Source organism: Trachinotus anak, unplaced genomic scaffold (assembly GCF_046630095.1).
Source record: "Trachinotus anak isolate AG129_WGS33_773 ecotype Australia unplaced genomic scaffold, CSIRO_AGI_Tana_v1 ptg000011l, whole genome shotgun sequence".
Lineage (NCBI taxonomy): Eukaryota > Metazoa > Chordata > Actinopteri > Carangiformes > Carangidae > Trachinotus > Trachinotus anak.
In genome coordinates, this window is record NW_027273862.1 from 2,558,445 (window position 1) to 3,135,160 (window position 576,716).

The 576,716-nt window shown below is 40.5% G+C and overlaps 5 protein-coding genes and 2 long non-coding RNA genes across 11 annotated transcripts; 3 read left to right on the forward strand and 4 right to left on the reverse strand.

Moving 5' to 3' along the window:
- Window positions 1-45,014: 45,014 nt before the first annotated feature.
- Window positions 45,015-48,959, reverse strand: LOC139628354 (uncharacterized). Its single transcript, XR_011692752.1, has 3 exons — window positions 48,610-48,959; window positions 48,002-48,267; window positions 45,015-47,470 (listed from the first exon to the last, which is right to left on the reverse strand). It is a non-coding gene; the product is annotated as an uncharacterized lncRNA (long non-coding RNA).
- Window positions 48,960-79,748: 30,789 nt separating this feature from the next.
- Window positions 79,749-86,936, reverse strand: LOC139628433 (uncharacterized). Of its 3 annotated transcripts, XM_071490108.1 has the most exons (5): window positions 86,677-86,936; window positions 82,585-84,533; window positions 82,437-82,460; window positions 82,004-82,246; window positions 79,749-81,757 (listed from the first exon to the last, which is right to left on the reverse strand). In XM_071490108.1, the coding sequence occupies exons 1-2, from the start codon at window positions 86,753-86,755 to the stop codon at window positions 83,662-83,664; spliced, it is 951 nt and encodes a 316-aa protein (XP_071346209.1). In that variant the 5' UTR covers window positions 86,756-86,936; the 3' UTR covers window positions 79,749-81,757; window positions 82,004-82,246; window positions 82,437-82,460; window positions 82,585-83,661. The 3 variants fall into 3 exon arrangements, with proteins under 3 accessions (XP_071346209.1, XP_071346208.1, XP_071346207.1); XM_071490107.1 differs by having other exon boundaries at window positions 79,750-81,757; window positions 82,437-84,533; XM_071490106.1 differs by having other exon boundaries at window positions 79,750-81,757; window positions 82,004-84,533.
- A 2,310-nt stretch (window positions 86,937-89,246) lies between these two features.
- On the forward strand, window positions 89,247-112,067 carry znf507 (zinc finger protein 507). Its single transcript, XM_071488864.1, has 8 exons — window positions 89,247-89,394; window positions 91,262-93,667; window positions 96,405-96,522; window positions 96,687-96,801; window positions 102,220-102,324; window positions 105,729-105,863; window positions 107,210-107,689; window positions 108,916-112,067. Exons 2-8 carry the CDS (start codon window positions 91,265-91,267, stop codon window positions 108,938-108,940), a joined length of 3,381 nt encoding a protein of 1,126 aa, XP_071344965.1. The 5' UTR covers window positions 89,247-89,394; window positions 91,262-91,264; the 3' UTR covers window positions 108,941-112,067.
- A 9,020-nt stretch (window positions 112,068-121,087) lies between these two features.
- Window positions 121,088-187,422, forward strand: dpy19l3 (dpy-19 like C-mannosyltransferase 3). 3 transcript variants are annotated; one of them, XM_071488145.1, is made up of 19 exons: window positions 121,088-121,483; window positions 121,907-122,036; window positions 122,682-122,809; window positions 133,796-133,886; window positions 137,041-137,162; window positions 137,997-138,142; window positions 139,904-140,027; window positions 140,234-140,368; window positions 141,951-142,082; window positions 143,557-143,658; window positions 145,121-145,194; window positions 145,914-146,072; window positions 147,921-148,052; window positions 152,895-153,006; window positions 154,406-154,462; window positions 154,810-154,892; window positions 172,088-172,220; window positions 179,164-179,322; window positions 181,871-187,422. In XM_071488145.1, the coding sequence occupies exons 2-19, from the start codon at window positions 121,916-121,918 to the stop codon at window positions 182,072-182,074; spliced, it is 2,214 nt and encodes a 737-aa protein (XP_071344246.1). In that variant the 5' UTR covers window positions 121,088-121,483; window positions 121,907-121,915; the 3' UTR covers window positions 182,075-187,422. The 3 variants fall into 3 exon arrangements, with proteins under 3 accessions (XP_071344246.1, XP_071344245.1, XP_071344247.1); XM_071488144.1 differs by having other exon boundaries at window positions 121,088-121,281; XM_071488146.1 differs by having other exon boundaries at window positions 121,088-121,281; window positions 147,924-148,052.
- Window positions 187,423-187,525: 103 nt separating this feature from the next.
- On the reverse strand, window positions 187,526-432,659 carry LOC139627414 (neural-cadherin). Its single transcript, XM_071488143.1, has 36 exons — window positions 432,238-432,659; window positions 430,430-430,655; window positions 427,883-428,087; window positions 421,015-421,126; window positions 408,256-408,505; window positions 396,972-397,114; window positions 367,449-367,621; window positions 362,043-362,211; window positions 361,096-361,266; window positions 358,677-358,849; window positions 356,575-356,742; window positions 354,368-354,617; window positions 350,507-350,634; window positions 350,135-350,321; window positions 344,879-345,022; window positions 333,838-333,958; window positions 333,438-333,600; window positions 331,666-332,334; window positions 329,661-329,852; window positions 328,331-328,774; window positions 327,188-327,518; window positions 326,258-326,351; window positions 323,316-323,500; window positions 314,366-314,595; window positions 302,020-302,297; window positions 279,275-279,489; window positions 263,366-263,493; window positions 258,244-258,371; window positions 256,974-257,097; window positions 250,785-250,965; window positions 248,080-248,246; window positions 232,323-232,587; window positions 224,412-224,592; window positions 215,012-215,256; window positions 192,607-192,761; window positions 187,526-190,933 (listed from the first exon to the last, which is right to left on the reverse strand). Exons 1-36 carry the CDS (start codon window positions 432,362-432,364, stop codon window positions 190,328-190,330), a joined length of 7,728 nt encoding a protein of 2,575 aa, XP_071344244.1. The 5' UTR covers window positions 432,365-432,659; the 3' UTR covers window positions 187,526-190,327.
- On the forward strand, window positions 276,814-279,506 carry LOC139627417 (uncharacterized). Its single transcript, XR_011692567.1, has 3 exons — window positions 276,814-277,754; window positions 279,011-279,039; window positions 279,211-279,506. It is a non-coding gene; the product is annotated as an uncharacterized lncRNA (long non-coding RNA).
- Window positions 373,171-389,974, reverse strand: LOC139627416 (uncharacterized). Its single transcript, XM_071488147.1, has 2 exons — window positions 384,403-389,974; window positions 373,171-381,868 (listed from the first exon to the last, which is right to left on the reverse strand). Exon 2 carries the CDS (start codon window positions 381,252-381,254, stop codon window positions 380,256-380,258), a length of 999 nt encoding a protein of 332 aa, XP_071344248.1. The 5' UTR covers window positions 381,255-381,868; window positions 384,403-389,974; the 3' UTR covers window positions 373,171-380,255.
- Window positions 432,660-576,716: the final 144,057 nt, after the last annotated feature.

The following is a 576,716-nucleotide window of genomic DNA, read 5'->3' on the forward strand; positions in this document are numbered from 1 at the left end:
AGATATTTCAGCTGCACACACGCACTGAGAGCAACATCACTTTTTTAATATGTGCATGTTTGAATGTCTGTTTCATTTTCGCTTGTTTGTGTGTGGTATTGTGTTTGACTAACATTCACTGGAAAAGCACCAGCTAAAATCAGTGAGTCTTTTAGGTCTTGTCCATTAAAGATCATTTTACAAGCGGAGAAAATAAAAGGATAAAACATAACTTTATTTTTACAGACATTTTAAACAGGAAATATTCTTTACAATAAGATAGAAAGTAAGGAAGATATTCACTTCACAGCACATCGCCTCTGTCTCCTGCACTGCATTGCCTGTGTTTCTGTTCATGTGCTATTAAAATGAGTCCTTTTAGAAGCATAGGGACAATTTTATATCAGGATGAGAGGGGATACAAGAGTTTCTCCCTGCTTCATGCTTCTCCAAATTAAAAGCTCTTTGAAGTCTGTGGCAAAAAAAGTCAAGAGGAAATAAAGACAGCAAAGCATTTGTGTAGAAAAGCTTACAAAGCCTTCATCTTTTTTTTTTTTTTTTTTAATATATATATGGACTGGCAGTTTAGTAAAATTAAAAGTAAAATTGTGTTTTTAATGGGGTAACAATAGAAACACTCAAAAATTACCCGTTTGATTTTTTTTCTTTTTTTTTTTTACTATCAGTCAGTGTTCCACAGATCTCTAACTGTAGTGGGTCAGACGAGCTGGAGGAAACAAGCTGCATCTCTGCTCTGCAGCCGGCTGCAGAGAGCAGGGGGAGGAGGAGGAGGAGGAGGAGGAAGTGCTGCTGTACTGTATGCACGAGCAGAAATGCTCCTCTAAAGTAGGTTTGATGAGAATTAACGGCGCTAGAAGACGGTGATTTTTTGACAATGGCTATTAAGAATTAATCAGGCCGCTGCTCAATAATTTATCGTGCTTCCCAAAGTCCCCCATTAATTTTTGATCTTCTCTGTCCCCCGTCCACTATTTGCATGAAATCAAATGAAATTTCTCAATAATGTGTTGCTTGAGTGACATCAGAGTCTTTTATCACAGGAAAAATATGTTGATGTAAAGCAGGGTGGAGGTCCGCTATTATGTGAATGTGAACTGTTGCGCTCCACAAAGACAGAATTAATAACAGGATGTTTGACAGGAAAGTTTAACCCCCTAAAATATCATGTTCAGGAGTCAGTTAATGAAATATTGAGTCATCATTCATATATTTCTTAAAATAAGTTAATATTCTGTAAGTATAATGTGCAACAATTTCACTTCTTTGCAAACCAAACCTGCTGAAGACACACAGTATCATTTTGTTTGATGCTAGTGAGGTAACCTTCATTATTTATTGTGCATGAATACGACATTTTTGAGGTAAACAGAAACTACATTGGAGGCAGGATGAAATATATTTGCCCGAAAGAGGCAATTACATTTTGACTTGTAGGTGCATTATGTGTAGTTCTGTGTAAGTTAGTCCAAGTATGTGTTTGTGCGGCGTGTGGTGTTAAACAGCATATCGACAAACACACGTCACGTAGTTGCTTTTATGAAGCTCCGGCGCTGCGGCTGGAAGACGCTGCATGCCCACTGTAATAATTTTATAACTACGACTGGATTCCTTTGATTTATGTAGTAAATGCATTTTTAATAAAAGTGCAAGAGGAGAGGGGCAAAAAGAAAGGAGAGCAACAAAAAGACAGAGACAGAGGAGGGATGAGATGAGAGAGCAGGCGAGATGGGAGGAGAGAAGACAATACGTTGACTCTCAGTCAAAGATAAATCACATTTTTCTTTTTTCCCACAAGAAACACTGCAGTGAAAAAACGCCTCACTGTCCAACACTGGAAGTAGGCTAAGCCATCACAGCTGTCTTTTATCAGAGACAAAACTAATACCCTTGATTCAAAGTAACAGCATAGTGGTCATTAGGGTATTATATGTAGCCTAAAGCAATGGTGTCAGCTTCCCTATGCTAATGGGCCCGTGCCCGGGAAAAATTAGCATGGAGCTCTCTGGGGCACAGAGGAGATCACCTTGCTCTCCTGCTCTCCACTGTTGTTCTCATTAAATATAAAGAGCAGCGCTCATCTCCATTTTTAAACCTGTGACACATGCGTTTACAAAGTGACTGCAGAGGTTGACACAAAATTACAACATATGGAATCATTTTGAAGTGATTTACTTCAATTACATTTGTTTATTTGTGTTGTTGTAATTCATTTTAAACAAACTTTTTTCTTTTACGGAAAAAGTTGCAAAACTTTTTTATTTGTGTGTGACCGCCTTAAGGGAACTTACATTGCTGTACACTCAAGTGCTGTATTTCCATTTATGCTACTTTAAATGTCCACTCCTCTACATTTAAGAGGGAAATATTGCACTTTTTACTCAACATGTTCATCTGACAGATAAAGCAAAATATTACTTTACAAATACAATTTCAACATACAACACATATGATAAGCTTAATAAAATATGATTCTCTAGCTGTACATGACTTTGGAGAAGTAGTGGTAAATTTATCATTACTATTTATATTGTTGTTTATCATATTTAGTGCCTTTATTGTCTATTTAATGCTTAATTTATATTATAAGCATATGTTCATAATGTGTGTAGCGTTCTAGTTTTCTTCAGAAAACAAAAGTCATTTGTGCATCTGTTCTTGAGCTTCTGCTGCTGTAAAACTTGAATTGCTGAACAGAATTAAAATGCTCGTTAATGTCTAATGAATCGGTAATAATGATCTGATTATTATATGATAAATACAACACACTGAAATGTGCCTCTAATAAATCCTGCTGATAATACTTATGTAAATTTACTGAAGTAAAACTTTAAATGCAGGACTTTTCCTTGCAGTATATTGTTGCTTTTTTTTATTGTGTGTTATTGCTACTGTTACTTCAGTAAAAACTCATCTCAGTATGTCTCTGTATCATACACATTTCATAGCTGCAAAAGGAAAATGAAGAAATAAAAACAAATCCATGAACTGCGCTTTACTTCACAAATGCAGTTCACAGTCACACTGGTGGTTTTGAAAACAGACAGGGTTACTACATCAATCATCAATTTAATTATTTGTTAAATTTGAAAAAGGTAATTGTGTGAAGATGATTTCAACAGGAGTTGCAGTTCAAACAACCCATGTACAAAAAATTATGCTTTTATTCAAGTAAACTGTGACAGCAAATATGGTTTGTATAAAAAAAATAATTGCCACTTATCATGAGGATATAATGTTAACTTATGTATCTGGCAAATCACAAATACATTGAAACTGAATGTATCAGTAAAATAAAATAGAGAATAGAATATGTTCTCGTAATGACTAGAGCAGAAAATGTTCACAGTGAGTTAAGACACAAGGTGTTTATTTACATTTTACAAAAAACATCATCTTTCTTTAACCTCACCAAAAGTGGGGTTTTTTGCAGGAACTTTATCACACACAGAACTGATATGTCCCGTGGTCTCTGTGTGGCAGTCGTGCCCCTCATCCATCCCTCCACCGACTCCTGGTGACTCCACTACCATCAATACTTGTAGCACTTCATTCATTCGAAAAAATGACATTACCTCTGAACATAATCCAGCCAGAGATTACATTTCCTACAAAACTTATTTGCTGTTGTTGTGTAGTTGTATAGAAATGTAATTTCTATGAGACAGTGTTGAGTGTAGAGGCCTCACCAATCTATCCCTGAATCCATAGTTACTGCAGGATTTTACATGATACTCATAAAGGTGGATGAGAAGGCACCAGCAGTGGTGCAGCAAACGATAAGGTACTTCAACATGTGGGCTTAATCCACTGCATGGTACCATGACGCAATTAATATCCTGTGACATGCATAAAGATGCTGAGCAGGCCCAGCTGACTGGGATTTTGTATCAAGATGGAAAGAGGAAAAGATCTGAGTGACTTTGACAGAGAGTTCATGGATGTCAGGAGCTTCAGTCACAGAGATGTTCAACCGACATTTGATGAAGACAGTGTCCAATGTTTATCCTGGTGCCAGCAGTATCAAGGTCCTCATTGTTGCTGTGTTTCTGGTATACTGCCTGTTTTTGTCTGCAGATTCTATGTGAAGAACCCTGTTTAGTGCCTGTGTGTGCAAAATGTGTGTGTGTGTGTGCGTGTGTGTGTGTGTGTGTGTGTGTGTCTGTGTATGTGTGTGTGTGTGTATGTGTGTGTGTGTATGTGCAGGAGGGCATGTGAATATGAGTTGCAGAGTGAATATAGATCAGTCTCCCAGAGGCTAAGTGAAATGGCTGCTGTAATACCCCTCAATTACACACAGATCAGCCCCTGACCAACCACCCACCCCTGTCACTGGTCATCACCCACAATGTGTGTGTGTGTGTGTGTGAGTGTGTGTGTCAGAGAAAGGAGTTTGGGGAGAGAAGGTGTAAATGTATGCACTCTCAGTTACTGTGCTTAAACTAAACCGTGGAGATCTAAATGTAAAATGGCAGCACTCTCCATAGTAATCAGTCCATTACAAGAAAAAGGTGTGTGTGTGTGTGTGTGTGTGTGTGTGTGTGTGTGTGTGTGTGTGTGTGTGTGTGTGTGTGTGTGTGTTTACACGCAGATCTGAGGCAACGACCGAAGCTGGATGTTGTTTGTGAGTGGACCTGTGCGTGTGTGTGGATGCATACATCTGTATCTGCAGGTGCATTAAGTGCGTCTGTGCATGTTTTTGTGTGAAGAAACACAATGGTTGTGTACATATACTGTATGCAGCAATGTGCACAGTTACAGTGACGAATGTTGGATTTTGCACTGAACTGAGGTCTCTGACTCACAGCAGGTTTATTCTCATTACACCACAACAAGAGAAGACTCTGTCTTAGTGTGAACAATGTTTTCATTTTTACCCTTCCAGCTAATTCCAACCATCCATCTGTATCCTACAGGTGTGACTCAGGAGGTAGAATGGGTCATCGACTAATCACAAGGTCGGCAGATCAAGCCCCGGCTCCTCTGGTCCATATGTCGAAGATACCGACCCCCAAATTTCCCTCTGATGTACCACTGCAACGTGGCCCGTGTCAGACATGTATAGAGAAGTGCTGCATGAACATGTGTGTTGTGTGAAACTATAAAAAAGACTAGAAAAGAAAAAGTATAGAGTCTGTCCATTAACCATTTACCTTACTTTTACATATACAATCATATTTGCTACTTGCATCAGGTTCATAACATCTATGTTTTTTATAGGCCAGAAGTGTGAGAGTGTTACACTGAGGCTGGACAGTACTGTGAATCTCTCTCATCACAGCCTTTAACAAATGTCTCACATAAGTACAACAGAGAATAGCTACGACCAATCAGCACAGATTCCAGACCAGACGTCCAGACAAACACGTGAACTGAGACAGCACAAGAAGATAAAGGCCAAATACTGATGCATTTACAAAATATAAATCAGTTCATTTGTTGTTATTGCTATAAATATGGCAATGTATGGTGAGAAAGAGTCTCAGCCAGATGTCACTCTGCTGGTGATGTAGCTATTTCTGTGTGTGTGTGTGTGTGTGTGTGTGTGTGTGTGTGTGTGTGTGTCTGTGCTCTCCTCTTAATCTGACCTGTAGGCACTTATTTCTGCTGAACTCACAAAGAGCTCTTTGAGATACCGTGATGGTTGCAGCAGAAACTGGACATTCTCTCTCTCTCTCTCTCACACACACACACACACACACACACAAGCAGAAGCTGCAGATAAGTCTGGGGACTAGCCACTGCCCGCAGTGTCTAATTGCTCTCAGAGGAGAAAGAGATGCACGGAAGAAAACTGGTGCAGCTCTTCCTCCTCTCTTTTTTTTTCACCCTTGTATTCAGTGCTCATTGTTTTTCCCTTTTTCCTTTCTTTCCCATTCCCCCCATTCTGCCGATCACTTCCTGAGCAGTGACTCCATCATTCAGTCTGATTGCAGAGTTAAAGAGGAAGACTTGGAGACGGAGAGAGTTAGAAAAAGAGAGAGCGAGAGAGAGAAGAGGCCCTTTATTAAACCTGCTGCTAATTGAGATAGGACGAAAATAATGGGGAGTGACACTTTAATGAAGACATGCTATGTGTTACCACCTCTTCCTTCCTTCCCCTCCGCCCCTGAGAGGAGGAGGAGGAGGAGGAGGTGCAATGAAGAGAGTAAAGAAATGGGGAGGGATGAAGAAAGATCGAAGGAGTGTAACTGTTTTATTTTTTCAACTGTTTTATTGCAAAAAATAAAATAAAAAAAAGAGTAAAGACAGAATTGATACTGCCTCACATCTCATGCTGTAATGTGTTTTCAGTGGCATGTCAAAAGTAAGAGTTAAAGGGAGTTATGGGCAGGGATATTGTTCTATCACGTTAAAACACAATTATGTTTCGTCAGGGCGATTGCTCCGCACACTTGCAATAGACTCCTCTTTGTACTTTGCTTCGGTGCAACATTTCTTTGTATTTGAACAAAAGAGAAAAACTGTCAACCAAAGTGAAGCCAAAACAGAGAGCACAATTAGAGAAGCTATTCCCGGGTGAGACTCCTTCTATTCGGTTACCGCACTCAGAATCTGACACGAGATGGCAATCATTGGATTTGGTCAGGAGGGTGATGATCGGCATTAGACGAAGAAAACAGTGGCTCATAATATGTCAATGCAACAGACATCCAGAGCACAATAACAGCAGCTGTTTGGGAAGGCTTCACAGCTAATAACAAATCTTACAACACAGATATTTTAGATTAGTCACCGTGCTTCACACTAAGATTTCAGATGAGATTAAATAGTGTACTCACACTTATATGTTTTTAATGCAGTTACCCATGATGCACTGCACTTTGAACTGAACTGTTATTTAAATCCATCTATTAAAATACTTTACCAACCAAAGTTCTCAAAGTTTGACTAAGAAAAATAAAGATAATTAAAAAAAAATATTTCCCAAGTATGTATTTTGCCGACAGTAACCATCTGTAAAATACATTTTGAGTTAGATTATGCGCATCCGTGTGTGTGTGTGTGTGTGTGTGTGTGTGTGTGTGTGTGTGTGTGTGTGTGTGTATGTGTGTCTGGCTGAGTGTTTGAAACTGTTTGAATTGGCAGGTCTCCCAGGAAGCTACTTTACAGGCAGATGTAACAGATATCTTACCCATACAGATACAGTGCTCACTTAAGCTCTTGGTTATGTATTCCTTCACTGCTGCTCTCTCCCTCTCTCTCTCTCTCTCTGTGTTTGTGTGTGTGTGTCAGTTTAACATTTGCAGTTTGCCTTTGTCTCTATATTGCCCAGCTTTGTGAAGAGGGTGCAAAACAGAGAGAGACAGGGCCAAATCATGCTCACCCCTACTTTAGCGAAAAAGCCAAAGAATAATGCATTTCATAAATATTTATACCTGTTTCTGATTTCATATTCATCTTAAGTACAGGAGGGAGGCATGGTCTGTGCGGTGTGTGTTTGTGTGTGTGTGTGTGTGTGTGTGTGTGTCTGTGTGTGTGTGTAGGGCAGGTGGCCTGTGGATTGGGGTGAGTGTAGGCAGTCATCCTCAAGTCGTACTTTTCAATCTCAGCAGGATGCTGCTCCCATTTGCCATACTTTAAACTGTAGAGTAACACAGTGCTTGGATTCACACACACACACACACACATAGTGCACACATACACACATAGCTGGTGCTTTAATGAATTTCTGAGAAGAGCTCCTACAGTTTCCTCTAGTAATAATATTAAGGAGGGAGTGATGAGACTTGCATCATTTCAAGCTTTGTAAAAATTCACTGTCTCTAAAACACATAACATGTCACGGATGAAAAAGTAACAAATAGTAATTCTGTTAACACAAGATCAATGGAAAAAAATGAATACAATTACAAAAACTCCTTCACAAATTCTAAATAAAACCATAATGCTTCAAGAAAGGGTCTGTTATATCATAAATCAACAGAAGTGATCTATTTTTTTACATGTAAAATATAAAATATGAAATTACTGTCATCTAGATATTGTTCTGTGTGGATTTAAGTAGCCTGAGGTATCCTTTGCTGATTGTCATTTAATGATACGGATAATTTATTGATATTAAATTGTTATTTCAACTTTCATTCAACATTTGTCAAGGAGAAGTTGTCAGAAGACATTTTAAATTTGAGCAAATTTTCATTGACTTCATAACAGTAAGGCTCGATGTTATTGTTGTGGCAGGTCACTACAGAGCTTACTACGCACATAGTCAGTGTAGCTGACATGCACCTCTTCAAAAATGTAGCTACATGTCAGGAGTCCAGAGAAACCACCTACAGACATTAAATACTGTGATTGGTCAGCGTGGGCTCTTGCAATTTCTCTTCCAGTAGAAACTGTTGAGAGTGAAGATGTTAGGGAAGTTGAAAAAAGCCCTAGTTAGCAATGACATGGCCGAACAAAAGAAGATACACACTGACAGTGCAGGAGTCACATATTCAGTAATGAGACAAGGAAAAACTTTCCCTTCTGTCATTTGTATCATAAAGTGAAGGAAAGAATATATGTACACACAGTTACTGTGGGCAATAAAATTAAGCAAGATACTATGCTGAGCTATTAATCAAAACCTAAACTGCAGGTATCTACAATTATCCATTCCATCTTCTTCCATTATCCATCAGAATCAGTAATTAAATCAAGTCACATTTTGATACTGTGTGTGGTCAACATTCATTTCAGCAGTAGAAAAACAATAGTCTGAAAGACTGAGCAAGTTTTGTGGTGTGCTGCTCAAAACCAAAGACACCAAACACCAAGAGTCTTCATGTGTTTCAATGGGGAACCAGGAGATGGCAGGATTTGTTTTGCCATGTACTGGGAGCCAATTAATGACAATCTGTGTTTTGCTTGCTTTAAACTGCAGAAAATGTTGTGGCATCCATTTTTTGACATCACATAGACATCATGTAGTGAACTCAGCTCACCAGGATCAGTGGCACTAACAGGCAGGTATATCTGCATGTCATCGGCATAACAATGAAATTAAATATTATCTCTATGGATAATATGTCAAAAGGAAGCATGTACAGAGAAAATAAAAAAGTCCCAAAACTGACACCATACTTGGCAGGAGCAAAATATGACATGTGATTAGTAATAGAAAACCTCACTGAAAAACTGGACTGAATTTCAGTTTTTTTTGTTTTGTTTGTTTTTTGTTTTTTTTACTTGGCCAGAAAGGTTCATTTCCATCTGAAATCACTGGGCAGACACTATTTAAAAGGCACAAGTGTTGTTGAATGAATAAAAGCATAGAAAATACAATCAACAACAACAGCAGTGGAAACACAAAATCATAGATAGCATGACAGCACATTCAACAAATAGCATGACAACTGTCATCAAGAAAACAAATGGAACAAAAACACCTCACTACTCTGATGTTCACAAGTTTGATTTCAAATGAACCAGTTGTGGAGAGTGAATAGTAGTTGGCTCAGTTTCTTATGTGTTATTGTAAGTTGTTCTCGTCCTGAGTGGCTCTGACAGGAAAAGCAGTTTGGCCAAAACTACTTTGTCTTCTTGGAGTAAGACAACCTGCTCTAGTTGTTACTCTAGAGTTCGGCTTCTTTTTAATGTGATGTAAGTACAGGGTGGTGGACGAGCCATATTGTGTAATAAGACGCAGTGTTTTGTATTTAACCATGTTTTTCCAGCTTAGTAAATTGGGATTTTTTCACATTATCACAATGATAGTATCCTAGTGGCTTCTTGTCTAGGGTTTTTATTGTTTATATAGGGAGGATCATTGTATTCATGAATATTGCTGCATTCGTGGTCAGATCCTTGTGAATTTGAAATTGGCCATATTAAATTTAACATTCCTTGCAAATCTTTATTTATGTGTGATGTGAAAGACAGATTTGAATCAACAGTGCTGCCATGCTATTTAACCTTAGACATGATCTGAAGTTTTTTTGTTTTTTTATTCCAGAGACTGTGATCTCTGGATCTGGTGTTGATGTTGATCTTTTTGTGAAGAAGATGCTGACTGTTTTTGTAAAGTTAAGCTCTAAGCAAGACTGACTTTGCCACATGGTAACTTGTACCATTGTTCAGACAGGAGTGGGCCATGTTATTTAAAAATTGCACAGACACACTCTGAGACATATTGTTCATTAAAAATGTGGGAACAGGTAGAGTGGGGCTGGACAGTGTTAATGCTATTTCACAGGTAAGAACTACGCACTCGTGGTCAGATAGACTGTACTTATTCCATGGTGGAAACACTCAGACCCAGCGTAAAAAGAAAGTCCTAGGTAGGGCTACAGTTATGTTTTTGTCCACAAACACACTGGTTAAGATTAATGACTTTGGTGATTTTTAAATGGACTATTTGTAAGTTTTCTCTGCTACTGAATGTGGTTTCTTGTCAGGAGCAGGTGGTGATAATTGTCGTTTGACAAGAGCTTTGGCCATCGTTGCGTTAATAAGACAAGATGTTACAATACGCCCTCTGAACAGCACTATGCCTTCAGGGCGGCCTTGATGCTACAATGAGTTGCTATTGGAAATTAATTAGAAGGCATGCTAGCTTCAGTAGATGAAAATGCTGGCTACGAAGCAATAGCAAAACTTAGAAATAGCTTTTTGGAAAAATCTGCATCATGAATGTTTGAGGAGCCATCAGCATCACCATTAAAATCGTCACAAAAATCTATTCTGTCATACTTTAAAACAAGTGTGGATTAAAATTTAGGGAACTAAAAAGCTGCTGATAGATCTTTCCTTTCTCCAGTCAGTGGTTGTTGCCCTCCAGTCTTGAGTAAAACAGATTACAATTCTCACGTACAGCCATGTTGTTGTTGAAATGTTTGAAAACAGGCTGATGCTAGCAATCAGACTAAGCACTAAAGCTGCACTATTCACCATGATAATCCCAATAATCTCTTGAAATGTTTTGTAATTTAACCAAACTGCATGTGCCACTATCCAAAATCCATAGGCAGCAGGAATCAGGAGTAATAGCCACAGGCTAACAGGCTGTGTTTTCCAAAGAAACCACTTCCCTGTGGCGTTTGCCTCACCCTGCTCTCACTCTGCTCTCTCTGAGAGTAGTAATCTCGTGAAAATCCACATGCACACTAATACAACACAGCCATGTGGGTAAAATCGCCTCTGTGAACCACAGAGAAAACAAAGTTATTACGTTTCTCTTCCTCCCAGCCTCCATGTCTCTCTCTTCTAATTCCTATGTCCTCCAGTGTGATGGTAAAAAATGAGGCTCCTTACGCAGCGAGCTGCAGCTTTTTTTGATTGAAGTGAGTGATTTTCCCTGGCCGCACACCTGCGTAAAACAGATGATAATGCTGTTGGAGTCATTTACTGTGACTTTACTAAGATGAATATGAGCAGCGCTTTCTCATCATGCAAATGTGGCTGCGCAGAAAAGCCTCTCTCCCTCTCCCTCTTCTCTGGGGAGAACTATTTTTGCTGTATTACAAAGAAAGATTACCCGTAACCGAGTGATTCAACTCTTTATTGGTGAATGTAAACTCTCCCTTTACTATTGAAACGACTGTTATTATTATTTGTTTTGGGTTCTAACACTATATTTAATATGATATTGAGCATTGCGAGGCCTAGCTGTGGGCTGTGGTGCCAACATGCAGCCATGGTGAGATTGATAGGAACACATCATCATTATTGGGCAGTCTCCACTGTCACATAGCCTCTAGCTTAAATGTCTCTGTCTGTCTCTCTGTCTATCTGTTCTGCCAGTCTTTTCTCTCTCTCCCTCTCTCCCTCTAATAGCCCTTCATTTCCTCTACCCATTGCCCCTGCAGGCCACATGTAATACTCTGAGTGACCCGTCTGGCTGGGAATACACCAAATTTGTCACACACAAAGACACACACACACACACACACACACACACACACACACACACACACACACAGTCCAATACAGAGAATAAGGCAATCAGCCACATAGGTCTTTTCCTGCTACTAAATGTCACCTGTCATCCAAGACTGGTGGAGACAGAGGAAGGAGAGAGGGGTCAGTAAACAATACAATAGACAACACAACTGTCATGTTGCGAAACACACACACTGCTGCTGGCACACAATGTGAAAACAAAACCCACAATGGCAATACTGTGGCCGTTCAATGGAGGGATAAAGAGTAGTATACATTTAGCAATTGTGGACATTTTCCAACTTTTAAAACATGGCCTTGTCAAGGTGAGGTGAACAGTCACTGGGGAAAGTTAAACACAATTTGCAACTCACAATTTGCAAGATATGATGTCCTAATCAGCAGAGGGGAAATACCAGCTGTCACAACCTGGGTCGTATTGATGCAGTTTTAGCTAAATGTAACCAGTCATACCATCATACTTGCCTTAGTGGAAACTTAGTAGAAATTAGTTGTAAAGAAAACACTAATTACTAAATATGGTAAACATGCCTTCATGTTTCTGGCTACCTGACAAAGCTAAGATATATATTTACTCTCCTTTTGGGGACCCCTTTCACATTATCCACAAGTCCTAAAGGCTAAACCACCATATAGCCCCTACCCCTCTGATACCACCCTTAGCAGCATTTCTTGAATGAATGCTGCTGCAGTACCAAGAGATATGCCATGAATTAACTGTTAAAAATCACTGCTGAAAAATAATCAACTAACTCTTTTACGTTGTGACAATATGGTAAAGGATTGGTTAGGTCTAGGCACAAAACAACTTGGTTAGGTTTAGAGAAAGCTCATAGTTTGGGTTCAAGAGGACCTTCGTCATCATGGTTACAGTAGTAAACACGTGGTCATGGTTAAAAGACTGTTGGTTGGAAATGGGAAAAGAAGAACAGTCTCCCGTGTTAAAGGCCAATATTTCGTCATCACATCCATCCACCCGACATCCTACCTACACAGACTTGTTATCTGACCTGCTCCTTTGCACCCGTCATACTTATTATAACCACAAGAGAGCTTTCAACCATTTTGGGGCATTTGCTGAAACAAACTGATGTTGTCTCACACGATTGCTAGAGGCACTTTACAAAAAAATGTCCCTATAGGTCATAATAAGCTGCTCCCACACATGTGGGGTCATTTTTATCTTAAAATTACATTTAGATCATCAATTGATTTATTGGGATATGAAAAATATTAACTTAATTATTTATATAACTTAAGAAAGACAAAGCTTAATAAGCCATAGAGAAGAAAGACAGCAGAGTGGTAAGAACCAAGAGGAGCAAAGGCATTAGGTGTTAACCATTTGGCCCATTAGACGGGAGAACTACTGCATACATTTCTGATTTCCCCTCCGTGTCTGTAAAGTTTGGTGGGAGTACTGATCTGATATCATCACACAAGTTCTGATATCAGTGCACACTTTAGGCAAAGTGTGATTACAATGCAACAAGACAAACCACACCAGGGATATGCCTGTTCCATCACCACTGCTATCTTGTTTCATCATTGTCATAAGCACATTTCTCATGTGCCATTTGAAAACATATTACCCTTGCATGCTATCGTGGATTTGATAGCAAGAGGCTCGACTTTCCTGTTTTGATATTTATGAATAGTTGCATCGGGGGGATTGGAGATTGTTCTCTCTCCACTTACGAGCACCTATGTGTGTGTGTGTGTGTGTGTGTGTGTGTGTGTACATGGTGAGGGATGGAACAGTGTGTGTCATAAGTAACTGACCTGGGACTCCTCCATGTTTAATCTGAGAGCAAAACAGAACTCATCTGCAGGCTGAATATTGAGTATGTGAACAGTCTCACTCTTTCTCTCTCTCTCTCTCTTTCTCACAGACACACACATACACACACGCACACACACTCTCTCATATGCCTATGCCAGCGTCAGGAGAATGAAAGTAATGTTTGCCTCTGGAAAAGCCTTTACAAAATGAACAAGAGGCTGGGACTTCTAATAAATTTCCCCGTGGGATATGAGCTTTGTGTTTCCCAGCCAGTACTCCTCCACCTCTAGAACTACTTTATGCTCTCAGCTTTGACTCATACGTTGTTCCCACAGTTTAAACTCTCACTGTTGCCTTAAGATATGCTGTAGGTGTACATTCACTCAGTGTATTAGTCTCATTGCTGGTTTTAAAACAGTCTCTGCACTAGACTCCTGCAAGGACTGTAAGAAAAAAAATACATATGACATTAAATCTTTTCCTGAAGTACTGCGAAGGAGGTGATTTGAGGTAAAGAGCATTAACCTTTATTGATTTGTCTTAATCTAGACGAATCACAAATAATTTGTGATGTGGATTATGCAAAAGTGCTGCAACAGTGCCAGGTTTACACACTGTGCGTGGAAGGCAGAGTGCATGTTTCAGCTGTGCCTTTTTCGCAGTTATACAGATACTGTCAAAGAGTCAGATAGCATCTGATTACTGAATGTATTTAATGTGGATGATTGATTGGTTTCTCAGACCTAAACAATAAATAAATAAATCACAGACTATGCAGAATCGCAGATTTAAAGATTGAGGAATTTGCAGGGCCACTAAGACTATGATTAGATTCCTTTGACATTATTTCCCATCATGCTCCTGGTGAAAACGATGAAAAACTGGTGTTTGTTTTTTGGGGGGTTTTTTTTGCCTTTTTGCTCTTTCAGATTCTACATATTAATCATTATTATAATTATTATATAAAATAAATAACTGTCATGATTTGCCGCTAAAATTACCGTTTGGACTTTGTATTTCAGATTTCCTGTCTTATTTTGAAATTATTTTCCTTGTGTCTAATACCTTGTGTCTTGCCTCCCTTATGTATTTAAGATTCGCAATCTTGCACCACCACTTCACCACTGGTAGTTGAGACTAAGACCCAATCAGGGTGCAAGTGGGTGTGATTATGTCATTGTCTCGAAAGGTCTCTGTTTCTTGCTCGTCCAGAGTACAAGGCCACCCCAGAGTTTTCAAACTAAAACAGCAATTCCTAAACTTTCTGTTTTCACAGCTTGAAAGCTCTGGAGTGATGTGGACGGGAGGCGAAAACGTAGCAAAAGAGATGTGTTTTAAAATGAAAACAGTAGTAGTGGCCCAGCTTTGGCTGATAGTGAGCATGGAGACGGTTCCAGCAGAGGCTTTGCTGCTTTCTGTTTGGTGCTGGAGAAAGCATCAGTGTTTGCATGAGCCTAAAAACGTACAACAATATTGAATGTGTTTGATTTTATTGGAACGTCAAGACGAAAAGAAGACTGACTTAAGACAGCTCAGGCGATCACCTCACACCAAATGATTGAGATGATGGGAGCAACACAACTTTAACAAAACACTCATGATTTATTCCAACACTGGAAATTTGTCTGGTTTGGTGTAAGGCCTAAACCAGATATCAATGGTAAACACACTGTAGCCAGTTAATATTCCCTAGTTTTACAGTATGACAGGGGTTGTTGAATCCATGTTAGTTGACCTTTTTAAACCAAGTTTTAGAAGAAAAGAGCAACTCACCTAACGTGTTTCTCTGCTTGAAGAAACCCCATTAAAGTGTGATGAAAGACAACAAGTGGCCCATGTATGAGTAAAGTGAGATAAGTGGTTTGAAAATGCTTAATGATCATTTTAATCACTATGACGTCCCTGTGAAAGGCGGTGACAGTTCCCCATGAACTGGAATCAGCTCACAGGGTTTGTTGCCCACTGTGAGTCTGTTTGAGGATCTGTAACATGCTTGAGAAGCACTGACCAGCTGAACATGCTGCTGTTTCATCCAATGACAGGAAAATGTGTGTGTGGAAGAGAGGGAGAGCAGAGCTGATGGGGACAGATAAGGGGCTTGATGTTAGGAAAGAAAGTGAAAAAAGGAAGACAAAATGACTTTTCATCTCTTCCTTGCTCTTTATCTCTCAGTCTCCCTCTCCCCCCACCTCCAGTCTGTCGCTCTCCCTGTGATCATTAGGAAGTTTTAATTAAAGACTAGAGGATTATTCTAGTGGCCTGCAGTCTTTCACCTTCTCTCATCATCATTCCCGCTCCTTCACTCCCACCCCCCGTCGCTCTGTGGCTCTTCAGGTTTTGGGTGTGTATATCTGTGTGAGTGTATCTGTGTGTGTGTGTGTGTGTGTATGTGTGTGTGTGTGTGTGTGTGTGTGTGTGTGTGTGTGTGTGTGTGTGTGTGTATGTGTTAGGAAGTTATATTTGTTGAAGAGTGGTGATCAAAGCCTTCCACCTACAGTGCCAGTGATCTCTCTCTCTCTCTCTCTCTCTCTCTCTCTCTCTGTCTCTCTGTCTCCCTCTCTCTCTCTCTCTCTCTCTCTCTCTCTCTCTCTCTCTCTGTCTCTCTCTCTCTCTCTCTGCCGGCACCAGATGTCTTAAGTCTCCTACATGCTGGGACGTTGTGTGAATTAGTATCAATATTAAACACAGGAGCAGATCCAGTGTGAAATGTTAACTTCTAAGCTCAAACTGACTAAACAGACTTTATCAAAAATACTTACAGGGTTTATTGTGCTTCTTCATATGTCTTTATTTTATATTTTGATGTTTTTTTGCTGCTGAATATATTTTTGAATATATCACATGTACATTTTTACTAACTATTTTTAAAAAAACAAAACATAGTTTCATAGATTCTGGTGCAGGAGCCAGTGTTTGTGTCAGCACTGTGCATTAGCTCCAAAGCAGTTTTATATGTGCAGACACAGGCCCATTGTCTGACTTATTCTTTATTTATTACTCATATTCATTTATTCACAGAATGTATAAATTTTTTTTATTCATTTATTTATTTGGAAATCAAATGTTGGTAAAGTGGATTGTTTAGCAGTGTTGTCCCTCAGTGACAGGTCACAGGTCTCACAAAAACAGTTTTCTGTCACTATGTGTGTTCTCTCTGTGGCCCGGAGTCTGGGATAGCTCAACCACCAAAATACGTCATTTGTAACTGTTCTTTAAGGACACATAAACATTTTTTTTTATCATTTCTCACTGATATTAGTTCTCGTCACCTTCCAAACCCATTAGAAATTACTGTTAAACCATAAATCTGTGGTTAAGGTTTGGTTGGGTTTAGGCACAAAAACAACTTGGAAATATCATGGTTTGGAACTTCATCATTATGAAGTCATCATTATGAAATGATTGTGGTCTTGCAACAACAGTGACTTGCAGAAACAAACATAAAACATGTTGTTGCTGCACTCACAGAGACGTTCTTTCCACTTCACCCCCTACAATTAGTCAGTTAACCTCAAACATTCATGAAGGATTTGTTTAAAGGCTACCAAACCTGATCCACAGTTTGTTTAGAGTCTGAAGATAATATGTTGTTAGAGGTTTTGAAATGCATCTACATTTTAAAAAGCAGTGACAGTAAATGCATAAGATGCATAAAGAACATGTCCCAACTTATGCGATATGTGATCGAACTTCATGAAAACACCACGAAACATCTGTGGTTTCATCACAATTGAGGGATTACATTCAGGATGGTAAATTTGAAATTTTGCTGAATATTTAAACTGTCCTCTGCATTAATTCTCACTGATCTTCTCTCTATTTATAATTGAGCCTGTGAAAACAAAAGGCACCCAGTTCAGGGGAAGTACCCTGGGTGGGTAAGTGGATCAGGTGCCAGCTATGAACAACATGGTCCCTGGTTGAAATCCATCAGGTGACCTTAATTAAATGTGGTCATGCAAACAAAGTTTCTGTTCATTTCATTTCACATTCACTTTTACTTACCAAGCTTCATTGTGTGGACACTTAAGGTCTGAGAAACATGATACATTTCTTAAACCTTTGAAGCCTCCATTGTTTCCATCAACCTTTACTGACTCACAGTCTCCTTCTTCACTTCCTGTGATGTGGCATTAGTGTGTGTCTCAACACTTTACCACCACTTGTTGATTGGTGGAATACTGTGAATCCACTGACTGTGTATTGTGCCACACTATGTTGTGGCCTAGCTGTCAAAGACATAAACCCTGTGACTGCAAGGCCACCAGTCTGAATCCAACATGGGAACCTCTTTTTTTCAGTGCATGTATATCAAAATAATTTCCTTGGACCCCACTTTATAGAGTATATAGAGTATATATACAGTATATATATATATATATATATATATATACTGTATATATATATATATACTGTATATAGTATGATTTTATGGATCTGGTTTTATTATTCATTCAACAAGTTTATTAGACTTATTTATGTACTTATTATTTCAGGCACTCCATATTGGGGAGTTTGGTCTTTTAATTGTGATTTAAATTGACTCAATATTGTATCAACATTAGATGTAAGAGAAGTATTTCTAATGTCACTTAATCAGGGGAAACTGGGGGTTTAGATTTCACACCACTATTTGCAAACCCCAGCCATCCTTTTTGTTATAACCATAGACAATGAAGCTGGGTGTAGCCTTCATGACGTCACCTATTGGTTGCTGAAGAGTGGTTTCAGAGTGGGCTGCTCCACCATTGCCAGCTTGGCAGCGCCTGACCCTGCCTAAGTCCCAGCAGATCCACAAATGGGTAAGGAGGTGGTACGTGTGTGGAGCGGAGAATTTTGTGTTGGTTTAATAACTGTGGCAATACGCTCCCATTAGAGTCACTACCACAGCCGGACATCTTGCTCTAAGGCTAGCCTGAGGCTAATTCATTTGCTGACTAATTAGCTAGGTAACGAGGTAAGATAAGGTATGGTGAGTGCATACATTAATACCTGCTAATTAGTGCTAACATATAAATAAAATAGTACTAGAATTTAATAGACTTACATCTTACATGTTCTGTTAGTCAATTAACCACACAACGAGTTACATTATTAGCTCATCCAAAAGGCACAAACACCATAAACACATCCATGAGGACATGTTCATTGACTCGAATTAGCTGAGGTGACACTTACCAGCCATGACGGGGGAAATTAGCTACAAAGACAAAAACTGTTTTTTGTACCAGGCTGTAAACAAGTTTATTTCTACTGTAAACATTTGAACATGGCAGTCGATGAGGATTGATTCACTTTCGGAGTCAGCTCCAAGTGGTCATTCAAGGAACTGCAGGTTGTGGCTCTGGAGGTCAAGTAGCTAATCAGTTGACCCGTCAATCATGTCCTCGATGCAATGTCCAAAGAGAAGCTGCAGGAGATTTTCTGCAGATTACCACAGTAAAATATCAGGGGAGAGGGTTTTCAGTAGTCATATTAGTGAGGTCTACTCCTGGATTTGTGAATCATGTCTCATGTATGCTCTCACGTCATGAACACACATAAAAAATGCAGCTGTGAATGTAGGTGTGGCAGCTGTAAAGGAGGGTTTGTGTAATTGTGTTGAAGGTGTTTAGCAGCTGCATACAGAGACTGTCAGTTGTGTGACTGATCCCAGCAGCACACTCGCTGCAGGGAGTGGACACACGCTCCTGTTAAAACACTTGAGATTATCACTTTACATTATATAGTATTGTGACTGACACTGCAACACGCTACCTAGGAATTCACTGCACTTATGAGGACTTAACATAGATGACAGTAATTTTATTACCTTAAATTTAAGTTGTTACATCGAAATAAAGTCCTTTTGGAGGGGGCAACAATCATGATGTCCTCACTTTGGAGGACAAAAACACACTCCCTCATCACGTCACATCAGCCGTCCTAAAAAAGTAGTTTATTTTTGTCAAAATCCCAAAGCTCTGGCGCACCCAATCTATCACCAGCTTCCATCAGTTACATCATCCACAGTGTCAGAGGACGAGTACAGCGGACACCTAATGACACACCTTTAAAGTATTGGCCTGTCTGTTTGCTTTGCCCCCATAAAGAAAGGAAAGAAAGAAAATGGAGAACGATAAGACAAAGAGAAATGAGGAAAGTTGGGTGGGTGGTGGTGGGTGGGTGGTTAGGGTGCTGCCAGAGGCTCCTTTTCTTTGGTAGCAGTCATTATTAAAGGTGATCTTTAACTTCTTATCATGTATAGCTAACTTTAGGTTGAGTCATTATTGTTTTACATCAGTCTGAGCTGATATGTATTTGCATCCAAATGTCAGTATTTATTTTAGTATCCATGCATCCATCCATTACTTCCTGCTTCTACATGTGTGTGTGACAGACAGGTGTGTTTGAGTCTGTGTGTGCTTCAGTATGCACGCATGAGTTTTATGTCTCCACACATGGTTGCACCACGTACTCACACACTTCCATGGCCAGGAGGTGTTTGTTTCTCTTTTAAATGGGCGACGCGCCATATGTGTGGTCATTAGTCTAAAGACCGTCCTTCAGCCGCACCAGAGGACAACGTGTCAATGAGTAGATTAACTAGCCACCGGTGTTCCCCGGCTTTACTAAAGGACCTTGAATTATAGCAACTTTCACTTTGTTTCACTCCCATCTATTTTATGGAAAATATCACACAAATCACAAATGCCATGACGGATGTGTGGCTTAAGGGGAAAATACACATGCATTTGTTTTGAACATGCGCCCGGGGAAAAAAAAAAAGGGTGATGTTGTGGTGACGTGTTATTGCCAGAAAGAGAGGAAATAATTGGAAACGGCGTTCACAGAATACAGGATCAATTTGTACATTTGCCTTAACTCGTGTTGTGGTTCAACGCAGAGCAAGGAGCTGCTCTTTGCTCCATTTAAGGTTTTTAACCCCTATTAGACTGAGGCCTGGCTGACACTGTGTCCTACTGTAGCTACAGTAAATTGCCAATTTGGAACCTTATATCTGCCCCGGTCCTCTCCTTGTCCATTATAGGAGAGTCATTGTTTCGGTGCCTCGACTCTGTCTCACATACACACACACACACACAAACACACACATACACACACACACAGGCGCACACATCCATTTTCACAAATACATTCAGTAGGCCATATAAACAAAAAAGCACACACAATAATACTCACATTATATTGCCAATACACCTAAAGACAAACAGATGCACACATACCATAGACAAAGACCGGAGCTCACTCTCACAGTCTCAGGTGTGTAAACATGCACATTTTTACAGCTGCACAAACATCCACTATGCAGGTGATTTAGACAGACATAAGCTGGCTACATAGGTCAACATAATGTGAAATGATTTGATTTGTATAATATATACACACACACACACACATATATATATATATATATATATATATATATATATATATATATATATATATATATATGTATGTATGTATGTGTGTGTGTGTGTGTGTGTGTGTGTGTGTGTGTGTGTGTGTGTGTGGTCCTGTGACTTCCCTGTATGTTCAAACTGCCTTGCTGTTATTTTGTCCACTTGAGGTCCTTCCTTCCAAAACTTCTTGGAAATAATGGGAGGAATTTAAAAATGTGGGTTAGATTAGACCAGTGGTTCCCAACCTGTCGGCCGCAGCCCCTTGGTAGGCCGAGAGATTATTTGTAAATGTTATAATTTCGGTGAAAAAACTGAATTATAGCATAATTTTTTTTTAAATAGAATGGTCTTTAAAAACATTAAAAATGTTTAAAAACTCTGTTCATTACTTTTTGTTTGTTTTTGTTGGTTTTTTTTGTATTAAGGCCGATCACTGTGTCTGTGGAGCTTCCTACATGTTTTCCCTGATTTCAGTTCAGTTATCTGGCATCCGTATTGATACGGGGTTGGATGTGGGTTGCCAACAGTTTTAAGATTTTCAAGTTGGCCATGAGTTGGAAAAGGTTGGGAACTGCAGCATGTGATGACACAGTTTCTTAAATGGCTGAACAACAAATGAAAATATTCTGGTCCACAGATGATCAATGGTTGTTTAACTTTGATGATCTTTCATTTTTCTAGTTTTGTCTCCTATTTTACAAAAGAAAGTACGATGGGCTGTTTATTTATTTAGCCTTTGATTTCTGTTGTAGGTACAATTACAAATATAAAATCTGATCATTTGATAATGCCAGATATGTGTCAAATTAATTTTGACATATAAAGACAACACTTGTACACACATAAATAGCATAAATATATAAAGTTATTTAAATTTGTATTGTGATCCACACATGCACTCTGCCACAAACACACCCCAGTACACATACACATGAAGGATGTAATATCCAGACGATGCAGGGCCTTACCTGGGCCCTGTTAGCCCTGGGCCTGTCACTGTGTATGGACCGACCCATTTATCATGTAATCTGGTGGGGAGAATGGACGGGGCACTATCAGCAATCTGCTATTGATCCATGCCTGGGGCCCCTGCTATTGTTCATCTGTAGCCCTCGACTGGCACCCAGCATTAATGAAAGAAACTAAACAATGCATAGCAATCAGACACCCCCCAAATCACCCCGTCTTCCCTCTCTCTCTCTCTGTCTTAAGAGAAAGAGGACAGGGGGGTTAACAAAGGGAACCAGGAGAAATAAAAAAAGAAAAGTTTTTTTCTCAGTTTGGAAGAAAACTTTTGTTATTATGTTTCTCTCCAAGAAGGTGTGAGGAGGGGGAGAAAAACACATTTATCATGTCAGAGGTGGCTCATATCATCCCTGACCCTGAGCTCCAGACGACGCAGTTGATATCAAAGCCACCTATTGAATAATGCTCAACGCCATCCTCTGCCTAGGAAATAGAGACGTAAGGTAAATCCGTACAATTGAGGGCTAAGACAAAGGTGGCTGGATTTTTGTACAGTTTTACTCTAAAAAATCATTGGGAAAATACTGATGAAGTGTTTAATATCTCAGTAAGACATTGGTCATTCGACATTCCCCATGTGCTTTGAATGCAGCCTCGGCAGGGGGTCAAGGAATGTATTTCATTGCTCATGCATGGGGCGTTCTCATCCAGACAGCTGCGACTGCTACTTCATTTATTTAATATTATGTTCAAGTGCAGCAAAGAACGAAGACAATTCCACAATTTCCACAATTCCACAACATGAAATAATCTCTGGTAGTATTTCTATTCTTCATTCAAATGTTTCCAAGGAAGACCTGAAACAAAATAGGGCACTTGACACTCTCCTCCAAAACAAACCACACGATTGTTTAAGAGGACTTTGACACTGATTTTTGTCCTTTTGCATTAAAGGTGCAGGTGAAATCTAGAAAAAAAGTCAGAATTTAAAAATACACCTTCCTTCCTGCTGCTCCCCCCTCACAGGTATATGCACACACTTCATACATTCATACACACAAGCAGCTGTGAACCTTTGGATATGGTTAGCACAGGGCTAAACTATTATAGCCACTTATCACCTGCTTCCTTGGTAAATCTACCTACCCAACCAAACAATACGTTACATTTAGATATTACAGGAAAATGAAGTTAAGTTGATGCAGATGAAAAGTCAGTCGGATTTATCCTCTGGTTACCATGATGGTCTGTAGTGGTGGGCTGACCGGACAACAGACCACGAGTCTGACATTTCCATCCTTCAAACAATGTAGCCTAAACACACTGTCCTTCAAAAACTTTGTGTGGCACAAGAACTTAGAACTCGTGGACTAGAAAAAAAATGTTGACAGTGCCCAGGTCAGCAATTACATTTCCCCAAAATGTATTAGTTAAAACCATTCATTACTAATTTTGAGGATGCAGGGTTGTGTTTGAACTTGATTTATCTTTATGATTTATTATTTTTCTGATGACTTTTGACATTAACTTGACTATACAGGTGTGTGGTCTTAAAGGTGAGTTCATGCTCACTTTCTAGACAAATATAAAAAAAAATGGTTTTATTGGCAGGAAGTGCCACAGGAGGATTTATAATCTTGTTTTCAATTTTTAGAGAATACACATGTGTTAAATTAATTGGCAGGAAGAGGGTAACTGGTATACTGATAACTTTGCACAGTATTAGGATTTCATTATTACATTTGCAAAAACATTTGTTTTGTTGAAATATGTTTATTTTAAATTTTATTCCACGTCCTCCTGCGTAAAGAGGACCAAACAGAGACCAGAATACTAACACAATTCATTTTTTGTATCTTCATGTGTAAGATTCCTCTATAAAAGAACACTTGTGTATGTCTATATAAATCCCTGTATAGTGACATACACACACATGCAGAGACACACCATGTCAGACAGGTTTGTCTTCTTGAATGGTTAAAAAGATGTTGCAGCTGCAAGATGTAAAAGTGCACCTGATCTGAGCCAATCAGGGTCCAGTGTGTAGGAATCTGGGCCATTTTCCAGAGCTCTTGTTTCCAGGCAGAAGAGATGCTGATTTATCCATTGAGGCTCCATTGTCATGTTGCAGTAGGAAGTATGCCAGCTACTAAAGCACAGGACCCACAGGAGTTGGGTACTCATCTGTCGCTCCTGTCATGAAATAGCAACAAACACCCTGCACCAAAATACACTCACAATACAATACAATACAATACACAAGAACAAAAGACTTAAAAGCGAACAGACAAAGACCAGCACATGTCCACATGCATGCAAAAACTGCAGCCAGTGAAGAATCCTAGTTTACACATACATATTGAAATGTGTGCTCATAAGTGAGAGAAATACCACAACCCTCTGATGAAGATCATGATGTGCTTGAAAGCCCCAGAAAAAGTTATTGACTAGACTTTGGCATAAAGTTGCAGTAATCAATACTTGTATATCAACAGTAGGTCAAACCACCATATGTGATGTAAAAGATACTGACTCATAAGGACGAATTATCACCTGACTCTGCAGTTCAGAGGTTTTAGCATCTTTGGTTTGATGGCCCACAACTTTACTGTTTTAGTCTCATCACTCTCATGAAAGCAGCAGCAGGCAGGTGTTTTCACTGTTTTCAAAGCCACTGTTTGCCCGCTGCACAAAACCAGCAGAAGCATAGAATTAGCGACTAGCTGGTGAACATGTAGTGGAGCATTTTGCTGCTAAAGAAAAAAAACATAAATATTTCCCTCAGGAGTTGATAAAGCACAAAACAGCTAAAAAAAGTGAATATTGGATTTGCATGGACTTGTCATTCAACAGATTAGACTGTCTCTCTCTCTTCTCTCTCTTCTCTCTCTCTCTCTCTCTCTCATAAAGCAGCGTGATTGCCCATAGCATCACCATCTGCCAGCTAGCACGAGGTGAAACACTAAGCACTCTAGTGGGATGAATGAGTGATAGGAGCATGAGTGCTGCGAGTGTGTGAGTGCGCGTGTACTCCCACGTTATTTACACACAGAGACACACACACACACCTATCATCATTGTTAACCCTGGTGTAAACAGCTCAGTCTTGCTGCTATGACAGGCTCCTGGCAGACAGAGGAGCAGACAGAAAGAGAGACAGATAGGAAGTTAGCCAGCCAGTCAGACAAAGTTAATCAGTGGCTGAAGCCTCATCCCACTGAGATTTAAGATTTAGCTTTTTACAACTGCTAACACACATTTCTCAATACTCGGCTCACTTTTTCAAAGCTCTTCATGCAAAGTCACTCGAATTCACCACCAACCAACCAAATTACAAATACAATCAACTATTAGAGCAAATATTCATCATCTACTTCCCAAAACTGTAGCCTTTGAATCAACTGTAAAGTGTGGTTTATATTTAGCCTCCTTTTTCTCCTGTAGATCTCTCTGAGCCAACATCAACAGTTTCTTCATCTAAACCATCAACGTGCCATTTAGACACTATACCATCTAGACTGTTTAAGGATGCTTAACCTTTAATTAACACGTCCATATTAGATCTGATCACTTTATGTTTATTACCAGGCTACATACCCCAGGCTTTTGAGATTGCAGTAATTAAACCTCTGCTTAAAAAGCCTACTCGTGATCCAGATCCAAAGGAATTATATCATTATTGAATGGTATGTGTGAAGAATTTCAATCAGGATTTAGATCATAACACAGAAACTGCTGTGTTGCCAACGATATCATGGCCTTAAACACTGGACTAGTTTATATACTTGTCTTATTAGAGTTTCCATATTTGCCTTAGTGCTGCATTTGACACCATTGGTCTCAAGATTTTATTACAAAGACTGGAACATGTCATTAGGATTAAAGGAACCACACTAGGCTGGTTTAAGTCATACTGATCAGATAGATTCCAGTTTAGATAGATGACTTTATTCATCCCCGAAGGGAAATTAGGTCTCATGTTTGCTCATGTTAATAATGACTCTTATATGCAAACAAAAGTTGTTCACGAGATTCACAGGGTTCTGCACTTGGACCGATACTGTTCACCCTTTATATGCTTCCTTTAGGCAACATTATCATATGCACCACATATATTTCTTTTGTTACACAGTTGACACCCAGCTGTATTTATCTATGAAGCCAGGTAAGACTAACCAGGTGGTCAAACTTCAGGTATGTCTTACAGACATAAAGGCCTGGATGGCCTTTGACTTTTTACTTCTAAATGCAGACAAAACTGAAGGTATAGTTCTTGGCCCTAAACAACTCAGAAATACATGATCTGATAATATACAGTAGTTAGTCTGGGCGGTATTGCCTTGGTTTCCAGTTCTACTGTGAGGACCCTTGGGGTAATTTTTGACCAGGACACATCCTTTGTCTCACATAAAAGAAGTCTGTAGGACAGCCTTCTACACAATATTATGAAAATTAGAAACATTGTGTAATAAATGATGCTGGAAAACTGCCTCAATATGCCTCAATAACTCTGTGAAAATCCTGCAGTTGATCCAAAATACTTCCCCATATGCACAATGCCTATCAGGGCCAAGTTCCATCATATCTTAAAGATCTTATAGTGGCCTACTACCCCAACAGAATCCTCCACTCTCAAAATACAGGCCTACTCATGGTTCCTTGAGTTTCTAGGAGTTTAATAGGAGGCAGAGCCTTCAGTTATCAGGCTCCTCTCCTGTGGAACCAGTTCCTAGTTCAGGTTTCTCACTACTGATATCCCTCATTCACAGATTTTATTCATGCAGTTTTCATAAATACAAATCTCTTCAAGACATGTACAATTTTCTCATGCAGATTTACTTTACAGGTTTACAAAGGTTGTTTTGGAATTATTCGTATAGATCACTTCACAAGCTTCAAATCTTTTTTACCTTAATTTTACAAAGTGAGTTTAAGATCATAGTTTCTACCTTTAGTGTTACGTGAGCTTTCCAGTGGATTCTGCATCCTTCCACGCTTTATTCTGATTGGTTGGGTTGTAAACATGATACTGTGGGTTTTGGTCATAAATTTCTGAAGTCTTTGGTCAGCAAAGCGAGGTACAGTATCCAGCTGTGTCACGTTTGGGTGTGCATGTCCGTCGGGTCCATGTCCAACGTGTTGCTGACTTCATGCACTGGGTCTACTTTTGCCAAAGCAGCTGTGGAGCATGAATTTCACTTATGGATGTATATGAATGCCTGTATTTATTTGCAGTTGACTTTAATGATGCATTTCAGTTGTTTCTGACTTTGTCTTTACAAAGTAAAACTAGTTTTACATGTTTGTAGTTAGTAAGAGAGAGAGAGAGAAGCAGAAAAGCGAGGAGGGGAGACGGCCCATTAAACCTCCATTCTGTCCCTTCCTGCTCTGTGATCACCCATACTGTGTTTTAATGGAGATGAATTCAGGATATAGTTGTTTTCATTAAAATATTTTTGAAATTTGATCAAGGCTCATACTCAGTACTCTGCTGATCCGCAGCCATTACCAACCTGCTGGGCCGCAGATAAAATCATTATTTTATGATCACAATATCATCAGACAGAATAAACAAAAATGCAGGTTAATGGCAGCAGCTGCACCGTTAGATCAACCACACTGGCTTTTAAAATGAGCAATGACAGAGAAAGATAAAAGCAACAAAAGATTCTCATCTAAATGAGGTGAAAACATATTCATGCTTGTAAAACACACAAAATGTTGGCAAAACAACTTTAATCTATAGGAATTAATTAATATTAATGGCTGCCAGGGAACTGACGCTCCACTTCCTGTGTACACTGAAACCACGATGAAGCTGTGACTAAGCTGGAGCACAGCTGGATCACTGCACAGCTGGGTGCTGTGTACATTCACAGTGAATCAACCATCACTGAACATCATGGTTGGATTGTTGACTTTCATACGGGACAGCCAAAACTGTGCTGTGTCAAGAGGCCTTAAGTCCGTCAGTAAGTCAGGGACAGACAGTCAGTGGGTAAGGTAGTCAGTCAGGCAGTCAGGCAATGTATAAGTCGGGCAGCCGGTAAGTGAGGTAGACAGGAACTCAGGAGGTAAGTCAAACAGACATAGAGTCAGTGGGTAAGTCAGACAGACAGTCAGGGGTAAGTCAGACAGACATGTATCCTCCCCCGAGGGCTCCAGTGGGACAGGGCTGTGGGAGAGGCAGCAGCCAAGAGATAAGGCTCTCATGTGGGGCTGCTGTCGTGTAATTCCCCCTCTAATACAGCCAGGCCCCTGGTTCTCAGCTCAGCCCTGATCTTCACAACCTCTCCTGAGACTCAGCTGTCACAACCCAGCCCTGCCACAACTCTGAGCAGCCACACACACACCCACACACAGAGAGAGAGAGAGAGAGAGAGAAAGGTGCTTAAGCGTTTGCATGTGTGTGCGTGTCAGAGAACGAGAGCAAGTTCTGAGCCATGTGTGTCATTTTCCAAGAGTAGCTCAGGCAGACTGAGGCTAAAGCTAGACAAGTTCCTCGAGGGAGAGAGGATCAAGGCACAGCGAGCGTTACTCATATCTGTGTGCTTACAGTATATACAGCTGTGTGTCGACTCTGTCTGCATGTCTGGCTCTGTGTGTGAGTGTGTGTGTGTGTGTGTGTGTATGTGAAGATGCACTGTCTCTGTCTGCTGCAAAATAGAGTCCATCCCACTACGTTTTTACTTCAGTCTTACAAAGTTGGTCTCAAACAACAGCACCTTGCTCAAGAGCACCTCATCATTGGCCTCAGCAGCACCCCACACTGACGTGTCCGGCACAGTCCCTTTAAACGTACTTAAAGTTGCTATGTGCTTCTTTTGTAATTTTAGTAGTGTTCAAATTATTGTGTTGATACAAATTAGAGAGTTTAGGTCAGAAGTAGAAAAGCAAAAATATTGTTTAATAGTTACAGTCTATGTTGCCCATGTAAATCCAGATAAATAAGACCTTTGTTCATCTAATAGTAATCAAAAACACTCTATTCTTAAATAAAAAAAAGAAAAAGAAAAAACACTCAAACAAAGAAAATAAAAACTGTTGCATCCGGGCCAGTGTCTCTACGATGTCTGTAAAAATGCCTATCTGAACAATTCTTGAAAAAAACTGGCCCATATGTTCCTTCAGTCCTCTGTTCTCATTGTCCTCAGTGCCTTTTTTTACTGTAACGTGAGGGCCTGATATGTGGTGGTTCGGATCAGTCTTGATAAAAAAAATGTAAAAAACAGCCAGACAGATGTTTATGGCAGCACACTTACTTTTCTCCATACTTTTTTACAACAACACGTCCTCTCTCCTAGCCACATGTTGTTAAACTAACCAATCAGAGGCCAGAAGGACTGAGGTAAACCAGGAAGGAGGAAAACTACAGAGATGTATTCAGGAGGTTATTATATATATATATATATATATATATATATATATATATATATATATGTATGTATGTGTATATATATATATATATATATATATATATATATATATATATATATATATATATATATATATATATATTTATATATATATATATATATATATTTATATATATGTGTGTGTGTGTGTGTTCTTAAAAAATATTTAAACTTGTAAATGTGGACTTTTTTTATTCCACATACGGTAGCTTTAATGAAGAAGGCTATTTTAACCTTTTCCTTTAATCTTTTCTTTTTACCTTAATTGTGCATTGGTCCCCCCACAGATTCATAACATTGAAAATACATGAACATACAACTGAAATTTGTGTCTTATAGATAAGATTTTGTTGCACAAATAGTGGTTTAGATTGTATGCTTGCCTGACCTCTTTCTTATTATGTCCAGTGTCCCCAGGAATAATACACACTGCTATGCAAAGATACTGAAGTATTACAGTACAACAAAGCCATTTTACGATGTTCACTGCCAACACATTCTGTAAGTTATTTTCATTTGCGACTCACTGTGTGTGTTTGCTTTGTGGAGGAGGTGTATGTGACTGTCTGTTTTGTTTGCATGCTCCTGGATATTACTGTGTCCTTCTTTAATAATCATATGTGACCACATTTAATGTTACATAGTTCCCTCTGGTATATGGAGATATTACAACTGGCTAAGTCATCTATCATCCTCTCTCTGTTCTCCCCTGCGCCCACACACACAATTATACACTGTGATCCTCTGGTCAGCACTCACTGCTGCAGCACAGCGTTTAATTATAAACATATCATGGAACCATCCTTCTCTCACACTCACATACACATGTGCTCATGCCACTTGTCAAAGCAACATCTTCAATGAAAAGAATTTACAAATATTTCCACCACTTGAAGTATCTTTAGACCCACTTGTAAAATAATCAATATGACAGTAAGAGGAGGATTTGTGCCAATGAGTATTGGATTTACTGAGTTCTTTTCTGCCTTCTAACAGTTTGCTAAGAATTATAATCTTTTTGTTTTATCGCTTCCCGATAAATCTAATTGTGTCTTTTATATGAGACACAATATGTAAAATGAGTTATGCTTGCACCAAACACAAAGCAGGAGGAGAGACCACATAAGCAACCAATAAGATTTCTATCGCCACAGCCTAAAATGTCTTTGTAACAGACCCCATTTACAGTACCTCTGGATATCCTGTCTGGATAAGGAAAACCAAGTGTTAATACGGGGGGTTAATGCACCCAAAGCACATTGCAATCAGCACCACATCTGGAGGTGGTCTAGATCTGAGCCCAACCTGTCCATAATTTAAAAAAGGTCACCTAACCCCGCTTCCTCCTGCAACCTTACGCTGCCGTTTTTCAGTAATAAAATAATGGAGCCTATGAAGCCACCTCACCTCTGATGGTTTGAGAGTCTGCTATAGTGTGCAAGACAAGGGTTATGAAACTGTAGCCAGCTGCAGCCAAGCTAGCATTAGTGCTAGCAAACTTCTCCATGGGCTCCAATTACATTTTACGATATTACAGTAACTCAACTAAAGAAGCGTCTGGGAGATTTTGGCTGTCTCTCTGTGATGTGACCCTCACCTTGCATGTCAGAGTGATCCTTTGAAAGTATCTTACATTGCTTCCTTTAACCTGAAAACATATTAAAATATCAACTACTTCAGCAGACTTAATTTCCATATCAAGATCCAATTAGACTGTATGTGCAGCATCAAACCCAATAACCCTTATTTAAAGGAGCTATGTGTAAGTTTTCTTTGAGTGTGTTTTTTTGCCAGGAACAGGTGGTGGTGATTGTTGCTTTGGCCCTCATTGCATTTACAAGACAAGATGTTAATAAACCCTCTGAGCAGTGTTACGTTTTAGGTTATACTGGAGGCTACAGTGAGTTGCTATTAGAAATTGACAAGCGAAACCGGGGCTAGCTGGTTAGCATGCTAATTTCAGTACAAGGAAAGATGAGACAGAGAAAAGAGATAACAATGGCATAAATTAATGAATTTTGATTCTGAACACACGTTTCTTAAAGTAAAGAGCTGTTAATGCTAACGCTAGCTATGTAGCAATTGCAACACTTACAAATAGCTCATTTAACAACTTGCGTAGATGCAAAGGCCCATAATCAGAAGGAATTAACCATATAATGTGTTCAGATAACAACAAATAAACAAAACCAGTCCATTTGTGCTTGTATGCAACATGCGCGCATTTACTGTATCTACTGTTGCTTTATTTAACCCACATCAGGTGGGACAGGTGGGATATCTGGAATGGCAAATATGTTCATAATAATAATCAGTCATGAGCTCACCCTATGTTTTCTTTCCAAAAATTAAGCTGAAAAGGAAAACTGCAGTGTCCCGTAGGATGACACATCATGCAAACATTTGTAAATAGCTTCTACTTTACAGTTTAAGCATCTGCAAGGTTTACATGCAGACAGAAGTCCAGCAAAGACAAAGATGAGATAGTTTAGCCATGGAAAGATGATATTGGACACTTGGTCCAACATATTCCTCCTTCACATTCATGCTGTGCCACATGTTCCCACTGGGAGCTTCTCAGTTGTCTCATTTGCCACTGGGAAGTGAGGGCAGTTCACTGAACAGCACCTTAACTAGTAGTTAAAAAAAGTTTGTAAATCATTCAATGTCCGTGAGAGGAAAACCTTGCGTCATTGCAATCTCCCAGCACAGCACAAAGTTCGACAATAGAGAAGAAGAAAACCTGAGACACACAAGCAGACACACAGACACAGCTCCACAGCGAGCAGGATTGCAGCGGATTACAGCCATTTCCTCTCCCATCAGCCTCCAGTGCTCTGAGGAGGACAGAGTTTATTTAAATCCGACATCACCTTCCATTGTCTCGTCCATCACTAACACTTAAGACTGTATCCCTATTTCCCCTGGCCTGCCCCACCTTCTGTCTGCTATCACCTCTTACCCAGCAGTGAGCCTCTTTCCAGTGCCCCATGCTGATGTAAGAAGTGTGCACACACTGTGGAAATGTGGAATACACAACACAGGACAAATAGACAGTAGATACAGTGAATATGGACACAAACACAATAGCAATCATAAAATCCCACTTAAAGGATTGTGCTTGTGTATGAGCAAGAGGAGAATAAAAATGCCAGAAACAGCATGTACTGAGGTATTCAACAGTAATATAAACTCACTTTATTAGGATGACGTGCACACCTGTTCAACCAAGCATAATTCCAATCAGCCAATCACGTGGTAGTAATGTAGGTTTAAAGTCCTGCAGCTACATGTCAGGAGCTTCAGTTCATGTTCACATCAAACATCAGAATGAGGCTGTTTTGACTGCGACATGATTGTTGGTGCCAGACGGGCTGGTTTGAGTGTTCCTGAAACTGCTGATCTCCTGGGATTTTCACACACAACAGTCTCCAGAGTTTTTACTCAGAGTGGAGAGAAAAACAAAACATCTGCTGAGCAGCAGCTCTGTGGACAGAAACACCTTGTTGATGAGAGAGATAGACAGTAGAAAGTAGAGTAGAACAGTCAGACTGGTTGGAGCTGACAGAAGGGACACAGTCACTCAGACAACCACTCTTTATAACTGTGGTAAACAGAAAAGCATCAGAATAAACAACACATTGAACCTTGAGGCAGATGGTCAACAACAGCTCAAGCCCAAGACATCAGATTCCTCTCCTGTCAACAGAAAAGTGAGGCTGCAGTGGACACAGATCAACAGTGCACAGTTGAAGACTGGAAAAATGTAATCTAGTCTAACTGATAGATTTCTGCTGAAGCATGGAGATGGTCAGGTCAGAGTTTGGCATCAACAGCATGAATCCATGGATACAACCTGCCTTGTGTCAACAGCCCAGGCTGGTGGTGATGGTGTGGTTGAGTGGGGAATGTTTCCTTGGCGCACTTTGTGCTCCACATCAGTCACTGCCACAGCCTATCCTATCACAGCCCATAAAAAAAACAGGCTGTACCAATATAAGTACCAAAATGATTAAGGTAGAATCACAGTTCTCATCCTCTACAAATCCAAATCAATTCACATTCCAGGTCAGTCCAAAAATATTTTTTTTACACTTTGTTAATAAGAACCAACTGCAAGAGCACAGTACAGCATCTGGACAGTGTACCGCTGTTATCTAGAGTCACACTATAAATTTAGTGACTTACCTTTGCAAGTAGAAGGTGAAGCACTTCATAAATACTTTATACACTATCAATCAGAGAATAACACTTGTGGAGTGGAGCACCAAACTCCAGTTCTAACAAATGCTGTGACAAACCAATGCACTTTTTTTTTTCAAAAGACCTGTGTCCATACAGCATTGTGATGAATAATGATGGGTTTAAGCAGATATGGTGTCCTGCACTACTACTTGAGACATAGTGTTTTTCTCCTCACTCCTGAGCACAGTAGTGATGGTTGATACATACTGATTTCATTATTCTCATATCCAGACAGAAACGGTAACATCTTATTTTCTACATAAAGAATCTGAATACTCCTACTCATTTTTCACAGCTTTTATCTATTTGTCAGACAGTGACCTTCATCAAGACCAGTTAACGTAACTGCCACTTATGTTTCATGTTGCAGTTCAGTTGATTAAACACATGAGTGTCTGCTTTGGTACACAGTGCAGTCTGAAAACAGTGTCCATTTCCTGTTTATTGAATCTATAATTGATATTGAATTGAAAATCCATTCTGGATCAAATCATGACAAAGATTCCCACCCTGAACTGTCTGAGCAGAGGGTCAATGTAGAGCGTTAACAGTCGTCAGTGATGTTAGAGTCAAAGCCACATTAAGTAAAACTGTCATTTATGGCCATTTGGTAGCCAGTTGTGTCTAATGCACAGAAGCATCTAACCTGCATTAGGAGAAGAAAAGCTGGAGCCCAGCAGCACAATGTGTGAGTCATACATCCAGATGGGTTTACATTTGGAGGAAGACTACTGTTTCCTTCATCCAGACCAAATGTGTCTGTGTCAAGAGATTGAACACACATGCTGGTGGATTAAGTACTTTGGTCTGATGACTGCTCTGCATTGTTGGCTCTTTGAAATGATCCAGGTTATCATTGCTTTTAATTAATACCTCTTTTATTCTTTATTCTTGAGTTGTAAGTCTTCATGATTTAAGAGAATGTGCTGTAATTACCACTCTGCTTGTATTTAGGCAAGAAAAAAATCCCAGAGCTGTTGTTTCAATCACGTAGCTACACGACCAGTTTTTGGCTGAAAAATAGTTGATTTTAGATTTTATCATCATCATCAAGATCCTCGTCATCTGCCAATGTCCAACATCAGGACCTTAAACTCAGAGTGGGAGGTTCTTCGGTAACATTTTAGTGAAAGAAACAGAACAGATAACTTTATTTAGAAACTGATTATACTAATGATCAAACAAATGTGAATCTTCTTATGAACAGATGGTATATATCAAGTTGAAACTATCAATTTACAAAAAGGTTACGTCCACACTGCTACGTTTTCATTTTAAAATGCTGTTTTAAAACAAAAATCAGCTCCATATGAGAAATAACCTCCGTCCATACTAACACACCTGAAAACATATATCATGTGACCATTCAGGTTCACTGGGCAAGCACATGCCGGTGTCAACAGGAAGCACATCGTCTACTCTGCAGTTGGTTAGTTGCAGAAAATATTATGAATGAGGGAAAAGCAAAGGCAGTTGTAGCGTTAAAATGCAGAATTTGACTGAACAACAGCTGCTAGCAAAGACAACGGAGAGCAACCGTGGGTATCTACATCATCGTTTCACGGGTGTCCATTTCTGCCTGTTCTGACTACAACTCAACCCTTGAGTTTTCAAACTAAAACTGGTCCAGCAGCTTTTCCAAAAGTCTTCGTTTCAGGGTTTCAAAAACTCTGGAGTAGTGTAGACAGCAGATGAAAATGTGTTTAAAACTTAAATGTAGTTGAGTGGATTTAGCAGTGAAGTGCAGTGAATCTGACTCAGAACACTTGTACAAACAAAGCTTAAAGAAAAGAAGTAAGAATTTTAGGATAACAATAGAAAAATGTTCTTGAATTAGTCCTGATATTAAGATCAGATTTTCACCATCTTCACTGAGGGAAACTATTTCTCTGCAGCTCATTTAGTGACCAACAAAATCCGCCTTTCCCCCAAGAAGGGGTTGTTTCTTTCTTGTTGTGGTGCCTTCACTTGGCTGCCACACTGACAAATTACCACTTTCACACAATTTTTATCAGAATCCATGTCAGCACTGTCTGTCCTCTGATTTTACAGCATCATTGTGTATGAACTGCAGGTGGATCTTGGAGCATCATTGAAGGCACCAAGGAGTTTGAAGCATTACTTTGTATTCTACTGAAGCCGAGGAAGGCCACACTCGCAAATATTTTTTTTTTTTATTGCATTATCCCTGATAATGTGTCACCATAATGGAATAAACAAATATTTGGGAGTATGCCCTTTCCCAGCTTCTGTAGTATTCTTATAGGCCTCAATAAAATATCATTAAGTGTTTCTCTTAATTTGTCTACCCTGTGTTATGTGTTCTCACACCAACAAATGCAGGCATCTGAACTTGCCAGATGTTGCCTTCCCAGCATCCTCCACTGTAGCCACACGAGGTTTCTCTCACTGCTCCGGCCTCATTGTAAACAGCCCAATAGCTGTGGTCCTTCTGAGCGCTGGGTCATTATGTTCACATCCTTTTATCATTTGCATATAGACAGTCTTCACAATACCTGTAGTCACAGCAGCACGCTCCCCTCAATTTGCTACTATATTGGAGTCTACACACACACACGGAGGCACAAACAAACAGAAATACAGTCTCATACACACACAGTACAAGGTAAAGATTGCGATTTGTTTGTGACCTCCAAAACTTATTCTGTTTCCTCTACTTCTGTCTTATAAAAATGAGTCAGATCACATGCAGATACAGCAAAAGAAGTTTCCAAACACACACACACACACACACACACACACACACACACACACACACACCACATTCCTCTGTCCACACAGGTCCTGGCCAAGGTGAATGGGAATTACCCAGAGGACCTTGCCAGAAACCTTCAGGCTGACACAGATGCCCTCTGCAGCTTCAGTGAGTGTGATTGTGTGTGTGTGAGAAAGATGAACATGTGTGTCCTTTGAAACCTAATAGTGCATTTCAAAATCTGCTACACAAAGCACATTCTAAAACTATGGTGTGTCCGTTTAAGCAAACATTCGACTGGGCGCTGACAGGTCAGGAGAGCTTTTTAAAATACATCACCTCCCTCTCTCTCTCTCTCTCACTCTCTCTGGCTCTCTCTCTGGCTCTCTCCACCGGGGACATCTGAAGGTTGACCCGTGTCTTCCCTCGCTCCCTCCATCCTCTGCTCTGTCCACCGCCGCTGCAGGGTAGGGTCACCGTCCTTTTCAGTTTCATCCAAAGATATTAGCTGTTTGAAAATGATAAATGTGACATTGGGAGAGAATCTGTTTAAGCTTTTATAATCAGAGGAAATGCTCCCCCACCCTCCCCCACACCCTTACCCCACCCACCCAAACCTTCCACCACACTTGTTTCAGGCTTGATGACCTTCCAGCTGGTAAAAACAAATTAAACACAGAGTGCTGTCTTTGAGTCCGATCTGCAATTGGAGGTTGTCTCAAGGACAAGCTAGGTTCAGGCTCCTGTACACACACACACACACACACACACATCTTTTATCTGCAAGATAAAAAAATGAAATGAGAAATGTTGATGAAATTGCAGCAGTATCACAATATTTTGAATAAAGAATAAAGTAATTAGGTGACTCCAGAGAAAATTAAGACTGTGTTACCAGCAAAAATAAACAAATAAATAATACACTTTATTCATAGAGCATTTCTTGAGCATGATCTCAAAGAATTACATTGGATTAGCAAAGGTTGTATAGTAAATGTTGAAAATCTGACACTAAAACATTATCCTTTATCCTTTGTTTAATTTTTGAGTGTGTTTGTTTGTTTCTTTTTTCTATTTTTTTGGTGTAGCTACAATTTATAGTAATATGATTTATTTTCATTCATCTCCACTGATACAAAGATACATCTGGCCCTTACCTGGGCCACATGCTTGTGTTTATTCTGGTCCAGTATGGCCCCGATTTCACGGCCCAAGTCTGGCCATTGTGACTGTCAGATGCTACCTCCACATATAGGCCAATTCTGGTGCACACACAGAAAATATTCCAGCTGTCAGTCAACACCAGAGGAAAACAACTAGCATCTACCCAGATGTGGACGTGTATAGGCCAGACTCGGGCTGTACTGGGGTGTATACTGAGCCAGAAGTTTTATTTTGCTACCTGAGTCAGCAGACGGAAACACTCCAAAAAAATTGTGTTTTTCGTGATACATCGTAAACAAGCAAAACAATAGGACTGACAAATGGATGTAAATATGTCAGTGGTGAAAGTCTCCATCAGAGCCACCCTGTTAATTCAGCAGGCTGAGGCATGTTCTAAAGCACTGAGGGTACAAATCTGGCCAAAGGGTTTGTCATAAATATCATAAGGAATGACAGCATATTGGATTAGGCACTATCATTCCTAAAATCATGCGTGACAGCCAAGGAAGGCAGGATGCACACACACGCACACAAATCCTTGATTTACTGTATTTTTGGGAACCTGTCATTGACATAATGCATTTGACTGCCAAACCAAAACCCAAAACCAAGTCTTTGGCATTTAGACTTTTAGGGTCCAGCGTTTTGATCCCCACAAAGCTGTTGGACCCCACAAGTATAGTAGGCTCCCTGGTTTTGGACCCCACGAGTATAATAAAGCAAGCCATCCACAGAAACACACACACACAGTGGTAACGAGTTGTTTGAAGATAAATAGCATTAAGAGCTGGAAATACACACAGTCTGTTTACCCGTTCGCTGTGCTCACCCACCTTTGCCAACAAGCCTGTTATTTGTTCTTTCATGTTCCCTGCTCCTCTTTCATTTGGAGACTACACTGATCAAAAAGACAAAGGAACCAACAAGCAGCTTTTAGATATTTACACGTTTTGCCATGTGGGTGTCTGTGCACTGTCATTTAGCATACTTGCATATCAAACACACACACAGACACACACAAACACACATAAACACAAGCAACAAAAGATTTCATAAGCAGTTTTCTCTCTGGCCTCAAGTCAGGGTGAAACTGTCATCATCGTCTGGGCTGGAGTGGCCCCCGTGGGTACAGTGCACCCTCCTCTCTCCATCCACCTCCTCACTGATGAGTTGTTCTACTGTGTGTAAGAGGGTCTTTAACTCTGATCTGACTTGAACAGGTAGGTGTTGAACCTGTGAGGTTCTGGGACTGCTGCATGTCCACCGGTGCCCATTTGGTTAGCTGCCCTTTGGTATCTTACGTGTTGTACGTCTGTGTCTCCCAGCCTTTGTGACTTGTGACCACTTACGATGCAGCAATGTCTACTTGCACCTTTATTATTACAAGTTTAATTTAGTGTGTACATTAATCTTATATTGTTAAATTTGAATAACTTTAAAAGCCTAAAGGGACTATCAGTATTTCACAAGAAAATTTTACTATGCAAAAGTATTAACCATAAATGTAATTCTGTTTACTGATCACTTTATTAGGAACACCATACTAATATATGGTAAGGCCTCTCTTTAGTCTCAAAACCGCCTTAATCTTTGTGATTGATTTCACAAGATGTTGGAAACTGTCCTTTGAGACTCTGCTCCATGTTGACTTGACAACATCACATCATTTCTGCAGATTCATCAGCTGCACATTCAAGCAGCCAACCTCCTGATCTACCACATCCCAGAGGTGTTTGGATTCAGGTCTGGAGACTTGGAGGAAACTGAAGTTCACTGAACTGACTGACATGTTCATGTTTGTGACATGGAGCATTATCCTGCAGGAAGTAGCTGTTAGAAGATGGAAAACTGTGGCCATGAAGGGATGAACATAGTCAGCAACAATACTCAGACTGTGGCATTCAAATGAAGATTGGTTGGTAATAAGAAGCCCAAGGAAACATTCCCCACACCATTACAATAGCACCAGCCTGGACTGTTGACACAAGGTAGGTTGGGTCCATGGATTCATCAAACTCTGACCTGACCATCTGCTGCCTCAGCAGAAATCCAGGTTCATCAGACCAGACTACATTTACAGTCTTCAACTGTCTGGTGTTGGTGAGTCTGTGTCCACTGCAATTTCAAGTTTCTGTTCGTGCCTGACAGGAGAGGAACCTTACGTGGTCTTCATCCATACCATGATCTCTCTCATCAACAAGGTGTTTTTTTTTTTGTTTTGTTTTGTTTTTTGCACAAAACTCTAGAGACTGTTGTGTGTGAAAATCCCAGGAGATCATCAGTTTCAGAAACACTCAAACCAGCCCATCCATGGTCATAAAATAGACAAAGTCGGTAGGTATTCCGATTAAAATGAGTTTAAAAGCCCAGACAGAATAAAAATGCTCCATATAAACATCAAAATAAACATGAATTTTCAATCAGTTGCAGAGAGACATTTCAAACCTTTTCATAAACTGATGAAAGGACAATTTGTACCACATTAACAACTCAACCTGATGACCTCTATGGCTGTAGCCTTTCTGCTCATGTCCTCCGTCTTGATGTAAATGCATGGGGACATATGCATATGTGTGACGTAATGCATGACATATCCCTCACTTCTATGCATGTAAACATCAAACTGTGTTAAATCATTTACCACGTAAAGAGTTGACCCAAAATCCTCAAACTTAATGATCTCAATCAGACGTGCGGAGGTAACCACAGCTCCTGAGATCACATTTTTTCCCACTCTGATGTGAACATTAACTGCAGCTACTGGTCTCCCTGCATTATTAACCATCACCCTGAGAGGATTCCTTATGAAAAGCTGAAAAACAAGAGGTGGGAGTGTGTTTCTGTTTTCCAAATCACCCAGCTTCCACTCACCTCTACCCCAAGCAAAGACAAAGTGTGTAATAATTACAAGACTGAGACACAGTGCAGTGTTGGTTCTGGCGCAGGGAGAGCCGAGCTGTAGCTATCACACTGGCAGATAAATTCTATGTACAATTATTCATCCGGGAACTATGGCATGTAGATTAATGAGTTTGATAACCCGGAGCTTTGCACAGAGTTCCTGCCTGACGTCATCATCATCCTCGCCTGGCTTTCTCTTTCTTTCTGTATCTAGCTCGCTACAACTGAGGGAGGGACCAGAGTGGGGAGGTGGTCATCAGTAGGCGGATGTGTTCACAAGGACAGATTGGTGAGGAAAAATGAGGGAAGTCTTTTAAAAAAAGAGAGGAAGTTTGGTAGGTTGTCAGTTCGTCACTTTGTACATGGTTAGCACTTAAGTTATTATTATATTGAGGCAGGCACCATTTTTGTGTACTTATTCTACCTTGAGATGCTTTGTCTAGTAGTTTTTCAGTTGCTGATTTCTTATATTTGCAAATGTGCTTCCAACAACCATTGTAAATTCTTGAAGTTAGGTGAAACAGTTTAATAGTCATTATTCCTAAAATTATTCAGAGCAAATAAGGAACAAATTGAAATATTTTTATTTTTATTATTTATTTATTTATTGTAAAACAACTGACCTGAGGATTAACTTCTAATCATAATTTTAATAAATATTTTGTTAAGTGGTAATAATGAAATTATAGTAAAAAAATTCAACATAGAGTGAAAATTCAGTTGAATCTGTTTCCTAACATTAGCTAATATTAGCCACCATGAGCTACTGGTCATATCAGACCAGAACATGAATTAATCTTTTCTCATTAACTTGTAAATGTGTAAATATGAAGGTTCTGTTAGTTTCAAGTTAAACTCAGATTGTCTAGTTTTTATCATCAGAGCATCAGTTGTTCTAACTTGAGTTCTGTTGACTTGAAACTATGAATTTAATCAATGATGCTGACAGTTCACTCAAATCATTGAATTAGGTTTTTAAAGAAACAAAACTAAGATATGAACAGACCTCCCAGCATGCATTGTTTGAGAGTTAAATTTGAGGAACCCAGTCATATGTGTCTGTAATACATGTTAATGTAAAGTAAGGTAGTCAGGGTAGTTTATTTATACACTTATAATTTAACAAAGAAAGTGGGAGAAGCCTTGGATCTTAAATACAAAATGAGCTGCAGATCCAAGTTCTTAATGTAAAATGACAAACTGACTGTTTAGGCTGAGAAATGTCAGACAAGCAGATCTCTAATGACTGTGTGACTAAACAGTCAATTAAACTTTCAGTTTATTGAACTTATTTTCTTAAGTTTAGTTAACCGTCAATACCTTCACTAAGTAGTTTTTAAGTTTTCTCTCCCGCAGAACGTGGTTTCTTGTTGGGAGCAGGCAGTGGTGATTGTTGTTTTCCAAGACCTTCGGCCATCGCTGCATTAACAAGACAAGCGGTTATAATACGGCCTCTGAGCTGCGCTACGTCTCCAGGGCAGATTGGAGACTATAGTGAGACTATAGTGAAAGTGATGAGATGGGTCGGGGCTAGCTGGTTAGCATGCTACCTTCAGTAGAAGAAAAGACATGATAGAGACAAGAGTTAACATTGGCGTGTTTTTCCACCACTGGAGACAGTTGTTGGTGAGTAAAGGAATGAAGTTTGATGCTGAATTCACAATGATTCTTCTAGACTAGTAGTCGGCCAATGTCACCTTTAAAGAGGAAGTAGAAGGTTGAAGTGGTGATGAAGTGGTATTTCAGATACCTACTATACAGTAAGCACAGCTTCAATCAGTGTACCACAGCGTGTGTCTGTCCAACCCCATCTCCTTCTCCTGTACCCTAGAATTATTGAGCCATCTGTTTTTTCCATATGCTTACACCTACAAATAAGAACAAACTTTTAAAGATAACTCATTCAGCTGCTGCGTCCCCTCATTCCTGATCAGCAAAGCACTCACAATCACGCATGACCCAGACCACGCGCCGTCCAGCACTTCACCGGTCCCTCTGGCCTCAGGTACAGAATACCCATGTGCAGAGGGCTTTGTTCCTACAGCCATATGAGCTTTAGATAGAAAAAAAGTCAAGCCTGTAGTATCAAGTTTGTCAGTCCAAGTCTTTGCCTCTGTGTGAACCATCTATCAATCTATCTATTTTCTAGATATATATATATATATATATATATATATATATATATATATATATATATATAACTTAAAAGTATAACTTATATAACTTAAAAGTGTTTTTTTGTGGCTGATACTGATCCAGCAAATTGGATTGTTAGACTGGATGATCTGGATGATACATCACACATCTATGTTTTGTCACAGTTATATATAGAGAAAGGAGAGAAATACCAACAGAAATCAGATTACAGACCCAGGTCTGAAAGATATTGGCAACAACTGTATTTTTCTTGTTTTATTGTTTGTTTGAATTATCTCCTTACAGTTATTATATACCTGCATTTGTGCGTTTGGTGCACATTTAAGCACAAAAGCAAAGACAGTCTGTATTTTTCTTGTACACTATTTGCAGGTCTGTGCATGTTTGAGGTCAGTGTGCTGCCATTAGTTTGTGTTTGTTTGTATTTAAATGTGTTTGTGTGTTTGCTGTTACGTGCGTGTGTTTGTGTGGTGTGAACATGTGTGTCTACATGTTATGTAGACATGTTATGTGTGTGGGGATTGCGGGTCATACTGGTGTTGAAGGGTTTCTGTCCCAGGATGGCTATAATGGATGGAGAGAGATAGAGAGCCTTCCCAGATGGCAGACAGAGGAGAGGACGACCTACACAACAACCAACAACAAGAGAAAAACAACACCGACACACATGGGGGAGGTGTCTGTGTGTCTGTGTGGAGGGGGCTACTAGCTTATGAAGCCACCAGTGGCTCTTTGTCTGATAGATAAACTCTTTGTTCTTAAAATGATTTGAAAGTATTCACAGTGAAATCTTCTGCAGCCTCAGATTCAGACCATGAGTGCACTGAGCTGTATAAACACCTCTGTGTCCATCTGTGTGGGGCATTAATCCACTTTTTTCCTTTCTGACTCACCCGAAACAGCGAGGCCAATGTCTGTGACTGAGTGAATGATAGTATTTAGTGATTGTTGTTAAGCCATTGGTCAGCTGAATGCCATGTGACTGAGTTGGAGTTTCCTCATTGACCAATCAAGTTTCTGTTAGGGGAGTGTGTGCAGCCTGCACATTTGTTGCTAGATTTAGGGACTTTTTTTTTTTTTGCAAGAAACAACAGCGACTTTTTGGACAAACCTTGGCTACTTAGAAGAGAGTCACCAGAAATGCCCTCTCTCTCTCTCCCCTTTTTCAACTAAAATTGGCGGGTATAAGTCGCTTTTTAAACGCGGGTAAACCTGCTAATAAAAGCTGATCGACCCTGCTAGCTGCCCTGCAAACTGGTAAAAGCGTGTTAAAGTGTCAGAGCCTCCGTATGATGTGTTTCAATCAGTGATTGTGTGTTTTTAAAACTTTCAGAGCTGCAGCTCACTTTTGTTTCTCCGAGGTCAGTGTAGCTGTGGAGCTTGTGGTATCTGTGTGCTCAGAAAGACGTTACAGCAAGAAAAGATGTGAAAATTAGCGAAAATTTTTATTTATATAAATGCAGATTGGAGCTGGAGCCAATAAATACCCGTGTCCACTGCAGAGTCATTTGACCAGGGTGTGAAATCCATTTAAACCCTTTTCCATTGCCAACAAAAGCCTGATGTTAACAGGTCTTAGCAGGTTTTTTGATCAGTGGAAAAGGGGCTTCTGTGTCTGCTCTGATCAGTGAGTGGCAGAGAGATGGAGCATCAGTTTGTTACCCAGACAGAGGCTGTGCTCTGATATTCTATCACTTCTAACTTTCTCTCTGAGTCATCATTTGACAAGTAAATATAGATGAAATCACAGCACAGTTTTTGTCGTTAACCGATGTGTTTGGTGAGTTTGTCAGACAGCAGAGCAGCAGCTTGGAAATGGCTCAGAAGTTAACATGTTGTCTTAATGAGCCACGTTTTAGTCACTATTTCAAACTTGTTCAATTGTCTGACAACATAAACAGAAAACATGTAAATGAGAACAGCTTTATTGTGAATTCAGCTGTATTTAAGTACTGTATATGTGAGCACAGAGAGGAGGAAAGACAAACAGATAACGGGCTGAAACTGGCTCAATGCAACAGTAATGTCAGTTGTTTGCAATGGTTCCACAACAGTTTTCAACTATGGCCTCACGTTTGCACACTGACTATACACGGTCCAGCTGTATATTAGGTTTTCACCTAGTTTTGTTTTTTTTTCCCAAAATTTTGCTTTTCAATAAAATTCCTTAGAGCATAAAACTGAAAATGCTGTGTTGTAGTGTGGAAGAACAAATATCTGTCATCTCAAAATTTTTCTGTCTTCACTTTTGACTACTAATACAAGGTGTGGCTTTTGAATAACAAGACTGGGCTTATGTAAGTCAAACCAGCATTAGTCTCATTATTCAATAGCTACACATATAGCTGCACCACAATCAAGGTGTTGTAATTGGTCTGTATTTATGTTGTGAGACGACTTCAGAGTCATAAAATAGTCATTTGATCAAACTCTCAGTGCTGCACTGCAGGAGTCTGTGTTTGCCTTGATCAGCAGGTAGCATTTATTAAGTCTCTGTTTTGTACTTGCTCAATGTCTGAAAACAGAAAGAGAAAAATATGTCAATGTGAAAAACTTAATTGTGTGTTTGGCTATTCCTGAAAGACAAGAATAGTGATTATAGAGAGAAGGAAATAAACGCTGGAAAGAATGGAGAGCCCTTCCCTCTCAAGTGCCCATCAATGCTTCTGATCATACTTAAAATATTTCTGATTTCCTTCACACTTCTTCGTCTTTGCCTGGGGACAAACCCTTTGTCGCAAGAATATTGTTTTATCTGTTTTAATAGAAAAACACACACTAGTGAGGGAAACATGCAATGGAGAAATTAAGATAATTTTATTAAAAGCAGGAGGTCAAGTTTAAAACTGCCCTGGTGCTAATGGACTAGAAGGATTCTTTCTGTCTGACAACTGCATTTATGCCAGAGACACAAGCAAACACACACGAATCAATATGCATGTACGCACACATACGCAGCCACACTCAAATACACACCTCCTGTCAAACACACACACACACACACATACATACACCATTTAAAGCGTGAAAGTGCAGTCTCATTGGATTGGCAGGCAGACATCCTGAATAAAATGGAGTGGCATTAATATTAATACCAGTAAAGTGCCTTTATAATCAGACAGTGGCCTGTCAGCTGGCCAAGTGGGGCTGCTAGCATGTCGCACATGCACACACACACAATGTCACTGACTGACAAATGCATGCATGTACCCACACATTTAACGTGCAGACAAATATACACACAAAGTCTTTTGATGCCCTACATTCTACACACTGTATGTTGTATACAGAGACACATATGCATGCACAAAGGTAGATTTTCATGTGCACGTGAACAGAGACACACACACAAACACATCATGCCATCAGAAATCCCAGGGGTCACAGGTCATTGGTTGATTTCACAGACATCAGGGAATTTTATTTGAATTTCCATTTTTAGGAAGTAGTTTCTAATGCAAGTATGAGGAGAATGAACATGAAATATAATTTTTTTAAAAACAAACGTGAACTACACAAACTGCATTAAAGAATCTACTAATCAGCCAACAACATAAACAAACAGTACATTAAGCAGCATCATTATATAATACCTACAGGCTGTATTAACCAAACGCAAAGGGTGTCAAAGCACAGGAACACACTGGATGGTCAGATACTGAAAAAATTGCTCCAAATGCCAAAAGACCAGTGATGGGCAAAAATGGGGAGAGCGACATAAAACATACAATCAATAAAACAGACATTTAATCTGAAAAATTAAAATGGAAAGAGTGTGTGTTTTTTGGGGGGGGGAGGTGCAGCTCTCAGTCTAGGTCTGCTACTATAATATTGTATAGAACAATTTTAAGATCCCATGAAAGGAGTAAAAAAAGAACTTAAAAAGTCGTTCTTGTGAAAGGAGATGTCAAAGCTTTGAAGTTTATCACCACATGGAAAACATAAATAAAACCGAGTATACTTTGCCAAAGCAAATATTCTATCAGGTTGAAAAAAAGTCTGATGCTCTCCATTTCTTCCTATTTATTTCTTGCTCATATTCGAGCATTAGCACTTTTTACAACAATTAAGTGGTAGAAGTGGGTCCTTGAAGTCAGTAGTAGTTTGTTTTACAGGCAGAAAGCCTCATGATTTTAGGCTTAGAGACTAAATCTGTCAGTTTCTGGATTCAAGTATTTTTTATTCACATTTTATTAACACAGAATTACCCAGTGCTTCCTACCTTTAGATCAACAATGCATAATAATGTAATGCAATAATGTAATATAAAGCAAAATAAAACAATAAAACAGATAAATAACACCACCACCTCCTGTAGAAGTGGTCTTTGAATCCTTGGTACAGGAATGCTACTGGTTAGTCCTACAGTGTCAAAAGTGAAAATATTTTCCTGATATGTCAAACTGCAAAACAAAATGATCAAACCTGGTAGGTCATGAAAAAGCTCTAACTTGAAATGTAAAGCGTTAGATGACATAAATAGATTTATGTAGGCCCCACAGTGGGACCTCTGACACATTTAGACGGTGCACACAGATCCTTGGACACAGCAACCACACATGCGTTCCTACTTTTCTGGAGATCTGTGAGCTGAGTCATAGCATGTTCACCAGGCACACACCTAACGCAGTAGGGAACAGGCCTGTCTCAAAGGTTGTAAATAAAACGCTGGCCGATGTTTCCAAAGAAGCTCCAAAGGGAGAAGGAGAGCTCCAGAGCTGGTTGTGTCCATAAAACAGTGAAATACTATGAGAGGTGATGGCAGCAGCTATGAGACAGGACGCTCTGAGCATTTCCAGATGGACCTCACCATCACCAGGCTGGAACACCCACCACTCTGTGGAAAGAAGAAGAACAGGAGGCTTTTGAGGTATTCAGTCCCTCTGGAAGACATTTTGTTGGGAAGTTTTATCCGTGAAATGGGCACTATTACCACAGAAACATTTCATGGCCTAAAGATGTAACAGTAAAAATGGATTTGAAGCAACTGCGACTCGTCTCTGCTACTGAGAGTTGACGGCATGTCTTAACCATGAACAAAACGTTTCTATAAACTTCACCGTGCAGTTGTTTTTACCACAGTCTTCCACTCTGAGTTGGTCAGTTTTAAGATGCTCTCACACATTTGGTCCATAATGAGGAAAACATGACAGTCCACAGTCCACACAGTTATTTAGACCGGACCAGAGTTTGATTAACAGCTGTCACCTCAGCCCAAACAGACCAGAACAAACCAGAGGTGGGTACTTTGTGGTTGTGTTATTTTTGTTGATGGCTGGATTATCTGCCTTAGCTAGAGATTAGCAGGTGGATAGTTATTAGTTCACTCTGAATTTATAAAAACATAGTGAATTAGATTCATACATACCTGATTCTGTTTTATCTTACACAATTTGTCTGCAGCTTGGGTCACTTGAATAGTTAATTAAAGGAGATATTGTGGTGAAAATGTAGAGAGAACAGCAAAACTTTGTCAGTCCACTGCAATTAAAAATGTTGACAAAAGTTCTTATTGTAATCCATGAATTGTTCAGGTGTAAGTTCTCAAAAAATAAACGAGTAAATCAGATTTTGGTCAGGATGTCCTGCAGTTCTTTTCCTGTCTGTGGTCTTCCTAAGGCCTCTGTTATATAGCTGCAGACACAACAAACATGTAGTTGTGCTTATTATACTTCTAATTCTGCTTGGAGAACACATGGAGGAGGGTGCAGTTGGTGCACCCTGTAAGAGCAGAGGTAGACGCAGACACAACAAATTAAAGGGTACATGGACGTCTGCACAGAGCCTCACGTACTCCCTCTGATGATTTACATCATGTGGATCCATCCTTAACCTCAGATGAAATAAATATAACACTAGTGTTGCACTGAAGGAGCTATTTGCAAGTTTTGCTGTTGCTAACTAGCCAACATTAGCATTTGCAGCTGTTTACAGTGTAGAAGAAACCCTGCCAGTTCAGCATCAAACTTTACTTACCATGAGCTGTCACCAGTGGTGGAAGGCAACCCCCTTTTTTTGCTTCTGTTTCGATCACTTTTTTCTTTTATGGAAGTTAGCATGCTAACCAGCCAGCCCCAGCCTGATTATCCCATCTCATCACTTTCTGAGGCATCCAGTTTGCCCTGAAGAAGTAGCGCTGCTTATATTATAACTTTTTGTGTTGTAAATGCAACAATGGCTGAAGCTGTTGGCAGCTGTTGTAGCAACAGCAAAACTTACAAATAGCTCCTTTAAAGGGTTAACTAAAACCTTGCAGAAAGTGTGGATAGAGGAGGATTTTCCACAACCTGGCAACCTTTATTACCAGCTAATAATTTAGCTGGAAAACATTAGATAATTTATTAGTCAGTATCCAAGCATAAATAAGCAACTAGATAATTTATTAACCACTGATGAAGCCATTAATAAATGCCTATAAACCCTTAATAAATTGTGACTTCTCAGAAAGTTTTACATTCTTAGCTGAAGGAGTGAAGTCAATAAGTAAATAGGTGCTTTCAGTGTCCTTTAAGTGAAGGACAAAGGAAAAAGGGTGGTGGAAGAGCAGGAGAATGTAATGGAGAAAGGGAGAGCAAGAGAAAGAGGGAGGGAGAGAGAGCATTTATGGCTGTGTTACTGACAGAGTGCCAGTTCCAGTATGATGGCATGTGAGCGAGGCACTCTTTGTGATTCCTTTCTGTCCTTTTTTAATGCAGACAGATCACACTCCTGTCTCACTCACACACAGGTGGGTCAATCCTTCCCACACACACACACACACACACACACACACACACACACACCTGCAGACTCACACATACATACATGCATAAGATCTTAAAGAGCAGGTGCACGTCAGCTGCGACGTGTCCCCACTAAATGTCTCCTCAGCAGACTGTAAATATTTTATCAGCCTGCCTGTCATTGGCCAGAAGTGAGAAATCATAATGAATCATAAAGAAAAGATCATTCTCTATTCATGTGACCAATATTAGCCTCTTTCCTAAGCAAACTCAAATATTTATCAGCTGTGAAAACCATTCAACATTATCAGAGACATTGTAAAATGGACTAAAAAGATTAAAAAAGAAGAAAAAAGAAAACAGACATGAAAAGAGGGCTTCTAATAATAGCATCTAGATTGAGTATGGTGGCAGCATTCTGGTTGGCTGGTTTTTATTGCTTGTTATTAGATCCTGGCAAAACAATTATTAGTCTTATAATTTTTTTTCCTGCATTTGCTGGTAACACAAAAGAATTAAAACAGTGCCCTTGGGCTGCACAGTCCTACTGTAGTGATTAAAAACAGGAAATTGTGATGCATAAGCTATTAGACAAAGCCGTAATCAGATTCATTAATTTCCTTCATTTCTAAGGGCTAACAGGGTTTTCTTAAAGTGACACAGGCTTTAAAATAGAGATGCACCAACAACTATAAGCCCATGTGGAAAAGTGTGCTTTGATTATACAATAGTTATCAATACTGATTACACCATATAGTCATAGTGCAAATGAACAATCTATCTGCAACCTTAAGTTCCAGTTCAGTTCACCTATAAACATCACATGGACATGACATGAACATCAGTGATTCCCAGTGTCACAGAAGACAACATAATTTCAGTGCTACGTGTGGATTCATATTGTTAAATTCGAAATGATAGTTTCACAGGTGAAGTGAAACATCTCACACAGGTCATCAAGTGTCAGGTATGAAAATCATATGTGCAACTTGCAATTCACAACATGTCAACAAGCTTTACTATAAATTTTGTGGAAATGTCACAATGCCACATGTCAAATATTTAAGCTGAAACACATTTCACAGTGTGTGCTCACATTTGATAAAAGACCATATGTTTTCAGTTTTACTTTTACAAAATTCCAACTTTTACATGTGAAAATGTCAATTTCACATATGAACTAAAAACATCCACATGCCTGTGAATGCATCAAATGCAAAACAGCTGAAAACCACAAGTGCTTATGTGATTACATGTGAACACAACTTACCACATGTGATTGTGAACTAATCACATGTAGAATACTGCTTCACATTTAATAGGTGACATGTTTTTTACATTGATCTCATTATTAATCATCATCCATTAAAGTGTCTCTTTTGGTCCTACCACTAACCACTAAGTTTTCTAATCCTACACATAGAGGTCTATAATGCCACTATCTAATATTTCAGTGACATATCATCATTTTTGTTTTTGTTTCTGCAGTTTGTCACAGTACAGTGTGAGACCTGTCTTCTTTACTTACACCTGGTGTTTTTTTACCATGTTTGCTTTGCTGCTTGTGCCAGATTAAAGTCTTTGTTGGCATCAAAGTTTTCCTAAATGCAAGAATAGGTAGGATTCCTCTGTGCTTCCTATAACCCATTTAAACCTTGTTTGTTTTTGGCTTTCTCAAAAACCAGAAACATGTAACATCTGAAAGGTTTCCTCAGGAGAGACAAGCACACAGCATCAGAAAACAACTTATTCAGCATAGAGTAACACACACTAAACGCACTAAAAAGGAACACAGAGAATGACACAAAGAAGGAAAGAGTGAAGAAGGAAGCCCTTGAAAACCAGATGAAAAATTAGAAGTAGGAATGACCACAATCAATTCTGAAACACTGCACAAAATTAATTAGGTTTCTGCATGGAGGTTGTGTGTGAGTGTGTGTGTATGTATGTGTGCGCGTCATTTGTCTCTTTGCTTCTCCACTGCCACTATGCTGTTGAGAAGAGGGAGGGGGGGCAGCCCTCTCTCACCCCACCTCATCCCTCTTCAGCCCAAATGATTAACTACAAATTACTGATCTCACAACACAACTGTGTGTGTGCGTGTGTGTGTGTATGAGAACCATACATCAATATCAATAACACTGGCAAGTGGTGACAGGTTAGTCACATGTATTTGTCATATACACAGCTGCAGACAGTTACAAACATACATACTTGTAGGCTACAGCCGGGACACACCAGCGTTTGTAGCAGTAAAATTTCTGACTGAAATCACTTCATTTCTGTGGAACTGGCAGTAAAAATTGTCTATTTTCTCACTAGATTAGGCAACATTTAACACCCCTTTATTTCAAGAAAGCATTTAGTGTCCACTTTGTAGGACCTTAACTCCCTATGTGGAAATGTACTATATGACATGTATGTCCCTATATCAAGAGTGATGTTGTTGACCTGTAAAGGGCTATATTATTTTCACATATATACATCATCTGAATATAAGTTTATAACATATAAAATAGTTAAATTGGCATACATACATATATTAAAAATATCTATAATGAATTTTTATACAATATAACATGTATTTGTTAAGCAATATATTTAATAATATGCTAACCATCATGAAGTCTGGTAAAACGGATTTGTCATGTCTCATCTGCAGGTCAGCGCTCCTGTCAGTGTCCAAGCCTCCAGGTGAGACGCTCCGCTCAGTAAATTTTTCTTTATAACGATTAGCACAGCACACTCTCAGCACGCTGCAAGCATGGCGGCTAGCAGCTGGTTAGCATGGCTAGCATTGTTAGTATAGCTGTGCCATGTTTCCGATAACCTGTATAAAAATAAGCAGTGTTTCTGGTTTAACAGCACCATGCTGTCAGGTCTGTTTGTGTGCTCAGAAAAAACATCAGCATGGAAAAGGGCCAGAAATCAGTGTGTACCCCCAGGTGTCATGCTTTTATCACTGCCAATCAGAGCTGGAGCTGATAAATACCTGAGACTACTGCAGTCATTTGACCTGGGACTGAATGCAGATTGTACCCTTTCACACTGAAGACAAAAGCCAGATGTTAGTGGGGGTTAGTGGGTTTTTTGTCCAGTGTGAAAGGAGCTGCATAGAGAGTTCATGTTCATGCTCTCATGTGACCGTGGCTCTCTGGACTGACTGTGCTTAGTGAGTGGAGCAGCGCAGCAGCACACTCAGCCAACCATTCAGCAACCAGACAGAAACATGAAATAAGCTGTGAATGTGTAAACCCAATGACCAATTCCTGTTCCAATGTTCCAGAGATTACATGAGGAAGTTTGATGCTCTATATGGATGACTCTATGGTTTTATAGTCTATGCAACCACCTTGATTAAAAGATTTTGAAATGAATGTTAATTGCAAATTGATGAGGTGACCTTGAGAAAGTCGTATTTGCATTCTGCCAAGTGTCAGTCGGTTTCAGACATGTATTTTTTTGCTTATATAGCATATTAATACAGCTGAATTCCAAATAAAGCTGTTCTCATTTTCATGTTTTTCTGTTACTGTTGTCAGACAAAGGAACAAGTATGAAATAGTCACCGAGCCATTTCCAAGTTGCTGCTCTGGTGCTAAAATCCTGATTTTATAACCACAACATCATCTGGCAGAATCACTAAACATATAAGTTAAAGACAAAGACTGTGCTGTGGTTTTGGCTATATTTACTTGTGAAATGATCACTCAGAGAGAAAGTTAGAAATAACTGAATATCAGCGCACAGCTTCCATCTAGGTAACAAATTAGATTGCATCTAAAAATGGATGTAGACGCCGGGTCTGAAAAGTGAAGCCAATGCTGAAGAGCCTTAAACTGCATTCTATCTAATGACCATCAGGGGGCGACTCCACTGGTTGCAAAAAGAAGTCTGATTGTATTGAAGTCTATGGGAAAATGTCCCTACTTCTCACTTGATTTATTACCTCAGTAAACGTTTTCCTAATAAGTTTATGGCCTCAATTGATAGTTTCAAGTCTTCTTCAATACAACATGTTGTTCATTCTTTAAATTATGGTTCCATTTAGAGGAAAATAGATGATAAAGCAGGGCATGCATTAGGGCGGGCTACCATGTGACTGACAGACTGTACCACACACAGCGACCTGCCTGACAATCAGGATAGAGCACAGAGCAGGTCAGCTCCACCCCTCACTCCTCCTCAGCTCCACCTTCTCGTCCAAATATGGTTTCTTGTGGTTTCAGAAAATGAAGATGGCAACAGACAAATTGCAAACTGGAGGCTTCAAAACAGCAGTTCGCAAATCAATGGGTGACATCACAGTGTTGCCACTGCTATTCTATCTCTCTGCCACTCACTGAACAGAGTAGACACAGAGAGAGGGCATTAGCTACAATTCAAAGGAGCCAACACTTGTCTGAAAAGTTGCTAGATTTGTCACAAGGTGTTTTTTGTTTTTTTTAAAGTCTCTAAATGTAGCGAAAAATGTGCTCTAAGTTGGCAACACTACAGGCTGTGATCGCCCCGAATAGAAACTGTTTGTGTCGAGAAAGAGCAACAGCCAGTGGGGGAACCTCCAACTCGGTCACGTGGCATTTGGCTGACCATGGCGCAGCTAAGATCACTCACTCAGTCAGCCATGGACATTCATGATTAGGGCTGACCCCATTGTTTAGCTTGTCAGCCACAGTAGCTCACCAATTAGCTTTGTTAAACAGATGTCTTTACATGCATACACACCCATTAACAGAAACTTGCTCACACTTATACTCTCTTATTGTACATATGCGCACACACACACACACACACACAGATACAGTACACACAAAGCAGAAGGTATAGTGCTCTCAGTGTCTTTCATTTAGTACTTTGCTCTGTCAGTAAAGATATGCCACTTAAAGCAGTGAACCTTCTGAAGTCCTCATCAGAAGAGGCCCACACTTTCATAAAGCTGAGATGCAATTAAATACAAAAAAGATGCTTTTATCAACACAGTACTTCAACGCACACACACTTACACACCCTCCAGCCTCCTACCCTGTGAACTTCAATCCATCGCTCTAACTTGTGGACAAAAGGGACCAGAATTTCTTTGGAGTGTGTATGAACGAAAAAAAAAAAACATGACGTCTCGACTTGTCGGGAAGCGAGGGCCCAGACGGCTCCAGCGCTCAGGGGGCCTCCATGATCTGATATCTTTTTAATTAACGGTATCCCATTCAGCCACTTGAAGGAACAAAATAAAAAGGGAAAGAGAGAGAAAGGGGGACAGACTTAAGTTTTGACAGCTCTAATTAATGTGCATGGAGGCAAAAAAGCACAAAAAAAACAGGAGAAAGACGAGCTGATCTCATAGCGGACTGGTGAAGGATTCATTAGACAGGCTGGCCGTCTGAAAGACATCAAAAACTCCCCTCTCTCCCTCCCTTATACTTGTTTTTTCAGTCTTTTCTCAAGACTCAGAAGACTTTTTTTAAAGAAAGTGATGGAAGAAAATGGAAAAAGAGGAGATGAAAAGAGAGAGAAAGAGGAAGAATTGCTGAGGATAGAAGAAAAATGAAAAGAGAGGAAAGGAAACAGAGATGGGAGGATAGAAAAGAGGAAGAGATGGAGGTGGAAGAGGACGTGGGGGAGTGGGGGAAGGAGCCCAGAGCTGCCACTTCACAACAGGGGAGATGAATGACTTTTTACCTCTGGACACTGGGCCTTAATGAAACCTCCAGAGGCCAAACAATGGCACCTCTGACGCACACACACACGCACACACACACTGATGCACACTCACAAAAGCAGACACTATATGTAGGTGTACTCACACGCACACACACCAGTAGACAAACAGTACCAGAGACAGACACTTGTTCATGAACACACACACACTGGAAATATAAACCCTGGTGGGTGTACACACATGTGCTTGTGCACACACAAAAACACAAATACACAAACACACATTCAGGCATATTCATGATCAAACATGCTCATACACACACACATACACACACACACACACACACAAATGCAGCAGAGCACTCACACTACCACAAAAAACACAATCAGACACACAAACTTAATACGCTGCAATTATACACTCTCTCACCCTCTCTCTCCCCCACACACACTCAGCCTCCCTGGGTGAAGCAGGGCAGAGCAGCAGTGGTGCTGGTGGAGGAGACAGAGTCAGAGACATGGAGGCCACCTCTGGTAAAGCAGGTCAAAGAGACTGAGCTCCCTTAGCAACCCAACATCCCACAATACCATCATAACTGCAGCGACCCAACTTCCTGCTGCACAGACACAAACACAGTCCACTATTATCTACATCATTTCATGTATGAGTGTCATATGTTGTTGCAGTTTAATCACTTTTCCATTGTTACTGAATCTGCAAAGTGATAAATATACATATATATGCTGTTGTGCAGGATTGCATTATGGGAAATGCAGTGTCTAGTGTTTTGGGGGCTAAGCGTAAATGTACATACTTATAATATTCTCTCATTTTTTAAATGGTAGCCTAACAATGACCAAAACTATGAAAATCAGACTCAGGTTTGAATTAAATTTTTCAATAATCACATTTAGTGTTGAAATTATAACGTCACATGTAACACCCTCACTTGCCTTTGTTTTTTGCATCTAGTGATAATTTGCATCCCATTACTATAGCTACTTAACGTTTCCCATGAAGCCCATAGAAGTTTAATCCAAAAACAATAAAATACCGGACTTATTTCCTTACACTTCTTAACCTTCAAAATACTTCTGATTGGACTCCCATGGGTCCCCCCCAGTGCTTCAACTTTGGAAATAAATTGTCCTTGAAAAGCTATATTAAGTCCAAGTGTCTCCAGGTCGCGGTCCATCCCGCTCAGTTATGATGATAACCTTTTATCCGGCACACTGCTTCAGAGCTGAGAGGGTTGAAAAGTTTCAGGACTTGATTGATTCCTTCCAACTTCCCCGGCCTTTTCCAGACTACATTTACAGAGTCAATCACCGGTGGGGAGTGATTTATTGGCACTGCTGGCATTTCTGTGGTACACCGCCACCACCCACCCACCACCACTACCTCCCAGTCCATCCATCCCTCCCTTAATACCCTCAATTAATGCATCAAGGCAAGCGCCGGGTTATCGTTCCCCATCCTCCTCCACCCTCCACTCCTGCACTCCGACGTCCCTCCATCCCTCCGTCCCTCTCCATCATTCTCAATTAAAGGGAGCTGGATGGGTAGCTCTTATCTGCGCTTATGAATATGCAAGCGACTCTTATCCGCTCACCAAGCGGCAGGTAAAATGGTTACTGGGGCTCCATGCGCTGCATAGAAATGTGTTTGGGGTTTGGATGGTGACGTGGTTTAGACAGGAAATACCTTTGTTCATTTGATCCCTTCATCTGTTATGGAGTGAAACTTCATTAGGTAACAGCTTCTTTCCATTTATTCTAATTGAGTGGCATTTTAATCATTTGCCTTGCATCTGTTAATCAATTTATTCCTTGAAAATATACAGCTATTCAACATATGAACTGAATTTTCTCTTATTGTTGTCCATATTTACCAAACGACAACAAAATGAAGAAACACTTTATTCGTTTTGAATGCAGCCACAACAGTAAGTAAGACTTGAAAGAGTGTGGACTTCCTTTAAGACCAAAGTACATCTAGTTGACAGGTGGTGATTCACTTTTAGGAACTATTTTTGTGGATTTACCTTCTGTTCCATTTCACTCATTGCTCCACTTTTCTTTTTTTTTTTTACAAATGCTTTGTGGACAGTGTCCTTGTTGCTTCTATATATGAGCGTTTTCTCTTGGTCACGATGCATGCTAGAATGCAGTGATTTGTCTGAAGGAAAACTGAGATTATTGATTAACGATATGATTCATATTCATTATTGGGGAAAAATACATGTTAAAGTTAAATAAGAAAAAGCTCTTGGTTTAAGAAGCTTGAAGGTATGACACCAACATCCTTTCATATCTAGTTTTCATTGACAATAAATGCTTTAAAATTTTACCTTACTCTTCTAAATAAAAGGCAGATAAAGGGAGAAGACAGACAGTTTCAAGCACAGAGGTGTAAACTGTGTTTATACAGTAAGAGCAGCAGATACAAAGAAAATTTTGAATAAAACCTTTTCACACAATCAGAGTGGCGTTTTTATAGTTTTGTGGGCGAGAGAGGGAAGCATCATCAGTGTTAGATCATTAGTTTAGTCCCTGTTTGAGATAGAGTAAAAGAAGAGACTGAAAAAGAGGGAGATTCTTCCTACAACAGAGAAGAAAGAGGGCTGAGAATATTACTGAGGGGTTTCAGTCATGGTTAACAGCTCCATCTATAGGATGTTCAAGGAAGCAACAAAGAAGAATTGAATTAAAATCACACCTTCCTTGATCATTAAAAAAGATCTTATTGTGTAGTGGGGGGAGCTAGGAATAGAGGCAGGCATGGTGTAAAAGAGAGAAAATGGAGAACAATGCAGACAAGAGGGGGACAGCAAGCACAAGAAATGAAAAGAAAGAAAGAGGAAGCAAGGAAAGAAGGTAGAAGAGATAGAATACACGGGGGAGGAATGAGGGAAGAAAGTGAGCTGTAAGAGGAGGAAGGGAAAATTGTGAAAAAGTCAGAAAATGCCAGGAGGAAAGAAAAAGAAATGACAAATGAAGAGATGGAATGAGAGAGGGAAGAATGAACCAAATGGATGAGAGGAATAACACAACTAAAACAGAAAGACATTGAGGAGCCAATAAAGGATACACCTAAGATAAGAAAAGGGGTAAAAAGGTAAAAAATGAAAAAGAATATAATATTCTACACACATGTGAAGAGCAAATATATGAAGGAAACAAATGATAGAGGAAAAAGGAGAAGAAAGAGAGAAGGATGGAAGGAATCAGAAGAAAAGCTGTTTGTGCTTCCATTCAAGAAAACTGTATTTGCTGTATTATCATCTCATGTACTGTGGTTAAGGCCTCCAGTAAGTTTGACACCTGACTGAACCTCGACACCCCCCTCTGTCTCTTCGGTTTGCCTCATTACCCTGCAGACCAAATGGAGGACTGTTCCATGTCAGGGGCAATACGGGGGAGAGGGAACGGATGGAGAGGGCCTGCAGGCTCAGTGTCACTCACATCAGCAAATGTGTCAGTGAATTTGACATATGTCTGATATCTATTTGACACACACACTCACACACACACACTCTTCAATACTGCTTCATAGCCAAAGGCCCACCGTTGGCTACTCTCTCATTTCACACACTTTAGAGCTGTAGCCTCAGGCAGCCAACAAGCCAACCCCCTGTTTCAGAACACACACACACACTTGTGCACAGCAGGCACAAACACAGGATGCCAATGCCACTAACACGCTCATCTTAATGAGCAGTTGATATATATCTATGGACTTGTTTGTGTGTTTATTTGGAATATAGGCCAATGTATTTCCTCTGAATCACACAAATGAGTTGTGATTCCATCAGTATACATATACATATAAACCAGAATGGACGAGTGTGTTTGTGGTTTGTCATCATGGTGCTAAACTCAGTGGTGAAACTACTCTGACTCAATTCAGTTGGATTTTACATGGTTTTCTGTCTAAGGTAATGAGAGTGGTGAAATCTAATGATTCAATAAAAAAAAGTGTAACATTAGTGTGGAAATATCTGTAAAATCACACAAATGATTCATCATTTAATGTCAAAGAACTAGACTGACTTTTCTGGGTTTTTTTTTTTGTTTTGTTTTGTTTTTACTGTTTAGGCAGATTCATTGTAATCTGATGAATCTGCCTCCCACACAGTGCAATATGTTGAGCAGTTACATTAGATTTCACATTAATTAGTGAGCTTTAGACCAGGATAGTTGTTTTTTTCCCTTGTTTCCAGTCTTTATGCTAAGCTAAGCTAACTTGCTGCTGTAGCTTCATATTGCAGACGTGATGTTACATTTGTACGTTTTCTCTGCTGCTGAATTTGGTTTCTTGCTAGGAGATGGTGGTGGTGATTGTTGCTTAACAGGAGCTTCGGTCATCGTTCCATTTACAAGAACAAGAAGTTGAATATCCTCTGAGCAGCACTATGTCTTCAGGGCAGATTGGAAGCTACAGTGAGTCACTGAGGCTAGCTGCTTAGCATGCTAACTTTAGTAAAAGAAAAGACGTGATAGAGAGAAGAGTTAACATTGGTGTTGCTTTCCACTGCTGAGGACAGCTGTTAGCAAGTAAAGGAACGAAGTTTGATGCTGAACTCGCAACATTTCTTCTAGACTGGTTAGTAATTAATGTCTGTGAATGCTAACACTTGCTATGTAGCAATAGCAAAACAAATAGCTCTGCACAAGTTCACCTCAGTGGTGGGCAGTGAAGACTTCATGCTGCATGTACAGTTCAGCTAGAACCTAAACATTTTTTTGGCCTCCTCTGTTCCCCATTTTTGTTGACATGGGGTACTTGACAGTAAAGATTTTTTTGTCTTTTTTACAAATGTTCAGACATATCAGTTCTTAAATAAAAGAAACATAAAAATTCAATCAAATATACCAAATACATAAATTTAAAAAACTTAAATGAGGGACTTGATTGAAGAACTTTCTCCTTAGGAAATATGAAATTTCCTGTATACAGTTGACCATTAACATGTTCAGCATATGCAGAGCAACATTAGTCCTCAGTCATGTGCAGCCTGATGAATGTGGCTCCAATATTCACTCTCCTTTTAGCTCTAATTTGGTCTCCACCAACTCCTGAAAAAATATCTGCTCCACCATGTTTACCAGCTAGTCACTGACTTTGTTTGTCTGCCACTAATAAGCTAATTATTAGCAAACTTTTGGAACATTGCAAATCTGTGTCTACTGGTTAGATTCAAACAAAGGCGCACGTTTCAGGGTTTATTTTCATTTATTTATTTATCTCCTTTCTTTGGTGCATGGTTAATAGGAATAAATGATTCTTTGGTGTCAGAGATTAGAGGAGAAAAACAGCAAATTGAACTTGGTTTTCTTTGAGCCACATTTAATCTTCTATGCCATTACACCAAAACTCTGCCATGTTTTCTTGTGTCTCATGTATTATATATGACAAACTGTTGTCCACTTTCAAGAATTTGGAAAAGGTTTCATAAAGCCGAAGGTAATTGTTTTCATCAATTTTACCACTCCCAATCAGCTTCAGTGCTCAACTTAATATACTATATCACAATTTGCACAAACATAATCACTCATCAATTAAAACCCAACCAGCGTTTCCTCTTATCCTTGTATCTATTATGCTTATGCCTTAAATTCTTTACCTCCAGGCTGATCACACTTGATGCCTTCCTATTTCATGGAAAATAAAAATCAAATTTTGCCACACCATTGCTGTTCCTGCCACTTATTACCAGCCTCCTAGTTCACCCCAATTAAACATGAGCTCTGGCTGCCCTTTATGAAACATCACCTTCCTCATGACAAATTAAACATTACTAGTAGAGTTAAAGATTGAATTAAAAGAACCCCTCTCTCTCTCTCTCTCTCTCTCCTTAACTGTTCTTCCAGTCAGCAATAACCCCAGCTCTAATTAGCAGCAGGGCTGAATCTCCAGACTGATTTGGTTCAGGCCAATTTGTCTGTATTATTACCTGGGTGACATTCAGCTCTGCTGCCTTTACATATTTGCAGGCTTTATTCTCTAAAAAACAGATTTTACACTCGCACAACAGAGGAAATTGTTCTTGTATCTTATTGTGAAATGCAGCTTGAACAGCTTGAACCTGTTTTGCCATCTTGACAGAAATTAGGAAGATGTGTGACAGTAGAATAGGTTTGTATCTACAGATTAATGATTAATGACAAAAAATGGGGTGCAAGGGCCACAAAGCATTTTCTAATTAAATACATTTTTTGTCAAATTACATCATCACAGAGTATGAAAGCCCACCAAACTGAATGTGTCGGTGATAATGTGATTTACATAATGTACACTGAATGTAAATTTTGTTCCTCCTCTGTACTCATTATATTCAAGTACCTTTAGGTGCAGTAACAAGTGTCCTATGGAACTTTGTTTGCCCCAGGATTTTGCCCTTTGCGGTTACATACTACTTCTCCTCATATTGATGGAAGTTGTTGTTGTCATATCCTGCTTGACAGGAAAAAATCTTCTACTGCCACCTTCACTGCATGTTTTTGTGGGGAAATGTTTTTTTGATTTGCGTTTTTTTTTTTTTTTTTTAAATGGAGCAACAATCAAAGAAAAGGCAATGAAGGTCAGATACAAAATTGCTAACAAAACATGATCTACATCAGAGGACGATAGGATTGTCATTAGTTTTGCAGATCTTAAACTGAAGGATTCCACAAACTGAAGTGTTGACATGATGTTGGCACTAATTTAAGGGATCACCAAAGTTATTACAATCCATCCTGAGGGGCGGTATGTCTGTAAATTTGGTGACAATCCAGCTCAAAGATGTTGAGATATTTCAGTGGGTAATTGAAAATTTGACTTGCTGGTGGCTCTAGATGAAAAATCAAGTGATCACCAAAGTCATTAGTATTCATCCTCTGGGCACCGTGGATATATGCACTATGTTTAATGGCAATACAAAATGTTTCTAAAATCTGACTTCATGTCTGTCCTTTACATCATCCAGTGGAAAATCTTTTAACAGTTTTTGCTCATTGACTTTGTGCTCAGAAAACTGAGAAAACAGTTGTTTGGGAAATGGTCAGTGAGGTGTGATAAACAGCCTCAACCTGGTCTGAATATGGGCCTCGTATTTCCTCCACTTTTGAACTTGCGACACATAATCATACAGTCTTATTGGACCATTCATTCAAACATTGTCATCTGGCCTGCAACATAAAAGCCCAGGCCCCTGACCTGCCCACCTATGGCTTCATCCCCAGCTTTCACAGCACCTTGAAATATCAAATACATATTTCACATTTCTGCACTATGACCAGCTAAAAAGCAGCAACACACTCCATCTGAAGCTGTTATTGCTTATACTAAATCACACATGGCTGTTCAGACAAATTGGTCCAACCAGGATGGGCCGGACTGGGTGGAAGAAATAGTCTAGTCATTTTGAAGCTCGACATACAGGCTACACATAGAAATATATAGTAACACAAGCACAAACACAAGCACACACACACACACACACACATCTCTGGTTAAAAAGCCGGTATGTGGTGGCTGCAGAGGTGCTGAGGTTTTTTTTTTTTCCTCAGCCCTAATGGAGTGTTTACTACTATGTTTACTAGTCTTAAACATGTCATAAACAACTCTAATAGGGTCAGCTCTGCATGTCTGGGGTCAGTGCCAACATCAGTGAGAGCGAGTGAGGAGGAGAATCACAGCTTGGTGTGATAAACTCTTTGCCACCTCAGAGCTCATGCACTTAGCGTCCTCAGCTTAGGCTATGTGCATATCATATATCACGTATAGTATAAACTATGAAGCAGAAAATATTGACTGTATGTCACCTGGTAAATGTCAAATATTGGCATTTACAAGGACAATTATGAGAATAGAGGCACAGATATTTCCTGCAAGTGTTGCACTGCAATAACGTTCAAGGTCAAGGTTCAGGTTGCCATTGGATACACATCTGTGCAGACTAGGCTGATTTAAAAAAAAAAAGGCGGGGGGAAGAAAAAGTAAATGCATTCAAAATTCACTTTCAAAGGTTAGAATAGTCCAAACTGTGTAAGGATTATCCATGTTTCATCTTAGAGGAATGAAGTTTAGCAGATATCACACCTCCTTTGTGCTGTCATCAAGCTTGTTGCAGTTCTGACTGTGTGTATGTATGTACGTCTGCAGAGTGTGTATGTGCATTTTCATCCAGCTTGTGTAGCGCGTCTAGACATGAATCCAAGTGGCCGGCATGTGCGTCAGTGTGCCTGACTCATTAGGACACATTAACAGTGATTTCATTGGGGCTGACGCCAACGTCTCCGTCTCATCCCAAATGAGAAGGGACGCGATGACAGCGTGCACACACACAAGAGGGATAGCTCCTCTGAAAGATGGGAAAAAAATAGTCCAAGCTGTAGAAACAAGATTGTGTGTGTTGTTTTTTCTTTCTTTTTCATCTCTAGATAACAGAATTGCAGTGTGACAAACTCAAAACCCCTCGCTTTCTGCCCAAGGCCACATTAATTGCATTAATTTGCTCTGACAATTGCACAACAGGAAAAGAAAAGACAAGGGAGTGGGAGTGTGCCTGGCTTTGAGTGTGTGTATGTGTGTGTGTTTGTCTCAGAACTGTTCTTGTCATTTTTCAGCAATGATTAAATTAGCAACAAGAGTTCTGTCTGGCTATAATCAATCATTACCCTCACTCCAGTGCCACCCAATATCACCAAAACCATATTTCCTCCACTTGAGGACAAAATGTTTTTTGATTGTGTGGCACACTTGTCTATAAATATATCAGACAGACCAGTCGCTCCCCGCAGTATTGAGTTGGAGGGTTTGTTTTTTTTTTTCTTTTTCACAACACGATTGTGTATGTGTGCCTCTGTGTGAATTAGTTTGTTACCAGTGTGTGTCCATGGGTCTTTCAAGAGTAAACATCTGTTTCTGCCTTTACAGAGACCGATCAGTGACCTGAATACAGCGAGCCCTTGGTCGGCCAGCTGAGCATTGAGGAACTGCAACTGCAAGTATTAAGATGTAGTAAAATACTATTAAAGTCGGGTGACTCTGTGTTATAACACAAGTTAATCTCTCTATCTTTTAACATCTGGTTTCAATCAAAGGAAAAAAACGCACACAATAACCCATAGTGTATGTACAGAATAGAGAAGCACAATTACATTATTAAATAGGTAAAACATGAGGTATGTAAATATCAAGTGTAATAAATGGTAGAGAGGTCTCAGATTACCCTGAACTACACCACTGTTCTTCTGCTCTGCTTCAAATCTGTAAAGATCACACACCTGATAACATGGTCAGTTCACAGTGACACAGCTTAGGGACAAATCTACTAGACGCAAAAGACAAGTGACTGAGTGAAACTGTTACACTGACAAACACCAGGTGTAACAAACAAGAGCAACAACACACTGGTTTGTAGTTAACATGTGCATCAGTGACGCTGTGATTGAAACAGACTGCATTTCAGCTGTGTAGCAGATCTGTTGGTGATCAGCTGTGCACAGAGGTCACAGAAAGGCACAAAAACCTTGGCACGTGCTCACAAACCACAAACGCACCTGCTATGTTCAGTGATGGTGGTTAACATTAAAACCTACATGACGCAGGAGTAGTTTAGTGAACATTCAATCTGTTTTGGAGACAGTTTAACACTGTCACATCCACCCTAGTATCCACCTGTAGGTTCTGAATCTAGCTGGAGGGGTTGAAGGTAACAAGATTATGACATACAGATTATCCACAGCATGCAGCTGTTTTCAGTGAAAAAAGACGTTTCTGGTGAACATAATGAAGCGATAGGCAGAGCCAGAGTTTGTGTGCAATACAGAGCTAACAGGAGAGTAAATACTGGACTTACACTCATCAGGTGAGCAGAAACTTGACTGAATACGAATGTTGCACAATATCTGCTGGATGTGTCAATGGGAACTGTTTGAAAACACATCACAGACATGTTTACAGCTTGTTGTGCTGCCCCTCTGAACCTTTACAGTTAGGGAAAGATTATTGCTGATTTAAGGTTAGGAAATGATTGAGATTTTGTTTATAAAAAAGTCTACACATCCTGCCATCCTTGACTTTTTCAATAGTTAACCGAGCATACAACCTGTGTTTTGAGTCTCCAAAACATAACCATGGAAATATTAACCATGCTCTGCCGCAGAGGAACAAATGAAATGTGTTGTTACTGAGCATTTTGCAGATTCATTACATATGAATAGTTTTGGACTTTTCAGATGTAAATATCAAAAAGGATTCCTCAACCTAATGATTAAAAGAGTAATACATTTATAAATAAATGCTGCTGCAAATCAGTCATTTGTAAATGTCATTTTTAAGAGACAGAACTATGTATTCCTAGGCCTCAAAGAAAATTACATAAGCAAGAAAGTTACCTCATAAGACAATTGGTTTTTACACTGGATGCCCTTTCTGACATAACCTGGATCTGGGGGAGCCAGGGTTTGAGCCAAAAGGTCAGGGATCATCAGTAACCCGCTCTACCTCTTGAGCCATGGACCCCCTAAATCCTTCACAGTAATACATAAAAAATGCTAGAAAAAGTTTGAATAACTATCAAGAAGTTAAGTAAAGCAGGCCCTTCCCTTATTTATAATAACAAACCTGTTGTTGATACGGTCATTTTTGGAGTGTATTTCCAAGTGACCAGATGAAGTCATAAAGATTTAAAGTCCCATTTAGATCACCTACAGTATATTCCATGTCTTATTAGTTGTATGATTCAAACTAATCTTTACCATGCTGGTGATGTTCTTTTTTCTTCACATGAACACAAATCCTTTAGTGCAACTAGTGTGTCCCAGCCAGAAGCATGTAGCTCCTTCCTCCTGAACCTGTACATACTGTCACGTCAGAGCCCGTATCAACTTGATCGTTGTGTTCAGGGTCATTGCTGGTGGTGATAGTCAGACAGGGGCCATTGCTTGCTGGTGCCGTGGTGCTGTGGTGATTTGTAAGCCGATTTGTTCCTTTATTTCCCCTGGCCATACACATGCAGTCACAGGGCCTTTATACTCACAAACACACACTCACACACACAAATCAAGCAAAACACACAAAGGCCCTCCCCGAGGACAATCTGTTCTGAATCGCATTACAGCCATTTCCCATTCTGTAGGAGGGGACTGGCCCCAGCAGAAATCAAATATTTATCATGTTGTATTAACCCCCACTGCTGCCCTGCACACACACACACACACACACAAACACACACCATTGGTCCTTACACTGCCTCTACACACTGAATTCATTATCCTATTAGGCCATAGCTCAGGCACTGCGGCTGGTGTGTGTGCAAACAGATGCACGTACATCAGTATATGTGTCTGTGTGTGAGCGTGGACGTATACTCACATACTCACACAGAAATTCTCATATTGCAAGGAGCCTACTATTGTTGGGTCAGTTAGCTTTAATGCAGTATACCGTATGTTATAAATAATATAAACCATATCAATTTCTTCCATTGATTCCACATAACTGCCCATCTGCTGTGACAGCGATCATTTTTCTGTCTGTCAATAAGACTCAAAGTACAGCAAGATTCCTGGTTTCCTGTTTATCTCCCATTAAATGATGAGAATACAGGCACCATCAGTTGGTCACAAACATTAGCAGTGCTCTTTGGTTCTGTTGTTTTTAAGGTACATTTGGGTTTTTTTTAAAGGATGTATTTTCTAAAATCCTTGAATCTTCATGATTTCATGTCTTTTTTTGTCCTGTCTCCCCTTCAGCTCCACCCAGGCTGTTCCCAATTAAGCCTTCACAAGATGCACCTGGCCAGCTGATGAAGGTTTAAAAGCTCTGGTGCCAACATCAGGAGCCAGAGGTCTACCATGGGAACTGCTCTTTCTGCTGCCTCTCAGCCTGGGGGTTATTTGTTTTTTGGGTGATGTGTCCTTACTTTGTTTTCTGTAGTCTTGATTTTGGTGTCCTGGTTATTTGTATATATTTGTGTTAAATAAACTCTGTCATTTTTGGTTGTTTTAGAAGTGCCTGATGTGATGTAGGTCACTGGTGGCATGTTGTGCGCCTCTTAGGGTCACCCAAGGGTGAGGTGTAACAGTCATATGTAGTGTTATTACAGCCTGTCTTGGTAACTTAATGAGATATGTAATCTCAACAAGGATTACATGATTAATTAATGGTTATAATTTTATACATAACCACACACATCTGCAATGATGACATGGAAAGATATTTTCTTTTTTCTACTGTGGCCTTTGAGGTATGAAGACTGAAAGCTCTACCTGGCAAGGGAATATCATACTTCCAACAACCGATGAAATATCAGTCATTAGCCTGATAAAATTATACAAAATGAGAGGAACAAAATAAGTAATAGAATACAGATTAGAAGAAGCCTACAGCAAATTTTTCATTGCCTAACCTTCCTCTTACATTTTTTTGTTTTAAGTTTGCATTATGTGATGTGACAGAAACAAATAAAGTTTGATGTGATAAAAGCAGGGGTGTCCACCCAGGGCCACCATTCACTGAAGTTTCACTCCTTTCACCTGAATGATTTCTTCAGAGCCAGAGGCTTCCTCGTTCTGCCTCAGGTCAGGTCATGGCCGAGCGCTCAATGCAGCCAGGAAACCCTGGGATGCTTGCCCTCTCAAAACTGGAGTCAATGTAGTTGTTTGCCAGGGGGTAGCTGGTCATACACCTTGCCACCACCAGTTTCCACAAAAGCTTCAGGTGCCTGGGGCAGTTCTTATTTACCCTGTAGGGTACAAGTTATGGTCTGGGTGCCGATGCAGTTCCTGCTACCTCTATCACCTGTTTGACTTCAGACCATTTTTGAGAGTAGTGTCAAACTGCCAGGTGAGATTAGGTGAGCATGTTATGTGCCCCGGTGATCCGAGGGAGTTCTCCTTTTGACTATCACTGAGCTGGTCTTTGATGTATTCCTCCAGCTCCTGCAGTGTCCTGGTCGTCTTCTCCACCAGACCTCAGGCATACTTGAAAGGGTTCTGAAGGTGCTTAAAGCCCTTGTTTTCTTGGCCCTTTGTTTTCCTCCATGATTCCTGCAAAAGTCTCCCACTCTGCATAGGGATGATCCTCCACTGAGGCATCCCTCCAAATCTCTCTTGGCCTTTCTTGTGGATGATGTGATCAAAGATGTTCAGTTTAGAGGTTGTGCTGCCTCTTAGTGTGTTCTGGAGGATGATGTGTAGGCTCTGGTTGAAGCTTCTCCATTCATCCTTGTCACTGGCTTTTCAGATTGGTTTCCCTGATTTTCCTCTTGTGGGTTCCCTGCTTGGTGTTTCATTGTGATGCTCATGCTGTGAGCTGTGCAGTTGCAATGCAAATCTTCTTCTTGGGAAGACTGGTCTTCCTGTCTGTCACTCATGGGATCATGGGATCAGTATCACTGTGGTGCTCAACCTGGCTGTGATTCCTCCTTATCTGACCTGCTTGTATCTGACTGCTGCCACCACATTTTGCCTTTGCCAGGTGGATTCACAAGTAGGTTGTCACTTCGAACTTCTCAGGAACCTTTGATCATTCTTCATTCCCATGCCAGTTGTCACCATGTTATACATCCTGATTAGTCTTTCTTTCAGCCCACCTCTTAGTGGTTTTCTTCTTGTATGCTTGCAGTTTGTTTAGAGAGTCCATGAAGCAGGCACTTAAAGGATGTGTGCTATAAGTAACTAACCCCTCCATTCCTGGTGCAGTCTTTCCTGCCACCGGCCACTCTTCCTTGGCAGCCCTCCAGTCTTTCCTGGGTGCCAACTACTCTGTTCACAGTAGTCACTAGCAGCTAGATATGACTACAGGTAGGTCCACTTGCTGAGTATTTCTGCCTAGTACTCAGACATTGACATCATGCCATTGGACGTGTCTCAGGCAATTATCTAAGTTAATATTTATTGAGCTTTGTTTACTTGAAATTTTAATTCTTTTCAACATTTAATTTTTTTTTCTAGTGCATCCATTTAAGTATCAAGTATTCCAGCAATGACATCCGCATTGTAAGATTTGCTCGTATCATAATTACTACAGCCACTAGATGTCACCTAACAACAAAACATGGGTCATAATAACCTGCTGCACAAATGATGTATGGGCTCATATTTTACACAGTCTCAGAATGTCTGACTTTTGGATGAAGTTTGCATCACATACCTACAATATTTTTTTTTTTTTGCTTGTTAAGTTTTAAATTTGTTCTTTATCACAAACTTCAACCATACCTTAGTTCCCATACACAGATATTATTGAAAGCTGCTCTTGTGATAATAAAGCTGCTTGTTCAGCATCACCTTCTACCTTGGCACTGATCCCAGTTATATTGGAGCAAATTTAATGATTGTAATGGTAGTCTCGTAAAAAAAATTATATGTTTTTCCACAACCGATTGGTGGAAATACACCAGTTGGTGAGCAATGATGAAAGTCTATGTTGTCTTTAATTTTTACATGGTTGTATTGACTGTAATGGAACATACCTGTTTCTACTGGAATGAATCATAGTTTCAGTTAGTTTTTTAGTCAGGTTTTTTTCCCCACCATGAAAAAATGGTAACAGAGCAAATTATTATAAGCAGAATTTAATGAAATCTTTTGAATAATAATAAAAAATCTGATTGATATTACATTTTGTATGTCACTCATACAATTCATTAACCCATTTTTGTATCACTGGAGCCATTGGTCCACCGGGGACACAGATGATTTAAGTGTTCTCATCAGTTAAGTGATAAGTTCACCAATGTGCCCTCAAATGTTTTCTCAATATTCAGTTAACTTCTAAAGTTACAGCAAGAAGTTTGTCTGGCTTGGCTGTTGAATACATCTGAGTGTCTATTGGATTTCTGCAAAACAGATATTTATCTTCCTCTGAGAATCCCTGTCTGGAGAGAGAGGAGCCTGAAAACGACAACTGTTTGAGCAAAAAACAATAAAACACATCTGTGTACATCTAAGCATACACACACATAAATACAGTGTCCTCTTTTTGAGCTCTTCTGCCCTTCTTTCTCCTCACCTCACCGTCTCTCTCTGCAGAAACGGTGGAAGTGGGGGATACATGACCCAGCCACACATTGTTATAATCAATAAGCTGGTTGTTATGGTGATCAAATTGCATTCGTTTTTTTCCCCCTGTGGCAGGTCAAGACTAATGTACCTTGTCACCGTATGTGATGATAAAGTGTCTTATTACCCAACAAGCAGGAATTTTAAGATTACTATGAATATCTTAAGGAATCAGTCCGACTCTGTGCAGTTTTGCTGCTTTTGACCTAGTTGGGGGAATGTTTGTTTGACTGTGTGCTCAAGCATGTGCTGCACATATAGATATATTGTTTGCGGAATTGTGTGCGTGCATGTTTGTGGCCAGGAGGTTGTGTGCTTGTGTTGTTCTCTGCTAAATGAAATCAGGGGATATTTGTGCAACTCTGCATGCATGTGTGATTGTGTGTGTGTCTCTATGTGCGTATGTGTACTTCGGGAACTTTTCCTCCTCTTTGTCCTAAACTCTCCACACTGGAGGGTAAAAAGGCAATTAGAAGCAGTGAAAAACAACAGTAGCGTCTCCCACCAACATTTATCTCAGCCCCGCTGCTACAAAAGCCAACTGGTCGGGCCGTCCACCCCTGTTAGCTGTGAGGTGTTAAGGACAGATTTATCGATGTAAATATTTTGACTCCTTGACTTCGGAGATAACTCCAATTTTACGAGGTAATATTTCCGCCTGTTCTTTTTTTACATTAGGTGAATATTGCACTTAAAACTCCACCATTTAATTATTTGCACCGGCCCAATAAACATGACTTTATAGCGTCCATAAATCAACCAAACAAAAACACACTTCACACTGTTAATCTCACACATTCCACCATAAAGTACCATCTATAAAAAAGATGTGTTTTACACCAAATGTGCGTCGCTGAATACCTTAAGTAAATGTAATAAATGTGATAAGCATGGTGTGTAAATCTCACATGCTGCATGTTGTTAATTTGATACATTAGGCAATAATTTGTTATAAATAATTGTTTATTAGCCGGGGCATCCTGTACTAAGAGGCCTAATGATATGTACTTAGCAAGTTTTAAGGGATGTCCCAATCAGTGCACAACTTTCCAGCAGCAGGGCCATTTATTAGAGGAAAAGATAAAATTATTGCCATTAAACTATTTGAATAATTCAAAACAACATATCATTAAAAGGAGGGAATTAAATCTTCCAATTGCTCCTTTAAACATGGATTTTAATGTAAGGCAGGAATGTAGGTCCCCTCCCCCACCCCATCCCTAAACTTAACATATTAGCATGCAGGTTTTCTTGTAGCCGCTGCCCTTAAATTCCCATCTTTTTTCCCTTTTTTAAAAGTATCATATTTTAACAAATGAACTCTTAAGCTCCATTGTGCATAGAGCCCTGTTTTGGTAGTAATGAAATGGAAAACAAATGGAATCTGCCAACCTTGATGTTTGCAAATGTGAACAAGTAGCCCACCTATTGCCCACTCTCTGGTATCTGTTCACTTATTTATTAATTCACTTCATTTTATTCACCCACTCTCTTGATCAATAAGTAATTAATTTCCCTGGGTGAGGGAAAACGGGCCCTATAATGTCACTAATGTTGCTCCTGCCTCTGACTTTTCTTTTTTTGTTTGAAAACTTCAAATTTAAATTAGGAGCAAGAGAGGAAAGGCGATAAATAGATGTCTCTCGCTTCGATTTCTCTGAGAGGGGAATGAGTGCCTCTTTGGCTCTGTACTTCCTTACTGATAGTGGACAACATCTCATGATAATATTGCATTTGTTTTGTTGGAGGGAAGCCAAGGACAGAGGAGTTGGAGAGAAACTTTGAATTGAGTTACTGTACAGTTTAGTTACTGTTAAGGTACAGTCTTTTTTTTTTCCTTTTACTCACTTTCTGCTTTACTTCTTTTTCTTTGCTTTCGCAAGCTCTTTTGCAAAGTCAACTAAATACAGAAGTAAAAGTGATGCTCTTTCATTCAAGAATCACAGTTTAGATTTTAAACTATTGCTACAATGCATTCACCTAGAAAAACATTGTTAGTTTTTTTCTCATTTTGTGTCTTATTTAGCATTTGATATCATTTTCTGGTTTAAAACAGATCAAAGCATCCACACACTGATCTCCACAGCAAACCTGATTGACTGGATTTGGTTGTGGACATATAGAGCAGACACATAGAGCAGACATGTCAAATACATAAAGAAGACACAGTGGGGTATTGTTAGTTGTCATCAACTAACAATACTAACATCATATCTGAGGTGACAGACACACACACGCACACTCTTCTATGAGAGCAACAGAGATATGTGAAAGACAGAAAACAGAGCATCACATAAAAATATCCTCTTTTTTTTCTTCCTCTGTATGCAGTAAAATTATGAAACATAAATAACACTCATCACAGCAGAATGACTCCAAAATACCATTGGGTGTCAAACAGTCACAATATGACAGGATCATCCATTGTCAGCCAAGGTCATTACAGAAACTGACAAGTAAAAAGTAAGGTCTGCTTTCCAATACTGACTCCCAGGTTGAGAACCAATCATAACATGTCTTTTTTTATCAAGCTCATTTTTCTTTTAACATTTTATCTCTTTCAAAAAGTTTTTTTTTTTTTTTATGGCAAAATAAGCAACAATTTATTCTTATTATCAATTTCAAACTTCCATATTTTGTCTCACTGGGTGAAATGCTCTGTCTTTAAATAAGAACAAGCATTGAGCATTGTGCTCATAATACAGTTTGTTATATTAAAAAAAGTATATAATTGAAGGTTTAGCCACCTACCTGGACAGACTTAAGCTCAATGTCATTCTGTAATTCCTTTTATTGTGAAAAACCAGCTGGATGTAAGTCTGTCTTTTAATACTGTCTGACTCTCTTTCCCAATTTTCCTGCTTAAAACATCTTTAAAAAATCTCAAAAAGGCCAAGTCACTTCCTAAAACAGATACTGTTATCTTTAGCAAACCTTCAAACATGAGTCATTTTTATAGCATTTGTTGGGGACTATTTTCATCTGCGGAATAGTACACGTTTGGTGATTTAGTGAGTATTTCCAGCAGCAGGATGTGTATGTGTGACTGACTGTTTCTCTGTGTTTACTGTAATGAGGGGACATGAACACACAGTCCAACAGTGTGGCTTTGTGATGGGTTTTAAAAGTTTTTGGACACTGAGCTCTGTGGGTGAAGAGGAATAAGATATATCAGGCTGTGAATACAAGAAAAAACACTGTTGGTTTTGTTGACAGTGATGCTGAATACTGGTAATATAACTGTGTATGATCAGCACTTAAGGTGAAATAAACAGAGAACTCACAGCGCCTAGGAAACATTTCTGAATTCACACCATTCGTGGACCAAAACACCTTGACACAGTGGCATTTCTCCCAGCATGCACCTCCACTGCAGCCCTGCACATGTAGACCCCGGTCTCCTCCAATTCCTCTGTAATGACATGATTCATATATTTGATGTGGCCTAGATAGATCATGAAGACACATTATTCCCCATTCCTCAAATGAAAGCATTATTATGCCGTGTTGTTATTGTTGTTAGTGCTGGTGTGTTGGTGTAGTGGTCGCACAATTTTTCTTTTCCAGGTGAACCGTAGCTGTAAGATTGACCGGGGCAACAGAAAGAGAAATCACACCGGAGAGGAAGGGAAATCGGATCAGCGAGCACAATAAAACAGCAACTCCAAAGAAAATGACTTGGGAGGCGAGCTGCATGCCCACCTCTCAGAGGGTGTGTGTGTGTGTGTGTGTGTGTGTGTGGGTGTTGGTGGAATATATTTTTAGGGGAAGAAGAACTGCGATACATATAACTACAGGCTGTCGTTTTGTTTGCTCACTCCCGTGGCAAAATGGAGGACATACATCGTCTCTTATTGCCTAAAAAAAAAGAGAGGAGAAAAAAAAAGGTGGTGGGGGGGGGCACAATGCAATTCCAGTTGCCCTTGGGTGTGGCGTGGCTCTGGTCACTCAGGGAGTGTGCTGCAGGAGTCACATGGTTCAGATGGATCACATCAATTTGCCACAAAAACAATATACCTCCCCCCTCCTCCACCTCTCTTTCTCTCTCCCTCTTTCATATATTCTTCCTTCTTTCTCCACCTTCTCTGAGCCTTCAGTCCATCATCACATAATATAAGAGAAGAACCAAATCGAAGGCTTGACCCCCTCCCCTCACCTTTTTCCCCCCTGGCTACTTTCTTCATCCACTCTGCACATTTTCCCTAACACCTCTCTCATCCTTTCTCTGTAATATTTCCTCTTTTCTTTCTCATTCTTTCTTTTTTACTCCCTTATGCTCGCCCACCTTCACTCTCTATCTCTGCACAGCCAAATTTACATTTGAAGTAATCAAAAAAATCACGGCCCTATCTCCTTTTATCTGCATTTTCCCTATGTCATAGCATGTTTGTCTTCTCTGATTCTATGTCAGTATAGTAAATTCAAACGTGTTTCATTGTTAGGCCTGTATTAAGGAAAGAAATTCATGTTAACAAAGGATATCACTCAAGTTTAATATTGCAATCAGGTGATTGATATTAATTAAAGAACAATCACTAATATTACCGTTATGGCAAATAATATCAAAACACTCAATAACAATTTGGTCCAATTCAAATCCTCATCTCCTCATGTCTTGTCTTTGTATATCTCATTCCCTCCCTGCGGTACATCTCCCACTGACCAGAAGGTCACTACTGCCACCCTGTGAGAATCTGTGGAAGAGCACAAGGGAAGCGCACGGTATAAAACTGATAAAGATGAACAGATAAAGAAGATGAGCAGGGGAGGAAATTTTGCCACCGGACAACAGAAATTGTGATTTTTGTTTTAACACCATGAGAACTTAACATTTCAGAAAGAGAAAAGGAAAAGAAAAATTCAGCAGAAGTTGTGAACATTGTGTCACTGCATTTACAGCCTTAACACACAGAACAATGGGGTAAAAACTAGAAATGATGGCACAATTGTAAAGTTAAAGCCTTTGAAAATTATCTCAGTGAACTTTTTATTATTATTCTTATCATCCATTTGTCATATCAAAAAAAAAGTTGTCAAGCACTTCGAAGTTGAAAAACACAATGTCACATATTTATGTGCATCAGTCAGGATTGAGCAATATTTGCATTGAAATACGACTACAGGTGTGGGGTGGTTGCTTGTGTAGGCAGACCTCTGTCAGATCTGATGAAACCACAGTGACAATTAGATTTGAGTTTTGGAGTGTTTTCTTACAGTGTGTACTATGTGGTAATTCAGCACTAAGAATAAAAAAAATAGTGAGAATAAAACTGATAATTATCAAACAAATTTTCATATTTTATCTGAAGTAATTAAAGATTGTCTTCACATCAAAATCAGTGTATTGTGACAGTACAGCTCAGCCTTTGAAAACAGTTGACTAATGTTTTGCCTGGCACTGGAACAGCGCTGTGACATGAGGAAGTAACCCTGATGATGTCATTTAGGGTGATCTCAGTGAGGGCTTGGAAAGGACACATTTATAACAGAAAGCCTCTGTTACAAACACGGAGGCATGGAGTTTGAAAGACGTGGCAGGGAGACTCTAATAAAAAAGTTATCGGAATGCAGTTCGGTTTTTTGCCTTTATTCACTTCTCATTGTCTTCTTCAGCAGATGGAGCTGGCTCAGATATCATGAGGGCACCTCAGTTGTCAGCATGTACATATACAACTGAGCAAACTCTCACCACTAAAGAAGACTCTGAGATGCAGTTGAACGCTCCAGAAAGAGAAAAAATAAAATAAATAGAAAGTTTTTAAATACATTCCTCCCATCATTCCTCTCTTCTTTACATTTCCCCATTTCAGTCTCACACTGTGTCCTTTCTTTCCCCGACTCACATTCAATCAATCCCCACTCAGCTCTGCAGTTGGAAAAAAATAACACACCCAGAAATAATAGCTTAAACTGAAGTATTACTTTAATACTTCAATAGAAATAACCTGGTTTCAACATTTTGAAAGGAGCAGGCTCAGTTGCCCAAGGCTATACTGTAATGTGTGAGTGAAAGTATATGGGCTGTCACTTCAGATTAGAGAACAGCCTCAGTGTGCCTTTGACGGAGAGGCAGCAGGGGTAATAGGAGGTGGAAGGAATTACAGTTCATAAAAATCACATATGAATGGAGATAGCCGACAATGAAATATGTCATTTTCAGCACAGGCTTGTTTTACACCAATTGGGCCTGAATTACATGGTGTGTATTAGTGGGTGTGCATGTGTTTGTATGTGTATGTGTGTTTGTGTGTGTGTCCATTTCTACCTGCACAGTTCCAACTATGTGTCTGACTTGTACAAATTATTATACATTATATAAATTCCACACTAAAATCCTTAAATCTATACATCAAACATGAACATAAACACACATAAAGCTGCTTTGAGATCCAGAAATGTTATGTTTAATGTCCTTATTTTAACACCTACTATATATTTCTGCATTGTTTGTGTGTGTTGTGAGATTTGATTCACGAAGCTCTGTATGGGCTCTGGGCAGTTTTTAGATTTTGAGGATTAAAGCAGTTAAAACAGTCGTTCAGTCTGTTAGAAAATAACGTCAACCAGTAAAACCAGTAACTTCACTAATAGTGATATACAACTTCAATGTCAAATTCAAAGCATCTGGAGTCTGTTAATTCAATTTGATTACAAAAAAGTCAGTGAGACATTATCCTAGTGAGTTATGCTTGTCTCATGGAATAAGTGAGTGTAAATGATTTTGTGGACGACTTCTCAGTTTTTACCTCTGGGATCTACACATGCATCAACATACAGCCTCAGAAACTTCAGATTTTTATTCATGCATTTTACTGGTCACTGTATCTTATACCTGCACAAAACCTTCAACAAATAACACTACCACAGATTTCTAATAGACTCTGCCTATAGTGTTCCTTTGGATGTCATAATATTATTTAAGAGATGATTCTTTAAAACATATACATGTGTATGATGGACAGCTTTGTCTTCTCATTGCTCAAGTACATCTGTTACACTTACCTACAGTGCACATGGGATGATTTGTGCCAGAAACCTGATCAAAACCTATGAAAATGATGATATTATTACTACAACTACAAATAATGAACATTTTCTTACTAAGACTTAAGTCATGTAGCTCCATCATTAAATTAAGAGAAGTTATACACAGAAATAATATTATAACATGGAGATGCTCACAATGTTTAAACATTAAAAACAAGTTTTTCCACAATTTCCCATTTTTCCTGTCAAAGTGGAAAATGTATTTGACATATTATCATGGTCTTACTGTTTTTGATTTAATTAAATCCATTCAGGTCTTCCTGTTTGAATTTTCTCTCTGAATTTTAATGTGGGACAGAAGTTGACATTTGGAAAACTGATCTAAATTTCTGATGGAAATCTTTTGGTCAAAATATTAACAAAGTAGCATTACATATATATATATATATATATATATATATATATATGTGTGTGTGTGTGTGTGTGTGTGTGTGTGTGTATATATATATATATATATATATATATATATGTATATGTATATATACATACATATATATATGTATATATACATACATATACACACACACAAGATCAAGGACCTTTTTTTGGTAACTGGTTGTTTGTTAATGGGATATGAAGAGCAGGTGACACCAAGTTACTTAATTAATCTAAGGAAAACAATAATGAGACAGATAAATGCAATAATGATACAGAGACACAATAAGACACCGGTCAGCTGTGACACACTGTTGGACACATGGTGCAGAGCACTATCACTTTGACTATTAATGAATATGTGGTGACTGTGGAGACCAGAACCTGGTAACCTGTAACCACCTAACATCACTGTTCAGGATGTGTAAATCTCAACCCTCTCGTGCATGAATTATGAAAATCCAAGTCAAGATTTCTTTTTCCTCTGTATTTTTGTCTTCATTTGACATAAGAAAAAAAAATATTTTATTTTGTAGTTTATATGTAGTTTTTATAAAGGCTAAAACAGTGTCATTAATAGAACAGTGTATTTTGTGAACTACATAAACATGACATGTCATTTTATTACAGTAAAACTAATATTTATAGCCTATCTTAACTTATACTGCTCTTATGGGAAAAAACTGCCCAAACTAAAGTGTGTTGAAATGTGAGGATCAAAAAAAAAAATCAGCAAGTATCAATTAATCATGTAAGTCAATTTTCAAGCTGTAATGGCATTTTATAGATTGCAGCTTCTCAAATGTGAGGATTTGATACTTCTCTTTGTCAAAACTGATATCAAACTGAATATCTTTGGGTTTTGGATTACTGTTTCACTGAAAAAGCCAATTTGAATACATCACCATGTGCATTTTTTGCTATTTTTTGTTTGACAGTTAATCAGTTGTCAAAATGATCAGCAGATTAATTGATAATAGGAATAACAATTGTTCATTGTTCCCAAGTCACCAAAATTCTCCTCAAGAAATCTACTTCCTTCTTTAGCATTCTTGAAATGTTTGTTAGTTCTTCAGTTCTATCTACTATGAAGACAGTGAACCTATGGCACAAAACCATTTTTTTGTATTCCTTGTTTTCCGTAGGCTGAGGTCAGCAATTTTCAAGGCCATACCTGACTTCTCTACACACAATAAACGTAATTAGGTCAAAATATTGTTTAAGTTGCAAACATCCTGCAAATTACATAATGACGTAATTCTAACAGACAAGGACTGATTTACTGAGAAAAAGTTTAAGTACATCATTTGTAGCTAAATTATAACTAGTAATGCATGATGTTAACTGTAGTGGTTACATAATTATTTGTAATTTTGTCCTTGTACAAAATCAATATTTGACAACAGTAACAATAATATTGTTCCTTAGATGTCACATATTAACATCATATTTATAGAGGGAATCTACAGAAGTACTGGACAGAAATCCCTGAGGTGCTCAGCATACCTGACATTTTATCGGCCATCTTGGGTGTTTTAGCTGAACTTACATCTGGTAGCAACTAGATGGCAGCCTATGATGTTTTCAAAGACCATGAACTGTAGGGACTGATTCGCAGCTACACCATCCCAGGCATGTAGAAGAAATGTGCTTTTGAGCAGCTGTCCACTGCAGTGACCACTATGCTTATGAACATGTATTTTTAAAAGTCATCACATGAGTGTTGGACAGTAAATGAACTACCAGTTATTTGTCCCCAAATTCACTCCTTCCTCAGAAAATGACTGACTGACCGCTGAGAGATGTAATGTGTGTATTAACTTCTTTGTATCCTTCTTTGACAGTTTATTCAACATTAGCTTTGTATTTCACTGTGTTTTTTAACTTACACTTACACCATAATGAAATTACAGTGATTTCAACCTGGTGGCTAATTTGCTAGTTTCCCATTCAACTACAGACAGCTGTGCTTTGAAGACCCTTCACTGGTTTCACTTGGCTGTAAATTGAGGTGCGTGTACTTACAGTAACCCCTAGATGGTGGTGTTCAGCTGTACAAAAAGAAGCTGACACCCACTGAAACTTAAAGCTGCCATAGGAAGAATGGACCACAGTGTGGGTGGGCAATCAGTTTATTATTATCATATTATTATTATCAGCAATTATTGTGAATACAAGTACAAAAGCGAATTTAAACAATCTCCATGGCTTGATTTATGATTGAAATGAAACATATTTCTTTAAGCCCATATCCTCAAGGTGCATCTGAAGGCTTTGATGGAGTGCTAAACCTCAATCACTCCAGGATATTTTGTCCCTCTATAAAATGTATCAGACACAGTGAAGCCTACAGACTCCAGAATCACTTGTTGAGTTTGAGACAAAAGGAAGGCTTGTAAGATTAAACTTTTTTGCGTTATTTTTTTGACAATAAAAAGTCTGGGCGCGTGAAGGAGAGAGAGCAAGAAGAAAGAGAACATATGTAGCCTAATATCAAGTAACTATAGAGTTTAAGATATCACAAAACAAGAAAGAAAGTAGACATCTTTAGAAATTCAGAAATGTTTCATATGTTGGGTTATTCTTTTTAATTAATGACCAGAACACAATCAGAAGATAGAATAACAAAAACTGTCCCAATATATGTGAATTCACCCTAAAGGACATGACCTCTGAGTACTGGCCTCAGTAAAGTTGTTCCTGCCAAAAACTGCCCACCATAACTTACGTTACACGAAATGGATATTATATCTATGACACCATGTGTAGACTATTTATTACAGTGGCCCTGAGAGCTGCAACTTAGAAAACACATTCAAGTAAACAAAACACAAGCAAATTCTGAAAACATCATTAATTTGAAAACACCTGTGCTGCAAATATTCACAACACAATGAAAGTGTTTCCAGGGGACACAAAAAAAGCAATGAACATGGCTGGGATGCACTTGTTCAAACCTTAGTGATTTTTGAAGTTAAGATTGAGATTAAGATTACAATTAAGATTAAGATTGCCTTTATTAGTCCCACAGTGGGGAGATGTGCAACTAAATGCACATGGATGTATTATAATAAAGCATCAAAGCCAGGTTCATTACTTTTTGTGGTGCTTGTGCCAGAAACAGCCAACTCAACATCACTGTGAAAATAGCCCCATTTAACCCAAACTCTACTTTTGAATAATAATTAAATGTTAAATATTACAAACATGTAACCACGATCTAATTTCTTAATCGTTTAGTATGGACACTATGTTTGGCTCTCCTTAGCACATTGGGAGATGACATTTACAATGGAATAGCGGTTGCAACAAAGTCCCAGCCTTTGTCAGTGAGACATGGCCATGTCTGCAAAAGTGAAGTTAGCTGTGTGTAGCTTGTGTGTTTCAATATAATAAACACATAATGTACATCTGTAATATTTTTCAAACATGTTATCACATGTTTGCCAGTTGGCTGATGTGGAAAGAACATCAGTAAAATATGTGTGAATTCATCATCAAAGCAGTCAAACAAAGAAAGTGCAGGTAAAAAAGTGCATTAAATTGTGCCTATTGACAACTTCAAAATATGTGTGAGTGATACGGACGAAGTTAACGTCTTCATTGTTTTTAATGCATTTCTTCATATCAACGTGTTATATTCTGATCATATTCTGATCTCATCAGAAGAAAAATAAAAACAAAATCTAATTATAACTTTTACATTTATTTTTACAGGTATGCAAGATGCCACAGAGTCAGATTTCTGAAAGTTTATTTTGATATTGTTTATAATATTAAGAAAGAGGACATAAACACTATACATACATCTACAGTAACTTACTGTATTGAATGAAACAAAGTTAACACTCTTTCAGACTCAGAACTCATTGTTTTCTCGTTAAGCCTGAACTGTGCTTTTCTTTCTTGACTGTCTTGGTTTCTCAGCCAACAGGTGGTGAAATCTTCCTGTGTGTGTGTGTGAGGAGCTTCCCAAACCCACCAGCACAGAGGAAGCACATGGTGACAACCTCCTCTGTGCAGGTTCAGGTCAGGATGCTCCTCCTCGTCTGGACAGGTAACTGAAGAGGGTGGTGCTGGGTGTGGAGGGGCAGGGAGGTTGTAATGGTTGTCACTGGGTCTTCAGCCTGGGTTTGGTGCCTGGAGGGCTGCTGAGAGTGGTTCAGTGCTCTGCTGTAGTGCTGGATCTTCCTGGGATGGTTGGATGGTTGGCTGACATCCACTCTCAACTGCTCCAGATGTGCAGAAGACACAGAACAGGTCCTCATCTGTCAAATAGTAAAAACAAGTAATGAAATGTTTTGGACACAGTTATTCAACCTCTGCATGTTAGGTAGCCATTTTTTTCCAATATGGCCACTAATAACAGAATTATATTGTAAACAATAGAATAATATTCAAGAAGGTTCCTGTACTTAATATAATCCACATAGAGTATGTAATGTTAACTTCAGCTCATCATCACTTTATGTAACTCGTGGTACTTTTGTAGTCTCAGTGAGGGGATTACTTACTTAACTGAGTGAGAAACAGGCGACCACCCCTCTCCAGTTTGTCCTGTGGTCATCCATCCTTCTCGTCTGGTCCGGAGCAAACAGGTCTTCTCTGTTGTCAAGGAAATCCTGGATGTTGGGTCTCAGTCTTCCACGTTGCTGCTTCTTGTGTGGACGGTGATGCAGTACATATCCTCCTGAAGCTGGAAGAGAACAGCGATCTCTGCTGGAGGCAGAGGAATGCTCCATCCTTCAGAGCTGCACCTGCATCAACAAGAGGAAAAATGTTGGTTAACTCAGTGATACAACAGCATGTTGGACAGCTCTGCTCTGTCAGAGGTGCAATCCAGTGATAGAGTATTGAGGAACAGCAGTAACTCAGCTGAAGTAATAACAAGTGATAATAGGACTTGCAGGAGACATCTGTTAAAGTTGCCATTAAGCACTGACTTACCTTCGTTTGGTGAAGCATCTGCACCTTCCCAAGAAAAAAATAAAAGTATAACAGAGTGAGTGACAGAAATAATCTCTGAGCTACTAAATAAGTGAAATTAATATTTGCTGGACAATGTTGTTAATGTTGTTAAAACTTGTTTACTTACCTTTACCTACTTTACCTCTGTATGGGTATCTCATACTTACCTGTTCTCCCACATCATGTCATAAGCAACAGCTCATGTGTTACAGCATTTCATACATTACCTGTAGGGTTGTTGTGATTTTTAATCCCTGACTCCTCTTTCCACAACAACCTCTCTGTAGTACCTCTGCAGGGAGGCACTGAAGTGTTTAATGCGGCAGTGTTCAGCACTGTCATCGCACAGCAAGAAGGTTCTGGTCCTGCATGTTTTCCCTGGGTTTGTGAGGGTTTTATTCCACGGTCTGAGTCCAAAGATGTCCAATGATTCACAGATTAGGCCAGTGACTCCAAACTCTCCATGGGGATGACTGGTTTTCCATCTCTGTGTCACCCTGTGAGTGAGCAACTTGTTCAGGGTGAACCACCCCCATGTCACCTTGGCTCCAGCCCCCAAGAAAGCAGAACAGCTGCAGCTTAAGGATGGATGGAATATTTCAGATGGCTCCATTGAATATGGAGAAGCTGCATTCATGAGTGATCTCACCTAGATCAGGGAAAGAGAAGACCTTAGATAGGCAGGTGTGGGTGACTGTGGCTCAGAGGGTGAAGCCAGGGTTGGTTTGATTCCCAGCTCCTCCTGTCCACATGTCAAAGTGTGCTTGGGTGAGACACTGAACCCAAAATTGATCCCAATATTTAGGCCAGCACCTCGGATGGTAGTTTGCTGCCATCGGTGTGTGAGCGAGCATGTGTATGGGTGAATGAGAGGCACATTGTAAAGTGCTTTAGATGAAAGTGCTGCACAGTTTACAGATGTACAAATAGGCCCTGGTGCAAGACACTACCAAGGGCTTTGACAGCCTTGCCAGACGCAAAGGCTACCTGGGGCTTTACCCAGCAAGACACAAAGGCCAGACCTCAAGGTTTCAAAGAGATGATCCAGACACCAGATACAAGAGGGCCCTAGTGCAAGAGTCTACCTAGGGCACCTACCTACTTTGCCAGATGTGAAGGCTACCTGGGGTATCGCCATCTCTGAAAAATGGTCAAAGTTTTTGTAGTCTTCTTCCAAACCTGCAGCTAACAGGGTGGTCAGACTCTAATCAGAGTCACTGTCTTCAGCCCATCTTGAGGTTCCAAAAGGACCAGGCCGGGATCTCCTGCCTGTGAAGACTCCAAGGCCTGATGTTGAAGGAGCTGAGTCCCTGTGGTCCTCTTCCCTGCTTGTGTTTGTGAAGGAGCTGAGGCCTGAGGTTGAGGGAGCACAGTCTTCCCACCTTGGAGAGACTGAGAGGAGACCACCTCCGGGTTGTTCCACTCGCTGCTCGGGAAGCCACAGAAGCTTCGGGGGTTGAACAGGTACCTGTGGGTCCCAGTCCATCAGCTGCTGAGGGTCAGGGTTTTCTTCACAGTCCCTCCTTGGCCTCTTAGAACTTACCTGCCCGGTGTCACACTCCTCCCTGACCCTCTTTAAGAAGAAGTTGAGGTCTGAGAGTAAGGGAGCAGACTCTTCCACCCTTTGAGACACTTGCTGCTCAGGGAGCCACAGGAGCTTCGGGGGCTGAACAGGTACCTGTGGCTGCCAGACCGTCAGCTGCTGAGGGGCAGCAGCAGGAACACCAACAGGAGCAGCGAGAGGAGCGGCAGCAGGAACAGGAGGATGCGCTTGTCGCCAGTCCTGCCAAAAGTTTCCTGGTGGGAGCTGGTGTGCGAGAGGGGGCCGAGGTCTGTCGTCATCATCGTCTTCCATGTCCTCTTCATCCTCTGTCATGGTACTATATCCTGAATCGATGCTGATGCCGTCAGACCAGTCGTCCTCATCATCAACGACTTCACCTGCCTCCAGCTCATCATCTTCCTCACTCGATGACATGTAGCTTGGGAGATCGCTGTCTTCGGCGTCATCCACAATCCTGAAAACTTCAGGGAGGCCATCTTCTGCAGGACGTCCAATGATGTAGTTAACATCACCTGAGACGAAAAGGGTAAAGCACATCAATTTCTCACATGATTAAATATTTAGGACTTAAACAATCATCAAAACTTTTGACTGAATTACAAGAATATTCACACTCATAGTGAAAGAGAATGAGTCACTGATTAAAAATTAACAACTTTGTGTCTGGAGTCTAAGCATGACTGAAAGCATAAGACTATCTTACTCATGTATTTACACATATAATTGATGTAAACAAACTTTTTAGAGCACTGACAAGTTTTATAACTCTTGTTTGTTGGATGTGAGACAGTAAGCACAATAAGGACTGCTAAGAGGCTGCTTAAAATGACCAGATTCAAGGCAGCTGGAACATTTTTGTGATGAGTATTTTGAATGTGGTGACAAACATTAGTGGAAATATCTGTATTTTTTTTTAATCTGAGTTTTTCTTGATAGAAATAGACTTGAAATTTTGAACCTCTGTTTTCACAATCAAAGATAACTTTAACGATATTTTTATCTAATGATATCTGTTCTGATAAGTAATAAATAATCAATTTGTGGAACCCATGTAATGATATAATAACATTTAATCAGCTCAAACGCGGAAAACACTATTCTTGTGAACACAGCTAAAAATACAAAAAGTCATGTTATGCACATTGCACATCTTCAGATGCCCCAACAGAGAATACACAGCAAAACAACATTAACAGTCTCAACTAAACAAGGTTTTGTTTTCATCAGGTGCTCGTCAACAACTTAATTCATGAGGAGGTGAAGAGAAGCTCGCTAAGCTGCGCGCCTTTACGCACGGTTCTCTCCCACGGTTCGTTCCAGCCCAAATAAGCATGTCCAAAGCCTAAACTAGACCGAAATGCAAGAAACGGGAAAATGGGACATCGGGAGAAATGAAAAAAAGGGATGAGCGCTAAGTGACGGCGAAGAATACAACTCTCAGACAATGAGCTCCAGGAAAAATGATCAGTCTGTCAGTGGCCAGAAACCAACTGTTGTGTACAAGAACTGGGTAAAGACATTATTTTTAGAACAGAACATTGTACGGACTTGTGTGTTTATGTGGACAAAGTCTACAGCAATTTGCTTGAATTAATTGAATATGCATTGCACACGCGTCATTACGCACAAAGAAGCATGGGTACATTGATAAATGCACACGCAGCCAACAGCACAGCTTCTCCAAAATAATCTGACAAACCTTTGTAATTCTGTGCAGAACAAAAATAGTCATTTGTAAGTAGTAGTGTATGGTTAGTGTCCAAGTGTATTAGATGCAAATCATCGGATATTTAAGAGACCGTGGCACCCCGCACTCAGCGCGCACAGGCCAATTACACAACAAATCACTGTCTTCTCCTCCAAAAATATTCAAATGAATACCACACTGACGAGCTAAAGCAGTTCGGTGTTATCAAGGTACCAACATGTCACCTACAGACCCTGTGATGAGTAAAGAAGTAAACCATCAAGAAGGTCCAAAAACAGTCCAACAGCTGCCATTTCATCTCCTGAACAACACTGACATTTTGGTGCATTTGGAACAAAACCTGAAAATAAGTTCAGTGAATGTCACTGATTTTGAACATGAAAGTACGAGCTCATTCGGTATCAGCTCCGGATACAATAAACCAAACTCCAAGAGTCAAATCAAACTCAGGGTCCCATCCACACGCAGCAGCAGGCCCTGCTGTGTTTACACCTGTGCGTCCTGACGTCCTGACGCTCGGAGCTAAGCGTTCCATCGTCTCCATGGTGCACAAGGAAAACGGATTTTTAGCATTTTATGAATTTTGGCCCAGTCGCCATCTTTCTCTGGCAATTTCTACTCAACATTTGGACAATTTGATGCCCTCAAACCAAAACAACACTGTTTTTAAATCACTACACTAATTATTAATGAATTCCACACTTTACCCGGGATATTCAAGACATTCTGTCCATCAAAAAATCATTTTACGCGAAGAAAACGTCGAATAAGTGTCTGTTTCCACCAAATCTGTGTTTTTTCAACAGGCCCGATGACAAGGTGTAAACTGTCCACCTTTAGATTTAAATAGCTACACTGGTTTACACTGATAAACTGTGATAAGTCAGTGAATCAGTTGTAAGTACAATGGTTTTGATAGCACAGAATAAATGTAAAAGTTGTCCTACCTGGATGGTCGCTGTCCACCTGATGGGCGACTCCCCCCAGCAGGCGCTCCTCAAGGGCCAGTGGTCTGCTCAGGGCCATGGTCGGGGTCCTCGGTTTTCCACAGTAGTTGAGTGATGCAGTAGTTTGGTTTTCCAACAGGATCCGGTTGTAGTTTTCCAGGAATTCACTTCTCCAAGAGTTCGCTTTCCACAGCTTTGATTTGCAACAGGTCAGTTTGTGTTCAAGTCCAGGTGCAAAGGGAGAGAAGCCAGTGATGAGCGCTCCTTATATACCCTCGGTCAGGAAGTCAAGAAGGTTCTTTTAGTGACGCAAGCGTGTGCGCAAACAAGACACAGAGAGACACATTTATTATGTATAGTTTGTGTATGTTTTTCTTATTTTTTTCATTTCATTTTCACTTGTATTTATTTTTTTTTTATTCTTCAGTGATTTGTTATGCAAAGAAGTTTTCTGTGGTAGAGGTTTTGGTAGAGCAGATATGTAGCAATGTCCAAACCACTAGTTTTCTTTCTTTTGGACATTGTGAGTTAGGCAATTACTGGATCATATAAAATTTTCTATTTACTTTTTACCTATGTAAAAAAAACTAATTTAGTCTACTCTTAATGTACTTAGAAATCCCATAAATTTCCAAAAAAATGAACAGACGATATTATCTCGGTGTCCTCAGAGGCAGCGTACTTAAGGTCTTGCTATACCACCACTTTTTTTTTTTTTTTTTTTTCCCCAGCCATTTTTGTCTTTTCTTCGTGAAAATTGGCTTCAGTACACAGGGGCTAAAACTTTATAGATAATGTTATTTTTATCTATTATGTAAGCTATTTTCTGCAAGATTTATCAAAATAGGCCTAGAGCAATTATTTTTAGGAAATTGCTTTGGAAATCAGCAACTGCTTATAAACTCAACACAACATGGTAAAGCACCTGAAACAGCTGTCCCAGAACTTTGTCTCTATTTCTCTGCAATTATATTTACATTTATTTTTTGGAATCTTATTTAAGAATCTTATTTAAGAAATCTTGAAATGTTTCAGGGAATTGCAGACCCATAAAAGCACATTTTACCATTTCATTTAGGCAACCTACGGGTCAAACTTATCAGATCAAAATTAAATATAGGCTTACTCTCTGAAAATAGACTATTACCAAAATCTGAGTAAACATTAGGATGTTCGCATATGCTTGTGGGTGAGATCACTTGGAGATGCTAGAGCGAGGTTCAGTCACCAGTTCTTCTAAACATCTTTGGTTTTCTCTGAACCCCATTAATCTGAATTTCTTCTTCTTCATTAATCTCCCTGTCAGTTCACACATTTTCCTCTCTTGTATTCCTTATCAACATGGGCCTACTTGTTGAGGATTTTTCCTTGTGCCACTGGAGCCTTTTCTTGTCCAGGTCCTCATATAAATAGATATCGTATAAGCAACTGTGACTAAGGTGAGACCATGGCTAAGCATTTTATTTAATAAACCTCCTTGTTGCTTTCCCTTCATACCTGAAGAGTCAAACACATACCTGCACCAACACAGAAATGTGGATGACGTTACAAATCTATTCACACATATGAATGATGAGGTTTCTCTATGTTTCTTGTAAACTATGTAAGATCATTACACAAATTTGTTCAAAAGCCATCACATGGATGGTATAGAGGGAATAAGCACTCATATCACATAGATTTTCAGGTAATTCTGTGTGTATTTTTGTGCGTGCAATGCACTTGTATATTTGCACCCAATTTGATTATGTTTGAGAAAATGCTTATCTTTCCCCTCAAAACGTTCCCCTGTTCAAAAACATACACAAGATTCAACACAGGGAGCCATCAAACACCCAGCAGACATGTCATAAGAATACTGCCAGAAGCAAATCTCATAGAATTAGTTCACAGGAAACACTCTGGTCAAATACACATATCTGTGCCACCACGTTAATAAGATGGTATCATCACTTATCATCTTACCACAGCAAACACTGCTGCCTCAGTGCTGATATTGTAGCTGCCTCTGCTTTAGTTTTCGCTGCTGCATTCACATGAAGACTCTGAGTGGGTAGTTTTTCTATTGTGCTTCCAACTCTCACTGTATTCTCAAAGAGTCTGGTACCAATGCTGTCCTCCTATGCAATTACATATATGAATAATTCAACAAGTGGATGGAAACATACATCTTAAGTACTGATTAATGGGGAATCAGACAGAAGACATTCTATTAAATAAACAGCAGTCAGCAGATGGACGGATGGATGGACACACACGCACACACACACAAATCATTAACCACTTTCTTTCCTACATTCTCCATTTTCACCATATCTGGATAACTGAGCTAAATGCAAAATATACCCATTAATTCAATTTAAATTTAAAATTGTGTTAATGATTTACAACATAAAGCCCCTGTGCACCATTTCTCCTCTTGATTTTGTCTTTGCACTGACAAAATTAATCTCTCTATTCACCAAACCTCACTGAAACCCCTGAACGCACCCACAAGTTGTTCGGAAAATGTGTTTTACGCGCAGCACTTGAAGGCGGCACTGGGGCACGAGTCAATCCGCGGCGGTCACCTGACCCACACCCGGAGTCACGTGACTGATATTCCATCCTCGCCATTTTGCAATGTGGGAGAGAGAGAGGCCACTTTTTTATGGCTCACGAATAAAACAAAGTAGTTTTATGTGCTGAGGACAAAGAGCGCCGAGCTTTTCTGTGTCAGTGAGTATATTTCCACTAAACTGCAGTCACGCGTGTCTCCGTCACTCATTAACGGAAACCATCATTAAAACGCCCTTGTGAATTGAAGTGAGTGGCTGCCTGTGCTAGCACTGTGTGAGACTCGTGTGTGTGTGTGTGTGTCTGAACAGCACACAGCAAGCTGGGGAGCTAACAGCGAAGCTAACAGTGTGTGTCCTGCTTCCTTTTGCTCCAATTTCGTTGTTTTTCTTCGCATGAAAGTCTGTTTTAGTGTCGCAGCAACCCCCGGTGTGTTAGCTAACATTAGCCGGTAAATTGAACAAAGTAGTGCTTCAGTGTTTCAGTATGAGTTGGTGAGGTGGGGTGTTCAGCTTCATTCTACAGAGGAATGAAAGTGGATGAAATATTTTTAGATCCTGACATAACAGGTGCTCATCCGGGACTGGTTGAAGCACATGAGGCGGCTACAGAGAGACAGCACTGACCGCGCTGTGTGCGGTGTGTTACAGGAGGCCTGACTTTTATGTCTCCAGGTGACAAACTTAAAGTTATGTGATCATGCGTTGTTTATTTACATTATTTATGTGAGATATTTCCACAAGAAGCCCATTATTGTTCAGTGAATTATCTATTAATTCAGTGTTCATAATGGCATAATAATTATTACATGTGGTTACCCCTCTCCAAATGTGAATCCTACTGTTTTGATGACGTTATACAGAAGCAGAAGTAGGAGAAAGAGGAAGGATAATTGCGGTCAGAAAGCGAGACGGAAGAAAGTGCTGGATGTATGACTTCAACCATATGAGCTGTGACCATTTCCCTCAAAGCTTAGTTTGTAAACAGATGCACATGGTGCGAGTGCAGCTAGCAGTGACAGGGCTTATCATGTATGAGTTCAACTATCACACTTATCTTGGTGGTCAGTGTCTCTACTTCCCCTCACTAGACCCTTGGTAAATAACATTGATAAATAACAAAGTACAGACATGGTCAAATACACGTTTTCTTTAACAGATGTAAATAGTTCTGCTCTCTCTAGAAAACCCATATAAAAATGTAACTGATAAAACCAGACTGTGTGTAGATTAAAATTAGTTGCAAACATTATTTAATAATGACAATGAACACATACGTGTCCTGTGTTGTGGTGACCAGATCAACATACTGTGTGATGAGTTGTGAAATACTTTGAGACCACAAAAATCCTTGAATCACAAAGTAGATACAAATATATCTTGATGCACAATATTGATAGTCCTGAACTTATTATTCAGTTAACAAGTGGACACAAAAGTAAAAAGTATTTTGATAATAATAACTGTGACAGACATGTATCAAGCATCCCAGCTTCTTAAATACCAAGACTGGCTGCATTTCTGTTTTTATATCAATATTTTATTTGAACAACAATCCGAGTTTTGGATTAGACAGATGAACTCTGGCAAACTATGATGTTATTTTTTTTTTACTCTCCTCCAGTATTTTAAAGAATGAATGAATAATGGTTAACAACAATGATAATCCAGAGCAACAGTGGTGAAATAAGATAATAATCCTCTCAGAAAATAAATAAAATAATAAGCTTTAGCCATTATCTTACTAATGTTTAGGGCAGCTGGGATATAGAGGCCACTCTTTTCTATTAGAACATGTATCTGATGGAAAAATGAATTCAAATTGTTTGTGTACGAGTCACATTCACATGATAGTGTGAATGCTGTGTCACAGGTACCCTGACGTCGATAAAATTCTGGAGGAACACTTAGATATTTTAAAATACCTGTATCCATATTAGATTTAAGGGATCATTTTTGTTGAAATGTAGTGTACCATACAGCACCAACCAGATGACACACTTATTTCTTTGTTCTCTGCTGTTTGCCAGGTCATGGAGGAGATCAGCAATGTCGCTGTACTCATCACAAACTCCTCAGCTGCCTCCTCGTCCTCCTGTACTCCATCAGTGCCGCAGTCCCTCTCTCAAACCCAAACCCAGCAGGACGTAAAGACGGACACCTCCCAGGGTTTTCAGCAGAAACAAGCTCCTGATTCTCTCCTTCAGGTAATTGAGAAGCTCAGCAAAATCGTGGATAAGCGGCCCCAGCGCCGCTGCAACTTGGCGGGACAGAGAAGAGCATTCCAACAGTCCTCCTCTGCACGGGGAGGAGGAGGTGAGGAGGGGGCGAGGGGGAACATAGGAGGCTCTCCCAGTAAGAAAGTGAAGCGGGACTTTAAGGAGGAGGAGGAGGACGACGACGACATTGTGGAGGTGAGAATAGATGGCAGTCCAGTTGATGGTGCTGTTTCTCCACCTGTGTCAGGTGACAGCAACAACAACATCCCTTCCACAGTAACTGAGGAAGCTGGCAACCCCAACAGCAACAGTCTGAAGCGGACAGTAACATGCTATCAGTGCAGCCTGTGTCCTTTCCTCTCCCAAACACTGCCCTTGCTGAAAGAGCACCTGAAGCAACACAATGAGCAGCTCAGTGACCTCATCCTCATGTGCTCTGAGTGCTGCTTTACCTCCAGAGACCAGAGGCAGCTGGAGGAACATGTCAGGCTGCACTTCGACAACGGAGGCAACCTGAAGAGGAATTCCACCTCGCTGGACACCTATAGTAAGGTGAAGGAGGATGGAGACTGCACCGAGAGCGGTGGCACTGTAGGAACCGAGGTCAGCAAAAGCTCAGTCGACAGCTCAAAGGTGCTACCACAGAAGAAGAAGTGGTATAGCCATGAGGAGTATGGATTGTACCGCTGCCTGATCTGCAGCTACGTGTGCAGCCAGCAGCGAATGCTTAAGACCCATGCCTGGAAGCACGCTGGCCTGGTCGACTGCTCTTACCCCATCTTCGAGGATGAAGACGGAACACCCACGATGAGAGACGCCCAGGCTGCAGCTAACACTGCCGCAACCAGAGAGGAAATAGTTGTTCTTTCCCCTGTTCTTCAAGATAAAAGCCTGCAAAAGCTCCCCACTGCCTTCAACCTCCAGCTCTGTGTGCCACTAGCTGTTGACGATAAACAGGAAGTGTTAAATCATCCGGTTTCTAATCTCAGTGAAAGTCCAAAAACAGCCGGGGAAGAGGAGGAAAGTGTGTACCCTATCAAAGAGGAGCCTATGGTGGAGGTGCATGTGATGACAGAGGCAGAGACCGAGGTTGAGATAGATAGTCATCATGATAGTACCTCTATCACCGACAGTTTGCTGTCATCAGCCCAGAAAATCATCAACAGCAGTCCCAACAGCGTCGGCCACATCAACGTGATTGTAGAGCGCCTTCCTTCAGCCGAGGACTCAGTCATGGCCGCTAACCCACTGCTGCTTAGTCCAGATGAGGACACGGACAAGAGCTTACTGGATGCGGAGGAGGAAGAGCGGGACCACATGTTGGCTGCAAAGGATGAGGTTGTCCTCGGCTGCAGTGCAGGTGCTGCTGACAGCCAGCCAGCAGGAGCTGATCTGAAGTCTTCTGCTGCTAAAAGTAGCAACCCTCCGAGGGATGAAAACATTCCCCCGACTGGTCGCAAGAGGACGCATTCTGAGTCTCTCCGCCTGCACTCACTGGCTGCCGAGGCCCTGGTAACCATGCCTATGAGGACCCCTGAACTCCCCACCTCCAGCACCAAGGTGAACCTCAAGACCATAGCAACCCAGGCACCGAGCCCGAACATGGGCCAGAGACTGGTAGAAGTGACAACAGCTGGACAGAAGGCTTCTGAGGTGGAGACAACAGCAGCTCTGTTGGACTTGGAGCTTCATAGTGAGGGCAGAGAGGAAGAGCTGGGGTCCCTGGGCCTTGGTGAGGGAGATGAGGAGGGCCCCGCCACTAAAGCTGGCATCAGTCTGTCACTGCTCACCGTCATTGAAAGACTTAGGGAGCGCTCGGATCAGAACATCTCTGATGAGGACATCTTAAAAGAGCTTCAGGACAACGCACAGTTCCACAATGGAGCCATGACCAGTGTGGTCGCAGGGAACGGAGCCGGGAGCTACATGTGTACAATCCCAGGAATGGATGGGTTGGTTACCTCCCCTGATGGCGGTCTGGTGGACTACATCCCTGGCAGCGACAGGCCGTACCGATGTCGCCTGTGTCGCTACAGCAGTGGCAATAAGGGCTACATCAAGCAGCACCTACGGGTGCACAGGCAGAGGCAGCCATATCAGTGTCCCATCTGTGAGCACATCGCCTTGGACAGTAAGGACCTGGAGAGCCATATGATCCACCATTGCAAGACCAGGATGTACCAGTGCAAGCAGTGCTCAGACACCTTCCACTATAAGGTGAGTCAGCGTTCATAGAGCAGTGTTGCAATCCAGCTGTTTCACATGTAATCCAGTAACTAGACTGTTTAAGTTTTGTGTTATAATACTATGAAATTTGCTGGTCTGAACTGGCCTCACAGGTTTCATCATGGTACAGTGGGCAGAAGTGGAGGCCACGCTTAGTCACACACTGTATTTCCCAGTAAATATAACTCTGGCAGTGCCCCTCTTTGTTTCCCCCAAGCTCACTTTGTACCACTGGGTGACAGTTTCTCCCTCACCAGCAACTAGACCCATGCAGTTCTAATTTTCATTTTGTTCATGTCCTCATTATTTTGATGAAAACACATTTTACAGAAACCCTGACTCAAATATGAACTAGAAGAGTAAAGTAAGGGAGTATATGCACCATATATACCATGAGACAGTATTAACTTTTCAACTGTTTCTTTCCTTTTAACGTGTTTCGTTGTATTATGATTGTTGTTGGCTATGTTGTAAATCAGTTAGCAGGATTGTTTTAATGGAAATATAATATATATCAATATAATAGATTAGATCGATTTTTTTAGGTATTTGATTAGCCATCAGTGTTTTTTTAAATCCAGTTTCCGAATGGATTGTCTAGAAAATTAAGTAATTTATTTTGTCACAATACACATTGATATCACAATACAAAGTGACATACAGTCCAGACTGTCAGTATTTTGACAGTTGCACATACACAGCTGTTTGTCAGGCACCATGCTTCAGCACATTCAATTTGAAACAATAAAAAAAAAAAAAAAATGATACTATATATCCATGGTCGCTTTAGCCGTATCTTTAAGATCCCTGACCTGCTGAATGATGAAATGTTATCCAGTGGGTTTTGATGCATTAGGCTGAGTCTGAGCAAACAGAAAGCTCCTGTAGACCTCTGCATTCATCCTGTTGTTTAACAGCCATAACAGAACTACCACCATGTTTTGACAGATGAGGTGGTGGCTTTGGGTCATGAACTGTTTTTCCCCCTTCTCCATCATTTTTTATAGAGGGAGATTTTTGTTTCACTGGCCCGTAAGACTTTGTTGTAGAAGTATTTTTTTTTTCTTTTTGTATGTTTTTCCAAACTGTAACCTGGCCTCAGTTTTAAGTCTTACCAGGGTTTTGTGTTTTGTGGTGAGGTTGGGTTCATCAAGTCTTCTCTTGATTGTTGAGAAGGAAACGTGTACACCTACATCCTGCAGAACATACTTGACTTACTGTGCAGTCATAAAGAGGTGTTTTAGTTTTGTTTTGTTTTTTCCACCACGCAAATCCACCAGCTCGTTTGTCTGTTTTTTTTACGAAGTATCCAATTGTTGATTTTGCCAAACCAACTACATTTTCTCTTTTATTTGTCTTTTTCATATTATTTTTTCTTCTTGACTCCTCATATTGACAGACTCCACCTCAGTCATAAGGGCAACTCTCACCTCTCAATTATCTCAGTCTTTTGTGAGCTCTTTTATACATGAACTAATATTGAAACAACGCACAGCTGCCTAAGAAACGTTCAGCAGCCAAGTGTCCAGTTAATGCTGAACTGCTGCAATTTGGCCACGTAATAAGTGATAATGTACATAGAAATACTCAAATTAAAGCTAAGACCAGTATCTATTGTTTTATATCTCACTATGTATCTCGCATGAAGAAAAAAGTGTACACATTACAAACTGTACAGACACTTGCAGTCTGGATGGTATTAGTGCTGAAGTGATTAGTCAATGAGTTGATTAGTTGATGGACAGAGAAATAATTGAAAAACTGCTCTGATAAGCTGTTATTTGTTTGCTATTTTCAAAGTAAAATGCCAAACATTCTCTGGTTCCAGCCTCTCAAACGTGAAGAAGATTTGGTGCTTTTTTATTTATTTTATTTATTTTATTATCATATGACAGTGAACTGAATATAGACTGAAGAAGCTGTTTGAATATATTAACTTTGCGGGGTGACCCAATAGCTGAGTGGTGAGGGCGCGTACCATGTGAGCGCAGTCTCTTAGCAGGCGAATCGTTGGTTCGACTCCCAACCTGCCCGACTCTTTCCTGCATGTCATTCGCCTTCTTTGCCCCTTTCCTGTCACTCTCTACTGTCCTATCCAATAAAGGCAAAAAGCCCAAAACAAAAAAGCTTTGCCTCTGGGAAATAATTATACATGTTTTTAACTGTTTCTGACATTTTCTGGAGAACAATTAATGAGAACATACTTAGCAGGTTGTTGAATGTTGATGTCGTTTCAGCCCTATAACACAGGAGGTGACAGGTTCTGGTTGGATGACATTGTAGATTATGTCCCAAATATCTGTGCAAAACGCATATACACAGTATATTGTGATTCTTTCTTTGCATCAGTTTTTCTGTCTCAGCCGTTCCAAACATTGAAGAGGATGGTTTAAACCCTATAGAGGCCTTTAATTAGCTGGATGAATTACCTTTGTGAAGTGATGGACCTTGTCGGTAAGAGATGAAAGTTGGAAGAGCCTGGTGCCGTTCAGCAGGGAGAGTTTGCTTTGGTTTGATGATACAGGCAGAGGAGTGAAATATTGATTCCACTGATATCATGGGAATCCAGAGCTGATCTCAAGTTCATCATCCTATTCAGCAGATTTGGGAGTTGGCTAAAAGAGTTTGTAATTGTGAGGGGTGAAGACTGGCCCACTGCTGTGACATCTGCTCCAGAGGTGGCCTTTGAGTGGAAGTCTCATTGTGTGTGTGTATTTTCTTTACTTAGAGTCAGTTAAGAACTCATGAAAGGGAGCACCACAGCCTCAGCAGTGACACAGGAGGCCTCACAGCCGTCACTGAAACCGTGGCAACAGCGGAGGAAGGCGAGCGGGTAACAGATGAAGGTAAGGCATGGTTTTATGGCCATGTTATGTATGTTAATTGGAGATTTAAATGACCAGCTGACACTCTCCTCCCTCTGTGTCACAGTTCTTTTACCATCATGTTGTCATTTGATTTTTGTCAGTGTTGTTTTCAGAAGTTGTAAATCTGTTTCTTTTGTCCTCAGTTACAGAATGTGGAGCACAGAAGATGTACAAGTGTGATGTGTGCGACTACACCAGCTCTACATATGTTGGGGTGAGGAACCACCGGCGGATTCATAACTCTGACAAGCCTTATCGGTGAGTTGTTAAGAAAACTTGTAGACAGGCACAACTGCTGTCACTTGAATGCAAACACTCACACCAGTCACCAACCAATCCAGACATACTAAGTGTCCCCACGTGCACAGTTTCTCGCAGTATATAGGAGCCATGAGCAGCTGGTGTAGGGTTCTGGTTCATTAGCTTTTTTAATTCGTTTTAATAAAAAAGTCAAACAAAGGCGTAGTGGATAAATTTCCACAGGGTTGTGTTGTTCCAAATCAAACATTGCCGTTGTGCACTCACCGGAAATGACAGTCACAACATGTGACCACGATATTGTCACCTGCCTGTCGGCTGCTCTGCTCACTTGACTTGAAAATGAATGTTTTACTGTGTGTGCCACCATTGTCACTGTGACATGGAAATGAGCAACAGCAAGCGTGAGTATGGAAGTATGAGAATGGAGCCAACTACCAGAAATCAAATCAAATCACACTTGTTTATAATCAGATTCCGGTTGGATGCAGGAGAATTAAACTGTGTGAGTTACTGAATAACTATGTACAAGTACATGAACATAAATAATTAATCAAGTGCACATGCTTCATAAATTATTGAGTAAATTTGTGAACACTGTCCATGCAGTTGTTTTAATCATCAAAGGTGTTTTACCAACACCTGTTTGTTTGACTGCAGTGTCTCCTTTTCACCCAGTAGGAAACAGATATAAAACATGAGACATTGTTCTGATTATCAAAAGTGTTTCAGTGATAAAATGTATCTCCATAGTAATCATCATAAAAAAATAATTTTGAGAGACATTTTACAGATACTGTTAATTCATATTTCTTTCATTTTTGGCTCCATGCACTGTAGACTTAATACATTTTACTTATTGTGGTGAGGTAATGTTTTTATTACAGCGTTTATAGTCACAGTTAAATCTGGCGTGACAGCAATTTCATTGCAGTTTGACACTGATTTTTTTTTTTCTTACAACAAACAAAAGGTTGAGTTCAGAGTTTAAAATCTGCTCCAGTTACTTTACATAGAACATTTAGCTTTGATGGCAGCACATTAGTGAAGTTGACACCAATCCCTGTATTTTTGGAAACTGATTTAATCTCTTTTCTGCTGCATATTGGATATCAACTTTTTGTTAATAATTTTGCACACAATATCTTGTCTTAACAGAGATTGATTAAATATATAATGTAGTAATATATATATATATATATATATATATTATTATTATATATGTATTATATAATTTCCTGCATATTAAAATAATTTTATAAATTCTTCTTAAAATTAAAAATTTTATACCATTTATGTGCTTTTGTTATGTTTTGTGTAGTAATGATAATAGTCACTAAGTATTATGTTTAGTTTTCACTTCCTCTTCCAGACAGAGGGAGCTAACCAGATACTATAATTGTCTGTCAATGAGCATAGCTCTTTATTCTGGCTCCCGTTCTCTCATCTGAAATATGTTCATTTTAGAAAGGTCCATTAGATGGCAGTAGAAGCTGAGTAAAGCTCAGACCAGCACAGTGATGTCACTGTGGAGGCACAATCACTGTGTCTCTCTCCCACACTCTGTTTTAGCACTTGGCCTTTGTGTTAACACGTAGCTGCCGGGAGGTGTGAACACGTATGTGTGTTCGTGTCAGTTTTTTTTTAACAGTGTCACTGTCGTCTTTGCTCTAAGGTCAAATGTGCATATTAAAATACACATGCGCGTTACAGGACTTCCTTCTGCTCTGGAAAAGGTCAGGTGGCGTTTAATTGCTGCTTCTAACCAGAGTGATGAAGCATCCTCTTAGCCAATGGGATGAGAGCAGAAATAAACTAAGGACATATAAAATGATCCAATATAAATATTCAAACTTCAGCATCAGAGAACATGGCTTTAGATCCCTGAATAATGCAAGTCTCATGCCTGAAAGGCCCGGTGACATGTACTGAAGCTGAACCTGTAAACGCTGTCTCTATTGTGTCTTCTTGTTCTCTCGTCCTTATTACACTCACCAAGCACGGGAACACATGTGCCCCTGCTTATTCTGGCAATTATTCAATCAGCCAATCATGCAGCAGCAGATGACCAGGTCAGGTTCAAGGTTCTTGTTAGCCAATACCAGAAACCTGAGGCTGTAGTGGATCACTTTTGGGGTGTGGTAGAACAGGAGACAGCTTGAATGAGCGGCTGATGAATCTGCAGAAATGTGTTATAATCATGTCAACACGGAGCAGAACCTCAAAGCAAAGTTTCCAACATTTTGTGCAATCCAGAGCAAAGAGAGGAACCACCCAGGATTAGTGTGGTGTTCCTAATAAAGTGCTCGCTGTGTGTATGCTTTAAATATAATGTTGACATGTAAAGATCCACTTGATTCTGTGATTCTGTTAAACTTGATGTTGGAGTCTATTTACAACAAACAAACAGATCTGAATGGAAGTCTATCAGAACTACAGTGTGATCCGTAGTTGTTAGGACTGTAGCACATTCTCTGTGCTATGGTCTGTTGTCTTGTCTTGTTGTCTATTGTGTTCTCTTGGCTTTTTCCTCCAGCACATTGGATTTGAAATGGAACAAAGACTTTAAGGTTAAAGTGCTGACTTTTAGCTTTATGTGCAGTCCAGAAGGATAATGACAGGGCTGCACTTCTGCTTGTTCTACACCCAGCCTGAATGTAAACACTCTCAAATTAAAGCTGAAATTCAGCACTTTACCCTCATAATCATCGTTTCATTGCTGATCTGCTGTGTTGGACCACAGAACAAACGTGGCAAAAAAACGTGCCGGTGTCCAAGAACTTAAAGACTGAACTGTATTCAGAAAGAAAAAATGTGCTGCAATGCTCAAATTTCAAGGGATATGATCTGTCCCTCTGCACTGTGTCTGCAGGCATGATCACATTACTGTGAGCAGATTAGCTGATGCGTGCCAGTGCATATCATCATCATCATCATCATCATCATCATCATCATCATCATCATCATCATCATCTGTGAGAAGAAAGAGGCGGTACACAGTCCCCTGCTGAGACATTCATAAAGTGGTTTATTAGTTACAGTATATGATCAGTAGAGTTGGTATTTCATGGTAAAACTAATTGTTATCTCTGATTTATGTAGCAAAGGATCAGAAGGCAAACAACAGACTGGACTAATGCTAGTATTTAGACATTCATTCCTCAGCATTGTAACTGGCAAAGAGTGCAGAGGTGCCAGTCATGACAATGTTACAGGGACTGTGTCTCCATTGGTATTCAATCCTTTCCACCGTTGCACTCAAATAACAAAAGATTTCCACTTAAAGTGCTCATTGGACAGGACTGTGCTGTGTCGCTGTGCTTTTCTTGGAGTTTGATGCACAAACTCTGGTCATAAACCTTTTCTCACAAGACCAAGTTACCAGTTGTATTTATTTACAGTGGAAGAAATTAGTTTGGATGTAAAAAGAGAGGATCACAATTGCATTGATTAGATGCCTGACACACTTATAAAGCTTATAATGTCTGTATTTTTTGTCAAGTTAAAGTTGAATCCTGAAGAGTTCAGTCCTGGTTGATGAGTTGACACCTGTAGTGACTGGTGGTTAACCGGTGGTCAGGTCACAGAGGTCTGGGGGCATAGAAACAAACTCTTGTGGTTTTGATAAAGAAGTCCGGCAGTAATTGGTCTTTTTCCATCCTTCTGTGAGCAGCCGTGATCTGATGCTGCACACGGCGTGAGTCTGTGAACAGCAGGGCACAGTGAAAGGAGTTTGTTACCTTGCTGAGAAGTTGCAGGCGTGCAGCCCGTCGCCTGCAGCTCTTCATCTAACAGCTCACTGTGGCTGCTCCTTCTTGTTACTCCCTGCAATATGTCAAACTGATCTGCTGTCAAAAAATGCCCAAAATGACCCTTGTTTAGTAGATATGTCTTTGATGAACAGTAGCATTAAGTGCTAAGCTCAGTGACAAAAACGTTGCGTTTCCTGTGACTACTTCATAATAAAAGTCAACTGGTGTTTTGCGATTAAATGCTTTTAATGTGAAGCTGCAGCAGCAGGAAATGTAATACTGCAAATATAAAAATATTATAGTTTCATCAGTGGGTCAGTTGCCATTGTGTTACCTCATTTGGCAACAGACTTAACAGACATTTATTTAAATGAAACTTGAAATACCATTATTTCTCATAATGTGTCTTGTGTTGTAGTGCTAGTGATCAGTGAAATCTTTTCAGTCGGTGTGAGCTGACCAACGAGCTGCCAGACAGTGTGTCCTCATTTTTAAAAGCTAGTTGTCGTCCCAAATTTTAACGTCACTAACATTCAGCTTTCAACACTGGGACCTAGAGGTTTCTGGATGGTTGAGATCTGTAAAGTTTCCTTCATTCAGTAGATCAGTACACAGTTTAACTAACTATATATTTTTAATTTGATTGATTGTGTACTGTACTTGAAGAGAATATGTAATTTTTAAAGAGGACACTGATAATTTTATAGACCATTATGATGGTATATATGATGTTAGCAGTGGAATTGTTCTTATGTTTTGTATTATTCATATCGTGATGTGTTATCCTCAGGAAAAAACAATGTGTAATTTTAAAGCAGTGGTTCGACTTTTGCTAAGTTAGATGAATATATGGATCGATCACTTTTATTTACAATAAATATGAAGCTACAGGCAGTTAACTTACCTTACCGTAAAGCCAGCAAACTGGGAAACCAACCTCACAAAAACTGCTCCTGTACTGCAATCTACTTCTCCTCTGCACAAGAGTATGGACACGTTATTCAACACAGTAACAGCCAAATACACCGCTTCCATATCATGTTTGTATCGTATCAGTCTTGTTGTTGTTGTTGTTGTTGTTGTTGTAGTAGACGCAACAAAACATTCATCAGATGGGGCCTAATGCATTAGAATAAAATCTATAAAATGTAATAATACCAAAACATATTTCTGTTTTATATTTGCAAAATTAATGTGTATTTATATTAAGTTAGATAAAATTCATATAAACAATCACGTTTTTTCTTCCAGAAATTCTTCTCATCCTTGGTCGGTCAGATCTGTCTTTTTAATATTCTAGCCCCAGTAAACCTCACGTTATAAAGTGCAGTTCTTTGTTTTGTGTGTTATTTTATTTTAATGCTGTGCAAATGGCCATGTGCTGAGTGTAGCCTGTGTTTACAGACCTCGTATTTGCCTCTAAGCAACTGAGAAGCCAGTTTCATCTTCCAACCGCAACAAAGTGCAGCAAAGTAGAAAACATTAGGATTTATTCTCATTCTTAAATCAGCGGTTTCCTCTCTGTATTGTTGTAAATCCCTCATCTCCCTCTAGGCTACAAGTGTAAAGAAGCTTCATGATGGCCTCAAAAGGCAGCTTGTTAAAATAGCTCCTGCTCCATCTCCATGTCCTCACGTCTCTCGTCTCTCCTCTTTCCATCTGCCAGGTGTTGTAGCTGTGATTTTGCCACCACCAACATGAACAGTCTGAAGAGCCACATGAGGAGGCACCCTCAGGAGCACCAAGCTGTGCAGCTGCTGGAGCAGTACAGGTGAGAAACATCAAACCCCCTGCTGGGGTTATCTGAGTCCGTGTGGGTCTGACTCAGGAAAAAGTTTGTGAACCCTTTGAAATCACCTGGTTTTCTGCCTTGATCCATCATCAAATGTGATCTGATCTACATACAGGTCACAAGTACAGACAAACACAATGTGCTTAAGCTAATAACACACAAGCAATTTTATTTTAGTCTTTATTGAAAACCATTAAACATCCACAGTGGACAAAGTAAGTGAACCCTAACTGGTCAAACCTCAAACAAGCTCTTCCAGTCGCTGCTGATCAGACCTGCTCAACTTTCAGACATATTCTTTAGATGTCTGGTGTGAGCAGCTCTCTTCAGGTCATTCCACATCATCTCTGCTGGGTTAAGGTCTGGGCTCTGACTGGGACACTACAGAAGGTGGATTTTCTGGGTCTGAAGTCTTCCTGTTGTAGATTTACTTTGATGTTTAGGGACATTATCCTGCTGCATCATCCAGCTTCTACTGAGCCCCAGCAGGTGGAGCCTCCCTGACATTATCCTGGAAGATATTATTTCTCAACCAGACCAGTATCCCCCGAGGGGGTGTTCAGAGGATGTTAAGATGTTCTTTGTATTTGAAGGGCAGCAGCTTGACACCAGCTCCATGCACCATGATCTGAGTATGGCTGACTCATGAACAGAGATGTTAGTCAGCTCCAGTCAGTGGCAGTTCTAGCTTGTATGGTTCAACAAGAATAAAAAGGAAATAAAATAAAACAGAGAATTACTCAAATCCTTTGTCCCACAAATAGATAAACACTAAAGAGAACCTGATTCTTACTATTGCACACTTCAAACAAGACACCCACATTTCAAATTGCACAGCTGCCGTCTAAAGCCTGACCTTTCTTGCTTTGATCATTGTATGAAATCTGCACTATTGAATGGTTAATACTGATACTGTACAGAGATTAACCTGCTCCCCGGCCCCAGTGTGGAGACCTGTGGCCAAACTACCCCCGGCCCCCTCTACATCTCCCACCACCTCTGAGAGTGAGAGAGGAGAAGATTACAACAAACTAGAAAGAGAAGATATGGTATCATGAGATGCCTGTATCACCCATATCTAAATCCACCATTGGCTCCAATGATTCCTTTAAGCCTGCAGTTACTCAGGGGTTCATTTTTACCTCACTGATCATTCTGCATTTTAACGGGCCGCTCTCTTCTATGGAGAGTAGCCACTGAGCTGAATCATTTCATTTATAGACAGTTTGTCTAGCTGTGGATTAATGAATATCTTTGAGATGACTCTGTGAACAACAATCCCTGATCGTAAGTCTTCTGAGAGCTCATTGCATGGTTCACATAAGCAGATGTTTCATGTGGATAAGAAAAAACTCAAAATGTTTACTTGGTTTTTTTTTTTAATAAGTCAAGTCAGCTCTAACTCTCACCCCCAGCATGGTTTCATTGGTTGGACTCCAGGTTTGCTAACTCCTGACTCCAATTAGCTTATGTTGATGCCATTAGCCTGGGGGTTCACACACTTTCTCCAACACACACTGTGAATGTTTGAAAGATGTTTTCAATATGAACAACGATGATTTGTGTGTTAATAGTTAAAATGGATTGAGTTTGTTCATACCTGTAACTCATGTGAAGATCCGATCATATTTTATAGATAAATTCAGATCATTCCAGAGTTCACTCACTTTTTCTTGTGTATATGTATATGTATGTATATGTGGCCTCATTTGAGTTGCTCTCATGGTCCCAGCAGGCTGGAGACTTGAGAAATGAGCTTCTGATTGCAGGGTTAGTGGTTGGTGGGTGGAGAAAGTGAATGGGGAGAGAATAGTCCGTCCTTCATGAAATGTTAAATATCCTCAGCCCTGAGCAGGGCTCTGATTGCTGATTGCCTCTTCACTCAATACCTGTGCTGCGTGTCACGGCCATCAGTACCTGCGATGCTGGAACAGATGTTTCCATACAGTACAAATTCTCCGTCTGCTGAAGGGACTCACTGCACGTTTGTGAAGGTTGGGGCAGGGACTTGTTCTGTATTAGACTGATAGACAGAATGGGGCACTGCAGCATTGTGAGTCAGGCAGTTTTATAAAACAACAGAAGGGAGGACAATACATCCTGACTTTTAATTCACTTTCACACCTACAGTCCATTTAATTTGATCCAGACCAAGAAAAAACTTGATGCATTGTCACCTTTTAGTTGAGGTTTGGTCTGTGTTGACCCTGGCTTTTTACAAATGGACTACCCACGTGAAGAGAATTGTATTCAGGCTGCACCTTACTGAAAGTAATATAATAAATGATCTTGTTCGGTTTCACAGAGGAATAACCTATGAGCTTTATTAGCCCAGACTGCAGTTGTCATGAATAATGCTGAGAAGGTAGAAACAGGATGAAGAGGCATTTTGTACTGTTCTATTAAGAGGTGGCTGAGACGCCACAGTTCACTCACTGTTTAATGAAATACACACAGTATGACACAAGTGTATCACAGAGCTGTTGAGACTCTTTATACTTTCTGATCCCTGCACTCACATAAAACACACATACTGCATATACAGACTGCTGCCCTGATAGTTCACAAGCAGCACATGGATTTATAGGTAGTTAAGCTAACATCACATATCAATTATCAAACAGTCCTGTGGTTGATCTTCTTTAATTTCATCTGGGATCATCTGGGAGTATGGTAGCCAGTCTCACATCAGCCCGAAGGAACTAAACTCAAAACTCACTATGTTAGCATGAACAAGCTAGCATTAGCCTTTGTGAACATTGTGTGTGGAGCATTGCTGCAACAGATGCCAGCTGCTGCAAACACTAGCAGGACATGAACGTGTTAACGACTTGTTGTGTCGTCAACATAGAAGAATTACATCTTAAGTACCTATTACATCTACGATACCTTTGGTGGTGTAGAAAAACGAGTACCGACACAATTTTGGCGCCGACTTGGTCACATATGCCTGCTGTTGATTTTTCTTTCACCCTTTTTTACAGTAACATGAGCTGTTTTGTAATTAACCTGTTCTCCCAAGACCTTGTCCAGTCAGCTGTCATGGGAAACGTGTGCTTGTTCTTAAACCTAAACGATATTTGCTACTTCAAGCATTTGGCTAGTTGATAAAGAATTGACCCATAATTCTTTTAATTTTGACAAATGGCTTCAGCAGCGGGCTGTAAATCCTATTTCTGCCCTGCTCTCTTTGTCTCTGTCTCTCAGGCTTAGTATCCCCTGTGGAGTGTTGAGTCAGGATGATTCCTCTTGATAGAAAGTAGAGGAAGGATTAGTAAAACCTCAGTACGCATATTAAATCAACTTTGCCTTTATCTTCTCTCACTCTGTTGCTCATCGCCCCTTCTTTTTTATTCCTCTTATTTTTCCCACCTCTCTTCCAGGTGCTCTCTGTGCGGATACGTGTGCAGTCATCCTCCATCTCTCAAATCCCATATGTGGAAGCACGCTGGAGACCAGAACTACAACTACGAGCAAGTTAACAAAGCCATTAATGAGGCCATCTCCCAGAGCAGCCGGTAAACACATGAACTCAAGTACAGTGGAACCTGCACTTTGACTATCTGTCAGGTTTCCTCTCTGTATTTGTAAATATCTGCTGTATATCCACTGGCAGCGTGGTCTCGTTCATTCTGATTTCAATAGCTTTATACAATAAAAAAAAAATAAAAAAGCTATGTGAAGATCGACCTTTTAAATTAAGCAATGTGAAGGAAACAAGGTGCAAGATATAAACCAGCCTATAGCTGTAAAAATGTTTCCAGAAAATAAACACATTAGTAAGTTCTAGCTCTGATATCCAAGGGTATTTTAAAGAGAGAAAAACTTTGAATAGTATGTGACCTTGTGAGCATAACAACAAGGTAGATGTCATGGATGTGGTTAGTTGATTTTGATGTCACTGGTTTATTTCTTATTCTCCTAGAAATGGAGCTTTCTACATTTATTGCACTGATGCACTGAGGTTTATGTAAATGTGCAGATGTCTATAGCCCCTTTTCCACAGGTCAAAAAACCCACTAAGACCCACTAACATCAGGGTTTGGAAGCAATGGAAAAGGGTGCAATCGGCATTCACACCCAGGTCAAATGACCCTACAGTAAATGCGAGTATTTATTGGCTTCAGCTCCTGTCAGCATTGATGTAAACACAACACCTGGGTCAACATGCTAATTTTCGCCCCTTTTCCTGCTTTTATAGCGCACAGACACTGTAAACACACCTGTCACCTGCCCAGCATGGTACCGTTACAGCAGAAACACCATATCTACACTGCACTTGGGGATGAAAGAGTGAGCTGCAGCCCCAAAATAAGTTTTAAAAACACATCATCACCAATCAAAGCGTCGCACAGAGAGGCTCCAACACTTTTACAGGAGCACCAGCTCGGTGATGAGACGTGACAGATCCGTTTTACCAGTTTGCACGGTGGCGTTTAAAAGAACCTGCTTATACTTGCTAATTTCAAAAAAAAAAAAAAAGGCTACAAGTTTCTCTCTATTAACTGTATTTTCTGTCTGTTAACTCTGAAGCTAATTTAATGCTTGTGATAAAACATTAGCTGCCAATGACAGAAATGTGACACTCAGCTAATTGAAAAGATTGAACTTCTACATGTGACCAATCCTCACCTTTCAGCTCATGATTCGAAAGATGTAGTGTGGCACCAATTTTTCCCAGCTGCCCCGCAAGTACACAGTGCATCACAAGGGGCAGCGAGTAATTTTATTCACCACGCCACAAATGATAAAAAGATAAAAAATATTACTTGGGCAATTAGAAATTTTTCCCAGTGGCTCAACACTGCAACCGTCATTTAATCTTGCTCCCTCTCTGGTTGTATTCTTCCTTTATTTCCTGCAGAGCTCCTCAGAAGTTGTCCGCAGTGCTGGAGTCGGTGGCAGAGCGCCCTGCAGTCGCTCAACCCTCAAAGGACAGAGTGAAGGGCCCCGTGGAGCCAATGCCAACACCCAAAATGACAACAACAGCAGCTGACCTGGCTTCAGACAGCTCAGCAGGTCTTCCTGCACCCACCACAGACCCTTCACAGTGGCCCGGCGAATCCCCAAGCCCCCAGAGGAAGGACCCTGCACAGCTCCACCCTCAGTCCCAGAACCAGCCACGCTCATGTCAGGCCCCCTACCCGGGCCCCAGCATGGAATACTGTGTGCTCTTGTTCTGTTGCTGCATCTGTGGGTTTGAGTCGACCAGTAAAGAGCGTCTGATGGAGCACATGAAGGAGCACGAGGGAGACATCATCAGCATCATCCTCAACAAGGAGCAGCAGCAGCAGCAGCAGCAGCAGCAGCAGCCAGAAGTACAACCCAGCCTCCAGACAGCAGAGTGAGACCTGCCCTCCCCTCCCTCTCTTTATCTTAACACTGACCCTGTGCTCTTACAGCGATCTGCTGCCCACAGAAGTATTTCATTGTGTTTCTTTACCTCAAGGTGGTTGTGGTGGAAGTCAAGGTGTAACCATTTCACATCTGCTGTACCATAGTAGTTAACTCTCTTGTCATTTGTCAGGATGGTCTGTGGTTAGGTTGGCCGTGGGGTCAGAGGGTTACAACTGTAAGGCTGCGAGAACTACTGTCCGATGCAGACGCCTTGAACAGGTGTCAAGAAAAATGATGAAATGATTTCCTGAGTGGCATATCCTTCGACAGGAATGTAAAAAAAACAAAACATAAAACAAGGTTAATAAATAAGCTGTTTAATATTTGTATCAAATAATTTGACATTAGAGACACAAAGTGTGTCTGTAGGGAAGCGACGTTGAATTCAAGGGACAAGCCCGAGCTCGAAACCAAGTTAGATTTTTCACTCTACAGGGACAAGTTCATACCTCACAAAACCACACAATCCCTCAGTAGAAATGGAAAAGAAAAGATTCACACATTTTCCAGTCTAATTCATATATTGACTATAAGGCAGCTCTGTTATTGCTACTGTAATATTTAACGTATTTAATTCAACACCGTTGAGGCTCTAGCCTTGTTTAGGAGGTACATGTGCAAACTCACCAATGCCTAAAGGCATGTATCACAGCTTGAATATGGTTTAATATTTATCAGGTTTTTATGCATGTTAGTTTCCGTTATGCCAGTTTAGAGAGGCAAATGTTTATTGTTATTTCTTATGTTCTGTTTGTATGAGTGACAGTAACTTTTACTTGTTGGATTGTTTCTAAAGTAGCGTCTTTAGAGGAGGAGGTGATAGTTCTCAGAGGAGGTGAGGAAGTCGATTACAGCAAAGCAGAAATTGGTCTTTGATGACGTCCTCTGGAGACAGAGGTCTTTGGTTTGGGCTGACAAAAGGAATGATTAAAAGGGAAAGTTAGCGTAGGTAGGGCTGCTGTTTTAATTGTTCGGTGCCTGGATGTTTGAGAGCAGGAACATGTTGTATGGAATCACACACACCTGTTTTCACTTGTGATTGTGGTGCTAGGCACACTTTGATAGCTGTCATTGAAGGTATATAAGGTTTGTTTTTGTTTTTTTATAGCCCATGCAATTTATGTTGTATATAATAACATTTTTATAATAATTATTACTCTTCTTTTTTGTCAGCATTTTTAAAATACAGATTTTCTAGTGTCAAACACAACTTGAAATGACTGCTGTCCCAGCTGAAATACATGCCTGGAAGAGGAGGACGTGGATGTGAAATAAAAGTTTGGAAGGTGACATGTTTTTGAGGTTTCTTGGCGTAGTCTGGGAATGTAATATGTACTGAACAAAATAATATAAATGCCACACTTTTGTTTTTACTCCCATTCTTCATGAGTTGTTGTTTCATGAGCACATTTTAGAGTGGCCTTCTGTGTGTAGGAAAAATCTTAGATCTTGTATTTCAACTCGTGAAATATTGAGTTAAGTGTTGCGTTTATGTTTTTCTTGAGTATAATTACTGCAGCGCTCAGTGGAAACTTCGATCAGTGGAGGCTTCATGTTTACTGATTCTGATTTTTCATACAGAATGAAATGACTTTTTCTGAAGCTCGTTGCCCAGAAGCATTTTACGACAACCAAAATATGTCTCGCACTTTAATGTGAAATCACGTTAAACTGACTATGCCATTCTTTCAGGACGCAAATGAGGAAAATGGCCGATGCTTTCATGTTGTTAACCACAGAGCCTTACAGGAGAATGTTTGTATTTCTGCTACACTCACTCAAGAAAACCCATCAAGATCACATCAAAAAATCTAAAGAAAATGTAATAAGATTGAAGATAAGGTTTATTCTTTAAAACCCAACACTCAGGTCCCAGCCCATCAGATGTCACTAAGTCATGTTAATTCATCAGTATGCTGTTCCTCCCTTACAACCACAGAGACTGAGGAAATTAAGATAAAATGGAATATCCATAATTCATGCCCACCAACCCCTATCCCACCCCGCCTTACATAACAACTTGAAATTGTGTGTGTGTGTGTGTGTGCGTGTGCGTGCGTGGTGGATAAAACAAAATTAAATCTCTATCTCAAAGACCTGCTACCTGGCCTGCAATTCTCATTATCATAGCAGATAATTATTGTCTGGCTTTTAATTTACAATTCTACGGGGCAGAATTAAGGAGGACAGTGATTTTTTTGAATTTAAAAAAAAAAAGTGGGGCTGCAATGTACCTGCCGTCGGATTAACACAGCATGCATTTAAATGAGCTGTGGGAATTAAAGAGTGGACAGGCACACAGATGCACACAGACACACACCCCCCCTCTCTTTTCACTTATATGGGATCTTCCATTAATCTGACTGCTCATAATCCTTCAGTTCCGCAAATGAATAAATGATCGCTGCTTTAAGGGATAAATCTGGTTTAACCTGGATTTTGGTTTCATACCTGTGGCGATCATGTCTGGGGAGCAGTAACACTGTACTCCCCAGGTTCTTTCTGAGCAGGACTTCCACTTTTTCACTCACAGTGTTTGGCTGTGTGTCGCCTGCATCAGTAGTGTGACATACTAACATTACTGTAAAGCAGTGTTACCTTTACAGTGTCAAATCGAAAAGGTTTTACTTCTCAGATGATTTGGTGTCATGATTATCCGTCTCACTAGTTTTCTCCGTGTCGTCAGCATAGAAAACAATAAGAGCCTCGCTTTCAAGCAGTTACACAAACCTCATTGGAAGTGAAACCAAAGGCGAACAGTGAAACTGTGAAACACCCATCAGACTCTACAGCCCAGCCCCCTGGTTCAGCTGACCCTCTGTACTTACCATAGTTGCGAGCACAGTTTTCTTTTGCATTAAGAGATTATCAACAGTATTTTGGGTGCACTCCTCGTTGGTTTTACGTTTGGTACAAATAAAGTGGTTTTGATAATCTGACTCAGCTGTTAGTTTGATTATAACCTGTTGTACATTGTTGTGGTGATGCCCCCATGATCTTAGCAATTAAATGAGGCTGGCAGTATATTTTCATCATTGTCAACAAATCTCTTAAAAGTTGGTCAGCACAGTGTTTTCATAATCAATAGAAATGATCACTAAAGCGACAAAAAATAACACAACTTGTGATAAATGCACAAAGCTTTATGACTGTACAATATGTGTTAATTGGGAGTAATATGATAATTCATACTGTGCAAATGATGCATTCTAGTTAATGATTTACAGAAAACCAGGCACTGCGGTGTCGGCCTTTTAGACTGAGTCCAGAGAAGCTCATGACAACAGTTCGAGTAGTTACCACAGTGATAAACGCATGTGGGTCAAGTGGGATTTTGCGGGCAGGGTGGTGTCCCATTCACAGTCACAAATTGCAAAAAAGTGTCAACCCAGCTGCAGACACTTCAAGCATGAACGCAAGTGTGTGGTTACCTCTTTTTTTTTTTTTCTTTTTACAGACCATCCCTCTTCACTATAGCTACATTTCCCTCAGTCAGTTTTAAGTTAAATGAATAAATCTGTGCCATATGTGGTGATTTAAAATCAATAACCTGTGACAGTCACAGGAAGAACTGTCTTTCGTTGTAGTCTATTGTGCCTTTATTTGTGTTGAAGCTAGAAGTTTGACGTCTCTGCCAAAACTTAAGTCAGATATCAAAATGTTCTTATTGTAAGGGTAAGTCAGTGATATTGAAGTGGGAGCAAAAATCTTGATCACCTCAGTAGATTTTCCGTGGAGACAAATCCACATTTTCTTTTTTATATAGCAGTTTGTTTGGAGCGAGAAACAACAACAAACCATGTATGTGAAACTGCCCTTTCATATATTACCACCAGCTCTTTTAGCTAGTAATGAGCTCAAACACTTGGTAGTGTGTTTTTAAGTATGTACATATGTAGATGAAGACTACACAACCTAAAACTGACTTTTTTTTTTTTTTTAAGATTTATTATATTTTGTAATAATAAAAAAAAAAAAAAAAAAACAATGGAGGCAAAAAAACTACTTTTACATTGAATTTTAGGTATGTTCTTATTTACTCACAGTCTGTTTGAAGGAACTGACGGTTTTAAGATAAGCGCAGCAAAATGAGCCGAGTGCATTCAAGCCAAAGGAGGTGGAAACGAAGAAGTGTCTGTCTTGATCAGTGTATTTTCACTCATTCAGTTTTGTGTTGGGAGTTTCAACATGGACCTGTCTCAGACAGCAGTGTGAGGTTTGCTTCATGTTTATTTATTTTTAGGACATCGTAGGCTGTATTATGTCACTACTTTGCCGTTGTATTTTTGGTAATAAAAGCTGAGTAATAAATGACTTTGTCTTTGTCTCGTGTTTGAGTTTTGGAGCTGGAGTGGAAATGTAATATTTTTAATTAACATAAATTAACACATTTTAAACATTTTTAGATTAAGAATCAGAAACAACTTTGTCGGTAATTGGACACATGCAAATGTTAAAATGTAAATTAAAATTTGGGCAGGGACTGTGAGTCGAAGTTGAGTTCCTGAAAGACATTAGTGGCAGTTCAAGTGTGTGAACTGAAAGAAAGTGTCAGTTAAAGTGTTGGCTGCCTGCAGATAAACTATAAAGAATAACAAAGGAAATCAGTCAGTTGATGTGTTAGCACTTAATGCAGCTGAAACAGCACTGAAAAAAACTTGTGTTTTGTTAGTGTACAGGACTTTTTAGCACTTAAAATTAGAATAAGTGAAGTCCAAAGCATGAAGCTTTCAGCGACTCTTTCCTCAGCTATGGGGCTGACCATCATTCTGTACTTGATGTTCCCTAGAAACTTGGTGAACACATTCTACAATGACACAAGTTCTACGTTCTACGCAGACACACAAACATCACTTGTTCTACTTTGAGATCAGTATCTTAAACATGGATGGATTACTGCACAAGCCCACCGGGCACAGGCAGAGGGGTCAGGGCCCTCTACATGTCTGTGCCCAGTGGGCTACTGTTTTAAAATCCATGCATGCCCTATTTCCTTTTATGCAAGCACAACTTGTTCTTCACCTGCTACAGCCTACCCTTGGAGGGGGATCATTTGTGTTAGAGTACATACAGAACAATAGGTAGATACACAGTGTGTGTTTTTATCAACCCTTACGAGCTGCGGAGGGTTTGGGTTGAATGGTAATGTGTGATAACTCAAACTGCTTCTGCACCACCAGGCTGCACCATTTCACTGGAACACATTTTAAAGTAGTGTTAGGGTTGGGGGACCAGAAACCACCTCATTACACTGTTATGCAAGTTTGTGTGCAAGGTTAACGTTTCATTCAATCTTTTGGATACAGAGGGAAAAGAATCCAAATGCAGTTGAAGCAGAGCTTTTATCAGCCTTCTTGAAAAATGGTTAGAAATCAGTTCAGGTATACATGCCCTACTTCATTCAGGCAAAAACAAATCTTTATATTCCAGCAGTTTTTTTTAAATTATTTTTTTATGAAATCCAGTAACTCAAGGTCCGGCAGTGCACCGATAAGCCAAGCTAGTTCCTCCCATGACTTCACACACATGCACATTTTGAAAGAGAAGAATGTCTGTTTCTGTAATCCCTTTCCCTTTTACATGAAACCCTGCCTGCACAAGCAGGAAAAAAAAATCATCCCCGTCTATTCAAGGATCAAGTTTGCCACCTAAACCTTTTAAGGGCCCACCATGAAAGTGGAGATCAAGGCCAAATATGAAATAAGGCAAAGAAAGAAACAAGGGTGAGGACAGGGCAAGAAGCTGGAGATACTCCAGAATTAATTCAAGGGTCTCTTGCAGCTGGTTTGCTTTTCAGCTTGTTTAATGGTTAATTCCCAGATTTTTGTTGCTCTTTGAATCTTGTTTTGTGTTACAGTGAGTGAAAAAGGAAGAGGATTCTTGATCCCATGCCGGCTAAAGGGAGTCAGATTGGGCACCCTGGGAGAGAGGGGGGATATCTTTAATGGGCCACCTTCCTGCAGTCTCACTCCCTGCTTTGGATGACAAGACTTAGAGAAATAAAAGGAGGGTGGGGGGGGGGCGGGGAGGGGGGGGGGGGGGGGGGGGGGGGGCAGATTTAGACTCGGTGTATGTGTGCACGCAAGGAAATGATTCAAGAGCTAAAGGGGCCGGAGTCAGAGAGTACGGCCATTAAACAATCTGTTTTCTTCTCCAATAATCCTTCTTTACCACAAGAGCCCAGCCAATTTATTTTCATAAATCTCTTTGATAATCTCCAGGTCTTTCATGTCGGGCACACGTACTCCGTCCTTTCCATCCGAACGCCCTGGGCGCTCTCCCACTTGACCTGTTTGGTGTCTCGAGGGCACTTGTCAAGACAGTGCAGTTTGTGAATGTTTTTGATTGACTGAATTGATTTGTTTGTGTTGTGGTTTGGGTTGTGTTTTTAATGGTTGCGTACATGTATGAGAGAAAAGGAACATTTAAAGGATAATTCACAGACCACAGTGTGAACAGTTTCCTCAGGGGAAAACTGTCAGTAAATTAGTCTCAGTCGCCCTCAGTTACCAGGAACACAGTTTCCACAAAAACACCACGCTGTTAAATTTTCAGATGGGATTTTTCATTGCTGTGGCTGATTAAATTCACCTCCATTGTATAGAGGTGAAGGTAGGAATCTCACTGATGGTTATCTCAACCTGGAACACATGAAAGAAAAGCTTTCTGACAGATACACTAGATACCACTAGAGGAAACACTTTTTTTCATAACCCTTTCAAATAATGACTGAGTTTCCTACCATAGCAGAAAGTATCAGCACACTATCCACGCAGCATGTTTTCCACACTCCGCAATCTGGCATTAGTGACAATTTCCTCCTTTTATGATGCTGTAATTTGTACCACATATACGCTTCTCAGCATCAAAATAAAATATAATTTGCTTCACTTAAACAGAAACACTACTATTGTCACTTTGCATTACATATTGACTCAGTCCTGTTGACTCCTGCGGATCGCTTTTGTTGCTGGATAACGATGCATTTTTACGTTAGCTGATGAAATCTTTTCACAGTAGAGCTGTGACAACACCTGCCAACACGTGTGCTCTGAACACTTGTTGTGGAAATTTCTCTCACCTGAAATTAATGTTGAACATTATAACAGGACTGCTGGTCCTAACAGTGTTGTTATACTTCACTTAATTTAAATTGCATTACCTGCTGTGCTTGGTCAATAGCAATAAGTCAATAATGTATGTTTGCAAATGCTGTTAAGAGCACAGTCATTCTGTTCAGACACATCTAAGCAGCAGTTAGAAAGGCCTACTATTTTCCCCACAGAGAAACAAAGTAATTCAAAAGGAACCGTACTCCTGTAAAAAAAAAAAAAAAAGATTCTATAGGTCTTTTGTGCAGCAGGTTATTATAGGCAAACCCATTACGCTTTGTTGTCAAGAGATATCTAGTGGCCACAATTATGACAGTCCATATTGGCAGGAGGTTGTGGTGGAAGGATGGGTCAACAAAACACAGGAATATGACACAGGAGAGTGGGGTTCGATTCCCATCTTGAGGTAGCAGTTCGTTTCTGGCCATGTCCACTCAACAAAATTAGCCACATTGTTATAATTGTAACCATGACAACAAATATGTTCAGGAACTACTTATTTTAACCCAAATCACAAAAATCATCTTTTCCTAAACCTAACCAATCTATGACCAAAAAAGACCTGTATAGTTGTTGAAGTTGGAGGAGTTGTTGTTTCTTAAACACCAAACTTGTCTTTTACAAAGACTGAGCACTGGGTGAAGAGCAGGAGCAGAAATATCATATCGCTGCAGTAGCTAATAATAATTTAACCAAAGTCAATCACCCGGCCGTGTAGATCCAGTTTCACTGCGGATTTTTCCTAATTTGATGTGTCGGCGGCTGTATCCACCGCCTGCCTCAGGATGATGTGTGACTGGAGTGAAACTGATGAGTGAGTGTCCAGTGACACAGTGAAATTCACACATTAACTGGACTGCATGTTAAAGGAATAGTTTGGGATATAAACTCATCCACTTTCTTGCTGAAGGTTTCATGAAAAGACATGAAATAACCCACTTTCAAACCACAATGAGTTGATTTTACACAGTTTTTAAATGGACTGAATAAATAAGTTTACATTTACATTTACGTTTATTTTGGTTTACATATTATTATGTTGTTCAGACTGCTTCTCATTGTAGTCCTATGTTCATCTGTTGTTGCTGTGTAGTTGAGACTGATGTCTTAGATTTGTGTTAAATTAGTTATCAATACTGTGAACTGTTCACTGATGAGGCAGCAGCTCAGGGACTGGATACAGATTTTGAAGTTATTTTCTTTCACACATTGAGTTCAACTCCACACGCAGGAAATGCTCGTTTAGAACAAAAGGTATAAGGCCGGTCGCCTCCTTTGGTTTTTATGTAAGTGTAGAGTTTCATATAAGTTTTATTTCCCACTTGTGTTCTAGAGTGGGTAGGAAGTACTCTTTTATTATACTTGTTTCATTTAGTTGGCTCCACCCACTTCCCTTTGTTTGCTTGCAACAGTTTTTTTGTTGTGCACTTTTTTACTGTGAAATCGAAGTTTGTTCTCTAATCAGTTGGAAAGACGCTGCCGTCATGTTGCTTCCCTTATCCCTAGTGTCTCCTTGTTCATAACAAACATGTCAGTTACTTAGCTTTGCAGGTGCTGGTAGGTGGGTTTTATTGCTTCCACAAAGCTATTTCTCCCTGTTTCCAGGCTTTATGTCAACATAAACTAACGGGCTGCTGACAGTTTATCTTGAACGAACAGACATGAAAGTTGTATCAATCCTCTGCAATAAAGTGTACTTTCCAAAATGCTGAGCTACTCTGTTAAAGGAGCTATTTGTAAGTTTTGCTCTTGCTACATAGCCAACGTTAGCATTAACGGCTGTTTACTTAATAGTCTAGAAGAAACATTACGGTTTCAGCACCAAACTTAAGTCCTTTATTTGCCTTTCTCCAGCAGCAGCAATGCCAGCGTTAACTTGTGTTAACTTGTTAACTCTTGCTTCTATCACGTCTGTTCTTCTGCTGAAGTTAGAACACTAACCAGCTAACCCTGGCTTGTCACTTTCTGATTGAGACACACTGCAGCTTCCAATCTGCTCTGAAGCTGCTCAGAAAGCGCATTATTACCTCTTGTCTTGGAAACACAACAATGACCAAAGCTCTTGTCAAGCAACAATCACCACCACCTCGCAAGAACCACATTCAGTGGCAGAGAAAACCTACAAATAGCCCCTTTAAAGCGGATGCCTGGATGATACACTCGGTGAGGACTTCATTAGGAACGCCACACTAACGCTGGATAGTTTCTCTCTTTGCTCTTACAACAGCCTCAGTTCTTTGTGACATGGATTCCTCGAGATGTTGGAAACGTTCCTTTGAGGTTCTGCACCATGTTGACTTGATTGTATCGCATTGCACATTCATGAGACAACTTTTGCTTTGTGAAATGGTAACCATTAGAAGATGGTAAACCGTGGCCACAAAGGGAAGCATGTGGTCAGCAACAAAATTCAGAGAGGCTGTGGTACTGAATGAAGATTGATTGGTATTAAAGAGCCCAAAGTGTGCCAAGAAAACATTCCCCACACCATTACACCACCAGCAACAGCCTGGACCGTTGACACAAGACAGGTTGGGTCCATGGATACATGCTGTTGATGCCAAATTCTTACCCTACCATCTGCTGCCTCAGCAGAAATCCTGATTCATCAGACCAGGCTACATTTTTCAGGTCTTTAACTGTCCAGTTTTGGTGAGCCTGTGCCCAAGTAAACTCACTGAGATCACATTTTTTCTCCATTCTGCTGTTTGATGTGATCATTAACTGAGGCTCCTGACTTGTATCTGCAGGATTTCATGCACTGCACTGCTGCAACATGATTGGTTGCTTGGATAATTGCTATATAATAGTTGATTTTTTTTCAACTGTTTTCATTTTTTTTCACCGAATGAAAACAGTGTGGTACCAAAGATTCGGACAGTCTCATTTCTCTTTCAAGAGTTGAATCAAAAGAGCCCAAAACACAAAGACTTATGGGTTCAATAAAATCAATTCATTTTTTAACATGTGATAGTGTTTCATGCTTGGCCAGTCTCTTTTAACTGCTCTGTTGGCCAAACACTGCAAACAATTACCATGTTATACCAATAAATTCTGAGTCCATGTGATTTTCATTTACTGGCCCTGATTTTCCCATAATTGTGTCATGTGGATGTTAACACACCATATGAATTAAACTAAACTCTCTGGGAGTTGATTGCAGACTATACCTCATCCTTCACCTAGCTACAGTAGCCTCATCTTCCTCCAGGTGGCCTGCTTTGGTTTTGCTGCACATGAAGAGATCAATGGAGGGGACTGGTCTTTCCATTACCAGGATAAGGTCCCCCACTAGATCAAAACAGCGTGAAAGGGAAACAGCAGCAGGTCTCCCAGGTGATTCAGCACCATCTGCTACTTTCACCATGAGGGTGATTTCATCATTGACCTCACACACCTTCCTATTCTGAACCTGGAGGCAAAAGTGCGTACAGAAAGCAAGAAAAATACAGTCCAATTTGTAAATGAGGACAGCAGCCTCTATGAATTGCTTTGCACAGGCTGATAAATAGCACTGAAAGTGACATGTTTCAGATAATAGATATATTTATAGCTATCTGCAAGACAGAAATAAAAGCCCTTTACTTAGCACTTTTACCTGGCAGTGAGATGTTAAATTGTGTGTGTGTGTGTGTGTGTGTGTGTGTGTGTGTGTGTTTGTGGAACAGACAAAGAAAGAAAATGTCCACAGTCTCAGTGAGCCTCTAGCCAGTTTAATAATCCATTGCCACACCTGTACAAGTAACTACATTAAAAGTGTAAGCCAATACATCTATAGTGGTTATTGTGGTAATCAGAAATAAAGTATTTTAAATTATTTTTAGAAAGGCTGTACTTTTGAGTTTTAAGAATATTACAAAATATTATATATGTCACAGTTTTTTTGGTCTTTATTATACCCTGAGAAAATGATGAAATATGGAGGGCCATCTTTGGCCACACTGAGAAAGCATTTCTCTTTTTACTGTATTTCATTAATAAAAAAAATAAAAAAGAAGAAAAAAGAACTATTCAAATAGGCCTTCACTGGAAACATGTTTTCTTTGCAGAATTAAGGTAAATCTGTTTCCAACTAGAACTGGCCCAGTCAGCTGCAACACTGAGGTAGCATAATAAAACTTGAAGACACAGACGATATACATCTGACATATAGAGACAAAATAGGTAGCCCAAACTGACTGACTGATCTTAACATAGATAGTCATGTTAAAACATAATAAAACATAATAACTTGGTCAGATTTTGCAAAAGTTATTACTTTAGAGCCTTTACGTATTACAAGCATCTTAAAACCACATTAAATAATACTGTACAATACTGAAACTAATGTACAAGACAAACTACTTCATGATACTGTTGTAAATCAGCTGTCAGTGTTTGAAATGACTTTGAACGCACTTTTTTCAGCTTGTCTTTCTTTGTGATTGTTTCTCAAACTGACAAATGTTGCTTCAATCATCACCAAGCTATAATATTAACTGACCAGCCAAAATATTAAACCAGTCTGACCCATTTCTACCAAACTGTGTTCACATGAACTGAAACGATGGTTTCCCCATGACAGGAAAAATACAAGAAAAAGAACTAGCAAGACTTAGCAGATTTTTTTGACCACTTGGGAGCTGCAGAGCAAAATTAGCATTCAGCTGGAGTTGTGTTTCTGGTCTCCTGACAAACTGAAGTCCAACATTCTGTCTTCTTTTAGCTCTGCCTTTGGTCCATCAAATCATGAGGAAAATATCTGCAGCCAGCTAGCTACAGATCCTGTGTGGAGATGGTAGAAACTTCCAGAAGGACACACATCACTACAGCACTCCACTGCTCTGGGTTTTAAGAGAGGCCTCTTCATGGAAGCTGCTTAGAGTTTGCAAAAATGCACCAGGACTCCCAGATTGTGAAAAACAAGATTCTTTGGTCTGATGAAAACAAGACTGACAAAGGCAAATGTGATCCACAAACTCATGGGGATTAAGAATAAATTTAGTTTTACAACAGAATACACACTTGAGTGTGCAAAAGTTAGTGGTATACTTAAAACAATGCCCTAGGTTGCACTCATGTACCTGAAGAGGGGCTGAAATGTTCAAATTAAGGCAAAATCCATCTTAAGACACTTGTCTGTTTGGAACAATGTTGAAGTTATGGTTTAAAAAAAACAACATAAAAATGATATTCACAAGAGTTTGTAACAGATCATTTTAACATAAGTCTATTTTCCATCATTTAAGATGTTGACAATAGTCATCTCATTTGCTTCTTTTCCTGCACCCTTTAAAGTTGCATTAATTGATTGTGGGTCACTTTGGAGCAGACACGTGGCCTTGTGTCTGCTCTAAACAGTTGCAACAATCAGTTGTGTTTTGGTCTTCACAAAATCCTGTGAAAAATATCTGGGTCTTTATCTTGCTAGATACTCCATTTAATTTCATTTTCATTCAATTTAAATATCAAACTAATATTTTTTTTTATAATGCTGCTTCATGACATCTCTGTTACCCCATTACTTTAGAGGGCACATTTCCACTGAAGTTCATACACCCATTCTTGGGTTGGTGAGTATGTGACTAAATAAAAAAAAAGAGACATGACTGGCTTCTTATCTATTCTAATGAGATTAATCCTTTTTGACACTTACTGGTCTTTTTGTTCTTTTTTGTCTTTTATTTCCTTTTCTGCCATATCATCAGATATGGCCATCTTAACCTTTAGAGTGCACTGCCCCACCCATGTGACGCTCTGGCCTTGGTAGCACTGCCTAAGGTGTGTTTTGGTCTGCACTGAAGTCAGTCTTTACACAATCTTGAGACACAGACCTTACATTCCCCCTTTTTATTCAGAAAAAAGAGACAAAACAAATCAAGACTAACAACCAAACTATCAAACTGTCTAATTATCTAACTATCTAAACTCTAAATCTAAAAGACCAAATAGACCAAGGCAGTGACACCAGCAAGAGGGTGGCCAGTAAAATAATCAATAAAAGCAAAAAATTAAATGTCAATAAAAGCAAAAGTAGTCAATAAATTCAGTAAAATCGGGAAAGGCTCTGCGATAAAAGTACATTTTAAGAGCAGATTTTAAAGAGCTTCGGGGCCCTGACCGTGAAGGCTCTGTCACCTTTTTAGCTTTGCCTCAGGAGCAACTAAAAGGCTACGAGCTGGTTCATATGCTTTAAAAGATCATATATTACAAGAGCCATATCCTTGCGCTTTTATTTTGAAGGCGGGGTCGCCTGTGTTCCGGTATTGTTCCGTGGGTAAAGCCAGTGCGGTGAGGAGCTGACCGATGAGTTTTAACGTGAGCGGAAAAAAAGATGAGAGACAAATGAAAGAGCGAGGGACATAGAGAGGCGTAGAGAAAGAGGGGGGAGAGAGAGGGAGGTGGAGAGGAGCGCTGTCGGACCATCACGCCGCTGCCGTAGAGGAGGGTGAGGCTTACTCATGCACCGTCGGCTCACGTCTTTGTTGCCGTCAAGACAGAAAGACAGTGTGGCGTCCATAACGGGAGCGCGCCTCTATGTAAAATGCACTTCGGGTCTAATCAGGCTGTAGGAGTGTATCCGTGCTGCCCAAAAACAGTCCAGTCTGATCGCACTCTGTCGCATCCCGGGTCTCACCATCCCCACTGAGGTCAATGTCCTGTCTGATGGTCTAGTGGGGGACTCGTACATTCGCTATTCTGTCTCTGTGCCCGGCTGAAATACGCTGGGAGTCATGTGGTCTTGCCGGGGGTCTGTCGCTTTCGACAGGCGGGACGTGATGTTTCACGTTACTCTGGCGGCAGCGTGACCTGGAGACGCCGCTGTGAGCAGGCCCGTCCACCCGAGTGTCAGTGCCTGACTGACCGACAGCGACGGAAACCAAACACTGGCGCACGTCGTTGTTTGCTTTGGCTCAGTTTGCAGCAGCAGCGCACACGCTGCGTGTGTGTGTGTGTGTGTGTGTGTGTGTGTGTGTGTGTGCGATATTTATTTGTGTGTATGTGTGTCTTCACTCGGTGCCTCCGTCATATCTGTGTGTGTAATCAGACACACTGCCCCTGTCTGGTTGCAGTGTTTCAACATGACAGCCCTGCGTCAGAGGAAGGGCAGCAAGGGGAAGGAGCACCCTCCCCTCGGTGCAGAGTTTCAGTCCCAGCAGTCCAACTGTTGCACCGATCATCACCCAGAGAAGATGTTGCATGGTGAGTGAGCCACCCTCCCACCCAGCTGATTCCCATACACAGCAGCAACAAAATGGCCCAGTGGCTGCAGAAAAGAAATGCCCTTCGATGGAAGGGGTGAGCATGGCTGGCAGCTATCCGCCCTGCTGAAGTGTCTGTGGGTCAGATCCAGCTCCAGGGTCGGTGTTCTGTATCTGACCCTGACCTCTGACCAGCTGTGGGTGCAGAATGGGAAGGAAAGTTCTTCGTGGGGTTTAAATGAAATGCCACATTTAGATAACTCACTCTGCTGCTGGAAGCCTGCTCTCTTACACCTTTCGTGCCCTGTGCATATGCAGTCACGCGTAGCATGTGTTGCATCCACAGAGGATGTGAGGCGTAATGAAGTGAAAATCTGTGAGCTTTTTTTCCCACATTTCACATATTAAAATTTAAGTCATTGAAATTCATGTCATGTATAATATATGAATAAACTGTATTTCACTAGTATCCACTGAATAGAAATTATTAATTTTTTTTTTTAATAGACAGTTTGACTTTTCATAGCAGCACAGGTGTCAAAAATAACATACGATTACAAATGATGGTCTGTATTATTCAAGTGTTTTTAAAAGACGTAAAGATTTCACTTGGCAGCAACTTAATGACATGCTAATGTTCCTGCAGGTGATTGGTCGTGGGGGGCAATAGTCTGGACGTCTGTTGGTTGGTCTGTGTCTGTAGGTCTCGGCCTGCTGTGCTGCATCTACGTGGCCACACTGCATGAGAATGACCTGTGGTTCTCCAACATCAAGGTAAGGACCCCTCACTGTTACAGCGTTTCACATCAGGTAATTATTTTGTTAACGCAGGGACACTTGAGTAGAACAGACGTGCTTTTTCCTGTGTTAAGAATACAGATGTCTGCTGTGAAAAAGGCCCATTTCAGCAACAGCAGCAGTAAAGATCAGCGGATGCAACTGTCATGTGTTTGCTATCAATGTGGCCTAAAGTTCAGAAATGGTTGCAAAAGATGAGAAGTGCTTGTGACTGGATGAGACCAGATCCAAGTTGCAAGTCTATGTCACCAATGAAGGCAATGACAGAGGCGGATCAATGTCTTTGTAAAAAGGAGAACTGGTATCGTGGGACAGAGACTGACGCTGCTGTGTTACATGTGATGCCTCTGATATCAGAATGCCAACATGTAATCTAAAACCACACACTGGGGTGGTGTAATAAAACGGGCTAGGGTTTCACAAGCTACTGTATTTAAGGCAAATTTAAATTGTCAGATTTTTTGAAGGTGGTTTTGTTACTTTCTCTAAATCGTGAATTACTGTATACCCTTTTTCCACAAAAATTAGCAGGTGTAAGTGGGTTTTTTTTAAATGCTGGTAAACCCACTATTAAAAGCCGATTAACCCCCTTTTCCACTGCCAGTTGAATTTGCCTCTCTGCTCAGACTGAGAACACACACAACTTCAAAGAGCGATGTCATCACATGCACTCAGAGCACACACACAGATGCGGTGGAGAGAGAGTGAGCTGCTAGCTGCTGTGCAGACTGGTAAAATGGATCTGTCGCGTCTCATTCCGGGGTTGGTGCACCCCTAAAAGTGTTGGAGCCTCTGTGCGAGATGCTTCGAACAGAGATTGTGTGTTTTTGAAACTTATTTTGGGGCTGCAGCTCACTCTTTCATCCCTGAGAGCAGTGTAGTGATGGTGTTTCTGGTTTAACAGCACTGTGCTGTTCTGGTCTGTTTACAGTTTCTGGGCTCTGGGGGGGGGGGGGGGGGGGGGGGGTTTACAGGTTCCTCCGGGTGTTGTGATTACGTCAATGCTGATCACAGCTGGAGCTCATAATTACCTGATAAATACCCTACTGCAGAGTCATTTGACCCGGGCCTCATGTTAGTGGGTCTTAGCCCCAGTGGAAAAAGGGCTATAGTGTTCCTGTTTACTGGGAATGATGGTGCACAATTAAAGATATTTATGGTGATGATCCGTTGCCAAGCCCTTTGTCCATTGATTGTGTACGATACGTAGACGTTTCATTGGTTTAGTAAGAACTATAAACTTAAAGTCTGTAAGTCTCAATGACACTTTAACACAAAGTATTGCCACAGGGTTTATGTCAGACCAGGAAGAAGGTCTAGGAATGTTGAAAACATATGGACTCCTTTATCTTTTTTATGAGGCTCTTGTTAAGGAGCAGCAGAGATGGCCGGGTTGATGCGTCTGACACTTTTATATGGAGGTTATCTCAGGTTTTGACATCCATGTGTAAGACTCATCAACCGCATCACAGATGTGGATATTTGCGGATGGAAAATGTCTCCCAGTTTGAACTTAGAAAGGCCAAAAAAATTCCACTCACATTTTCTGCTTATCTCAAGAGGAAATGTAGCTTCAATATAAATGCCAATCAGACACGTCCCCTCTTCCAGTTCTCTCTCTAAAATAGCTCGCGAACACGTCATAAACACTTCATCCTGAAATGGGGTGATTGTTTTTCCATACACTGCAGAGGATTGATTTTCAAGGCCGTTGAATGAACCACACGAAGTCTTGAAACACCGGGGCAACTGGTTGTTACACAGTCCTCTTTAGAGTCTGTTCAGTGAACAGCAGCAGAACATTGTGCCCTGCCAGATATGATGTCATTTTTAAATCCCTTTTGCAGAGCTTCACCAACACTCTGGTTCAGACTGTGATGCACATAGCAGATTTTGAGCTGGTTGACATGGCAGAACAGATTGCTCTGTCACCGTCATAACGGGGGCAAAATGTAAATGAATGCTGTTGCCGTGTGTCGTGTTTGCTTCGTTTGGAGGTGCAGGAATCGTCATGTGTTTCGGTAGATGTATGAGTCAAGTGAGGCAGGGAATGCAGGTCACTTTGGTTGGTTTTAGTCTCATGTAATGTGATTTGCATATGATGTTATGGTAATATAGGACGAGTTTTTCTTTAAATAAGCCAAGATCAAAACCCAGTGTGTGTCTGGACCGTGTTTGGTCAATGTGCGAAAGTGAGGATGTAGATGAAAATTGTTGTGGAACTGCTGTAAACAAGTACTCTCGATGGAAAGTAGATGGTAGATGAGGTAATACTTGAAAGTTTGAGTTTTCACAGTTTGGTGGGAGTTGGTCTTTGGTAGCTGATAGCAGAGTTTCATCCGCACATATTGGTTCAGATTTTGAAGAATTATCCTAATCACAGAACAGATTTTCAATTTTGTGCCGAGCAGAGGAGAGCGTGAGGAATCAAACAAAACAAATGAACACGTCGGCCCTTAAAAATCTTCCTCGCTGAATCCGTCTCATCTGTCTGCGGTAACTTGCTGTGCCAGCCAGGTGCTTCATCTGTTTCTCATGCAAATGCACAGTGCGTCTTGACCCACATCGAGACAATCTGCAGAGGGTAATTTGGGAGTTTTTGTCACAGGGAGACAAAGCAGCACATCCAGTTAATTGAGCAGAGTCCGCGTGGACACAGGCCGTGGTCCTGTGATGTCGTGTTTCTGCTTGTGTGTGTATGTGTGAAGGGAGGAGGCAAACAGATGCTTTCATTTATAATAAATGCAGGTCACTTTACTGGTGAACATTTCCCTGAAATGTTCCCACATAAGAGGGCTCCTGGCTGACATCATCACAGGTTGCGCACACGTGTGTGTGTGTGTGTGTGTGTGTGAAGCGTTTCCCTCTGTTAATGCTATCAAAGCCTCTGTCTAAAGCTACATTCACACGGAACTGGCTCAATCTGAAAATGCTCTTTATGAATAACAGCAACGTGCGTCCACACTAGCACATAGACTGCTTTGATTTAAGATCACTGTTAACACTAAAATGTCTTAACAATCACATCTCTTTCAATCTCTTCTGGTCAGCAAACAACAAAAATGTGCATCCTGGATAAGGCAGCAGGACACTCAGTCAGAGCTGCGTGTCGGTGGGTCGAACAGCTTCAGAAACCCCCTGCTGGTGCTGATTTTAGGTCGATGCCAAAAACTTTCTGAAACTGACGATCCAACATTCACACCCTTCTCACCCAGACCAGTCTCTCAGTAGAGACGGTCTGAAAATGTTGCAGCTTTATTTCTTCTATTTAAATGATAACAAGTCTCTCCAGTGTGATGGCCGTCTTTTCACTGGGTCCACCAGTGTGGTCATTCACAGCAGGTATACATTTCCAACATGGTCAGACGACACATTGCACAAACTAGTTCATTTTGCACAACCTGTGCTCAGACACACATTAGCACAGCTCCCTCATTCATTTCAATGAGCCCCCTGCACTGACACAGCAGGGGTGCGGACACAAAGCGCCCCAATAACAAAATGCAGGATCAACTGGCAGAAAAGGAAGATCCAGCTCAACCTATTCTCTCATCCAATGAGATGCTGTGTTTGCCAATTGAGTTTGTGCAAATGCATATTCCGCTTAGTTTTTCTAACATGAGCGGCATATTTGTTCCATTCATCTCGCAGTTGTACAGACAGAAGATAGAGATTGTTGAGGTGATACCCGCGGATCTATTACTCAAAACCGGCTTCAGAGGATTGGATTTCTGTTTGCACAGTTAAAGGCTGTGAATTAGTCCCTTTTCTTTTCCTGTGGAAGTTTGCTGTTCTCGAGCTGAGAAGCACTTGATGCAGCTGCATTTTGCTGGAGGATGCGTGGGGAACCCTGTCTTTATTGGATTTCATCATCTCGCTGGTACCTGAAACAACAGTGCTCCCATCAACTCAGCAGCTCATTGAGTGTGAGTGCGTTAAAGTTCCTTTAATGCAGATCTGTTTTTGTTCTCATCCCCTGGTTAAATTTCCGCTCGGTCCCTCCAGCTCTTTGTAATTACTGATCATGTGTTTTAATACAGCTGAACATTTAGCTGTTATCATTTACATAAATTTACATCTCTGTTATCAGACAACTAAATTAACATAAAATAGCGATTTGATCGGCTCATGACTGCTAACTCTCAAGAAGACAAACAGTAATTCTTGTGCTGCTGCATCGAGGTGTTGCTCGAGACACTTCTCTAAGACCGGTAGTCGTCTAACAAAATTAACATTAATACAGGTTAATGACAACACTGGGTGTGAATTTTTGTGTGTTTTCTAAAAGTTGTGCTCTTCACTACATTATGGTAGTTGTGTTTTCAGGTTGATCCATTCTGGAGACAGTAAAAAGCTCAGTTTTGGTGGTTTAGTGGGGCCAAAAACAGTGGGAAAAAGATTCACTTTCACATTTTGCTGTCTTAGTGTGGACACGCTCTGAATCCCAAATCAAAGTCCACATGCAGCACATGCGACATTGTCCAGCTAGAAAACACACATGCGCTTTTCCGAGCCGCAGCAAATGTAGTGAACTGCGAACACACTGTTGAGATGCTTGTGGTCATGTGAGCAGATGCTTGACCTGCTTTGCTGTTTCCTCCTCAGCTGATGTATTTCCTGCCCACTGTCTGTCTGTCTCTGTCTCACTTTCACTCTTCCGCTTACCGGCTCAGACACACACATGCTCTCTAAAGTGTGTCATGGTCAAGCAGGATGGAAGAAAACCATGAGACATGCTGGAAAGCAATTTGTAAGTTTTGAAGTCCCTCCTGCTTGGTATCAGCACCGGTTGTTGCTGCCCGACCTGACCCTACATGGCTGATGGGGTCTGGGTGTTGGCAGTCTGTGGAGAAGCTGCTGTTTCAAAGAAAGGGCAACATTTTTGGCTGGACAGGACATCATCGGTTGGTTGAGCGTTGGACTTTTCCCATTGGCTGTTGCTCTTTCAAAACGATTTGGTGCGAACAGTTTCTATTACTGGGTTTAGTCATAGTGACTGGGGTCTGTATTTACCTCAGCTGCAGAAGGAAACAGGTCTGTATTAAAGACAGATCCTTATTTTTAATTTCCTCTCTTTGATATATATATATATATATATATATATATAATATAATATATATAGGTCATACAGGTATTTTAGTATGATGCCTCGTTTTGATCCATTTGCCCTGTTAAAGTAGCGGCATTGTGTGTTAATACAAAGTCAACACTTCCTGTGAGTGTTTCAAATTAAAATCCCTCTAGTGTTTCAGTGGACAGAAACCCTTAATTTCCTAACAGGGCTTTTATTGCTGTGCTGATGTGCTGCAGTACGCACATCGTCTCATCTCTGGTTACTGGTGTTTCTGATTTTTTTTTGACTGGCCCACAGTTGTGGTGGCCCACCAGGATTTCTCCCAGTGCTCCTGATGGCCAGTCCAACTATGAGACAGGGTACCGTGCAAACATCACAGTCACAGCTTGTGCTCCTGTGACAATAGCCCATTAACCTTTGTGTTGACAGTACATTGTGCTGTCGTGTTTTGAGTTTATTTTCTATTAAATATTGGAATTTATAAATAAGTGATTTTGGCACGCCTGGCTGAGTGGCGCTATCCATGGTGCTGAAAGGGTGGATTTAATGCTAGATTATCATTTTTGTTTTGTTGTGTATGGTTGCATCCCTCATTTTTCCACATGAGGAAATGACAAAGCACATTGTCAGACTGGGAAAGAAATTCTGCCCTGGATTTATACATTTTCTTTTTTACACCCTGCACACCCCCATATACAGTCCAGCCATATGATTTCTACCTAGTCTTGTTAATAATCTCACATGTGGTTTCCTCGCTCCATGTGTTGTTGAGGGAATGTGGTGGCAGTGTTAGTCTGAGGTTAAAGGGTTTATTAAGTTCTTCTTGCTCCTTTGCTATGTCTCTCTTTCACACACACTCTTTACAATGCCTATTATCGCCTCCTCTTACGTATGCAGTCAGGCATCTGGCTTAATCTGCCCTCTTGAATTCATCAGGTGTGAAGTCATGTCCACGTTGGCCCCGGTGCCTAGCGGAGCTTATTTCAGACATGTGCTCACAGCTTGAAGCTGGTTCCAGATCCACAAACCCTCCGACAAATGTTCCCCGCATTTTCCGAATGATGTTCCAACATGTTCCCCTCGCCGCTCCCCACCCCCACCTCATCTTCTTCTTTTCTTGCATGCATGCATGTTTTTATAGACGAGAGGTCACCAGTAGTCAACTCTCTTTTCTTTCCCTCCCCCTGGCTTCTCCAGTTATCTGCAGCCTACCCTGTTGATACTGTAGCTCAGTCTCTATTTTGCTTTTGTCTTCGTACGTAGTAGCTGCTTTTTGTTTTGAAGTCTCTGTTGGAGTTCAGTGGAGATGGCGGCCGTTCATGTTCAGGCTCTGGAAGATATAAAGGCCAATGCTGGACCAACCCTTGGATTCTTCAAGCACCACATCAGAGAGACAGGAGTTATTCAAAGACCAATAAAAAGGGAGTGATAACAGAGAGAGACAGAGAGAAGAGGATTGATGCCTTCGGAGAAATGCACTAGCTTTCAGGGTAATGAGCAATGTGTGAACTTGTTAACTAGGCTTATTCTCTTTGACCTTAATTTAAATTGAGGATTAGCCATCTCATCAAAGTTCTTGGTGAAAAGCCAATGCTTGTTTTGCCTCAGGCAAACTCAAAAGAAGGATTGGGAAGGAAACTAGCTGCTTATTCCCTTGGAAAAAGCTTTTGCATATTTCCTTTGGCAAGGAACTTGAAGCGATTAAAAAGCTAATTTATTTGGACTGACTTCAAGAAAAGAAAAACACACCGCATTTACATTTATTACAGTAATGGATTTGGATCAGTTCTATAGCTCAACCCAGGAGCATGCTGTTTATCTACCTGGATTCAGCTCATCAAAGGATCCAAGAATGTATTGATAATCTCCGTCTTCTCAGGCAATGGAGCTTCGTAAGAGAGTAAAACTGCTGGAAACTAATTTGGGCCTTTCGCAAGATGATAGCAGTCACTTGACTTGGGGGACAGCGAGATCAAATGCCAAACAGAAGAGGGGCGTTTATCTGTTTGGAGGATCAGGTTCTTGTTCCGGGTCAGACCTTCCACCCCGGTGGTCTTGGCGACGGTGTGTTTCCATGGCAGCAGGGCTGCTACTGGCTGCGCTGCTGGCACTGGCTCAGGCCTGGTGTGTTAACAGCATACATGAGAATCTGCTGTGGTTCTCTCAGCTCATGGTAGGAGTTACTACTTGTATTGTTGTCACCATTTTAACTTGAGCCTTAAATTAAACAAGCACATCTGAGACAAGCTCCACTCTCTGTAGCTGAAAGGGAAAAATGTTTTGTTATTAAACAGGACCTAATCATCAACCATGTTCGTTCTGGTAAGAAAAACACTTTCATTCATTTCTGTGCATTCACTTTTTGAGAACTATCACATGAATCGATGTGTGGAAAAGTGCATAATGTCTTTAAGGTTTTTGACAAGCAGCATGTGTCATCATCGGCATGTCAATCATCAGCGACTCGTCATCAGAATCAGTGACTTGTTGAGTAATTGCGGGGTCGAAGGTTTGATCCCCTGCTTCATCTTGTCCTGTTCACATGTCACAGTGTCCTTGAGCAAGACACTAAACCTCAAATCTTTCCTGACGGACAGCCCAGAGGCATTTATTGAAGTGTGAGTCGAAGGATGAATGAGCGGCAAATTGTAAAGTGCTTTGTGTGCTCAGTTAGAAAAGTGCTCTGTGCGGCACATAGCAGCAGTAACAATGAAAGGTGAGGTATAAACAGAGGTCCCACTACCAACAGTGAACCTGGATTTGAGAACCACTGGTATATTGACTAATGTTTGATAAGCAAACCCTAACCACTGTGAGAACTGCTGACGGTGACCTTCTGACCTTTTGCTGGAGAATGTCATCTCCTGCAACATAAAGAATAATACTCAGCAGTATCAGTGACAGCTGTGTCCTTCGTACAAGTTGAAATGTCTGCTGGGAAAAAAAGCCCATGGAAAGAAAAGGCAGTACTTTATCCATTGCACGGCCTTTCTGCTAACAGTCCCACCGTGCAAACCATCACATTCTGCACAGATGTTTTGTAGATTTACAGATGTGCAACATTATACCTGTCTGAGATTATGCACGTTGAAGATAAGTTTCCAAAGTCACAATTTACTGCTCAGTTAAAGTACTGACTGTTATATCAGAAGAAATGAATGAGTGAATACATGAGGGAATTCAGCCACATCTTATATTTATAATATAATCTGCATATATGAAAAGTTTTTTGACCTCTGTCTGTTTTACAGTTAATTTCTGTAAATGAAACATGGGTTATAACAGCTGGCTGGTGATAGTTCTCCCATCAACAAACATGAAACAACATAACATGACACTCAGGAGTCAGGTGAGGAGCTGCTTCCTGTCACATCCAGACAATAGGAACAATAGGACTGTGGCGCACAGCTGTCTCATTTCATAAGTAGTGTGAAGGGTCTGATTGTAACTTACTATAAATATCAGAGGAGTTTTTATTTTACCTTGATGAACTCTTGTTTATTTAAATGTCAGTGTAAAGATAGTTTAGAGAAATCTGACTGGACTTAAAATGAAGTGAAAAGTTTTTGGCTCCATACCCTGCCACTGAGGGTGTAGTGGGCCTGTAAGTGCAATAAATCCAATAACAGCTCTGAAATTCACCACAGTCTGTACGGATGATTTTTGAAGTGGTGATGCTGTAGCTCCGCTCTCTAAAAAATTTCATCTGCTGATATGTCAAACAGCTTTTGACACATGAGTAGCTAAAAGCCTACGAAGCTAATAACAGACGAATGACGGAGCCAAACAAGAAGTGATTCCTCAATCAAGATAAGCTCAGGAGATGTGAGGTTCTCACGGCCACACATTTCCATTTGTTACACAAGAGCACTCAAAGATCATAAAAAAAATAAATAAATAAAAAAACTTGGGTGTGCAGCCCACACACGAACAAACCCAGCATATGGGTCTGCTCTGTTCTGGGCTTAGCCCCAGACCCTGTCTACTCCCCTGGTATTTAGATACTCAGACAGCATGAGAATGGAGGTGGAGCTATACTGGGAATTTGCTGAGGTCACTAAACATTTTCCTGAAATAATAGGTGCAACAAAATGAATCAGAGAGTGAGGGAGAGTTCAGCAGAAGTCTGTATGTGCCCACTCCCCATGTCCTGGGAGGATGTCTAATTAAGCAAGTTAAGTGAACCCCTGTGTGGTTGGACCCTGGTTATGGTGGGTCCTAAGGGCAAAAACTCCTATTAACATTGTTTCCACACTCAGTACTGTCACTGTGCTCAGTCTATATTTATTGGTTCATCATTTCTTCCTGCATTTGTGCATCTTATAGAGAGGTGTTCACTGTCCAGTGACATATACCAAATATATTAGAAATATGTATGTAAATGTTAGGACAGATATTTTCCTGAAACCCTGTTCTCACTCAATTAATCAGTGCATGGTTTAAACCAGAGATAATGAATGACATTAACTAGCTGGTGGGAGCCACTGACCTATGTAGTTACTCTGTTATTTTCCTGCATGTTTTTGGTCCTCGTTAACAGAGCACTGCAGGGATCATGTATTATTGTAGTCCAACCTGGATGTTAGCATCATCCTGGTTCCCTCGACAAAAAGCAGATTTTTCCATTGAAATAGAAAGTTAGGATTAGTTTGCAAAAGTGTGTATAAACAGAACAACAGCGTGATGATGTTTAACGTCCCTGACAACCTCTGTAGTCTCATTTCGCCACTTGTTCGCAACCAGCCTTTTTTAAGAGATGTAAAAGCTTAGAGAAATCTCGACTGGGGTTTTTACTGATTTATTTTATGTTGTAGAATAAAACGTGAAAATGTCTTGAGCTTGTGTTAACAGATCTTATTTCAGTCATCTCACAAAAAACCCATTCAAAAAACCCATAGACTTCGGGACGAGGGAACCAGAAGAGCTAAAATGCTGATTAATTTCCGGTTTTGGGACTCATCCCTGCAGCACTGTTTAGCGATAGAGCCACATCTGCTGTCAGGTGACTGGGTGTGATGATCTGCGGCACACCAAGGATCCGCATTAAAAAGTCAGGCTAATAAAATTCAGCCATCAGTTCAGTCATGTAGCTGTGGCTGTAGGGGCGGGGCTACAGGCTACAAAATGACATTTTAGGGAACATTTTACATGCAAAGTATGTTTGAAAGTCACTTTACGGTGGATTTGTGTATTTTCCAGCATAACAATTTTAGTTATAATGCAAATGGAAATCAGTAGGGCAGGGATATTCCTTTTTCCAGTGATTTAGTTGCCACATTGGCGTCACCTCAGTTTTGTGTCCATTAGTTGTTTTTTATGGTCTTCTCTTTAATGAAGGATGAGCTTTTTATCACACATGATTACTGGAAAAAGAATCACATGAACGGCACCATAGAAATATGCTTTGGTTTCTAATAAGCAGATTTCAAGATCCATGGGAATGACTGCATTCATCTGTAGAGGGACAATAATCCTGGACAATCAGTTTGACAGACTTTCAGTTAAATGGCACGACCAATACGCCAAAGAAATCTGTCACTATCGTCAAAGATTTTTCTTTTTAGTCAAGCACACCTGTGAAAACTGTTAACAAACTGAATGTGATATGGATATTCTGCAGCTTGTTGCCCACTGTTTGTTCTCTCTTTTTACTCCCCAGAGGAACAGTAATCATCCACAACAAGCAAGAAATCTCTTGGGAAGCATCCACGCAAACACACGCACACAGACTGTGTTACGTGTCTTATTGTTACTGTTGAGGATTATGAGTGCATTAGCTGCTTTGCCTCTATCCTCCATGTTTCTGTCATGTCTTGCCAGGATATCTGTTTTCCATATTAAAGAGAACAGAAGTTTCAAATAACCAAATTCCCCCTTTTTGCTTCCAGGAAGTGGAGCGGGAGATTTCCTTTCGGACAGAGTGTGGACTGTACTACTCGTACTACAAGCAAATGCTGCAGGCCCCGTCCATACAGGAAGGTATACACTGTGTTTACTGTGCTACCTTCTTCCTGAAGTAATAAGCTATCAGTATTTCTAAGGCCAAGAGACATATCATCAACTTATAACGTTACTGTGTCAGGTTACAGGTTGTAAAAAAGTCCCATTCATGAGATCTGAGATCTGTCCTGCTCTTTATTTGATTTAAGGAGGTTTACAAACCTGTTAAACGCACATATCTGTTCATCCTCACCCTAAAAGCCTTTACATTGATAATCTGATTTTACCTCCATTTATTTCCATGTGTTCTACATGGATCTTCAACTGGTGAGGCAGCCGTCTTTGTGGGACGTGCAGATTTTTCCTCAGTGTTTTTCCCTGACACAGCTCATCTAGCTATTAAACATATTTAGCTTTTACAGGATTCTTGTTTTAAAATGAGTCCGTTGGCTGCATTTGTTGCTTGAAAACCAAATAGCATTAGCTTGATTAGGCAGGTAGCAGCCATTTTTCCAGCTGGCACGACCAACGAGCTCCAGTTAGAAGTGAAAAGCCTGCTGTCGTCTACATTTGCCTGAAATCAAGCCTCATTGTTTCACAAATTACTAAACTACATTTGTGCCATAGGAGAACTGAAACTTAGCAGGGATAGTAACGGTAACTGATTCAAGCAGGGCTTATCAGAGAATCAGTGAAGGTCACACTGGGACAATGGCAGTACAAGATCACATTATCTAGCATTTCATTGATATTGTGATAACTGTAATTTTGTGAAACTCCCGTAGCTATAAATATGGTCCTATAATATCTCAAAATGACCAATCTTGAGAAATTCACATTTATTTTATATGGATAGAGGCACCAGATGGCCGTTTCTACATACTCGCCCAGTTTCACGGCAGAAATTAGTTTAATTATTTTGTCCCCATTATCATATGAAATTCCTCATTGGAAACATGCCTAATTTTCCACTAAGGCAAATAACTAAGCCGTAGGGTAATCAGTAGAGGAACTGGCTGACCTCCCTCTCTGCCACGCTCTGTGTTCGCTTCTTTTCCAGTCACACACAGCAGAACGGCTTGATCTGCAGAAACTACAGTAGCTTTAAGTGTTGAGGAGAAAGAAATAAGGACGGAAGAAAAATAAGATAAAAATAAAAGAATCGATGTGTGTAAGGAAAAAAGCAGGGTGAGAGAAAGGAAGCCAGGATGTTTAAAAAAAAAAAAAAAAAAAGGAGAGAAAGAGGCATGAATGAAGAAAAAGGAAAGGTACAGAAGCAGGGATGAGGGGAAAGGTGTTACAGACAGATGGGGAGGATAAACGAGTTAAGAGAGGTATGACAGATGGAAGGAGGAAGGAAGGGATAAAGCAAAATTGACAGTTCAAAAGGAAGAGAAATGAATGAATGTTGTGGATTTAGTCACGTGTTAGTGTGTGTGTGTGTGTGCGTGTGTGTGGGGGTGGTAATGTGTACTTTGTTTATGGAAAACAGTGCTGGTTTTTATGGTCTTACATGGATCAAGAACATAGCAGGGATCAGGCTGACACATCCCAGCCTGCAGCAGAAACCCGGCTCTCTGCTGCATCTTTGGTGGCACACTTTGTTTCAGTCAGATGAAATACACAGTAATGATATTACAGTAATTCAGTGCCCAATATGGAATAACGACACCAGTGGGTGTCTTTTTGCATGGCAGGATAATCCCATTGTTAAAGAATAATTCAGGTTTATTACAAATTGGCCCTATTTTAGTAATTTTTGCCATCGTATCTGTAATAGCATCATTGAACTCATCAGTGCAATTGCTGAGAAGGGGAGAGAAGACATCAGGCAGGGCAAGAAGCACGAGCACCCTGATGATCAGACAGGTTGTGAACAAAGCCTCAACTTAACTGGAGACCATCTCATGATGGGACCAAGCCAGAACCGATACAATCAATATTCAGTACCGGTCCATTGTTAAAATGCAGTAAAAACATTGGTTCTGCAGGACATTGTTCATCAGAGGTAGGAAGCCGATCTTGATGCATCTGCCGTCATGATCAGTAGTAAATAGTGGTCGAAACAAAAGCCACACCCATCTGAATATGTGGCATTTGCCATGTTTGCTGTGTTCAATACTGCAGCCACCCCTTTTCCCCCAAAGCTTTGTGTTTTATTTAATTAAGAAAGTTAATAATTTTTGTGTTTTTGGGTTGTCCATATGTTCGTCCCATTCTTGGTAATGTCTTGAGGGAATTTCTTCAAATTGGGCACAAACATTCACTTGGACTTGGAAGATTAACTGATTAGGTCCAAGGTCAAGATCACTTTGACCTCACAAAACCCGTTTTTGGCCATAACTCAATTTCATATGCTAGTTACGACACAATTTAACACAAGTGTCTAAAAGGATAAAATTAGGGCTGCACATTTTATTGAAATATAATCAAAATCACAATATGGCCAAGTGCAAAATCCAAAATGCAGGAGCTGCAAAAAAACCAAAACATTGTTGTGCATCATCATGATAAAAAAAAATTCAGTGAAAAGGAAAAATGATCATTCCAACTGAGATTATGACTCACATCACAATCGCAACGTCTGCCAAAATAATCACAATATGATATTTTCTGCATATCGTTCAGCCCTAGATGAAATTATATGGAAGTGATACAAATGGTCAACTTCTCTGTGACATCATAATGTTCTGGCTATTATTCAACGCTGTAACTCAGGAAGGAGAGATTCTGTTGTGATGTTAATGGAGGTTGTCTTGCCTTAGACGAGGTCGCCCACATCGTCCACAAAGCACTGCAGGAGAGACATTTGGACTTTGTATTTATCCTCAGTTACTGCTGTGATTTCTTTCTTTTTTTTTTTTTTTTTTCAGAAAAAGCAGCACAACAGAACTTAGTTTTTTAAATTCAGCAAAGGAAGTGATGTTTGAGGGCTTTCAAGGTTGAATGCACCGATGGGCTCAGACATCCATTGTGCTTTCAGCAATTAAGGAATTAGATTCAGGCAGAACAATCTGTGGGTTTAGTGCTTGACAGAAATTTCAAACAGTGTTATTGTTCTTTAATAGCACCACATGAGAAACATTCATAGGCTTTCCTCCCTGGTTGTCACAAACCAGTAATAATTGTTATCAGTCTATGTCACTGTGGCATTTTGAAGTGTGTGTGCTTATGTGTGTGTGTGTGTTCCTAGGGCTCTCAGATTTGATCCATGACAACTTGACAGAATCCAAGAGGACCATTAATCTCCTGCAGCGAATGAATATCTACCAAGAGGTCTTTCTCAGTGTTCTCTACAGATTGTTGCCCATACAGGTAACACATCACACAGCTGTCAGCTTTTTACAATTGGCTTGTAAAACACAAAAGATTGGAGTAATGGCTGCCATTATTACAACATGTTTCACTGTTTCTGGCTTTCCCTGTCATTTTAGTAAAGCTTTCTTGTTTACTGAAAAATGTAAGAATAATATCACGCTCCAGTATTATTTTCTTCTTCTTCTTCTTCTTCTTCTTCTTCTTCTTCTTCTTCTTCTTCTTCTTCTTCTTTTTCTTCTTCTTCTTCTTCTTTTTCTTCTTCTTCTTTTTCTTCTTCTTCTTCTTCTTCTCCCTCTTTTTTGTCTTCTCCTTTTTCTTCTTCGTCTTCTCCTTCTTCTTCTTCTTCTTTGTCTTCCTTCTTCTTCTTTTTTGTCTTCTCCCTCTTTTTTTGGTCTTCTCCTCTCCCTCCCTTCTTCTCCTTCTCAGTGTCATTATTAACCACCCAAGTTACTATGAATGATAGTCATATTTGGAGACTGTCAGGCATTGAGTTGCTTTGCCATTTTGTTCTTTTAGCTGACATGGCTTGGCACACTTGCACTTGTCACACTAGAGGAAAAGGTTTCGGCACTGGCATATCAATGAACTGAGAAACAGCTACTTAGCTTTATCTGTGATCTCACTGTGTGACAAGAATGTCATAAAGTTAAATATCAGACCAAACTTTGAAAATGCCACAGTGTTCCTGAGTGCCCGAGCCCATCGCTGTCACTGCACTCAACTCTCTGTGTGTTCAATTACAGAGCTTAATGAACCAATGGTTTCTCTGTGTGTGTGTGTGTGTGTGTGTGTGTGTGTGTGTGTGTGTGTGTGTGTGGGCGGGCGGGCCAGTCATATCTGGAGCCAGTGTATTTCTACATTTACACTGTGTTCTCGCTCCAAGCGGTGTATGTGATCGCTCTGTACCTCACAGCATGGCTCCTGTCTGGTTCCTGGCTGGCTGGGGCACTCACTGGGGTCTGGTACATTCTCAACAGGTGGGTAAAGGTGTGTGTTCATCGTGTGTGATAATAATAATAATAACAATAATATATATTTTTAAATTGTTCCCGTAATTGCACAAATTACAGCGAAAAGTTCATAGGGATCTCATATCTTAACACTAGGTACAATTTTCAAAAACACATTAATGAAAATATGAGATTAACAAAAGGTGATCCACACTTTCTCCAGTATATCTGACATCTGTGAAGCAGCTTACTTTAAACGTTGGATGTGATAATAAGATTTGTTTAGTGTGTGTCCATGAATTTGTGGTTGTGCTGTGTGTTTTTTATGCTTTACATGTTTACATGTTATCAAGCTCTCTTTGCCCTTTCTTTGTTGTGTATTTACCTCAGAGTTTATGATTAGTGATCAATCCTTGATATTACCCTGAAGTAATTACTTTCCTTTTTATGTATTTATACTGTGTACAGGAGCAGTGATGTAAAATTTTATTATGATTTCTTATACACAAGGAAAATAAATCCGTTTAATGAATCACTTTAGAAACAATATTCAATGTGAATAGATGCTCTTTTTAATGTAAGATGTGAATATTTTAGAAGATGTGTTTTTATTGAGGATTTCTTTTCAACATAAATCGCCCTAAACAGCACGCCCCCCCCTGAATGATGAAAGCAGCATCACGTGAGCAGAATATGAATTCAGTGAGGAAGCCAAAACTTAACTTGGATGTGTTTTTACTGCACTGTTGCTCTGTGTGAATCAGGCAGCAGAGATGACACAACTGATGAGAAAGGAGTCAGTTTCATGTAAGTGGCCTCAGTTACATGGGCCGTTTTTTTCCCCCTTAATTCAGCCAATCCAACCAAAAAAAGGAATATGTGTATTTCCCAAAAAAACAAACCCTACAACCTGAACAACCGTACAGGTTGTTTTTCTCCACCCTGTGACATGATCCATGGGAGTGTCTCCTGAAATAGTGCCAACTTCAGTGGCAGGTGTACTGGACCTTGCTTGTCAAGGTTACAACAATAAACATGTGGACAATACTGAGAGTGGTGTTTCTACCTCTGTTGTCATGGTAACTATAATAACAGTCATGGCTTGGTTAGGTTTAGGAAAAGTCATAATTACTATGGCCACTAGATGTCGCCTAGCAACAAAACGTAACTATGGATCATAATAACCTGCTGCACAGACGACCTATGGGCTCGTTTTTACAGGATTCTCTCCCAAAAAGTTGAACTATTCCCTTATATTTGTACAGGACATGTGGTGGGCAGTGAGATCTTTCTTGTTGTCTTTAATGTGAATTTGTGCGAGTTTGTTTTTGGAAAAGTGCCAAAAGTTGAAATAGGTTCAGAAACCCTGCTGGCATTTTCTCTGCCGTCCTTTTGGATCAATAGACGGGCGGTGACCTCTGTAAACAGTGAAATAGAGGGTCAGAAGTTTTACAGCTTCAGAAAAGTTCCACAAAGAGCTGCTCTGATCAAAGAGAAAACAGCAGAACTATATTACAGTGTTCGTTTGTTGAGCCAATTACATCATTATGTTTTTTTGCAATTACAGCAGCTATCAGTGAATCTATTTATATGTTAATGGATTCCTCTGGTAGTTTTGCCCCAACAACATACAAACCACAGGAAGTTGCATACAGACAATAAGTCAGTGCCATATCCTTACACAGTTTAACCCCTAGCCGTGAGTATTTTTAACATAACATCAGTTTTTTAAAATTTATTTCCACCATTTCTCCATCCCTCCTTTGCTCCCTCTCTCCCTCCTTTCAGGGTAGATACCACTCGTGTGGAGTTCACCATCTCCCTCAGAGAGAACTGGTCTTTGCCCTTCCTCGCTCTGCAGGTCACTGCAATCACCTGTTACCTCAGACCTCAGCTCACCTCCTTACAGCAGGTACACACACACACACACAACTCAAAGCTACCGACTGTCCTCACCACACAGATTGGCCTTGACTCGGCACACCCAAGCTATCTGCTCAATCATTTGTCTTTACAAGAGCTAGCTGCACAGCAGGTATGAGTTTATATGCTGTTAGTATCCTGTTCAGGAATCTGACCTCAGTTTGTTTGTATGTGTGTGTGTGTTTCCCTCCTCAGAAGGTGATGGTGTGGTTGATGTATGTGATGACGTTCTGCTTCTGTCTGACGTGGCAGTTCAACCAGTTCATCCTACTTGTTCAGGCTCTCATCATATACACCCTGGACTGTGTCGACTTCTTAACAACTACACAGGTATTGCTAGAAGAAGGACCAAATGCTTACAGTGTTAGCTCCATGGATGTATTATAATAACTGGATACCAGACTCCAAAGTTGTGCCCATTTAGCTGAATGAAGATTGCATGTCGAGCAAATAAGCCAAAAAAGTTTTCTAGCTTTTTAGCTTTTCTGTGTGGCCCACTGCAGCGTTTGGCCCTGTTGTCTTGTCTGCACGGTCCCACTTGGTCCTCAATCATTTCTAGACTCTGAGAAAATTTAACAAATATAAAATCTCCTGATATCTCCTCTCCAGTTCCTGATCAACAGTTTTATACATGTCTATTCATAATTGTGGTCTATGAGGAAAGGGCTATTTGTCCCGCAGATATTTTTTTGTTGTTGTGTTTTCACAAGTAGCCACTGGGATGGATTTAAAGCAAGGATGAGTGGTGGCGCAGTATTCATCTCTTATAATACAGTCAGGGTCAGTTCACCCAAATTACAAAAAAGCAATATCTTCTCACATACTTCTAGTGTTATCTAGCCATGCAGATAGTTTGCTCAGGTCTTGAACTATGCGTCTCTGAGATTTCTGCCTTTACTTAAATACAACAGAGGTAATTTAGGTTAATTTGTGATGGTCCCAGCTTTAAAAGGAAAAATCATGAAGTCAAACTGAAAATGAAACTGTTATGATACTGCTGTTGTAGACATTTATCCATTTTTTCACAAGAGGATAAAACTGTTTTTGGGCATAGCTGTAGAAAAAGCATCTCAGCCTCCAGCATTTGGTTGTTAAATTAGCTGTGCACTACTGATTGTACCATGTCACCATCTCCAAACATTGATACAAGACAGTTTGTCCCTCCTTGTTCGACTAGTTCACACAGCATTACATATCACTTCTGTTTTAAAAGAGCTGTATGTAAGTTTTGCTATTGCTACGTAGCCAGTGTTAGCATTAACAGCTGTTTATGTACCAGTCAAGACGAAGCCGTGTGAGTTCAGCATCAAACTTTATTCCTTAACTCACCAAGAGCTTCCTTCTGGCCTTCTGGCCCCTCATCACTTTCCAAAAGAGATCCACTGTAATCTAAAGACTTGTCTTGTAAACATACGACAATCACCATCACCCACTCGTGCCAAGAAACCATGAAATAGCCCCTTTAGGCCGTCTGTCTCTTTATAATATTTACCATTTAACATTGTGTTTTTAAGATTGTATTCCACTCAAAAAGTGGAAGCTTGCAGGCTAGGCTAACTAGCTTCCACTCAGAAAGTGGAAGCTAGTTAGCCTAGCTTGATTTCTTTTCATTCATGTTATTTCAACACTTGCTTATCCAAATGAAGGTGTCTAGCCACTGCTAGTTAGGTAGGAAGTAGCTTTATCCCTTCAGCCTCCGCACTTCATCAGAACTCCTTCTTACTTCTCACATGAAGAAGAATTATTAGTATTTTTGCCAACATTGACAAGTGTTATAAAATGTGATATAAAACAAGTACTGACTTCGGTTTGCCTGCATTTTAAAGGAATACACCACTTCCGGAGCAGCATGTCAGCACCATGGCTATAAATCACACCCAGTTGTTTTACATCAGTGTGTGTGTTTCTCTAGGTGACCACTCTGTACCTTGTTCAAGTGAGCGGTCTGCTGAGTGTGTGGCTCCTCCAGTTCTGTAACTCCATGATACTGGGATCACTGGTCCTGAGCTTCATCGTAGCTGCGCTCTTCATCAGACACTGCCAGGTTAGTGTGTGTGTGTGTGTGGGGGGGGGGGGGGGGGGGGGGTGTAGGCTGTGGGTATAAGTCTGCCATTGACCATGTGTCTGATGCAGCATTCCTCTCCCCTTCCTCTATCTGCCTCTTACTGTTTCTAAAATTCGCTTTAATACAGGAAACAACAACATGCTAGTAACCTTGATACTGAAAATGGCAGGTTTTGACAAAGACTGGGATCATGCAACCCCACAGTTGACATACTAAATTGGTTTAAAGAAATACGATAAGCCCAAGCGTTTTTTCCTTTATAACAGAATGATAATGGGTACAGCCAGACCATTCATACAGTAGGTTTGGCCAAGGTTTATTCAGAGAATAAAAGTGGAGTTAGAAATCAGAAAAGGCAGGAATATGGAACATTAATAATTAATATAACACTGAAAGTGAATCAAAGTGTCACAGAGAAAGAGCCAGACAGTACTGGTAGCTTGTTTACAAAACACAGATGGAAGATTACTCTGCACTGATGTGAAGACGCTTGTACTGCAGTCAGTTTTTGCAGGGGATAATTCCAATTTGTATGCTGGAGACACACATTCCTTTTAGGTCTAAATGCAATCTGGTTAAATCAGATCTTATCACAGTAGCAATTATAGAAACATTTAATGTGACAGAATGAAAGCTGGAAGATCGTTAAGAATCAGAAATGGGGAGAGAGATTTCACTTCTGGCTTTTAAGGAAAATTATGCACTGTAACAACATGCTCTTATTGTGAAATATTTTATTAAACCAGCATGTAGAGACCATTTTAATATGTTTTAGAGGTGTGGACTGGAGTCATGTTGTGACTGGGAGTCCAGTCAGACTTGAATTATGAATGTGATGGAGTTTCACACCAACAACTTTTGACTTGAGATGATTTGATATCCTCCTGACAACATATTGAACTTTGAATAAATCTGACAGCAGCCAATCATGTTACACAACAGGGAAAGGTGCATTTAGCAATGCAAACCAGCACATTCATTATCACTTCAGGGCAAAAACTATGTGTCTGATACATATTTAATCAACTTTTCACACACAAACTCTAGACAGTGGAATAACATACCAGGGTACACGCCTGATCATTTTGCTTTTAAATGTTATGACATTTTTTTGGAAAGTGATAAACGCACATTTTAAAAAGCATTCATTATTTTTGTTACTAAGTTACTAAAGTAATTACTGTGAAAATTTGTCAAGAGTGCATAATGACATAGAATTCAAAACACAAAGGACTCGACTTGCTGGAGATTGACTTTAAAAACCTCAGGGCTAAAGTTGCTAGCTAGTATTTTATCATCTGATAATATTATGTTACCCATTGCAGATGGTGTTAGTGTTTTAATATCTTGACTAATGTACTTAACACTGTGTGTGTGGAAGTGTCATTTCTAAATGTAGAACTGCTTTGAGAATAAATCAGATGTACTGACTAATCTCTGGTTGATCACGCAGCCTGGTCTGAAGACAGGAAGCCTGCTGGTTCGTCTGGGCAAACTGCTTCTACACAGTGCCATGGTTCTCCTCCTCACCTTCACCATCAACTACCTGGCCAAGGTGTGTCTCCTCTTCTTTCCTTGGCTCTGTCCTTGCTTCCTCATTCCATCTCCCTGTTTCAGTCCTCTTACCTCCTTTCCTTTACCTTCTGCCTGTCTCCTCTTCTCTTATCCCCTTGTGTGTTTTCCTTTCATTATCCCCCTCCTTTTGTCTCTGCAGCTTCTTTCTATCCATATCTCGTCTTATCTCCTCGCCTGTCTGTTGTGCTCTTTCATTTTCTTTTTATGCCTCGGCGTCTGTGGCAGCTGAGGCTGGAGGTGTTTTGGGTTGTCTGTTCGTCCATACGTCTGTCTCATTCTCGTGAAGGCGATATCTTAAGAACAGCATGAGGGAATTTCTTCAAATTTGGCACAAGCATTTACTTGGGCTTAAGGATGAACTGACTAGATTTTGGTTGGTGAAAGGTGAAAGGTCATGCTTACTGTGATCTCATAAAACGAAGTGGCAACCTCTGGGGGCTGAAAAATGAAGCCAACACAGAAGTGCCATTGTTAAAATGTTCAACTTTACAGCAGAAATAGACACTTTTACAGCCTGGTGTCTGCTCTACACTCAGTTAGCCAGGAGTCAGGTGTAGTCAGGCAGTGTTGAGATGACGACGGAGGAGCAGCCCACTCAGCTTCCAAACTGCTCTTCAGAAACCTGTGGGTGAAGTCACAGAGGCTATGTCCATCTTTATTTACAGTCTATGCACAAAACATGTTTTTGATCTCTTGAATCCTAAATGTCTATCTAAGTCCAGCTTGAGAGAATTTCTGAAGACTTTGCACAAATGTTTACTTAGACTCAAAGGTGAACTTGTAAGATTTTGGTGGACGAAGATCAAGGCCACCGTGACCTCACAAATACAGTAACTCACAAATTCAAATGTTAGTTCTGACATGATTTAACGCAAATTTCTAATATAGGATAAGATGATGTAGAGACGACATTTTATGTCCAAATGGTCAAAGGTCAACTTTACTGTGACATCATAATGCTCTGCAAAAGCACTTTGCTATTCACTGCTGTAACTCAGGACGAGGAGATTGTGACCATATTTCCTGCAACCTGACAGGTTGGGGGAGGCAAACAAACCCAAGGTGGTAAATCTTTCCTCTGTACCTCTCTTATCTCCCTCCACTCCCCTCCTTCCTCTGCTCTTGCCTTTCTTACTTTCTTCCTACTCCTGCTGAACCCCTAATGTCTTCCTCCTGTTTCACTACACTCTCCCCTCTCCCACCTCCTCCCCACTGCAGCCCTCCTCCTCCTCTCCTCCTCCTGATGTTTCCAAAACTCATAGTTATGATGTGAGCTCACCGTATGATCTCAGCTTGGTTTATTTACTTGTTTATACATCTCAGCGCGCTGATCTTAAACTCTAACAAGATTACCTCATCTGTCTGTGCGTGTGTGTGTGTGTGCGTGCGTGCGTGCGTGTGTGTGTGTGTGCGTGCGTGTGTGCGTGTGTGTGTGTTTACAGAAAGCACTACAGCTCAGATCAGACGAGCACATCTTTAAATTCATCAAGTCAAAGTTTGCCTTGGGGCCAACAAGGTATGAGCACACACTCATAGACACATAAACACAAACAAACAAAGATTCATGTGCTTCTGCTCCAAAACCATATTCTGGCATAAGGACATGTCCCCACTCTGTGCAAACACAAAGTCTGTACACTTCTTCACTTGGTTCAACTTGACTGTATTATTCACTAAGCACCAGTGTTGTAGCACCTGGAGTGTTAGCGTGTGTGAATAATAGATGGCGGGGTAATGCCAACAGGCCTCCCATCGATCAGATACTGTGTGTGTGTGTGTTGTGCAGCTCAGCCACTGGATAGCTGCCTCGGGGTGGCAGATAACACAGCTCACAACCTCACAACGCCACACAACCGGCCCCTCAATTATTCAGGAGGCTGTGGAAAATGCAATGCTTACCCTACGCTCTATCTCTCTTCCTGTTTCTCTCGCTAGCTGAGCTTTCTGTCTCCAGCTGTCTTTTTATTTTTTCCCTTATCTCTTGAGTTGTGATATCTCATTTCTCAGTTCAATTAATTTATCAGCATGGCTTTGTATCAAGTTTATACTTTACATTCATGCTGCACTGAGATAATGAACTTTTGAAAACATCTGTGGACAAACGTCTGTAGCACAAGGTCATGTGTATGTAGCATGGGTACAGCCTGCAGAAACTTCATCAACATCAAGCTCCTTGACACATAGAGGAGTCATTATCTCTCCTTTTCTTTTATTCAACCCCCCCCCCCCGCGCAGGGATTTTGATGCCAGTCTGTATCTGTGTGAGGAGGCCTTCGGCTTGCTGCCCCTTGACACACTGGAGCGCCTGGCTGGTACCCTCCTGCTGTACCCCTACATCCTCACACTGCTGCTGCTCAGTGGCATGTTTGCAGTGGGCGCTCTGCAGAACCTGAGGTAGGTGATGGCTTCAGGCCAAACTTTATCCTTTTGGAACTCCATTTTTTTTGATATGCAGAAATGTCTTATGTCTGGAGAATATGATTTGTTTTATCTTTGTAGCACCAAAATGTTTCAGTTATGGTCTGTTGTGACACATTTTGCCTTTATCAAAAAAAAAAATCATCCAGTATAATGTTTACAGATAGAAACAGCCAATCAGGACGACTGACAACTGTAGTTGAACTCTACAGTTCTCCTCACTTCTGTGGTGTTGAAAAACTGGGAATTGTTTTGGTGTCATCATTGCTGTTCCCAGACCCAGCAGGCAGCTCTTTTCCCTGAAATAGCTACCTGCCACCTACACTGCCTGCTCAGCACCAAATGATAGACAGACAAACATGGTGACTACCTTGTGAGCATAGAGAAGCATTTGGCAGCAAAAGACTAAAATATTTCCCTCTGGAGTTGGTGGAGTATGTTGGAGTATATTGGAATATTGGAGATGAAAAGAAACACGATTCCCAATGAATACTAATGCTACTCTGTGTCTGCTGGACATGTAAATAAGAAACTATTTGCTAACAACTTCGTAATACTTCATATTGATTTACAGCTTATCAGTTAATGCAGGTTTCAGATGTTTTAGGATTGAGGTTATTATTGTCATATCTCATAACCACACAGTGAACAATAGGGCTGTAACTTTTTCAGAAAGTCTGATTATAATGAATGACAGTTTAATATGAAGCTTAGCCACTTTTTGCTAGGTGCAGTCAATATTGTTGGCACCTCCATTATTGGCAATGCAGGAGGAAGCACAGAAAATTAAAAAAGAAAACCATGAATCCATGAACCAGTACAGTGAGTTGGTGTTGGTAAGTCTGCGTCACAGGGGTTGTTGTGTTTTGTGAATCTTATTGTGAGTATGAATGATATGGATGAGTATTAATGTGTCTGTTGTCATTGAGGTATTGTTTAGAAATGCATTGGGTAGCCACCATTACAATACAGTGGCTAAAAGGGATCTAAACATATAGACACACAAAATTCGTATTTATTTGTAACTGTTCTTGTTTAGAAAAGACAAACGGCGCAGCAATAAAAGTGATAGCTCAGATTATCAACTGGTTTCAAACAGTATTTCATACTTAATCCTCATATTTGGCAGTTAGTTCAGTGTGCATCCTTGGTAGGAGAAGCTGATCAAAAGAGGTAGTGAAGTGTAAATGAGCGAAGAGTTTCAGTCCTTCCAGAGAGCAAAGGGAGATGCAGCTGAGAGGAGGACATCAGAGTGGCTATCAGGAGGCAGAAACCCAGTCACAGTGGTTGCTTCATGCTCTGAAAAACATTTTACCAGCTGCCTCTTAAAGCTTCATTTGCCTGTGGTGCAAGGTGAGGGGCCACATTGAACTAAACACATTAGCATATCAACTCGCCCTTTGCTGTTGGAGGGCTGGAATACCAACCTCATAGAACAAAGGGCTATTCGGCAATTCAGTTCAATTAATTTAATTCAGTTTAGCCCACCTCACGTAGAAGGAGACTGGATTTGTATTCAAATGGAAGCCAGAGTTTGTCTGATTTGGTGCGGGAGGCCAAATTGTGCGAGTGACATCATTGCCCTCGGGGCTCTCTCTGTTTGTCTGCGCGCTGACTCCTGCAGACAGAAACCGTTGTGGGTGTGCATCATTGTGTGTCTGCTTGGGCGCAAAACAGCTAATAAAGTCTGAATAACATCTACTGAAATCTGAATAATCTGAATAATATCAATTACACCCACCCACCCCTCTGCTGCTTGTCTCAGGCGTCTGGCTGTAATGTTTTATGTATCACTGTTGTTTCACTCCCTTGTTTGATCTTCAGCAGGTCTAAAGGAGGTTCAGCTGAGGAGAGGAGAGGAGCTGGAGAGGGCCGTGCGACGGCTTTTCGTCCAGATGTGGCCTACAATGTGTTGCATACGCTGTTCTTCGGCCTCCTGGCTTTCAGCACCATGAGGTGAGCTCATGAGCACGCACGCGTAATTGCAGAATCATGTATATGCAGATACCTGGACTCACACACAGGAACTCTTCAAATGGACTTTTCCTCTTGACAGCTTGATTGCCACGCTGGTGGAGCAGATTCTAAAATCTAAGTGCCTGTTAAGTGCTTTTCATCAAGTGTCTGAATGGTCCGCTTTAGCCTCAGTCCGCCTTCCACACCAAGGGCCATCCTGAGGTGCCTCAGGCTCTCAGATAGTGAAACTTGAAACTGTGTCAGGGCTCGTAGCTGTTTGTTCTACACAAGACAAACCACGAACACAATTGACCCTTTGTTGCTGTTGCTATACTTGTCAAATTTGGACATATACAGTTAACAATGATACTGGTGACCTGATTTACCATAAAAAGCTAGTTAAAAAGTTAACATAAGCACCTTTAGTTGGTTGAAAAGACTGCCTCTGACTAACCAGTTAATTTTTCCGGCTGAATCGTTTTATAATAACAATCTTGTGAAAGGGGTCGTGAATATTTCAGGATTCCCACGCACCCTGTAAAACCTCGATAACAGTTGACCGGTTTTCCAGTCATGGAAAACACATAGAAATGAGAGGAAAAAGTAAAATACCCTGGAAAATATTGGGTTGTTCTGTAAAATTATTTCAACATTCTCCTATTTTCGGGCAAACTTATGTTCAGGATCATGGTGACAAACGACACTTTTTACTTTGTTAGCGTCTACGTTAGCATCACTTCAAACTCCATGCTGCGTTGTTCAGGTAAAACAGACTATAATAATATACTACTACTACTATAATAGGTCATGAAATGTTTTGTAGCGGTGGCTCACAGTGGATGTGATTAACCTCATTAATTCCTATTACTAGTAAGGGCTAGGGGCTGAAGTGTGATAGACCGATAAGGCCGTAAATAATCTTCACAAATTACACTTTGAATCGTACATTTAGCTGTAAAGTGCAGTCTAGATTTGTCAGTAAGGAATATTACAGGCTACTATTTGTGGTATGATTCAGGTCTGTCATATGAGCTAGAGCGTCACTGAAAATATTCTGAAAAAGTCCTGGAAAATGATCATTAGAAAAGAGAGGGAACCCTGTTTGCACTTGGCTACGGACATGTAGCTAAGACTTTGTTTCCCAGACAAAAAGTCAGCATCCTTACCATATGATGATCCATGTGGAAGACACTGAGATAAAAAAGCTGTTTTGTTCTTGTATTGCGGTGTAGAGCTTGTTAGTCCAAGTAATAGACGTGTCATGAACAGGGCTTTTCTTAAATACTTTTTATGTGACCCATGACCTTAATTTTAGCAGCTTACTTTCAAGCAGATAAATATACTGTTAAATGCATTCTTCACACTTTGTGTTTTTGTTTCAGAAGGGCTAGAAAAAGACATTATCCTCCATCTCTCTGACTACCGCTCCATTCACACCACTTAAGCATGCAAAGAAATCCAGACCTGTGGTTACTTAACAACACTGTTTATTTGGGTTTTACTAGATACTGTGTGTAAAGCAGCACTATGAGCTAATTTGTAAACCTCAAAAGATGCTGCGCCCACATCCAATGGGCTGGGGGGGGCTGGGGGGGGGGGCTGGGGCTTGACAGAAGAAGAAGGAGTGTGCCTCAGTGAAAAATGTGACCCACATGTACAATATTTTGGAGTCAGAGGGAATTGGAAGCACCAAGAGTGAAATGGTTGTCCATTGAGCCTGAGGCTGTTTTGCTTGTTTTCTGGTGCCGCCACTCAGCCAGGCGTGCTTCTTTATGGGTTTAAGGTTTAAACTCAAAGCAGATATCTTTATTTCTTCGGTTATAAGAAGCATGTTGTTGTTACACCCTGAGCCTTGGATGTTATAGGCCTTGTTTATACATTTTGTTTCACAGTTTCTTTTTTGTGCTGATGGGAATTTTTCTGTGTCAGTCAGTAAGATATGCAGCTCTGCGGCGGCACAATTGCTGTTTATTTAACTATAATTAGAAGTAAAAAAACAAAAACAAAAAAGCTATGCATGGCAATGTGTTTCTGCTGTAAAATATTTCATCTTGCGTAACCCTCCATGTCCACAAGTAGCCCCATTAGCCTTCACTGTCATATCTTTCTCCTGTTTTTGTTGCTTCTCTTCCCTTGGTGTCCTGGTGGCCCACACATACACTATGGCCTATTTCTTTGGTTCACCTAACTGCATCATCCATTGGCAGGTTTCACCACTGGGGCTGTCTCCAGCTACAGGTGCCATAGATCCCTGTCACCACCGTTGGCACCCAGGCTGAACAGAAATATCTTTTCTTGTGTTCAACCTTCATATCCAGCCACTTCCTCCTAATTTCCAAAATGTTTCAGCTCTCTGCACTGGCAGCTTTTACTGCTGCTGTGACATGCTGGCTCTTGACAAATTTGCTCTTATTGGTCACACCAGAACTGTTACCACCAAACAGAATGGGCTGACTGGCCTCAGCCTCTGCAACAACTGCCTCAATTTTCCACACAGTGCAGTCTCTCTCTCCTTTTGGACGTACAGCCTGTGTTCTCCATTTGCCTGTGCAGAGTTATTTTTTTGTACATCTTTAAATCTTTAAACATTTTAAATGTTTAAATTTTTAGTGTTTTAAAGGGAGCTATTTGTAAGTTTTGCTATTGCTACATAGCTAGCATTAGCATTAACAGCTGTTTGCTTACCAGTCTAGAAGAAACTTTGTGAGTTCAGCATCAAACTTCGTCCCTTTACTCACCAACAGCTGGTTCCAGAGGTGGAAAGCAACACCAGTGTTGACTCTTGTCTCCATCATGTCTTTTCATCTACTGAAGTGAGCACGCTAACGAGCTAGCCCTGGCACATCTCACTTTAGATAGCGACCCACTGTAGCCTGAAGACGTGGTGCTGTTCAGAGGGCCTATTATAACATCTTGTGTTGTAAATGAGTTCTTGTCAAGTGACAATCACCACCAACCGCTCCTGGCAAGAAACCACGTCCAGCAGCAGAGAAAACTTTCAAACTTTTAAGATTTATAAATTAAAAACGAATGTTAATATTGTCCAGTTCCATAGTAATGCATTCTAACATTTGTGTATCTTTGAATAGTAACTGAACAAACCCTAAAAATACTTTTTCTTGACATCCAGTGGTTTAACTTCTCAAATTAGTGTAGTGAAGACGAGGTCTACTCCAGACCGAGTGATATAACTGGTGGATGCCACACCCATCAGTGATGGTGAACCAGGATAAAATGAGAGAGAAAATTCCTTTCTTCTCCCTCTTACTTGTAAATTAGTGAGTATAAGCGGGTTTTTTAGACACAGGTAACTGCTTAAAAAAGGCGATTGACTTCTTTTGCGCTGCCAGTCCGTTTGCCTTTCTGTTCAGAGAGGACACACGCAACATCGCATGAGGTACATGCAGTTACAGAGCACGCACACACAGATTCAGGGTAGAGAGAGTGAGCTGCTAGCCCACGTGCAAACGAGTAAAGTGGCTCCTGCTGTTGCTCCTGTAGGTGTCAGAGCCTCCGTGTTTCACAAACACAGACCTGCGCAGTAGCACGCCCTTTCAAAAAGGTACAAGTCATGCTGAGTGGTATACAGTATTACATTTGCACTTGGCCTTATTATCTTACACAACTTGACTAAAACTCCCTGTGGCGTGCAGTTTTTCCCATCTCAAGCCCGACAACCTTCCTGGACGTGACTCCAAACTTTCATCTGTAATTGTAGAGTGGTTCTCGTTGCGAGCATCATCAGTAAATTTCCTGGGCTGGCACATTTCAAGCTGCAAACAGAGGGTGCCGCGCTTGACATCCGTGATTCATTATTGTGAAAGTATAATTGCCTTTAACTTTGGGCTCTTTGTGAGGAGTGTCAAGAAAATCACAGAGATTACAATTGGAATCATCACTGCTTTTGCCTGTATTAAAAGAAACCTGCAATTACTCAGTCAAAAAGAAAAGGGGAATGTTCTAGTATCTGGTTTATTCATAGCAACGCGGAGATGCAGGTTTTCAAAGGTTCACGTAAGTGGCTTCATTTGAGCAAAGTTCTGAATGCAGTATAATCAGTAGCTTGGTTTCTCTTCTGTGCATGTTGCACATTGTGTTCATGTGTTACACAGTATATTTAATACATAATGTTCATACAGTGCATTCCTATTCCAGTCAGGAATTAAAGAACTGATTGAATCCATACCAAAGGAGAAAATGTGAAAGCTTTTAACACAGCAGCAGCAGCTAGGTAGTGCAGAAAGTGACACATTTGATTTCAGCACTTTCTCTAAAATGCTGATTAAGAGCAAGAAGCCAAAAGTGCAGAAAGCCATTTGTTTCTGTCAGGCAGCTCCTTTGCATTAAAAAAAAAAAAGTATTGAGATTTATATCTGTGAGGCGGCATTTCTTTATGCCCCCTCCCTCTCTCATGGCTCCGTCTCTGTACCTGTCAACAATTTTTCAGCTCATTTCATTTTCTCAGTCTTCCCTCTGCTGCTCACTCCTCTCTGGTTAATCTTTTTCCCATTAGAACTGTAATGTGGTTTGCATCAGAAAAGATCTTGGATAATAATGTTGTGTTTTAGACACCAAATTAAGTTTAACCACACTGGATCCATTATACTTTATTAGACTAAGCTACACTAAACTAAGCTAAACTGCTAAACTAAAGATTATTTGGTTGTCATATTTGGCAACAGCATATTTAACATCCTTAAGTCCAGTATCCAAACTAGGTATCAAATTTAAAAAGCAACATTTTTACCTAGTGTGTAATATGTCTGTCCTGGTATCATGGAGACCAGCAGTGACACCTAATGCCAATTGACATTGCCTCTTTCTCTCCCGCTCTCCACCCAGGATGAAGTATATATGGACTGGCCATATGTGTGCAGTCGCAGCCTATGGTGTGTGTGGGACAGAGCTGTGGACTCCACTTCTCACCACTCTCCGCTGCAACAGTAAAGTGCTGGTACGAGCTCACAGCTGCGCTCCGAACATCTGCTCTGACACAAAAAGTGTGATACTTTTGGAGCTATGTTCACCATACAGGATGTTGGTTGTGTCTATTCTGCACATTTACCTGTTTAAAACTGCAGCATTCATGGATCAGTTTACTGTTTATAATGTGAAAGATGTTGCTGGTAGTGATGAACACACGAAGCATTATCACCTGACTACAATCCCCCTCATTTAGCCTCTTTTAGCTCATTGTGTTGGGTATTGTTGCCCATAAACATGTCTCCAAACAGATGCAGATGTTACTCAGTATCTGTTGGATCTGTCGGTGTAATAACTTTATTCGCTGATATGTCAGATGTTGTGTTTTCAGCCTGTATATGTATATGCACATATGTTAAGCATCACAATATCCCACACAAGTGAACAACAATTTTAACACCTATTCACATGTTATATTACTGATATAATACTGCTGTTGCCCCCTGGGAAAGGTACAGTTCAGCCATCATCCTGTAAGCACACTGTGTGAATACATAAAGAGTTTGTTAACCAGATCCTCTCTGGCACTGGATTGGACTGAACCACCTTCCATTGACAGACCAGCTTTTTTTTTTTTTACCCTCAGCTCAGAGGAAGCTGATGTTTTCATTTTCTCTGATCCAGCAGAAGCTTTTGTGTAATAATAATCAGCAGCCAGACCATTAAATGAAAACTAGGGACTGGGTGTCACTTGAAATGTTTCAATACAAACACACAGTGTCTGGTTTTCAGTATCATTACCTTAGTTTTAGGAACTTAAATGTGTTTTGCTGTAAAACCCTGCTTTCATCTAACAAAGCACCTGAGTGCATCAGTGTTTGAACAGAAGCAGAACTTCTACTAAATACAATCAGTTATCATTTAGATCAGCAAATTTCAGACTAAGAATCTGAGCGAGCATTTAATGCCAGCTTCAGGCTTTTATACTGAAAACTCACATTTTGGTCATGGCACAAAGTATTGAGGTCAGTGTTAGTGACGACCAGCATTATGTCCATCACCAGTCTGAGCATGACATTCATCTCTAATTTTGATATCTCACTGTGAGACATTTTGCTGGTTTGAAATGAAGATAAACCTTGGTGCTGCTGAGCTGGATTTGAATCCACAGCCTCTGCTCTGGACTGCTGATAACATTACTCATGAGGCCACTAGGTGTCAGTGTGGTCACAATATGACAACAGCATACATCAGATAAGAAATGATACAAGGGAGCACTACTGCGCCGTCTGCCTTTTATCTCTGTGTTATCTCATTCTCTAGCTTGACTTCATTTTTAGGTATGTCTCTGAATCTCACTTTCTCTGCCTCTGATACGATTATATTTTTTTCATTTCATTATGGCTGTTTTCTTTCTCTCGTTTTTGCAGTTAAGGCTTGTCAGATACGCAGTTCCACTGGCAATGATCTGTTGCCTGTATTACAAGGTATGCCGTTTTCCTGCTGGGTTATGTTCATCACTCTATTGTTGGTCTCGTTACAAAGCCGAGCCAATTTGTGCAAAGCGTGTGCGGCGATATGAGAAAAAGGAAAACGCTGAAATGGAAGTTGCAGAGGAAAATGATAACAAGCAAATGGCTCATAACAGGATGCTAAAATGACTGCTTCCCTTTAATTTATTTTGCCATTGGAAGAGTCTAAATGATGCTGTTGTATACAGTGCAATAATGAGGTGTTATTTAAGATAAATCAGTAGGTGTCCCACTCTGCTTCACAGCCTCATTGAGCGCTAACGCTGAGTTTTCCATCACTTCTCTCTGTCTGTTCCTTTTAGTTCTGGCCTAAGCTGATGGAGGAGTTATCAGAACTGAGGGAGTTTTATGATCCCGACACTGTGGAGCTCATGACCTGGATAAGGTACACACATGCACACACAGACCCACACACCCATACTTACAAATCTAGAGCACACATCAAATCGAAGCAAATCTGATTAGCTTGTTTCCGCAGATCAGGTTTCACCTCGCCTGATGTCCTTGATGAGTCTGTGTGAATGTGCATGCGTGTGTGTATACATGTGTATTTGCGCTTGTTTGTGGGGGAGTCTTGCCGATGAGTGATGAGAGCCGATGGGTCTCCATGAATAAGACATGGGGGGGCTGGAAAGGACCCAGCTGTTGGCAGAGCTGTAACCCACCTCGGGGTCTCTGTGGCTGGGCTTTCAATCAAGAGCATCAGCCTGATGAGATCAGAGATGGAGCTGTGATTTGGAATGGCTCTGTACCACGGCTGCTGTGTGTGTGTTTTTGTGTTTGCACATCTGTGTGTGTGTCTGTCATTTTCTGGTCATCAGGTTGGAAGTGGCGTGTTAGGCTTATTTTGCATACCATGTAAGAGTTCAACACACCACATGCAGACTGCAGACTATTAGACTCTCTGATGAAATATCTATCCATCCATTAACTATACCACTTATCCTTTGAGCATCGTGGGGGACTGGAGCCAATCCCAACTGACATTGGGCGGGAGGCGGGGTACACCGTGTACAGGTCTAACACAGGGCTGACATAGACACACAAACAGCCCTTCATGCACACATTCACACCGACAGGCAATTTTAGAGTCGCCACTTAACCTAACTGACATGTCTTTGGACTGCGGGAAGAGGAAACCCATTCAGGCACAGGGAGAACATAAAGCTGGGACCAGTAAGGCACCAGCGCTAACCAATGCTCCACCTATATGAAATATTGCTCTCAAAATACGAAATAACTGTACAGGAAGTTCTTGTTTCATGTAAAGTAGTCCAGAGCACTCAGTGAAGTATCCTTAGATTGGATTGTTAGTATCAGTTAGAAGAATAACTTCTGTTATTGTGCTGTGGTGTTGGAGGAAGATTCACATCTGGCACATGAGTTAAATGTTTGTGTTTGTGTTTATGAGTTTTACTTGCGCATTTGCAGTATACTGTGTCTGCAGGTGCTGTACTCGATGAGTAGAGCCAGCTTTGTGCAGTACAGGTGAACGAGTAGATTGTGAGTTTTATGTGTGATTTTAATTTGAAAGCCTTTTGTGAATGTTTGCCTTTATACACTTAGAGTGCTCCCTCCTACACACAGGCACATTCATGTGCCATCACAAACAAAACCTGGGTAAGCTAATGGAGGTTTTCAACAACTGATATAAATGGTTTGGTTTGACATGTTTGCTATTATTCTGTATCAGGGTTTAAAAAGTTACTGTTCCCGTGTTGTTCTTCGTGTTTTTCTTGTCAAAAGAGAAAATATTTTGATCAGTGGAAACTCAAAAAAAAAGGATAAATGTGTGAAATTAGAGTTTAGATTTATGTCTTTCCCATAGATGGTCACTGTAGTCATAATGAAGTGAAGTCATACTTCAGAGCTCATTATATTCATCCTATCATCATCAGCATGATGAAACTGAGTGGACCGGATGCGATTTTTAAGAAATGGCCAATTTTGGTCTAATCCTATTAGACAGATAGTGGAATGGCACAGAGAGAGAGGGAGAGAGAGAGAGACAGAGAGATGGAAGCGAGACAGAGGAGGAGAGGTCGGGCTTTTGAATGTATTTGTGTGTGACATGGGTTCCCTTCCCTCTGGAGCTAATCCCATTAGGCTCTGAGGATTAGGGGCTGCCTAGAGTTACCTTGGTTGGGGCTGAGAGCAGGGCGGAGCGGAAAGCTTCTTGCTGCTGCGCTAATTACATTCCAGATGAAAGTGTGAAGATGGGGAAAAGGGGGGTTCATGTAATGCTGTATTCTCTCGCTGGCTGAGGCCGAGGCCATTTTGTTTTATGTGGAAAGATCATGGGAGATAATCAACTATAACGAGGGGGCAGAACAGAGATAGATACGTACATATAGAAAGGAGAGTTTGTTTCTGGGCCGGCGAGCATATTTATGTAAAGCTGTCAGGGACTCGCTGTGGTAATTTTAGCTGCAGGGGATGTGCTGCATGTATGAATCATGTTCAATTGATAAAGGTTGCAAATGTTCAGAAAGGGATTTAATGTGGCCTCTTGATATCTATCTCTTCATTTGTACTTCAGTTTTTACAAGGGTGAGAATAAAAAAAAATTATAATAATATAATAATAATAATAAAGTGTTCCGAAAAGTCCCTCAAAATATTCCAAGTCTCAGAGTATCTCACATCAAAATTAGATTAGGTTTCGCAGAGGATAAAGATGTTTGTTTAAAAGATGGATTTGGAGGTTTAGGATTATATTAGAGTTAAGAAGGTCCTCTCAGGAGCTAATGATCCATGTCCTCATGAGTTTAGAGATGTGTGTTAAGACGGGCTGATGAGGGGATTATCATATTTCTCTGGGCAATCATTCATGACGCTGGGCTTCGTGGGTTTGAAGTTGTAGGTTACTGTGATAACAACAGGTAGAGGTTCATCTGTATTTTGCACAACCATAATTCACAAGCTTCCACTTGATAACAGCGGCAGCACCTCAGCCCAGCTGTAGGTTGATACTCTCTTCTAAACAGACAGTCAATAAATCAATAGCCTGGTCGTTCCACTGCCTCCACCTCTGAGTTGTGAGTGTGCAGTTTTTAAAGTGACTGATAATGCTTTTGTCGAGCCCATTTGATCTGCCTCTCTGCTTCCTCCTCAGTCTGTATCTTCACCATGTTTTTTTTCTTTCCCAAATTCACATTTGCGCAGTTGTGTTGCAAGAGCAGCATGGTGTCAGTCAGGCGAGGCTAATAAAACTTAAAGAAGTGATTATTAGCAGTAGCTTCATCGCTCTGCTCTCTGACATATGAAACTCAGTGCTTGGCCGGAAGAGTTCAGTGCAGTGCAAGTGTTACATGTGCAGCATGGAGAGGAGCAGCTGAAAGTCAGGGACATGTAATAGAAACAGCTGCTGCTCAGACTGTCAGGGCTCACAGATAACCACGGTCACCACGCCGTACACTGCAGTCTGCAGCTGGAGCAGTGAACGGAGCTCACATGTCACATCGTTTGTTCTGTGTGTTTACCTTTTCATTGGCACAGAGAATTTGATATTTGCAAAACATATAGTAGTCAGTTATTTTTCCCCACCAAGCAGCACTCATCATGCATATTTCACCAAAGACAAAGGTCAGCTGCTAATACAAGTCTCACGCATCTGGATCTCAGTAGCCTGAGCTTATATTTTTTTGTACTTTGAAAGATTCCTTGTTTTTTTTTTCCTATCCTCCACCTGTGCCCACCTCCTCCTCTGGGTTAAGATATACAGTCTGTGGTTGAGAATTATCAAGGCTGCAGTCGAAATTATTAATGGGAGCTTTGACAGCAGTTTTGCTGCAAATTCAGGAGGCTCATCTAGCTACTCAGAATGGATACCCATTCACAGAACGAGCAGTCACTGATGAAAAAGTCAGCATATTTGAGTAAAAATGCAGACTTTGTTTATCCCACGAGTCCAAGAAAATAGGCCATTGTCTTCTAGACCATTATGACCATTCCAGAAATGACTACTGTGAATATTTTCTGCTCTACCACCTGTATGGATGAGGTCTGCTTCAGCTTAACTGGAAGCATGTGTAGCTTAACACACTAAGCACCACTCTTTTCAGCTACCATGCTAACTTTTGTGATATAACTACACCAGCTACTGCATGTAATATGAATAATCTCTGTACTATACTGCACAGAGCTGTAGAATTCTGAAACTCGTATTAGTAACTAAAGCATTTCAGATGGAAAAGTAATGCTACTAAAGTAAGCTGCTTGGAAGTAAACAGACACCATAGCTGTTTCCTAATGTATTTGAAAACCAGTTGCGTCACAGCGGCTCATCAAGGCCATCCCATTTCTGAAGGCTCCTTCAAATTCCTTCTTTTCCAGGGCAGAGGTGGATCCTCCTTGACCCAACCTGTCCCAAGATTCATTGCACATTGGTAATGTAAATAATCTGGCAGCAAACAGAGCCAACAGTGCAAGATTGTTATAGTTAACTAAAACTAACAAAATAACAAACCTAGATAGGAGAAAACATTTTTGTTAACTGGGGAAAAAAAGGCTTTATTAAAAAAATAACCAAATTAAATAACTAACTGAGACTGTGTTGTGTGTTTTACAAAACTAACTGAAATAAACTAAAATTATTTTATTTTGAGTTGGTTCATCGAAATTATTCAAATCTTTAGAGTCTGTCTAACCTCAGAAGCATGATTACATACATTTTGCACTTACGGCCGCATCTAGTGTCAACTGTTTACATGCTTGCATGCATGCCCAGATCTACATTTTATGTTGTTGGTTGTTGCCTTTTTTTGGATGGTTGTTTAGCTGCTCTCAGTGAAAACATTTTTAAAATGGTTTGATGTTTTGTTGAGTTGTTGTTACACAATGCTTTTTCTGACCTTTTTGTCTACAGCCTTGACAAATAACTCAAATTACAAAAAAAAATTAAAATTACAATTAACGCTGAAAATAATAAAAAAATAAACAAAAACTCAGCATTAACAGAAAACACAAACTAAACGGGCAAACTTGTTTTAAAAATGAATTAAAACTAAACTGAAATTGCAAACAAAAAGTTAATATGAAATAAAAATAAAAACTAATGAGAAATCCAAAACAATAACTTTGCAACAAAGAGCTTGAGCATTATGCTTTGCAATGTAAGTATTGGGTTTCAGCTCAGTTCAACAGCTAAAAGTACAACTGTTAAAACCACAGGCCTTAAAACCCTCAAGGTTCTAAGGCCCCTGAACTGAGACACAGCTCATTTCTGTCATTGTGAAGGGTTTAAAAACTCTTGTGCTTTTGAAAGGAGACATCTGCCCACTGGCTCACATTCACCCCGCCCAAACAATGCTCGAGGAAAAGAAAGAGGAAGCCTCACAGCCAAACCTGTATGAAAAATATTATGAAGGAGACTTGTGCAATAAGCACATAGAAAGCTTTTCTCCACTTTTCTGCACCAACATCGGTCTGAAAACATTACATAGAGTGCAGAAGTTAGAGTTAGTTGGCAGAGGCACACACACACACACACACACAGCTCTGCAAAATCATAAAATCTTTTATGAATGTTGAATTTTGCCTGTCCCTCATTTTTTTTTACAGCTCTGCATTTATTATAGATTGAAATGCCCATAAAAATACAACTTCTAATGTGATGGAGGCAGAGTTTGTAACAGGTCAGATTAATGAGCTTTACCACTTATTTTCACATGACTAAATGTGAGTGTGAGGTTCTACAGAAACCTCACTGCTGATGTTGAGGGTCGTCCACATCTGTTGTATGTAGGGTTCTTTCCATTGCATTTATTAAATATTTGTAGCCATCATACTGCAGCAGGAACGATATTAGTGTCTCCGGCTGCGTGTGATTTTACGCAAGCGGCACAGCAGCAGTATGTTCATAAATTATTCACAATAATCATTAATTATCCAGACGAAGTGACAGGATCTGTTAGTTTCTAACCATAACTGAATATTTCTATACAACAGGGAGGTAAAATGTTAAACACAGATTTAAAGTCAAATTATTTGTAATAAACCACCAATATATATATAATATAAATTTATATAAATTTATATAACAGCGCTATATCTATATTCTTTTATTGTGGTTCCAAGCTCTGTTTTCTTCTGGAAAGTCAAAATACACATTATTTATTTATTTATTTATTTGTATCTTTTTGTTTATTTTACCTATGTATTTTCTTTTTTTGTCTTGTCAACGTTATTATTAATACAAAGTGCTTAGTTCTGATGCTTAAGTCCAGTCTCACAATAAATATAAACACAACCTCTCCAATTAAAAATGAATACAAAATATGGCAACGATTAGTAATGATAAAACACATTCTGTTGTACTGTTGTGTTATCGCACATTTAGACCAATCATTGCATATAGACAGGACTTTCAGTGTTTTGTAAATCATAGATTCAGTTGATAGCCTATTCATTGTCTGCCGCTGAAAGCATATGAGACGTTGTTTATGAATATTTGTGTGCTGTAATGTGTTTTGGGACTTAAGTGCTCTCTAACACATGCAATGTATTTGGTGCTTTGGTAATTTATTTTTCCTCTCAAACCACTGTCTCTCTCATCCTGGTCGGGTTAAAGAACCAGTTCACCCAAATTACTATTACTATCTTACTACTAACTACTTATTACTATCTTAACTCTGGTCCTGTGATCAGGTCCAGACATTGTTAATTGTTAATGTTTAATTTGCTCTTGTTAAACATTGTTGCACCACCTTCTATTGAAGATAGATAAAACAAGTTAATCAGTCTCATCAGGTGTTTAAGCTGTCAATTCACTGTCTTTTCTTTGAAGGAAAACACAAGACTCTTATTTATAGTGTGTCTTTCACCAAATAAATGAATAATGAACACATCAGAAACAGGTTGGAATCAAACAGATGAATAAAGTTGATATTTGAATGACAAAATGAACTGATCACTTAGTTTCAGTGAGATGAATCCCGAATCCCACACTGTACCCCCCCCCCCCCCCCCCCCCCCCCCCCCCCCAGGAGTATAGTTTGGGTTCTGTTATTTTTTTCTCCTCTCCTCTCCACTTGTTTTTTTCCCCATTCCTCCTTTTTAAATGGCGCAGCAGATGGCTGCCTCGGTGTTTTGGTGCGCTCTGCACCATTCACTAGAACAAATTCCTTGTACGTGAAAACATACTTGGCAATAAACCTGATTCTGATTCTGATTCTGATTCTGATGAAGTGTGTAATTCAGAGTTGCCAGAGAACGGTAGAATATTAGTGGACTATTTATTTTTCTAGGACTTAAATTAGTAATGAGCACTGACTTTGCATTCACTTGTTTTACATTTTACATTTCATAACTTTGCTATTTGATATCATACATACGTGGGACAAGAACTCATTTTCTTGACGTTTGCTGAGATGTAATATCAGCTGGGTTGCTGAATAGCTGGACGGCTAATTCATGTTAATTCAGACGTGTGCTCATGTTATAGCCTAAGGATTGCAGCTTACAATTTATAAATGGGGGGCGGGGTACGACTGCGTGTGTGCATGTGTGTGCATGTGGGAGGCAGAGAGAGAGAAAATGATTCAATTTTGTGTTTAATTTTGATGATTTCCAGTTTGTTGAATGAAATCTGGTTCTGTTCCATGAGCGTGATTTGTTTTTCAGGTCCTTAGATTTACAGCCAGCATGACACCAAAACTGTGGTTCTGCTGTTACTTATTTAACCACGACAAAACATAGGCCTCTTTTGGGTTGGAGGAAGGTGGTTCCATGTCTGACCAGTGTTTGTTCTGTCTATTGAGGTGAGAAGGCCATTTGGTGAGTCCAGGGAGTCTGTAGAACTTTATTCACCCACCTTGTCTCTCAGTGGAATGCAAGAATAGTGAGTTCACCTACATATATGTAGCAAACAACAGCTACCGACTGGAAATACTCACTTTGGTTTAGGTAAAGGGTGATGCCTGGGGAGAGTGTGCAGGAGGCAGGGCACCATACAAAAAGTGCACTGCGAAAGTCACGGAATTGTGTTTTAATTACATTGATTACATAATTAAGTTCCAGAATCTTGTCATCTCTCCAGTTTGATCTCAACGCCGTTGGATGTTTTTATTCTTCTGCTTTCATGTCAGCTGCATGATAGAAACACTCCCATCAGCACACTCAATCACTGTCTCAATTGGATATTACACAGACCTTGTGTTAGGGAGCTGGCTGGGTTAAATCTGTCACATGTTTAATGGTCTAATTTGCATTCTCACATACAGCTCCTCCGGGTAATGTCGACATAAGTTCAGGGTTGCAGTGCATGTGTACATTATTGAACTACTGTGTGTGTGTGTGTGTGTGTGTGTGTGTGTGTGTGTGTGTGTGTGTGTGTGTGTTAACATCAGTGGAATAATCAAGAGAACTCTGTGGCAAGTGAGCTTAATTGAAAACACTGGTATCTAAACACACTGAGCACAACGTGGGCCAACGTTAGATGCATAGTTAAAGCTACCTTGCTCCATAACCGTACTGTACAAAAAAAGCTGAACTGTATAAACTTTTTTTTTTTTTTTGGTTTAATTTCATCAAAGAAAATGAGCGCTTCAGCTCAAGCATCACGTACAAAAACAACCTAACACCTACATAAGAAAAAGAATGAATTAAAATTAAACTCTGTTACACTGAAAATATATTACATAAAATAAATTAAATGAACATTCAGCTACATTGTGTGTGTGTGTGTGTGTGTGTATATATATGTGTGTATATATATATATATATATATATATATATATATATATATATATATATATATATATATATATATATATATATATATATATCCATCTATCCTGGAGAGAGATGTCAACAGGCTTTTTAAGAAGCAGAACCCCCGCAAAGCAGCCGGTCCTGACTCTGTCTCTCCATCATCCCTGAAGCACTGTGCTGATCAGTTGTCTCCAGTGTTCACGGACATCTTCAACACCTCACTGGAGACCTGCCACGTGCCAGCCTGCTTCAAATCCTCCACCATCATCCCTGTCCCCAAAAAACCAAGGCCCACAGGACTAAATGACTATAGACCCATTGCCCTGACCTCTGTGGTCATGAAATCATTTGAGCGTCTTGTCCTGTCCCATCTCAAATCCATCACTGACCCACTCCTGGACCCCCTGCAGTTCGCCTACAGAGCCAACAGGTCTGTAGACGACGCCGTCAACATGGCTCTCCACTTCATCCTCCAGCACCTGGACTCCTCAGGGACCTATGCCAGGATCCTGTTTGTGGACTTCAGCTCTGCCTTCAACACCATCATCCCGGCTCTGCTGCAGGACAAGCTCTCCCAGCTGAGCGTGCCTGACTCCACCTGCAGGTGGATCACCGACTTCCTGTCTGACAGGAGGCAGCACGTGAAGCTAGGAAAGCACGTGTCTGACTCCCAGACCATCAGCACTGGATCCCCACAAGGCTGCGTTCTTTCTCCTCTGCTCTTCTCCCTGTACACCAACACCTGCACCTCCAGCCATCAGTCTGTCAAGCTCCTGAAGTTTGCAGACGACACCACTCTCATTGGACTCATCTCTGATGGCGATGAGTCTGCCTACAGGTGGGAGACTGAGCGTCTGGTGACCTGGTGCAGGCAGAACAACCTAGAGCTAAACGCTCTGAAGACAGTGGAAATGATAGTGGACTTCAGGAAGAGCCCAGCCCCACCCACCCCCATCACCCTGTGTGACTCCCCCGTGGCTACCGTGGAGCATTTTCGCTTCTTGGGAACCACCATCACACAGGATCTCAAATGGGAGCTGAACATCAGCTCCCTCATCAAAAAAGCTCAGCAGAGGATGTATTTCCTGAGGCAATTGAAGAAGTTCAACCTGCCAAGGACTATGATGGTGAACTTCTACACCTCCATCATCGAGTCCATCCTCACCTCCTCCATCACCATCTGGTACGCTGCTGCCACGGAGAGGGACAATAACAGACTGCAGCGTATCATCCACTCTGCTGAGAAGGTGATTGGCTGCAATCTTCCGTCCCTCCAGGACCTGTACGCCTCAAGGGCTCTGAGGCGTGCAGGGAAGATTGTAGCTGACTCCTCCCACCCTGGACACAAACTCTTTGAGACACTCCCCTCTGGCAGGAGGCTGCGGTCCTTCAGGACCAAAACCTCTCGCCACAAAAATAGCTTCTTCCCATCTGCTATTAGCCTCATCAACAAGGCTAGAGAGCCCCACTGTTGCTGATCAATTGCACCAATCACCAGAAAAAATTCCTTGTATGTGAAAACATACTTGGCAATAAAACTGATTCTGATTCTGATTCTGATTCTGATTCTGATTCTGAAAGATTCACTAGGGATCATTCATATATTTTTATCTATTGTACAACAGCAGGGCTTTTATCAGTTACCCAGCTGTGCAAAATACATTTATGAGCTTAGTCCACACAAAATGGACATTGGAGATTTGGGGGTCACTGCAGTACTCTAGCCCCAGATGAACCATGTGTAAAAATTAGCGAAGCCCACGAAATGCTGCAGTTGTTCGCAGAAACCTGGGACAAGCCAGTCCATCAACAGTTTCACATCAGAGGGGTCCATTTGAATTTTTCATGCAGAGACATCCACAAACCCCAAAGAGGGCACGACCAAATATTCATACTGACCACTGAGTGAGTTAAAAGCAGTTTTCCATTTGCCCCCCTCCCACATGTGAACCAAGTAATATTTCTAAAGTCCAGTTTTGTGAACACAGAAGCCCCTTGTCATAGTTAAGAGGCGGTGGAGATGAGTGAGAGGGTGTACCTGTTCTTAACATTGATGTTATTCAGTCCATGAAAGTCAACGCATAACTGTCAAGCCGAACTGCGTGGGTTTGGAGGAATCCTTGATAGTTTGGAAAGAGCTGGCAGGTGGTGAACAGGAAGTGGAGGAACTGTAGAGATGGAAGAAGCAGCAGGGAAAACAGGAAATGCAGTTCTTGGACAAGGCGGTCAACACGGATAGTGAGAGAAATTAAATCAATTTCTGCTGGTAATTTTCATTACCTTTACACTTTTCTCAGCTCATACCTGCAGTCCAGTGGCTAACAAGGTGAATTGTTGCTCACAGCGAAGAATTGTGTCAGCATTTGAACAGAAACAGGAACTGAGTTGGCTGATTCCACACTGGCCATATTGTACCGTCACAGCTCAGGTTAGGTGGACCAAATAGCATGACTCAGAGACACTGGTAAAAGTTCAGAACAATTCACCTATTAAAGCTCGACAGGTAAGGGCAAGGGCAAGCAGTAGGCAAAGTCAGAGCGTGGGCAATGGTCAGTAACAGGCAGGCAGATTAACCAGGCAAAAGGAGCAGGCAAAAGGCAAAATTACTTAAATGGGCTGGTAGTTAAAAACAGACCGGCAAAAACTGGCAAAAACAGGCAAGAAAAGCTTGAAAGATAAGTTGTGGAAAGCACAATAGACAACGTGCCAAGGAATTAGAAATGGAAATGGGGCGGTAGATACTAAGAGCTGATTAGGGAATTAGGAACAGATGTAGGTGTGTGGGGAAGAGTTGTGTAGCTCCAAGTTTAAGACTGGGGTTACTGCAGGGCAGGAAGGTCTGAGTGCCATGGTCTGAAATGACAGGAGAAATAGTAATAAGCCAACGGCCGGCAGACAACGAATGACTGTGTAAATGAACTCTGACTGGGGCTTTTGCTGCATAGAGAATTACAAGGTGGCTGTCTCAATCAAAATGTTTGCCATCTCTCTCTGATGGGTGTCTTCATGGAAAACATTGTTTTCTAACAAGTGTTGCACTGTATGGATTTTTGTCATTTGTCATAGCAATTGTTACATTATCCCAGTGTGATGGTGCTATATCGTAATTAGCACAGTGCACTGGAAAAGGTGCTAAAAAAAAAAAAAAAACTTCCAAAGACGAAGAAAAGAGCTGCAATTTTCCTCAAGGAATTTCCTCAAGCACGTCTGTTTTTTCCCTGCAGCTAGAATATGTCAGGCAGCGCCCTAATACTTCATGGCAAGAAGTGAAGGCAAGGGTATTCAGTTTCCAAGTGATTATGAGTGTATTAACACAAAGTCGACATTTTTGTAGCTTTAACATTTATTGTTATTCATCTTCCCAGACTTTTTTCAAAAACACAGAACCAGTGGTTTTCACCCTCAATGGCTGAACCAAGTCACCAGGCTCAGACATAATGAGGAGGGCACTGACATCTGAAAGCATTGTACCCCCACGCTGCTGGCTTTGTGAGACATTAGACCACTAACTACAGACTGGATACCTTAAGATGCCATGACATGACAGCTTTTCATAAAGTGTTAGAGACATGTGAGAGAATAACCCAGGTGGCATTATACACTAGCTAATGAGGAGGGTTCTCCCTATTACTTTCCAGTTCACCTCTTCAATAGGAGCGCTAAAATCAGCTTCCTACAAGGACCTAGTTTTAGCCACATTTTCAACAGTGCAACTGATGTAGAAACTCTTGTAGATTGACCAAACAATTTTGGTATCTTAAAAATTCAGGCTAAAGATAGCGAAAGCATTTTTTGCTCATCTCCTGGTATAATTTCATGCTAATTCTGCCTCAGACTTGTTTTGGAGATCTGTCTCATTTTTTCCATCTGTCTAATTAAAACAAATTAGTTTATCACTTCTTGGGAGACATGTACCATATATCAGTTCTTCACCGTGCATCCTTTGCTCACTCTTTCTCTGACTCATTCACTCACTGTTATCCTAATCTTTGCTGTGTTTTAAATTGTCTAAATTAGCAGCATTTGGCCTCATCCTTAAATGGAGAAAGTGCAGCACAGTCTGGGTTCTGTGTGTTTTCCTCTGCCTTCTAACTCATCCAAAGGCAGCTCAGAGAGAGGGTCAGAGGGAGAGAGAGGTGTCCTTGATTGAACTACACAGCTCTCAATCAGAGGGGAGGCTTCAGTAAACGATCAATGACTTGGCACATTTATAAGAACACTACCAATCACTTTCTCAGTCTCACTATTAGTTGTCATCATCATTTCCACTCAGTACCACTTAACTGTGTGTGTGTGTGTGTGTGTGTGTGTGCGTGTGCGTGTGCGTGCTTCCATCTTTGTCAGGACCAGTTTGAATTGTAGCCCTTTGGCCCTTTGGAGTGAGAGAGGACATTTTGGCTGGTTCTCACAACTTCAAAGGTCTGTTTGAGGGTTAAGACTTGGATTTAATGTTCAGGCCAGTTCAGTATTTAGCTGGGGTGGTTAACGGGTAAGAAGCTAGGAAATGTGTTATGCCGATATGTATCCTCACAAAGTTTGGATTGTCAGCTAAGCTCTTTGAAGGTAGAATACAAAAAGATGTATACATGTATGTAGCTGAGTGTGTGCAGTCAGTAGTATTGAACAGTTAGTAAGTAAAAGTATGTAGCGAGAACAGGTGCTTTTTTTGGATTGTCTTTATATTGATAGGTTGAAACATTTTCATATGTACTAATTGAGATGGTTTTTCACTCTGGTGCTTTTGTACCAAAATACACTTTTGATCTTGTGAGTGCAATCATTTTATTTAGAAAGTGCTCAGTGTCTATTATCATGTAATTGCTAGTTTTGTTTTGTCAGATCAGACATTGCGACAGTAGCAGGAAAACCACACATGTATTTGATAACATTGATGACAATTTCATTCCGTTTACGTCCAGTCCTGTTCCCATTCATGCTAGCCCTCTGACGTGGCGTACTCAGACACTTCCATGTAACATCGTCATCATTCAACACACAGTAACTGACTCTTTTGGCCACTTGGAAGCAGGGCAACAAGCTCTAACCAAAACATTGACACACAGTATAATCTTAGCAAGTTGTTATGGCAAATTATTAGCAAATTTCTTTTGCTGATTTACACATCCAGCAGATACTGAGCAATATTAGCATTCATTTGAAGTTGTGCTCCAGGCAACCGGACCAGTGTGCAGTCTCCACAAACTCCTGAGGGAAATGGCTCTTCAGCAGCAAAATGCTTTACTATAGCAGCCAGTTGCTAAGCTTGTCTTTCTGCCATTTGGTGGTTGGAAGCAAACAGAGTCTTTTTATCTGAACGTTTTGGCTGGAAACAGCTGTCTGCTGTGGCTGTAAATGAGGTGGAAGAGCCAAGTGAAAATGTACCAGAAAGTAAAGCTTTGTGTCATGAAACATAGAACAGTTAGCTTATTGCTCCACCGAGCTGAGGGAAACTGCAGAGTCTAGTCGTAACAGCTACGACATGACAATTTGATCCATTCTTAATATAGAAATACTGATTAGAGTGGCTTAATGTTATTCGTAACACCGACGCTTTTCCTGCACAAATGCTGAAGAATTCCAATATGGCTGCCAGTGTTGCACCATATTATAATAGCATTTTTAGTATTTAGGATTTGCTGCTCACTCTGTATCAGTTTTTTTCTCATCCTTTAATGTTTATTCTTGTTAATGATGCTCTGAAGGGAGGCAACAGGTCCTCATGAATTTTGCAGTAGGCGTGTATGAACCTGTAAACATTTACTGTAATTACAGTCATTATTTAATTTATATAATGCCAGCAGGGCGCATTCTGGTGCCCTCTGGTATTTACACATGAGAACATAAACGTGAAATTAAATGTAAATCAACTTGGAGGGGATGGAGGTTCTCTCCCTGGGATGCAGTGGGAGATTACATTTACATACTCATAGAGAAATGACAGACAGAAATGGAAATGACCCACTTCCACTGCAGGTCAGGAGACCAGGAGATCAACCCACACATCACCAAGAGCGTGTTTGAAAACACATATTCATATATTGCAGGATATGCACACGTGCTCTTTTTCACACGTAAAAGTTTGTGGGCTGATCTCTGTGGGTAGAAGATTTATATGTATGTTGCTTGTTACCACATGTTTTACTGCACAGACACTCCAGTGCAGTTTCACTTTAATGAGTTGAAATGTTCATCTTTTTGGACAAAGAGCAAAAGAAGAAATTCTGTCCCTTAATCCATGCAGCAACAACCATGGCTACATGTTGAGCCCTCTCCACTTTCTTTCATGTCACTATGTTTCTGGCAAAAAAAAAAAAAAAAAAAAGTGACTGCAGTCTGTAGCGAAACTTTTGAAATACAAAACCAGGATTATTTTTTGAAAATTTGTCTAGTGGCCATTTTAAGTCATTGTTGGAAGAGACATTAATGCCTGTACCACAAGCTTGTCATGGCACATTTAACATGATTACTAGTTTCTAATTTGAAAAAACATTGTCAACATCCAAGTCATAATTATGACTGGGAAACTCTGATTTTTCTAAAACCTAACATATCCAACTTGGCACTTAATAATATAGACGTGCATGGATGCCTTGTGTTAGCCACACAGTAATTAAACCCAAATGGATTTAGTGCTATATTATAATGCCATATATTGTCAATGTACAGACTCACCTGACCAATTCTGTAATCACAGCAGTTAATTGATGACATGATGCTTGTAAGTCTCTTCACCTGTTCCTCTACCATTTATGCCAGGCCAAATTTCTGATTTCAGTTTAGTTTTTCCTCTATACAGACTCAAATGACCCCACAATGCAATGAATAAAGTACTGTATAATTGAACACCACCCTAGACTTATCTCCCATTATGCATTGCACAGACAGGGGAAAAGATCATTTTAAATGTGTGCCAGAGGAAAGTTTGAAATAGATGTTTGACTTTGCCATCTGATACTTTATTCTCCTCTACATAGAATTCGCTATATAATGAGCAGTGAACAAATGAATCTGGACACAGTGGAGATGTCTATTTCTAGCCATGCTAATAGCAGCATGACTCTATTGTTAGCACTGTCAGTCTGTTGGTAGGTCCAGCACTTTAGTACTAACTGAAATATCTCAAAAACTTTTGGATGGAATACCATTGAATCTGATACCAGTATCCATAGGCCCCAGAGGATAAATCCTAGTGACCCCTTTGATGATCCCATGACCTTTGCTTTAGCATCACCAACAGGTCAAGGTTTTCAGTTACCCTGTGGAATATTCCAACACTTGATGGATAAGCACAACAGTTTGTACAGACATTCACACAGTGTATCCTAATGTATTTGGTAATCCCCTGACTTTTCCTGCAGCATCACCATGAAGTTCACATTTCTGGTCTCCACAACTGTTGGAGGAATGCCACGAACTTTGGTACAGACATTCATATACTCTTCAGAATGGGTACTAATTACTTTGGTGATCCTCTGACTTTTACTCTAGCACTTTAATCAGGTCAGAATTTCAGTTTGTCCAACACAAACACCTAATAACCCAATTACATTCCTGTCAGCTTCCGCTATATTTTGTGTAAAGTGTTAATGAACTAATGTCACATTATCACAGTGACAATATTAGCATGGTGGGTGTTATTATTTAGCTCAAACCACCATGGTGTCAAAATACAGCTTCCCATAACTGCGAGCATGGCTTTAGACTCTTAGTCTTGATTTAATCTAGTTTATAGTTAAATCATTAAGGTAAGTCATTACTCCTTTCACAGACAGCTTAGTTAAACCCTGTAAAACCACTCTGGACTGATTTCCCTGATCAGCTATTTGATTGACTATATATAATATATAATATTGACTATACAATATATACCAATATATATCCAATATGTCCTGTAGGAAGATGTTTACAGGATGACTAGCTGTTGACGTTTAGATGTAGATACAATTTTCCATAAGGCATGCATCAGTTATAGTCATACCCTATATTTAGCATGTGTTTCATTATATGGTTAGCTTTGTGACCCAACCCTGTCTCAGTATCCCACATTTTATCCTATGGTGATGATATGAAACCTGAGTGTCAAAGTGTCCAGTGTTCTTAGCAATCTTAGAAATGCTTCAGCAGCACTGTTCTGTGGGTGGGCATGGCTTTAGATTAAAAATGACCCCTAGGTTAACAATACAGGCAGGAAATATATGTGTGTGTTCACACATGTATGTGTGTTGTCATAATAGAGGCCAGTGAAGGTCAAGTTTGATTAACAAGCAACACACCGATTTACACACACACACACACACACACACACACACACACACACACACACACACACACACACACACACACCAAGTTGTCATATAACTTGTTAACATGCCAGAGCCTCACCATACTTGTTCTTGTGCCTGCAGATTTTTCTGAACCACATGTACCACGACTGCACATCTTTTACCTTCTCTTTGTTATTTAATTTGTATTAAAAAATGTTTTTGTATTTGGTCCTGTAGATAGCAGTGTCCTTGAAGCCACATCTCTGAAATAATCTTTTAAATGGCATCAATATGTCCAAATAATTGCAGTAAATGCAGAAAGCAAAAGTATGTGGACTGAATAACAAAGCTAGAAAATAAAGCAGAATTCAATCAAACTTGTTTGATGACTGGGTTCACCTGTGCATACCCCTCAGTTTTCCATCTCCCTCAAACTGCAGCACTTCTTTCTATAGTCGATTTTTTTCTCTTGCTTAACACTCTTTCACAAAGCTGTAAAACATCATCATCTCATCAAAAGCTTTGTTAAGCCATGCATAATCCATAAATTTATAGCAGTGAATAATGTGTAGTCCTCTCTCCCTTTTCAATCTGTTTGTCCACAGCACAAAGACCCCTAAGCGGGCTGTGTTTGCAGGGAGCATGCAACTGCTGGCTGGCATCAAGCTGTGCACAGGCAGAGTTCTCACCAACCACCCCCATTATGAAGATAAAGACCTGCGGGAGAGAACCAGACAGGTAATGTAGGCTGCACTATACTGTCAAACATACACAGGGGTGTGGGAACCACTACAGGGGCTGCTAGATAACAAATTACATTCAAGACCCTTCGATGCTTGCTGTCCATCTAAGTTGAAAATTCACTAAACCCCTTCCCTGAACAGCTCAACAGTTGTTGAGTTTAGGAACTATACCTCCGCATGGCAGGTGTGTCAATCTCAGGATCTCTCTACATGCTGAAATACAGTACTAGTGAGAGTTGTCTTTTTTTAATGTTGTAGATTTTTATGCTATACCATAAGTTGTAGGTTTAATGCAACATAATTTGATTTAGAACAAAAACAGAACAAAACACTGGTGCAAGAAAAAAATAAATATATCTTTTTGCATTTTGCATATTTTGTTTTGTAGATTTAATTTTAAATGAATAAAAAAGATATTTTGACCCATCAAGCTACAGATTTATTAAAGATAAAAAACTGAACTCTCACATTCACAGCGCCATTCAGATCTTTAATTCAGTCATTTGTAGAAGCGCCTTTGGCAGCAACTACACCTTAAAGTCTTCTTGGGTAAGTCTCTAAAAGCTTTGCACACCTGGATTTGGGCAGAATCCCATTCTTCAAGAAAAATCTTCTCAAGTTATGTCAGACTGGATGGGAACCGTCTGTGAACTGCCGTCTGGAACAGAGTCCTATGGACTGTCTATGCTATGGCCAGTGCAACCAAAGATTTTCAGGGTGAAGAGTCACCTGATATCAATATGACTGAGCTGTGTTCCACTTGCTGAACACTAGACTAAAGGTAGAGAGACCAAGAAAGAAAACAAGAAAGAGTTGAAAGAGGCCTGGGAGAGCATCACCAGGGAAGATGCAAAGTGTCAGGTGATGTCTTTGGGTTAAAGGCTTAAGGCAGTCATTGGCTGCAAAGAATTTTCCACAAAATATTATAGATAGATAGATAGATAGATATAGATATAGATTTTAATGTGGAATCCTTTATTTTATTTCAAATTGATTGTGCTGATGCACAGAGACGTGTGAACAAAAATGGGATTGGATTGTTCCAGTCCAAGATTATGGAAGATTATGGAAGGCACATGGTGATTTTGTCAGATATAATTGCATGTCATCTGCATATGGACTTATTTTATGTTCTCCAGATATCAGTCTGGAATCTGGTGATGTTAGTTTTGATTTATAGAGTTTGCAAGTGGTTCACTGGAGAGCAAAGGTGATAGTGGACCACATTGCTTAGTGCCTTTTAAGTTGAAAAGGTTGTGAATTTTTAGCATTTGTAATTACTGATCCAGTTGAAGAGTTAAATAAAATCTCTAGCCAGGTAATTAAAATGAGTTTAAAATGAAAAAGACGCCTCCTCTGCACCCAAATCAATCTGATTGATGGGATTGAATTCACTTTGGCATTGTGCATCACACCAAACAGCCTGTTTATTTTCAGAAGCACGTCCCTTTTAATGAAGCCAGTCTGATCAGGATGAATTAAGTAATGAATAACTTTGTAGACTGGGGGGAGAGCTTCACTTATGATTTTAATATCCATATTGATTAGTGATCGATAACTGTGTAGTAGTGAAGTTCTGAAGCTGTCCTGGTGTGACTTCAGCCAGCTCAGATTTTTTTCTGTTAGGAGGCTGTTCACCTTGGTTCAGGTGTTAAGCAGGACAGATTATAATTGGTCCAGTCTCTTAACCACCCACTGCAGTGACTCTTCTTGTAGCTCTCGTTCCTTTTCATCAGATTACCTTTCCTCTCATAAAATAGCTGATGTTTTCAGGGAAGGATTCCCATTCCTGCTCAAGATACTCAATAAAAGCCTTGTCTTCCAAGTGGTCATAATCAATATTTTTATAATAACAGTGTATCAAGTGACAATGTGAGGTTTGCCCTCTCCGAATTGTGGAGAAACTGAGAGTTATTAATTTTAGGAGTCAAATTAATCAGTCTGATATCAGAAACAGTGACTTCTCAATTTCATTGATCTCCAATCTCTACTTCAAAGGAGCCAACAGGGGTCAACGACTGGGTCAAGTTAAAAATGTTCATTAACTAATTCAGAAACACAAGAAATGCAGTGATGAATAATCATAAAGATGTAACCTGGAGCAGATGATCACTATTGTCAAATAGCTGGTGATATGTAAAAGGAGCAGTTGGGTGATAGGAGAGGAGAATAAGCTTAAGCTTTTGACATCAACTTGGTCAGGAACAGAAAAGTGTTGATGGAGTTGCCCTCTTGCATTGTGCCATGCTGTGGAGATTCTTGGGTGGAAAAAATGATGTTGCAGGATAATAATCTTTGACAGCAGATGAATCCTCTCAGTCTGTGACTGAGGTGACTGCAGGTGTCTCTCAGTTGTTTCAGCTTTTAGAGAAGTCTGCCAGCAGCTTGCTTTCTTGGGCACACTTGAGATCTTGTTAGGCGATCCTGGGAAAGTGTAGAGCTGGTGGGCCAGCAGTTGATGACAGAATAAACCTTTACCATCTCTTAACTTAAAACTGATACTTAACAGATAACTTTACAAGGAATTGCTGTCGGCCAAACGACAAAATAAGCTTAAAAAATCTTCTAAAGAAAAGTCATTGTAATTAATTAATCTGTTCATCTGAATCAAAAATTGCTTTGAGAGAAGGTAACAAGGAGAACAAAGAACATGTGTTCAAATTGACCAAAGAGTAAGGTTAAGTAACACAGGCAAAACAAGCGTAAGAAGCAAGTGTAAGGGTGAGAGCATGAGTTCGCGCGACAGAGGATCCAACTGTTTTGTCCTCAGGGTGTGTTTACTTCATCTCGTCGAGAAGAGAATAATTTTCTCTAAACTTTGAAATGATTAATTTAGTTTTATGCGCAAATGTTGCATATCCCTCACTCCACCATGGCCCATTTACAATCAACACGATGATAGCCCATGTGAAACTACATCACTGTCAGTGGGAACACAGGAATTTAAAAAAATGTAGATTTTCATATTGTATGTCATACAGAACTTATATACATACACTCATACCTAATAAACAAAGAAAATTAACTAAGAATTCTATGAATGCAGATACAGCCTTTTTATTATCAATAATAAAATGATACAAAAATGAATACTTAGCTATGTGTGTTACAGAGCAGAACACTGTGCATTTTCATTATGTGGCCATGGTGGAGTAGGAGTAGAGCGTATTATGGATTCAGTTGCTGGCTTATTTTGATGTTTCTATCTTTGCGCTATCGTTTGTCCTCAAGTAAGTTCTCCTTTCTGCTGCAGTCATGGTGTCAGTGAGACTCAGGGAAACCACAGATTCCCACTGAAGTTGAAACATTTTCAGCTCAAGCAGATGTACTGTCTCCATTTAAATCTGAGGCGCCCAGAGCAAATTTATTTGGTTTGTCCCCATTCCTGTTCCTGCCTCCAACTATCACTTTTTGCTACAAAATATAATCGAAATAACAGCATTCACTGCTTTTTCTTCTTTTTTTTGAAGCTGTGCTTTATGGTTAGCTGAGGTGTTAGGAGAGTATGTCATCATTGTTATTTCCATAAGAACATTTTCATTCTTCTGTTTAGTCAAACAAGCTGATTTATTTGTTCATTTGTGTATATAACTCATATTTTATATCAAAATCCCCTGTGTCTTTAAGTGTAGTTAAACATTATTTGGCCTTTTTTAATTCTTTATTGTAGTAATGAACAACCTTTAGGTCTTATTTTGGGACTGGAATCAAACAAAAATTTCAACCTTTTCCAGAACCTGCTGCTGCTCTGATTCTAGCCTACACAGAGAAAATCTGTATTGTGCAACAGCAGCTAACCTCACTCATCCATCTCACTCAGCTCTGTGCTAATGTCTTGCGTGAGAGACCAGGGAATTGTCTGTAGATGGGGCCAGTGACCTGCAGTGATTGTGTGAATGAATATAGGATCAGAAGACGCAGTGAGTACAAGGCGCATCCATTAAGTCAGGTTGAGTGGTAATGTAGGAAAAATGGAGCCTAAAAATGCTGTGTTCCAGTAAAGGAGAGATGAATGGTGGCGCTTGCACCCAAGTGCATCTCAGTAATGTATGTAATATAATGCGGATGCAAAGGGTTTTCACTGTCATTAGTGGAAGAAAACCATTCTTCAAACCAAGCTTAATAGATTCAGTGTTTCCATTTTATTCTGATTATTTCACCAATAAATTGTTTCATGTGGCATAAACATTTTTCCAACTTCAAATTTTATTTGTCTTTCTATGTGATAAGTCTCTTAACACCATGGCTTTTTGTTCGCTTTGGCCTTCACATGCCTTTTATTGTTGCATGTCCATAACGCTGTCCATGTCCATGTGCTAATAATGTCCATGTGCTTTGACTGGATTACAAGACTTTGAAACACAGAAGTTAACATTCAAAACACTTAATCACAAAAACGTATCCAGGCTCAAATATGGTATAAACATACAGCTCTTACTGTTACCCGGTTGTGTCTGCTTATGCTTTCTGCGTGTGTCTTCTTCACAATGAGCAGGAAGTAATGTGTGTGTCATTTCTTGCATAGCTGAGCCTGTTTTGCCTCCCAGCAGGAAGTCAGCCATGCTGAGCCGTTGGCGAGGCCAGAGCTTAGTGTGGAGCTCATTAATGATCCACGACGCTGGTGCAGACCTTGTGGGCTCTGAGTGTGTGTGTGTGTGTGGATGTGTGTGGGTGTTATTGAGGGGCTTAAATCTCAGCTTAATTTTTTTTCACAACAAAATAATTAATTGGTGGCCAAGGAACATAGTTACTCTTGTTACCTATGTTTTTTTTTTTTTTTTTCTCTAGTCTGAATTAATGCACATACCCATAAGGCATACATGCTGAACTAGGAGCAACAGTTAAAAACTTTTATCTTTGTGTGTTAGATTGTGTAAACTTTGGTGCAAGTACATCCTTAGTTATGAGTTACTGTTGAGTTGTGCTTTGTCCAAAAAATCTAAGAACATTGTGTTTCTGGGGTTTTAAGGATAAAGTTGGTGTAATTTTTTTCTTATGGTCAACAAATCTCACGCATTAGTCCATCTCTCTATACTTTACTTTGTGTGTTACACTCAGCTCCAGATTCATTGTTCCCTTCTGAAAATGAAAATTTGTAGAAGTGGGCCACAAATATATTGAAACTGCTACATAAGTTCCTAAAGTAGCTAGGCAGCTTCTCAAACAGGACTAAATAGTGCACTTGTTGGGAACTATTTTTGGTGGTGGATTAATACACATTTGGTCCTCTAGTGGGTATGTAGCATGTCTAAAACTATTTGAAAATTAATGGCGGACTTTTATGGTCCAAGAAGCTTCTTGGTTGCACACACTGAGCGGGACCTGGGTGTCAAATTTCAAGCCCAATTGGGCAAACAGTGTGAGGGGCGTGGCCTTTTGAGAATTGTATTTTTGGGACTTAATTACAGCGCCACCCTCTGGCCAATTCGGCTCATATTTCTTGGGAAACGCATGCACTTCATTTACAGTTACTGCCACATTTCGTGTTTCTAGCTCATTGCGACGTGTGGGAATTTGAGCCAATTCAGCAAAAAAAAAAAAAAACTAAAGCAAAAACAATAGACCAACAATAAAAAAGGTTTATATTTTTAGCCATGCTAGGTATGGCCGCTAAACCTGCTAAACATCGGCAAACATTAGCATTGTCATTGTGAGCATTTTAGCATGTTACCATTTAGTTCAGTGCAGCCGGACAGCGGTTAGTGTGACTGCAGACTCTTAGTATTGTTGAATAGTATTTTACTGTGGCTTTAAAATCGAACAGAAATTCAGAAATTCTCTGCCTCTGGAGCAGCAGGATCCAGATCCACCACTACTCATCTTTACTATTAACCACTGTTACCTGCCATTATTATTGATAACACCTTTACCTACACAGCTGTTCCTGGTCTCTCTCTCTCTCTCTTCTCTCCTCTCTCCTCCCCCAACCCCCTCTTTTTATCTTCTCCTAAACCCAACCGGTCGAGGCAGACGGCTGCCCACCCTGAGCCCGGTTCTGTTGGAGGTTTCTTCCTGTTAAAAGGGAGTTTTTCCTCCCCCGTCGCCAAGCGCTTGCTCGTTGTGGGAACTGTTGGGTTTTTCTCTGTAACAAAGTAAGGTCTTGACCTTACCCTGTAAAGTGCCTTGAGATAATGTATATTAAGATTTGGCGCTACACAAATAAAATTGAATTGAATTGAATTGAATTGAAAAAAGAGTTCTGATTTTTAAACATGTAAAAAATAAAATGCTAATCATCACCCCCCAGTTGGTAACACCCAGTAGTAGTAAACTGAGATTTTGGACATCAATGAACCAATGGAGGTCACTGTTTTGTGCATTAACTTTTCAACTTTCCATTCAGATGAAACTGTGAGTGGTGGATAAATATATTGCACTGTATAGTCACAGCCAGGGTGTTGTTGTAGAAACTTGTTGGATTGTAATTCAGTAATCTATTCCTCATTTAAACTAAAACCCATTTAAAGACTACTGGGCTGTGTTTTATCCCTGATAAACATCTGCAGGAGAAAATTCTGTTCCTCTGTACTTTGGGCTTGCATAATTTGTCCATTTAAACTCACTGTTGTGTGAAATTGGTCAAAAGTTGTGTTTCATCTGTTCCACATAAAAGATGAACCATAACAGATTTCAGAAAGCTGAGATCTGTTGTGGTTAACGCTTTTGTTTTTGTTCTCCCTCTGATTTTGTTTCACTTCTAATTGTTTTCATTCAGACTTTTTCCGTAAGCATGTTATAATTGAATCAAACCAACTTTCATCGAAAGTCTAATTCAAAGTAAATGTGCCTGGTAATTGAGTTCCAGGAGAGAAGTTTTCTCCTTCCGACAATATTAGACTTAAATTATAAAGCCAGATGATCTTTACGCTAAAAAACCAATCACAAAGGCATACAAACCTAAATAAATCCACTTGTATTCTCTGTGTGTGTATGGGCAGGTGTATCAGGTGTACGCCCGTCGGTCCCCGGAGGACATCCATGACATCCTGAAGGCTGTCGGGGCCGACTACGTGGTGCTGGAAAACAGCATCTGTTACGAGCGGAGGCACAGGCGAGGCTGCAGACTGCGGGACCTGCTCGATCTGGCCAACGGACATGTGGGTGGCATTTATTTAATGTGACTCATTGTGACTGCATGTTTGTTTTACTATATATGTGGGGTCTGAAAACTGAGAGGCCACTTGGGGGATCCACAGAGCTTTGTGGGGACCAAAATACAGGACCCCACAAATTAAAAGGGCTGTTAGAGGGTTAAGACTTGATTTAAGGGTGAGGGTAAGGGGCCAGGGAGCACCATATCGCAGCGATTGGGTCCCCACAAAGTTAGCTGTACAAACGTGTGTGTGTGTGCGTGTGTGTGTGTGTGTGTGTGGGGCCACATGTGCTGCCCCCTCTGCCAGCTTCTGTGACTGGGTGAAAACCTGTCAGCCTCTGCAAAGATCAATAGTCTCACTTCTCACTGTCTCTCACTCTCATGCTGTCCCTCCCTCTTTCATTCCCTTCAGACTCCCTCCATCTCCCCTTATTTTGATGTCGGATGCCTTGCACTGGCTATTTGGATTACCAGAGGCAAGACAAGCTTCAGTCTGGCTGTCTGGCTCAGTGTGGTGTAAGACACATGAAACACAGGGTTGATGTGTGTCTGTGTTTGTGATGGCGTAAATGCCACACAGCATACACAACACCTGACATCTAGACAGCTTTATTGAAGGAATGCTGGGTTTACAGCTTTCTTTCTTTCTTTCTTTCTTTCTTTCTTTCTTTCTTTCTTTCTCCCTCACTCTCTCTCTCCCATCTTGAGACCTTCAGTGCTGATTATTTACAAACTATAAATAACATGGTATTAATGTAGAGAATAAAAAGTTTGAGTAGATTCAATAATAGTGAATCAACGTCAGGACCATGTGTCTCTTAAGTCATGGGACGGATATCGGGTGCCTTATTTTAAGGACCACAAAGAAAGTGGAGTTTGCTTTATGTTACTGCTACCAGAAATTATTAGCATTGATTTTTTTTCAAACTCCATGGGGCAGCACGGTGCTGAGGTTCTGTACTGTACTGTTGCCTCAGAGCAAGAAGATTGTGGGTTTGAACCCAAACTCAATTACTCCAGTTTCCTCCCACAGCCCAAAGACCTGCAGGTTAGATAGCACCTGGGTTAGGTATATATAACAACATGTTCTGTTCATGCTCTGTTGTGGGTGTATCGAGGTGCACCACTCATGTCCAGGGTGTACCCGCACCTCTCACCCAATGTCAGCTGGGATTGGCTCCAGCTCCCTTGACCCTCAAAGTTTAAACCAAGAGCTAATAGATGAACTTCAAAGATCTTTTTTACACAACATAACACAAAAATCCTTCTTTTACCTGCTCCATCTTATCCCCCTGACTGAAATGGATATCAAAGTTGAAACCAAGAAAATATCAAAATTCCATCCTGCTGCGGTGTCGGTCTTTTTCAAACAGTGGGTGGTCCGAATTATTGACTTGAATAAATCTTAAAGAATTTGACTTGACTTTGTTTCTACACATTTTATGTGTTTACTTGATAGTTCTTTGGTTGAAGTTGTAGTTGTGCATAGAAATCAAACAGCTTCTGATTTCTGAAAATAAAATCAAAGGCCAAGTGTGGTTTTTAAAGCCCTTGAGAATTTAAGTATAACAAAATATTCATGACAAAATAAGCAGCATCTTTTTGGGGAAAAAAAACATATTTAGGTATTTATTAAGAGCTGAACAGTCAAAAACTCAGCTAATCATTCGTGACAATTCGTCAGGACGATGTAGGTGTGATTTGGTCAGATTTGATTGGTATCATCCTGGAAACGTAAGCAAACAACCCCAATCACATTTTCATTTAAAGTGGTCATGCTTCACTATGACCATCACCTTCTACCACATGAGTCCATTTCAAAACAGAGACCACAGCAAAACAAAATCTCTCAACTAAACCTGTTGCAACTTTGGCAGAAAATAATTCCTTTAACAGTGATGATCAGCATCTCATTCATTCTTTAGCTCTGTGTTTGGTCTCTATCACACCAAACAGAATAATTTTTTATCAGCCTGGAAAACCATTTTCTTGTTTCATTGAGGCTCACAGAAGCAGTCTGTCTCCCGAGCCTCTCTGTGAGGAGCTGAAGATGTTGGAGTTGTTCTTCCTCTTAAAAAGCAGTACGGGGGCAGAATCTTTACATTGTGTTAGCACAAAGTATTATTTCAAATTCAAAACTACTAGCAGAAGTTTTGTTAATATAGAAAGAATGATAATAATAGAATAATAATTAAAAAAAACGTTGCATGGACGACCTGATAGCTGAGTGGTTGGGGCGCATACTACATGCATGCACTGAGTCCTGGTTCGACTCCTGGCCGGCCATACTCTTTGCTGCTTGTCTCTCTTTACTGTCCAAAACTTCATGTTAAAAAAATGTAGCAGAGTCTGTGCTGGATCTAGCTGACAGGAGCACAAATAGAAATCAGAGTCAGTGAGAGGCTGTTGGATTTATTTACATTTCTACCGCTCTATCCTTAATGTGTTGATGGTGTATTAACACACAGTCCCTTTACGGATACACATTACTGTTAACCTTCTGCCATTCTTGTTGCTGCTGACGATGACATCCTCTTTCTCTGTACCGTCAGATCATGGATGGACCTGGAGAGAATGACCCAGACCTTGTCCCCGCCTCCCACCCACGATTTTGTGAGGCCATCAAGACGGATGCAGCAGCTTACTCCGCTCTGTTCAGCAGAACATTCCACAACAAAACCTTCCACGTGTACCGGGTGAAGAAGAAACGCAAGAAAAGCACCAAGAACTCATCAGAGCCCAGTGCGACTCAGTAGCAGGAGAAGGGCTGTAAGAACCCCCCCCCCCCCCGTCAGAGGCCAGAGAGGGGGGAGAGAGACGGAGGAGAAGAAGAGATGAAAGCACTGAATCCTCGCTGTTCCTCTGTCTCCTCTCTGCACTGTGCCCAGCTGTGATCTTGCCTGTTATTTTTTTTAACCCGTGGCTCTGTGAACTGTGGTGTTAGAGCGGTGGGCCAGTTCAAGATTGGGGCAGCACTGTTTTAGTGAGAGGAGTGTGAAAGCACCAACAGGAGTCCTGCTTTGGTTTGTTCTGTCTCCATCTGTCCACCTGCTCTCCTCAGGGGTCTGGAACACCACAAGCAACTGCTAATAATTTAGTTTCATTTGAAGTAATCATTTTCAGAACATCATGACATGACCAAAATACTACCCATTGCTATTAGAATTATTGTTGTCTCATTCATCCAGAGTCGTCTCGGGGTTCAGTAGCATTTATCTCGATCCAGCGTTGGATCAGAAACCTTAAAAATCTTTTATCAAATCTATTATTTTAGTTTTGATTTCAACACTTTTAAGATTCACAGTGAAATACTCAATACACTGTGATAAAGAGCTTTTCTGGATATGCAGTATATTACATATTTCCCATTGAGATCTTCTTTACAAATTCAAATATGGGGAGAAAGTAAAGGATTTGCTAAAAGATTTTGTTCAGCTTAACAAAAATGGGGATTTTTAACAACCAGGTGCCTGATGCAAAATGAAGCTAGCTATTGGAACCCAACAGTAATTCACAGTTTTTCTTTTATAAACTTTTTTTTTTTTTTTTTTTTTTTGAAAGTGCAAGTTGCCACTGCAGGTCTAACTCATTTCACTTATAAAGGGTAGACATTAATCGACCTTAGGAATAAAACATCCAACTCTGGTAATCGTGTGCACACTGAAGCTATGGGCTCTCCCTATAGACACAAAAAATAGTGAACTGAGAAATGTGTTTAGGCCTGGTTGCAGCAGAATGTGGCACATCTTTGAAAAACATTTGGCTCTAGAAGCTTCCTGCTTTAGTGACTACTCAAAGGCCTCATTGGATAACTACCGTAGCTGGCGAGCTAACTGCTAACAGCTGACATGTACTACCGCTAGTCCATCACAATAGTCTGAGGTTTTTTTCTGTTCTCTCTGTGCTGTGTCATGGCTTTTTGTTCCTGGGATTGTTCTGAATTTCATTCAAGAAGTTTTATTTAAGAGGTTAGAAAAACTTTCCAAGCTATCAAGCTTGATAACTGCCTATTTAGCTTGGCCACTGATGGGCCTAGAAATTCACACAATTTATTTAAAAGTGTGGAGCAGTTTGTACTTCAGCAGAGCGATACCACACATCTAATAAGCTAAAATAGCCTTCAACATTTTGGACTCTGTGGCTCTGCATTCCCCCAAAGGGCTGCATTGTTAAGACAACTTCTTATTGGTCAAAGGTGCAAAATTTGCAGCATGTGAGTGAATCCACTGATCATGATGATTCTACTGAAATCACTTAATTACATCCCAGAGTTTCTGCTGTGTCTGGGCCTTCATGAATTCATCCACAGCAGTTTCTGTGTTCACTCTTGACTTTGGAAAAAGTGGTGATAAGACAGTCCCAACTCAAGGTGCACTTACTAGCTTTTTCAGATCTGTCAACCTTATGACCCAGTCTTCTAAATGTCTTATGAGTTAAATAGATCCATCTCTGTGGGAGTAAACTCCAGCCACCAATGAAGACTGTGTGATATATGAAATTTTTTAAAGTGGAACTTAATTTAGGATTGTGTTGTCACACTACTTTTCCTTTGCTCACTGATACACTTTGATCCTTATTTCAAACTAATATTGTCATATTTGGGCTTCTTAAAAAAAAAAAAAAAGCACATTACTTACTGAAAACTCGACTGTGTTGTAGTTCCTGTGTATTTCCAGCTGGTGGATCTTAAAGGACCAGTATGTAGGATTTATGAGAATGGAATATAATGTTAGTAATTGTGTTTTCACTGGTGCATAATCACCTGAAACTAAGAATCATTGTTATTTTTGTTTAGAACGAGCCCTTGTTACCTACATGGGGAGCAGGTCTTCTTCTACAGAGGCTGTCACGTAGTGCTGCCATGTTTCTACAGTAGCCCAGAATGGACAAATCAAGCACTGGGTCTAGAGAGGACTTTTAACGTTTTTACCTTAAGGCCACCATAGGCTCTCCTAAGTGTTAAGGAAATGGAGGGGTTAGGGGAGGGGTATTTAGTTGGTTGCAATCTGCAACCTCACCACCCGATGTCACTAAATCCAACACACTGGCCCTTTAAGAAGACCGTCACAGTAGGTGAGAAGGTTGCAGGTTGAGGGTCTTACTGTGGGATCTGTTGCAATAAGTTTGACCATTAGCTTGTCTCACCCTGGACCGAGATTGGTTGTCAGTGTTTGGTGAGGCACTTTTGGCTCCGCAGTGATAGATGTTATCAATTACTCCTGAAAAGAAAGATGGAAATAACTTTGTTAGTTTCGATTTCCCCACCCGGGTGGAAACAGGTTCCACTGCTGCCTAAATGTGTTTTTGCTGTAAAACTGAGGTCAAAGCTGGTACCAAGTGGTATTTGTGACAGTGTTGTTGTTGTGATTGCTGTCATGTTTTCCTTTCTGTAGGCTCTGTGATTCTCATCAGCAGCAGCCTCAACCTTTCCATTCTCTATTCTCTCTCTCTTTCACTCTCACACACACATACACACACACAGCTACAAACACACATGAATAATGTAAGTGGCGAGGAAATTGCAGCAGGCTAACAACGACGCTGATTCCCCGCCGCAATCCAAAATAGTTTGTGAGAGAGTGAGGGCCAACACTTGCATATCAAACTGAGGCTTTGTGGTTAGAAAAGAAAGTGGGGAGGAGGAGGAGGAGTGGGGAGGATGGAAGAAGCTCATGTTTAAACAACAGCAGTGGAGAGATGAGAGCACATCAAAACATGGATTCACAATGATCTGAACCTCTTCCGCGTTTTCTTTTTCTATGTTTGAACCAAAGGGAGAGGAGAGAAGAGGAGGTGATTGAAAGGCTGGAGCCTGTCGATAATTATTGATTAGTCCTTCAGAGTTGCCTGCTACAACAAGCCGTTATGTGTGTACGACACACATACAAACATCTCCCTCATCTCAGTCGGCCTATATTTGTACACTTGTTAATAAGGACCTCTGTCTTTGATAATCCCCGCTCTCGCAGATGCATGAACACCCCTGCACGCAGTTGTTGTGGGGCTTTTGACATGTTGTTCGTTAACCGCGCAGCCTCATTGTAATGCATACCAATCGGATCAGTGCGGAACAGCACTGCCTGTCCTCCCCCCACCCCCACCCACCCCCCTTCCTTCATATTGGATGTTTAATTTAGGAGATGCCTGATTGCTTTATTTGAGAACGAAGTGATTCTATTATGTTTGCCTAATAAGAATGTAGTAATGTAATATTTTTTTCAGCATTGTTAATTTCCATACATATTGGGATTAGTAGTTAATTCAGAGGCACACTGTCTGCCTATGGTTTTGGTAATGAAAAGGAGATGGAGAAAGCCATTAACTTGTGTGCATGTATAGAATTGAGCTCAACACTTCATTTAGTCTCATTTTGAAGAACTAGTAGATGTCGCTGAAACAAATGCAGCTACTTGAATTCAGATTTTTGCTTGGGAAATGAATAGTTTGAGAGAGAGAGAGATCGGGTGGGATTTCTTGTGCCATAAACCGGAGGTTTTCAAGGTCTTCTCTCTTCTGCGAAAGCTTTCCAGGAGATTGAGGGACCTGGCTGCAGGGATTTGTGAGGTTAGACACTGATGTTAGGTGATAAGGCCCAGCTCTCAGATGCTTTTCAAATTCTTCCCAAAGATGTTAGATGGGGTTGAAGTGAGGGCTCTGTGCAGGCCCACACCATTTAAAAAGGCTCTAGAGAAGAAGTACAGAGTATGTGTATTTTGTTACACATAGAGTAGAAATCTTTTCCAATGTCAGTGTTAGTTATTAGACACATTCATGTTCAGTGGCAGTAAGATCAATAGAAATATTTTGGCCATGAAGCAGATGGAAACAACTTGGACTGATACATTTCACATCTGCCAAAGTTATCAGTCAGTTAACATGTGGTGCTGAAGCTGGGGTAAAAATTTAATTAGATTTCATTGTTAAAGGTCCCATATTTTATATTTTTCCTGTCTTATTTGAAGTATTGATATCCATAAGGAGATATATTTGTGGTTTTAAGGAAAAAAGAAAAAAACATCTCAATGTAGTTTTACATCCCCTCTCTGAAGCTCTAGTAACAACAGGTCAGTCAGCCAATCAGAAGAGAGGATCTGAACCTCTCTTCTGATTGGCTGACTGTTTTCTGAGTGATTGAATAAAAATATAGCAGATTTCAGGTAAACACTCCAAATCCTCCAAGTTTGGATGGTGAGTCTAAGTGGGCGGGGCTAAGGGCAGTGGCTGCGTTCCAGAAGTCCTGACGGCTGGTTTCAAGGCTCAGTTCCTGAATACAGGCTGTGTGCATTTCTCTGTGGACTGAGGCTTTGATACTTTCACAGTATTAATATAGAACCTAGACCTGCTTAACAATCAAAAAACACATGGACATCTACCTTTATAGAATATGGGACCTTTAATTTCACTGTAAGATCATTTTTATTGATGATGAACTGCAGTTACGCTGCGTGTGCCAGTCTGAGAACCAACTATCTGACATCCATCTATACAGATGCTTCTCTCTGAGCCAGTGCCATGTAAAAAAAACAACAAAAAAAAAAACCTTGAAACTATTTATGAATGTGAAACTTTCACATGGAGTATAATGGTCTAAATGTGTGATGAGGGAACAGTGTATACTGCGCTCACATTGGTACTTCAGAAGTGATGGACAGGGAACTGATGCACCTTAAAGCTGCATAATTGTTGAAGAGCAGCTCGTGACCCTGAGCATCAGCACAGGTATTGTTACATGTACAGTTTCATTTGGACCAACAAGGAAATCTGTCAGCAGTGAAAACCATCTACTTTTGGGTTTATTTGAAAAAGGAATATTGTATAATGTATGTGAGTGCCTACAGCTGTTTCCTCCATTTTGCTCTGTTGTTTCTTTTTCTGTACACTAAAACTCATGTTGTAAAGCTGGGTTTTCTACTGCAGGACATTTTTCATATCAGAAATCAAACACTAAATGTTTACTCTGCAATAGGAGTTGTTTCCAGTTATTCGTAAAAGTGATACGTAAGATACTCGAACTGAGATGAGATCTTTTCCAATGCCACTGTTAGTCATTAGACAGATCCAATGTTAATGGCTGTATGATCAATAAAAGTATTTTTTTCAACAATGTAATTCCCTTGTTAATCATTATGTAATGTTAGAACCTTCGTCTTCCATTTCTTTTTAGTTCTTCAGTCTCTTTTCACAGATACAGTCACGATTCAGCTCAGTCACTGGTGCAAATAAATGAATTTATTGAGAAAAAAAAAGATCAAAGCAAAATACAAAACACTTACATAACTGTCCAAAGCTCATCACCATCATGATGATAAAAAAAGATATGTTCAGTCAGATTTCTCTTTTTTTTTTTCCTCAGAAGCTGCACATTTTAAACTTATGGTGCTTTTTCTTGGCAAAAAGCAATAATTGTAATTAATCTATCTCTGTATTTACAAATGAGGTAAAAACATTAACTTTTGTTCACAACATGTGTGCACCCAGAACACAACATTTAAGAAGCTGTTTTATGGTACAAATGAACGCTGATGGGAAGTGAGTCGCTGCTCCTTCCAGCTGCAGAGATGTGAAGTGAAGCATGGAGCGTGTTCATCCTCCGCCACTCTGCGCGGCGGCGGCTCAGGCTCAGCCTCTCGCTGCAGGAGAAGAAAAAACATCCCCAGCTAGGAAATCCCCACTGTCTATACAAAAAAGAAAAAAAGCCTATCAGGCATCATCCCACAGTGCACTGCACCCTCCCCTGCCTGCCAACTCTCTTATTTTTAAAAGCCACATTGTTGCCTTGGATTTCCACAAAATAGCATGTTTCTGGAAAGCTGCAATCTGGGAATCGACTCCTCTGTTGACTTTTTTTGAAAGTACCCGCAATCCTTTGGTTTTTTCCAGCATGACGGCAAGCCATCAGCCCCTATTAGGATTAGTGGCCTGACGTGTTTTCACACATTCCTACCCTCTAAATGCTCTCTGCCGACAGGCCCGGCTCCGTCGACAGGCCACGCTCTGCCAACATGAAGATGAATACATAAAAAAAAAAAAAGAGCTTCAACTTCCAGCAGAATACAGCGCCTGAAATGCTGGGAGAAGCCAGGTTGGCTTTTTGGAGGATTGCAGGCAGGGAAGGGGGAATGGGGGGGGGGGCTGAGGACACATGACTTGTGTATTTATGCTGTTTGCTGTGCAACAAACCATTTTTCTGCCGAAAACTATTTCTCCCCGCGTCTCTTCCCTCTCTACAGCTCCCTACGGAGCCGCTGAGCTCCATGGTGCACTGGTGGCACGTTTCACCACAGAGCCAGGCACTTGTTAAGATGGTTCCTCTCTGCCTCCTCTCCTCATCCGCTCTCTGATTCAACCCTCTACCTTGTAATCATCTCTCTTATCAAAGGTGAAAGGAACAGGTCCTTTTCAGACTCGGCGCTGCTCTCTCTCTCTCTCTTCGCTGTTTTATTAGTGTTCTTCGCCTTTCTGTTCTTTTTAGACAAATTGTTCTCACTGCTTCCACAACCACAGGAAGCCTTTTTTTGTGGAGTTGGGGAGGAGGGAGGGGGGGGCATATGCCTCTGTTCTGACAATTCACAGCTTGGATAATAACTGCAGCATTATTATTTCCCTGCAATTTTCTATCAGTCCATTTCCCCACAATCACGATTATAAACCAGTTTCAGCCAAGAGTGTGTGATCATGTTGCAAGGGACAATGGATAAATGTGTGTTTGAACAGCGCATGGCACAGGTATCACAGCCCAGAACTATATATGTTTAATCATTATAAATCTCCTTCATCCTCCTCCTCCTCCCACCGTTTGTTTTTATTGAGCAGTCACCTTGGAAAGCCATTTGACATTGTTTGTATTCTACTGAGCAATCGTCTGTTAAAATAGTCTCTTGCAGCCGCCACATTTGGTATGCCTGAGGAGCTGCGTGGAACAGAGCAACAGAGCAAGTATTTCCTCCCTCCCGCAGTCCGCATGTCCACTCCTGTTTCTTTGTTACAAAGCTGTTCGAATTTTTTTTGCGCACCCTCCCTCAGGTGAGGAGGAGCGAGCAGCGGAGGAGCGTGAATGAGAATAGGAAATCAAATAAAGACGAGGGTGCAGTAGTAAGTAGAAAGCTTGATGTCTCACAACCCACGGAGCATTGAAACTTGAAACATCCAACCAATACAGAATTACTCAACCACATTACCAGAAAAAAAGAAAAAAACAAAAACCAAACCTCACCCTGCAACCCAATGATGTCTGCAGCACTTTTTAACTCATACAAACATTGACAGAAGCTGTGTACAGCCAAGCAGCGAGAACACTGTGTCCACAATATACTGAAAATCCAGATTATTACAGCGGCTACTCAGTATGATCCCACTCATCTTCACTGTCTCATTGTGTACCAGCGCAGTGTGGAATATGCACGAGTCCTTTTCTCTATTTACAGATACAAGATTTCATTCAGCAATAAGGTGCTAAAAATACATTTCATGTGGTGTTGATTTGCTCAGATGTAAAAAAAAAAAAAAAAAAAAAAACAAACAGAAAAAAAACCATTTTATATATTTCACATTTTAGGCCCTCAGCTGACAGTCATCCAGAATGAGTGGTAGAAAATACAGGAAATTTGGGTTTTTACTGGCTGTGACTGGAACTGATTTTCTGACAGTGAAGCTAAGCTCCATCATGATGAGTAGCCTGGGTGGAGAGTTTCGTTCTAAACCCTTTAACCTGACTGGCAGGTTTGATAATGTCCGCTCCTACAAAAACCCAAGGTAGAGGGAGCACAGTGCGTCAGGCTCTGTTCACAGGGACACTTTCATCTGTCTGTTAGGCCGCCACGTTGACTGATGGGGCTCATGATCCAGTAAATACAACACCTTCCGTGTGAGTTGTCAGCGAATGTAAGGTGTGGAGCGAGTCTCTCTGCCAGTCAGCCTCTGGCTGTTTTCCCGCCTCAGTCACTGCTAAGTGTCTGCTAATTGATTGTTTCGGGCGGTTTTCAGGGTCCCATCAGTTCGAATGTCTGAACTCAGAGGTCACTGGCCTCAGCTCGCTCGTACAGGGCCCGCAGCTTCTCGAAGCGAGGCCCCCACTCCCCGAGCGTCTCCTCCCTTTTCGTCTCCCCTCCCCCTTCACAGCTGCTCCCTGCATCCAGTCCTGCCGAGCTGAAGGAGCTGAGGGACCCAGCAGGTGAGCCCCCTCCCTCAGTGGAGAAGACCTGCAGGGAGTCGAAAGGCCCCGTGTCTGGATGCTGGTCGGCATCGCGGATGATCTCGCACAGGTAGCGGGCCAGGTCCTGGCTGGAGAAAGACAGGGAGCGGCGCGCCAGCTGGGAGGGCCGGGCCTGGCCCTGGGCTGGGAGTCTGGATGGGGGGACGTCCCGGCGGAGGCTGGTGGTGGTGGTGGCGGTGGAGGAGGTGGAAGCTGCTGAGGGGGGCAGGGTGGTGGAGCTGGTTGTCCGGCTGAGAGAGTCCAGCGGCTGGGTGGAGGGCGGGGCGGGGGGCGCCTGGTGTAGCAAGTGATGGTGGTGGTGGGGAGGAGGAGGGTGGTGCAGGGCTCTGGAGCGGCAGTACTGGACAGACTGGGCTGGGCTCGGCTGGAGGGACTTCTGCAGCTCCGCCATGTCATAGGCATTCTGGACACACGCACGCACACACACACACACACACACACACGGACATTCACACACAACATGCAGAAGAAAAGTCTCAGTTAGCACAGAAAAAAAGAGGAGATACGAGAAGAAACAAGAGTGAGAGAAAGACTAAATGTTTTGAGGAGAGAGATGAGGCAAAAAAAAATGAAATGCGGCATTGAGAGAGCAGAAATGAAAAGAGAGCAGAAAAACAATCAGCTCTCCCCATTACGTTTACTGCGAATGTTCCACCTATTTAAGTTTCCAATCTATCTCCATTTACTGTCTCAGAGAACTCATCGTAATTTTGAGTAGCCTGTGTGTGTGTGTGTGTGGAGGTGATTCAGACAGGAGATGAAGGGTGTCTCTCTTTCTATCCATCTCTTATACACTAGCGCACTGGAGGGTTTAGGTGCCGCAATTATTTCCACATATACTGTAGCCACTGTATCCAGTCACTTCAGTACTAATGGGATTCCACCACAACTGTAACCACGGCAGCAGAGATGGAAAAATCACACAGGGATGTAGGAGGAGGAGGAGGAGAGGGAAGAAATGATACGCACAGAGGAGGAGGAGTGGGTCGCTTTGTAAAACTGATTATGTGATGAGTGGAAAGTGCTGTTTTTATTCCTCAAGAGACCTCAAACAGGACTCCTGAGGATTAACTCCAGCATCTGCTCCGCTTTAGGGGATCAGGACTCTGTGGGTGTGTGTGTGAGTGTTTATTGTGTGTGTGTGTGTGTGTGTGTGTGTGTGTGGTTTGTATGCATGCATGTTGGGAAGGTTACATCTTAAATGTAATGGATTTCAGATGACTAATATGACTGTTTCAATGGCTTCTTCCATGTAATGTAACTTAATACATTTGCTTACTTTTTAATTACTTGTTCATCTGATCTGTCAGAACCTAATGACGTCTCCATATTAATATGCAATGAAAACAATTCTGAAGTAAGTTAGTGAGTGTTATCAGACCTCACACTATCAGACCTGTGTTGTAACAGATTTACAGGTACATTGATTTTGAATTATGTAATCCCGTTACTCCCCAGCGCTGCTTGTATGTGTTTGACTGCAGGTGATTTAGATACAGAGGACAAGACCTTGAGGGGTTTTGGGTGCTGACAAGGTGTGATAACAATCTGTGTTTCAAAAGTCTTTTTTCAACTCTGTGTGTGTGTGTGTTCGCTGCATATTGGCCATGTGTGTTTGTTTCAATAAAAGCCTTGATATTATGCAAGCTCCTAAGAGCTGTTGAGTGCTCGTGGGTTACAGTGGCTGTTGGAAAGAGGAGATAAGGATTTTGCGTGGGCCTAATTAAAATGCTAGGGCGCACGCACATACACGCGCACGCACACACACGCACGCACGCACACTGTGGAGGATTTTATACCAAATTGAATTAACTGAATCCACTCTACAGCTGCTACCTTGCATCCAGTGCTAAGTATTTCCAAAATAGAAGTGGTAACCATCTTAAAAATTCATCTTCATGCAAATGCACCGAGTACAGTACATTTAGTGCATCACACTTGTTTGTGTGCTTGCATGCAAAAGTGAGTGTAGCCATACAAGAGGTGCCACAGGTAACTTCCTGTGTTAGCTTTAAGACAAGGGAAAAGGTAGAACGTGTGTGTGTGTCTGTGTGTGTGTGTGTGTGAGTGGTGTACCTGATCCTCCTCCCCTCCTCCCTCCTCGTCGTAGTTGAGGACGTTCTCTCGGATGTCCTCCCACCCGTCGTGGTGGGCCGAGACATGGTAAACTCCCTCCTTCAGCCCTTTGTAGCTCCTCCAGCGAGTGTAGAGGAAAATGCCCAGCAGCAGCACTGGAGTTAAGACAGAGTGGTGGAGGTTCATCAGCAAAGGTATTAACATTACAAATTAAGTGATTAAGCACGGCCTCAGAGATAGGGATGCTATTTAATGCAGTAGGTCTTGAGTGTCATTTGCCAAAAAAGGTGAATTGAAATGTGATAAGTTGTGGAGTTCATCTGATAATGAAGCTTCAGGTTTCCAACTAACTGAGCGTTATTTTCTTGCTGCTATTGGACAAAATATATTTCAAGGATTTCAAGGAAGTTTCCAACAGAACTTTTTACTCTTGCCATCTCTTGAGGGCCAGCAGTACTTTACACATATTTCCCATCAAAACTTTCTAAGTAACACCCCCTTCTTCTATAATGGTGGAAGAGAAAAAGTCACATGGTGACATTGCAAACATAATGTGCTCCAGCTGATACAGAGCATTACTAGGAGTTGTGCTTCTCAGCGCCTAAATGTGGTTTTCACCCTCCATTTATCCCTGTTTTGGTTTCCACCAACTCCTGAGGTAAATCTCTTTCTCTTTAGCTGCTCAGTGCTCCACAGTGTTCACCTGCTTGCTGCTAACTTTGTCTCCCATTACCGGTGGTTTATCAGGACTTTTTCACAGAACACAGCTGCCTCCTGCATCGAGAAACAACGCAGACAAAAGAGGTGACAGCGAACAGTTGAGGGTTGTTTTGTTTTTAATTGTTTTATTTAATCATAGTTAATTTTATGTTGAGGTGAAACATAAATACAATATACTCACATAGCTAAGACATAAATTTAGGTACAAATATTTAGGCTTTGTTTAGATTAATCTTGTGTAATCTCTGAAGGATTAGCTATGTTTAAGTTAAGACAATGATAAACTAGAGTCACATTTAGTTTCTTCTCTATCATGTCTCTCTCTCTCTCTCTCTCCTCTCTCCTCCCCCCACCCCCCCTCTTTTTATCTCCTCCTAAACCCAACCGGTCGAGGCAGACAGCTGCCCACCCTGAGCCCGGTTCTGTTGGAGGTTTCTTCCTGTTAAAAGGGAGTTTTTCCTCCCCCCCTTGCTCTTTGTGGGAACTGTTGGGTTTTTTCTCTGTAACAAAGTAAGGTCTTGACCTTGCCCTGTAAAGTGCCTTGAGATAATGTATATTATGATTTGGCGCTATACAAATAAAATTGAATTGAATTGAATGTTGATCTGTTATTAGTGGAGATGATTAGTGGGTACGGTTGCAACAAAGGATGGTTGCAACAAGTCTTATTCTTGTAATCAGAAACATGCTAGAGTGATGACACTCTTACTGCACATGCTCAGTTAGACCCCCCTCCCACTAGGCAGAAGACACATTCAACATCTGCTGCTGCATTTATTGAAAAAAATCTTGTTTTGGAGGTATAAAAATAATTTTTTTCATGAGCTGTGTCAAACTCTCCTGACATTTTGCTCAGATTAATCAAAACTTACTTGGTTTGAATTGTCGTTTTGTTGATTTCTAAATGACATGTTTAGCATGTGTCAAGGTCAGTGTGTCTAGCTAGCACATGATGTTCTGTTGTGTTGACAGGGCGGGGACGATTGCAATATGTTATTCTAACTAAGCTAAACAGCCAGATCAAAACAGACCACACAACAGTATTTTTCAACTTTTTTTTTTTGTTCAAAATAGGAAAAACATGCAGCTAATTCTGTGCCATAGCACAACAAATACAACTGCTAATTTTAATACAAGAGAATATAAACAAGTTTGTTCGGGAATTATTTAGTTAGCCTCTCATGGCCTTATAATATATTTAGATTTGGGTCAGGTGCAACATCTGAATTTTTCCATTCAAATAAATATTGTGAATGATATGTAATCATCTGTAAATGGTAACGTTAAATGGGTAATTAGCCAACAGGTGTAAGTTTAATACATAAAAGTCTGGTTGGTCTAATAGTCTCTGAGTAACTGAGAGAGATGCAAAAAGTATTGCAACCATGCACAGCCTCCTCTACTATATGAAATTAAACAGCATTACATCAGAGCCTCACATGGCTGGCTCAACCAGCCAGTATCAGATTTTCAATTTAAGACTTTTATTTACATGAAGCTTTTTAAAATGCAAAATAAAATTAAGATTCACATTCCTTTACATCTGCCAATAAAGCGGTAGTTATGGGTATTTATTATGGGTAACTGTGTGATTACAGGTCTTGAGCCACTGCCGCTACTACTGACAGCGGTTGTAAATTACGTCAGATTCAAAGAATACTAACAACTCCCTGGCCATATGAAGCACAGACAATTAATGACCTGACGTTTCATTAGAGCTACGTGTGCATCCATTACTAACTGACAGCTTTGAAATGTGAATTATTCAAATCTAACATGAATATACTCAGATTACAGGAGGTGTTAACACCAAATTAAAAATACATGCGAGAGAAATTGAGGGGAAGAGCTAAAAAACAGTGACTGCTTTCAGTCTCACTGAGGTGATTCAACTTCAGTAAAAATCAGACAGTAGGCAGCACACACAGAGACACAGCTCAACCAGTCTGCGTGTATTTCCCACTCTAGCATTGCTGTGACCTTTTCAGATGTCCACATCCCGTGTCTTGCCTCATCCCTATCACCTCTTCACTAGCCTTTCCATAATATATTCCTGCTTTAAACCCACACAAACTCACTGTTTCACTCTACCATTATTTTTCTCCCTTTAATTCAACTGTGCTTTTTTCCCCCTTAAAACAAACAAGTAAATTAAAAGAACCTCTTTTCCCCGCAAAGGGAGCAACTAGTAGAATCTGGAGTGCAGCGTTGAGATAATATTTAATTAAAATAAAAATCTACAACCACATGTCATTAATTGAACCTAACTGAATTTTTTTCCGAGTCATACACTATCTTCAAATCTGTTCTTGCAAAGCCTGTACATATGAGAGCTGCGTATAATCACATTTGAGAGCAGCAGTAATCACATACTGCAAACGAGTTTAACTGGCAGCACTATAAATACCCCGGCTGTTCAAATCCTATTAATCTGAGGTACGACTTCACCGTGAAAAAATTGTGATCTTAAACAATTCAAACTTTTAAACACATACTGTTCCTCTCTCTCTGTCTCTAACTGTTTTTTTTTCCCTTTTGTAATCCATACATCTTACATTACAAGTAAAACCCAGCATCCAATCTATCATATAAGCACACCACCAGACGACACTCAAACTCCCTGTGAATTCATAACACCCCATTAAACAGCCCCCCCTCTGACAACTCTGTAAGAGTAAATTCACTCAGCCAAGAAAGCAGCTGCACAGTGCGAGAGGAAAAATCAATATTCATTAACTGTCAACTTGTGCCCCTTACCACAACTACAGCGTCTGACAGATTTATAAGATGAAATTGTTTCAAGAGATTCACTGTTTCATTTTTAGAGTTGGCATTGGCAAACAAAAAACCTGAAAGACTTTTGTTTTGGCAGAAGACACATGTAGCTGACTGCCTTGATGTTAGAGATGCAGTGAACTGGCAAAAACAAGGTCACAGGTTCAGTTTCCTGCCCTGACTGCAATGTTTACTGTGGGATTGATCAAGTTTCACCAAGACAGAAAAAGAAAAACAAAACAGTGTTGAGAAGTAGCTGGTCCTGCAGCTGAGATTTTAGAGGCCAATGAGAATATGAGGCTTTAAGGCTGGGTCATGTTAAATACTGAAAATAAGAGCATTAAGCAACTCTCTGCTGACAATACGATAATGGCAGGATTTTCTACAATTGAATTCACTGGACATGATCCCTGCACAGAATGTAGCCTACATAATGGAGTCAGTATAAATGTACATTACTACGACAAAAGAATAAATTGTGTCTTTAAAGAACTAAGTTACAACTCCAGATGGATACGATGAAACCCTCTTACACTTATCTTTTTTTTTGTGAGCATCTGCAGTGCTATAGAGAAATGTTTCGTTTCTATTTCATGCTGTAATCGGATGCACAAATGGACATACATGCATATGTTTTATTTCACTTAAATAAAAAAACACTGCAAAAACATAGCAATTCACCAGGAAAGGTAGGAAAGAATAAAATGGCTCTGAAAATGAAAATGACACAAGTTTCAAGATATACACAGTTCGTTTTGGTGAACAAACTAAACAATGCCAGGTATGGTAATGCCTGAAGGACAATTACCTATATAGGTTGTGGTGAGCTAGCTAATTAGAAGATAGTTCCAGTTTATTGCTACTTGTGTGTGGTATTCACAGTTTTGCACATCATTCCTATCAGGTAAATTGTACTCAGTACTGGGGATCTGGGGAGACGTCGTTGCTAAAAAGACGTCTGACAGCACAAGAAACACAAGCAGTCAGGTGACCGTACAGACCCGAGTTAGCCAAACTCTTATATTTGGAGAAGTTATTCAAGGCAGTTGGTAAAACTATGTTTGATCCTATTGGATTCATTGTAATGAAGTTGCTCTCTACATTACTCTCGTCAGTACAATATAATCAACTGATAGAAATGAGCTGTCTATATATAGCTACTAGCTAGCTACCTGTGCCATTGTCAAGCAAAACCTTTTATTATATATGTTTTATTGTTTCTGAGTTGTTTTTTTTTTACTCTTTTTTTTTGCATATTTTATCTTATTTAATTGTTGGGTGTTATATTTTTATTGGCCTGGATTTAATCATAATGCTAACAATAATAATAAAGATACAGTATTTCTGGTTCAGTGTGATTGGCACACCACTGATATTAGATGAAGGTTTAGAAATCAAGCTCTGCTTTATCACTTCTGAGGGAAAACAAACAGGAAAAAAAAAGCCGGGATGTGTGTGACTAGAGGCGCACAAAGAAATCTAATGTTGAGCTGCTGTGAGGAAAACTGTACTGCACTGCATGGATCAATAACCTCAGTATCCTCCTCTATGCATTAGGGCTTATGTTTATATGAGGGGGGGAAACACAGCCTATAGCTAGACTGAGGCAAAGAAACTGCAAGTATGAGAGGTGTGCTGCTGCTCAGTGTATGGTGGTGGAGTTTTTGTCTTAATGTGTTTACACTTACTTTCTGCTGCTCCCATCTGCTCAGCAGTGAGTGTGTGTTTGCGTGTGCATGTGTGTTTGAAGAAGTGGCTAGTGTGAGCTCCACGGGGAAGTGAGCAAGGAAGCTGGAGGTCAGGGCATGCAAGATGAATCTGCTCTGTTCAAAGGTCCTCTCTAGAGGGCAAACAGAGAAATGGAGGATTTGATCGGTGTTTCTGACAGAGTGTGTGTGTGTGTGTGCGTGTGTGTGTGTGTGTGTGTGTGTGTGTGTGAAGAGTGAGACTGAAAAGAGAGATTATGTGTTTATTTGTTTACAATGCCTCCAAGGTCCCATGGTCTCTATGACCATCACTCCTTTCTTTGTTTAACTTTCTCACTCTCTTCTTAACTTGTACTCCTGCCCAGGGACAAAGTGGGAATAAAAATCGGCCCAGGACTTTTGGCTCAGGCTGGACCACCAAAACCCATCTGGAGACACCACCACATACAGACCATGTTACCATTTACAGCAAACAGAGGTTCAATTAACTGTGATAATTTTAGAAAAACACATGAAACGGTAACACCTGCATAAAAACTATGTCATGTTATTTGTATTTTTATAGTCTAATTGTTATTTATACATTTTAATTACAGATTCAGTGATTTTTACTATTGTAGTTCATACGAAGAAAAACTATGAGAAACACGTTTTCATATCACAGTCCACATGTACACCAACAGAAGCTACAGTCTCAGAAATGACCATAAAACCCATAGAACTACAGGTTAGTACAGAGAGAGATTAAACTTCAGTCTGGACAGTACAGCAGTAAACACAGCAGCAGACATATCTTTTAGTGTCTTTAATAATAAAATTAATGGAAATTCTAATAAAATTCTGTTGATCTGAGCTGATCACAAAGACTGAGAGAGCTTAAATTAGCAGAAAACAAATCTATACAATATTATGCAACTAAATTAACTCAGACAAGTTTCATGTTGCCTTCTGTCAACTGCCTATAGGCTGAAGCTTGACTGGTGTTCATACTGAACTTAGTGGGAGCTGTGGTCCTGAATTGACTTTGCTACAGTTTTTGCTGCTACATGCACAACTACTTGAAGCAAGTTGGACTTCAGCCAGACCTTTTAATGTGTTTTTGAGTGTTTAATGTGCTGCTTGAGTGTTCAAACGATGATTAAGATACTAACACATTAAAGGAAAGTGTGTGGGTGGAGTCGAGGATCAGAACTAACAACCACATACAACCAGAGTGGGCCATGAAGACTGCTCCACAACACAGCCACATCTACCTCTCTCCATCTTATTCTCTCTCTCTGATGTTTTATTTTTTTCACATTTCACTGGCCCCAATTTGTGTAGCGGCCCATCAGTAAAAGTCTCATCTCTCCCAGTGGCCACTGCTCCTGTCTTATCCCTACCCTCCCTCCTCCGCTAATCACTCCTTCCACCTCTCCGTAGTGAGGCCTTTAGCAACAACCTTGACGTTGGGTCAAACCCCTAAGCTACTTCTAGATCTCCAGCAGATGCCTTGGGCGATCTGCACCACATTAGATATTTCACATACTCACTCAAAAACTCACTCAAATCAATTCACTTCAAAATGTCATAGCTCCTGTCATAAAAAGCACAGGCAGTGTTTGAAATGAACTGATTTTTAGGGACTATGTCCCATTTCCCAATTACTTTTGGAAGCACTGTTAACTACTAAGGAGAAAATGTCTCAGAACAAAAAGACGGATGTCAGTTGAATGTCCTGCAGAGGCCTCCTGAAACCAAATGCACAGTGAGGCAGCATGCCTCTACTTGATGAGTAGGGAAATCCATTGTACCTTGAGCAGTTCAAATGGTGCTGAATGAGCGTGTGTAATGGGATTTCCACTCAGACAATCAATATCCGAGCTACCCTGCAATGAGATCAGTGTCTATGAGTACATCATCACAAGTCAATAATATAGTACGGATTTTAGCCTCATCAAACTATAATTCTGTTTACTGCAGGCATCTGTCTCTATGTGCTCGATCTATCACTGCTGTTCTTCTCACTGCACTGTTTCATGGAAGCATTCGAGCAATACAGGTTTCTTTTTCAGACTAGTACCGATACATTGCTGCTGCTGATCTTCTCTGGACCTTTATACGTGCAATGAGTTTTCCACTTGTTTTGAGCAAGTACCTATGTCTACAGGAAAATGAAAACAATTCACTGAGTACTTGCACGTGCTGCAGCTCTCCCACACAAACTCTTCCTGCACTGCCTGTAAGTAAACATTTTCTCCAGTAGCAGCAAAGCTCTCCATGGAAACTTAATATAATACTTAATCCAAGGCCAATATCTGTCCAATACATCCGCTTGGTCTACATATATTCACTAACTTTCTCTCGATTCATTTTCTCAAGGTAACTGTGCTTATTGCCTTTCTGTCTTTCCCTCTCTCTCATAAGCCCGAGACTGTTTTTACCCTCACCTGCACATCCACTTCATAAGAAGCTATTATGTATTTGGAATGTTGAATACAGTCAAATCAAATCAAAATTCTCTCTATCGTTCTTGTTATCTATCTAGTGGTGTCCTGTCTTTAATAAACTGGCCCTCATCTTGTAAAAATAGTGCCGATAAAGTCAAACTTAAATTTAGCTGTAGCTGAGACAGGCTCTCTGACAGATGCAGTGATGAAAAGACCATCATCCCCACATGCACGCCATACCCAGAGACATTTTGAACGATACCATACAAACAGGCAGAGGTAGGCTTTTTTTAATTCACACAGTGCTTTTAATTCTGTGAGTGTGTTTTCCCTTTATACCTTACATCAGCATGTGTCTTAGATCACTGAAGTCTGAGTCCAGGTGTAGATTCACCTCCTAGCATATGTGGAATTTCAAATCATCCAAAGCAGCTATGGAGGTGTTCAGAGATGCATTTGGCCACATTACTGTTAAAATATGAATGCAATGAGTGTATAATCCATATACAACAACTGCAGAGAGGAGCTGTCAGAGGATGGTTTTGGAAAGATGGACGTTTTTAAAGAATGTACTGTAAGTACCACAGAAGGATGCCGCGGAAACACGTTTTTATTAACAATACAAGAAATCTATAATGGGGCATGGGTTGTTTGCAGACTTTGCTGTTTTAGCATCTTCCAGCTCATTGTTTTGGTTTTACGGCCTCTAGCTTTAGTGTTTGGTTCACTCTCACTGTTCTCATCAACATTGTGTCCAGCAGCAGCAGCAGCAGCAGCAGCAGGAATCTGTTTTCAGAATAAAACTCACCATACTGTATGCTACCTGCCAAACACCAAACAATAATAACAGCTATCTACAGACAGAGCACCATTTAGCTGCTCCAGAGCCAGTTTCCTCAGATGATGATTGAGACCAAAATCAGAGCTAAAAGGAGATTAAACAAATGACTTCCATTCGCCAGAAGGCTAGAAAGTCAATTATAAATGAATGATAATGTTGCCACTGATGTGCATAAACAGCCAACTGACCACATTATCAACTTTAGAAAGTGTTCATATATCAATATTGCATTTTAGTTTAAAGTGTAAATGTTTTGAAGGTAGATCATACTTAATTTCAATCCAGATTCAAGAGTAATTAGTAGGCAATGTTGTAGTATACACATTGTCTGATCTATTTAGTATACATCCAAGTGGATTTTAAATCAAGAGTCTTTTTTTTTTTTTTTAACAGGAGGTTCAGGTTAGAGGAACCGATCAACTTTTAATGATGCAATGTAACAAGTATAGTATAAGAAACAAAGGCAGTGAAGACACTTGCACAGCATGCACTGACCACCTCTTTAATTTGGTGTTGGGTTGAAGCATGAAGGTGTCATAACTAGGTACGTCCATCATAACAATCCTTGGTAAGTCTTTAGACTTTCTTTGGTAATATATGGGTACCAGCTGCCAATCATACTGTAGGCCACCAAAGAGCCCAGATTTATCTTCTGTTCAGGGCAATGATTAACCTCCAAAGAGATAGAGGAGATAGACATTTGTTAACAAGATAATGTTCCCTGTCATGGTGCAATAATGATCTGACCAGTGTTTCAGATGAAATGACTTTCATGAGGGAAAATAAACAACAGAAACAACAAAATACACAACAGCCTTTGATATTAGTCCACGTGAACATTGGGATCCATCCACAATGACACCAGCATTTTGGATGGATGGTTTCATGACAGATATGTTTGTTAAGATAAAGACAGAAATACAAAATATCTGCTCCTTTATTTTTCTGATCACGTAGGTTTAGGGTAAGAGTGATTCTCAGATGCCAGATGGACACAGTGACCTGGACTAAAACATAACTTTTTAAAGGTGTCAGTATGGACAGAGAGGGGCTTGTCCAATTTCAAAGCATAACCTCTCAAAGCCAAGACAACACCTGCTGAACCAGTATGATGTGCCGGTGCTGTCCCAATAAGCAGGAATATTAATGTACTCATGGGGGACAAAGGGGCACAGGATGAAGACTCCGGGAAATATTGGTTTGGGCTCAAAATGCATTTTAAAGTACCTTGTGCATATTCTTGCCCCGAGGAAACTTTTCCATCAATGAAAATCAGTAGGATTATGAGTGTTTGTGCAATCATCCAACTCTACAGGAAATGGTACCCAATGTTCCCTGAAACAGGATTCTTGTATCCAAGAATTATTACCAAACTCACTGCAAGAAAGGTTCAAGAAATAAGTTTTGTTACTATGGAAGGACTGAATTAGGCTGTAGTTTGATATTAAAATAATTAAGATGGACATATTGGTGAAATAGGGGGGGCAAATCTGCCTTCAATTGCAGCTGCATGTCTAAATGTAAAGTTAATTATTGGAGTGATGTGTAATTGTTTAATGTAACTTGGACTGAAATAACTTTGTTCAAATGTTTGAGTTGAGCTTAAGGGATTAAACTGTGTCAGAGAACTGGATACAGTTCTAGGATGGCACCCTAATTAATCCAATTAAATTTGCTCACCTAGTGTGTACACTAAAAAATAGATCAGGCCTCTATTCTTCAAGTCTTTCTCTGGCTAAGCCAGATGATGCCCCTTGCTGTGATATGGCTCTGTGTAACTTTCTAACTTTCTTTAGACCTGATGGTTTGATGTCCAGTGAAATCATATTTAGTTCTGTTCCAAGTTCAACAAGTGTTTCTAAAATGTATGGTGAATAGTTTATTGATAAAAGACTGAAAAAGTTGGAAGGGTGTATCAGTGACACCACCTCCAACTAAGTCATTATACAGACAGTAGTATTCAGGTGAAGGGGTAGGTTAGCATAGAACAAATCGGGTTCTATGCATGCATGGGTCTACAGTAATGCTAACCTACCCCTTCCCATAACCTCAACCAATTCCCGAGGTAAAAAACTAGGAAATGCAGTCCTTGGACAGTGGCCCTGGAACTGCAGCCTCCTTTACTGCAGCAACACAGTATTGATGTGTCAGTATCTGTGTTTGATTGACAGCAGCTGGCAGGCTGGGCCCTGGCAGGGGAATATGTGACAAACGAAACAAACTTGCACTGTAGCTTACAAGTCAAGGACAGATGGTGTGTTGTTAGCATTAGTATTGAAGAGTAAGAACCACACCAGCATCCGAAGATGTGACAACTGTCGCTAAATTAATATGTTGTTTATTGTACTGCAGCTGATTAACTAATTAGCTAACCAGCCCACAAATGCTGACAAGCCCACTGGTGTTAGCAGTGTACTTTCTACTTGTGAATGTTTGTTAGGAGACTTAATGTTAGCTTGTTCAGCTAAGGAGCAGGACAAGTGGTGTGTTGGTGTTAGCAAGTTAGATAAGAAGGACAATTAAGCAAGAAAGATAATGTGGGTTGTGAAAGTCTGTGGCTCTTGTGTAGCGTAGCCGGCTGCTGTCTGGCTATCAGCCACTGCCACTGTCTGCCTGTGATAGAATAATGACATGACTGATTTATGACTGACTGAGTTGAAATAAGTTCTTCATCTACTGTACTGACATGGATTCCCTACATATTCATAACCCAGATTGATTTTTATAACCATGACCACAGGCCATGACAAAAATAAATAACTTAAGCAATTAGATTAAATCTGAGGTGTGTTAGTCAGTAGCATCAATAGTGTAAATGTGTGCATTTGTCAATATGTATGTTGTTGCAAGGTGTGACACCGAAGGCCAAACAAAAGCAAAAAGGCTTCCATATCCATCAGTAGCACTGGGTTGGCCACTGTAATACTGCCTCCTGCATCTTAAAGACAACATAGGTACATACACACACAGCAGGCTGGGCAGGGGCTGTCATAGTAAATCAAATCAGCTGCTTGAAGATAATTATTTCTTTTTTCCAGAGTTCAGTGTTACAATATTTATATCCATGTCTGGTGTTTTGAAAATCAACACTGGTCTCATCTCTCTTTTTCTTGTGTTTTTTCAAATGCATGTCAGCTCCAACATTTGTTTATATGAAGTTGAATGGTACTAAATGTGTTTGTGTGAGGCAATAATGCACAGCGTCAGATCATGCATCTTCCTAAGAGCCTGAGATGGTTATGACTGTGAATGCACTCATGAACTACCTCACCTTCCCTCTGCAGTGGGTAAGCAGACATCCCTATCAGACTAATTGTCTTTGACTTACATTGCTTGGACGGATCATAATGTGCTCACGTCTTCCTCAGCAGTACATCCAGCTCCACATGACTTAAGTAGGTATTAATGTACTTTCAGCTGGAGAGATTTGAGTATTCTGCAGAAAATGAAGTAGGATATGCTGGAAGACTCAATAAGGGGCTGTCTCCTCTGTGTTTAGTCAAGATTAAAATGGGTTTGGCCCCTAAGCTTGCTGCTGTGCTGTCAGACCACTGCCGTTTGGAGCAGAAGATTGACTTCCCTCTTATCAATTAAGTGAAATTGACTGTGTTTTGCTTTTGGGCATTGTAAGCTGATTGTTTGAATTTTTTCGTGTTTGTCTCGAGGCTACAGTTTTAGCCAGATCTTTCATGAAAAAAAAGGATTGTGAATAAAAACTGCTGCAACCTCAACAACTATTATAAAAGTGTCTGCTTGCACTTGATCTACCACTGTTGTTATTGTGCATAGACGTTGTACTGTATGTCCCTTAACACTTACTGGAGTATAACATGTTCTGTCAAACGATGCAAGTCCAAAATATTACACGTCCTTACCATAATGTTCACCGTGCTCTACTCACAGCTCTTTATTATTTATTATAATCATGTGACCCACCACTGGCAGGCAGTAGGACTGGTAATGTTAAGGAACATAGAACATCTATGTGGTACTATAACATCTCCCTGTTTTTTAAGGAGTAAACACATCTCCTTTGAACATAAGATTTTTATCATTTCTATTAGTGCATTCACCGTACAGATTTTGCCCAGATAGCAGTAACGCAATAAGAAACATCTAACTGCTCATCTAATTGTGTTTTTTTCTGATTGCCTAAGCATTGCCTTTGAAACAGTCTATTCTCGTAAAACTCTAAACACTGACCATAAAACCTCACACCAAAAAAATCAGCAAAACATTATGCATCTCTTGCAAAGCAAAAACAATTCTTGCAAAATTCCTCAAACTCTTTGAAATGATTGTGTTTTTGCATCTATTCAGTACACAAACCATTTGAAAAAGTGCACAAAGCGACTACTACACACTGATTGTACAAATGAAGAACACTTGGACTTCTGGTTTTTCATACATGTAGTTAACACACATACACAAAGGTGTCCAAATGTGTAAAGTATTGATGTGTATTCCAAACACAAGTAATAATAATAATAATAACCAATAATAACACTGGGGAACAATTTGAAAAAAAAATTTCTGTTGAGTTAGATTTTTATGCTGATTAAAACTAAAATTGGCATGCTGATTCCAAAATTGCAGTCAGTTTTCTTCTAGCACGTCAAGTTTTTTCTCCACAGCTTACCCTCCAGATAAGCAAAATTCCACTGATTAGCTGTAGTAAGACTTGCCAGCTGATTACGATTGGACTCATCAACAGCTACGTGGCAACTTGTTTGTGCAGTCACAATTGAGACAGTGCGGTGAGAGGAGTGTGCAGCTCCCAATAGGTCAGTACCAATGTTCCCTCTAATTTTTCATGTGTCTGGGCACACACAAGCTCCCTGAGCACACTGAGGACCATTGTGAGCAACATCAGATGTGCACGCTGTGGCCACACACCAGTATCACACCTGATCAACACCTGGGATCATAGCAAGTTACATGGCTTATTAAAAGAATCAAATCACAGCAGCAATTCCCATTCGTTTACTTTTAATATAAGTGATTTGGCCCACTTAAAATGAAATGCACTGTTGTTAGGTAGCTAACTTGCACGGCGCCGCGGCGCGTATGGGAAGGGCACCTACGCAAGCAATGTCAATGCTGTGATTGGCTGCGTAGTGTAAGTGAACCGTATCGTATCATTGGCTGGACATCTGTCACTCACTGTGTTACACTGCAAAAAGTTACAGAAAAAAATGTTATTGCTCTAATTAATTTACAGTTTATGTTGAATTTTATTTTATGCGCTGTATAGATTTTCTTGTGCGCTGAGAAGGTGTGAGCAGTGCGCGATTGCGCAAGCGCGCAGCTTAGAGGGAACATTGGTCAGTACTATCAATATCTGCAAACAGAAAGCTAGCATAGTAGCAATTAAGAGGATTTGTGCTGGCTTTTCTCTTAACCTTGTAACCATGGGCATACCGTTGTAAGTTCTATTTCGTTTTATGCTGTTTTTTTAGTTTTCAAAACTATTCCATCTTAGTACAGTATTTTTCATATGTTTTAAGAAAACGGGGATCCTATAGTTCAAAAACTTGACGTGATAGAGAAAAACTGAGATCAGTTTTGGATTCCGCACCCAAAAATTAGTTAAAAACAGCTGTCAGACCTAACTCAACAAAAATTGTGTTCCCCAGTGTAATAATAATGATTTCTCCTCAAAATATTAACACATAACATAGCAAAAAGCAGTAGAAAAAAACAAAAACATTTGTGTAAGAAAAAAAGAACAGAAGAAAATTCAGCTAAATGTGGCCTTCAGAGTGAGAAGTGTGGTGTTTGTTTCTTAACCAACCATCTTTGATCATGAACACACTGGAAACACCAGCTTGAATGTTAGAGCACACTAACTCGATAGCCAAGTTTCACTTTGTCTTTTGGGCTGGGGTCAGGGTTACTGACTGAATAAATGTTACAATAATGAGTAGAACTACTCCTACAATGTTCGGCAGAATAATCTGCTACAGTTTGACGCATTTCTACAGACAAAACTGCTGTTTAGGACAAACTAAAAGTGAGAAACCTGCTACCTGAATACTTGTACACAATGCTCTCCAGGAGAAGAGAGATAAAAGATTATACGCAATAAGAAATGAGGAAATTTAGATTCTTAGAAAATCCAAACCCAAAATGGAACCTGCTATCAGAACCAACCCAAGTCACAGATGGGAGGGAAGAAAAAGTGATGTCGAAGTCATCTTGATATTTTTGAATCCTGAGTCTCTCTCATGTGTTATACTAACTGCCACTGTGTTTGTTTACTCTTCCTCCAAACTTTCAACACTACACAAAGATAACCTCGGAAAAATTTTCACCTTGAAGCACTTTGGTGTGATAAAATCAATGTGGCAATCACTGAACTGACTGCTTAGCTCATCTGGCAGGGGAGATTGTTCGGATATATTCAGTATGTGCCTCATTGACCAACATCTGTGTCCCTGATATCCCTGATATCCTTCTTTAATCTCTGCACTTTAAGTCTGTATGACTGCTTAGCTCCTCATACAACCAGCACACTGGGGATTAACCACAAGTACTTTTACAGCTGACCATTTTACATATGACACCATCCAGATGCTTTTTCTACTGTTTTAATATCAGTAATTGAAAATCTAGTTCACTTTACCTCCAATCAGCTACCCTCATGCAAACGTAGACTTTAATCTAGTCAAGGCCTTTACTAATGAAAGAGGATGGGGACCACTCTGTTGCCTCTTTCAAGGATTTTCCAACATCCATTTGGACCAAGATTGCTATGGTGATTCATTGCTGAATGTACCAGAGCCTTAATGGCATGTTTGCTGCCCCAACATCTATGACGTCTGCAAGAAATGATGATTCACATTACATTTCTCATTGTGCTATTTATTTTCTCTCTTTCCATGTTTGTACATGTTTAGTCTCCGTGGTTTTGTATCCCAATGATTTGCAGCAGACAGATGCAGGAGCGTCTCTCATATGCACCGATTAGTGTCACATTAGTCTGTGACAAAAAGAAATTCTGACCAAACTATACTGTATGTGCCTGCATACATCTCAAACAAGTTTCAAGTTGTCTTATACTGAAATGAATGAGCAAAAAGGGAACCTAGAAATTAGGAAATCAGCCTCAGATGGTTGGAATGTTTTGGAAGGAGGCCAGCAATGACGCCAAGAATATAGAATGTCATAGGTTAAAGCTTGCAAAACTACAAGTATGGTCCTTTCAAAACAAAACTAGAATAAATTATACTTTCTGCAGAAGTGTTGCCATGACAATCTATATGTTGGATACATCTGTGCCTATAGACACCCAACGAAGTATGAATAGAACATGACTAGGTCAAAACCTAGTATATACAACTGGATCACTTATGGTCAAATCCTGATTTTATCTGACAAAATGTCTGATAAAAGACAAAGACATGTAATAAGTGTTGAGTTGTTTCTGGTAAAAGTTACATAAACCCTCTCTGCTAGGTGAACAGTAAAAACAGTAATGGACATTAAAAAAATTCAAACATGGACAGTAAAAGACAGAGCTTCCATGTAAAGTTTTCACATTTGCATTTATTCATTTGGGAGGCACAGAGTGATGTTCAACTGAGATACAATCCAAGTAGACCAAGGAGAAGAAGAAGTGCCACAATTCTCAGTTCCAGTTCTCCCTAAAACCACAAGCCACAAGGCTTTCAGGTGCATGAAATAACATATATGCACCTAGGAAATGACACTCCTTTCATTAACAGCTAGAGAGAGAGAGGACATTGGGTGAGGATATCCTCTAAAAGAGGTTTTCAGTATCAATTTTGGATAACCACCACTGAGGGACTTTACAGGAGAAGAGTTTGGACTGAGATTTACTGCCTTACAAGTGTATAGTCAGTGTTTGGTTGCAGACTGTAGAGAACAAGAAGCCTCATACACTTGAATAAGGGGACTCAGGTAGGTTAGTGCTGTGTTATGGCTCTACTCTAGGCAACCATTAGTTACTCGAACAGAGAGCCAGTGGGGAGTGATGACATGTTTCAATTTACCTTCCAATTTTCAAAATACTATTCCACGATCTCCATCTATCATTTTAATAAAAATATATGTTCCTCTTGAAACATGTTGTTTTGTTTATCTCAGCAGGAGATTTTATAGCAACATATAGAACATATGTTGCTATAAAATAGATGCATCAATCCTGTATTATGCTTTCTGCAAAGAGTGACAGATGAAAAAATGATGGCTCCAGAAGTACAGACGAGTACTTCACTGTCAAACAGTAATCTATTTGGTTAAGAATGCAGAACTACAGTGTTGAGACAGAGAACTGAAAACACAAGAAGAAGGTGAGGAGGTAGAAGTGAAGAGAGGATGGTATTTACACACAGCTACAAACATGTAGACGCCAAAATAAGCAAACAGAATAAATAAATTCAAATTGTTGGGTGCCAAAGCAATATTTGAGCTACATGATGAATTCAGAGGGCTATGTTATTAATTATTTATATTGGATAAAATAAGAGATAGCTGATTGGACTTTGACATGGTGTCTAGCTGTGCTGACATTTCTCAACTTCGAACCTCTGAGCTCACAACCCCAGAGGGGCACCATCAGGACTGTCACTGGGTCAGCTCTGCCAGTCTCCCAGACCAATCAGTGTACACGTAACAGAGCAACTCCAAGCCTTCTATTTGGACAAGACTAGGTGCATCACCTCAACCACATTAATAAGGCATGGCTAAGTCATTGCATCTAATATGATCTTCTATAATAGGTTTCCAATTAAAATCACTAAAAACATACTAGTTAGTTACAGTTATAGAAATGACTGAGAGCAGAGACACTTGTTAGCTAAGGGGTAACATCAGTGTTCACTCATCTTTACTTACTTATTGAATCATTGCACTCCTTTACATGAACTTACATGACAAAGAGCCTACAGTCATCATGCTAGCAGGCCTGTGAGGCTTTACTTTGGCTCACATGGTCACAATGACAGTGTTAACATGCTGACATTTAGCATGTAATGTTTACCATGTTCATCATCTTGGCTGACCATGCTACCATGCTGGCATTTGATAATTAGCACTGAACAACTAGTACAACTGTGGCTGATGTAAATGTCATTTGTGTTTAAAAAAAATGTTGTCTGTCTACCTGTCTTTTGTCTGTCTGTCTTTTCCTGTGGTGATGGCACAAGAAGTTGAGATTAATCCCCTGGAAACCATTAATGAAGAATTTAGACTCATGTGAGTCACATGGCTCAGTTTGCTGCAAACTTTGCTGCATAAAAGTCTTCTCTAGATCCTCACTTTTTAAAGTTGACCACAGGGGTGGGCGATGTGGCGATCTTATATCGTGGATGATCTTTCTTTGGCATATAATCTACTTTTCATATGAATCTTAGAGATCAAATCTTTAAGGTGCTATATTTATGCGATATTAATTTTAAAAGATCAATCACTGCTAACCTATGGAAGCTGTGAAAGGCCAAAGACCACCTTAAGATAAAAAAGCTCGTAATCTCATGATTTCAACATGTTATCAGGAGAAAACTAATTTTTGTCATCCTGAGCTAACGAGATATTATCAGAAAAAAGTGATTATTTGTTATCCCGAGATAAAAAGAGAAAATGATTTTTTGTTTTCTAGTGATATTATCCTTTTATCTCGACATAATGGATTTTTGTTATTTTGATATTATGGCTGACTTTCCTGATATCTCAAGAGAACAAAAAATGATAATATCTCGTTCTCTCTAGATAACAAACTTTGTTATCTCGAGATGATGGGATAAAAAAATGTGATTATAGCATATATTGGCTTCTGTGCTAACCAGCCCTTTGTTAGCCCAGTATGTGCAGTCAACAACATGTTGATGACAGTCCTTGTTCTGTGAGTTAGGTGTAGCAACACATGTACCGCTGTTCTGCCTGAGCAGAACAAGAACCACCATCATTAGCTGCAGTCCAAAACAGTGGAGTTGCAGTCCCTCTGAGGGATGAGAGACCTGCCTGCAGACGGAGAAACAGGAGGAAGGATGAGCCAAGGCAGCTACTTAACTTACCAATTAAAATCCAAACAAATACTCCATATGAACTATGAAAGATACAGATCACAATTTCCGGTCAGGACTTTCACAATAAAATCAGAGCGGAAACAGGTTGCAAATTATGATCACATGATCTTTTGGCCAGATCACCCACCCCCTAGTTGACCATACTAGACTTTGGATCAGAGTGAATGATCTAAGATGAATTCTTTTATCTTCACTGATCATAACATTCTGCAAAGGGCAGCCCATTTTTCCTCCACATTAGCATCAGAGAACTGATGCCCTCCTTTTGTTCTTGCTATTCAAACATTTGAGTCCATACAGGCAATGTTGGATGAAGGCCTTACAAAAAAAAGTCTCTCTTTGCTGCTACTTAAATTTCAGAGTGAGGAACGCTTGACCGATCGAGCGAGGAATGCTCTGCCAATTGAAATTACTACCAAAGCCCCTGGAGCATTGATCTCAATTTCTGCAGGTTTGGGTAAACAGCACCTTATTCGCCTACAAATCAAATAATTAACACTTAAAACAGAACTGAGCCTCAGCAGGATCCAGGCCGGATGGTGCATTTAGTATGAGCCCAACGACAAGTTTGAACAGAGATATTGAGGAATAAAATGAGGAGCAGAGAAGGAGAAATGATCATTTGAACTCTGTCTGTCTGATCTCAGGGTGGGGAGGAGGTGCTCTCTGAATCACTAATGAGACATGCACCCATGGCCAGCAAAAGTGTGACATTGACACTCTCCTTCTCAGTACGTATGTCCTGCTTTCCCTTCTCTTGCTGTTTTGTGCGCTAGCTTCACTTTGTAATCTTTTCAGCTCTCACTTGTTTTCTTCTGGTATTGTGCTGTGTTCTGTTTTATTTATACACCTCTGATCTGTTTTCTTCTCTTGTACAGTGCTATGTCTCATACTGTTCCTTACTGTTCAGTTGTATTGTCCTCAATTAAACAAGGGGAACAAGTCATTGTACTGACAACCCATTCTCTGTATACGGCTGCGCCCGAGGCGCTTTCTCAGCAGAGGATCCTTTAGGAATAAGAGCACAGCTAAAGGTACAGGCAGATGAATATTCAACAAGCAAAAACAGACAGGCAGGCAGACAGAAAATGTAGATTTTAACAGACAACCAGACACCAGTGTGTTGTAGTTCATCCACCCACAGGCCAGAGGAGGTGGAGTACAGTACTGCCACAGAAGTGAGCAGCTACAGTCTTGACCTATGATTTCTCCTGAGACTTCCTGACCTTTCAGTGTAGGAAGTTTGACCATAGTGCTTAATATGGTCAATCCATTACTGGCTTTAAGCTATCTAAAATGATTCATTATTAAAGGGACATACAAATGAAGGTCAATAGTTTGATTTAAGAAAGCTTTTATAGTCTTTCACAAAATAACCAGCACTGATAAAGCTATCTTTAAAGTGGCCTCAGAAAATATTCAGACTCTTTCCCTCTTTGCATATGTTTTTCCCCCATCAATCTACACTCGGTAACATATAATAACAGTAATAAGTAACAACATGTTGTTTTTCTTTTATATTTTTGCACATTTATTAAAAATCAAAAACTTAAATTTCTTAAAGAAATATTCAGACCCTTTGCTGTCACACAAATTGTGATCAGGTGCCTACTCTTTGTTTTAAATATCCCTGAAATGTGTCTAGAACTTAACTGGAGTCCACCTGTGGCAAACGGAATTGACTGGACACAGTTTAGAAAGGCATACAATGTGTATATAAGGTCTGACAATACACACTGCATGTCAAGACAAAAGCCATGAAGTTCAAGGAGCTCTCCGTAGATTGTTGCAATTAAATACAGCACAAGGCCAAGAAACCAATGAAACCATTTCTAAAGCACTGAGTCTTCCCAGGAGCACAGTGCCCTCAATAATATGATGTGATATGTGAAATGGAAGAAGTTTGGAACCACCAGGACTCTTCCTAGAGTCTCTGTCCAGACAAACTGAGCCAGGCAAGATAGCTCTTTGTCAGAGAGGTGCCCAAAAACTGAACAGTCACTCTAACAGAGCTTCAGAAGTCCTCTGCAAAGATGGGAGAACCTACCAGAAGGACGACTATCTCAGCACTATGTTGTGGTGTGGCCAGGCAAAAGCCACTCTTGAGTAAAAGGCATATGACAGGAGTTTGTCAAACAGTTTTTAAAGGACTCTGCTAGCATGAGGAAAACCATTCTCTGGTCTGTTGAGATAAAAACCCTTTACGCATAACTCCAATTACTATATATGGTGAACACCACTTATCACATGTCCAATACTATCGCAATTCTGAACCATGGTGGTGGCGCCACCACAGGGGATGGGGTGGGGGGGTTCTCAGCTGCAGGGACAAGGGCATTGGTCGGCACTGATGGAATGATGAATGCAAGAAAACACTGGAGTGGTTCAGGACTGTACTCAAGTGTCCCAGCCAAAGCCCAGACTTAAACACTGCAGAGAATCTGTGGAGAGACGTGATGATGGCAGTTAATAGATGCTTTCCATCCAATCAGATGAAGCTTGAGAGGATCTGCCAGGAAGAATTGGATAAACTGCTCAAATCCAGGTGTGCAAAGCTTCGACAGACTCAAAGTTGTAACTGCTGCCACACAGCCTTCTACAAGGCACTGAATTAAGGGTCTGAATACTTTTGTAAACGAGAGATGAAATGACAAAATTCTAAAAATATGTTTTCACTTGTCAGAGTTCATAGAAAACTGATCACAGCTGATTGTCCAGTGTACATGTCCGTGAGAAAATGTTCTGTGGACAGTACGAATGGTTCTGACAATTAAAATACACTCTTCAAATGCATAAAAGCAACAAATGAAGCTCATGTTACACCTCAACTCGTTGTTTACACACCACAAATGTGCACAAAAAACTGTTACAGGTGAAGTGGAAGATTTAGATAAAGCTGAGAAGCCTTAGCTAATAGGAGCCGCAAACAGTAATTATTACATCTAATTCAAACTGGTGTGTGATGGTAGCCTGAGGAAGCCTGAGTGTGCTAACACTGTCCCTGGGGTCTAACTATACACACTAATAAGTACAACAAGCCTCTAGGGATCAAATAACGCACTAATTATCAAAGAAGCATCTATTCTGGTGCACTATCCTCATACTGTGTGTGTGTATATATATGTGTTTGTGTGTCTGTGTGTGTGTGTGTGTGTGTGTGTGTGTGTGTGTGTGTGTATGTGTGAGTGAGTGAGAGAGCTTTACATTTTTCTGTGCCGTACTCTTACTCTTTTGTGGTGATGAGTTCTTAAACAGAAATAACTTGGCCATTCGTCCATCTTTGTAAATACTGTGCATAGTGAAGCAGTAAATTATTTAAAATAGTTTTTCCATGAACACACATACTTAGTATGCAATGTGTAGAACTGGGTTCCCAGCTGTCATGTGGTACCTTTTAAATACATAACAATGTTTTTTCGGGTTTCAGGTTTTTCTCTCAGTAATCTCAGAGATTTTTTCTATTTCATTTTGAAGTTTTCTAGTGGGGCGGTGGTATGGGATGGGGTAAAGTGGTTTTTTAGATGTCACCATGATGGTTATTGGGTTGAAAAAATGGTGGGGCATATATTACAGGATCGATCTCTGGATTACATGAATCGATATTGGATTATTCAAAAGAAGATCGATTTGAATCGGATAATTTTTTCAACCCAGCCCAGATGCACAGTATTCTGTATGTCGATGTGCACAGCTGTACAGTCTATATGTTAAAATAATGAGACAAAGACAATAAAAACATTTGATCACAAGTGTAAGAAGCTGACTACTCCTGGGCGCTGTTTTTGCCAGTGTGCGATTCCCACATTGCCATGTGTTTTATTGATATATTACTCCAATTATGTCCTTATAACTGTATGTGTAACTTGGAGAAGATGCAATAGGTACCTAGTAAGGCCATGAAGCAGATACAGATTGCGAAGAGAGAGCTGAAGCTCAGACCCACGTCCTCCCTGTAGATGGCCAGTGGTGTCTCACAGTGGCGTCCTCTGTAACCCTCAGGGCAGTGACAGGTGAATTTGGAGGGTGACTGAGCCACACAGGTTCCCCTGTGACAAGGCCGCGTGGCACAGAGAGTGTAGACACAGGACTTTCTGGACCCGTTCACACGGATCATGTGACCAGGAGGACATCTGCAAAGAAGGGTTGGACAGGCACAACAGGGAAATGAACAAGAGAGTCATAAATGACATTTAGATTAAGATCACTTTGATGCACATGGCACCAGATTTGATTAGATCAATGTGTAATAATCCCTCTGAGGGACTGTGTCATCCAGAAGCAGTTACAGATGCATCAAAGAGAAAAAAACTGCATGTAAATGAGAGTAGAGGAACAAGGGGGATAAAACAAATCATACTGGACAGTTAAAGAATTAGAAAGTACAGTGAAGATGAGCACGAACATACAGGAAAAAAAAAAACAACGTGTGATTTAACAATGTTTATAACCATTTCCCAAGCGAAAAACATTGATAATTGTCCTTTAATCAGTGGTCTCAGACAGATGTACACCTCAATAGAGAATGAATCGAGGAGATGAAAATGCTGACTGTGGCAGTGGCAGTAACTAGGATGATTTTATGCAGACAGGGGCACATTTTCTGCCTCACTTCAGAAAGCACCACTATAATTAAAAGCTCATTTGGGTGTAACAGCTCAAACAAACATTTTATGAGCCCATTAATTCAGTATCCCATTCTGTGTGTATAGAGCAGCTCAAGGCTGTACATTTTGATGACATCAGAGATGAGTCTTGCCTCTGGTCTCTGGAGATTTGTTCATGCTTATAAATATTGACTCAACTTTGCTATGAAATAGCAACATTAAATTGAAAATGGCACGGCAATTTATCTCATAACTGTTCCTCTTCCGCCATAAAACTAATCCAGACAAGAGACTAAAAGGTTAATTTACTGAATCTTCTGCTAAACTGTCTCATGAATTATGTTCATGTGCGTTCATGTTTCAAAGGTTTGGGATTTTGGTTGAGTTGGCAGCATCTATATGCCTTGTCTCACAATAGTCCATTTAGGCATTTTAACTCTTGACGATGATCTTTCCCTCACCTTTGGTGTAACCTGTGTAGCTGGGGCTTTTGTGCACTAGTGGTTTTGCAGTGAGATGTTTGGATGAGTTTCTTCCTTCCTATGTTTCATATTTTAAGAGAATGTGCACATGAATGTACATGCATACACAAGGACATTGGTGATGTGATGCATTTTTGCTGACATAAGAAAACAGAAGAAAAAAAACAGCACCCTGAGTTGATATCCACAATGCAGGATTCAAAAATACACAGTAAATACTCAACTGTACAGCATGTGTTTGAAAGAGGGTCACAAACTGTAAAATATACTGTAGATTATTTGTAGTTAAAGTTATAATATGTAACTTTTCCACATTAAAATGTCTAAAACTAGGAGAAGCTTGTGGCAATGATGGCCAAGAAAACAACTGATCCCACGCTATTGCATGTCAACCAACGCCATATTTTGTTATTGTTTTGACTGAGAAGTGGCAGAAGTTACATATTGTGCCTTTAATAGGCTAAACCTTGTTGAAACATTGGCACAGTCCATTAAAGCTGAATTTTACCCTTTTTTTCCTCACTTGGGGGCAGCGGAACAAGCTGTAAACACATATTGTCATCATATAAAGCTATGGCAAGTTATGGCAAATGTGTAAGCAAACAGTTGCCTATGAGCTGTACTCATGCAGCACATTAGAATTCATGTGGAGCCGTGTTTCAGGCCAAGCTGCCAACAAACATAAGTCCAGTCTCATTTTCTCTAATTTTAACTCTACCAACTCCTGAGAAATAAAAATTTCTGACTCTTTAGCTCCTAAATGCTTCGCTCTGTTCAACAGCTAGTGGCTAACTTTGTCTGTCTGATGCTGTCAGTGCTGGTCAGGCAGTGTACAGTGGGTTTATCACAGGTTTTTCTCTGAAAACAGCTCCCTGCTGCTGCTGGTAATGGGGTTGATGAACGTGGTGAGACTGAAAGTGGTGTGCCAGAAGAAGAGAACACAGTGTAAAATTGTAAAATTTCCTTCTCTCTATCTGCAGTAGAACTGATTTTAGGCTTTCATTTATTGCTTTTACAGCAGCTCTTCAGTACATTTATTCTCATGAGAACCGTCTGGTGATTTCAGATAAGAACTGAGACTCAGTGTTGCTTTACTTTTGCCATAAGAGCCAATACAAAGTGGAGACAACCAAAGTCAGCATCATCTTTAAAATAACTGTTCAAATTATAAATTACTCTTCTTACTGCAGTTGTAAACGCCAACTATCTTGAAAATGTGAGGAAAAACACACACCTACTGTAGCAGTGTGAAGCACATTTTAAAAGGTAATTACCTGTGGGTGGAATTCTAATGCCGTAACAAAAGCTCAGCGATCAGCATTTATTATGCCTGGTTGGAGCCTGAGTAGGTGTTGAATACAGGACACCTGTCACTGAACTAGACAACAATGCTTCTCTTTTCTCTGCTCTCTCTTATTGTTACCTGTCATTAGTCATAACTGGGATAAGTGCTGTGATGAGTGTCTTATCAAAACCTAGGTGAGCATGCACGCACATTTACAGTAATTAGTGGCAGGTGTGGTGCTGTGGGAGTTTCCTTTGTAAACTAATCTTCAACATTATTTTGTTTTTGCCAAATTATATTTTTCAATTATCTTTTTTAATAATTGAAATTCTTTGTACTTTTTACAACAATGAGACTTAAGTTTCACACAGAACTAAACACAGGCTTTTCATTTGTACCTTATGATTTTGTCAGATGAAATTCTCTATTGTACTATCCATTTAATTTTAATTGGATAAATTAGCTGTTTCTGACCATCGATGTACACTCGATGTGACATGTGAAAACATGTTTTCATTCTTGTATTTAATTTTTAAATCACTGATATCTGTCATTTACAAAAGCAGTCAGACCTTTTGGTCTGGCACACCACAGTGTGATCTGGTGGATCCTCTTTGCTTTAATTATCACTGAAATGTGTCAAGAGTCCACTATGGCAAACTGAATAGGCTGGACACAGTTCAGAAAAGCACACTCTCCAACAATTCTCATTGCATGTCAGGACAAAGGCCAAGCCATGAAGTCCAACAAACTCTCTGTAGACCTCAGAGACAAAACTGGCGAGGCAAAGATCAGGGCAAGGGTATAAAATTAATTATAAAGGTTTGAGTCTTCCCAGGAGTGCAACTGAAGAAGTTTAGAACCATTGGCTGTCCAGCCAAACTAAGTAATCAGGCAAGAACAGCCTTGGACAGGGAGGAAACCAAAAACCCAACCTTCACTCTGATAGAGTTTCAGAAGTCCTCTGGAGAGATGGGAGAACCTTTTTTTGTTTAGAGCTACAAACCCAACACCAGGTACAGCTTATCACCTGACTTATACCTATGGTGAAGCATCGTGGTGGCAACATCATGCTATGTGGGAGTGCTTCTCAGTAGCTGGAATAGAAAAACTAATCAGAACTGAGGGAAGAATGAATGCAGCAAAATACAGAGAGGTCCTTGAGGAAAACCTGCTCCAGAATAAACTGCCTAAATCCAGGTGTGCATAGTTTGTAGAGATTTGCCAAACAAGACTGGAAGATGTAATTGTGGTCAAAGATTTTTTTTTTTTTTTATTGAATTAATGTTCTGGGTACTTTTGAAAATTGAATATTACATTTTTCTATTTTAAAGATTTTAATTTTTTTTGATAAATTTGTGATTAAAATAAACCAAAATGTTTTCTATTTGTCATTATGGGTTATTTAAAGCAACTTTACTATTAGAGATTGACTGGACAAGACGTGATAGAGACGAGAGTTAACCTTGGTGTTGCTTTCCACCACTGGGAGACAGCTCTTGGAGAGTGAAGGAATAAAGTTTGATGCTGAACTTGCAGCGTTTCTTCTAGACTGGTAAGTAAACAACTGTTAACTGCTAATGCTAGGTATGTAGAAACATTAAAACTTACAAATAGCTCCCGTAAAGTAGATAATTACAGAAAAAATATATTTGTGTTTTTTCTGTTTGAGGATTAGGAACTAATTAGAAAACTTTTTGGCAATGTACCACTATCATGGGTGACAAGGCTGGCTGGAGATGTGAAATATAAACTTCCCCAAAGCAAGTTAAGAGTGACCAGAGCCGCTATTGTTACTTAAATGTCGCTCTGGTGATATAGTAGCATTTTACCTCCCACACATTGGATGACTTAAACCTAAACAGGGTTTTTTCTAAGTAACCTCAGAATAATGTAGTTCCCTAACAATTTGCTCCTTGGCCTTGGAAACAGGAGGAAAATTTTACCACTCTAGATGGTAAGCTAGTTAGGCAGGAAACAATCACATGAGAGCAGATAAACATCCATACTTTACACTTTTGCTGTCATGATTTTGGTTTTATAAAGGCTAAAAATGACACCATCCTCCAAACAGGGTTAGCATTTGGAGAAATAAAAACCTTGAGAGATCTGGTGTGCTGGGTTTGATTAACTCTGACTTGACAATTGTTGTTCTGGGGAGGGCTTTAGTCAACAAATATTATAATAATACTAACAGCAAAAAGATTGGTGTTTATGTATGTGTTTTTGGGTAGAAGAATTATTTGCACTCTGTATGTCATTATTAGTCTATTTGACTGTGTGTCTTGAGAATGATTAAACACTCGGGCTTGGAGGACTTGCTGCCCACACTTATTGCTCTCTAATCATCTTCCAAGGTTCAGGTGAAATGTTGAAAAGATAAGGCAAACAAGTAAGTGGGGTGAGGATGGAGGGGGAGGCCGTGACTGTGCATGTGTGTGTTTCTATGTGTGTAATTGGTAGGTGTGTGTCAGTGGTACAGGGGTTAAAAAACTGAGCAGGACTAAGCAAGATGAGAGCCATACAAACCAAGAAATGGAGAGGCAGAGTGCGAGAATGAGAGCCATTAAAAAATAATAATAATAAAAAATAGGTTGGTGGATAGATGAATGTGGGTGAGTGGATCAGAGGAGTAGAAAAAAAGGAAAGTCAAATTAAAAACTAGGAGGCTGCAGAGACTGAGTGGAGGCTGATGTATCCAGTCGCAGAAAAACTGCTGAGATTAGTGTATGTGGATACGAGCACTCTGTGTTTGATTCAGTCTGTGTGCCACAGGAGAGCTTTGTTTGCTGCGCCTTTTCATTGCACGACATTTCCCATTTCCCGCTGACAAACAAACCCTCATACAGAAAGTAATTTTAGTAGTGCATGTGAAATGTTGATCAAGCAAAAGTGTGAATCCCATCAGGGTCAAAGGGCTGTGAAAATAATTTATTTTCTCCAACATTTTAGCTGTTAAACTTAATGACAGAGCAGGTGGGGTTCACTGCTTTATTCATTTTATCTTTTAAAGGGAGACATGGCTGTTGCTGAACATGCTGGGTCTTATGGGAGTTTTCACTTTTGAAAATCCCTCTGAAGCCACATTTAGACTCAGAAAATAATGAAAAAAAGGTCAAAAGGTGATTCTGGATCCAACTTTTTCCACAGTATACTCAGCCAGCAACTCACTGCATTAGCCAATCCTGATTAAGTCACAAATACTGAGGCAGAGAAGAAAGAATAAAGTTATTGCTGTAGTCACTACCTGCCAGAGTTGTACAATCCGCCCTCAAATAGTATAACCTGCTGCCCCTGTATCATTGCGTTTGATAAGCCTTAAATCTGGCCTTTCTCAGTTGCACAGTATTTCATCCTCTCACCAATAACTGGGTCTCCCTGGTCTACATCCATGTTTATAAAATTGATTTTAAAGATTTGGTATGTTTGGAGTTTATTTGGACAGTTCTGCCAAAATCTAGTGGACTGCTGCACCCACAGATGTGCAGTCATGCAGTGGCCAAAACTAGAATTACCACCTTGCAGTTGTGTGCCTCCACGAACCAGCCAAGTATCAGGAAATATGGCTGCAATCTCCTCTTCCTGAGTTACAGCATTGTATAATGGCCAGAGGTGTTTTTGAAGAACATTATGATGTCACAGTGAAGTTTACCTTTAATATTGGATATCAGTTGTCATTGCTTCATATTTTTATCTTATTAGATATTTGTGTTAAATTGTGTCATTATTAGCGTGTGAATTTGTTATGGCCAAAAAGGTGTTTTGTGATGTAACAGTGACCTTTGACCTTTGACTACCAAAATCTAATCAGTTCATCTTCTAGTCCAAGTGAATGTTTGTGCCAAATGTAATGAAACTTCCTCTTGACATTCATGCAACATGGCATTCACAAGAATGTGAGGTCACCGTGACCTTGAACCTTGGCCTTTGCCCACAAAAATGTGATCAGTTGATCCTTGAGTTCAGGAAGAAAGAAGGAATTTCCTCAAGGCAGTCTTCAGATAACACATTCAAGAGGATAAAAACATGTTTTGTGAGGTCACGGTGAGCTTGACCTTTGACCGCTTAAATTCAATTAGCTCATCCTTGAGTCCACTTGGCCATTTGTGTCACATTTAAAGGGATTCCTATGAGGAGTTCAGGAGTTATTGCGTTCACAAGGCTCAAACCGTGCTTGTGAGCTCACCATGAACTTGACCTTTGACGACCAAAATCAAATCAATTCATCCTTGAGTCCAAGTGAATATTTGTGACAAATTTTTATAAATTCACTCAAGGTGTTACTGAGACATCGTGTTAACAAGAATGGGACGGACAACCTGAAAGTGCAATGCCTCTGGCCCTAACTATCGCCGGCAAAGATGCACAATTAATGTGTGATGTCATAGGACGCACTGACTGACTTTGAAGCTACTCCACAGTATTTCTCCTCCTTCAGTTCAGCAGTTGTGAAACTGTGCTGATGTGAGCTCACATGACACCCTGCCCATGACTAGGAGGTTAAATGAGTTTAGTTGTTCATTTATTTTTTCAAAGAGAAGATATTAAATTCAAAAGAAAACAAGACGAACACATCATTTGTGATGACCTTCAGCCACTGCGGCACTTAGACATCGCCTGGCAGTCAAGTCACCTCACATTTTTATCAGTTGAGCCTGTGGGTTTCAATCAAGAAACTGAGCAGTGAGGCACTATAAAAACAAATTAATTTAAGCTTCGTATGTACACTAACATCCACAGCCCTGAAAATATGGCTGACCAGGCAATGACGAAGAAAAAAGTAAATAAGAAAGAAAGCTGTTAAGACAGAATGTGCTACAGTCAATCCAGCTTTTATCAAGAGTGACTGTCCTTAAACCTTAGGTAGAGTAAAATTCCTCTGAGCTGCTGACACCATCAGTAATCACCACAAAACAGCAGTGATTTACTTTTACTCCTAGGACTAGACTCTTTAAATGCTGGATCCTATACTTCCCATAATGCAACTTCATAGCACATTTTGGATAGACCTGGTAAATACCCACAGCTTTTAAAAAAACTGCACATCATAGTTTTTATGGCAGGCTTTCTGTTATAAATGTGTTGTTACTAAAGCCAATCCCAGACTTAAGAGTGCTCACACCAGAGCCAAACAAATTTGTATACCACTGTTCTCAGAGGCTAAGAACCACTTCTCAGGACAAAGTAAACTGATCCTTGTGTAAAATCTGCGGTTTACTGTCTGAAGCCCTTTTCAGAAATGGAATCATCATCTTTCTTGTCTGTCTGTCAACTGTAATGTGACTTACAGCTTCATCCAGACATGATAGGAAAGCACTGTGAGCTGGCAAGAGGGAGCACAGAGTGAAAGACAGCAAAAGAGAGAGGGAGAGAAAACACTTCAAATCACACACTTGACATTTTTGTGTTTTGTTTTTTTTTATCAAAGGGGAGTAAAAATGTTATGACAGCAGGATGAAGACATTTTTTTTGTGCTTTCACAGGCTGGATCTGAGATAGATTTTAACGTTTCTATTTGAAGCTTTAATTAATGACCATTGTCATGAGCACATGGTACTACCCTGGTCATCTGCTTCTCACACTGAACCCACTAGTATATTGTCACATCAGTTTTATCATTTAATGTTATTAGAGAGCTGCTGTCTGTTTTATGTAAGCGACAACCTGCTGAAAAATGAAGACAACAAAGAAGTTTCAAAAATTGCAGTGCCTCTAGAGTCTGGCTCCAACAGTGAGCCAGTCCCCATAGACTTCCATGTTAAAATGTCCAACTTTACAGCAGGAATAAACATGTTTACAGCCTGGTACAAAAATGTTTTGTCTCTAGAGCTGATTCCTCCCTTCATGACAACTCTGCAGGGGTGAATTTTATGTAACTCACCAGTTTGAACGTTATTGAGGCTTAAAGTTATGTACAAGTGAGGGCCTGACTGCTCTGAGTGACAGGTGGGTGAGTGTAAGTTTGCCACAAACTGGCACGCACCAAAGTCTTAGCTCCACATATGCCCCACCTCTTTGTCCATTTGAAGCGGAGAAGCCCACTCTCAGCTTTAAAACCGCTCTTCAGAAACCTAAGAGTGACATCACGGACGCTACGCCCATCTTTATTTATAGTCTATGGTTTTGTGATATCCAACAGTGGACAGGCATTGAATGACAGGACATTCAGTCTTGTTCACATGCTGTATGTAAAATGTTCTGCTGAACATTTGTTCATTCATGCAAACAGTTGACGGGGAAGCAAGGTTTTCTGCTCTGGATGATCTTAATTAAGACTTGTTCCACACTGACAGCATTACAGAACTGATACTAGGCCCGCGCTGGTGAGATCGCTGCCATGACGTTAGGTAAAAATGACTCAAGCTCTTATTCAGACATGAGACAAACATTTCAAATTGCCATCACGTTTTTAATAGATAAGTCCCATCTGTCCCTGCATTGCAACTTGCTTGGTGAATGGTTTCTATTGTGGTAACCTGGTCTGTTTGTGCTATATGTCCAGTGGATGGTAAATGGTTGCTACATTTCCCTGCTGACAGCTCAAAAGCCTTAAGCACACGTGAGCAAATGCTTTTTGAGCCATAAACTGGTTGCCAGAAAATTTGCACAGGCATTTCATCAGTTTCAGAACAAATAAAGTTTGAGGGCTGCTTCTTCTTCTATAATTTCTTTTTTTTCTCAAGCAGGTCAGGGTCAGGGATATTTTAAAACACATTAATCTGCCCATAAACAAAAATAATACCAAGGTCAAAAGCTGAAAAATGGCTTTCGAGGTAGAGTGAGCTGGTTTAAATGTATGTGTCCTCATGCATTTGTGTCAAAATGATGAGTGTGTACATGGAACACATCCAAGTGTGAATGTGCTTCAAATGTGTAGTTACATTTAGCCTGTATGGGTTTGTGTGTGCATGTACCTGCATTCGTGCACTCTCCACAAGTCAACACAGGTGAATGGGGGGCTACATTGGTTCCTTTTGCAGGAGTCAGAGGAGCACCCAGGGGAGAGGCCTTGTACGCTGACCTGGGAAACCCCATCTCGTGTCTGGCTGTCCAGTGGCATATAGCGACCATTGAGGCGTAAATCCCTCATGCAGCCTGCAAGAAGAAAAATGGAAAACAGAATTCAGTGGAACAAATACACTGTTATCTACATTCCCCTGCACAGACACAAAATTTAATTATACAGAGCCTCGTGTACCCAGTGAGCAAATCAACAACATGTCCTTGATAGATTACTGGTTTCAATTCTAACACTTACAGCATATAGCCACTGTGGTTTTTAAGACCCACACCGCTGTGTCACATTCATTGCCATCCAAGGTTTAGCAAAGTATCTTTTTCAGTGGAAATTGGTGCATTGATCTTCTTATTGTGAAGTGTTTATTGCAGCATCTTAAAGTGCCATTCATACTGTTTTGAAGTACACTGAAGGCAAAGATTTGCATGCATGTACAATATCACATCAGGTTCTCCATGGTGCACTGATGACTGTGTTGTTTACACACGTCACCGCTCTGCTGGGTTACATGCCTGAGACACTTATCAAAGGGGAGTAAACATATCTGAAAGACTGTTTGAAAAGGCTGCACATAGAAAACACATTGTTCAACCAGAGAAACATTGCAAATAGAGACAAAATGCTTCCACTGGGAACAAACCTCTCTGAGTCTGGATCCTCCTGTTTATTACAGCTTGGATTTCACTTAGAGTTTAATTTCACTTAATACTTAGAGCTCATCAAAGTAATAACTGAGTTCAATGGACATGTTGACATTGCTAAAAAGAAGAATGAACGTTGGACGATCAGACAGACTTTAAACAAACCCACAGGTTAGCAAGATGTCTTTGAAAGAGAAAACAAAGGTCTAACCACTGTCAACGTCACAATTTATACGTGGACGGACTTCCCTGTTCAGCTTTAAACTAATGAAATTGCCACAGTTTAGTCTGTGGATTATTATGTAAATGGGGAATATGTACAGCAAAGACATTTTATGTCTACCTCCCCACAATGAAGCAGTGAGCTCAGAGCAGGAGGGAGTGGGGAGGGACTTTTTCATTGACCCATTACAACCAGTTGAATGTGAATATTTGAATTGATGGCCTTGTCCTGGTTATTATTTAATTGTCTCTGGCAGCCAGTATTGTTTTTTTCTCTTAATCTTAATTAATCTCAACTGATATTTTTTTACAGGGGCAGTGGCAGCAGCTGCTAATTTCAGTTGAGCAGTGTTGCACTTGATATGCTGGATATGTGTTGCAGTAGGTAGACTATGCCATGTGAGTGGAGCAAAAGACTCAAGCTGATTACCTGAACTACATATCAGCATCATTTGTGTGAGCTCAGCTCTCCTGAGCAACGACTCATTAATGGCCACAGCAGTTTGCTCACTTTTGATTCCAAATACATAATACAGAAAAATATTTTCCCTTTCTTTTGTTGTTTTTAACAGTCCACCTGATCTTTTTATATTCTGTTTGATCCTCTGATAAAGGAGGTTTCTCTTGTGTTGTAAAAAAAAAACGGAACTGTTCTTTAATTGAAATAAATTTTACTGACTTGAATCCTCTAAGAGCAACTCTGAAATAAATGACATTAATGTTACAAGACGTCTGGCTACACAGCCGCGCGCACACACACACACACACACACACACACACACACACACTTATCCTTGTTTTACTATATTTATGGGTACCCGTCACTGAAATACTCCATACCATATCCCCTTACCCGAACCTTAACCATAACATTGCCTCACCCTAACCTGCTGCTAAACCAAGTCTTAACCCTCACACACATGCAGGCACACACGTACACTTTCCCTGCCATCATCTATCACATCTGCCTCTTTTGAAGGGAAATGCTTTTAAAGTCCATTTAATAAACACATGCATTGTCTTTTACTGCCTGAGGCACAGCTGTCTACACCTCTCACTGTCTAACTCCGGGGAGCTCTCTCTCTCTCTCTCTCACTTTCTATCTGTGTCTCTCTATAGTTCTGACCTCTTCCTCTCTCTATCATCATACAGTATTCTTCCTTTTTCTAGTTTCTATGTATCCTCCCCCAAACTCTGTCTGTCTGAATCTTTGTTCACATGTGCAGCCCTTCTTCTCTCTCTGTCTCTCTTATACAACAACCAACTGAAAAGTATGTATCAGTATGTTTGGTAAATTAATTATTTCAGACTGAATGTCATTTGTAACCTAAGCCTCAGAGCAAACCATCAGTCAGCGTGTGCCTGTGCCCTTTGCGTGGGTTTATTCATAAGAGAGGAAGTGGAGTTGGTGTTGTTCCACCTAGCAGTTTTTGAAAAATAGTTTGGGAAATAAGCTTATCTTCATTGAGCAGTAAATATGAAGCAAAAGCCTTTTTTAGTTTCGATGCTCAAAAACCCAGCAGAGTTCATGAGTTTTTCTCACCAGTAAGGGAAGATTACAACAGGGACTGACTCACTGACCCAAGTTAGCTGCAACCTTAGTGAGTGAGTGAGTGTCCAGCCCACTGTCTGGAGGCTTTAACAAAACTCTTCTCAGCACATTTCAGGAGGACCAATCTATTACACAAGAATTTGATAATGCTACAGAAAACCCTACAAAGAGACAGTTGTCAGTCTCTTCAGCAATGATTGAATGAAAAAAAAAAATGAGAAGAGAAGGTACAGAAGATGGTGACCATTCGTGAAGCTGAATTATTGTGTTTGCTTGCTTTTCCGACCTTGACAACTGGGACACTGACGATGGAAGCAGAGGAGAGTGCTGATTTATGTAGCTGCTTTTATTTCAGCTGTGGTCAGTGAAGCTGCCAGGAAGATGATCTGGATGTGGGGACGCAGTCAAGACTGGTCGGAGAGGATAGTGACAGGGACCATTACAGATGAAGACTGGGTGTCAAACCTTCCTATGCACCATCATAGGCTAATGGCCGCTAGCTGTCTAGCTGCTGCATTGCTGATTTCAAACAGCTGTTGCCCGATAATGAATTTCCGCCCATGTTGTTTAATAACGCATCTGCATTTAGACTTGTGTTCAATGTGGTTACAATGCATCTCTGACCACCTTCTGAGGTAGTTTGGCTGATCGGTGTGAAGGGACCACAATCTTTCCTTAAACCTAACCCAACCCAACTGTTTTGCAGTGACTTGTAATGGTTCGGGACAAATTAGGTTGTCCTACCTATATTATTAACACACTTCTGTGTATGATTCTAGAGTTAATAATCAAAATATTTTATCATTTAAGTTGGAAGATTTAAAACATCCTGAAGATGAAATCAGGTAACAGAGGGCATAAACTTGTCCAGATCTATTTATAGTATTACATAGTTGCAATAGCCATAAAAAATGTCTAAAAGCAACTAGACTTATGTTATGTATTTTTTGAGTTGCATACTTACATTTATTTTATACAAATTTTAGACTACAAAAATATATAATTTTAATCATTGTAACTGTCGGTTTTATTTGGTCATCCTATCCTCTATGCACATTCATTGGTTGTCTGTTTCTACCAGTTTTAATCCCCCAGTTTATGGAGAGGAGGAGACCTCTGTGGATAATTCAGCTCCTGGTAAAAACCTCCTGAACATCTGACATTGAAGGAATCCAAACCAGGAGAAACTGGCAATGGCAGTGAAGACAACAACTCCCATGATCCCTTGCTATCTTTTGTTATGCTACCTTTTGTTATTGTTTTGATTAAGAGACCCCTAGTGGCATAAGTTACATACTGTGCATTTAACTACTCAATATATTGAATAAATGTTCTTTAGAGTCATAATGCATGATCTTGTGTTTATTGTACAGTACAAAAAATAATAAGAGGTCAACTTTAAGACAGTGTTGTCAGATAAAGACATATTGTTTCAATTACTGATACCAAATTTGACAGTTGTTGTTTTGAGGTCATATCAGCGTTCTCTAACTTAAACATGCCCACATGAACACACAAACACACACACACACACACACACACACACACACACACACACACACACACACACACACACACACTCCCTTGTGACCCAGCTGAGGGGATGGACATTGTCTCAGCTAACAATGAAGATGCATTTAGGTGAATTAGCCATTAAACTGTCATATCAATCATTCATCACCAGATAAAAACATCACAATTCTCCATAGAAATTGTATGAATAGATAAAAAGGGCCTATTTCTGGCAGCACTTTTCAAGAGGAATACTTAAGGAATACTTAAACTGTCTCACATGTCGTCTCACAAGGACACACAACCTTTTTCACTTTACCCTGCCACACGTCAAACACATCACATCCCAACACACACACAGGTTCTTATTCTACTGTTTCAAACTGTGCAATTACACCATATACTGACACATTTATATTTATATTGTATATTTTAACTATCTTACTTTAAATTGTAGTTCTATTTTTTATTTATATATCACAGTGTAAGGACACAGTTTTACATTTTAAGTTGATATTTTATCTTTATCTTTTTATGTTTTTATCTTTATAATCTCATTTCTTATTCTCTGTTCTTGAGGGAGAAATAGTAACGTAACCAAATTTCCTCCTGGAGATCAATGAAGTATTCTGATTCTAATTCTGAGGTTATACTGTGAAAAAATGAGCCCATAGATCGTCTGTGCAGCAGCTTTTTATGACCTATAGTTATGTTTTATTGTTAGGCAACCTCTAGCAGCTGTAGTAATTATGACAGGAGCAAAGGAGGCAGTTTGGTCTTGTAGTATAAAGACATCCACATCAGGAGGAAGCTGAGGTGCATGGATGGATCAACAAAACAGGACTTTCACGCAGGAGACTGCTGTTTCCCATGTGAAACCAGTGTTGTTTCTTTTATCCATGACCCTTAACCATGTGTTTGTTATTGTAACCATGACAGCGAAGATCCTCCAACCTTAAGGAAGTACTTTACTTTTTTCAGCCAAACCGTGATCTTTTCCTAGACAGAACCAAGCAGTTTTTATTCTTGTTCTCCAACCTGAACTTAAAGTGTGTGTATTATTGCTACCATAATGATGAAGGTCCTGTACACCCACCACTGGTTCACTTGGGTTGCATCTAAGGTTAGAGACAAGTGGCCTATATAGATATTTAAGTTGAAGGACTATGTACAATACAGTCTGGAGAGTGTTTTGATGAAATCTAGCAGACATTCTTCAGTGTTATTTTACCATATAAGATCCATCAGTTCTGAAAGGGCCATTCAGAAAGATTTATAGTGTTGTGTGTCATAGCCTTTCCCCCGTTCTCTGTACAATGTTTACTCTTAACTATTCGGCCCTGCTAGCATTCATCTGCCTGAGCCATGTGAAGACGACTCTCTTGAATGATGAGCAGAGTGATTATATTTGTCCTCCCTGTGCAGCGCTGTTCTGTACAAAATCATTAAAAAATTGTCTTCAAAACATCAGGATGTAAACAAACAAGAGGTTTATGGGGATGTTTTTTTACCACCAATGCTAGTCTTTACAATAAAAAACAATTATGATTGATTGTATGCTTTTGTGCAATACCGTTTCCTCACCTTATCTACTGTGATTAAATTTACTATAGATATAAATAATGTATAAATATAGAAATAAATCTCTCTCTCTCTCTCTCCCTCTCTCTCTCTCTCTCGCTCTCTCTCTCTCTCTCTATATATATATATATATATATATATATATATATATATATATATATATATATATATATATATATAATATATTGCAACATTGGTTTTATTTCCATTGTTTTTTAAGCATTATTTCCCATATTTATCATTTCAACATTTTGCTGATTAGCTTTACTACTGAAAGATGAGGATTCAGTCTTCCATTCCGATCCATTTGGGCCGGAAACACCAATAATCGAACATGACCTGAAGTGAAAACAGTGTAAAAGATAAGAGATATCTAGCCGCACTGAAGTCTACAAGGGAGAGTTGGTGTGAGGCACCAAGCATTGTAATATCTGTGGGTCATTCACATCTTCATCAAAATGATGTGACACTGTTTTTTATGTAAGAGTCACTTTAATGATGTGAACTGAGAACTTGTGAACTGAGGGACTCTGGGGCCAAACAAAAAGTGTGCTCAAAACAGCTGATCTGATGCAAAGAAATTTCTTGAAATTTCATTGAAAATTCATAAAACAATAATAAATGAAAGGTGTGACCTTTCACAGGTGTCTTCAAGTGTTATCCAAAATTAAACTTGACTTTTTATTTATTTTTGAAGTTTCTGATATTTTTTATTTATTTATATATATTTTTTTTTTTTTGGAAGAAAATGTGGGTCAAGCTGCTCAGTGAGAAGCAGGTGTTGCAGACAGGTGACAAACTCAAAGAAAAACCAACATAAAGTGTCTTAGTTGTCACAGCTCGGGCTGTGAATTAGCTTTTGTCCCCCTTTTCCCTGTGTTTCCCTGTGTTTTCCTTGTGTTCCCTGTGTGCCTCCAGCTCACTGATCTGTCTGTGTGTGTGTGTGTGTGTGTGTGTGTGTGTGTATGCGTGTGTGTACATGCAGTAGGCGTGGCTAACCTCTTCTGGCTTCTGGCAGCTCTCCATACCTGTGTTCGATCAACTCATCACTCACAGTTTAAGTCCTCCGGTCTTCCTCTCACTCATCAGATTATTCAGCCAGTCGATGTGGCAGAAAGGCTCAGTATTATTAACACGAGTCAAACCTTGTGTGCCTTTCTAATGTTACCCCAGGACTCCAGTGCCACACGTAAGCTCCATTTCTTCAAGCCGCGGCCTCCTTACCATCTCCACCACACCGTTCACCTCCAGCCCTCAGCCATTCCCCCACTGCTATGACCCACCTGCCGCTGCCTCAGCCCCATCCTCTTCATTCCCTCCATCTCCCCTCAATTTTTTCCTTCTTAAAGCACTTTTCAAAGGTTTTGGCCCACCATGTGCCACCAGAACAGCTTCAGTGCTCTTGTGTTTTGATGATTGTGGTGGAGAACGCTGTCTAAATCTCTTACAGGTGTTTAATTGGGTTGAGATTTGGGCCATAGCATATGATTCATATCATATTCATACTCAAACCATTCAGTGATCCCTTGTGTCCTGTGAGGAGACATCTGCATTTGTTGTTTCTCCACTCATTTATTCAGGTTTTTTCTTTAATTTGTCATTTGTCTGTATAGCAGCAGTTTTTTTTTTTTTTTTTTTTTTTTACCAGTGTGGTTTATATCTTGGCTTTTTTGTGTGTTTTACAGTTTCAGATATGTCAACTGACCGGACTCCAGGTGAGTTTTTAAATGCTTTACAGAAGTCAGCCTTCCCAGGTCTGCTGTGTTTGAAGTCTTACTTGCACAGTGGAAGGGAACAGACAGCTGCCCACATCTGGTGAATCAGAGTGTAATCCTTGAAAGTGTTGATTGAGGAGGTTGTTTTAGAAATATCTATGGGACATAAAATTGATACAAAAAGTTGATTGATTTTCCCGTTGACAAGTTGTCCTTCAGCCTTGAGCTCCTCCAGCTGTTCCCATGCACAGGTACTTGACAGCTGTCTTGTGTGAAGGGAAAAGGAAATGAACTAGACTGATGCAGGCAAGTGTGGCAAAGAGCTCAGGATTCAGTCTATGGTATATCCAATCACAAAAACCTTCACATCTGTTGCTCTTAACACCTGTGGTCTGGAAAGTCTTCTCTGAGATCAATCCTTTCATGCACAGAACAAAGCTTACCACCTCTGAAAAAAAAAAAAAAATCTCACACGGTTTTTGTCAAAGATGAATTAATAGAGAACTCAGTGGAGGGCCCTTAGACCTAACTCCAACAGACACTTGCAGATTTTGTTTGAAGTGAAATGTGCTGTATTCACTCACCCTGGAAGCTTTTGTTGACGACAGATGGGAAGGTATTTCCCAGAACCACCACACTGGGGTCTATAATGATTTCTCTGCTTCGGCACCGTGATCCTGTGACCTCCCGTTGCCCTCCACCACCATCCAGTCGCAGTGTCATTTCATTGTCATGCCGATCTAAGAGGACCTCGTGCCATTCCCCGTTGTCAAGGCGATAGTTGGGCAGGGTTAGGTTGTAGTCTCCATCACCAAGGTTGTAGAACACACAGAGGAGGCCCTGGAAGATCTGCAATGGGAGAAGACGACATTTAGTATCAGGCTCAGAGGTTTGGTCTGGAATTGAACATTTCCTTTCATCACATTTCAATCACAGCTGTAACATAATGGCACATTGGTTCTGTTCATTAAAGGTGTTTTGTAAAATAACTCACACAGCAAACATATGCATAATTGAATTAAATGATTAGACCATTGTTAGCTTAATGAGTCTAATTGAAATGCGCTGGAGTCACACATAATTTAGGGGCTTGACATTAGCATGATACACTCGTATAACACTTACCAACAGGTGGCGGCAAGCCTGTCATCAATCAAGTGTTCAGTTTGATCTATTCTTTGAAGCAGCTCCTGTATGTATGGAAGCTTTCCTTCCTGCTTCTCTCATACATTTTACTGTGTGTCTGCAGGTTTTCCTTAATGCTATATCACTAAATGAACAAGTCTTTTTTTTCTTTTGCACATTTGAAGAGTTGTTACTACAAATCATGCAGACACATCTGTGAAGTGCAGAGACAACTAAAAAAGTCTATCACCATTAAAGCTGAGCAAAACAAAACATTTTCTGTTTGGACTTATTCTGAGCCCTTTCATGAGTGTCAGATGAATGACTCACTTCCTTTGTTGCAGTCTGAAAACAACAACAGGCCTTGTTGCTAACAGAGTTATCAATTTGTGTCCTCCATCGAAATAACATTTCAATGATGATGTAGCTGTTTGACAGTCATGAACAATTACAGTTTGAGAACCCAAGGCGGGAGTCTTCATGAGCCAGGCCTTAACAGGTCTCTTAAAGGTAACAATGGTCATTATTTAAATGTCAAGGCAGAGGTTCTACTTTATTTTAACATTTCAATTATTTTTTACATCACAGAGTCAGTTGCTAAACACAATATAATTGAACTTTTATAAAACAGAGGGATTGTTTGAGGTAGTTAACAACACAACAACTTATTGATACACGACGCCAGGTTTTCATCACTTATCACAATGTCCAAACTGCAAAATCTTTACATCAAACAGCAACAGTTGTATTTATAAATGCAGGTTTGCTAATGGACCAAAAACCTGTAAGGCTAGGCTATGCACAGCTGTTAGCTTTGTGTTGTATGTGGTAAGGGCATGAACTAGCACAAAGATACAACAATACAGCAATAATAAAATACTAAAACACACAAAGTGGGTGAGTTTGAGTAGTTCTGCTTGGGCTACAGGCCTACATGTGCACTCACTGATTACTGAAGAAAACTGGGCGGTGGTAGGGCTGAACAATTAATCCAAATTTTATACAATTCACAATTTGGCTGAGTGCAATATGCAAATTGCAGAAGCTGCAATTTTTTTGATAAAGGTGAAATGTGTCACAGCATACCATGAATGAATTGTGGTGCTACAGAGAAGCCCCGGCCTACTAATCATTTTCTCCAGACATAAAAGATTATGCTTGTTTGGTACAAGCCTCAAAAAAATCATTTCTGTATTTTCTTTCCAGTGAAAATCAAATGCAAAAGTGACCATTCACACTGAAATCTTCAGTCATGTTGCAATATTCACTGTATATATATATATATATATATATATATATATATAGTTCAGCCTTGGGCGGTGGCTATGAATAATAACCCTTTTCTCACAAAACTGACTGTGGTGATGTGGAGGTTAAAACTAAAAATTCAAACATGTTGCTACAGTGTTTCGTGTAGGTGTAGTGGAGTAAGCACCATTAATTCTCAAACACTGGTCTTTATTTACCTCAATAAAGAAAAGACCAGGCCTTTGTTTGCCAGCTGTCTCCCAGCAGAATGGAGCTGAACAGTACTTAAAACTACACTTGAAAACAACAAAGCCTTTTAACAGAAACCTGCTCTCTCCAGAGTATCGACAAACCCTCCCAGTGAAAGGTTTTCAGTGAGGGGAATGTTCTTCCAAACTAAAACTTCCTTTGAGCAGAAAGATGTAGCCTCAAAATGTATCTTTTGATGCTTTGAATGGCACTTACCAACTGGCTCTATCTCTTTGTACTGAGACGCTCAAAACCTCAGAAAATCAAATCAAAACTGACAAAACAACATGGCAAGACACCACCAGGGGTAAATAGGGAAATATGTTGAACTGACCTGAGTCCGAGTCTCAGGTTTTAACTCTAATGGGGATCGGAGGGATCAGAAGAAAGAAAAGATTTCACTTAGTTGGTGAAAGGCTGGGTCAATTTGCCAAGTTGGCCTTTTGGTCAATAAGTCAGATCGACTCCCTGGAGGTTCACAAACCCTGGGAAAGTGAAAAAGTCCCATATTGTAAACTGAAATTTCTACTATTTGATGATGGCATAATCTCCTGCATATAGAACAAATATCAATGTGAACACACAAAATCAACAACCCCACCCCATCACCTACACCCCAGAGTTTTGTTCACTAAACAGTCGCGTGTTGTTTTACTATAATATGATCACAAAGCACTCTGGGAAAAGCTAGTTGTCATTTGTCCTGTCGCCATGACACTAAAATCAATTTTAGATAAGGGACCGTTCTGGTAAAGCTGACATTTTAGCTTGCATTTTGTTGACTTGTATGAACATGCCCTGCTGTCAGTGCCTCCAAGACACACACACACACACACACACACACACACACACACACACACACACACACACACACAGTCCGTCTCCAGAGGGACAATTTGTTGAGAAAAAATTGTCTTGTGAGGAAGTGATGTGGGGACAGCAAGGAAATGGAGAGACAGGAAATAGAGAATTTACAGACGAGAAGTGAGAATGTGGAGGGGAAAAAAAAACAAACACTTCTCTCATGTTTACACAACAAGATGTTTCCCTCTGCCCTTAGATCTTGAGATGAAAACGGTTCCATTTTAACTTGGCTGCGATGGTAATCACATGTCTATCACAGAGCAATATTCATTTAAAACAAACCCGGCAGCCTGCGTTTCTGTGGGTGAGAGAGAGAGAGAGACAGAAAGAGAGAGAGAGAGAGAGAGAGCATGAGCGTGAGAGAGAATGTCTGAAGGCCATTTTGGGATGGGGTGGTGGGTGGGTCGTCCTGATTTCAATTTCAAACTGTTTCCTCCAAGTGTCCCACTGAGCATAATTTTCTCTCCTCCATCTTCCTCTGCCACCACCGCCACGTAAACAGAGGACTGAGATGAGAAGGGCAGAGAAACAGAGACAGACAGGGAGAGATGTAAAGGAGAAGTGGGTGGCTACCATTAATGCCCCCACTCCTTCTAAGCATCATAAAGACAAACAAGACTTTTTTTTTTTTTCAAAAAATCTTGTCAACTCTCTCTGTACCTCTCTACCAATTTTCCCCATCTTCTCTTTTTTCCCCTCCATTATTCTCTGCTACAACAGGCCCCCCCTTGTACACCTGTCTTTCCATTTTCCACCCATGTCTCCCTCAGTCGTTCTGTCTACCCTTAAAGCAGCCGAATAAAATGCTGGACGGCTCCAAGGTTGTTTAGTTGGAGAACCGAGGCTCATTTCAAGGCTCCGTGATGAAGTATTAATTATATTTAGAATCCACTGGGGCAGCGCTTTTTAACCAGACGCACTCACAGCCACCTGATTTTACCCCCAATTAAAGCTGAGCGGAGCAGAGCAATTTGGCTCCTGCTTTGCTCCCTGGGTGGTGTGGGGGGGTGAATGTGCTCGATAGTGTGTGTGTGTGTGTGTGTATGTGTGTGTGTGGCGGTGGTGGTGTTCATGGGGGCATCCTAGAGTAGGTGTGTATGAAGGTGTGTGTGAGTAAACAGTCCCACTGCAGGGACAGTTTCATTTCCCCAGATGCCTCCTTGCGACAGACTGCTCTGGATGCTGCAGCCTTTCTGTATCACAAACGGGCAGATGATGTGTTAATCTGTCCTCTTTTCATGATTAAATAATGTGCTAATGCAGATTATGTGCACATATGACGATCTCATGCATTTTTTCTTCATCTTAAGTGATACTGGGGAATTAAACTGAACCCTATGCACATTACCAGCAATACCCTGCTTCACACTCATACAAGTGTTACTCACCCTCCCTGCCCATACATTCCACCTCCAGATATCTGGTCAGCACTGTGCTGCTTTGGAGTCTAGATATTGATTTGGGCATTAAAAAAATACCATATGCTGCCGGGCAAATCACATCACTTCTGACCAGCCTAAAGGCAGATGAATGTAATGAATGTATGTTAAGTGCTCTGTGTAAATACCTGAAGCACCAGCTTGGTGTCGATCTGAGGGGTTACCGTCTGTTTGTTAAAGGAAAGTTTCCCATAATTTATGAATAATTTACTAGGCTTCTAAATTTCCTGGAAAGACAAATATAATTTGGTGCCAATTATATCAAAAACAGATAATGATCTCCATTTAAACACAAGTACATATTTTTTTTAATTTTTTTTTATTTGAAACTTGATTCTGCAGATTTTGTCAGTTGCATGCTTGCCTGTCAGTCATTCTTTAAAATATGTGTCATTTTACAGTCGAGGTAATCTGCTGTGTAAAAGTAAATGAGCCAAACAGTGTGAACTCAAAGAGCTTTCTTGTAAACAATGAATTGTGTTTGTATTCAGTGTTATTCACCGAAATACAACAAACTGCACGTCCTTCCTCATAAAACATTTGTGAAGCTGATCTTTAAAAGTATTTTAAATCCAGCACTGTTTACCTTACATTCTGCTTCTACTACGTCTTTGTGGGCACATAGCTGCATCTTCAGGTGTCACCTCCACCTGTTGATTAGTGGAATAGCGTGACAGCATTTGTAGGACTGTGTATCGTGTCACATTAACATATTGAGGACCCACTCTTATAGAAACAGCTCCACGTTTGCTGGAGGTCTTATCTTCAACCTGAGTTTGAGCCAGGAAAGATAACCAGTGCTGTGGAAGACATCTTGCTTGTGACGGTACCCAATCTGTCCCCAGTGACTTCAGACACCTGCATGGTATTATTGTGGCACTGTGAGAATGATGGTTTTTGGTTTTTCCAGTGGTTTCAGTGCCATCAAACTCCTTGTGTTGTGTGAGAATGGCTGCTCAGATTAGGTGTCAGCAGATCCACTGTCTGCTGGATCTCTGGCCACAGTTTGTGGTCGTTAGTAACACAGGAGCACCACAGGGGACTGTCCTATCTCCATTTCTGTTTGCAGCACAACTGTGACTCATACCACCTGCTGAAGTTCTCTGGTGACTCAGCGGGGGTGAGGTGTGTTAGAGATAGGGAGGGACCTGGTGGCTGGTTTTGTGGAGTGGAGCAGGAAGCATCTGCTGCTAAATGTGGGCAAGGCCAAGGAGATGGTGGTCGACCTTAGGAGAAGGAGAACCTCAACCAAGCCCATCATCATGATGCGTGAGGAAGTAGATGTGGAGAACCAGAACTACTCAGGGTTCCACTTGGTTTCCAACAGCAGAGTAGACTGGAGGACCAACACTGATACTGTGTGCAGGAACTACTTTCTGAGGAAGCTCAGATGATTCAGTGTATGCAGCAAGATGTCTGTGGTAGTGAGTGCCATCTACTGTGCTGTGGTCTGCCGGAGGAGCGGCATCTGTGCCAGAGGTGCCAGCAAGATCAGTAAACCCATTGCGTGAGGCAGGGACCATCATGGATCAGAACCTGGAGACGTTTGAGTCAGTAATGAGCAGGAGGTCACTGAACAAACTACTCTCCATCACAGACAGTCATCCCCTCCATGACGCAGTGCTGAGGCAGCGGACGGACTCATTCAGCTCCACTGTGCCAAAGAGCATTTCATTCCAGCCACTCAGCATAACACTGTACAACAGCTTTTATTGTTATCCTCAGTCTGCAATAACATGACAGTTTCCTTTAAGGAATAGTGTCCACCTATCTATCCACCTAAGATTTTAATGATTTATTTTATTTTAATCAATGAGCGTCTGTCATAGACACTGGCCAAGCAGAAGCAATGGCTGCTGTGAATTTGAAAAAACTGACAATCAAACTATTCCTTACCAGGAGCTGACCACTGACCGCTCACTAAATGAGCTTAGTGAGTGAAATTAGTGATTCATCTTTTTGCATTGTGGTCCATGTGACTCCTGACCTTACTATTGGCCTGGGGAGGGGTTTAACAACCATGTGCTACTTCTGTGACACATAATTTCCCCAGTTGCTTTTCCCCCCTGCTAGTGAGGAACTTCACAGGAACAGTGTGATGAGTGGAAGATCAACACTGTCACACCAGATCCCACCTGAAGCCGGACCTCATTCTTGACACAAGGGGTTAAAGGAAGTCTTGATAAAGATACCTACAGCGCCAGTTTTTACTTAATATTCAGTGTTGGATTTCACCCCTGCAGTGTTTGGAAATGTACTGTATGAGATCAGGCCATGTCCTGCTTTAAATACATTCAGTGGCCACTTTATTAGGCACACCTGTACAATCCAATACAGATGTTCTGCTAGAAAGTCTACTTTTATGCTGCCTATAATGTTGACTTTTGTTTTGACACTGTTGTAGAGGTGGTATTTCATTGCTGGTGGTAGTGTTATACTGGATTGCATTATATTCAGGTGGTTTATGGCATTTGCATAAATTCACTTTGTTTCTATGTAATACATTTTGATGTGGTATAACATGGTGCAACCATATATGTGTACAATATATATTTAATTTAGATTTGCAAGTTTATTAAAACATGCAAATAAAATTCTATATGCTTATCCATGGGTTGGACATATACAGTATGTCGATATATGAAATTGTTCCAGTTTCTGACAGGTTTCATATGAAATTTTTACATATATGTTTTTGTATGTACATATTTCATATATAGAAGTTCAATATATGCACATTATTACATTTGTGTATGGGGTTATATAGAGCAACAGTAAGGTTTGCACCTTCTTCTAGAACTGGAGTCACATCCAAGTAACTTTTGCTTTTGGTTTGTCTCCATATTAAACAGGAGATCATTTCCATGGAATCACTGTATTTATGATCAGTCACTCACTGAGAGAGACAGCAAAGATCCCAGACAGCACATGGCTTGCTGTGGAAATGTTCTGTTAGATGTGTGTTACTGGAAAAACAAGAAAACCACTGAGTCTTCCTTCAATTTCCTTAATGTTGTCTTCTCTATCAACAACCTCCCCCAGCATCAGAAACTTGTAGAGGAAAACACAAGCAGCCCAAACTAACCACTCAGAGTTGTTGCAGTCCACATGTGTTACCTCAGTAGCCTCAGTTGTCCCGATGTGAAGTTACATTTTTGAGAAGGCACATATCAGCTGTGGAACACGGCATAGCTACAGCAGCAATGTGAGTACTCGGTGGGTACGCTACAATACATTCAGCTACTTAAAGTTGCTAGTGCAGGAACTAGGGAGTGATCCCTCACTGGCTTCCCCTGGTTCTCTGCATACAACTGTGTCGCTTGTTAAATATTTGTTCTTAATATGTTTCTGCAAAATACAACACACCTTTTCACTATCATGTACATATGCCAAAATATGGGTCACTCTCACTGTGAGGAAAAGCATGTATTGCTGCCATTACAAAGCATAGTGACAAGTCAAGATACTACACATCCAGTGCAGAGTTTTATCTTTTAACACTGATTTCCCCTTTGGTAACATCTCAATGCTTTCTCCTTTGCTTATCACACTAAAGATTAGTTTTTAATCTTCTTCGTATATATTTAAACTTTCATGGTAGATTGTAGATATATTTAGTAGATTTAAGTTGTTTTGTAAACTTCTACTCATAAAAGTAACATACAAATAAAGTCAATTCAAGACACTATACACCTTTAGTTAAGAAAAATAAATGATTATGCATCAACTGTATACTCATAGTTGAAGTGCAAATTACATACACTCAGGTTGAAGTCATTGAAACCAATTTTTTTAACCACTCCACAGATTTCATGTTATCAAACTATAGTTCTGGCAAATTAGTAAGGTCATCTATTTTGTGCATGGCACAAGTAATTTTTCCAACAAGTGTTTACAGACAGATTGTTGACTGTGTCTTGCGTGGAAAATTCCAGCATACCAAACATACCTGTGGAAGTATTTTAAGGCAAACTCTGCCTCTTTGCTTGACATCATGGGAAATCAGAAAAAAGTAATCAGCCAAGATGTCAGAACAAGAATTATGGAGCTCCACAAGTCTGGTTTATCATTGGGAGAAATTCCCATACGCCTGAAAGTTCCATGTGCATCTGTACAAACAATAGTACGAAAGTATAAACACCATGGAACCCTGCAGGTGTCATAATACTGAGGAAGGAGATGTGTTCTGTCTCTTGAGATTAACTTCATTGCAAAAAGTGCAAATCACCTGCAGAACAACAGCAAAGAACCTTGTGAGGATGCTGGAGTAATCAGGTACTAAAGTATCTATAGCCACAGTAAAACAAGTCCTATATTGACATAACCAGAAAGGCTGCTCAGCAAGAAAGAAGTCACTGCTCCAGAACTGCCAGAAAGAATCAAGACTACTGTTTGAAGCTGCACATGGGGACAAAAATTGAACTGTTTGGTCATAATTACCATCGTATGTTTGGAGAAAAAAGAATGAAGCTCACAAGCTGAAGAACACCATCGAAACCATGAAGCACGTGTGAGGCAGCGTCACGTTGTGGGGCTGATTTACTGAAGGAGGGACTGGTGCACTTCACCAGACAGATGACATCATGAGGAAGGTAAATTATGTGGATATATTGAAGCAACATCTCAAGACATCAGCCAGGAAGTTAAAGCTTGGTTTCGAATGGGTCCTGCAAATGGACGGTGGCCCCAAGCATACTTCCAAAGTTGGGTAAAAAGTCTTAAGGACAACACACTCAAGGTATTGGTATGGCCATCCCCAAACCCTGATTTCAATCCAATTGAAAATCTGTGCACAGAACTGAAAAGGCGTGTGCGTGCTAGGAGGCTGACAAACATGACTCAGTTCCACCAGTTCTGTTTCGAGCAATGGACCAAGGTTCCAGCAACTTATTGTGAGAAGCTTGTGTAAGGCTTCCCGATACATGTGACCGAAGTTTAACAAATTAAAAGCAATGCAATGTAAACTTCTGACCCATTAGGAATGTGATGAAAGAAATAAAAGCTGAAATAAATCATTCTCTGTACTATTATTATGACATTTCATGTTCTTAAAATGAAACAGTGATCCTTACCTACCAAACACAGGGAATATTAATTTAGATTAAATGTCAGGAATTCTGCAAAACTGAATTTAAATGTATTGGGCTAAGAAGTATGTAAACCATACAGACTCCCACATACTGACTCCCACCACCATCTCCACTATTGGCAATAATAATAACCTCATAATGAAACTTCTGAATAATAATCTCCTTCGTATAGTGTCTAATAATAATCTTCATTCTCCTTTTTAATAATATTCAATACAGTATAGTAATAATTATGTTTATTGTGTGCCCACTAGTCATCCCCTGCCTGTAATATGTACAAACTGAGAGGAGACAGGAACTCCAGTTAACATCACTGCCAAAGGGAATCTTTGGTTTAGCTCAGACACGTTGGCCAAACTGTGTTAATATCAGAGCTTATGAGCGATAATTCAAAATAATTAGTTTGTGTTATGGTTCCCAGTTTTCTTGCGGAATGTAATTACTCACACATATTAACATTATCTACCTGACAGAAACTCCCATTGTCTGCATTCATTCCCTACCTTCTTCTCTCTAAAAGGTAAAAAAAACATGGTTAATTTTTACTCTTACATTTCGAACTTTGAACGATCACAGTCATTCCTGTATAGAGTGACTGCAACCTGCTCATCTTTTAAACATTTCAGCTAAAAGATTTTCTTCATTTCAGAGAGCCGTAGTTCTGATAAAATTTAATGGCCTTGGCCGATGGAACTGGGAGTGCACCAGGCTTATGGCTGAGTGATGAAAATGAGTACCAATGGTTGTGTCCTATTCACCTGATCTGTCAGGGAGCACACAGTAGGAGCTTGCATGTAATGGCAGAAATAACAGCTTGAAATGGGCACCATGGTCACACAGCATGACAGTAGAGAAGAAAAGGGATCAAACATGGGAGTTTTATTGCTCCTGTGATTAGTTTATGTTAGAATATATACTTCTCAACTTTTCTTTTCAACATTAAAAATGACTAGACCTATGTTATATACTCTTTTCAGTTGTGTACTTACTTTATTCAAAATGTTTCCAGCAATTTTCAATCCTGAACAAATCTGGATCATGGTTACATTTGTTTGCTTGTTGGTGGTGTCATATCCAATATGCGCATGCGTCGGTGCTGTGGCTGTCAAAATCTGTCCAGTTTTAAGCCACATTTTTAACATACAATTTTTACACCTTAGTTGTTTTTAAGTATTTTAACCAGATGAAGGATTTTAGTCATCAGACGTCTGGATCTTAAATTATCAGAGAAAAAACACAGAGAAATGTTAAGTAGCTCAGCTTCCACTGACACATCCTGTGTCTGTTGAACAGCATCACTAATCACGAATCATTAATTTTTAACATGAAACTGCTTTATTCAATGTTTCATCCAGTTTTACTTCCCTGGTCTGTTTGTTTTCGTGAGGAGACCTCTGTGGCTAGTAAAAACCTCCTGAATGACTGACACCATCTTTTGGTATTGTCTTGATTGAGAGACCCCTAGCAGCAGTAGTTATATACTGTGTGTTTAATGATCAGTAAGGTATGACTACTGCAGCAGATTTCCTACTTAACACAGCATAAGTTAAATGCATAAGAAACCCAAATTAATTTTGGCTTTGAATTTTGGCTTTGAGTTTTGGCGTATAAAATGTGAGGGGAGAGAACACCAAGCTGTCATTTCAGTTCAGTTCAGTTCACTTTAATAAAACAGCTAAGCTGCTGGAATCTGACTCAGGTACAGAGTGAACAGCACAGTTCCATCAACACCATGGCACAGACAAGAATCACTGTAGCCGCAATCACTTCAGATATCACAATATACACAACACAACAAGACCCAAGGAACTCAGGGTCCGTATCACAGTTTGTCCTGGAGGGCAGTGATTTATATATAGTGCCTCCCTGAGGGCAGCAGCTGGAACAGGAGGTGAGTAGGGCAAGTGGGATCTGAACTGATTTTATGTCCCCTTTTCATTTTGGTATAGGAATTTTACTGTTGGAAGTGGAGTGCCAAGTTTTTTTTTTGTTTTTTTTTTCCAGTTTTGTCTGTGTGAGCTTTTGTACCAGACAGTTCACCGTGTGAAGACAACATTAGCATTAATGGGTAGCAGAACGCATAGTCTGTGTCACACTAATAATATAAAGTAGAAAATAAATGTTGAAAGTGCAATGATTTACCACATAGTCTACAGTACACTGAGGTATTTTATCAGACAGAAATGTCAAACAAGCCTGGCATCAGGCTGTGACTTCACAACGCCCTTACAACGGTAGGTTTAAACTGGACAACATCACAAACAGTGACCAAGTCCCTGCTATAAGTACACAGAAGTGACCATTTAAGGTAACATTGACATATCTCAGCTCTTAGAAATGTGTTCAGCCAACTCATTGTCATAGATTCTATTGGAGGGATATACACCTTTGTTTCAAGGGATTTTCCCTCATGTGGTATTTTGATCATGGTCCAAAATCTGCAATAGCTGTTAACATGGGTTGAAATCTGGTGACTGCAACGGCCATAGTTCATGTTCAAACTCATCAAACCATTCAATGAGCCCTTAGTTAGTATGAGTAGAGGAACTGTAATACTTAATTTTGTTATTTTCCACTGCAGTGCTGGGCAGTAATGAACTAGTTAGTAACATGTTACAACGAGTAGTTTAAGAGATTACAATTTGAAATTCAGTCAATATATTACAGTTACTCATCAAAGAAATGCTCTGATACTTTGACATTTGAGGGTCAGCTTGCAGAGTGGGTTGTAGACTCTACCAAAAGAGGAGAAAGGTGACTCAGGTGAAGTTGTTTTATTTGAATTTTCTGTGGTACACATACTGTACATTCAGGAGTCACCTCATTTTTAATGAATAACAAGTGATCTAACACATTATTTTTCTGCTGAGTAATTCATAAAGTAATGTAAGTACATTGTTCCTGCGTGAACATACTATCAGAAACATGATTCAGATTTCCATTATGAAATTGCAACGCAGCTAATATGTCTTGCGAATGAAATCTAGAGTGGTGCACTGACGTTAAAGAGATTATTGGCTGATTAATGTCTCCAGTTAAAAGAAAGCTCTTTATTCTGAGCGACTGACACAAACTCCTGATGTTTTCACATTGATGAAAAATGTTCTCGAGTGTGTCTCAGTTGTTGCCTCAAAAAACAACTTTACAAATACACTGGGCCAGTCCACAGGAGAACGAAAAATACACCACTGAACAACATGTAACCACAAATGCAGTACTGAATGATATCGAAGACTGTGTGCACCTCCGACACTACAGACTCATCCGGACCAGGGTTGCGATCCACCCCCATATACGACTCCACGCATCATCTGAGCTCCATTCACTGTTGAGACTGCCAGATGGGAAAGCTTTTGACTTTCATTTGACCTAATTATTTTGTTACTTATACTATCCCTGATGGCTTACAGTAGACTTCTATGCGTTAATCTTCAACAGCATTTGAACATTTTGGAGTGGATGTGAATTCACTCTTGAGCTAATCCCAGCACATTTACATTGATGCAGATGAACATTCACTTCCCTATAAATCAACAAATCAACACAGTAAACTAAAAAACCAACTACTTGTAGAAAGTAGCTTAGAACAAAGAAACTCTTTATCTAACCATGTTGTTGCAATACAGGTCACACGCAAACAGCTGTAACAAAGAGCTTTTCACATTGTGAGTTTGCAGCCAGTCAAGAGTAGCGCATACTAATTCCTTCCTCTGATTAAAAGCAAACAGAAGCATTACAGTGAAAAACACAATCCCAGAGGGCAACACGGTTATATTACTATCAAAGAGCATCACAGGGTTCCCAATGTTTCACTGAGGGGGGGCTACTTCATAAGATTACACACATTTTCAGGCTAAGCGCACCCTGGAATAAATGCACCATTTATGGTGGATACATGATGTGAACCTGCTCCCCATGTGGCTGCGCTGAGGGAGCAGTGTGACATTTAAGTGGAAATGTAGGAATGGACGGATGGGAAGGAGAGACAGATGGGTAACAGATGGGGAGCAGAGGTTGTACAATAACGGCAGCTGTGGTATGGATAATCATCATCATTTTAGACACTGATGTTTGATCAATACCTGCGGTCGCAGCATGCAGTGGGGCACAGCAAGAGGAGAGGACTGGGAAGGTACTGTATGACTCTAAAAGTAAGTCAGGGGTGGAGAGGATAAAGAAAAAAACAGACGGTAGTTGACAAATAAACAAATATGAGAGATCAATCTAAGTGTGAGCAAAGCAAATGATGGAAAAAACGTTTAGGAGAAATGAAGCCTTCAAGACAATTAACCAAATAATACATTTAATGTGTTCATTCCAGACAGTGCGCTTTCACTGTCAGTCTACATCATTTGCATATCATAAGTTTAGACAGTGCATTGAATTAAAGCCTGGCATCACTTCAGGAGCTATACATTAAAATAGATTATTCTGTCTGATTGCGTTGTTGTGATATTATCACAAATTAATGGCAGGAACCCTGCGATATACAAGATGAGAACAACACTGGTCACACAATTAAATGAATAGTTCAGCATTTTCAGGAATAAACTAATTTGCTTTGTTCTAAAGGGCAATATGAGAAAATCAGTCATGTCTGATCAGCATCTAATGTCTGAGCATTGAGTGAGCGGGGGATGGATCCAGAACGTGACACAGTCAGATCAGGTGGATATTGGCTGTAAAATGAAAGAAATGTACCTTCTGTAGCAGCTAACTGAAGCTGACTAATTAATACATATCTTGTTAGCTTAACTGTACACAGAAGTGTAAACACAACAGTTTGTGGTTTTTATAGTGCTACTCATTCCTGTAAGGTCTGATAGTCTGGTTATTTTCCATCACCACAGCTGGACCCAGGAGAGAGAGCTAATGCTAACTACACACTCTACTTTGTCTGACACACCAACACAGTGCTGAGTGCAAAGGAGCTGAAAGTGACAGGTGTTGAAATAGCATGACTGAGAAGTAGTACTCCCACATCTAGTGGGATCACAGTTACAGTAGCAAGCTAGGTGAACGTCCACTTTTGGAGTGGAAGCTCGTTAGCGTAGCTGCCTGTTGATTGCAGATGGACAGAAAGCTGAAAATGCTAATGGTGTTCCTGTCGTATTAATGCAGGGGTGGACAGTCATGAAGCACATTTTTACTTGAATACTGTATTGAAGTATATATTTCAAGTATCTACTTTACTTGAGTATTTCTTTTTTTTTTTTGGAGATTTTTACTCCACAACAGTTAAAAGACATTTCATTCGTTACATTTCTATGAAATACTCAATTCTTTCAAGCAGAGCTTTTAGTGAGTGGAATGAATTTTCCTTTATTTTCTAAAATGTGACAGACCATACACTGTGTTCGTCACAGGAGAAAAACCAATCACAGCCAGCTCCTACACTGTCAGTCAGGTTGTGTTTGCTGCATTTTTGAACAGATCAGTTTGAACCTAGCAGTTGTCGTCCAACTTGAGAAAACACGTCAAGGTAACGACTGTTTGATTCCAAATAAACTTGGAGTAGCTGTTGTTCTTATGTTGTGGTTGGTCAAATGGTTTATGGCCATTTCTACAGGCTTTGTATTATATTCTGCAAGCTTTATATTCTACAGCTTCTACAGTCAGTCAGTAGGTTGTTTCAGAGTCATTAGGTTCTGTAAATGTGGATCAATACAACAATCCACTGACATAAAACAAAGATGTACTTTTGAATACTAAATTATTTTTCAAAAGCAAGTACTCCAGAACTTTAACTCAAGTAACAATGTAACTGAACAACTTTCACTTGTATTGGAGTAATATTTGACCAGTAGGATCGATACTTTGACTCAAGTAATGGAGCTGTGCACTTCATCCACCTCTGCATTAATGGCTTCACAGTATGTCCTTCAGTCAGGAAGTATTGTCAGCTGTCAAGATGTCAGTCAACCACTGCACATGCACAAATAAGTGCATTTCCCCAAAATGTTGAACTATTCCTTCATAGGTTACTGCGACAGTGCCTCTTGTGATAAACCATGTCAGCTTTAGGAACATCAGGGGAAAATATCTCTAGCTTGTTCAGGTGTTATTGTTTTCAGGTTTTTTCAGCTGAAGAGTACATGGCAGCAACAGCAGCAACAGTTATTTTAAGCACAGTTTATGACTGATGTTACTTTTCAGGATGGAAGGAAGAGGAGACAGAACATTTGTTCTCCCACACAACATTAATGTAAGAAAATCAGCGACTACTCTGAAGATTTTTGAAAGAGAGCAGACAAGCTTTCACACAGTCTTCCATCACAGTCTACCCACACAACCCACACACTCACATGCTCTCACAGCAGCTTTACCTCTAGCCGGAGATATTCGCTCTGCTCCTTGGAGATCAGGTTGAGGATGGTGCTGCTGTGTTTGCGGGTTCGAACCAGGACTTGAACCCATGTCTTCCGGGCTGGCAGCGGGGACGCCAACTGGTAATGCACATGGCTGTGCCCATCAAAGGAATACTCTGGGACCTCTGGTGTTGAGACACACACACACACAAATACAGAGAGAGATCAGTCAGATAGTGCTATGATTGAGAATAAACACAATTAAAATTTTAAAAGTGAAGCATCTCATTTAATCCATTTAGAGGATGCTTCCCTCCAGGAGGAAAGACGTGACCTCAGGCAACTTCAATTAAATCTAACCCTTAATTCCCCCCATATGCAGAGAGCCCATAGCAGGACAGGAAATGCAAAATACACAGTGTGTGTGTGTGTGTATGTGTGTGTTTGTGTTTTAGCTTGAGTTATGCTTGGTTCTTCTTTCTAAGACCCATTTTCCCTGAAGTGGATTTTTTGTGCACGTCAGGCAGACTAAACCAAGCACACCTAAAATGTTTTCGAAGCCATTCTTCCATCTCACAGCATACTCAATTTAAATCTTCTTCTGTCTCCTTCTCTCTCTCCCATGTAACTTTGACAAAGTTGAGTAGTTCATGAGATCCTGCTTGAAGGATATGCCATTGTGTGTTTCACTGCTAACTGTGTTTATCAAGCCCACCGAGCTGTTTGTGTGGATATAAAATCCTTCTAGCAGTATCAATTACACCTTATTCATGCATAGGTTGGTGGGTACAGAGGAGTGCAGTGGGTTAACCCTGCTGAAGCCCCTGCTTGACTTTTTGAAGCAACTGTGACATAATGAAGAACATAAGAATATGTTCTTACTGCTGCTTACTGTAGATCTGTTGTACATGCTCTTTCTTTCCAATATTAACTTATAGCTGAGGGAATAGAATTTAATTAGAGCAGTAAAATCCTTCCTCAGACTACTACAATCCACTCTGTAGTGTGTTCAGACTCATGGAACCACTTGCATTTTCTTTTAATGCGGGGGGGGGGGGGGTTGGTCTGAATGCCAACAAAATGAGGTGGGACATACTAAATGTACATACCAAATTGCAGCCAGACTGTCTTTTCACAAACTTGTTAATGTAATCCAGAACAACATAAACACAGTCTGTAAGAATACACACTGTTTTTTCTTCTTTCAAAGAGAAGCCTCTTTGGTTGCCAAGATCATCCACGTGCCCTACCTGGTCACTGACTCCAGACTTTGTTGCTTTTTCAAAAACATGAATCAGCTCATGAATATGCAGAGTGATTCATTCACATTTCTTCATTCAGTTATTCATTAATTCAATCACTTAATTACTCATTGTAAAAATGTCTGTCTGCCCCCTCTTGGTTGTTTTGAGGCTTGGAAATGATTACAGTTGACACTGTATACTAATATAACAGTTTAAGAAGAAGAATTAAACTGTTTATGAAAGAGATTTTTGCTGATTGAAAACATGAAAAATAACATTTTGTATACCTTAGTGACCTAGTATTGATTTTATGACCTGACATCCTTGCACATTTGATAGCAGCACATTTGAGTGAGTCCTGTCAGGGAGCATCACCATGCAGTACAAGACAGGAACAAAACAAGACTGTGAAGCTGGGTAGAGGGTGCTGCAATCAGCAAAAAGCATCACTTGAGGTGCAGTCCTCAATCTGGGGGATGTGTACAATGGGTGATGCAGGACCAGGGTAATGACGGTCATTAAAGATCCCATCTCAGTCCAACATCTTCCCTTCCAACTGCTAACCACGATAAAGAAAGAGCTGCTTTGCTCAGGCCATAAGGATCCCTATTGTGGACACTGCTGAGGGCCTGCATGCTGCTCTCCGGGTGAAACAAGAATTTCCCGGCAGTAATGAAGAATCCTCCGAGGGAAAGGCAAGTACTTGACCTATATATGCATGAATTTACAAACAGAGCACATCCCACCTGCATACAGGATGTTACGTAGCAGAATGCACTGTATAATGTTACAGAGGCATGGAAGCAGCAGTGTGTGCTAATAGAAGTAATTAACCCTGTTGGTAAGATGCACTCAAGCTTTATTCTCTCTTACTATTTATGAGTTTTCCATCCTTAATTGTCAGAAGGATGTTGACAATAAACTCCTGTCAGATAGATTTATTACAGCTTTGAAGAATGAAACTCTACACTGGAAATAAAAAAAAAATGCTTAGCTGCTGCACATCCCTGAGGCTGTGAGAGAAAACAGCCTGTAACATGTTAGTGTGTCTCCTTTTATCCTCTTTAATCCTCACATGAAACCAACTGGCTGCGCAACAGGAACTAAAAGCTGAAAAGGTAATTTGCACAAGTGACACTGTGCTTATTTCAAGTATGATAATGATATGGTCTGTAAATTCACATATTTAGTTTGAAAAATAAGCTTACAGTCTATAGCCATGTTTGTATTCAACAGCTGTTTTAGGTGAGAAACCACCTATTTCATCCACTGAGAGCTAAAAATCACTGGTTTTATTTTACTTCAGTGCTACAAACCTGTTATCAGTATGAAATATCTGTGGTCAGCTTCTACCATTAATATTCTAGTTTTTTTAATGCTATAATTTAACATAGTTTTTAGCCATATGATCTTTCCAGAACACACAGATGATTTTGTTGTTGATGATACAATAATGTATGTATTCCTCTTTCTGCTTACCCTCTTCACACTGGTGTCCCGTGTATCCCGGCACACACTGGCAGCTGAAGGACCCCCACTCGCCATGACAGCGACCCCGGTGGCCGCAGGACGGATAGCCCATGTTGACACAGCTGCTATCAGTGGTGAGGCAGCCCGGAGAGCTGGACTGTGAATCAGCTGGGGAGCCCAAATCATACAGCTGAATATAGGAGATAGAGAGCAGGAGATGGAGGGATGGAAAATGTAGAGAGGAGAGGATAGGAGAGGAGAGCAGAGGAGAGGAAAGATGCAGAGTAAGAAGAGATGTTGAGATCAGGGGATATGAAAAGGGAACAGAAGAAAAATCAAAGGGGACAGGGGAAAGAAGAAAGAAAGATTTATTTAAAAGGAAAGAAGACGCGGGAGCGAGGTGCAGAAAGGTGAGATGAGAAGATGGGAGGAAGAAAGAGTTGTCAATAAGTAAGTAGCTTACAAACAGGAAACAGAAGGACAAAGCAACAGCAGAGAACAGGGATTGTGGATGACACAGGACACACAAGGTTAAGCGTTTGAGAAGGAAATGAAGTCAAACAGAGTGAAAGTATAAGAACTGAAGAGGAAAACTTTCAAATGTGTTGAAGGACATGAGCTCAGGGTACGCTGTGGCCTTCTTTCCCACTCTCATCTCTCTCTCACTCTCTCTCTCTCAACTCTGTGCGACCAATCTTCTAACAGATGAGCAGCGTGTACGACCTCACAGAAAGCTGAAAGGACGGGAGAACCTTGGACGGCTACTTGTGTGTCCCTCACACATTATTAAAGACATTAATATGTTCAGTCTGTTCCCTGCCTAACTCACACTTTATGAGTCCTGGTGCTGCCGCGTGAGCATGTGAGGATGCAAAGTGTCGTAAAAACTCACAGCGAGTAGCCGATTGGCTCTGACCTCCAGCAGGGAGGCGTCTTATTGGTTGCTGACCTTTAAAGGCTAGGGCTCTTCTGCTCGCTGGGGTTGGACGCTGATTACAAACATGGACATCAATGACTGAAGGAAACATTGGATTGTCTGCAATTGATTTGACTGTGTATCTGTGTCACTGTGGTGTGTGTGTGTGTGTATGTATATCTGAGCAAAGCACTTGGACTAATATATGAGTTGAATGCAAAAATACACCTGCTCCTGCTTAAATTACAAATCGTGGCTTCAACTGAGAAGAGTGTCACACCCCCGTACAGAGACGCTGCAGGCTGTCCTATTTGCCAGGATTAATTCCAGGTGCTGGGTATAAAAATGTCTCAGCCCACAGGAAGTGAAAAACAAATTCGAGACCAAAATACAACCACGAGTGTGCTGTGCAGTGAGTGAGGTTTGACTAAAAATGGCTGAACCGCTTCGTTCTGTCTCAGCTCAGAGGAGGTGATATGACAGAGAGCGACAAACAGAAATAAAGTTGAACATCGGACTGAATGAGCACAAAATGTGAACGTCAGATTAATGATGATGATCAGTGACAAATCATATGAAAACACATCATACACTTATAGTGAGATGCTGGGCCACCACGAGCCGCCAGAATAGCTTCGGTTCTCCTTGGCAAATAGTACATGACCAAAAGTTTGCAGACACCCCCAGCTTTACACCCATATGTGCTGGGTGAAGCCTCCACTGTGCTGGTAACCTGTCCTGGTCCTAAAAGTTTTGGAGAATTTTTCCATGAAATTAATTGCCACCTATCTGACATCAGAAAGGTGACATTGCTCCTGATGTGTGTGTCTGCCAAACAAATATCAGGGGTTTGTGAAGAGGTCGAGCCTTTGTCCAGTTAAACTGAATTTACCACGGAGCAAACTATTTGACTGAATGTCAAATGGTGCTGTTTGTGCCGTTCGAGACGGTTGAGCTGACTATTCCCCAATTAGTTTCCTTTTGGGCTGTCTACTGCTGTATGAGCTGACTACTGATGCCGACTTAAAGAAAACACCAAAGAACCCACTGCCAGTACGCTGTGTGATAATTGATACCAGTAACCTACAGAACTCGTTATGGGGTAGAAATCACCTCAAGTCTCTCTCTTTGTAGTCTAGAGAATTACTCATCAAGACCCATATGCTCTGATGTTTACTGGGGGATAAAAAAAATAAAATAAAAGTGTGATATGATATGTGAATATTGAAGGACTCCGGCAGGGTGCGATCTGGTTGTGAGGAGGTGGAGCGCCACTCCAGCAGGCTCCGGCCTAATTTACCCCCTGAATGTAATGTAATGCAATGTAACATCTGGAACCATGATTTTTCTGCAGCCTACAGACAACACATTGTGTCTCAACAGTGGTGCAGAATATTCTGTAACTTTTGTTATGGGACAAAGTTTTTGCTGAGAAACATTGCAAAAAACATGAGTCCAATCCCTGTAACTGCAAACCTCTACGCTTAAAAATGAAGTGACAGTGGTGTCAAAACCACAGGAAAACTTAAAGCAGTAATGTTAGACTGAGAGCTGAAGGAAAAAAGACAAGCAGAATAATGACTGGACAAGGATGGAGAGAGCTGAAAACAGACAATAGTGAATGACAGCCAGAGGGGAGAGACCCAACTCCAGAATAGAAACACAATTATAAAATTCCTTTTCCTGGCCAGGGCCTCCTGTTCACTCCAGCTCTGAGACCAGTCTGTTTAGTCTCTTCTTTATCCACACACACACCACAAACTCTTCACACCAGGCATCTCACTTGAATCGGTTTAATGCAGCTGGCATGTTGCTGCCATGCTGTATCTCTGCGTGGCTCCAAAACAGAAGAATGCAAATGTAAAACATACAGATTCCCACAGAAAACACACATACAGACACACTCACAGAAGACACAGCTAAACACAAGATCACAGGATCAAGAAATATAAAACATACAGACTCACAGACAAATATGAAGATATACAATGAGACACAAGGACACAAAGGCACATACAGTGTCTATTTACAGCATGTACATCCATCAGTGCCAAATACCTTTACCACATCACGTGCACTCACACCTCAAATGAAGCAGATGATGTTGCCATGGCAACAAATGTGACACATTAGCACTTTCTGTGATAATAAAAACAACAGCATTGGAAAAAAATAAGAGAGAAAAAAAAAAAAACACAATGCCGGAACATGTCCATCACCATTATTAATCATCAGTATGCCTACTGTTGCTTGCTCTGTGGAGATTTATTATCTGCATGTCCGCCCACTCGCATCATGCAGATTTCTTATTAGCACACAACATTTGTGCAGCCTCCCGCTATGTCTCCAGCTAAGGTACACCACATCAACTATGAGCCTCTAGCACTGCAGCAGGAGAAACTTATATCCTTTTATATCCTCACTCTTGAGATTTAACATCTTAATAGAGCTTTAAGGGTCTACTGAATGAATACAGATAAATTGTGTTTATGGAGGTAACAAGATTACACTTCTAAAAGCCACACTCAATGCCCCCAGAGGCCCTGTGGCTCCTTACACGCAACAGCCTCTGACAGATATTTTGATGGAGATTTGTCATATGCTCATGTATGTATAAGAGGCACTTGCACTGTCGGCGTTACTGTCATAAGTATAGATAAACCACTTTTTTAGCACTCTAGTGACCAACAGGTGATTTCAGTCAAATTGAAAAAGTCGGTTTACTGAAAACTGGTCACATTACAACAGAATGTTGTTAAAATTGTAAACAGACCAATATGTGTGTGCAATATGTAAATAGTGACTTCATTATATTCAATAAGTACTGGCGAGAAGTGACCATTAGGTTGATTACTAGTGCTGTTGTTAGGCAGAAGTGCTTATCAGTGAACAGGCCTAGGTGTATTAAATGCTAGTGTGTACCAGCGTTGTGTGGTTCACGTCTTTGAGCAGTTGTCTTTGCCTAATTATTGTTTGCTGAACTGACTATTCCCAGATTTGTTTCTTTTTTTCCAGGGCTGTCTACTGCTGCTTGAACTGACCACTGACACTGACCCAAGGTAAGCACCAGATAACCCACTGCCAGCCAGCCTTCAGTTTGCTTCCTTTAGCCACGACTATTTTCTTTCATGAGACCGTAACCCAGACTGCTCCTAACATTGATTTGTATAACTTACTGTTTCTTTGTCACTGTTGTGTTGCTCAAAACATAATTTTATAAATTGTCCAGAATATACTGTAATTTCAAACTGTACAGGCAAACTAGAATTAGCACCTCCTGGTTGTATGCCTCAACCAACCATGCAGGAAATAAGTTTATCCTATTAGACATTTGTGTTAAATTGTGTTATAATTAACAAATGAATCAATGAGTTACAGACAAAAACGTGTTTTGTGAGATCACAATGAACTTTGACCACCAAATTCTAATCAGTTCATCTTTGAGTCCAAGTGAATGTTTGAAGACAAATTTGAAGATCCCTCTTGAGGTATCACATGTTTCGTGAGGTGACAGTGAGCTTCACCTTTGACCTTTGACCACCACAATCTAATCAGCTCTTCCTTGAGTCCAAGTGGATGTTTTTTGCCAAATCTGATTGGATTCCACTGAGGAGTTCTCCAGGTAACACGTTCACAAGGCCAAAACTGTATTTTGTGTGGTCACTGTCACTTTGATCTTTGACCTTTGATCACCAAAATCTCATCAGTTCATCTTTGAGTCCGAGTGAATGTTTGCACCAAACTTGATGAAACTCCCTCAAGGTGTTAGTGGGATATCACGTTCGTTCACTAGAAAGAGATGGGTGGGCAAATTGAAAACACAATGTCTCCAGCCCTGCCTGTTGCCAGTACAGAGGCACAATAAAATGTTAATGTATACATGTCTCCATTGTGTAGTTAAAACCTCATGTTACTTTATGTGTACAGGAATGATCCCAATGACATCCACAGTGGGAGGTTTGTAGTTTTTACATTTAAATAAACAGAACAGTGATGTCAGATTAGTACACAGTATGGGGAAATATCCTGAGTGACGGTGGTTGAATAGTTATCAGGAGAGAGAATTTCTAGCACAGATGTAATTGCATTTGCCCCTATTCACTTAATGCTGTCTCCTATTCCAGGGAATGCGGTTGTATGCAAGGCTCTGCTTGGTTTTCACATTAACATATTTTTTAGATAAAATGTTACTCAGCTTTAAATGAAGTCCTTCTCAACAGCTTTTTTCAAAAATAAGAGCATGCATTTATTCAAGATCCTCCTCTTGAACATTTGAAGAACTTGTCCAGCAAGATCTGCTCCCACAGTAACAGCAGCTGCTCATTTTTTGTATCCAATTTGAAGTTGTCACTGTGGCAGTGTACAATGCAGCTGCAAGCACAACTGAGGCAAAATCAACCCGTCAAAGTTTCTGTTACCTCCTACGAAAGTGTCATAAAAGATGAGAATCCCTGTTCCCCTCCAAAAGTGCAATGATCAGATTGAATGTATATCTGAATGCAGAGCCCATTTCAGATGCAAACATGAGAGTAAGACATGTTCACTGATAGCAAGTAATCTTACTTCTAAAAGAGCCTTCAAACATTTAATTTCTAATGTGCTTGGTCATTCTCCCATATCATTTTTTGATAATCGGGGAAACCACATCTTAGCCAGTCTGCATCAGTGGGAATACGGTCTGAAAAGACCCTGACATTTACGTCTAAATACCAGTTATGTCTGGCAAAACTCCATAGTTTTGGAATGGTGGTGGAAAAATTTCTCACTTAGTTACAGGTTTATTTGATGCCAAACTTATTTGATGCAGCGGAAAATAAAATTTTAATCAAAATTTCAGGCTTTCGAAGACAGCAGGTTCACAAAAGGCTATCATACCCAAGGCCCGTGTTCATACTGGAATGATGTGGGTTTTGTTGGGGTTGGGCTCCGATTGTCATGGTCGAGCATGGAGCCCTTAATTTTTCACCTCCAGCAGAGCAACAGAGGATTACTTGAAAGTCCTGAGTTGAAGTCAGATTGGGCAAGAGTGGAAAGGTTCTCATTCCATTTCACCCTTGGAGTGCACATGTGTAGTATTTGAAGATGCTTTGAGGTTACAGTTAAAAGCATAAAAAACATCTCTTATGTCGCACACGGGTGCTGTGAATGTTGGAACTTCTTATTAATCCATTTATCAGCTAGAGTGCAGGTGTGAGTTTGAGTTTGCTTGGGTCCTGGTGTGCTAATGGTTGTGTGGCTATATGCATGTGTGTGTGTTACTGTTGCATCCACAAGTGTGTCACCTTGCTGTCCACGATGAGGTTGCGGATGCAGCCGGTGAAGTGTTTATGCTGAAGCTGGGGGTAGATGTAGGGGATGTCCTCGTTGACACCGCCGAGCTGCAGAACCTGGCTCATGTTCAGGTGTCTAAAACACAAAGATACGGACACACACACATATGCAAACAGGTGCTGCTGACAATCAGGGCTCATAATACACTTATTACATGCAATACCATATCCCTGTCATTTGGAAACAATTGTTAGTGCGACTTGAAAATCCAACATGAAAGTGTTGACATATCTGAGCTAAATGTAACTGCAGCACATAATTAGTGACATTTCTGTAGCCACTGCTGCAGCTTTTAACCAGCTTAATGTTATTAGCCTTTGAACATTTAACCCTCTGAGACCCACATAACAGCTTTTCTGTTTTTTGTTTTTCTTTTATTCCTTTGTATTTTGGCTTACAAAGTTGTCATTTTTCAAAGTTTCACTAGGTGCTTCACAGATTCTGAATCAGCACAACCTCAGCTGATTACATATGTCACTCAATTAAAACTTTTGTACACTATAATTGGGGATAGTAGCCCATAAAACAGAAAAGAAAATTAGTGTATCAACCAAAGTAAATGACCCACACACAGCATGTCTCTAGCTCAAACCATTGTGGAGTAATGACGGCCTAAAACAACATGATATTTGGGAGTGTATATGTCCCCGTGGGCTTCAGAGGGTTAACACAGAAAAACAAACTAGTGTGTCTGTGTGTTTGTCATTATGTGTAAGCCCTTATATATTGCACTTAGTCATTTGATTCTTTTTTAATACAAAAATATTGATAAGTTGCAGCTTTAAGATGAAGATCACAATACCATCCAAATTCAAAAAGAACCAATATTCCAGTCATCAATTTTTAATACAAAACATGAAAGTAGACAGATAAGAATGGAGTACAGCATATGTTTTACAGTGTGGTACAAGAGTAGAAGTCTATACATTCTATGAGCTTATTCTCATTTTGTAAGTATATAGGCTGCGTATTTGTCCACAGCCTCTTAATGATGATCACCCTATAACTTGATGTTCCCTCACTTTTTACGTCAAGTGTGTCCACTTAGTTTTTTGTAAAGTCTGGGAAATCAAAATTCTTTCCTCTGCCATGTTTGGCCCCAATTAAAAACATACAGAGTAACCCTGACATACATTCTCCCACGTATCCCCACACATAATGTCACACCTGTCTTTCAAAAAACAGAAGTGCGTATTTGTGCACTCAGGTGTCGGTGTGTACCTGTCAGTGTTGGGTGTTACGCCTGTCACTTCACAGGAAGAGTGGTCCTGGGTGGTCAACCAGCTGCCCAGACCCTCCATTTCCATCACTGCGGCCCCTGAGCAGCGATCCAGGGTGAAACGTACTTCCTGCAGAGAACGCACAAACAAGCACATGCTATATGGAACTAATCAGAGAACATATATGCATTAATTAAGCTCCCTAATTATCTCCATCGTTCCTCCTGTTGCTCTTGTACCATTTTATCTCTAGTGGTACCTGCTTCTCTCACATTTCTTTCATAAGTGTGCATTACTTTACTGCTGCGTGTTAAATCTCCTCTTCATGCGACATGGTTAAGCAGGCCATGGTTCAGCAGAAGCCAGGTGAACCTATTCCTAATCAGCTAAAGTCATTTATCTCCTCTACTGTTTAACTCTCTTTAACAATTGTTCTGCACCACAAATGCTACAGTAATAAACAAAACAAAACAAAGGTGACAATAAAGTTAAAGTAAAGGTGAGACACAAATGAGGTTCTCACACATGCAGCTCACATCACACTTACCTGATATAAAAACTGGCACCACATTCATCACAATTACTCTGGTGGTAAATAACAAATGTGTGTATGTGCCAGTGTTTTAGCAAACAGTTGCAGCCATGAGTACTGTTCTGAAACAATACACAGAACTAATGAATTTTTTTTTCATTTTCACATTTATGACAAAGGGCTTCACATGTTGCCAGAACACAACCTGGGCACACTCGTCAAGTTAGGAGCTTGAAAACAACTCCTAAAAATAATGGGCGTGTCAGTTCTGACTTTAAGACTCAGATTTTTTTTTAATTACAGTAATTCACAAAGCCACTTAGAATGCACTACTTTTATAAACAGCATGCAATCTGTAATTATTTGATTTGTATTTGTGTATTTCTTTTTTTTATTATTATTATTGTGGAATGTTGTGTATGCGTTTTCAAGTAAAGACCAGCCTTTCATCAACTAATCGCTGTGGATTTTGCAAGTAAGCTCATCAACAAAAATTGACGTCAGCCTTATCACCGTCTCACTCTTAGCTTAGGAGTTTTCGCTTTTCCTTGGAAAAAAGTTGGTCTCAGCAGCTTTGTGAATTGGATTAAGAAGAAAACCTTTAGTTAGAAACTTTTAGGCGAACTCTTGGTTGGAAGATAAAATGCTTTGTGAAAACAGGCCAAGATGTTTTAGTTGCAATATCTCTGTCAGATATTCAAAGTTATAAACGAGTGTAGGACATTAACCTTAAAGGTCCCATATTGTATAAAGGTAGATGTCCATGTGTGTTTTGATTATAGATCAGGTCTAGGTTCTATATTAATACTGTGAAAGTATCAAAGCCTCAGTCCACAGAGAAATGCACACAGCCTGTATTCAGAAACTGACTCTCTTCTGATTGGCTGACTAACCTGTTGTTACTTTAGCTCCAGAGAGAAACCTGAGAGAGGAAGTGGAAAATATGGGACCTTTAACATATTCCAGCTTTGGAACAATAAATCTTTATTGTCAGTCTTTATACCTCGGATAATGCTAGACATGATTAATTAACATATTGAGCCATATGTAAGAATATTTTTCATTCTTAGCTTTGTGTAGTAAGTTTGTGTACAGACAGGCCACACTGCTTATGGTACGAACACAACATGCTGCAAGAGCACATGCTGAGTTAGTTCAGTGTCTCTGTTCGCACCTGCACTCTCATCATGGCTTGTGTCTGAGTCAGGACCTCTTGTTGACTTTCCCTGTCCTCTGCCTCCTCCTCTTTCTCCTCATTGAGTTATTCAAAATAATCAGCTACAGACTGCTTCATCTTTGGAACACGGTAAATGGATTGCTAAATGGTTTGTTTCATGCATTTCATCAGTGCCCCACGACGTGAGTGTAGCTGATGAAAGTGCAGGCAAGGAGAGTGCAGGCAGAAAGAAAAAACTACTTTCAACTACAACTCAGTACATGTGGGGCATCAAAACAGCCTAATGAATAATGATCAGGCATGAATGTGACCACATGCTCAAAAAACAGTAACACATGTGACCATTTTGGTCGGTGGTCTGTGGCAGCTCAGTAGCATCAATTAGATTGGTGATGTCACATAAAAAAGTGGTTGCTTGGGGGTGGCCTGGTAGTCGAGTGGCTAGGGAGCATACCATGTGAGCACAAGGCGCTCTTAGCAGGCAGTCGCCGATTCGACTCCCAGCTGGTCCGACTCTTTCCTGCATGTCATTCCTCTCTCTCTCTACCCCCTTTCCAGTCAGTCTCCACTGTACTATCATAAAGCCACAAAAAGCCCCCCCAAAAAAATTTTAAAAAAGTGGTTGCTTGCTGGATTTAAAACAGACTCCTACTTTACTGTAAACATCAACACTTAACACATTTTATCAATGAAAATGTTCCCTTTAGAAGAACATTTCTGCTGGTCTATTATTTCTGCAGTCGATTTTTGTACGTTGTCCTTACCCTGTACAGTTCACTGTTCAAAACACTGTTCATGGTGAGGTTCTTGACTGCTGAATCACACAGTAAATCTCCAGACAGCAGCTCTGTCCGTGCTGCTTTTGATCTCACAACCAGGTTAGATAAGCTGACTATTCAGGACGACTGAATAGATTCACATGTGATTTAGAATAATACCATTTTGAGGCAGCATAATCCCTGTTGTAATAACAAAATTCTCAATGCATCCTTGTATCCAAGCGATTCAGGGTAATGCTGTTGTATGAGTTAAAGTCTCGGTGCATTCATGTATTCATCTGGCCGCTCTCATTCTTAACAGAGGAGTGCTCATGTCCCTGCATGCTCACCCTGATGCTCTCTCGCTTTCTTTCATTCAAAGGAAATCCAACAAATAAAAACAGATGAACAGAACTGGTGAGTTTTTTTGTCATAATGACTGTGTGTTACTGAATAAAACAGTTTGGTAAAGGGCACGAAATACACACACACACATTTCAATACCAGCCTAGTGGCAAGGTAGCGTTCCTGATGGCAGGCCTTACTTGAAATGGCTCACCTGCACTTAAGCTTGCTACTGTGCTTTTTGAAAGGGTGATGGCATTAAGGGTCTTTGAGTAAGCAGCTACATGAGGCAAACTTAATTGACCCAAGTGTAGTTTTTCAAGTTTTGGTTTTAATTAAATTGGCTTCTGATGGTGCTGGATATGAAAAGACTTTTATTTTAGTAGAGTTTTTGACAAAAATCTGATGTGCTTTTACTGAACTGAAGCAGTCCTCATGTACGTTGGGTCGATTTCCCCAAAACAATGTCGATATGCAGCCAGTTTACGCTCAGTGAGACTGTAAGGCTTGCAGATCTCAGGCTGGCTTATATCAAAGACTCTAAAAATAGGATCACTGTCTGTCTTCCTGATATTTAAGAGGGACAAGAACTATACGGCGGTGGTTATGAGCGAGTTCTTGGAGGTGAAGAGCTCTAGGCGGTCCTTGGTGAAATGAAGATTAGCTTAATTTCGCTCTAATTTAATTCAGCAGAAATGATCCTGGAAAGAAAATGTCGAAGGAGGGCCATTGCAATCATTCGTCTCACTCTCACCACTATTACCTCCCTTTGTACTGTACAGTGCAGAGAGTTCTGTACTGCTAAATTACATCTTAACATCTTCCCCATTTGTATCCCTGGGAAATAATCATGTCAAGTAGGCTTGCATGGGGACAAATGAGTGATATTTGGAGTTCATGAGATGGAATCATTTGGAAGCCCAGCTATAAGGTTGTGTTCATTGTTCATACTGACAGGAATCACTGTTTGCACTGAAGTTTGTTTAGTTTGTGGTTTGGCAAACAATTATTGCTTTACTTTTGTTGGTGTTATGTAACTTATCCAGAAAGCTCTGATCAAGCGTGTTCCCTTTGCCACTGGTATTCAGAACTGAAGCAACAGGGAGAATGTATTTGTTCTATCTACCAGTCTCCACTAAGGCTCAGAGTGGTACTCTTAGAATCGTGAATAAGATATGGCCAAAAGCTAAGTGGTGCTTGTGTAAATGAGATAAATACGAAGAGGCAATCTCAGAAATGAAAGCCAACACTGAAGTGCCAAAACTGCAGTTTCTCGAATGGCCACTTGAGGCTAGCTCCAAAAGAAAGTCAGTCCTCAAGACTCTCATGTTAAAAGGGCTCAAATTTACAGCAGAAACAAACATGTTTACAGCCTGGTACAAAAAACAGTTTTAGTCTCTTTTGCTAATTTTCCCCTTCATGGAAACTGTAACAGGGGGTGAATTATTATATAACTCACTCGTTTGAATTTTATTGAGGCTTAAAGTTCTGCATAATTGAGCGTGTGCTGATTTGAGTGACAGGTGGGTGAACGTATGCTTGCAACAAACCGGCATTCACTGAAGTCTCAGCTCCACACATTTTTGGATTAAGACAAAGGGAAGCTGCTCAGCTGATTTCAAGCATACTCACACAGAGCCAAGGATACAGGTGAAATGCCTTTATTGTGTTAGGACATATCAGAGTAAAATATATAACAAAAAGCAGCTTCCCTTTGTCTTAATTAACCATTTCAACTTCACGAGCACCTTGCTTTCACCTGTAGATTCACAATGACATAACACATTTTGTGAAGCCTTTTTGGATTAGCTCAGCTCCGCAACCACACTGACTTAGTGGTTTATTTGCTTTTTTTGCCTCAGCCACAAACATATTTAGTAGTAGTGTCATTTTTGATATTTGTTTCAACAGTATGGGCAGTCTCAGAGGACAAAGAGGTATTTACAAGACAGTAGCTGTAGAGTGCCTGAGGGTCAGGGGACAGCTCATAGATAATCACTTGCAGAACAGAAAGCAGTAACACAATGTCATTTCCTCTCCTGCATTAGTAAGAGGTCTGTCTTAGCTTATGTGACATGTTTATATGAGCATGACAACTGAGCAGTTGTTTGACATTATACATTAAAGTCAGACGTCAAAAGATGATTTTGATACAGGAAGACATTTCTGGATTTTACAGATGAAAGTGTGAATTTGAAAGAAAAAAAAAATGTTTTTCACTCTCCAGTGTTGCTCAGTGTGAATCTACTTGAAGCTTATTTGTTAAACGGTGTTAAATGGCAGTTGGTGTTAAATGGGTGAAGCGTCCCACCTTGCTGTTGCTGCGGACATCCAGCCGATGCCAGCGCCTGTCTGCCACATTCACGTTGCCTGGCAACTGTAGCACCACTGTGCCAGAGCCATGGTTGATTTTCAAGGTGGGGGTCCCATCTATTAGCTCTAGGTGGAGAGAGAGAGAGAGAAAGGAAAGAATAAGGAGGACTGGTGAGGGGTGAGATTACTTTCTTTGAAATCAGCAGGTTTTAAGAAATGCGGATTTTTCGGAGCTGCCATCAACAGTTTGGTTTGTTGACAACCAGCATTCGTTGCTGGTATTCAAGTCCCTGAAACTGCACTGAAATCACTAACAGTGCTGCGTGCCAAAGAAATAAGTGCCTAAAGTGGCATATATTATGGAGCAAACACTGACAGTGTGGTAAACTGCTAATATTGTCTCTGTATATTAACATTAATGAGGATTACTGCACAGAGCCTGTTGTGATGTACTTCTTTTCTTCACATCTCACGGCAGTCAACAAACATCAGACAAAAGTTATTACATTCTATTTTCTGACTTACTCAAATGGGAAATTAAAAGTTAATGAAGTGGTTAAGGCTGCTTGTGTGCATATGTAAAGAATTATGGGAACGCACGTCTGCCAACCACCACTGGCAATCCATCATCATGCATGCTGGATGAAAGTTCATGCAGACACATCACACTGAACAGTAAGCATCTTATTGCCCTGACTTCTTACTTCACGCAACAGTAGTCTTTATTTAGAGTTTTCAAAATGCCTGTTTCTGGACTTTATAAAACCGGATCTCCATTTTTAGGTCTCTAATGGTTTCCACAGACTGTTCAGTTATTCTCCTGGGTCTGTTTTTATTAGATCTAAAGGGATAAAACTGCAGTTATTTTATTTTTCCTCCTGTTGCTCTTATTGCCCATGAAATGACTTGCCACAGTCAGAGGTTACTGTTAAAATCGCCTGTCATGTTAGTGTTGTGCAGTCTTTCCTAACATACAGCTGATTGCTTCACCTTTGCATTAGTGCACAGTCTGTGGCCGTGAGGACAAAAAGTAAACTTCTGGTGAAAAAAAAAAAAAGGCTGAGCTGAATGATTTGCATTCATTTCAGGGAATGTTAAAATTACAACTGTGACTGCAGCGACTTCACAGAAAATGTAGTAATAATGTTGTTTTGAAGTTATGTCTTATGTGACGACTGTCGTATGTCTCTTGCCAGTTGTATTCAATTAAAAATAATAATAGGCCGTCACAGTTCATGTCCAATACCTCATTGTTCCCAATTTTCCCCACTGCCACCCCTGCAGCTACATTTCCCACGCCGCCCACTGCAGAATTAGGAATTCAGTTTCCACTAAAACATTTGTTCTCATTGCTCATTTCGAGTGCTCCCATTTGGCACTTTGTTATCGCCTCGTCCGGCAAACTGTAAATACCAGAGTTATCATTTAGTAATTTAAAAAATGAAGCCAAAACTCCAGGGTGAATTTTGTTAACTTCGAACTTTGTCTTAATTTTTCAAATTGGCTGCAACTTCGGGAAATATCTTCATGAATTTGACAGCACACGTGCTGCAAATCCTCACAACACGAAGGAAGTGCTTCCAGTGTTTCCAGTTTTGAACCTGGCTGGGTCGCACTTGTTGTTCACTGATTTGTGACTTGTGCAATAAGTGCACATGGATGTATTCTGATATATGTATTGTAATGCAAGTGTGTCCTAGGCAGGTTCATCACTTTTTTTAAGTTGTTAATTCCGACAGCAACAGGTAAGTCAGGGAGAGAGAGGCTGACACACAGCATAGAGCCACAGGTCGGACTGGAGCCTGTAGCCACAGGGGCGTCCGCCTCATCATTCACCTAGAAGTTGTGAGTATTTGTGTTGCATGTGTTGTCAAGTGGTTGAAAATGTTTTCTGAATCAGTTTGTTTTGTCTAATTGCATGTGTTCTCTTAAACTGCAGTGCTTAGGTCACAGGGTCACCCCGTAGATTAGCTGTGATTGGCTGAGCCACCTTTGAAGCTGCATTACATCAGTATCACTGTGCCAGACAAACTGTTTCCAAATGTCATATTTTGTTGAGATTTTTGCTAAGCACCACCCCTTTAGGTAAAGAGGAGCACTAACATAACTGAACACTACTTCATTCGTTGCACAATTAATGACAATATCCAGATAACTAATAATCTGCTCCGCGTCGTGCCTGACGACGCCCCGTTGCTGTTCTCAAACCACGGTAACCCAAAGCCTCTTGGGGCTTATTGCTTTAGTTTGAGTCAGTAGAAGTTGGAAGTCAGACAGAGGCTGACAAAAATCAAATTCTTTTCTCCCTGCTCTTTGTCTGGCTTCAGCAGAGCTTTCGTCATCCCTCTTGCTGCATCTCTTGCAATGTCAGTCTGTCTATCAACGCTCTTTCATCTCCTGTCTCTCTTTTACCTCCCGCCTTGTTTCTCCCTTTCATTTAGTTTCTCACCGTAACTGACATTTTTTTTTTTTTTTTTTAACATCATGCCGCTTTCAAATAATTCACAAACGCTTTCTACTGACATTCTGCTTTTTAACTGTGCCTTTTATGAAACCACTGTTTTCTACCAAGGTTACTCATGTCATGTATCTAGGCGTGCTGATCCCTAGCGTTTGTGTGCAGTAGCATTATCACCACATTCTCAAATGATTTCACGTGATGGATCTTACTGCATCTTCACCTTGAGCGGGAATAAATTAGGTGTTGTTGAGTGGGTGAGATGCTGCTCCTCTCTAATTGCCTTGTCAAAGCTGACATGTGCCTTTGTGATGAGTGCCCCATACTTTATTATGCTACCTCTCATATAGATGCCTTAAAAAAAAAATCCAATGCCCTGGCTGTGTCATTTTTTAATCCACAGGGAGTGCAAGTTTGCTGTTAGCCTCACTTTGCGTTTCAACTTTTCTTCAATTACCTGCAAGTTGGTTTAGCCTGCTCCAGCTGCAAAATGAGTTGCTGCTGCACTTCAGGAATGAACCAATTAATTTTAATATATTGGCAGAGGCCAGACAATTGACCAGGAAGAACAGAGTAAATTCAATATATCAGTTCAATCCAAAAACCTCACTCCTTTGTTTAACTCATCCGTTGTCATCTTTAGACTCTACCACACTCTCCCCAAGTCTTGGTCACCTTATTCATTCCCTTCTCTCATTTACTGCCCCGCCAGGGACCCTTCACATTTTTTCTTCTCTATCTCACTCATCTCAGTCTCTCGATTTCTATTCTTCAGGCTGCCCCTCGCCCCCTCACTCTCTGGGGAATTTCTTCACTGTGCGCTAACGCTATCACCCCCAACCCTCCTTTTACACAGCCAGATATGTCAGAGCTGGCAGTATAAGCTCAAGGCCGCAAAGGACACCTGCATATGCCTGACAAAAAAGACCTTTTCAAAGATGTGCATACCTGGTGAATGCATACGGGCATGTGTATGCTGGGTGTAGGCACAGACGGACACCCACGACCCAGTTAAAAGGCAGACTGGCCAAGTGATCATCTGGTGCGGCTAAGGAGCGTTCTTGTCAAGATTGACGTGACATTATCCCAGGAGATGGATACAGACTTCGGCGGCGGGGGGGGGGGGGGATATGAAGTGAGGGGCGAGCGACAAGGAGTTGTGAGAGTCAAGAGTGATGCAGGAAGAAAACAAGGTGACAGGCAGATGACAGGTGGGATGATGGACACTGAGGGGAAATAAATGACAGATGAACAGTGCAAGCAAAACAAAAAGGGAGAATCAGAGGGTGATGATGAGAGAAGAACATGAGAACAAGAGGGGACAAACAGAAAGCAGATGGAGGAAGCAAAGAAATAATGAATGGGATATGCTCCAGTGCTCCAGCTTCATCAAATGAGTGTGAATCATGTCCTTGATTCACTTGATTCATTCTTTTTTTTTTATTATTTTTGTAAATGTGCTAAACAGACTTGCAGCAATTAAAGCTGTGTAAGTTCAAATATTTATTTTTGTTTCAAACGAGGAATATATGAGCTTGAATTATTCATAAAGAATGATTCCCACAATCTGCAATGAAACAGGGGCGCAGAATTTTACCAGAAACTATGAGATGTAGAAACCAGACAGATCATGTCTGTCAGTCATAATCATAGAGATATCTTTAAACCATTAAACAATTCAAAAAGAAAAAAAAGTGTGGGCAATGCAGGATGCAGGTTGCACTAAATAAAAGATCTGGCCAAATTAAAAGCTCTTGATTGGAGGTACAAAGAGGGAAGGGGAAAAAACTATTTTACGTTAAAGGTCCCATACAGTCTAAAGGGAGATATCCAGGTGTTTTTTGATTATAAAGCAGGTCTAGGTTCTATATTATTATTGTGAAAGAATCAAAGGTCCACAGAGAAATGCACACAGAATTATTATATTATATATATAATATTCAGAAACTGAGAAACTGAGCCTCAAAATGATTTGCCAGGACATCCAACCTTGCAGGATTTGGTTTGTGTTTACCTGAAATCTGCTATATATATTTTTTAATCACTCAGAAAACAGTCAGTAAGATGTAAAACTACATTGGGATAGTTTTTGGTTCTTAAACTCATATATTTTCTTATGGATATCAACACTGGAAAAGTGTAAAATATGGGACCATTAAAAGATAACCTGTGAGAGAACCCCGGTGAGGCTGAAACCAACAATGAGTGTAAAAACACACAGCCTGGTGTGACTGGTTAAGTTGAAGTAGTTTATATTTCTTCTTGTGTGTTTTTGTTTGGTTTGTTTTGTTACTCCCTCGTCAACACTACACATTTCTCATTCCATTTGTGTAATTCCCATATAAGACATATTGTGTGATTAACAGAAAGCTGCTTATAAACAGAAATAAAATACGCATCACCTGCATTATTATGCATGAATGATGAGTACATATTTTCCTTTTCATAAAACAACATTAGATCTTTTTTTTTCTAAGATAACCCAACAAATATTCAAAGTAAAGTGGCCCTAACAAACACCAACTTAACAGATGTAGGAGCACAACAAATGAACAACCAAGTAACTGAGGGAAATCTAAATAAATCTATAGTTTTCACTGCGATACAGCAGCTCTCTCCAGGATTTGTCCCTCTTGTCCAATTCATGTGGGAACGCCTCCGGAGCAGGAGAAGAGAATGGATTGATTTCTACATCACTTATCATTTGTAGAGTTACTTTAAACTGCAAAGTAGAAACAATTAAAACTGTAGTTATTGAAATCCTACAGCCTTAAAACCATATACAAATGTGAGGATTATTATCCCTATCACTGGCATAATAACTAATGGACTTCTGATTTGATGTTTGGGAAAGTTAAATGGAACTGAGCTCAGTGAAAGAGCCACACAGACACTTACAAACAGAGACAGACAGAGGAACGAAAGGGATGCAGGAGGCTGACAGACCAAATGGGAAGCTACATCTTCATAGGGGCAAGTATGACTTTTAAATGCTCTGGGTATACCAGGGTTAGGACAAGACTTTGCTCTTAAAGGGGTCATCCACATGACCAGGCTTCTTATCTGCTACTCATATGTAATTCATGACCTCCTACTCTGAGACAGACAAAAGGGAGGGAGGTAGAGAGAGAGAGACAGTAAGTGTGTATGCTTTGTGTGCAAGGAGAGCTTGAACTCCCACAGAGTTGGAGCTCTTAAGTATAAAAAATGTCCTCCTCTTCTGACGGCCTGGGGATACGCAGGAGTCAAACTGAGAGCATATGGACTGCATAAACAGCATTACAAATCACACTGCTACACACATATACCCACCCGTCACCCATCCACCCACACACACAGAGAAGCAGCCACATATACACTAATGCCACAGAGAAGTCAGCCTGTGTACAAATCAGCAGGTGATGCAGCAAGTGCAGAGCAGAGAGCATCTTGTATAAACGATCTGTCAGCTAGCTAGCCAGCCCCGCAGCCAACGCATATTGGAACTCCGCATCCAGCAGCAGTTCCTATTTGAAAGCCATTGCAGAGCCAAGTTGGGGGCACTGCTACAAAACAGCTCTGTGGAAAATGAACAGAACGCCAAAGTGAATCTGTGTGTTTATTTGTGCTGCTGCTCGCTAGGTCCTTTTTCTTCCATTTATGGTCTTTATTCATCACTCAGTTGTCCTTTTCTCATAGTGACACCATATGAATAAATATCTGACTATGTTGACATGTTGAGAATATGTTCTTTCTGGTTCAAGAGAAGAGTTAAAAACAAACATATCCTTCAGAGAGTCCTTATCTGACCCCCCGCCAGCAAACTTTTTCCACTCTGGAAGGTGTTGTAATTACACAAATTGAATTTGTCTTGTTCATTTGTCTATTGATTGGACAAGCACTGGCCTCTGGCTGGTAGTCTCTGCATGCACATGTGAGAGAACGGTCCTGTGTGTTTGCTCAGGAACCTGAGAGCAGCTCTGTAGCTTTCAGCCATGTTCGTCATTTATTGTTGACCTCGCTGAAGACAAATTGCTTCCGTGACAATCAGTTTCACTAATACAACTGAGGGCAAGTGTGGCAGTGCTGATCAGGTGTGTGGCACCAGGAGTAGCTTCTTGATAAAAAAAGTCAGACTTGGAGGAATGCCAACATGATGCCCTTTTCTTTTCTATGTTCAGTTTATTCAAAAACACCCAGGGAACCTGTAGATACAACAGAACCTGCAACTGATTAGCTTAGCGTAGCATAAAGACAGGAAGCAGGGACAATGCGCTACCTACAGGCACCACTCAAATGAACTAATTAACGTATATATATATATATATATATATGTATGTGTGTGTGTGTGTGTGTGTGTGTGTGTGTGTGTGTGTGTATATATATATATATATATATACACATACACACACACACACATACACACATATATACATATATATGTGTGTGTGTGTGTGTATAATTTATTTACTTAACAATTTCTTGGCTGGTAATTTCCTGGAGGCTCCTGGCAGCCCCCTGGTTGCCAGGCAACCTACCAGTGATGACAAGTCTCCAGAAAATTCATTGCAGCTGTCAAGACGTTGTACAACAAATAAGTGTATTTCTCAGAATATTAAAATAGTCCTTTAAGGTAGGTCGAAAGGCTGTGCCAAGAGCAGTCAACTAAATTACCCAAGATTTGCCAAAAGAAAAAAAAAAATCAATTTAATGTGGAGAAATCTTTCATCTGAAATCTTGTGCCATACTGTAGAGGTAAACGTGCAGCCTGTGGGAAATCATGTGTTTCACTGGGGCCAACATTTCCAGATGTATTTATATTATTTAGCTTAGATCAATTTCAAATCAACCAAATCTAGCACAAACATTCACTTGGACTTAAAGATGAACTTATTACATTTTGGTGGTCAAAGGTCACTGTAAACTCACAAAACACATTTTTGGCCATAGCTCACAAATTCATACACTAATTATGACACAATTTAACACCAATGCTTACTAAGATAAAAAGATAAAGTGATCACATACTATATCCAAATAGCCAAGGGTCAACTTCACATCATAACTTGACATCATAATGTTCTGCAAAAACACTTCTGGACATTATTCCCCCAACCCTTACTCAGGGGGGAGAGATTGTGACAATATTTCCTGCAGCTTGGCTGGTTGGTGGAGGCATGTTGTTCTTTGTAATGCCATACTCATACGCACATGTCAGAGGACAGAGTAATTACCACTTAGAAAGAATGCAGTCTGCAAATCATGTGTATGGTAAATCTGACATGACCGAATGGTGGCATAATCTTTCTTCCACACAATAATTCTAATTGATTGTAAAAGAGATATACTGTAAGTATATTCCAGATCAGGTTACCACTGGGAAACACCCACAGAATAAGAATCAGATCTATTTGTCACTTCCATACATAGGAGCGAGATACTGTTCTCCACCGGTCAGGAGGGTGTGACAGAACACGTTAAAAAAAGACACAGGGACACATATTAAAAACAAGAAGAAAAAGAGAAATGCGTAACAAAAACAAGATGCATATTAAACACAGAGTTTGTCCTGTGTGCAATGTATAGAACACGAGCTTATGTAATGGTATATTTTTAAGTCCTGGGTGTATTTTGTAGTGCTGGTGCAATCATAGCACACTCATCCGTGCACTATAGGTGGTAATTATAATGTCAGAGTAAATGCCAGCCCGGCAGGTGGAGGGCAGCTAGGACACTGCCATACTTGTCAAAAAGGGAAGCAAGAAGTGGTCACTGGAAACTTTTGCGCCACAAATACCCAGAGAGAGTGATGCAGATTACATTTTCCTCAGCTAAATCTTATCCTTACACAAACATGGACATGTTCCCCATGTTAATAACAGAGGTCTCCTTCCAGGTCTGCAGCTTTTATGGACAAATAAAAAGAAAAAAGTTCACCTTCTCTGTTTACAGAGGGACAATCACTCATGCATATTATAATGCTGGTGTAAGCCTTGTGGTGGAGAAGCAGCTTCATACAAACAACTGAATATTCATTTGATATTTTAAGCACATGCCTGTGTTGTTATTAGCTGTAAATGCCTATTAGCTATTCTTAAGCGCTAGTAGTTGAAATTAGAAATTAGTATGCAAATACAGTTAGCTGTAAGGGGTTGGCTGCCTATTTGCATTCTGTTATGCTGTTTTTACAGCACGCTGTATACACAGCAATCAAAATAACTGTTTTCAGAAACACCAACACAATCCGTGAAACAAATCCCGACAATTATCAGAAGTGTTTGCACACAAAAGCAGCTCAGTTAGGGTGGTACAACTGCGTTTGTTTGTGCCTTGAGTTACACATCGTGATCGCTAATTTTAAAAGGTTACTCCACGCTCATGAATAAAATATATGTACAGTATTGTTCAGTGAAACTAAATATTGTTCTTTGAACTGCTGCTCTTTTGTACTGGGAACGTGGATGAGCATGTGTAAGAAGATCTTAGCTGGGAAGAAACTGACCCTGAACCGTTAACAAAGATGGCTGCTCTAATATCAAAATGTCTTAGTGGAAATTTAAGGCGTCACAAATTAATGAACAGCATTTACATGCAGGTAAAAATAAATGGTTTTAAGGCAACATCCGATGTTCTGGTCTTACCTAGAACATAAGAGGTCATTTTAGGTATGGGTATTATTATGGCATATATGCATACACACACACACACTACACCAGCTCTGTGTTATAACCATGTAATCTCTTCTTCCCCAGCGGCTGGAGATTGGATATAGTACACAGCAACGGTGTGTGTTTGTGTGTGAGTGTCACACACCTTCTCTGGCCTACACAGCAGGGCCGGCTTGGTACAGCTGCCCCGCGGCAGGATAAAGTGCGGATGAGTGGGCGGCTTTGGAACGGCAAACCAACATCTCAATGAGAAGCTGAAGGTCTGTCTGTGTGTGTGTGTGTGTGTGTGTGTGTGTGTGTGTGTGTGTGTGTGTGTGTGTGTGGGTGTGTGTGGGTGTGTGTGTCCAGCTGTAGGGAATGTGATCTGGCACAATGGAAAGCATTGCTTAACAAGGCTTAATAATAAGGTGAACACTGTCTCGTACACACAAAATCACTCACTATAGTTATATGTTCAAAATGAAAATGATGGTGATATAGTAGTGCGTTCTTTCATGCCACTTGACATTCATAAATGAAAAAGCAGTTCAAGTTGTACAAGAGCCCCCTTTGTAGCCAGCTGCCATTTCTTTTTATCGTCTTCTCTTGCCTGGGTTCCCTTAAACCCATCCTTCACTTCTCTTTTCTCTCCAGCTCCCTGTGTATCCTGAAACTATTATGGTAAAAACCCTTTTAAACTACACTTTCAGCTTGAAGTCATGCCACAGACACACTACATTCAACTCTCACATTATCATTTCCAGTGCAGCTCTTGTACCTGTAATGCATTTATGTCAGGATGAGACCTTCAGGATTCACCTCACAGCGCGTTTGATTTGGGAGTAAATCAGCCCATTTTGTGTGATTTCTGGTGTAATTAAGCACCAATCCAATATGAGCATCCGTGTGAGGGGAGGGTGCTTGAAGCTGTGTTTTTAGGTTGAGGTTGAATAGCATTTCCTGCTCCCTTGTGCCTCGCTAATCTGACTTAATCAAAAACTTGTTGTTTTTGTTGTTTTACAGAGGACAAGTTCAGATTCTGGTCAGGGAAACCAACTCTGTGTCACTTTAACATCAACAACACATTTCTTTTACTTTGTTCTTTATGTTATATGCTCACTGTTATTGTGGCTCACTGTTTTATCTCAAAATCTAATAGGCATGCAAGCTTTACTACTTCTGTTTTGTTCTACTTTTGGTAACTTTTGCCCTTTACATGCTCTGCAACTGGATGCAATTTAATCAGCTCTGTGGTGCACAAGGACATGAGGGTGAGTGAGAAAATAATTTAATAATCGTTATAGTGCTGCCTTTTATTTTCATGTGCCTCAACTTGCGGTGAACAGTACTTCCAATCACTACTAACAATACTTCCCTCCCTTCTGCAGCTCTATTTTATATCTAATATTTAAAAACCAATCTATTTGTACGTTGTGTGATTAGTGAGGTATACGGTTTGTAGTATAGGCAGGCTACTGCAATATATGGCGCCAATATTACCCTTTTCATAAACAATCACATATTGGCACTCCAGTGTTGTTCATATCTGAATGTGATGGAGGCTCATCCCCGATTATGGCTGGTGAATATGTCTTTTAATAATGTTTGTATATCAGATGGATTTGTGCATTAGGTGTCCAAGCAAATAAATCCTTTGTGTGGTGTGTGTGACTTTTCTACTTAAGCCAAACCACTGGAAAACCTGTCTTACTTTGTCTAAAGGAACTGTTCACCTAAAGGAATAGTTAACTGTAAAAAAGATAAAATAAATAAAAATGGGTTGTTTTGGAAATGTTCGTTTTGTTTCATGATGGTCCTGAAGGGTAAGGCCCTGTAGATTTATCTGAAAGACAGAACTACGGTGACCGGGGAAATCATTGCTGTATAAAAGTGTTTGTTTACATCAGAGCTCATAGACAATAATCAGGTTCAGCTTTGACCTAAGAAACTCACTTTGGGGTTTAACCTCCAAATTAATTTAGTTAAGTTAGTTTAAATAATTTGTCTATACAGTGAGCTTGTTAACAACCTGTCTGATCACGTGTGCCTTTGCCCAATCCAAAGACTGTCAGTGCCCCCAAAAAATCCCAGCTTCACTTGATAATTTTATCAATTTCAAATGTGTCAGGATTTTACACAACTCAAGCACAATATGAAATAAGGTGGGTCATGTATTATTAGCCACTGTCCTGTAGAGTGGCCTTATCCCAAAATCTGGTTTTAAGTAATGTATCAGTGCAGTTTATATTCTGCTTTCATAGTGTATATTCCTAAATGGAAAGGTTGTAAAATAAAGTTTTTTGAGTCAAACTACCATAAACTATTTTACACACAGGAAACCTGGTAGCAGTTTGTGCAGCACTAGAGTAGAATTCAGGAACTATTAGAAGATGCAGTGAAGATGAGAAAAAAAGGTTTAAAGATTTCAGACTGGTTGGCAAACTATAAGACAGATATAAATGTAATCCTCTTACTTTATGTCTTTCCACACTGATCATTTTGCAAAAAAAAAAAAAAAAAAAAAAATCGCTGCATCACAGATTTCACACAATACCTAAAAATGCAGACACTGCATTCTGCCTTTGGATAATCTTCACAATATTCTCAGAGAAACTACAGTATCTACCAACAACATGTATATATACCCCTGTATATACCACTGTCTTTATAGTTTCCTTTGTTTAGGCCATGTGGTCCCAGTGGCCATTTTGAATCAGCCATTTTGTCTTTGTCTGTCCTAGTCCTTCGCTATTAATATGGTAAATCTGGTTGCAAGTTATTAAGTAAATTACAAATCACAGTTCCTAATTGATAGTATATTTTGAGACTGAATGAGTGAATTGACCACATTTCCCTGTTTACGGTGGTGCCCTGAGGATAACTTAAATATTAAATACCTTAAATATTGTTTATAATTAGTTCTTTATTTAATATTCATGTTTTTGTTAATTAGCCAATAATTTATGACCTACTAATATTCAGCAGCATTTTTATATAGTAAACAGGTCTGCATTTTATCTTGGTAGTCTCTGATGTCTAGGCAAATAATCATGCTGCCTGGGGTAGTTCGCTGTGCTTGGAAGTGACAGGGCACAGACCACAGAAACATGGAAAGCGGTATGCAGAGGGTCAGTAGATCATTTTTACCTACCAACAGCAGGTCAACCCTGCCATGGCCACTGGAGTTTGCTGTAGTGTTCCCAGAACTCTGCCATTACATTGTCATGATGACCAAAAGAAAAAATGATCGCAACTATGAAAATAAGACCCAGGTTGGAAAAAAGAAATTGAATAATTAGTTAATGCTTTTGCTAATGATCACGTACCAGCAACTTCCATCTTCAAACGTTGGATGAGGTGCTCAATCAATCCTCTTCACGGTGTTTGGTGCACCGATAGACTTACATACACATGCTCGTGCATACTTTAATGCAGATATATTAAGCTGCAGCACAGTCTAGACTTGACAATTTATTTGTAACATGCAGTAGGTGAACCTTGAAACAAGTTAATTATAGCTCTAAATATGTACAGCCTGAGTGTAATTACAGTCTGCATAGTGACAAATCAGCCTTTACTCCGCTAATAAACCCATTAACTCTTTCAGATCCAGTGACACATGTTGACTGGCTTTCATGTGCACTCAGAGCCTCAGACACCAACTAAAACTAAAGAAATAATCTAGGATTTAAACTGCAAACTCATAGCGCACACAAACACACACACACACACACACACACACACACACACACACACACACACACACACACACACACACACACACATGCACAAGACACACACACACATCCGGCTCTCCAGGCAGACCTCACCTCCCACACATATTACTTTGGCAGTGATGGAACAACAGCATCTCTCCCAAGAGAGACGACCAAAGCAAGGGAAGAAGTAGCGAGAGAGACAAGGAGGCGTGAGTCTCTCAGATTAAAACACTAAATATACCAAGATGTACAAGACATTTTGTTCTCTCTTTCTGTCTGTCTATAATGTCTGCCTGCCTGCCTGCCGCCCTCAATTCAACAGGTTTTATTGTCTTAAAGTTCAACAATATTGCCACAGCAATAAAAGGAAGACCAGCATTCTCCCTCAAGAGCTGGAGATGTAAACCTGCCCAGGCTCAGTTCACACACACTTTTTAGATATTTCCAACCAAAATCCACAGTATATATATCACTGTGAGCTACAGGAGTGTGTGTGACTGACCGTCCACTGCACATCCTTCCCTTTCTAAATCAGCATTTGTGTAAAAACAATTCTGTTTAAAAGGAATACACATTAAAAATGCATGGGGTGTCACCTTTAATAAGAACAGAACCAACGAGTGTGTGGGAGCGATTGTGTAAGACTGACTGTCCCTGCCTAATCCTCATGTAGTGGCAAGTTAATACACACAGGGAATTAAACCTGAAATGGATTTCTGTTCATGTCTCGTAACATTCATTAGTCCTCAGGCCAAGTGAAAGAGGCGATTTAGGAGGTGAATTACAGTGCATTTCTCCATTTTACATTTGTGTTTCAACCTTAATTATTGATGACCACATGTGCAATTTAATTTCAGTTGGAATGTCTTTTTTTGTCCAATTCTAACCTGGTCATCTTCTTTTTTTTAACCTCCCTCTCTGAAGATCCAGTCAGATCAGAAAGTACCAGCAAAATCCACCCGTACAGCTTCTGCACAATATTGGTGACATCGTGACTAAACTATGACATAATATGGCCAGAGGGGGGGGGGTAATCTTCCTACAAAACACAGGGATTTTCACAAATTAATGAGAAAAAAATACTTGGCTACTCTCTGAGAGAAGTGGTACATTTACAAAAAAGACTCACAAACTTAAATATTCTTTGGGATTATAAAGTCATTAATTAATTTTAAAATGTGAAAAAAAAGAATCAGATTAAAATGTGGGATCAACCTCATCACACTGCACCTCACAAATGCTTCCTAATATTTTTTCTATTTTCTTGGTACTGGGCCCTTTCCCCCGCCCCTGGCATTTTGCTCTTGGACTTGTACATTGTTTCTTTCAATAAAGAGTTGAGAGAGCATGCTAATGTAACAGTTAGCAAACTCGTTTGCCCAGTTGCTAATGTGAAAATAAGCTCACACAGTTAATGTAAACGCTGCATGTGTAGAATCGACACGTGTTTGCAAACCATTTACTTTTGTGAAGCACTTTTTACTCTGACAGAGGGTGTTAAACAAAGGTGGATGGTGCAACACAGCTAAAAAGCTATTACAGCTTCCTCCAGTTTGAACTCTCCAGCTGTACATTCCATCAAAGGTGAGCACAGATTTGCATGTACAAGTTAATTCAAGACAAATTCATTTGGAAATTCCACTGAAATTAATTTACTCTGCTGAAAAAAATAACCATGTTAAAAACTGAATCTTATCAGCTGAACTCAAGTACACCTTCATCAACACCAACCAGCATGTTCCAAATGTCTTAATTTGTATATTTTAACCCTGTAATGCCTGACCCCAGAAATAATGGACAGAAAATTCTGATTTCTGGAATCTGGAACCTTTATTTGGCCCTTTCACAAAATTTGAAAAAAAAAAATTACAAAAAATTATTTGCATATAGGTTTTTCCAAATTTTATACACGATTTTACTACATACTAAAATGCAAAAAAATTATGTAATTATAACTTGCTTCAACAGATTAAGTGTTCATGTTAGAATATTACTAAAAATTTCAAAGAAAATGTCACTGGAAAATCGTACAAATCGCAATTTTCTTGACCTTGATCCAATGAGTTGGGAACTATCTGAAGGTGGCCAACTTGGATTGTCCCATGTGCTGTGTTTGAATTGTTGTAGTGATAAAGGTATCCACCAGGGGTTGGAAGACAAGTATCAGATTGGATACAAGAGGGTTTTGAGTGAAGTTTTTACCATAAGGTGATGCAATAGGTCTCAGAAATGCTTGTATCAAATTTGATGCATTTGGCATTATAGGGTTAAAATTGATTTTATTTAACATGTTTAATTACATTACATTACATTACATTACATTATTAGCAGCTCCTTTGCCACCTATCCAATACTTTTAACTAACTGCTGAAGTGCCAATTTACTGCTTTTACGTATTTTAACAATTTATTTGTGTATCTTAACAGGTTAGATTTCACACACTCTGAATCACAATACATGGTGCTGAGGTGTTCCAGCTGACTACACACTATTTCTTTTTCAATCAAATAATAATTTCTATTATTTTCTATTCTACTATTTTTATAATTGCCTACAATACAAGTTTGTCTGGATGTTTGGCTGGATGGTTTCCAGCCATTCTCCAACCCTAAATCCCTCCATTCTTTGTCTCACCTACAGTAATAATGGCCACTTATGAAGCCAATGCCCGCCTTAGTCATGAAGGCTTTTTTCTTTCTTTTTTAAATTTTAAAACTCTGCATTAAGCCTGACTGTTCTTTCAAGTACTGTCAAAATGAAATCAGTGGTGTCCGAGATTATAAAAAGTCATATATGCCAGAAAAGCCAGACATATAATTAATGCACTGCTGTAATTGCAGCTCCTCAAGAATGAGAAGACACAGTTGAGGTAAACATAGTCTCTCTGAAGTCTCCTTCTTCTGCCTCTCCATCTGTCCTAACAGAGTTTATGGTCTTATGTTCATTTCCTGCTCTGAGGACATTTACCTGCTGCTCCAAATATGTTTGATCAATTAAATACAAAGTAAAAGTAATTTCCTTCATGTCATCTCAGTTACAGCTGTCCTCAAATTGTGAGGAATTTTGAATCAAGAGCCAGATGGGACGTGTTATTAAGCTCCTACCTATGGCCATGAAGTCCTCGTGGTCCCAGGCCTGCAGCTGAGCTAAGGGGCCGCTGTAGAGCAGCAGTCCATCAGCCACGTCCGTGATGAACTCCAGCGACACGTGACTCTCGAAACAAGGCATCATGGGAGGAAACCAGGCATAGCCGTTGCCATGGAAACTGTGCTTGTTCTGCTGGCACTCAGGCCCTTCGAACTGAGCTGAGCATTGGCACCTTGAGGAGAAGAGCAAATCAAGAGCCAAAATCACAGGAGTTAGTAAATGCAATCAATAGATGACTGACTTTTTTGTGCTTGTTATTGACAATTTGATTTTCTTGACTAGTTGGTTACTTTCTTTAGTTCCAAAAATTTGAAATCTGAAAATACTATTCTGGTCCCACCCCCCTTTTTTTTAACCACTTACTTATATTTTCAACATTTTTTTCTGCACATCTGTCAAAGTCTAGTTGTTTTTTCCTCTCTGACAGCCATCCCCTCCAACTATTGCTCTCTCACTCCTTCTGTTTTACTGATACAGATGCTCTCTTTAGTGACAAAACCACAATGAAAATCACTGCATCGCTAGAAAACTTCTCTCTCTGTGCATCCGCACCTCCAACTACTCATTTGTCCTATCACCTCCTGTCAAACTTTTACCTCTCACCTCCCCTCTTCAACAAAGTTTCACCCCTAGGTTCTGAAATGCAAAATCCTTTTTTCTTATTCCTCTTCCTTTCAATTCTTTCCCACTTATTCTACCATCCTCCTTATGTGGTAAGCATACCATGAGATCTTTTTTTGTCCATGGGACCCATTTATTTCAACCATTCTTTTCATATCCTTCAGTGTATGTGCTGAAAAATAACAGACTAACAGGGCAAAACTTTTCTCATGACATTTGTTTTGTACCACATGTTTGATCTATGACTGCTTCAAAACAAACAAAACAAGTAGAGGCAGGACATTTCCATTTGAGCTAAAAAAAAAAAAAAAAAAAAATCTGAAATTTGAATGTACAGATTTGTGGCATGAAGTGGAGAAAATAACAACTGCAAAACAAACATACATCAGTTAAACATAACTGATTGTACGGGCAGTAGAAACATTATTATTTCTGCCCAGATTTGTCGTAGTGCCGGGAACAGTAGGACTGACTACCTAGGAACAGGAGCACAAATCAGCACATAAACTGAGCGATGTGCTCAGCTATTGAAATACCGAATTCCTACGCACAAGCGTACCTGAGCTAAGCTGAGTCTTACTCAGCTGACTCAAACAGTGTTATACCTGTGGGTAGTTGAATGGTTCACAAACTGTAGTTCCAAAGGAAAGGCAAGATAAAGCCGTGAAAATATTCAAAATAAAATAAAATAAAATAAAGCATGCTCGTGAACTGATATTCGCTTTTTTCTGTGGGCATGTTCTGAAGTGGCTAAATCTTGTTTTTTCAGATGGCCCCGTCCACAGCAGCACATTATTCAGCGTGCCATAGGTAAATTATTATTGTTGGTCCCATATTGTATAAAGTGAGATCTCCATGTCTTTGTTGATTATAAAGCAGGTCTAGGTTCTATATTAATACTGTGAAAGTATCAAAGCCTCAGTCCACAGAGAAATGCACACAGCCTGTATTCAGAAACTGAGCCTTAAAACCAGCCGTCAGGACTTCTGGAACTTTGTGATGTCACAACAAAGCAGTCCCCGCCCACAAACACTCACCATCCAACCTTGAAGGAAATGCCTTGACATTTTTTTTTTTTTTGATTTAAAACAATCTTGGAACCCCCCCAGAACAGTTTGTCTCAAATGTGTTAACTGTACAAAAAAGGATGATACCTGAGCTCAGTCAAATCTTTTGGAGCATTTCTATTTATCTCCGGGAGGTTGCATGGTATATATGATAGACTGAAATGTGTTTTCATTTCATCATTCCATCATCTGCTGTTTTTTGTTTTTATTTACTTTAATAGATATCCAGGTTATGTCCAGGGTATGGAAACATATCTGCACATAATCAAGCCACTTACTGCAAATATTGTCACACTTTCCATTTAAGCGAAACTGAAAAGAGACTGAACTGTTAAGAAAAAAAAAAAAAGTGTTCTCCAGCGGCTGGTAGTAATTATGAAGAGAACAAAGTAATTTTATCATTGTGACCATGGCGACAAAGGTTCTCTAACCTTAAAGAAGTGCTTAATCTACACCAAGATCTTTTCCTAACCCTAGCAAAGCGGTTTTTGTGCCTAAAACGAGATTGTGCCCATTCCATAACCTTAACAATGTTGTTACCAGGACAATGATGGTCTACTGCACTTCTACAGATCTATAGCAACCTATGTAAGTTGAAAGACTTGCTGATTGAAAGCTACCTGTAACAATACATTTGACAGATGGAAAAGAAAAATGTTTTGTAGCACCAAAGGAAACAAAGGTCTCTCCATCCAAGAGACTTGATGGAGCTCCCAGTCTGTCCTTCATGCCAAACAATTTGACCAGATAAACAGGGAATCTCTGCGGTACGGCTAATCTCTCTGAAGCACAGGGTGTCATGTACAGTTACATCTTGACTGATCTTGTCACCATGAAGGAATAATTAATGAAATGACTCCTGCTCCTACTTCTCCTGCATACCTACTGACATACCTGCTGTTCCTGCTACTGTATGAGAGATTCAAGTACATAATCCTACAAACTGGTCAGGCCTAAACTCAACACAGTGTTCAACAGATCTCAACAGAAAGTTGGAGAGGTCACTGTGAGTGCCAGTGTCTCTGTTAACTACAGCAGCACATTTCGCAGCTTAAATGTTCCCTGTAATGTCTATGGACTAATCTCTGAGACGGAACGTGGGGAAAAAAAAAAAAAAAAAGCTCAGACTTTGTCCTGTGTGCAGACGAAGCGCCCTTAATATTTTGTGTGCACAAATTAGTGAACATGAATTAGTTATTTTTGTGCACCAATTATTGAATTGAGGGCGCAAATAAATTTTGCACGTAAATTATGAATCCCAGAGCACAAATGATTAAATCATGGCCACAAAACCTCCACCATGACACCTCCAGGCTTCATAATGTATAACACATACAGTATCAATACCCTAACACCCCAATAACCAATAAAAATCCATGTGCTGTGCCCTAAAATAGAATGCATGTCCCTTATTTATTAAATAACCACTATAATTGTAGAAAGGAGGAAAAAAGAAGAAAAAAATATGTGACTGTACATTATGCTCATACATCTTTTATGAAGCCCAAAGAATATCACAGTAAATGACTGAATTGAAAGGAACCGAATGAAGCATAGTTTTCTCAACTACACAGGAAATATCTAACTATTCCATCTCTGATCATCTGCCATGTATGAGGATATGAAAGAAACACCACTAAGAAACAGAATTAATTCAGCAGACAGGAAATACAGTTTATGAGTGACAGCAAAGTCGTTCAAGGTGACTTATAACTGCAAGGCTCTACATGTATCCTGGCATCATTTTCTGTTATTCCTCTGATTTTCTATATCCCTCCTTTTCTTCTTCCTTTCATACCTTCCATCCTTCACAGCTGAGCAGCTCTATATGAATCTGATGAGAAAGCCATGTGTTGTTTGAGAGGAATAAAAATTCTCCTCACTCAATCCACCTGTTGTTAGTAATTATTGCATATACAAATTGGACACACCCTCCCTCGTGAGGACACACACAAACACACGGCTCAGGGAAACAAGGTATTTCTCCAGGGCAATTCCTCCGCTCCTAATAAATGAGTTTTTCATTGGTTTGTGTTATTCACACTTCAACTGCTTCTCGAGATATTCTGAGTTTTAGCCCCGTGGATCCTGCAAAACCACACAAAGTGACATGTGCTCAGAAAATTGTGTGCATTCACACACACACACACACACACACGCACACACACACACACACACACACCTCATTGGTGTTCTGTAGACAGCTCAGTTCTCATCCAAATGTTCTTTTGCACTGTTGCTCATTTTCCTGCCTCTGCTCTCATCCAGGATTGAAAAAGGACACAGGAACACACACCCACACACACACATTTAGAAATTAGACGGCTCACGCACATTACATGTTGCTTGTGCAAATGAAGCAGGGATATGTCACTTCACTGCCTTGAGACACACGAGAAACACATGAGCAGACAAACAAACATGCTGTACACAAACAATGCTAATGTAATATGCAAACACAGGAAAAGGGGGAAAGTACTAATTAAATGAAAGAAGCTAAACATGTATGTGCTTGCGTGTATGACTGCTCACACTGTGCACGTGCTCTGTGTGTGTGTGTGCAGTGCTGTAGTGAAAGCGTCTCTTTAATATTTAAGTTTCACGAAAATTTTCTGTGTAAAGAAGTTTAAACTATGATGACCCCGCTGCTGCTATTGTGCTGTTCTGTGGTAAAAGTGTCTGAGCTTCAAATCTCAGCCTCTGGTTACTTTTGCTGGCTAGTAGAAAAGCTGTGGTCCTCATTGGTTCGCACAGCCTCATACAGTTCTCAAAGTAGGGAAGGTGGAGTTAGCTTCAGTGTTATGCATCTTCCAACTAGCTTACTTAGTGTAGCAACAGCTGTTTCTATGCTGAAAATGTTGAGGTTATGAAAGGGGCTGTTTGTAAATTTTCTCTGCAGCTGAACGTGGTGACTGTTGTGTTTAAAGACGAGACGTTATAATAGGCCCTCTGAGCAACGCCGCCTCTTCAGGCTGCAGTGAGCTGCTATTGGAAAGTGACAAGATGGGCCGGGGCTAGCTAGTTAGCATGCTAACTTCAGTAGAAGAAAAGACGTGATTGAAACAAGAGTTAACATTAGTATTACTTTCCACCACTGGAGACTGTTGGTGAGTAAAGGAAGTTTGAAGTTTGATGCTGGACTTGAAATGCTTCTTCTAGACTGGTACGTCTAACAGCTGGTCATGCTGACGTTGGCTATGTAGCCAGAGCAAAACTTACAAATAGGTCCTTTAAGGTGGTCATATTATTTACATTCTTCGCAGTCACTAAACCAGCTGCACTAGATGTTGATGTGGAAAACTAAAAATGAATTATAACTCCCCTACGTATAGATTGTGTGTGTGTGTGTGTGTGTGTGTGTGTGTGTGTGTGTGTGTGGAAGCAGTTTAGCTTTGTTGAATTTCTGAGTGTTAAAGCTCTTACCTTTGTATATTTTTTTCTTATCTTTAAATTTGAATGTTACTTATAAAAATAAACTTTCAAGAGTTTCAGAGACGTTAAACCTTCCCTCTGTTCACACAGACCCATAATTTATGTGGGTGTGCATGATTGTGTATTATTACAGGCATCAGGATAAGATCCACGCCTGCATTTCCATTTTGGCAATGTCATCCTAATTCTCTGAGCGCAAGACAATCTGAGACGTAGTTTTAGTCACGATGGCCAAGCCCTTCAATCCTCTTAAGGCAGCTTTGTTTTGCTCATTCGCTGTCTGCTGGGAATTGTGTTTGTTAACGTCGGACCGGGAGCTGTAATCCCACCCCCAACCCACAACCCCCTCATTCACCAAATCTCATTATTAATCCCAGTGCCTCGATTATCTACATGTTCTTCTTTCAATCTTGGGCCATAATCTGTTTGTGTGTGTTTGTATGTGTTGCAGCAGGGGTCATATCTGAAAGCCTCTGGCACAGAAACCTATCCTGCAGTAATTCTGTCTTGTGTTAACTCTTATCTTATCTACATGTATTATGTCTTCTCCTTTCACTTCTCTTGTGTGTTTTCTTATTTTCTACTCTCTCTGCCACCATGTTCTTTTATCATTTCCTCTTTTCTCTCCCTACTCTGCACTACTACTACTTTTTCCACTTATGTTCCTTTCATCTCCTCTTCCCTTTGTTTACCTATGTCCTCTGAAAGCTTTCCTGCTTCTTTCTCTTTTTCTCTCATTCTCTTCATCAGTTTTCTCTACCTATCTCACTGTCCTATCCTTTAATTAATTTCCTTGACTTCTCTCCTCTCCTCCCCCTTCTATCCTGATCCCTGACACACCACGTCTCGTCTCCTCTCCTCCCCTGAACCTGGAGGATCACACAGCAGATGTTACAGAGCTCAGGTAGTGTCGCGTGACTGAAAATGTGACAATCACGCAGCATCAGTGTCTCTGTGTTGACATCGTCGCCTGCTTTGCCTTGTTCTCTCCCTGTCATCTGTTTGGCTGATACTTCACAAAGAAACATTTTTGGCTCTTCCATTCTGGCCCGCATTCACTTTTCATGAAAGACATGCACCACAATATATTTGAGACAGCAGAAGCTGCAATTTATCACACCTAGATTTGAGTCATGTTCACAGTTTTCAGCAGCACAAAATGAAACCCCATTTCCACCTGTTTAACAAAATCCCCGTCCCCCAATCTCCCACCATTAGGGGAGGCATTCAGAATATTGTGACTAATGTAAAATCTAAGTGTCAGTAAAGGTCGTCTTTTAAAAGTCTCCAAAACAGACAACAGAATCATCATCTAAACTCAATCACAGTGCTCTTAAGCCTGAAATAGTAATTCTGTACCCAGGTGTGCACGCACATGCCCACACTAGTGGTTTATACTTTATAATTCAGGCTCTAGCTGTTCACTGTCAAATGATCATATTTAAACGACGATGAATTTGTCCAGCTTTTCTGTAACGTAAAAGATCATAAAAGTGGAGAGGAACGTATGCAAGTTCACATCCAGGCAGGAAGCATGAAACAGTGCAGGCATAGTAAGTAAACTGTGATTACTGTGATTACTGTGATTACGCAGGCTGCAAAGCAGTGTAGGTGCTGCCAGTGGTGGAAAGTAACTAATATACTAAAGTATGATTTGTTTGACAGCTAAACTACTTACTTTTCAGAATGACATTTAACATAAAAAAAAAAGATCAAATAAACGTATACAATACAACGCGTGGTTAATGATTAAATCAGTGGCATTTTTTAGTTTATGCCCCCTTCAAAGAAATTCAGTGTCTAGTTGGGGCCCCTCATATTTCAGATGCCTATGACTTAGTAGCAGTACCAACAAAGACACATTCTCAGTCTTACATGATTTCGTTATATAACTGGTTGATTCCCTGAATGATAAAATCATCTGATATTTCACAAAACAAAAAACAGAGATTAGAGAAAAATCCCAAAACTGAAAACAGATTTGTGAATGTTTTTTTCTAATTTTCTGTTATGCTTTTCTTATTTCCTCCCCCATTAATCATCTTACAATCTTTCAGATTTATCATGGCGCCTTTAGAGAGGACCAACACCCAGATTGGGAACTAATAGACTGAACTAGACATCAATTTAGTTGTATACAGGAATTTCTCTATAGGTGTAAATACATAGGTGTTTATAAGGATAGAGATCTGGTGACTGTGAGGGCCATAACATACTTAATCCATTCAGTGAGCCTTTGTGCCCTGTATAGAATCCATTATGCTTCTCTACTCATTTATTCTATGTGATCAGAACAGTGTTTCTCCTGCAATAAACAACCATTAAGCAGCTTATTACAACCTAAATTTATATTTCAGTTAGGCAACGTCTAACGGCTGCTGTAATTATGATGGGAGCAATGGAGGAAGTTCCAGGTGAAGCAGTATATAGGCTGGCAAAACAACATTAGGAGAAGGAGGTTGAAGTGGATGGATAGGCTGTCAAAACACAGGACATTGACACAGGAGACCATTGTTCCTTTCCCCAGTGAAATCATTTAACAATCTTAACCACATATTTATTACTGTCAGCATGATGATGAAGGTCCTCTAGCCTTACAGGAGAATTTATCACAACCCAACCCCGGCCTTAACCGTGTGTTTATTATTGTTACCATGACTAGTCCAGTACACCTGGTACACTTCAACAGGTCTTAATGTTTTTACCATGATGACAAACGTCTGGTACACCTGCCGCCGGTACACTTCTACAGATCTATGGGTCTATGGGTTGTATCTGAAAGTTGGGTCTTCAGGACATCTTCAGATTTGGAAAATGTAACTTATGCATGATGCCAGATTGTTATGAAATCTATGTGATCATGCCTCATGGAGTCACATCAATTATCAATTGGATTAGATAAACAAGGAGACAACGAAAATAATTGTGTACTAATGTGTGAGTGTGTGTTTGCATGCACGTGTGTAATCCAGGGATTATGTGTAACCAGTCATCCTGCTGTGGTCCAGCAGTGAGCCAGATTACATGCAGGCTCCAGCCAGCCAGACTCAAATCCTACCCTTTTCACTCACTGCTTCTAATTAAATGAAGCTGAAGGGTAAAATTAACTTCTATAAGACACAGCAAGAAAAGCTTAGTGGACATGTGTGCCATGAGCCTTTATGTTCATCTGGTCTCACATATGTTCAGAGGGTTTGCATGCGTATGTGGCTGAATACGCATGATTGTGTTGCTGCTTCAGGATTATAAAGTAAGTGAACATATTAAGCACATAGCACCTTTAGCAGCAGCTGGTACTATTCTTTATCTAAATTTTGCCAACTGCACATGTGTATGTGCTTCACTGGTTCCCTCCCTTTTCACACCAAGTGTCGACATTCCTCTAACCATTATCACTTCAAAACTGAAATCTCTCATTTCTTTCAGTCATAATCAAAATTTATGGAATCTGCACAGTCAAGCGCTGTTAGATGTTTATGTATAACCAAAGACTGGGGCAAAAAAAATCAGTGAGCACATTGAAGAAATGTGTACTTCATGTTTAGTTTCATCAGAACATACCATATCTGTGTGACAAAGAAAGCCATTGTAGGGGCAGTCACAGTGTCATTGGGCTTTTCTTGTGTTCTTGCAGACCTAAGTCACAGCCTAAGTACTGCTCTAATTCAAAGTCCGCATCCAGCCAAGTGCAGATCAAATATCTCAAAGTGACTTCACTCCACCTCTTTTATCGAGGATACTTTTGGATCTGGGATAGATGGACTGGCTCTGTTGTCTGTTGCGTTTTGATATATTATGTAATTTCTTTTGGAAGATGAAATTTGGTCTCAGAGTTGAATATAATATTTGTTGCTGCCCATGTGTCTGAAAAGATTAATCGAACATATAATAAGTACATGTTCTTTTGGACACAGAGGCACCTCTGTGGAATTTGGGGTTCTTATACGTACATATATACCAACCAATGTCAATACACTAGATAAACAAATTGAAAATGTGCATTAAAATAGATGGCTGGAAACCCATCTTTAGTTGATACCCTGACTTTTACTCCAGTGTCACCAACAGAATAGTAGTAGAATGTCTCAACTAGTGTTGGATGAACTGCCTTAAAACTTTGCAAAGATATCATTTGTACACTGAGATAAATCCTAACGACTCTGATGTTCCTCTGACTTTCTCTTTCATGTCACCAGTGAAATATCTCAGGATCTAGTGCATTGGCACAAATTTTTGTATAGACATGGTCCCAAGACGATCCCAACGACTTTGGTGATTCACACTGATTTTCCCTCTAGCCCCACCATGAGGTCGGGAATTTGGGATTTCAGTGAAGTGACTTGACAACTTTTGGATGGGTTTTCATGACATTTAGTAAGACATTCAGGTGCCCCACAGGAGGAATTGAAATCACCTCTGTGATCCATTGAAGTCCAACTGAAATTGCATTTTGTGTAGTTTAAAATGTTATCAATGTGTTTTAAATGTATTGTTGATAGTTCTGTGTTATAAAATGGAAGAAAAAAGGTCTCTGGGGAAATATCAGACAGACTTCTTCTGAAGGGGCATGTCAGCGTCTGTCCTTGACTGACAGGTCTTCACCACAGGGAACGTGAGACAAAGTAAACAAATGTGCACTGTAGCTTCAGATCATTGGCAGACAGGGTGTTGATAGCAGCGATTTTTAAGAGGAAAGACCACAGTAGGATCCAAGCAGACCTGAAGTGACATTTCCAGATAAGTTGAAATGTCGTTTGATGTGCTGCAGCTGAACAGCTAATTAGCAAACTGAAGTTACCACTGCACCATTTGCTTGGTAGCTCATTCGACAATCACTAAAGTTATTTAAAAAAGATAGAAGTCAGTAGCAACCCTGTATAAATATAAGGATATTAAAGTATAAGGCCTTGTAAATAATTTACTGCTCACTTATGCGTCCATATTTTACTTATTGTCATGAGCTATTGTATTGTGTTTACCTTTAAAGCAAGTATAAATTCAATAGTCTTACTACAAAAACAAGAAATGTGCATTACTAATAAGGCTGAATGATCACACCATTGTTGGGGTTAAATTATGGAACAATGCTGATATAAATTTAAAAATAGTATAATTGGTGTAAATGATTTGCAGAGCTATTTTTGAGGGTTATAAGTGTGAACAATTTTCTTTTTCTTTTTTGGTGGGTAGGTTAAACTGATAAGACTGTATGCAGGCATATGTAAGCATTTTGCTTCAGAATGACCCTGTTTAGTCACTACTTAATACATAGACTGTAGACATTGTTTTTGTTGTCTCTACAGTCTATATTTGCTTTATTATGTGTGATGACTGAATAAAATACTAAGATTACAAGTGTTCACGTTCGTGAGACTTTAGTAAGAAAGTTAGAGCGGGCTGTTATTCAGAGTCTGCTGGCTCAGTGTGAAGGTCTGCCTATGATAGAATGCTGACAATACTGTTTAATGCAAGACCTGACTGGCTGTATCAAACCCTACCTAAAAATATTTATAGTAAATGTTAATTTCCCTACTATGGTTTCAGATTTTTTTTCTCAAAGCAGAACGTTTCTTTGAAGAGAGTTCACTGACTGATGATGGCTCTTCTGTACAGGTAATGTTCAAACTAAAATCATAATACGTGGGTAGTAGTTCAGATTAATTTCCTTTGTCAGCTAAACTCACTTGCCTTGTAATTTGGTCTGGTTTGCTGGCCACTTAACAAAACCTGAAGTTCTGTAAAAGACAAAAAATATGAAACTGTAGCTGATGAAACAACATCAAGATCTCATTTTGTTTACCTATTACTACCACAGAGAGGATCAATGTACAGAAGAAGATTTCAACTTTATTCTAAAGCCATTGCAAGTGTGAGAATTGACTCTTAATTTCATCATGACATTCAAATTCTGCATGGAGCTACAGTGGAGATGGTGATAAAAGCTTGGTGTTTCATTTAATTGGTTGCAAAGAGCCCTTCATTTCCACCATTAAAGATCTGAGCCTGAGGATACACAAAGCATCAGGCTGAAATACACAAAGTTAAACAGGGTCACCACGTCTCCTCTACCACTAGAAGGACCGAAGAGCTTATTTCGTCATCATATTTGCAGTTAAAAGGATTTGTTGAAACACTCTCACCCCACTTTTGGCCTTGTTCACAGGGTGAGCTATGCTAATGAAGACACTCAGTTCACTTGTTTGCCAGAGATGCAAAACAAGAACTGGCAGCATGTGACAGCTAACATGCTAGATTTTTCATCTAATATGAGGTTGTGAAAGGTTTGATTCTATTTATAACCCAACATAAGCAAACAAGAGCTGTGTTTCAAGTTAGGCTCCACCAAGAATATTCTGAAAATCTAATTTTTCATCTGCATGTCAGACTCCATAACAGTGGAAAGGCCAGGCAGTTAAACCCTGTCAGGGAACTGCAGCACTGATGTCTGCACCCACTGAGGCCCTGTAAACTAGCTGAGCACTGCCAGTTAATGTTACACTGAAGCATGTACTTATATATTGAGAAAAGTGTTGGGAATATACTTTTATTATTATAATTTCATGATGAACAGATGATCAGATGGATGAAGGAATGCAAATCCTTTGAACTGAAGTAGTCCAGTGGAAAGTAAGAAAGGCCAGGGTGTTTAATGTTCCTTTAACAAAGCTTATTTGATTGCCTATAGCTCACCTTCACCAAACAGTCCAGTGTGTGCGCGTGTGTGTATGTGTGTTTGTACATGGTTGTGCAGACCATTTTTTTTCTCCCATCCCTGGAGAGAAATTCTGTGGCTCAAGACCACTGGGTTCTGGGGATGCACCTGACCAAGTGACCAAAAGAATGAGATCATGGATACAAGAGGCTGAAATGAGTTTCCTCTGCAGGGTACCTGAGCTCAGCCTCAGAGAAAGGGTAAGTAGCTCTGACATCTGGAGGTAGCTCGGAGTACAGCCGCTACTCCTTCATGTCGATAGGAGCCAGCTGAGGTGGTCTGGGCATTTGGTTAGGATGCCTCCTGAGCGCCTCCTATTTGAGGTTTTAAAGGGATGTCCAACTGGCAGGAGACCTTGGGGTAGACCCAGAACAGGCTGGAGAGATAATGCACCTCATCTAGCTTGGGAACGACTCGGGATCCCCCAGGAAGAGCTAGAAGACGTTGCTAGGGAGAGGGATGTCTGGTCTACTTCATTTGACCTGTTGCCACTGTGACCCAACCTCGATAAGAGGAAGAAAAGTAATGGATGGATGGATGGATGGATAGATGGTTGGATGGATGGATGCACCTAATCACAATTTGGAGTGAAACAGTAAAACATCTCAATACTTTGAAAAATGACAGATTTCAGTTTTTGATTTTTGATAGGTTTGCAAAATTTTCTAAAAACATGTGTTCACTATGTCATTCTGGGTTTTTGCATGTAGATTGATGGGTAACAAAGGTGACTGTCCATTTAACACAGCAGGATCACGCATCCAGCTGCAAAAGCCCAACAGGCAAGCAAAGTTTATTTACACAGCACTTTTCAACGACACTAGTCACAAAGTGCTTCACAATCAAATGATCAAGGCCATTAATTTGTATAGCGCATTATCATACACAGAAGCCATTCAATGTGCTTAACAGAAAATAAAACAAACATAAAAATAGAGGCAAAAAGCATAATAAGAAAACCGTATAAAAACAGATTATAGAACAGATAATATCTAATTAAAGTGCAAGATTAAAAGATTAAATGAAGGCAGTGGAGAGCACAGCAGTTTTTAGCTTCTTTTGAAAACCAGTTCATTTTGGGTGGATTTCATTGGGACCACTGGGTCCAATGGGAGCTGACTCCAGCAGTGGGCAGCATCGTGGCTGAAGGCCATTTCACCCTGTTTTGTTTTAACTCTAGGCACCACTAACTGACCAGCTCCTGCAGATCTTAAAGATATATTAGGCTTATATTCATCAAACACTTCAAAGCTATATGTATGGCCCAGACCATTTAGTGACTTGTAAACAATTTGTAAAACTTTGAATTCAGTTCTCTATCTGACTGAAGGATGTGCAAAGACCTGAGCAAAGCAGCATACAAGGTCTCTGACCTTAGCTATGCTTCTAATGCAAGTTTTGTTTTAGATTCGATGTGGTCACTGAAACTAAGATCCACATCCATGATAACACTGAGATTTTTAACATGGCTTGAAGTCTTTAACGCTCTAGACTCCAGGTAGGCACTAAGTTGCAGCCTTCCTTCTTTGCTCCCAAAAAGAACCTGTACCTCTGTCTTATCTTTATTTAAATGAAGGAATTTTTTTTTGCAACCAGCCATTCGCTTTTTCAAGGTGCAGACACAGAGAGTCGATGGTACTGAAATCATTTGGTAAGAGAGGTAAATAAATCTGTGTGTCATCTGCATAGCTGTGATAAGCCACCCTGTGCTCTTGAAAAATCTGGCCAAGAGGCAGAATATACAGGTTGAACAAAAGGGGCCCAGGAATGGATCCTTGTAGGACTCTGTATGGCACAGTGTTTATCACTGATTCATGAGTACCATATTAGAACTGTTCCTGAGAGTCCAACCCAACTTTCTAATTTGTCCAGCAGTATTTCATGATCAACAGTACCAAAGGCTGCACTAAGATCTAACAAGACCAGGACAGTTATATTTTACCCGAGTCTGTATTTAGGCGATGTCATTTAGTATCTTTATGAGGGTAGTTATAGTACTGCAATGTTGACGAAAACCTGATTGGAAGTTGTCATAGTAGCCATTTATGTTCAAGTAGTTACTGATTTGGTTAAAAACTACTGTCTTAATTGCCTTGCCTATGAATGGGAGGCTTGAGATAGGCCTGTAATTACTAAATTCAGAGGTGTCCAGATTTCTTTTTTTTAGGAGTGGCTTAGAGGATTAAGTAGATGGCTTCAGATGCACACAATTTTGTTCAGAGTTTTAGCATCAATGGCAGTAAATTCTGCGACAGAGACTGTATTTGTTCTTAGTGTTGGTATCCGTTTTGTTGAGTCACTCCTTGACTGGGTAGAGCTACTGCTTACTCTAATGTTGTCAATTTTCTGATGAAAAAAAGAAGCAAACTCATTACACTTTTTAGCTGACATGATCTCCTGAGGTAACTGTGTTGGGGGATATGTTTATCTATCCAAAGTGGCAAATAGAGCACAAGTGTTAGAGAAAAAAATCAACCAGACTCTGGCAGACCCTTGCATATGGGGATGGGTAAAGTATGACACTGGCTTAACCATAAGGAGAGCACAGGGCTATGGCAGGGCTTTCAATGAATAACTAATTCTGGAACAAATCATGTAACCCTAGATACTGAACCTAACCTGCCTGGTGAGATGAATAACATCTATTACAGACTTGATACTGTCGCAAACCCACAGCCTTGCTCTACTAGTGTATATGAACCTGCTACTCCACCATTTTTAATCAGGGAGCATGAAGCAAGAAACCTGCTGCGCGGGCAAAACAGTAGGAAGGCTGCAGGCCCTGATTTGGTATCATCTGCTGCCCTGAAATAGTGTGCATATGAACTTTTAACTGGTCCCTTGCACAGCAGAGTATCCCAGCATATTTGAAGTCAGCTGTGATTGTGCCTGTGCCTAAGAAACCCAACCCAAGCTGTCTACATGAAGACAGACCTGTTCCTTTGACGTCTGTTTTCATGGAAATGTTTGAACACACATTGTTGTCCAAGAGCCTTATCAGTTTGTATATAGAACAAACAGGTCTGCTGATGATACAGTTTCACTGTGTCTGCAATCATTTTTTTTCCAACACCAAGAGGCCTCTGGCACCTACACAAGGATTCTGCTTGTCAAGTGCAATTCAGCTTTTAACACTAACTTGTCATCCAGGCTGTATGAAAAACACTTTCTGATGGGAGTTGAAGAGTCCCTGTGTCAATGGGTCCTTGACTTTTTTGTTGGAGAGGACGCAGGTGGTCAAACTTAACAATGAATTCTCTAACCTCTTAAGCATTGGCACTGGGGCCCTACAGGGAGTACTGTACTAATGGTGCACAAATGACTGTATTTCCCATTTCCAGTATGTAAGGATGTTTGAATTTGCCGATGACACCACAGTAATGGCTTTGAGCTCTAGTAGGTTCAATAACAATGAAGAAATAGCTTATAGAAGTAAGGTTCTATCTCTGGTGGACTCATGTAATGCAAACACCCTTGGGATGACCTATCCTTGGTTATCAACAATAATGAAATTGATCCAGTGGTCAGCTAGAAATTCCTGGTAGTGTCTCCTCCACCTTGAAATGACAGGAAAACACTGCTACTATTCTCAAAAAAGCACAAAAGAGACTTTTCTTTTTAAGACAACTGAAAAAATGTGCTATATACAGAAATGGTATGGGGCATTTTAAACCCTTAAGGCCAGATGCAACATATGTGTCATTCTCCCTTTAAGACCAGATAAGTCGTTTTTAAAACGTGACCGATGAAATGCATTGTGAGGAGCCAGTATCACCGCTAGCTAGAGGTAAAGATTCACATGATGCAGTGCATTCACTAAACCTTTATTTCGCAACCTCTAAGGCAGATATAAACATAAAATAAAAACCAACTGACACCTTAAACCTTTGGTTTTATTGTAAATCGTTGTATTTAATGTTTGTCAATATTGTATTTTTTTTTAATCCATAAACCAATCCATAAGTAGGAACTTAGAAAAGTTTAAGTGAACTGAGAATGTTGACAAATGTGCCTGTTTTTCCAGCCATATACAATTTCCAAGGCAAAGCCAATGATTTACAATAAATGCCACAGGTTTATGCTCTCAAAGGGTTTTTATTTCCTGTTTCTACCTGCTTCAGAGGCTAAGTAATAAAGGTTTCAGGGAATGTCAAGTTTTTCAGAAAACCTTCAGGTATTAGGAGGTTGTTTTCAAACAGTGCTTAGGTTTTACAGCATTTTTTTAGAGGGCATTTAGGTCTGAATGGGTTAATAGAGCAGCAGTGAAGAGCATCCTTATCTACGCAATAGGTTTGACTTCTCTCTCACAAAAGACTAAGCAACATTAAGATCAGAACATCCATGTTCCAGAATAACACATATCCTGAGGTTGTCCACCTCCATAACACTCTAGACTTAGCACTGTTGCCCACTCAGCTGGTTTAAGCACTTTATTAATAGGTCGTTGATGTTGCTGCTAATTCCCCAACAGGTGCTAGTGTTTTATCTGTGATGTGTTGGATTTCATTCAATTTTATTTTACCAATTGATTTTATCCATTTATGATTATTTTGTGTGTATACAAACACACACATACTTTCCTTACAGTTTTTAAGGGTTACCTAAAGAGATTGAATTTCGAGCAGACTCCACTCACCTTGTCCCTTGTACACCTGCATGACATTGTGGTGTGATCTCTGTATCAGTGTCTGCTGCTTCTCTGCTCACATGTCAAAGCTGCAAAGAAAACGTTTGTTCCATTTTCCCACCTTTTACTGTCTAACCCCACTTGCCACTCATGCTTAAGTTTGTATGATTTTCATTTTAATGTTTTTGTGGGCATAAGCATAAACTAGATGCTGTATATTTGAGCTTTAACACTGGTATTAAAGGCTGAATGCAACAGCCATTCAAGTGTTGAATTGTAGCTGGAGGAAAGGGGACACATTCACATTTGGGTGTCAGGAGCTTTTAGTCTTTGGGCACTAATAAGGGTATCTTGTACAGAAGAATTGCTCCCCAGCTGTCCCCAAGTAATTTTTATACAATTCTTAAAATCCAATAATATCAGCAGGATTTTCAGGAAATGTGTGGGAATTGTTAAAAAAATGTTGGAAAATGGAAAATGTTAAAGTAAATCTTAACATATCTGCTTTTCTTGCTGAATTCAAAGATCTGCTCCAGACATGACAGATGTTAAGGTTAATTACTTAATCAAAAATCCTTCTCCATCATTGAATAATAATCTATGAATATGTAAATGGTGTTTCATTACAAAAGTTTAACTACTAGACATAAGTTGCTTTTTAATTTACTTAAAAGTCAGCTATTCTGCTTATAAATGTTATATGTTGAACCACTGCTGACTTCCAAACAGTTGTAATGTCACAAAATGTCGTAGGTAATATCTATATAGGGTGAGTAAAAACAAATTTCCTCTTTCAGCAGTGGAAGTGAAAACAACCTTCTAGTGTCAGTCTCTTCACCAATATCATCCTGCACCTCAAATACTCAAACACAAGACTCAAATACACCAGTGAGGTAACAAAAAAGCAAAATGCATTTTTGAGTGGAGGAGGACTTTGGTGCCAATCAGGGGTTAAAGTCAGCTGAAATGATCTGGAATAGCATTCCCGCTCCTTCGATTAATAAGTAAATAAATCTGATTGGCAGTTTCATACATAATAATGTGGGCCGGTGGACCATCAAAAAATCCATTAAGGTTTCACTGGCCCTGTCTGTCTCCTTACTGGCCCTCTCTGCCTGTCTTTAGACGTGTGCTTGAAAGTGTGCTGTGTGCGCACTCTGGGACTGTGCTCACAGACATGCTTTCAGCATCTATCTCCTTTAAGTGATGAACTTTTGTGGTTTGTGGTAATATCCTGTAGCCAGTTCGTTTTCACTCCACTCTCCCCACCCTGTGCTCAGTATGAATGTTTTATTGATACAGTGCTTAAAACAAGACTGAGGCCATGTTCACACCTGGCATTGACATGCATTTTATGTGATACGGTCACAAGTGAACAGCTCTGAGCACGTCAGTTCACACTTGGCATTAAAACATGTCTCCACATGCGTCTGGAGTGACCACATGTGATCGGATCTCACTTCCCCTGCTCTATATGCAAATAAACAGGTATGTGTTGTTGTTTTTAGCCAATCCGACAACGATAGATGGATCTGTAGTCAGTGTGTTTGTGTGTGTGTGTGTGTGAGAGAGAGAGCGAGAGAGAGAGAGAGAGAGAGAGAGAGAGAGAGAGGAGCAAATCAATACACTATGCACAGCTCCACAATGAAAAAAAAGATTTTGGTTCATTATGAAACTGTGTTGGGACTAATTGGACTGTGGCAGAGGACGTCAGTAGAGTAGGTGGTCCTTCAGTGTGGCTCAGAATGTATTTCCGTTCACACTCCTAAAAGAATGTGGTCACATGTGGCTAAGACCACCTCCAAATGTGATCTGAGTGATCGGATCTAAGGCGTGTCTTGATGCGTTTACGCCTGTACTTAAAGGTGTCTACCCGAGCTGCATGTTAATGCCAGGTCTGAACAGGGCCTGAGAGTCTACAGCCAGTGGTGCACGGAGGCTGTACTTAGGAACAGTGGTGCTTTGAGCTAAATACTAATGGCAGCTAACATGTTCACCATCTGAGCTTAGCATTTCAGCATGCTAGCATTTGCTAATTAGACCTAAACACCAAGTACAGCTGGGGCTAATGAGAATATGAGTAGTTTCTGCAGGTATTTAGTCATAAACCGATGTAAAGGAAAAATTAAAGGACTGTTCCGATGATGGTACAAGATTAAAAGCTGTATTTTTATGCACACTTTTTACAGCTTGTAACTGTTAGTTGTGAACCCTGTTATAGCTGTTAACAGTTGCTACAGTAACAAGCTAAGGCTAAACTATTAAAGGGTTTTTACAGCTGTTACAACTGTTAACAGCTGTGACAGGGTTTATAAATTTCCATTAGCATTTATTAAGGTACTGTGTGAAACTTCATTTTAATTCAGCCTCATCTACAGTTGCAGCAAACCAGTGAGAAACAGCCATACTCTGTTGTTAATGAGCAAAATCAGTTTGAAAAGACCTGGGAGTTCAGATTAAGAGCTCAGTGGTTATGAGATTATTACAACATTTGCTGCCATAGTATTAAATAAAAGTTTCCTTTAGTGCCATTGGGCAGGTCGTTTGTTTTGATGTGTTCATTTCCTTCACATTTTTTAAATCACCAAAATCATCTGAGAAAGAATTTGCCTCTAAACTAAACACAGCATGAACTCATTCACACACAGTTGCACACTAACACCACAGGCATTTTGCCTTCATTTTGGCAGCAAAGTCTCAAAAGCATATGCTTTGAGGATCTGTTTACTCCTCTAATTTCCTTCTAATTCCTCCTCTCTCTTCCATGTTCTCCTCAGCTCTGCTCCTCACAAAATATCACACCAGGCTAGATATTACTGAAAGTTGGAAATGAATTCATTCTTGAGTTAAGCTCAGAAAAATCCCATATGATAAGTGCTCACTGCCTTTTCACAAACCTTCAAGGTTTTGCAGTGGGAATAACAGTCAAACTGGAGTCTTATTTACTGTGTCATACTTCTTTCCAACATAACAGCAGACAGCACACCCCACAGTCTACAACTTGTTAAGTCTGAAAGCCAGGTAGTAGACCAGCTAAGCTGCTGTATTTGGGAATTCTTCATGTCTGGCAGAACCAAAAAGCTGGCATAAAACAAGCTCTACAAGATGTTTATTGATCTTGATGCACCAAGAGAGAGCGTTCAAACCTGAGGACATGCCTGCTATATCAAAACGAGCTTTCTTTTTCAATGACAATATGAGTTGCTTGGGATTTCTCTATATTTTTTATGTCTGCTCGCTCTGCCTGATCCTGCTCTCTGCAGTGCTGAGACTTACAACCACACATATGTGTTAGCCATACAAACATATTTCTAATGCTATGAGATTATTCATTATTGATTTTCTTTCCAATTAGTTCACCATAACATTTGATATGACATTTAATTTTAAGCTTTTCAAATAGCAAATATTTCATATCTTTCATGGTGGAAAAATCTGTGTGCTAATATTACCAGAAATTGCATGCAACTACATAATGTGTGCCCAGAACTGATGTCGACTGGTAAGTTTACTTAAAGATTTACACGGCTTTCCTCTCAGGGGTAAATTAGCCTCAGTAAGACCTTAACTTTCCATGAGTTTCACAAATTTACATATTTTTTGCTACTATCTAAATCAGCTACATAATTTACTTGTTGTTTTGCAGTTTTTTGTGTTTTTTGTCAAAAAAATCCCACAAAAAGACAAAAACCAACAGTGAGTTGTGAAACAAGCATTTCCTTTGTGGCCATAGTAAACTAGTAAACTATTAGACAGTGAACCACACCATTGCACTGGGTGCATACTAATGTGTATTATTCCACAGCTGCAAAAGTTTCCCAATAAAGCATGACTCACTCTTCCATTTGCTACAGCTTTAAAAACAATGCTACAAAGAGTGGGCTCCAAAAGTCTGCAGGACCCAACTAACCATCTCTGGAGAGACCTGAAAATGTCTGTCCACTGACAGTCTCCAACCAACTGACAGAGCTTCAGAAGGTCTGCAGAGAAGGATGGCAGAAAATATTATAATTATTATTATTGTTATTATTATTTGTTCTATATATTAAATAAAGTATATAAATAAAATAAAGTTCCACAGCCTGGTACTGTAATTAACACAGTTTGAGCAATCACATGCTGGACTTCAATGTGACCCATCCAAATACTGACCAGCCTCCCTTGATGCAGGTTGTGTTGTTGCTCTATGTCCGACTCACTTCAACCCCATTCTTTCTCAAGAATTCAATGTGACCCTTGAATTTAGCGAACGCCAGCTCATCCTTCACACTGTGATAGGATGTACTGAATTTTATTTCACATTTAGCCTCCTCTGCAAACTAATGAGTGGACTCCTGCCTTCAAAATGCTGCTACGCCATCAGTGCATCCGTCCATGTATAGTTTATGCTTCATGCTGTTGTTGTGCTTTACAAGTGTTTCATGTTTAAAGTTTGCAGTCGAGTCGACAAACTTAGTTTCCTGGGCCACACCAAGAGCAGTACACACAACACACAGCATTCCTTCCTTTGCGATATTTCACACACATACACTGTGTGAGCTGTTCCCGTCGGAAAGAGCTGGAAGCAGCAAGAGCAACACAAGAGTACGGACCAGACACAGGTAGATGATCCACACAAAATAATCCCCATTCCACATGATGGCAACAGTCTCATATTACCTCTTCTTTCTTATTACTCTGTAACACACTCTCTCTCTCTTACACTCCAGCACACACACACGCACACACACACACACGCACACACACACACATACACACACACCAATTCTTGTTCCCTCCTGGTGTTTCACATGATATACCATGAGGATTTTTAAAAAATAAATAAACGTGCCCCTAGTTGTAAAACTTAGTAAACATGGTCACAAAATGGAACCAAATGGTCACAACCTGTAGATTGATGAGGAAAAAACTGAGCTTAAATTAATTTAGCAATAGAAAAATGTGAAAAAAGTGAAGGGGTGACTTTCTGAATACCGTACATTGTAAGTAACAATATTGCTCCATCCAAGATAGTAAGTTATGTAATCCAACTACACTAGTTTTTCCCTCACTTGGTTCATCCAGAGAGGCACGATTGATGATGTAATGATGTAAGTGCATCTAAGACATAAACGTAAGATCACATCTTCTGTAGTTTACAATTAAAAGAACATGGTTGAACTTTGGTTTCTTTGACTGAATACAGATGACAACCACACATAATGCTTCATTGATCTCAGCAGCTCAGACAGACACTAACACAAGCAGGACAAGATACACAAAGGTTTAAATAATTATCTCTAATTTTAACCTCCATAGCTCGGCAACAACAAAGAACAAAGGCAGCGAGAGAACCACAGGGAGGAAAGTCAAAGAACCAGAGAGAGAGAAACCTCCAGTCACAAAATAAAAAAAGAATAGCCTGCAGTGTTAAATGAGTTCCCTACACACACGGTTTCAATTTTAATCTCTAAAATCACACACACGCATGCAAATACACAAGTACAGTCAATCCACTGTACTGTGTTCAAATTTACCCTTTGCACTCTTTGTAATTTTTTATCTCCAGCCCATCATTCCTATTGTCCCAGCTCACTCCGTCTCACCCTGCTGGCCTCATAAAATTACATTTTGGGTTTCAATGAGGAATAAATACCAGAATCCTTTTGTCAGTGATTTTTGAGGAAAAAATAAAGAATGTAATATTACATATATTTTTTCTGTAACAGACTTTGATGTAGGTAAAATCAGACCGATAAAGGAATTCATAGATGTGTAACAAATTCATTACATAGTGTGCGTTGGCACATACCCACGTTTGAATGTGAAAGTGTCAAAATCATGTTTTAGTAAAATCAAGCCAAAAGCATAATTTCACTAATGACCCTCACAGTGATTCCACATTTATATCTTAACAGTTTCAGGACATTGCATCATTGTATTCACTTATTCAGATTTTTCCTCTTCATAGCTAAACTCTTAGTTCCTGTAAATGATCAGATAAACCGAACAGCACTGAGTGTCCGAGGTTATTGTCTTTGTTGGTGTAATAAAGACCAAGTGAAAGAAGGATTTTCAGTCAGACTTACAGGCTCTGCTACCTCAGGGAAAGCAAGTATATAAGTGATGATGACTATCAGAATGTGACTGGAAAAAAAACAAAAGTCATTTGTTGTGTTACTTGTTATTATAAAAAGTGTTGTCCTGCTACCAGACACCGTCTTTCAGGCTCTGTTGTGGGTATGGCTTTCATTTTCAACTCACCTGTAGCCGTGCTGAGTGTCCACACACACTCCACCATTGAAGCAGGGGTTCCTGGGATATGCGGCGCAGGGCTGATGGGACTGCTCTCTACCTGTGCAAGAGCACACAGCTGTGGATTCCACGGTCACAGATACAAGACTCATAGTCCCACAATCCACTACTGTGGGTGTATCTCGCACATTCAAAACGTTAGTGCAGCCACCGGTGCCGGCGCACTCTGAACTGGGGCACTCGTCAATCCGCACTTGGGACACGCTGACCTGCAGGAATGACTGGAGCTGGATGGAGAAAGACAGAGAAGAAGGTGAAACACAAGATGGCACTATAACAGTACCTTTTTGTTTTCATTTTAAGTGACTCGGTCCCCAGAGACTGCAAACAGTACAACAGGGTGTAAGACACCTCTACAAACCACATGTTATATCTCCACTGTGTTTAAATTGTTAAAAAAAGTCCTGACATCGCTGTGCAGCTCTTATAATGAAGCAGCTGAAGTGAAGCCAATGAAAACTAACTTGTGTGTTTGAGTTTGTTGTAATTTAAAAAATTATATATTTTGGGCATTTTTGGTGTGAAAAAGAAGAAAAAAACTCACATTATATCTCTCTTTATGATGCCGGATTAGTGAAAAAATAAAATAATATCTTGGGCACACCAATTGATTTCTCAGAAAAAATATCAAAGGTAAGCCTAAAATGTGGTCAAGGAAGGAGGGACAGTCCAAACATCTGGCAGACAGAACCTAACATGTGGAACATATGAGTGATCTTAAGCTTATTTGCCATGTCACAGTAGCTGGAAACCAAACTAGCTGGAGAAAATTGACTGACTCTGAACCAGCTTTAACATCAAAGTGTTTTTGATCTTCTTGCATATATTCCCATATCCATTCAGTCTCCTTTGTATATATTACTGAGTCTTTACAAATTATGTATCTATGTTCACTTACATAAACATACGGTCACTTAACCTCCCCTAATTTAAAACGTAATGGTTTTTCTATTACCACCTTGTCAATATGAGTATATTTGCGAAAGGAACTACTCGCTCTAAACCCAGACCAGGGATTGAGATTGTATCCAACATGTAACTCTTTAACATTAGCTCTAATTGCTCCATATTATCATATTTCTACTGTAAATGCACACATAGGTAACAATGTCTGGCTAATCTAGTTTACACAGACCAACAAACACATGTGCACACAGACCAACATACAGACAAACAAAATAACAAGATTCACTTTAGGAATGTGTTACAGTACAGGAGACAGTTTTGGTCTCAGAAATCAAGCTGTTTTTCTGCACTAGTTCCTGGAAAAGTGGGTTAAAAGGTGATGAGGTAAAAGGAAACGACGACTCTCTAGGTTGAGCAGTTTGATAAAGCACTGGAAGGGAAAATGAAATGGAAATTGAATATGTACTGTATATATATGTGTGTGTGTGTGTGTGTGTGTGTGTGTGTGTGTGTGTGTGTGCATGTGTGTTGGTGTGCTTGCATTTGGAATTGCTGTCCCTGGCTGGTGAGACTGACACTGGTCAAGTAGATTTCCATTGAGTTTACATACACATGCATGTACTCCAGAAGAGTAGGCATGAAGAGGGGGCATGCACCCATGCACAGACACATGTATGTGCACGCGCGCGCACACACACACACACACACACACACACACACACAGATACACACACTCTGTGTGAACTGTGGTGAACCAAAAGAGGGTCACTTCATGCTCAATGTTCTGGACTGATTGGACCTCATTCAGTGTGACTGGATTGTGCTCACTAACCATGCAGTTCACATCTATTCCACTTATTCCCCCAAATGGCCTGTGCTGCAGTGGTCTATCTCTGACACAGGTTATGTTTTATGGATCATTGTTATTGCTGACAAATGTCTCATACCGTTTCAACTTGAAACACTGTGCTCAGCAGTGGCTCCTCTTCCATTCAAAACCAACTGCTTTTATTTTACCCACCTGTGACATGCTTCCCCTTAATAGTCAAACTGGACACAAATGCTTATATTCATCAGTTCCCTTGACTTTGATGTTGGTGGGAATATGTTCAGTGTTGTGTAAATTAATTTAAACATGGCGGGGGGGTGGAATGGGAGTTAAATGGAATAGGTAAATCCTATATTTACATATCTATAAACCCTCATCCTTGTGCTCTTTGCCTGTGTCATTAGGTGTTACATGACTGTTTGTTTCGCATGATTGATCAACCTAACATGCTGTGGGGGTGGTGTTCAATTGCCCCCCTTAGAGCAGACTGGCTTGGAGGATAATGTAGCAAGTGCAAAATGTGATTACAGCCATGATTGGTGCTGCAGTGATGTCCATTAAGTATCCTTTTATGCAGAATGGCTGTCCTGATCTAAAAATACACATGGTGTAAATATAATGTGTCTCCAGTCCACTTACATAAGATCAAAAATGAGAACAAAACATTTTCTACATGGCGTCAGAAAGCTAAGAAAGTAACAACGTCGATAGAGATTTATAAATAAGGCATGAGATGAGGTGACTCGCACTTGAGTGGAGGAGAATAACAAATATATGATTTCTGCATGTATGCAACAGTATCCTTTGTTATGCTCAACAAATCTTCATAAAAGACCAAAACCAACAATGAAATTATCCTGCTAACAAGTACAGTGAGTCTATAAAAGAGATGACATATTTCTCTATTGAAATCAATACAACCTGTGTAGTAAGCAGGATGAAACCAGTGTTTCTTCTATCCTCTTCAGGGGATCTGTTAAAATAATAAAACCTGAAAATAATAACCGCCCAACCCTTTAAAGAGTTCACGTTAAGCTGTTGTATGGACGCATCCCTGTGTTTAAACCTGCATATCTGATCACAAAACCTACAGTTAAAAGGCAGTGTGTTACTTCGATAAGACAAGACCTGGTGTGTTGCTGTGTAGCATTTAGCCACCATGAGGTACATCGCTTATGTGGAAGCCAGAATAGTTGGGGACATGTAGCAGGTAATAAAAGTTACAAACTTGACGTAGGACTGGACATCAACAAATCCACAGCACTGAGTGTTAAGAAGTGTCAGTAAATAATATATCTGTGGTTGTGTAGTAGGATAATGGATAGGATAAGATAATGCATGCTTTAAAATCTCTGACATGAAAAACTAATGAGACAAACTCATGCAGTCTAGAGATGTCTGCAAAAAAACTGGAGGAGGAGGTAGGGCAAAAGGGGGAGAAGCAGGACCAGAATCAGGGCAGCAAGAAGATGCAAGGAGTACAGAGAGGAGGGAAATATCTGGGGATAAGGACAGCTGTGGTGAAGTCAGTGTCATTCTGGCTGTCGCGTGGTTATAAAATGGTTGGAAGCCAGCGGAGATATTCCCTTGAAAATAACCATATATACAGGTAAATTACTACATCCTGTTGAGTGACAGATAGAGAGGGATTTATTCATGCTGGTGATTGTTTCTTGTTAGTTTAGAAATCCAATGAAGCATTTTAAATTCTTCACAGAGGGTGAATACGTTGGTTTTTCTCTCATTCTTCATTCCGGATTTCTTATTCATGGAAAATTGGCCAACTTTTGAACTTGTTTCCAGGTGAGGCTACGCTCAGAGTGGTGTCTTTCTTCTGGAGATTTTATTTTGAAATGTCTCCCTGCTCTCCAGATAAAAAAATACTTAATCCTTCATTGGAGTCTCTAAACTCCTTAGGCCTTAATCAGTGAAAAGAATTGCCCCATTTTTTTTTTTGTATGTTCTCTACCAAGTGGTGAGGAGATGTATATTGACTCTTTCTAAGGCAGAGCAGTGTGTATAGCAAGCAACAAAGGACCAGAGGGACGTATTGTTCCTTGGACTATTGTTCCAATGCACTGAATAGATTCCACAATCCTCTGCACTGCCCTCAGGGACACATTAATATAATGACAAGATGAACTTTGGTATCCGAGCGCCATACCAATGATTTTTAAAAAGTGGAAAACCAATGTAGTATCATTAAAAGTCAAGTGGAGCGTGCTGGATTGAAAACACTGAGGGATAAGTTCCATTATGGAGGTAGGGCAGGGAAAAATAGAGAGACATAGGGAATAAAGATTTTTCTTTTTTCTAAATCTTCTACTTCTGAGGCATTACTGGAGAATTGAGAACATTAATGATAAGCGCTGCTTCATCTTCTGCCCCCCTTCTCCATCATTCCATCGCCACCCCTCCTTCTCCCCCTCCATCTTTCCGGCTCTCGTTCATCCTTTCCTTCGCCACGCTTCACATCTCATTCTGATCAATGTCCTCTCCGGAGAACCTGCCTGAATTCAGATGAAATGCTCGGCACTCTCCTCACAAATCACACCTGAAAGCGCTCGGCTACCTCTCCGCTTACACATCTTTCTCTTCCTCTCTGCGGCCAGGCTTTGCTCATTTTAAAAATGGATTCATATACTTGCATGCCTTTCTTCCCATCTCTAATCTTTTGTGTTTCTTCCTTCACAGTAGTCACATGAAACAAAGGGAGGAAAGAAGCAAAAGCCCCTTTTTAAAGAGATCCTGCTTCACTGCCATTAAGAAGACCCTTCATTACGCTGGTTTTGCTTGTTTACACTGAAAAAAAATAAGGCCACTGTGACTCGGGAGGTAGAGCGGGTCGTCCACTAATCAGAAGGTCAGGGGTCAAAGTTTCCTTGGGCTGTCCCATCAGCATATGATGGTGTTTGAATGTATAGTAAAGTACTTTGTGTTGTGCTATATGTTAGTGCTGTCGGCGCTAAAGAATCAATGGCGTGACATTTATGAAAACAGCATCTGCGTCTGACCCACCATGCTGACTGTCCCTTGGACGTTGACCCGGCTCTGTGACGACCTCTGCTGCCGACTTAAAGGCAGAGCAACAATGCGGCCCCCATTTCTGTGTTCATACCTTTTAGACGTATCATACTGCCTAAAACAGGTTTTGTGAAAGGAGCTAAGGACAGAGGCAAATGTTTGATTGTAGTAATAGACCTGAACTGACCACCATGGCCATGACTGGACTGTTTCTCCCCCCCGACAGACACACACACATGCAAATACAAGACTGGCTCATCATTCCCTTTGAGAACCCTTGGTCTCTCTTTCTCTCCCTGTTGGTGAAATGCACACAATTTGACTTTCTATGGTTCACGCTCTCACAGACACACACACAAACACACACACACAAGTCCCCTATTCCCATTCAGACTTTTGAAACGTGAAATGAGGTCTGACTGGAGCCAGAGGCCAGTGTGTGTCAGTGTGATGAAGTGAATTATTTGTGTTTTACCGACTCTCTTCTATACAGCGATGATATGCTTTTTCAAGCTTTGAATTCTGTTTAGTCCGCTCTCTCTGATGGGCAAAATGTAATTTATTAAGACACACCCTTCTCATTTGATAGAGCACAGTTCCAGTGGGATTTTTTTTCTTACTTCCCATGAAAGCAGCAGCCAATATTACAGGCATAATCCACACTGTGCATTTCTGTAAGAGACAAATTGGGTTGGATTTAAAAGGATGTTCCACACTCATGGACTATGAATAAAGTAGAAATAACAGTTTTTATTCTTGGGTTGGGCATTCGCGCATGAATCAGGCATCAATTAAGGAAGGAATTTTCATCACAAGCTCTTACTCATATCATGTGAGGCTCAGACAAGGTAGCAGTAGCTTAACCACTCAAATGGATTCTGTATTCTTTCTTTTTTCACCTTTAAAGGAGAAATAGACAAGAAGGACTTAATCCAGGATGCTGCCTGATACAAACTGAAATACAAAAATAGTATTTTTTGTGTTGTTATAGACTTCATAAGCCATTGCTGCTGTCATTTCTTAATCAACATTTGAAATACTGTTTGCAAAAACTTCAATCTCTAGTAATTTGTCCAAATTCAAAATTTGATGTGTAACATGACAGACCGTACTTGGATTTCATCCCAGAGCATTCATAAAATCTGTCTGATCTATTCCAGGCTCTGTTGCACTATTAACAATCACTGCTGTCTTGGTTAACATAAAATGGAGGAAGAGAAAATAATTGGATAAATTAACAAAAAGTAACACAAAGTCATCATACTTAAATGGCGTTGTCGTTTCAGTCTTGACTTCGGGAAGTGAAACACATGATCATTTGAACTGAGGTCATGAGAGTAAAGTACATGCTCTTGGTCCTAAAAGCATCTTGGTTTCCTCGATCTGTATGTATCAGATCATTGTATTGCAACACTGTCTTAAACCAGGGAACTGTGACTACAAAAAGAGCTACAAGTTCTGCACTATCAACCCAGCACTGATGTGATCAGCCTCAAATGCCTTACAGCTGAATGCCTTAAAGCACTCATACTCATAGTTTCATTTTAAATCCACTGTGCTGCACAAAACAATGAAAAACATTTGAGTGTCTTGATACTTTCTGACTGCGCTACAGTGATTACACCCCCAGGTGATTTCACACCTGCTATGCATAGGGTGGTTGAATTAAGTTCTACACTGTTTACAACAGATCTGTTTCATTTGGACAGGTAAGAATGGCTCTACCAAAATCTGGAGGAGAATAAACAGCTGCTCCCTGGCTAAGAGAGCTGTTCTCACAATGTTTCCATACCCAGAGGGGGAATCATTCAGACTCGGTGCTGGCACACCGTAGTGGGCATTTTGCACTTGTATTTGATCTGCTTAAGGTTTCAAGTGATCCACTAACTCTGTTTACCTCATCCTTCGCATGCATACTTCTGCCAGCATCCAAGAGTGCCTGTGCTGGTGGTATCCTGGCATTCTCAGTCTGGTGTGCAGCAGGTAGCTTTAGTTGACAAATGTAAATGACTGGCACCCATCAGACAGTCAACAGTAGTCAGAATATCCCAGTTACACATTGAAATGAACAAATAAAAACCAAATTGCTCCATTTGTCTGCTTTAAGTTGACTTTTCTGGCTGACTGGTATGAAAATGAGCCAACAATAGTCAGTGTTAATCTTGCAAGACAACAACTGAAACCTTTAGTGATATATATATATATAATATTTGCAGAAACAAATGTATTTGCAAAGCTTTCCCTATGTTGGATAATAATTAGACCACTAATACACACCTGGATCCATACCAAAAACTTAGGTGCACACAAAGACAGAAAAGACACACGTAAAGTACAAGTGCAAATTTCCCTTTACAATTCTTCAATCACCTTTAAAACATGTATGCTTTGAATCATGTTCCATCCAAAACACTTGTTGAATTTGATGCAATTTTAATGATTATTTCATCAGTTAATGTGTTTGAGATGAAAAGAAATCAGGATGTTCAGGGTTAATATCAGGGCAAGGCAAGGCAGTCTTTCCAGAATCTGCAGCCTGACACATATTAACATCATCTCAGCATTTCAGCCATGCAGTGGGACCTCCCACAACTGGTCGGGACTGAATGTGAGCATCATACTCCATGACTTTTTTGAGCTCTGAGCCTTAAGGGGTTGGAAATGTGAAGATAAGCTAGTGACAGATGCTCAGTAGTTTAACAATAGTTTAATAATGAATAAGAGATGTAAATGTTTTAGACTTGAGTTGGGTGGTTGCTTATGGAATAATTAGTTATGTTACAAGCACAAACACAATATAACACAGCTGGTCCTGTGTTGACCACATTCTGGATATCATGTAATTATTTGTTTGATATGAAGTAATATTAAGGGTCATCATAAAACCTGGGTTAAATTCATTACTTTACCAAGCAAAATATTTGTACGCATGGGTCAGAGTTTCCTTACATGTACACACAACCTCATGTCAAGTCTGTTTTTATAAATATCCATTTTTCCATGGGGAGTGATAAACACATACACAAGGCCCTGGTGTGCGTGCACAGTGGTTATAAAGGGGACCTCTGGAGTGCGATTTACAGAAAGTAATCACAATGTAAATCACAACTGGCCATTTTCACAGCAGATAAAAGGTGCAGGTGTTACTAATAATATTAACAATGGCTCTGTTCTATTCAAGTGTCCCACTAAGCAATGACAATGGGACAGTGACACAATATGCACAATACCAGGAAACTGAAGCAACTAAATGGAATTCAGTTGTTGTTACTTCTGTTATTGACAAATGTGCTTTTCCGACTGTGACATGAGGAAATGTCGTCCAGCCTTTTGCAATATTGAGAAAAATAACAATTTTATATTTGCTTCCATTCATTCAGCCAAGAGTCTGTGTTTGTTAATACTGGTTTGTGATGTTGCTGCAGTCACATATATATAATATGAATGATTCAGGTGTAGCTCACCACCACCATCAGATTTAATAAATATACTATGATGTAGATGACAACTCGTGATAGCTTTTCACTCCACTTTTAAGTACAGACATTCTAACAAAGTGTTCACAACATGGCTTGCCATCATTTCTCCCCAAGATAATTTGTTGGCCCCAAAGATCCTGAAGATTCACATATGGCACTGGTACATGGCTTCAGAATATCTGTTCTGTCAAAACACATTCAACATAAGTACATTTGATAATCATTACAGTATAGCCTTTATGGGTCACTGCTGAATATTAAATGGACAAGTCTGGTAGCACAAACCTTTCTGTTTTACACACACACAAAAAAAAAAAAAGAATTATAAGCAGGTAAAATTGGAGTGGCTGAGTGAATAAAGGCTCCCAGGAGAAACATCAGCAGCCTGAATGGTGGCCAATAAACTATGTGTGATTATATGGAATTGAAAATGCCTACAAATAACATGTGTGTACTGATTCAATGTTTCAACTTTTTTTTTTTTGCACCTCGGGCACCTGGACAAAACTCACATAAACATGTCTAGAAAATGCAAACACTACACAGGAAGGACCTGGTCTGATATTCAAACCCCAGTACCGGACGTCAATCAAGCTGCTGTGCTCCCACTAATATCATTTGCCTTTTTACATATTTGTTTGAGTGCTTTACTCTATGCTAAAGTGATTGAGAATTAGTTACCATGGAGATGAGCAGTGAGTGCAACCTTGCACATATAAAAAATGCCAGTCAAACTATAACAGCATTCTTCAATGAACAGTTATGGAAGATGAATTAAGTTGATGAGTCTGACTTTCACTATGTCAATTGCTGGTATTTTAATGAGATGTGATGTAGATGAAAATTACCTAAATTTCATAAATAGTTTTGATGCTCACTTGGTTGTGGCATCTTGTTTTCCTGTCATGTACAACTCTGAGCAAAGTGGTACAAAATGCATGGAGAAAGTTGTCAGGACAAATCAGCATCAGCATCAGCATGTTGAAAAATACACACTTATGATGTTTTGGGGTTGTTTTTTGTTGTGCGTCCGTTGCACTGTCATTGGTCACCTGATGTGAGTGATGTGATCCGGAAAGTGTTCACAGCGCTTCACTTTTTCCCCATTTGGTTACGTTACAGCCTTATTCAAAAATGGATTAAATTCATTTTTTACCTCAAAATTCTATATACAATACCCCATAAAAAAGTTAGCTTGAAACTTTTGCAAATATATAAAAGATAAAAAACAAAAAAAAATCACACGTACGTAAGTATTCATAGACTTTGCCATTTCTACAACTTGACTGGAGTCCACCTGTGGTAAATTCAGTTGACTGGACTTGGTTTAGAAAGGCACACATCTGTCTATATAAGGTCCTATAGTTGACAGTGCATGTCAGAGCACAAACCAAGCCATGAAGTCCAAGGAATTGTCTGTAGACCTCCGAGACAGGATTGTATCGAGGCACAAATCTGGGGAAGGGTACAGAAAAATTTCTGCAGCATTGAAGGTCCCAATGAGCACAGTCGTCTCCATCATCTGTAAACGGAAGAAGTTTGGAACCACCAGGACTCTTCCTAGAGCTGGCCGCCCAGCCAATCTGAGCGATTGGGGCAGAAGGGCTTTAGTCAGGGAGGTGATCAAGAACCCGATTGTCACTCTGACAGAGCTTCAGTGTTGCTCTGTGGAGAGAGGAGAACCTTCCAGTAGGACAACCATTTCTGCAGCACTCCACCAATCAGGCCTGTATGGTAGAGTGGCCGGACGGAAGCCACTCCTCAGTAAAAGGCACATGACAGCCCGCCTGGAGTTCGCCAAAGGGCACCTGAAGGGCTCTCAGACCATGAGAAACAAAATTCTCTGGTCTGATGAAACAAAGACTGAACTCTTTGGCCTGAATGCCAAGTGTCATGTCTGGAGAAAACCAGGCACTGCTCATCACCTGGCCAACACCAGCCCTACAGTGAAGCATGGTGGTGGCAGCATCATGCTGTGGGGATGTTTTTCAGCAGCAGGAATTGGGAGACTAGTCAGGGTCGAGGGAAAGATGAATGCAGCAATGTACAGAGACATCCTTGATGATAACCTGCTCCAGAGCGCTCTGGACCTCGGACTGGGGCGAAGGTTCATCTTTCAACAGGACAACGACCCTAAGCACACAGCCAAGATAACAAAGGAGTGGCTTCAGGACAACTCTGTGAATGTTGTTGAGTGGCCTAGCCAGAGCCCAGACTTGAACCCGATTGAACATCTCTGGAGAGATCTGAAAATGGCTGTGTACTGACGCTCCCCATCCAACCTGATGGAGCTTGAGAGGTTTTGCAAAGAAGAATGGGAGAAACTTCACAAATATAGGTGTGCCAAGCTTGTAGCATCATACTCAAGAAGACTTGAGGCTGTAATTGCTGCCAAAGGTGCTTCAACAAAGTATTGAGCAAAGGCTGTGAATACTTATGTACAAAAATGAAAATTATTTGTTTTTCATCTTTAATAAATTTGCAAAAGTTTCAAGCAAACTTTTTTCACTTTGTCATTATGGGGTATTGTGTGTAGAATTTTGAGGTAAAAAAATGAATTTAATCCATTTTGGAATAAGGCTGTAACAAAACAAAATGTGGAAAAATTGAAGTGCTGTGAATACTTTCTGGATGCACTGTATATAAACATCTGTGTATGATAGCTATATTGTTGCAGTCTAAGGGGTAACACACACCAGTGGCATATGATGCACATCTTCCTGAGTGTCACCATGTCAGGATGCAGCACTGTGACTTTTCTCAGAACCTACGTGCCCCAGCAAGCAGCAATTTTATCATTTTCTCTGTCTGTATGGCCCATTCAGGGTGTGCTACAGTCAAACAACATCTGACAACACAACACAGCCAATGTATGCTGCATTTAAGAGGTTAGGAATGAGAAAGCCAGTGATTCTGGATAAACTTGATTGTCAGTGAGTTTGCATGAACCGTACTATTTTTTTTAAGGAGGTAGAAATCATTGTGCTCTTTTCTAGATATAACTTGAGGTGGTCAACATTGTTGTTTGCAGAATTCAAAGAGTCAGTGATGTGTTTCTTGTCCAGGCAGAATTCAAGATATTTGACACACAGCTGGAGGTCTCATATTGTATAAAGGTAGATGTACAAGTCTTTTCTGATTATAAAGCAGGTCTAGGTTTTATATTAATACTGTGCAAGTATCAAAGCCTCAGTCCACAGAGAAATACACACAGCCTGTATTCAGAAACTGAGCCTTAAAACAAGCCGTCAGGACTTCTGGAACCTCTGTAACTTTGTGATGTCACAACAAAGCAGTCACCACTTTCAGCCACGCCACAAGCCCCGCCCACCTGGACCAACCATCCAACCTTGTAGGATTTGGTTTCTCTGAAATCTGCTATATTTTTATTTTATCACTCATTCCAACAGCCAGCCAATCAGAAGAGAGGCTGTGAGTGGCTCACTGAGAAGCCAGAGAGAGGAGAAGTAAAATTACACTGAGATTGTTTTTGGTTCTTAAAACCACAAATACAGTATATCTTCTTTTGGTTGTCAACACTTCAAATAAAATACCACAAAAGTGTAAAATATGGAACCTTTTACAGTTTTATTACTGATGAAGCTGTTTTTTTTGCAAGTTTTGCATTCAGCAAACAGAAACAACTTCCCACATTTGACTGAAATGCCTGATTTGTTAGGATTAAAACAAGTTTCAGGATAAACATTGCTAGGGGTAAAACTGTTGCCTGCAACCAACAAGTGTCAGAGCACAGAGAGAGACCACAGCCCTGCTTGGAAGGTTCACTCTCACCCATGAGGGATTTCTTTTTGGCTTGACTTATCCAGCAGCTTTGCAGCATACTTACTCACTAGTTGTTTTTTTTCCACAGTTAGTTAGATTATTTTATGTAGACTATGCGCATTGTTATTCAAAAGGTTGTTTCGTCAATCAGTCAAGTTTGGGAATGAGTCATCGACAGATAAGACAACAAAACAACCAGGCTGGCAGGAATTTTTTTGTCTACTATATGTGTTGATAACGATAAGAAAGATAAAGGACACAAACAATGACCTACCTTTTGTTTGTGGGCAGCCAGATAACCATGCATTTTCTCAGGCTGGAGGAAGGACGGGCCACCGTGCACAGCGAAGCGAACATCCAGCATTCGCTCCCTCACATCTATCAGGCTGAAGATGTTGACATCATCAGGTGGAACAGAGAGCATCTCAGACAGGAAATCCACCAGCAGCTCGTAGCGGCTCCGCTGCTTCCCTCTCAGTTCAATAAACTCCTTTGCTGTGATGTCTGAGAAACACACACAGACAATTGGAAATGTAGACTGTACATAAGTGGCCTCATTATTTCCAACCCAGTGCAAGGATAAATCCAGTTATTTTCAAACTGTGCCCAATTGCTAAGGTAAAAATGACTTATTATATTGCTGAAGCCCAAAAACTGGGATCCCGCTGTACTTGTGGAGTCTGAAAGCTTTTTGGGGACCAAAATGATGGACTTGACAAAATTAAATGGCTATTGGAGTGTTAAGACTTGTTTTTAGGGTTAGGTTTTGAAAATCTATCTGAATGACTCTCCCCATGCAGTCCGACGACCACATAGTTTGGAGTGGAGAGTCAAAGGCAAGGCATGGGCCAGTGCATGTCACTTGGGGTGCATCACACAATGGGTCAACCAGGGCTAGAATAACATTCAGGTTAGGGTTTAAAAATGGTAAATGGACTGCTATATAGCGCTTTTCTAGTCTTAATGACCACTCAAAGTGCTTTACAACGTGAGCCGCATTCACCCATGCAGTCTTACAGCACTTACATCTACACGTGGAGTGCTTCTCTGCCATTCACACACACTCATACACCCATTCAGTTGTGATGGTTAAGGTTAGGATAAGGGGCTAGTGAATGCATTATATCAATGAAGGGTCCCTATGAATATAGTAAGACAGGGATGTCTGTGTGTGTATTTGTGTGTACTTGCTTGCAGGTGAAGATAGCAATTTGCAGTTGAATTTCAATTCCTGAATGTGTCAGTTAAAGGTAATTGCACTGTTGAGAATCCCTGGTTCCATTTCTAATCACAATCTGCAGGAGCCTCTTGAGAAAGAAAGAATGACATTTTGGTCATGGTTTATTTCACTGCACCAGGCTAGCAGTGGTTTAGCATGTCAGATTTGACAGTTATGTCAATAAGAACAAGAGCACTGATATGATCTATTTCAAGCTTAACCAACTGACCATTTGTTTTTATCAAGATTAAGAGCAGGTGTCATGTGTCACAGCTGAGATCGGGCTAAGGACCATCAGTCAAAAGTCTGGCTCATGTTATATAAATTTTAGGCAGATTTACCCCAGTCTACCTCTATGGAGACTTTGGCTTCTGGTCTGGGCACCATGTTTGGCACTATGTTCCACACAGACTACATTCTTTCAAATTTCTTTCGTGGTTGCAAAGATCTGGGGCCTCGTGTATGAAGCTTTACATTGAATTTTTTGGTGTGTGCACGGCTTTCCAGCTTTGTGCGGACACTACATTTCAGTATTAATTCTGATTCCTTGCACATTTTCTTTGTATATCCCAATCAAAGTGAAAAAAGCACCACACTCTACCCTCTCTCTGTCCTAAATTTCATAATCTAAATGAGTGTAGATGCTGATTTTAGAGGTAAATAGATTTTATTTGGCTTTCTGTCCTCTGGCATTAATAAGACAAGAAAACAAATGGGTGGACAGAATATGGCAGAGGCTGTTAATGCATGGCACCAGAAAGGGCCATTTTTCTTGTACATTATGCACTTTCTCTTATTTCTCTTAGTTACAGTAGTATTTGGTGTATTTCACGTACTATTTACGTCCACCATGCACTATTCTCAATATACATACAAATGGAATGCAGCAATGTGCCAGGCAAAAGGTGAGACATTCTAAATTACTATTTCAACGTGATACACTTATCATGATACAAGTATATGGCTCACATGGACAAACAGGCTTGTCAGAAAGCGCTGTTTCTCTAGTTTAAGAGGAAAAGAAACGTCTCCAGTTCAAACCACTGAGGAGTGATGACACTCTAAAAACAACATGATATTCTGAGGCATATAAATCAACTGTTTACCAAGAAGCCACCCGTCGCGCATCCTGCAAGCCTTCTCCCAACCATGCTGTTTGTTGGGATAAATTAATAGTGGGCCACCTTGCCACAGTATTTGTCAGCCGCATTTGTGCATCACAAACTATTTGCACATTGATGAATGAAATGCTTATTAGCATATTCATCCTCTGATGGTGCCTTTATAGCAGTGTGTGTGTGTGTGTGTGCAGTTGATCATGTGATTAAATCAGGGAAACCAGCTCAGACTGCAAATTGTGCTTTAATGTTAGTCTGATCAACCTCATTGTGTGGGAACTTTATGTACCTGGCTGACATATGCATGATCCCATCCAATAGAGCTGGCATGGTGAGGCTCAAGGACAACTGGTGTGTCAGTTCTCTCTGAAATGACCTGTTGCCAAGCCAGACAGAGCTTAGCACAAAGTTCCGAGAGGATTGCTCTAGGAAATCTTTTAACAAATGGGCCCATGGTCTCTAAACACCTGTTCCATTTTAATTCAGCCATTTGCAGGGGCGCCACGGTGGATCACCTGTAAGAGTACGTACATTAAGGCTTAATCCTAACCGCAGCGGCCTGGGTTTGAATCTTCATGTCCTCTCCTATCTCTCTCCCCAACTTCCCTGTCTCTATCTCACTGCAGCTATAAATAAAGGCATAAAAAGCCAGAAGAAATAACTTTTAAAAAAATTCTGCCATTTGACAGATCCTCTAATAGGGTCAACGCTGCCATTGTTACCAGGGTATGTATTGCATCCTTCTGTGCATGCATTTATGTCCAGTTGCCATCATGTGGATATGTTATTGTTTACAATAAAGCCCATGTGTCTGTGCTTTGCTATTTTGAAGAGTAATTGTTTTCACATGTGGTCTGACAGACTTGTAAATGTGTCAACAATTGACAAACCGTTAGAAACGTGTACGGCAGACATGAAGCTGCTGTCTGGGAATCACCAAAGTCAGTTGTCTTCATTCTACAGACACCATGGATGGACTGTAAGACTCTCCACCTCAGGATGGGGCTTGAAGAAAATCCAGGAGATCACCAAAACCGGTAAGCTTCATCATCAGGGGATGAATGTCTAATAACAGTTGAACTATTTCAGTCTGAACCAAAGTGGGTTCGACCGATTTACTGACAGACAGACATTGATAACCCCCTTCCATACCCATTCAAGGCATTTTTTTAAATGAGTACAAGTAAAAATGGTGAGTATACAAAGCCATGACATTCTACAATGTATTCACGCAGTTCCTTTAAGAAAATATCTATATTCTTTATGATGAAGAAAATGACATCAGATTCCCCTAATAGATTATTTTTTTACTGAAACACAGCAACATCAAAGGAATAAATGTATAAAAGATGGTTCCCTCATAAAGAGAAGTTGCAATGGGGCTTAGTTGCACATACACACAGGCACATTTGTACATCACCCCATAGTTTCAGCTGATATTCTTGAACATGTCAAGAAAAAAGAAAGTGAGTGGGAGGAATGAAAAATTGGAGGGAGCTTTTCATCCAGCCTTTTGTAATGTTCTTACATAACTCTGGTGTGTTGACAATCCTGACTAATATATAATGTGTTTTACAAGAAAGTTTAACGTTGATTTTAAACTACAGCTTGCTAGAAGATAATCTATTGTCAAATATGTTTTACTACAAGACAGAGAGGCAGAGTGAGTGTCAAACATGTGGCTCAAGTCCTGCTACCCAACTTCAGCCACATGAGTCTCAGCCAAGTTATGGGTTTAGTCTGGGCTGTTTTGTTGCATTTAACTAATTAGCTGATGATTAGCATATCAAAATAATGAGACTTCGGCAGTCTCGGTTACCCAAATCAAGTGGTTGCAAAGTTATGGTCTGTACAGTCACGTGACACGTGGCCCTGTGAGTGTCAAGACAGACTTGAAACAAGCATCAGATACTGCTCCACTTGATGAAAATGTCTTCATAATCAACACCCTGTGACTCAATCTGATTCTCAGAGAGAGAAGAATGAGAACACACACACACATATAGAGTGGGGTCCAAAAGTCTGAAACCACTTTCCCAGTGGGAAAGAGGTCTTAAACTTTTTGACCCATCTGTGTATAAAAACAGGGAGTACAGGGTGATTAGGCTTGTGAGTATGTACAGGGAGACAGCCTTGGCACTGAGAGACAAGACAGGGGGCTCAGCGGATACCACATGAGGGATCGAGGCTAATGTCAGCTCCCATCAGTCAGTCCGGCGGGAGAAACAAGGACATAGGCAGACAGAGAGACAGTAGGAGGGATGTGGGCTGGGGTAGAGGGTAGTAACTCCTAACGCAGAGTGGCAGCCTTTGCACCTGGCTTTGATCCAACCTCACAATTCACTACTGCTTTCTCCTTCCCACAGGCTTTATCAGAGTCTGGTGTCAAGGCAGTAGTGCACAGACGCGCTCCTGCCTGTAGGCTGGTGAGTTCACACAAACAGGCGCAAAAAAAAAAGGGAGAAATATCCTACCTACAGTATGTAGTAGTAAACTGTTGACAAGACTGAGACAAAACAGTGAGAAACACTACACAAACTTCATGGCCTATGTGCAGTTTGTTGTGTTTCTGCTCAACAAAGGCGTAAACATGACCGAAAGACAGCAGATCAATTTTTTATAGTGTTCTTTGGACAAAGCAATAGAGGATTGTTTTTTAAAGTTTTGAAGACTCACAGTCTTGAAAACTACCTTGTGATATTTTTTGAAAGGAACCAAACATGCAACATGGTTCCACAAAAGAGAAATTGAAGTCCCGCTTCCCACCTCCCAAGATATACATTTTTACTTAAGAAGTAACCAGTAGATGATTTGGAGAAAAATGATAAACATCAGAATAAGAATAACTAAATAAGCCATTCAAAAACAAAACATAAAACAACGCTACAAAAAAATATTGAATTAGCTTAGCTTTCTGAGATGTGTTTATGGAGCTTTCTGCACCACACCTTTTTCGACTTATTTACAACTGCTACTTTGTAGATGAAAATGACACAAGTAGCTAATGACGCCACTAAAAACACATTGTTGATTAGCAAAATTGTGTGCAGCACCATGGTAGATGTTATTCAGCTAAAACATCAATCTCACCTTCTGAACTGTATTCAGTGTTCATTGTTTTCTTGAAAAACGACACAACAGTTCATGATTTGCTTCATTTTTTTTACCTGATGCATGAGGAGCACTGGAAAATGGTTCACCTGCATTGCCATTTTTTTCAGTAATTAAAGCAACATCTGGGGGGAACAGGAGGGAACATAAGCTGTTTGCATTCTTGACTTGAATCAGATGAGAATGCTGACTTCAGTCTCTTTCAAGCAATAAACCAAAAGATTCAATGTGTGTCCTGTAAGAGTGAAAGAAGCTGTTTGCCCAATTGGCCAAACAGGAGAATAATAATAATAATAATAATCTTCATTATTTATTTCACATTGATGCTGGTTCCTGCACCTCAAATTTGCTGCTTTTCTCACTTTAACACTTTATGGAGAACTTAAACACAGGAACTGTCTAAATCAATGCAGTAGAGGTTAAAATATCGTGACTTTTAGTCCCTACTGCATCAAAGTCCAAAAACATTGGATCATACATTTTCCCATAATGCATCCTCTCTACCTGGTAAATGCCCAAATCTTTCAAACGCCACACCTCATAGCGTGTTACATCGGCCTCATTATATATATATGTTCCTCAAGCCTAAGCAGAGGTAACTTGGTAACATCATCAGGTTATTGAAAGCTCCCTCCAGAGTTTTCACAGGGTGAGTCATACTGATTTTGATGTGCAAAATCAGCTGCACCTTTAATTCTTAAAATAATAATCAATCAAAAATAAATAATTGATGGTTGCAGTCATAATCCATTGCTGAAAGTGGATGCGGCACACATCAACATCCACAAGTCCCAGGGATCTCACATATAAATCCCTTCAGTAGAAAACAAAAAAAAAGTTTTTTTTCCAATTTCTGCATATTGATCCTGCAACGCACACACCTCGGAGGGATGACAGATGTAAAATGATCTCTTGGCAGGCGTGGTTTATAAAGTCCCTCTCCCTTCATCATGCAGCACAAACTGTGTATGCAGTGTATGTACTGATCATGTGCTTCTGACTGTGCATTCCCCTGAGCACTATGCATTTCACTCTAAGCTAGTTTTATGTGGACATTTCAAGGACTTTTTGTTTACCACATTTCTTACCTTTCCATCAATATTGAGAAGGAGAGAGGGAGAGGGAGGGAGCCTTAATCCCAGCAAGGCAGATTTAACTAGTGCTCTCTTTGTGTATCCTTATTGCATTCCACATTTGTTCTTGAAATGGGATTTAGAATGTCAAGGAGGGTGTAAGTAATGCTATAAGTAGAATATTTTCATAATCCCCTAGACTGAGAATCAATGAGACTGTTTACACCAAAGCTCCACATGGAAAAATAAAACCCTGGAAATGGTTTCTGTTACATATCCTCCGCACTCACCTCTGTGTTGGTAACTTGGATGATCTCAGAGACATTAATCCTACATTTGTTTTGAAACCTTAAACTTACACAATTTGTGAGTTTGTTCATTGCTGAACTGTAGGTTAAAAGCATTTGACTGATTTTGACGCTGCAGTCACAGCAGTGGTTGACACCAGTGCCCTCTAGCTCAATTTAAGTCCCTCTTTAAGGGTCTTTTAAATCAAAACACTCTGCAGGTAACAGCCCTTTGATGACTGTGGAGCCATTGAAAAATCCTCAACAACATGACCACCCCACAGGCATGTGGTTGTTGACAAACCTAGCCTTATTATGCTAAATTAAGTGAATGAAAAATACAAGTTCCAATCACAAAAAAAAAAAACAAATTAAAAAAATTAAGAGCTGTTTAATTGAGCAATTCTTTCATATTGATTCCCATTATTCATTTTAAACACACACTTGCTAGTCTGCTTTTTGTGCATGAATTTATTTTTCCTTGCACAAATATTGGAATATGAGCACCAGCTGTTCTCCACCGTGCCGTCTCTGGCTGTGATGCACATTAATTTACCTCAATCCTGTTTTCAGAATGACAAGCAAATCCTTTTATCTACATATGAGGCTTGACTCTCCCTTATATCCTTGCCTTTCCTTCTTTCTTTCCCCCTCCTCTCCAACCGTCTTTGGAACGCACCTTCTGGCCTCCCCCTTCGTCTTCTTCTATTTCAATATCTCTGAAATCATAAAAATCCTTCAGCCATGTCCCATTCCTCCAGAGTGAATTTAATTCGGAGGAGACAGCCGATGTGCTATACATCAGGTAATGATGGATGCTGCTCAACATGTGGGGAGAATGTGCTGGTGGAGCAAAACCTCTCGACTAATTATTTTGCCAGCATAAGTAATGGAAACAGGCTTTTCTGTGAGTGCACCGACGACGAGCGAGAACACAGGAGTCGGGGAGAGGGATTAATAATGGCTGTAATCTTTTGCTAAGGAAACGTCTTTAACTGAGAGTGTGACAGTCCTTTGAAACACTGCAAGCAAATAGAGCAAACAGTAATCAGTGCTCATTAATTTTCTGTGACTGGAGACAAGTCTGCAAATAATGACCTATGTTCTCCAACTTTCCCTTGTCAGCAGTACTGAGTTGAGCAGAGTTTTAATTTTAAGGCAAAGCTGATTTTTATCAGCTAATAACACGTTAGTATGGTTGGAGGTCCTACCTGTTCCTGTAATAGCATACATGTCACAGGTCATTAATCAAAAGAACAGCAGACAGAGAGGCTGCAGGTGATGTTTGCCGCAACTGGTTAAAGTGTGCTTGGAAAGCCAGACACAAAGGGGTCAAGCACTGTTGGCGTGAATGTCAAAACAAAGCTGATACCCAGAAGCAGTAAAAAACAACCCCAAAGCTCAACTGGAAATTGTAAGTCAAGGACAGTTTTGGGGTTTTTTTTGTTTTATTTTTGAGGATGTGGACGTATCAGGCTTTACAGTGGCAGTCTTTATGAGGAGAAAGATCAGTCTCAGAGTAAGTTATTACACTCCTGTGTAATGTTCATAGCTGTGTTGCCATTTACAGCACAGAAATACCTATACTTCAGTGCATCAACTCAGGACATGAAGTATGAGTGACACTGACAAATGGTGGTCAGGACATTTTCGGTCAAACAGTTATTTGACCAAAACATTTTAACTAAAGGTCACCTGACTGGCTTTTTGTGGAGCTTTCAACCACAGCTTTCATCACTGAACTGTATCAACTATGTATGGAACATCAGTTGCGTGATAACACACAAACAGGAGCTGTGTCACAATTCAGGAGCCATCGGAGGCTGCATTTGAAGACCGACTGCATCACAGTGGTGTGACTTGGTTGTCCCATGTCAAAGGCTGCTTCAAATGCAGCCGAAAAAAATGTGGCCTTCTTTTTACTAATTCACTAATAAATTACCAACCTAACCCAAGATTCATTGCGCATCAGTGATGAAAATAATATGGCAGCAAACAACGCCAACAGAGAGCCCAATAATTACACTTTTAAATTTAAGCATTGTGGTCTATGATGGCTATGAAGGCCACGCTTCCGTAGACCACATCCTCCAAAGGATGCAGTCCCTGAACTGGGACGCAGCCATCCAGTCTTCCACAAAGTAGAGCAGTGTTTGACATCACACTCAAGTTTACACCAGTGAAACAGAAAGGATCCTGGACAAGAGACTGCATGAACACTGGAAACAGACAGCATCAGCTGTGTGTGAACACCAGACTAAAACCAGACACAGTGTCCACTGAAAAGGGGTCAAAGGTCATTGAGTGGACCAGTGGACACAAGATCAAATAAAACATTCACATGGGACATCAGAGACGTTTTTGCACAGAGACTGGTGTCTCTATGTGTTTGTGTAGGTCTGCATGCCACTCTTACCTGCTAGCCGGAGGGACCCTGAGTTGTAGATGGCCTCGTCTCGCAGCTCCCTCACATGCACGGTGACAGTGGAGACAGCGTCTGGCCAGATTCCATCAGACACACGGACCTGGAACTGATAGGTGCCAGGTGGGGCATTCTCCTTGATGATCAGGAAACCTGTTCGCTTGTTCAGGATAAAGTAACTACAGGAAAGAAACAAACACACAGACATGCAGCATTTTTAATGCCTTTGCTCTAATTCACGGAAGATGAGCCCACTTACAGGATGAATGAGTTTTCTCTCTCACCCTCATGAATCAACACACTAAAAATCTGGCTTTCACTTATTCAGACAACCAGCCTGATCAGCCCACAAAAACCAGTCTATAAGTACTGTCACGAAATAAAAACTTTCCACACAAAGGTCCTTCAAGAAGTATTTACTAATAACAAGCAGGACTGAAGCATTCTGCGATGTCAGTCTCAGGATGGACCACAATGTGACCACGATCTACGACCGGCTGGTGTGTTTGCAAAATCTAGCTTCACCACAAGAGAACACGGCAACCAGCCAACTGGAAGGAAAGGAACAGTATGACTGCATGCTTATTGTCTATAGGGGCTGTTGCTTCACCACAGTGTGCACTGTGCAGATGTCTAGTCTGAGAGGCAAAACTGATATCACTCTGCCTGTGTACATAGAACTATTACAATCATACAGTCATCATTAAATACCAGCTCAGTATCCTTAGGATTTACATCCATGTTGGACGTTTCCACACCTCAAGATTTGCATCTAATGCAAATGGTCACAGCCACTGGAGGAAGTTCTCTGTTCTTAATTTAGTGAGGTCAAGAGTCAAGGTTTGAAAAGGTTTGAAGGTTCCCAACTCATAGTTGCTGCAGGCAGCCACACACTTTCAGTAAGCAAATCAGCAGCATATAAACAACAGAAAATTATTCTACTGTAAACCTGACATAATTAGATTACAGACTGGGGTCCAGGGTTTTCATGAGGACACCATGTCAGGCAAAGTTAGGCTCCGCACTGGTCCCTCTCCAGTTTCCAGGCGAATGAAGACAGAACAGTACAAAAATACCTTCTTATCCCCCTCAACCATTTGTTTTACTCAGTGTTTCCCTGTTTACTCTGATTCCTGCTGTAAACCAATTGCCATCTGGGACAATAATACAAAGTGAGCAGAGATGATACATTAGGGGAAAAGGAGAAAAATGAGACTGACTAATAGGCACAAAGAGATAAGAGGAGCCAATTTCACTTGGTCCTGTCTACATGCTCCCCTGTACAGTAAGTGAGTTCATTCAAGTTTAATTAGAGAGGTAATCCAAGGCAGAACCTTAGCAAATCAAATAATAAACCACTTGAAGATACAAGGGCCACATGAACTCATTTTAAAGCACATGCTGTGGTGTAGAGATTATGTCTTGGGTCTAAGCGCTTAATTCCAGCTTTCACATCACTGACAGACAATTTTACATCTCTAATAAAACTATCTATATTTTCCATTTGGTACTTCACAATCTCCTGAAGCTGGTGTTTATTGACATTTATGTTAACTACTTACATTATTGGCCACTTCTCCTCCAGTAAAAGTAGGACACTTGCAGTAAAAGTATTATACAAGATGCACTGATGTGCTAAGTGAAAACACAAATGTCCTTTCTGTGCTGTGCAATGCCATAATTACAGCTACAATACAACCTCTTGATCCAAAGCACCAAAAGATTAATCGCTAACATACACGATCACAGTAAACAACAGTTTTATGGCTGATTTGATGCACTGAAATGAAAATATACATAACAGACCCGGACAAGCTATGATAGGCTCTGTTTTGTGACAAGTAAGTGCAGCAGTGTGTTCTGAACTCAGGTCTGAAAAACCAAGAGATGAGAGCTGTCATGAAATGTTAATGCCTTGTATTACACCCAGTCATCCAAAGGGCTGAACCTTCACTTTGACAGAGACGGGACAAAAGTTTGTCATTTTGAGTTCAGCTCAGTTTGGAAGATGAAGACTACGGTGTTGTTGAGTGCTGGAGTGTCACTGTATGTGATTTTTGGGACTTGTGTGTGCGTGAACATGTGTGGGTGGCAGCTAAATAATATATCTGCTCAATGTTACTTTTGGCAGAGGGAACCCTCAAGGAGAGCACCATCGAAAACAGACCAGACAGAACCTCTGCAATCACACAAGAGGGGAGGGAATGAGGAAATTAGTTATCAGCCTTGGGAGGAAAATTGGACAGAATGATGAGGTAGTGATAAAAGAAGACGGTAAAAGGATGGAAAAGAATTGAAGAACACACTTCAGAGTTATCAGGCTGATTTAATGAGGGTGTAGTGGCTTAATCAATACATCATGGAGGTAGCCTGGTAGTTGAGTGCCGACTGCATTGCCAGCATGAAATTGGGCTTATAATCATCAAATTGCACAATACAAAAAAATGTAATAAACTATATTGTGACACATTAGTGACAAATGCCAAACGGGCCAGAAAAAAAGCAAAATGCAACAGTTTAAATTCTGTGAGGTTGCAACAAATATCTGGTCTTCCTGAGATATTTGTCACAGCAAAAAAACATTTGATGAAGATGCCCTGTTCTAATTTTTGGTTTTACAGAAAAACACGACCATTCAAACTCAAAAATACCATAGGATATAGAATATGTTACTTCATTGACAAACAGAGAGAGGTACCTGCTTGCTCCCATTCTGATTAGAAAATGCTGATACAGAAAATGAATTTGGACATTTTATGGCAATATTATTTTACCTGTGTGTGTGTGCAGATCTCGTCAGTCTGTGTCTTAGCCTGCTAAACTTGTTGCATTTTCACATGCATATCTGACATAGTGCAGCTTTCTTTTTCTTTTCTCATCAATCTAAAATGTGAAGTATCCAGCATGCATGGTTCATGAAGAGTCATGTTATTTACCTTGGCACATGTCCTTCAAAGACGTACGTCTTGTTGTCCCAGTCGTCAGGGTCAGGAGAGTAGACCTTTCCAAGCACTGTGGTAGGCATTCGGCCTAATGACAGAAAACAGTTCATTAGTTTTCCTTTGAGTGTCTGTATGTTACTGATACACCAGCAGAGGACACCTTGGACAGCTCTATACTGGCCTTCCATTTATTCAGGAAAATGTTTGGTTGCGGCCTTTCTGCATGTGTATCTCCGTGTACGTGTGTTTAAGTGTGTGTTGGATATGTTATGCATGTCATGTACATATTTCAGGCTTCATTCAACACTTCCTTTCAGCAGATCTAAGAAGTGGCTGACATAGAGAGAAAGAAATGCATAACAGAAGTGCTGTTTGAATGCACATTGATTACAATTATGTAGAACTGTTGATGGACAAAACAATGTGTTTTGAATCCAATCCAATATTATTATGTGCAGGCTTTTGTGACACAAAATCTCAGATTCACTGTAATCTAAGTCAAGATACTCTAGTATGTGGTTTGTTCGGGATCCTGATACCAAACATGCAATCGGCCGATGAAGAAAAATTATGGCTGTGATTAACTGTCAAATCGAGCTGTGGCTTGCCTTTGTGATCCTCAAATAGCACCATGGGAGTCATTCTGATTTAACACTAATCATGCAGACTATGATAATGTGGTGACAATGAATGGGTTGAGCCAGAGGTGAAAAACACAATAAAAATGTGTGATGTTGTGCTGTGTTAATTGCTGCACACTGATTAGGAATTAATTTGCTGGCAGTATGAGTTTCACCTAGAGAGACAGATAAATACTTTAACTTCACAATGTGCTTGAAAATGCCTTTTCTTCTTTTTTTAGCAGTTAGATACATGTTCTTATAAAGTCCAGAGCGTTGTCACTTGTGTTTGAACATTTCTCACCTCTGTGACTATTGATGAAAATTTTCTTCTCTCCTGCCACATGTGCATGATCGTTTTGGTCACCGATGGTCACCGTCAGGGTGCTGGTCACCGTTTTGGCTGGGCGGCCACTGTCGCTCATAATAATAGGAATGAGGAACTCTTTCTGGCGCTCACGGTCAAACATTCTCAGCGCTGTCAGTGTGGCAGTGCCGTTTAGGTTGTCCTGGAGGTAGAAATCATTGCTGTGGCGATACTCGGAGGGCATGGTGAAGTGAAACGGCGGACCGTTCTCGGGAGAGTCCGGGTCCACAGCTCGGAGGAGGGTTGATGTTTGGTTCAACCTTACTACCTAAACAAGGAGTGGGAGAATGAGGCGTTATGGATTGTTCAGGTTGGTTTTTTTCATCCATGTCACTAATGAACAGTAATTCTCCTTAATTTAACTTCCTTATTTTTCACAAATTCATTGCATTAACCCATTAAGACCAGGTGAGACTTACACAAGTATCTTTAGTAGTATAGTGTATGACCAATGAAATGCATAGTGATTCACTGAAATTTGTGCCAGGGAGGCGAAATGCATTGTGGGAAATGTATTTTGTTTTGTTTTTGGTGGTTTTAGCCCAAAAACAAAACAGTATTTCAAGTAGTAGTTTGGACAATGGCTAACGATCTGAGTGTAGGGAGTGACACTGGAGCACATTACAGCAATTAACTGGATGAGAGTAATTAAACTAATGACTGAAATGATTCAGACACAGACTTCAACCTGTTACGTTAACCAGCTAACCAGCTAGTCAAGACACAGGGTGAGAGATGTCAGAGGGGGAGGATTAACAGCCAGTGAGAGATAGTATCACTGCTTGCTAGATGCACCTGATGCAATGCTCTCATTAAAACCTTTTTTTCTCAGCCTCTGAAGCAGATAGAAGCATAAAATACAAACCATTCCAGACCTTAAACCTCTGGCTTTTAGCCTTTTGGCTGAGTAATAAAGGTTTCAGTGAATGTCAAGTTTTTCAGAAAACTCTCAGGTTTTAGGAGTTTTTTTTTCAGACAGTGCTTAGGTTTTAGAACATTTTTCTAGAGGGCGCCTTAGGTCTGAATGGGTTAATATCAGTATGTCACATGTTACATGAGTTCAAGCCCCGTCAAGCCTACCTGTGGTCCAGCCACATTTTCAAATACTATTGGGGAGTATGCTGCTTCAAACTCTGGTCCATTATCATTCACATCCAACAGAGGCAGCTGGACAGTGGCACTGCCTGTCAGAGGTGGAACTCCCTGATCGGTTGCCATGACAACCAAGTGATGCTGGGGTACCCTCTCCCGATCCAAAGGCCGGGCCACAAAGAGCACCCCGGACTGGTCAATGGTGAACAGCCCCTCAGGGTCCGACTCCTCTGATAGGCTGTAAATGATGTCACGGTTCTGGCCTGAATCAGAGTCGCTGGCCACCAAATGTGCCACGCTGGTTCCCACGGTGATGTCCTCAGGCAGAGGGGCAAGAGACAAGAAGTGTGGAATGAAGACAGGAGCGTGGTCATTGTAGTCCTCCACCTCCACCACACAGTGCAGAAGGCTGGAAAAGTCGAGGTCTTCAACCTGAAACAGGAACCAAACCACATGTGTTGTCAAATGTGCAGTAGAGACAAGATTTAGATGTAAAGAAATTCATCTCATCAGTCACAATAAATTTTCCAAGGCACACTAAAAAAGCTGTGATTGACATTTCTGACCAAACAGATTTCTAATGTTGAGTAAGAATCAGATTCAACTTAGCAAAACAGTAGTGATCAGCCCCCTGTTATCAAATCCTTGGCTATAAAGCAAAGTCACATCATCCCCATTTGTGCTGTGCTGATATGGGTATGGCTGATTTTTCACTTTATGGGATTTCAAGTTATTTTCCAAAAGATGCCTCTCACTGCCCCAAATATGAAAAATTACCTGGTGGACCTTGAAAGTTCCTGTCTGTTACTGATATGTAACACATTGTATTAAACCGGCTTTACAGAAATTTCTTCTTTTCTTTTCTCTTCTATTCTTGACATTCTTCATGTTAACTTTTGACAGAGAGGCTGACAGGTTTGTTTGAGGGATTTATGGATGATGAAGAAAAACAACTAACTTTGAGATCATTGCTAACAGAAATTCACAAAACCTTTTTTTCTTCCATTAGTTGCAACAATTACCAAAACTTTGTGGGAACTGACTGTATCTGAAAGTACCTAAACTTAAGATGCCTACTAAAAATTCATTTCATATTTTGAACACTTCAACAGCACCACAGAATCATTCATCCTCTGGCTTCTGTCAGAGTTGACTGAGACTATTTTTCTATATCCTCTTCACACATGCTGCGTCCCCTTCCCTGAGGGTTTCTTTCACATGTGGCAGGAGGGAAATAAGAGACAGAGAGGTATGATACAGAAGCTGAAGTGCAAGGCTGTGTGGTTGACCGGGGCTTTTTGGAACAGCTTCAATATACCTTCAGGGTGAGGTTGAACCTCTGCTCGCTGTGTCGTTCATAGTCCAGACGTTTCTTAAGCCTAAGGGTGCCGCGCTGCTCCTGCTTATGACTGACCATGTAGAACTTCTGCTCTTGGTCTCCAGAGACGACGCTGAAGGTGAGCTGGGCGTTTTCTCCAGTATCTCTGTCCTCAGCAGCAAGCTCCAATACCTTAGAACAAGCACAACATCATGTGGATAAAGTATGTCAGCTCTATCCCATTGGGGATGTTGGATTCTTACATTTTTTTATACATTAATTAAAATCCTCCTTAAGTTGATATTTTTGGCAATAGCAGAGTTTGAAAACTGACTATGTTTGCTAACAATTTGTATTATGATAATATTCCACCACAGACTGAACAAAATTCTGTAAATATTGAATAAGTTCTACAAGAAGGAAATTGGACAATGAAGAGTAGAGCTGTGTTAATATACAACATACTGTACATGCTTCCAAAGGCAGATGATGTGCCTCTTTAAAGGTCCCATATTTTACACTTTTCCCATGTTTTACGTGAAGTTTTAATATCCATTTCAAGATACACTGTGGTTTTAATAACCAAAAACCATCTCAGTATAGTTTTACATCTCCTCTCTCAGGTTTCTCTCTGGAGCTCTAGTAACAACAGGTCAGTCAGCCAATCTGAAGAGAGGATCTGAAGTTCTCGTCTGATTGGCTGACTGTTTTCTGAGTGATCGAATAAAAATATAGCAGATTTCAGGTAAACACTCAGAGAAACCAAATCCTGCAAGGCTTGATGGTGGGTCTGGCTGATCTGGGGTTGGACGTGGTTGAGAGCGCTGACTGCTTTGTTGTGACATCACAAAGTTCCAGAAGTCCTGATAGCTCATTTTAAGGCTCAGTTTCTGAATACAGGCTGTGTGCATTTCTCTGTGGACTGAGGCTTTGATACTTTCACAGTATTAATATAGAACCTAGACCTGCTTTATAATCACAAACACATGGACATCTACCTTTATACAATATGGGACCTATAAATCGGGATTATGCAGTTTCTTACCACTAGGGGGGAAAGACCTAACATACCAGCTAATCAAGTTGTTATGGCAAAACATGTTAGCAAACAATGCCTCAGAAACACAACCAGCAGACATTGAGCAACACAGGTATCCCACTCAAGTGTAGACTAGCTACATGATGAATGTATGCCAATATTTGCTGCTGTTGTAGACTGGTCCACAGTGTTGGGTCACTCTTCATTTTGCTCTCATTGGTCTAAAGACAGCGTAGAGTAATAAAGACTAAGCCTTCAGATAGTCAACAATTAAACTTTGCTTTGTGCAACAAATTAATTTTGATGTCTGTCTTAAGTCCGACGCGTGGTTTGATCTATGCTACAGTCACAGTCTATCTTTGTGAAACCTGCCCTTTTTTTAAAATAAAATATCTAGGTCACTGCAGCTTGACAGATGTTTGAATTTCTATGCCAGTCATCTACTACTTGGGCTCTCTGTGCTAAGCAGGTACTGTACTGCTGGTTTATTTTAACTTTTTTACTGGAGAGCTGTGGGGATACAACCGTACTTACATACTATATATACATACACACTATGTTCTATTGCTATGCTACATGGCCTAAGTTAAAAGGGAATGAAATGTTGTGATAAAAAATGAAAAATATCCATTGGAGGAGCTTGTATGTGTATTCAGATTTGTGAAGGTACCACAAACCCTATCATTTTTTATAACACAGGTTGTTTAGTCAAATGATTCATAGGTTTGCATTCATTTAAGAGGTGCTTTACTTGCTGTAAATAGGAAGCTTTTCTAGGTTTAAGGCACACTGCCGACTTACACTCCTGCATTTTGTCTTTTCAGGAGATACTGGATTGTGTATCATCATCTAACACTGAATGCTGTCTTACATTGCAGAGATCATTTAAAATAAATGGGAGAAAACGTGTTTCTGTAGAATAAAGTAATAAAATGGTGCCTTATCAACAGTGAGCCCCCTACCCACCTCTGCATTGGGCTCTGCATTCTCAGAGATCCTTGCCAGGCAGGAGTGATCAGTGAACCTTGGAGCATGGTCGTTCACATCCTTGATCTGAATGGTAGCAGTCCCAGTGCCAGTCATCCCTCCCCCATCTCTGGCCTCCACAACCAGGAGGTAGGACTCAACCTGCTCTCTATCCAGACCTCCCATGGCTACAGTGATTGTCCCTGTGGTGGGGTTGATAGTGAACATTTCTGAGAAAGTCGGCACTCCCTGTAGCTCGATGTTAGTGGCATCTAAACTACCCACAATCCTGTAAGAGAGCACAGCGTTCTGCCCCACAGCTGAGTCATCCAGGTCGGTGGCTGTCATCTCCATCACGGACGTCCCCACTACCGAGTTCTCTGCCACCTCTCCGTGGCAGCTGGGGGCGCAGGTGAAGACAGGCGCGTTGTCATTGATGTCCCACACATTGATGATGACGTCAGTGAAGCCTGTCAGACCTTCGCCACCCTCGTCTGTGGCCAGGACGACAAATCGCCACACGGCGCGCTCCTCGCGGTCCAAGGTCCGCTGGGCGTAGATCTTGCCTGTGACCTCATCAATTATGAATTCGCTCTCTGCGCCCTGGCCGTGGAGAGAGTAACGCAGGGCCTCCTGGTCGGCGTCCTTATCTGGGTCTGACGCTGTTACCTACAACATGAAAGGCACAGTGAGACAGGGAGGGAGATGAGAGTGTAATCACCAAGTTTTTCGTTTTTTTCACTGTTGGCAATACATCCTGAGTTGAAACACTTCACAACTCCTCTGTGCAGTTGTGAACTCTTCACTAGGTACAGGAAATCTGGCTAAGATCCAACCTCCTCAACCCCAACCCACACCTCCTCTGCCTCTCTTGTTCTGTCTGCTCCTTCTTATTCATCCTCAACACATCAGCAATTACATACTGGGCAGACCAAAGATGTTTCAATTTAGCACAGTAATTGCAGTGTGATGTAGAGCCAAAATTAACTGTGCTCCTTTAAAGGGGTAAGAAATGTGCTCTGACATATGTAGAGAGGGAAGAGAGAACCAGGCTTACCATGAATAACTTTCAAACCATAGAGTGCTTATTCTCATGTAACTGAGAAAGGCGTAATGGTGGTGAGGAAATATTACGTGCTATTAACTTGAACTGTGCTAAACTAGATGTATACAAGTGTGACAATTTACACAAGTTTAAATGTCTAACTTATAACTTATACAACATGTAGCTTCAGGGTTGAAGCCAGAATGATTCTGCAATGGGCTGAATCTGGCCACGGCTACTCAGTAATTACCGGATAATGACTAAAATCAATTTCCAAAAGTGAAATCCAAACAGAAAAAGAGACAGGATTAAATAATGGAGAACTCAATCTGAACTAGATTTCTGCTGCTTGGATGTTGACTTAAGGCCAAAGAGCTTTAATTATATAACTCATAAATAAAAAAATGTATATTTTAAGGGTTCTTTTTATAGTCAAGGCATATTCAACTGAAGTCAGTCTTTTATAATTGCACTTAAGCTTGAAAAAAAAAAAAAAATGTAAGGCATTGTAATAATTCTCCCATTCTCCCAATAAGGTTTTTATCAGCTGTAGCAATCTCATTGGGCTACAACTGGCTCTATGCATTAGTTGGGAACTATGTCTCTGGTTGACTTTTTTATGTTTTAAGGTGACTCACTTTAAGGAGAAGCCTGTAAGATAAGATACATTCATCACACTCATCAAAAATCTCGTATGTTATTCTGCAGCTGAACGACTGGGCTGTACCTGTAACACAAACACTGGTGAGCCATCCAGCTCCTCTGTTACACTGCCGTAGTACTCGTTAACGGTAAACACCGGCGCTTCGTCGTTCTTGTTCACCACGTTTACTGTCACTGTTGTGTAATCTTCCCACTTCCCATCTGAAGCCAGGACATGAAGCTTGTACCTGAGCAGAAGTTTCAGCTTTGTCAGAGGCTTTCACAAAATAAGCAACAGTTTAGATCCAAATGGGCTTTGTAAAAACACTTGTTCTCAAACATTTAAACTACTCATTTATGATTTTAAGTATCACAAGTGAAGTATAAAGCTATAGCATATATTGTGCTGAACAAAGAAATATACAAATAAAAAAGAAGTCTATAAGAAGTGGATCAAAGGATTCTTACCTGGAGTGTGTTCCTACCTTTTGTTCTGTTCATAGTCCAGAGTCTGAGCTATAAAGATAGTGCCCACTTCTGGTTCCACATCAAATACCCCTCCTGTGTTCCCTGAAGTGATCTGGTAGCGCAGCTTAGCGTTTCCACCTGCAGATCAGCAGAAGATGGAGGATGAATGAGGATTGACAGTTTATATAAATGAACCTTAGATATTGTCAAAGCAAACTAGGACTGCAGTGAGTTGGAGCTGTGGTGGAAAATAGGCAGCAGCTTATCATTTGTACAATGAAAGAGCTCTGGTGAGAACCTGATCCCCCATGAATTGGAAGTCCCCATCTAGTTCAGTGCTGTCTGTTTCTGCCAATCCACCAGTCTGTCTTTCTTAACTGAGTTTAGACAGCATCAGCCTGCTTTAGCTGGCAGACTGGAAACAGATCTGGAGTCTTTGGTGCGATCTGATTGTTATGCGTCTTTAATCAACAGGGGACCTCTGCCCTAGAATAGCATCTTCATGCCAACAAAGTCAGTGAAGAAGGAAAAGTCAGATATTTCAGAGCCATGCACAGGAACTATTTGTACTGGAACTATACAACAATACTTCAGGTTTTGAAAAAGCAATAACTTCACTTGCACTTTTTTTTGTTTGGTAATGTTACACAAAGAGAAAAGACAAAAAAAAGTCATGGTGAACTGGCATCTATTCAAACAAAAATTAGTTATCTGCTTACTAATTAGCACCCACGTTCTCAAACCACAATTTTAATTAAGAAGCCAATTCAAATAAGAAACATCTAAGCACTCAAATGTTTCTTTGGAAATGCATAAAGCTTCCCTGGTGCTACTGAAAAAAAATGGCCAACGTTCAATACACAAACCATATAAACTTATATACTACATTTGATATAATTGTCCATCAGAGGTCAGTTTGACTTCAGAAAACACAAACCCAAAACAACTGCATCACAGCACACTTCAACTGAAGATGTTACACAGGATCAAACTGAACTTTTAAAAGTATCTGAGTTATTTGTCTAAAACCAATATGCTTCTTCCACTGGAAACTTAAGAATGAAAGACATTATGAATCCGTTTGATGAGAAAAAATGAAAAGAACGGGTAATATGGGATTAAATGTATCAGAAATACTTGAACCAAATGTCATGTCATCTGCTGCAGCTGAGGCGGGTTCTGAACATCAATTACCTTTCAAAGTTGTAGCAATTCGTTGGCCTTTGTTAGTCATCAAAAGATGATGATAATGGCATTTAAATAATTTTGGGATGGATTCAAAGGCAGAACACTTGAGCAAAGCACTGAATTTAAAATTCACATTTATTCTAGGGGAAAAAGAAAGAAAAAGTTTTTTTATTTTTTTTTAATGCAAAGAAACATATCTTCCCTGATACTGGGAGGAGTCAAGCCACGTGATTAGTATAGTCATTATTGTTATTGATGTAACGTCCTATGTCAGACATTTGACGGTTAACATCTAACAACTGTGGATGGGATCAAACTGCAGAAAGGCGTTCACAGTGGATTCCTGCAAGGTCCTTTGTAATAAAGCTCGTATACATTTCTAGCTGTTGTTTCACAGAGTGCATGAGCTTCACTTTGTAGAGTTTCATTACCATACCTGTCTAGGAAACAGCACAGAGCTCTCATTTAACTGAAGGTGAACCGTGTCAGTGTATCATAAACATGATATTTCCAGGTTGTGTCAGAAGTCCTGAAGAACCTGTATTATGCAGCCAAGAATAAAACCTGTCAAAGTGATTAAGCTCTTCCATCTTTCATTGCAGGTACAAGTGCCACGGCTAAAGTGAACTTGTTAGCAGAGAAATGCCAACAGAATTCAGTTCAGTGGTGTTTATGCACAAATTCACACAAATACCATTTATTTAGTTTTCTGTGCGATATGTGAGGAAGGACCAACTTCAGCAAGGCTCTTTAACATAACACAAGGTGTTATACACATAAAATCTAATCAAATCTTCTGACTTCAAGGACTTTCTCCCAAAATACTGTAAAATAGAAAGAATGCTAAAACAGAATATGAATGTAGTAATCTTTCACTGAATAATTAATACTCCATTGTTCAAAGCAATCTAAAATCATGTTTCTGTGAAGTCCCCCCTCCCTCCTTTCCAAAGTTCTCTCTCCCTACTTCACTTAATAATCCCTCTTTTGCTCTGCAAAGCATTTTTAATAAAGTCTATTAGATCCTGATCAACAAAATGTTCCCCCTTAATGCAATTACTGGTAAAGCCAGGGCCGGCATCTCAACCACTGCTGCGTCCACCACTACCCTTCATGTTATTATGAAAGAGAAGAAGAAACCTCTGAAGATGAGATGAGATCCACATCTTATTAGCAAGATGAAAGTCAAGGAAGGAGAGGAGGAGATTGCCCTAATCCAGATTGTTTTGTACCGCCTGTCTGTTGGTGTTTTAAATGAGACATTAGGGATATATATGCCATTGCATTTCTTCTTTTCACTTTTCTCTGTTTTTTTGTCTCAGTCGCTTAAGTATTTAGAGAACTGCTGAGACCCAAAGGACAAAAGAAACAGAACAGGGAATAAAACAATAGTTAAAATACACAAACAACTGGAGAGAAAATGACTGTTTTTTTCCCAGAGCGTGCCAATTTCAAAACGCTTCTTCATCTCCCTAGGTACTGTGCTTTACTGGAACTTGAGTGCAAACAAGAAAGCAGGGGGATAAGACACACATACACACACACACACACACACACACACACACACACACACACACAAACACACAAACACACAAACTGGCAGATGTCACAATAGCAAAGATATTTTGGTTCAAATAGAATCGCTATTGCTCACACACATTAAGAAAATAGGTGTTAATAGCTTATGATAGTATGTATTCAAAACAAAAAACTTTTATTGCACTATGTTGTCTTGATGGCCAACGACTTGAATGTGAATTGTGAATTGTGTCATAACTGCACTTATTCCCTTGCAGATAAGCATGTGGATAATCCCATAATGATAGACCACTAAGAAGCAGAGGACACTGTCGCTCTGCTGATGACACGGATTAAATGTTTTGTGTAATGACATTTACACATGCAACGTATGAGAGCACAAGGAATAAGCTTTCCAACACATACACAACGTATCCTTATAGGGTTGTGGTGGGGCACACCCTGCACAGGTTGCCAGCCTATCACAGGGCTGACACATAGAGACAAACAACCAGTCATACTCACATATGCACCTACAGGCAATTTAGAGCGAGCAACACATGTGTCTGGCCAGAGTACCCCACGCAGACACAGGGAGAACATGCAAACTCCACACAAAGGCCCTGAGCACCAGGTTTGAACCCAGAGAATTCTCACTGTGAGGAGACAGTACTAACCACTGCACCACACGGCAATGTTATACTGTTAACTACATTTACTGTTTTTGCATTCCTGATATTTGACAGTATTTTGGGAGAAAGTCCTGGAAGTCAGAAGATTTGATTTGATTTTATGTGTATAACACCTTGTGTTATGTTAAAGAGCCTTGCTGAAGTTGGTCCTTCCTCACATATCGCACAGAAAACTAAATAAATGGTATTTGTGTGAATTTGTGCATAAACACCACTGAACTGAATTCTGTTGGCATTTCTCTGCTAACAAGTTCACTTTAGCCGTGGCACTTGTACCTGCAATGAAAGATGGAAGAGCTTAATCACTTTGACAGGTTTTATTCTTGGCTGCATAATACAGGTTCTTCAGGACTTCTGACACAACCTGGAAATATCATGTTTATGATACACTGACACGGTTCACCTTCAGTTAAATGAGAGCTCTGTGCTGTTTCCTAGACAGGTATGAAACTCTACAAAGTGAAGCTCATGCACTCTGTGAAACAGCTAGAAATGCATACGAGCTTTATTACAAAGGACCTTGCAGGAATCCACTGTGAACGCCTTTCTGCAGTTTGATCCCATCCACAGTTGTTAGATGTTACAGCTAATCCTTAACCATCAAATGTCTGACATAGGACATTAATACATTCATATTCTTATGCCGGACAGCTACGATATTACAAACATGCAGTAACATTTTTAGATTGAGTTTTTAAACTTATTGAAATGTGAGAAATGACCAGTCAACATTTACATTACCCAGTTATATGTGCAATGATTTTGTAGCCAATACGAGTGTTACATCTCATGGTTGCTGGTTGCCAAAATAACACAACAGGCTTTCTGACACGAGTTTTCCAGGTGAGCGGCAGGAGTAGTGACGCAGAAGAAGATGCAACAGAAAGACTTGTCACTGTAAATGCTGATACATACTTGCTCTCAACACAAAAGGAGACAACTGAACCTGAGCTAGACAAAAGAACTGAAGTCAGACTAAGTTAAAGCTACTTGGGCTTACAATGTTTGTAGAGAGGGGAAGCGAGAGGCTCCACACTGGAATGCCTTCTCAGCAAAAAAAAAAAATTGAGAATCAGTTTCTGGCCTCTGTGAAATCATAAGCTACAACCCTTTTAGAGCCTAAAGGAGGTGAGAATTTTCTACAGAAAAGATTTTCAGTGGAATGTGATCAACAGTATGATATAACAAAATTCTCTGATTGTCTATGGTGATCCGTAAGACAATTACATATTTTTCATTTCAAAACCGGTCGTTCTGTTCTTTGGTTTCAGTAGAGCCAATGTTCAGGTTTGGCATTTGAATTACCTAAAATTATCATATCTTCAAAATCTGCTTCTTTACATGGACTGGTAATGAGCTGTTTATTCATACTGTACATTCTCCTGTATATGCTAGCTAAATTAGCTGTGCGATATGCACATTACAGGCAGCAGAACAAAAATCAGTCTCCTCCTCCACGAACTTAACCCTCAAAGTAGAAAATCCGACACACACAGATGCTCACATTACTGCTTCCTCCATCTCTCCCAGTTGGTGGTAATAACCTTATTCCTGACTTAAGCAGGCTTCTTACACTCACACACCTACATAAACAAATATGTGACTTTTTGTGATCTTATGTGCTTATGTGTAGCCGTTGAGGGTTTTTTTTATCACAGCAAAATGTGAGATGCACAGCAGGCCTCTGCACTCTGCTATAATAAATGCTGGATAATATAAGAATTGCACGTCTTTCTCCTCTCTCTCTCTCTTTTTCTCTCCCCCCTTCTCTTCATCTTTACATACGTAAAGCCTCCCTCTGTCTCTCTCTTAGTATATTGAGTTATTTTCCTACTACTGTATAGAAAAGGTGATCCACAATGGCTGTAGAGGTGTGTGTGGTGTGTGTGTGTGTGTGTGTGTGTGTGTGTGTGTGTGTGTGTGTGTGTGAGTATAGAACGGACACCAAGGCCAGACACACAGTGTTTAGAGAAGACCTTTCATGAGCTCATATCAGTGCCAAGTATCAATACTTAGTTACGTCAATCACGGGTGTTGCGAGCTTAAATTTAAAATTTCTTCTCTCAGGGTCATTTGAACAAATTCTGGAGCGATAATGAGACCTTTACAGGTCAGAATATTGACTAACTCTGATTCTCAAGCACGCTTCTTAACATCTTACCAGCATATTTCATTTTTAAATAAAAACACTACCAACAGTAAATACATGAACACCAAGCCAAGGCTCTCTTTGGGTGGAATTCAATTGGTTTGCATGATGATGACAGCTCAAGGTGTGGGTACCATTTTTAATCCAACACGACTTTCACATTTGTGAGAAGACACATAATGGGCCCCAGATGTATACCATTTGATCCAACTTACAGGTACGAAGTGGTGTAAGATAAAACTTTGTACCAATTCAGCCTGAACTAATGGTACAAAGTTTTATCAGAGTGAGCTAAGGTTGCACACTGACTAAAGTATGTGGATGGTGGGAAAGGCAGTTGTGCACCAACACAGACAATTTGAACACTGACCAGCTTCACATTGGTGAGTCCAAGCAGTTTGTAGTTGAAATATTTAGTTTTATCTCTCACACACATGTACTGTATATTATTCCTTAGATGGAATGTCTGATGCACATGCAGTTGCAGTCATGTTTTTTTTTAAGAGTTATATCTTTGGTTTTTCTCACAGAAATGTCAGCCACTGAATCATCACTTGAACTCTACTTGTCATCAGAATTTGGGTCTGCTTTGGTATTCAATAGTCTTTTTTTTTCATTTTAAAGACAGAGAAGGTGAGCTAGGGAATTGTCTGAGTTGAAACGATGACTCACAAAACCAATCATCACACAACACAAGAAGAAGCTTATACTGTAGGTCCTGTAATCTACTTAGAGCTTCTCCGATATTAGTCTCTGTCTTCTACTGTCTCACACACACACAAATGCAGGCACATGTTTTTTCTCTCCCTCCCATCAAATAATAACTAAGAAATTAAACTGATACAGTATATAAAACGGGGCATATTTGCAAGTCCAATTTTGGATGTATCAGGTCCTAAAAATAGTCACAAAATGCAGCTACAGTAGAGTAGTAGAGCCCTGGCTGTTGCTTTTAATCATCTTACTATAGGCTTTCTGTTTGTCAGCAGTGAGTAGGTGGGTTTCCATTCACCTGCACAATTGAACAAATCTTGAAAAGACATACATTACACTTGTGACTAATAATCCACAGAAGAGAGGAGAAATAGCAGCAGACAAAGCCACAATACCCTCATGTTTTCTACATTTTTTTTACTGTCTGAGGTGCAGGTCCTGGCACTCTTTTAAGTATGTCATCTTGTTGCACTTCTTCTGCAGTGGTTTTGATGGCACCCAACCAATGGTGTGCCGAAACTTGTTCAGCCAGGAAGGTGAAGATGTCCAGGCAGAATGCTGCCAGATGCAGGAGAGAGACTTTCAGCACAGGAAAGACAGGCAGCACAAAATCATAAGACAGGACAGGCTGTGTGTTGATGTTCCTGTGGTCCATGTTTTTCTCGTTAGTGTAGTACAGTTGAATTGCACACTGAGATGGTGGTTTTTTGAAGGGGGGGTAGTTGGTTGTTCAGCTCTGCTTGCCTATCTGTAAAAGTCACCACACAGCATTGAACTCAACTGGGAAATTAATGCCACCAGCTGTTTACCTTGACGAGACTGCATTAATTGAATTGAAACCCATTTACAGGCAGCAAAGCTATACCATTTCAAATATGTTGTGTAACAGTGACAGAGACTAAGGTATAACCAAATTAAATACCTCAAGTTAAACATGAAAAAGTATTACTTTAATATCAGGTATTATTATGTTTGTTTGTTCCATGCTCTATAACATATAATTGGAATTTTTTTTTTTTTGGTCCTGTCCCAATATCATTGGCGAGCAGTATGAGTGGTCTGGATGCCTTGTGTTGTTGGGGCAGATTTACTCTGCGAAGGAGAAAGAAAAAAAAAAAAAAAAAAAAAGATAATTGGAATTTCCAAATATCCATCCTAAAATTTAAACAAAACTAAAACTCAGTGTTATCAGCTTTAAACTGAATGAACTGTGTTTAGGTCAAAAACCTACTACATGGCTGGACTTTGAATGGTCAATGTGTGAAACAGAGACCGTTGTCAAAAAGTGTTGCAGAAGTGCTGCAAACAAGTAAGATTTGTGATTGTCCCGCCCAGAGCCCACATTGTTTAAATATCAAATGCAGTTGCATCCATCTGAGGGGCCATGGGCGTACTGTTCTTAAAATGTGTGTTGCTATCTTGAGGCAGCCGGAAGTGATTGCTTAATTAAAAGAAAAAGTACAACTATTTTGAACCACATGGGACTGAAACCATTAAACTAGCAGAAGCAACTTTTGGACACACCCTAAATCCAGTCCTACATGTTAAACAGAAGTAATTTTGAAGCCATTTCCAAGCTGCTGCTGAAATCCTGATTTTATGAATGCTGATGTCATCTTACAAAATCATCATATACATAAATTTAAGATAGCTGTGCTGTGATTTCAGTTATATTTACTTGTCAAATGATCACTCAGAAGGAAAGGCAGAAGTGACAGAATATCTTTCTTATTTATTCTCTCACACGTCTGGGTAACAAACTGCTGCTCCGCCTCTCTGCCACTGAACAGAGTAGAGAAAAGTGTGACTCTCCTCTGTGGAAAACAGCTAAGAGTTGTCTAAATAGTTACAAGAGTGGTCACTGGATGCTTTTTTTTTAAAAAAAAGTCACTAATAGGTTCTGAAACTGACAACACTTTCTGGTGAAGTAATAGAACATATGTGCACCAAATCATTTTTTAGGAGCAATGGCCGACCAGTGGTGTAACTTCACCACAAACTCAACTCTATCAGTGTGTCTAAAAATCATTTAAAAGACAAATTATTTTGATTTCTAAGTTCACAATACTTTTTTCATTTTGCAATAGTCCAGTCATTGTGTTTCATACTTCAAACAATAGTCTCAACTCTGTTTTGCTGGCTAAATAAAGAGCCACCAGCCTTACATCCAGGTGTTCTCTGCTCTGTTTGAGTTTTTTTTTCCCATTCAGCTGCATCTTTATGTCACACCTCTGTTACTCCAGCTACTTTGTATTTGATTTGATTTGATTGTGTTGTCTACCAGACCTTTTGTCCTACCACATTTCTAAATGCCTTTTGATAGTGTACGCCACAGTGCTATGAGATGTGAGACTCGTCAGTCCTCAGAGTAATAATGGTCTTGTCTTTTCTGTCATGAGCTGACATTTGCCTCTGGCCATGACAGCTGAGTGTCTCAGCATGTTCCAGCACAGCCAAAGTTTCAGGACACCTCAATTTTTTTCAGCTGTTATTTAAAATTCACATAATTTAATGTCTCAGTGTGTCTGGAATTAAAGCATAGAAATCAATAGACGGTTAGACATTTTTAAAACATGGAGTCATTACATTTAGTTCAACAAGACTCATCCAGCAGCCGAACACACTTGTGGCTTCTTGGCTTCTGTGCAACAATGGAAATAAAATATTGCTGAGCTCCTCCCACCTCAGTTGCAAAGGTTCCTACAAATGTGTTACACCTGTAGTTTGCCTTGATTTCATCCTCTGTCCAGTTCATGCCAAACTAGCTCCATGGGGTTTAATTCTGGAGAGCTGCTCTTCCATCACGTCTGGTTCAGTGTCTCTAATGTTTGGCTCATTATTTTCCTGTAGGATGAATCCCTAACCAACCAGTCTCTCTGTCTTTGTTACTTGCCTTTTTCCCACCATTCTGATAACAACATACAGTATTACCTGCAGTTACAGTATTGTTCACCACTTTGTACCATTAAAGATAGTTCACTGGAGTTCAGCTGCTACTGTAAATCTTCACATTTTAGGACCTTGGCAAGCTCTCAGATAACAAGGTCTCTTAGTTACTGCTTTGTTGAAATGATAGTTCAGCTTATTTGACACAGGGTTGTACGAGGTACTTGACAATAGTCAGAGTATTACCTGCAGTAGATTTGAGTGAGTGCGCCCCCAGTTTGGAGAAGCAGCCAACATCTACGTCTACATGCTTCTCCCCTTAAGAGTAGATTGTACATGCGTAGTATATGATTACGTTGTTTTTAAGACGTGACCGATAAAATGCACTGTGATTCGCTGAAATTTGTGTCAAGGAGGCAAAAAATAATAATTTAAGTCGAGGTTCAGACAATGGCTAATGACCTCAGCAAGGGCAACAATACTGAAGCAGATTACAGCAGTTACCTGGATGAAAACAACAAAGACGACGACTTAGAAGATTCAGAGGCTGACTTCAACCTGCTAAGCTGCTTACCAGCTACTCAAAACTCAGGGTGAGACATGTTGGAGGAGGACGGAGAGGGAAGGGAGGAGGATCAGTGAGTAAGTATCACCACTAGCTACAGAAAAAGATACACCTGATGCAATGCTGTCACTAAAACCTTTATTTCTCTGCCTCTGAAGCAGAGAGAAACATGAAATAAAAACCATTTGAGACCTTAAACCTTTAGCTTTTATTGTAACTCACCACCTTTACCCTAATATTCATCAACATTGTTTAAAAATAACAAACCTTAAAAAAGTTTAAGTGAAATGAGAAGGTGCTTGTTTTTTCAGCCATATAACATTTCCAAGGCAAAACCAATGAGGTTTAAGCACTCAAAGGGTTTTATTTCATGTTTCTATCTCCTTCAGAGGCTGAGTAAAAGTTTTAGTGAATGTCAAGTTTTTCAGAAAACCCTCAGGTTTTAGAAGGTTGTTTTCACTCAATGCTGAGGCTTGAGAACATTTTCTAAAAGGTACTTTAGGTCTTAATGGGTTAAAGGCAAGTGCATTGGATAAAGTCACCCATCTTATTTGTGTTGCTCCTAGCTTCAGAAAAACTGATTGTACTGTCTTAGAGCATAGGAACAACATACATACCCTTACAATAAGAGAGGTTTCTGCCCATGTTCACAGCTCATGATACTTTTCTTCTCTATGAACTGCAGCCATGTGGAAGCATTTGTCATACTACTACATATAAAGTCAGGTGAATGGAAAGCTATTATTTTAATGTGCAAGTTGCTAGCAGACGAGACTGTTCAAATTTGGGCCAAAAAACTTGGTAATTTTAAAATGCTGCCACTTTTCCATTGACCACAATTAATTAAATATCTAACATTTAATGAAAAACACCAGTCATGTCCAACAATTCCAAGGACATCTACCAGCTGCAGTCTGTGTCTCTGGGGGTGCAACATCTTAACAGTAAGAGGATGACTTAAGTGAAAAAGGAAAAAATGCTTAGATGTCTAAGACACGAAACGTGGAAGTCCACATTTCAACACTTGAGAGCTTCTTTCTTTGCCTTCCATTGAAAGATTAAATGGGATTGTCTACAGTGACTGTTTAAAACCCGCATATTGCTTCGCTTTTCCTGACTTCGTAACATGTTTTGTAGTGCAACCCATTTCTTCCTTCAAAGTAAAAAGAGGTCCACAAAAGTGGTAAAGTGAAAAGTGAAAATTTTTCTTGAGTGAGGGCAAATAGAAGAACTTAATCAATGTGTCTGAGTAAAAGTGCTGCGTCCGGTACATATATATGTACACATACACACACACACAAACACACACACACACACATATATATTCCTTTATTCATGCCACTTACCTTCGTCCCCATCATTGGCGCTGACAGTGAGAATGGCAAAGCCTACGTCAGCGTCCTCATCCACATCAACTTCATAAGATGTCTGTGCAAATGCTGGCTTGTTATCATTCACGTCACTGATAAAAACACGAACATATGCTGTGTCTGAAATAAAAAAAATAATAAAGAACAAGAGACAGAGAGAGGAGTAAGAGGATTATAAACACGGGGTTGTTCTTATTCTGTCAATGCAAACATGAACATCTGTCTATATCTGTTTGGAAAGCAACAATTCAGTCACTTTTCACCAGTGTCCATGCACACGCACATTCACACACATACACAGGTGGAAAATAAAACATTGTGTGCACAGACAAAAACAAAAATAACATCAATTTTTTTTCCTCCATCCATCACCTATGTCTGGTATTTCTGTCGACTTTAACATTAAAATCCAGCTGTTTCTTCTTTTCTTCAACATGCAACCGCAGGCTGAAATGAGGAATAAACCACCCCTGGGGCATCAGTGTAAGACTTGGTAGTTGAGCAACCCAACATATTACACTTCCTTTGATACTGGTATCAAAACGAGCATAATTTGCAATACACGCTTCAAGATGAGATAAATTATTTAAGCCAGGGTGGAAGAGACTGTATACAGTTCATAGCACAGATAGCAAACTAATGCAGCCCTTGAAGCTATAACAAAACAAGTGGCGGATGCCAGGGCTTTCCACGTGTTCAGAATCGGTCCGAGAAAAGTAGGGAGGGATGGAGGAAGAACGCAGAAAGTGGATGAGTAGATGTAGCAGCACCATCGCCTCATCCTCCCTCACATCCATGTTTTTACACTTCCAGAGACATGTATGTGTAAAAATCACACCCCCAACCCCACCCCACACACTCTTAAGTAGCAGGAGAGCCTATTTCCTGCCTGTGAAAACAACGTTTATCAAGGTTATTTCTGCAGCCACTTGAAAACATACTGCTCTCTCCAGTCTGCAACATCTATTGGTGCTTGGCACGTGTGTACGTATGTGTACATGTGCGAAGTCAAACAGAACTAACCTTGACAGCTATCAAAGTTATCACAGTGATATGTTTCTGAAAAACGGAGGGTATCTGAAATATGAAGCTTCAGTATTGAGACATACAGGTGAAGTATCCTCACACAACCAAAGGTGTGTTGAACTCATGTGAGTACTCAGTATTTTGCAAAAGTAATAGAAGTGCTGGGAGCTGGCAGCCCTGCTAATATTATCTTGATGCGGTGTCTGTGTGAATGCTGCAGCATGGAAGTTCATTACAGAAAATTCTATCCGACCATAGATAATTTTCAACTAAGTCAAATTCGACATGGTCAAATGCTTTTTCTTAATCCAGTGAAACAATGAGACCACCATGCTATTGTGTCAGAAAAATCTGAATGGTGTACCGTGTGCTTTCACACATTGTCTTTTGGAGTTAATGAAGTCTAATTCTCCTAAAGCTAATGAAGGCAGCAGTCCCTCAGACATCGTCACAGGTAGTCCCTGAATAAGAATAAAAAAGCTAACAGTACTCTGAAAAGCAGAGGTGTGGCATGGGGCTTTTTTCTTAGATAACATACAAGTATTGCCAATGTAGTGCAATGTCAAGTCTATCTCTGTATGAATTAATGAGCAACATCTAATGGCGCTTTTTATTCCCTCTCAGTTGGAACTTTATCGTAAACAGCTGAAAGATACAAGCTTGTGATGAAGTCGTCCAGTGTGCACATATATTCTCAATTAGAATTCAAATAAAACCAAATCAAAATATGTGATTAAGTAATGACCTAAGTAGAAAGGACAGAAGGACTGTCAACAGAGGCATAATGTTTCCAACAGTGAAGACAGATGACTCCATATCGATACGGTTAAATCCCATGTGCTGGGACTTTGGAGTACCAGCACAACTCCAGCAGTGGTCACAAGGTAATGGAAAAATGTTCAGCTTTAATCACCAAAATTATGTCTGTCTTAGAGATCAGGGCTTTGACAGCAGAGTCCCATCATCTGTTACCAAGGAGGAAAAAATAGACACCGATTTAGGGAGTGTCGGTGGATTAATCAAATTTATATCAAGTCTATCATTCTAAAATAGACTTTTAATAATCTTTGGAGGAAAAAAAACTATTCCTCAAGAAAAGTGCAAGCCATCGTGGTTTGTTGCCACGCTCTTACAAATCAGACTTCTATTTCGTTTTTTTTTTTTTTTTTTTTGTTTCCTTCACACTTCAGAGTTTTCAGGGTATCAGCCTTTCAAGATCTGATGAGGTATGTTTCATTACATGTTAAACAGACTGTTGAATAAAATTCACTCACGCCACACTGAAATGATCCCCCTGTGGAAATCTTTGTCTCACCCATCGACAATAACTGGTGCTTGTGTGTGTGTGTGTGTGTGTGTGTGTGTGTTTCGATGTGAGCATCCGTAGTAAGTATCTGTTAATTTTCCTGTCACCCATTCCTCTTCATGCCACTTCATTTAATATTCATAGCAGAGACATAAATTAATAAATAGAATAACTCCCACAGCTTTACCGCAGTCTCTCAGTCTCTGTTCTGCTTAATATTTAACTTCTGTTTACGTTGCCGTGTGAGCCAAACCTAAAGAGAGGATCTGTTAATAATCCATGATCATATTTATTAAAAATATATCCTGGTCTGTCTTGCTGTTTCTTCAACACCTCTCTGCATCCACCCATCTGTCTCAACAGCTGTTCGTTTCTTCATGTCTCTATTTTACCACTGGAGCATGTATGCATTTCATCTGGCAGCAAATGAGAGAGAAATGGAGAGATGGAGGAGGGAGCAGACTGAAAGAGAAAGATGGCCTTTGGTCCTTCAGTCAGCAGAGATGAACAGATGTGGGAAAGAGGCAAAAAGAGGAAAACAGAGATTATCGCTGCCTTCAATAAACATTTGGAGCTTTAAATGAAGCCTACAGAGCAGCTGTCTGCAACTTTCTCTCCCCCTTTGTGCTTGTCCTCTTTTTTTTAGTCATATAACAGCAGCCATGTTCAAGAAATAAATGTAGGATAACATCTCGGATATCAACAGAATCTGAATCATTTCTGTAATTACATCAATCTATTTGCATTTTTACATGAAAGCAGATGATTCTATAACTGGTGTAATGAGATCATGTTTGAAATGAACTGCTACTAGATGCAGCAACTAGATTATATCTCAGAAGGAAAGCACAGAGGTAATATATGGGGTGGTACACATGAAAAATCCTTGTTTACATACATTTTGATTGGAATTTGGGTATTTTCTTTCCTTTTGGACAGAAATTTTGGAACTTTCGCCAATGCAGCGATATTTGATACATTATATGAATAAAGTATGTGGGTTAGTGGGTTCCGCTGCATCAGCCAATGCTAAGAGGTGCCAAAAAAAATTGGGCATTCAGCCAGGAAATCTGAAGTTGCAAACATTTGCAGTAGAATGGGTTGTACTGAACAGCTCACTGACTTTTAATGTGGAAGTGTCAAAGTATATCAAGTTCCCAATACGTCTCTTCGTCAAATCCCGTGACAGGTCAGCAGTGAAGTGCGAAGCCACACAAGCTCCCAGAAGGGGACTGACTCACTAAAGCGGTCCAAACCGCCTCCGGATACAACATCAGCACAAGAATGGTTTGTGGGGAGCTTCATGACACGGATTTCAATGACCGAGCAGAAGCACATAAGGCAAAGATCACCATGTGTGACGGCAAGCCTTGGTTGGACAGGTGTAAAGCACACCCGTGATTGGACCCTTGAGCACTGGCATGTCTAGTCTGGAGTGATGAATGATGCTTCACTAATTGGACGTCTAATGGGAAAACTAGGTTTGTTAGGAGAACACTACCTGCCTGAATGCATTGGTCCAATTGTTTGATGACTGCATTGCCTGGGGCAGTTTTTCATGGTTTGGGCTATACCCTTTAGTTCCAGTTATCCAGTTCCAGAAATCTTAATGCTACATAAGTTCAGGCTTGATTGCTCTTTCTGGGTGTCAGGGTTAGAGTTAGGCAGTGGTGTGCCGTCAGGGTGAGCAAGGAAAGCAGTGCTTGCCCAGTTAAAGCTATAAATAGATATCAATTAGAATGATACTGAAGTGGAAGAGTTATTTCTCCTTACACCTCATATCAGAACATAAAGCATCTGATTTTGCTTGTTTGCATTCATCATGTAATGTACTGCCCACCAGTGGTGGCAGCAGAGTATTGTCTCTGAGAGCTAGCTTGACTACGAGCCGTTTAATCCCAAGCAAGAGTGAAACAGCATGTTTTGGACATTTGCATGTTGAGGATAATTCAAAAGCAGCAGTACCAAATAAACAAGCAAATTACTCTGTGCCCAGTATATAGGTTGTGTGCATAGCAGGCGAGTGGGGCAAGACAGAGAGAGAGAGAGAGAGAGAGAGAGACATGAGGTGAGACTGGCAACCCCAGCAGAGTAAGAGGTTAAAAGTTGGTTGCGAACGTAGCAGTGTAATGTATGTGCACTTTAGGCAATTTGTCAGTAAATATATGCTACAGCTCCTCAAGTCCCTAGTTCCTGCCACATCTCCCCTGAGCTTTCCAACTACAGTCTGGACAATGGGGGGTACTTTGTTGTTTGGCTCTGCTTGCCTATCAATACAAGCCACTGCACGCTACAGGGGTTCGAGTTATGTTATGTTATAGTTATAGATGTTCAGATGTGAATTTAAATCTTGAAATTTAGTGTCTGAATTTGAGTTTTTTGACTTGATGTGAATTTTTACATCTGAATTGAACTTACTGTAAGCGAGCAACTTCAATATAACTTTGCAATTATAATAAGAGCAGCGAATGAAAGAAAACAAAGAATGATGAAAAGATTTTTTTTTAATCAAATTATTTCAGTTCAATAACTTCAGTGCTGTTTGAATTTCAATCTCAGAGACATTCTTCTAAAAAGGGTACAGTAGTATTTTAGACATAGTGTGCTTCCAAATGAATAGCAACAGTTTGAAAAAGGACAACTTCCTGCTCCAACACGACACTGTGCACAGAAGCAGCTTCATAAAGAAATAGTTTTCCCAGTTTTCTTTGTGGTAGAACCTCACCGGCCCCCAAAGAACACTGACCTCAACCCCATCCAACACCTTTGGGATGAACTTGAAAGCTGAAGGCCATAACACAGTTAGCTCAGCAATTCAACCTAGTTACTTCATGAAAGTGTCATTTTTAACACTCACTTGACATATGGAAAAGGAATGTTCTGTGTCATGTCTTACTCACCAGAATTGGGCTGTCCATGTTTGCCAGGCCGTGCTGACTCCCAGCCATCCACAGACTGAACCTCCAGGAGGTAGGAGCTTTTGGTCTCCCGGTCAAACACAGTCTGTGTGTAGATGAATCCGAGCTCTGGGTCAATACGGAAGTACTGGTGGTCCCCACTGCGATCCTCCAGCAGGGAGTAGGAGATCTGGTTGGTGGGGGGATAGGGAGGTTGGGGCAGACACAATTATACACAAGGTCAAGTACTAAAACACAGGTAATTACTGCTAATTTACACCTTTTGGATCATCAACAGACAGAGGAAGACTGAAACTAATAGAGTGCATGCATTGAAAAGGAAATGAGTTCTAAACACCACAGATCGGTTTTCACCTTGCCATTGAGACCCAGGTCTAGGTCATTGGCTGAGACCTGGAAAACCAAAGTTCCCGATTCTGCCCCTTCAGTGACCGAGGCCTCGTAGATGGAGGAAGTGAAAAACGGGACGTTGTCGTTTACATCTGGAGAAGGAAGAGGACAGGAAGATAGAGTGTGCTTAAGGTATTCCAAAAATTCCTTTTTGCAGTGCATGTCTGGTGAATTTGATAGAAACGTCAGTTGATTGATGGGCTCTTTGTAAGTCCTGAATGTCCTGTAGCACTGGGTGGTTACATCCATCTAGACTTTTCTACACTTCTGTTAATTACCAACAGGTGGTTGGTGGTAGTTCAGTTATCAGTTAAAAAGTTAAGTTGTGACAAGTAATATGCAAAGTGGTGACTTTTTTATTACCGGTGGTTAGAAATAGAACATGGCAGCAAACATGAATACATCTTAAAAAAAAAAAGAAAAAGAAAAAACAACTCTCAGCTTAGCTTCTAGTTTCCCCCCACATTGGAGCTGCTGCTTCAATTCAAAACAACCCTTGTCTAAACATCTCTGACAATTACTGTAATTACAAAAATCACATTGGCACACAAAATCTCCATCTTATCACACGTGTCTCCAATGAGTCAAACCTCTCCCATTAGGCCTTTGGTAAAACTTAATCTTCCCAAATGTAGAACCATTAATGTTACATGTCAGCTGTAAAATCTCTGCTCTATTGTTATTCATCACTGCTCTTATCAAATCATTTATTTTTCTGATTTAATTTCATCTTTTGTGCCAAACTAGACGGTATCCATGTAGACCAAAATTTTAACATCCAGCAAAACCGATACCATGGATCATTTAAAAAAAAAAAAAATCAACCATCCACAGTACAACTTTACTTTTACAGAGGAACTATAGCTTTATTATAAATCTTTTCCTCAGAGGCTCATACTTTTCAAATGTTAATACTAAAAAGCTGATTCTATCAAAATTCCATCTCAGAGTTGTGAACTCCAGCCCTTCAAATGATCTGCTGTTCTTAAACAGCAGATCAAAACATCTAAGTCCTTCATTCAGCCTGCTAATTGTTGTTTACCTGTTGCTGACCCCTCATCAATTCTGTTAAATGGGTTTAGCCCTATTTATTTAAATGAATTACTTGACATTGCACCTCACATCCATCTGCCTTCATCTAATCTAAATGTTCCACCACCAAAAATACTTCTGTCTTCTGCCCACTGTCTTCTGATCACTGTTAATGAGCCTGTCTGTCCTGGTTTGCTCCCTGACAATTCCCTGCTTCCTGCAACTAAGAAATGTTGCTATAATTATATTAACACTGCCTGGAGATAAAACCAACCAAATCCTAGATTATTTCACTTTTTTGTTCATGTGTCTAAATGATTATGCACAGGACCATCAGCATGTGGAGCAGAATGCACCAGGCTGGTTTCTGGGCAACACCAAATGCACAGAACATATTTCTCCAGTCCTGGCTGCACTGCATAGACTCCCACTGCGTTTTTAAATTCAACATAAAGCACTTGTTTGGATCCTTTGTACATTTTTCATCTCCATATTTTTAACCCATTATTCTGTATCCCCACATTTCTCGTTAAAAACACAAAAGAGGGAAGCTAAAATATAATACTACAATAAGTGAACTTTTTCCAGAACATAGTGATTTATCATCAGCCAGTCACATATGTGCAAGTGCTCATTCCTACTCGATTTCTTTGTAATGTGAAAGCTGTATTTCTCCTCTGTCTGCTAAGCCTTCTAGTTTTGCAGTCTGAACTACATCAGCCATACTATATATTGCTTTCTCAAAGGTGATTCTCTAGGTTGTTGATAAAAAAACTGGCAATGACTAGCAAAGCTGTTTGTTACAGGTGCACCTCTGGCCTTCAGAGCGGCTTCAGTCCTCCTAGCATCCTGGACGAGCGGTTGATATTGGACCTTCATCAATATGCAAGCCTGTAGCTACTGGAATACGGCTGGGAATCTATATCCTATATAATATTAAGATCTGCCTGTTTTAAAAGAGTTTACCAGCCTATTGATTTATGTTAGTCTACGCATTTAGCTCTGACAACTGACATATTAATGTCACTTTTGTTGTTGTGGTTTTACAGTCCATGTCCTGTTGGCATTGAGAGGAAGGTCAGAGCAGGTAGCAGACAGAATCATTTAGGCAGAATGCGAATTCCAAAGTTTGCCTGTATAGCAGGAGCAAGACTTTAACATACTTGATTTAAGGCCAAAAGCATTACAGAAATGACTTGAATAGAGCAACACTAAATCTAATGCTGCTCCATGTGCCATTTTTTCTTTGCCTTTATTCTGAGCAAATGTCTTAATCTATGAATTAAAAATGGGGCCTTAAATCCATTACAGACCTCCCTCCCTCCCTCAGCCGCATTGCCTCTGGAGGAGTCAAAGAGCTTTCTTATTAAGACAGATAAGGGAGAGGCGGGGTGAGCGAAAAGAGGAGAACTCAGGAGAGGGACAGAGAGGCAAGAGAAGGGAGAGGGTCTGCGTGAATTAATTATTTTTCCCTGGATTAAGACCAATTTGATGGAATAGGGAAAGCGTGCGTGCGTATGTGCATGTTACCAGTCGATTAAAGGCAGAGGAGTGTGGGTCATGTGGGGTAGTCTGAGTTATTTTGAGGAGGAAGGTCAGGGGCTTGCAACGTATTAAGCAGTGATCGCAACTTAAGCCAGGGGCAGCTGAGCATTAACTGAAACATAGTGACACCAGTACTCATGTTTAGAAGCACTGTAAAATAATGATAGATATGACAGAGAGTGATAGACAGGTGAAAACTCATCATCTTTGCCAAAGATGAAATGTAACAAAGAGTTTGGAGGAGCAACAACACTCGCAGCCCCTGTTGACATTTCTCAGGGCAGTGGGGTTAAGCATATACATGCACTGAGAGGGCTGATCACACTCTCAACAGCTGGTTAGCTCTGCAAATAATTTGGATTTATCCTTAGAATCCAAGATTTATACGAGTCCAATGGAAAATTAGAATGCACTCAGTCTTAGAGAGAACCAGGATATGAGTGATCCCCTCTGTTCCTCCCAAATGCTCTTTATTCTGTCTCTCCACGGCCTCTATTGTGGAACAACTGTCATGTTATAGGAGCAGTTCAGAAAGAGCTAATACAGAGACACTGTCCAGGTTTAATGAGGGTAAGAATTAAAAATAACAATAAGCACATAGACGTGTGTGATGTGATGACTCTAAGCATATTTGGTTGATAATGCTGAAAACTGATAAAATGTGTGTCAGTGACATGTGCTGGGTTGGCACTTTTGTAATATATGAGCTGAGACCTTAACTGGGTCCTGAGGCCCCTTCAGTTGTAGCTTTTGAATAAGCATAGGGCTTGATGTTGCCCTTGACTGTGTTCTTATTTTTAATCATGTAAAATCCATTTTAGTCCTCCATTAGCTTATATCTGAGACATCAGAAGTTGAATAATCAGCACCAGTCTGTCCCATATCCCCTTAAACCGATGGTTCAGGGTATTTGACGTGGGGTTGTGTGAGGTACTTATACACAGTCAGTGAATTTTATTACATGAAGCGCCATAAAATCTTTCATTCTACACAACAGAGCACAAACACACACAGCTGTACATTTTAGTGAGAAGGCTTTTTTTTCTCTCAATTAAACGCTTTTGTCTGTCACAACAATTCATTTAAATGAATCCAAAATGATTATACAGGACCACAACGGTGTTAGTGTATAATGTTAAGTACAGTCTAGGGAAGAAAATGGACTTGAAAGAAAATGTTTGGGGACAGGTAAAACAAACAAAGATAAACAAATAAAGAATAATTAAAAAAAAAAAAAAAAAAACTAACCTGTGACATTGACATAAACCATGGTGAAGGCTGCCAGTGGTACAGCAGCGACGTTCTGAGCTCGAACCCGCAGCATGAAGTTTCTGGTGGTCTCGTAGTCCAGGGGCTCTGCCACCAGGATGGAGGCCGAGCCATCCTCTCGGTTGGGAGTCAGATAGAAACGAACGGGCATGTTGGTCTCTGGGACCATTCCATCTTCCAAGTTGTAAGTCACCCTGGGATCCCCCAGTGGGGAGGTGGCTTTGATGGTCTGTTTAAAACAGAGTAGAGGAGAGAATTTAACAGTGAAGGTGAAAAATTTCAGTATGATAAGATATCTCACTCATTTATCCTTGCATGCTACATGCTACTGCATGCTACTTTTAGTCATGGCCCAGGCACCAGTCCCAGTTAAAACCTATGGTCACCACAACTCACAATATGTAGTTTTTTTCTCTCTCTTATAGAATAAATTTTGTCAACCATGATCACTTTGTGGTATAAGTGGTCATAAAAACTGCAAGCAATTTCTAAGTTTGCAATTATCAGTTTTGAGAGCTGGAAAAATGCTGAAACCCAGCGGTGAAAGGGATAGAGGAGAAGGCAGCTGCTGCTGAGCTTCAATGGAAGTGTGCATTGTAAATAGTGACAAATGATCTGCCCAAATGGAAAAAAAAGTGTTTTATAGCCTATAATAAGGAACACTAAAATATTAAGGCAGTAAGTCTCAAACTGTTAGACTGGACAACAACCTGCTGAAATCCCATGGGATCAAATGGAAATGCTCTCTGCACTTGATCATGCATTCTCCCTAAACTAATTAAGGAGAGGCTACTCAAAGCTGATGCCAAACACACCCCAATTAAAATCAAAAATGCCATCTCGGACGTGATGCGGCTTTCCTGCGGGTGACCTAGCCGTATCCATTCAACCTGCAGAGCACAGCAGCTACAGTAATGAGACACCCTATTAGGCATGCAGAACTGGCAAACATGTCTGACTACTGTATGGGCTGATTTGGGCCATAAAAACCTCAAATTTCCACGGCAGAGCTATTACAACCCGCTGAGAGTCACTGCATCTTTGCGTAACAGTCAAATCAACACCAAACTGCCATCTCCATTAGTACATTGTACTGTAGGGACCACAGTCTTTCTTTCTGTCTCGCTTTATCAGCATCTCTCACAAGCACAATTAAACACATACACACAGTCTCTGGAAAAGTATTCTCCTCTGTCTTTTCATTTCCATCTTTTGGTTAATAGTATTCACTTAGAGTATTCAACTTTAATGGACTTAATTTCTTTCAAGTGATCCTGGGAAAATACTGTTGATTAGTTGAAAATGTGTTAGTTGCATGAAAAAGCAATGCCTATGATTAATCAAACCCAGTTGATAAAATACATCTGAATTGCAAAATAATCAAGCTTTATAAGTGGAATTCGGGGTGATTTTGAATGTTAGGCAAAACTGATTATTGCTCCCAGAAAAGATGTATCTTTTGTAGAGGGGAACAGGAAACAAGGGGTTAGAGGGCAACAAACATGTCTGGAAAACCTGAGCCAGGAATTTTACAGTACCATCGCCTGTTTAATCTGTACACCAGGATGTCAAGCATTGTTAGTATTGTTATTATGCTGAATTAACACAGATATAATTTTTGTTCAGCTTGCAAACAGATTAATTTTTGGTGCAGGTATCTGTTGCCACTTTCTGCTATTTGGTAATCATATTACTGCACAAAAAACTGCTCTTGCACATACCTCCATTATTATACAATACTTTATATGCAGCATGTTGCAGTGCTGCTGTGCTTATGTAAAAGTTTCTGTACTTTGAGCTGAGCTGCACTGACCTTTCTGAAGGCCACCAATGGCTGAGGACTACTGCTTGTGCTTTGGGTCAAGGTGGAAGACAAGCACTTTAAATTGCCTCTTTATTCATCCAGGGAAGTTTCACAAATAGCTGAGCTCTCTTTTACAGTTGGGGTTAAGTGCCTTGCCCAAGGGTATCAATGTGGTCATGATGCGGGAGGGGCAAGCACTGCGATTCTGTGTGTCACTTTCCCTGTTGAGATTTATCCTGCCAGTCTAGGGATTAAACCAGCAATTATAATTATATTTGAAAAATGTACAAATACTCCTCATGTGTGTTTGCTAGGAATGCATCCTTATGTGTTTGTGCATCTGATTCCTGTGTCTAACAACCACACCCCCACCCCAATGTACCACGATGGGTGTGTCTCGGACAGTGTTTTCCGGTATGACCACACTGTAGCTGTCTTTCTCCCACTGTGGAGGCTGATTCTTCACATTGGTAATGGTGACGGCCAGCTCCACTGAACTGCTCCTGTTCCCCCCGTCCGTAGCCACGATTTCCCTGGTGATGTAGGTCCTCTGTGGCAGAGAGTCCACACAGATGAAGAGCAGAGAAAGGGGAGAAGATCACCGGGGAAATACTTTTTAATAGTTAGAAATGTGTTAGTATGTCACACATCCATCTTGTGTTCATATCAATTAGTCTGACACAGTCATAATTGCAGCTTCATTCATTCAGCTTCATACATTGTGAATCTAAATCACAGATTTCAGCAAGCAATCCATCTTCCACACTTCTGTGCATAAAGAAATTGACTGCAGGCAGGATTCAGGTAAAAACAAAAATACTTTCAGATAATTGTATTGATTGTAGGGTATATCCCACTGTGGAGCAGCAGAACTGTGTAAACATTACAAAAGCAATTAGGTTTAGGCCACTGTAATCAGAGGAAATGGTCTGTTTTAGTAACTAAAGAAAGTAAATTAACCAAAGCCTGTTTTACACTGGTCAAAAAAACCATCTAAGACCCACTGAGATCAGGCTTTTGTTGGCGTTGTGTAAGGGTACAATTGGCATTTACTCCAGGGTCAGATGACTCGGGTCCAGCGCAGCGGTCCCACGTATTTATCACCTCCAGCTTCGATCAGCAGTGATGCAAATACAACACCTGGGTGAACACTTTTCCGTGCTGTGATACAAACACTGTAAACAGGCCTGACACCTGCCCAGCACGGTACTATTACACCAGAGACACAGCGACTACACCTTCCGCCGAAAGTGTGCTGCGCTCGGGGCTGCTCTCAATAAGCACACAACCACTGAGCAGCATCTCACATGGAGTCTTCGACACTTAGAGCAGCACCTATGTGTTTGTGCTCTGTAGCGGCATGTGATGTAGTGTGTGTATGTGTGTGTCCTCTTGTACAGAAAGGCAAACATCTGGCAGAGTGAAAGGAGGCAACTGCCTTTTCTTTGCGGATTTACTCACATTAAAAAAAAAAACACTTACATGCTAATTTTGGTTTTTATCTAACTGGTGCAACTTCACTGGCATAATTTCAAGATTTTTTTGTAGTTCTGCAGTTTTAAAATTCAATCTCTGCTTTTAGCTATTAAGACAACTGAGATTGTCACAGGATGAAATAAACATGTTGGCAGTGCCTGCATGTGTATTATACTTGATGCAGTCATCCTCATTAGTGGCAAAGTTTTGTATCTTCAAACATGGATATGTTCTAGTTAACCGTTCTCTCAGGCAGAAATATTGGCATGGTGCCAGGTGTTAGTGTAAGGTGCCAGGTGCTGAGGAGACAGACATTCATTTCTTTTTACACTGGAAGATGGTGAGCTGCTGCTTTTTTGGCTTTTATCATTGTGGCACTCATCTAAGGCACAAACTTGTTTTCTGCACACTACGTGACAATTTCCTCTATTGCTCGTTCATGTTCCCACCAAGATTGTTTTTCTTGCTGGTAGTGAAGGAAAGGGCTGGAGGCAGTGAAGTGAGGGGAAAAAAAATCAGCAATGTTGCTTCTGCTGATGCCAAAGAAAAGGCTCCAGTGAAGACATTATCACATATTCCGGCTGGCTGTCTGCTACTGGCCACTGGACTTTTGCCCCCTCACTGTCAGCAATAAAGTGCTTGAATGCAAATGTACTTGCTTTTCTGGCCACGTTTCTCTGTGGGAGAAGTAGCATGTTGTTTTAGTTGCGGTCTTAAGTTCACTGCTAGTCTCACATGGGTTCTTGAGTGGAAATATGAAATTACATAATTTTCTTGAAGTGTTTTCGTGCCATTTGGAGTGGTCCTATAAGCATGATTGGCCCCAAGGACATCTATCCAAATGGATGAAGGATTGCAGCGGTTATTCACAATTTTGATATCTGCTGTAGCAGAGAACACCAGAAGCTCCTCTATACTGTACATAACAAACTGTAGCTTTTTAATTGCAAGCTGAAACTTCTCTGAAAATTTCTTGATATTATCTGTTTGCATACAGTATGTGCATACCTGAGAGATGGGCTGGTTGACATACACCCAGCCTGTCAGGGGGTTGACCCTGAGGTATTCGGGCTGTTCACTGGACATAGAGTACGTGATGGCTGCATTGGTGCCAAAGTCATCGTCATGAGCCGCCACGCGCAAGAAACTAGTCCCGATCATGGTATCCTCCCGAAGGAAGTCTATGGAGAAGAAGTGTGGTTTATGCTTCATTGGTTACAAATGTGGGGCCTTAATTTGTTGTCTTTTCAACTGTATGCTCAATGTGCTCCAACTTTAGAAAACATAAACAAATGAAGAAAATTCTTCACCCCCCCCCCGACAGCACATTTAGAAATAAATCCTGCAAACAAAACACAATATAATTAGGAAACGCATTCACCAATTTGACAACACATATGCTGCATAAAGAAGCACACTGCAAATAGAGAACAAAAATACAGATACACTCCAAATCATACAGAACAAAATGGAACTTAGCTACATCACATAAGAGGGACACAATAAAACCTGATGAACATACTCATAATTAGTTCATGGCTAACGTTAGGTGCAGCCAGGATTTCCTGTAGCCTCATAATGGAATCATGCCATCATAATATTATGAAGATAAACATTGTCATCAGCTCATTTCCATGTTTGTCCCTTTTTAAGTAGTCAATGCTGGGATTACAACTAAACTGCAACTGCAAATATGTTTTGTAATTTGTAATTGAAACTAGATAATATTTTCTATTGATGTAATGAGATGTTGTTAATTTGTTTCGCATTACAAAGCCACATTTTGAAAATTAAAAAGCCTTGTTAATAGGGGACTGCTTCCCTTATGATTAATATGATGAGTCCAATCAGAAGCCTCAATTCAAAGTATCTCCAGTCTCTACTTAACAGGAATACAACAGGACAATGACTGAGTTAAAATAAATAAACAAATTAGCTAATACAGGGTAATACTACTAATACAGGCTAGATGGTACGTCTGATAATCACCAAGACGAAAAGTGGAGTACCACAGTTAAGCAATAGTGGATGAATGAACTGTGTAATAAATTGGGCAATGGTGGGAGAGAGTATGTTTTGGATATTTATGGTTACATTAAATGATACTTAGATATCTATGAATTAAATTTGATGATTAAATATTATTTTATTTTTATCTTAACATCAACCTAGTCATGAGCAGAATATAAGGATCTCGCCTGCTGTGAGGTGTGCTGTAACTGACTTTTTTCCTGGTCAGAATTTGTTGATCCTCTGGAGCTGACCGTTTGACCCATGGTCAGGTTGTACATCTCTCTATAGCGCTAAAAGCTTGTCTGTTTGTGAGAGAAGGATCCTTCTTCTCTGATTCCAGGTATGCTAATTAACGTCAACGTATGAATAAAATAACACTAGAATTTCACTCACCTCAAAAAGCAGGAGCACTGACTTTCTCACATTCTATTAGTCATTTCACCACACAACAAGCCATGTTGTTATTAGTCCAGTATTTGCGAAAAAATCCCCCATAATGAACCAACACCACAAACATGTCCACAGAGGTTACGTTCAGTGACTGACTTGACTGAAGTGACTCCAAGCAGGGGTGGGACGGTGGTGCAGTGGTTAGCACCGTTTCTATAGCACCATCGCCTCACAGCAAGAAGGTTCTGGGTTTAAACCCACAGTCCAAAGACATGCACATTAGGTTAATTGAAGACTCTACCCTGTGAATGTGAGTATGAATGGATGTCTCAGCCCTGGCGCCCTGTCAGGGTTGTACCCCACCCTCGCCCAGTGTCACCTGGGACTGACTCCCCCTCGACCCTGTACGGATAAGCGATATAGATAATGGATGGATCCATGGATGCACTCCAAGCAGACAGCTAGTGGACTGTGACAGCACTCACACTCACAACCAAAATTATGCATACCTTTAAGCCTTAATAACATTTAAAAGGGTGAATTATGTAACAACTCACTCTCGTACATTTGCTATGAAGAGGGAAATTAGCTATAGAGACTAAAACCGTTTTTTGTAGCAGGCTGTAAACATTTCTGCAGTATAGTTGGGCATTTTATGGGAGTCTAACTCATTTTTGGAGCCAGCCTCAAGTGCCTATTCGAGGAATTGCAGTTTTTGGCACTTGAGTTCATTTTTCAGCCATAAAGGTTTCTGCTTGGCTTTATACATCCACCATTCACCCCCACCAACTCTGCAGATGCCTCTGCCACTAAGAAATGTAGCCCGTTACTCATTCAAAAAATAAGTTGCCACAGCACATCTTCCATCCAGTGATCATGTTTTCTACACATCACATTTACTGTTGCAGCTCCTCTTTTAGAAGCGTAATTTCTAGGAGACAGTGATGAATGTTTTCTTTCTTTGCTTGTCTTTAGTCCATTTGCACATGTTTTCATACTCTAAGTTGTCCTAATATTTACTTACACTCATATCGGATGTTCTCAAACTTGGGACTGTTGTCATTCTGGTCTAGGATGAGGATGTTGAGCTGACAAATGCCAATCAGTGGGTCAGCTGCCTGGTCAGTGGCGGTCACTGTCACTGCATACTCCCGCTGGCGTTCACGGTCAAATTTCCTGGCTGTCACAATTACTCCTGGAGACACAAAGATAACAAGGTTGATCTGACAGCTAAATAATCCCAAACACGGCTTGGTCTCATGTCCCCAGAGCATTTGCAATTTAACACTAAAATTATTTCCTCTGTTTGCCTTGAGGCTAAACTTTAAAGACTAAACAGAATAGGAAAGGACATGAGAGTTTTTCAAAAGTAGTTATCATCAAATCCATTATTATTATTATTTATTTTACAAATGATGTTAGTGATGACATCTGTAATATTCCCTGCTCTACTAAAAATACAGTTGCTACTGAAATGAAAGGTTATGTTATGATTGTTGTTGCTGATGCATTTTGGTGCTAGTATTTAAAATCAGAGCAGGCTATACTTTGAGTAAGGCTGAAAAATGCTTCAGAAACATTTAAAGAGGAGTGATTTTCTGTAGAGTTTCTGGTTTGTGAGGACTACTAAGATGAAATGAAACCTGCATAAGACATCCCACTGGAACAAAAGATGTTTACTCTTCTGTATTTGTATGTTAGATACTTACTGTACATCCAGCCACTAAGCTTTGATTTATGATCCTTTCTTTTAGCTGCAAAATGAAAATTCCTCTGCATTTCATCTACAATATCGTAGCTGTTTTACTTATAAACTTCTAAAACCACTTGTGGAAAAGCATGGCTTGCTGGACTAGGCATGCTGAAAGGAATTAAACTGACAGAAGACTTCCCACTGGGATGAAAGTATGTGTAGTCTTCTGTATTTGTACATTTGTGCAAGTGAAAGTGAGTCTGTGTGAGTCTCAGTACCGGTGTCGGGGTGTATACTGAACGCAGGCACAGTCGAGTCTTTGTGCATGAAGCCGTAAGTGACCCTGCCATTGGAGCCCTCGTCAGCATCCACAGCATGAACCTGCAGAACGAACGTCCCTGCTGGCTGGTTCTCCAGGACTGATGTGCTCTCTCTGTACTGCTGACACTGAGGAGAATGAGACAGCGTGTCGAGAGGACAGGTGGGAGGAAGAGAAGGGAGAGAGATGGTGGCAATGGAAGTGTAGAGAAACTTAGATCAATACTCCATTTTATCGAAACAGTCCGCAAGAGTGTGTGGGAGGTGGAATGTTATTTATTTTGAACAGAGAAAAGATTATTTATCGGCGGGACAAAAAGTGGAACATAGACACGAAATAATGAAAAATACAGAAATAAAGTGAGAACCCTGGGTCCACTGTATCCACCTGTTAATGGTGGATGGTGGTAGTGGGTTCAGGGGTCTTGGAACCTATCTCAGCATCCTTTGGGCAAAGGGGCTCAATAGCTGCTTTGTGATGTGCTCACTGCACCTCCTGCACTTTGGTAAACATGAAATCGGTTGATCTTTTGGCACGCAGTGTGTATAGTGCTGTCCAAAACACGTCTTTTTTACCAGAGATGGGGCCAACACTTCACAAACAGCCTTTAGCAGTGTATCAAAAAATATCTGCGGTTGTATTCAAAAAAGCTAATTTTGACCAAGATTTTTTTTTTTTTTAATGTTAAAAAATTAGAGGTATTTGTGTCACCTTAGATTAGATAGAAATCCATTAAAAAATGGAAATGCTTTAAAGAACAGATTTTACTTTACACGTGCTGTGACATATAGCGCTAAATATTTCAATACACCATAAACTGTGCATATAGCTGTATAAAGGACAGTGAAACATTATTTCTACAAGGTAGTGATGACCCCTTTTTTTGATATCATAAAATTAAATGCAATACATGAACAGTGTTAACACCTGTTGAATTCTGCTGAATTGAAATCCTTGGATTTACCAGGAATTCTTGCCAAAATCTTTTCCTTTCAGGTAGGAGAATACCAATGGGAGTGTACAAGTGTGGCTGTTCGTGCCTGTACTGAAATGAAGACTCATGATATTATTACCCTTGCCACACAGCTGTCACCATGCAACTGCCCTAATGAAATACTAAAGTCTGACCTTGAAATGTTGTTGTCATAGAATTATTACTTGTGGCAGCTGACAGTTCAGCTTTATGGCAAAATATTTAGTTCAGTTAATGTAACAAGTGTGCATGAAGCGCAGTGCTAAATCTGTAGACAAAGAAAATCTGTGGGGATTCAACAAATGGTTCAGACATACAGCGCAGTCCACCGTTCTGAAATCAGACTGCAGCGCGAACCCAGCAATTACAACTAAGGGTCCAAGAACAACGCTTCCTTGTGCCTAAGAAACACCGAACATCACATCAAAAGGACTGCATGCACGGATGTTGCACACAGCAGGACAGCATGTGGCATTATTTGCTGTATTCACCTAGACACATTTATGGTGAAGAAGCCTTTTTTTGGGTTATTGCTTTTAATATGTTTGGGTGTGCATATGTGTGTGTGCACTGCACATTGTAAGATGCTGCTATACTTGAACAAAAAGATGATAAATATAGTTTGGTTTTTTTTAAACTGCATGCAACCAATTTTCCATCCCTACCACTGATAGAACCTCATCAACACTGAGGGTCACTTCAGTACAGTACAGATGCTACGGTATCCTCTCCATGCCAAACAATGTGTACTTTTAAGAGGAATGTTGTACTATTATAAAAAAAAAGGTGTGCCACATAATTTAATACGCTAGAATAACACCAACAATGAGAAGTAAAAAAAAAACTTTTCATGATTAATTATCAGCCATCTTGTGTTTAAAATGGTGAGAAAGTTCAACTGTAAAAGAATTAACCCTAGTTTCCATTAAACACCACATGAAATACTGGAGTCATCGCAGAGATTTATTCAGTGTCTTAAGTTCTTGGTGTGATGGAAAGTAGCTACTCCGTGTTTGGGTTCTTAAAGATTTCGTCAATCACTGAACTTGTCAGACACATGAAGAGCTTTATTATCCTCATCTGAACCCTGTCTGTTTTCTCTCTCTACCCACATTCTTGTCTCACCGGTCTCTTATCTTTCTCTCTCTTACTCTGTCTCCATCAACTCTTTTTTCCTTATTTTCCTTGTCTCACTGGAGCGTTGATGCTGATGTGCCACAGACACAGAAGGGAAGGAATCCCTCAGTACCGCTGGTTGATGCCTTCCTTTGACATCTAATTAATGACAGGGGAACATGTTTTTTATTAATTTTCTCATGTTCGCTCAATTTTTGCCTCCTCTCATTCATCCTATCATTTTTCTCCTGTCCTGCATTCTTCTATAAAGTAGAAATGCTCTACCTTTCTACACCTTTTCAACCATTCTTTCTGTATTCATCAGAAGGTTTTTTTTTCCTCTTGCTTCCACTATGTAGTTACTGTGCTTTAACATTTTTCTTTAGGAGTGACGATATGTAGGTTTGCAAAACAGGCATTCACCTTTGTACATTAATCAGAAGGGTAAAGTTGAGAGCTATGTGTTATTGTCAGTGTGAAACAAACTATGCACACAAAAAAAACAAAACAAAAAAACATGTGAAGTTGAGATGACAGTCAGCACTTCCAAGTCTAACACTATGGCTTGAGATCTTCATCACAGGTGAGGGTAAGGCCAGGCTCAGACTACAGGAGTTTTAAAATCAATGACTGATTTTGAAATCAAGCTGCATCACACATAAGGAGACATTCAACAGGTTATCTTCATGAACAGGAACACACTACAAGGTTTGAAAATAATGGTGCATCGCGCCCTGCGGGATATTCAGATTATCACACCAGAAGGAGCAATGAGGGAGTCATTCAATCATGTTCGATTTTTATTGGGGTGGCCCCGTTGAGTCTGCAGTTTGGGAGGTTTGAGACCAGATCGGTAAAGACTTCATATCGGTACTGATCAGGGTCCAGGGCCAGATTCTCCTCTGACTTATAGGAGGGGTAAACAGAGGTTAAATCGCACCAAAACTCCTATAGCCTGAGCCTGGATTGTGTAGTTGATCTGTGGCTTAGTCAGGAGTAGTGTGGGCATTGCTCCAGACTGTCATGCCAAAGAAGGACCTGAGTTTGAAAGAATGTAGAATGTACTAGATGATCAAAATTCCACTCCCTCACCTGTGATCATGAGGTTTAGGTATGCTTTAGTTGTCTCCACCTTTTCAGCCATTCCTTCTGTACTTGCAGAAGGTTTTTTTTTTTCCTCCAGTATTAGAAGGGTAAAGATGAGAGCTATGTACTACAGTCAGTGAAAAACAAACTATGCACAAAAGAAAAAAAAACAAAAAAAACATGAGAAGTTGAGATGACAGTACCTCCACGTCTAACACTATGGCACTTCTCTGGAGCCTTGAGATCTTAGATAAGGCATTTGACGACCAATTGCGTCACAACAGCATGACAAGACTGCCTCATTTCAAAGGCTTCTTCAAATGTGGTGGAGAAATGTGTTCGCAAAGAGGATCCAGCTGGTGGATCCTTGGCATCCCAACCTATCCCAAGATTCGCTGTGTGCCAGTGATGAATCACTTTTCAGAGAGAGAATAAGGTGGACTCCACAGATAAAACAGTGGCCGAGGATAAATAGGAAATCCTCCCTAAAGCAGATTGTCTCTTTTCGGTTAGGCCTTCGTGGTCTACATGGAGGCCACGCCTTTGTAGGCCACGTCCTCCAAAGGATGCGGTCCCTGAATTGGGACACAGCTAATCAGACAAAGGTGAAACACATTGGGGCAGAGCAGGTAATCAGGATCAGGTGGGTGGGAAACAAACTGAGGCAGGAAGTAAAAACCGTAAACACAACAGGCATGATATTTCATAATAAAACAAGGAACAACTGGGTCCAGGAAGTCACATAAGAAGATGACATAAACAGCATGTCGTGACTGTCCAGCCTGGGTATTTTTTACTGCTACAGATATAAAGATGTATTTGAACAAAGCCCATATGGGAGGGTCATAGGAGTATTGGAGGTAACAAAATAAGTGTAGTCAATGCTTGTGAATGTTTGTGTCTGTAGTTTGATGCTTACACTACTGGGAAAGCAGGCCCAGGCTATATCAATAGAGCTCTCCTTCCTGGACCTCTGTTTGTGTGTTTCTTGGTCCTTCTGTCTTAGTTCACTGATCCAGCACTGATTTCCAGTGAGGCTACAGTGTGTTATAAGATTGAGCATCAAAACAAGATAAAAGGGCCTTTCTGCTTCAGTCTGCTGCTGGCTGCCTACGACAGAGGAAACACCAGCTAACCTTGGATGTCTTTACTAACAGAGACACCAGCACAGCCTCTTTTTACTTTTCACGCTCGGCCTCTTCTTTCTTTACTTTTGTACCTTTTTTCTCAGTTTCTTTGCCCATTTTTCACCAAAGACACGCAAATAAACAGCAGTGTTTGTCCAGTTTTCTCCTCCATTTATTGTCATGTTTTGTTAGTTCATAAATTTGTATCTGCTTAATTCATTTTTTTCAGTTATCTGTCTTTTCATTTTTCAAATTCTGTCTTTGACTTAGACATGGGCAGTGGAGGGAGTTCAGGGACTTGTTTGTCTGTTTCAATCAGCATCCCGCCAGCAGAGAGAAACAAATGAATCATAGACTTGTAGCATGATGCCAGTAGGAGATTCCTGAGAGAGACAATTGTGTATACAGAGCACATGAAACACTGTGAACCAGGAATCCCTCTCTTCTCCCCTTCTCTCTTTTCTCTTGGCTCTCATCCTGTCACCCATCCCTCTCTTTCTTCCTGCTAAGGGGTGAAGCCAAAAGGGAAACACTTGGCACTCGCTCTCCCCCAGGAGGGAGGAAGCGAGGTTTACTCACTAAGCCTGCGCTCCTAATCTTGGCTCACGATACCTTGGGGGACTCAAAAAGTCACCTCATTTAAAATTGAGACATGGGTAGAAAAAAAGCAGGTGGAGACGTCGCACTTTTAGAGCAGGTCGGCCGGGATTTCTCCCACATCCCTCAAAGCTTTAATTAAAAGACCAAGATGATGTAGGAGGGAGACGAGAGAGCAGAGATGAGGGTCAAGCTGGCTAATCGCCCCTCAAGAGAGGAGAGATAGAGACTAATAAATAGAGGAGATAGAAAGACAAAGAGAGGGAGACGGAGCAGTGATGGAGAGACAGAGGCAGAAAAAGAGAACCAGTAAAGAAAAGGATATAGTGAGAAGCCACTGAGATATACTAAGGAGAAGATAAAAAAAAAAAAGACTAGGAGAGTAGATTCTTATCCAAGACCTTTTCAAACACAGGCAGATAATGAGCAAGACTAAACAATGTTTAATGATGACAGTTGGTGTTACCTTCTCAAAGACAGGCTTGTTGTTATTCACATCGTCCACTCCCACTACGACCTGGGCAGTGGAGGACAATGCCTGAGGTCCGCCTGAGGCATTGTCATCCGTTGCTGTAACATTGAGGACATATTCAACACCCTGGAGTCGAGGGGGTGGGCTGGAGCGCAAACGGATTAAACCTGCAGCCAAACAAAAAGAATGACATTGGTTAGCGCGCTCCGTCAGCTGTTTGTCCTATGAAAGTCAATACTTGCCATCTATACGTTCAACCTTTAAGCTTGACATGAAAAGAATCTATCCGCACATCGAAGTGTCCTTCAGCAGTGCACTGAAACCTAAAGTGGTCTCAGTGTGTGTTTATGCAAAAGCGTCTGCCTGTCTTGTATCGTACTGCTGTGTTTCCAGGTTTCCTGTCTGTATTTTTACTCTCAGTCTATATAAAAGTGAAAGTCGCTAAATTATCTTAACTTTTTTTGTTTTTGCAGAGGAAGTCAAATCATCCACTGAATCTGTGTCAGTGAGACGTGTCAAAATAACAGTGACGACAACACTGTCACACTTCCATTCATGATTTGATGCACAAAAAGTTCAGACCCAGTCCAGTTTAGCCTTAACATTTGGTGCAGCTTATAGTTCACAAAGGGTAGAACTGATAATCAAGGCTGAGCTTGCAGACACACAAAAAAAGATCTCTTACATAAAAATCAACTGCTTTACAGCAAGTGAGAGAGCGAACAAAAGCACATGTGTTTCTATGTCAGTAATCTTTGGTCCTACAAATGTGTTCACTGAACCAAAACACTTGAACACACACACACACACACACACACACACACACACACAGTGTCTGACTTCAAATGTAGGCAAAGGTGGGTAGAAACTTTTGCCAAGTATTCTCACTTGATGATAAGTGATGCCTCTGTAACAGGCCAACAACATTTAGCATTTAGCATAATCATACAGCTAATTATACAGTTCAATGTGAGATATCTGGATGATACCTTGCTTCTCTGTGTGCTCTGCTCTGTGCTCCATTATGCCACTGGGGTTTGAAATTATCATTCAATCACAAGTGTCTTATTTTGCTTTGTTTCAGTGAATGTTTGTGGTACCTTACCGAACTCATGCACATGCTCCGAAAGCAAATTGGACAAATTGGAGAAGAAACATTAAGACTTTAAACACGAGACAAACCCACATGCTAAATTGGACGAAAGTGTAAGATACTTTACTGACATTGTTTCAAAAGTGCCAGAAAATGACATTATTATTTAAGTTTTTCACTCTGAAAAAGATTTCATTAATCATGGCAACACAACATATAAATAGTTAAATTGACTGGTATTCCCTTGTAGCACTGGCAGTCTGGTATTCCATTTCATCCCGTCTCTCTTTCTCTTACTGACTCTCTCTTTCAGTCTGGTGTAGGCATCTCATCTGCATCCCACTCTCTGCTTTGAATGACTCTTCTCCACTCTGTATTCATCTCAGTCGTTGGTGCTCTGTTTGCTTTGTTTGTGTGCGAGTGTGTCTGTGTGTGTGTGTATATGTGTGTGTGTGTGTGCGGGCTAAGTGCAGACACACTTATTACATCTTTCTTATCTGCAGAACCATGGGCAGGTGCTCGCTGTCATGTGTTCATTTAGTTGCTGTTCCACATGAGACCCTGGAATTGGAATCATATGTACACTTATCATAGATGTGTGTGTGATTGTGTGTGTGTGTGTCTATGTGCGCATATGCACCATTCATCTTCTATCTCTGTTTACCAGACCAAGAGAACTGATGAGACAGATTACAGCCACAAGATGTAAGATTTTTTTTTTTTTTTCGTTTAGTTTTTTCATCCGACTCTGTTCACAGTGTCTGCAGCAGCATGACATGCATGGATGGAAGATTAGAATTTAGTGATTTGTGCATGAGTCTTTTGAAAGGGACTTACAAAGGAGACAAGATAAAGCAAAGAGGAGACTTTCTGTTGTACTCTTGGTAATGCTGTACAAGATGATCATTTTTGAACTGCACGTGTACAGTATGTCCCTTCTGTTTGCCTTTGAGATTCTGTGTGTGGTTGTGAAGGAGAGATAGAAGAGGTGTTTGTTACAATGGCTGATTCCCAGGCACTACTGTGCATGGTTAAGTGTGTGTGTGTGTGTGTGTGTGTGTGTCATAAAAATAGACGGGGAGGGAAAGCAGACTGGGCGGAATTCCAATTTACAGCCATAGAGGTGCTAGAGGAGGAATCGTTGCCTGAAGAAAGACATGTCACATACATTGTGTCAGACACATAAATGCATGAATATACTCACACACCACCACCACACACACACTGATATTCAGCAAACCCTGCTGCAGAGGTTTATGCCAAGTACAATAAAGTCCAGCAGTGAGTTTTTTCGGGCCACACTACAGACTGGCAGAACTCTGTGTGCAGAGAAGACTAAGGATATGCTTTGCAAAAGCTTGTATGCACATAATAAATATGTTTCAGGACCTAATCTTTTTCCTGTTATTTCATATGGACAATGCGAACATGTAGCCTTTAGTGTTGAGGAAACCCAGATTCTGTGGTTGATTTGCATTCAACCACAGATCCATGCAGCTTTACATTTTTATACTTGTTTGTCTTGCAAAGTTGACCCGATTTCCACCGCACTCTGCACACACAACACAGTGTTGGCACAAAAATTTGATATCTCTTGCCTCTGTGAAATACAAATGTCTTTAATATTGAAGACACACACAGCATAATTCCTAAACGCCTTCTGCTAAAGTGAATTTTTGACATTCTTAGGATCAGCCTTCAAACAATGCAACAATGCTATTTGTTCACCTTCAGTCTCCAACAAATGTTAAGGACGGCATATTATCCACTTGTTACATTTTTGTGTTGCAGAATTGTTACTTTTTAACCAACTGCAACTATAACACACAAAAGAAGCAGATGACAAAGAGGGAAGGATCCATAAATTCCTTCAAGGAAATCACATTAACTTCACCTCCAGTCTGTGGTACATTATTAAAACACACAGTATCACAGTGCTTTGCTTTTGTGTATTTGTATATTTCTGTATTGTGTATTATTTTGTTATTACTGTGTTTTCAAGCTCACAGGGAACCTGGCTAAACAGATCCAATTCGAGATCCTAATTATTTGCTACTCATTTCTAACACTTGGGATAGATAGATAGATAGATAGATAGATAGATAGATAGATAGATAGATAGATAGATAGATAGATACTTTATTTATCCCCATAGGAAAAAGATTGTGTCCAGCAGCTCATATATATAAAAACTGCTTAGAAACCACATAAAGACTACATACAAACACCCTAGAAACTTAAAAGTATAATCACACACAAACACAGGCAACCGCGCTCAAAGTCAGTAAATACAAAAATGCAATTAGGTGCTCATGTGTATGGGTGAGGGTGGGGGGATGGTCATGAGCCCCCTCCCCTGACTGAGGAGTTTAGAAGCCTGATGGCCATGGGGATGAAGGATTTCTTAAAACGCTCAGCCCTGCAGCGCACTGAAATGAGTCGCTTACTGCGGCTACTTTTCTGCCCTGTCAAGATGTTGTGGAGTGGATGGTTCCGGGTCTCCTTTGTCATATTTTTAGTTATCGATTCGCCAAATGTTTTCAATGGATGAAAGGGTCTGGACTGCATGCAGGCCTCTTCAGCATCTGGACTCTTCTACTATGGAGCCTTATGTTATAATACGCTCAGAATGCGTTTTGGCATTGACTTGCTGAAATATGAAAGGCCTTCTCTGAAAGAGACGTCAGCATATGTTGCTCCAATACCTGTATATATCGTTCAGCATTAACGGTGCTAGATGTACCCAAGAAATGGGAACTAATGCATCCCCACACCATCATGGATCCTGGCTTTTGAACAAGCTGAATGGTCCCTCTCCTCTGTAGCCCAGAGGATGCAACATCCATGATTTTCAAAAAGAATTTGAAATTTTGATTCATCACACTACAGGACAGTTTTCTATTTCACTTCAGACCATCTTAAATGAGCTTGGGCCCAGGAAAGTCAGTGACGTTTCTGGATATGGTTTCTTCTTTGAATGGTAGAGTTTCAACCTGCATTTGTGGATGCAGCAACAAACTGTTTTCATAGACAGTGGTTTTTGGAAGTGCTCCCGAGCCCATGCAGTGATTTCCACTATAGAATTGTACCTGTTTTTAATGCAGTGTCAGCTGAGGATCCAAAGATGACGGCCATCCAATACTGGTTTTTGGCCTCATCCCTTATTTCTCCAGATTTGCTGAATAGTTTAATGATATCATGAACTGCAGATGCTGAAATTCACTAATTTTTGGCAATTTCACATTGAGGAACATTATTCATAAACTGTTGCACTATTTGCCCATGCAGTCTTTCACAGAGTGGTGAACCTCTCCCCATCTTCACTGCACAGAGACTCTGCCTCTCTGTAAGCCTCTTTTTTATATCCAATCATCTATTGACCTGTTGCCAATTAACCTAATTAGATGTTCAACCAGGCTTTTTTTTTTTTCATTACACAACTTTTCCATGTGTTGTCTTTGTTCTATTTTCAATTAAATATGGGTTTACATGATTTGCACATCATTGCATTTTGTTTACATTTTACACAGCATCCCTACTTTTCTGGAAACAGAGTTGTATTGTATAGTATATATTCCACACAGATCAGTCAAGATAACCATCAGTTACTTTCTTCAAATGCAAATAAAATAAAACTAAACAAGCCAGTTATTTTTGTATGCTCAGTCTACTAAAATAAATAGAGCTCAAAGATCACATAGGATCAAGGGGGATTGTCCTGTAGTGTCACCTGGCACAGTTGTTCATCATTTAAAGATTCTGTAAAGCAGAAAAACAGATGAGTTCTGAGTTTGCCACACCACAGAAAAATGGCATATCAAACCCCCTGCCAAATTTGAATTAATAAAAATATTGCCAAATATATAAAATTAGGTTTCAAACTTGTGAAAAAATAAGCAGTATTATCAACGCTGGAACGCTGGGGGTGTGTCCGCTGGAGGCACTGAAACCACACCCACCATCGGGAGAGCTTTCGTATCGCTTAACGGTCTAACAAATTTATGCTGAAAGGAAACATGACTGCGTCGAACAGCTATATTGATTGTATACATACACACACACACACACACACACGTGTTGTACATATTTTCACATTACAAATTGCTCTGAATTGTCCGATGACCTGGCTTCATCTATTTCGATGCTGGCATCGGTACGAGAAATAGTTTATAAGCTACACACGGAGCTAACTTAGCCCGTTTTCCACCGGTCAAAAAACCTGCTACGATCCGCTAACATCAGGCTTCTGTTGGCAGTGATGGTGCCGTCATACCAGAAACTCTGCGGCTACACTGATCGTGGGGATGAAAGAGTGAGCTGCAGAGCTGCAAAGAAGTGTATCGGCTTTTAATAGCGGGTTTACCCGCTATTTCATGAGAGGATGGAGCGGAACCAACCTTCTGGTCATAAAAAGAAGGGAAACGTCATGAGTGAATAACAATGATTATCTATTCATACATTATTGTGTTATTAGCTAACCAGCAATAACACTGAGCAGGAGAACCACTGATGCTGGTACGGTCCAGACTTTTATACCGCTACAGCTTTAGGGGCGGGGTATGCTAAGTGGGGGTCCAAGTGCATCATCAGTACCCCGTTTAGGCCCAGCCCAAAAAAACGGTCAATGCAAAAATGATGAAACACAGTTTAACATACAACTGCACAATTCAGTACTACACAAGTTTCACATGATTCACACGTTTTCAGGAGTAGTTCTCCAACATATATAGGATCTTTAAATACCAACTTAACAGAGTTCATTTAAATTTATGTGTTACATATATATAAGCCTGAATGCTAGCTGCTGTATGTTGGCCATTAGCACTGTGAATCAAAATTAGCCATTATGTTCTATACATTACAGAGTGAATGTAATTTACTGAACTGTCTTTACGCAGCGGTGTTATTTTTTTAAATAGGCAACACTGTAGAGGTATGAAGACGTTTGCTAGCTGCCTACACTCAGTGCATTTGGAAAGTATTTTGATATTTTTTAAATGTTGCAGTCTTATGCTAAAAGCCTTTAATTTAAGCCTCATTAATGGACACTCAATACCCCATAATGATACTCAGTACCTCGTTGAAGCACCTTTGGCAGCAATTATAACCTCAAGTCTTCTTGGGTATGATGCAACAAGCTTTGCACAAATGTTGGATTTTCTGCCATTCTCAGATCCTCTCCAGTTCTGTCAGGTTGGATGAGGACTGTCAGTTGACAGACATTTTCAGGTTTCTCCGATGATGTTTGATTGGGATCAAGTCCCTGAGATACTCCAGCGCTGAATGGGCTGTATGCTTTTTCATTTTCCTATTGGACAGTATACCTTCAATCCAGTCTGAGGTCCGGGGCACTTTTGACCAGGTTGTCATCATCTCTACTTTGCTCTGTTCAGCTTTCCCTGTCCCTGCCCCTCAAAAAAACCCCAGACTATGATGCTGCCACCACCATGCTTCAATGTTGGAATGATATGAGACAGGGGATGAGTGGTGACTGGTTTCTTCCAGATATGGTGCTTAAAATTGAGGCCAAAAAGTTCAGTCTTGGTTTTATATAACCTTGCTTCTCACAGTCTGAGAGTCCTTTAGGTGCTTTTTGCAAACTCTAGGTAACTTTCATGTGTCTTTCCTTAAGGATAGGCTTCCATCTGGCCACTCCTCAGTGATGAGGAGAGCCAAGGCCTGCTGCAGTGATGACTGTCCTTTTGACAGTTTTTCTCCACACAGATCTCTGGAGCACAATCAGAATGACCCATCAGGTTCTTGTTCACCTCTCTTGCCAAAGGCCCTCTCTCCTTATTTCTCAGTTTTATCCCAGTTTACCAGTTGAAGGATTTCAGGACAGACACATAAAGACTGGTAGGTGAAATGAAGGTACTGTAAGAAGCAGAAACAGGCTTACATATAGAGAGTTTGAAAAAAGAAAACTGAAGTTCAGGCAGGCTGGCAAGCAAGACCTGTGGAGCAGGCCAGTGGACAAGGAGCTGAGAAATGGGTCTGGGGATCACAGGAGAACAGCAGGAGGATGAGGGAAGGACTGAGCAGGACACCCTGATTGGACAGCTTGGAAGCTGGGCCAGACAGACTGGAGCAGAGATTAAGGTAGGGCTGCTCCAGAGGGCAAGAGGTGGGCAGCACCCCCCGTCAGGCTCAGGGTATCAAGACAGGGTGCAGGGCAGGAAAAGGGCAGCAGGACAGGCAGACCTGTGGGGTGCTCAGGAAGCTGCAAGCTGGATATCTGGTTAGGCATTGCCAAATATAATTGAATGGTGACCTGGGAGGTCAGGCATTGTTTCAGAAGGAACTGTTGAAGCTATCTGGAGTTATATCAGCCGGACCACTGACAGGAGAACAGGAGCAGATGTTGGCTGGACTGCTGACTGGGAATAAGGAGAAGACTGGCTGTGACATGATGGCTGACTCAGAACAGGCTGGATGTTGGCTAGAACCCCTAACTCAGGAACAGACAATGCTAGCCAACTTAGGTGCAGACTGGAGGCTAACCGACTGGGAGGCTGTCTGGAGGCTAACATGCTAGAGATTTGCATGCTGGGGTACAGGGTGAAGGCTATCAAGCCAGCGTTTTGCATGCTGCAAGCTAGCAGGCCTGAGGCTAGCAGAGAGGGATGCAGGCTGGATGCTGGTTTGAAGCTGGCAGACAGGGAGTTAGGCTGGGAAACAGCCTGGAGACTTGTGGGCCTGGCACTAGCTAACTGGGATTCAGGCTACAGGTCAGCTAAGCAGGCAGACACTGAAACACTGACAACACTGAAACAGGCTGGTGGCTAGCACACTGGGAGACTGGCTGGGAATCACTGATGTTGATTCAGTACTTTAGCCACTCAGGCAATGAACTCTTTAATCATGTTTTTTTCTATACTTCCCTGTTCTGCTCAGAGACCTTTATCATCTCTCCAGGAGTAATGTGATTACAGAATAGAGCAAACAATCACAACATGCAAGACAACGTCATACTTCTATTATTGCAGTCAAACAACCACAGTCAAGGGTCAGTGCAAATTCTGCCCATTCATTGCACTTGGAACAAAGGAATATTTAAACCTATTGCTCTTAACCACTGGGGACCTGGGTGGTCCGAGCAGGCAAGACTGACAGTAACTTCCTCAGAACTTCTATTATAGACATCTGGTAAAGAGAGCTGCTGCATGCCAATTATTTTGCAAGATTCTTTGGAAGTACTACTACCTACTAGAGTCTCTTTTTGAACTTTCCATAAATGCACTCAAGGGTATTGAGAAAAATCATAAAGTTCCTCTTCAATCAAAGTGCCAACTGGGTCATAGTGGACACAAATGCAGACACACACAAAGACTCAGGGGTGCAGTGAAGGTACTTTAATAAGCAAAAAGGCTTACATGAAGTCTTATTGAAAAAGACTGCAGTTTCTGCAGGCAGACAAGCAAAACTCAGGCAACAAAAACCACAAGAAAAAACTGACAGAAGCATGAGGTGATACCATGTGTAACCCACCTGATAGGTAAGTAGCACTGGACCAGAATACTCTAGATTCACAAGAGGGAGTGATGAAGAATAGGATTAGACACCGATTGAGTAAGAGGAGAAACACACAGAGGTAAGTTTTGTAATGTTATTATATTAACACATGAAAAATGAACAGTTTTACAAATATGGCCGGCCTTCAGTTTGTATTCTTTTAAAAAGTGTCTTTTAAATTGGGTGCACCCTTTAAAAAAAAAAAAAAAAAAAAAAAAAAATATATATATATATATATTTTTTTTTTTTTTTTTTTTTTGCAACAGTACTAGCTTTCTGGTCTCTGGTGGGGATGGCTACGGCATATTTAGTGAAGTGGTCCGTAATGACGAGGATGTCCTTAGTGTTGTGCCTGTCTGGTTCGAATGAAAGAAAATCCATACAGACCAACTCCATTGGTCTAGTGGTTTGGATATTAACAAGCGGGGCAGCCTTGTCCGGTTGGGTCTTTCGCCGAACACATCGCTCACATGTTTTCACCTTCTTCTCTACCTCGGCGGCCATTTTCGGCCAGTAGAATCGTGATCTGGTAAGTTCAAGAGTGCGCTCAATCCCTAAGTGTCCCATTTCATCGTGGAGATTCCTGAGTGCAATGGGTCTTAGGGCATCTGGGAGTACTAGCTGGAAGAGGGTTTGTCCCTCACACTCCCGTGTCCGGTACAAAATGCCTGACTTCAACTGAAGCCTTTTCCATTCTCTTAGGATCAACCGCTCTTCAGGAGAGTCTGCTGTGTGATCTGCAGGTAAGTTGTTGGATTCCACCAGCTTGATAACTCTGTCGAGGACAGGATCTTCTCTTTGAAGTTTCCTGAGGTCAGACTCACTATACTTAGGTACTGTTGAGGCCCCATCTTGTGATTCACCTTCCAAGACAGCAGGGATTGCATCTGCTTGAATGGCAAGGGATTCAACGTAGCCATAGGAAGGTGATAGCCTGTCTCACAGTATGTCTTTGACAGGTAGCTGCGACAATCTCTGGGGTCACCAGTTCAAACTTGCCTGTGGATGTTAGTAGCTGGGAGGTGAATCGGTCAATCCTTTGGCTCTCTTCCTGCGACACAGCATCATTTTCCAAGGCACCATGGTGTCTCCTTGACAACCCATCCGCGTCCGCGTTCTGCTTACCAGCTCGATATTTGATATTGAAAGTGAAAGTCAAGAGTGCGGCTAACCAACGGTAGCTCACAGCGTCAAGCTTGGCTGTGGTAAGTAGGTATGTCAAGGGATTATTATCTGTAATGACAGTGAAGGAGTTCCCATACAGATAATCGTGAAAGTTCTCAGTGATGGCCCATTTAAGGGCCAAGAATTCAAGTTTGTGTGCTGGGTATCTTGCTTCACTGCAGGATAGTCCTCTACTAGCATAAGCAATCACCCAGGTTCCCTTCCTGCTCTTGATATAAAGCAGCTCCTAATCCTGTTGTGCTGGCATCCGTATGGAGCACATAAGGAAGCTTAGGATCCGCATAACCAAGGACTGGGGATGATGTTAGCTTGTGTATGATTTCCTCGAAGGCCTGTTGACACTCAGCATCCCAGCGTTCACCAAAGGGCTCTTTTGGGCTGAGGTATTTGCCATCACTTAAGCTAACCTTGACTCCTTTCCGCCGTGGTGGATATCCGGCTGTAAGGTTAGTTAAGGGCTTGACAATCCTGGAATAATCCTTTACAAACCTCCGGTAGTAACCAGAGAAGCCCAAGAAGGATTGGAGCTCCTTAAAGTTCTGTGGTCTCGGCCAGGTTTTCAAGGCTTGAACCTTTTCAGGGTCAGTCTTCACTCCATCGCTGGAAACAATGTGACCCAGATAACGCACCGAAGTCTGAAAGAACTTACATTTATCTGGTGAAAGTTTCAAGCCATATTCCTCGAGACGGCTGAGCACGTGGATGAGCCTAGTCTCATGTTCTCAAGAGTGTCCGAAAACACTATGAAATCATCAAGAAAAACAAGGACCTCCTTCAGATGGATGTCACTCATGCACTTCTCCATGAGCCGTTGGAATGTGCTCGGCGCAATGGTGACTCCCTGGGGCATCCGGTTGAATTCCCAGAATCCAAAGGGGCACACAAAGGCGGTTTTATGCTTGTCACTTTCATTCATCACAATTTGATAGTACCCAGACTTCAGGTCCATCACGGAAAACCACTTGAATCCAGCGAGAGCGGAAAACGACTCTTCCAGGTTTGGCAATGCATAGGAGTCTTTTATTGTTTGCAGGTTTACTTTTCTATAGTCCACACATAGGCGGACATTGCCATTCTATTTTCTCACCACCACGATCGGCGATGAAAATGGGGACTCAGACTCTCGGATTACACCAGCGTCAAGAAGGGTTTTAAGGTGCTTTTTGACTGCTTCATAATCCCGAGGATGAATTGGGCGAGGTCTCTGTTTGATTGGAGTCTCATCCTTAAGCTTGATGTGGTGTTGGATTTTGGTCACATGACCAAAGTCAAGATCGTGTTGGGCAAAGACATGAGAAAAGCTACTGAATTTTGTTGTAATTCTCTCTTTCCACTCCCCAGGAAGAGAAGGCCCGAAATCAAAGCTTTTCCCAGGGAGCTTTGCCTCCGCCTGCTGAGTAGAGCACTCAACAACATGCTTCTGATCCTCTTCATCACCTACAGGGTGATTTTCGATGACAGCATCTACAACAGCCAGGTCTGCGATAATGCAGTTGGTAGGTAGAATGATGTCACGTTCGGTTTCATTTCTAAGGAGGACAGGCAGTTTGTTGGAGCCACGCTCTGGTAAGGAAATGAGACAAGAGTCCACGAAAACACCGCCTGGCAAGGTGGATTTGGATGGTTGGAACAGGCCATATCTCTCTGTGTTGACTGAGCTGACACACATATAGCCTTCAAGAAGCACTTTTTGTTTTGCTGGAAGGACTTCCTGTTCTCTCCCTCTGAGCTTCACAAAACCAAGCTTTCCACTTGTTGCTTGCCTTCTCCTCAGTTGTAGTGTACGAAGGACGTGACTGTAACCATGGCAAGGTGAGCTATGGGAAGATGAAGACTCATCACAATGCTGATCAAAGAGAGGGTCTAGAGTGTTGGTTCCAATTAACAATGGGACACTACTATTTGACCGAAGATGGCAATTAAAGCCAAGGTTGAAATTTCTGGCTCAGACTCAAGAAAGGCTTTCGGGAACTTGAGGTCAACCTCCACATATCCCTGGTAAGGAACAGGTTGCCCATTTGCTCCTTCTACTTCAAGGATATCGCTGACGGGTCTGATAGGATGATCAGACAGATGGGTCTGATAGAAGGACTTGGCCACTGTGGTGACCTGTGACCCGGTATCAAGCAAACAACTGCAGTCCAGCCCACCTACATTTACACTGGCCGTACATTTGCTACCTACAAGATGTTTCGGCAATTTTCTTTTTTGTGTGACTCTGTGGGAGTAAATTGCAGGGTTTGGTTCACCTGCAGATGGGGGACATGGTGGTTGCTTGGCTTCCATTTTGCCCTCAATGGAAGCCCGTTCTAGTTTAACCGGGGCGTGGTAGGTAAGCCATTCTGGGCTTCCCAAGCATGCTGCTTCTCCCTGAGCTCTGCTTTCTTGGCCCGCACAAGGGTGGGATTGGGCATGTTGTTGCACGTGGAGGCAATATGGCCATCCTCACCACATTTAAAGCAATACCATGGCTTTGGTCTCACCATGGCTGTCATTTGCTGAAGCTGTCCCTCCGGCTGGGTATTTCTTGTCTTTTGCTTCTGTTTTGTACTTATTGTGGCTTTCTTTTTTTCAGGCTTCTCCAAACTGCATGCACTGAGTTTTGCGACCTGAACCTGAAGTTCAGCGATCCGCTTCTGGATGTCTTTGGTCATGGCTAAAAAAGCTTGTTCTGCTTCCTGTGGCGCGCTTATATCCTCTGTGTAGGATATGTGTGCAGCCTGCACATTTGACATAGCTTTTGGCTTGGTAAAACCAAGGTGCTGTTTCATTCTGCTAGCTTTGTTAGCCTGTTTGTCTTCCTCGGTTCGCAGTGAGAGAAGGAGCTCTGCAAATGATGGTGGCTTACTCTTGAGCTGCTCAAGCTGGAGACTGGTGATGAGAAGACTATTCCAGCATCCACGACAGAATTGCTTGAGAAGCTGCTTGTCAGCGTCATGAGAAGGGATTCCTCCTTTAGTGACCACGTAGCTTAATGCTGTGTGAAGTCGCTGCAGGTAATCTGATGCTTTCTACCCAGCATTTTGATTGTTGTTCAAGAATCGTGCAAAAAGCTCATCCCCATCTTCGACAGTGGCATAAGCAGAATCAAGTAAGGTCAAGTACTCTTTTGGTGAAGCTTGAGGCCCTAATGACTTGATTATGTTTGCTGCTGGAGGAGAAAGACTTTCAACAATTTTCCTTACCACTTGGGAGGCAGGGACTGAAGGATCATTCAAGCAGAACTCCACACTGTTGCGCCACGTGTCGTAGTCGACCTCAAAGGTTGGCTGAGGGAGTCGCCCAGAAAACTGTTTCAGTTTACAAGGAGAATGAAGGTGAGATGAAATTTCACTGCTCTTGACAATGTGTTCAACCACAACACGTTGCACTTCTGGCGTGCTGAGTTGATCTGAAGGTAAATGGAAAGGGCTGGTTCTTTCTCTTCCTGGAGAGAGAAGATCTCTTACCTCGAAGCCAGTCTGGGGTCTGTAGGAGGTCTGACTCACCTCAGTGGGGGCACTGACAAAGCTAGGGGCAGTAGCTTGGAGATCATTTTGTGTAAGAGGCGGCTCAGTTTCCACAGGGTTTTCACTGGTCTCAACTGGGGTCTCATTCCTGATGGATTCACGGATCCTAGCCAACTCCTTACGGAGGATATCGCCAAAATCCTTGCCGCTCATCTTAGCCAAGTCTTTCAACCCAGAAAGGTAAGTCTCTGTCGCACTGGTGCCCACATCACTAGTGTAAACGCTAGCAAGACTCTGCACATGGTGGATAACTTCAGATTTGGTAACACATGGTCTTCGGCAAGGTAAGCCAGTGGTTTCAAGGCCTTTTACGGCACTGCCATACTCAAACTCTGCAATTGCCTGAGTTACAGGATCTGTGGTAGGTATTTTGATTATTCTAGAGATAGACCCATATTGCTTGAGAAAGTCAAAGATCTCATTGTCAACCTCTGTACTGGTTAATCCACTGACTAAAACAGCATTTGGGATCTTGACATCCTCTGTCACAATGATATCCATTTTTAAACAAGGTAAAGACTGAATTGTCAATGAACTTGAAAGTGAATTGAATCAACACGACCAACATACCTCAAAAATGAATTTTTCTTTCAAATACACACAAATGTGTCCATTTAATCCATTTATGAATGGAAATGTATGAATTAAATCTCTCCCTCCTGGCTGGCTCGCCAAGTTTTACTGTGTAACCCACCTGATAGGTAAGTAGCACTGGACCAGAATACTCTAGATTCACAAGAGGGAGTGATGAAGAATAGGATTAGACACCGATTAAGTAAGAGGAGAAACACACAGAGGTAAGTTTTGTAATGTTATAATATTAACACATGAAAAATGAACAGTTTTACAAATATGGCCGGCCTTCAGTTTGTGTTCTTTTAAAGTGTCTTTTAAATTGGGTGCACCCTTTAATAAAAAAAATTGTCTCTTGTTCTCCAAGGAAAGAAAATAAAGATTGTTCCTTTAATTGTTCTGAGTTGCTCTGAGTCCTACCACACCGACAGGACGACAGATGATGAAGAGAGGGTCCTCTTCAGTCCAGATCCAGATGTTCCTGGCTCACCATCTCCCTTCTGGGAGAGAATCCAGAATCCAGGGTATCCAAAAAACCCAGCCTGTATAGCACAACAGGCTTAATTAAATCTATTCACTTCTTTCTTAACTGTACAGTTTGTATTTTCCAAATATAATCAATTTCTATGTGTAATGTAGCTTTTCACTGTTAACTTATTACAAGATAACTGCTTCATTACAGGGTTAGCATATAAATCCACATGTAAATGATTATAAAACCACTCACAGTTAAACAGTAAATATCCACATTGGATTAAAGTAAGTAAAATCAGAATCAGAATCAGAATCAGAATCAGTTTTATTGCCAAGTATGTTTTCACATACAAGGAATTTTTTCTGGTGATTGGTGCAATTGATCAGCAACAGTGGGGCTCTCTAGCCTTGTTGATAAGGCTAATAGCAGATGGGAAGAAGCTATTTTTGTGGCGAGAGGTTTTGGTCCTGAAGGACCGCAGCCTCCTGCCAGAGGGGAGTGTCACAAAGAGTTTGTGTCCAGGGTGGGAGGAGTCAGCTAAAATCTTCCCTGCACGCCTCGGAGTCCTTGAGGTGTACAGGTCCTGGAGGGACGGAAGATTGCAGCCAATCACCTTCTCAGCAGAGTGGATGATACGCTGCAGTCTGTTATTGTCCCTCTCCGTGGCAGCAGCGTACCAGATGGTGATGGAGGAGGTGAGGATGGACTCAATGATGGAGGTGTAGAAGTTCACCATCATAGTCCTTGGCAGGTTGAACTTCTTCAATTGCCTCAGGAAATACATCCTCTGCTGAGCTTTTTTGATGAGGGAGCTGATGTTTAGCTCCCATTTGAGATCCTGTGTGATGGTGGTTCCCAAGAAGCGAAAATGCTCCACGGTAGCCACGGGGGAGTCACACAGGGAGATGGGGGTGGGTGGGGCTGGGCTCTTCCTGAAGTCCACTATCATTTCCACTGTCTTCAGAGCGTTTAGCTCTAGGTTGTTCTGCCTGCACCAGGTCACCAGACGGTCAGTCTCCCACCTGTAGGCAGACTCATCGCCATCAGAGATGAGTCCAATGAGAGTGGTGTCGTCTGCAAACTTCAGGAGCTTGACAGACTGATGGCTGGATGTGCAGGAGTTAGTGTACAGGGAGAAGAGCAGAGGAGAAAGAACGCAGCCTTGTGGGGATCCAGTGCTGATGGTCTGGGAGTCAGACACGTGCTTCACGTGCTGCCTCCTGTCAGACAGGAAGTCGGTGATCCACCTGCAGGTGGAGTCAGGCACGCTCAGCTGGGAGAGCTTGTCCTGCAGCAGAGCCGGGATGATGGTGTTGAAGGCACAGCTGAAGTCCACAAACAGGATCCTGGCGTAGGTCCTTGAGGAGTCCAGGTGCTGGAGGATGAAGTGGAGAGCCATGTTGACGGCGTCATCTACAGACCTGTTGGCTCTGTAGGCGAACTGCAGGGGGTCCAGGAGTGGGTCAGTGATGGATTTGAGATGGGACAGGACAAGGCGCTCAAATGATTTCATGACCACAGAGGTCAGGGCAATGGGTCTGTAGTCATTTAGTCCTGTGGGCCTTGTTTTTTTGGGGACAGGGATGATGGTGGAGGATTTGAAGCAGGCTGGCACGTGGCAGGTCTCCAGTGAGGTGTTGAAGATGTCCGTGAACACTGGAGACAGCTGATCAGCACAGTGCTTCAGGGATGATGGAGAGACAGAGTCAGGACCGGCTGCTTTGAAGGGGTTCTGCTTCTTAAAAAGCCTGTTGACATCTCTCTCCAGGATAGAGAGAGATGTTCCTTTGGTAGGGGAGGAGGGGGGTTCTGATGTGGCTCTGATGTGGAGGTTAGTGTCAGGCTTGTCCCACTGTCTTTCAAAGCGGCAGTAGAGCTCATTCAGATTGTTGGCCAGACGGAAGTCATTAATGGAGTGGGGGGGTTTAGGTTTGTAGTTTGTGATCTTTCTGAGCCCTTTCCAGACAGAAGCAGAGTCATTGGCTGAGAACTGGAGCTGAAGTTTCTCAGAGTACAGTTGTTTAGCTTCTCTCACCGCCTTGCTAAACCTGTACTTGGACTCTTTAAACTTGTCCCTGTCCCCACTCCTGAAAGCTTCCTCCTTTTGCCTCCTGAGCTGACTGAGCTTAGCTGTGACCCAGGGTTTGTCATTGTTATAACTCACCCTGGTGCGTGATGGGATACAGCAGTCCTCACAGAAGCTGATGTATGACGTCACAGCCTCTGTGAACTCATCCAGACTGTTGGAAGCAGTCCTGAACACCTCCCAGTCAGTGCAGTCCAAACATGCCCGCAGATCCTCTATGGCTTCACTGCTCCACTGCTTCGATGTCTTCACAACAGGTTTACACAGTTTTAGTTTGTAATCAGTAATGTAATCTTGTAATATCTCGTGCCTGTGTGCAACAGCACTGTATTACACAGAAAAATTAGGCAGTCTCATAACTCATGGCATTCATCTTAACGATGTCTCTTTCCATTCACACATGTAAAAACAGGCACGTATGCTCTTTTTTCACACACACATGCTCGGTGGCTAACACACCACGAGGGCTAACTCGCGGAGCTAACAGCTAGCTACCCACACTTCACAGCACTCACCAGGGAAATAAAGGAATAAACAAAGGTAAGGTTCCCAGGGTCGCTTCTCCGTGGTCCACCAGTCACTCAGGTATTTCTTTTTCCTCCACAGTTCCTCAGTGTGCACGATATCAAGTATTTTTTCAGACTTTTTCCACTCCGACTTCTGTGTTTCTGTTGTCGTCCTGCCGCCACTCGGTGCTCTGCGTATGTATCACTGAGTGTCTCACTAACTGCACCAAGGGGGCGGAACATGAGCCGGTCTCTCCAATAGCAATTCAGCTACACTTCTATGAGCGAATTAAATTTCTTTCCCTTCACAGAACCACTTTTAAAGTGAAATTAGACCTCTGGGATAAAATAAATAAATAAATAAAATACAGAATGAAATAAGGATTACAATTAGTAATTAAATGAAAATTATGCTCAATGAAAGAAAAATATAAAAAATAAATATTTCTCACTGTTATAACATTTTTTTCTTATTCAGGTAGGTAACAGGTAGGTTCTTTTTCTCTCTTTTTTCCAGGTTACAGAACTAACATATTTCTCAAAACAGGTTACACATGCAACAGAACAGACGAACTGACAAGGAGTGAGGAGATCACAGATACTAAATACAATATAATTAGAGTGGAACAGGTAATTGTAGAGGTGGGAAACACCCCTGCAACAGAAAGTAACAACAACACACAGATATAAAAAAATACATTTCAAAATAAAACAGGAAATAATACCAGAGTCCATGCAAAGAGTCACTCAAGGGGCAAGTAAAGAGAAGTTTGGCTGGGCGACCAGCTCTAGGAAGACTGCTGGTTGTTCCAAACTTCTTTCTTCTTCCATTTAACAATGATGAAGACCACTGTGCTCTTGGGAAGCTTCACTGCAGCAGAAAGTTTTTTATAGCCTTCCCCTGATCTGTGTCTCAACCCTCTCTGAGCTCTGCAGGCATCCCTTTGACCTCATGGCTTGGTCTTTGCACTGACAGACGTGTCTTTCCAAATCATGTCCGATCAAGAGTTGATCAAGAGAAGTGGGAGGCACTTGAGCTAAATTTCATGTGTCATAGCAAAGGGTCTGAATACTGAATGTCAGTTATATTTAATTTTTTCCTTTTTAATAAATTTGCAAAGCTTTCTGAAATCAAAGTTTTCACTTTGTCATTATGGGCATGGAGTGTAGATTGAGAAAAAAATAATTTAGATAATTAATATGATTTTAGCATAAGGCTGCAACATGACAAAATGTAAAAGGGGTACAGAATATTTTCTGAAGGCACTGTTCTATTAGGTCAAGCATTCACTTGGCAGAAATTAATAGTCAAAATGACAGAAAAACTTCATAATAAAAGTTATAAAGACCCAGGAAAATGTATCTTATTTAACTGTAAGTCTATTCAGCTTAGCGACTGTATGATACATGACCCACTGATAACCCACACACGCAAGGCTGCATCATATTTCTTTGCATGCCAACCTTGACCAAACCTCCCGTCAATACAAACTACTAAGTCTACAATTTTACTCTGTTTCTTCTTTCATGTAAGCCAGACTTTTATGCATGGACTCTTATTCCATGTTAGTGTTGGTGACTTTCAGTTGAAGTTTGGCCATTTCACCACCTGGATGTACTCAGGCCAAACCTCCCACCTTCCCACCTGGACACCTTTACTACGATAAAAAAAGCAATTTGTTCATACTCTGAAACCACAATGGCTTGGATGGTTTGCCCCCAATTTCTCATTATCCACATCTAAATAGGCTATTGTGTGCTGTGTGGCTGGGACTGATAGAGGTTGCATTGTAGGCTGGCTTACAAGAGATTGTGATAGAAAAAAAAGAGGTACAGTGAGACTAAAATTAGAGCAATTGTTTGCAACAGAAAGAACGACCGACTCGATAAACACTGGTCACAAAACAAATAAATTAACCATCCATTTAAATGCAGATTCTTTCAATACTACAATTAATGTTGGCATCAGTTTTCTCTTTAGGGGGTGTTATTATGAACATCGAGTGGTACATTAGGTGCCAAACATACAGTAAATGTTATGTCTGTGTATATAAAAAACATGTCAAGGGTGTTGTAACAACAGTTGATAGTTGCTCTATGAATTAAAGGGTTGCTCCACCCTGTTAACAAAACTAAGAGTCTACAGGAGAGGCTGTACTTTAAACTAAATACTAATGTCAGCATGCGACACAACAGTGCTGTTTAGCAGATGTAGCAGGTCACCGTGGTAAACACAAAGCACAGCTGAGGCTAATGGGAATGTTATCAGTTTTGCAGGCACTGGCTCATGAACCAAACTATTGGAAAAATTACAGTTTTGATCTGATGGTGGCGCTGTTTAAAAGATTAGGGGACCACACTTCATCATGAGGGGGCATTAATGGCTGTGCCAAATATCAATTCAGTCCATAGTTATTAAGATTTTTCAATCAATACCACATATCTTGAACTCAGGGTGCTGTAAGAGGTTAAGTCTGTGAACCAGGTCTGTACACAATTTATTGCAAATTTATCTGTCCAGCTAATTCTCCAACCTGAACAACAATATACTGTATGTCTGTTTTTGGAGTTGGGGGATTGGAGCTCTTATGTTTGATTATTTACTTATTTAGATCTTAGTTTGACAGTGGGGTATTTCTTTTTGTTGTGCAGGTTTATTAGATATTGTGTTAAGCTTGAGACCGTCTGTCCTGTTTGTTTATTTGTTAGTTAAATTGTTAGTTTTTATGTTATCCCCCTGTGTGTCTTAGCTGGTCTGATCAGCCAGTATATATGTTCCCTTGTGTTCTTCGTCTGTAGGTCAGTTGAGTTAGGTTGAGCTCTGGGTTATTTTGCCTCAGTTAGTTTTGTTACTTTGACCTCTTTTATGGGCCCAGCCTGGTTTGGTTTGTTTTTTGTAATTTGAACTTTGTTCATTTGGAGTAAATAAATCTTTTTTTTGATAAAATACCTGTGACTCCTCATCACCTTACAGCTCGGTCCCTCAGAGCACAAAGTCAAGTCTTATATTGCATTCTCAGTTGCAATTGATGAGAACACAGACATTATGGATGTTGCTCAACTGGCCATATTCATGTGTGGTGTTGATGAGACTTTGACCGTCACCGAGGAGCTCCTTGAGTTGGTGCCTATGACGGACACCACAGCAGAAAACAACATTTTCACCTCTCTTGTTGGAGCACTGGACAGGGTCAGAGTGGACTGGGCCCGTGCTGTCAGCCTGGCTACAGATGGTGTACCATCAATGATCGGGAAAAAAGCAGGCGTTGTGACAAAATTCAGAGAGAAAGTACAGGTTGCAAATGGAGGACATGAGTTTTGGACATTTCACTGTATTTTGCACCATGAGGCATTGTGTTGCAAGTCGTTAAAAATGGATCACTTCATGGAAGTGGTTGTCCGTACTGTTTCATCTTTCATCCAAGCCAGAAGTCTGAATCAGTGTCAGTTTGACAGCCTTCTCAGTGATAAATATAATGTTACCTGTGGTCTGCCGTACCACACTGAAGTAAGGTGGTTAAGCCAAGGTGCCGTGCGTTTCTTTGATCTATGAGAAGAAATTGGACAGTTCATGGGGAAAAAGGGCAAACCAGTGTTGGAATTGCAATCCCCAGAATGGCTGCAGGACCTAGCATTTATGGTGGATATTACAGAGCACTTGAATAATCTGAACAAAATGCTGCAAGGCCACAAAAAAGTTGTTACACAGTATTATGACAACATACGTGCGTTCAAGTTGAAGCTCAATTTGTGAGAGACACAACTGTCAAGTGGTGACCCTGCTCATTTTCCTCATCTAAAAGTAGCAGTAGTAACCAGAGTTCATGCTGACATGAATTGGTACAAAGACAAAATTACAGGATTGCTGTGGGAGTTTGAGCAACGGTTTCAGGTATTTGGTGAACTCCAGACAGAATTTGCAGCTTTCTGCTCACCATTCACAGTCAATGCTTCTGATCTGCCTGTCAACATCCAACTTGAAATAATTGACTTGCAGTGTGATTCTGATTTGAAGGACAAATTTGACTCAGTGGGCTTAGACACATTTTATCAGTATCTCTTGCCAGGGTACCCCACATTAACAGCCCTTGCTGCAAAAGTTTTGTGCATGTTTGGGACTACTTACCTTTGTGAACAAGTTTTCTCTGTAATGAGCATCAATAAAACAAAGCTGCACTCAAGACTCACACACAAGCACTTAAATGACATACTGAAATTGGCTGCTACTCAGGATTTGACGCCTGATATTGATGCACTTGTGAAGGCTAAAAGATGCCAAGTTTCAGGAGCAAATTAAATGGCGAGTAAGCCTACTTCATCTAAAATGCTGCTTCAGACACTTGTGCACCCTGAGGAATATAGTTCTGTGAAAATAAATACTTACTGTGGAAATATTCAAAGACACTGAACATTGTGCAATATAATGTCAGTCAGCAGTCTCTGTACAAAATAGTTTGGTGGAACTCTATTGTTCATGCACTGCCACAACTTTCATGTATTTTTTATAATACATTTTATACATTTACAAGACAGGGGGATAACTTAACCTTCTTCCTTAATAGTTCCTACTTCGGTTTGTATGGTGTGGTGTGTCAGTTCAGGTGGTCAGGATTACTATACAGATGTGGAAATGAATGTAATTTTAAAATAATTTCTAAATCTTGACAAGCTGTTTTGATCATAAAGTAAAATACTATATTGTTCAGTTCCAGATACCTCTGACTAAATGTTTTGTGTCTTTGCAGATACACTGTGATCTGCAGGTTGTAATGCATATGTGTAAATGATAAACTGAGGCATAATATTGTTGAAATTGCACTTATTTTTCTTAAGAAATTTCAGGTTCATAATGTTTTGTAAAAAGATACTTCATTAAATGTGAACATTTTCAGAATTTACTTGTACTTTTTTGCGCTAAAAATAAAAGAAAATGTTAGAGTTGTCATTATTTGTAGATTATTATGCTATGACTTTACTGGTCCGGCCCACTTGAGATTAAATTGGGCTGTATATGGCCCCCGAACTAAAACGGTTTCAGGTATTTGGTGAACTCCAGACAGAATTTGCAGTTTTCTGCTCGTCATTCACAGTCAATGCTTCTGATCTGCCTGTCAACATCCAACTTGAAATAATTGATTTGCAATGTGATTCTGATTTGAAGGACAAATTTGCCTCGGCAGGCTTAGACACATTTTATCAGTATCTCTGCCAGGGTACCCCACATTAACAGCCCTTGCTGCAAAAGTCCCTCAATGGGATTGGGACAGGAAATATGGGGGAGAGAGAGGGGATGACTCACAACAAAGGGCCCAAGCTAGCTGTTATTGTAGCTATTAATATTACAAACAAGACACATAATGCAGTTCACGTGACCATGGAAGCATGTGATAACATGTAACATACACAGGTAAATGTAATGGCCCTGTTTTCACCAGCCAAACTCATTGATGTGAGACGGTGAGTCGGATGTGCGCTGTTCTTCAACAAAGGGGAAGCAACATGATGTTTGTGTGAACATGTGTGTATGGAAATTAGAACTAAACACGTGTGCACTCCTGGTGAAGGGAGAAGGGATAATAGCAAAGTTTATCAACCGCGTAACCAGAATGGAAGGAGGAAGGAGTGAGTGTGTGTGTGTGTGTGTGTGTGTGTGTGTGTGTGTGTGTGTGTGTGTGTGTGTGTGTGTGTGTGTGTGCGTGCTACCCACAGTCAGTGACGGTGCTGCTGTCTCACAGTCTTTCTCATATTTCCCTGTGTTCATTAAACCATATGTGAATAAACGACCGTATATTGTGAGGTTGTCATGACTTTTTTTGTATGTGTGTGTAAATCTTTTCATATTGGAGTCGGTCTGAGTTGTAAAATTAGCTGCATTCAGCCATTCATGTCAATGTAACTGTGTGAAAATATTTCTATGTAACTAAATATTTACTGATGATTTGGCACATCGGCTGCTTAATGGGGACAACAGCAGCAATTCCTCCGTGTCAGAGTTTAAACATCCCATTTATGCATATATGGTTTTTATCCACAGTGGATGTGGACGTGGAGATGACCCTCGTGTTTTCTAATCAAGTAGCCAATCAAAACTCTTATATACATGGTTGCTGTGTACAAAGACATGTTGTGGTCACAAGTTACCATGGCAGTTCAATTAGAAAGTGATTATAATACCTCAAACTCCACTGTTACATTACATATGGTGAGTGAGGTAACTGGGCAGCCCTGAATGTCTAACCAAAATGTATGCATCACGTCTCTACTGACATGCTGTGGAACTGATGCAACATTAACTACTGTGATATACTCTCTCCCCTGACAGCGTGTCATCAGCCCCTCTACTCCCATCCTGTTATCTGTTGTTGATTAAATACAGTCTTTTATGCTGAAAGGCTGTATTCTTCCAGATATCATCAAAGCAATGTAATATTAAGAACTCAAATTTTGACATGGGCTCCAACATTAACATAAGTACCACCCACACCTAAAGATCTAATAATGAGGGAAATCAGGTTGTATATTTTTATTTCTGCGTCTTGCTCAGAAAATGAATAATAATAATAATAACAATAATAACCGTATTCTTGTTTCTGCTGCCAAAAATTATATTTGATGCCAGCCACACATAAAAAATAACTTAGCCTCAAAAGGATTATTTTAATTTGGTAAAACAAAAAAACAAGTTGTTTTTCTCATTTCCCCTGCTCTCATTCTAGTGATGAAATCAAGTGGTTAAACCAAACTCTAACCCAAGAAGTCGGACTCTTGGCCCACTGAGTCATCAGTTATAATAAAAAATTAAATAAACATGTATCCCCATACCAAAAACACATTAAGAGTGTGAGCTGGAGTCCACCCCTCTCTCTCTCCACCCACGCTGCTCCAACCGTGCCAGGGAGGGCACTCATGCTTAATGAATTGAGACAGAAGGCCAGATAAATGTGACCAGTTCAGTAACGGCAGCAGGCAGCCAGAGAGAGGCTACGACCTGCTCGCTATGTTACATATACAGGGAGCACCGGAGGCACCCTGTAGTCCGATCCCTGCTTCGCTCTGCCTCTGGTTGGCATAAACATCTAATAGGGCCTAAAAGCCTTGGATGAGAACAACACATGCTGGGTAAGTGGTTGAAAATGGGACATGGAAAAGGTTTTAGGACATTCCAAGAACAAAGCATACAGCCAGCGTCTGTTCTAATCTATGAGATATGTCCCCATAGTGTGGGTTATGGCTGTGTATGTGTGTCTGTGTGTGTGTGTGCGTGTGTGTCTCTCTCTGGGGGTATATGTTGGCCTGTATGCGAGTCGTGGTATACTGTACAGTTTGGTTCTGTGTGTAATTCTGTGTATACATGCAGGTGGTTCTGTCTGTGTATGTGTCTGTGTGTGTTTACATTTATGCTTGTGTACAACATAAAAGCATGAATGCATAGTATGTGTATGGTCTTTTGTGTATTTTGCTTGTGTGTCTGTGGGGTGTGTTAAGGATGTACAGTGTTGTGTCTGGTGTATAACAGCATGTCTGCATGTTACTGTGCATATACAAGTCAAATTTTATATGCACGTGCATAGGAATGTTTATTATTCAATAAAACTACAGTGGGTTTGACACTGTGTATGTGTGTGTGTATGTGTGTGTGTGTGTGTGTCCGTATGTGTGTGTGTGTGTGTGTCTGTGTGTGGGAGTTGCTGCTAAGAGGGCCAGCACATATCATCGCTTATTGGAGATGGAGAAGATGTTTCCTCAGGGGTCAGTGAGCAGCCGTCACTTCACATGAAGGCAGCCAGGAGGGAGGAAGTAGAGAGACAAAGCAAGGGATGGGTGAGAGACAACAGAGCGGACAGAGGACAAGCAGTGTGGGGGTGGGGGGGTGGTAGGAGAGGACGGAGGCAGCGCTTCCTCAAGTCTGACTGGCGTTGGGAGAGAAAGAGGGAGAAGTGAAGAGAAGGGGTGAAAGAAAGGGTGACAAAGAAAGACTAGGAAGTGGAGAAGTGAAGGGAGAAGAGAGAGAATAACAATACATTTGCCAGAGGCAAAAAGTGAGAAGAATGAGGGCCAAACCGTGGGTTTGTTACGTAAAGCTGGGATCAGACACAGGTCAGCACATCAGACCAAACACAATAGATAGGAGGCGAGCAGTTCAGGAGGAAAGACTAAATAATAGAAATGAAACAAGACAACGGGACGACAAATGCTACCCCACTGCACTGCAAACAAGCTCACCTACCCCCTCCCTCTCCAGGAAATACTCTTTTCCAAAACACCATAAAAATTATCTGGGAGAAAAGGGAAATGATTGAAGCCTGTTTATGGGCACCAGCGTTTCCCCTTAGCTGCCAGTAAATACTTCCTCTCCTCCAACGGAGTGGGTGTTTTGGTATTTATGAGTTTTAATAGGAAGAGTGTGATCATCATATTGACCGCCCTGCTCAGATCCTAATGGCTGCCTTAAATCTCACAGAAACACACTGTATTCTAGGGTGAGTTACAGTCAAATTAACATGGAGAGCGAGGCCGGCGGGGCTGCTCCAGCCAGAGGGGAGGAAAACAATAGCTCAAATGGGGGTCGGGGGGTGGTGGTGGTTGTTGTGGGCGTGGTGGTGGTGATGGGGGGGATAAACGATTTTTATCAGTAGCAGAGAGAGAAAGAGATGGGTTGGGGAGAGTGGGAGGAATCCAGTGTGCTCGCCTTCCATTATAGGAGTCATAAAATAGTTTTAATGACCAAATATTGGGCTCTTTGAAACAAGATACTGGATCATATTACAAGCATTATGGTGTCACACTTTGGCTCACACACTTTGGTGCAGGCAACATTGTGTAGTGCCTTTGTGTACATCTGTATTTGGGTATTCTGTATGCTGTTCTTACATCCATATCTGTATGTGTGTGAGTGAACATGTGAGTATAACTGATTGTCAGTTGATTTACTGTAAATTCATTACTACTAAATGTGTGCTTAATAAAGACAAGACAATAAAGACTGTATAAATATATTTTCATCCTGTTTTCTCATCTCCTCTGTCTCGCATGTTTATGACTTTTCTGCCTCATTTAAATGTTCCACATCAAAACTTCCAGCTACATTTTTTTTTTTTTGATTAGGGCAGATAAAATGAAAATGAATGAGTGGAACATTTAATTCGTCAATCAACAGAAAATTAATCTTCAACAACTATTTTAATTGATTGAATGTGTTTATATATAGTTATATTTAAAAATAGCTCCTTTGAAACAAAAAAAATAATGAAACAGAGAAAAGCAGCGAATCCTGACATCTGAGAACTGATTGTTGTAATTCTAAACAGGAGCAAATAGTGTTCTTTGTTAGGCTGCAGTTTCAGCTGCAGGAAAGAAACATGGTGCACAAGTGAGTATTCAGGGCAGCAGATCAACCTGGAGACGGTATGATGATAACACCCAGTGCATGACTCACTGATGTGTTTTCATAGTTTTGGGAAAACCCTATGGCTCACAGGAATAAGATGTGTCTGGCTGTGGATACACTGTTGGTGGGATGTTTGTTTGGTTTTTGTCATGCAAGTTGTTGTGAACTTTAAAAGCACTGCACACTCATGGCACATCCACACCGGTGTTTTGATTCTTTCATATTTTTCCTGATCAGACATATTTTCAGGGCTGTGCATCTGTGTCTGCGTTTGAGAGACATCTCCCCAACTCTCCAGTTAGTCTTCTGCAGCAGAACAAACTACAACTTTGTCATTTGAATAGGTACATTGGGGGCAGAAATGTCATATTTCCCAGTATAGCTCCACCCATCTTCAACCTGAGCAGAGGTCTAATTATTATCACTAATGGACCTTTAAGTCATTTATCATATTATTCCCTGAAAAAAACACATTTTAACATGTCATAATAAGAAGAGCACATATCTAAACAATGACATGAATGATGGCTGATGGTTCAGTGTCAGGGCTCCGCTATCGTTCCTACTCACTGCCACTCTGCCACAGCTAAAGACTTGATACTTTTCTTTGATTTAAATCATTGTACATTTAATAAACACCGTGGAACTCTGGGCAGGGGACTGGTATAAGGCCAGCGTATTTTTGTGCCACCTCCTGTGAGGAAACTTACTGGCAAAAAAAAAAAAAAAAGCTGAATAATTAATAATAAAAGTTTAGGTTATTGGTGAGGGACAGCATGTCTGTGCTGCATCTTTACTCATCACTCCCTGTTACAGCCACACTGGATACTGACTTTGGATTAAGTATTATTTGTTCCTTTGATAAGCACCATTTATATGACATATGGATTAACAGATAAATCAATCAATATTTACCAAATACCAATAATGACAATAGGTGACAATGGCATCCAAGCTCCAGGCACAGAGCGCGCACATGTACTTGGTGTCCATCACCCAGACAGACATTTAACTCTGCGTCTAAACTGAACTTTAACACAAAGCTCGTCTGCGCGGGAAACAAACTTGAAATAAAAAGTTAACCTTTTAAAACTGATGACAGGCAGAAACTGGTCGGATGTGACTCAATGCAAATGAGAGCCAAACAATATAAATGGCAAAGCAAGCCAGCACTCATCATCTGATAGCCGATGCAATCGAGTTATAAGCCAAAGTCTTCTCCCTGCTCGCTAACACGACCGCCACTATCAGCTGACAGTGAATGTCATTGCTGGTGAACAGAGGAAATTGTGCCTTGAAGTTTGGAGTAATTGAATTTGTAAAAGTCATCGTATTACCCTATAATGTGATATGCAGATTCAGAGAGGATTGCAGTTTATAAAAGGGTTGAACCACGATGAAATTGTCTCCACCCCATCCCTCCTGACTTACCGCACGCAGACGCACACACGCACGCAGGCAGGCAGGCACGCACACACACACACACACACACACACACACACAGAGTGCGTCATTAACCCAGTTTCCCATTTCTTGTTGCTTCTGGCATTACTGTTCTTGCCTCAGAGGAAGTTGAGATGTGTGACTCTAAACCTCAGATGATATTTTCTTACATCGACACTGTGGAAACGCTCCTCACACTCTGGCTGATGATTCTAACGTCTCCATGACATGACCTGTGAGGATTTAAAATATCCTTGACAAAGCCTCTCACACTAACAGGAAGGCTGGTGAGGCGTTCTCATGCACGGAGCAGTGGATACAGTGAAGGACGTAAAATGGTACAATACGCACTGTGTGAAGCACATTTTCAAGACTCTCCGAGGCACACTTGACAAACTGCAGCGCTTTTACATTTATATGATGGGCATAAATACAGTATGGTGAAAATAACTGTGTGAAGAAAAACAATCTCCGTGGATATTTCAGAGTTTGTGCTAAATCCACACACAGTGGGGTCCAAAAGTCTGAGACCACTTTCAGCTAAATGAGAGAGTGGTCTCAGACAAGGTGAATATAACAGGCTCCTGAGAGACCTCAACCTCTAAGACTTTTCTCCTAAAATTTTAAGCAATGAGATAAAAAAATAATTCATACAGCACTAGTATGTGGGAGATATGTGTGTCTTAAGTATGTAGTTTCTAGTGTGTATGCACAGCTAGGCATCATTACATATTGTCTTGTTACATATTGTTACTGTGGAGGAACAGGAGTAATGTTATGGTACCAATATTTAAAGGATAAAGCAATTTGGTCATGATTTCTTCTAGCCTTGTCTTTGGACTAATCATATTCTACAGTACAGACGTTTCAATTACATTTTTTTTCTTCCTGATACCGATACCTGAAGTCATGTACTGGCCGATACCGATGCATTAAAAAAGAAAAAAATCAACAGCTGTATACTGTATACTGCCCCTGATGTGATATGATGCTGTCATTGTTGTATGGAAAACACAGTGGAAACTGTTAATATGGATCAAAAAGCTTGGGACAGAATTCTTCCTGTACAAATGCTGTTTCAATAATTTGCTTATAGTAATCAAGTCGTCTGCTTACAGTGTTCAGACGCACAACATGCGGAAAAAGAATGAAAAATGGTTTTCGCCTACCACTGCAAACTGTCATATGTTCTCTCTGACTTATTTCTCTGGCTGTCTCTCGTCTCGTCTCACACACTGTATCACACACTTCTGACCCGTGGCCTTTTGTTGCATGTCATCCCCTCTTTCTCCCCAACTTTCCTGTCTCTCTCTCTCACTGCAACTATAATAAAAGCATAAAACGCCAATAAAATAATAAAAAACAATAATAATAATAATAATAAAGTGCTAATTTCTAGGTTATAGGTCCGGGTCTGGATAGGACAGCTAATGTTGCACTATTTACCAGAAATCAATTCTTCTTTACTGCTCTATACCAGTAGTTGCTAGTGCCTGCACAGCACTGGTTTTCTAGGTGTGAAACTGTTAAGTTTATCAATATCAGATCAGTGCATAGACCTGCGTACTCGCTGATTCTTGATCCAGTACTTTAAGTAGTATGTGAGGCAATTCCATTACTAGTATCAGAATCGGAACAACTCTATTCTACAGCCGTGTCCTGAGAATGTAAAGAAAGACAAAATAAAAACCTTCGTAATAAACAGAAACAAGACGAGCAAGAGAAAAAAAATTCCAACATGTCTAACCTTTTTGGCTGTCAATGACAAAGTTGCCCTCCTCGTTTCCTGTGGCGATCTTATATGTGATTGCGTCCCCGTCAGGATCCTTCGCCAGCACTGTGGCAACAAGCGTGTTGGGGCCCGCGTCCTCAGAGACGAAGGTCCGATATCTGATGAAACACACACACAAACATACAATCAGCTCCTATCCTGAGCTCATCTGCAGGAGAACATGTGCCCTGACACAATGGCTGCAGAGGTGAAAATGAGACACATTCAACAAGGCTCCGCAAGTGTTTCAAATCAATTTCATCTAATTCATGTTTAACCACTGGTTGAGGTCACACGCTGCAATACACAGATAAAAATACTGACTGATATGAATGATAAGTGTGTCACAAGCAGTATGTGTCCCTCACTATATATTAGAACCTCATTACCGTCATTTCTAATCTCGTCAATCAGTGCATTTAAATTTCAAATTCAGATAAGGGTAGAAAAAGGAGCCAGGCTTGATAGACAGTTAGAGGAAAAATAAATGCTGCTGTTAAATCCTACAGCTCTGAGGTGGCAGGCATCAAAGACCTTGTGGATCAATCACTCTGCATGTGCCAATCAACACCCTAAATGATCAAAAATCACAACTGTGGCCATGTTAGCCTGAGATTTCCTTCAGTCACACTGTGACCAAAGAGGATTTCTTCAAAGTTTTACAACTGCAGCCACAACAAGACCGAACTGTGACTTCCCCGTAAAGTAGGTGGTTCTTGGTTATAATCCTACAGTAGGCGCACAACACTGAGTCACACTAGGCACAAACTACATACACAACAGACATACTCTACGTTAAATGTCATGTGTTTAATGTGAGAACAATGTGACGCTGTGAACACGGCACTGTCAGTTTCCTGCTGTTCCAGCTAGTTCACTTTCACTGTGTGCCCCAGGTGTTAATCAGACCGCAACAGTCCTAAGGAGCAGCGCACGCACACACACACACAAACAAACACACACACACATACACACACACAAACAAACACACACACAAGAACAACAGGGCAGAACTCAAAATAACCTCAAACATTCACTTCTAGTTCACAATTCTGCTCACCACCATATCTCATATGAAATACAGGAAAAAAAAAACGTACAGGAGGTTTTCCACCAGCACAGACCTCTGATCCCCCACGTCACCCACCATCACACCTTCCATCATACAATACGTGCAATCTAACAACTCTCAAAGTGACAGAGTGAGAACGTGTGGCGGAGTGGTACTGGTGCAAACTCCCTTTTCCCTGTGGTATTCCTGCAGTAAAAAAGAAAGCACACACACACACACACACACACACACACACACCCACACACACACAGAGCACAGAAGCAGGAGTTGTTCTCAACACAGCACTTTTCTTGCTTGCACTGGCCACAGGTTTGCGTCGCTGTCCTAGAGAATATTCAGAACGGCTAAACCCTAATGAGGGTGTGTGTGTCTATTTCTGGCTCTTGCACCAGTGGACAAGGGATGAGGAAAGACTGCATCCTCGAGGAGGTGGAGGAAAAAAAGATCAGCCTTTTCAATTCTCTTTAAAGCTTTTAAGTATATACAAGATGCTTTTCTGAGCAACAGTCTCATGAGCTCATCTTTATAGCACAAACTGACCCTCTGTTTAGATGCCTCTAATACACAGGACTCATCAATCAATTACTAGAATCAAGTGATGATTAAATGCATGAACGAATGTACAGAACCAACATCGAGTCATAAGAATATTATAAATATTCAAAGTAGAGTACTTGCAAACAAGATGTTATTATGTATATCTGTATGTTATATATTATTATGTGTATCTATGAACATAACTTATTCACTAATTGATTCACTTGCCTTGACATGCATCTCAAATCTGAGCTTAGTTTCATGCTCTGAATTTTTAGTTCTACATGGTTGACAGCTTAATTAACTATATGATGATTAAAACAGTACAATACCATAGATATTTGACAAGTCCATATTGCATACTGCATATTATTTATTGGTAATGAAGAAAAAAGCTAAGTGAGCAAGGATAAAGCTGTTCACAGTGCAGTTTTTCCGTGGCTTAATAAACCTGTCAGTATATTCAAACATGAAGGAATAGGACATATGTACGTTGGCCCTGGGAGCTCAATGCACTGCACCTTAAGAAAACACATGCAAATAGACAAAAAACTAACAAATTCAGAAAATATCTTCATCAATTTGACAACACGCAGGGAAAAAGCAGATATAACACAAGCGAAAAGTGATGAACCCGGCTGAAACGCACTCATCGTTCAATGCTTTGTGACTTTTTAAATTAAAAGCGCTGAGTAACAAGTACGACCCAGGGCGTCATCACTTTTTTTGTCCCCTGGAAACACTTCCCCTGTCGTCTGTGCTACTTGCAGCACATTTCTGTATTTGCATGTGTTTTCTGAAGTTGCAGTGTGTTCAGCTCTCAGGGCCACTGTACAGATCACTTCAATGATATCAAGCAATTTGATCAGTAAAAATTCTAGTTTCTGAGACTTTTGTTGTCACCAAAACCCAGACAGTGAACTGCATTTTATTTACTGTGCTCACTCCACTGAAAAATTACATTCACAAAAATAATGAAAATCCATCCAGTTTTCAATGGCAAACCATCTCTGTTAGGTGTTCTCAATGACTGTCCACTGAGGATAAATAGGAAAAACAAGAACCACTATTAGCTTTGTGTGTGTTTTGCATATAAGCAAGCTGAGCTCAGTCTTTTGTCCTTTATCAATGACTCATTGCCTCCCACTCGTGTGCACCTTTTAAATGCAGGTGTAGTAACTCTTACAGCCTGGCATTAACATATACCTGTCTGTCACTCTGCCCCAGCGATGAGGCCCATTCATTCTTCACTGAAAACAAGGTGCTCTCATTAGGAGTGCGATCATGACACTGCAATCATGTTCTGTCACCACTGTTTTTCTGCCTCAGTAACTGTTGCACTAGTTCTGCCGGGGAAGATCAGTGATGTGCCACTTGTTTTGAGTGTTGTTGCAGCGTTTGAGTAACGTCAGCTCACACTCTGCAAGCCACACGCTCCCCTGCAGATCGATACGCAAGTCAGGTAAGGGGGAGATGCTGTGCTGTGTTTCTTTATTATGTAGTTTCTCTATGGGTACATGGGGTGCATTGATCAAACGGCTTCCACTTGTGGTCTGAGGAAGCTATTAGAAAATTCATTAGATAATTGCTTGTATTTATCTCACCTGAGAGCCAGAAAGGACTAAGGCCTCCTCGTGCATTTCCACCTGCAATTTGCAAAATTACAGATGCCGTCTGTGCAGCTGAATTTATTCTTGACTCTTCGCACCAGCTGCTAAGCTTCTCTTGTTCTGACTCCCCAAACTGAGTCGACTTTTGCATTGCAGATGCAGACAGAGAAATCATTATAGATTCAAAGAGAGTCCGCTTACAATTAGGCCTGTGATTGCGAGCGGCTGAACTGGCAACAACAGCTGTTGTTGGCCTGTGTTGGTCTGCATTGCACATCAACTTTGTGATATGCTGAAAACTTCCAACATCTATAGTAAGGATGAAACAATAACTACCATATTTTCCGCACTATAGGGCGCACTGGATTATAAGGCGCACTGTCAATGAATGGTCTATTTTCGAACTTTTTTCATATATAAAGTGCACCAGACTATAAGGCGCATTAAGCGAAACCAAACAGTCAGATAAGTCAGTCAGACTTTATTAAACGCGTTCACAATAACTCTCAACATTGTTCAAACGTTAATGAGCGTATTCACAATAACTCCCAACCTTGTTCAGTTGTAACACGTAAAAAAAACACAGTCTGATACCGCTAAATTAAACGTTAGCGTATTCACAATAACTCCTTATCGGTCCTTATACACGCACACTGTAATATTACACAAAATCGCTTCGAGGTCAGTAGGCACAACCAGAATTAATCCATATATAAGGCGCTCCGGATTGTAAGGCTATATATAGGCTTTTAAGTGCGCCTTATAGTCCGGAAAATACGGTACAAGTCGTGAGTTACTAAAATGACAGAAAATGAATCAAACAATTAAAACAAGCTCATTTAAGATCCAGTTTGTCAAATGTGAGGATTTGCTGTTTTTCTCTTTCAACATTGCAAATTGAACATCGTTGGGTGGAGACTTGAACACATCATTTTGGGGCCTGGGAAATTGTGATAAGCATTTCGTTCTGTGATTTTGTCACAAGAAAAAAAAAAAATCAAATGATTAATTGCTAATTGGAATTACTGAGTTTGAGATTTAAATTGTATTCTTGACCTTGGAAACAGTAGTTCACCAAATAATCTCGGCATAGTGGTTATTCGTGAGCTTTGGACCATATCACACCATCTTCCTCAAACTATTGCATCTGCTTAAAAAGATTGTGTGCTACGATGAAAAGCTCTAGAACAGCTGCTGAAGGAACCTCACAGTGAGACTGTTTTGTCAGAAACACGCTTTAGTTGCATTTCAGTAAGTCTGCCATGTTGCTTGAACAAACTTAGTTTCCTTGAGAGAAAACCAACACTCATATAAGCAAAATCATACTTTCCACATCTGTGCTGCTTCAGGGGTCCACATGACATACATGTTTTCATCTGCTCTCATCCCCGGGGTCCATGTACCACCCAAAATGTGTGATCATGCAGATTGTATGTGCCTGCAAGAGTGCTGACTGACAATGTAGCATGTATGTGTTAACCTCAATATATAACCTCTGGGTTCAAACCTTTCTGTGTGGAGTTTGGATGTCCTCCCTGTGTTTGTGCAGGATTCCTGTGAGTGGTCTGGCTTCCTCTAACAATCCAAAGTCAGGTTTAGGTTAATTGGTGACTCTAAATTGCCTGTAGGTGCAAATGTGACCATGACTGGTTGCCTGTTTCTATATATCAGCTCTGTGATAGACTGGTGACCTGTCCAGGGTGTACCCTGCCCTCCTCAGCTGGGATTGGCTCCCTGTGACCCTAAAAGACTAAGCTGCTTGGCTAATGAATGAATGAATGAAATAAAAGACAACACACTGTGGAGGATTATGTCACTATTCACAATGATGAATGTGGAGCTGACCATGATAATGACATGGTGAAGAGGACAAATGCAGAACCACCACAGTGTCCTGCAGACCACTACAGACGTTTGACCATTAAATTTAAAATATTAACCCAAGCATAATGTAAATTTCATAATCGCACATCAAGGAGATAATGGTTCACTGCAATGTCAAAGTTTTTCAGGAGGCATTTTTGAGGTTAATCCTGCTTGACACTTAAACCAACCTAACTTCAACCAATGCCTCTCTCTAATGCTTTCAAGCAGGTACTCGTGGGTGTTGACTACATGAAGGACTGCCTGTGTGAGTGTCTGAGAGAGCGAGTGGAGAGGGATCAGGGCGGATCAGTGAAAAAGAAGCATAAAGCCCAGCAGTCATGCAACTATGAGATGCCTTTTGCAATCACATTTGGGCTCCACCATAATTCTCATTTGGCCCAATCAATGCTGCGATCAATTGAAAACAGCTTTAGACATACACCACCACACACTGATTACTTTACATCCTATCTGTTTTACTTTTTGTTTCACTTTGTTTTCGTTCTGTTGATCTGGGGAGAAAAACAGATGTGTCCCTTAGTCAGATGTCAGCTGTGAAAATTCATTACTGAATCTAATAATCAAGTTCATTTAGTTTATCCAGATAAGGCAAAGATGGGAGAACTCAGGAAAGAGAGAAGGCAATGGCGTGTGTCTGTGTGTGTTGAAGAGTTGGGATCAAGACTGTCAGCTGAACCAATTGTGTTTGACGGCTCCCTCCGTTCAATCTTTAGGACGTCTTTATAAGGGTGCACAGTTTGAGTGTTTTTCAAATTGGAATTACACACAGAAACACCTGAAAATGGATGTGTCTATGTGAGTCCTTATTCCCATTATAGTATCCAGGTGATGGATTTTCAACATATTTGGATGATTTTATATATTTTACAGAGAAACTTAATTCTCTGTAAAAAGTTGACAGCGACTTCTGATATAATGTGTTTTTTTTTATATTTAACAAAAACTACCATCTTCCTCCAACCTGAACCAATCAGCTGTTGCCTAAACCGCAGACGTGGCTCTGGATGTGTTAGTCGTGTGTTTTGTACGTCTGCCATCCACCCTGACCTCCTCCTGGTGACTCAGCTGCTGTTAAGGAATTCAGTGTTTCATTCACTCAAGAAATGTTCCCCTAAACACATTCCAGCCAGCAATTACATTTTCAACAAAATGTATTTATTGTTGCAGTTTAGTTGTATAGAAATGTAATTTCACGATTGTGTACAGAGTCAACAAACCAAGTGTTGTAATATGACATTTTTTTCTCACTTCTTCAGATGGACTTTGTATGAAGGACACTCAGAGTGGAGTATTTTTCAAAACTGAAAATATTTTGTATATTGATTGTCTTTCAGTGTGGCAAATGGTAACTGGGTTGCAAACATTCACACACTGAAGCCGCCATACACAGCGGCGCTGGTCTGACCATCAGGAGCTATGTGGAGTTCAGGGTCTGGCTCCAGATCTTCCTTCTTTTTTCTTTTTTTGTACAGCTTTTTGAAATAAATAAATAAATAACTATATAAACACACACACACACACACACACACACACACACACACACACACACATATATATATAAGAAACAAAGTAAGAACAAGATAGAATAACTCAATCAATCAATAGACATTTTATTACTAAGACTTCTGTGTATTGATACAAACACATATGTGAACGGAGGTTTATTAAAAAAATATAAAATTATTGTTATGTGTCAAAAAAGTTGTGACTATCGTTTCTCCATGATGAACTGAGTGGGAACACTTTATTGCTGTCAACCTACTGTTGAGGACTGTTTTGAAGTCATGACCGTTATTGTTGCTCTATCGAGACTGTGTCATTGTTCTTATTAAATTGATGCAGGGGGAAAAAAAAACAGGGTGTGAGAAATATAGTTTTGTATAACAGAAATCTGATTTGGAGGAAAATGTCTCCCAGAACAATAAAACTAAGGCGATACCTGAGCAGGAGTTATCAAGAGATGGCACCAGACAGAGACATCAATATACCATGACAGAGATAATAAATGAATAAATACATTTAGAAAAGAGATAAACAAGATTATATCAGTGACTTTAGTCACCAGTCATTTCATATTAAGGAAAAACATCAATCATCACATGGGCCCTTGACCTTCCCTTAGACATTCATATTGTCATCTGCAATAATATATGACACTGAGGAGCAAAATATTCAATCACACCCATTCAAAAACTTGGGCAATTGACAGCTAAACCTGTCCCTCAAACAGTGAGTGTCCAATCATTGCTTTGTAACCAGGCACAGGAGGCCTCAGATTTCTCCACATGCTGAAGCCATGTGCATGGAGCTGTACTGAGTGTGACACTTTTTGCCTCTCTGCAAATACAAGAGCTAAAGATTAAACAGTGTATTAACCTGCTTTAATATAAGCTGCCAGTGTTAGTGCAGTGGGCTAACTAGCTTTATTTACCTACAGTGCTAAGCTAGTACTTTCAAGGTAAATATTAGCCAGCTAAGTGTGAAACATCCACTGTATGGAAGCTGGTGTAACTGAGCAGCAACCTCCGAGGCCGAAAAATGAAGCCAACACAGCTTTTAAAGTGAATCATGCTAAAACGTCCAACTTTACAGCAGAAATAAACATGTTTCCTCCCTCATGACAACTGTACGCGGGGTGAATTTTTATATAACTCACCTGTGTAAATTTGAGTGGAAACTTTGAGTGACAGGTGGGTGAGCCTCTCCTTGCCACTAACCAAATCTAAGTCTCGGCACTCCACTCCTCTTTGCCCATTTTTTTATTTAGAGTCTTGGATCCTCTCTGTATGAATTTGGGGAAGTTTACCTGAGAAAACTTTGCCAAACTCATTGATTTGTTCTCACTGGAAAACCCTTTTCTCATGTAAAAGTCAAACTGGCCCTGTTCAGACTGGGTATTAAGAAAGTCTCCAAGTGGACAGCTCTAAGTTCAGGTGTGAACACACCCAGCACACATTTGTGAACTGACATTTTCAGAAGTGACCACATTGTTTGAAGATACTAACAATAAAGCATGAATCTAACATTTGAGTTGCTTCACCAAGCAATTATGTTTTTCTACAGTAAACAATACAGTAATAGTGTTTTCTCGGTAATAGTGTTTTCTCTGAAAACACTATTACACAACAGCTAACTAGCTCTATCCTGTAATACAAGGACATCACTGCTTCTTTATTTGCGTGCTGAAATTATCTGCCAGTGACAGTTATCATTTCAGTCAGAAAAATGAATTAAAATTTTAATGAAATTAAAACTGAGAAGCCTGAGTTTGTCTTCCTTTGTCTGAAATCAAGGTTACTAATTTCAAGTGGTCTCTGACACTGTTATCGTTGTTAACTGCTTATGTGAAGCACAGTAACTTCTATCTCTCGTCTGCCTTTGTCTCCAACATACACTTGGAAATCACTTCTACTTGTTGTATCAGTCTGTGTGTATGTGCGTGTGTGCATGCTCTATAATTCATAATTAACCATTTAAATTAATTCAAAGGTTTATTATTGACATAAAAAATATCTCCATGATACAATGAATCACTGGAGTCATACTCAGAAAATACAGAAATGACCACACACATACATACAGGGTGTATAAACATGTGCAAGATATACATGTGCAAGAAAAGTGCAGGAGGCCTCCCAAGGAGGTTTCCAGGGCAACAGGCAGGTGATGGTAGGTACAGTAATAGGGTCCTGATGGCAAAGTGACGGCACATCGAAGAAAGGCCATTCAAATAACTCAGCAGGAAGGGAGAGACATGCAGGGAAAACAACATGCTTCCAACTCCAAGAATTGATAAAATAGGCCAGATTTTCTGCCTGGATAATGATATATTTAATGACCTCTCTTTCCCTCTCTCTCTTTCTCTCTTTCTCACTCCTCTCTGTCCATCACATGCATTGACTCAACACACATATGTACACAGTCTCTCTCCCATACACAAAGGTAAACACAAGGTTTCTACAAGGAGCGCTATGAATTTGATCGTTGAAAGTTTTATCTTTACCAAACTCTCCCAGCTGAATTTGTTTCCACAAAGACAGAACAGATGTGCTTGCCCTTGTGTGTGTGTGTGCATATAAATGCATTTGCACAAGTATACACGTGTGTGTCTGCATGGATGATTCTAGGGCTCTGTGTGTGCATAAGCGTGTGTATGTGCGTGTGTGTATGAATGATGCATCATAGATTGTCCAGCTCTGTTTTTGTGGCAGCTACAGTAGAGAGTTGATGGCTATAGAAGAAATGATTATTCTGCTGTCGCAGTAAATCAATACAATCACACACACACACACACACACACACACACACACACACACACACACACACACACACACACACAATAATCCTCTCCCACTATAAACAACCTAAACACATGCATATTAGATGCACTTTATAACTACATCACTCTGTTCATACCGACACCCCACTTTGCTGGGTCCTTCTCAATTACTGCAAACACACACACACACACACACACACACACACACACACAGGAACAAGCGCACACACAGAATGCACGCTCAGGGCCTCCTGAGGGTGCTGGTGGGCATGGCTGATTGACCCTGCCTCACCAATCTGCCCAGCTCTCTGCCAGAAAATCAACCAATTAAAAGATGCAGGCGCCACAGCGGCACTGGGGGGAAAAAATGTTGGAATTGTGGGTAATGGCAGCTGCGATGTTGAATTAGGAAGCAGCTGTGAGGAGCTGACCTGACAAGGCAGGACAGTCAAGCTCTCTCTCCAGATTCTAAATAAAATTGCTTTGGTTGTTGTATTTTATATGTTGTACTTATAAATTGTGAAGCACTCTGTGTGATTTGATGTATGAGTGTTTCACCAGCGATGCCCTCTTACAGTAAGAGAAACACATGCACATGTTTAAAAAAAGCTCCATAGGTATTTTCCACAGACGCATATTGATAAAAAACTTTAAGTGAATCATGTAAATTATTTTCAACTTGCATTATCCTCTTATTATTATCATTATCCATTATCCTTTTATTTAAACTACATCTTTATCAGGTGGAGGAATGCGCGCGCGCACACACACACACACATACACACACAAACACAAACACACAGAGTATAAATATATATATTCAAAAGGTGAGAAGAGCATATCATAAAACGGCAAAGATTATTATTCTTCTTTTTTAATTAATTAAATAACCATTTATTCCATAAAATGTCCTTTAGTCTACTACAGTTTCTTGTTTTAAGACTTATCACTGTTCTAAGCCAATGGTAGGAATGTTTACGTTGTCGCCGGACCACATCACATAGTGGTTTGCTTTGTCAGTCTGATTGCATCCACTGCAAAAACTGGAGTATCAGAAAGGACAGCTGGTTAGCAACAGAGAGAATTAAAAGAAAAGACTCAAGAGATAGATGGTGAATTGACAAATGATGTCCTTCGCTGTCATAAAAAAGAAAAAATAGTCTTCCCCTGCTTTCAGTTCAATCCTGAATCTTCAATCGTTATCTTTAAAATATAAAGTGGCCTCCGTACTGTTGTGGGGTTGGATGTGGGCTGCCATCATTTTTGAGATTTTCAAGTGGGCCATGAGTTGGAAAAGGTTGGGAACCACTGCTCTATGAAATGCCCCTTGTAATTTCCCAGAGGCAATTTTGAGGCTTCTGGGAAATTGATGAATTGTCTGACAAAAACTCCAAAACCCAACGATACTCAATTTACAGTCATAAAACATAGAAAAACAGCAAAGTCTCATCTGAGATGCCAGAGGCAGTGAATGTATTTGAGTGGGAATGTTTGCATCGATCATTTAATTCATCAACAAGCCATTTCAATCTTCAGAGAAGCCAAAGAAGCTCAACAGCCCAAAACTGAAATGTCTGGACAAACCCAGTTGGCCCATCCTGGTTCTCAGAAGATCTTAAACCTGACCCATACTGTTTGCTTGCAACAGAGCTTTGCAGTACAGAGCAAAGGCTCCAGGGGGACGCGCTAACAGCTTGGGTGCTTCCACATAACACGGTGCTGTCACCCTCACCAGCAGGAAAAACTCAGACGCAGGGTGAGAAGAGCTTATAGCTGCTTTTATAGTAAAAACCAAAGGCGAGCGCCAATGCATCCCATCAAAACAACAAACAACTGTGTGAGTATCAGGAGTTCAGAAGCCCGACTGTTACTTACACATGTTGGGAGAACTCAGGCGCCTCATCATTGACGTTTGCCATTCGAATCCGTACTGTGCTCGTACCAGTCCGGGGTACCTCCCCCTTGTCAATGGCCATCACGACAAACTCGTACAGATGGTTGGGCCTTTCGTAGTCCAGAGGGCCCGCGGGAAAGATGGTCCCATGAGGAGAAATGGTGAAGTCCTCACTCAGGGTGTAATAGGTCAACTCTGCATTCTCCTCTGAGTCGCAGTCATTGGCTGACACTGAAGATGAGAGATGGAGAAAAGGGAGAAAAAGTTAGAGACACTAAACAAAGACAACACTGGGGCCACATAGATCCCAATATTCCCCTTTATCCATCAGGTATAGACTCACACAGCGGTTGATTTATGTGATGCACTCTCTAATACCACCACCATTACTCCGGTGGTATACTCAAACTGAACACAGTAACACTGACTGTGATAGCACGTATGCTTTGATGGATTATGGTCAACTGATGAATGTAGCTTACATGAGCAATAGTATTATTCAGTCTCTAAACACTGACATTTAGTTGGTTAGGATATTGACTTTATGGGGGAAAGATAATACCATTAATGTCAAAATCACACCATCCACAGGATGGAGGCCAAAAGAGCTGTGTTAAGCCCAGGCCACACTTTATAAATTTTCTTATGGTGTAATCAGTTGAAACACATTACAATTATTAACATTATTAAGTTAATAGAAATCAGAAATATATACTATTGTAAAAGTTTTCAATAGAGCATAATAATTTCATGAGGATGAATTAAAGTTAAAATAACTTAAATATTTTTCTTTTTTTCCCCAAAGTTGAACTTTGCTGTTGGTGAAGATAATAAAGTCACAGTGCAGCATTATGACACAAGTTTACAAGTGAAAAGCCACATCAGTAATAGCAGCTTGTCTATCCTTTCCTGCTTCCCCAAATTACTGTGAACAATGAATGGTGGTGGGGGGCTAATGTCCATGGACGAGGGTTGTGCACTCACTGAGCCGTCCTGTGAAAAACACTCAAACTAACAGACTACTCGATTACTACGCTCTATTGTTCACCTTCTCCTTCGGAAAAATGAAATGATATCAGGTGTTATTTGAAATAAAAACTTACTTTAAATGCCAATAGAGCTCACTGATTTAAGTAATTGTGAAAGATAAAATAGCAGCTTTATAGTGGAATCAGACAGAAAAGTACAATCTATTCTCTTATCAATGTAGAGTTATGTTTTGTTCTTGCTTCTTGTGTTTGAGCAGAAGAACTCAACTTGAGCACAAGATCACGATTCACTTGTCCTTCTCTGTGACCAAAGTGGAGACTGAAAAGAAAGTAATGCTCCCATTGGCTTAAATGTTTGGTGGGTGGGGGGTGAGTGTTATTTGCACAGCATGCATTGAAAGGACTGTCACTTCGCAACATTTCTATTTCTACATCACACATTGGGAATCCATGGAGCCAAAACTCGCTCAGCCACAAATTGATTGCCTTGCTAAAACTGTAAAGACCACCGGGGATTTGAATAAGCATATTTTCTGCTAACAAGAACATTTTACCATCAAACTCTCAATTCTCCAATTCACCTTACATTGCATTTGGCTCGTGTGTCCATACACACACACACACACACACACACACACACACACACACACACACACATATGCATATGAATCAATACATGCACTTGCACGTACAAAATAAACACATCATTGTTTGTTTCAGCTAACGAACTGTACTTCTTTATTGAAATAGGGCCTTGGGGAAACTAACACCCTTCAAATTAGCAGTTTTAACAAAATGTCAGCAAAACAAAAATATCCCAGTTCATTAAAAGAAGATTCAAAAACCTTTCTCAGTTGTAACTCATATGATTTGTTTTATTTCATTATTTCATCGAGAGTCCAATTTTATTTTGGAATATAATTAATTAACTTGTTGTGTGAAGTGTTTAAAGTGGTTACAATTTTTGTGGACTGCAGAGTTCATTCTTTCATCAGCCTGAACAACTATCAAACTAAACTAAAATTAATTACATTCTCTAAAATCTTCTTTTTAATGCTCCATAAATTCCCAAATTTCAAATGTAAAATGTGTTTTTTTAGTGCCCTAAATCACAAAGTTGAACTCAAAGAGAGAAGAACACCCCATTGTTATTTTAGGAAGACTAACAAATCAAAACATGAGGATGATTTCACATTTAACCTGTAACCTGCTTTGGCCGCTGGTGCCATTGCACATTTGATTCTGCCCATTTGTGCAGTGGCCCTGAGAGCTCAATACACTGCAGCTTAAGAGAACACATGCAAATAGACAAAACACAAGCAAATACAGAAAACATCTTCATCAGTTTGACATCATGTGCTGCAAATACACACAACACAACCAAATACATAGTCTTGCTGCAAGTAGCACAGATGACAACAGAAGTGTTTCCAGGAGACACAAAGTGAAGAACCTGGGTGGGACACACTTGTTCAATGCTTTGTGGTTTTTGAAGTCAAAGGCACTGAACAAGTGTCTGCATGTGTGTTTCAGCTGGGTTTATCATCTTTGTATCTCCTGGAAACACTTCCATTGTGTTGAGTATTTGCTGCATGTATGTGTATTTGGTTGTATTGTGAGTATTTGCAGCACATGTTGATGAAGATGTTTTCTGAATCTTTGCTTGTGTTTTGTCTATTTGCATGTGTTCTCTTAAGCTGCAGTATGTTGAGCTCTCAGGACCACTACATCTTGGCTGGTATAAAAAATATGGGTTCACAAAAAAAAAAAAAAAAAAAAAGGAGTTACCTATCAGTCCATATAACTTCATGCTTACAACTCTTGGTCCATTTGTAATAAGCGAATGTGTGAATGCATAATGAGTGAATGTAAAATTGACCAAAAATAAAAACCAACAAGGTAACAGTGCATCTCAGTGAGCAGCACCACAGTCCCAGAAAGCTACACTCATCAACACTGTCAGCATCTTCGGTTATAAACCATTACACCATGGCCTCGCTGGTAAACCTGAGCATGCTGTGTGTGCAGTTTCATCACATTACAGAATTTCTTTAGTCCATATTACCCTATAACCATTCTTGACAAAAATGGTTACCTATCTCACAAATCACCGGTTGACTTGAAACAAATCAGCATTAAACTCGGCTTAAAACCAGAAAAGAAAATGCTTGAATGGCAAAAAAACTGAGTAGAGGAGATGGCAGGGTGAGTGTGTCAGTAAATTCCCAAAAATATGTTATTCAGCCAAAGGTTTTTTCAGCTGCTTGTAGATAAGCTGGACTTTTTCCAAGAGATGGGAGAAAAAAAAACTTGGTAATGTCTTGTCAATGCTGTGAGCAGGATGGATGTTTCTTCATTAAAATGCCATTAAAATTGGTTTGTGGCTGCAAAAAACTTCTCTGTATGTATTATGTCACATTGCCTTCTTTTTATCAGGAAACAAACTGCAATACACAATTAAAATCTGCATCGAATCATATTTTTCTATGTTACTCACTATGGTTTTTGAATTTTCTGTTATTTAGAATCATGGCAGGCTTGCAAGTTGGATAAAGTGAATTTATGTGTGTTTACGCTGCACTACAGTCCTGCTTACAAGGACTGACATCTTTCTGAATTGCAGCTGAAATGCAGCTGTTTTACTGCTGTAAAGTGATGAACAGCCTCTCTTCCAGCGACGGCGGGTAGAAAATGAACTGCAGAACTACTGCCCGCCCAGACTCCAATTCCGTGCAGTGGTCAAACACATGTCACATATGAGTCAATATTTAATTTACTAAGTTCAGATTTGTACTCTTCAGAGCACTGTTTGAGCATTTATTTATCAGTATGTCCCACTGTAATCTTGAATCAGCATTGTTGTGCTGGCATCATGACATGAGGGGGCACACAGTATATTTCTGGCTGATTCTTCCATGTCTTTCAAGCATATAATGATTTTGCACTGATGATGGAAACTGCAGGGGCCTCAGATCTCTATGGAAAGCGAGATAATTGGCTTGTTTCGTGCTCTGCAGTTTTTTTTCCCCAACTTGGCAAAGTACACATTTGACCACTCTCATGATAGAACTGATTATGGGCTGATTGCGAGCACATGATTTAGCAAAACGATGCTGGATACTTTTTTCTCCCTGCTCATTTTATTTATTACTGTTTCTTCTAACCTGTTCAAAGGGAAACATCTTAACTCCAGGAGGCTGGTCGTTCAGTTGTAGATGCACTCAGAACTGGATCCAGTGAAATTAACTGCATATACTAGATCATACATTTAAATGTCCCATATTGTATAAAGGTAGATGTTCATGTGTTTTTGATTATAAAGCAGGTCCAGGTTCTATATTAATACTATGAACGTATCAGAGCCTCAGTCCACAGAGAAATGCACACAGCCTGTATTCAGAAACTGAGCCTTAAAACGGGCCATCAGGACTTCTGGAACTTTGTGATGTCACAACAAAGCAGTCACTGCTCTCAGCCACGCCCCAAGCCCCGCCCACCTGGACCCACCATCCAGCATTGCGGATTTGGTTAATCTGAGTGTTTACCTGAAATCTGCTATATTTTTATTCCATTACTCAAGAGAAGCTCTGAGTCTCTCTTCTGATTGGCTCACTGACCTGTTGTTACTAGAGCTCCAGAGAGAAGAGGAAATGTAAAACTACACTGAGATTGTTTTTGGTTCTTAAAACCACAAATATATCTTCTTATGGATATCAACACTTCAAATAAAACATAGAAAACGTAAAATATGGGACCTTTCCGAATTTTAAGAATTCTTTTGAGGATTTCTGTCATTTAATGAGAAAGTGATGAGTGTTTTTGGCAAAGGTCCATTTTGCTTGAGCTGTTTTTCCTCTCACTAAATTTAAAAGTTAATTGCCCACGTTGAAATTTTAAAATTGGAAACTCTTACAAGTTCCTAAGATACAGTCTGCTTTTTTTTTTTTTTTTTTTTTTTTTTACATCAGAGGCTCCTTATATACATTTTAATATGACGTCTGTTTTATTTTGTTTTTTTGAAGATACGTTAAGTATGGACAACCCTCTCCCCGCCCAAATGCACAAACACGCACATACACATGGGCGGTCACGCACACAGGAGCAGCCCAGCAGGGGGAAACTTCTCGCCTCCCTTGGTGCACCTGTTGATGGCGGCAAGCTGAGCGCCTGCTGTGCCTCCTACATCACACACCACACTCCCTCATTAACTCATTTACTTTCTCCGTCATTCGCTCACTCACTCACTAGGATTTACCAGCGTTTTTATTGTTAGTCTTGGTCCGGTGACAATGTAGCAAACACTGAAAAAACAAAAACACCACCACATTAGCTCTGTCATTGTGAGCTTACTAGCATGCTGACATTCATTTTGCTCAAAGCACCACTGTGTCAGAGCACAGCCTCAAAGAGCCACAGCTGTGGTTGTAGAAAACATACAGATGAACAACCTTTATGTATCTGCAGTAGCCTGGTCATATCACAGTCTGTCTATCACTCGCCATGTTCACTTTCTGTAGAAACAAGCAAGGACACCTGCATCAGTATGCCAGCATGGTTTGTTCATACATTAACTCAGACAATATGTTTTGACTCTTCAGGTGTTTTCCTGTTCCTGTGCATCTTTAACAGTGACAGCACATTCAGTAGATTCTCATATTGTGTCTACTGACGCAGCGACAAACAAGTCAAAGTCACTGTCTGCGAGGTAACTGTGTTGTCAACACATCCTTAACAGGTGAATGTAATTATTTTGTTCTCTGTTCTTTCACATCTTTCTATGTTAAATGCTGCACTGTATCAGATGAACCCAGTTCTGCTGTTGATCTGTTTGCTTTGTTTGGCTGAATTGCTCTTACACTGGGCTGAAAGTCATTGTTTTTGTGTTTGTTGCACACAGCCTCTCTTGATGTAGTATTCCGCTTTTCCACGTGTGCTTGTTTTGAGCCTGGTGAGAGTGCTCTCTGCTAATTGCTCCAGTTGGCACTGATTTTTTTTAGTGCTAAATTCCTGTCTTTCTCGCACAGTAAAATACTGTCGAGTATTGTGACATGGTCGACCACAAAAACACTCATCTCATCTCACTCTTTCAAGTGCAATATTGGCAAAGCATTCCCACAAGGAACAACTGAGTAAAGAACTAAGAGAAAAAACATCAATATCAACATATCTCTTCCTTACTGTGTGCAAAACTGCTGAGGTGTGCTCTTCTTAAAGCCCTACATGTAAATTATAGTCTGATATTTCATTTATATTTGGCCATTTTTTTTTTTTAATTTCTCATACATTCTTTCTCTTTTTCATTTCTAATATGCCAGAGGACACTGTGGCGTAGTAAATGGTGCAGCTTGGAATGACATTTTAAAACTACACACGCTAGCAACAACAAATCAATGACAAATTCCCACCTGGCAGCAGCCTGAGACGGAATAATACTGAGCAACTCAGTGCTCTAATTAAAGAGCAACTAAAATGCATGGATTAATCCATTTTGTTATTTCTTTATTAGTCTTATGTCTTGTGTAACGTGAACTGTTACACAAGACAAGCATGTCCTGTCATTTTATCACAGCCCTGCTGATGATTGAGATCTGTCAGCATGGCCCGCTGTAAAAGAGTGATTCCTACGTCTGTGTTAAACAGTTTCTGTTTCAACGAGATGGATTGAAACTCTTGATTAATGTGTTAATGATGTGTCTTTTGATTTGCACAACTTCATGTTCAGTTTTACTCAATCTTAAAATCATCTTCTCCGCAATGTTTAGCTGTAAAGATATTAGGATAGAGGATGATTTTACAGGTCACAGCTGTTCTGCCATGGCTATTCTAGTGCATGTTATACCTAACACTAGAAGACCTTGAAAAGACTTGAAAGACATCTAAAGACAATTTGTCATAAGACACAGAGTTTTTAGTCTCACATTATAAGATTTTTAGTGACTGGGGAGATTGCAGGGTCACTGTTTGCAAGACTAGATTCCTTTGGTCCTGTTCAGATCTGGCATTAACATTTGTCTTAGGTGATCCATCACAAGTGGACGGCTGTAAGTCCAGGAGATAACGCACCCAGGATGCATTGAGGACGCATTTGAGATCTGATCACTCAGGCCACATTCAGAGGTGGACTGGGCCATATACAGCCACATTCTTTTAGCAGTGTGAACGCTAATGCGTCCTGGGCCACATTGAAGGACTGCCTACTCTACTGATGTCCTCTGCCACAGTCTGATTAATCCCAACACAGTTTCAAACGAAATGAAAATATTTTACTATCATGGATAAAACCTTATTTCAACCCCTCCGTGCCCCCACTCTCTCTGTCTCTCTCCCACTCACGCACACAAGCACATTGACAATGCGCCCGTCTGTCAGACCATTTAAAGACAACAATACATTTGTGTTTATTTGCATATAAAGCGGGGAATTGAGATCCAATCACAAGTGGTCACTCGAGACACATGTGGAGATGCCAGGTCTGAACAGGGCCCTTGAGATTATTTCCCATCATGCTCCTGGTGGAATTTACTGGACGGAAAACAGTTTTTCCTCCAAACTTGTTATTATTATTATTTTATTGCTGTTTTTGTTGTTGTTGTTGTTGTCATTAAGATAGGAAGTCATCACTATAATTGTCATGTTTGGACAATGTATTTATGATTTCCTGTTTTATTTTGAAATTATTTTCCCTTTGTCCAGCTACCCTTGCCTTCCTTATGTATTTAATGCAGCCTTACACCAAACGACTCACATTCTTGTGCCTCCTCAGAGTCGCCTCCATGCTGACTATTAACTAGGTATTCAAGACTAACTTAAGATGATCACCCTTCACCAAACAATCGAGATGACGGGTGTGTGCCACAACTCCAGCAAAAACTCTCATGATTTTATTCTGACATTGGAAACTTGTCTGTGACAAAAAAGTCGCTTGGTGTAAGTTTTCTGCCTGCAGCCTATAAGCTAATGAGCAGTTCCAATGAGGTGTCATGACTGCAGTCATCAATAATTTACATACTGAACGTGAAGCTTTCTGTCCCTGCATTTTGTTCTCGTTAACCCTCATCTGCAGCGTTAGTCCATTTCCAGCCTACAGCACGGAAACCTGTTTATTAAGCTTCGAGCATCACTGTGCTTTGAATAAAGATCCCGAGCTTCTTTTCAAGTGGGAATATTGATTAGTCATTAGTCATTACTCATGCAATTTGCACCAATAATTACACTTTTTAACCCATTAAATCCAATTCATATATAATCATCAGTCACATTTATTTTAAATGGAGACTGCGGTTACCAGAGCACTCTCTCTGCTGAGTGTAGAGGGACAGAGTGAAATGTTTTGCTGTCAGTTTTGCTGTTAGTCTGTCAGAGCCTAAAAATGTCTGGGCTCCTCAGTCACACTGTGACAGATGAAATAGTGATAAGTCGTACCCACACCATCACTACAAACCACTTCTTCTGATGCTTAATGAAACTTAAGATCTGTGTGTGGAAACTGGGTCGTTACAGGGAAGGCCAGAGCAGCTGCACTCATCGAAGTGCTGGTAATTTCATGGCCACCAGTACTGACAAGTACCTACTCAGTTTCCTCACCATTCAAAACACATGAATGCTAAAAAAAAGTTCAGCTGCTCTTACTTTGTTCTGATCGGCAGTGCAGCAGGGCTTCTCACACATTAACATATCACAGACACCACACGGGTTTACGTTAGCCCACTGAGCCATGCCTGGTTTAGCCTCACTTTCAGGGACTCAAGGTAAAATATGTGGTGCAGCTTCTCCCCTCCGTAACTTCACAATTTATGTATTCTGTATTGTGTTTATCAGGTATAAATTTTAAGACAGAATCTTATGTAACCCCAGTCCCATGTAGCTAGTGAATACTGACAGAGAAATAATAGGGGTGTTGTAGTACAGTGGGACGGGGCCTGAGTTCGTCTGGCGCTACCTGTGATAACGATATAAAATAACTTGGCGCTGCCTCCAATAAGTTCTAAGAAGTAAACACAAATTTTGGTACTTCCCCTTTAAAATAAAAGTCCACTGTAACCTGTTTTATATTTATCCAAAAAGTATCACCTTCGTAATTACAACACAGGATTTAGTACAAACAAGAAGAATAGTTTATTACAATGTGATTGGATTTGCAAATTAGTTAACTTGTTCACTGCTGACCTTTAAGTATGCACTGATAACAGTATTCAAAACTCTCCTATAATGCTCTGGCAGGTTTGATCCACAAATGACCCCGATGAACCTGAATAGAAAATGTAAAATAAATCGAAATGACCAGGGAAACACAAGTGTCCACAGCCCACACTCACCCACTCATTCACACCGGGCTATTAACTGGAAATAAACACGTTGCAGGCCCAGTCGATGCTCGTGAGCGGGGAGGCCGGAAACAAACGGCCGCTTCACTGGCTTTAACCAGCACAAACAAAAAGGCCCATGCAAGGGGTTAAGTGTACTCCATGGATGTATTATAAGAACTGGATGACGGATCTAAGAATGGCGCCCATTCAGTTCAATACAAGTTGCTCGCCTGGTGCATACGCCGAAAAAGTTTCTGGCTTCTGGGTTACTTCTGCGTTATGCGGCCCATAGAGACTGCGCAGTAGTGTCACTCCCATCATGCCTTTGGGCAATGAGAACGAGCGAAAAACTTTCTCGATCTGGCGCTCGCGTTCACAAGTGCTCTGCTAGCGGACTGATGTTTAACAGACTAATACAGGACCGGCCCGGGGCTTTAAACACGGATTTAAAACGGCAACAACATTCAGTTTGAAGCTTTAGAGCCTAAAGTCACATTGGAATCAACCTTTTAAAAAATCATAACCAGGCAAAAATATTACGTTTAAATTGTCTTTTAGGCATTTTTAAGATATTGATGCTGCATGTGACAGATAACTACAACTCATCAGATAAAGTTATCACGTTTACTTTCTGTCATTGAGAAGCAGATTTATACGGCATGCCTTCTTTAAAAAAACAAAACAACCAAAACTGTGCAGGGCTGTAGTGAAGCTTTATGTCCCGTCATTGCTCTTTCTATTTTTCACTGTTCTGTTTCACAGATATTTGATTTGAAAATGAAAAAGATATCAAAATTATTTTTTATAAAGATTTAATTTAAATGATGAATACCACTGAACATTTAGCAAACTGTATACTGAGCACACACTGAGGACATGGGGAGTTAGAGAGACGATGATGAGGACGTCCAGGACGGTTCTTCCCCTCAGGGACAGAGAGGGGCAGCGGGCTGCAGCAGCTCAGGCCACCGCTGCTGACCCGGAGGACGCTGCATCCAGGCCGGACTCAGTTATAGTTTGAACCCGCTGATACAGTGAAGGTCATTAATCTATAAAATAATAAGGCGGTTGTTGTGAGCGGATGACAGGCTGGTGAACTGCAGTCAGGATGAGACACTGATGGCACACACATCACAGAAACTATCACATAGAAGCTAAATGACTTAAATTAAAATACCTGAAGAAACTTTTATGGAGGAAGTTATGAAAAATCATATCGGCGTCTTAGTGAATCCACTTATGCGGCGAATATATCGATTAAAAACAACATTCCTGAAAAAAGTGTAAGAAGTGACGAATAAATGCGACAAAAAAAATCACAAAATCAATGAACCTTGGTTTGTGTAGAAGAAAACTTGCCTCTGTGCCGTTTATTCACTTTTCACACTAACTTGTTCTCGTCCTGACATCACTAGCAGTAACCTGGCAACCATGCTCGTTCCCAAGACACAGCGGGACCGCGGATAGAGTGCACGTACACAGTGGTGACATCACTCAGAGAAAAAAGACTTTTCTGGGCTTTTTCTGATCTTTGGAAAACTTTTACACAGATTAAAACCCCATGGCTTAAAAATGTAGAATAGAAAGATTGATATTTGGCTGTGTGCACAGCTGGAGGTGTCCTGTTAAAAGTTTTACAGGCCTCTCTTTTACTATTGTGGTCTATGGGAAAAATGCTTTTTTGGGCCGCAGGGGGATTTTTCGCTGCAATACCACGAGTGGCCACTGGAAAAAATTGGCTGCAAGGCTGAGCGGCGGCGCCGTGTCCAGGTCTTATAATACATCCATGGTGTACTCACGGATCCGCACAGTCAGAGATGAAGATGGCGGGAAAAGGCCAAATGGCAAGGTGCAGTTTCAGCGGCAAGGGAATGGAGCGTGCAGCAACACATGGCGGCAAACCACGCTCAAGTACAGCAGCTACAGCCTCTCTCCCACGGTCCAGGGCTCTCCCGGTCCTCACTCTCTCCCTCTTATGGCAAATGTCCGGTCCTGAATCACACAGTTCCTCTTAGTAAATAAGCTACAGGCTAATTCATGGCGAAAAACCCGCAGAATGTCCTACACAAATTAACAATTGCTAACGGCAATGCAGTATAAACAGTGTGAAAGCCTATGAGGAGGCTAAGCTAAAGCTAGCAGCAATTAGCGATTCAGCTCGTTTTTACACGTTACAAATAAACAACAGCACCGAGCACATCAAAACACATGAATTTACCTCTGGCAGCTTCTCAGAGTTCACACACAGCAACCACAGGAGGACTCTCCGTCAGTCTTGGGAATTAGAATTGTTTTCACGTTACTTTTACAGCTTACAGCTATTCTGCTGGACGCCGATAAAGCGACCTCTGCTGTGGCCAACATGCTGCGGCACGTCGGTGACGCTAAACACCTCGTACCTGAACAAGGACTGGACAGGACTGGCTCAGGCTACATACATATGAAGATGAGAGAATAAAGGGATGCTGCACTACCCCACAAACAAACGTGGTCTCCTGTCTTTTGTGCCAACAACCAAATATGAATGGATTTTAAAACTAACACCACCCTTTTATCTCTGACTTTTAACTGTATATGAAATGACTGTTTTTTTGTTGTTGTTTTTTTAACATGTTATAATCAAACATTTTTTTAAACATATTTACACTTCATGAACTATTATTTATTACCAACACAAACATTTTAATATCTGTATATGAATGCATGAAAATAATAGCCACAGGGCTACACTTAAAGGCCCTATTTATAGATTTTGCTTTAGCTACATTGCTAATGCTAGAATTAACAGTTGTTCACTCACCAGTCTAGAGCATCAAACTTCATTCCTTTACTCACCAACAGCTGTTTCCAGCAGTAGAAAGCAACACCAATGTTAATTCTCACTTCTAATGAAGTGAGCATGCTAACCAGCTAGCCCTGGCCTGTCTCATCACTTTCTCATATTGGCTCACTGTAGCCTCCAATCTGCCCTAAAGATGTGGTGCTGCTCAGAGCGCGTATTACAACCCCTTGTCTTGTAAATGCAATGATGACCGAAGGTCTTGCCAAGTGAAATTCACCACCAACCACCTACTCCCAGCAAGAACTTACACTCAGCATCAGAGGATTGTAATTTTAAAAAGAACACCATAACATTTACTCAACTTAAGGTGAGTAATATTTGAGAAAAGAACAAAAGCTAAAGAAAGCAGCAAAATGCATCTCCAGTTCCCCCTGCAAGTATGTATGAAAAGAAAAAGAGTGGAGAAAGCAACAATGTCATTTTATGTTGTCTAAAGACAAAAGTGATGTTCTCCAGGACAAAGTGAGTCTTTTGATTTCTGTGCAGAGGTGCACAGTCAGAGAAGACAAACCAGGAAAATTCCCATAAGTGGGGCCCCTGATGATATGTGATGTAGCCCCCCTCGCCCCCCAGGGATAGCCACTGTTAGTGTGGATGTCTCACCTTGCAACAGGGAGGTCGCAGTCGTCACAGTCTCCGGGACACCATCCTTGCTGTAAATGGACTGGAGGAACTCCGGGACGCAGTCGTTTTCATCGACAATAACAACTCGTACCTGAGAGAGAAGTGAAGAAGAGAGAGGAGAGATTGAAGGACAGAAAGACACATGGAGGAAGCAGGGGTGAGGTGGGGGGTTGACACCTGTCCACATGGAGTGACTGCTCCACTTATGTATAATTCAGCTCCTCATTCTACAATGGTTCTGTTTGAAATTGCATTGGAAAAATGTAAAATATATATATATATATATATATATATATATAGAAGAGTAAAAATGAATGTAGAGTTTTTGTGTTGCTGATCATGTTTCAGTGATGCTGCTCTACATGTTAAGCTAGAATTGGTTACCGGCATTCACAAGTGGAAATTCAGAAGATTAAAAGTCACACTGGCTTGGTGTTATGAAAAATTTTAAATCTGGGATTACTACTTCAGGCACCACCTGGAATTGGTTTTCTTTGGATGGGGAGCTGTTTTCATCTACTAGTAACCCAAATTAACCCTATCCCTTACCAAAAGGAGGCCTCATCTCATCCTCCTCCAAAGGCATGCCCTGACCCTGATCCCCTTGGTTTATTTACACCTCCTCAGTGAGGGAGCTGCTGCAGAGTCGGCACTGTGGTCCCTTCAGTAGGTCAGCAGAGAATGCAATCTTGTGCAGTTTTTTTTCCTCAGAAGCCCTGAGCTAACAAATGAGACTGGATCAGTGTGCAAAGATGAATTTGTATGGTGTGAGCATGTAGGTGCATACGTGCGTGAGACACTGTAATGGTGTTCAGTTCATTAGGGACATGACGGCAAACAGCATCTTCTACCAGATGTTGACTGCCTGATTGGAGCGTTCAGGAGGAATAAATACAGACACGGGCTGCCAGGCGGGCCCATCTTACCCCAGCCCCATGTCTTCAATTCCAAAAATACAGTGGTGTATACACAAACACTATAGATCACTCTCTGATACACACACCACACACACACACACACAGTGAGTGGTGTGTAAATACCACTAGTATTAAGTCCTGGTAGGTAAGATGAAATTCTGTAATATGAGTTAATCCTTCAGCAAAGATCAGCTTCGAAGCAACGAACAACAAAATAAAATCTGACCATGTCAACTCCCTGAGGTGATTTGTGTGTTTGCCAGTGACTGTCAATCTTTGTTTGCTTGTGTGTGTGTGTGTGTGTGTGTGTCTGTGAGCCTATATGCCAGTATGACAGGAAATGGCGAGAGCTCCACAAGATATATGAACTTACAGAGTGTGTGTGTGTGTGTGTGAGAGAGAGAGTGTACAAGGCTGAGGAAAAGCAAGATTGAATGAAAAGAGAGGGGAGTCAGCCGTAATAAAGCAAGATGAGCTTAAACACACGCACGCTGACATGTGTGCACACACACACACCCGGGGCAGCTGCAGGCAGGTCTCAGGCTGGTTAGGTAACTAATGGTGCCGATGAGCTATCACTCCTGGAGGGAGAAACTTGGAAACTACCTGCAAATTAAAGTCATGCTCAGTGGCTCCAGTCCACACAAATACACCACCTCAGCTCGCTGTTCTGACAGAGACAGATTTCTGAAAAGCAGAATAAAATCAAAAGCAAAAACAGGACAGCTACACAAATTCAAAGCAGGGGAATATTTCCCCACAACTAATGCTATGCCAAACATTAATATGAGAAAGGGTGAAAAAAGAAAAATAGAGCATCTGAAATCATGAGGTGCCGGCTTACTGGATCAATATCAACCGAAAAAGGAAGCAGTTCTGACACAAATTCTCTGATAACCAGATTCCTTCCTCTGGTTTAAATAAGTAGTTGAGCTGTCAGCTGCCATTACAGTATGTCAAGTAAGTATCTCAATCAAATGTAATGCATACAGCCATGGGCCATGATTGACATGATGGAAACTATGAGTAGAAAACAACATATGATTAAACTAGAATTATGTGCAGAGTGATTCAAGTAGTTCAATTGCTTTTTGTTACCATTTGTCATGTAGTTAACTATTGAAATAATTTGGGTTCAACAACAGGGAGGAACAATTTTTTATTTATATTTTACCATTGCTTCTCTCCTGTAATCGAACCCCCTCTGACTGGTCCTCCCCACTGTGAAGGCAGCCCAGGTAATGCATATGTCAGGCAGTCACCACCACACACCTGATCTCTCTGTAGTGCATGTGTAAAAAAACAAGGGCGAGTGTTGCTCAGTGCTCACAAACCAACAACATCATCATGATAAACCTCCTGAATCTCAGTTTGAGGAAGAATCATCATGGCTGTACTTAGACAGGTGATGTTTACAAAACCAAAGCTGTTTTCCAGCATTCCTCTACTTACCAAGGGCTGTCTCCAGCCATGGAAAGCAGCGCCAACATTCACTCGTCTCTATCACGTCTTTTCTTCTACTGAGATTAGCATGCTAACGAGCTAGCCTTGGCCTTAAGCAACTCACTGTAGCCTCCAATCTGCCCTAAAGGTGTAGCACTGCACAGAGGGTGTATTGTAACCTCTTGTCTTGTTAACACAACAATGGCCGAAGCTCTTGTCAAGCGACAATCACCACCACCCACTCCCACCAAGAAATGTTCGGCCACAGAGAAAAATTGCACTGTAACATTTTCAGTATCTCATGGGAATTTTTAATTGGTGAAGTTAAGTAGACTAACACAAAAGCAGTGTCATTAAGTTTAATGTAAAGTGGAATTATTGATGGCATGTGACTTTTGTGTATTATATTTTGTTATAATTTCATATCATATGTACATTGATAATTTCTTCATTTTTTTACAAAGTTTGAAATACTTTTTCTAGCTTAAGTAGCTTAAATTAACCAAACTAGATTTCTCCCTATGGTAGCTTTGCTGTAGTTCAACTTATTCCAATGTGAAGTAATTGGTAGCTTGCAAAGTCATGCTTCCCCAACACTGGTGATAATAACCCTCATCCCTGAAATATTTTGATTTAGTTTTTGTCTGCATGTCTTTGTTAACCTAACTGAATTGAAACCAGTGCGAACACAGGTGTTGTTTATGTGGTTTCTTGGAGAGCCAGAAGTTCGGCGGAGTCAAGCACTAACAGGATGGCAACGGCAGAGCAGCCCGCTCAGCTTCACAACCACTCTTCAGAAATCTATGGGTTGCATCACTGAGGCTACAAAGTACATCTTTATATACAGACTGTGCAGAGAACAAGTAACGTGCTGGTGGAAAGCCAGTCGAGCCAGCCTGGCTACAGTTTCCTCATAGAAAATGAAGAAACTCAGATTTGTTGTAGCTGTTTTTCTTTGGAACCAGGATGACGTCACACCTTATCAATCCTTACTTTATCAATCCTTATGTACCAAAGAGGAAGCTTCAATGAAATAAGGTTGGGTTTGCTCCTTTTATATCTTCCTAACACAGGTCATATCAAAGGCATGAGAAATTACACCTCGTAGGAATCTCACCTAGAGGGTTATATTTACATTCATATGTGCTACTGCATAGAACACAGGTATTGCACCTGTAATTACCAGCCACTAATTGGGCAAGTAGAGGTGAGGACATGGCAAGGACAGTCAAGTCAGAGTCAGAGCTGGCAAGTTAGTTGTTGAATAAAAATAGAGAAATAAAGCCCAGAGATGAGTTTGAAAGGAAAATGTTTTAATTATCAGTGTTGTTTATTTAATAATCATTTCACTGGTTCGTCCTCGGCTGGAGAAATTTGCTGCTTTTCAAACATGAAAAGTTTCTTGGTTTTTATTTGTCCGTCTGTGTTTATTTAAAACTAGAATTACAGCCTCACTGCTGTATGCCCCCACAACTCAGATTAATTTCAGGTTACATCCATGTTTATCCATAGTGTTATAAAATATTAACCATTTGTGTGAAATTTTGTCGTAATTGTCGAGTGAAGTTTTGAGTACTGGCCAAAGAGTGTGTTGTGAGGTCACACAGACCTTGTCCTTTGACCTTTGACCCCATCTAATGTAATTCTAATCAGTTCATTCTGAGGTCCAAGTGAGATATCGTATCCACGAGAATGGAATGGACAGATGTACATACATATGGATGGACGTATGGATATCCCAAAAACAATAAGCCTCCGCTCCAGCAGCAAACACCACAATCAGCAGTAAGCCATCTACTCCTGTAAAGGCACCAGTGAAACACACTGCGGCATCACATCCAGATACTCCATAAATGACTGACAGCACAACTGTGCGTTTTATCCAGAGGGAGTGTGTTTTCTAAACTAGTGAGGGATTTAAGGAGGTCTAGTGTTGCAGTTATGAGCTTGCTGTTTTCTTTTATTAAACTTCAATGTCTAGAATACATCAAAGGGACTGTGGTGGGACATTAACCTGCTGCTCTGATGTCTCATAAATTTTCCATTCATATATCAATAATATTCTACAGTATATTTCAATGTTTCATATATATCACATTCAGTGATAACATCATGTTCCTCACTCATCCATTAGCTACACCCCATCTAGTAAGCAGTGTGTTTACCTAGAGTTCATGTACTCACATATACAAAAGTAGTTATTTCCTGTCAGAAGAAAACAAAATATTTCTAGTAAAGTACAATAAATACAATAAATTTATAATCCAGTTTTGAATTCTGACTGTCTTAAGAACTTTGATTTATGTGATTTGAATCATTTTTTCCAAAACTAAACCCATCAGCCAAAGGATATTTTATGTTATCACATAACACACATGCTGGAATGAAGCACTGGGGACAACATACTGTTAGCTATGGTTTGGATGAACTATTGAAAAGGTACTACATATATTATTTTTAGTAAAACAGTGGGGATGTAAATCATATGAATATTTTAACAGCTGAATGTGTACAGCTGAGTGTGGATCATGCCTTACCGCCACCATACACTATATCAATAAACCACTTAAGCTTTGTTGCAGCCATTCAGCCCTCCATTATCCCCTCAACTGCTCCAATGTGATGTAATGACTGATACTGTAATTCTGTTCAGGAGGCAGCAAAAAGAAAGTATTGGTGCATTATGGCACGGAGCATCTGTAAAAGGCTTACTCCGTCAACAAGATTAGCCTACACAAAGCCATTTTCCCACTGTTGATGCAGAACACTACGCACTCAGCGCTGGCCAGCAAATCCTTTTACAGATTAAGCTCACTTACAGCATTTTTTAGGCAAAAATATTTGAGACAAAATTCAGGGTAGAACAAACATTTTTTTTTAATAGAGCACCATATTAAAAGTATCCTGGAAGACAACTTCACTAATTTGTAAGGCAAAACAACTTCTTTTAAGAACTGTCTTTAAATAAAATAGGTGCTATCTGGTGGTGTTAAACTGAAGCCAACATGGAAGCTCCTCAAATGGCCATTTGAGGCTGGCTGCAAAAGTGAGCTGATCCCCATAGACTCTCATGTTAAAAAGTCCAACTTAACAGCTGAAATAAATATGTTTACAGCCTGGTACAAAACTGCTTTAGTGTCTACAGTTAATTTCTTCCTTAATGACAACTGCACGGGGGCTGAATTTTTATATAACTAAATAAGTGCTAATGACGTTATTAAACCTGCATGTGGCGAAGTCTTTTCCCAGTCTCTTTTCTCATTTGTGGATAGCTAGGAGTTAGGTGGAGTCAGGGGCTGCCAAGATGGCAACGATGGAGCAGCCCACTCTGAACCTCAAAACCGCTCTTCAGGAACCTGTGGGTGACATCACTGAGGCTATGTCCATCTTTATTTACAGTCTGTGGTGAAACTGCACAGACAGAGAGGTGGCTGTGGGGCCATGGGTTCCAGTCTAGAGGATACTGGCTTTGCTGATGGGACAACATGTGGAAGTTCAAAAAGCTTACTCTGGCTCCAGAGAGCAGCCATAGGTGCTGAGGAGGACAGGAGTGTGGACAGACAAGGGCACATACCAAATCCTTTCCTGTCTTTCTTTCTGTCTTTCTTTCTTTCTCTCTGTCATTCTCCTCTCACGACTGGATCCAGCAACCCTCCTCTCATCCCCTCATTTCTCTCTTTTCTCCCTCTCTGTCTCCACTCAGACTCATGGTGCTCTGCGGTCCACAGAGGCCCAGAGCGGAGCAGTTGAGGACAGATTGGTTCAGCAGGACATGTTTTAGCCTGAGGCCAGAGTAATGACGGAAACCAGACCAGATGCTTCGATGCCTGCAGCGGTCAGCCGCTGTTCTCTCTCACTTCCTGACAACACAAGGAAGTCATTGGGAATCCCAGAGCAGCCATTCCAGACAGACAAGTCTATTTGGGTTTGACTGAAGACAATGTTCATGCTTTTAGACTAAAATGGAAATACAGTTGTCCTTTAGGTTGAGAATTTTATGTCTCTCTTACAATTGATTCAGAGTGAGGGAATCAGATAACATCCTGACAAAAAAAAAACAAAAACAGAACCATCAAGAGGCCCTAAAACCAGACTATCATTTTAACTGCAACATTCACAACTATTACCATCCATGCAACAACTGTAAGTCAATAAAACTAAATCTAGCAGCATTTCAGTTCAAGGATGTTTCAGAGAAGCCTGAGATTTTATGGCCGTGTGCGGTTATTTTATTGTCTGCATATAATCGACACTGCTCACCACAATTCAACAGCTTTCTTGCAGCCAACTCTCCCTGTACTGGGTCTACAACGCTGCCCCAGAGCAAATGACAATAACTTGAAATACAGCAGATCACGCAGTCAGCTGTGCTGCATGATAAACAAGAACGAACGAAACAACTTCTGACTTGGTAGATGACATGTTAAGTTGAAAACCTGTCAGATATCAGATATTACACTTGTAATTCACATCATGCACACACTAACCTCTGCTGCGCTGCTCATGCTGTCCAGGCCCTCACTGGCTCGCACCAGCAGCAAGTAGCGATGCTGGTCGCTCTCGTAGTCGATAGAGCGGGTCAGGCTGATTTCACCAGTCTCCGCTGAGATGGAGAAGAGACTGCTGGGATTGATAAGGAGGCTGTAGCTGATTGGTTTCTTCTGGAAGGACACAGCAGGCGTGACCAGGAAGCTGGGGAGACACAAAGAGAAAGTTCACCACTGACTGAGTGTGCAGTACAGTTTGGGGTAGTGTATATATCTGCATGTTGTCTCCCAAACATGCTTGAAGGCCTTTTCCACTATGGGAAATTAACCATAACCTGGAGCTTCCATCACCTGAATTGAGGACCCGGTCAGGCACTGGGGCATTATTATGGATATTTTTCATGTTTGCACATAACGACTTCTAAATGAGAGCCACATGTTGTCAGACACCATGAAAACAACAGTTTAAGCAAACAAATAAATGACAAGGCAGCAAAACACAAATACTGGATATTCTGAATCAGATCATTTGTATTTAGAAACTAACTTGTTCTGAAGTGTTTTGCTACGTTATCGACAGCAGTGTTTTGCCATGTTGCAAAGCTGTGTGCAAACAAACTGTTGCCTTGCATGGCCCTGAGAGTATGCCTACCTGGACCATGGGATTCAGCACCACCTCCTGAACAGTGGCTGCCACTGGCTACAGGTCAAGTTAAAGGTCAAGTTACCGTCGTGGAAATGACATAAAAGCAGAGCCATGCAGAAGAAACCAGAGTTGACTACAGAAGACCAAATAATTAAGTAAAAAGTGTACCCCAGTATGTGCCAAATAGACGTTAGTAGATTAGAGTAAGGAAGACTCAATTATAGCACATTTCTGTGCAGAAAGAAAATGAATACTTTTTATAGTGATGTGGAGCAGATAAGCTTTGTTTAGAATAAGTTTGTGTATAGCAACGTGTACTGAAGTAGAGAGGGGCAGACTGAGGTATGCATGTATCTATACAGCAGTGTAGGCAAGGTAAGGCAAGGGAAATTTATTTGTATAGCACATTATTATACACAGAGGTCATTTAGTGTGCTTAACAGAAAAAAAGGATATAAAAGAGTAAGTAAAGTAAAAAGCATAATAAGAAACAGTATGCAACCTGAAATTACGTGAAGTATATCTATACAGATGTATTTAAAGAAGCAAGAGGACCAGAGGTGAAAAGAAGGTTACATAAAACCCAGCGCAGGCTCTTTATCGTACCATGAAAAATATGTTTCCATATCCAATTACTGTATTCTGCCATGGCAAATTTATGATTTAAAATGATCAGACTGATGTTCATTGCAGCTAACTGTGCTCTGCTGTTGTGCATGACATTAGAAAACTCAGCATAAACTTAAACAGAAACAGAAAAACTTCAATAACTACTTCCTCTAACTTTGAATTACAAATTGTTTGGAATTAATACTTTTGAAAACAAAAACTTTTTTAAAGTTATTTGTTTGGGCATTTTTTTGCCTTTATTCTGGCAGCTACAGTGAGAGAGAGAGACAGGAAAGTCAATGAGAGAGAGAGAGGAGGACTTGTTACAATTCCACTAAAAATCTATACCACTGAAATATCACTAGGACCTCAGTGGAGCACCTCAGGGTCAAGAAGCGTGGAAGAGGACCAGCTAAGAATAGAGCAGACTGACATATCTAAGAGCATATGAAGTGAAGAGAAGAGCAGTGTACAATGAAGTCAAGCATATTTCTGCACTGAGTGCACTGAGGGTGTGGGGGTGGGGGCCTTACAGTAATAAAATGCTGAGCTGCATTGGTGCTTGTTATTTATTGGACTTGCTGTCCAACCCTTACACAATTTCCATGATGAAATCAGTGTAAACAACAGACTGGAATATCCACTTTACTGGTTTGCCAAATGTGTCAGTCACACTGAGGAAGCTGGAGGGGGATAATGAGACCAATTCAAGGACACTAGTCATAACTGCACCACTGCACTCAGACCTCAGTGTGTGTGTGTGCATTTATGTGTGCATATGTAAAGACACGCAGGCCTACGCAGTGTAATGTGTGAAGGTGTGCAGGCATGTGACAAGCATATTTAAACACATATCACACTGATGTACAGTGATCTCATATGGAAACTGTTCATTACACCTGCTGCTGCATCCCTGTGCAAAGGCAGTGCGTTTACTCATGTGCTACATACAATAATGCACAAGGCTCAATGTGTCATGCTTACAGTGTTGAAACACACTGTATTTTGCGGTCAAACATGAAGATGTGTCAGCTAGAGAAAGAAAGAAATATTATGTGTGCACATTAAATATATAGGATGAGTTCATCTAAGTATTCAAGTAAAACGAATGTTCATCTGAGTGGAGATCAATCATGTCTGTGGCAGAGAGAAATTTGTATTTGTGTGAGTGTGTGAAGTGTATAAACCACTTCTTGTGGATGCCTAGTGGGGAAATGTGGGTTAAAAAAATCATTCTGTCTAGGTAAAGGCTTTTTTTCCCTCCTTGTGTGAATGTGTGTGTGTGAACTCACGGCTGTCCTTCAGGGGTGTTTTCGGGTATGGCAATGGTGAAGGAAGCGTTCGTGAACTGCGGCGGCCGGGCTCCAGCCACCACGGAGACAACAGCAGGGGCGCTGCGGCTGCCCAGCCGGTCGGCAGCCACCACTGTCAGCAGGTACTCCCTGTCCTGCTGCAGGGGGAGGCCTGTGGTTCGGACCTGGCCGCTCTTCCTGTCTACCTCAAAACGACCGTCGCCACCTGCAGATAAAAGCAATATGTTTGCTGATTGGAGTTTGATGAACAATTTCCAACATGTCCTCCACAGAGCGAGCGGAACAATAATGACTAGACTGGTTGGACATGATATGGACAGCCAATGGATCAAAGATAAAATGTTGAAATAAAAACAATACACAGATAACAGCAGAACATAAAAGGAATAAAAGCTAAGGGAAAAATAACATTTTATGTATGTGTAAGTCTGCATGTAGGAGAGGCTAATAATGATGTTAGAGGTGATTTGAAGAAAACACTGTGAACACTGGAAGGTAAGAGGTGACAGATATTGTAGCTGTACATACAATTAAATCATAGATGATAGCAGAATAATAATAAGAGTGTTTCTCACTAAAATAATGAGCAGGTAAACTACAGAGATGCAGAAGTTTATCTGTGCTGATCTTGATCTCTTTCTTCCAGAGTTCTTCCTGTGATTTCACATTGACAAGTGCTTTCAGCTTAAAAGCAAAGGCTGGCAGGGCACATAGCAACTTTGGGACGTGGAACAGCCTCTCTCGTTTACAGCTCAGAGTCAACCAGTGCAGAGGACTACAAGGCAAGGTGGGGGTGGTGTAAATCCTGCTGCCTTCAAGAGCTGTCAAAACTACTGTAAATGTGTGTTGACTGTGCGCCAATGAAGTGATAAATATGGCTGGACAGTCAGTTTTACAAGTGGTTGAGATGTGAAATGCAAGGAGCAGAGAGACAGAAATGTGGATGCTAAAATTCATGGCCAGGGTACAAAAAGACTTTCATCCAAAACATACTGCACTTACAAACGATGCCTTCTATTAAAAAAACCGAACCAAATGGCCAAAAGTAGGCATTGAGAGGTGTCATTAAACCTTAGATGTGTGAAACATTGATTCAAACCTAGACACTAACGTCAATGTTTACACTTCTTTTCTTCTAATTTCTGTTGGAGGACCGTCTCTTTATAGGCTGTAGTTTGACAGATTTCAAAATGGGCAGAAGAAAACATTACATGAAGACTATAAGAAAAGCAATTATTTCTCCCACAGAGAAATTATTTACAAATAACTACATGATCTACACACTGGCTCAGCAGAGGCTCAAATTGGACAGGATGCAACAGAAGCAGACTTGATTTTTTTGTCATGGGAGACATTTAGAAAAAGTATTTACTATTATATGTCTATTCCCTCTGTATCATACATACCAATCAAATAATTGATAAAATTTGAACTCATTTTGAAATTGGAATACCCACAGTGAATATTTAGAGTTTTTTAAAATATAAATCAGTTTAGTGTGTACGATCTAAACAAATGTGGACTATTTAACCTTATACCCCTCATGTCACATTGTAGCTGACATATAAAGGCTGTAGATTAAAGTGGTGGTACCTTTCACACGGTTAAATACCATTTAACGTATAAGGGCTCACTCTGCTCTATTTAAGCATCCTAGTGCCAGTGAAGCAGCACCCACAGTACTGGGGTCCTGGCACTCACCCAGCTACCCAGACCTCAAGTTAGGAATAAAATATTACCCTTACTTTACATTTCAATGTTAAGCTAAAAGAAGAAAAATAACCAACCATCAGACAGGAAGTACTCCACTTCACCATTGTTGCCTTCATCCCCATCCTGGGCGTGGAGCTTGTAGACCAGCGAGCCTGCAGGGGCATCAGGTGAAACCACAGCGAGGTAGGGGGCAGGAACCATGCTCCATTCTGGGACATTGTCATTTACATCTGTCACAGTCAAATCCACTCTGACCAAGTACCACTCTGGACCTGGGGATAGAAGAGAGGCAAGAGAGGGCAGTTTAGACAGGGTTGATCATGACGACTTTCAGACAAAGCTTAATGCAGATACCAAATTTGAGAGGGTTGTTGAATGTAAACTTAATTAAATGTATGAAATACTTTCTGGGTTTCTGGGAATATGATATAACTAGAAGACCACAGGGCTGCAATGTTTTTCTGCTTACAGTAAAAATTGCAGAGCTTTCAAAGTTCAGAAACTTTGAACACCTGCAGGGCAAATATTTTAGCATCCTAATATTTTTGTGAGCAAACCTTACTTTGTGTTTGACTTACAAATTTACAGCGCATTCCTGCAAGCAGAGTTACATTATACCAAACAATATGTTTGTGAAGTTGGTTAGGGCCAGTAGAAACATTGCTCTGCTAGACAAATTCACTTCCATTACAACAGCCACATTAGCCACATTAAGAACAAAGCAAATGACAACTCATAGTAGGAGTGGATGATCTTGCTTTTACATGTGATCTACCTTTCAGGTGAATCGAACAGATCGCATCTTTAAAATGTTCTATATTTAGATATTTAATTTCAAAAGTTCAGTTGCTGCTAACCAGTCCACTATCGACTTCTTCTTCCGGCTCTCAACGAAGGCGGTCGCATCTTCCCCCTCTCTCCTCTCCCTTTTTTTCCCTGCCTTGCATCTCACGTCTCGTCCTGTCTTGTCTAAACCTTGGAAGCCTCTCTCCGCACTGCTCTCTAAATCTAAAATCATGGAATTGGTCAACTGGTCTCTCAACGCAATTGACAGGATCTTCTCGACGAGAAGCCCGGGTTCGGGGGAACCTGTCTGCCCTGGCGGAACGTACACCGCTGGTTACATGAGGGACTCCTGGGAGCAGTGGAGGGTCGTGTGCCTGGCGAGTCTTTCCGTTGAGGACATCGAAGATCTCTATATATTCGGAACTGTGATATCAGGCTTTCTGCTGATTGGATTAGGCATTGCCCTGGTGTATCTGAAAATTCGGAAGACGGTGACAGCAGTCCAAATCCCCACGCTGCCCGACATAATTGATGGAGTGAGTAAAGCTGTAAGCACTCAGACTGTGATTGTGAACCGCAACTTGGGAACCACCTTGGAAGGAGCTGTCAACACCCTGTCTGTGGCAATAGACAGAGCTGTTAACGCTCAGACTGTGGTCATAAATCGCAATATGGGTCACATCTTGGAGAAGCTTTCAGCTTTGCAAAGGAGAATGGATGGAGATGACCAGAATGGACAAACAGAGTAAGCCGTGTCTATTGAAATACGACTGCTCGCCCTAACCCAAACAATCATAATCTAATCTGCGTTCCGGCCCCCGCAGCACCAGCCTTGGCCAAGGCCGGTGCTGAAACAACTCCCCCACGAGATCGCTGCAGTGAGACGCTTCTACTCCTACCCCTCCCTCCTTTCCTCCACGGACACCTGTTGATTGTTGACTCCGTCCGGGACCCGATCAAGGATGTCTCCATGGCAACTTGCTGTGTTATCGCGATGACACCCTGCGAACTGAGGCACTGATTGTGAACTAGACGAAGCGACTCTCCAGGCCTATGCACACACACACATTCACGGCACTCCTCACATGTACACATGCAACTCACCCCAACCCCCCAACCCCATCCCACGCCTTCGCCGCTTCTTCCCATCCAGTGCAGCGGGCGGGTTCCGATGGCGGCGCCTCAATGGCAGCGGCTAAGGCTGGCTGCCTGTCTGTACTGGAACCCCCCCCCCCCCCCCCCTCCCCCCTCCCCTGGAGCAAGTTGTTTGCGTCGATATGTTGTAAAATGTGCTTATATATGCTTATGTTGCCTAGGTTTTTTTTATTAAATCCACACTGTACCCCCCCCGGAGTATAGTTTGGGTTTATTTCTTTTTTTTTCTCCTCTCCTCTCCACATGTTTCTCCCCCTTCCCCCCCCCCTTTTTTGCTACAGTCATCCTGTTATGTGTTGACGGGGTGATTGTTGTAATTTCGCTGCAATTGTACTTGTACTGTTACAGTGACAATAAAGCCAATCCAATCCAATCCAACTGTTCAATAGCTAGCCCACTAACTGCTAACTCCTGTGTTCTCCTCTGATGCCTCTGCGAACCTGGCGTAGTGATGCATGTACCAGCAGAACAAGAACCACCTTCAACACCTTCAGTCCAAGACTGGTGGAGCTGCAGTCCACCCGCGGGACAGGAGACCTGTCTGAAGGCAGGGCAACCCCAAGCAGGATGAGCTGGCACTAGGCGGTCAGCTGCGACTGAACTTTCAAATCAAAGCACTTACATTAAGCACCTCATTAATAAATACAGCGCTGTCCAAACGAATACTCCACATAAGGTAAACAAAATGTGTGATTGGTAGTGACACAATTTGTAAACAGAAGATAGCCTTATGGGAGAACAATTGCAGCGAGCAAATAACTGAAATAAGTGACAAAACGCTAGAAAGATAATAATCTTAACTTCTGGTCAGGACTTTCGCAATAACATCAGAGTGGAAACAGAATGCAGATTGTAATTAACTTGTTCCTGTTCATATTGTTTCTTTCTTTTGGTTTCTATCTTTTTAAGAGTTTCAAGCATCCTTGCCTCACACAGACAAAAAGGAAGTGAGGTTGTGTTTGCAACATTTATTTCACTCCAGCTCCCAAAGTCTATGTTACCTGTTGGTCTTTTCTTTTTTTTTTTTTTTTTGTCTCTGCAGGTTTCAGTTTAGAGCACCTCTGTGGTTAAGTAAATCATGTGACCTACTATTCAACTTCAACCAGCTGTGCTGCCCAGGGAAACACAGGTTTTGTTCATACCTGCCACAACATGCACCTTGGGTTATCTGATCACAAGGCGTAAATGCACCAGACACATTGAGGACACAGTGAGATCTGATCACTCAAACTACATGCAGAGGTGGTCTTAGCCACATATGGTCTCATTCTTACAGCAGCATGAACCGTAATGTGTCCTGGACCACATTAAAGGACTCCCTAATCAACTGATGTCGTCTGCCACAGTCTAATTAGTCCAATGTTTTACACTCACAGTGTTTCCCATACATTGTTTTTATCTGTGGCTGCCTCCCACAATATTGATTTTCTATTTTTATTTTACTTTTTCAAATGGCAAAAACGTTATTTCATTTCAGAGCATTGATTTGCTCAAACCCTCCTTGCCCCATTCCCCCTCTCTCTCACGCACACACAAACACATACACAAACACACACACACACACACACACACACACACAAACACACTGACAATGGACCCATCTGTCATAGTCCAACTGGCTAAAAACAACAACAACAACAACGCATTTGCTCTTGGCAAACAGAAATGATGTACATGTTTATTTGCATATAGAGCGGGGAAGTGGGATTCGATCACAAGTTGTCACTCGAGACGCATGTGGAGACGCATTCTAATATGTACAATGTGCAAGAGGAATAGGGGAATGTGCAATACTTCACAACATAAAGTACAAAGAATGTATGAAATGAACAGAACTGTCTACCTGTGATTGGATCACCCACGACACATGTTACTGACAGGTGTGAACAGGGCCATGACATCATTCCAGCAGCCAGTACAGACTAGCTGTGCAGTGCAGCCAGTTCGAAAATATCATAAATGTAAACAAACCAGTGCTAACAACTAGAGGAGGAGGAGCACCTACTATATGTATGTTTTGGTCAGGTAAATGTAAAATATAAAATTTCCCTGTTGTAAACACCAGACTTCTGCTGCAGCAAACAACACTCCCTGCAAGTTAAAGCTCATGTGAGAAGTTTGCTTGTGCTAAGATTTTCTATCTTTCTTATAATTATATAGGAAACACAATATTTTGAGGTTTTGGACTGTTTGCATAGGACAGAACATTCAATTTGGACTGCATTCGAAGTTATGATGGGTGTTTTTCTCTATTTTTTAATATTTCATGGACCAAACAAATACAGAAATATATTCACAGAGAAAATAATTGACAGATTAGTTGACAGTGAAAATAATGATTGGCTGCAGTCCTCTACAATCTCTGGCTTGGCTGCCTGCTAACAAAGCAAAGCACTGCTGCACTTCACACCATGTATTAATAATGAAGACTCCTGGTGTTAAAGACATGGCAATAAGATGGAAACCAGTTCTTTATATGATTCCAGTGGAGAATTCAGGCTGATGATTAAGCAAAGTAAAAGCAGGTTGTAACAAAAGAGGTGATTAGACCCAGCATGGATTCAAATCTAAATGAGATTTTACCCCGCCCCCCCAACAAAAAAAAAAAAAAATGCTAACGTCAACCATCGTTTTTCTTCTCTTCCACTCTTATTCAGTTACTCTGGATTCAATTCAGCCATCATCTCCCTCAGTTTCTTTCCTGAAGTACTGCTCTGTCTGCACTCACAGTAAACAGCAATCACGTTGACAATGGTAAAACATACTAAGGTTCCACACAGACCTCATCAGAGCATACACACACACACACACACACACACACACACACACACACACACACACGCAAAGGCAATGCTACACAGCAGTGTTTGTTGGTCACAGCAGGGAAGCAGAGGAGTAATTTCAGGGCTGGAGCTGGAGGATTTGCTCTCAGTTGTATCAGTTCTGGTACCTGTTGATAAAAAAATGGCTGATACTTATTCTTAGGAATGGTTATATCACCCAATGATATATCTGTAATCGTCCTACACTTATCTGCTGTGGCCTGAACAGCAGGTCCAGACGATGAATTTTCTCCATATTTTACCTTCTCTGGCTGCATTAACAAACCCAAGAAGGGAAATGAGAAAAGGTCTTTGTGTGTGTGTAGAGAGAGGAAAGCAGGAGAAAAAAAAAGAAGTATCTTCAGAAGTAAAGGGTGCAATCAAGTAGGGAGGGCACAGCAAGAGAAAGCAACAAGAAAAATAAGAGTTGAGTGTCGCATGAACAGGATTAAGAGCGAAATGCAGAGGCTGGGAAATGACCCTGTGGTTGTTATAGAAACAGCAGAACAATGAAAAGTGGAAAATGGAAGAATTAAGAAGAGAAGGCAAAAAGAAAAGAAAAAAAACAAGCAAGCAATTGCATAAATCAATGGCATTAGAGAAGGGAGGAAGCAAGGGAACATTACAAGGAAAAACATAAGCGGACATCAAAAGAAGATGGAAAAGTGGAATTAACCAGCCACATATTACAAAAAAATATAGCACGGCACTTAACTCTGGGGTTGAACCAATGTATTTGTTGATGCTCTCTATCTTGCTCTCTCTCTCTCTCTGTCTCTCCCTCTCTCTGTATCCCTCCCTCCCTGTGGTCGTAACAGATTCAGAATTAATTGGCAAAAGGACAATGCAGCTTTGGGGAAGAAGGGATGGCATTACCCAGATAATAAATCACTGGGCTAATATACAGAGCACTATGCCAAAATGCATCTTACAGCCACACACATGCAAGCACACACACACACACACACACACTCCTTCCTAATAACGATCATCAGTGGATTAGTAGCTAATGAAGGACAATAGGGAGATACAGCTTGGTGCTATTGCCATCCCTCACACTAATGCATCTCACGAAATATAAAGATATGTCACAATCCTTAGAAAAAGTGGGACTTGCAATTACTAATAGTGCTACAGAAGCCTTTCATGGCCACTGTCCTCATTTGGCCCAATAGGCAGCAAGTCTAAGCGTTGTTACATATTCATTTTTTCACTGTGCTTCCTTGTTATCTTGTTGTCAGTACGTATACAGTATGTATACTGTGTCCCGAAACCCTGCACACAAACACCTCTAATGAAAAATGGGAGGTTTCATTTGCTGATTATTGTTCATGGTAATTGATTTTTGTCATGATCAGAACACTAACTGTGGACAAGGATGGATAAAAGTTCATATTCTCTATTACAAAGATTCATTTTCTGTCTATTCACAGCAGACATTTTAATTGTCATTTCAAGAAAAGCACTGAGGGAAACAATACAATTAGCGATGACTGTTATAGTAATAATGCAAATGTCAAAATGTCTGCTTAGTCACTACACCCCAAACCCTGCAGGGTTTTTTTGAAGATGATACAGATATCAATAATGATTTATACCAATAGCAACATTTTGGCAAATACAGCATTGATAGTAATATATACAAAAAACACTATATTGCTAATAGATAAAATCCTTGATCACACACACACACACACACACACACATATATATATATATATATATATATATATATAGCAATATGAACCATGATATAGTACATTTCGTACTTTCTATTGAAAATCTTCTTGATGAATTACAGACAGAATTAAATAGATTTTTTTTTTTTTTGGCTCATTCAGTCAATTACTAACAGATAAATCACAGTAAAAATTATAAATACACTACTCACTGTATGACACACTGTGTACAGTATATTGTCATACTGTCAAAACATAATATGTGACACTAGTATCCACAGCCAAGTTAATTTAGAGACTTTAGCATGATGAAAAAGACCAATTTCATGACAAATGACAGCTTTTGCAAATCATTTTCCATCAGCTCAAATTCGGATGGATATCTGATGGATTTCTTCACACCACAAAATGGGAGAGCACTAAAAACTTAGTGCTGCAATGCTGAACTCCACCAATTTAGCACTGCAGTGCTATAACATCATTGGAATCATGACAGACAATAACTAAATTATTGCAGCAGGACCAGATGTATGTATCATCGTTTTTATTCCATGCATTCCTCTTCCTTGTCAAAAACCTGGTGCCTCCATGCTTACAGACCTCTGTAGCTGCTTCATTCCTACATTTTTTTATTTCATCCTTGCAGTTTTCAGCTCCAGCTGATGCTCGAGTATCATCCCTTGAGGCAACTAATCAGATTTCATGCAACTTCAACTGGAGCCACAAAAGGCTTTGTGCAACTTTTCAAATGTAGTTAGGCTGCAGCTAACAATTATTTTTATCACCATATTATCTGTTCTTCATTTTCTCAATTTATGAATTAATTGTTTTTTCTAGAAAAAAATTTTGAAAAATTAAATGTTAATTTCCCACAGTCCAAGATTGTGTCTTCAGATGTCTTGTTTTGTTTGACAAGTAAGCAAGTATGACAGAAAAAAAGGGATAAAATCTGATTCAGGGAAACGTTTGACTAAAGAGACAAGAAACAATGTGACTTATAGAAAATGTGATCTTACTTTTGAGATATTCATCAAAACAGGCAACCACAATAACTCGGTACAGCTCTTCTGTCTGACCCTCTTAAAACTTTTCGCTGTATACTTTTTATTTCAATCACTCAACTCTAAACATAACAGTGAGATATTGTATTAACTATATTTCTATATTTCCAAATTTGGGATCAATAAAGCACATCTATCTAAATACCAGTGGAAGCCCAAAGAGGTTATCATTCGGCGTGACCTCATCTCATCCAACTCACTAATAATGATTTGTTGATAACAAGAGGATGAATGTCAGACTTTTCGAAGTGGAGATAGAGTTGCTGTCTCAGGTGGGGTGAAGTAAGGATAAGCAGGTAGCACAGCACCAAGAGCTATTACTCCTTAATAAAAAGTGATTAGTGTTGGAAATGGCTAGATTTTCTGTCACGTATACAAGTGTCTGACTCAACTATAGATAACACAATGACTCAAAGACTGACTGACTGATTCATGAACCATCTATTTGGGTATTTTTATGCTTTTATTTAACAGAAAAGTGGAGACCGACAGGAAATACAGGAGAGAGACACACAGGTGAGAGTCCAGGGACCTGCTGCTGAGGGGTTATTATGGTATGCAATAAGGTATGCAACCTAACCACTCAGCCTCCAGGTCGCCATCTGATTCTGTGAAAATAAACATATAATATCTGCATGTGGACCGGCATCCTTGAGCACTGTCTGTTCACAGAATCACCAGCTGCCATCTCCGATCGACTGGATATATTCAGGTCACCTCCTTGACCAATTTTTAATTAAAAGGAAGCTCTTCTCCATTTGCAGCTCACAGAGGACTTATGAAATAGTACTTTCATTTAAAATTCCCTCTATTCTAACATGTTGACACTGATAAACTTCACAACTGAAAACAGCATCTTTCTTACGTTACATTGAAGAAGTTGCAAAGACAGAGATGGAAAGAGCTCAAGTTCACCCTGTTGACCCTGTCATGTGTGTGTGAACCTGCTGGTTGAATGGCTGTGATTGTTTTCTTTGATGTAATTTCACTTTGATTCATCACTTGTGGACGTCTAGCTTGCTAGTTCTTCGTTACCTTCTTGTTGCATTCTGTAAAGTCGACCAAACAACCTCTTCTGATTTGAATTCTAATATCGCCGCAGACGGCTTGAAACAAAGCATCCAGCCAATGTTTTACTTTAACCACTTAAGCCTGATACAAACTAGAAGGTGAGGTCAACAAAGAGAGAACCTCTTAACAATATTCAACTTTATTGCTAGATACTGAGTTCCCAGCATTCCTGTCAGTAAAAGTAAGTCTTGTCGCACCTTTGGGCAACTTCTTGTTTCTCTCAACTCTCAACCACGTTTTGCATAAAAGGTTTCTTTCACTGATCTCTTTGAAAAGCTGAGGTACCTATGAAATACATCCACCACTGCTTGTGATTCAAATTTTTTTGGGTGAAATATCCCTGCCTTTTCTTGCTAGCCATACCTCACATTAGGTCAAAGACCTGGGTTGTAGACTGAAGTTGAGCCAAAAATGGACTCCAGACCTTGGTATGACTCCTGTACTGTGACAAGATCTCCCCTCTCTCTCTGACACAGGTCCTTGCAAACATCCCTTCTTATGAGGAAACCCTCTTTTGTGTTTTAAATGTTGCTAATAAAAGTTTACAGTGATAGTTTGGGTTATCTGACATGGGTTTGTGTGAGGTACTTATCTATAGTCAATGTATCACCTGCAGAAGGTTAGGATCAGTGTGGCCCCAGTTTGGAGAAGCGGCAGGTTCACCGGCACAGAAGCTGAGAGATGTACTGCTGTGGACAAGGCCAGCCACAAAAACTCAAAAGTATTAGTGCCACAGATCAACTGTTTGAATAAGACAGAGCTACGCGTGGTTGAAAAAATGTTTGATGGCAAGATAAAGCAGTGAAAACATTCAAAATAAAGCATACACTTAAACTGAAATTATGATTTTTCTATGGGCACTATTTTTTTCTTAAGTAGCTGAAACTCATTTTTGCGGATGGCCTCGTCCACAGCAGCACATCGCTCAGCTTCTGTGCCGGTGCTCCTGCTGCTTCTCTAAACTGGGGGTGCGCTGATCCGAAACTGCTGCAGGTAATACACTGGCTACAGATAAGTACCTCACACACCCCACATCAAAAAACCTGAACTATCACTTTAAAGGGAGCTCTGATTCTACTGTAGAGCTTCTTTTCAGAAGCTATACAGAAGTGTGCATCAACACTGTAACAAGTGGGAGGCAGACCTTAAGACCTGAATCTCTTAAGTCTCATTCAGTGAAGTGAATGATATACACTCCCCCTCTGTCATCCCATTTCTCCAGCATTGAACAGTTATCATATAAATGTTAATTAATGTAAGCAGAGAGAGACACTGCAGTCTCCAGCTGTTTGATGTGACAGAGAGTGAACTGTCCACCCTGCTGTGTCCTGCCCAGTCATTTAGATTATCTCTTGCACGTTAGCAACTGAGCTGTGAAAAGGGGCAGACAGAGCAGTGTTTTCTCCTTTTTCTTTAACTTTTAATTCAGACTCTGTTTGGGCTCCACTGAGGCTGATGAAGTTGTACATAAAAGACGCCTCAGTTGATTATGTGCTTTCAGAGACAAAATGAAGCGTGGTATAAATATATGTATACAAATATATTTTCCTGTTTTTGGAGTATTTTTTGAATAACTAATCTACCTCAGTTAGAGACAGAGTGTGAAGGAGTTTCAATAACAGAGATAGAAAACTGCTCATTTTATCCAGGGGCAGACTTCATTGATTATGCCAGAATAAATAAAAAGTAACACAGTGGTTTTAATTACTTTGTGCTATTTTGGACTATAAGTGCAAAATGTTTAATATTTCTGTGACATCCTAATTAAGAAAAAATGAACCACTGTTTTTTGTCCATTTTTTGTTATTTTTAACTCTTTGTGCTGACATCATTGACGTCCTGCGATGATGTTCTTCTGTTCATACCAGTGGCAAGCCGTCAAGGCAAGAAAGGTGAGCAGTGCTTGCCACTTAAAGCTAAATATAGACATCAATTAGAACAAACCGGAGCAGAGGTGGTATTTCTCCTTACAGAACAACGTTCTGCCTCATAAAGGATCTGATTTTGCCTGTGTGCAATGTAACTTACTGCTCTGTTGTGGCGGTGGCAGGCTCTGGTCTCTGGAAGCAAGCTTGATCAGCTGTTCTATCTATAGCAGAGGTCTCTAATTGGTGGACTATGGTCTGGATCCAGATCTGGGTTTCGTCCTTTACGCACATGGACGTATAATTATTGAGAATAATTCAATTTTGATGGAGCGGTTCTATTTTAACTGGCAAAATTTTTCTAGCCTTTACAGCACTGGTCATGTGACGCTACTCAGCCAATCACTGCGACCCAAGCCAGTCAGTGAGATACACACACATGAGAGACGATGTCAGAGATATAAGTGGGATAGAAGAGTGAAAGAAAGAGAAAGGGACATGTTAAAGCTGTTCATTTGTTAAGTAGTGTTGAGATTGTTTATTATAAAAATGGTTGAGACTGTTAGAATTAACCATGAAGAAGAAAAAATGGCAAGTTACGATTTATTTATTTAATTTATTTATAATTTATTATAATTTTTCAAAAGCCCTCTCTTAAGTAGTTATTACTTATTACAGCCATTATTGCCCTTGAAATGCTAAAAGAACAACAACAAAAAAACCATTTATTTATTATATAATATTATTATTATTACATAGACCCAACCAACTTTCTGGACCTTTACTTGATGTGTAACTGTACCTCTTTGAATTTAAATCGAATAACCCTTATATATGTATAGTTTCTGTCATATCTGTGGGTGTGACCGTGTCCCATTGACTTGTTTTACGCTTTGAGGATAATCCTTACATCTTTAACGGGTGACTAACTACAACAAACATGTGCTTGCCAAACTGTCCTTGGCTCAGCTTCCACCGTTCTGAGATCTGCTATGATACTGCACGTGTGTGGAAGCTAAACTTGTGCATTAGACAATAACTTCCACAGTGTTTTCTTCCTAAGTAAAAGAGCAGATCACACTGTGAGGGGGGTAGGTGTGGCTCTGCTTGTCTGTCTGTAAACACCACCGCACAACACAGGTTCAGACCACAGATTTCCTGATTATATTCTGAGCGTGAGGTAAACTGAATCTGCTTCAGTCAGAGACCAGACAGTCTTAGAAGTAGAAAACTTCTCATTTTGGAGTATGTCAGGTTACATTTCTGCAATGTGACAAAATAAAGAAAACAATTTCACTAATCATCATTAGTTTTAATTAGTCAGTGTTACTTTGTCTGTCACCTTTGGGGAGCTTCATATTCCTGTAAGAACAGAATAATTCTCACATTTTGTGCCTTCTTCATAAAATTTCCAGCAGCTATTGTTTAGTGTTTTGTCTGTAACCTTTCTACCGCTCCTTGTGTTTCCATCAAGGTTTTGTGACAAGTTAAAAAATGAGCATCATAATCCATAATCTGTTACAAGCTTTGAAAAAAATGGAAAATTCGTTGTCCAATAAGATTTAAAAATTCTCTGATAATGATATTGTGGTCAAGAGAAGTAATTCATGGGATATGTTTACACTCTGTTAAATTATAGTAGAAACTTATTCTCTGAAAATGTTAAAAAGCTAAAATGTAAAAAAGACAGTCATGTATTCATTGTTTATCTCATTCTTGATGGTTAAAAGTTAAAATCACCATATAGTATTATTTTTGATCCGAAAAGAGGTCTTATTTTGAAAGTCTGAGATCTGTGTTTGTTGTTGTTGCTGTTTCCCGAGCCATGGGCAGAAAATGAGAACATATGAAAGAAAGACAAAAAAAAGAAGCATGTAACGATAGTGCGTGGTAGTAAATAAAAACGCTCGCTGTAGAAATTCCATGTGTGTGCATGTTTTTACTATTTTTCCATCCGTTTCCCTTTCGGGTGGAACAGTTCCAGTTTCAGAAACCACACATCACACCTGTTTGTCTTTGCCAGACTGTATCTCTCCCTCTCCCTGCTTATATTTGTACATTTTTGTGAATATAACATATTTTTCTGTGTATTTATATTTTCAGTGACATTTAATGAATGTTATAAGATACAGTAAGATCAGTAAAAAGTGAAAGACACAAGTTCAGAAGTTTATAGATACTGATTTATATGAAAATGTATCATTAAATATTCATTTGATGTCAGTCATGGACACATATAGGGAGTTACATAATTCACAAGTGATTTTCATGCTTCATAAACACGAGGTGCGCTAGTTATGCATAGTTATTAGTTTTGGCCAGAAATGTTTCCGTTTTAACTCCAGGCAGTTTTTATTCATCAGTATTGGCTATACGACGCCTGATCCATCCCACCTCTTGCTTGTTTTTTTATTTCATGTGGTTCAGCAGTCAAGCTACCAGGCCACACCTCAGCAGCAGCCCAGCTAACAGGACAGCAACAGAACTGGGCAAATGATGTAACTTTAATTTGTTCTGTCTGACTGTTCTGAAGGAGGCAGGGGATGATTTGACAGATAACTGTGTAAAAGGACTGACGAAGAATTCAATTGCATTGAAAACAGCTGCCCAATGCACAGTTCTGTTGGGAAACGGGACAGATTCTGTGACCTGCAGCCGTGCAACAAGCCTCTCCTTCAGGTGCACAGAAAAGTCAGTGATTTGTTTAATTGAGATTCACTAAATGATGAAGTAGTGGTTTCAAACATAAAATCTCTGTGTATGCACAAAGGGAGAAATATACATTTATTTTTCTCAAGATTTACGAAGTTCCCCTTTTTTAAAGTTAGCCACAAATTGCACTTATACATGTGCCCCCTAACTGGCATTTTATTTACGTGCAGGCTGCAAAGAAAACTGTCTAAATGGTTCACAACCTGAAAGAATAATGTTAAATCTCAGATTCTAAAAAAGTAAAGATACTTTTCATTTCCACTTCACCAATATCACACTTGACTAACTCTGCGAAAGCCAGTATATGATCAGGAGTGTGTGTAAGATGTGCACACTCACTCGTGTTTTTATCTGGCTTAAACCTCTTTGGTCCCCTTGTTTTCCAAATGTTACTTTGCCTGAATTTCCTTTTTTTTTTTTTTTTTTTTACCTGGTTCTTCTTGCTGCTGCAGACTGAGTTCCTGATCTACGTTCATTGACACTTTGCTCTGCTTTTCTGCTTAAACTCACAGCTTTGATGCTTTGTTTGCTGCCTGTAGCACATTCTGTGCTTAAAGTCAGCTACTGGCTGATTCGATGAAGCCACTTTCACCGACACTGACGCAACAATCAAGGAGTAACTGACAAAAAACATACATGTACATGCATGTACTGTAACTTGTAAAATAAATTTTACCCAAGTACAAGTAAAATTATTTAAAATAAAGTGTGAAATGTACTCAGATACAAGTACAAAGTACTTCAGTTCCAGTGCTCTCTGAGTAATATTGTATTGTACGATAGTATATATATATATATATAACATTACTGCATTACATTTATAAAAGGGGGAAGAGGAGGGGTAAAAAAAAATGGTGATAACAATAACACATGATAAAACTATTAAAGACCATCTTTAGGATACAGGTGTGTATGTACTGATATTTCATGTACACTGTTCCCAGAGCAACCAATAATTTCCAGCCAGGCACTTACCTGTGCATACAACTGATAAGTACATGTATACACTCAGTTTGCAGATTGGCTGGTTAAACCTTTAACCTGGTTAAAATGCAACAATTCTGCAATTTTTGTAATATTAATGGTTGCAGAGAGTTATTGATTCACTGGTAGTGTGTGGTGCTGTTGAGCTGTAATGTATTATACAGAGAGGTGTTTTATTTAGCCTAATGGGACAGTAGTAGAAACACCAGGACACAGCAGGTGTCCATAGACTTTATGTAGCCGCATTTAGTTTCATGAATTAAACAGCTTCAGCTTCTTACAGAATTAGCTAACAGCAGAATAAAGACGCAGCATCCAATCAGCAGCTTCTTCTCTGCTGCAGCGTTCTCACACAGTAAATCAGAACATCTTCATGTGACATTTGTTTATACTCAGTAATCATTTCGACTTTAAATGTAGCAAAGTAAAATACTTGACCTAAGAAATACATAAGTACGAATAAAGTTACTGTTTTTTAAAAATACTCCAAAAAGTACAAGTACATTAAAAACCTGACAGTAAGGAGAGTAAATGTAATTTGTTACTTCCACCACTGCCTACATGTAATATGGGTCTGAGAGTACATGTGTAGGTATGAAGAAGAGTGTATTGGTATCTTTCCTGTGCATGACTGGATTAATTTCACTTTAGAAAAGGAGTGAACGATTGAGTTTCTCTCTATAATGTTGTGCACACTTGTCTGGATGGACAAATAACAATGGACAATTGCTTCTATTATCCCTGTCAAACAAGAACTGAGTCATGTGATGATGTCCTTACATAAAGTGCAAAGACAGAATGAAGATGAAAAGAAAACAAGATTTCTTTGTCATTTGTTGGAGCCCAAAGATGTCCCTGATAAATCTGTTTGCCTGTGCTTGACTCTTTGCAAATACATGTTTAGATTATTACATAATGTGTCTTGATATGTATGTGTGTAGACATGACTGTGCACGTGTCTGTGCACCCAACATATGGAGCTTGAGGAGGACAGTCAGTTAACAGCTGATGGATCAAACACCACCATCCATTTTCCTCTGCTCTCCTCCACTGACCCCAATCAGCACCTTTCTAACTCTGTTACCTCATTTTCTCAATCTCTCTCTCCACCTCCTGCTCTATATTGTGCTGACAGTCCTGAAGGCATAATGTGGAACTCCTCATTTAACTGCCCCACAGCAGAGTGTGTGTGTGTGTGTGTGTGTGTGGGGGGGGGGGGGGTCCCCACCAACTCATGGGGACTTGTGAGACATTGGGGTAAAAAAAATTAGGCCTCCACGGGTAAAGATTTTTTTTTGAGGGCTAAGAAAAAATGAAAAAAGAATGAAAAGGAATGAAGAACCAGGAGATGGAGAGAGAAAGAGAGAGCAAGACAGAGACAGAGAGAGAGAGAGAGAGAGAGAGAGAGAGAGAGAGAGACAGTGAGAATAGCAATGACGGCCAGTTAATTAAATGTCCTCTGTGAGGATTACAAAGGGCTATGTGGCCTTCACTGCTAACTGTTCCATCCATAATCTGTTTAAATGGAAAGCTGCCGCCGTCTTAGTGACTTTTTCACATTTTTACATGGAAATGCCAATTAAGCTAAGGGATGAGAGACGGAGAGAGAGTGAGACTCACAGAGAGAGAGAGAATCAAGCTTTAGTTCTTACACTAATTACAAATGATACAAACGGTTAGCCAATAGTTTCACTGCCTATTCTTCCAGGACAGCTACTCATAATTGAAAATCTTCACATTGCCAATATGGCGCTCAAACAAATCCATACACAAACTGGCATGTACACAACTTGGCATGTGCACTTACACACATTCACAGAAGTGCAACACATTCATGGAAGTGCAACAGCTCATTTAAAAAGCAATGGCACTGGCTAAGGCTGAGCAATATCCACTGAACTTTTCATCAATAACAATAAATGTAATTAAATTTCAGCTGCACTAACAATCTAAATTAATAAACTGGCAATGGATCAGATGTGTAATGTGAAAAGGGTCACTGTAGCGATGAACCGCAGAGAAGCACCGCCCGACTCTGTGGAGCGTTTTACCCTTTTTCCATCATTATTTTTGATTCATGGCCCAAAACTTTACTTTATCATATATATTTTTATATATGCTCACACACAAATATTATGATTTTTTGGGTATTTCATATATGTTATAAACTTGTATCTTCATATCTGTATATATGTGATAATAATGTAGTTATATAGATATATAATATAGTTAACATATATAGCAATGTCATTCTTGATATAGGGACATACTGTGTATGTCATATATTACATTTCTGTGTGGGCATGTTCACCACAACATCTTCAAAAGGTGAGAATATATCAGGTTGTATCGCATGTGACCAAAAACAGAAAAAAAACAAACAAACAAGAAAGAAAGAGAGAAAGAAAGAACACCAAATTATGAGTGGAAACTGACAGTAAGTATAAGATCCAGGTCATATCTCTTGCAATGAAATATACATTATAGAAATATACATTTGAATAACATACATGGCTGTCTGTGGGGTGTCTTGCTGTATACAGTGATAGAGGCAAACACTACTGTCACAGATTGCTGTGTCTGAATTGTGCACCGCTCTAGTTTCCTTGGCCATGCACTTGTCATATTGCATGACATGGATGTGTGACTGAACAAATGGTTTCTGTTTATTTTGAAAACCTTTTACATTTGTGTTTGTTCTGTTCTGTTTTGCATTTACTGAAGTGTGCTCACACAAAAAGACACAACTTTGTTTTACGGACCATTAAAAAAGGCTCAAATGTAGCTGGTTTCGAGATTCAAAGTGGCTGTTTCAATGAATTTTCTGGTCGTTCCACAGAACCCGTATTAGCCCTCTAAATCCAATAATTGGTCAATCCCTTCCTGAGATTACTCTACTTACCATCTGGGTCTAAGACTGTCTTACCAACTGTGATTCCAGCTATAGTTTACAAACTCCACTCCCTCTGTTGTTCTAGTTAGAAGGTATTAGTGTTGATACCCTAGGTGACACGAACCACACAGTACAATAGGAAGAAAATGTGTCCCCTATTTAACAATCTACTAATTAATGAATCCTTTAATTAACTGAGAACAGTCTGGTTCAGGTCACCGTATGTTTGTGTGTGTTTGTGTGTGTGAGTGTGTGTGTGTGTGTGTGTGTGTGTGTGTGTGTGTGTGTGTGTGTGTGTGCCTATGAGTTCAATTTACAGTTCAGCTGAGGTAATCTCTAAGATCTCCTGCTTTACTAAGTCCTATTAAGGTGTGCTGGGATTCAGTGGGGATTACAACCTTCTGTCTCCTGCCTCTCTTACACTTTGCCTGGCAACGCTCAGCAAAGATGTGTATGTCAAAGTCTATGCTGCATTTTTAAGCTAAAGTTTAAACAGAAGCAGATGTTCAGAGAAAACTGAGTGCTTGGAGGGAGGCTGCCTGATGCAGCTGCCATTGCTCTCAGACCCTGTGAGCTCAAGCTTCATATTATCCCAGTAACTATACAAACAGCAACATGTCAGCTGACAGGGAATCAGAATCAGAATCAGAATCAGTTTTATTGCCAAGTATGTTTTCACATACAAGGAATTTTTTCTGGTGATTGGTGCAATTGATCAGCAACAGTGGGGCTCTCTAGCCTTGTTGATAAGGCTAATAGCAGATGGGAAGAAGCTATTTTTGTGGCGAATCTTACTGTGGAATCTTCTGTGGAAAATCTTACCGATCCCATATTTTACACTTTTCCTGTGTTTTATTTGAAGTGTTGATATCCATGTGGTTTTAAGAACCAAAAACCATCTCAGTGTAGTTTTACACCTCCTCTCTCAGGCTTCTCTCTGGAGCTCTAGTAACAACAGGTCAATGAGCTAATCAAAAGAGAGGCTCTGAGTCTCTCCTCTGATTGGCTGAGTGTTTTCTGAGTGATCGAATAAAAATATAGCAGATTTCAGGTAAACACTCAGAGAAACCAAATCCTGCAAGGTTGGATGGTGGGTCCGGGTGGGCAGGGCTTGGTACATGACTGAGAGCAGTGACTGCTCTGTTGTGACATCACAAAGTTCCATAAGTCCTGATGGCTCGTTTTTTAAGGCTCAGTTTCTGAATACATGCTGTGTGCATTTCTCTGTGGACTGAGGATTTGATACTTTCACAGTATTAATATAGAACCTAGACCTGCTTTATAATCACAAACACATGAACATCTACCTTTAGACTGTATGGGACCTTTAACCCTAGCCCTTTTTTCTTATACTCAGACCAGAGTTTCCAGAATATTGCTTCCAAGTGTATCTATTGTAGTTCCTGAACACTGGTTTCAGTTGCCTGGAGTCAGACATTTTTATGACTGCAAAAACAGACATGTAATTTCTGCAAACAAAACCTGTGCTTTAGATTTTTTTAGTAACAAGGTTAAACGAGTGTGTTCATCACTGCACTGCAGCAGTTCCCAGTTCAAAAGAAAGTAATTTGTTTTACTTTTTTCCATTAGAAGCTTCTGCAAGGTTGAAGTAAAGGTAGAGAATACCATCAGCATTAAGACTGAAAAAACTTACCAAAGCTGTAATTTCTTGCAGATTAAATATTTTTGACATGACTTGTATGTTGTGTGTATTTTTGTGTGACCTGTGTGAATGGAGGTCCTGAGCCAATCCCCTGGGGATTAGGTCCATTAATCATGCAGTTTGTGATGGGTCTGTACTGACTACAGAAAGCCTGATCCCTCTTCCTTTTTCCTTTATTTGTTTGTTCCTGGTAGACCAATTCCAGTAATGGAACTGTCATCTAATGCATAGCATTTTGAATGAGTGAACAATAACTGAACTGTGAAGTGCACAAAATGGGCTTTATAAACTGCAGCCTGCAGTTCCAACCAGTGATATGACAGGGTGTGGCAGTCAGCAAACAGAGCTGCTGTCCCATTTACAATTTAATTGTTTCAAGTAAAAACATCAAATATTCTCTAAACCCAGCTTCATAAGTTTCCCACTTTTCATTTGCTCATATGATGCTTAATTCAACATCTTTTGCTTTTGGACTGTTGTTTGGACGAAACAAGACATTTAAAGGCATTACCTTGAGCTTTGGGAAATTTTGACTTTTTTCTGACAAATAACATTAATTAGAAAATTAATCAATTATGAAAATTATTTGTTGATTGCAGCCCTGCTTTCAATCACTTACTTTAATTTTCCAAACTATATTTAATGTTTTCGTACTTTAGGCCAAACCTGCACTGTGCAGCTGCATTATAAAGGAAAAATGTAAGAACATAATCTAAAAAAGGAATTTGAACAAACAATATTTAAAGACTTGTGCTCAAAAGCAAAAATAAAATCAAATCATTGAAGAATCTGAACTAAATCTATGGTTTCCCTTGAAGACACAATAAAGTCAGTGAAAAGAGTTTTCCTGTCCTTAGGCCCCATAGTTTACATGTCGAGTCCTTCCAACTTTCTCTCTGAGTAATAATTTTATAAGTAAATAAATCACGACACAGTCTTCGTCTTTGATTAATGTGTTTAGTGATTTAGTTTTCTTGCAAACGGCTCGAAAGTAAACATGTAGTCATAATGGGCCACCTCACCGTCACTATTTCAAACTTGTTCCGTTTTCTGACAACAGAAACAGAAAAACACACGAATGTGAACAGTTTTATTGGGAAGCTCTATTAATATACTGAATATGTGAGCACGGAGAGTAAGAGAGAAGCAAACAGATTCCACAACAGTTTTCAGCTGCGTCATTTTTGCACATTAACCACACACAGTGCAGCCAGACGCTAGCTATTTGACCAAGTCTTTTGGTCCTTTTTTTTTGTTTCTGTTGTTTCTGCTTTTTACACATCTCTCTTTTCCAGACAGTTTTAGACAGCTACGCCCACCTGCTACACATGACTCCTTCTCAGGGTTTGCTTCATTAGGTTACATTGCATGCTCACTGGGCGGTACCTTAAATCAGTAATAAATGATGCTGAACCTTTGCGACATATGCAGAGGCAATATAACTCAAAAATATGAGTTAAAATATGATACAATTAGTTTATTTGCTGTCAAAGATCATTAGCTCTGGATGTAAAACAAATGAGGACAAGTTGTTATATTTTTTAATGATTTTAGTTTTAGGCCCTGTTAAATAATAACAATATTAATAAAATTAATTTTTTGAGCCAAAAGCTTAAAAGATCTGAGCAAACAAAAATCTACTACTTCAGTTTACATGTCAAAAACATTTTTTTGTCATGTTATTTCTACACGAGACCTTTAAAGCATCTTTGTTGGTTTGTTTTAGAGCTGCAATCAATTATTATTTTTTACAATTGATTAATCTACTGATTATTCTCTTGATTAATCAATTAATTGTTTCAATCTATAAATCTTGGTGGTAGTAGCAAATATTCAAACGAGAACTTTGAAGGCCGAAGTGGAGAAGGGTTCCATGTGAACAGCAGTTGAACTTTGAAAATAGTTACCCACAGCACAAAGAGAGGAATTCAAATGTCTTGTTTTTCTGGACAAACAGTCCATTGCTCTTTAATTAACTATCATCACATTCTCTCATCTGTCAAAACAAAAATAATTTCATGTTGTTTTGCTCTAAATTAAAAGATAGTGGAAATCAAGATGTTGCATGAATTTTAGTTGACTCATTAAAATGTCATTAGATTACCTCAGACAGTCACCAGTCGCAGAAATGATAACTCATCATTCACCACGTGCAGCTGTAGCAGCTGTGTGCTTTTGTTTTTTGTCTTTTAGACAAGAGAGAGAGGAGAGAGACTGAGAGTAGGAGCCAGATAATATTTCCATATTCTCTCTTCTCCTTAGTTTTTTTATTCTCAGTTCGCCTGTCAAGTTCCCTCTGCTGATTTAGAAAATGGGAGTTAATTGTTTCATCTCTCATCTGCACTCTGTTCCAGCAGTTGCAGGAGGCTAGTAGAGGAGGCCGGGAGTCTCAGAGATAATGAGAGATAAAACCACGATGGATCTGGCAACCCACTTGTTCGGGCTCACTGGGAACGGCAGTTCCAAGTGTGCTCAATGAAAATATGGACTCCAGTCCAAAACCTTGAGGCTGGCTTAGTTCCATCTGTGATGAAACGAGAGAGTGAAGGAGAGAAAAACAGAGTGAAAGAGAAACTGGGAGAGAGAGAAAGATAAGAAACAGTGTGTGTGTGTGTGTGTGCGTGAGATGCCTCTCCTCAGGCCTATTCTCTTCTTCCAGTAAACTATCAACTTATTAGAGTTGGGGAGTGAAACATTTTGCACACACACACACACACACAACCACAAAGTTGTGAGGAAATAACACACAAAGTACAATGCACATTATTTTTGTGAGCCATAAAAAAATCAGCCTTTATGTGTGTGAGGTATTGGCGCGGCCTTGATAAGTGTTTGAATATACGACTCGACCGGAGTGAAGCACACCACAAATAGACGCCTATGTCATTAAACGGGGGTTGAGGCGTGGGGGGGGTTGGGTGTCTTCGAGTGAAACACCACGACTCGTCTCTTCACTTTTCTGCAGCATCATAATGCCAACAAACAGCACGGCATGAAAGCGGCTAAACGGATTATTAACTGGATTATTAACGAGCAGGCGTGAGAGGATTAGCCGTGTTGCTTTGAAGTCAATCTGGGGAAGAAGAAATTGACTTGGAGCGTGCCACCTCTCCTTTCTCTCATTCTCTCCCTCACTTCTTCTCTTTGCTCTCTCCCCTTTTTTCTATTTTTGAGTAAATTAAAAAGGAAAAAAATAAAAATAAATAATGAATGCAGTCACTTGTAAAAGTATTTTTCATTGAGCAAGCCCACGCCTTGGCAGCAGACTTTGATCCTTGTGATCTGTACAGATCTTACTTACTTCAACACTTAGGGAAATGGCAGGTATTCATTTTCAGCATTTATTTAGCACATGTTCTATCTTTGTTCAGTTTCTGTTAATCATTGTGAGATGGTAAGGCTGTTCAAATGGAGAAACTATGCTTACACAATAAGGAGAGTTCAGATGTTCAACACAAAGAGCTCTGTCAAAAAGTTTACATGTTACAATATCAACAAGAATGGCAACTTGCTGTGTTATTGCGATGACACCCTGCGAACTGAGGCACTGATTGTGAACTAGACGAAGCGACTCTCCAGGCCTATGCACATACACACATTCACGGACACCTCTTACATGTACATATGCAATTCACCCCATCCCACTACCCCATCCCACGCCTTCGCCGCTTCCTCCCATCCAGTGCGGCGGGCGGGGTCCGATGGCTGCGCCTTAATGGCAGCGGCTGAGGCTGGCTGCCTGTCTGCACTGGAATCACCTCCTCCCCCCTTTCCCCCCTCCCCTGGAGCAAATTGTCTTGAGTCATTGTGTTGTAAGATGTGTTTGTTTATATATGCTTATGTTGCTGAGGTTTTTTTCCCGAATCCCACACTGTACCCCCCCCCAGGAGTATAGTTTGGGTTCTGTTATTTTTTTCTCCTCTCCCTCCACTTGTTTTTCCCCAAAATTCCTTGTACGTGAAAACATACTTGGCAATAAACCTGATTCTGATTCTGATTCTGATTAAGATATTTTCGGCAAATGTCAAAAATATAATAAAATACTGATATCTGTGACTCTAGTTGTCTAGTTTTAAATGCTAAGGTTTGAGGTTTGTGCCTCAAGAAAAAACAGGTGAATGGAATTCATTTGTTATGTGGCAGTAAAGTGTGAAGACCATTGTTTTATCATTGACTCTGTTCTGTTGATTATCAGGTGTAATCAGGTCACTGTTTTTGGAAGATGATGTTGCTGCTGATTCTTCAGCTCAGATGAAATTCACTTCACTTCAGGAAACTTAAAACCTGGACAAATAAAATCTAGCACCAAGACGCTGTATTTCACAGCAACAGAGAGCTGCAGGGATGATGTATTTTTAGGTCAACCGGGATGTTCGGATCTCCTTTGTTCCTGGCTTTCTGACTACTGCAGAAAACAAAAAAGAGTTTGAGGTTTAGATGTTAATTTATAATGTATATTTGAGTTAATTTACTAAAAATATATTTACAGTGTTTATACAGTTCACAGTTCTTTACACATTTATGTTCACACAGTTGACTACTTATATATTTACAAGTTTAAATATTTACATCTGCATCTTTAAAAACAGTTATAATAACCTGAATCCGTCTCTGTAGTTCTCCTCTGTCCATAGTTACCACATTCTAAGTCCTTCTGGCTTCTGATTGGTTAGTTAAGTGACATGTGAGACAGGAAGTGATGTTGTGAAGTGGGTGAAGTGGAGAAAACTGAACATGCTTCCTGAAAAGCTAATCCATCTACATTTGGTTGATCCAAACCACGATTCACGATTTGATATGATTCAGACACGTTTTGGCAGTCCTCACAAATAAGCACCACTTTTATGATTTTTGAAGCCTAGATACAATTTCCAGAAAAAAAGCACAAACCACACCACTATTGCATGACTTCAGTGTCACCACCACTTAACTCTCACCTCTTCTACAAAAGCAAGGTTGTTATCACTTTGCAAAAGCATAAATATAAAGGCTGTATAGGTGGACTGATGTTTAACGTCCCCGACAACCTCTGTAGTCTCATTTACCCACTTTTTTAGCAACCGGCCTCTTTAAGATACGTAAAAGCCTAAAGAAATCAAGACTTGTGTGTTTACTGATGATTTTATGTCGTAGAATAAAACGTATTGAGTCTATGTTAACTAGACTCGTGATAATAGCCTTCAGGATGAGCTAAAATGCTAACTAATTTCCAGGTTTTAGGACTAATTCCTGCAGCGCACCATTGGCAACAAGTGAGGAAATGTTTTCTTTGTGTTCAATTTGGATAAACTCTCTCTTCAAACCCCAGTGTGATCATTCAGATTTGGACTTCAGACAGACAGGGATGTTATGATCACACACACTGGAAAAATAATCTTTGTTTTGCTGCAACTAGTCTGAATTCATCATGAGGGTTGATGCATCTGGTCTTAAAAGTGTCTGCAAGTTGGGTCTCGTCCAGTCAATTAGTGCAAAAAAAAAAAAAAAAGATCCAGCAACAAACATTTTTCAATCCTTTCAAGTGATTTGCTTCTGTTCTTTTATCTGGGCTGTCTGCAGGAACCGGAGTTGTGTGTCTAACTGTGGGAAAAACAACCAGATAACAAGATCACATGAGAAAAAAGCACAATCGTTCAAATCATCAGTTTCAAATCATCTTCCAGGTGAAGGAGAAGTGACCGCACTGGACTTTTATCTGCACAAATGGTCTCTCAAAAGCATCTCAGTGAGTGCAGTTTATATCTCTGTTGCTGCCCCAAAATCATACACTATACCACCATGTTTCTAACTAAATACTACCCCATCTCTTCTTTCTTTGTCTCTGCTCAGGGTGAAGGTATAAGAGAACACAATCCTCCCTAACGTCACAGTCTTTTTACAGCGTATCCATGTCACTAATTAGAGTCATCATTTTTATTTATTTCATTTTTACAAAGCCCTGCTCTCATTACTCCGACACTGATGCTAATCAGCACTCTGAGTTTGTTTCTAAGAGTGTGTTTTGTGTGTGTGTGTGTGTGTGTGTGTGTGTGTGTGTGTGTTCCGGCAACAGCATGCAGTGTTTGTAGGTCATCCTAATCACCTCCCACTCTGAGGCTTGGAGACCTGGGTTGACCATATCTGTCTGAGGGGAGCGCATTACCCAGGGATGCAAGGTTAGCAGGGTCACTACGTGCCATTCAGCATCTCACTGAACTTTAAAACAACTCGACAGTCACACAAGAAAAAACACCTCACCCACAGCCGCACAGAAACCTGCAGTCTAACACACCAAACAACTGAGAACACAGAAATACTTAATCAACAGTGCAAGACAATTTACCAGGCTATAATTAAAGCAAGACATAATGCAGGCATAATTAATTCAATTACATTTGATCAATGTAAATGTTACATGTCTGATTATAAGAATTTCATCTGTGCTTCAAATGATCTGTTTTTAGTGCAGATTATCATAAATATAATGCTTCAACCACTGAAAATACACTTGAAATTTCACACTGGCCAAGTAGGCTAACTAGATTCTGTTTAATGAATAGATATGACTCTCATTTGCTGCCAAAGGTAACAGTTTTGTTATTTCACATGCAAATTTTTTGCATTTGTGCTTTTTGCTGAGCTCTTCCAACTCACTACTCAACTGTTTTCACAGTTATATTATGGAGACAGCTGCTCAGAGGCAGTTATTTTTTGAATGAAGACAGAACCATATTTATTAATGGCAGTTGAGGTGGTTGTTGTGGTTGGCCGGTGCACAAAGAACACAGCTGTCACACCAGAGATCAGGGTTCACCTCCACAGCCCTGTCTGTGGTCAGTTTTAGGCAACAAAAGTCACTGTGAACTTTTTCTGTACTAAACAAGGTGACAATCAATCCTTAACCTTAATCAATTGCTGTCAGAGTCTAAACATAAAGATAAAAAAGTTTGATAATGCTGGAGGCACTAAAAGTGGATATTGTCCTGCAAGATCAGATAAGGTGATGGAAAACAAACACGCTGTGTGTGAACAGTTTCAGTGAGTAAATCAAAAATATTTCCTCATTATGTTGATAGAAAATGTAATGCGGTGAAAATTATGTTTCCTTCAATGTGTATTTGCTGTTAATTAGTTCCTACATAATAAAGTTTCTAGGACTGCTTGAACTGGGCGGGGCTCAGTTGGAAACGGGTTTTTGTGACCCACTCACAGTCCTGAGGAAGCTAGTTAGCTGAGGTTCTGAATGTTAAACTCATAATAAGCAATACTAAGCAATATTTTTTTTTCCAAACTGATCTATAACTTTGATTGAATGCTGTTTTTTAAGTCATAAATATTTTATATTCTAGAGATTTGGCTTGAAATGGCTTTAAATATTAATTTGTAAACATGTAGAAATCACATAGCTTAAATTATTTGTAATCATAGTTAAATTTACAAAGTTTGGCAATATGGGACACCTATATTCAACCTGAATCCCAATCACACTGAAACTCAGGTGTGGAGTGACACAGAGACACTTAGGGATACTCTGATAGTTTTGAAGTTAGTACAAACACTTCAGAAAATATTTTCCCCCTATAAAGAAATGTTTCTTTAAATAACAAATTTCACAAGCAATATTCACTACATGGTTAAATGACATTAAAAGACATTTTAAATTGTCTCAGTCAATAAAGAAATTAGTTTCAATAAAAGTTTTTATTTAGTCTCATTTCTACACTGGAGAAGTGTAGATAAAACTAAAAAAAGGGGGAAGTCCACATGTTCCAAAGTGTTTTCAGAAACATCCAGTTTATAGATCCACTGTAATTAACCCACTCTGCCGTCATATATATATATATATATATATTTCAGACAGTAAGCAACTTCTACCCCTAGTTTATGCATGGATGAAGCTAAAACTCAATATATCAATAAGATCTCCGTTTTCAGTGGCCAAGAGGGTGAATCTTTGTTTACACTCATCAGTCAGTATTGATTTAAGATGGACCCGAGTTGGAATGAAAGAAAGTGATGTCACATAGAGGCACCTCTAAAAATCCCAAAAGCCCCCTCACTGCCCCTCGATCTCAAAAAATGTTTAGTCCACCGCTGAGGGAGATTAAAGCCCTCGACTATTGTGTCAACCTGGCACATCTGAAAGTGGATAACCGAGACTCAAGTCGGCTTCAGCTTAGCTTACCCTGCTGTGATCCAAGATTAGCCACCTTGCAGAGTTAAGACTATTTTAGAATTTAGCCCACTTAACCCAAGGCTAACCGGCAGTGAGGAAGAGAGCTTATTGAGTAGCCTTAAGCCACCCAGAAAGAATGTGCTGTGAATCGACAATGAGACTGCTGCTGACGTGCTAAAGCCCCCTCAAAATATAGTGTCCTTTTTTAACATTTTTTTTAGTCATGCTCTTCCATCCTCAGCACGCGGTGATACAGCTCTCTGGCGTCCTTATCGAGGCTTGAGGGATCTTATGTCTCCGTTACCACAGCGGCTAGAATAGATGTGCTGTGTCATGGTATCAGCATCACTCAAATCATGAGACTTTTTTTTTTTTTCATTATAAACATCATCTACATCCATTTCAGTGGCTCTATCTGCCTCTCCATCTGTATGGTTTGGAGCGATATGATGTTTGTGTCCCACTCATCTCCGCAGAGTGATGTGAAATGGCAAGTCGTCAGACCGACAATCCGCTGTGGGCGAGGAGTGTCTGTCATTACAGAGGAATCCAGTTGTTCAGAGTGCGTGTGTGCATTGCTGTTGTTGTTATGCAGGCCAGAGAATGCCTGTGTGTGTGAGTACATAATGTGTGTACATTCAAGTGTATGTAAGGACAATAGGGTTTAGGTTCAGTGTGACATTAACCACTGGGCAAAGTTTACAACAGCAGCTGGTATTGTGAGGCATTGTGTGTTATTTATATAAAGATAAGTGCAGATTAACTTGTCAAAACCGCTAAAAGTGAAATGCCATAGTGAACCCACACTTAAATTAGCATTGCGTGGTTGTAATCAAAGATGAACGCACAGGCCTCCACAATAATCTGTGAGTGACATCAGTTCATGTCAATCAATACAATTTATTTTGGTCAGGGTTATAAATCGCTGCTTTTCTTTAATCACTTGCCACTTCATTTATTTGGTGACACTTTCTGTTTCCACTTTGATGTATTGATGAGTATGTTTTTTTTCCTCCATGAGTTTGTTTGTTTCATCCGTTCAATCATTCATTATTTTGTAATTGCTGTTCTGCACTGGTCTCCCCAGGGGGAATCTGTCAGTCAAAACATGTGTCTGTGCAGCATTTTGAGTTTCGGTGCTTGAAAGTACGATTACTCATGCTGAGGCAACACAGTCTCATGAAATGTAATCTATTGAATTTGTGTAAATGGACATGAATTTATTTTGTGACAGTCAGCTCGACTCTCAGTTTGTAAAATAGTAAATACATTTAACATTGTGATTCCTGTACATTTACATTAATTTTACACTGTTTTTATGACAGAAAATATAAAATTTTTGTGACTCCAGCATTATTAAACTGTTTTATATATTTATTTTTAGGTGCTCACAGTATTTGGTTAAGTTTAGGGAAAGGTTGTGGTCTGCTTTAAAACAGAAAAAGTCCACGGTGACTTCAGACACAATGTGTTTATGTATATTTAACAAAACAGGATCTTTCCCTAACATTAAGCAAAATGTTTTTTGTTTATTTTTGCGAACCAAGGTCTCTGGTGTGAAAGCTGTGTGCATTGTCTTCCACCACAACATACCTCCTGTCAGCTCTGCAGCCGTTAATGAATGTAGTGCTTCATTCATTCAAGAAATACATTCAGTGCTCAGTGTCAAAACAAACAAACAAATAAATAAATAAATAAATAAAACATGTCCAAGTACACAAAATGAATAGATTCGATTTTGTGAACCTGGACACTGGCATAAATACCATGAAATGACTCAATAGTGAAGCTATGAACATATATCGATAGGACAGTTGATTTAGGTGACAGTGACCACATTTTTTAGTAAAATGTATCTGATGAATCGTAATGATGAATCTGAACCTTTTCTGTTGCAGATTTTATTTCCAGAGTCTGAAGTTGAGGACAAAGTTCTTTGACTGCAGTGTTATGTTACTTACATTCATGATTCATGATTTACCACAGCAACAGTATATTCTTTTTTCTTGTAAGTCCATGTGAGCAGTGCACTTGTATGTGCTTGTAACGCAACGTGATGTAACGTTACATGACGCAACACGAAGTAATGTAAAAACATTGCACAATAATGGCTCTATTGATAACATTACATTATGTACTAGGTCTCAGCTTGTGACTCGAATGGCCGTTTGGAGAGGACTATAATAGTGTATATAGTGCCATGGTCACAAGTTTTCATTTGTGTTTTGACTAGTTGCCAACAAGCAAGAAGTTGGGTCTTATCTAAAATGAGCCATCCAAAGAGAAGGAGCCAGGGATAGAGACAGAAACATGAGCATGGCATTCTGCTGAGGAACTCGTTAGTTGAGGTTGTTATGGACAATAAATGAGGACACTCATCCACAAAGTGTTTTGATTTAGTTTTATGTATGTGGCTGATTGTAATCCTAAATGAAGTGAAACCTATGCTGAGCTCGGTGCACAGTTGGAGACAATAATTTTACTCATTTCATCTGTACTACCTGTGCCAGCACAATAATACTTTCAGACACAGTTAATATATAATTCATGCATAAGTGCAGCATTGGTACCTGTTGATGTGTGGGTTTATCTTTGTTTTACATGTAGTACAGCAATTAGGAGGATGTAGTTGTTATGATGGCAGGGCCTATTTTTAAACAAGGAGTTTTAAATTTTATCATAATGTAAGAATTACATAATGATACATAACACAAGCTGAAACAAGATAACTGGTAAAACTGTTAACAACTTATAAAGCTCTGAATTATATACAACATTGAATAAAGGAGGCCAGTGTCCAAGCTCTGAAGTTCAAAACAACAAAACCATCACTGAAGAACATTTTCTTATGTATTGTCTGTTCACACTTATACATCTTATCGTAGTAAGGCTGTGGCCTTTCCCAGCATGCACTGACAGAGCGACACTCAGTACAAGTCCAGAATCAGAAAAACACAATTTAATGCAAAACTAGAATCAGTTAAAAAATTCCTGAACAGAGCTCTGTGAAACACCACAGAGAAAAGTCCAGGGTCACCTTTCCCATTACCAGGTAATCAGGTTAGGATTGTTTTACTTGGAGTGCTACTGCATGTATGCTTTCCAGACCTCTGAAGCCACTCTGCATGAGTCTAGTGTGCGCTACTAACATAACACAGCTGAATCTCTGACTCTGAACTGTTGACAGTCAAGTTGCATTATGGGTAATGTAAGTGACAGGAAAAATGATTCCTAGAATATAAAAGACAATATCCGCACCATGCCTACCTTAAGTCTTAAGTTAAGATCGGAAGAGTATCAGATTACTTTGCAACCAATGCTATTTTTCTCACCTCTTCTCACTGAGGTATTTTTATAACTTGTTAGATTTCTCATGGAAATGTACAAAGAATTGAACAAAAGCAACCATGGGCACTTAACTTTAAGACAGATGAGTTAGAAGTGTTGGTAACATCTGCAGAAAAATCCAAAGATGTTCTTTTTGGGAAATTTACAACAACAACGCTAACTCAGGAGATAAACAAGAGTAAGTGGGCTAAGAGAGTTTGTATCTACTAACGAGTGTTTTGTCATCAAACTGCAACACATTGTTTTAGTCTGCCATGAGCCTCTCGATGAATAGGTTCATCCTGTTTACATTTTGTTGATTGTGCAAAAGCAATAAAAGAGAAGCCAAACAGATGAAACAAGTTAGCGAAGTGGTGGACAAGTGAAAGTTAGGACAGTTGAACAGTTATCCTGAAGTTAGGAGGGTTTGGGAAGTTAGGAAGCTTGTGAAGGACACTTTTCCTATCTTAGATAGCATAGGAACATTGTCTTAGGAGCTACTCATCTGTGATGGTGTTCCTACATTGGATTCTGACCCTTATTACCAAAGGCACAGCTTGTCAACAGATCTGTCCTAACTGCCTTTATGAAAAAAAGCAGCTAAAGGGTTTTAAAAGTCATCAGATCTAGCAAGAAAATCACTATATTGCCAACACTGCTCAGTCAGAAACCTCCTTTACGAGGCTTTCTATGTTGATGAGCACTGGCCTTATGATGTGGGCTATTTACAATTAGACAATGTTGAAGCTATTGGTTATTTATTTCAATGTTTATTATCCTTTATAATATATATTTGCAAAATTACAAGGTTTTTCATGTTCTTTATATTTATATTTTGAAAATTGTATAAACTTGAACATTTGGAAATTAAAAATTTTTTTTTAGATTTCATACATTTGAAATCTCTAAAATGATTTATTACATAATGGTGATGAAGGCTGATTGGAGGGCATTTTTCTGCAGAGCTCCCTACCAGACTTGCCACTGTTTATGGTTATCAAATATGGTTAAGATAGGATGTGCAAGTCAGAAAGTTTCTGTAGCACAGCCCCTGGTTCTTCAGCACTGCTTTTGATCCTTTTTCTCCAAACTGTCCACCGTTATGTCAACACTGTTATACAAGTGCAATGCTACACTGTGTAGTACTCTTTTAAGATGTGCTAAGAGACTAACAGAGTCTAAATGTCACTGTACATGGTGCTGAAAAAGCAGATGATTTCATTTTAAAGGGACTTGGCTGCTTTAACTGCCTGTGAGGTATATTGTGCATTAAAGAAATGCTAAACATCAGTGACACAAGCAATACAATAGAGGCATGGTATATCATAAAAATGCAGCCTAATGTTCACTCAACACACACTCAATGACACACCTGACTTGGGGAAAGTCGGTATGAAAAAAAAAAAAAAAATGGCATGCGCTTTGACTAATGTGACTTTTTTGAGGCTGACGTTAAGCACAGACGTTAAGCCCTTAAGCACAAATTAAGAACTAGCCTCAAATCACACACTGACAGTTCTTATTTTCTTCTGTAATAGATGGAACATCTACAACTCATGCAGGTGTTTTCACTGTCAGACTTTACATTCTTATATCAGACCTCTATTAGTGACCAGGATATACCTGTCAGAGAAGACAAGTAACCCAGGAGAGAACAAGAAGAAAAGAAGAATATATAGAAAGACAAAATCTATTGAAGATCATTAGTGGAACGTCAAGGGACAAACACTTGTTTACTTGTCTTGTTTACTAGATTCGAGGCCACACTAACAAACGAGGATCAAATGAAACATAGGACGACTTCCACAAAAATAAAGTCTATTAGCCCACACTTCTCTCCATCAGAGAGCTTTGGAGTGATCACTGTGACTGCTACGTTGCACATCATTGCTGTCTGGGCAATGACACCCATGCGTGACCGAGAGGAGGAAGAGCAGAGGCGAGGAGGATGGAAACAGAGACTGGCAGATGTAAATCTGCCAACAGATACATAATACAGGGTCGCTTTGGGACAAAGATTTTCTTAAAACACAAATATTGTGTCTTCAAGTGGTTGTCCTTGTCTAGATCTAAAAGGCTGTCACCCATAATTTATTTTATGGGTGACAATGTGCAGGATATTTTTCTGTTGTATGTATGAAATGAGCCCCAGAGCCAAGATTGAAATCCTTTTGAGGTTCTCCTTATTGAACTTACCATGACAACCTCTTTTCATTTAGTCTAGGGACACGTTGGAGTAAACTCTTGAAGCAGACTGAGTGCTACAGAGGTGACAGCAAACACCAGCATTGATTTCACCTCAGCCAAATTAACAATGAACGACAGAACTCGTGTGAAAACCGCATTTAACCACCTGCAGCTTGTAATCTACTATCACTCATCTCTCTCTAACCACAACTCTTTCTCTCTCTCCCTCTTTCTTTCTTTCCTTCTTCTCACTCGCTTACTTTTCATTCTCTCTCTGCAGCTTGCTCTCTGTGCGGATAACTAATCCTTGCAGCTTTGCAATCCAGTAAAGCAGGTAAGCGGCTTGTTTCGTATTTGTGTGTCAGTGTATGTGTGTGTATTTTTTTTTAACTTGTATCTTTGGAAGGACCAGAACAAAAGCTTGGACATTTTCAGATAATAAAGACACCGTTTGATCCTCACTTTAATAGACCCTATGAAGGTTAAGACTTGATTTCATAGTTAAGGTATGATCACAAACCAATTGCTACAGCATAAGCAGCTGTCCATCTATCAATAGACCTGGTTCATGGGAGCAAAATGAGTCATTCTGGGTTGTAACCCTCTTTGTGTGTTGCTATGGCAATTCTCGCATGTGTGCATCAAGGTTGGTTGTGTCCCACTTTCCTGAAATAGGCTGTTGACTCTGTGACTGCTATTGTAAATAATAATAATTTATTGGTTATGATACTGTCATGAGAGTGAATCCACAGCTCCAGGTTTTTACCTCTCACCCCTATGAAGCTACAAACATCAGTGGTGTGATTTGAGTAAAACCTTTGTGAAAAGTACTAATAAACACATGTGGTAAATGAACCTAAAATTGTACATTTGTGTGTACATCAATCAGCCCTGGGCTCCATGGCACTTCAGAGGGAATGACAAAAAAACATAATGCTGATATGTACAATGCATATAAACTTTAATTTAAATCAGATCAGCCTTTTATCAGTCATTAAGTATTTTTAATCATATGAGGAATCTGCAGTTTTCAGTTCAGCTTCATAGATAATGATGTGTGTGAGGTGCAAACAGTGAAAGCTGTGTCTGAAATTAAGGATATACTCAATATGACATAAACACTGTGCACTATAATAACTCTTAGTGTAAACAGCGAACACATACAAACCAGCACATAGCACATACACACTCACACACATCTAGACTATAGAGTCCTTCGCTCTGAGTCCCGTAGGAAATGGCCATCACTGTCAATTAGGATCATTCTGCACAGTAGCCAATGCACTTTACTACAGAAAACCATTACACCCTCTCCCTCTTTTGCTTTCTCTTTCTCTGTCACTCTCACACACAAAAAAAAGAAGAAAAAAAAAAAGAGACGCACACATTATGAACAACAAAACCTCATGGGATACTAAGCCACTGACAGCCCATTACAATTCCACCGAGACGGAAGATGGTTTACAGGCACTTAAAGCTCTGGGGACGCAGACATACACACATACAGTCACACGTACACACACACACACACACACACACACACACACACACATACAGACAACCGAGCCCACCATCCAATCTACCAGGGAGATGTGCAGCACATCTCTGTTTAGCACAGTGCAGCGCGAGACACCAGAGGCACTTTAATATATTTTCAATTCAATTGTGACAACAGTGCAGCCCTGTCAGCCCTGGACACTGAGAATAAAGACCTGGTTAGACCCACTTCCAGTGAAGCTGCACTAAAGCAAGATTCCATGCAGAGATACAGCCACAAATGCTATAGCTTCCCTATTTGCACAAACAGATATCTGGTGTGTGACAGGGCCACTGCACAAACTGACTGCTGCTCTGTCCAGAGAAAGATGGACTCACTAATGTCAGATCTGTTGCGTTTCTCTTCCTCTTGCTGTTGTTTGAACAGTGGGTTGGTTTGAGTGTCCTCTCTGACAGGATCTCACCAACACACTTCAAAACATGTTGTGTAATAAACTCTGAAATGTGGAATTTGTGACAGCATAAATTTGACAGTTTCTGCCAAATAAAAAAAAGTAACTGGTAAAATTGAGAAGTGTTGATCTTGGTTGAATTTGTAAGCCGTGCACTGCCAAATAAGATTTCACAGAGCAGAAAACACAATTCCTGTCAGGGAGCACACATTTGCATTTTTAAATTTTTTTCAGTTTTAGTGGAAATAAATTGCAAACTGTTACTATTTGCTGTTTTTACACTTGTATTAATGCTTTTTGGGGATTTAGTAGTTTTAGAAAAGCTTTGTGTAAACTGCTATTTGATTAAATGCTAAACTAACTAATTGTATTTAGTGCTTAATAAAAGTGTTTAATAAAAGATTAAACATTAATACAATGGACTGTCCCACATTTTAGAGTAATATTATTTGAGGCTATGCTTAACACTGAGGGTACTTCTCTATTTAACACTGCTGTTGCAACAGTAGAAGCACTTCAAAATAAAGTGTTATTTAATTGACTGGATAATTAAAATTGTTTGGTTAATACTATATTATTATACTATAGTTATACTATTTTAAAATGTGAATTTTGATGAGTTAGTTGTTCTCCTCTAAGATGATTAATATTATTATTATAATATATTTAATATTGAATTAACCCACATTTAGAATGAACTGTATTTAACTGTACATACCAGCTTTTATGAGTTTATAAAGGCATCATTTCCATGGATGTAACACAAACCAGCTTCTTGTTTGTATATTCCCTTTTACACTGGATGAAAAAACCCACAACATCCAGCTTTTGTTGGAAATGTGAAAGGGTAGATCGACATTCACTCCCGAGTCAAATGACTCTGAACAGCCTAACAGGTTTGTTGGCTCCAGCATTGATCAGCAGTGGTGTAAACATGACACCCAGGTCAACATGCACATATCTGCCTCTTTCCTGCAATGTCTTTCAGAGCACACAAACACCGTAAACAAACGTATCACCTGCCATTTGCTCGGGGTTGCTCTCAATAAGTTTTAAAAATGCACACACCACTGACAGAAGCGTCTCACATGGAGGCTCTGACACTCAGAGGAGGACCAACCCGGGGATGAGACGCAGTGGATCTGCTTTACCTGTCCCCTGTGTCTGTGTCTGTCTGTGTGCTCTGTCAATGCATGCCATGACATTGCTCCCTGCAGTTGCGTGTCTGTGTGTTTCAGTCTGAACAAAACAGTAATCAGCGTGAAAGGAGTCAACTGCCTGTTTTTGGCAGGTTTAAAAAACCCTGTATGTGGTGTAAAGAGGGTACATGTCACATTCACTCTGACATACAAATTATGTATGAATTTTGTCCACATTCAAATTCTCCATTTACAGCTAAACTTTTAGTACGTACTGTATTGGTTTATTGTTCAAACTGTACATACAGAACAGTACTCCATGTTGGTTCTATTGTTCATTATGTACATTCACCAGTTAGTTACTGATAATGAGCTTTTTTAATAATCTACAATGATGTTATGCACTTTGCAACTGTTTGTACTTTCTGGTTAAGTTCCATTGTATTCAATCAGTGCAGTGATAATGAAGCTGTATCCAATATAGATTCAATGATAAAACATTTGATTGTTAATTTTAGGCTTTTTTTATTAGCAGTGGCAAAGAAATGTCAGACAAGCAGTCAAATGGAAGGGAAGGAAGACAATGGAAGTCAAAATGAGAAGGCAGACTGTCAGGCAAGTGGGCTGAACAACACTTACTGCCATTTCTACTTGGGAACACAAAACAGCCTCCTCAACACACACACACACGCACACACACACACACACACACATACACACACACACACACACACACATACAGTAGATAAACAGCGCCACAAACCACATCATTGTTCTTGCCGTCTTCACACTCTATGAGGCTTTCTTTCTTCAGACACTCCTCCCTCTCTCTCTCTGTCACCTCTCTTTTTCATCTGTCTATTGCCCACCCACTGCACACACACACACACACACACACACACACACACACACAACACACACATACTTGTACTTCTATCTTTGTGAGGACACTCTGACATAATGCATTCCCTAGCCCCTTACTGTAACCTTAACCATCACAACTGAGTTCCTAACCCTAACCCTGACCCTAACCTTAACCTAAACCTAATTCTAACCATAACTCTAAAACCAAGTCTTAACCCTCAAAATGTGATTTGAAGGTGTCTCAAAAAGTGAGGACCGGCCAAAAATTCCTCACTTTCCCAAAATGTCCTCACTCTGTTAATAAAATACTTTTTTTGGTCCTTACTATGTAGCAAGTACAAGTACACACATACACACACACACACACACACTGCAGCATTGCTTTTTGTGATTTTACAGCCAGCCCTTCTCTCAGAGGGAGAAGTATAGATAGGGAGGTGTTTGTGTGTGTGTGTGTGTGTGAGACCGCCAGTAAGTAAACAGGCAGCGAACAAATCATGACAGCAAAACAAGGGACGAGAAACAGAGAGAGAGAGAGAAATTGAGTCTGTGCAGGAAACTAAAAATGAGAGCATCACATTCCCTACTGCTTCACTGTAACTCTCACTCACTCATACACACACACACACACACACACACACACACACATACATAGGCATATGGAGGCAATGAGTTAGGTACAAATGCCCTGATTTCTGTCTTTCTCCTTTACCATCTTCATCAGATGATCTTCATCAATGGAGGAGCTCTCCTCCATCTGCAATAATAATAATAAACGTATAATAATAATAATAATAACAATAATAAAACTTATAATTATTATATTATTAAATTATTATTATTATTATCATCATTGTTATTGTTGTGTTTGTTGTTGTTGTTGGTGAAGTTTACAGTACAAACAGGAACACAACATTTTGACATTTGGTCAGACTATTGCTTTAAAAATACAAAAAAAAAAAACCCAAAAAACAAAATTCATAAAAAAAAAAAAGATATCATAGAATTAAATAAACCATCAAGTCATCCAAACTTGCTTGTCATTGCCTTCAAAAACAACCCAGATTAGCACGGTTCCTATTGTCAGAAGAACACCGTCAGTGACAAAACTCTTATGTCACTGACGTACTCTGCTTCTGTCTGGAAAGGGCTCAGAAAGATCACAAACTACAAACCTAAACCCCCCCACTCCATTAATGACTTCCGTCTGGCCAACAATCTGAATGAGTTCTACTGCCGCTTTGAAAGACAGTGGGACAAGCCTGACACTAACCTCCACATCAGAGCCACATCAGAACCCCCCTCCTCCCCTACCAAAGGAACGTCTCTCTCTATCCTGGAGAGAGATGTCAACAGGCTTTTTAAGAAGCAGAACCCCTTCAAAGCAGCCGGTCCTGACTCTGTCTCTCCATCATCCCTGAAGCACTGTGCTGATCAGCTGTCTCCAGTGTTCACAGACATCTTCAACACCTCACTGGAGACCTGCCACGTGCCAGCCTGCTTAAAATCCTCCACCATCATCCCTGTCCCCAAAAAACCAAGGCCCACAGGACTAAATGACTACAGACTCATTGCCCTGACCTCTGTGGTCATGAAATCATTTGAGCGCCTTGTCCTGTCCCATCTCAAATCCATCACTGACCCACTCCTGGACCCCCTGCAGTTCGCCTACAGAGCCAACAGGTCTGTAGACGACGCCGTCAACATGGCTCTCCACTTCATCCTCCAGCACCTGGACTCCTCAGGGACCTATGCCAGGATCCTGTTTGTGGACTTCAGCTCTGCCTTCAACACCATCATCCCGGCTGTGCTGCAGGACAAGCTCTCCCAGCTGAGCGTGCCTGACTCCACCTGCAGGTGGATCACCGACTTCCTGTTTGACAGGAGGCAGCACGTGAAGCTAGGAAAGCACGTGTCTGACTCCCAGACCATCAGCACTGGATCCCCACAAGGCTGCGTTCTTTCTCCTCTGCTCTTCTCCCTGTACACCAACACCTGCACCTCCAGCCATCAGTCTGTCAAGCTCCTGAAGTTTGCAGACGACACCACTCTCATTGGACTCATCTCTGATGGCGATGAGTCTGCCTACAGGTGGGAGACTGACCGTCTGGTGACCTGGTGCAGGCAGAACAACCTAGAGCTAAACGCTCTGAAGACAGTGGAAATGATAGTGGACTTCAGGAAGAGCCCAGCCCCACCCACCCCCATCTCCCTGTGTGACTCCCCCGTGGCTACCGTGGAGCATTTTCGCTTCTTGGGAACCACCATTACACAGGATCTCAAATGGGAGCTAAACATCAGCTCCCTCATCAAAAAAGCTCAGCAGAGCATGTATTTCCTGAGGCAATTGAAGAAGTTCAACCTGCCAAGGACTATGATGGTGAACTTCTACACCTCCATCATTGAGTCCATCCTCACCTCCTCCATCACCATCTGGTACGCTGCTGCCACGGAGAGGGACAATAACAGACTGCAGCGTATCATCCACTCTGCTGAGAAGGTGATTGGCTGCAATCTTCCGTCCCTCCAGGACCTGTACGCCTCAAGGACTCTGAGGCGTGCAGGGAAGATTGTAGCTGACTCCTCCCACCCTGGACACAAACTCTTTGTGACACTCCCCTCTGGCAGGAGGCTGCGGTCCTTCAGGACCAAAACCTCTCGCCACAAAAATAGCTTCTTCCCATCTGCTATTAGCCTCATCAACAAGGCTAGAGAGCCCCACTGTTGCTGATCAATTGCACCAATCACCAGAAAAAATTCCTTGTATGTGAAAACATACTTGGCAATAAAACTGATTCTGATTCTGATTCTGATGACTGTTACAGACATTATAAATATGATCTGTCAGATCTGTGGTTACTGATGTTTGGTGCAGTTTAGCCACAAAAACCACTTGGTTAAGAGACAAAATGACATTTGAAAGTTCCTTAAAAAAAGAGTTAGAGGCAAGAGGCCTAAAAAACCCTAGCTTGGAATATACTACTTAAATTATTTCACTGAGACAGAGGCTTCAAATACTTTTTGCACAATTGTAACAGTGGATTTGTTGGTCATCTTTCTTACACTGGAAGGAGGTGAGGTGATCTGTGAACGGCCAGTGTAAACAGGAGGATTATAGCATATAAACTGTTTTAGTGTTCATATGAGAACCTGGCTTGTTTAAATGTTAAAAAGAATGGGACGTTTAAACTAGCAACTGATGGTGTGATTTTTCTTTTTTTTGTGAGGGCAGTCAGGATTTTCTTCAAAGATGATGTGTTAAGAGATCATTCAAAAGATAATACTTACTCTGCAAGTTTCAGATCCTCAGGCAGGGAGATCCGGAGCTCAGGGGTCCTGACTGCAAAAGCCCAGTCACTTTTATTCTTGAACCAGGACTTAGTGTCAGTCAGAAAATCCCTGTGTAAGGATCTGAAAGTGCCCTCTGACTGGTGAGGGACCAACAACATGACTGGGAGCCTGTGAACTGCTTTAAAGGCCCTGACAATGTTCCTACTGTGAGGGATGTGGTACCAGACAAACTCTTCTATAGTGGCTTCCATCATTCTTAAATTGAAAAAGTTTGGAACAACCAGGACTTTTCCAAGAAGTGGCCGCCTGGTAAAACTAAGCATTTAGAGAAGAGGAGCCTTGGTACGAGAGGTGACAAAGAACCCACTCCAGAGATCCTGTGTGGAGACGGGAGAAACCAATTCTAAGACTCATGTCTTGTTTCCTCCAGACATGAGTCTTAGAACTGAGACCAAACAGTTCAATTTTGGTTTCATCAGACCTTGAATCTAGTTTCTCTCTGTCTGAGAGTCCTTTAGGTGATTTTTCACAAACAATCACTGTGGTGAGGCTTCTGTCTGCCCACTCTGCCATTAAGCCCAGATCGGTGGAGTGCTGCAGTGATGGTTGTCCTTCAGGAAGTTTCCCCCATCTAATGGGTCTGTTTGTCAATTTGATATTTCAGTTTTACCTTTATAATACATTTGCGTGAAGTTTGATGAGGAGGAAATTATTATTTTTTCTATTATTATTTTTTAGCATGAAGCTGCAACATTACAAAATGTAAAAAAAAAAAAAAGAAAGAAAGATTCTGAAGACTGTCTGAATGCACTGCGCATACATGCATGGTGGGGTTAATAGCATGTATTCTTCCTCCTTAAACATGACACTATAAAAGTATGAGCTGACGAAAGGACCCAATTATTTTTGAGATGCTCCACAGTTGGAGGGAACATGTTCCCATCCCCCTCCCTCCCGCTATCTTCCAGCAACTGTTGGCACCCCCAACCCACTGATCCCAACACCCCCAGCCCATTTTCGTACCGTCGACCCAGATAAATGTGAGTGAAGGCTATTGTTTAGAACAGCAGCCTATGTAATTTCACCATTAGTCTCAATCAAAGACAACCAGCCTTCAGGCCTCAGGACAGTGTGTGTCGCTGAATGTACCAGTGTCTAAGACAGAGTAATAAAACACCCCCACCACCACCACCCCGGGCCAGAGAGCTGAAGGAAAAATAAAAGATGAAAAGAAAATGAAGGAAGAAATAGACACAAAAAGCAAAGGAAGGAAGGGAAAGAAAGGAAAGCAATACGGAGGGGAAGAAAGAACAGCCGAGGGATAAAAGAGAGAGAGAGAGACACTTAAAACTCACAGGAAAGATGGCAGCATACATAAAAAGTGCAGATGGATGGGTAAGAGAGGAATGGGGCCAAAATGTGAAATGGAGCACCTTAAAACCATTATGTTTACACACTTGTGTCGGGATACACTCCTGCACACACACACACACACACACACCCACATTCAGACACCATGCTGAATGGCTGCTAGGTATTTGGCATCTTAGCGGTGCAGCACTGTGTATTTCCTATTCCTCTCACTGTTGCACTGTGCAGCCTTAATCTGTTACAGGCCCCCTCTTATAACCCCTCCTCGCACAAGCGTAAACACATGCAACATCTCCCTCTGGCTAAGTAGTATGTAGGTGCCATGGGAAATTCAGATGGATTGCATGCAGCTAAAACACACACACTAACAAACAATCAGGCGGGCAGTGAACGGGGATGGACAGAGGAGCTTATGCGATCTTCTGGGGAGAGTGGGGGGGGGGTTGTTTAGCCACTCCTTGGTTGTATTGCACTGCAGCTTCCAGGAGTCCAGGGATTTGATTTAATAAAGGGATTTGTGAGGAGCTGGGAATGGGAGCAGGGCAGGGTGGGAGGAAGGAGGAGGTGGCAAAACAAATGGCACCGAGGACGGAGGATGAGTGAGGATGATGAGGAATGGAGGTATAATAATGATGAGGGATGACGGCGCTGATAGTGATCGCAGTGTTGACTAGAATAATGATGAAGATTATCTTAATGACAGCGGCAACTTCAACGATGATGATGATGATGCTGATGCTGATTTTGCTGGTGGTTGTGATGACAATAAGGATGATAAAAATGACTGCAAATGCATCACTGATGACGCTGATGATGAGAGAGGGACAGGATGAAAACGAATTCCAATCAAATTTCAAAACACAACATCCTGGGACCAAATAACTTTTCGTGCGTTGTTTATCACAACTGAAGAATCAATACTAACTGACTGCTATTTATTATAAGACTGAAATGTGGATATTGTCTGTTTTTCTCCTCCGAATCCCAGAAAAGTGGACTTAATGGTTGAGAGGGTGTTAGAATATGGGCAACCAGCAGGAGGTTCAGAGAGCACGTCATTTTATCTTCTCAAGCAGCTCTGCTGTACAGACTTCCCATCAGCCCGTGGGCTCTCGGATGAGAACAAATTGGATTGTAATCCCAAAAAGCACTAACAGCCCCTTATATTCACAAAGATAAAACATCAAGGCTTGTTTCCGCTCCTTTATCCTCCTGATGTTGGGTAGAGTGAGTGATGCCACCGAACTAAATGATCTAATAGGAGTGATAAAGAACAAAGGAGCCCGAGGAAGACGTCAATTAAATTGTTTGGACTGCAGCTGAATGAGGCCTTTAACATGGTCCTCATCGTTCTGATATGAAAAAAATAAATTGTAAGTCAATTGTTGTTCAGTTGCTTTTAAAACTTTTTTCACTAAAACAGACTGAAGGTGAGTCTCATCATCTCTGTCCTTCTGTGTCCTGTGGGTTGGACATGGGGACAAAATGGAGTTTCTGTTGTGTGATGTTGCAGAGTTTATCAAGGGCATGATTAAAGGATGTAAACTCTGGTCCACGTGTTTAATCAATTTTTTTTAATCAGTTTCTAATAAACTGATTTACATAACCATCAAAACAGCCACTTGGTAATTACCAAGTGGTAAACATGGTAATTTCCACAAGAGGCTTAATCAGACTGATCAGTAATTATGAGTTAAGTTGTTACTCCTGCTGTAGTTGCTGCTACACCTCTTTTATGTTATATCAAAGGCAGGATTATAGATTTTTTTCCTGATTATAATCAAAATCCACACCAATGAAAAACAAGAAAAATGTAATTTTCTAAAATCACTCGTCACTCCCTCTGTTAATTAGTCACTCAACACATAGCCCTGTATGAAATACAAAGTTTGACAACCACTGGCCACATTTCCACTAAAGCTAGTTCAGATACACAATAATGACTCCTAACGAAGGTGGTAAAATCTTTCTGCTTTCAAATGAATTTGAACCCTTGACCCAAACACTGATTCGTGACAAGATATCTACAAAAACAGTCTATTACATTTTAATTCAGTAGAATTAATTTGTCCCTCAAGGAGAAACAAAGCACACACAGGCAACTCTCCTACACATAAACACAATCCAAAATTTCTAACATTTTAAAGAGCTGAAGAAAGAGATGAAATACACACTGATCTGTAACAGTGGCCAGTCCACAGGTGACCAACAAGGCAAAGCCACAAGTGTAATGATTTCTGGAGTAAAACTAAACTCCCTTTTATTTGTTTTACATTTAAAATGCATTCCCGATTAGCTCAATGGAGTCATATGTAGAGGACATGTGTGGGATCCCTGATGATCTTTGTGCAATTGTAAAAAAAAATGCACTGGGGTTAACAGCAAATAAATAACTGAAAAAAACCCCAACTCTAATTAAACAGGAATTTGGGATAAGGACATGCACTTTTGTCTAAGGATAATAATAACTTCTATATACGAAATTTAAAAATCAAATGTACAAATCCACTGTAATCATTTAGCTTGTGGTGGACTCTGCCTGTGTACAGTACACCTTATCCATCAGATGTGACTGTGTGCATGTGTGTGTTTGGTGGTGGTGGGTGGCGTTGGGGTTAGGGGAGGGGGTTGATCGCCAATGGCCGGGGTAATTGTATTTGTGGCACAGAAGAAGACAAGCCAACTGGTTGCTTGTTAGAAAGTTGGAATGAGTTGGAAGAAACTGTAGATGGAACTGTCTCTCACTGTGTGTGTCTGTGTTTGTGTGTGTGTGTGTGTGTGTGTGTGTGTGTGTGTGTGGGCAGGGTTCCACTGTAATTTGCTTATGCCCATTTAAAATGATCCCAGTAGCTCATTACCTACCCCACCCCCATCCTCATTCCCAGTTTTGCACATTGACTTGTTGTGCATAGAGTCCACACAAAGTACAGACAATCAGCAAACAACAAACAGATTCCCTCTCTCCCTTTTAAACCCACAAATACAAACAATCATCACACACACTGTAAAACGATGCATTCACTGACTCACACTACTTCGGAGCAACACACACACAATTTTCCACTCCCACTATGAGTGAAATAATGTTATCAAACTGTACTGATGGGAAACATTGTATTAACACATATATTTTACAGTAATTTGTAATTTTCAAGTCAATCATACCATGAACAGCATTTGAAAACCCCTGATTGATAGTTGTATTAACCCTTGTCATGCAAGCAGACAATACTCTAATAATCCCTTTAAATATGACCTGTCAGTGTGACAGTTCTGCTGTATTTAACTCCAAATGACTTTTTGAATTTCAAGTTATGTTCAGTGACATTAAACAGTGTCACATCTTGTCGGTTAAGTTCCTTTTGTCTTCTTCCCTCATTTTTTTTTTTGGGTTCCTGTTTTATTTTGATACTCACCTCTTGTCTTGTTGCACTTGATTACCTGACCCCACCCTAAAGTGCTGCGCCTGTCTCTCATTGTCTCTTCTGCCTGAGTATTTAGTCTCAGTGTTTCCTTCACTCTGTGATAGTTCATCTACCATCACTGGTAGGCCGCAAAGGTGTTGCAAGTGGGCTGTCAAATAATCTTCAAAAACAGTAAAATTTTAGTGAAAAAATGTGAAAAAAATTACATTTTTAAGAAATTTCTAAACAAAATGATCTTTAAAAATATTAAAAATGTTTAAAACTCTTTTCATAGTTTTTTTTCTTTCTTATATTAAGGTCTACTACTGTGATATGCTAATAATAGGATCTTTTGTGTTGTCGATGCTGGACCACATTGTGTACTTGTTTACTATCTCAGTCTGAGTTTGTGTTAAAAGATGACCTTCATGCCAAAAACTGGAAGATCAAAATGGATAGCTGGTTAGCAACAGGGAGAATTCAAATTACCGCGAGTCAGAGACCGATTCTGAATCAACTCGTGATCTCACCCCCGTCAAACAAAAAAGAATAAATTGAGCTCTCCCTGCTTTCAGTTCAATCCTGAATGTCCAATTGTTATCACTGAAATCATAATAAGTGCTTTCAGGAGGCATTACTTTACCTCTATATAGTTACGGGAACAGGTGTGGGCTGCCAACATTTTTGAGTGGGCCATTAGTTGGAAAAGGTTACTGACTTAAAAACTTTGTTTCTCAGCATGGAGGTTCTAATAAAGGAAACCGTAGGAATGCAGTTTTGCTATGCAGGCTATACGGCTTGTTCATCATTATAAAACCTCTGATGATGATGGGACTTCACATTCAGCTGAATCTTTCACCACCTCACCTTTTCTTCGTATACTTTACCATTAAGTCTTCTCTTATTCTTCTCAGTTTTAGTATCTCTTTCTTGTTTTGAGTACCTGACTTTGACTGACTGGCCCTGACTATAGAAAATAAACCCTAAAAGATGTGTGGGCATGTCTTACACAACACCTGAAGGAAAGGTGATGTACTGTATCAATGATTGTCTGACAGACCTCGTTCCTTTTCATTCCTTTGTCTCCTTCTCTAATTGATGTTTGTTGATTCATCTCAGCTGCTCAGCTCACTGAAAGCCAGGTCATTATGACTTTAAGGTTGAACTTTGAGAATTGCACAGACATGCTGAATACTGAAATGTCAGGATTGTTATATACCATTGAAGTAAATGAGCAGAAAGTGCGAGAGGAAGAAAAAGAAATTGCACTTACTGTGTTACTGTACCATTGTCATTGGTCATGTGAGGACACACAAGGACTGTGTTTGTGCTTCTTATTTTATATGTCCATACACTCAATCAGCTAACTTAGAAGAAGACCAATTCTGCAACAAAAATGGTAAACATGGTATAAAAATCCTAATTTACTTTCTATAATGTGAACAAAAGATGAATATTTTCTATGGTCTATGTGGTTCTGCGCATTAATGATTCTCAGAGTTTTGTGTATGCTGTGAATATATGCCTGCTGACCTTTCCTTGCATTTTTCTAAGTTTCACATAATTCATTTTAATTGTCCGGCAGCTGTGAAATATGTAGGCGTAAACATGAATACCAATAATAACAAAAAAAAAAAAAAAACACACACACACACACACACACACACAAAAGTATCCTCAGAAAATGTTGTAAACCATTTTTACCCATTACTCCTTCTTCTGTCCTGATTCCTCACTGTTGTTCTCCTCCTACCTCTCAACTCCATTCTCCCCTTATCCGCTCTGACATATGTCCTGTGCTCAGCAAATGTCCTCCCTTAGTTCTACCTCTTACAGCTCAGCACTTTTTTTTTCTCCTCTGCTTTTCTTTTGTCTCTAAAAGGTGTATTTTTTATCATTATGTTCCCTTTGTTATCCCTTTACAAGCCATTTCTCTTCTGATCCTGTGCATTGGAAAGGAAAGAAAATTGTGTAACTATTCAATAAAGAAAATTTAATGACCTTACCTGTGCCAAGGAATGAGCTGTGGTACAAAAATCCATCAGTGCATCAAGTAAAATCAAGAGCACTCACCAGCACATTACACTGGGCGGAAAAATGGACTTCTAAATGTCCCACAACTAGGAGCAATTTTATATACTGTCTATTCAATTTTTTTATTTATTTACTTTTTTTTTTTGGTGTTTCTCAGCATCACTGTCTCCTAGAAACTATATCATATATTTGATACAGTACAGAGTGCTGTAGGGATGACGTATTTTTATAGGCCAAGCTGGAAGTTAGCATCACCCTTGTTCCCACCATTGAAGCAATAGAATAGATGATTTTTAACGTCGTTGACAACCGCTGTAGTCTCATTTAGCCACTTGTTAGTGACCGGCCTTTTTTAAGAGATGTAAAAGCATCAAGAAATCAAGACCAGGAGTAGTTACTGATATATTTATGTCCTGGAATAAAACATGGAAATGTCTTGTGCTTGAGTTAACCACAGACCTTGTTTCAGTCATCTAATCAAAAACCCACTAAAAAAACTCATAGAGTCAGGACGAGGGAACTCAGTTGAAGCATGCTACCTCATTTCCAGGTTTCATTCCTGTGGCAATGTTTTACTAAACTGTTTTCCCAATTATGTTGTGGTGGCAACATATTGCTGGTTGGATTACATTCATTGTTGAATGAATAAAGTGTTACATTTATAGACAGCTGTGGAGGCGGTTGGGGTGGATGGTGGGTGTACAAAGTGCACAACTGTCCAACCAGCAACCAGGGTTCACATCCAGAATCCTGTCTGTGGTTAGGTTTATGCAACAAACACACTTTAAGGTTAGGGAAAGATGGTGGTTTGTGTGAAATGTAAATACATACACAGGTTGTGTCTGAAGTCACTGTGAACTTTTTCTGTATTATTCCGGACCAGGATCTTCGACTAACGTGCTTTGAGGGTCTAAATATAACCATAAAATAGTTTCATAATGCTTCAGTCACTACAAGTTGATACTCTACTACAAGGCTGAATATTTGAATATCAATGTAAAGTTAATACATTGTTTGTTTACAGTTTAGCAATTTCAGCATTAACATTTGAAACTTGCCAAATATGTAAATTAACAACACATCCTCATAAGGTCAATGAATAATGTAATCTGATCGCAATTATGTTTCCTGCAAAATGAATTTACTGTTGCAAATTAGTTGTAGATAAATGTAATTTCTGTGAATAGTTCATATACCAGAGTAAAACACCAAACTGCAGCGTTGCTGCTAACGTCGCAAGCAACAGTGAACCTGATCTCGCTCTCACTGTATCAAACACCATACTTTCAGTATCGGAGTACTAAGTTGTGACCGCAAAGAACGACTGGGTCTTGTTTTCTAAGTTCTGGGCTTAATTTCCATCGTTTTTTTACATTGTACTCATCACAGTAAAAGCTGAGATCCTTGTTGGTACAGAAATTTGATGAGGCAAGAATCAGACAGGGTTTTACTCAACTTACTTCACCTACTGCTGCATTTTCTTTACATTTATTTACTTAAGAGTAGACTTTTGGCATCATTGGATACAGAGATATATGGATTCATCAATAACTCTGATGGTTGATATTATTCAAACTGAATACATTTCAATTGCAATATACCAATAAATTGGCACTGTGTGGCATCAGGCTAGACTTCACCTAGACTTCATCATCTTCATCTACGTGTGAACCAAATGCAGTCTTAAGGTCAGAGAGTAGCAGTGCATCACATTGTTTGTCTGCCAAATCACAATGAGGCCAAACCACATGACTTTGGACACATTCCTATATTCATCACTTTCTCAAAGATCCAATTATCCAAATTTCTGAATTAATTTTTGAATACTCTGCTATTCATAAAGCAGCAGTGTTTTTCAAGTCAGCACTACACAAATGGAGAATGATTCATTCACTTGCACAGATCCTTTGAAGTGTGTGTGCATATGTGTGTGAGTGTTATTCGCACATCTGTTATCCTGTCAACACATGACACCGGGATTATATTTCTTACAGACGCACAAACAGAAACCTGCACACCATCACACACAGTAAGAACAAGTTGGACATTTGCACTCTGATCATGTCCCCACAATGCAGGCGTACAATCAAAGTTTAACGAGACTGATCCATCACACAACCACTGGTGCACACAAACACACACACACACACACACAGAAAACAGATAACCCAGCTCCATAACTCACCAACTGACTTGTCTTTTAGTCGATAAAACACGCATGGTGTATATACATGTGCAATCAAATTTTGTTTCTTTTTGGAAGCTAAAAATATGTCCAGACATTCAAAAGAAACATTTCTTAATCTTCAACACTTCTTCCTGCTTCCTACTGCTTCCACAAATCATACCAGCATTTCCAATTTCTTCACACAGTGGTTTGGCAGGACGAGCAGTTACACATGGTATGAAACCAAAAAGGTGGTGCTAATTTAAAAAAATAATAATTCCCTGTGGCAGCAATGGCAAAGTCATCCACTAACAGCAAGAGCTGTATTATAGTTGAATAGAATTAGAGATCAGATCACCACTGAAATCCATCTAGGAAGAAATGTCATGTTTACCAGAGATTTAGCACAGAAATCTGAGGCCTTAAAAATAAGAAAAATAAAAATAAGTTGTTTTTTTTTTTAGTGGCTTAGTCAACCAGTTATGGTATCATCTGCTTAAGTGTGCATCCTCACAACAAGCTGGAGGCTTGGTTACATAGTAACTGCTTGCAGGGATACTGTGGCAGCTGAGCTAAGATGCTAGTGTTAACCAGCCACAACAGGTAGCTAAATGCTAGTTAGGCGGCTAGCATGGTTGCTTTGCTGATAAACCTGAGACTTGCTCTTTATATTTTGACAGATTAAACTTAAGTTTCAGTCTCAGTCCTCTGCACACTCCCTCCCCCTTGTTTACCCATGTATGTGCTTTCTCTCTCTCCTAGTATCAGTTCCCCAAAGTTGCCAAATTCTTGACCAAACTCTTGTCGAATGAAAGTTTGTGAATACATATATGTATATATCTTTAAAAAATACATATATACAGCCCAGCTTCAGGTGAGGATTGCTGGATGTCTGGGCTAGTGCAAAAACAGAACATTCAATTAAAATCCATATTAACATGCACTGATGCATCATTTTCTTTCAACTCTACCAGTTTGCTGCTGTGAAACTACAAGCCTTGGTGTCACTCTCAAGACAAAGCCTTCATGATATTTCACTGATTCCTCATTTGTAAATATAATAAACCTTAAGAGAGACAGATCATGAAGCAGCAGCAAACAAAGGAGCGAAAGGGAGATGATAATTCAAGGATTAAACGAGGGAAGCTAACTTTCAGTGTATAGGAGGACATCTCACCTCCTGTAGAGGCTCCTCTGGGGTACAAAACGTTACTGATTTTGTTTTAAGAGGTTCACAGATTTAATGACAATACTTGACACATACTTCAGTTTATGCAGATGATACAATTTACTTAGTGGGCCATCAGTACAGTCAAACTGGAATTAATGCTGCACTATGCAAGTATGTGAACCTACATGTATGCTGCTCATGCAACTGCTCCCACCCATATTTCTCAGACATGCTGTCAGCATGTGAAATACAATTCCTCACCTCTCTGGCATGCATACACTCACAAACACTCATGCACACAGAAACAGACATGCCTGAGAGAAACTGATGAAAGTCATGACATCTGTACGTATGAATCCACCACTGGGATGGTGTAAAAAGTTGGATAGATATTCTGTAAACACTCAAACCAGCCTGGGAAGTGCAAGCTTCTTAATATTCCCATTTGTGAATAGCTCCACTCACTAGCCAACTGCATTAGCACCAGTGGGTTTTAAAATTGGGTTTCCATACAGTCTGAAAGACCAATCACTGCACTCACATTACACTAGTCTGTTGGAGACTAGCTCCATCTGTGCAATTGATGGAGGGTTTGTCATACAATTCAAGGAAGCTATGTAGCATGAAATTAGGTGTTTTTCGATCATGAAAATTAAATTAAGGAAAAAAGGTGAGGTACCTCTAACATTTCTGACAAATAGCTGAAGGGGGAATGATGTACACCGATGTTTGAGAAAAGTGAAATGATTTGTGATTAGAGTCTTTTATTTTGTTTTGTTATTTCCTTGTTCTCATGTACAAATGTGCATGAAGCCAAAGTCAGTTTGTGTTAGGACATAGTCAGGCATGTACGATCATGAAAACAAAAAGAGGCAGTGTTTTCATTTCATTAGCTTGCTACAGAAATAGGGTTGGTAATAATATCATCAAGATACTTGGGTGTGATTTATCTAGTGTATTAAAGGACCTTTAATACAAAAACTGACTCGAAAATAACTGATTCTGCTGTTTTTGTGGAAGGACACTCTCAATTCTGTATATGTAGTCCTTACACCACATCTGTATGGTAGAACATACTACACTGAAATGTATTTGGTTGGACACACCCTCAATGCTCCTGAAGGAGGAACCTTATTTTACACATGAGGTATTGAGGTTGCATGTAGGGTCTTCTGTGGCTTTTGGGAAGCTTTATCAAGGTTGAGAAAATAACCCTGAAGATGTCGTCATACTTATTTTGGCTTTAGCTTTAGAGGATGAAGGCGTTACAGCCAGGGAGGATCTTAGGAGGGGATGCTGTTGGTTGCTACATGGGAGATGTCGGTTGACCAAGGACTAATTGTTAGTCCAGCCTTCTCTCTCTTATGAGTGCTACAACTTCATGAAACATCCAGCTGCTGGTTTGCTGTTTTATGTTAAAGCTACATTAAAACATAAAGTATATTAGTTTATGAAATACCAGAAGCACTTGTGAGCTCTGATGGTTCAAGAAAATGTAGATTATTATATTATAGATGGATTGTTGTGTCATATAGTGTTATTTAGGACACTACATATACATACACAAAATGTAAGTCTGCCTCTTTTGAGTCCAAAAACTTAATGAGAGTGCAACATGTAGTCACTGGTCTGTCCTTTGATGTTACCGCTGTGCTTCGACTTTTCTGAAAATCAGCTCATTTGCTTTGTTCAGCTGAGACTTGGGTGAGAACATCAACACTCTGCCTCCTTTCAAAGGTAAAAATAAATCTGCCCACTAGCGATTCATATCATGTTTGTTAAATCTGAAGCGAAACCAAAGTGTAAAAACAAGTGGTTTTATTAACAAGCGCAACACTAAGTGTTTAACCATCTTTACTGATGGCCATGAGATGTTTAGAAATGTTAAATTTTAAGAGGATTATGTCACCTCACTGAGTAAGGCTGAAGTGAGTAATTTAAACCGGGCTGTATTTTGATTCAAACTAAAACTTTCTTTTGGGGACACATCAACTTTGTAGATGATCTGTTTTTGTGTGATGGAGCTTTGAAAAAGATCCTCCCAGACAACTCTGTCTGTTCTCTGTCACTGCAAACCAAACTGTGAGTGGCACCACCAGGCCATGTTAAAATGTTGAAACCACTTTTGGTCTAGCCCCTCTAATGGTCCCTCCATTGTGCAGAATAATTAGAGGCTTTTTAAATGTCATAGAGCCATCAGCATGATGCTGTAATTAAAAAAGAAAAACCTTTATTAGTGTCATAATGAACTGGCTAAGTCATTATCATCATCACTAAACAAGCTTTGTTCCTTTACAGACTGTGTGTGTGCGAACATGCTGTCATCTGTGGAATGAATCACATTGGATTGCCTGTATTTGATACATGTAGATGATACATGATACATATGAACATTTGGTGACATGTTTTTGGTTCATGTCATCCCCTACAGTTTTCATCCTTCAGTCACTGTATAATGGAGCTAATGTTTGGTATAGTCTCTGTAAAAAAGCCAACTTATTGAACTTCTGCCATTTAAGCTCCCATTTGTGATTTCCGTAAATAACTCAAGACTCCATTTTGAAAATAAACAGGGGATACATGGAGCCATCTGAGCTCCGAGTCCCAGAGAACAGACCAGTCCACCAGTGGCTCCCATGGCTGCATGCATAACGTACATGCTAAAGCAATTTTCTCAGGCTGAAAATGCAGATGAAAAGAAACAAGCATCACCTGCTAACCACCCATTGCCCAGCAGCTCAGGGACTGCGGGTTAATAAAGAATTTCAATTCACATGATCCTTGAAACAGCCCGCTCTCTCTGTCAGGTCTATGTCAGCTTGTAATGATGCAGCCTTGCAGATATCAACACATAATACAACGCCCATCCTGGACAACTGCCCCCTGAGAGACAGGCCTGTGGTTTCGAGAAGATCTCCTGCAGTGGTGCAAGAGATCATAAGGACAACACCCATCTGCCTACAGAGCAGTGCTACACTTGTTTAAAGGGCCATGGGGGAATTGGCCGATGTACTGTTCTTCCTGATTATACCAATGCTGTCTTTGCTGTCGAAGAAAAGCAATTTCCATACTTTATCTGATAAATGGTAGAGTCAGCTTCACCTCTTATCAATTTGGTCAGTCTAACAAATGTAATTCAGCTTTCTGCATAATAAAAAAATTATATAAAGCTGAATTACATTTGTGAACCAATCTGTTTTGATTTGTCCTGCTTTACGACACATTGTTGAAGTGGTAAAACACATACTGACTTTAGCTGTACTGGTATCTGTGTTAATTGAATTGCCAGCACTGGCCATGCCGGACACTTTTTTTTGTCTTTTCCACCCAAGGTGGGTGAAGACCATTGACTGTAGATGGTTGTAACCGCAATATCACCCAAAGGTTTCTGAAGAGCGGTTTTGAAGCTCAGACAGGGCTGCCCTGCTGTCGCCATCTTGGCAGTGCCTGACTCTGCCTAACTCCCAGCTAATCCAAAAATGGACAAACAGGTGAAGGTTCATGAAGGATGAAATTAGCTCTAGAGACCAAAACAGGTTTTTGTACCAGGCTGTAAACATGTTTATTTCTAATGTAAAGTTAAGCATTTTAACATGAGAGTCTATGAGGATTGACTCACTATCAGAGCCACCCTCAAGTGACCATTCAAGGAACTGCAATTTTTGGCACTTCAAAGTTGGCTTTATTTTTCAGCCCTACAGGTTGCTGCTTGGCAATGACCCACCCCTACCCTGGTTCTGATTGGCTAATACTTGGTTAGGTTCCATCATTAAGAGTGATTGGTCAGGATAAGCCAATCTGAGGCAGGTTAGCAGCAGGTCTTTGTACACCTTTGGGGGAAAAAAATGAGCCTTGCGTGCCTACGTAAAACACAGTTCTTCTTCTAATGTTGTTAGGCAGTTGGCAAACAGCTTTTTGGTGCATTACCACCGTTACTGTCTGGTGCATAAGCATCTTATTCTTGTTCATTAGTTGCAAATGGATGCATTCAATTCACTGCTCATCACAAACAAGAGCAAGTTCAATGAATGCACTCCATGCACAACACTGTGCATGACCATCCCTCCCACCACTCAATACACTTGATCAAAGTAACCAAATAATACTACATGTGTGAAAATAGGGAATATTAGTAGAAACACTGCTGGTGTGAGCTTTGATGGCTAAAGAACAAAATATTTTTATAGATTTAAAATACAACAAAATCTGTGAAGCCACTGTACATGACTAACATAAGTCAACAGCACTTTGTCTTGTTGTCACGTTGCCTTTTTAGTCTTCTCATAGGCATGATGGACATTTCAGTCATTTAACTGAGGTCCAAAGTGCGAATCCTTTTCATCGCTGTTCTCATTCTGTCAAAAGGAAACTTTTAAATCTTTATATTCATGATCTTGGGAACCTCTGAAGCTATTCATAACTATCAAGGTTTTCATTGTATAATAAATATCATATTTTAACTGTCAGATGCCCAAGGGAATGTCTTTCACTAGCCCCAAGAGAAGTTGTTTTATTTTCCCTCTCATAAGAACATTTGATCCTTTTTATCTTCTACTTTCTCCTCCTATGAGAAAGGCTGATGAGGTTAGCATGATAGACCTATCCCCTGAGCTGGAATGCAATCTCCTTTTAACTACAACTTTTAGAACTTTCTTTTTTCTTTAAATTTCTTAGGCAATTTTTAATTTTTAGTAAATTTGGAGAAATTTGATAGTTAAGCTTCCTTCAATTTCAAATTCATTTTAAGGAGGTACAAAAGTCAAGTTATACCCTACACCAAAACGCTTCATTTTCTCTATCAAAACTAAGTTTGCCTTGTCCTTGCTTACAGATGTCCTCAGCTGACTTATTTGAAAGATGGTTCAGCAAGGAGCTCCACTAAGAACCACAGAAACATTTTCATGGACATTTTTTTCTTTTAAAAGTGAACAATATGCTTTGTGATTCATTAGAAACATTCATCAATATCAGCTTTTGATGTTGTCTTTTAAAATAATGCAACTGCTCTCTTGCACAACTCTTTTGTGTTATGTTCTATTTTGTACAGATGTGGTGTAAATAATTCATCTGCAGAGAAAACAACAACAACCAACCGACAGGCTGTAGTAATCATAATTCTTGTCCTTCTGGAGCAAAGGAGGTCAGGTGACCTTTTTATGGACCAATAAAGTCCAAGTATGGAGGAGATCCACGGTTTGGGTGGGACAACACCCGTAAGGTTTCCTGTTAATTACCATCAACATTATCTTAAAGAAGCTAAGTTTTGATAGTTATACAAACAAAAGTTAGCATTAACAGCTGTTTACTTACCAGTCTAGAAGAAATGTTACAAGTTCAGCATCAAAATTCATTCCTTTACTCATCAACAGCTCTCTCCAGGGGTGGAAAGCAATGTTAACTCTTGTCTCTATCACATATTTTCTTCTACTGAAGTTAGCAGGCTAACCAGCTAACTGTCTCCTTCACTTTCTGATAGTGACTCACTGTAGCATCCATTCTGCCCTGAAGATGTAGCACTGCTCAGAGGGCGTATTACAACCTCTTTTATTCTAAACACAAAGACGACTGAAGCTGTTGTCAAGCGACGATCACCACCACCTGCTCCTTGTAAAAAATCTTTCATCTTTAAGCCCCTTTAAACCACAACTGCAATCATTCATATTAGGCTATTGTTATAGTGAAGGGAAAAGTCCCATAACGTTCATTTGAACCCAAATCACAATCCTTTCCTAACCCCAACCAAGTAGTTTTTGTACTTAAATCTGCCCAAACTCCTCAAGTTGTTGGACCATGAACCACATTTCTTTTCCAGCAGTGATTCCTTTTGAAAGGCACAGACAAATGATGTTGCCCTGATGACAGCAGTGTCAGATTGAAATACACTTTTATATGTTGTGTATGTGCATGTGTTGTGATGTTCTTGTTCAAGAACCCTCATTAAAAGATTTCAGCAAACACATAAAATCTTTCAACAAGCACTTGCATTTTAAAGAACTGGGAGCAGGCATACACACTCAGCTACCCCTAGCTGTGTTTAGAGACACAAATGAGTCATGGAAAATCAACTAATGATCCCACAGATGAACACATAGAACAAAAGAAAAAAAAACAGCTGCACGTCTGATCTGTATCTCACAGAGCGCCACTGCTCTGAAGTGCAAAACAGAAAACATCAGTGTGAGTGGAGGGAAATCAACATGTTAACATAAGCTTCAGGACCTCACCACATAAATATTACTTTGTCCTGAGCCTTCAGCAATTAGGAGAAGTAATACTGTTGGCAGCCGATGGCAGATAGACAAGGTTAATGGTCACATCACTGTATAGCAGAGGAAAGCAAATCAGGATTCTGGCAGGACGATCAAAAGGTGCCAGCTGCTGCGGCCACGGACAGCTGTTGGTGCAAACATTTTTATTTCAGCTGCTGCATAGAAAAAGGCAGTTTTTTTTACGATTAGACTCTGTACTGTACCGTAATGGAAGCTGAATAACAAGCTGTGTTCCGTGTGGAAACCGCTTTCTACCTGGAAGGAACCTGAGAACCTGAGAATCAGTTTGTCCTCGTTGACACATGGATTGTGAGGAGTAATGAGTGTGCAGTTGTCACTCACAGTCTGAGGCGTTTTCATAACCACACGTGGACAGGTGGGATCCAGAAATTCAGATTTCTCTGCCTCTAAATATAACCTCCTGTTCCTCCGTGGCTCTTGTCTGTTTGGTTCGACTGGAATATGACATGGCACCACTGACAACTATATCTTGTAAACACGTCATTCTGAGAACAGAAACATGAAATCTCAACATGCAAAATTGCCTATTAACAAAAAAACAAAACAAAACTATTACTACCAAAGACTATTAAAAGGAAAAAAATGGATGACCTCAAATGAAGAAAATGGAAGATGGAGGCGACGACAAGGTTGTTTTTGAGGAGAAGACGCAAACAGTAAAGTCAAGTGAAGAGTTCATTTAATTAGGTCTCACATCAAACACACACATATTAGACAGATGATACAGCAGCAAAAGACTAACAAGTCAACGTCTGTAATAAAGTGAGGCCTATACTGTTTTATCTTTTTATCTTACCATTCTGTTGATTATCATATTATGTTATATGAGCTCATTTTCCCAGAGATGCTGGGCAACAGAATGTATTTAGAGGAATAGGATATCACACATTCATACGTACATAATACACACACTCCACCTACACTTCAGAGAGCTGTTCAGCACACGAGGGAATATGTAAATGTAACTGATGTGACTGGTTGGAGGAAGAAGGTGTAAAAGCAAAATGGATTAAAAAAAAAAAAACAGGGCCAGAAAGTGACGTGCATTGAAGAATTGAGCTTCAGTGAGATCCACAGCTGAGTTGTGTCTCCTCTGAATGCTCCTCACACAAAGATATGTCGCGGTTAAAAAGAGAAGCAAACAGTGAGAAAAGACGACTGTCAAAAAAAGCAGTGAGACAATCAGTACAATCAGACAATAGATGCAAAACTGAACGCACTTGGCTTATAAGTAATGTGCCCCCCCCCCCCAAAAAAAAAAAAAAAAAAAAAGCACAATGCTTTGATGTTCAGAGGTGACTGCTCTCTTAATATACTGTTCTACTAGTGGCTGATATTATTGGAAAAGACAGATAAGAGGTGTGGAGGGATTTTGACAGGTAGACAAGTGCTGTTTAACAAGACAATCTACAGGGCAAGTGGTTTGATGTTCCCTGACCACACTGACTCTTCATCCCTCTGCAACAAAAGGCTTTGAACTCATCACACAGACGCGTGCACACACACACACACACACACACACACACACACACACACACACGGAGCAACATGGATTTATCCCCCTGTACAAGGCCATTAAGTGTCTGGACTTGCTGTGTCTCGGAGGCTGGATCAAGGATCTGTTTTTTTTTTTTTTTTTTTCTAAACCGTGGAAAAGAGCAGTGTTGGGGCTGGTACAAGTGAAACTTCTATTTTTGCTCGCAAGACACTTGCAAAACAAGATGCTCACTAAGCGCTGCAGGGGTCAGCTCAAGGTCAAAGCAAAGAGCTTATAATGGCATCAGCGCAGGCAGACACAGCATGAGAGAAGCACAGCTCTGTCTGTTCGTGGCGGCTGGTGAGGATGTTTGGCTGAAGGTACGTGTAGCGAGAGTAATAGCACATTCATTTCCACCACTGAAGATGAAGCTGTGAAACTACATTATTGTAACGCCTGTGCACTGTACGAGAGTTTTACATGATCAGTGATTACTTCTTATTTGGAGTGTCTTTCTGCAGCCAGTCTGGAAATCTCTCGGAGTGAAGCCTGAGTCCAGACCTCTGAATAATGTTGTCAATGTTTTTCGCAGTGTAAATATTTCTTCTGTGGCGCGTGCATAAATAGGTTCACGCCTCCGCCAGATCATTCACATCTCTCTCTCTCTCTCTCTCTGGCCGTTGTGTTGACGAATGACAGCACAGCAGCCATTAGCGAGCACGCTTGACACAGAGAGGTCACGCTGTAATGTAGACCCCGATGTGGCACGATTGCACCATCAGTCACGGTCGGCGGGTCAGAGACAGAAAGCAAGTGGGACACGCTCAGGCCTCAAACAGATAAACGACTCCGCCGCACCATAGAAGCAGCCATTGTTCTGCTCTGGACCATTGCTTTCCGCCCTCCTTGAGTAGCTGGGTGTGGTGAGGGGAGGGCTATTAGCTGTGGGTGGCAGGGAAAATAGACACATACAGTATGAGCAGACAGAGAGAGGGGCGTGTGTGTGTGTGCGAGTTTGTGTGTGTGTGTTTGTGTGTGTGTGTGTGTGTGTGTGAGCATGTACAGTACGTATGCTGTAATTTTCTTTTGACAAGCTGGAGAATAAGTCGTCAAAATAAATTGCAGTGACTTTCAACTCATTTCCCGCAGAGAGAGGAGACGAGACGAGGGGAGAGGAGAGGAGAGGAGAGAGGAGGGAAGGAGAGGAGAGGAGAGGAGAGAGGAGGGAAGGAGAGGAGAGGAGAGAGGAGGGAAGGAGAGGAGAGGAGAGGAGAGAGGGATGGGTGATGGAAGAGAAGGAGATACAGGAGAAAAGAGGCCAAAAGATGAAAAGAGCGGAGTGAAGATGTAGCAGAAAATGAGGGGAGAAGAAGGGCAGAGAGAGGAGAGAAGTGAAAAGACAGGACAGCAGTGACTACCTCTGAAAGGTCAGTGTCTTCTCTCTTCATTTGTCTCTCTGATTGAACTTGCCAATTAGCCACAGAGCACTACACTGCACAATGGAGGGGAAACAACCCAATCAGGGATGAGAGAGAGACAGATAGAGACAGGCAAGAAGAGACAGAGAGAGAGAGAGAGAGAGAGAGAAGTGTTACAGAGTAATCATTCATTGACATTATTAGTATTGCACTTTATTTCAGTGATTTGGCGATGTTCGTCTGACAGTTGTTCATATTGGAAGAGAGATGGATTTGATTGAGACTAGTTTGGGATGAAGTGGACTAAAGGCGAAAGAGACAGAGAGAGAGAGAGAGAGAGAAAGAAAGAGAGAGCGAGAGAGAGGCACCACAGGTCTTCCAAACACTGACAGGATGATGGACAGCAGATCGATGATGAGAGGATATAGTCTGACAACGTAAATTGGTACGAGGAGGGGAGGAAATGAGGAGGAGACACAACAGAGCAGAATGTAAAACAGAGACAAAGCTCAGGGTCAGCTGATGTGGATGATTATTTCTGGACTGAAGCCACATGCAGCTAAGCACACTGACTGTATTAAAATGTAAAGGAATTTTAATTCTGTAAGGACGTATAAGCTTCTAATGAAACATTTTGTTCAACATAGGACTCTCCAATCTCCAATGGGAGACTAATAAAATTCTGTCAAGGCTGACAGCTCCTTAAAGAATAATTTAAGCCTTAACGCTGAAGCTATTAAAAAGCAGCTACTTTCATTTCTTACTCTATTTAGGTTTTTAACTGTGTTTTTGTCTTGTTTCTAGCACATTAACGCATCAGCTGCGGTTTTTTACAAGAGATCAGGCTGATGTTCAACAAGCGTGCAGGGCAAAAAATTTATTGTGCAAGAGCAAGAGAAAGCACTTTCTCCACCAGCAGCCTATAACCCAGAATGTAATACAGCCGGAAGACAGAAAGTGTTGAGTCCTCAGTTTGAGAGCGAACGTCTTAACTCCATCTGGAGGGGAGAAACACTTGATCTCTGGCTCTTAGTGTCACTGAAGAAGCAGAGGACGAGGTAAGTTGGGGGAAAAGTGGCAACTCCAAAATGTGAAATATAACCTATCATTGCACCTGATCATATCTGGACGTGTAAAGCATTAGCAGGGTTCTTCAGCCTCGGGGTTCAGAACCTGCCATGGTAATTGTATTTTTACTTTTTTAGCCAAGCTAGCAGCATGGCTCTGGCAGTGTCAGTCTGACTTGAGGATGGTCCATCACTTTGATCCAGACTCAAACATCTCACCAACGTCAGGACGTTTTGCCATGAGATGTTAAACACACAGTCAGGATTTCCAGAGGATGTATCCTAGTGATTTTGGTGGATTCCCTGACTTTTCCTCCAGCACCACCATGACGTTGACAAGCTGTCTATTGGATGAATTGCCATGAAATTTGGTACAGACACTTAGCACCTGGAGGATGAATCCTGATGACATGAATGATATCTTGACTTTTTAGCAAACAACACAAGCAGATTTGAGCATCTACACAGATTTTAAGTTATTTTCTTGGCCTTTTAATGCCTTTATTAGATAGGTACAGTGAGAGAGTAACAGGAAAGTCCAGGGGAGAGAGAGTATGACATCCAGCAGGACCGCGGGTCGGACTCGAACCCCGGGCCGCTGCAGCTAGGACCAAGCTCTCATGGTACGTGCTCTACCATGTGAGCCACTGAGGCACCCCAACTGGCACAAATTTTTGTCCTCAAATTTGGATGAATGAGTAATCCTGTGATTTTCATCTGACACACCAGCGGGCCAAAATAGTCCAATACTTTGTTTTGACCAAAAACCTGCAAAACTGGCATTCCCAAACATTATACCTGCTAAACATCTTACTGAGTCCAGTCAAAGATCTCCTTCATTTTAGATGTTCATGACAACAATAAAACAGCTGATATGTGATTTTTAATTAAAATAATAATAATAATAATCGAAAACTGGTACATTTTGCTCCATTCCTACAATCCAAAGAGAAATCAAGAATAAAAAGAAAGAAAATTTAGAAATGATGAGGAGAGAGAAGATGAGCACAAAGAATAAAGGACAAGACAAGTTGAATAATTGAGTTAAGCTGAAAAATCCCTTTGTCACAATTCTGTCTCTCTCATATGCTGTTATCCAGTCTTGTAACTGCATCATCATGAGCGGGATCAGACACTATCCAGAGACAGAGGATGAGGACAAGAGACACAAAGAGAGAGAGAGAGAGATGAGGAAAGCTGGAGCAGAAAATAGGATTCACCAACTCATCTGTTTCCTTCTTTCATTAAACCATCCATCCTCCACACATTTCCCCCTCCTTTGTCACTGGATACTGTGTAACACACACACACACACACACACACACACACACACACAAGAAGTCATTGATGGGCACTAAGCATTGCTGTGATCTCTCAGTCAGTGATATCGATCTACCCCGACTGGCAGCCTCTCTCTCTCTGTGCCTCTGACACACACACCCACACACACTGAGACACTGATAGGAAAATGGTGATGACAATGACAGAACTGTCTCATCCCATTGTGGCTGCTGCGGAGAACAACTGGCTGGCAGACAGTTTAGTGACATATGTTTGTTTGTGTGTGTGTGTGTGTGTGTGTGTGTCTGCATGCATGACTGCATGTGTGTGCCAGGTTAGTTACAGCTCAGGGTTCATGTGTGCAGGCAGCTTCACGGGTGATATTCTGTTCCCACACTGGGTTCATATCCAAACACAGACAATAAAACACGTCCTGTATTCCTCTTTCATCTTTTAAATTTTCCTTTGCCTGTACACGAATGTATCAGCAATTAAAACCGTGCCCCCTCTCCCTCGCTCTGTCTCTTCCTCTACATTGAACATGGCTGTACAGCAGTAATTAAGAGTGTGTTGTGTTACACACCACTGCTAATCCTGCAGAGTCAACTCAATCCACTGCGTTAGCAGATTACTGCTCACGGCATGGGCTCTTGTTATCATACGTACGTGCAGATGCACACACACACACACACACACACACACACACACACACACACACAGACACACACACACACACAAACACACCTCTGGTTCTGGGAAATACTCAAACACACTCACACAATGAATGGAATTGTTTATGTGCTAAAGTGGGACTACTTCCTCAATGAGACCTTCGGGCATTTTTTTCTGTCTGCAATTAGATTACCCTGACTATGCAATTTAGGATGACAACCGTGCCTTAAATCTGTTTAAATATATCATTGTGTTGTGATGTTGTATGGTACGCCTGAGTTTGTGTGTTCACACTCTTGTTTGTGTGGAGGTGGCAGTGCAGCTGGCACAGGGGGCTCTGGCGTTTCTCACCATGTTCTCACTTTTTGTCTTAAAGGAGTATTCCCACACAATTTTTTACCTCTTCAGTATCAAATACAGAGACTGGGAAACGGTTGGGGCCTCATGGAGACCCATACAGTCTACACACAAACACACTAAACTGATCATTTCTTATATTATACTCTTCTGGAATAAAAACTAAGCTTCCTCCCATTTGTTTTACATGCAGGAAAAACAAAACACATCCCTGATGGCATTAGCTCAAAGTAGTCATGGAGAACATGTGCAGGGTTGTTCATAATCTCTTATGCTCTCTTTTTTAAGGACTTGTTCATAATTAATCTCTGCAAGGGATCGTTGTGTTTTGCTGAAAATCTTTTTAGCTGAGGTTAAGTATTATGATAGTTTCCCATCTGGAGCGAAGAAGGAAAATAAATGTGGCAGTGTTACAGAGAGACAAAGTCTGCAGAGGGAAGGGGGGTGGGTGCACTTTGACTTACTGTTTCGCACTGACATGTTCTGATCTGAGTATGATGAAGTTTAGGCACAAAAACAACTTGGTTAGGTCGAGGGAGAGATAATTTCAGTTAAAATAAGTATTAGTTCAGGAAAGGCAATGATTTTACTATAAGTGTATAATTCAGCTCAGTTTAGAGAAAGGTCGTGGCCATGGAGCTGTGTTGGCCGTTGAACAAACTAATGACAATCCCCTGCATTTTGTTGAATCATGTAACCATCCCGAGGTCTGGCTCTATGACAACACAGTTTTTCCTTCTTTACTCATTATTTCCTGCGGCTGCTAGAGGGCTTACTGTTGTTGTGTTGTGCTCTTGAGGCCTTGTCGACACAAATACAGATATTATATACACCTATATATAGATAAATACCTCAGACAAAGGCAGTAGATGATGGCAAGGACTTAAATCTTAACTGAACACACTGATGAGCAACTGGACAAACTGAATTTCCCCACACGATTAATAAAGTATTCTATCTATCTAAACAGATATTTTTCATATTTGTTGTAAAAAACAATTCTGTTCACACAACCTTCATTTAACAAAATATCTTTGTACACACAACACAGAAATGACAACAAACGCTCGAACAAGCATGCCACCATAATCACCATGACTGGGACTTGTAGTGCATTTGATGACATCCCGCCAGTGTTCATACATGTGTGATAATTACAGCACCACTTGTTGCCTGCAGCACATGAGGATTGTTGATTAGAAAAACTCTGTAGATAATTAAAACTCTGTCCCAGCTTCCATACAAGCTCTCCATAACACAACTGAAGTAGTAGACATTATTAGTTTTTCGGATGTTTGGGTAGTAGTAAAAGTGCTTTATTGTGGATTACTGCTATGTAACCTTTAGTTCACTGCTCTTGTAAGACATTACCTGTCCTCCTACTTAGTGTATTACACATAATGCATAACCATCTGGAAGTAAGTGTGGAATGCAGCTCTGATGGAGAAGAAAGTAGACTTATTTTTGATACAGTTTTGCTCTCGTGATAGGGAAACAAAACCAGATCTAAAAAATAAAAGCACTACATTAATGAAAAAAATTAGTTACACAAAAAACGTACTGTACATCTGAGAAAGTTGCTCAGTTCATTTTATGTTGAGCTTGCCTATCTTGACAGACGTTAGCTTTGCAAACTGACTCTGGAGGTTCACTGCAGGATTTCTCTGATACTTCTCTCTGTGGTATAAAATGTGAGAGTACATCTATCTCAGGTGTACAGGGACTCATAAGAACCCTGTAGTGGGGCCTGTTGCAGCCAGCAGCCACTAGCCACCTTTAGCTGTAGTAAACTGACAAACCATATCAGCTGCTTGTGGTATCGTCAGTCACGAAATCCAAGTATCCTCTAAATGAAAACAGGCTTGTTAGCCTATAACGTAACAATGGAGGGTCTGAGAATAGAGCAAGACTCTAAATCTACAGCAGCGAGCTGAAGCCCAGCCTGCAGTGCTTCAACCACGGCTGCAGTACAAAACATTCTCAGACTGGGAGCCATATGTGTACAAGTGATATTGAAAGTACTTTTGACTATACCCGGTGAAGAAGCATAAACCCACTGCATACCTTTTCATATACAAATGAACATAAGTCAAGTGACCTTCAAGTTTGATTAACTGTAAATGTTAGTGCTGAAAGCAGTTGCCATGAACAGTTAAGAGTAAACAATGTAAACAAGTATTGTGAGTGATTGTTGGTATATTGTTCGATGGTACTTCGACCCCATTACCAGAGAAGAACATTCATGTTGGATTGTTCTGCAAAACCCAGATCACATTCAATGCCAGATTCCACAGTCTCTCTACATGATCTGTGTATGTTGGTTCCTAAAAGATGAAGTTTTTTCTTTTTATTTCTTTTTATTGGTGAAATGAGGAGTGACATGGAAGACATAGTAACTTAGAAAATGTGGTGTATATACTATAATGTCTAGGGTTGAAGACTGGATTAGGTCCTTGATATGTAACAATAATAATAATAATAATAATAATAATAATAATGAAATTATGTACATAGTCCTCATAACAATAAAAAAGATATGTTCACAAATTTATGTCTGCATATGTATAAATGGGACATCAGGGGTGCCCCTCTCCTTCCCTCCAAAAAAAGGGTTTTTAATTTGGATGGCCCTTTATTTAGGGCGACATTATAATTTTTTGTGTCCTGCCAATCCAGTCAGTTAATGGTCTGTGACACTTTGCAAACTCTAGTCTCCTGCATGAAAGTCAAACATGCTAAATATCCACCACCCTACACCACCTCTACATCCCTGGACCTGCTACTCCCTGCACTGGAACTTAACGTTATCTTTAGATGTAAATCATTAGGTTAGTAATATGCTGGTAATTCCTAGGAAACTGTATAGCTGTTGTGTCATTTACTTCTCTTTTCTCTTCTTTTTCCTTAGTTTTCACAATGGCACTGTGCCAGCTTTGTGTTGGACAAAACACCCCAGAGATGATTTTCATCTTTGGTCTCTTCCCAGTGTGTGAAACAGTCCAGTGGTTTTAAACGAAGAGCCAAACAGGACTGGTAGTGGAGCACAGGCACAGATTAGCTGCAGAATGAGTTTCAGTGAGTTTAGGAACTGACATCTTCACAATCACTTCTTTTCTGGACGGCAATTAAACCGAGGCCACATGTATCACACTACAGTTCCCACTTCAGGCATTTTCACTGGTGTCAAATAGCTTTGAACCTACATGTGATGCAGACATCAGTCCTTTCAATAATAATAACGGCCACAAAACCAGTCATCCACCTTATTTTGTGCCAGTGTTTAGTTTCTTATCAGTGAGTGAAAAGACTCAGCTGTCATGGGGCTTTTTTAATAAGCTCCCATTGGTTTCAAACAGCACTGTACCTGCATGTGACACATGTGCATGAGTCTTGCAGCCCTTGACACCAGCATTACACTGAGCTGTTCAGCTGCTAAAGATACACCCTCCGCTGTGACTTTCCTCCCACCCAGTCAAGTTCACAGCAAATCATCAAAGATACCACAAGAGGTGCTGATGAGAAAAATAAAACCTGAGGGCACTTAACAAACCAACATCTTCATCTGCACAGAGGTTTGCTTTGCTAAAAGAGGAGCACAGGATGTAAGAGAACTTGAGAGGAGGCGGATATTTGTTGACTCAGAACTTCCTCTCCAAACTCTCCTTCCATTCATCCTGAATTACTGTAAGAATCCTATTTAAGGAAGGAATGTGGACACTGCGATCATTATATGTGGATTAAATGATTTACATACTCACCATTAAGTACAAAGACTAACTCATACCTCCCTCCTGAGCCTTTATTCCATTTCCTTTCCTCTCACTGTGTCCCTGTCATCACTTTAATGCTGTGAGAACACTACAGCTCTGACCTTTTGCATTTTTTTTTCGATTGCTTGCTTGTTTCGTTACTACTGTAGCAGTAGAAGCTCCCAAAAAAAAAAAAAAAAACTGGATAGGAATGTCAGCTACATTTATAAAATGCAAATCCACAGTGCTCTCTTGCAGATGCAGCCATCACAGAGGTCTAATTTAACTGATTTGCTGCTGTACTCTACCCTCGGTGCTGGAGCCGTTTCAAGCTGACAGATGATCTGAAATACAACATGGTGCACGATGCTTGCTCCGCTTTCTGCAGTGGCCACGACTGTGGTGGATAGATAAGGGATCAGGCACTTGTAAGACGTTATTGTGTGTGTGTGTGAGGCAGAGAGAGAGAGAGAGGGAGACAGAAAGAGTGGCTTCCAATCTTCAACTTGTCTGTCTTTAATCAGATGAACTGACTTCCACAGGTTCAGACAGGAAATCAGTCACAGTAGAGCACACCAACCACTGGCCCTGTCTGGGTGACCCGTACAAATGTCTTAAATGTGTGTGTGTGTTTTTTTTAAATATTTTTTGATAATTTATATTTTTTAAATGCATTTTGTTCGTTGGAGCTTTTGTGTATTTTGATGCACTGAATGTATTTGTTCACCTGCATGTATGACTGCTTTTAAACATGAACTTGTATGCTTTGTGTGTTTGTTTGTTTGTGTGTGTGTGTGTGGAGCTGTGGTGTGTGGACTGGGGTTAGAGGACATATTCAGACGTTGTCTATTGATCTGTTTGACAGTCTCCTCATGTCTTTAACACACCCCGGGATTGCACAATCACTCACATTGATAGCATGAGCCAGAGAGAAAGAAATGAGTCTCCCTACACAAAAAAAGAGTGATGAAAAGGTGAATAAAGCAAGCATATATCAATCAAATAAAAAAAACATAATGGGGTGGGAAGAACGGGGAGGAGAAGGGATCAAGAAGGGAAAAATGGGAACCTGATAAAAAAACAGTTGGTGTGCATGACAGGAGAGATAGCAGTAAGGGATGGAAGATGGTGCATGAAACAACAGGAAGAGAAAAGGGAAAATATTGGGTGAATAAGGAGAAAAGAAAATAAGTGGCGGATGAGATGATGTGGGAAACAAATCAGACAGAGTGTGTGTGTGTGTGTGTGTGTGTGTGTGTGTGCATGTGCGTGCTATTTGATTTTCTTAGAGTTCACAGCAGGAACTGTGTACGTGGCCGTGATGCATGTGCACACACAAATCACGTAAATCACGTTTCACATCAAGGGGGAAAAGAAAAAAGAAGAGAAAGCAAGTGGAAGAGAGTGTGTACATGAGATAAACAGAAAAAAAAGAAATACAGAGAAGTAACAAGGAGGAAGAGGAGCAGAGAGGAGCTCTCCTGTGTGCTCAGCATATTAGTGGAGGTGCTGGTTAGACAGGGCAGGTCGGACACCACAAACACACACACACACACACTCACACTCGTTTGATCCAAACACATGTGTACTGACCCTCCCACACATTCTTGCAAACACACACACACACACACACACACACACAGACATTAATTGATCCCGCTGCAGCAAAAGCCGGCAGAAAGGCTAGACATAAGGAAGCTACCCTGTGGCCTCTACCCACACACAAATAAATAGGCTTCTCTCGTCATATTACAGAAATGCACACTTGTGCTCTACAGAGGCAACATGACTGAAGCAAGGCAGAGGTCCTCCACTGAGGAGTAGGAGGCAGGAAGGAAAGAGGTTAGTCACTTTTAATGATGTGGTTTTCTTTGCATAAATACTTCTGATTGAGAGTGCTACAGGCTGTTGGATAAACCACCAAACTCCCTCTAATAATTGAAGTTGTCGCAAGGTCTTTGAGAAGTCTTTAAATCCCCTGTCTTTAAGTCCACCCAAGTAATACAACTGCCAGAGTCTACTGTGGCATTTTCATGGTAGTTATTTTGAGTTTCTGCTTGGCTGAATTTGTCTGGACAAATGAGAATCCGGGACACAGACCAGGACTTCATGGAGAAGGAGGTCAGACTTAGACTGTTCCTGAGCGATTTGTTTGCAGTGGAATCAGAATTTATGAACTGAATAATGACAGTTAAAAGCAACGATGCACGAAGACTGCTGTCATGTGGCTTTCATGGTAAATCCAGGTTCACTTGAGAATTTGTTGTGAGTGCGTCCAAAACTTTGTGCACCAACCAAACCAGGGATGGGAACTAGAGAACATAGATATTTCAGTGCCATGTCGATGCCAACATTGAGAAAATTGTTCTTGTTCTTCTACAGAACTGTAGATGTCATAGGTGGTGATGTGGTTCTTCCAGGCCTGATGAGGGCAGTATAATAATCCTAAAAATGTTCTGGACTGACTAAACTCTTAGAGAAGTAGAAGGCAAACACAGTAAACAATAGATGTGTCCCAGTGCAGTGGCTCCATCCTTCTCCTGCATTTGAAGACCGATTGCCTCACAGCGGCGCGACTCGACTGTCCCACTTTGAAGGCTCCTTCAAATGTGGCCGAGAAATGCGTCCTTCTTTTCCTGGGCAACAAAGGCTCCAACAGGTGGATCCTTTGTGGCCCAATCTATGAAAGCATACAACAGTGACAGAGAGTGCAAGGATTACACTTATAAATGTAAGTATTGAGTTTCAGCTCAGTTTAACAGCAAACAGTACAGCTGTTAAAACCAAGGGCCTTAAACCCAAAGTTTTTGTGGAAAAAAGTTACATGTTGTCACGGTTGCTGGGCGACAGGAGCCGCGCTTTCAGAGTTCAGGGTGAGTTTCAGTTGTTAGCTTTGTATTAACAACATGTGATCAAAATGCGTTTGTCCTGTAATTGTTTGTGAATTACGTCGAATTATGTCTCACACGACATTTACAAAGGCTAACATTTGTTAGCTTGTTCGGGCTAATGGTGACTCACAATATTAGCAGACCACTGTCATCACTGTTCAGTCTGTCAAAATATAATGCTGACTTTGTAAATGAAGGTTTTCATACCATGAGTGTCACCTGTTAAGTCAATTTAAACTACTGCTTGTTCACAGACTACATGGAAGTGTGTGCCGCTGTGTGTGTGTGTTCATGCACATGGATGTGTGTTTACACAGTATGAGCAGCAGCCTCTGTTGTGTTTCTAGCTGCTGTTTCATCTTTGGTATTGAGAATCATGGAATTTCAATGGCATTGGTACTGATTACCAGAACTCCCTAAACCAAACCTGTTATTTCAGACAGCTTCATCAAGCACTCTGCATCATACTTAAGGTGAAATGTTAGGTATAAATGTTACAGCACTTATTACTAGTACTTGTAATTGTACTGATACAATAGATCTTGAAATTTATTGGAGGAAACATTTGATCACTGAAAAGCAGTCTTTTTGTAATTTAGCCAACATTGACTGGAGAGCGAGCTTTTCTGGCAAAATTTCAACAACCAGTTGAAGACAAAACTCGAGCCCATACTATTTCTGAAGCAACAACAGATGGTGCCAAGTGGTGCAAGAAGTGCGGAGGTCCCTTATACCACTTGTGCCACCCTTTATGACAAAAATTAAGCAGTTCTCTAAGGTTGGTTTGCTGTTAGAGGGAAACAACACAATAGATTATTCTTTTTATATACTGTATATATATTTATACACACCCATGCATAAGGATTTAATAGATAGTGTTTAAGCCAATGGCAGAGTTATCTGTTATTTTGTATATTTCCAAGTGTTACATTTTTCATTTCCCATTGATGTGTTTTCTTTTTGTCATTGCCAGTGCTGGCAAATACTGGTTGTTTCATTGGGAATAGAACTGCTAACACTAAGCCTGTAAGATATGGAAAAACAAAAACAATCTGCTATCACAAGAATGGCAGAATGGCAACCAAACACCTTGATAACAACACGTGCAGTCAGTATTCCCCAAACCAAGGCTTTATCTTTCTAACAGCACTAAACCTGACACAAGGCAGCCTTCACCATTTTCATCTTGGTGGCAAAACTATCAAAGTTTGTTTAAGATTTCCCATTGTTTAGTTATTCAGATTCACATCACATTTTAGAGATCTGAGATGCTGTGGCCAGGAGCTTTACATTCAATCTGACAAAGACATCCACTGTGAAAAAAACAACAAAAAAAGTTCACTTCCATACACTGCGCTCCCCCCAGTCACCTCTGAATTTCATTCCCCACTGTAGGTATAACCATTCATTAATCTATAAACCTTGACAGGTTGTGATATATTGAAATTAATCTTCCAGTTTCTCAAGTCACTGAACTATTATATAGGCCCTCAGTCTGTAAACAAAGGGATAAAGTCTTCCTAGATTGGTTCTTACCCAAGGTCAATTTTACAGTTGTTTTTATTAACAGCCGTATTTGACTACACTTACCTGCTATTTCTTATGCTCTGCGTTAAGCTGCGGGGGTAGAGCATGTGATGAGCGCAAACACTGTCATAACTGTCATAAAAACTGTCATGAAAGCATTAGAGACATTTTTTAATTTAACTTTACATTTTTTTCTCAGTGAAAAAAACATGATAAGCAGAAAGTGAAAGAAAACATTATGACAGACAGTTGACGTGACAAAGTGTATACAAAAGTAGATTTAGAGGTGAGTTTTGTTGGATTGGTTCTTGATAGTGTGTGTGTGTGTGTGTGTGTGTGTGTGTGCATGGTAGGATGTTGTAATGAGAGTGCATCACATCATAACATTAATAATAATTATAATAAGTATATGATAAACAATGTTATAATAATGAAATAGCAAAATATGATATATTCACATATTTACATATACACACATATACACAGATAGCATCATAATAATAATCAATAAAACCAATACTAATATTAATAAATCATAATATAATATAATATAATAATCTGTAATAATATAATATAATGTAATAATATATAAGAATATAATACAGTTTAATAATATAGAATAGTGATAATCATGATAATAATTAACCCCCACCTTTACTACGTTGCTTCCCCCCGGAAGCACTGGGGCCCCCACGCCCAGCACCACAATCAGTACCCCATGCAGCAGACAGCCGGGGCGGCCCGGTAACGACCCAACCCCTTTTTTCCCCCTTTTCTAATTATGGGTTTTTACTTTGGGTGGATCTTTATTTAGGACAACGTTATACTTTAAACTGATACTAAAACTCTGAATTGATACCAAGGCATGATCTTTAAACATGAGTTTAACTGAGGAGTGGTGAGGTGGACAGTATCAAATAACTGAAAAGGACAGAAGAGACTGAAAAAGCTTGAGGAGCCTCATAGTAATATGGACTTGCTGTTAATTACTTCAAGGGCAACACTCTTGCCATCTGACTTACTGCTTTACATTTATGAAAGGGACCTTTAAGTAATAAGATGAGGTCGCTGTGAATCAAACACCACAGTTTGAAATACGCACTAATGTAGAGTTATGCTGATTATGACATGGCAACGTAGCTGATGTGTCTGGTGTTAAAACATGGAATAAAACACTGGACCGTAACTCAAAGGTACAAGCCCGGCACAAAAGGGAGCAGAGGTAAAATTGTAAAACAGTTGGAATTCCATTAAAAAGGTAAGATGCCATGGCTAAAAATCAGATTTATTGCTCAGAAAATTGAAATTGATCTTGGCACAAATTGCTGCTGCCAACCATAATGAATTATTCATAAAGATCTTTTTGGATGTAACAATTCAAATGGAGTAACACATTAACACTGGAAACCAGGATCACAGGTATTTCTCTCCAGCTTCATCTGTCCTCCTAAGTCATTAATAGGAAGAATTTGCATAATTGTCTGTCACTAGACAGACAGATAGACAGGTAGATAGATGAATAGATAGAGAGACAGATTCTTCCTGCTCCCTGTTCTAGGAGCCAGTCATATGCTTTCAGGTCTGTTATATGTGGTGTTATGTGATGAGTCTTACTCACACCTTCCTCATCACTGATCACTTTCAGCTTTTGAAGGTTTGTCTCTTGGTTTATTACTGCCCAGGTCCCTTGGAGAACTCAGGGCAATGGTTTAAAATTTCAAATGAATTGTAGGGAGATAATTAAACTAACTGTAAAAAAAAAAAAAAAAAAATTAGTTATTATGTGACAGTGAAATAGAAACTTTTATAGAACATGTTATCTGTTAATATAGAGCTTATTCCCATATTAAAGCAACCCATTGACCCTTAATGAGATAAATATTTTTGTTTGTTCATGTTACACATCAGTATGGTTTTATGTAGCGCCCCTACTATACAATGATAAGTCTAGTTTTGTATGGATTAGACAAATGAAACATAATGTGTTAATTAGTGACCTTTAGAGGTGCTGGTAGGCAGATTTTTTTACCTCCAGGCAGAGCCAGCGTTTGGACTGAAGCATATTTCCCAAAATAGCAGCCTTTCTACAGAGCCGATTCTAAAATTCAGTCATCTCATTATACCCACTAGATTTTATCTCAGTGATGTGCCCTCAGAAGAGGCCATTTATGCCTTCAGCCTCTGCTCCTCTGCTACATCTCTGCAGCCTTTAAACAGCAGCCTCCAGGGCTCCAGTCATGGACATCACCATTGTACATCTTCACTATCCAGATCCTTGATCATTACTAGACCACTCTGTAGCCGAGCCAGCTGACTAACCTGTCACCATATATAGGCTGTTTATTGACTGGTTCTGCCAAACAACAACCATATCTTAAAATGGAAATATGTGTTTAGTGCATAAAATGTTAGCTGAATCAATTTCCCTGCTGTGAATGAAAGAAGCTGTACATAAACAGAAATAGCTCTGTGACACTTATATAGAGAAGAGGAACATCATAACTTTCAGGTGAGGATACAGGTTACATTCTCAACTCCAGATTCATGATAATGTGTTGAATTTCACACCTGATCTTAGGATGGCAGTGAGACAGTGACAGACTGAAGTATCTGAATGACAGTTGAATGGATGTCCTATATATTTGTATAAACACTCTTGGACTCCAGAGTGTAGCTACTGCAGCCCATATCTCACTTACTGAGGTGGCCCCCTAACTTTTCCTCCTGTGGCACCAGTAGGTCAAAATTTTCAGTCATTCAGTCAAGTATCTCTACATGTGCACAATAGACTGTCACAAATTTCAGTACAGACATTCATCTTCCTGAGAGCATTGTTCATCGTAACTTTATCCTCCACATTTTTCATGTGGCACCATCATCGGGTCAGAATTTTGCTTTGCGCCATATTTTGCTTTATGCTAAAAAAATACAAAACCTTAATGATATTCCAATCAAATTCAGCTCTGCTTTGTGTTGAGTGAGCAAGTCTTTACTTGCTGACGTTGCCATTTAAGTGAAAGCACTGCTGTGCATCAGTATAGCCTCGCAGAGCTGCTCACATGCCTTGTCTTGTTAATACTCATACTTCAGTTCAAGCTGTTTTACTTGCTTTCTTCTATTCTAGAAGAAATGGCCATACATTTTATTGACAGCTTAACAGCTGCGTTCATCTTAACACTACAGAATTAGAGTTTAAGTACATTAAATCAAAGAAAGACATTTTTGCTAACAAATGCTGTAAAACTGTACATTTTAGAAGTGCACAAGAGGCATAAGCTAAATGGAAACAGTATTTGGGACACATCAAAGGCACATTAAAGTTTTCTCTGCTGTTTATTGTGGTTTCTTGACAGATGATAGTGATTCTCACTTCACAAGAGCTTCAATCATTGTTGTGTTTACAAGACAAGAGGTTGTAATACACCCTTTGAACAGCACTATGTCTTTGGGCCAGACTGGAGACTACAGTGTGTCGCTATCGGAAAGTCAGGGCTAGCTGGTTAGCATGCTAACTTCAGTAGAAGAAAAGACATGGCAGAGACAAGAGTTGACATTGGCGTTGTTTTCCACAGCTGGAAACAACTCGTAAAGGAATTAAAGTTTGATGTTGATCTTGCAGGGTTTCTTCTAGACTGGTAGGTAAACAGCTGTTAATGCTAACGTTAGCTATGTAGCAATAGCAAAACTTATAGCGCTTTTAAGGCTGTATTATTGTGATAAATACATAATAGAGTTAGTGTTACAGGTGTTACAAGATAACCCACTGATTACATAACTGTCTTTTTTTCTTTTTTATAGACATAAAACGCATCGTTTAATTTTCATGTACCCGAGGTAGCACCCATGTTCATTAAATAAAAAACTGTACCAAGCTGTTGAGCTCCATGCAACAGCAGAACAGAGTCACGGAGTCCCAGAGTCCCAGAGTTTTATCAAGTGACGAGTTGACTGACAAGACAATAGTGAAGGATTTGGTGTGAAAGCGAAAACCAAAAACACCTCATGGGAATTATTTTGGTTTTAAACCCATTGCCAAGAAGGAAACAGAAGCAACCTCTGCACTCTGTCTGACGAAGGTGGCAGCACCTAGAGGTAATGTTTCTAATCTGCAGATACTGACCAACATGTCCTTTCTTGTAAAATGTCCGTCGTAATCTGTAACACCGGTGTTGTCACACTCTTTCCTTACTTGGTGACTGTGTTACCTTTTTTCCACCTTAAAATGTTTCTATTGCCACTATGGCGAAAGATTTTCTTTAAAAAATAAAAAGCTGTAATTCTGAAAGGTGAGAAATTGAAATGCCAGCCAATGTGCCTTGTTGCTCATTTCTGACATTAAACAATGAGAAGCTTTTAAAGTTTCAGATCAGCACTGATGGATTGCAGGTCAAGGCTGAGTCAGGGTACAAGCCTTTCTATGAATCTAGATTGTGCTATCTTAAGATCAGCCCAGGTTATCTTTAACATAACAGCGTCATCTTATCATCAAATTTCACTGAGTTGCAGCTGTGATACATACATTTCTATGTTTTCATGGCTCTGATAACTGTGCACATTACTGAACATGGCAGATTATCATTACCACATTAACTTGACTACAGCTGCCTTTAACAAACAGGCCAAACTCAGAGAAAGTTGGCAGCCTCTCCTGGCCTCCACAGTGCATTTGGATTTGGACGCAAATCTGGCGAACTGGTCTGTGTCACTAAACAGGAAGACAGCGCTGTTCCTCCAGAACAAATGATGCTAAAGCTTTCAGAGTTTCTGGCAATGACAGATGGTGGAAGGAGTGAAAAGTCTATTTAAAAAAAAATGACTTCCATCTTGTTATCTTCTGTAAAGCCAGACAGAGGGAGGGAGAAGACAGGAAATGATTTACTGTTTGAGAAATAATACCACCAATAATGTGTGTAATACAACCAGTTACTTTGACTACCAAACACATTTAAGATATTATATTACACTTAAATCGTGGTTAACTTGCACTTCATTCAGCACATTTATTTTTCAAAGTTTGCTTTTCAAGTTACTCTGAGTAATTCTGTTTTAGCTGCCACTTCAACTTCTTTCAGCACTTCTTCAACCTCAAGTACATCTTTATTTCCTTTGCTGTCTTCAACTTCAGCTTATACTGTCATGAAATACATTTCAAAAGCGCCAACGGTTCAGTATGTCAAGACACTGAGAGTATATCATACACTTTGTTTCCACTGTGAATTCTGCATAGATTAGAAATGTCTACTTCTCAATGCTTAAAATCCAACATGCTGCATTTTACTATGCACCTTAAACTACCCTTTCATCCTGATAAACTCAAACTGCTCTGCAACCAAACTGATGAGCCACTGTTTATCTCATTTACTGATACCAAAGTAAGAGTAGCAGTGCTTTCGATTTCTCTCTGTGCTCACAGCAGATCAAACAGTAGCTCTCTATCCGCCCGTCACCCAGAGAACTGTGCCAGCAAAAGCCAACGATTCAACAACACATTCAACAGTAGCTGAAAATGAGTGTTGGGATTTCTGCAAACTGCAGTTGGCAAACTGTTGGTGAAAGACTTGGAGTCCAATCTGAATATGAGCTGAGGAAACTCAAGTCGACTGTGTGTTTCTCTGCACGCTCTGCAACAACCATCACAGGCGCAGAAAAATAACTTTCTGTTGAGGCGAACAAAAAGAGCAGTCGGAGATGCCTGTGGAAGCTAAATGACTGCAGCGATGGTGACAGACTGATACAACCCCGTACGAGCGGCCACTGAAATAGCGCCCCTACAATACAACAATAAGACCAGACCTTCGTTGTCATGGTAACAATAGTAAATGCTTATGGAAGGGGTCATGCACAATTGTTTTCTGACAGAAAATGGTCAACAATTCCTGCAGCTGCTAGAAGTCACCTGAGAATAAGAAACTGTTTGCACAGACGACCAATGGGCTTGTTTTTTTTTTACAGGTGGACAGTCTCAGTTGACCAGGGGTGAAACTACAGTCTCTTTGGATGATGATCTGAACTGTCCGTGCTGACTGTCTGAGTCTGTGTAGGTTTTTAAAAAAAATTAAAAACAGAAAAAAAATGCAATGAAATGAAACAAAAAAACCCATTAAGTATCTTTACATTTGATTTGTGTGGGTTAATGCAGCTAACCATGTGTGTATTCACTGTGTAACCATACACAGAAGATCAAATAAGTGCTATTTATGCTCTTTGAAAGAACAAATGGATGCAGACTCCGTTTCATCTCAATAAACAAAAGAGGAGTAGCATATGCAGCTAACAGGCTTCCCTCACTGCCATCTGTCTGGATATGGAATGGTAATTTGGCAACCAAGAGCACAATGTTGTATTTAGTGGGTGTACATACACTATGTATGTGTGCGTGTGTGTGTGTGTGTGTGTGTGTGTGTGTGTGTGTGTGTAAGTGTTCCATGCGCATTTTCATCATTGAAGGGCCTCAAAACAGAATTCATTTTGGTCATTGTGTTTATGCACTTTTTGTTCATATGTGTCTGCATGTATGTGTGTGTCTGTGTGTGTGCATCTGTATAAGATCACCTGACAGGTATCTTGATTAAAGCTGGCTGGTTCTCTTATTAACCAAAATGCCAAACACACTCAAACGTACAGGCTGTCTGCACAAGTACACACATGTGTGTGCACACTCACAAACTTACAATTAGACTTCGCTGAAAAACACTTCTGAGTCATTTGAGTGACAGAGCCACTGCTGAGTTCCTACAAATGAGATTTTTTTTTTTTTTTTTAACAAAGTGTTGGCACATTTCCTTCTATTCAGTTTTCATCTCTGTAATAGTTTTATCAGAAAAACCAAACATCTACATTGGAGAAAACAAATAATGTTCAAACTCAGGCACCTAAATCCTGGTGATAATTGTTCTGTTTTGATACACACCTATAAACCACCACTCTGACCGAAGCTGAGAAATGTCAAACAGCTGTGTATTCTGTAAACGCTGCAGCAAGCTGAAGAAAGAATCATAGAAAGAATCTGAAAACAATGAAGTCACATTGGAAACAAGTGTAATTAGTTGAATCCCATTCAGATGTTTATTTTATATTTCTCACAAACAAAATTTTTCATATTAACACTGAAACAAATGACTCCTCGTTATCTGAAGGGTTTGCTCATACTGCTGATCTCACTGAGAATCAACACCTCAGTGACTCTGTGCTTCTTTCAGCTTAGTGTTTTGACCCAGTGTCCATGTGATTGGCTCTCAATGAGTCACATGCTAATACAGCTGCCACACAACTGTACATGAGTGGTAAAGAAAGCCAAACATCTGGGAAATTCTACGAGGACATACTACTGTCAAGATCACACTCAAACTGAGTCTGGATACTCATGCCAAAAATACTTATTTTCATGTCTTGTTAAATTTTGTCCAAATACAAGCAAAAGCACAATAACTTAAATAACTCTGGCAGGTAAACAAGACTCAGAATCTCATCAGACATTATATTAGTATATGATTATCATTAGCTAAAAGGACAAGAGTTAGGAGATGATGATGATGCTAGTCTGGTTATACTTTCATGGAGAGAGGAGACGAGAATTTGATAATAAGATATGACAAGTAAAAAAGAAGAAAATGGGGCTTTGAAAGCTCTGAAGATGGACTTATTTGTTTCATTATTATTCGTTTCATTAATCATTATGCCAACAGGACTCACAACAGTCAAAGAATAGTATCATATTGGCTGTTTTAAAGTGGGAGGAAGATGAGTCAGGGAAAATCAATGGTTCTCTTTTAGGTGTTGGCACATTATTAAATGACTTGTAAAATGAAGGATTTGAACCACAGAGGCCAGATGTGCAGAAATACACAGGTTTGTATTAGAAAAATAAAAGCACATGTTAATTGAATGAAGAGTAGTTGTGCTTTAAAAAGGCAAAAACTGTGAAAAAGAAAAAAACCCAGGTGAGGTTTATTTGTACACACAGGCAGGATCTTTGTCACTCACTGTATAAGGACACAGCAACGACTTCTATTTATTGCCTGGAGATGTGTCCTCATCTTAACCACTTCATGGCTAACCCCAACCCTAACCTTCCCCCAAATACCAGTTCCTTACTCTTTACTCTTTAATGGTTTACCTTGTGGCGGCAGGTGTTTCGCTCCCAAATGGGATGTGAATTCCCACAATGTGGCTGTGAACTGATTAATTTCTCCTGAATGTGTGATGTAACTAGGATCACACACACACACACACACACACAAACACACACACACACACACACACACACACACACACACACAAACACACACTCACACACTAAACTCCAACCACTCCTCAGGATCAGCAGCACTTGTGGTTTGGGCCACAAATGCAGAGAAGAAGAAGTGATGGTTGATCCTCATACACAAGCTCCCAGCCTCTCACACATAGACATGACCGTCCTTCCAAGAATTATGTCAGAAGCTCTCTCTCTCTCTCTCTCTCGCTGTGTTAAACTGTGCCTCCACTCAAAATAAATCCCTGGAATGAGGGTGAAAATAAGAGTGACAAAGTAAGACAGCAAGAGAGAGAGAGAGAGAGAGAGAGAGAGAGAGAGGGGATGGGGGGGCAGGAGAGAGGGACAGACAGAGAGAATGAGATGGGATTACAGGGATAATGCGAGCAGATGGAGGGAGGTCGAGGCTCCAGCAGGACTCGCCACTCCAAATGGATTAAAAGACTTCAGATGAGCCACCGACAACCGAGCCACCGACGACCGGGTGGATACCGCGTTCCTCATGCTTCAGACTCCGAGCTCAGCTGGGCCCACCCCCCACTGCCTGCCGCTAAGCCAGGAAATGAAAACTTGCCATCTTTCAGCATGACGCAGTAAACAGCCAGGTCATGAGATTGTATTTCAACCCCCTGGCAGCCTTCTTCTCCTCCCTCCTACCAAACACATAAAAGGTTTGGCTTTTTTAAAAGCCCATCCATTTAGGAAACATTTGCGCTGATCCTCCTCTTTAAACTTTGTATTAATGTGCATCCTGTTGGAGCAAAACACATCAAAATTCAGATAAAGATGCCCCCTCCCCGCCCCCCACCCCCCAGGCACACTGACGATCCAATCACCCAAACCAGCACCGGTCAGCGAGGGATTTGGCCACATAAGCAAAAATATGTTATGTGTCTTTAATCTTCAAACACACTAAGCCATTTTACACTTAATATATAACTTTTCATTATTCTATCTGGTTGGATTGAGCTGGATTATAGATTAAAATGCACTTCACAGGCACTAAACTTTCATTTCACAAAAAATGCTGATGACACTCCTGTCACTGCCTCTCAGACACACTATTTTCTGTCAAATTTCACAATAAAATTTTCTTTTTTCTTTATTTGTTTTTCCTTCTCCACCATTTCATTCCTCGTCCTGTTCAAGGTGTCTCCTGTGTGAAAATAGATAGTCAGAGATGGTGAAGGTAGTTTAACTTTTGACAGAGTGAAGGGAAGAGCATGATCAATTAACACATTTCATCAGCACTATTCAACTAGCTTGAATTAAAAAGAAAAAAAAAAAAAGTTTGGAGACCTGCTTACAACAGTGCAACTTGGGTGAGTTTGGATCCCAAAGTCCCAAGTGAGTCCCTCCTAAAAATAAAACAGCAGCTGAACATAAGCCATGTTTTGTGATGCGCTATAAAGGAAACTCTCTGAGGATGCTCTAATACTGCAACAGTCAGGTACAATGTGAGTGTGACACACAAAACATTACATTATTCCATCAACATTAATGTGTTTAAGAATGAAACTTGTGTGACAAAAAGCCAGCTCTGTTTGCATGTGCAGGGAGTGTAAACTGGCATCGTGTGCCAAGAGCAGCCTCTGCGTCATCTCTGCATCAGGACAGTTCACATAACCAAGACCAATAGGTCACATTGATTGGGTCACCCCCCCCAGTCAAATGCTGTTAATGGAACAAGCTGTGAAACTTCCTCCTCCCAAGAAGATTATAGAAACAAGTGCAAACTCAATATTAGACTTTTTTCCCTTAGACTTCTGCAGGATACATATTATCTTCGCTCTCTGTATTCTAGTCTGCTCAGTGTCACTGTCAATTAGCCGCGTCTTTCACTCAGTCACATATGCATGGATTAAAATGAATGTGGCTGCTTGTTAACTCCCCCTCTGTTTCTCTGCTCTCTCTCTGCGTTATCCGCAGGTGATAATTAACCTGTTGGTACAGTGTCCGTTACGCGCCGCGCTTCTCCCCTGACATCCCAGCATCTGTTGCTGCTGGCAGCCGCGGCAGATGCATTCACTTTGCCCTAATTGAACCAAACACATGAATCATCATCAGCACTGATGAATGTCACTCAGTTTAACCTCTCTTGCAAACCATGCTCATTCTGACTGCTGTTTACTGCCAGACTCCCACTGGACCAGCCTGATCTCTTCAGATCTCAGAGTGTAAGCAGGATTGGACCTGCACTGCGTGGAGGTGAGGCTTTCTGGGAATACCAGTGTTGTAAACAGAGGTAGCAAGGTACCCAAGTGGTTGGCACTCAGGGTGGCAGAGAATGTGGGGTTTTCAATCTTCCATGTGGGTTTCCTCACTCTTCAAAGCCACTGTAGAGGGTTCCCAACTGCACTTCGAGTCACTCCTCTCTACGTGCGTATTTACGCACCCAGCACAATGTCAGAAATGCAACCAAATGTCATAACACGTGATAATAACAGCCATATATGATAACCATCATGTCCAATACCTCTCTCTCTCTCTCTCTCTCTCTCTCTCTTTCTTTCATTCACACAGTCTGTCACACACAAATGCATCGCGCCGCTCGCTCACACACATGCGTGCTCGCGTTTTGTTTGTTTTTGTTTTTGTTTTTGCTCACCTCTTTTATCCTGAACTTTGACGCTGATCTCCACCAGAGGCTCCGTCTCACGGTCCAGTCTCCGTGATATGACTATATCCCCGCTGTCCCGGCTCACGCTGACCGGTGAGCTCTCCATGTCGGGCTCCACCAGTTCAAACGCGGCGGCCTGAAACCTCACCGGGTTCAGGTTCATCACCACTGAACCGATCCCCGCGTCCTCTGACACGTTGATGTAAACCGGGCTGTCGGACTCCAGGACTGACCTGGACCTTCGCGCCGGTACTTTAGGTTTCTGTTTCCCCGGTTGGGAGTTGAGCGAGCGCGTTATGGGCCATTGCTTTGGATCGATCTCCACTGTGATACTCTGACTCGTGCGAGGTGGCCACCCGCGGTCCCGAGCGAACACTTGAAACTTAATCGGTTCATCCAGACCGAGGATGGAGTCCACCAGAAGGATGTCGCCAGTTTTGGGCACAGCGTAGAAACTCCCGTTTTTGGGCAGCGCGAAGTAGATGAGCTCCGCGTTCTTGCCGCTGTCACCGTCCCGCGCCGTGACCGTGTAGATCGCCGTGCGAAGCGCAGTGGCATCATCCAGGCTCAGTTTAACATCGGCACCGAGGAAGGTGGGCTGGTGGTCGTTGGTGTCCAGGACGTCCACTTTGATGGACGCTACTTCCGCTACTACCGGAGACTCCTCATCCTCTTCCCGGGAGAGTCCCGCGCATTGCCCGCAACACAAACCCAGACCCAGAGCGTATTCGTCCCGCTCCTCTCGGTCCAGTACCCCAGAAGTCTTAAGTAAAATGTGCCCCCGTTTGTTGTGCGCAAAGACGCGGAAATTCTCGCTCCCGTCCCCCAGGAGTTTAAAGTGCGCTGCCGCTGCGCCGGATCCCTCGATACCGCACAGTCTCTGCGAGTTGAGCCGTTTCAACGGGACGCTCAGTCCATTGACCCGGGAGCCCGGAGACGAGTTCTCAAATACATGCCCGTGAAAGAACGGCACCTGCTCCGCGGTCCTGTTCCCGAGTGCGCACATAACCAAAAAGGGTAAAAACGCGACCCAGATCATGACTGGATATCTCACTGGTTCCACGGCACTAAAGCGGTCGTTCTACACCAAGATCCATGGGTGAACTCGTTCCTTGGGGGAAATCTCTCCTCGTCTCCCTTAATGGTCCAAAAACTCCATTAAATCGGAAGGTAGATATTTGTTGGCACCATACTTCAGCTCGACGCAAGAGAAGTTTGTCTCAGTGTGTTTGTGGTGCGCGTCCTCCTCCTCCTCTGTCCTCCTGTATCTGCCGTCTCACCAGCAGCGCTGTCTGTCTGTGCGCGTCGCAGGAAAAAAACAAAAACGCTTCTTACAGCTCGAGTGCGCGCTTCCCTCGGTTCCCTCCTCGCTCTTTTGCGTGCGCCGTTTCCGACCTCACACAGGGATCACACTTAATCCAGGAATCGCCGCAAACTGCCGCGCAGCTCCGCTCCGGCTTCCTTTGGAGACGGGTGGCCTCTCATTAGAAGGAAACAAGGAATCTCCTCTCCTCAGACGCGCTGATGAGACGTGGGTCATCGCGAGGAGCTCACACAGGAGCGGCAGCTTTTTTTTTTTTTTTTTTTTACGCGCGCAGTGCCGGAGCAGCCGGCGCAATGCATCTGCAGAGTGATGCAGCGGTAACGGGTTCTCTCATCGGAAATGAACTTCTCAGCAGAGCGGCAGCACAAACACCCACTCTGCCACAGCCAACGGCGCGCAACCGTGTGCATGAGGGTGTCTGTTTGTGTGTGTGTGTGTGTGTGTGTGTGTGTGTGTGCCTGTGGGATCCTCGGGGAAAACAACCCGACCTCCCTTCACCCAGTGATCAATGTCCATTGTTGCACGTCCAGATCCATCACTCCTCTTTCCAATAACACGTCAGTCCATTGGATTAAAATAATGTAAAAATCGATCATTTTAAAACGCCTCCAGTGCGGGTAAAGAGAAAATGAAGGCTTAAAGCTCCAGGCAAGGGCTCAGAGAGACTCCAGAGCTGTCTTTATGTCACAGAAAAGTGCCCTGTTTGAGCGTGCTCATCACCCAGTGTGCTTTGCTTTGGAGCCTGTGGTCCCCAGGGGTCGGTGAAAGTTGATGGCAGGTCCCCAGCAAAATGAACAGTCTCGAATTTAATATAACAGATATTTGCTTTCATATATCAGCTCTCACTTTCATATCCCCTCTCCCCACATGTAGATAGAACTGAATACAAAATCGACAAAATCCTTCCATGTGGATCCCTGTTAATAAATTTGAGAGTGATTTTGGATCTTAGGCACGCTGCACGGTCATCATCTCATCCAAAGCTCCAGTCTTCTGTGTGCCTTTCTGTGCTTTTGTGTTGTTTGAACTCCTACTCACTAAAACACTGCAACCTGTGCAGTTTTTTTAAAAGTTTCAAATCAGCAGTCCTTGTATAACACAAGTTTCAGGCTCTACACTAAAACTGTGCTCATACATTGAGTCAAAGTTTGGCTTGTGTGGGAGTGAATTCTCCATCCAAGTCAGGATGTGAAGGTGAGTTCAGTCTGCCGTCAATAAAAACATTTCTGATGTCAAGGGGAAGCTACAGTTCTAAGACATCATGGACAGGGTGTTGAAAGGCGTACAACACAGCATGGCATAGCTGGAGATTGAGCCATTACCTTGACTTGAATTTCATAATTATAGTACATGTTAACACCATGCACCCACCCAATGATCCTGCATAAAGCAACTAACTATAAATGACTCTAAATGCTGTATAATGCAGCTTGGCTGAACTTGATGGAGTTTTTTTTTTCCCACTTGAAACATAAAATCCACCAGTGAGCGGCATTAATTATTTTTACATGTTCAAAGCAGCTTCACCTACTCAGAGAAATAAACCAGTGACCATGCTGGCCATGCTGAAATCATATCGCTACTAATTACTATTATCTATTACTTATTATAATTATAATGTGTAATTATACTATTACTATTATCTCACACAAACATTTTCCCCCTCAGGTAAAAATACTTGATCGTATTAGTTTTTATTAACAATTAAATTACACTTTAATTAAACTGAAGACAATTTAATGTCAGATTGTTTTTGTCTACTGCTGTGGACTGGTTCAGCAGAAAAAAATATTTTAGACACTTTAAAAATACCCACAGAAAAAAAAAAAATATCAGTTTAAATATACACTTTATTATGAATATTTTCACTGCTTCATTTTGCCGTCAAACAGCTCTTTTCTTTGGAGCTAAAGTTTGTGAACTGGTGAACTACCATATTCTTACGCACAAGCACACTCTATTACTAAGCAAATCAGCTAGCTGAGTCAATGCCTTGTGCGGAGGAATATGGTAGTTCAATGGTTCAAAAAATATACTTCCAAAGGAAAGGGCTGATTGACAGCCAGATAAAACAGTTAACATTTTCTAAATAAGGTGAACACTTCAACTAATAGTTTTTTTTCTGTTGGTATTTTTTTTGCTGGCTAAAATATGTTTTTCTGCAAGTAATACACTGACTATAGAAAAGTACCTCACACAACCCATGACCCAAACTATCACTTTAAGTACAGTATTTTCAGATCCTATAAAATGAATTTTGTGTTAGGGCTTTATTCTGTGCCTTTGTCCCTCATGTTTTATTTTTATTGTGCAGTGCAATTTTATGTTCTTTTTCAGGGATTTGTCCCTTGTTGAATTTAAAAATCTATTAATGACCAAAAAAAATGGCTGATATTGATATGCATTATAATCATTTCATATCTGTCATATGAAAAGCATCATCATAAACAAACTTCCAAAGCTGCAAAAAGAAGCGAGGGACAGTGGCAGATTTGATCAGCTGTTAAGCTCAACTGTGGAGTAATATTCCTCAGTGTGGCAGCGACAATGGCCCAGTGAGCACCAGACTGAATCATCTCTCCCTCTCATCTTTGTGTGTGTGTGTGTGTGTGTGTGTACATCTTTGTTGGATTTAAAATAAAACTCAATATGTTTAAAGCACTCACTGTTTAATGCAACTGTTTGCTGCTGCCTGTCAGCATTACAGACAGCTCCTCAGCTGATCACGGCTCAAACCAGTGGAGATGTGACAATACATGCACCAACATCATATGAAAAACAACACTGTTACAACACACTTGTTATTAAACTGGACTTTTTCAAGTACTGTGTGCTGAGATGCCATTGGGCAAAATAATATGATTACAGTACCACTGTACTTCAGCAAAGTCAATGAGTTTTGGCAGGGACAGCAATTTTCCCACCAGGGTCACAACTAAGAGCGCTGTAAAAGATAACCAAAGCATTTAAGGTGCTTTTTAATAAAAGTCTGAAGTGTGGAGGAGAAGCCATCTCATCCTAATTTACTCTTTTTCATCTTCATCATTGTGGCTAAAATTGGCCGATCCTGGGATCTCCAAAAATATTTTTTGTTGCTCCAGTCATTGTTAGGGTTTATTGATTACAATGTGCCACCCTGTTTGGTGGACAAGGCTGGCTTTATTCAATATTTTCTCACTTTCAGCAAATCCAGTGAAGACAAAACAATGTCGCAATTTCTCAATACTTTGTGACTTTCCTGTCTGTGGCACCTCGCCCCAAGCCCGCTCCTACCGAACTCCCAAAACGTGGGTCACAAATGTATAGTTTCATTTTTTAAAAGGCCAAGTACAGTATGTTCAGAAAGTATTCAGACCCCTTCACATTTTCCACATTTTGTCATATTGAATTGGTTCCCCGTAATGACAAAGTTAAAACTGAATTTTAGAAGTTTCTGCAAACTCATTAAAAAGGAAAAAAACTGAAATATCACATTGACACAAGTATTCAGGCCATTAACTCAGTACTTAGTTGAAGCACCTTTGGCAGTGATTACAGCCTGGAGCCTTAAGTCTTGTTGGATATGACGAGACAAACTTTACACACTTGGATTTAGAAATGTATTACTACTTTTCTTTGCTGATCCTCTCAAACTCTGACAGGTTGGATGGGGATCATTGGTGGATCATTGGTGGACAGCCATTTCCAGGTCTCTCCAGAGACATTTGATTTGGTGTGTTTAGGGTCATTGTCCTGTTGGAAGACTAACCTGATCTGAGGTCTTGGACAGGTTTTGGTTAAGGATATATCTGTACTTTGCTCTGTTCAGTTTTCCCTCAAGCCTGACCAGTCTCCCTGTCCCTGCACCCCCACAGCATGATGCTGCCACCCCCATGCTTCGCTGCTGGGATGGTATTGGCAGGTGATAAGTGCTGCGTGGTTTCCTCCAGACATGACATTCTCCCCTGATTGCTCAGTTTGGCTGGGTTGGTATCTCTAGGAAAGGAACTGTTCTTTAATATTTGTATTGTACAAGATTCAAAAGCTTCCACAGACAATCATTTTATCATATGTGATATTTTTGTAATCAATCAGACTGCATCATACGTCAGTGTCGGATGTCACTGACTGGGCCAAATCAGATTTCTTATTTATAAGCAAAGTTATGTAACTTTCAGTGAGAGGAAAGATCTTTTGTATTATTCCGATTCATAGTTAGCTCTAGTTTTATTCAGTCAGGGGTATTTATGCACATTTTTCCCAGAAAAATGTTATTCTGATATTTTAGGGGGTCAGCTTCAGCTCATTGTCTGTCATAATGGGAGTTACAGTAGGTCTACATGAGACAGTTAGTGCTGCACTTAACATATGATCCTAAATGTGTCAGCTTGGTATAGAGGCTGTAGGTGTGGTGAGGCAACTAACTTCTGCAAAAAGAGGGGCAATACCCCCTCTACCTACTCCACATGACATTACTTTGTGTTCTTAGTTGGCTTTTTTTGAGAGAAGGTCAGGTATTTATTTATTTTTTTATTGTTTCTTATTCTATTATTATCTTTTTTCTTTCCCTTCCCTCTTCCCAGCAGAAAGTAGTTCTTGGGAGTAGATGGGAGGGTGGTGGGAATTGGGACCATCAGTTGGAGGGAGAAGCATGCAGTACTGGGGAGGTGGAAGCTGTGTGGTTTGTTAGTTTGTTGTGGTCCAGTGACACAGGTGGGGAGATGGGATTGGTTTGGTTTGATTTGGCTTTGAGTTGCTGTATGGAAAAACAGCAACCCCTGCCCCTAACAGTGGTCATTCTCCAGACCCGCGGGAGGAGGCTGACCACCAGGTCACAGGAACCTGGCTTCCAACCTGGATTTCTCTCAGACCCTTGAGGAGGGAGCTGGCCCTCTGTGGGATGTTTTCTGTTCTTTCTTTTTCCTCCTCCATCCCCAGTAGGTGTGCCTTCCCAAATTGTGCTGGCCATTAGCCAGCTTGCCACTTCCCAGAGGAAAAGACAAAAAAAAAAAAAAAAAAAAAGATAAAGTAATAAGTGGCAGAATGTATACTATGACCTATGCAGATTAGTGACTATAAATGCTTTTGTCCTTAATTACTTTTGTGAATGAGTACTAACTTCTTCAGTAAAATCAGTAATTAATTGCCTGCCTTATCACTTATTATATTTATATTGACTGAATTATGTTCCTTTGTATCTCAGCAACAGCTTTGACATTTTCAGTTATTCAACAGTACATCCAGATGCATTATAATGTCATATCTCTTAAGAAGCTATTATTCTTTTTTCCTTCTAATCTTGACCCTGGCTCTATTACATTTTCATATTTAGATCCCTTGGCTAAATGCCGGAGTGGCCATTAGAGGAACTGGGACTTTTCCCAGTGGGCTGCTACACAAATTGGGCTCCATGTGAAAAAAATTAAAACATCAGAGAGAGACAGGGGAAAAGAGTGAAAGAGCAAGATGGAGAGAGATAGATGTGGATGTGTTGTGACCAGGCTGCATGGCCCACTCTGGTTCTCTGTGGCCGTTGTCTCCCTCACATATGTCCCCGTCTCCAAAAACTACATTTAGCTGGGTTGTGCAGCTCCACCCACAGTCTCACTGTTAATGTGCTGGTGTCTTTATCATGGTTTAAAGACTGAGGCAGCAGCGGACTGCCGCTGACTGCTTTCACATGGATAACAAAAAGTCAGCAGTGACTCTGCAGACAACAGACAGGAGGAGCAGAACAGCAGAGTGGAATCAGCACCACAGCTCCCAGTACAGCTCTCAATAAGTCCAGTATAAACACCAGTTAAGCTTTACAACATAAGCAGTTGACAGAAGACAACATGAAACTTGTCTGAGTTTATTTAGCAGCATAATGTTGTATAGATTTGTTTTCTGCTAATTTAAGCTTTCTCAGATTGACAGAATTTTATTACAGAAACATCCAGAGAAGGAAAAGAACGACACTAAAATTCAAGTATGTCTGCTGCTGTGTTTACTGCTGTACTGTCCAGACTGAAGTTTAATCTCTCTCTGTACTAACCTGTAGTTCTATGGGTTTTATGGTCATTTCTGAGACTGTAGCTTCTGTTGGTGTACATGTGGACTGTGATATGAAAACGTGTTTCTCATAGTTTTTATTCATGAAATACAATAAGAAATAAATAAATTACAAAATTATATACATATATTTAATGCATTTCATCTGTTTTTCTACAAATCATCACAGATAATTGAACCTCTGTTTGCTGTAAAGGGTGACATGGTCTGTATGTGGTGGTGTCTCCAGATGGGTTTTGGTGGTCCAGCCTGAGTCAAAAGTCCTGGGCCGATTTTTATTCCTGCTCCGTCCCTGCCTTTGCTGCCCTTGTCATGAAGTTTGGCCGCCTCCGACAGCGAGCGGCAAAGTGAGAATGGTCGACACTGAACCTGTCATCTTCCATTCATTATCATGACAACTGACAGACTGCGCTGAGGATCATTCAAATCCACAAAGACCTACTAAATCTCAATAAAGTGGAACGTCAATCTGTCTCTGGCTCTACTGAGCAGTTCTCACGTCTGGGGTTTGTCCCTCTAGAACAAGAACAAGCTGTTGCTGATTGACACAACACACACTCCCCTAACTGCTATTGATTATTCTGCCCACTCATTTTAACAACCTACCCAGTCTTAATTCTCTCTTTCTATCTGTTTTTGTCCTCTTCTCACACTGTCTTTCTCATTATACAACCAAATTTCAATAAGTGGATTATCAGCTGTGGAACACTGTTGACCCCCAGAATCAGGCTTTTTCATAAATGAAGCATCAGTTTGCAGCCTGTTGAGGATGCACACACATGCAGGCAGAGGAGGACAGATATAACATTGCTGGGGTTTATAAGGTGCTTGGCAGAGAAAAAGGAGGAAGGTGTGAGTTCATTATCCAGACATAAAATTTCTGTCTCTCCCACCTGCAACAGGGTAGCCATCAGGGGAAATAACTTGATAGGACGATAAAGAAAACAGAGAGAGGGAATATGCTCAACAGTGTCTTGGAAAGGCACCAATTGGACTTTGCTGCAAACACAATCTTGAGATCCACCGGGCTGTAAATTGGCCAGGTATAATGTCAGTGTGTGTGTGTGTATGTGTGTGTCTCTCCACCTACAACCAAATATCAACCCACCGTGGTTTGTGACCTGCTGTTTTGAAGCCTCAAGTTTGCAATTTGGCCGTCACCATCTTGTTTTTTTTAAAACCAGAAGAAACCATATTTGGATGAGAAGGTGGAGCTGAGAAGGAGTGAGGGGTGGGTCTGACCTGCTCTGTACTCTATCCTGATTGTCTGGCAGGTTGCTGTGTGTGGTACAGTCTGTCAATCACACGGTAGCCCCGCCTTAATAGGTACCTTGCTTTATCATCTATTTTCCTCTAAACTGACCATAATTTAAAAAATGAGCATCATGTTGTATTGAAGAAGACTTGAAACTAGTGACTGAGACCATAAACTCATTAGCAAAACATTTATTGCGGTAATAAATCAAGTGAGACATAGAGACATTTTCCCATAGACTTCAATACAATCTCACTTCTTTTTACAACCAGTGGAGTCGCCCCCTGATGGTCATTACATAGAATGCAGGTTTAGACTCTTCCACATTGGCTTCACTTTTCAGACCCGGAGTCTACGTCCAGTTTTACATACAGTCTATGTCTAAAACACACAGGTGAACAGGTGCTATGAACTATGAATGTCACCACACATATCCGTGTCACCCAACTCTCAATAATCACAGCCATCGCAAAATAATCAATCAATAATGAAAAATGATACCAAAATATAAATCGGAAACCTACAAAATTCCTCTCTGAAATCATTCATTCATTCATTCATTCATTCATTATTAAGATGAAAACAACAACAAAAAAAGAGAAGAAAAAATAAATCCACATTAAAACAAAAGGCAATCCACAATAATAAGACATTTTCATACAGGCTTCTATGTATAAATACAGAAAGATTTGATTAACTTCCTCATGTCCACACCTTTTGACAGGACAGACTTAAATAATTAATAATCAATTGTCTCCAGAATCTTTCCAGCATCTTCTTAAATGTCACTGGCACAAAAGTCTAATGGGTCCAGACATTTTTTGGTGCCTACCGGAGATGTGGAAACAAAAATTTGGGTCACCTAGGTAACAATTGTTGCTTTGCATCAACCTTATCAGGTCTCCACTTCGGACAAGACACCTCACTTCACAGCACTGACACGACACAGAAAGCAGCAGGGTAGCGGTTGTGTCATTGCTTGAGCTGTGAAGAGAATCAGGGTCACATCCTCAGGTCTCACTACACCTCAGCCTGTTCAGTCCCAAGGGGCTGGCTCACCACGTCCACCTGTCTCCCTGGATGCATGGGCCGTCAACTAACAAATATACTGTAACACCTTAAAGCAGGCAACAAGTGTCAATTGGACACAAAACCTTCTTCTAAAGGGTTTTTATACTTATTTTTTTATTTTTTTTTTTATCAGACTGCACGATAGAGGATGGCAGCAGAAATAAAGAGAGAGGAGGAAACATGGCTGGCTGAATACAAATCAGTTTTGTAGGATGCCTAAAGCTGTATTGTTTCATTGTACAGTGCATTACTGCATGTCTGACCTCATTAAAATCAGTGATATTCTTTACAATGGCTACAATAAATCAAAAGCTGGTCAACTCTGTGAGAGAGGCGTTAAGACCTCCTGCAGAGGATGTCAGAGAGCATGGTGCTGGCTTTCCACTCAAACACCCTGAAGACGATAGTGGAGCCTGGCATCAATCGAACAAAGCAACTGTTGTTCCATCTAACTCCACACTGCAGATGGTCCAGTTTACCTCATTAATTACAAGACTGGTTCAACTGCATCAAAAAACAAGCAGAACTGCATCTGCATGCCTTTAACATCAGACCAAGACTCCTGGTTGCCTGTCTTGTAAACATGAGGTTGCAAAGATAAATTAAAACACCTCCTAGAGCTCTACATGCTCCACAATGCATGAATCACCAATTTCAAGTGCAAACTAGTCTTCAATCATTATTTTCTTTTCCTGATCAGGGGTCAGCTGGTTTGCATGAACAGAACTTGACTGTAAATCTGGTCATTTTCTCAGCTTGTGTTGGATAATGGGTTTTCACACAGAGAAAATTCACTGCTACAAGTGCTTGTTAGACAGCTGGTCAGAAAGCATCTAAAACACTGGGGGACTTCGTCAGACAATTTGTGTGATTTTCTGAAACCAACAGTCGGAGAGTCATGAACACTTCATGCAGCAGTTGGCTTCTGTCATTTTAGTGCAATCACAGTGGACGCCTTTGAAACAAGTGTGCACCTTTATTCCAATTTAAATTAGCATTGTATCCCCACTCTGGGATAGCAGGCTCGTTAGCCTGCCTACGAACAACCATATAGGTTTTTTTTTTTTTCAGATACGACCCATTGGAGTGTCTCCTGAAATAATCGCCCCTACACCTGCATGCGTACCGGACCTTGGTTGTCATGGTTACAATAATAAAGACTGGGACCGTACCAACAGCAACTTACCAGACCTTTGTTGCCATGTTTACCCTATAAACACTCATGGCTTGGTTAGGTTGCATGCCTTGAAGGGAGCAGCCGCAGGTTTGATTCCGACCTGTGGCTCTCTGCTGCATGTGATCCACTCTCTCTCCATGTCTTTCCTGTTGTTATTGGATTAAATAATCGAAAGTGATGAACCCGCCCAGGATGCACTTGCATGGATGCATTATTTTACATGTATCATCATACATCCATGTACACTTATTGTTCAATGCTTTTACCTTCAAAAGTCACAAATAAGGTGAACAACAACTGCCTCCCATCCACATTCATCACTTTTTACTGACCCCTGGAAACACCTCATTTGCGTTGTGAGTATTTGCAGCACATGTGTTGTCAAATTAATGAAGATGTTTTCTGAATTTGTTTCTTTTATCTATTTTTTTTTAAGTTGCAGTGCTCTCAGCTCTAAGGTCCACCTTATACAACTGCTGATTGTAATATGATGCTGTTTATTAGCACGCTGTGTGTTAGAATGAAGCATATTGTACTAAAAGCAGCAAATTTAACAACAATCAGTCAGAAAACTCTGCTGGACTCAAGCTGACTGGTGCACTCAAGAGTGCACATTTACGAGCAAATCATCTCCATACAATTTCAAGCAGTTGACTCACCTGTGCCTAGGTCTCCATCAGGCTGCTGCTCCTGCTGCTCTAGGCTTCCATACAAGTCTTAATGCTGTATATACAGCCACTTTATTCCTGGTGTGGACCACAGGGGGATTATGTAGGCCCACTCCTAGTCAGTCTAATATCTAATGCATGTGCAACAGTTAGCAGTAAGAGCAGATCTACTCACCCCCATTGCCATGTTTCCACCGTTAATAAACATTTTAATATTAATATCTGAGTTTGTGCTTGTAGCCATTGCTTTCATGAGTCAGATACATTTTTACATGTCTATAAAGACATCACTACCAAAATGAATGAATTAAATGAAAACAGAGGAGTCATCATAATGTAGCACCTAATGGAACCTAAGAGGGCCTTTAGAGCATCAGCCTGGACAAGCTATAAAAATGAACTGTGCCGCCTGTCAATTTCACTGGGCAGGATGTGGAAACTCATTGCTCTCCAAACTGCTCTGACTGCTAATGGAGACTCATAATTCCAAACTCTCTGTCCTCTCACTTCAGAGAATAGAATAGAAACCCAGTGGATACAATTCTGTTTTTACTTCCTTTTAATAATGCATAAAAGCGAATAGATTCATTTTCTCTCTCTGTTCAATATTTAAGTGCACAAGGCTATCGCTGATCCTAACTGAATCTGTGCTGCTGCTTATGCTGCACGGAGAACCCCCCCGCACCTCCTCCAGTAAGTTTGCCAATATCTCACCCTTGCTTCTCTGACACCATGTGAGGTAGAGGAGTTATATTGTATGGATTCCCCAGAAAAAGGAAGCCACACATCAAGGGTACTGGGCCAGTGGATAATTTTCTCAAGCTGCACTATTGAGGATCAGCCAGCGGGGGTATTAAGAAGAGGCATAGATAGACTGGTGAACTGAACCCCATTAGAGCTGGATCAAGTCTCCATCCACACCTCTCTCCCTGTGGCTTCTCCATCTACAGTACCTACCTTATCTCGTATCCTTCTCCCTGCCCTGTCTGCCCTCTCTACACCCTGCCTTGTCAAATAAAAAGCTGTGCACACTGTGAATATTTTTTAAAAGCTTAGTGGTTGCTTAAGTCCTTTAGTAGTAATATATTACTGTAAAATGGCTGTCACTGCAAACAACAACCCCCTCCCCCCCAAGTGCAGATGTCACAGAGAAAACATGTATAGAGAAGGTGTGATGTTAAACTGGCATAAGGCAAACTTAATAAAGGAGCTGGAATAAATGTGTAAGGAGTCAGAGTGTGACAAGTATGTCATATTTATGATGTCAGATTCATGATTTAGGGCCACACGTAGGAAGCTCCAGCGATATGTAACAATGATGTCCTCATGCCAGCGTGACAAAATTGTCAGCTCTCAGATATTAGTATTTTTCAGAACACTACAGCAATTTGACATAACACCTACTCTCTCTCTCTTTATTTCATTTTGTACAGTGTGTTTTCAGTCAGCAAAGCAAGAAAGGCAGAAAGAACCACTGAAACTAATAAACTATGATGGACAGCTGTTAATGCTTACCTGAGCTGGAAGCCTGAGAAATGTTCCGAGTATGTACTGGGAAACAGCTTTCATTCAGTACATGGACAACCATGACCTGGAGTCTTCATCTGTTGTTTAGTTATCAGGTATAGTGCAGTGTGAAGTTTGTAAAGATTATCAACATGTCTAAGTCTTGTTTCACTGGTCAATCTTAAATGACTTGATTCTTTTTATGGGTGCAACACAAAAAAAGAGGGTTGGAGTCCATTGGGAGACCCTTGTCTCTGCCCCACAAAAATAAAATTAAAAAGAAAAACAACAAACAGTTGAACCAGTCACCAAAGTCATGTGATGAGAATGGCTAATCCAAAGCACACAACCTAAATGTGGGAAAAAATGCTGTGGATTTAGCATCCATTAACCATATGTGGTTATTATGTGATCTGCAGGACAATACAGGGTGTACTATAAGAGTTTTGATGGCACACCAGTAACAAAATTTTAGACGTGTTTTGTAATTTAGTCATTGCCTTGTCTTGCATTTTGATTGAGTTATAGTGTGTTTCCAAGCAAGAGAATAACACTTTTATTAAAAGTTTGTTTAAGCTGTTTACAAGATTGCTTTTACAGATAATTCCTCATAATAATCTTGTTTACATGGCTATTCATTTAGTTGTAAAATGAGTTTTTTACACAGACATAATTTGTTTATGACTCACCACTATCAAAAGTGACCAAACCAATTACAGGCGCAACTCTGCTTAATCAGATCATACTGCAACTAAAAATTAATTTAAACACTTGAAAATAAACTTTTGCCAGGCACATTGTTGGACAGGCAATGATGCACATAGTAAACTGGTAGTTTCTGATGGATACAGGCCACCCTGAGGAAACTAAACTTCTTTGTGTTTGAAAATTTTTCACTGGACTGTGTATATCTGATGCATCCCCGGGATATCACCATCTCTCAAATGATGGTTTGCACTGCAAACTGGGAGAATTAGTTCAAACCAAACGTTCCAACCAACCAGTACAAAATCACAATTATTTGTGTGGTTATTATGCAGCAGCCTGGTGTTGGTTGCACATGATTTCATCAAACTAACCACAATGTGTTATTATGAGAAATGGCGTTTGGTGAAGTGTTTTTCAAATTAGAGACAACAGATGTAACGCATGTATCCAGTAGGGATTTAATAAACTGAATGAATAAGGCTTTTATACAGCCTGAGAGTGATTGTGGAATCGCAGTTAAGAACATACTGCTACACTGACAATTAATTAATGTTGTAGGGTCCTGAAATCCCTAAATACCACAGAAAAACATTAAAATCAAATACTGGGGCTCTCAAAGTCAAGTGAATTATCAATTATCATCATCATTATCTAATAAATATCTATTTTCATGTTAAAACTTTAAATATCAAAAGGTAAGGAGCAACATAGTGACCATGTGACTGACAATGACTAGACAGCTCATGCAGCTGATTGAAATTCTGCCGTTAATACAGGTGACATAAGGTATTCTGAAACTGTGTGGTTCTGCTCCTTCTCTCTGTATTAAAAAAAAAAACTAATTTGCAGTGCATTCAGAAAGTATTCATTTAATTATCTCCACTGCACCTACCTGCATCTGCATTTGGTCCAGAACTCATTGAACTGTGACAATACAAACTGACCAATCACGGACCCAGCAGGCACTTCCTTTGGTGGTGAACTTTTTCAACTGTTGTATTCCCATGTGTATTGGTATGGTGAATGAAGAAAGAAATATGTTTGTAGGTACTACAAAGAAGGGGCTCTAAGTACAGCGTGCATGGAAGTGTCCTTAAAGCCACGGCTGGGGACTTATTTGACTACCTTAATGATTTTTTAAACACTCCTGATTCCCTGCCAGTCTCCCAGCCTGCTTTCAAGCATTTTTTCCCTTCAGTCAGTCCTCCAGTCTGTATCCCAGTCTGCACCACAGCCGGCTAGCCTTCCCCTTCCAGAGCCAGTTAGTCCACTGTCAGTTCCTCATCCCAGCACAACTAGCTTCCTGGTTGGTCCAGACACTGAAGACTGAGCAGTTGTTCATGACATCACTGTTGGTGGCAATGGAGGATGAGGAGTGTGACAAGAACCTGCAGTGCAGGTGTGCTGGGACTGTAGAGACTGCAAAGATTCAATTTGACTCTCATCAACTAAAAGAATACCTGGCTGATACCTTCTCACATGCACTAAGGCATGAGGTCTGTCCAAAGAAAAAAGAACAGGCTGAGTTTCAGGTAATGGCAGTCCAGCTAATGTCTCCACAGAGGCTCGAGGAACTCAGCTGCAGATCTAACCCCCCCCCAGACCCTCAGCTGCCTCATTCAAAATGGATGGCCAACACATATATACAGTGTGTCAGTAGAGTAGAGACCTTTTTTAATGTCTGTGATGAACTCCCTGTTGAAGACAACATCAGTATAAAAGGAAGCAGAGCTTCTCTCTTAGGGAACAAAACCAAGGACAAACCGAGGACAAAACTATGTTTTGCGTAGTCACAGTGACCTTGACCTTTGACCTTTAACCACCAAAATCTAATCAGTTTATCATTAATACCAAGTGATTATGTGTGCCAAATTCGCATTACTGCGATATTGCGAGAATAGGACGAACATACGGACAGACAGACAGACAGACAATCCTAAAACATAATGCCTCAGGTCCTGCTGTTGCTGGTGCGGAGGCATAAAAGGTCTGACCAAAAAATTAGAATATGGATATAAAAGTGATTTTCTACAATAGTCCCACAATGTGCCAAAAGTTTTGCAGATATTCATAACACACGACTAATGCATTGGCTCTCATTAAATGTAGTGAATGGTGATTTGGGGTCATCTGAGCATCTGGATGGGTTTTCAAACAGATCAGGAGGATGCGCTGCTTATCAAATGCAAATCCAAACGTCTCCTCAAGGACTCTGACGTCAACATCCCTGAAATGTTTTGCAGTTCTCTCTTTTCACCGTATTTCAGCTTTTTCCTCAGAAGATCACAAGGCATTACCGATGATCTGGGGGAAATATATATTTGGGCCAGCGGGCCTCCAAGTTGCTTCTCTGGGACCATAACCATCGTCATCATCATCATCGTCATTGCTGTGATGGGACCACTGTTCTGCCTAAGTGACTCCATTTGGCCAATTAGCCTTCGCCAGGAACTGTTCCTCTATTATTTTTCTCCCCTTCGCTCTGAAGAAACAATGTCAGGCAGAGGCATTTGTTAGCTGATTATACTACCGTGACATTCAGCTGCATGACTCTGTTTAGAGGGACAAAACCTCATAAAAGATGTAGTGGAATGAGAGTCGACAGTCTGTGATAGATTGAGGGAGGGAGAGAGCGGGGAAGACAGCGAGAGGACTGAGTGTGTTTGCCCTTGGCTCCATGCGGTGGTTTTTACAATAACAATTAGAGTGTGTGAGATATAAAAAGCTAATGATCAGGTCTGTCATATTTGCATATGCAAAGAGCAGTGGGCTGATTGCTTGCACGAAACGGCACTTAGAGAGCGTAATTAGAGAAGTCTGGCGGTGGTGATGTCGACAGTCAGAACAGTGGAGAGATTCCCTCTTAATGAGGCTTGTCACGCTCTGCCTTGAGTCTCTGCTCCGTGATCTGACACACACACACACACACACACTCATATATACACACACATACACTCACAAACACACTTTAACCCAAGTCCCTTCAGTCTGTAACCCAGTTTAGAGCACATTTTATTTTACTAGGATGGATTTTTACATTAGAATGTGACAATTCCTCAAAGACAGGAATAAAGGCACACACACTTTAAGTCAAACCAGGCATTTAGCACAGTAACCTGGTTACAGCTATCTGGTCTGATAACAATATTCTGCCTAATTACTGGACATGCTGATATGAAACAGGGGTCCTTTAAACATCTCATGCTGAGAAGAACTGATGATTTTTTTATCTCTTGTAGAATGTAGAAATATTTTCTTTGCATGGCTTTCATGCACTCACAGTGTCTTTCCTTATTACCGAGCTTTTTTGTCTGTTCATCCATGGAGGCCATTGCTACCTCTGTTGTTTATTCCAAACAAAAGAGATACTAAAACCCTGTCACGTCCTCGGCTGCAAAGAATTTTTCTGGCTACCAGACTCTGTGAGCCAGACTCATAAAGCTCTGTGGATGACCACATGCACAAAGGCAGCAGAAGTATGCACATTTATTAACTCCTACATACGTAGCGTTCTGTCTTATGCATCTCAGTCCCTGTTAATATTTTTTTTTTGGAACGTGCACCAGCCTGGCTGCCACTGCCACAGTCATCCTTCATGTATGTCCACACACTGGCATAAACCAAGCTTATTCTGTCCCCGGTCCCACTGGCAGCACAAACTGAAGCCTGCTTTGTGTCAGCACACACATAACTTGAGAAAAAAAAGTTTATGATGCACACTATTCTTGCATCTCCCTCTTGTATCTCCTTCTGTCTTTCAGATCTCCACTGGGAGGAGCTAAGAAATGAGGATGGGATATGAGTCAGGAGTTGCGTTAGCCAAATGGAAAGCGCCCTGTGTCTCTTTCTCGCCTTGTAATTTCTCTCCAGGCGCAGTCAGTTGATGCTTCCCATCTGCGGGCCCCAGAAAGTGGTTGTCTGTCTAAAGACTACTTTTTTCTCTTTATTTTTCTCCTGTAATTTTGGCTCTGACCTCTGCTCAGGTTGAAGATGGGCAAAACGAGCCAGGGGTGTATGTGAGGTCACTGGTATCTGAACTCATTAGAAAGATAAAGGTGTGATTTCTCTCAACCTATGCAACAAAGCCGAGAGGAGAGTCAGGGGCATGTCATCAAATACTCTGTGCACTCTCCCACACAGCCCAGATAAGAGGTTCATTCAGCCAGAACAGGTGAAATCTTGTGTGGTCGTACCATAGCTGTGCAGGGAATTTTATACAGCCTTACAGCAAATGACTTCACAAGCGATTTCACTGTAACACAAAAATTTCCAGTGTCGGATTAAAATCATGAGAGTACCGTGCGCTTCCGTCATCTCCATCATCCAGTTGTCTTTTTTTGTCTTTAATTTTTGATAAAATCAAACATATTTAATATTATTGTAAGTTTTTAGTCTTGGTTCATGCCAATATTGACATTCAGTGACGCTGAACACTGTCAACTTCTCCAGCAACAAACAGGAAACAGCAAACGGAGTTGATAGTGAGCATGGGAGGCACAAGAATGTGAGTCGTTTGGTGTAAGGCCACATCAAATACATAAGGAAGGCAAGGGTAGCTGGAAACAAGGAAAATAATTTCAAAATAAAACAGGAAATCATAAATGTGAGCTTCATTCACACCAGAAGGTGGCACAGATGCACCAAAAAACTATTTGCCATCCACCAAAATACACCAGAGGAAGCAGAACTATGTTATATTATATATATTTACAGCACCCAGATTGAGTCTGGCGTCTAGTGTTGTTTACACAAAAAACACAGCTACTGTTAGCGCTGACGCTAGCTGGTATGAACATTTGAAGGACTTTTATGAACAAATGAGTGCAGCTTCCAATGAAAAAGTCTCATATTTTTATATAAATTGTTCCCACCAGGTCTGAAAAAACATGTCTAAACATCAGCTACATCAATAACAAATTTGAAACGACACATGGATTTGAACCATCTGACCGACCGGTCTTTTAAGTATCTGTGAGTGAATGATGATCACTACAACCATGAGCCAACAACTGCAAAGTTCCTCCATCTCAGTCAAACTCACAACATACATAAAACATATAAACCTACTCACATTGGTTTTTCTTGTCTTTTTAAAGTAGAATTAATTCATTAGTTTGTGAAGCAGCATTGACTGGGGGCTGAGGATGGATGGGAGGAGGTTCTACTGAAAAAGAAATCAACATGAACTAGTTCATTTTTTGGACTATGACTTGTGAAATCAAAATTGTGAACTGAACTTTGACCTGGCTCTTGTAAAGTGTGAACTTCCACAACACCAATTATAGTGTTGAGTGACTAATATTATTATTATGTAAAGGAGCAAAAAAGTTTTTCTTCCTGTAAATGTCCACAAGGAGCATGATGGGAAATAATCTAGACTAGAGGAATCTAGTTGTCGTCTTGCAAATAGTGACCCTGCAAGATCCCCAATCTTTACCAAATCTTACAGTGTGCGACTAAAACCTCTCTGACTTATGACACATTGTCTTCGATGTGAGAGGCATTGGTGGTACCTGGTGTGGTGAGATGTTAACTTAAGTTATGTCGCGTACACTCTTTCCCATACAGAGGGGAATTTTTGCGAGAATACACCAGGGTTAGTGCTCCGTGCCTCCTCATGAACTGTTTTAAAGTCTTATTGTAGTAAAGCAAGATTGATTGGATGTTTATTATTAACTCCTGCCAACCCCAGAGAGAAAGGTTAGACAGCAGAGACAAATGTTCATTAACATTCACAGCTGTGGGGGATTTACAGAACAGTTGCCATTAGCATGTAAAAACCTGAGAAAATATGCTAAACAGACAGCACATGGAAACCAAACTGATGGCACTCCAGTTTTTAAGAGGAAAAGATTTGTAAATCTCAAGTGTAAATTCAGACCAAAACTTTGGCTTTTGACCTTCAAAAACCCATATGGGTCCAACCTTTCTCACACCACAGAAATATTTCTTCCTGTAAGCAAAGAAAACTAGTGGTATTGTAGGAGCTTTATCCTCTGGTGGACACATTCTTGCTGCAAGATCGATTTCTCTCCTCCTTTACTTTTATCAATCTGTCTCTCCTATCCTTTGCACTCCCTCTTTCCCTCCATCCGTGTTTCTCTCTTATACCTTCCCATTTATTCTGCCTTCCCTCAATCTATCTCTCTCTGTCTCTGTTACTACCATTTATCTCTTCTTTCTTTCCTCAATCTATCTCTCCCTCCTCCATATGTCTGTCTTTCACTGTATTAAAATGCCTCATTTGAAATCATTCTCAGCTCCTACGCTGCAGCTTCCGGTGCCTCGGCCCAAAGTAGAGAGCGTCTCATCAGCTTTGTCAAGATGAATCTGTGTGTCCTTTCCCTTCTGTTTGCTTCAGCAGAGAGATTAACAGATTATTGCTCCCTCCCACTGTCTGTTTGTCATGTTAAGGGACAAGGTGAAGAGAACAGGTGAAGGGAAAGCAGGGGTGGAAAAAGATCCAGAGGATGTGTGTTTTCCTGTTTTTCATTTTTCCTGTTTTCAAACCAGGCTACCCAAACACAGAAAAAAAAGATAAAACATATGACACCACATTTCCATATGTTTATTGTCTTGTTATCTCCTCTTCATTTTGACCTACTTCTCATTATTCATTTCAGACTGACAGTATGTCAAGCTTACTATCCACCATTATAGATTGGTGCTAAATTGTCTTTTTCATACATCAGTTTCTTCACTACATGACAGCCTGGAGAAGGATTTTTTTTTTCATAGCATTCACAAAGAATAATGCATAAACAAACTGTTAGGCAGTGTCAATTGAATACTATCAGGGACAAGCTGAATAAGTTGCTAGTTCAGGCTTAAAGTCAGTCACAGTATCACCAAAGCGTAGGGCGGTGGATACCCTTTTTACACCAAAATTAGTGTGTATATGTGTTTTTTTAAACCCGCTAAAAAAGGTGAATAACTCTCTTTACACTGCCATCCAGGTTTGCCTTTCTGTTCGAACTGAGGACACACACACACAAACTGCAGGGAGCTATGTCATCACATGCAGTTACAGAGCACACACACACATCCCTGGGTTGGAGCTCCTGTAATGTGTCGGAGCCTCTGTGTGAGACACTTTGATCAGTGACTGTGTGTTTTTGAAACTTATCTTGGGGCTGTGCTTACTCCTGCAGCCCCGAGTGCAGTGTCCTGGCTGTGTTTCTGGGTTAACACCGCTTTGCAGGGCAGGTGACAGGTCTGTTTAGGGTGTTTGTGAGCTGTCAAAAAAGGTTACAGTATGGAAAAGAGCCGAAAATTAGCGTGTTCACCCAGGTGTCATGGTTACATTACTGCTGATCAGAGCTGGACCCGATAAATACCCATGACTGCAGAGTCTAGTTTTCAAAACAATTTGTTGACTCAAGGGAATCCTTTACGCAGACTGAGAAAAGGGTGAGCTTTATTGACATCATCACAAGGTCGGAAGTGGCACTGAGAAATAACTACTGTACTTCTCCAGATATAGTACAAATATGTCAAATGGAATGTGGATAAGACAAGTATCGCAGCAGCCGTCTTGTTCAAATCAAAAGCAATAACGATCTGAGAGTTCCAGAGGAACTACAGTGTGAACAGGAAGAGGACTGAGGCCCCATCAGAGCTGAAGTGGACCACTAAGAGTTATACTGAGTCCTCTTTTAAATGAACTCACAATGTAAACACAAAACAGAAGTGAATCCCTCTTCTGTTGGTCCACTTTAAGAGGACTGAGTCGGATTCATTTAAAAAGGCCTTTATGTGAAAACACTTGTAACGCAGTGTCTACGCAGGGTGCTGGTTAACAGCAATAAGTCTACACATGTAGCAACCAATACTGCTGTGTGGTTCATCTGCATCTTGGCCATTTTGGCAGTGCAATCAGCCCAATACCCAAACACAACAGCAGACCTCCAGTATTAAGCATATCTTTTCACACGCAGACAACCTGTATGTGACTATGGTCCCTAATAAAGTCTGTCTGAGAAAGGTGGAATGTCACTTTGTGATTAGGATGAAAAATCATCTTAAAATGCTAAAGGCTGCAGGTGTTGTTGTTTGACTTGACAACTTTACCACATGACCAGAGAGTGTGCTCTAACTTCTGATGAGTGACATGACTCAGCCAGTCTAGGAAAGTGCTAATGACCTAGAATTGACCCTTATTGTGATCCCATCTCAGTCAATAGTTAAGGCAATTGGTGTCTCTGCAAATTAGGTCTCAGGAGCTGAGGATTCAAAAGGTCAGAAAACAAATTCTGGCGTGGTCACCAAAAAATGGACCAGCTTTTAAAACTCACATATTTAATTTGGGGTTCTGCTGAATTTCGTAATCCTTTCTGGTTTCAGTCTGTTGTCTAGGGTCCTGTCGGTGCAGCTGTCAGCAGTGTCATTCAATCAGCATACCATGAAAATAAGAGCCGGGTTTCTAGTCTGCACAAAGTCAAGCTCATTTCAGGTGGACACTTGATTTTTATCTCAGTACAGTGACAGAATTTGAACGTGGAGATGTAGTCATGTTTTGTCTTGATTATTCATGAAAACACTGCTCTACCGCTCTGTAATGCAGCAATTCACAGTCTTAAAGGCCATATGACCATGCAATCATGTGAACCACATGGGGCAAATGACATGTAATCAAATCTTTTCATCTCATGATGGGACTCTATCCCATCAAATGATGAAAAGATGAATTATGTCTAATCAGTGGGGTTGCACTGTACACAGTGGCCACATTGATATTTTGCATTATGCATGGATGCAGGTGTCTCCATAATAAGGGGTTATTTACTGTGTCTGATTCAGATCAACATTAACTTGAATATCTTTAAATGTCATCCTCACTTACAGATTTGGAAAGCAGTGTCTCTTAAAGCTATGTTGACTTCTTGATTGTGTAGCAAAGTTGCTGGGAGAGCATTCAATATTCAATTTATTTAAAGGCCATCCCATTCACTCACTTTCTTCTCTGTTTTTTTCCCCATCAAGTTTTCTGGCACATTCTCCCTCCTTTATATTCAACGCTGGCTCTGAACGAGTCTTTCACTGATGAGCTTTTGCAATTTGCGATACACCCAGACCAACCCAGCAGCTGGGGCTTGCCTGGTGCAACATGAAAACTCTTGTCACACATCACTGGACTACTGAGGCCACATTTTTTTAGTCTCTGTGAGACTCAAAGTCTGTGCATGCTTTCAACAACAGTCTCTGTTGGATGTTGTACAATGGAGGCATGAATGTGAGAATTAAAATAACTAGTTCTAGGTTGAGAGCACCATCAAAATAATGAGCATAATTCTTTTTATTACTTTCCTTAAAGTAATAAAAAAATCAATATTAAAATGTCTAAAAACAACTAAACCTATATTATGTTTTTTTTAGCTGTGTACTTTAAATTCTCGCAAATGTTACCAGCAATTTTCAAACCTACAGAAATTTAAATCATGGTAACGGTCCATTTCATTTGGTCACCTGTCAATGGTGTCATATCTACTATATGTATTTGTGTGAATTGTGGTTGCAAAATTGACTTTCATCCAGTTTTTTGACACATTTTTCAGATGCACTTTTACTCCTTGGTTGTTTCCAACCATATATTTTAACTGGATGAAGGATTTTAGTCTTCAGACATCTGGATCTTAAGTTATCAGAGAAAAAAGCTGAGCAAATATTAGGCAGCTCAGCTCCCAGGCTCTCTGAGACATCCTGTGCCTAGTGAAGAGTGTCAGTGACTCACTGATTTTTAATGTGTTTAATGTTACTACTGGTTTTAATCCTCTGGTCTGTTTGTTATAGAGAGGAGGGGACCTCTGTGGATAATTCAGCTGCTGATAAAAACCTCCTGAACATCTGGATCGAAAGTTATCAGAGAACCAATCTAAACAAAGGTTAGCAGCAGTCTCAGCTCCCAGCCCTTCACTGACATCTTCTGCCTACCATATGGCGTCAGTGAATCACTGACTTTAAATGTGAAACTGCTTCACTCAGTGTTTTTACTGGTTATTATCATCTGGTCTGCCATCTTGTCATGGACAGGAGGAGACCTCTGTGGATAATTCAGCTCCAGGTAAAAACCGCCTGCACGACTGACACTGAAGGAATCCAAACCAGGAGAAGCTTAGGGCATTGGCAGTAAAGACAACAACTCCCATGATCCCGCGCTATTTCACGACGTCACCCAACACCATCTATTGTTACTGTTTTGATTACATGACCCCTAGCAGCAGAAGTTACATACTGTGCGTTTAATGCTTGAGAGAGGGCATTTTCCTTGATTTCTCAGGAAGTAATGTTTGGATCTTCATGTAAAAAAAATTAAATATTTATGGTGTTGACATCTATGAGTTCCAGATCTGGTTGAAGAAAATTATGAATCCACATTACACACAGAGTAGTTCTCATTAATAATAGTAAGTAACAGTGCATAACGCACCAACAGCATTTAGGAATGCTTACATCAACATGCAACATGTTGGCACTGGCTGTCACAACTATTGAATTTCCTCAGAGCCTGCAACACAGGATATGAACCGATAAACACCACTTTGAAAATAAGAAGAAAAATCACATTTATGCAAGAAGTGAAGTGAAATTGTTATATTTTTATATGGAGTAATAATACAGTTTGAGTATTGCTTTGTGTAAACATAGTGTTGGGACCTGAAAAAAACATTACCAGAAAAGTTTATTTATACCAGAACAGGGCTCACTAGCCACTTTGTAATTAACCCTCATTGACCCTGTTCTTCATTGTTGGTCCTGGTTCGCTTTCTGGATGCTAGTGGGAGCACCATGACCACTGTTACCAGCCTGGCTACTCTTCAAAGAAGAAACAACTGTAAGGATCCCGATTAGAACTAGAAACTACAAAGATTTCAGCGCTGTGATAAAAGAAGAATGAAACACCCAGTTGTAATGATAAATATGCAGGTTTTGTTACTTACTGATCTTGTAGAAAATCTGCCAACTGAATGTTGGATTTGAACCCTCTGAAGTCCCAGAATCTTCATCGAGTGAACGCCTTTCTGAGGTTCACTCTTGTTTTATTTCATCTTCTACCACTATCCCTCTTTACCTTTTTTTTGCGTCCGACGACAATGCTGCTCTTTTTCTTTGACCAAGTGGACTGTTTCTCTGGTTGTTCCACCGTCTACCATTTCTGCTACCTGGGGAAAGCAAAGAGCAGAGTAATAACATATTCAATTGATAGGCAGCTATCTTAATTTAGTTTTGGATGTTATTATTTATCGTGCAAGACATTTGTTGAGCTCGGCTCTTTCATGCATTTTTTTCTCATGTTTTTTTTTTATATAGCTTCAGAAAACAAATAAAAAATAATTCTGAACTGTAACATCAACAGAAGTGCACATCTGTTCTTGTCTGAAACTTAAGACACTGTTACACAATAACAACATCTGTCTAAATGATGTCTAAATTTACAATACTTAGAAATATGACACACTTACATAATTCCACTCTAAATTGTGTCAGTCCACATTGTGTGTGGTACTTTTGTGTAAATAACAATTTTAGGGAACAGATGTTATTTGCTTTGGTTGCAAAGCATCACTGCAAAGTCAGAGACAGACACTTTGTACATACAGCATGACTGACTCCTCCCTCACACAACTCTACACTAACCACATAGTGTAAGCAACATGCAAACTTAAGTGCTCAGTCTCTCCACCACACACACTCTGCCTCAGTTCTGCTGTGCACAGGCTACAAGCATTATGTAACAGCCTAACACAAAATGAATGGAGTTAAGTAGCCATTAGATGATGGTAAATTGTGGCCATATGATCAGCAGCAATACTCAGACAGGCTGTGTCATTCAAACAATGATTGACTGGTATTAGGGACAATTAAACATTCACCACACTGGTTACACCACCACCACCACCCTAACTGAAGCTCCCGACCCGTGTCTGCATTATTTCATACATTGAATAAACAGGTGTACAGATGTCCATAAAAGTGCTCTGTACCTGTATGCACAAATACACTTGAAGTGGATGTTTCAGATCATAGTACATCCAGTGCCAGTGTAGGTGGTGTGTCATATACAGACAGGTGACAAATTGAAGGAAAATGTTTCATAAATGAGTAGAGAAGCATGGCAAATGGAGATAAATGCTAAATGGGCTGCACTTTTATAGCACCTTTCTAGTTGTATCAACCACTCAAGGTGCTTTGCAAAACATGCCACATTCACCCATTCACTCACACTTTCATGCAGCACATTTTCTCCACACCGAGTGGTGGAGGACTTCATCCTAAGCCACAGCCACCCAGATGTCTCTGCACAGGACTTGGGGGGCTTCACAGTCACTAATTGCAGTCGTCATGAAAACACCAAACGAGGGAATATCTTTAGGAAGAATGGTGTTCATCCCTCCAGTATAGTTCAGAGACTTTTAGAGCTTGTTCTGGTGGCACAAGGTGGCCCTTTAAACTTAAGGTCTGCCTTGTTATTACCAATAACCACCCTAACCTAAGTAGTACTGATTAGTAATAGTATGGATTCCTATATTGGCAAAGCAATTAACAATTAAACATATCTGTGGCCAACGGCAACCAAAACTAACGATTCTATAAATTCATATTGTTCAAACTGTCTGCCAAGTAAAGATAGTATACCTGACAGTGTGAGGTGAAAAGAGATATTGCCACGGTGTAGTGCTTGCTGTTCTCTAAGTTAAGTCATTCAAAAATTTGAACTTGATTTTGTTATGTGAGAGCAACCATCAATCAGGGCCAGGAAATATTCAAAGTCTCATATGGAGACAACTTTAGGGGGAGGAGTCTCTAGAGGCAAATGGTAAACTGTGACAGCCATGCATTTTGATGGAAGGTCTTCAAACATGATGGGGTCACCACAGCTGTCTTCCCTGCAGATCATGTATTTAACATGCAGTTTCCCAGGGTAGAGTCCAGGGTCTCAGGCCACTGGGGCTTTACAGGGTTTAGTGCAACCCAATTTACCACTGTTTTGGGCGTGTAGCACACAGCACCTGAGCGACATTGTCACTGAATTGCCCCATCGGTCCTCAGCTCTGTCATACCTCTACTTCAGCAAGAAATATGCTTTTTTGTGCTTGGTGGCCTAAAGGTTGCAACACCACAGCTGATTTTTTTTGTTGTTGTTGCTATGTGCTATCAGGAAATATATTGAACTTTTCAGGAACCACAGCACAATTCAGCTAAATGCAACAGTTGACGAATCATTGCAGTGCATTGGAGCAGCCAAAGCTGCACACCCTCCTATTCCATGACAAGATTGCGTCTCTGCTGCTCCATCTCCCCGGCTTCAAAACAAAGCCACAGTAGTGTCTTCCTTTTGGGTATATATTCTGTGTTAACAGTGACCTAGGATTTTTATAAATTGCTGCAACTGAAAAGAATTAGAGGGCTTGATGTATAAAATGTCAGAACCATTTATTTCCCTTTATCTATTTTACTTGCTCCATTTATCTTGTTCCCTCCTGTTTCTCTCTCTTTTTAAATATATAAACACACAGAGATGACACACAGTGATATGACATTGCACATGCACTACATAAACACACACATATTATCATATACTACAGAAAAGACCCAGCACAAACACCTCCACAACATGCAGCTCATTCACAATGGGCTGCTCTTCAGTACATGCACTATTTGTCACTTCCTTTTTCACCACTGCTCAGTTTAATCTTGGCCTAAGGTGCAGAATGTATTAAATCCACTAGAATTTGCTCTCACATGCTTTGCTGTTTTTCTCCAACACAAAGGCAGAAGGGCAATTTTCATATGTGTAGGCTGTGTAGGCGAGCCTCTCTACATGTATTTCACATTGTGGAGAACAAGCACAAAGCTCAGTGACAGTCAGTACACTATCCAGAGTCACAGTCTGCATTAAAACTTATGTTTTCGGAAGGAGAACCAATGCATTTTGTGCACTTCTTACCTATATCTCACATTTTATTTACAAGCTGCGTAAACTAAGTATGATTGAATCAAAACATCTTGTGTTGCAGTCACACCTTGAAACGTGCCTACACAACATTCCCTCAAACTGATGGCTTCTACTAGGAAAATAAAAATCAAACTTACAGTATATTCATTTCATTTTGTCCACAAAACTGACACAGAATGATGCATTTGTCAAATGTTTATTTCACTGCTTTCAGACTGGATGTTTTATTTTATTTTATTTTTTGCCATTAAATTTTACTCAGCCTTTATGCAAGTGTATTTTGGCATTAAGTCAGGCACAACATGCTATTATGAGAGGATGAGTGACAGGTAGAGAAGCTAATAAACATAATTGTGCTCTGTCTGGTGCCCACAACACCAGGGGGTTTAAGGTGATGGAGAGTCTTGTCAGAGTTTCAGTTACCACCTTGGCTTTCAGCACACAACCTCACACATCGAGAGTGCTGTGAGCTCATTATGTCCACATATGCATGCATGCACACACACACGCACGCACGCACGCACGCACACTGCAGTTTCCATGATGGAGACAGTATACTGATAGTGTTGTACAGGGGACTAATGAGAACATTCTTCAAGTCCATAACCTTTACCTGAGAAACACTGTGCAATAGTGTTTGTGCGTGTGTGTCTGTGTACATGTACATCTGTATGTGAGTGTGTGTGTCCCCGACCACTGCCCGATATCTCGACAGGTGGAGAATAGGTTGTCATTCAAAAAGAAAAATAACAATAGGTGTTTATGGTTTGTCAGCAAATTGAATCTGTAATGAAATGTTTTTTAAAAAAAGGAAGATAATTCTTTTTTTTTTTTCCTTCTTTGTACTGGGTCTGCTATGTGATGAATGAATACTCATCTATTCTAGATCTATGGGTATAAAAAGCATACAATGATGTTAGGAACAAAGGCAGCTAGACCCAAGTGCAGGCTGGTGCAGTGAAGTTAGCCCAGGCTTACAGGCAGAGTGGACAGGAAAAGGATGGGTCACACTAGCCTGGAAGCAGGCTGGAGGCTAGCTGACGCGGGTGCAGGCTTGTGGCTGGCAGGCCCAGAGCTAGCCAGCTGGGATGCAGGCTGACGGCCAGTAGCTCTGATGCTAGCTGAGTGGGAAAGTTACAGGTCGCTGGCAGAGGCTGATGACTCCAGAGCTGGCAGCTGGCGAACAAACCAGTGTCTAACTGTATGTGGTGTAGGATGGGGGATTGACGACTGGCAGTCAGGCAGATGGCTAGCTTGTTTGGTGCTAGCCGACTTGTGGTCGGCAGGAGACTAGCCTACTGGGAGGCAGGCTGGAGGCTAGCAGGCCTGGGGGTAGCTGACTGGGAGGAAAGGCTGGATGCTAGCAGGCCTACTGCTAGCCATATGAGAAGCAGATTTGTGGCTAGCATGTCTGATGCTAGCTGACTGAGAAGCAGAAGTCTCTTGGAAGTCTTTGGCATGGCTGTACAAGTGGTAGACGTGGTAGGCTTTGGAGAAACAGGATATGGGCTGAAGAAGAACTTCCACCTGTAGTGGGCTCCCTCTTCACTCCAGGAAGCCTGGATCACCCTTAAGAAAATGTCCTTGGACACGCCATAGTCCCGCCAGGTAAATGGCAGGCAGAGTCGAAGCTTGTCTGCTGGTATCACAGGTGGTGGTAAGAGCACAGGCGAGCCCAGGCTTACAGGTGGACAGGAAAGGAGGGTGACAGACAGCATGACAGGTAACAGGTATGAGAGTCAGGATATGTACAGGACAAAGGAAGACAGTGTGACATGAAGAAATGGTGTGGCCACTGACTGGGGGAAAAGGGCTGGTATAAATACAAGAGAGAACATGACAGAAATGAGAAACAGGTGAGCAGGTGGATCTGGGAGCAAATCTAAGTTATGGAGGCCCAAAGTGGTCAAAAAAACAAAACAAACAAAAAAAAAAAACATAATCAAAAATAAATAATCATATGTTGGTGAAATATATAATGCAACTATGAAACTGAAATAATCCAATATAATATTTGACCTCTCTGACTATTATGAAATAATTCACACAATGGTTGTCTGCTTAGCAGCAGCTAATCACACTCCTGGCTCTGTCCTTTTCTACTTGATTGATAAAGATTTTATGATGGAAAGTGAAATAATAAAATGCACCTGAGGAAAACTGAATGACAAAATGCTGTCATTCAAAAAAAGTAAGACTACATGTAATTTCACAGGAACAAACTGAGTTTTGTTTGTATTTTATCGTATAATGTCTTCTCTCTTTAATTTACTCACTTTTGGACACTTGGTCTCCCTGAAGCTTCATCAAGTTCCAGTTGAGCAGTGACTTTTTTAGGCTGGGAAAAAATGATGTTGTGGTCCAACACCTTTGGACAGATGCAACATTCGAAAATTACACAATTTTAATCAACCTGACTGAACACATACCTGTTCTCCTCAACGTGCAAGTTATGCTGCTGAATTCCTCTTCTGCATGCGCTGTCAGTTCAGGTAGCTATATGCTCTGCTGGGCAAACCCAATTTTACCACGTCGTCTACAGAACTCCTGCTGCTTTCATGTTTCCTCTCTGAAAGTTGGTTGAGATCCCAAAAGCCTGTACTTGTCAAGGTACCATCCTCTTTGAATCCTGAATCCTCTCTGAATAACACAGGCAACAATAGCTCCTTCTTTGACAGGCTAGCAGTCAGTAATTTTGTTTTCCGAGGATCCACTGCACGTCAAATCTGCGATTATTTTTGCCAGTGGTTTGGGTTATAATATCCCGTGGCTGGAGATCACAGAGGTTTGTCTCCTCAAGTTTTTACTTCTGAAGGCAGAATTTTACATTTATGCTGTAGGAGATGATCCACTTTGTTCATGGTGGCCACAGTTCCTCTTAAATACTAACTTCTGCCAACTACGAGCAAAGGACAGCAGCAGTATCTGGAAAGATGAGATCTGGAGCACATGGTAATACTGAGTGCCTAGAGTGGTATAAATGTTTAAAACTATTCTATCCAGCCATTGACCTTAAAGACACTCTCTAATGAAAATCAAGTGTTTAACCTTGTTAACATGTCTGTATGATGTTTTTTAAATAATGCAAAAAAAATCGTGAGTCTAATGAGCAGTGAACCCCATGACTGAGTATTTCCACCATGAACTGCAGGGAACCAATGACAGTCTCATAAAAACTGATTCAGACAGCCAGGGATTCATACGTCACGTAACGTCAAGGAACCAATCCTGTGAACTTCCTGTGTCTGGGTCTGACTGAGGCTAAAACATGTGGCTGAGCCTCTCTGATATTTCCTCCTCTAACAGTGGAGGATACTGATATGGGCGATATGGTCAGCCGCCCTGGGTGGCACGAGCGCTCGCAAAAAACAAAACAAAACAAACAAAGGTAGGTTCACCACTGGACCTCAGGTCTCCCCTAAAGTCCATCACACCAGAAATTGCTTCCAAATAATGCCCATTCATAATATTGTAAATACCAGCCTATAGTTTCACATACATGTAATTTTTCTGTGTTTTTTGTGTGTTTCTTGTTTGAAGTGCAATATTGTAATAATTAGATTCTCGTAAATGTGTTCTTCTATTTGTGTGATGAAGGATTTGTGCAATTCTCTGTTTTATTTGTATTTTATTTTATTATTATACTAGTTTATATACATTCTTGTTACTTTTTGTATTTATGACTGTATATATTTTTGGTTTTATAACTCTGCATGTTGTTATGTCTGTGTGGTTCTGTAACATGTAATGTTTAATAAAAAGTTAGTTTGTGCACAATGGTGTTTTTTGTTGGGAGGGGGGTAACGACAACAAAAATGTGCGTGTGTGTGTGTGTGTGTATGGGGGGTGGGGAGGGAGGCATCATACAAGCTGTGCCAGATTGGTGCCAGATTTTTTGACTCTGCAAGTTCTACACCAATAGTGTACTCAACAACTAAACTGTCAGTTCATCATGGTTGACAGGGAACTACACTACATTTAAAGGGTATACAACACACACCTGAACATGTACTCTACATTTAAAGCTTCAGTAGGCATCATGTTTTTTTGTCTTATTTGCTGAATCAGTCACTATATTCTGACAGTCGTACATGAGGCAGGTAATTTGGGGAAAAATCCGGCTCCTCTGGCTCCCTCCGCTCCCGGTTCATTACCACCAATCAGACCCAGGGGGAGTGTTGGCTGATTGTCAATCGTAGCTCGTGCACACGCTGCAGACAGGTTTACCCTCCCTCCCGTCGCGCACGCTGCCAGATGAGCCTACTACACGGCTCTGGCTTGTACCCATCCGTCGGTGTGTTGAAGCGGCTGAGGGGATGTGCTCTTCCTCTGAGGCCTGTGACTCGGTCTCATAACTCTTTCCACATCAACAGGTGAAAATGCCCCATTTATCAAAGTGCCAGTGAGTATAACTCTGCAGTGAATGCTAACTGTTACTTATCGGTAACCTAGGCTACGTAAACAAGCTGTACTTTCAGAAACATCTCAACCTTACTTTAATCCCAAAGTTGACTATTGCTATATAAACAGAAACGCTGAGGCTTACCTAAAGTATAAAGTCAATATCTACATTATCTGAGAGTAGAATAGGCCAGTTTTTACTTACGTGTGTTCCATACTTTCTGGCATCTCCGGTTGCTGTGGATACTGCGCTCGTGCACCCGAGCTAAGATGCATGCATGCTCTCTGGCGTGCACTACCTCCTCTGATCAGTCCAGCAATTCTCCAATAGGTGTCCAAGCAGCGCCTGGCTCCTCTTGATCTCTTTCACAGGATTTTAGTGTTTCCTCCACTCACAGCAGGAGAGCTAAACAATTTGTATTCTGTCAGATGTTTCAGTTCTTTAGTTTGGAGGATCCACAGAACAGCTTTGTTATTTGGTGCTAAAGGAAGGCGAGATTAAGAGTATGACAAGAGAAGGTGGGGCAGTCTCTCTCCCAGGTTGTCACATATGGACGCTTGGTCAGGACCTGCTGGTGTTACTTCTTAATGCACTGGTAACATCTGGCATTAACATGCATCTCCACATGTGTCTCGAGTGACCACTCAGATCTCACTGCCCCGCTCTATATGCAAATAAACAGGTATGTGGTGTTGTTTTTGGCATCTTAGGTGCCTTCAGACCTGTACTGTGCACTTATGATGGGATCACCTGAGAACAGAAAGAAAGACTATTGTCTTTTTTTCAGCGTGCAGTGCAGTCCAATAGACTTGCTGCATTGAGCTGCAAGTTGACTTGTTCCCAATGAAGGGTAGAGCATTAAAATGAACCTCTACTATTGATTTATGAAACCAAAATCTGCATAATGTGCCAGAGGAAGTGTGTCCTTGAGTAAGCCATGACTGCTGTGTTACTGGTTCACAGACACAACAGGCAGCACAAGAATATAATCAAAAACAAAATGAGTAAATGTTCGATCTGAAAATACTTTTTTTTTTTTCAAATATCAGAAGATTAAAAGAAAGTATGTTTTGCCAAATCACTCTGAATCATAGGGAATTGATGAACTAAACACTGAAGCTGAGTCATCGCATAATAATTTTGACAACATTTATTTCACATTTTAATTTCCCAGCCTGCTGCTGTTGGGATTCACAGCGTGGTTTTAAGAGGACTTCTGTGTGATGTGGTTTTTGAATTATAAAACTACTGCTTACTGAAGTTGTGAGTTGTCTTAATAAATGAGAATTAAAAGTAAAGAATTAGAATTAAAATTAAAAATTGTCTGTGGTGTGTGTTGTCTTCCTTGTCACACAATCATTACCCTAATGGCTAGTCTCTCCTAACTGTCCATGTCAGAGTAGTTTTATTTTCATGACTGCTGTCAAATACAAAGCTAATCTGATGCACAAGGACTCCTCCAGTGAAAACAAAATTAATCTGTAATCAGATGCAGATCAAAGTTTGCAGTGTCTCACTACATAGTCAATGCAAAACCACCCTAATAAAATAACTCAAACTCTCTCATCTGTATTCTTCTCAGGAAGCAGCAATAACACATTTGCAATATGCATATCGAAAGAAGTACTAATTTTATATGTTCAGGCGTGTTTAATCAGGAATGCATCAATGGTGGAAACAGATCATCTCTTTAAGCCGGTCTGTGATGCTCCCAATATCTCTGTTCGTACTGGAAGATTCATCTGTTTCCGCTGTGTAACCACAGTCCACACCAATCCGACAAACAACTCTCAAGCTCTTTTACGGGGAGAGCTCTCGCAGCATGAAGATAAATAAAACAGAAAGCACTTTCAGATGTATTATCTCACAAGTTTCCTTTGTTCATTTATTTTGAAGCTTTGAAGCTTCTGTGAAGATTCATAAAGCCATAGACTGTTGGGTCTCGCTGGCCTGTCACACTCACAGTTTTCTGTAAAGGCAATTTGACTTTCCTCTTCAACTTGTTCCTGTTCAGTGACCAAACACACAGAGCAGTGTGAGAATCTTTATTCTGATGGAAGATTTGCTTAAAAAAACTGACTTGCTATGTTAAAAGTTATGTTAAATGGCTTGGAGGACAAGCCCTTGTAATTCCAGTCTTTTTATGTGAAATGAGATTTGCGCATTTTCTACACAATATTCTCCTGTATGTTATAATTTCTCAAATGTAGACCAGGACCTTTGTTTACCTCAAATACAGAGAACATTTTAAACAGACTTATGATAGAGACAGGTTTTATTTCTTTTTGCTTTCTGTATATTTATTTCATCAAGAAGTACTCCTAAATTAGAAATTTTATGCCTGTGTGCCGGCAACAGTCAGAGCTGGAGGCACTGGGTTGCAGTCCAACCATCCACCCATCCATCTCATTTTGTGATCGCAATATCTCAGGAACGCCATAACTTCTTCAACTTTGGCAAAAATATTCACTTGGACTCAAAGATGAACCGATTAGAATTTGGTGGTCAAAGGTCAAAGGTCACAGTTTTGCCATTATAATAAATCAAAATAAATACTCAAATACTCTCCTCATTTTTCTAATTTTGATCTCTTCTTCTTCTTGATAAATCTCTTCTTCAGAAATGCAGTTTAACCATATTTTAGTAACATATTGTCCTGTTTGCTCCCATTTAAATTTCCTTTGATGTTCAGCACAACATGTCAAACTCACAAATCTTTTGCTGTGAGTTTCCAGAAATACTGTTCTCACTGACAAATTAATTTCATTTCAGCTTCTCCCTTGTCGTTTCTTTGGTGACTGCTCTCAATAAGACTACATTCTTCCTGCACTACTGTTTCACATTAAAATGCTTCCAGCTCAAACAAAACCATGTTTCTGTAAAAACTTAATGCTACTAAATAGATTTCTGAGTATGGTGTTTGTTATTTGTCTGGTTTGAATTTGTGCTGCAGAATTTACCAGGTCAGGTATTATAGCAGGTAGTTTTCAGTTTTAGCTTTATCATCGTTTGTAGCAGCCATCATTTGAAACAAAGTCATGATTTGCATAGCGACTTTTGTCGTCGGCTCTTTTGGATAATCTGTGCTGTGTCTCAATTTGTGTGCTTCCATTCTCACACTTGCTGTTTTGAGTGCATAAATGAGTTTACATTGACATGGAGTGCACTATAAGTACCTGAACCTCAAAACAGTCAAAAAGTTGAGTGTGAAATGATGGACACTTGTTGCCCTCAACAGTCGCCATCTTGGCTACATAACAGAAGGGGAGGGACCATTAATGTATTTTAAAAACGGTGACTGCGGAAGGAGGACGCATCACTGCCACCAACTGTCTGGAAGTAAAACATTTGCTTTCAAGTCACATGAGCAAAGCAGCAGGCAGGTGGACGACACTTGTGGTCACATGTTGTGATTGTCATTTCCAGTGAGTGCACAATGACAGTGTTGGATGTAGGACAACGCCACCCTGTAGAAAGTCACTCTGTACACAGTGTACTACATGTGAGTGCACTGAAGTATCAGATTTGAGACACTGTGCTGGTCTTTATCTTGAAAGAAGTCAAACCTGCCAATAATGGTTTGATATCTGATGATAAAAGACGCCTGGTTGACTATCACAGACTTCACATAGATGATCTCACCTAGATGTTTGGGTATTACCCTCATTTACTGAAAATGATTCCACTGTGAACATTGATCCATTTCAGCAGTGTTCATTTGGAGTTTGTTGTGAGTATTTCTTTTTTTTGCCTGTGAGACTGAACCGCGATGCAGTCCTCATGTTCAGAGTTTTACTCTTCTTCAGTTCTCTCGTTCAGTGCTTACTGTGAGTTCATCAGTGTTTTGTTGCAGTGGGTCAAAGTGATGGATTCTACCAACTTTTCAGATAATTTCTCCCGCACAGATTGCGATTCCTCCTCTGTTGTTGGCCTGGCCCAGTCATGCAGGTGTATCCCTCTTTCTGTTTTGCTCTGCCTCTTTTGTGTCAGGCATATTTGTTCAGTACTTGAAGATATAACACTGCAAGTGTTTGGTGGAAATAAAAGTTAGCAGGCTTCAATGCTGTATTGCTGTGGGAGACCTGATATTCAACATACATTTCACTCAAGGGGTTTGTCCTTGAACACCACCCCTATGGAAATGTACATATATTGAATTTGCATATGTGAAATACAGGTACATATAAAATACAATATGTAAAAATGATATATGAAACAGAAATTGACATATATATCTAGCCCATAAAAATAACTATGTTTATGTATGTATGCTTATATTGTAGACATACATTAAATACATATCCATCCCAAAGCCTGTTAATATATGTTGATAACATATATATTAGAATCAAAAATTCTGAGACCTTTTTCCCAGCGTGTTTAAAGTTAATGAGAAATTAATGAGAAAAACATATATAAGCATGTTTTTATACATATGTTGTTTTAATAAACGTGAACATATAGATTAATTTTATATTGCTAATTTATATGGTCGCAACATCTTATATCATATTATATTCATATATATCAAAATTCATTACATATATATTTTTAATATATGATCACACACAAATTGTATTATGGTTATTTCATATATGTTATAAACTTGTATCTTCATATATGTATATATGTGATAATAATATATCCCCTTATAGTTAACATATGTAGCAACATTATTCTTGATATAGGGACATACTGTATATGTCATATATTACATTTCTGTCTGGGAAGCTTTAAACTGAGAGTTTATGGTATATATAAAATTTGACACTACTGCAGGCCTCCTCAGATGGCCACCAGTCCAGGAAGTCAGATGTGAAATGTGAAAAGAAAACACAATGATGAATCTTGAAAAGTCCAAGAGAGCTAATTTTTCAATCATATGTGTGAGATCCATTCTTTCACCAGGTATCATTTCACATGTACGTGACAAAAAAAAAAAAAAAAAGAAAGAAATCTATTAAAATGCAGGGAGTTTTGAGTCTTTGCACAGTTCAGATGACAGGAAGTTTGAGCTCTTTCTAAATTCTGGGCACATTTAGCCCACACATCCACCTGCACATTTTGTGCATCTTTATCATTCTACCTACCTTGTGTGTGTGTGTGTGTGTATGTGTGTGGGAGTGTATTGCAGTCATTTCAGTGTTTGTCTGATCCAGAGTTTGTCGTTTTGCTCTCACTGGGCCCACAGCAAATCTCCATGTCAAAGAGAAATATTGTGATGTAATTATTTGCTCCTGCTTACAATCACACACACAAACACAGACTTTGATTATAACCCCTATCTGCCCAGTTTTCTCTGAGCTTTTGCCTGCTGGTTGACAAATAGCTTGTTCCCACCTCGGTCCCCCCGGCCATGCTGTCTTGCTTTGGGCAATCCTTCAGTCTTTCAGTCTCTGTGTGCGTCCTTCTCTGACAGGCACACGTACAGTGCAGCTGTGAAATTATTGTGCTGTCCTTAAAACAAATTGATGTGGCGAGTAACAACAAATTTGAATCAAAACAGCAATTTGTGAATAAATGTAAAAGACAATTTCACATAAACTGGTCAATAAAGGAGCCACTGTTTAATCTAAATAATGTGCAAGTGCAGCTGTTGACATGAGAGACTCGGTAAATGGCACAGTTTGCATGTCATGCAGTTTGTAAGTGGATTTGGATATTTCTAAAGGTTAAGACAAAAGGTTATCACACTCACAGAAATACAATACCCATTGTTTCTCTTTCAGTCATATGATGATTAGCTGCTGCAATACAATACATTAGCTGGTTCCATTTTGGATCCAGTTTCAGGTTGGCTGCCTGAATACCCAGATTTGTTACAAAATCTCAGGTTAAGTAATGCATAAAACATTCAGGCCGAGGACTTGTCCATAGGTAACAGTTCTACAAGAAAACTGCCTACATTTGCTCAAAGATCATTTGTGAGGGAAAACAAACATCACTAACACAGTGTGGTCACACCCTGGTTTGTTCATTATTGGGGATTTGCCAAGTCCAATCCAATACTTAATGTCAGATACATATTTAATTCAAACATGAATTAATTCAAACATGAATTGAATATTAAATAACAGCTGTAGTGACTAAACGCTTGACTTTTCACAAGGTGCTTGATGAAAAAAGGGAAGGTCTTGCTTCAAAGTTTATTATCTTAAACGGACAGTATGTAACTTCTGCCACTATGAGCTCTCTCATTCAAAACAATAACAAAAGAGGGCGCTGGGTGATTTCTGGAGAGCATCATGGGAGTTGTTGCCCTAAACCTCTCCTGGATTGGATTTCTTCAGTGTCAGTTTTTCAGTAGGTTTTTACCTGGAGCTGAATTATCCACAGAGGTCTCCTCTGTACAAAAGTGTACAAAAGTACAGAAACACTCACCATTATGAATGCACAGTGGTGTAACAGAGTGGAGACTCTTCCTTCACAAACAGTCTTTGGTTGAGTGCAGATACCAGCCTACAGAGAGCACACACACCCAGCAACAGCCAAGTTTAATCCTGGCCTGTTGAGTTACTCATGAAATTAATGTTAATTAGCAACAGGCAGTGAAATCTAGTAGTGGTCATGTTTGCTATTTAAACTGGCAAAAGCGACAGTTAGCACCAGCTAAAAATTAGAAGCCACTGCATGAATGTTTCGAAAACTACACTTTCCTAATGATACTCAGTGTCGGAGCTAAGTGAATCAGGGTATGTTTCCAGCTTCAGGGTCTTTTGGTCTCTATAGCTAATTTCCTCCTTCATTATATACATACATACATACATATACATATATATATATATATACACACACACACACACACACACACACACACACACATATATATATATATATATATATATATATCTTGCCAGTTTGAATTTTATTAAGGCTTAAAGTTCTGCATAACTGAGGCCGTGTCACTCCGAGTGACAGATGGGTGAGCGTATGCTTGCCACAAATCAGCATTCACCGAAGTCTCAGTTCCACATATGCTCCACCTTTTTGTCATTTTTGGATGAGCCTGGAGTTAGGTGGAGTCAGGTGCTGCCAGGATGGCAATGGTGGGCAGCCCACTCAAACCGCTCTTCAGAGACCTGTGGGTGACGTCACAGAGGCTACGCCCATCTTTATTTACAGTCCGTGGTCTGAACCCAGAGTCACTGGTTGTGTCCAGATATTTTTTTTAAAAACACTCACACACTCTGGATTCATATTACACAGAATCTTATCAAATGACAGCTTTGAATCCAATAATTTAAATTAGTCTCCATGGCAACTAGTAGTCCACATGAAATAAGCTGCTTCTCCAAAATGATAGTTTCTCCATTTCTGCATTAATGCATGTTTTTCTTTGTTCTACACCCATCAGACCTGTTAACTTCAGGTGATGAGGACGCATCTCAAATGCAATTCCCATTTCACAACTTCTGTCTGAACTTCAACCAGCAGTTAATTGATGATCAAGCTAGTGTTGTATTTATTAGGCCTCATTAAGTGAGCTGTATGGCCTTTGGTGCATTGGTAGAGGTTGAGTATGCGTCGGAGAAAGAGACGAGAGAAACAGCTGCACTTGGAATTTGGGGATTAATGTCATCTATGAACTTCTCATTGGTTGACTGATTGATATGTTATAATCAAAACATTCACTCCTGTGAAGTTATCATGGCTACCAGCCGAATCTGTTTATATTTGATGTTTCCCACCTGGGTAATAATTACCTCTTGCTAATACCATTGTCTCTGAATTGTCAATTAAAAACAGACAAAGAGCAAACAGGGAAAGCTGAATATGAATAGAGACAGAAATGGCACGGGTGAGTAGAGGAGGTAAAAAGGAAAACTGACAGGTTTGGAGTGAGACCGAGTGAGGGCTGAAGAGCAGGCAGGGGAAAAGTGGCACATGGAGGGTTTGCATTTGATGGAGATGGAAAAAGAAAAAAAAAAAGGAAGCAGTTTTTGGTGAGAGTGATTGCACTGTTGGGGGGTTTGAGGTGGGGGAAGGGGCTACCAGGCCAATAGAGCAGACAAGGCGAAAGCAAACTACTCTGTAGCTGCAAAAACAGTAATAAGCCTTTCTTCATCAGACAGCAGTGTTTTTTCTGCAACTGTCGCTGGCCTGTATTAGTGCTCTCTGTAATAGTGGCGCTGAGTGAATCACCTCATCCATAATGTACACAAATCTGTGTGTTTGTCATGTGAGGTGCTTCTGCTGCCTTTCACTTCATACTTAATGGCATCTGACAGACCTCCAGCTTCCCTCAAGAAGTTAGGAAATGAATGGATTGGCATCTTCATTAGCCAGAAAGCTTACAATTAACAACCATGAAGCTAATTGTTTATTGCTTTTTGTGAAATAAAGTGTTTAATTAAGCCACCAACTAATTAAACGCTTAATTTTCTTTCCAACGATCTGTTTTTACAGGCCAATCTCTGAGCCTCTTGTGCAAACAGAGAATATGCTGCTGACACACCGTGCTGATAGCAGCAATGTTTTTGTGAAGAATGCACAGAAAATTCTCTCCAGGCCTTCATCCTAAACGGTCAGATCCCCCAGTCACTCAGTCTCACTGTCCCATGCTGTCGGACCCCTTGATTCTTGAAGCGACAGCTGCTACACTGCACACACTTCATCTCTCACTATGTATTCTCCTCATCTCTAGAGGGCATCGTTCTGTCATTTCCTTCCTGCAGCCAGTCTTTTCATCTCCTCCGCTCACATCTCTGCCACACTCACTCTGCTCTGCTTTCTCTTTCTGGCTCACTTTTTTTTTTTTTTATCACATCTCTCTCTTTCATCTTTGACCCTATTCTTCATTGGGTCATTGATCTCTCTGGCTCTCACCTTGCTCTCTGCTGAGCGCTTTTCCTCTAAACTCCTCCATCTCCCTTCTTTCCCTGCTTGACCTTTCTTATCTACTTTTTTTTTTTGCCTCTGCCTCAGGTTTGTTAAAGAATATCAAAACATTGTTGTCCCTGTCGTTTCCCTTTCTATCCCTGTCTGGCCTCTATGTCATCGCCTTTCTCTCTGTCTATGTCTCTCTCTGCCCTACAGATCATTCAGTTGGGCCTTCTGCCAGGTTATACTAGACCTTTACCAGCCAGGTGGCACTCATAGATAAAGAACCCATGTGTGCATGAGGACGTGCATGAGTGTGTGTCTGTACAATTGTGTTTCTGTGTGCCTCTGTGCGTATGGTTTGTGTTTGCATTTGTGAGTGTGTGCATGCGAGAGAGAGAGAGAGCACTGAGACAGAGCTTTGATTCGACTGCATTTCTCTCCTGGAGGCATTTGCTACCTTCCTCCAATCTCTCTGTTTATCAAACTAAGATGCTCTGCAAGAGGCTGCTGAGGCAACTAGATAACACCCCCCCCCCCCCCCCCCCCCCCCCCCCCACCAACCCCCCCCCCCACCCCCCCACCAACACACACACACACACACACACACATTTTCATCCATCCTCCCAGCATCCCTCTTCCCAGCAATTCTCTCAACAGCCAAGCCCAATAACATACAGAAAAGCACACAAACACACACAAAAACCACAAACACCCGTGCCTCTTCTCCTACACATCCTCCCTCAGACGCCCGCTGAGTGCTGTGCTATCCTGAGGCGGTCTGGCAGGCATACATATAGGCTTAAGATGTGAAAGGGAAGGTAAAAAAAAAGGGAGGAGACATAATAACAGACTCTATCAGCAGACATCCACCCTCCCTTCGCTTGTCATTCAAATGCCATCTACCAGAAGACCTAATGTTTTCACTCAGGGAGACTCTCACACATTCAGCTGCCAAATTGGGCCTTTTCTTTCTTTTTTTTTTTTTTACAGAGCACCGCAGCTGCCACGTTGTGCAGAGTTGGCTCCCAATCAAAAAGAAGAAAGCATAATGTTTCAAAAGATGCATAGTTTTGACTAATTTAAGGAGGAATGTCTGTAGAATCCATGGTGAAGAATTACTCTATGTCTATATGTCAGAACACTTGTCAGAATATTGATTGGGACTGAAATAACGTTTGTGACATTGGTTTTCCTGAGATATTGGACATTAAATTGGTCCTAAAAATGTTCTGATTAAGCAGCAGTGTCTATAAGCACGTGCTTTTCAGTTTTGACAAGCGGAAAAAAATCACAAAAGCCTCAGAAAATTAAGTTCAAGAACTACTCAGATGTTTTGCCCAACAGGCTTTAATCAGGTAATTATCATGTATTTTGAAATGTCATCAATATGACAACAAGAGTCATAAGTCATATGGTTGCATTCAGGTCAGATTTGGCTTGATGCATGTTAGCGCTGCACAATTAATCTAAATAAAATCTAAATTGTAATATGCCAAGTGCAATATCCAAATGGCAATAGCTGCAGTTAGATAAGGTCAAGATAAAGGTGTCACAACATACCATAAATAAGTGCTGTGGTGTTACAGAAATGCCTCTGGCCTCCAAATCATATTCTGCAGACATAAAGGAACATGTTTGTTTGGTACAAACCTAAACAAAAAATCACATCATCATCATTTTTATTTTTCAGTGAATGACCATTCTAAGTGAATCTGCCAAAAATAATTGTAATATGATTTTTTTTTTTTGCACATTCTTCAGCCATAATGCAAATGTGTGCGGTGTGGAAATGTGGGATGAGGAAACAGTGGAGGTTCTTAAGGACACGAGGGAGGGATGTATTCACAGCAGCAGACGATCAGCGGGGTTCTAGATGTACTTCAGTTTATTAAGGACTTTGGACTGTAGGGAATGCTGCCGCAGACATCAAGCCTGGGTGCGATGAAGGCAAAAGGATCAGCATTTCACCAGCAGCAGGGGAATAGTGACAGCCAGGCTTTTCAAATGGAAAGAAGGTGTTTTAGAGATGAGAAGTTTTAGTGAACGATTATACTGCAAGGTTGTGGAGGGGAGACGGAGTGGAGCTGTTGATGCTGAGGCAGAGGTTGTGCTTGGTTTTGGTGAGAGTTTTGGGACCTGTAATAATCACAGAGAGAGTTGGCTTGTTTTCATGACTTCATTTTGCTGAGTCAGGTTGGAGTGGGTTCCAATGGATAGGTAAACCTGGATATCAAATACGTTTGTCTTCTTCAGGTACGGCGTTGTTTCTCCTGGTTTTGGAAAGACCTCTTATTTCCAATTAATGGAAATTCACTGTTACAGCATACACTGATATTTCACACTAGTTTAAAGTAGTTTGTTTCCAGGTCCATGTGAAGAAATGGTGTTGCCAGTTTGGTTTGGAAGAACTGACAGCCCTGCACAAAGCCCTATACGTCAGCCCCATCCAGCACCTTTTGGATTACCTGAACACTGACTCTGAACCAGGCCTCATCAACCAACATCACTGTCTGACCTCACTGATGCTCTTTTGGCTTAATGGGAGCAAATCCCTGTGGTCAGGGAGCAGATTCATCCCCTAATTTAGGAATGGCAGGTTCAACAGGAAAATATGGGTATAATGTTTGGGTGTCCACATCAATTTTGGCAGTGCAGTGTATGTTTTTGGCTGGACAACAACAGTGGGACCGCCTCTACAATCATGAATGTCCATGACTGACTGATTGAGTGAGTGACTGATTGAGTGATAGGGTTGAGTGATCATTGTTCCGCTATTGGGCAGCTGAATGCCATGTGACTGAGTTGGAGTTTCTCCTCTCACAATCCATTGACATGTAGGTTAAGTGAACTGGAGAATCTAAATTGCCTGTAAGTGTGGAAGTAGGTATGAATGGCTGTCTGTCAATTGTTTGTGTGTGTGTGTGTGTTAGCCCAGAGATAGATGGACAACCTGTCCACAGTGTACTTCACCTCCAGTCCCTCATAATTCTGAATAAGATAATCTGTAAAGAAAATGGATGGTTGGATGATGAAAGAGTTACAGATGAAAAATGGGAAACAGATTATCAAAGTTATTATTAATTCTCTGAGGGTCCGTATAAAGAAGCATGTTTCCTTGGTTATCTGGATATTGTTGCTGAGTTAAATCCACAATATTACTGTTGTCTCTTAAATTTTCTTTATAAATGACTATACTATACTATACAGTGCTTTTGTACCACACACACACACATTCACGCACTGATGTTACAACAGGGTTCAGCTTCCTGCCCAACTACACTTCGGCACCAGAACCAGACCACCGACCTTCCGATTAGCAGACGACCTGCGGTACCTCCTGAGCTACAGCCGGCCCACATCCTTTTTATAATGATTTTATAATGACTATGCAGTTTTAATGGAATATACTGTTAATGTGGAAAGCATCCTAGTAGTCAGCTGTGTCTGGCTCCCAACCCATACACAGTTTGTCCTGTAAAGTGCCATTCAACTTAACATTTTTTTTTTACTGTATTGAGGAAAATTCTCTTGTGCAAGCTCTTATAAATGCTGATGTGTGTATGTGTGCACAGCAGTTAATGCGAGCCGACAGGCTAAAAACAAACCGCATGAATAAAACATGGAAGATAGTCTTTTCATCTTTGCTCTGCTTTTCTAATGCTCATTACTTTGGCTGCAGTCTTTCGCTGTGACTGCCTCTTTCTCTCTCCTACTTCACCTATATCTCTCTGTGGCTCCCTCTGTTCTGCTCATAAGTTCTGTTCAGTCACACAAGGCCCAAGGGCACAACCTTGAAACCTTGTCAAACTGTAGCACCTTCATTAGAAACTTTTTACAGACAAAAAATATGATTTTAAAATGGGTCATTATTTAGGTATTTTTCTACTGAATCTATTTAAATCTATTATTTATTTTTAAAAATGACAGTTTAGTGGGTAGTTTTTGAGCATAAAACATTTTTAATATTCTCAGGGTGAAAAATAAGCAGGTAAATTACAGTATTTAGTACATTTAGGTATTCTCTTTTTTGCTTTTATGCCTTTTTGCTTTTATGATTAGATAAATAAAACTGGAAAACACATTGTAGAAAGTAAACTCTCTACAATTTCTGTCAAGGCTGCACAATCATCTAAATCTGTTATTTTAATAAATAAATGTTTAGTTTTTAATTTGCATCTGGATCCACTTTAAACTATACTGTACATAGTAACATGATGCTGAGTTTTGTGGAATACCGAAATCCTGCAAACATTAGGGCTTTTATAAAGACGAATTGTACAAACTTCAGTTTTAATTCAGCTCAAATTCAATCAGGAAGACCTTCGTCATGCCTCATTCATTCACAATTCTCTCTCACTGTCTCTCCCTCTTTCACCCCACTTCTCGTAATCAGCTGACTTCAGGTGTTTTTGGTAACCAATCAGATTTCACCACAATCTCAACCAGCCAATCACGCTGGTGCAGTCTAACTTTAAAATCTGTTCTCCCCCCCTCTGCCATCAGTTGTCATTTGAGTGAGCATTGTTGTGACCCTCTTCCACACCATCCACCTCCAGACGACTCCAGAAGACTCTGCTCTTTAAGGGCGCTCTCAAAGAATCTCACAAGCACCACGGATTCCTTTGAAACAGCTAATCCTGTACAATAAAGCAGGACCGTTAAATGTTTGTTACAGAAACAATGACAAACACAAGTGTATGTACAGTCTATTAACAATAAGTGTAAGGCTATCCTGGTCACTTTGTACACCTGCATGATTATGGCTGGATTTTGCTAGACAGGTAGCGCAGCTGGGAATGAGCCCATGATGATGAAGCATGACAGCATAACATACACATGGCCAGGGTCATGATAAAACAGTCATGATGGTGCAAAGGGAGCAGCCCAAATATCCCAACAACCAGATCTTTTTCCTCCTGGGTCGGGACTCAGTGTCACAGCCCTTCTGTGACTCCAAGTGTTTTTCCTCAGTGTTCTCCTGTGCCTCCTCCCCTCGCTGTGTCACCTGTGTTTCTTGTGAGTTTGATTGATCTCTTGTTTTCCACCTCTTGGATTATTTCTAACCAGCATTTCTCCCTGCTCCAGTGTCTCCTGCTCCAGTGCTGCAGCCTTCTCCTTCTTGGAAATCTCCAGCAAGACCTGACACGGCACTCACCCACATTCTGCCCGCTGCACCGCCATAACCTGCAACCCCACTCACCTGCCTTCGCCATGTCGCTCCACGACCACCAACCTCACCTATCACCTGTGGATTCCCTCCTTAACTCCTGGAGCCCTCATCCCTCATCTAACCCCAAAAGGAACTCTAAGTGACTCAGTAACATCCAGTCTTGGAATAATAAACTCTTACTGACACCAGTGCTGCTTGTGTCATCTCTGAATCTGCTCAGGGCTCCATACATAAACTATTGCCATTATTACATTAGGTAACACTCAGGAGAGAAATACAATCTCGCAAACTCAAGAGAACAACTTGTAGTTACAAGAGTTTGTTGTAGATGATGCACTAATCCAACTTTTTCACTCCCAGTATCTATTCCAATAACTAAACCAATATCAAGTACTGCCCTGATATTAAAGCTTTCTTTTTCTCAGCTTTAAAATATGTAGAACACACTGTGTAGAACTAACTGGAATCATTTTTCAGGTAACATGAGGTCAGAGATTGACTGAATTAATATGACCAATGCTGTAGGAGAACTATGGCACAGACAAAAAACTGCATTTAATGAGGATCAGTCATGTAATGGCCAATACTCAGTCCACATAATGTGGTCAAAAACCGATCCAGCATATCAGATTGGTGCATCTGTAACTCATGTATTCATGTAATAGATTTATATTTTACCAAAAACCTGTTTCTGTGCAGAATTTATCATTATTTTCCTTGAATATGTTTTTCTGCATATCTTTTGGGGAGCTTTAATTTTATTAATTTTATTTTTGTTGTGTGACCTTTGACATTTTGTCATGTCCTGTAGATCATTGCCCTTAGCTGCCACCAGGCACTGCTGAGGAGAGGTGAGACTATATTAGCGCTCCGGTCAATAGTGTGAAAAAGAGACTTGAATTACATTTTGTGCACATCACTTGTTGTGTTGTGGTTGTTTCAGTGTGTCTATTTATTTTCATCATGTACAGCACTTTTTTTGCAGCATGCTAGTTTAGTGATCTCAAGCTAGGCTAATGGAGCTCAGATATGGTTTCTCATGGTTTGATGCTCTCTCCTCTCCTCCTTTAAAGGTGTGCATGTAGAAACCTAGTCATGAGAAGTTGCTGTACTGACATTATTGCGTCTTACACACAGGTTTGTGACCTCCGTTTTTGTTATTTTATGAGGTAAATGTATTTTGTATTGATAATTTAGTTTTCTTTTTAAATATAGTGTATATTTTCATCTGTGTTCATGTTTGTATTTTTATGATAATTCATAAAATTGCAGCTTGCGGGTGAGAAAATAACTTTTATGGGGATTAGAGATGAAATTATCACTATTATAGTGTAAGATAGTAGTATAAGATGCGACGGATCTATTTTATCCAGTTTGCACAGCGACTAGCAGCTCATTGTTTCTCCTGTGTCCATATGTGGGCTCTGTGTGAATGTAATGATACTCTTATTATTCACCAACACATTGCAGAGTTTGTGGGAAGCTAGATTGTCAGGCTGGCTAAGCCATAGCTGGTTTAAAGTGATTTTTCCCACAGTTTTAAAATAAAATCACTAAGTATTTGCTATTGCAGTCAGGATCAGCCTTAAAACCCGTTGTTGCTCAAACTTTGCTTTATCTGCATTGGCTATGGTCACACAGTGCAAAGTTAGGTCACACTTAACTGCCAAGAAAGAGGACAATATGCTCCTTCCCTCAGACAATGCTGCTCTCTCTCAAGTCTAAATCCTCTCTCCACTGCCATTGTTGTTCCATCATGTTTTACAACATCCGCTGGTACCATACTCCCCACGTAGTGCTGTTGGTTAATGCATCAAAGTCAGGATTCAACGCTACGGGTTTCAAATCCTGGTTTGAACTTGAAGCAGCTGTAGAGGGGGAGATTTTGTCAGCTCTAAAGGCAGAGACACTCACTTGGAGACAATACCAGGGTGCCACATGGAGACTTACAACTGAAATATGTATGTCTTAAGCTTGTCCTTTGCCATTACAGTAAAAAAAAAAAAAAAAAATCCTCATATTGCAGTGGCTGCCTCTGCTTTTCCACTGCTGTTTTTATGTAATAAAGGGCAAAGATAACACTGTGCGAAGTTTAGAAAATGTATGATCATACCATTTTTGGAATAGCATTAAAAATAGCAGGAGTTGTTTAAAAGTCTTAATACATTACATCTATAAGGATTGGTCTGTAAGGAACCTCTGAGAAACACCCATCTCTGCTAACCGGTAGCAGAATACCTTTACAGAATATAGTTTCACGTTCATGTGTGTGTGTGTGTGTCTGTGTGTGTGTGGAAGAGAGAGATAAATAATTTAGCTGAATCAATGCTCAGTGGGATAGAGGCAGCAAGTTCCAGGGCATGAAGGGCAGGGGTTAGAAAACTAAAATATATCAAAGACATGGCCACATAACTTAGTTTCGCTGTCTTGATGTGCTGAACACAGGTTATCAACGAATGAAGAGAAAGTAAGTTCTGTGGCTGTGTTTTTTTAACCCCTGCCCTTCACGCCCTGGAACTTGCTGCCTCTCATGAGTGTCACTCCTCTCTGTGTATTTCTACAGAGACATCAACATGTATCTCTGGAAAGCATTATTCAAGTCTAACAAACCCAAAATATGTGCTGGTACTGTATCTCTTTGACTGGTCAAACCAATGATGATGTTCCATTGTGTCGTGACAAAGGTTGAGCCAAATTCAACTTTTTTGAAGAGCAACCCCGCTCTATATAGTTCCCAGCAACTCCTCCAACCTGAACAACCACACAGGTAGTTTTTTCCTCAACCTTCTGATATGACCCATAGCAAACAGAGACCCTACGGCGGCCGGTGTACTGAATATTGGTTGTCATGGGCTGTACCAAGAGTGGCGTACCCACCTTTGTCAACATGGGTATTATAAAAATGGTTCTAGCTTGGTTAGGTTTAGGAAAAGATGGTGATTTGGGTTCAAGTAAGTACTCCCTCAATAAAGATTATATCTTTATGGTCATGGTTACAATAATAACAACTGTCATGGATAATAGAAACAACATAAACTGCTACTTTCACATGGGAATGGAACACCACTCTCCAGTGTCATATTCCTGTGCTTTGTTGACCCATCCATCCACCACAACCTCCTCCTGATTTGGACTTTGTCGCTCTATAAACTACATCACTGCACCTTTCCCTTTGCTCCTGTCATAATTACTATGACCACTAGATGTCGCCTAGCAACAAAACATATTTATAGGTCAATAACCTGTTAGACAGACGACCTGTAGGCTCATTTCCTACAAGAGCACAGTCTAATTTTTTTGCCATATACCTCTGTGTTGGCCAAAGCAGGCGGTCAATGAAATAAATGAGAACAGTTTTCTTCAAGCAGTGCTAATATGTCTGAAAACGACCTAACGTAAACACTGTTGAAGTGTTAGAAGTAATAGATACTATCACAGAGTTAGTGTACGTATGATGTGCAGTAGATTCAGATCAGTGCGTTGTAAGATTTGAGAAACAGACAAGAGCAGAGTAACAGAGCGACAGAAAAAGCCAATATCAGTATCAATATCAGAAGTGCTTTATTTTGAATTATTTGACTGCTTTAATCAAACAGCCCTTTTCTCTGGAGCTACATTATCTGAACAGTTGAACTACTGTATCCTACACACATGTGCACCTATGGCAAACACTGTATTACACTGAAGATCATCTGTTTGAGTCAGACAGAGTTAAACATAAGTGCGCTTGTGCGTAGGAAAACAGAAGTTCAATGACTGAGAAAATGTAATGCTAAAGGAAAGGGCTGTTTGACAGCAAAATAAAGTGGTGAAGAAATTCAATACATAAAGTGCACTTCAAGTGATACTGGCTTTTTTCAGTTGGCATTTTTTAAGGACTGCTGATGCTGTCCACAGCAGCACATCACTCTGTGCTGGTGCTTTGGTCTTTTTCTTCAGACTGAGAGCACATTGATCTGAATCTACTACAGGTAATAAGTACCTCACACAACCCCACGTCAAATAGCCTGAACTTTAAGGCAGGGCTCCAGACTGCAACCAAAATGGTTGCATATGCAAATACTTTTTGAGTGTGCAAGTTAAAATTGCATGTGGTTGCATTCATGCAAGTGCATAATAATTATTAATTATAGGCTGTTTTGGCACCCCACATGTACTGTGCTGTGGTTGAAAGTAGTCTTTTTTTCCTCACTGGCTCAGTCAGTCTAACTACATGATCTCTCCCTGCCTGCACTTTCATCAGCTGCATGGTGCATTAATGAAACAAAACAAACCATTTAACTATCCAGTTACTGTGTGCCAAGGATGAAGCAGTCTAGAGCTGATTATTTTAAAACACTAAATGAGGAGAAAGAGGAGGAGGCAGGCGGAGATGGAAAGCCAATGAGAGGTCCTGACTCAGACACAACTGATGATGGGAGTGGAGGTGCAGACAGGGACAGAGACACTGAGCTAACTCAGTACTGGTGGTTGCAGTACGAGGGCAATGCTATGTTGTGTGTGTTGTGTAAGCAGTGTGGCCCGTCCATTGCAGCCAACTCTAAACTTGTTACAGGGTCAACACAATTTAAGCTTGAAACTCTTAAGTTGCTCAACAACAGTAAAAAGCATAAAACCAGCCAGGGCCTGTGCATCACCCAAAAGACTGGACCCCTCCCTGACTTTTATTCAGCTCTGTCTTCTTCAGTATCATATCATCATATCACATTTATATTGTTTAAATCTCCCAGTGAACCTAACAGCATGTGGGTAGCATATACAGTCTCTAACAGTGCAAATAGGACCATTTCACACTCAGTAAAATAATTTTGCTCTGTGGTGAGTTTATTGTCACTGCACGATAACACGCATACAGCACACAGACAGACAAGACACCGTTCCTCACACCATCAGGGCATAAACAAATCTGTTATTGTCATTTATTCCCATGCTGCTGCCCCTCTCGCACCATGTGCACACAGACAGTTGTGTGAGTGAGTTACTATGGTTACGGCGACGCTCTGTGTCTCTTTTGCTCTGAAACGTTCTTATGATTCACTAACAGGTTTTTAGGTTTGCTTGCCTTTACAGAAACCATGGATGTAATTGTGCCTCGATACTGATATCTAGTGATTTGGTGAACGTAATTAAAGAATAGGAAGCCTCACAACCTCCTTCATGAAGAAATATATATACAATGTTAAACAGACTTTCTGTGCACACAGGACAAAGTCTGAATATCAGAGCCCAGTTTGTCTGCATTACAATAGTCCTTGATCAGAGATAATGTAGGTTAAATCATCTGCTGCTGAGGTTATGATTATTCATCACAACTACAGCAGCAAGAGGAGCTATAAAACAGCTGCCACCAGAACCTGCGTGGAAAATAAACAGCTGACAGTAGATAGTTGTTGTGAGGTGATTTCATTCATCCACAGTGTTTTATATTTTGTTACAGTTGACTTGTGAGTATTGAGAATAACATCCCTCAGGTTTAACATTATTTAACCAGGTTTAATCATCCAAATCATATTGTGCTGTGCAGTCAGACTATTTTATATAAACTGTTTGAAACTTGAAGATGGTGTTTTAGCCTAACACCGACTACTATTGTATGGCTGTATAATGTTTTTATATATAAAATTACCAATATGAAACAGCCATTCTCCTAATAATCACTGCCTGTCCTGATCCACCAGTTATAAACTGGTCTTGAGCAGTATTGGGCAGTAAGGTGTTAGTCAGTAATTAATTACTGTAATATTATTACTTTTCCCAGTAATGAGTAGTGTAAGGGATTACAATATATAAAGCAGTAATAATATTATCGTTACTAATCCTATCAGCATTGCATTACCAGAACGTGATTAGTTTTTTGTCCTACATAGGCTATCTTACGATGGCGTCATTCTGCTGGTGTCCATTATAGCAAAGATGCTCTTCTTGCAGCTGCTAGTTGGTTGGTTGAAGCTGGTTAAGCCAGCCATGATGAAATGGACTTTTATGCATTAGAGACAGAGTCCGAGGACAGCTACTTGGCAGTAAAAGAAGTAATGGACTACTTGAGGTCGAGGAGATCTGAGGTTGAGACTCTGAACCAGTTCTCAAATTTCAGAAACATTTTACATGAAATTCAACACTCTGACCCCGTCTAGCTACAGTATCACCTGAAATGTGCAATGTTTGACATTTTTGTAAAGCAAAAGTAATAACATAACGAGTAATATAACTAATTACTTTTAAAGGAGTAATAACTAAAAAAGTAACGTATTATTCTTCCTGAGTAACTTGCCCAACACTGGTCTTGAGGCATTCTTGGTTTTCATAGCACCTCACTCTGACTAATCTCGACTAGTACAAGTGGCTGTTTATTAACTTAATCCAAGATCTTAGGTGGTGTAAAAATACAGATCTGTTTTTAATTACAAACAGTGGCTCCCCCTCCTCACTAATCCCAATTTAACCCCTGAACATAGCGAAGGAGGAACTCCTGTGATCCCTGAAAAAGAATGGCTCGAGTGTGAATCCAACATATCCCAACGACATACAGGAGTGATATTAGACAACTGCTGGGAAAAGACTGGTGACAACCCCCCCCCCCCCCCCCCCCCCACCTATCATGTATGATAGATGGTGACACTGACATCTGCACCAAAGACTGTTTATACCAGTGTCATTGATAATGGAAGAATGTCGAATGTCGTAATTGGCCATATTGATACCACACTGTAGGAAAAAAAAAAAAAAGAGGGTGCGACCAAATCATGTGCATGTGTGTCTGGAGCCCTGCTTTAAGGTGCAGAGGATGAGCTCAGTAACTGCTGCTGTTGACACTGCTATGAGCTTTAGTAGTTTATAAAAGCCAACCTCTAATGGATTGACAGAAAAAAAATGGCACCATCCCCACTAAGAGGATGCAAAGCTGAGGGCTGGGAGTTTTTCTCCATGTTTCTCAGACGTCAAACATATGTTATCCTACAGCTATTTGCTGGGACTTATGTTGTGAGAAGATCTGAGGGCAGATGAGTAAAGAGATAAATAATGAAAAAATGAAAAAAACAAAAGTTCAATAAACTTGAAATCAAAAAGGATCTCATAACAAATGCTCGCAATGAATGTAATCAAAGACATGCTGCATATACATTCTGTGTCAGGTTAAGCCTTTTTCTGTCTCCACTAGTTCTCTTTTATTGCTGTCCATGTGCGAGTGGAGAATACACAGCGAGGATCAGTTGAAATAATGAGGCAGTCTAATGTATGGAAAGCCAAGCAGGAGGCTCATTTCAAGAGTATTTGAGGAGATCAGTGCGAGACCCATTTCTCAGATTGATAATAGGTTCAAAGAGCATCTGCAGCTGTCCAGGATATGCAGGCCAAACAAACAAGTTGAGAGAAGATAAAACCAACACTCATGAGTGTGTTGCACATACAGGCAAAAACAGAGAGACTGACAGCTTTAATAACAGAGACATGGGAAGAAAGACAGAGGAACAGAGAGGAGAAATCACACTATTTCTTTTAGGGAACATGTTTGTACTTTAATTCATTATGTCTTTGTTTGTTCTTTCTGTCAATGATTCTGTTTCTGCTTTATTATATAACAGGTGTGATATAATGGATGGAAAAGCTGTGGTCATTGTTTTCTTCTTTCCTCTTTCTAAGGACAAAGTAAATGATTTTTTTTTATTTTTATTTTTTTTTTTTTAGGACAGATAAATGTAAATTGTTGGCCCAGAGATATTCTCATGTGGATGGAAGACGAATGTGTTTTAGTATCAGTGGCTCTTCAGGGCAGTGTCATGAGGTGGCTGCTCTTTGAATGATAGCAGACTGTTGGCATGTGACCGTGGTGGCAATGGACACTGAGTCCAGACATGCTGACCACGATGCCAGCGCTCATATCCAGCTTTCTGGAAGGATTGGTGAAGCTCAGGGACATGGGGAAAAAATGGAAGTGATCGATAGGGTCATGGGATGCAGGATTGAGTGCGTGCGTTGGAGGGGTTCCTGTGGTTGTGGCTATGGCTCAGGATGTTGTCCACCAATAGGTTGGTGGTTTGATTCCCAGCTCCTGCAGTTTCACATTTGGAAGTGTCCTTTGGAAAGATACTGAAAACCAAGTTCCCACAAATGTATTATTTGTGTGTGTGTGTGTGTGTGTGTGTGTGTGTGTGTGATAAAAAAGCACTATATGTGTAGTGAAGAGCTCTGTATGAATGTGTGTATGATCAAAAGTGCTTTGAGTGGTCGATAAGACTAGAAAAGCTATATAAGTACAGTCCATTTACCATTAACACTAGGTCTTATAGATACATGGTGGGCAGACTGGAGCATTAAATAATTGGTCAGAGTAGCATGCCTTACCAGTTTCTAATAAATTTCAGAATGACAGTCACAGTTTTGTTTCTGTTGAAAGATTTATACTAAACCAACAAATCCCGAACCACAAATGATCAGGAAAATTAACCAGGAACATGCACACTTATACTTTAACAGTAACCACTGTTGTGCTGCCTTTAGATGAGTCAACAGGCAGATTAAAGGTTAAAGGACATATATCAGAAGCCCACACAGCTTACAGGCAGAACGGGAAACACCGGACACAAACACTGAATTACTGCAGAAAATAAACTCTGTGATGAAATAAAGTTTATGATACTTACATGTTTTGTTCAGCAGGATAATCTTCACAAATGAACGCAAGAAATAGTTGGCAAAAGAGTGAATATAAGCACAAGGCTGTAAAGGTGACTGGTGAGTAGATCAGTTTTCGTGCTTGGTGTGATGACTTTTAATGTTCCTGACCTCTGTAGTCTCATTTAGCAGCTTGTTAGCAACCAACCTTTTTTAACAAACTTAAGAGCTTAAAGAAATCATGACTGGGGTATTTACTGACACATTTTATGTTGTAGAATGAAATGTGAAAATGTCTTGAGCTTGTGTTAACCACAGACCTTATTTTAATCATCTAACAAAAAACCCATTCAAAAAAACCCATAGACCTCGGGACGAAGGAACCGGAAGTGCTAAAATGCTGACTAATTTCCAGGTTTTGTGACTCTTTCTCGTGTGCCCCAGTGCTTAAATAATTAGCAGCACACCTCTGCTGTGCGAGAATGGAAACAACGGTACAGGTGAAGCAATAGATACGTAAAAGGTCCACTCTGAGAGCACAGACCTCTGCCAAACCCACTGTCATAGACCAGACTCAAGAAAAAAAAAAATTCATGGTCAATGATCTGGATCTGCATGGTTCTTCCCTGGCCCATGTCCCACCTCTCCACCAAGTTCGGCGCAAATCGGTTCAGTGCTTATTGTGTAGTCCTGCTGACAAATAAATAAACGTGGGTGAAAACATAACCTCCTTGGCAGAGGTAATAAGGAGCGTGGGGCTCAGCAAGTGGTCAGTTATACTGTATCATCTTTCACAGGCATAGGAATGCCTGAACTACATAATGGGGCATGCAGATGATGTAACCCCTGTCACAGAACTCATTACTTCGTTTTCCAGGTGGGAAAAAAAGGTGGCAACCCCTACCCGGGTTTACGGAATAAGAGACGGACACATAGACTGGTTACAGTATTGCACTCCTATTTTCATCAGTCACATATATGTTAAATTCTCTGTCTGTGCTTATGTAGCATGTACAAAGTATTTCAAATTAACGCTTGTTGTAAACAATGCTATCTCCAAAATAATGCGTATTTACAGGGTCCAAGTAAAGCAGTGTAATTTATGGAAATGTGCCCTTTAAAAAGCACAAGAACTATCCTGTTTTTGTCCTGACTCATGCTGACTCATGCTTCAGTTTGAGGACACATTGTTTCAGGCTTCTTATTCTTTTTTTATACTTTTCAAAAAAGTCTTATCTTTAGCAGCCTATGGTAACTGCTGTATGTATTAGCATTTTTAGGTAAGACATCTCTATCCCTTGTTCTTGTTATTTATACCTGCTGTTATGTTATGTCCGAAGCTATAACTAGCACAACACTTCATATTACAGCAGGTTCAGGAACTGGGCCACACCTCCACCTTTTATAGATTCTCTGTGCATCCTTCAGGCCTTCAAGTTCGGTTTGTTCTTGCTCTTCTGTGCCACTTCAATTCTTTCTCTCATCCTGTGGCCTCTTTCTATGCTCTGTGCTTCCTCTCTCATCTATCTGTATGATCCTCAAGAGCGTCATGCCTCGGAGTGGCAGTAAGATTTCCTAGTGCTTCCTCACATCACAGTCAGGATACCACTAAAACTGTGATCACATCCAGTGTATCATTGTGTTTAGATGTTTGTTTGTGCACAGTTTCAACGTCACAATCTTATGTGCTCCCTGGAGAAAATAAATAATATCTACTGATCAATACAATCTGTGTTATTGTACTGTGTTAAATACACTGTGTTACTCTAATGGACACATTCATGAATTCAACACTTTTGTCTGCACATTACAATCATTATTATTTTAGTACATTACCAAATGCTCAAAAATATTCTAACAACACCAAAAAAAGAAAATAAAAAACCCAACTCACTAGCCAATCAGATTAAGGCCATGTGGGCCCGGATTAAGAGTGAAGAGGCCCCTGGGCACAAGAAGAATATCCCACACCTTTCTCTCACTCAGCCTCACAATGTATTGATCATCCAAGGAGATGATCTATCCGAGAGGATGATCAAGACATTGTGATGCTGAGAAAGATGGTGTGTGGGATTTTCTCTTTTCAAGACTGAAGTGACATTTTCCAACACACCTGCCATCAAAGACATTTGCCCCCCCTTGAGGTAGAGGACCCCTGGACACCGGCCCAATTGGTCCTGTGGATAATCCGTGCTTGAGGCCATGTAATCTTTTGAACTGTCTCACCCGCGTTACACACTTTCTTTTTAGCTCTATATCCTTTAGGCCTTTTCATTCACTAAAACTCTCATGATATCATTACGTGGGATGACGGGGAGGGGAAGTGTCCAAGGGCAGAGCTGCTGTTGGGGGAAGGCATACGGTGGCTGCAGGCAGTGAAAGGGAAATGGATTCCTCGAAGGATAATGCTGTGTCAGGGGTGGAGAAGCCAGGCAGAGAGCCACAGATGACTGGAGCTCCAACAGACAGATGAGAAGAGTTCAGAGATCACTTGATTCCACAGACGGACGAGCACAGAATTGGACAGGCAGACAAAAAGCTGAGCTGGACTCGGCAAACAATGTGCAAGCACAGGAGAAAGTCACGGTTATCAAAGATCCAAAAGAGCAAGACAAGATCCAGAAAACAAGAGTAGGCTCAGGAAGCCACGGCTACCTGCACTGACACACACACATGCACGCACACACACATACACACACAGACTGGGGACAAACACAAGAGGGAAGGAAACACAGCAGAGACACACATAAGGAAAAAAGGGCCAACAGGACATAACACAGACATTATTTAATTACCTTGCAAAATGTCACATGTAAATGTTTCTTTGATCAACAAGACAACATCATTCGTCTGTTCCTTTTTGCCTGAACCTTTTTCCAAACTGACAACTCTATGGTTAAGGTTCGGTTAGGTATAGTCCCAAAAATGACCTGGTTAAGTTTGAGGAAAAATTATGGTTTGGCTTAAAATAACTACTTGATTAAAGTCATAGAGTCTTTGTTATAATTAATATCTAATTAGTCAAGGTTGAGGCATGATTGTGGTCAACATCGATGGAAAGAAACAAGTGACAGTCTTCTATGTTGAAATACGACATTATCTTGTACCATCCAACATACCTGACATGTAGTGTTTGAGTGATGATTTTCAATATGCCCTGTAGGAAACACAGGAATTTAGCCAATCATCTTTATTCATGTTATGTCCCATCTAGGGGTGACTGAGACACAACATGAACACCCAATCTTCCTCAAGTCCCAAGTGGCCACAGGAACAGATTACTAGTACAGTAGATGTTAACTAGTCTGTTTATTTACAAAGTGCTTTCCAATAAAGTGAGTGTATATTCCAGCTTCAGGGTGGACAATGGCCAAAATAACAAACTAAACTATTCAGAAATAAAACCAAACAAATAACAGAACTAACCTCCCTAACTAAGATAGAGGAGAAAAGGTGATGAAAAGAAAATGGCAGTCCACCCATACCAACTCTCCCATGCAACAAAGCCCTAGATTTGAAGAAAACATCTCACAGGAGCCAATCAACTGCAAGATTTAATGTTGTCCACCAATCACGTCCTCGTCATGGCACACACCTATTTGCATACAATACACTTTCTCGTATTATAATTGTTGGAGAAATGTTCAGCATCAGCTTTACTACTCTAAACATATTATTTTAAGTTCAGTAGCTCAGCTGTAGTACTATGGTTATGCAGTCACAGTCACCTCCTTAGATGTTTGGTCTAGAGCGTAGAAGTGGATCCTTGACTGTACCAAATAAATCCAAAACAAAGACAGAAGATTCACCTCTTCACAAACCCACAGTTAAAGCCTGTTGCGCTGCTGTTGTGATAACACACTGATATTTGACAAATTCAGACGCAGAGACAAATCACTCATTAAAATTCAGCGCAGAGTCTCCTCTCTGCTTCTACCTGCCACCCACCTTAGGGGGAAAATGTGGACATAGCTCACGTAGACTCAGCCTCTCTGTCTCTCACACATACATTTGCCCAAACACACACTGGGGACCCCTGATGCATTTTTTGTCTTATTGCTGAGCCTGAGTGTGTGTGTGTTTCAGAGTGAGTGTTTGTGTGTGCAATCCCTGCATTATTCATTTATCTCTTTGTTTTTACAGATCCTCCCATCAGACCACCAGTCTACTTGCATTAAGATAAGACTGAGACAGGCTCACACACACACACACACACACACACACACACACACACACACACACACACACAACTCAGCAGGTATACATCTGAATCCCAGTTTCATTAGACAGTTCTTAATAGCTGTGGTAAAGGCTCAGTAATTAATTGCCTCCGGTGCAAGTACTGTATGCCTGAGGGAGGTATGTGTACTGCCTGCTGGCCGTTCACTTCACTATCAGGTACAGACATAGGAAGGTGTTTATTACTGATAAAACATACGCGTTCCAAGTCACAATGGTGAAACCTTGTACGCAGCTCCCTTTTGTGCGCTGCAGGTTAATGATAAAGTTTTGAGCTACTTTAATTTGAAACTTCACACTAACATAAGATGTGTGTGACAACATTTTATGCAAGTCAGGTGTAATATGAGTTTGTTTCTGTACACAGGTACCAGGCCATCCAACACAGATACAAGCCATTAACAGTAAATTGGATTACCAATTAACCTCAGATGCCTTCATCCATCACTTTGCTTTAGTATGTATCTCCATTGGCTGCATGAAAATAGGTTTGCTGTGTAATCCTTAAGGGACAGTGTCAGAAAGAACAAGTGGGATAGTTGTCCTGGACCTAAAACCTAGAGGGTTCAAGCAGAGAGCATTATCAATCATGGAGCAATTACATTTATGAATCATAAGTGGAGGCCAAATGTTACATTTCACCATGGCTCCTAGGAAAACTAATATCTCAGTGACAGATGGCTCCCTTCCACCTTTTGCGTGCTCTAGCATACACATCTGGCCATGTTCCTGTTGGAAGGATGTCACATGAATGGGCACCAATCGCCACACCTGAGCATAACAAGCAATGTCCCATAAACAGTCACTTCTACAACTTTCAGCATCTGTTCTCGTTAATAGCTGTTTTGCATTATGATGTAAATACTTTTGTCATCTCTAGTATTTATTTTTTCTGCTACTGTCATGAAACAACGTACAAACAAGTTGGTAGTTTTTTATTTACAATAAAAGTGATATTCACGTAGCACCAGCACAATTATCACAAGATTTCAGATGTTATCAATTTTATGTAGCCTACAGAGGACGTTAAAGCATTGTTTTACTTACACTTGATACCAGTACATCATGTCAATGTGCCCTGCATTCATGTGTCCAGAAAGGTCTACAACACCCAGTACCTAAAACACCTTCTACAGTACATTTAGAGGTCCAGAACCAGAGTTACTCACCAGACGTATTGAGTTTATCCTTCGAGGTTCCATATTGTATAAAGGTATATGTCCATGTCTTTGTTGATTATAAAGCAGGTCTAGGTTCTATATTAATACTGTGAAAGTATCAAAGCCTCAGTCCACAGAGAAATGCAAACAGCCTGTATTCAGAAACTGAGCCTTAACCCTAGAACACTAACGTCAGGTGATTTTCACCCACACGATTCTTGTCATGTGATTTTCATTGTGTTGCTGCTGTCTGAGTTGCATGGGTCCTTGGGTAGCTTCAGGCTGCTCACTGATGTCATCAATGGTATGTTTGTTTCCCTCCTCCCATCTATGTTTTTTTCAAGAGGCATGCGTTCAGGTGATTTTCACCCGACGTTAGTGATGGTGTTACTAATTTTAACGTTAGTGTTCTAGGGTTAAAGTGAGCCGTCAGGACTTCTGGAACTTTGTGATGTCACAACAAAGCAGTCATTGCTCTCAGCCACTCCCCAAGCCCCGCCCACCTGGACCCGCCATCCAACCATGCAGGATTTGGTTTCCTGAAATCTGCTGTATTTTTATTTGATCACTGAGAAAACAATCAAAAGAGAGTCTCGGATCCTCTCTTCTGATTGACTCCCCGTTATGTTGTTACTAAAGCTCCAGAGAGAAGCCTGAGAGAGGAGATGTAACACTACATTCAGAATCAGAATCAGAATCGGTTTTATTGCCAAGTATGTTTCCACATACAAGGAATTTGTGCTGGTGACTGGTGCAATTGGGGATCAGGGGGATCAGTGACAGTGGGGCTCTCTAGCCTTGTTGATAAGGCTGATAGCAGACGGGAAGAAGCTGTTTTTGTGGCGAGAGGTTTTGGTCCTGAAGGACCGCAGCCTCCTGCCAGAGGGGAGTGACTCAAAAAGTTTGTGTTCAGGGTGGGAGGAGTCAGCTACAATCTTCCTTGCACGCCTCAGAGTCCTTGAGGCGTACAGGTCCTGGAGGGATGGTAGATTGCAGCCAATCACCTTCTCAGCAGAGTGGATGATACGCTGCAGTCTGTTATTGTCCCTCTCCGTGGCAGAAGCGTACCAGATGGTGATGGAGGAGGTGAGGATGGACTCAATGATGGAGGTGTAGAAGTTCACCATCATAGTCCTTGGCAGGTTGAACTTCTTCAACTGCCTCAGGAAATACATCCTCTGCTGAGCTTTCTTGATTAATGTCCTGTGTAATGGTGGTTCCCAAGAAGCGGAAATGCTCCACGGTGGCCACGGGGGAGTCGCACAGGGTGATGGGGGTGGGTGGGGCTGGGTTTTTCCTGAAGTCCACTATCATCTCTGTCTTCAGAGCGTTAGGTTCTAGGTTGTGCTGCCTGCACCAGGTCACCAGACGGTCAGTCTCCCACCTGTAGGCAGACTCATTGCCATCAGAGATGAGTCCAATGAGAGTGGTGTCGTCTGCAAACTTCAGGAGCTTGACAGACTGATGGCTGGAGGTGCAGGTGTTGGTGTACAGGGAGAAGAGCAGAGGAGAAAGAACGCAGCCTTGCAGGGATCCAGTGCTGATGGTCTGGGAGTCAGACACATGCTTTCCTAGCTTCATGTGCTGCCTCCTGTCAGACAGGAAGTCGGTGATCCACCTGCAGGTGGAGTCAGGCACGCTCAGCTGGGAGAGCTTGTCCTGCAGCAGAGCAGGGATGATGGTGTTGAAGGCAGAGCTGAAGTCCACAAACAGGATCCTGGCATAGGTCCCTGAGGAGTCCAGGTGCTGGAGGATGAAGTGGAGAGCCATGTTGACAGCATCATCTACAGACCTGTTGGCTCTGTAGGCGAACTGCAGGGGGTCCAGGAGTGGATCAATGATGGATTTGAGGTGGGACAGGACAAGGCGCTCAAATGATTTCATGACCACAGAGGTCAGGGCAATGGGTCTGTAGTCATTTAGTCCTGTGGGCCTTGGTTTTTTGGGGACAGGGATGGTGGTGGAGGATTTGAAGCTGGCTGGCACATGGCAGGTCTCCAGTGAGGTGTTGAAGATGTCCGTGAACACCAGAGACAGCTGATCAGCACAGTGCTTCAGGAATGATGGAGAGACAGAGTCAGGACCGGCTGCTCTGCAGGGGTTCTGCTTCTTAAAAAGCCTGTTGACATCTCTCTCCAGGATAGAGAGAGATGTTCCTTTGGTAGGGGAGGAGGAGGAGGGTTCTGAAGTGGCTAGTTGTTGAGGTGCCAGGGTCCCTGCTAAAGTGGGGGAGGAGAAGCTGGTGGTCTGGAGGTGGTGGCTGGACTCGCGGGGGTTGGTGTCAGGCCTGTCCCATTGTCTTTCAAAGCGGCAGTAGAACTCATTCAGATCGTTGGCCAGACGGAAGTCGTTAATGGAGTGGGGGGGGGTTAGGTTTGTAGTTATTGATCTGGTCGGCGAGCGCCCGCTGTGCCTCCTGCACGTTGGCCTGTGGTGGGATGTAAACACCGACCAGGATGAATGAAGCGAACTCACGGGGGAGTAGAAGGGCCTGCAGTTTATGATGAAAGTTTCCAGGTCAGGAGAACAGTGGTGCAGGATCACTGTCACGTCTTTGCACCAGCCACTGTTAGCATAAAAACAGATTCCTCCACCTTTCGTTTTGCCAGACAGCTCTGTGTCGCAATCCGCTCTGAAGAGTTGGAAGCCGGCCAGCTCCAGCGCAGAGTCCGGAATCGATCCACACAGCCATGTCTCCGTGAAGCACAGAACGGAAGATGGAGAAAAGTCTCTGTTCTTCTGCACCAGTAGCTGAAGTTCAGCCAGCTTGTTGGGCAGTGAACGCACGTTGGAGAGAAAGATACCTGGGAGCGGTGTGCGAAGTCCGCAAGCGCACCGGCACGTTTTCCTCTCCTCTGGCGTTTAACTGCGAGAGCAACGGTCAGTGCACCTCTGACCAAAATGTCCAATAATCCCACAGATGAGTCAAGAAAGGTGGAAAAAATCCTCTGGAGCTGTTTCTCTGATGTTAATGAGCTCTTCTCTGGTGAAAGAGGACCGGAAACCAAGGCAGAAAACTGAATTTATAAAGAAAATAAGGCAAAAAAGTGCGCACCAACACACCGAGGCAGCCATCCGCGGCGCCAGTATATATGAA

What these genes read in the sequence shown, in the direction of transcription:
- LOC139628433 (XM_071490108.1), bottom strand. Translation starts at nt 86,755, where the DNA reads ATGGCCCTGAGCAGACCACTGGCCCTTGAGGAGCGCCTGCTGGGGGGA. An exon ending in GGTGGACAGCGACCATCCAG is followed by an intron (nt 84,534 to 86,676) that starts GTAGGACAACTT and finishes TTTTCGTCTCAG; the next exon opens with GTGATGTTAACTACATCATT.
- znf507 (XM_071488864.1), top strand. Translation starts at nt 91,265, where the DNA reads ATGGAGGAGATCAGCAATGTCGCTGTACTCATCACAAACTCCTCAGCT. An exon ending in CAGCTGCTGGAGCAGTACAG is followed by an intron (nt 102,325 to 105,728) that starts GTGAGAAACATC and finishes CCTCTCTTCCAG; the next exon opens with GTGCTCTCTGTGCGGATACG. An exon ending in CCCAGCCTCCAGACAGCAGA is followed by an intron (nt 107,690 to 108,915) that starts GTGAGACCTGCC and finishes CTTTTTTGTCAG; the next exon opens with CATTTTTAAAATACAGATTT.
- dpy19l3 (XM_071488145.1), top strand. Translation starts at nt 121,916, where the DNA reads ATGACAGCCCTGCGTCAGAGGAAGGGCAGCAAGGGGAAGGAGCACCCT. An exon ending in CCCAGAGAAGATGTTGCATG is followed by an intron (nt 122,037 to 122,681) that starts GTGAGTGAGCCA and finishes ATGTTCCTGCAG; the next exon opens with GTGATTGGTCGTGGGGGGCA. An exon ending in GCTGCAACAGTAAAGTGCTG is followed by an intron (nt 153,007 to 154,405) that starts GTACGAGCTCAC and finishes TCGTTTTTGCAG; the next exon opens with TTAAGGCTTGTCAGATACGC.
- LOC139627416 (XM_071488147.1), bottom strand. Translation starts at nt 381,254, where the DNA reads ATGGATATCATTGTGACAGAGGATGTCAAGATCCCAAATGCTGTTTTA.
- LOC139627414 (XM_071488143.1), bottom strand. Translation starts at nt 432,364, where the DNA reads ATGGTTCCTGCCCCCTACCTCGCTGTGGTTTCACCTGATGCCCCTGCA. An exon ending in GCATGAGCAGCGCAGCAGAG is followed by an intron (nt 421,127 to 427,882) that starts GTTAGTGTGTGC and finishes CTTCTCTCTCAG; the next exon opens with GTACGAGTTGTTATTGTCGA. An exon ending in ACCTGGGTCTCAATGGCAAG is followed by an intron (nt 350,322 to 350,506) that starts GTGAAAACCGAT and finishes CCCACCAACCAG; the next exon opens with ATCTCCTACTCCCTGCTGGA.